Here is a 576716-nt window from a genome sequence, read left to right as displayed (position 1 = left end):
GAGAAAAAGATAGATAAATAAATATGACTACTTATGAGGTACCAGAGTTGCAAACTCCTCAAGACAAGAAGTAGAATGGCTTGCCAAGCATCATGGAATGGGTTTAATGAGCTCAGTCTGAGAAATGAAAGTGCTCTGGGGATGCATGGTGACGATGGTTAGACAACAGATGGATGGCTCTGTGTGGAAAAGCATCAAACACTAAATAAACCTACATGGTAGAAGCAGATTACTAACTCCTTTAAGTTATCTTTAATGAGGGCATCATGACACCGACAGGCAAATAAAAATACAGAAGAATAGATACTTTTTCTATTTTTTAAAAGATTTATTTATTTTTATGTGCGTTGGTGTTTTGCCTGTATGTATGTCTGTCTGTATGAGGGTGTTGGGGTCCCTGGATTTAGACAGTTGTGATCTGCCATGTAGGTTCTGGGAATTGAACCTGGAAAAGCAGACAGACACCACTGAGATATCTCTCCAGCACCAGAAATATGTATAATTATGCTGACATATGCTGATAAAAACATTAAAAATGTCTTGAGAGCTGGGTGGTGATGTCAAACACCTTTAATTCTAGCACTCGGGAAGCAGAGGCAGGCAGATCTCAGTGAGTTCGATGCCAGCCTGGTCTACAAAGTGAGTTCCAGGACAACTAGGACTGTTACACAGAGAAACCCTGTCTTGGGGTAGTCTAAAGTGCTGGGAATATAATAGCTCAGTGGCAGAGCACTTGCCTGGCATGGTAGAGACCCTGGGTTCTATCCTACAACTGAGAAAAGAGGCAAGCAAAACGTAAATGGGGAATTTTCTGTTAGGTGTATTTTACCACAATAGAACACCTTTTCCAAGAGAACCATTTTCCCTTGAGGTGGCAGTCAGAATACAGATTCCCCCTAGCCATGTCTGAAGGCCAATAACATACACCTGATATGTCTGTAATTTCAACTACTCTGAAAGTTGAGTCAGGAGGATCCCAGGATCACTGCCCGAGTGTAGTGGTTCAGATCAAACTGTCCCCCTATAGGGTCAGGTATTTGAACACTTGGTTCCAGTTGGTGGCACTGTTTGGGAGATGGGATGACCTATCTTGATTGGGAATGAGTGCATAGCCTGCCCCAACTTTCAAAAAAAAAAAAAAGAAAAGAAAAGAAAGAAAGAAAGAAAGAAAGAAAGAAAGAAAGAAAGAAAGAAAAAACCTTCCTTCTAAAAGTCGCTTTGGTTGTGGTCATTTACCACAGCAATAGAAAAGTAAATAATACTCTGGGCTACAGAAGACGTTCAAGGACAACCTGGGCAACCCTGTATCAAAATAAAATTGGGGTATAGCTCAATGGCAGATCATTTTACCTACAATAAACAAGGCCTTAGGGTCAGTCCCCAGTCTGTCTGTCTGTCTGTCTGTCTCTCTCTCTCTCTCTCTCTCTGTCTCTCCTCTCTCTCTCTCTCTCTCTCTCTCTCTCTCTCTCTCTCTCTCTCTCTCTCTCTCTTCCAAGACTTTGCAACCAGATCCCTATTTTGCAGGTCTGGGATGTTGGGATGGGAACTTGAAAGTTTAAGTTAGCCTGGTATCATTTTGCTGCAGGGGTTCAGGTTTCACAGTGAGACCTTCCTGTTCCTTTATGTAGATTCCCAAATAATATTCTCAACCCTATTTGCTGCTTAACTTAGTGTCAATAAAAATGAGCTGGGGCACAGTTTATACCTTATACACTAAATAGCTTTTCACTATCTGCCCGAGCTGTACAAAGGAAAAGTATTTTACAGTGCCTGAGTGAGGGAAGGCTCCACAGAAGCTGCGTCACAGATGCCTGTGCAGTCATCAAAGCTCTTCGCTTGGGAAATCATTCTCCTCCCCTGCACTCCTGCTCACTTCACACATGACAGCTTCCACTGTGGCCTCTTTCTTTCACTGTGTAAAACTCACAAGCTCAGAGGAGAGCACGCTCTGCTAGAACCAAGGATATGCTCTTGAGTTGGAAGTGGCAAAAGCCAAGCACAGTGTGGTTCTTTCTGCCTGTTTTGTAAGACATCTTTTGTAATGAGATAGCCAATCTGTCTGGAGGGACACTGGGTCAGGACACCAAAAGTCAAGGCCTCTGTCACCCAGCAGTCCTGTAGAACGGAGGTCAGAGCTCAGCCCAGAGAGCTCTCAGGACTCGTCCAGAAGCAGCCTTGCCAAGGCAGACCTCAAACCCATTCCATTCCTTTTCTCTCTTTCCTTCCCTTTGCAGCCGGCCATTCTCAGCTCTCTGCTTCCTGTGAATAGTCAGATGGACGTCTTCTTTGGGAGCCTCTGCTCAGGCTGTCTGGAGACTAGAACATTCCATTCCCATTGTACATTTCATCATGCACTAAATCCCTGTGGCTTCCTTGCCACCTCCTTCAGGAAGCCCTCCAGGATGCCCCCCCCTTACTTCAACCTAATACCCTTTCTGTATAACCTTTATCACTCTGGACCTTGAGTGTTCATCTTGTAACATCTATCATGGTCTTTGTTGACCGTCTGACGTCACTTAGACATGCTTCGAGGTTGATAACTGAGAATTATTGTATGACTAATCTTTGTGTGCTCTCTTTTCTGGCAGGCACCTTGATGGTGCCTGCCAGAGAGCCATTGCCCTTTTCTTGGCGTCTCACTGCTCACAGATGTGCAGCCCGGCCCCAGAGCCCATGAACCTGACCAATGGATTATCGCTGAGACTTATCACGACACATTCCTCAGCTAACCTTGGAAGATGAAATCATCATAACTGCAGCTGCAGAATTCTCACTGGGGAAAGCAGAAAACTCTCAGCTAAGAAACAGGAAGGGTATTACTTTTAGTCTGTCTTCAGATTTACTTGCAAAAAAAAAAAAACAAAAAACAAAAACAAAAAATGAAATCACTTCATACCTGCAGACTCTTTCCCACTTTGTTTTGATTTTTGGTTTTGTTTCAGACAGGGTCTCCCTATGTAGCTCTGTATGTCCTAGAACACATGTAGACCAGGTTGACCTTGAACTCACAGATATTCTCTTGCCACTGCCTCCCAAGTGCTGGGGTTAAAGGTGTACATCACTAGGCCTGGCTCCTGCAGTCTATACGTAAGTTTATTTGCTCAGTTTATTTGCTATCTGTGCAGCCAGTGTAGACACAGTCTCTGTCAGCAACAAGGCCAAAGCAAATTCAAGGGACACAGTGTACCTGATGGAAGTCGACAGGACACATGGGCAAAGCCCACAGAGACTCTCAGGACAGATGCAATTGGCTAGCTTGTGAGAGGGTGGGAAGATGCAGAACAAGAGGAAAAGAGGCATAGAGTGGTCAGAGGTCATGTTCTGGGGACGGATGCCGGGAAGGGGCAAGTCAGTGAGCCCTCCTCTTCTGAGATGGACAAAAATGACAGGAGAATTCCTGGTTTTTAAAATAAATCTTTGTCCACTTCGGCCTCCTCCTGGCCCAGATTGCATAGCACTCATCCCCAACTTGATTACTACTGCTTAGATATATGTCCCTGTGCCAACAAGAGGTCAGTCGCAGACAGTTTAGGCTTTTTGGAGCCGTATAGCTTCCCCCAGAACTACTCAAATCTGCTGGGTTATTTATGTGAGGCCGTTTTTCCTCATGGGAGAAAAATTACTAATGGACACGGAAATGTGAATTTCATGTGTTTTTTAAGTCACAAAAGATGGTTCTTTAGATCTACTTTTCCAACTATTAAGAATGAAAAGTGGGAGGTGACAGCACACACTTTTAATCCTAGAGCCTGGGAGCAGAGGCAGGTGGATCCCTGTGAGTTCAACAGAGTGAGTTTCAGGACAGCTGCACAGAGAAACCCTGTCTCAAACAACCTAAATAAGTGCAATGAAAAGGTTGGACCTAGTCTTACAGGCCTGTCACCCTAGCTCCTCCAGGCATCAGGTGCAAGTTCAAGGCTAGCCTGGGGAACTAGCCAACTGGGAAACTTAGTGAGAACCTGCCTCAAAATAAAATGTGAAAAGTAGGGTTGTGGCTGTAGCTCAGTGGTCCAGCGCACCAAGCCTGTTCGCAACCCTAGGTTCGATCCCCGGAACCACAACAGTTAAAGAACGTAGAGGCCTACAAGTTGCAATAATATGCAGTCTGAGCAAAAAGACGGGAATGTGAACACAGTCACCATGGGTAGGGGAGTGGCCACCAGACGGTTTCAGAGGACTTCAGTGATCTCTCTAGTGCTGGAGAGAGGGGTTTGGTGTTCTAGTCCCAGCAACAGGAAGTCCAAAATAGCTCAAAGGAGAAATAAAATTAAGTCCAAACACTGGAATTTGGGAATGGTGGCGGAACATGACTATACTCTTAATAGTAAAGCAGCCAGAAAAAGAGTTCTGTGGCTAGCCTTGGCTAAACAGCAAAATCCTGTCTTACAAAACAAAAAGACCACATACTAGAGATAGCTCAGTGATTTGTTCTGGAGGACAGCAGTTCGGTTCCCAGTATCCGTATCAGGCCGCTCAGAACTAATCTCACTCCAAGGGACCCAGAGCCTCTGTGGAAATCACCCCCCCACACACACACACATATAAATAAAAACATCTTAAAATCAAAATCAAACAAAAATTTTAAAATCTTGTTTGTTTGTTTTTTAAGGTAGCTAAAATGAACGAATCAAGTTGAGAACATTTATTTTTGTTTTTTGCAAAAATGACAGTAAAAAAAAAAAATCAAATAATCAAAGCAACCATGCCCTGCTCAGTTCAGATTTTGGGATCATCATCACCTTATCATGATTCGTTATCACAAACATTTTTTCCTCTTCATGTCCAGCAGTAAGGAGCAAGGCACCCGGCAAAACACAGGTCCCCATCTCCTGTGCAAAGAAGTCGATTTTTCTGTCAGCCCCAAAGTTCTGTTTTAACAAACGGGAGCTGCTGTCTGCTGAACTCCACATGACGGATTTTAAGGCAAAGAGCTACATGGAGTCCCCAATAGTTTCTGAAAAATTCTTTAGTGTATTATGGCATAGCAGAGTAGTGTGACAGGGATCAAAAGATTAGAAACAAATTAACTCCTTCAGCTGACACAGCTAGGGGATTGCCACTGAATCTCGCTGCTAGCTGCCAGCTGACAACCTGAGTTCAATCAAAGAGACCCACATGGGGGAAGAAGAGGTCCAACTCTGGAAAGTTGCAACCTCCACACACATAGGCTATGGCATGACCATGCAAAAATACACACTAAACAAATAAATGTAATTAGTAAGATCTTTTTTAAAAAGAAGATTAGAGTATCACAAGTGCTTTGCAATAACAAATAATTAAAATTATATAATAAACTTTAAAAATATGATTGAGATGGGTATTGGCATTCTATATTTCATGGCATTCAATCATTCTCTCCTTGCTATGTAGCCTGGACGACCTGGGGCTCACTAGGTAGACCAAGGCTCACAATGATCCTCCTGCCTCTGTCTCTCGAGTGCTGGGATTAAGGGCACATGCTGCCACATCCCACTTATCTGTTTTAGCTACAAAGCATTGACACAAGGTCCACCAGGGTGGTACACAGCTATAATCCCAGCTACTTGGCTACTTGGAGGCTGCGGACACCCAGTGAGTTTAAGGGCACCCAGAGCAACTTTTAAAAGCCTGGAGATGTATGCTCTTTAGTAGAGCACCTGCCTAATTCAGTATACCATCGTACAAGCAGATGGAAAACCTGTCCTTGGAGAATGGACACATTATATTTCTGCAAACAATTCATGCTGATAAAAATTGTGCTGTATAACTAAAAAGGTAGTTTAAAAAGAAATCTCTAAAGTCTAAATGCCCCGAAATAGTTCACTAAGAGGACTTTCAGACAAGAAACAGATATTTACTCCTCACAAACAGGAAAATGGCATTAAGAAAGGCATGTTTAGTCTGATCCTCAGTGTGTGGAAAATTCTGCTGTTTGTCCCAGGGACCCTCCAATGAACCTAGGTGCACTGTGACTGCACTGGTCTACTTTCTTGTTTTCTTTCTTTTTCTTTTCTCTTTTTTCCCAATATTTTGAGACAAGATTTTTTTAGCCCTGGCTGTACTAGCACTCACTATGTAGACCAGGCTAGCCTGGAACTCACAGAGTTCTGTGCTTACTACCTCCTAAGTGATAGAATTAAAGGGTTATACCTATGCAAACAGGCCTAAAATAAACACAAACAAGCAAACACGAAACAAAAGTTCATCTACTTTGCAGAGACAATGTTATGGCTGTCCATCCTAATAGGTGACTTGGTGACACTGGGGATCATTGGAGCCCCATAATCATTCTGGAAACTAAACCAAAATAACCCTTCACTTCCTGGAAGGGCATCCTTCATCTCAAAAGAGATCTTCCATGGTATTATTCTTGAGAGCAGAACCAGGATCCATAGATCAAAGTTATAAGAAAGAAAATTCTAGCCAGACAGGATAGTGGCATGTCTATAATCCCAACATTTGGGAAACTGGGCAGAAAGATCTCGAGTTCAAGGCCAGGTTGGACTATAAAACAGGACCTTTTTTTTTTTTTTTTTAAGGGGTCAGGGAAACAAGCCTTCAATCCCAGCACTTGAGAGACAATGGTAGATCCTCATAGCCAGTTTCAGGCCACCAAGGGCTGCATAAATAAATAGCCCCATGGACTCTGTTTGCATCTAATTGGATGCTTGCTTTAGGGCAAAGTTGTTGAATTTCTGAGTCTATTTGCATTTCTGTAAAATAAATTACTAGAACAGCAGTGCCAGGGAGCCCTGCTCACAGGTATGAGATTGGAGTATCACTAATGCTGGAGAGGCTTGTCTACCCAGGATAAAATGTCAAATCAGAAATCCCCTGTGGTGCTCTCCAACTGAAAAACGTGCCCTCTGACTCCACAGCCATTTGGGGAAGCTGGGGTTTACCCAAGACTGACAGCAGCCTGAAGTCCTTCTGACCACATCTTAATCAAATCAATAGCATTCTCTTTTTGTTAACTTAATTTAGTCATTTAGTTTGTACATAAGGAGAGAGAGGGAGGGAGGGAGGGAGGAAGGGAGGGAGGAAGGGAGGGAACAAAAGGAAAGGTTGAAATCATATACTAAGAAAGCTTCTCTTGCTCGAATCCTGGTGATGGGCTTAGTGAATCACGAAGCTTCCGCTGGGGTTGTGTACACCACTTACTACTGTTCTCCACTTTAAATGACAGCCTCTTTCTACTGCTCTCAGGTCCCAGGGCCAATAACCCTCCCAATGTGACCCTGAGTTATTACAAAAAGAGCAAGACTTAGAGAAAATTGTATTACCTGAACTACAGGAAATAATTTTCTATAGGCTTTAATGTCCTTGCCCAGACAGTGAGGTCGTGAAAGAGCCCTTCACTAACTTCATAGCACTTTCTGGTACTGTGGTACTATACTTCCAAGGTTAGAAGCAGCAATGATCCTACCCAGCTGAAACGCCAATGCATCATGACAACCAGAATGGCATGATAACCCTAGGGTGGCACTCATATTTTGGTGGTAACCAACAGCTCTATGATTAGACTTAAGATCTACTCAACAAGATGGAAATCGTGCCCGGTATTAGAAGCCTAGCCAACCACCTGAGGCCACCTGGATTTTAGAAAACCTATTGCTGCCTCTTAACTAAAGCAGTGTATTTTCTTGCTGTTTTCTAAATACATATGCTAAGTATAGCTCTTGTCCCTCATCAAAGAAACTTCTCTTTGCAACAGCTGGAAACCATTACAGAAAATCACAACCAATCAAAATACAGAGAGCAAGTGATAGTGGGCCCAGCCCTAGTGTACACCCCCAAAGACATGCTAATGTGGAAAGGAGAAATCTCATGGGGCCCACCTCTAAAAAAGAACTACAGGCACGATGAGACTGGGAGAAATAGTCTTCCTGAGAGATAAGCCAACACCAAATGATCGTCCCTGAAACCGTATATACACACAAATAACATGGACTGCACACAAATACAATATATAAATTGTATTTATATATTCAGCATACACACACATGCACTCATATGCATGTTAATAATAACAATTTCAGAAAAGAGGCCACGGTTTTGAAAGGGAGCAAAGGGACTGCTTGCCATGTGAAGGACTAAAAGGAGGAAAAGGAAGGGGAAATGATGTAATTATATTTTAATAATAGAACACTGACTAATCTAAACCTCTGCCTCAGTGGTGGTGCATGCCTTTAATCCCAGCACTCAGGAGGCAGAGGCAGGTGGATCTCTGTGAGTTGGAGGCCAGCCTGATCTACAGGTTGAGTGCCAGGATAGGCTCCAAAGCTACACAGAGAAACCCTGTCTCGAAAAACCAAAATCCAAAACAAAACAAAAACAAAAAACCTCTGCCTCAAAAATCCAAAACTGGGACTGAAGAGATAGCTCAGTGGTTATGAGCACTTGCTGCTCTTCCAGAGGACCCAGGACAGTTCCTAGCACTCATATTAGGCAGCACAAGAACCTACAACTATGGGTCTGAATCTCTCCTTGAGAATCCACACACTGGCCCACACAGAGAAACACAGAGAAAATAAAAAATAAATTAGGTAAAAAGCAATATCCCTTCCAAATAATAATAATGATGATGATGATGATGAATGTAATCTAAAGATGAAATATAACAAAACCACAATGACCTCATTCTTCCATGAGGTCACTATTACATTTACATTACAAATCCCAGTCAACCAGAGCAGCATGGTGCCTCCTAATAAACCCAGTGGAAGAGGGAGGGGTGGAAATGGGACCAGGAGAATCAGGAGTTAAGAGACCAAGCCTGGGCTAAGGTGAGATCCTGTGAAAGGGATCTCACTGTACTGTGTATTGTCTGTAACATAATAACTAGCTTGTGGAAACACTACATCACTGTGGCTCTGTTGGACTCCATCTGATGAGCACTGAGATGTGAGATCTTCACCTATTGTAACATCAGAGACTCACCTTATCTCGATTGCATCTTTATAAAGCTTTTTCCACATCTACTCCGCCTTCTGAATTTCTTTCCCTGAGCACGTCATTGAGCAACCCAGCATGAAAAATGGTGACTTCTCATAGTGTAAGAATCCTACTGAGTAAATGAGCCATAAGACTTCCCTCCATCTGTGCATGACTGAATTTATGCTGGTTTTTCCACAGGGTGTGAAGAGCTTTGTTAGCTTTTGGTGAACATTTGAAAATGTCTGTGGTTTGTGTCCCTGTGAGTGGAAAGTCTGGGTACTAAGATGCACATATCTTTGCATTTAGTGGGTCCCTTTGTTAGCACCAGGCACTTTTAGCAGTGCCTAAATCCAGGGTCTAACTCCTCCCCCACACAACTTCTGCACACACTGCCTTGTTTAAAATGACACTGATCAGTGTGTTTGTCTCAAAACATTCCATGTTTGGGGAATGTCTTGGTTCATAACACTTACAATCTAAGTTGAAGGTCTTCCCCCTTGGCCCTAATTAATACTTTATTCATTCAACAAATATTATCTTCAGCCCCAATGCACTTCCTGAAACAACAAAGCCATGCACCTTAGGACATATCAGAGTCAGTGTACAGAGCATCTAAGATGCCTTAAGAGAACAGGACTTATTGAGACTGATTCAATGAAAGACTGGATAGGGAAAGTATGAACAAGGAAGAATAAAGGAATAACATGCTATATTGAAAAAGCACAAAGAGCCCCCCCCCAAAGAAAGATACATCTAAGATAGCTGCCATATGGGATATGGAAATGTAGGAACCATCTCTGGGTACAGGCCAAAGACTGAATCTATCTATGAAAGAAAGACAACCCCCATAAAAATATTTATCTACCTATTTATTTTTGAGATAAGGTCTAATTTAGTTGCTCAAGCAAGCCCCCTATTCCCAGGCTCAAGCTACCCTCTTGCTTTAGCCTCCTGAGTAGCTGGGACTTCTGGCCTTTGTAATGCACAGTCTAAGTAAACACAAGCAAAACAAAAGTTACTGATTCAAAGAAAAATAATAACTAGTTTGATGTGGTACTAGGAATGAAACCAGGGTCTTACACCACAAGTTAGGCAAATATTCTACCAACTGAACTACATATACTAGCCCCAATATCTACACTTTATTATTTCTAATCTTTATTTACTTATTTTACGTGTATAAGTGTTTTGCCTACATGTGTGGCTGTCCACATTTGTGCCTACTGCCCAGGGAGGCAAGAGAAGGCATCAGATTCCCTGGAACTAGAGTTATAGGTAGTTGTGAGCTACCAAGTGGGTGCTGGGAACTGAACCCAGGTTTCTTTGGAAGAGCAGACAATGCTCCTAACCATTGAGGCATTTCTCCAAGCCCTGATATTTGCTTTCAATTATGAGTTTTATCACACATACATATGTGCAAACAAAGCTGAGCTAAGAGAAAACCTGGAGCGTTTAGATTCAATTTTAAGCTCACTAAGAATTAAGCACCTGTCTCTGTGGAACCTCAGTGTCCAGCAGTGGGACAAAGAACATCACAGGTCACAGGGGTCATGAGAGGAGTACATGAGATGATGTTGGGGAACAGCAGTGCACAGAATTGCCATAGGGTCCAAAGACAGCTATGAGAGAAAAGTAATATACACAAGCTAATATACATACCTACAATTCCAGCATTCGGAATGTGAAGCCAGGTGTTTCAGGAGTTCAAAATCACCCTGAGCTCCAGAACAAGTTTAAGGTTAGCATGGGCTGCAGGGGACCTTGTCGCAAAAATATGAACAACAAAAAGTAAATATGGCTCTTTAGGAAGCTGACGCCAGCTTATTTTCCTGCTAGTTTTTAAAGCTTCCATTGTTCTTTGCTGTCTGTAAAGAGTCTTATATACTTTATATATAAGTTATATACTTATATACTTTATAAAGAGGATAAGATCTTAATAACCAAGTTTCTCCCTGTGTCTTTAGGCTTGTTGCTCTATGAAGCCCAGGGATTCCCCACAGATGGAGGGACTTTTTAGTTTTTAAATACATCTCTGAATCTATTTCAAGACTCATCTAAGAATCATCTACAATTCTGGTGCAAAATTGCCCAAGTTAGAATCCTGGGTCTGCCCTTTCTAGCTCTGTAATGCAGAGTAACTTGCTTAACTTCTTGTGTCTATCTTTCCTCTGTAAATAAAGACAGTAACTAGCTGAACTACCAACACTCTCCAATAGATTAAATAAGACTGCCTTTGCAAAGTCCTTGGAACAAAACCAGGCAAGTAACAAAGGCTCTGCAAGGGTCACATATATTAAAGATCTTGTCTTAAATAGGCTCCTCTAGACATCTTTCTCCCCTGCCATTCTCCTCAGGTGAAACCAATGTGACTGACTCTTTTCACAGAATCTAGAATATTCCACAATGTTCAGTCTCTCTCTAGTAGAATACAGAGATGGTAAAGGAGGGATCTTTTCTTAGGCCAGGAGGTAAATGCAGTCACAAAATATAAATCAACAGGCAAAGGGATGAGGACTGTAGCACAGAAAGCACTGAAGAGCTCTTTTGGCTGCATGTCTAACTTAGTCTCAGAGCCTTTACTAACCATAGTGTCCTGTTCAGATTAGTACCCCTCCCCACCCCCACACAGAGTTTCTCTGGAAGAACGGCGTGTACTACCAGGCCTGTGAGTTTGAGGTAAGCCTGGTCTATGTAGCCATGTTCCAGGCTAGCCAGGGGCTACACACTAAGACCACCTCAAACAACAGGACTTTTTTGAGTTCTGAGTTCTGGTCTACAGATGAGTTCCAGAACAGCTAGGGCTATATAAAAAAAAAAAAAAAAAAAAACAAACCCAAAAAAACCCAAAAACCTTTGCATACCTAAAACTTCTCAATGAATGACAGCATCCCTATACACATACTTTAAGGCCTGCTGAAGGCACCCACCAGGACGAGCCGTTCTTTAATCTGATTCAATAAGGATCTGTAAAACTACTCTGACCTTCAGTGACTTGGAACAACCCAAAAATTCATGAGAAAATTTCTCAGAACCTCAGTACAAATTGTTTTCCTATCTATTCAGTCTAAAGGGGCACTGAGAAAATGGCTCAGTCTGTTAGCACCTGCCATGCAAGGATGAAGACCTGAGTTCAAATCCCCAGCACCAGGACACAGCATACAACTGTGTGTATGCTAGTGGGAGAGGACATAGGTAGATCCCAGGAACTCACTGACTGGCCAGACTAACAAAACCTGTTAGCTCTAGGTTCAGGGAGAGATCCTGTCTCAAAAACTAAGGTGGCCCTCCATTTGGAAAAATCAAAATTCAACCTCTTGTCTCCACGTGCAATATTAATAAACACATGTGATAGGGGATGTCCTTCTACATATATGTTTCTCTTATTGGTTGATGAATAAAACACTGTCGGCCAATAAGGCAGGAAGAAAGGCGGGACCAGGAGAGGAGAATTCTGGGAAAGGTAGGCAGGAGAGCCTGCCAAAAAGAGTTGCCATGTAGACCGGGAGGATAGGACATGTCAGGTGTTCTCTAGTAAGGCTGTGGAACAGCCGGGCTGTGGTGGTGGCGGCGGCGGCGGCGGCGGCGGCGCACGCCTCTAATCCCAGCACTTGTTAGGCAGATGCAATCGATCTCTGTGAATTTGAGACCAGCCTGGTCTACAAGGGCTAGTTCCAGGACAGCCTCCAAAGCCACAGAGACGCTAAGACTCCCCGCCAAAAAATCATCAGTGTGTTTGACACTCTGTAATCAAAACCCTTAAAAGATAATCTGCAAAGTGCACTATATTTAAAGAGAAACCCTATCTTGAAAAACCAAAAAAAAAAAAAAAAAAAAAAAAAAAAAAAGATCATGTGAAAATGCATAGATGTATAGAAACGGGTATAGAATGTATAAAAATAATTAAGACAGAGCTAAACAATAAGAAGCCCTAGCCTACGGCCAACAGTTTTATGACTAATATAGAGTCTGTGTGTTCATTTGGGGCTGAGGGAGCCTCGAGACCAGCTGGAACAAAAATTCTCTCATTACTCACATGTGCACATACCCAAATTGATAATATATACATGTAGCCCCCGACACACACACACACACACACGAGGTATTTTATGCACAGAGCAAAATAAAAGCTCATAGAACTGAATTTCATTTCCATCACAAGGAAAGCAAAGCTGAATCCCTGGTAATCTTCAGAGGAACCCATGATGCCCATCCCCCAGGCTTTTGGTTTCTTTGAATATAATCAGGTTTTATTGTTGTTTTATTACACAACCCTGTTGTGTGTGTGCACATCTGTCCTGTGGTCAAAGGACAACTTGGGGAAGTCAGCACTCTCCTACCTTGTGGCTTCCATTTAGGTTTGGTGACCATGGCATGGCCTTTACCCACTCAGTCATTTCACTAGTTCCTTTTAGGTTACGAGATAGAGTCTCACTACAGCACCTAACTAGTCTAGAATTTCATGCATACAGCAGACTTGTTTCAAATTTGTCTCTATCTTCCTGCCTCTGCTTCTCAAGGGTTGGAAATATGGAGGGGATAGCAATAATTAATTTTTTATAGAAACTAGGCCAACAGTCAAAAACAAATGTATTTATCTCTCTGTTCCAAATCTACAGGACATCAAATATTGACCAAAAGTGTTTCTTCAAAGGAAAATTACCTGCTTCATGCACAGTTTGTTTCTAGCTATCCTTGAATGTTTGCTGTTTTTGTAAAGATGTTGACCATGCAGCTACATCTGTATCCGCTCATCTATCTACTGAAGCTCTTCTCCTCCAGGGTCGACTGTGCTATACAAATATTTTTCATTTTACGTGATGTCAGCATCAGCTTTGATAGGACTACTTCATTGTACCTCACCCAAACCCTAAAGCTTCAAGTATCTTTAAGTCTGAAAAGATACTAACACATTCTTGAAGCCTAACTCCCTTAGGGATTTGAGAAAAAGAAGAAGGAGGAGGAGGAGAAGAAAAGGAAAGAAGGAAAGACAAGAAAGTCAAAAGTCAGTCATGGTGGCACATTCCTTTAGTTCCAGCACTCAAAAGGCAATGTCTGAGTTCAAGGTCAGCCTGGTCTACAGGACAGCCAGGCTACACAGAGAAATCCTGTCTTGAAAAATAAAACAAGGCAGAGGCAGGTGGATCTCTGTGAGTTCAAGTTCAGCCTGGTCTACAGAGCCAAGTTCCAGGACATCCATGACTACACAGAGAAACCCTGTCTTGGAAAACAAAACAACAAACAAACAAACAAAACAAAACGTTTTGGTAAGTGCAAAATGAAGCTGTTAGGCAGGAGGCAGACACTCGGGGCCACACAGTGGCTACACAGTGAATTAAATGGACTTGGGTGGAGAAAATAAGGGGAGAAGAAAGAAAAGGGAGGGAGGTGCAACTAAGGTGGGGCTTGGGGCAGGGATAGCATATGTGATGCTCTCTGCTTACCCTCGGCAATGTAAAAAAATAAACAAATAAACGTAAAACAGGCTGGAGAGATGGCTCAGTAGTCAACAGCACATACTGTTCTTGCACAGGTTTGATCTGCTCACAAATTCCTTTAATTCCAGCTCCAGGGAATCTGACACCCTCTTCTGGCCTCCACAGACATTTATGCACACACACACACACACACACACACACACACACACACACACTTTTTCTTTAATTTCCAACACCCCTCCTCCAACTAAGAAATATTTTAAAGTCCGGTGGTGCTGGACCAGCACAAGGGAGGCAAAGGCAGGCAGATCTCTTTGAGTTTGAGGCCAGCCTGGTCCACAGGGTGAGTTCTAAGACAGCCAGGGCTGTTACAGAGAAACCCTGTCTGGAAGAACAAAAAAAAAAAAAAAAAAAAAAAAAAGAAAAAAGAAAAAAGGTTTTTTTTTTTAAATGAAGGAACACTGCTAGGAGCATGTGCCCGCAGCTGTGGCCCCAATGGAGACTCACATAGAAGGCAGGCTGTCACTCTCAGCACTACTGAAGGAGCAGAAGAATTCTTGGCTGGGAGTGGCTCCTGGGTGCACTGTAGTATTAATATTTAGCAGTATGCCCAACCTGTACCAATTCTTTAAGAGGAGGAAACCTCAGTCCTCACTTGCCCTAAGAACATGGCAATCAAACCATCTCCAGACTTTGTCAAAGGTCCTCTGGAAGACAAAACATCCTATGGAAAACCAGTGACTGGTGTCACCCCCTTCCCATACACAAGTGATGCCACCATCTCACTTAGGATTCGGGTTTCGGTACCCAACTCTGAAAGAAGTTTGTGAGATTTAGAACCAGCCAGCTAACCTAGCAGTTCTCTTGACCCCATCATCTCCTCCTCTTCCGATCTTCCCCTCGGTGACACACGAATGACAGGTATTTGAACAATGAAAACAAGAAGACTTTTGATAGGAAAATTGCAGAGCTGTGTGATTAGAGGATCTAGGTGAGAAGACCTGGTCTTGCTCCAAGGATCAAGTTTTCCCAAACCTGACCTGGTTTAGGAGGCCTTACAAGTAGTCTGAGTTCTGGCAGCATTTACGGTGGGCAAGTTACCCAACACATCCATGCTTGGCTCCAACACCTGACACATGGCGTAAAGAGTGCAAGCAGTTCATTAAGGGTCATGTTGTTAATCAAGTTAGGTAATACCTGGTATACAATAGGTGCTTAATAATAAATGGTAGGCATTACAATTTGCTCTTAAATTTCTGTTTCAAGCTTTCTCTTCCTTCCTTCTTTTTTTTTCTCTTTATGCAGTCTCACGATGCAACCCAAGATGGCTTTAAATTCTTACCTTCCTGCCTCAGACTCTTGACCAAGTGTTGGTGTTAGACTTATATATCATTGAGCCGGCCTGTCTCGTTAACCTCCACCAGTCACTGTTCTTCAGGTATACTCCGATATAGCTTCCGCACATGGCTGCTGTAGGTACTCACTAACCCACCTTTCCTATCCCAAACTTGAACAGACTTGAAATAACCCCAGTGAAAACTCCAGACACTATCAACCCCTTTGGAAATTGACCCATCTTGGACAAAAGCAAAACCCACACCACTTGACCCAATTAAGCAATAATAAACTCAATCGCTACACAGGCCGCACAAGCATTGACACAGAACATGCTGCAACTACCCAGGGTTTCTATAGCTGTGATTGCAAAACCACATCCATCCCTAACCTCTCTCCCACTCCCACCCGGCTCTAATAGCTGGGAACATCTTAAAATCTGTAGCCCAGTGGATTTGGAAACATGAGTGTTTTGCTTTTGCTTTTCCTTTTAGAATACCTGTGAGCTGACACCTAATCACACCCACAACTATCCCAACGCTCAAATGGGCGTGGTCAGTGCAACAGGTGTGCGCAGGGTGGATATCACACTACACCTGGTGACTCCCATCTGTAACACCAGCACGTGGGAGACTGAGGCAGGAGGATAGTGTGAGGAAGTCTTGTCTCAAAATAAGAACAAAAATGAACAGGAGTGCTGGAGGTATGGTTCAGCCAGCAGTTAGGAGTACTTGCTGCTCCTCTAGATGACCCATTTCCAGCACCCACATCAGGCACTCAGTAATTTTCAGCTCCAGGGAATCCAATGGTCATATGCACACTTAAAAGTAATAAAAATAAATCTTAAAAAAAAGAAGGATGGCAAGGAAGCTTACTTGCTAGTGTGCTACCTTAGCATGCACAAATCTCTGTGTTAGATTCCAGTACTTCGTAAACTAGAAGTGGAGGCTCACACTTGTAGTGAGATAGAAATAGGAAGACCAGAAGTTCAAGGTCATCCTTGCCTACTGAATGAGTTCTAGGCCAGACTGGACTATATGAGATAATCACATGCATTTATTAAAACTTTAATATTTATATTATACTCATACCTGCTGATTAGTTTTAAATGCCAGGAAGACACAACCAACAGTCACCTTATTGAGGAACTTTCAACATCAGGTTAGCTTGTGGGCATGTCTGTGAGGATTGTCTTGTTTGCTAACTGGTGTAAGAAGACCCAGTCCATCATGAACCATGCTATAACGCAGAAGGCCTGAACAGTGTCTGATGAGAGCTGAAAGCAAGGCTGTATGCATTTGTGTCTTGCTGCTCTTACCGTTGGATGTGATGTGACCTGCTTCTGGTTCCTGCCTTGATTTCCCCTCAGTGATAAACTCACCAGGAATTGCAAGTCAAAAGCCACTTTCTCCCCTGAATTGCTTGCTGTCAGTGTTATTATATGATAGCAACAGAAACTGGTCGGAGACAGAGAGCATCTGGAGGCATCCTTGGGACGGGAACCTGCGGCAGTCATCTGTTTCTGGTGTAACTGATTTCTCCCTGGGTAAGCATCCATCAGTCTATCGTTTCCCAGATTCTTAGTTACCACGCTTTAGCCTTTTCTGGCCATCCCAGCTATGAGTTCTCTGTCTATTTTCAGGGACTGGTTGGTTCTTTCAGAACGTTCAGTCACCATCTCCGTCATGAAAAGCAGCTCCTTCCAGACAGACACTCTACTCGCACCACTGTGTACCCAGTGACTATAGTCGGGCACACAGCTTCAAACAAGTTTTGGATCCAAAGCAGAGTGTAATGGTGCATGTCTGTAATCCCAGAACTTGGGAGGTAGAAGCAAGTAGATCAGGAGTTCAGGGCTAGCCTGAACTACATGGGGCTGTACCTCAAAAAAGACAAAGTTGAGGTTCTCTCTACCCAAGAAAAACAGGTGCCTTCAATGTATCTAGTTTAACTAGATATCTATTCTATTTGATATCTATTCTATTTGTTGCAAGCCATCACTACAGGTCCCCTCCCTCATAGTATTTTTACCTTCGTGCTTATTTTGTAAGACAGTCTTTCCATAGAATTTTATTAAAGAAAACTCTAATTTCACATTTATATGGTATTTACCTCTATCATCCCATTCAATAAACTTAAGAAAAAAATGAAAAATATAAGCTGGGTATGAAGACTTATACACATAATCTCAGCACTGGAGAGCTGAGACAAGATTACCAGGTTAGGTGACATAGCAAAACTCTGTTTCAAAATAATTAACAATGACAAAACTATCAATATTAGCTAATAACCATAGGAATTAGCTAGTAACCACAGGCTTCTACCTGCCACTGGGGAAGCCCTCTTCAGTGAAAATAAGGGGAGCTGGACCCTCAAAAAACAGAGGAAGTAGCTGGGCATGATAGCACACATCTTTAATTCCAGCACTCAGGAGGCAGAGACAGTCATATCTCTGTGAGTTCGAAGTCAGCCTGCTCTACAGAGTAAGTTCCAGGACAGCCAGAGCTACACAGAGAAACCCTGTCTCAAAAGAAAAGAAAAGAGCAGAGAAAGTGACCAGAGTAATTCTACAAAGGAGGGAAGAGCAGAGCTAATGAAAGGTTATGACAAACCAGAAAAATGTTTGCCACGCTCATCAGTAAAAGACAATCCCAAGGTCTCATGCAATATTACAGATACCAGGACTTCTGTTGCATGCCAGGTTAAAGCAAAATATTAAATAAAGGGCTGCAGGGGGCAGGGTAGCTGATGTAGAGCACATGCCTGGCATACAAGGGTTCAATCCCCAGTACCCCATACACACACACACACACACACACACACACACACACACACACACACACCATAATGGAGAAAAAAGCCATTAGCAGCAGTTGGTACTTGGCAATACCTCAAAGGCCAAAAGAGAAAAAGAACACTGTCAACAGTTACTTTCTGAAGAATCATTCATTAAAATTAAACAACAGAAAAAAGTGATGAACAATACAACAACAAGAGTTAGTTGGGTGCAATTAACTGTGGGACATGGCAATTCACAAGACTGGCTCAAAATTAAGTGACTTAAATGGAAATCACAGGAAGACTGCCAAAGAGGCGGCTTTGATTTGGAAATGGGGAAGCGCTGACAAGATTGTGACATCTTGGCTCTGCCTAGGACGTTATTTAGTCACCAGGCTCTATCAGGGGCTGGTGGATACAGAAAAAAAATGAAACCACAGAAAACATGGCAGCTTAAGAGAGGCCCAATAGAAAAACCACATGCGTTGACAAGATGTACCCATGGTTGTGTTTTGATTACTATAAACAAGGCATAATACATTTGGGGGTCATGCTTTCTGTTATGTAAAAAACCTTGCTGTTTTACTCATTCATCTGACGAGTATTTATGGATCACCTACTCTGTGGCAGAGGCCATCCCTAAAGTGCTTGGGCTACACCAATAAATGAAGTAGGCTTCCAGTCAGGGAGACAGAGAGACAATAAGCCATACAATCATACAGCATGCTAATAAAAAGTGACAAATACAGACTGGATGAATCCCTCAGTGGTTAAGAATGCATGCTGCTCTTGCAGAAAGCTCAAGTTTGGTCCCTAGCATCCACCTGAGGCAGCTCATAACCACTCTAGCTTTTGGGGATGCAATACCTCTAGATGCTACAGGCACCTGCACTCATGTGCACAGACATACAGACAGATACAGCCACACATAATTAAAACATTTTCAAGTGGAATCGGGGCGAGTACAGGAGGAGGAAGAGAAGAGAGAGCCAACATGGAAGACAAAACTTCTATTTTAAACAGGAGGATGTGACCAGAGAAGGTGATATGGTGCCAGCAACTTAGGAAACTGGGCCAGAGGGAATGCTGGAATGGGGAATCTGAGGCAAGCCTGAGCAACACAGGGAGACTACAAGCTTGCCTATCATACATGAAGCCCCTAGTTCAATCCGCAGCACCATATAAAAATGGACCTGGTATAATCCCAGCACTCAGAAGGCTGAGGTGTGATGGATGGACCAGGAGAGGGGAGAGGACAATGGAGGAGGCAGGGGCGGAGCGCACTGATTAGATTCAGCCAGAGAGGAAAGAGCATGTGTGAGTACACAGGTCACACCACTTCATCTCAAGGCCCAGGTGCAAGGAAGGTGCCAACGGGCTCACTTCCTACATGGCTCATTAACAACAGCTGAGCTGGTGGTTTCTGTTACTCACTGAAAATCTACCTGTACACATAGAGGTAGATTCTGGAACCCACAATATGGAGCAAAAAGCAAAGGAAGGTCCCTGGGCAGAACTACCGCTTACACGAGGTGAGGAGAGAGGCTCCCACTGGTTTCTCTTTGCTCTGCCCACAGCATTAGAGGTAGCTCCTGTGACTTCCCACAACCCACCCTCTTCCCTCATCTCTCTTCTGCTGACAGTCACACCTCCAGCCACCAGAAAAGCCACACTGGTACCCAGGCTCCTGAGCTGGGACAGTCACCGGACAGTGACCTTCCTCTTTGGGATTTTTTTTTTCCTTTTGTCAACTTAACTTTGAGAAAACCTACCTTTCTCCTAATAATTATCTAAGAAGCATTCCCTAATTATGAGGAGATTTTTTTTTTTTTTTGTCCCTAACTGTTTATTAGTAAGTATGACTGGAGCAGGTAGGTGCTGAATGTGTAGAGGCATTGCTGCCAAGCACTGGGTGCTTAAAAAAAAAAAAAAAAAACAAAGAATAAACAACAACAACAACAAAACTCAGCAAGTTCGACATTTTAAAGAATGCTACTACTTCAGAATAGGGGGATGGGCACATGAGCTGAGCTTCACAGTCCCCACCACACCCCACCACACTGTGTTTCAGAGGCTTGGCTGCTACAGGGTGACCTGGGTTCTGGCTCTTTCTTGCCTCAGTTCACTACATCACCCTAACACATCTTTTGACAGAGTCTGATAAACTGCTTTTAGAAGAAAATGGAAGGTGTTATCCAAGTAAGTGTACATATAGAGCATACCTAAAAATGCAAAAGTGTTGTTTCAGATGATAGTATATTTGGAGGAAGAAACTGCTTTTCCTATCAGACCACTCACAATACCTGAGGGATGTGAGCATTACTCTGCCACAGATGCTGCCTGCTTCCAAGGAACTTACTCTATATTCCAGGGAAAATAGTGTATGTAAAAGTAAATGGTGGTCCACACCTTAACCCCAGAACTTGGAGGGAAAAGCAGACAGATAGCTGTGAGTTGAAGGCCAACCTGATCTACATGGTGAGTTCCAGCCAGAGCTACACAGTGACACCTTGTCTCAAAAAAAAAAAAAAAAAAAAAAAAAAAATAATAATTATGATGTAACATGCCAAGTCCCATATAACGATTATGGCTAGTTAATACTAGGCAATAAAGCCCAATACAAACTGCACAAGTTTGAAGTATTATAGTCTTAATGTATACACACACACAACTTGTAAATCACATTAGCCATCTTCAGAACGGAGTCCCTTTTCAATAGTACACTAACAGACAGCCAGTGCCATTCCTCTGCCCCTTGGTGATTTCTAAGCAATGTTTCCTTCATAAGTAGCACAATTACAATACTAAAAAGTAATGGGGGAAAGGTGTTGCGTAACAATTTCCTCTGAGATTGAAACATGAAGCTACTTAAACAACTCAAAATAGCTTCAGGAAGTCCCTAAAACTGACCAAAGGCCTTCAGGCAGCTCAGCAGGGTAGAGAGTGTCCCTTACAAAAATGACTCAATTGGTCTAAACCTCTTCAAAATGATTCTGCCGGTTTCTTTTTCTTCAGGCAAATTGTTCGGTCTTAAGAGTCTTTGCAACTCAGCTTCCTTCAGTCTGAGGGGGGCTCTTAGCTTTTATTGCTTATTCTGGCTGGTCAGTTTGGTCAGGCAGTGTGTGCCAGGTTCTCAGCTTTGTGTGTTGTCAACTGTAATGGGGTGGGCTTTGGTGATACAGCTGTCTTTGAGTCATCTCTGCTCCTGTAAGTAACCCCAATGAAACTCATTGTTTTGCCAAGTTGGACTTTGGTGGTACCCATATTAGGGTTTGTTGTGGGCTCCCTATGTGGAGGGAAATTGAGTTCACACAACAGCAGGGTCTGCATACATTGGCAATGCCTTTCAGTGAAGGCTGCATGTGATATTGGGAAGAGAATCATGAGACCAGCTAGAAGAGACCCCAGAAGAAGGGTCTTTCTCAGAGGAGGGTAGTGAGATAAAAATACAAAAGCTGTGTGCCAGGCCTCGTGGTACAAGCCCATGCTCTCAGCTCAGTTCAAGTCTTGACGGCTGTTTGTCATCTAGACCACCCCAATGTAAATTAACAATCAAGGGCTTCTTCCCTGAGCAAGACTAAAGCAGTAACAAATCTTAGCTGGTAAAATCTAAAACAAAAAGACAACATTAGGTATGGGATCCTCTGTCAATACAGTTGCAGCTCCCCATTGAGTTATCTGTGTCACCAAACCTCTTAGTTGCGGTTACACAAAGGCAACTTTGTCTTCAGAAGATGGGCCTACTCTTGGCAAGGGCTTCCTGTCCTGAACCATGTCATTATTTTTGAAAATAAAGAACAACAAAAAGAAATATTATTTTAGCAGGCATCCAGATTACCCAAGGAAAGTAACATTAAAAACAAACAAACAAAAAAACAAAAAAACTTGCCTTGTGTGCCTCATGTGGTAGAACACACTTGTAAATGCAGCACTAGACAGGTGGATCCCTGCTTATTCCAGTCCAGACTGATATCCAAAGCAAGTTCAGGCTAGCTAAGGTGGCAAGCCTGTCTCAAAACACTAAAATTCTGTTTCATTACTTAAGGTTTTTTTGTTTTGTTTTGTTTTCTTGATACAGAGTCTTGCTATATAGGCCTAACTGCCCCAAAACTAACTATATAAACCAGACTGGCTTCTGATTTATGGCTATCCCTGTGCCTCTGCACCCTGAATGCTGAGATTTACAGCCCTGCACACTCATGCCTGACAGTATTTTTCTTTTCTTTTGACCTATGAAATGCTTTTTGAAATGACTGAGCCAGGGGTTGAGGAAATAGCTCAGTTGGTGCAGTGTTAGCTATTCAACCATGAAGACCTGAGTTTGGATCCCTAGAATCCACATAAAGACCCAGGAACAGCAGCACAGGAAGGTCCCTGGAGTTGGTTGGTCAGCTAGTCTAGCTGAATTAGTAAGCTCCAGGTTCAGTGAGAGACCCTGTCTCAAAAGCTAAAAGTGGAGATTATTGGAATAAGACATCTGACATCAAACTAAGACCTCCATATACACACACACATACACAGACATACACATATACAGAAACACAATTCGACACACACATATATACATGCACATATAAAAACACACACATATATACAAACACATATATACAGAAATATACCACCACATACAAACGTGCGCATACGCATGTATGCACACACAACACACACACACATATGCAGAGGACTAAACCAGATCACGGTTCTCAGAAACACAGATATGTAAACACCATGTGTATGTGTGTGCATGTCTGTATCTTTGCACGGAATCCTGAACCCAGAGCTTTCCACATGTGAAGCACAAGTTCTACCACCAAGCTGTACTCCACCCCCAAGGCAAATAATATTTTTGTGATGATTTTTACAGGCTGGCATTTCCTTGTCAGGTATAAGCACCTTGTCCCCATTCCTGTTGCACAATGTTCAGTATTCATTGCGCACACGCACATGTCATACTGGTACGCATAGTTAACTTTTGTTCACCCTTGCAAGGATCACCCATCCTTTCTGGGAACGGGTTGTCTTCTATCCAGACTCAGGATGTATGACCAAAACTAGCTATGAAACAAAGTGAGGCCCTATTAGGAAGCTAGAGCTGCCAGGGACCCCTGCCATCCAGATATTCATCATACCTAGTACTTCGTTCATAAAAACTACATGCACACAGTATCCCCAAAGACAAACATTGTGAGCTGAAGAGAATTGACGGATACTATTTTCTTGACCAATGGACCTGACTATAATCTCAAAATAAAGTACACACTTTAAACATAAAAAGAAACTGCTACATTTCTTGCACACAGGGTTTGGGGGCACATTGTCTTCTAATGGTAGACACCTAGTCTTGACAGTCTTCCACAAGATAGTGATTGTGCTTCTGGTCCCCCAGTTCCCCCACAGAGAAGGTTTTTCTGTGTAGCCCAGGCTGTCCTAGAACTCGACCTGTAGACCAGACTGGCCTCAAACCCAGAGATCTGCCTGCCTCTGCCTTCCGAGTGCTGGAATTAAAGGTGTGTCACCACTGGGCTGAGCTTCTGTGCCTTCTCTCCTACCTGCATGCTTGCCTTACACTGATAAATCACATTTAAACACATTTAAACACACCCACAAGTCATTTTTTATACCATCTAGGCTCCTATAAATAACGAGGGAATGTGGTGGTAGGACTTGTGCCTCTTGCAATCAGTTCTTTGGTTCCATCTTGAACTCATCCAAAGTACTGTCTATGGCAGCATGCTAGGACATCCAAAGCCAAGGAGAAATGGGCGGGAAGCCAGGTATAGTAGCACACACCTGTAATCCTAATCCTCCCAGGCTAACTAACACAGGAGAGGAGCTCAGCAGGGATCTTAAGGCCAGTCTGGGCTACAAAGCGAGACTCTGCCTCAAAAGTCAAAACAAAGGAAGAAGAAAAAGCCCACAAAACCAGACAAGGACAAGGAGAGGAACAGATACAGACAGACAGAGAGACACAGAGGACAGAGTTCAGTTCTGACCTTCTACATTGGCCAGTTTGCCTGCATTGCTAGTCCCCAGGTGAGCTCTTCCTAAAAGCCACACTCAGAAATCACCTGTTTCTCAGCCACTTATTTCTCCAGAGACTTTCCCTTTTCTACTCTTAATGGAAAATTCCACTCCTCCACGGATTTTTTTTTTTTTTTTTTTTTTTTTTTTTACTATAAGATTTGCAGGTTCATAAGTTCATAAGCTCAGCTTTAAGGGTTAAGGCAGAGCTATAAGTTCAAGGCTGGCCTGGGAAATTCACCTATCATGTACTGAGGGGATTCAAGGGGCAGGTATCTCCTGCCACTCCCGTCCTCGTCTCTACATGGATGCTAACAAGACAAGAGAAGCAGCTATCAGAGAAACAGAACTAATGAGAAAGCAAGCTCAGGTCATGCCTGGGGTGTTTTACTGACATGGGGATTCAGGACCACACAGAGAAGGTGACAGGGTACCATTTCATACAAATCTCTTAGTCGGGGTGTTTTCCAACAACTTGAGGGGGCAACTGAAAAATCAAGCTCATTTCTACACCAATTTCTGGGAAGGGGCTCTCCCCACCACCACCCCAAGGCCTTCTATCTTGAAACCCAAGTCATATATACAATGCTGCTATGGGAAATCCGTAACTAGCTGTTCTCTGAAGCAATTAATCTCAGAAAGCAGTTGTGTTGACTAACACACACCTTGTATTATATTAAACCAGGAAATTCACATCATAAAACACAGAGGCTGCTCCCAAGAGGAAACATCTCTCTTTCTTAATCAGGCCAAAAATCCAAGGGTTCCAATATAACCTTTACCTTGGAATCGTTCTGACAAGTCCTTCAAGCTGTGTTTAAGGTCTCCATTGTAGATTCATAAAGTCTGTTTCACACATTCTACACTCATGCAAAAAATATATATGTATTTTCAAAGTTCAATGAATTACTCTGAGTAAATTTCTCCCCGCCCCCTTACTCTGTCTCCTAAATAGAAACGAATAATAAATAAATAGTATAGTCTTAAAAACTGAATAGCGGAGTATGGTTGTACATGCCTAGAATTCTAGCACTTAGGCAGCTGAGACAGAAGAACCAGATGTTGCAAGCCAGCATGGGCAAGACCATGAGACCCTGTCTCAAAAAGTCAATCCTTTGACTGGAGAGATGGCTCAGCAGATAAACGTACTTATTGTGTGGTCCTGTCAACAGGTTTAACTTTCAGAACTCACAAAAAAGTAAAAGAGTGAATTAACTTCACAAGCTTTCATCTCACATACACACACACTCACAGAAATTATAAATTATTTTAAAGGAAACAATGAAGCTGGGCGTTGGTGACGCACTAGGGAGGCAAAGGCAGGCAGATCTCTGTGAGTTTGAGACCAGCCTGGTCTACAAGAGCTAGTTCCAGGACAGCTCCAAAGCCACAGAGAAACCCCTGCCATGAAACCCCCCCAAAAAAAAAAAAAAAGGAAACTGTTGAGCATTCTGGAGAGATGGCTAAGGGGTTAAGGGCATATCCGGACCCCAAATTCACTTCCCAGAACCCACACTGAGTTGGTCACAACTGACAGTAACTTCAGCCAGAGAGAATCTGACTGATTCTTCTGTTCTCCCTGGGTACTCTCATGCACACACATACACAAACAAAGCAACACACTACACACGCTGAAGAGGAAGCTCAGGGGTTAAACACTCTTGTCACTCTTGCACAGAACTTCCAAAGAGTTCAGATCCCAGAACCCACATCAGGCAGCTCCTTCTGACCTCCTCAGACATCCACATACAAGCAGTGTGCATGCACGCGCACACGCGCACACACACACACAAATAATGTTAGTCTTGAGGCTGGAGGGATGGCTCAGTGGTTAAGAGCACTGGCTGCTCTTCCAGAAGACCTGGGTTCAATTCCCAGTACCCATACGGAGGTTCACAACCCTCTGTAATTCCAGTTCCAGGGGACCCAACTCCCTCTTCTGGCCTTCGAAGTCACCAGACACATATGTGGTGCACAGACACTCAGGCAAAAAATTACACACATAAAATAATAATAAAAATTAAAAAAAAATTAAATTTAAGAAAGTCTCTTAAAAGCTATGTATGGAGCGTGTCATAAAATCATGCTGCTGAATTCTGAATCCTACACATTTCTGAAAAGGCAATAATGGACAGAAAGATAATTCTGTTTATAATAAGAATTTGGATTAAAAAGAAAAACAGAAAAACAGAAAAACACTCCTGGCGGGGCCGGAGAGATGGCTCAGAGGTTAAGAGCACTGACTGCTTTTCCAGAGGTCCTGAGTTCAATTCCCAGCAACCACATGGTGGCTCACAACCATCTATCATGAGATCTGGTGCCCTCTTCTGGCCTGCAAGATATATGTGTAATAAAAATAAGTAAATAAAAATAAAAATAAAAAAACACTTGCTGGCACAATACAATAGCACATATTTATAACTCCACCTATTCAAGAACCTAAGACAGGAATTTCACAAGGTCCAGGTCAGCCTGGACGATGCAAAGAACCCTATCTCAATAAATTAAGATAGCTGGGGATGTAGTTCAGTGGTAACACACTTGCCTAGCATGCTAGACACCTGGAGTGTAAGCCTCAGATGGGGATGGATGAAACAGTCTCCTGTGTGGTACTGGAGCTTGAACTGCAAACACTCTTAAATGAGTGCATTCTCTCTAGTCAGGTGAAGGTAGGCCAGAGGCTTAGTTATGCCAGCTTGTCTTCATTTAAAGAAGTTAATCATGGAGCTGGCACCAGTGAAAATTTTGATTCTCCATTCTCCCAAGAAGTAGCACCCTACAAAATAAAGAGGCCTCCAGTGTCCACTAAAGAACAAGGGGAAGGTCAAGGTGAACATGAAAAATACAAAAACCCAGGGACTGGAAAAATGGCTCAGTGGTTAAGAACATTAGCTGCTCTTCCAGAAGACCCGGGTTCAATCCCAGCACTCACATGGCAGATCACAACTGTCTGTAACTCCAGTTGCAGGGAATTCAACACTCTCACACAGACACGAATGCAGACAAAACATGAATGGCACCAAAAAAGTTAAAAATTGAATTAAACAAAAAGAAAAAACCCAAATTATCTTTCCTGTCTCCCATCAGTTTTCCTCTGACAGCTGTGTTTTGCACCCCAGAAGTCATCACATATGGGTCTAAGAGACTACTGTGCAAATGAATGACAGCCTTAAAACCTGCAAAATGCTCTCTTCCCTCTTGGCTAGGGGCTTTGGTTCAGCTAGAGTAGTGGTTCTCAGCCTGTGGGTTATGAGCTCTTCGGGGAGTCAAATGACACTTCCACAGGGGCCCCATATTAGATATTTACATTATAGTTCATAACAGCAGCAAAATTACAGTTATGAAGTAGCAACAAAGTAATATTTTGGTTGTCATTACATTTGCAATTCTCAAACTTTTGGTCTAATGACCACCCTTTGGTGTGTGGTCCACCTTTTGCTTTCCTTAGTCTAACTCTATCTGACTGCACAGTAAGACTCTTATTTATTAGTTTGTTTGGTCTTTTTTTTTTTTTTTTTTTTTTTTTTGGACAGAGTCTGTCTTCCCTGTCCTAGCTGGCCTGGAACTTGCTTTGTAGACCAGGCTGGCCTTGAACACAGACAGATCCTCCTGTCCCTGCCTTTCACGTGTTTGGTTAAAGGCATGAGCCACCATGCCCTGCTTTCCAGCTGATCTAAACCCTCCAAACCCCTGTCCCAGTCTCCTCACTGCTAGAATAAAAGACATGAGCCACCATGCCTGACCTAAGAATACATTTTTATTTGATCTACTTAATTACATTATTAATTTATTAATTTTGCACAAGGATGAGTCGTTTTCTCCTTCCAACCACAGTGTGGGTAGGATTGAACTCCTCATCAGCCGGAAGAACAGTTTCAATTTGTAATCCTCCTAAGGAAAACTCCTAAGTGAGTCACTAACATGCTAACTGGACGGGAAAGAAGTTTGACTTTTGGTTCAAATAAGTAATGGAAAAAACAAAAACAAATCAACAATGGCTTAAGAACCTAGAAGACCGTCTCTTTTTATCACTTTGATAAGACTTAATAAGGAAGTCACATCCTTAAGTGCCGTAGGACAGTACTAGAGTGCCAGTCAACTTTTACCTAATTAGAGTCATCTGAAAAATTCCACTTCCATTCATTTCTACGGATTTCTTAAAACACCAGGGACGGCAGAAGCTATCCGCTGTCATACTTGGTAGACTCTTTTCTCCAGATTGTATTTTCCGCTGGAAACAACAGCAAAGCTGTGGCCTTCAGAGGTAAATGTCTCCAGGAAGACCCCCCTCTGCTTTGGTTAACACTTAAATCAGACACCCCAGTCACCTAAAATTCGGAAATCTCATGCTAATAATCCACCATCCAGTCACCTGTGCCTCAAAGCCGCCGGCCACGGTTTTTCAAGAGGGAAAGAAAAACTTTTTTTTCCTATGGAAAAAGACTTCATCTCTACAGGAAACATGATGCGGCTGACTGTGTGATTATCTGCTTTTCCAAAAGCTGACGCTTTAAAAATCTTTTTATAAACCCTTTAACTTCCCACTAAAGAAGGAAGGCGGTCAAATGAGACATAAGTAAAAACTAAAGTGGAAAGATAGAGACAGAGATTTTTGCAAAAAGCAGGAGCCTATGGAATATTCGGGGACAGTCGTCAGGACTGCCCAAAGTTCACCTTACCTTTGGTAAGTGCTTGGCGTCGCCCACTTCAGAAATTAACACCGTCCACAGCCCGGCAGCAACCTACAAGGCTAGGGAAGCCACCTACAACATCTTCTCTGGCCGCCCTCTTTTAAACAGAAAACCAAATTAAGGAGTCTCCAAGCTCCTTCCCACCGTGTAACTTAAAGCAACAGATTGCTCGCTCTAGGCTTTAACTCTCTCGGGCTCTGGGAATTCCAGTTTGCCACAACTTCTAAACCTGAGCGACCTTCCGAGAGAAACTTTCCAACCCAGAGCCTATCTTCTCGGGGTCCGGGCGAGCGGCGAGCGGCGGGGCTAACTTGTAAGAGAGGGCTACCGGGCGGCTGTGGCCCGGGGCTGAGCGGCGCGGGGTCGGATCCCGCAGAGCACGGCGGAGTCCGGCAGCAACCAGTGCCTCTGCAATCCCGGCTCTTCCCGGTTCCCTCCCTCCGCCTCCTGCCCTCCCCCCAGCCGAGGCCATTCGCCTCACAGTAGCAAGGTTGTCTAGTATACTCCCTTCCCTTAAACTCACCAAACCAGATTTTTACTCCCAACACCGGCAACTTCCCGTAAATCTGTACTGAAATTTTATCCTGCTCGCTGAGCCTCCGCTGGCCGAAGGCCAGTGCAACATTCCTGTTGTTTTAGGAGCGCGGATACCTTAGCTGAAGGTTTTTTGAAAAAGAAAACAATCATATTGAACCCGCCCGATGGAAGGATTTAAGAACTGTGATCGCTCAAAAAGTCACATCCATTTCAGACATCCAGGAGGGACCCCAGAAGTGGCACCTGCCCCACCTGGGGACATCTGGGAGAGTGGCTTCCGGCCGCCTGGGGCTGTACCTGGGGCCACCCTGAGCCTGCACGGAGGACTCAGGACCCTGCGCTTGAATGCCAGCCGAGCAGTGCCACCCCACCCCACTCCCGGCCTTGAGGGGCAGGAAGGCGCTGAGCAGGTAGGGCGGCAGCGAGCCCCGCCGCGGGCCTGCAGGAAGCCAGGACCTCCTTACCTGGGGCCGAGCATGGCTCAGAGAGCACAAGCAGGCGCGTCACCGGTCCCAAGTCCTGACCTTTGCCGGGCCTTCACAGCAGGGCCTGGGGCCTGGACGCCGCTCGTTCAAAGTGGCTCATTCTTAATGTGCTCTGACCTAGTGTTACAGCTGGTTTCTAGAAAGGGAACAAAAACAGTGCTTAGAGAAACTGCAGCCAAGCCCTCTCTTAATCTAGCTTCTGATCACTAGGAAGCTGGCTCCAGATCTGACCCCTAGCCCCACTCCCACGAAACCCACCCAAGGACCACGATCCCTGCCCCACCCCTCGGGGTTACCTGTTTATACAAGAATTAAGAAGCCTCCCGCATTTCAATGGAGCGCTAAGCCTGTTTGGAGGCACAGAATCGGCCAACAGGAATCTGTGACTAAACAAACTAGAAGAGGAAGCGGGCACCACCAGGAACCTAAAGTTGTGATTTCGGGTTGCAATGTCATGCAACTGAGAGAGAGGAAAAAAAAAAAAAATACGGTTTCACAGTGGGCTACTTTAATTAAAGGAATGCTCCAAAACCGCCCCCCCCCAGTTAAATGGATTAACACGAAACTTGGAAGAGTAACTGGTATACAGCATTAGCCGCCATTGTTAGTGATATTATTATTATGGTGCATTATGGAGGTTTTTTGTTTTGTTTTGTTTAGTAAAGAGGGATCAGTGGGGTTAAAAGGAAGCTGAAGTCCAACGCTGCATCTCACTATCTATGAGGGTATGAGCAAGTTATTTAGCCCCCAACCCAGAGTTTCTGGAAGATTCTAAGGTTGGGAGTTTTGCATTCGCTGTGGACAATCTCGGGTAGAAAGGAAAATAGAGTCTTTATAAAAGGGTGTACAAACACTAAATTTGCCCTGCATTCCACAAGGAGCACTAGTGGGCTCTGAGATCAAATGCATGTCACAGTGCAGGGTCCAATTCTGAATCAGGTGCTTTACCTAACTCCACAGTGCAGGGTCATCCTGCAAATTACTCTATTCGTTAAAAGTCAGTGCCAGATAGCAATGGACCATGCAGTCTGAAAATGTGTGCAACTCAGAAAGTGATTAGAAAATTCATAAATATCATCAATACCAAGTAATATTGGAGGCTAACAGAGAATCGATGTCCCTGCCCTTTATTTTCCTTATGTTGAGGCCTTTGTTACTCAGGTGCACTTTCACCCATTTTACCTAATCTGATCCTCAGGTCTGTCCCAACTCTGGAGGTGAAGACACTGTCCATACAGAGGCTAGGTGATCAGTCCAACTTTCCCCTGAGTGCTGACCTTCCAGTCTAATCGAAAAGCAACATCTTAGCACCTTTAGCAAAAGTAATTCCTGAAGCCAGCCAGGAATTCTCAAGTTTTAGACCCTTTTGGTCTTTTATCTTTTTAGGTAGCAAAACTCAAGCCAGACCAGTTTAACCATGTTCTGGATTCCAAAGCGAGGCTTTGTCAATAGGTGAGTGTGTGTGCTGGGACTCACTGACTGTAGAAAACCCCCAGTTCCTGCACTGTTCCTAAGGGTTGATACAGCCAGGCAGGAACACACAGCTGTGACAGCTTGGGAATGGCAGCTGTGCACGAGCGAGCCTGTCCTTGCCTTTCTGTCTAGAGCTCAGCCTGAAGAGACGCCTTAGTGTCAGGAACTTTCTAAGCCTGAGGAGTCACAGCTCAGAATAGGTTTAAGCCCTAAGGAGCAAGGAGCACAAATAATAGACTAGATCAGTGGTCCTCAACCTGAGGATCGAGAACCCTGTTGGGGGTGGAACATCAGATCTTCTGCATAGCAGATATTTACATTCTGATTCATGATGGTAGCAAATTTACAGTTATGAAGTATCAACAATGAAATAATTTTATGGTTGGGGATCACCGAGACATTAAGATTTATATTAAAGGGTCATGGCATCAGGAAAGATGAAAATCACTGGGATGTAGTCCAGCAAGATGGCTTTTAAGGCCAACAGAATACAGAATACACAACAAGACCCTGTGTCAACAAGAAAGGAAGGGATAGGGGGGAAGGAAGATGTGAGGTGTGGAGCTCCTGGTTGAGCTCTTGCCTAGGAGGTATCTGAATGTGTGGGAGCCGGTGACCTAGAACTAGCTACACCTGGGAACTGAGCCCCTGGGAAACCCCAGGTTCCTAGACGGATGCAAGTCTTCTGAAGTGTTCCTGCCTCTGTTACTTGCCCTCAGGAGCCCAAGGGCAGCCTTCACTTCCATGACTGCTTTTCTATTCTACCCACTGGCACGGTAAGCTGGGTATGCCACAGTTCTGTTATTTGTGTAACAGAGTGTTTGCTGTAGTCCAGGCTGGCCTGGAACTTTCTGTCTTCCTACTTCAGTTCTCCAGTGCTGGGATGGAGTGCACACACTTCCTAGTGGGCACAATTCTTTTGTGAGTTGTTTTCTGGGGGAACAGTGAGGACAATGAGGAGAGGGGTGAGACAAGATTTCATGTAGCCCAGGCTGGCCAAACAAAACAGGTAAATTCTTTATCCTACTTTCCACTCCTCTCCCTAGGAATATGGTAACGATAACACCGATTTTTTTTTTTTTTTTTTTAGACTATTTTTCACTATGTTGCCCAGGCTGGTCTTGAACTCATATACGTAAGCCACCTTCCTGTGGCACCACAACCACACTTTTAAAATGACAGACTATGGAAAAATAAATGTAAACTTTTGTTATTTCTGTTCTATGGCTGGCCTTAATGTCTAAGTCCTACTCTTAATGCTTGAGAACCCTGACTCAGGTCTGCTTCTGTCCCATTCCGCCTCAGAGGCCATGTTCCAGAAAGACTACAAGGAACATGAAGATTTGAATCTTGGGATGGGGAGTCGGCTCAGTGTGTAAACACTTGTTACACAAGTGTGGCAACCTGAGTTAAAACACACAATACCCACCAAGAGCCAATGCTCCTATGATGAGACAGGAGGCGGGACTAAGACAATTCCCAGAAGCTTGTGGGCCAGCTGACCTGTCACACACAGTGGCAAACAACAAAGAGATTCTGTCTCAAAGAAGTTGGAAGGCAAGGCCCAACACCCAGGGTTGTCCTCTGACCTCATGAACACACATATACATGCTTGATCATACACACTGTTCATTTATGTATATCAGATGCACATACACACAAAGAGATTCGATCTCAATTTAGCCTCTTAGCCGAATGATGCCACACAAACTGCCTATCTACTCTGAGCTACAGTGCCCTCGATTTATAAAATAACATCTACTCTCTGGGTTTTTAGGAGTTAAACAAAAGATGAATTCTCAGCATGGTTCCTGGCACTCAGAAAATACACAGGAAATGGTATTTCCCTTGGTACCTGGAAAACACCTACTCCAGGGTTTTCAAAAGAGTCCTTTCCTATATTTAAATCTTAGCTCAGTGCTATGCCAAGACATTCTCATTAAAAGAGGCAAGCCTTTGTAAAGAACCACAATATAACAAGAACTACCCATGCACGCAGCATTAATTATCAGTCATCACAGCTGTATGTAGTAAGATGGGTAAGGCAGAAATCAGGTGCGTTACCCCAAAGCTCAGATTAGAAGACTGAGGCTGGCAGCCATTTCTCCAAGTTTCTAATACGTGACAGAGGCAGAGTTTTTGTGGCTTCTCACTGAAGCTGTGGTTGCTTTTCCTGCAGCCAGTTGAGGAACAGATTTTTAGAAATGACAGCTTTTGGCCAGGTGTGGTGGCCACGGTCTTTAATTCCAGGACTCTGAAGGCAGGAAAATATTTAGGAGTTCAAGGCTGGCCTGGTCTATCTAGTCTAAACAGCAAGCTACAGGATAGCCAGGAGTACATAGTGAGTCCTTATCTAGTATGTTACAAGTTATTTTCTTCTCCAAACTTCACCTAAGGGCTGATGGCAGTACCTGTTTGCTCATTGTGAGGAAATGAATGGTAACATGCACAGGAACACAAATGCCTACTCACAGATACAGAGAAAGAGGAATAGAGATTTTACTCACCAATCATTTTGTTTTCTTTTCTCTTACTATTGGAGAAAGAAACCCAGGGCTCCTTACATGCTAGACAAATGTTCTGCCACAGAGCTACACCCCTCAACCCCACTACCTTTTCAATTCATAATAGTTACTTCTCCTAAATAGCCCATGGGATGACTAAGGGACTATGTGCAGAGTCTAAGCCAGTGCCGGGAACATAGTGTCTATCAGTGTTCTTGTTTTTCTACATAACAATGTCTTGCCATGAGCATGCTGAAGTCATGATAAATGACTGAGTTTATTGGTTGGGGTAAGGATGCTTGTTTTTTATTTCTTATAGGACCTGACAATATCATCTCAGTAACTTTATTTTCCTCTTCTCACATTCTTTTATTTCAATTTTATCTATACCAGAGCAAGTTTTTGTAGATGAGGTAAAGCCACCCACCTGGGCCCCAAACTCTCTGGAGACTGGTGATATTTTCCTCATCAGAAAGTCTTCAAAAACAATCTGAGCCAGTCAGTGGTGGTGCACACCTTTAATGCCAGCACTTAAGAGGCAGAGGCAGGCGGATCTCTGTGAGTTTGAGGCCAGCCTGGTCTACAGAGGGAGTTCTAGGACAGGTAGGGCTGTAACACAGAGAAAACCTGCCTCCCGCCCCCAAAAAAATAAAACCAAAAACAAACAAAAAAACTAAATCCATCTTTAATCCAGAACATTCAACCAGACTCAAAGTCCTCTTATCCCTGTCATTTTACAGCCTCCTGCTTTTCTGTGTCTGAGGACAGCACTCATATAAGACTTAAAAATAAACAAACAACAATTAAAAGAAAAAAAAACCCACTCATTTCCAACTTTAATACTGAATCCCCACTGGATCTAATAAGTGAAAATGAAAGCCATGCTGTATTACACCCCCCCCCCAGCACTCTAATCCAAAGAAATAAAACTAGTGGCCAAACCCAGACCATAGTCACTGCCCATAGGGTGAGTAGGGCCATTCAGAAATCTATTAGAAGGAGTCTGACTTGGCAGTTTCCATGCCACACTGTAGGAGGGCCTCTAACTGAATTTTAAAAATGTACTGAGTTCACAGAAAAGAGAATTAAGTGTAGCAGGGGTTCCCTCTGAACATTAATCTCAGAAGCCAAATCCTTCATTTTGCAAAAGGCCTTCAATACAGGAGTCCCTTGACCTTCGTCCCTCTTGCACAAATAGCTCCACCAGAGACTGCCCTGCTGAGAGGGAGGGAGCACTAATGTAAATTATAGGCCCTTAAAGGCTCACTCAAGCCCAAAAAATGGTTTTGTTATGGCAACAAATGCTATTAATCCCTTTGTATCTCTTTAAGACTTATTCCCCCACCAGATCTCCAGATTTCTGCTTATTTTATAATGGAAACAGCCATACACAAGAACTCAGTCAGCCAGCAGAACTTACCAGAAGAGACTGCCAACTGCCAACATGGATTTGCTAATATTTATTAACAGCTTATTAGACTGTTTGCCAGACAGTATCGCGCGCTTCACATATATTAACTATGTAAACTTTACAGGAATGCCATGAGATGGAGACCACTGTCCCGCTCCTGTTATTGATGGAGAGATTATTAGCATGCAGAGCAGGTAGGTGACACAGCAAAGAGCCCACAGCTAGAATGTGGCTGAACTAGGCAGTCTGGCTTTGTGGTCCAACCACTACATCCCATGGCCTTTCACAGGGTGTCCTTTTCGGTCTACGACTGCTTTATATGAATCTGGGTGGCTATGCTCCTGGCTATATCCAATGGGGCCTGAATGCGGTATGGTGGCACCTGCTTTTAATCCTAATCTTTTAATCTTAGGAGGCTGAGGCAAGAGAATTGCCTCAAACTGGAAGCTAGCCTAGGCTACATTGTAAGTTCAAGGCCAGGTATATATAGCAAGACCCTTGGGGATGGAGAGCGGGTGTTGTGGAATATTACTTTAACTATGTAAAGATGTATTACATTTGTTTAAGGATATAAAGATATATTGCTTTGCCTGCCTAAGACACCTATTTGGTCTAATAAAAAGCGGAACAGCCAATAACTAGGCAGTAGAGGAATAGGTGGGGTTGGTGAGCAGATAGAATAAGTAGAAGAAGGAATCTAGACTGAGGGAGAACAAGGGAGAAAGAGAGAGATACCTGGGGCCAGGCAGCCAGCAGCCAGGAAGACATGGAATAGGACTTACAGAGTGAAGGAAAGGTAAAGCCCTGAGGCCAAAAATAGATGAAGAGAAACAGGTTAATTTAAATTGTAAGAGCTAGCAAGAAACAAGCCTAAGCTAAGGCCAAACATTTGTAACTAATAATAAGTCTCCATGTATTGATTTGGTCACTGGTTGGTGGCCCAAAAGAAAGCTTGCTGGGAGAGGGATGGGAGCAGGGGCAGAGCGGGACATGACAAAGACAGTGCCTAACACGTAGCAGTCAGTGGATATACATCTAAATATTAGGCTCCCAAATGTTCAGAGCAGTATACCAGAGAAAGTGGAGTCCAGCTGAGCTCAACACAGGCTCAGGGTCATGTGTGCCAATGACTGAAGTGTGATTTAAAGACACCAGCTGTAACTTAGAAATAAAATGCTTGGCTAGTAGTTTTGGCTCAAGTCCTTGGTTCAGTTTCTACCAACTTAAAAAGAAAAGCTTCCAAAGGTTGAGGAGTGTGTTCTCAAAGGTTTTAATCTAAAATGTACTATAGGGAATGACCACTTTACAGAAAGGAACTAACTGCACATATGGGTGTAAAAACCACATTAAAATGATGTGTAAACACTACCAGGCATGGTGACCCATGCCTATAATTCTAACGCTCACACACTGAGGCAGGAAGACTGGGAGCTTGTTTGAGGGCTAGCCTTGTCTATGAAGCAGAGAGTCTGTTTCAGAGTTTTTGAAATGGAGCTACAGAGATGGCAGGGTGGTACAGAACACTCACTGCTCTTCCAGACCCAAGTTCAGTTCCCAGCACCCACGCCATGTGACCCACAACTGCCTTCAACTTTAGTTCCAAGAAAATCATATCCTCTCCTGGCTTTAGTGAGCACCCATAATGCATTCTTGCAAATACTTACACATATCTATGTATATACATAAATAATAATAAAATAAATATTTAAAGACAAATACTCTTTGGTTTTTATTTGTTTTTATTTGCTTAGTTGTATGTGCATGTATATGGGCACATGTGGGAGTTGGGGGAACATCTTGATGGAGTTATCTTTCTCCTTTCTATATGTGGGTCCCACAGGTCAAATTAAGGTCATGGAGCTTAACTGCATGTGCCTTTACTCACACAGCCATCTCACTAGTCCCCAAAGTGAACATTCTTTTCTTTGCTTCTATTGTCTTCCTGCTTGGAATATCTTTGTTTTCATAATATATCCATCCATCAGCAAGGTACACTCCATCCATCCATCCATTAGCAGGGTACACTCCATCTGTCTATCCATCATCAGGTACGCTCCATTTATCCAGCCATCAACCCATCAGTAGGGTACACGCCATCCATCCATATATACATACATTCATCCACAGCAGGGTACCCTCCATTGGTCCATCAACAGTGTACACTCTACCCACCCATGAGCAGGGTACACTCCATCCATCCATCCACAGCAGGATAAGTACAATAGTTAAGAACACAGTCAGCCAAGTGTGAGGTCACATGCCTGTACTCCCAGTTTGGGAGGGAGAGGCAGGCAGATTAAGAGTTCAAGCCAGCCTCAGCTACCTGAGACCCTACCACTTGACCTTCCCTCCAAAATAACAAAGTCTGAAGCCAACTACCAAACTTGAATCCTGTTCCAATGGCTGTGAGCAAGTATCCTGAGCACTGGGGTCTCTAGACTCCTCATTGCTACCAGTCTCATTCGGGAGGTCCCTTGTATGGTATATACAGGATGTTGGGAACAAACTCCACCTTGGCATTTGTGTTACAATTCTTTGCATGACCTTTAATGCTTTGGTTTGTTTTGTTTTTGTACTGAAGGAATCTTTTGTTCTTGTTTTGAGATAGAGTCTCAGGTAGCCTGGACTAGCTACCTTCAGAGGATGAGGATCACCTTGAGCCCTTGGACTCTCATCGTCCTGCTTTCACTTATCTCAAATACAAAAATACACCACCATGCCTGGCCCCATCTATTCTTTATCCCCCAGTATTTACCAGACGTTACTATGTGTCAGATTCTGTTCATCATCCTAAAGATAAAAAAAGAAAAATGAGACTTGGTTCTTATCCTCCAGGAGCTCATATGTAAGGAGACAGGGTAACAACCACCCAATGGTCATAAGGTTTGGAAGCCCAGGAGAATATGAGAGGATTCAGGTGTTCTAAAGAGCTAATTTGGGGAGATGAAGGCAGAGCTGAGAATTGTGTAGACTGCCTAGGATTTAGTCAGGTTAAAAAATAAAGGGGGTGGGGACAGGGAGCGCCCTTCAGCAAGCCACCAAGAAACCAAAGAGATGCAGGACATGAGTGCAGGGAGGCATTCTCCGTGGTTACAGGATGAGATGACAGTGGTAGAAGAGGAAATTATGAGCAGATGGATTGGTGGCCATGAGCAGTCTTGTCTATAATTGTGGGAGTTCAGAAGGGCTTAATTCTTGTTTGTTTTAAGGCAGAGCCTCACTATTTTAACCTGGGCTGCCTTCAAAACTGTCATCCTTCTACCTCTGCTTTCCAGGTGCTGGGACTACAAGTACACAGCAACATACCTGTCTACAGAAAGGTCTTCTTTTGTGTGGATGTATGTGTATCTGTTGTATGTATGGTTGTATATGTGTATACGTGTGTATTTGTGCACACATGGAAATGTATTCATTGCCACCCCATCCTACCCCCCACTGCTCACACATTAGAGTTAAAGGAACACAGATCACACTTGGCTTTATTTATTTATTTTCTGTGTATGAACATTTTGTTCACATGCATGTATATACCATGTGTGCCTGTTGGATTCCCCTGGACTGGGGAACTGGGGTTACAGATGGTTGTGAGCCATTATGTGGGCACTAGGAATCGAACCCAGGTCTTTTGAGCTCATCTCTCCAGCTTCCCCCTCCTTTAACATGGGTGATAGCAATCTGAAATTGGATCCTCCTGCTTATGCAGCAGGGACTTTACCAACTGAGCCCAAAGGTTTTCATGTCATACTGGGTACAGGGCATGGTATCAATTCCAGGACTCAGAAAGCCAAGGCAAGAGGATGTGGGCTTTGAGGCCAGCCTGAACTACATAGTGAGACCCATTCTCCAAAAGAAAACAAAATAGCAGGGGAGTGTGGGGGGTGTGTGGGGGTGTGGGGGGGTGTGGTGGTGGTGCACACCTTTAACTCCAGCACTCAGGAGGCAGAAGCAGGTGGATCTCTGTGAGTTCTAGGCCAGCCTGGTCTACAAGAGCTAGTTCCAGGACAGTTTCCAAGAACACAGAGAAACCCTGTCTTGAAAAACCATAAAAAATAAAATAAACTTATCAGTGTGAGTCCACAGTTGTGTCAAAAGCAGATAGGATTCAAGATGTATTTGGAGGTAAAAGTCATCAGGCTTAGTGACCAATCAGATCATGCAAGAGAAAGGAGATAAAAGGAAATTAGTAGATGTTTCTGGATCACAACACTATCCTTCCCAGCGTTTCCCTTTGCTCCTCCTCTTCCTTTTCCTCCTCCTCTTCTCTTCTTCTTTTTCCTCTTTGTCTTCTTCCTCACACAGGCTTGTTTGATGCGCAGTACAGGATCACTTGAACTCCTGATCCTTCTGCCTCATGATGCAGAACGCCCAGCTTACGTGGTACTTTTTGAAGTGAAGAAAAAGGCTGGTCCAGGCAGGCAGGCAGGCAGCATTCACAGGTAAACCCAGTACTTGGGAGGTGGGAGCCGAAGAACTAAAAGCTCAAAGCAACCGTAGTGACATAGTGAGCTTGAGGCCAGGCTGGGCCTCAAAGCAAAATAAGACCTGAGGTCCCTAAGACACAAGACAATTCATTTGTTCAACCCTCCATCTATTCATTTAGTATGTATTTATTATCTACTGAGTCAAGCAGTGAGGAGACACAGATGATTAGAAGCAAGATCCATTATCTTCATAATGGAAGACACACATAACTGCCCATCATACAAGCTGAGGAGACCATAGCAGTGGATACAAATGCTAAGAGGAATTTGTATCTGTGGGAGAAAGGAAAGTGAGCTGAGTTTTTTTGTTTGTTTGTTTTGGTTTTGGTTTTGTTTTGTTTTTAACAGGGTAACATGTGCTTTTGTTTTTTGAGACAGGATCTAAACATATTGCCCAAGCTAGCCTCAAACTCTTAATTCTCCTGCCTCAGCTTAAGGTGGGGTGGAAACATACGATTGGGATTTCAAAATGACCAAAAAAAAAAAAAAAGCCTCAAGATATTCTAGCCAGGAAACTCATGAACAAGAAGTAGGTAAGGTAAGGCAGTATGAAAAGACAGTGACTATCTTCTGTGACAGACATAGTATGATGAAGTGACAGGACTGGCAGCTGGAGTTAGATAGGGACCAGACAATTGTCAGATTTTTAAAGATAGTGATCCTTATGAGTGACAAGATTTTGATTATGAAGCCACATGATCAAGGGTGTGTTTTCAAAGGAAAACTCAAACACAAAGGCTGTGTGACAAAACTTTTCCTGGGAAGATGCAACACATACATCTACTCACCTGATATGGACCCCAAGACAGACCAAAGTACAGATACCATCAAAGTGAACCAATGAGTTTTACTGGGGATAGTTACAGGAGTGTGGGTGAGGGGTTACCGACAGGAGCAGAAATGACACAAAGACAGCTGCATCTCCATGGCCCACCCCAGCCGGGGTGATAGTGCACAAAGACTGAGAACCTGGAGCAGGCTGCACAGACTGGACAGTGTCTTCCTAAAGCAACTCTGGTCTAACCCTCTTCCAGGCAGCGCAGTTGGTTTCTGCTTATTCCAGGTCTGCCCTCAGAGTCTGGCAAGGCATGGATGACGAGGCCACAGTGACTCAAGAGATAGTAGAGGGGGCAGACAAGACAGTTCACCAGGTGGGAAGCACCTCCTCAAGCCTGATGACTTGGGTTGGATCCCTGGGACCCACAGGATGGAAGGGAAAAAATGGACTCCTCCAACCTCCACGCACACTGTGGCTCAGGTAGCTTACCCACATATAGAATACATAAATAAGTGTAATTTTAAAAAAGACAGGTGGGGCTGGGGAGATGGCTCAGCAGTTAAGAGCACTCACTGTTCTTGCAGAGGACCCAGGTTTGGTTCCCAGCACCCACATGGGAGTTCCCAACTATCTGTAACTCCAGTTTCAGAGGATCCATACCTCTTCTGCCTTCCAAAGATTCTTGTACATACATGGTACACATACATGCATTCAAGCGTGCACACACACACACACACACATAAAATAAAAAGCAAGAGGGAGAAATGCTGGAGGTGAGAGTGATCTACTTTACTTCTACATGCCTTCCTTGGTAAGACTGGAAAGCAAAAACTACACTTCCCAGAAGACCTTGCTGTTAAAGTTCCTCCTATAGCATGGCTTCTGGGTCATTGATCCAATTTTTAAAGATTTGGGAGATAAGAGTGATAAAAAGACCAGGTTTCTGGCTGCTTCTACTATTTCTTCCATAAGTATAGTCACAAATACACAGATAGCCAGGCGTGGTGACAAATGCCTTTAATTCCAGTGCTCCTGAGGCAAAGGAAGATGGGTCTTTGTGAGTTCAAGGTCAGCCTGATCTACATGGGGAGTTTCCGGCTAGCCGTGGTTACATAAAACACCCTGTCTCATAAAACAAACCCACCTACATACATACAGAGACTAGCCAGAGATGGCTGCATCACCACTTCAAATTCTGGGATTTGAGGCCTGGGCACTACCAGCTCAAGTCCGATTCTCCTGCCATTCTCAATCTACTCCCAACTTCCAGAGCTCAAAATCAGGGCCTCAGTCATGCCAGGCAAGTGCTCTGAGCTACCCTTAGTCCCCAAGTCCAGTTTTCTTTCTTTCCCTTTTTCTTTTAAGATAGGGTCTCATGTAGCTCAGGTTGGCCTCAAACTCTCTATGTAGCTGAACATGACCTTGAACTCCCTGTCCTCCTGGTCCCACTTCCTTAGTGTTGGTGTTATAGGCATGGGCCACCACACTCACTTGTATGAGATGCATGGCAGACAAGCACTCTACTAACTGAGCTACATGTCCAGCCCTTTCCAGAGTGTGTGTGTGTGTGTTGTTGTTGTTGTTGTTGTTGTTTTCAGGGTCTCCCTGATAGCTCTGCTTGATCCCTAACTTGAGGCAATCTCCTTTTCTTTGCCTCTTTAGTAGAATTATGTGCTACCACAACTGGTCCAACCCCCAATTTACTTGTTTCTTTATTTTGCCCCACAGGATCTCACTCTGCTGTAGTCCAGGATGGTCTAGAACTTACTGTGTAACTAAACTGGCTTGAATTTAAGGCAGTCCCCTTGCCTCAGTTTCCCCTTGTGCTGTAATCACGGGTGTGATTTGTCCTGCCTGGCACCAAAATCCAATTCTTGAAGGAAGAATTTTGAAGCAGCCATGCTGGCACTAGTGAAATGTATTCTCACTTATTGTGTATGGTGAGGGTCACTTTCCCCTCAGATCTTGCACTATAAACCCAGCTCATTACCCCAACAGTGACAAGCATTCATGAGCCAGTGGATCATTTGACCGACTCTCAAAAATATTAACATTGTGGGTTTGTTTTTACAACAGACTTGAATAAATAGTTAGCTTCCTTTCCTGTATTCCTTTTTCTCCTTAAGGTAGCTGGTTCCGCATGATGGCAGCCTGGTGTCCATGTCTCCAAAGTTGCAGTAGCAGAAAGGGGAATGGGCCTCAGTCTTCCCCTTAGACTTTTTGGAATGGCAGTGTGACACTGCAGTGCGTCCAAGTGTTTTCTGCTTCTACAGTAAACTCCAGGGATTTACTCTATACCCTTAAGTAAGTGCAAAGTAGACCAGGAGTAAGCTGAAGACAGAAGCAGAAGCAGCATTTGCATTTCTTGTAGATGGAGGTAGTGGGGGTTAAACCCAGGGCATCATGCAAAGCTATGAAGGCATTCTGTACTGAGCTATACTCCAGCCTTAGTATTTGTTTCACTTGTTTGTTTTGTTTTTTAAAGGAAAGCTCATACTTCAAAATGTGTTTGAATATTCCTTTGTTGTAACACTTGTGACCTGGATTCTAGTTCATTACAAGGCAATATTTCTGCAGAGCCCCTCCTGGAATCCAGACACTGTCTTAGCTTCTCTCCAGCTCCTAGCAATGGCTCCTGGGGTAAGCACCAAAGGAATGCTTGAAGGAGGGTCACATGACATGTTTAAGTTCTGACTAACCCTGTTTCCTCAGTTGTGAAATGAACTCCCAGGATATACGTTGTTTTTTTTTTTTTTTTTTAAGAAAGACGTCAAACCTGAAGACAATTTTCATTCTTCATGAGAAGAGATGAATCTCTTTCTAAAATCAATGAAGCCAGGCGTTGGTGGCACACAACTTTGATCCCAGCACTCGGAGGCAGAGGCAGGTAGACCAGCCTGGTCTACAGAGTGAGTTCCAAGACTCCAGGGCTGTTACATAGAGAAACATTATCTTGACAAAACAAAACAAAATAAAATAAAATAATTAAAAACAAAACAACTCAATGAGTTAAGTTTGGATGTGCCTACAGTAACAGGGTAGAGTCAAAGACTCCCGCCCCTACAATGTTCACAGACTCTGTGACAGTAACACCCTGATAACCAGACCCTCTGACACAGAGATCTGTGTCCAGAACCACTGGGTGTGTAGCTGCATTCTAGGAAGGATTTGTGCACTCTGGATGCTTGTGTCCCCTTGTTTACCATTAGGATATTTCCTTTTCCATGGGATTTTCTGGGAAAGCCACACAACCACTTCAGAAAACCCGTCCTGTTGTTGAATGACACCAATAGCTTCTTAGGCTCGTTGGCAGCCAGAGCAACTATTATCCATCTACGAAGAGAGGGCTAGGCCACTCAGTTGGCCAAGGCCAGAGGGAAAGTCCAGGCATCTCTCTGATGATGCCAGATGCACAAGGCCTTACAGGGAGCTGATAGTCAGGCAGAGTTCCACTGACGGCTTGCTGGAGCTACACAGGGGAAAGGAAGGCCCTCTGTTTCCAGCTGTGGGCTGAGACAGGAACTACAAAATGTTGCATCCTGCCAGCCCTGCCCTTCCAGGCCGCTTCCAAAATGCACATATACTAGGTAATCTAGTGTTCTTTGGCATAGTGATAATCCTTCAAAGTGTACAGTGAGGGGGCTCCAAGGAGAGGACTGACCTATCTCTCAGCAATTTCCCTAGTCCCTTCAATGCAGGCCGGGCTCAGGAAAATGTAATCAAAATCCAAGTTAGGCGTGATGGTGCATATCTGTGATGCTAACACTCCGGAGGCAGGAGGATTCTGGTGACGTTTCAAAAAGGCCTGTCTCAAAAAGGAAAAAAAAAAAAGTTAAAATTAAAAAGAAGAAAAGGCAGGGTGCATACTTTTATTCCCAGCACTTGGGAGGCAGAGGCAGGCAGATCTCTGTGAGTTCAAGGGCAGTCTGGTCTACATAGAGAGTTTCAGGCTAGTTGACACTCCACAGTGAGACTCTACCTCAAAATAAGAAACACTGAATAAAATAATAAAAACAAGCAAGAAAATAAAGCAACATCAACCCAGAAATCACAGTTTATAAGCAGTTGCTCTGGTTGGATAAACATAGACAATAGGTGTCCAAGGTTTCTGAACTTCTAATGCATTTACATCTTATAAATGATGCCAATTGGTTCATCCTGTGTGTTGGTGGGGATAATGCCTGTGTGTATTCTGCATTCCCAGAACAGCCTATGAGTTTCCAAACTTAGCACTCTGTCGCATAGACACCTTAGTGACAACTATCTGCTGTGAGTTCGAGGCCACCCTGGTCTACAAAGTGAGTTCCAGGTCAGCCAGGACTGTTGTTACACAGAAAAAAACCCTGTCTTGAATACATAAACAAACAAACAAACAAACAAAACAAAAAGATCCAGCTTCTTAGCAAGTCCAGTAGTTTGGCTCCCATGTTCCTTGCTCCTTCAAAGTTTTATCTCTTGTCACTTCAAGGGCCAACCCATAATTTATGGTGCCCTCTCTTGTCCCCAGGCCACTTGTTCTCTTTAGGAGTAATCAGTGTGGCAGCCTCTCTGACATCTGGCAGCATTTACTTTACACCTTAAGAGATGCTTTGTGAGTTGGGAGTGGCTAGAAAAGGGCTCACTTGGGTAAAGTGCTTGCTGTGCAAGCATGAAGTCCTGAGTTCAGATCCTCAGCACCCACATAAAAGCAGGGGATTGGACGGGTGGTAGTGCACATGCCTTTAATTCCAGCACTTAGGAGGCAGAGGCAGGTGGAGAGTGATACACAGGAAACCTGTATATCTCAAAAACAGAGGAGAGAGAGAGAGAAGAAAAGAAAAAGCTGGAAATTTCCATACGTGATTGTTACTCTAATTCTGGGGTCTAGAAGGAGACAGAAGGATCCCAGAGACTTCCTGACAACCAGTCTAACCACAAAGAAACCCTGACTCAAAAAGATAATACTTGCCAGGCATTGGTACACATGCCTTAATTCCAGCACTCGGGAGACAGAGGCAGGTGGATCTCTATGAGTTTGAGGCTAGCCTGGTCTACAGAGCTAGTTCCAAGACAGGCTCTAAAACAATACAGAGAAATCCTGTCTCGAGAAAGAAGAGAGAGAGAGAAGGAAAAAGAAAAAAATGATAAGGCCTAGGGAGGGCTGGAGTGATTGCTCTTTGGTTCATTTCACCAGCAAATGAGCTGGATTCATTCCTGGGAGCCACAACCAGCTTTAAGTTCAGGCCTGGGGGATCCAGTGCTTTCTGGCCTGAGCAAACACACACTTGCACTTGGTGCACACACATAAACTCATGTAGGCATACAGACATACACATAAAATATAAATAAATAGTTTTTGTTTGTTTGTTTCTCTGTGTGACAGCCCTGGCTGTCCTGGAACTCACTTGATAGATCAAGCTGGCCTTGAATTCACAGAGATCCACCTGCCCTTTTCTCCTGAATGCTGGGATTAAAGGCGTGCACCACCACTGCCTGGCTAAAAAGATAAATAAATACATCTCAAAGAAGGAATAAGGTGGATGTGCCTAGAGGAAGACATGTGGTGCCCTCTGGCCTCCACTCACACACATATGAGCAACTGTGGCCTTTCTTTGCAAAGCGCCTTTGGGAGCAACTCCCCACCCAGCTTCTTTGCCCTGCTGGTGATCCTTGGGTTGTTCTACAATGACTCTGCAAAAGCCTGATGACTGTGATCTCCTGTCACCTCCCCAGTGGTGACTTTGAGCTGCTTCTTCCTGGGACCATCTCTAAATGAGCCACTGCACTCAAATTCTTGGTTCCAGATCTTCTTTAGGGGTTCCAAACCAGCAGTTCCTTTCTCCCTAGTCTGGTCCTTATGTCATTTGCCTTCTGAGCTTCTCCTTCTGGAAGGTTCTGCAAACGTCACCTTTCCTGTGATGTCACATTCCACCCATCAAATTCCAGCAGCCTGGGCAGGAGGACCTCCTTCCCCTGAGGTTCTGGGCCTTCACACAGCCTTATAGCTACAACTGTATGTGGGCGTATTTGACTTTGCTCTCACTAGAAACTATGACTTATTCATCTTTGTTAACCAAAGCCTCAACAGGGTGCTTTATACAGAGTAGAAGCCCAATAAATATTTGATGAATGAATAAAAATGGCTCCTCTAATGTCACTGATTTTCTGCACAATCTATTTTATCATAGAATGGAGTCAGAAGCCATATTCCTGATCCACAGTCCTGGGCCCCAGGAATTCTTCTCATGCCTGGAAAAGAGGTTAGGCAAATTCTCCTGCTCTGCCCATAGGGCCTGCCACTGTGATCTTAGTGGACCCAGACCCTCCCCTTGCTTACCGGGTTGCTTTCCAGGCTCCTTTGCCCAAGAATCCAGGGAGTAAATTGTAAGGGTGTGAGAGAAGCTAGGCCTGAGGGCTTGTACAAACCCAGTGGGCCCACAGTATGGAAATGACTGTAGATAAGACTCAGGCATCTAATGATGCCATCAGTCCTCAAGGGAGCTGCTGTATTTGTAGTTTTTATCACTGGGTGGTGGTAAAATCCAGTCTTGGTATCAGCTGAAAGCTGGGTAAATAGCCCCAAGGGGATGCAGTCCTGGGGAGGAATCCAAAGCAGTTGGTGGAGCTGGAGATTTGCACACTGGTTTCAGCTGACTTTGTGAACTTTGCCTTGGGCTTGTTTTAAATGTTTGCTGTCAAGGGAGACCTGAGGCCCTCTGCAGACTTCCAGAAGTAGGAATGGATGGCATAGGCCCATTCCTGAAACAAGAGACTTCAAACAAACAAACCTCAGAGCCTGGAGAAGGAAAAGTGGGCCTTCCCTGCTGGGCAGACATGAAAATGAACAAAGAGCTTGAAGCATATGAAATGGACAACCAGCAGAGGGAAGTGGCCAGAGTTCAGCCATGTTGGTGGTGGACATGAAGAAAGAACCAGTACGGACTAAAAAAGGGAGAAAAGAATCGGTAAGGGCAATAACGCAGAGCTCAGCAAAGCCAATAACTAGGTAGGGAAAAGGAGTTTGGCATTTAGGAGCTGTCATGTGACACGCATGTGGCGTCCATCTATCCTACATGTCAATTCTTTGAGCTCTTGCAGTTATCCTACAAATGAAAACATAGAGACCCAGAGAGGCTGAATGACCCGGCCCAGGCCTCCCGGCTAATAAGGAATGAAACCTAGGTCAAAATCATTCATATGCAGTTCAAAACAAGGTACATGATAGCTTCTACTGTTTGATTTAGGTCATGTGTCCAAAATCCTAACTCAACGCTGGGCACATATATTCTCTCCCTTTGCTTCTGTAAGTTCACTGCCCTTGGGTGTATTTTAAGATAGGCACTACAACTGTAGAAGAGGGATCTGTCAGCACCAAGTTTAGGGCAGGATATTGTTCAGTGGTAGAGTGCCCACCCTCTTTGCTTTAGGGCCTTAGGTTCCTGCCCCAGAATCACACATGTGCACAAGAATAGACTTTAAACTCAACTCTAGGGAAATCTCCAAAAAGAAGAGAGGAAGGAAGGGGAATGGGAGGGAGGGACAGGGGGCACTCCGTTAGGACCAGAAAGACACAGTGAGAGGCAGGGAGGGTGACAATACTACCCTCCTTTTAGTTCTGAGGTCTGAATCAGGAAGGCTTAGCTATGTCACCAGAAAGCCTCTTATTGCTGTCCTAAGACCCAAAACAGAAACGTGGGAGGAGACTCCTGGCTTAAAAGCAGCAATTTCCAAAGAGGCCCTGTTACTGAGTTGTAAGATAGTGCAGTTTCAAGGGTCACATTATGTGAACTGCTGATGTTAAAACTGACTAGTGAGACCTTGTCTCAAACAAACAAACAAAAAGGCTGGAGGTGTAGCCCAGTTGGCAAAGCGTTTGTTCTGGGTTCAATTCCCAGCACTGCATAAACCAAAAATGGCATCCTATGTCTGTAAACTTAGCACTCTGGAAGTAGAGGCAGGAGGATCAGGAATTCAAGTTTACAGCGAGCCTGGGCTATAGAAGAAAAACAAAAGCAAAAATGTAATCCTTGTATGTATTTATCCCACTGGATCTGAACTACATGTAGGCTAACTGCACTGGGCTTCCCAGGGTACTTTGCGTGCCAGGCAGTGAGCATGCCATCTGTAGATTCATCTCCAACGCTTTGAATCACACATGGCAGTTCCCATCTTACAGATGGGTATCTTGAGGCTTAACAATTTGAAGGTCCACCTGGAAGACCAGAGTGGCAATTTCATCCAACTTGGTACATATTCCCTACCACTATCACCACGATGGGGTCTGGCACAGGCCTGACTCAAATCTGATAGTTATCTGAGGCTGGATTTGAACTCTGCCTCCCACCTCACCATAAAACCTCTGGGATTACAGATGTATGCTTCTACACTGGCTTTCCAATAGCTACAGGGGGGATCAGTCCCAAGTTTGAGGCTAGCCTGGTCTACATAATGAGTTCTAGACCAGCCTGGTCTACATTGTGAGTTCCATATAATGAGACCCCTTTTCACCCTCTTCCCCCCAAAATGTGATTGCAACTAAGGAGAAAGTGCATTATTGTATTTGACTGTCTGCTTCAAAGGGTCCACATGTAGGTTCCAGACTACTCTGATGTTGGCAGTGACCCATATCAGTTTCCATCATAGAAGGTTTATGTTTTAGGATATTTTTTAAAAGGGGCTATGAGCATAAATGTACATATATGAGAAAGAGTAGAGAGAAGATATACAAATTCCTTTGAACAATTTTGTCACTGAAAGTGACATCTGGCTAAGCTGATCAGAAAACTACCAGAGATTAGCAGCTGGCAGGTTGTACTTCAGAAAAATCAAGCAATGTACTGACTTACCCATAAGTGCCACCTGGGTTGTGGTCAGAAAAAATAAGCTGCAAGCTGTCCTTGTGAGTCATCCAGGCTGAAAAAGAATCCTGTTGCCCTCACCCCCTTTAAGTTTGTTTTTGAAACAGGTCTTCCATGTAGTCCTGGCTGGCCTGGAACTCACAGAGACCCTCCAGCCTCTGCTTCCCAAGGGCTGGAATTCAGGTGTGAGCCACCCATGTTCGCCATCTGGTCTTTTTGGGAACTGATCTTGTTTATTTGCTATTGAGAGTCAGGGCAGAAGAAGCAAGATGGCTATGTAAGGAAGGCTACTGATAACTTGGGTTTCATCACCATACTCCAATGGTAGGAGGAGAGAACTGACTCCCAGAAGTTGTCTTTGACTTCCAGGGGTAGATACACACACAAAATAAAAATAAAATTTAAAACATAAAAAAATTGTAATTAAACCACACACACACACACACACACATTCACACATTCACATACACACATACACTCACATAATCACACACACACTCACACACATTCACATAATCACACACACACTCACACACTCTCACACAACACTACACACACTCTCAACACTCTCTCACACACTCATACACACTCACACTCTTACACACACTCACACACGAAGGTCAGTGTGTGGTGACTCAGTGGGGAAAGATTCCTGCTGCCAAGCCCGATGATCTGAGTTCATTCCCTGGTTCTCACACAGTGAAGGAAATACCATAAGTTTGAAGCCAGCCTGGGTTACAGAGGACACTGTCTGAAAGCAGAAACAAGGATGTAGGAAACCTGACTTAAGTCTAGGAGGTTTGGTCTCACCCAGATTACAGTGCATGGCTGATGAGTCCTCCCACTCTGCTGGTGACTCTTTTTCCATTTGCTTGTTTGGTGTTGGGATGGACTCAAGGGCCTTGAGTTGATTTTTACTCTCAACCTTCTTATTCCAATTTCTTAAGTTTCCTTTTTAAAAAAAATCCAGCTCTAGGCTAAAGAACGGTGCTGGCTAGTTTTATATGGACCTGACACAAGCTAAAGTCATCTAAGAGAAGGGAACCTCAATGAAGAAAATGTCTCTATAAGATCAGGTTGTAGGCAACCTGTAAGGCTTTTCTTAATTAGCGAATAATGGCAGAGGGCCCAGCCAACAGTGGGTGGTGCTATCCCTGGGTTTGTGGTCCTAGCAGCCTGAGCAAGCCATAGGGAGCAAGCCAGAAAGCAGCATTCTTTCATGGCCTGTACATCAGCTCCTGCCTCCAAAATCCTGCCCCGTTTGTGTTTCTGACTTCCTTTAGTGATGAACAATAATGATGGGAAACTGTAAACAAAATATGCCCTTTCCTCCCCAACTTGCTTTTTGGTCATGGAATTTCATCAAAGCAACAGAAACCCTAACTAAAACTAGAACATAGCCTAGGGGTAGAGCTCTTGCCTGGCATTCACAAAGCCCTAGATTCCATCTTGGGACACACAAATGTCATGTGATGTCTATACATGCTAAAGCAAAAATGATTGCAGACATTCTGAGGGAGGAGGGATGGGTCCCAAAAGAAACCTGATACCTTCCTTCCTTTCCTTCTTTCTTAAGATTTATTTATTTATTTATTTATTGTGTATACAGATTCTGTCCACATGTATGCTTACAGGCCAGAAAAAGACGCCAGATCCTTGTGAGGTTTTTGCTGGGCAGTGGTCTTTAATCCCAGCACTTGGGAGGCAGAGATAGGTGGAACTCTGTGAGTTCAAGGCCAGCCTGGTCTAGGAAGTTCTAGTACAGATTCCAACACTACAGAGAAACCCGTCTCAAAATGAAAAATTAAGATTTGCAAAATTTTATTTTGTGTATGTGGTGAAGTCCAAAAAATAATATAATGTTACCCTGTAAAAAATGTCATTTTCCTTCCACTGCAGTCCCCTAGGCCAGTGGGGTGACAGTGTGCTCCTTCCAATCTGTCCAGCAAACAAACAACACATATACTTAGCTGTTTTCTCTTTTCATGAGCAGTGATGTACAATCATATACTCTTATCCTTGTTTTCTTCAGTTACAGTAGAACTTGAAGGTGTAACTCACTTCCATGTGTGCATATGATGCTGCCTCAGCCTTTCAAAAGGCTGTTAATATCCATTTATGAATTTGTAAAAGTTTGTTTAATCGGTTTCCCTTCTATTGGCCATGTATGCTGTGTCTGGCTGTTTTAACTTTTAACAGAGCACCGAACATCTTTGGATATACTCTGTACATGTGATTGAAAACTATCTTTCGGGAATTATGATATTTACAAATTGATTAATCATGAAGTATATTACTCCGTTTAAGAAAGGGAACAAAGGAGCCAGGCAGTGGTGGCTCATGCCTTTAATCCCAGCACTAGGGAAGCAGAGGCAGGTGGATCTCTCTTGAGTTAGAAGGCCAGCCTGGTCTACAGAGTGAGTTCCAAGACAGGCTCCATAGTTACACAGAGAAGCCCTGTCTCAAAAAACTGGAAGGAAGGAAGGAAGGGAAAAGGGAGGGAGGGAAGGAATTAAAAAAGATTGAAAAAAAATGGGAGGGAGGTAATTGTGTTTTTTACAGTCAGGTTGCCTGGATCTGGAAATGTCTGTTCTCCTATGAGAAATCCATGGTTCCTGATCATGCCACTGATTTTCATTTGAAAATGTGACTCAATTCTTCAAAACTTTAAAATGTAGATATGCATATATTATATATTAATTATATACACCCTCAACCATGTAAACATAATTTAAAGTAAACTGCTTTATCAAAGGGAAAACAAGTGAGAATATTAATAATTCATATACATGATTGTTGTGAGGTTCAACAGCTGCATGTTTCTCACTGACTGTGCTGCGGCTGTTGTTATTATGTGGCTCTCCAGAGGTTTCCAGTTCTCATTTATAAAGCCAGACACTTGGAGATAGCCTACAGGGTAGTGGGCGTGGTCTTCTCTTTTGGCCAGAGAATAATGGATGATTAGAATCAGTATTGTCACACCATTGATGAAAACTCTGAGCTCCTCCCTGCCCCAGACTTCACAGTGGTCGTGTGCTAAAACTCCTTGTGCTGGATCTTTCTGTGGGGGGTGGGGGTGGTGAATTTCATTGTCTCTTGACTGGATTTAGACTCACCTCATGTCCTAGTTAGCCTTAAATTGTCATCTTCACACAGCCTGAAGGCACTGGAGAGGAAAGTCTTGACTGAGAATTTCACAGATCGGGTTAGTCTATGTGCACAACTTCAGGGAATTGTCTTACCAATTGATGTAGGACACAACCCGTATGTATCATTCCCTTGGCAAGTAATCCTAGGCTATAAAAGGAAGGTAGCTGAGCATGCGTGCGCAAGCCAGAGATTAAGCTGACAAGCAGTGTACCTCCATGGTTTCTGCTACACTTCCTTGGCTATGAATTCCCTAATCTTAGGCAATAATACTGCATAAAATCACAAGCAGCTCAGATCCCGCCTGACTTCCATCAGTGGTGGACCGCGACCTGGAAGTGCAGGTCAAATAAACCCGTTCTTCCCTTCAGTTGCTTTTGGTCAGGGTGCTTTATCACAGCAACAGAGGGAAACCAGAGCACCATGGAAACATACCTCTGAGTATGTCTATGAGGGTATTTCCAGGAGGTTTAACTGAGCAGGAAGGTCACACCCTTAATGTGGGTGACACTGTCCTGTGGGCTGGGGACAAGGACAGAACAAAAAGGAGAAAGAAAGCCAAGCACCAGAATTCATCCCCTCTGCTTCCCAGAGTCAGAAACAATGTAATCAATTGCCTGATGTTCCTGCCACCATGCAGGTCCCACTGCCTTATTGGGCTGGCTCTACCCTCAAGGTGTGAGCAAAAATACACCTTCTCCCTTTAAGCCCTGCTGGTCAGATATATCATCACAGCAGAGAGACCTAGCACACTGGGTCTCACTGGTTTTTTTCTGGCTAGTCTGGAACTTGCTATGTAGCCCAAAGTGACCCAAACTCGTCATTCTGTTATCTGGAATTACAACCATATATAGTGACACTATACCTGGTTGGTATTAGCTCTGACAGGCTGTGAATAGCTGGTTCTTACATTTTCCAAGAATTTGATGAGCCAGTAATTAAACAGAGTAATTATGAAAATAAGATTATGTGAACGTCGATGAAATAAATTACATTTAAAATGAAGTGGCAAATAGTCCATTGTCTCCACCTCCTGTTATATCACAGTCGTGTGTTTTCCATTGTATTTGAGCGGTGGGAATACTGTGAGACAGTGTGCCAGGGTGGTGGGAGAGGAATCTAGAATTAGCCGCGGGTGGGAGCAGGGCTATAGTTTCAGGACAGAAATCTACAAACACAACAAAAACCAGCCCTTCCATGCCCCCCGGGCTGCCGGTTGAATGTTTACCATCACACCACCAGCTGAAACGGTGTGTGCCATCCCCTTGTGTCTCTTGAATGAAATGTCTCTTTGCTGTCCAACAGAAAACTGTGCCATTATCATCTCATTACACTCCAGTCAGTGCAACTGAGCCACGAAGTAGAAACCTAGCAGGAACAGCCCTCTTCTCTGTGTCCTTAACCAAAATAAGTAACCGGGAGTGCTTGGCCAGTAGCCAGAGACCTCTCAGGTTCAATTCTTCGTCTTCTACTTGAGTTAATTACAGTGAGGGGCATGTGAAGCAAGAGTTCTTTGTGTTCAGAGTGAAATAATGGCTTAGTCACCCCTGAGAGTGCAGAGGCTCTGGACTCTGCTCAACGCACAAATCCCAATCTGATGGCACGTGACTTTCTCAAATGAATCAGACTTTATGAATAGACGTCTAGTTCCCCTCCCCTCCCCCTCTAGCCCGGTCACCCGGTTAGCATATTTTCTGCTTTTCTAGCTGAGTTGACTCACCAATACTCTTAGTTTGCAAGTTTCCTTCTGAAAGGAAGCTGGGGTCCCAGCTCTGCACTCTCGCTGATTGCATAGCATGCATTTGCCTTTGTTTTTGTTTAGAGAAAAATAGACCCACTCCTGAAACAAAGATTGAGGCCTGGCTTGGAAAAAAGTAGAGTTTTTTGTTTTGTTTTGTTTTTTGATTGTTTTTTTCTCCCCAGGTTTCTGGGGCAAAGGCAGTGAGCCAAGCAAGCCCAAGTCTCAAGTGCCTTTTCATAGACCCAAGGCACCGAGTGAACTTGAACTGCTTACCACAGCACCATCGCTTTCTAGGGCCTGAAGAACCCAGGCCTAGCTGGATTCAGGGACACACTTCTGTCATACTAGTTCTTGGGTTACAGGTCAAGACCACGTGTTAAACCCAAGACTGGGCCTGGCTGTCACTTGGGAGGCTGAGTAGCATGACTAAACTTTTAAGGTCTGACTGGGCTACAGAGCAATTTGTGTTTCAAAAGGATAGCAACAATAACAGTCTCAGCAATAATAATATGTTTCATCATGACATTTTCATGTATATATAATATATATATATATATATATATAGAGAGAGAGAGAGAGAGAGAGAAGAGATCATATTCACCCCATCACCCTCTCTTGACCCCTCTACTCTCACTGATCTCCTTTAAGCAATTGGAGATGCAAAAATGCAGTAAAAACTGATAAGAGCCCTCTCTAGCCATCTTTCCCTAATATCCACATTATATATAACCTTAGTTTGATGATGAAAGCCAGGAAGTCAACATGGATACAGTCTCTGATGCTGTTCATTACCCCACACTGGCTCTTAACACTGCATTTGGTTGTTGCATCAGTTTGTTCATTTGCTTTGTGACCATGACACTATTGGTAAGCAACAGCCCATTGTTTTTATAGAAGCCTCCCAGTTGGGGTGTCTGGTATTTATCGAAGACAGAATGAAGTTCACCATCCTGGCAGGAGTACCATTCAAGCAATGAGGTTGATTTTGGGGACAGATTTGGGGGATAAGTACGGTATTTTGATTGAGAATGGCCCTCATAGGCTCATATGATTGAATACTGGGTTTCCAGATCCAGATGGTAGAACCATTTGGGAAGGATTAGGAGGTGTGGCCTTATTGGAGGAGCTATGCCACTAGGGAAGGGCTTTGAGATTTCAAAAGACTCAAGCCATTCCCAGTGTGTGTCAGTATCTCATTGTGATGACCCATGTGAGAATGGCTTCCACAGACTCACACATTTGAGAATCTTTGGTTCCCAGTTGGTGGAATTATTTAGGAAGCATTAGGATATGTGGCCTTGTGGGAGGAGGCAGGTCACTGAGGGCATGCTTCCAGGTTTCAAAAGCCCATGCCATTTCCTGTTAGCTCTCTGTTTCCTGTGTGTGATGTAAGTTCTAAGCTACTGCTCCAGTGCTATGCCTGCCTGCTGCCTTGTTCCAACCATGATGGCCATAGTGGCTAACCCACTGGAATCATGAGTCGTGTGTGTGTGTGTGTGTGTGTGTGTGTGTGTGTGTGTGTGTACATGAGCTGGAGCTATAGGTTGTGAGCAACAGGATGTGGGTGCTGGGAACTGAACTCAGGTCCTCTGGGAGGAACATCAGGCATTTTTAACTGCTAATCCATTTGTTTGGCTCATCTTTATAGTTATATTTATTTTTTGAGATAGGGTCTCCCTATGTGGCCTGGTTGTCCTGGAACTTACTATACAGACCAGGTTGGCCTCAGACTCACAGAGATACACCTACCAAGTGCTGGGATTAAAGGCGTGTGCAGATCATATATATATATATATATATATATATATATATATATATATATATAATTTTTTTTAAAGGTATGGTCTCACTGTGTAGGCTTGGTTGGCCTGTAATGTGATGTGTAGATCAGGCCGGTCTGGAAGTCATGGAGAGCTACCTGCCTCTGCTTCCTGAATGTTGAATTAAAGGCGGTGTACCACCATGCCTAGCCTTTATATGTAGTTAAATAAATAAGCATATACATACGTAATAAAATAAATATGTATTGAAAATAAGAATTTATATTTGTTTTTTATGCTTTAGTATTGTATGTATGTATGTGTATGTGAAACACAGGCATGCACAGGTCAGCACTTATGTGGGGGTCAGAGAGACAACTTTGTGGAGTCAGTTCTTTCCTCCCACCTTTACATGCATTTGGGGGTCAAACTGAGGTCATCAGCCTTGCCTGACAGGTGCGATACCTGCCAAGCCATCTCGCCAGTCCCTATGCCTTTTCCAGAGTGTGCTGTTCTTTGAATTGCTGGGGGAGAGACATAACTAGGTTTGGGGATTGACGAGATGGCTCAGTGCTTGCTGATCTCCCAGAGGACAGGGATTCAGTCTCTAATACCCATTCCTGCTCTACTACCAACTCGGGCACCAGGAGATCTGATACCCTTTTCTGGCTTCCATCCATATCTTGGTGCCACGCGAATGCTCACGTGAGCACTTGAACACACACACATGACTAAATAATGAAGTAAACCTTTAAGGGGTCAGACACAGTGACACACACTTTTAATCCCAGCACTCAGGTCGCAGAGGTGAGCACGTCTCTGCATCTGAGGCTAGCCTGTTCTACATAACCAGTTCAGGCCAGATAGGATTACACAGTGAGACCCTTCTTCAAAAACATCAACAAAATCCATAAGCAAAAAGGAGACTCCAGAATATCCCCTTGTTTTGGTACTGAAATCCTATCTAGGACTGGGTAATTATTAGACAGGTGCTCTGCCACTGATCCTCATTTCAAATCTTAGGAATGTTTTTATTATGTATGTGCCTGTGTCTCATACACAGTAAAAGGCAATGACAAAACATGACTCCAGGTCAATGAACCTGAACACCCATGCCTTATTCTCACCTAAAATGCTATTTGGTTTCTTCTTCCTAACCAAAGGAGTTTTTTAAGAATGTCAAATTTGTATGTGATAGTACATGCCTGTAATTGCAGCACCCAAGAGTTGGGACAGGAACATATGCTGAGCTACAAAAAGAGACCCTATCCCATTTAAAAATCACCAACACCATTGGCACCATCACCAAAAATCCCAGTGTGCTGGCACCCACCTTTATTCCCAGTATTAAGGGGACAGAGGGAATCAGATCTCAGTGAGTTCCAGGCTAGCCAGAACTACATAAAGAAATTTTTATCTTAGAAAAATAAAATAAAACAAATGGTGGGAGTAGATGGGCTAGAGAGATGGTTCAGTGGTTAGAGCCCTTACTGCTCTTGCAGAGGACTTGAGTTCAGTTTCCAGCACCCACATCACGCAGCTCACAATGACCCATAACCCTAATTCCAGGGGAGCTCACACCATCCACTCTCCAAGAGCACCTGCACACACACGGCACACAAAACACACACATACACATAATAAGTAAGTATTCTTTTAAAGACTGACAGAGCACGAGACTCCAGGAATTAATTGGTGCTGCTGTTAGTTCTACAATTTACTACAGCTTTAGGCAACTTATGGACACCTGCTCTTCTCAGCCCCTTTAATTCAGGCAATTAACAACTGAGAACAATCATTATAAAGACTAATTAGCTGCTTTGGAAGTGCTCTGAACACTTGTGTTAGGGTTTGGATGGGGAATGCTCCCCAGGGCTCCCATGCCGAAGACTTAATTTGAAGAGGCAGGTTCAGAGGTGGAATGTTGGGCAGATCCAGGGCTCTGTGTCAAGGTTTGATGGGCTACTGGGAGGAAGTGGAAATTTAGAAGGTTGAACCCAATTGGTAAGAACGAGTCCTGGAAGGCATGCCCTTAGGGACTCTCTGTCGCCCCCCAGTGGGCGCCACCACCACTACTTCTTGTCTGTTTTTGTTTTGTTTTGTTTGAGACAGGGTTTCTCTTTAGTAGCCCTGGCTATCCTGGAACTCGCTCTGGTAGACCATGCTGGCCCCAAACTTGAAAAGATCGGGCTGCCTCTGCCTCCTGAGTGCCACTGCCACCTGACTTGATTATTTGGTTTTTATTTTTCTTTTTTCCCCTATTTTGTGTGTGAGTCTCCTTAGTAGCTACCTGCCACCGCTTTTGCCAGGAGCTACAATACTCTGGCTTTTCCCATCTAGAGGTCATAATTGCAGTCCATGTTCTCTCTTCCCTTTGCCAGGATTGGTCTTTCCATGGCTGGCTTTGTCTCATCTTCTAAGGCCCAATTTTAAATGTGGCAGGAAGGTCTTCCCTGGAAAGGTTAACTCCGTATTTCCTAACCTCTGTCCTTCACTAGTAGAAAGAACAACACCTTTTCACGTCTCCTAGAAAGAACACATCTGACACCACATGTGTGGGGTTCCCCTTTGGCTAACTTGTGCTGGCCCATCTGTTCTGGTTGTAGCTTCTTTTCTTGACTTTCTAAGACAGGGTCTCATCATGAAGCCCAGAGTGTTCCGAAATGCACTGTGGTGGCTTGAAGGAAAATGGCTCTCATAGGCTAGCCTCTCATAGGAGAGGCACTATTAGCAGGTACGGCCATCTTGGAGGAAGTGTGTCACTAGGGGCTGGCTTGGGGCTTCAGAAGCTCAAACCAGGCCCAAAGGTTTTCTCTCTCTCTCATCCTACTGCCTGCCAATCCAGATGTAGAACTCTCGGCTCCTCCAGGAGCATGTCTACCTGCACACTGCCATGCTTTCTGCCGTGATGACAATGGAACAAACCCCAATTAAATGTTTTCCTTTCTAAGAGTTGTCATGGTTATGGTGTCTCTTCACAGCAGTAGAAACCCTAAGATTCACATTTTGTAGCACAGGCTATCCTCCCATATGTGATTCTTCTGCTTCAGCTTTCTGAGTGCAAGCACTGTGGGAGTGGTCCACCACATCTGGCTGTGGGGTTCCTTCCTTCTTGTTTTTGTTTCTTGCAACACTGAAGGTCAAACCTGGGCCTTGAACACCTATGCATGCCGTCTTTCACTGAACTACAGCACCTGCCTATGATTCCCACTCCTCTCTCTCTCTCTCTCTCCCTTTGTCTCTCCTCTTTCCTTTTGTGTGTGTGGTGTGGTGTGTGTGTGTGTGTGTGTGTGTGTGTGTGTGTGTGTGTGTGTGTGTGTGTGTGTGTGTGTGTGTGTGTGTGTGGTGTGTGTGTGTGTGTGTTTTGTTTTGTTTAGACAGAGTTTTGCTATATAGCCCAAACTGGCCTTAAACTCAGTTCTCATGCTTCTTCCTCCTCAATGCTAAGATTGCAAATCTCCTTCCCAGGACTGGAGAGATGTCTCAGGGGTTAAGAGCACTGGCTGCTCTTCCAGAGGACCCAAGTTCAATACCCAGCTCTCACAGAGCTGCTCACAACTGTCTGTAACTCTAGTTCCAGGGGATCTGACACCCCAACACTGACATATATGCAGGCAAAACATCAACGCATAATAAAGAATAAATCAATAAATATTGAAACAACAAAAAGCAAGTCTGTCCCTTCCTCCCTTCCTTCTTTCCTTTGTCCTTTCTTTCCTTCCTTAGAGACAAGGACTTGCCTTGTTGCTCCAGGTGGCCTGGAACTCACCATGTAGCCAAAGCTGACTTCAAACTCATGGCAACCCTCTTGCCTTACCTCTTAAGTGCTGGGCTTATAGGTGTGATCCACCATACCTAGTTAGTTCATATTTTTATTATATCACAATACCTTGCTGATCTTGTCTTATATTTTAGTTTATGAGCTCTTTTGAATGTAGGAGAGTGTGTTTCCAGCAGATGGTACAAAGAAAGTGCTATTAAGGAAGCAGCTGGGGCTTCCATCTGGAGTCAGGACATCGACTGAGCTGAGCCGTTGCCTGAGGCTTTGTCCGGGGTCCATGGCCCAGCTATAGCTGGGATCTGTGTTGAAGTCTATGGCCCAGGTTGCCACAAGGGCCTACATGGAGGCCTGGGATCTGGACCACAGCCTGTGGCCTTGCTGGATTCTGGAGGTCATGCTGCAGCAGGGGCCATACACATCTGGATGGCCTGTGCTGCCACCCGGAGCCATGGTGTCATACAGGTCCAGGCTGCTGGCCAGGACCATGTCTGGGTCTAGATTGATGTATTTGGCTCCTGTTGCCACTGAGGTCCATGAAGATGCCTAGGGTCAGGTCAGCCAGCCATCTGAGTCCAGGTTGGTGTCCAAGGACCAGGACAGAGCTGGGGTCATGCAGATCTGAGTGCCCTGTTCTGCAACCAATGCCATGGTGACATCCAGGCCAGAGCTGCAACTGAGGGCCATGTCTGAGTCTGGGCAGCCAGGGTCTGTGTTGATGTCTGAGGCTCCTGTTACCATTGTAGGCCATGCAGATGCCCGAGGTCTGGGGTCACATTATCACTGGGGCCCTGGGGCAGATCTGAGTGGTCTGCACCTGGGGCAATGGTGACATCCAGACCCAGCTGTTGCCAGAGACCAATCTGGGTCTGTGGACCTACAGCAGCTAGGGTCTGTGCTGAAGTCTGAGTCCTGCCTGTATTGTCACCAAAGGTCATATTGAATCTCAGGGTTGGGGCCACAGCAACCTGAGGTCTTGGTGGTGTCTAGGGGCCATGTTGCTATCAGAACTATCCCAACCTGAGTGGCCATTGCTTTCACCCACAGCCAGGATGCTACTGCCGAGGGCCATGTCTTGATCCATGGTCCAGCTGCAGCTGGGGTCTGTGTTGATGTCTGTGGCTCATCAGGAGCCTCGGGGGCCAAAAGGAACCATGTGAGAGGAAATCAGAGGGCCATGCTGAGCCAACCCCACCTTTCACTGGCCCAGGGAAGGGTGGCCTTGTCCCTCACTGAACACTGCAAGAAGAGAGTTGGCCCTGACCCCCACAGGACAGTTGGCACCTTGGGAGAGGCGGCCCCACCCCTCACCACAGGCAAGGGTGAGCTGACTGACCCTGAGGACTTGGCCTAGGGGAGCTGACTCTGCACACTTACGTGGGGCAGGCAGCCCCAGTGGCCCAGATTGACCAACTCAGCTACCACCTAGGCCCACAGCCGGGCCTTGTGTTGATCGACTCTAGCACCTACCACATCTAGGACCTGCTGGAGCTCATGGACAGACCGGTCCTGTAGAAAGAAACTCAAAGAATCTCTAAGTCTCTGGTCAACCACAGGATGTCCCAGAGGAGTTTCAGTGAGGATCCAGGGATGGTGCTGTGCCAGAAACCAGAGGACTTGATCTACCAGTGACTCATTGCTAGTAAAACTGATTGAACAAAAGGGTATATCATGAGACTCCAAGTTCCACCAGGATAAATGAAGTAGTGTTGGAGAAGTGGGGGAGGGGTGAAAATGTTTGCTTTGTTGCTTTAGTTTTTGTTTGTTTTTTTTATTTTTGTTTGTTTGCTTGCTTTGTTTTGACTTGATTTTTTAAAAATTTTCTTTTAGGGGATGCTGCAGGATTGAGGGAAGGATATGGAGGTTAGCAGAATTGGGGTTCGTGATGTGAAACTCTTATTTAAAGAATAAAGAAGTTAAATTATTAAAGACATGCTCTGAAAATATTTTTGAAAGCAGTATTTTAGTCTTAAGCCTCACCTTATTGGAGAACAGGTGGATCCAGATCTTAAAAGAATTAGGGCTAAGTAAGTAAGGGCTCACAAACACTAGGATGTTAGCCAACCTGGCTCCTACTCAGGTCCTTCAGAGAGCTAAGATCTGATCTGGGAGGGACATCAAAGAGATTTTGGGTTATCTGGAGGCCTGAGGTATGGGTATGTTTACATGACTTCCCTAGATATACATACCTAGTGTACATTTAATGTAGCTAAAATAAATATTTCCTGACTCCCTTACCAACTAGGTTTTAGTCTCAAAGGACTGGAGGACAGGAAGAAATCTCCAGACGTCCCTGGTCCCTGATCCAGCTGCTTATACAAGGCTAGTTATCATTCTTCAGGAAGAAGTCTGGACCTTTCCCTGTCATGTGTCATGTGACTGCTAAAGGCAAGAAGGGACCTCATTCCTGTACCTAGCTATCTCCAGATCTTAATCTTTTTTTTTTCTTTTCTTTTCTTTTTTTTTTTTTTTTTTTTTTTTTTTTTTGAGTCAGGGGAGACAGGGTTTCTCTGTATTGCTTTGGAGCCTGTCCTGGAATTAGCTCTGTAGACCAGACTGGCCTCGAACTAACAGAGATCCTCCTGCCTCTGCCTCTGGGACTAAAGGCATGTGCCACCAATACCCAGCCAGATTTTAATCTTGTTCATCTGAATTTTATAAATACATTCAAGCAAAGGAACTTTTCTACTTTGCACTAGTTAGCAAAAAATGGAAGTATGTGTGTGTGTGTGGGGGAGATCAAAAGGATAGCTCAGATTAAATAAATTGTTTGGAAAGATACAAATACTTTTATTGTTTCTGAGTCATTCCTTCATTCAGTGTATCCCGAGCCCCTACTGTGAGCTGTGAATTGTTCTGGACACAGGAGATACAATGATGAAGAAAACAGAGAGAAGGTGGGTATGGTGGAATGTGCCTACCCACACAATGGCTGAGGCAGGAAGATCTCTTGAGCCCCCCGACAGGAAACAGTCTGAGATCAAAAGGGAATATAATAAACATAATGAAATCCAGTATCAAAAATGCACGTGTGTGCATGGCTCACCCACCTACCCATATACACAGATATACACACAGAAACACATACACAGAAACACACAGAGAGAGACAGAGCCTCTCTGCTGTCCTAATTGATAATCCATATATGTATCTTGGGACTGGCGATAAAGTCTGGGGTCTCACACATGGGAAAGCTTGGCTCCACCTCTAAGCTAGAGCTCTAGCCTCCGTACATTTTTGTACGTAAGCATATCAGGTTGTCAAGGTGCTAGGGAAGAAAAAATTAAACAGAGTATTGGGGACATATCTCAGCAGCAGAGCACTTGCCTTCAGGCATCAGCTTCTGGGTTCAACCCCTAGTGAGTAAAGAATAAGGTGAGGACCAGAGTCCAGTCCCATCTAGAAAGTACCTGTGATCCCAGTTCTAGGATGGGGAGACTAGGATCCAGGGCTCACTGGCCAGCCAGTCTAGTCAATGGAGTGAGCCCAGGTTCAGTGAGAGCTGTCGCAAATACCCCTCTGTCTGGCACACATGAGCACTTGGATACATTTGCACCACCCTCTCCAACCCCCACACATATTAAACATAGGGTGAGGTGATAAAGACAGGCGGGGAGCACTAGCCATAGGCTACACACTCCGTATCTTAAAAACAAACAAACAAAATGTGCCTCTTGAATAGAGACTGAAGGCAGGGCAGAAACTAGAGGGAGAGTGTTCCTTCCAGGCTTGGGTTAGTAAGGCTTGGCTACTTAAGGAGAGCAGGGAGGCCATGTGACCAGAGTGGAGAACAGTAAGCAGGAAGGAGGAAAGGTCACAGGAGTGGGTGGAAGAAGCCAGGGTGACAAACTCTGTATCAGCTCCTCCCTTTTAAAAGAGACAGGTCTCCATGGAGCCCAAGATTGACACAGTGAGGTCTCTGGGAGAGGACTTTTCTGGGTGTGTCTGTGTGTGTGTAAGGCCTCCGCATTTGTTTCCCCAACTGCTTCTTGCTGCTAATCTGCCTACATCCAGCCAGCTTCGAATGTGTAGACAACCAGTCACCTTGTGCTTTAGTTAAAAAAGGGAGACTAGTCTCATACCTCAACAAGCTGACATGGCCACTCCCACAGATGGGTCCATCCTTGAAGAAAACCAAGTTATTGTGCAACTATTCATGTTGACGTCTAAAAATAAGTAGGGATCTGTCAGGGAGCGCTTTATTTCTCTTTCATCATTTGCAAGCTATGTGGGCAGGAATGTCTATCCATGTCAAATCCAACCTTAACTGCTTCTTGCTGCTAATCTGCCTAATCTAACCAGTTATCTGAGCCACAGTTTCTTCCTCTGAGGCAGTAGTAATGCTGTAGCAGTGTTTTACTGCCATGTAACAAATTAGCACAGACAGGTAGAAAGCTAGGTGGCACTTGCAGACAGAAAGAGCATGTGGGGATGAAAAAGGATGGAGCTGCCAGCCAAATGCAAAGGTAGCAGGAGAGAAATATGCCATGCTGAGAAAAGGTACCACCGTGTGGTATAATGTAGATAAGAAATAAGGGTTAATTTAAGTTGAAAGAGCTATTTAGTTACAAGCCTAAGCTGGTGGCCGAGCATTTATAATTAATAATACATCTCTGTGTGGTTATTTGAGGAACCAGCGGTCCCGATGAAACAGTCGGCCTACAGGTGTTATTTAATATGTGAATCGCATTACTATACATAAAATAAAGCATGCTTTAAAAAAGAAAAGAAAAAAAAGACATGCAATTATCAGATTAAAATTCACTTTGTAAAAAGCTGTAAGGTATACATTATAATTTTTCCATGTTGGCTTTATATATAGATATATGCATTGTATATAGATATATGCATTATATATAAATGTGTGTGTTATAAATAGATGTATGCATTACACCCGGATGCTAGGACAGCCCGTTCCCAGACTTGCTGACAAGAGCTTATCAGTTTTTGGAAATTTTATCTTTAAGTTGGAGAGTTCATACTTTTTGTTTTGTTTTGTTTTTAATCTTAACCTAACTTGAATGGGAGTTTAATAAAACATTTTTTTTCCTTTCCAGATAAGATTTGAATCTATTCCAGCCTTCATTAAATGACATAAAACTTTCCTTACTTTCTTCTCATGGTTGATGGCATTTAGTTTATAAGAACTGATACCATGTCATATATAGGGAGAATTTAGATGAAATCAGACATGCATCTAGTGTTTGCTTGCCTATTGCTAATTTGGATGACAAATGAACTGCCCCATCTGATGACAAGCATCATCTACAGGAAGATCCCACAGATGTAAAAGCAACCACGCAGCAGTGCTGGAAATCAGGAGCCAGCTGAAACAGCGCTTCTATGGTTGGTGTGGTGTTCCTGGGCAGCATGGAGCTCTGAAATCAGTGCTTGTTGGAGTTTCAGAGTCAAGTCCACGTCATCAGAACAGTTTTCAGGGGATGGGGAGATGGTTCAGTGGTTAAGAGTACATCTTGCTCTTGAGGATGACCCAGGTTCCATTCCCAACGCTCATAACCTGGACCTCTAGTTCCTGGGAACACACTGCCTTCTTCTGACCTCTTCTGCAGGCACCAGGCATACACGTGGTACAAATACATATAAGCAGGTAAAACACTCTCACACACAAAATAAAATAAGTAACTCTTAAACAACAGCAACTGTAAAATCAGACTGGCTAGTTGGCTCAGCAGGGCAAGGCGTTTGCTTCCAAATCTGAGCATCTGAGTTCAAGACCTGAAATCCACGCGGTGAAAGGAGAGGACTGACTCCCAGATTTCCTCTGACCTCCACCCACGTTCATGCCACTCACAAGCACACTTCTTCTGTTTATGAAACCCAGACTGTGGTATTTTGTTATGGTATCTCTAGCAAAGCAATCTGCTGGGGTCAGCAGAAAAAAAGTATAGATGTTTCTACTATTGTTTGCTTTTTAAAAAGATATTTAGTTATTTTTATTTCACTTGCATTGTTGTTTTGCCTGTGTGCATGTCTATGTGAGGGTGTCAGACTCCCTGGAACTGGAGCCACAGACAGCCATGAACTGCCATGTGGGTGCTGGGAATATTGAATCCAGGTCCTTTGATAGAGCAGTCAGTGCTCTTAACTGCTGAGCCATCTCTCCAGCCCCTTAATTGCTCGTTTTTTCTTTTTGACCATATCATACTTGTATATAATGTACTGTGATCACATCAACCCCTCTACCCGCTCTCACTGACTTCTCTCTCCCTGTTTTTGTTTTAATTTTTAAAATTACACTTATTTATTTGTGTGCACTCATGTGTATGCAAATGTCACATTTTTGGTTCTTGATACAGGGTCTCATTGTGTAGCTCCAACTTGCCTGGAAATTACTACGTAGACCAAGCTGGCTTTGAACTTGTGGCAATCCTCCCCGATGTCTCCTGAGGTTACAGGTGTGTGCCACCACAGGTGCCAAGTTTTGACGTTCTGAATGTAAAGATCTTCTCTTGGTCAGAAGATGTAACCTTCTGAGAGAGTTGGCCCACATTTGACTGAAGGTAGTTTCAACAGAAGGGAGTAGGTCTGAGCCATTAGGAGGCAACACTCTGAACAGATGGCAGGATTGCATGCATGCAAGTCAAGAGAATCTAGGCAGGGCATCAACAGTATTCACCACACATCTAATATTGGGGGGTTATTGATTTGGGCTTACTATAAAAATTCCAGTTCAAGAGGAATAGCATGTGGTCTTCTATTTTGGATGGACTTTCCATCACTATACCAAAACTGCTGACACAAGCAACTTAAGGGGGATGGATTTATTCTGCTCGTGATTTCAGGCTGGACATGGGGGGAGCACCCAGACAGCTGTGTCCCCAAGCGCTGTCTTTTTGCACTTTTATTCTATCCAGCTTATGGGATGGTGCTATCTACATTCAGTTAGGTTTTACCCCTAAGTTATCCCTCTATCTTATCTTATTTTTTATTTTTTAAAATACCCGGTCAATTGCTCTGGCATTTTCATCTCCCAGAAGGAAGTTTCTCCACCATATAGTAGTCTACCACATAAAGTGAAATCATATTCTTCTGCTAATTTAATCACATATGCAGAATGGGCAAGTGAGGGGCAAGTGTCAGGACAGGAGATGGGGGTCCCACCTTTTGGGAATGCCAATTTGAGCCGGTCCTCCAACAAAAAGAGAGTCAAGAGTCCCTACTCAGAGGGACTTACTCAGTAAGGTTAAAATAATTAATTAATAATAAATAAATGTAAACACTGAACCCAAATGGGATTCCAGGGTGGCCTTCAGCAGTTACATCAGTATCCTGTGTACTGTGTCCTAGCAATTATGTCAGTAACCTGTGTACTGCCCCTCTGGCCTGGGCTAGTCTCAGAGGAATAACTTACTTGAGCTGAGTCAATCTGCTTCTCAGCCTAAGGAAATCTGGACTGTTGAACTGAGAGTACAGGAGCTAGACAATATTCATTGCTTTCAACATAACAATGGCCTCCATTCCCAAGATTTAGTGTTTAACTCTTACTTGAAGACTTTTTATTTTGTTTTTGGGTGTTTGAAATCCAAGGTCTGATGCATACTATGTATATGCTCTATCACCAAGCTATACCCCAAGAGTCAGGAGCTTGTCAAGTAGGACAGGTTGACCTGAAACTCATTATGTAGACCAAGCAGACTTCAAACATACTATATCCTCCTGCCTCAGTCTCAGGAAAGTACCACTATGCTTGGCTACCTGTAATCTATTCTGACCAGATTCTATTTCTGTTATTGTAACTAAAAGATTATTAGGTAACACGCTCTCTTTATAAGCAGGAGATTGAACATGCCTCATATGTTAACTATTACTTTTAAAATATTATATTATCACGGTTATTGTTAATTAATAATTGTTAACTATTAATAGTATCATTAATTAACAAGTTATAAATTAATAATTGATAATGACTTCTTTCCATTACAAATTTTCTCAATAAATACTAAATGTTTAAGTGAAGTAAGAATGTGTTGAAATTACTAAGAAGGTTGTAATTAAAGGAAATGTATGAAACAATTGATCTAAAACTTCCTTTTAAAGGTCATTTTATGTGTTTGTTTATTTATTTGTGTGTGAGACATTGGGGATCAAACCCAGTTCTTGTATATTTGAAATATGCACTTTATCACTGAGCTATATAGCCTTAGCCTACATAGTAACTACTCTGATAAGAGTAAAAATTGAAACTTGTTATTAGTTGAACAGGAAGACAATGTTGGATATGCATATTCTATGCATGCTCTATGGCTTGTTTTTTATTCCTCTTGAGAAAATAGAGTTTTGTTTTGTTTTCTCTTTTGTTTTTGAGATAAATTCTCACTGTAGTCCAGACTTGCCTTCATTCATTGCAATCCTCCTGCCTCAGTCTCCGAAGTGTTAGTGTTAGGAGCATGAGCCACTCCCTGGATTGAGATTATAATTGTAAATTATTATAAATGCCATGAATCTTGCATAAAATTCTAATTGAACTATAACATGTGGTCCATTTTAACCAACTCATCTGTTCAATAAATGGAAAAACCACATGTCCTATTGTAAAATGATTGGAAATTTTCTACTTTTTTATTTAAAGTCTTATTTCTTTAGTTTATGTGTATGAGTGCTTTATCTGCATGTATGTCTGTGTACCACGTGCATGTGTGGTGTCTGCAGGGGCCAGAGTGCATCAGAGCCTCTGGTTCTGGGTTTACAGAGTTGTGAGCTACCCTGGGGTGCTGGGAATCAGCTGGTTCCTCTGGAAAAACAGCCAGTGCTCTTACTCACTGAGCCATCTTGCTAGCCCTGATTATTGAAAATTTAAAAATCAACTATGTATTTAAGTGCATAAAATCAATAATAATTTTAGAAAGGCTCATTAATAATTATATGCTGTTTTCTCCAGCACCATCTCCCCATCCTGCCCTCTGCTTGACCCACATGAATCATGCAAGCAAACACTGAGCCCGGAAGTGTCAGTAACTGACTCAGAGGCTATGTGGTTGCTACCCCTGGTGCTTTGCTGCACTGACCCCTTCCCCTGCTCTAAAGGCACAATGTTGTCCAACCGCATTTAAGATGGACTTCCTTTATTTTTGTTCTTTTCTGTAAAAACAAGCAACACCAACATTTCAGGTGGCCTGGTTCTGCACCACAGAGAGTTTCTGAACGCAAGGTAGCCCCACCAGTTCCAGCTTTTGGTATTCAAGCTAATTTTTGAAAAAACCGAGAGGTCTTCAGCATTGGGGAAAACTCATAACAAAGACCATCTTTCCTTTCTTTCCAAAACTGGAAAAAGTCAATTAGGATTTTTACTTTAAAATGTAGATGCCCAATTAGAGGCAATAAGTGGTGTGTGTGTGTGTGTGTGTGTGTGTGTGTGTGTGTGTTTGTGTGTGTGTGAGAGAGAGAGAGAGAGAGAGAGAGAGAGAGAGAGAGAGAGAGATGCCTCAGTGGTTAAGGGCACTTTCTACTTTTATTTGCCACATGCTTGTAAGCATACACACATTTTCACACACACACACACACTAAAATAATCTTTTTAAAGAGTTGGGTTGGAGGAGGTGCTAGGGATTGAACCCAACGCCTCATGCATGCTTATCACATGCTCCCCAGTAGCTGGGTTTTCCTTTAGGTAATCAGCTCACAAGTAATGACATGGAGACTTATTATTAATTATGAAAGCTGGCCTTAGTTTAGGCTTGTCACACTGGCTCTTATTACTTAATTTAACCCATTTACATTAAACTAGGTTCTATTATATGGCTTTTACCTCTCTCCCATTCTGTATGTTCAACTTGTTCTGCATCTCCATAACATCTCCTAAGAACCTAGTTTATCCTCTTCCTCTCTCTGCCTAGAAGTTCTGCCTATCTCTCTTGCCTAGCTGTTGGCTATTCCGCTTTTTATTACACTAGTCACAACATTATCTGTTAACCGTGAATAAATATTCCACAACACCCCACCCATTAGCTACATACTCAGCTCTCAATATGTATCATTTTTGTTAAAAGTTAAATTGTGCCAGGTGTAGTGGAACACATCTTTAATCACAGCACTCGGGAAGCAGAGGCATATAGATCTCTGTGAATCTGAGGCCAGCCTGTCTACAAAGAAGGGTCCAGGACAGTCAGGCTATTGCACATAGAAACCCTGTCTCAAAAAAACAAAACGAAAAAAAGTTAAATTGTATTTATTATTGCTGCATGTGTGCTTGCTATGTGAGGGAGAAGGGGTATCTGTGTGGGGCTCAGAGAACTTTGTGGAGTTTGCTCTCTCCTTCCATCTTTACTTTTGTTCTGAGGGTAGACTTCAGGCTGTTTGGCTTACACAGCAAACACCCTTATGCTCCGAGACATCTTGTCTCCTGATAGATATCTTGAGATGGCTCAACAAGGGAAGGTGCTTGCTGCCAAGCTCATGAATTCTTGTGGAATATTAGTTTAAGATGTATTACATGTATTTATGCTGTGGAATATCTGTTTCATGATGCAAAGATGTGTTGCATTCTTTCATGTTGCATTCTGTAAAGCTGTATTACTTTGCATGTCTAAAACACCCACTTGGTTTAATAAAGAGCTGGACAGCCGATACTTAGGCAGGAGAGGGATGGGGGGGGGGGCTGCCAGGCAGAGAGTAAATAGGAGAAACCTAGGCTCAAGAGAACATTGAGGAGCAAGGAGCAGAAGGAGAGGAGGACACCAGGGGCCAGCCACACAGCCACACAGCCAGCCATGGAGTAAGAAGAAAGAAAGATATATAGAATAAAGAAAGGCAAAAAGCACAGAGGCAAAACATAGTTAAAGAGAAACAGGATAATTTAAGTCAGACAAGCTGGCTAGAAACAAATCAAGCTAAGGCCAGACATTCATAAGTCTCCATGTATTTATTTGGAAGCTGGGTGGCAGCCCCCAGAGAGTAAAAACAAACAAACAAACAACTACAGTGAATCATACCTGGATTCTACTCACTATGTAGTGGGAGATGACCTTGAATGCTTCATCCTCCTGCCTCCACCTCCCAAGTGCTGTCATTATAGGCCTGTACAGCCACAACTGGCTCAAGCCACTGCTGTTGTAAAGTATACTCTGAACTCATTTTCTATTGGGAATGAGCATTTTTTTTTCTTCTTCACAGAGACAGTATGCTAAACCCTAGGCAGATCTCCTGGATAGTTGCACAGCTATTCAAACCTAAAACAGGGACATTTGCCATATCATATGACATGTTTTCCCAACCAACACTAGCTCGGCTGTGTGGTTGCTCAAGCTTTCTTATCTTTAATCTTAAATCTTCTATTTTGCACCCACTGAATATTGGCTGGAGCTGGTTTTGCCTTTGGGGAAGGAGTAATAAAAAAGAAAAGATCAATGGGGGGGCATAAATTTGAAAGAAAGCAAGGAGGGGTGGATGGGAGGGTTTGGGGAGATGGAATGGAAAGGATTAACATAATTAAAGTATAATCTCTATTTTTTTTTTTTTTTTTTGTTTTTTTTTTTTGTTTTTCAAGACAGGGTTTCTCTGTGTAGCTTTGGAGACTGTCCTGGAACTAGCTCTTGTAGACCAGGCTGGTCTCGAACTCATAGAGATCCTCTTGCCTCTGCCTCCTGAATGCTGGAATTAAAGGTGTTACCTTTAAAGGAATTAAAAGTGCTACCACTAAAGTATAATCTCAAAAAATAAATAATTAAAAATATTGGCTGGCCATACACACCTTTGATCCTAGCATTTACGAGACAGATCACTGTGAGTTCAAGGTCAGCCTGGAACAAGTTTCAGGCCACTGAGAAGCCTGTCAAAAAAAAAAAAAAAAAAAAAAAAAAAAAAAAATCTGTCATTTTGGCATCTTTGCTTTCCAGAGGCAGAATCTGCCTCTCTGTCCCCTCTGCTGACTGCAGCTACTGACTTCTCCCAGCCCCTGGAACTGGCCTGATGTGGAGCAAGCCAGCTGAACACTGAGTCATGACTCCCCTAATTGCCAGCTAGGAGCTGTACTCTTGATTAGCCATTGCCTTCATTTTCTTTTGTGCTGCGTAGGCAGTTTTCTGAGTGGACTTTTTTCTTCACACCACTGTGAGCCCATGTGCTCTACCATACATGGTATGTGTAGGGCCATTTAAACCCATATCCAGATTCAGTTATTATAGGTCACTTTCATCTCCATCCTTAGCCCACCTGGTCTTTGATAGTCTTAGAGAATATGTTCATTACTCATTAGAGATTTCTGAGTCCCCTTATTTAGAAGTTTTGCTACTAATTAGATGTAGCATCATGCTAATCTGGTACCAGTGGACAATATAGATTCTAGAAGCTATTGTGGTCCACACTGATGAAATTGTGAAGAAGGGAAAACTGATTGGAAAATCTCGGGTAGTCTCTCCCCCAGTCATAAGTCTGATGACAGAAGTGAAGTGGAGGTAATAGGTTCTGAGAATGCAACAGGAGGTTCTGAGAATGCAACAGAGGTTCTGAGACTGCAACAGGAGGTTCTGAGACTGCAACAGGAGGTTCTGAGACTGCAACAGGAGGTTCTAAAAACTGCAACAGGAGGTTCTGAGACTGCAACAGGAGGTTCTGAGACTGCAACAGGAGGTTCTGAGACTGCAACAGGAGGTTCTGAGACTGCAACAGGAGGTTCTGAGACTGCACCAGGAGGTTCTAAAAACTGCAACAGGAGGTTCTAAGAATGCACCAGGAGGTTCTGAGACTGCAGCAGGAAGTTCTGAGACTGCAACAGGAGGTTCTGAGACTGCAACAGGAGGTTCTAAGAATGCAACAGGAGGTTCTAAGAATGCAACAGGAGGTTCTAAGAATGCAACAGGAGGTTCTGAGACTGCACCAGGAGGTTCTAAAAACTGCAACAGGAGGTTCTAAGAATGCAGCAGGAAGCTCTGAGACTGCAACAGGAGGTTCTAAAAACTGCAACAGGAGGTTCTGAGAATACAACAGGAGGTTCTGAGACTGCAGCAGGAAGTTCTGAGACTTCAACAGGAGGTTCTGAGACTGCACCAGGAGGTTCTGAGACTGCACCAGGAGGTTCTAAAAACTGCAACAGGAGGTTCTGAGACTGCAGCAGGAGGTTCTAAGAATGCAGTAGGAGGTTCTGAGAATGCAGCAGGAGGTTCTGAGACTGCAACAGGAGGTTCTGAGACTGCAACAGGAGGTTCTGAGACTGCAACAGGAGGTTCTAAAAACTGCAACAGGAGGTTCTGAGACTGCAACAGGAGGTTCTGAGACTGCACCAGGAGGTTCTGAGACTGCAACAGGAGGTTCTGAGACTGCACCAGGAGGTTCTGAGACTGCAACAGGAGGTTCTGAGACTGCAACAGGAGGTTCTGAGACTGCAACAGGAGGTTCTGAGACTGCACCAGGAGGTTCTGAGACTGCAACAGGAGGTTCTAAGAATGCACCAGGAGGTTCTGAGACTGCAGCAGGAAGTTCTGAGACTGCAACAGGAGGTTCTGAGACTGCAACAGGAGGTTCTAAGAATGCAACAGGAGGTTCTGAGACTGCAACAGGAGGTTCTAAGAATGCAACAGGAGGTTCTGAGACTGCACCAGGAGGTTCTAAAAACTGCAACAGGAGGTTCTAAGAATGCAGCAGGAAGCTCTGAGACTGCAACAGGAGGTTCTAAAAACTGCAACAGGAGGTTCTGAGAATACAACAGGAGGTTCTGGAGACTGCAGCAGGAAGTTCCAGAGACTGCAACAGGAGGTTCTGAGACTGCACCAGGAGGTTCTGAGACTGCACCAGGAGGTTCTAAAAACTGCAACAGGAGGTTCTGAGACTGCAGCAGGAGGTTCTAAGAATGCAGTAGGAGGTTCTGAGAATGCAGCAGGAGGTTCTGAGACTGCAACAGGAGGTTCTGAGACTGCACCAGGAGGTTCTGAGAATGCAACAGGAGGTTCTGAGACTGCAACAGGAGGTTCTGAGAATGCAACAGGAGGTCCTGAGAATGCAACAGGAGGTTCTAAGAATGCAGCAGGAGGTTCTGAGACTGCAACAGGAGGTTCTGAGACTGCAGCAGGAGGTTCTAAGAATGCAACAGGAGGTTCTGAGACTGCAGCAGGAAGTTCTGATAATGCAGCAGGAGGTTCTGAGACTGCAACAGGAGGTTCTAAGAATGCAACAGGAGGTTCTAAGAATGCAACAGGAGGTTCTGAGACTGCAGCAGGAGGTTCTGAGAATGCAACAGGAGGTTCTGAGACTGCAGCAGGAGGTTCTGAAAATGCAACAGGAGGTTCTGAGAATGCAACAGGAGGTTCTAAGAATGCAACAGGAGGTTCTAAGAATGCAACAGGAGGTTCTGAGTCTGCAGCAGGAGGTTCTGAGACTGCAGCAGGAGGTTCTGAGAATGCAGCAGGAGGTTCTAAGAATGCAGCAGGAGGTTCTGAGACTGCAACAGGAGGTTCTAAAAACTGCAACAGGAGGTTCTGAGACTGCAACAGGAGGTTCTGAGAATGCAACAGGAGGTTCTGAGACTGCAGCAGGAGGTTCTGAGACTGCAACAGGAGGTTCTGAGACTGCAACAGGAGGTTCTGAGAATGCAACAGGAGGTCCTGAGAATGCAGCAGGAGGCTCTGAGACTGCAGCAGGAGGCTCTGGGAATGCAACAGAGGCTCTGAGAATGCTGAAGATGGGAGGAAGGGAAACATGTGCTGTAGAGAGAGCAGCAATTCTTCAAGCCATGCTCTCTTTCCTCCTTCCCCTTCTCCTTCTTCCTTCTTTTCCTTTTCCTCTTTGTCTTTTGACCCATGAATTTACAATAATTCACCTCCCTATGCCCACCAAATGCTGGGATTATAAACACCAGCCTCCCCTCATTCTGCTGCTCTTAAATGGCAGTCATGACTTATTTGTATAACTACATTTTAGGGCCAGTGCTATAATTTTCAAAATAAGGAATATGAAACTACAAAGTACCTTAGTGTGCGCTGCTTTTATTTTGATATTTTCTACTTTTAGGTTTGTTGTATATAAGAAGAAAAATTCACAACTCTTACCACATTGATATTTCAGTGTTTGTTTATCCACTCTTTCAATAAACAGCCTTTAAGTACTGGGTTGGCTGATGCTGTATTTGGTTTATGCTAATCACTAAAGATGCAAAGACACATGGTGGGTCCTTGCCACTGAGGGTCAAAGCCTAACGAAAATAGGCAGGAAAATAAATAATTAGCACAAAATAGGGGAGTGTTTTCTGTTCCCAAAGGAAGTATTCGGGTAGACTCACGAAGCAGGTGCTGTTTGAGCTGTTTCTCCATGGTTTTGTTGGAGGCAGGGCCTCATTCATATGTGGCTCTGAGGATTGGCTATGCAGTGAGGATGACATCTGACTTCTCATTCTGCCTCCACATCCCTAGTGCTGGGGTCACATGTGTGTGGGACTACCACAGCATGTGGCACTGAGAATCAAACCTGGGGTTTTGTGCTCATGGTAGGCAAAAGTGCTCTACAAACTGAGCTGCATATCTAGCTTGTTTGAGCAGTTCTGGTAGGCAAATGATGCTGTCAACAGAGGAACAGCTTTTGATGACAAGTATATAACAAACACAAAAAGAGCAGGATGGCTACTGAATGTAACCTAGAGACCTTTGGGTATCAGTAGAAGATGGGCTAGAGAAGCAGTCCAGTCCAGGCTGTGGAGAGTTGACCCTGCTCAACATCAGGAGAAACAGGAGAAACTGAAGATGAGGGAGCGGCTTACAGATGTGATTTAAGTGTGTCCCCAAAACTTTATGCACTGAACACTTGGTCCTCAGTGTAGCTAAGTTGGGAAGTGGTGGGATTTTGTGGGAGGTAATTAGCTCACTGGGACAATGACATCAGACAGATTGATGTTCTCAACAGCTCTTCAGTGAGTTCCTGTGAGAAACTGTTAGAAAAAAAAAGTCCAGTACTTTGGATGCTAAGGTAGGAAGATTGCTGCAAGTTCAAGACCAGCCTGGGCTACAGAGTGAGACTCAATTTCAATCACTCTCACTCCTCCACAAAGCCAAGTGTGATGGTTCAAGTCCCCTGCCTGTTTGTTCAGTAAGATTATATTTTCCTTGAATTCATTGGCTATGTTTACAATAGTTGCTGTTAGTGTTCTTGTCTACTAAATCCAACCTCTGACTCAATTTCTGTATGTCCTTCCTCCCTTTCTTCTTTCTATATAGTATGGTGTTTCCTACAAATGTTGATGAGAGTTTGGACCCAGAACCAGCCTTAAGGCTGGGTTCTTGTAACAACATAAAATGAAGAAGAGTCCAGAATCAAAGACTCTTGGGGAAACCCCCAAAATTTTGACTATAGTCAGGGCTACAGAGTGAGAACCTGTCTCACAAAATGCCAAAGAATTGCACGAAACACTTATTTACGGCACATATTCCCAGCCTTCTTTCTTTAAGTTTCTGATTCAGTGAGTCTGGGGTAGAGTTCTTAAATTAAAAAAAAAAAAAATTAGACATTTTTAAAAATGTTTTTTATATGTTGGTGCATGCCTGGTGCCCACAGAGGTAAGAGAGTGTTGGACCTCCTGGAGCTAGAGTTGGAATAGTTTCAATCTATACTGTGAGTGCCGGGAGCTGAACCTGAGTCCTCTTCAGGAGCAGCCAGTGCTGAGCTATGTCTCCAGCCCTGTCCTTCAGTTTCCATTTCCAATAGTCTGTCTGACAGATTTCCAGGTCGGATACCACTGCAAGAAATACTGCTCTAGAACATCATGTAGATTAGTAATTATCAACTCACTGAAACCAGAATCATCTGAGAGATGGGCCTCTGGTCATGCCTATCTTAGGTATCATGGGTGGGGAAACCTGTCATGAATGTGGTTGGTGTTATCTCATGGGCCCAGGGCTGAGTGGAAATGGGAGCTAAGCAGTAAGCACCCATGCACAAATACATTGCTCTCTGCTCTTGATTATGGATATAACATGAGTAGCTGCTTCAGGCCCTCCCGTCTTGACTACCCTGCAATGATGGACTATAATCTAGAATTGGGAGCCAAATAAATTCTTTGTCCCTGAAACTGGTTTAGAAAAAGGTGCTTTTATCACAGAAATGGGAATGGAATTGGAACATGAAGACAGACATTTTCTGATGTTATCCTTCTGCCATCTGACTGGATGCCACATTGCTATTAGTGAAGTGTTACTGTGGCTTTCCACTCACTGAGCCACACTTCCAGCATCTCCACTCTTAACTGCAGTGTCTCTGCACAACTTTCAGCACAGAGAAGCTGGGGGCTGAAAACCCTTCCATAGGTCAGCAGGTGTCCAAGGGGTCTCCACAAGGCTTCTAGTCTAGAGTTCAGCAGGTCTCTCCTTAGACCCCCAGCTCATTGCTTTTCTTTCAGGATATTGCCCCAACTAGCAAGCTGGGGTGAGTTTCTCTGGTCCTATCTGTGGGTCAGTTCCTGAACTAATTTAGTGAAATTGTGTCCACCCTCCCTTCTTTCTAGCCCATCCCCTACCTTGCTGCTTCCACAACCCCTCTCTACTCCCTGCTTCCCTCCTTTCCCAATCTGGTGCAAAGTGATGGCTAATGATGGCTTTAAAGGATGGGTGGCTAGTCTTACATAAATTAGTATTAAATCCTAGGCAGAAGTTTTAGGCCTTTGGAAACATAGGAAACTTGGACCGTCCAGGCAAAGATTGGACGAGGAAGAAGAGGAGGAGGAGAAATAGCTTAGAGATAGAGATTTGGAAGTAATTGGATTGAAGGGTGTGAAACATATGGAAAGTCATATTGTAAATGGGGAGAATTAGGATTCTTCTAGGAAAATGCCATGCTGAGTGAAAATGGGCTTCCTGTGGGAGCCCAGACACCAGGAGGAAGACTATCTACATATGTGTATTTCCTGGCTTTTGTGGTACTTCTACTGTAAGCTCTCACATTGCTGTGAGCAAGGTGAAGACAGGATGAGAGGTTCTCTTTACTCACTTTTGACTAAAACTGTAAATAAATCTATTTTCCCCATCTCTCCCTGTATGATGATATTTTTCTATTAATGTTGATGAGAGTTTGGACCTGGAGTCAGGACTTATGGCTGAGTTGTCGTAATAACATAAAATGAAGAATGGTTTGGGATCAACAACACTTAGGGACCTCCAAATTCATGGGCACAGGAGTGGTCCAGGAGGTAGGGAAGGAGCCAAGTGTCCCAGAAGCCTGTGTGTGTGTGTGTTGTGTGTGTGTGTGTGTGTGTGTGTGTTTGTGTGTGTGAGAGAGAGAGAACCCATAGGTATGGAGGTCAGAGGTCAGAGGACATCTTGTTGGACAGCGTTTCTGGGATCAATCTCTGTTTACCTGTTGAATCATAGTGCTGGCCCCCAGGAGCCTCTTGAAAACATATTTTAAGATTTGTGTGTTCTCTCTTAATCTTATAATAGAATATTATTATCAACTTCAAGACCATTTTATAGATGCAGAAACTGAATTAAGTGATTCCATCAAGGTCATGTGTGTAGTAAAAGGTAGAGAAGGGACTTGAACCCAGGTAACCTGGCTTTAACACTCTATACAGTTTTCCTCCAAACCAACAGGCTAGCACTGCGGACAGCCCAGACAACCCAGGAAGCTGAGCTTTGCAAGGTATTCACTGAACTAATGTTTAGAGCCACTGACTCCATAGTAAACAGTAGGTGCTAATGAGCTGCTCAATACGGCTGGCTCTTGGCCCAAGCCATTGTTCTGAGTCAGAGGAGAACCATACATCTCAGAGCCCCTGGTCCTCAGAAGCCCATCTCAGGTTTAAGGTCAAAGAAAGGGAAGATGCCTCCCTAGGGACCCAAAGAAAACAAGACTGGAAACTCCAGCAGCTACGCTAGGAGGTGGAAGGAAGGGCAGCACCCATTTCTAACCTTGCAGTCACGAGGACAGAGCAGATTTACACAACTTTAAACATAGCGTCAACTCAATTACCTCTGTGCAGATTAGCCTCTTTGGATCCTTAAGCTGCCACAGCTGTCTTCAGGTGCTGGGAGGATTAGCATGCAGAGATGTTGATCAACTGGTCTCTTCGTCTCCTGTGAGCAGAACAAAAGGAAAGAGGCTTAAATGTCAGCAAGAGATTTAGAAGTAAGTGAGAACTCTGGGAGGTAGGGAGGTCCTGGGTAGTTTCCAGCCTTCCTGTCTTACTCAGTTCTTAAGTATTCCCTTCTGACCACACGGATTGCTATGTTCATTAAGGTCAACAATGACAACAATAATAGCAAATGCTTACACAGTTCATCGTTTGTGCACAAGTCTTGTAGGGGTTTTGTTTTATTTAGTGGGGTTGGGTGGGTCTATTTCATCCTTCATCACCCAGGGAGGTCAGGGGAGGAACTTGAGGCAGGAACTTGAAGGCAGGAAATGAAGCAGCGACCACGGGGAGGGAGGGTTACTGGCTTGCTTTTGTTTTGTTTCTGAGAGAGGGTCTTACTATGTACCCCACCCCCCTTGCTGGCCTGATGTTCACTATGTACTCTAGGCTGGTCTTGAACTCTGGACAATCCTTCTGCCTCACTCTCCAAAGTGCTGGAGTTGCAGAGCTGTATTGCCATGCTAGGCTCGGCCGCTGTTTTCAGGTCTTGTTTTGTTTTTAATTCATATCCAGTCTTCCGATCCTCACAGCAACACAATTGACATATATATTATTGCCAGATTCATTTTATAAACAAGTGTTGTCTCCAAGAAATCTGGGGCAGTCTCATTCAGTACCTGTGGCTCCTCCCAGCTCTTCTCACCCCACCCCCTACCCTAAACCACTCCCTCCCAGAGCCTAGGCTTCACTGCCCTTTCCCAACCCTGACACCTGTGTAACTCAGCCATTTTGGCTAAGCCTGTCTCCTGGCTTGGGGCACTTTCCCTAGTCAGTGTCTCCTCTCTAGCCTTCCCTCCCCCTCTCTCCTCTCATGGCCCAGTTTAGTCAGCCAGCCATGTCAGCCTGGACTCTTCCCTCTGCTTCCTTTCCCCCTTATATCTACAATAAAGCCTTCTTTACTTTAGTAGTAGTCATGTCTTCCTCCTTTTATTTCATTTTTTAAAAAAGAATCTGGAACACAGAAAGGACAAATTAACTTGATACAGCTTTTGTAACAAATGGCAGAGCTGAGGTTTGAAGTTTCAGAGTCCATCCTCATAGTCATGACTCTGCTAGTCTTAGATAATGCATTAGGGAAGAATTCAAGGTAGGGGGACAGGATAACAAATTCATGCAGAGACAGTATGTGTAGATTGTTATATAATGGCCCTAAAGGAACCAGTGGTTTCTGAAACCTTGGGTCATTTGCTCCCACGTGGAGTCTGTGTCAACATTGAACCAAGAAGATGTGTAATTAATTTTATAGGACTTCAAACCAAGCCTTAAGTTGTCTGGAGCATCTCATTTTTCTCAGATCCTAATTGCCTTGTAAAGAAGTCTAAACCTGAATGAGACTGTAACTTAGTAATAGGTAGTAGAGTATTTGCCTGGCATATACCAGTCCCTGGATGGCTCCCAGCATTGCATAGAAAAAGAAGACGAAGAAGTGTCTAGGCCTTGTAGCCACAGACAGAGCACATGTAGTCAGGGGCCTTGGAGGTTGAGAGGCCTTCTGCTAAGAGTTCTCATCAACAGAACAAGGCTACTCCCTATCACACTGTCCCAAGAGATATCACAAAGGGCAGAGATGAGCTAAACCTGCTAAGCTCTGCCCCCAACTTGATTCTAAAAGTGTTTCATTTTTAATTGGCAATTTTTACCATTGATAATGATGCAGTCTACCACGGAGTATCCCCTAGTCCAGCTTTAACCATCTCTACAATCAAGTGGCAGTAGGTACACTCACATTGTCATGCAACTACCACCAGACATGACATCCATCAATCTGAAAGGTCTCCATCATCCCACACTAAAGCTCTGTATCCATGAAGCGACAGCTCCCCATCCTCCTCACTGCAGCCTGCTGGCCACTGCTCTACTAGGGTAGGTCGGGCAAGGTCAGACATGTGCTGAATCAGAGGCCTATATCTTGCTGGGTCTTTTCTGTAGCCTGTCATGGCTGCCAAAGCAGGGGGCTAGGTGAGGGTCTGGTCCCTTCACTTAGATGCAAAAAATTGTGAAAGATAAAGATGATATTTAAATGTGAAGCTGTCCTCTCAATTTTAAAGTAAATGTTATCTATAATTTTGTTTGTTTGTTTTGAGACAGGATTTCTCTGCATTGCTTTGGAGCTGTTCTGGAACTAGCTCTGTAGACCAGGCTGGCCTCGAACTCACAGAGATCTGCCTGCCTCTACCTTCCGAGTGCTGGGATTAAAGTCGTTCACTACCAATGCCCAGCAGTTAGGTATAATTATACTTCTACTCACAACACTGTAGTCCATGATGCAGTAGAATTAAATGTACAAAAGACAAAGTGAACTGGGTTCCAGATTCTTCTGTGACACTGATATTTGACAAACTAGCAAGCACATTGATGCACTCTAAAAGTGATTGCTAAACTTAGTGTTAAGTTATCTGTTGTTGCCTAGCAAACCACCTGCAAACTGATTGACAATCATGGACTACAGAAAAGACCCAGCAAGATATAGGCCTCTGATTCAGCACATGTCTGACCTTGCCCGACCTACCCTAGTCACTAGGAGGTCAGATACCCATGAGGCAAGGAACCAATCAGAAGTTAGTTGACAGACAGACTCTAGATACACCTTATGATAACAATGGCCTAACAGTGGCATGTAGAACATAGCAACTGCCCTAGGAGGGGCTATAGGCCATAGCAACCAGTTAACCAATTAACACAGGACAGGTCACCCAAGCCCGGAAATGTACCAGTTCTGAGACTGTTGTGTACCCCTAGAATAAATTCCTTGCCTCTCAGCCCCTCCAGGTTCTTCTCATGCCAACAGCTGTGTTGGTCAGATGAAAGAACCAAGTAAAGACAGTTAACTTGTTAAACAATAAAAGACTCTTTGCTTTTACATCAGAATGGGTCTCTTGGTGATTTTGGGGTTCAGAATTTGGGCACAACATTAAGTGTCTTTTTTTTTTTTTTTATGTTTTACAACAGCAGGAGTTAACAAAACAAAACTGTGAATCAAGGGCCTGAGGATCAGAGATCAGAGAGTATAAGCAACTTGCCCAAGGTCACAGAGGAGAATGGGTTGGTTTGCAACTACTTATTGGTCACTCCTATTTGAACAGGGAATTAAGAGGGTACTCATAGGGACAATTTACCATCTTGAAAGAGAAGATACAAGCCTGGTCTTCCAGTACCATCTACTTTTGTGGGTAACATCCTGATTAGGCCTACGAGACTGTTCCTGTCTGATGGCAGTATCAATTCAACTAAGATGGCTCCTGGTAAAGCATTTTGTAAGGTGTGGCTGTGAAGAAACAGGTATGTTCAGCAGCAATGGGGACAGGAGAACATAAGGCAGCAATCCAGATAGAGTGCCATGAAGTAAAGTCACAGAATTATGTCCTATGCATAAAGAGAATAGTAAAATCCTTTCAATTGGTTACTAGAATTTTTTAATGAAACCTCAGAATTCATTGCAACCATATGGGCAAAAGATCTTTCAACAAATACTTTCATAGCTTGTTCATATGGGAAGTAGGTCATGGCATGAGATGTTTGTTTGTTTTTGTTCGTTTAACTGTGGGTGCCCAGGAAGGCACTTGGTAACCACTGCCCTAGCCTACGACCCTCTTGGCCACAGCCTCCCTCAAGTGTAGAAATGCCCTGAGGATTCTGGAGAAATCTACTTTTGCCTCTGTACGCCTTGTCCAACACTGTAGAAAGGGACAGGTTTTACTGTGGCCCTGAGGTAAGGTGAGCCTGGGATAGCTCTTGTGCCAGGCAGATTTTTGTGTGGAGAGGTAAGGCACATAATGCTGAAACTCTGGGCTCCACCCAGGGAGACTGGGGTTCCAGCCTCCGTTTTTCATCACACACCAACATGTTCATTCTTGAAACTCTGTGGGCTCCCCTTCCTCTCTATGAACAGAGGTCAGATGAACTTATCTTTAGGTATGACTCCAGTAGGGGAAGGCGTGTTCAAAGGCTGACACAACTACCTCCTTGTTTTCCCAGGGGTGGCCACTTCAACAGCAAACAGGAACAACAACAATAACAACAACAACAAAAAATGTGTCCCATTTTGGGTCTGCTTTTTACTTTTTCTAAAGTTAGTACTGAAAAGTTTCTCCGTCCCCATAAACCTCTCTGTCAATGTAGCAATCCAAATCAGACCAAATCAAACCAAAGTAGAAAAAAACCTACAGGAAAGGGAAACCAGAAAACCATGAGTCTGGTTTCTGGGAGGGGGGGGGGCGGGCGTTTAAATACCCTGTGGGAGTGATCTTGAGTATCTCTGGGGAAGAGGGTCATCATTTGGCAGGCTTTCTGAGATGCAGCAGGGTTTGGAGGGAGATAGGAGAGGGGGGCTTGGTGGAATTTCCACCATAACATTCCAGACTCTTTGGGTATATGGATGCTAGAGACTGGGGTGAATTTTCCACCTTAACAAGTACAGATAGATAAATACATTTTTAAGATATTATTTTTACTAATGTATTAGTATGTGTGCAATGTATGTATGTGCACATGTGTGTGCTTGCCCATTCCAGCATAAGTAGAGGCCAGAAGAGGGCATGGTGTGTCCTGTTCTGCCACTCTGTGCCTAACTGGACTTGAGAGTAGATCCTTTCAGAAACATCTAATTAGAAATCAACAATCCTTTTGTCTCCACAACTAGACCCCAGCACTGAGCCTATGGACATATACTCAGCTTTGTACGTGGGTACTGAGGATTCAAACTCAGGCCCTCATGCTTGCATGGCAATGGTACTTATCCACAGAGCCGTCTCCCTCATTGCCCTAAAGCCATTGAAAGACAGTTACAATATTTTTCAGGTCTGAGGTGTGGAACCTTAGTTTTGTGTCCCACCCAGGAACCTCGCATTGTTTTATTCTATTCAATGATCAGCTGTAATATCCGTGTGTGACTGTGTAGTGACAGCAGCTCAGTCTCACATACAACTCTGCCTGTAAATTAAGCCAAGGGTATCAAAAGATACTTAGAATTCCTCAGGAGTTAAAAGCATATGGTCATGGTGATCTTTGTCTGGCCATGGAAACACGAACATGTTGTTGGCAGGGTTTCAATCCTGGTTCCAGTGCAGAAGGAGGGGAGCTCCCAGACTTTGAAAGGCCACCTGGCAAAGAGAGGGGAGCCCTGACTTAGCCAGGCGTCATTGTTTTGTTTTCTAGTGCTGACTATTGAACCAGGGCTTCATGCAAGCCAAGCAAGCAGCCGGCTAAGCTTCCTCCCTGACTTGCTCTCTCAATATACAAAAAGCAGAGGTGCGGGCATTTCTCAGCAGCAGATCAAGAAGAAAGAAAAGCAAAGACAAGGCTATTTTTATGGTGCAGCTCGATCCCCAGCACTGCTAAATAGTTTTTGTTGTTGTTCCGTTTTTAAGAAAGGAGAAGAAGGAAGTTGGGAGCATAGAGCTCTGTTCTGCCAACTGTAGCAGCAGGGCAGGTAGTGTTGTGAGTGTCCCTTGTCTGATGGGGTGAGGGGTGGGGGTGGCCCTCCCCAGGCTTCCTGGGCTCCCTGCAGCTATACCTGTGCTTCTCAGTGTGTTAAGAGCTCAGTGTGAGCACACCTTTAATCACAGTGGGAGGCAGAGGCAGGCATATCTCTGTAGTTTGAGGCCAACCTGGTCTACAGAGCCAAGTACCAGGACAGACTCCAAAGCTACACAGAGAAACCCTGTCTTGAAAAACCAAAAAAAAAAAAAAAAAAAAAAAAAAAAAAGAGCTTGGTTTGCCTCAAAGGCTGCTATACACGATGGGTGGGTGGGTATGGGGAAGATAGCTGCATTAGCTTTGCAGCTCTGTCTGTAACTTCATAACCATATTTACCAAACAGAAAATATTCCTGTGCATTGAAGGTCCAAAGTAATGCTTTCACAGAGGATTCAAGAAAATTAGTTTCCTTGGGGGAATTTGACATGTTTGCTCAATTTCAAGAAAAAACAAAACAAAAAAAATAATAATCCCTAACTGTGAACTGGGATGTGAGAAGAATCACTTTGTTTGTCCCCCTCCACCTCTTATGGTATAGAAAAACGTATGTGATTTGATAGCTGGTTCTTTTAAAGGAACTTTAAACAAGACACTATTATTGCCCAGCTCTCTGGATGGGGGTGGGGGGAGGCACAGAAGGGTACAAATTGAAGAAGAAAGTAAGAAAAAAGTAAAGGGCAAGGAATTATATTATTAAAACCAGTCACTGTTCCCTCCTCCCCCACACTAACCCCAAGCACAGCTTAGCAAGCCAAGGGAAATTTGATCCCGGCCTCTGCTATATATTCAGTACATTCTGGCTGACATTTTAAACCTTGTTTGAAATCTGGTTGGCTTCCAAGCACATGCAATACTAGAGTGAAGAAATACTATAGACGACAATCTCATTTTTCTTTCTCTCTGAAACACTGACAACGACCCTTTGTAAAATGTCTCTGGACACTGAAGGAAGTTATCAACAAACATTTTGCAGAAATCTACCAAGGGCTGATTATTATAATTTATATAATGTGGCTATTCCATTTCACAGGCTTAGTGTGCTGTATGATCAAAACATGCATGGAAGGCAACAGGGGCTCCCAGCTGCCAAAAACAAGGCTTCGGTCTGAGGGTATTTTCAGTTCCCTTGAGGACAGGATGATGTCCTCAGGTGACAGAGGCAGGACTATCAGCTATGTCTCAGTCACTCCTAGCTACTGCAAACATTATCCAGCAGGACAGAAGTTCCTGTCTCTTTGGTTTCTCAGAAAGCTTCAGTGAGGAGCCCATGTCAGTGTTTCATGATGTTCACATAAGGCTGGCATCTGGATTCAGAGAACCCCTTGCCTTTATGATAACCATTTAGTTGAAGTAAATTTGTTTCACCAAAACTATTAGCCATGTACACCATAGCCAAGCCCTACCTTGTAGGGAGGTTACTATTCCTTCCCCAACTACAACCTGTAAATAGATCTACTGAGCATGGAATGAAGATACCAAGGCCATGGTTCAGGTTCCAGATGGATAATTATTTGACATCAGAGTGCATCAGAAATCCTCATTATAGTGACACGCGGGTGACAGGTTTACCTAATTCTCAGAACCAACCACCCAAGGTAACCTCAGATCTTTCCCTTGATAGTCTTGAGTCTTCATGTAGGGAAGAGACACAACACAGCTCATGTGGGGCTTTTAGTTCAGATTTCACCCATGCCCACCAGAAGCAGCAGAGTGTTTGCAGCCTTCCTCTAGCAACGCCATGCTTGCAAATGGCAAATAAGTACTAGGACACGTCCCTGCTCCTACTCCTCAGCAAAGATGATGAAATTTTCTTTTATGACATTGTACTTTATCACATCAATTTAATTAAACTATTTGCCTTAGAATAAAGTTACGTGGAGTAAGTAGTCAGCATGACGGTGTGTTGTAGAACAGAATATTTATTTAACTAAAGTAAAGATGTGTTGCATTTGTTTATGCTGCATTTGTTTAACTTTGTAAATATGTGTTATATTTGTTTTACCTTGCCTGCCTAAGGCACCTGATTGGTCTAATGAAAAACTGAAAGGCCAATAGCTAAGCAGTACAGCTATAGGTGGGGCTGGTAGGGGGAGAGAATAAGTAGAAGGAAGAATATGGGATTGAGCGAGAACAAAGGAGAAAGAGAGGGAGATGCCTGGGGCCAGCCAGCCAGGCAGCCACCAGCCAGCCAGACACAGAGAAAACAGGAAAGAATGAAAGAAAGGTAAAAAGCCCCTGAGGCAAAACATAGATGAAGAGAAACAGGTTAAATTAAGTTATAAGAGTGATTATTCATAACTACTAAGTCTCCATGTCATGGTTAGGGCTGGTGGTCCAAGGGAGCCTGCTACAGTAGTGTGCTGGGATTTAGCTCAGTGGTATAGTGCTTGCTTGTCTAGCACCAGGCTCCCTTAGGCACAATTCTCAGGTATAGATCAGGAGAGTGAGTCTTGCCGTGTAGCTCAAGCTGTCCTCAAACTTGTGATCCTCATACAAGTTGGGATTACAGGCGTGAGCCACCATGTCCAGCTTGTGGATAGATATCTAGATAGATACACAGAATTACAGAAAGCAACTTCTTTTTCTTTTCTTTTCTTTCTTTTTTTTTTTTGTATTTAGAAATTTTACATTTATGTATTGTGTATGTGTGTGTCTGTATGTGTATGGGGGGGCGGGTAAATCATGCCACAATATGTGTGCAGAGAGGAGAGAACATCTTGAGGAAATTGGTTTTCTCCTCTCAATAGGGATCAAACTCAAGTCATCAGCCCTGGCAGCAGGTACTTTTACCTGCTGAGCATCTCACAGGGAGCACATTCACAGGTTATTTTATCTTATTCATTAGTGCTAGAGTTCAAACCCAAAGTCCCAACCATGGTAGGCAAGCAGTGTGGTGCCCATGCTATGATCTGTTCCACCAATCAAGTAAAGTCCTAGAGATTGAAATAAAGAGACAAGACAGCGGGTCATTCGTTCAAAGGCAATGTCGGACCACCGAATGCTGTTTATTAAGGGGATGGAACGGGCTTAAATACTGACTTACAGCACAGTGGAAAATAACAGGATTTTTAGGCTTAGCTTCTCTCCACGAGTTATGTGTTGTCACGAGGTGTGTGTTATCGAAATGGGAATATTAATAACAGCTTTAGGGCAAGGAGTTCTAGCCAACAGCTACAGGCTTGCTCAAGGTGCCTCGGGGGTCCAGGCAGGGGGGGGTCCATGCAGGGGCCTACAAACAGTCTGCCCTTGAGCCATATTCCTAGCCCACCCCCAAAAAAACCTCTTTTTGTTGTTGGGAGTTTCTTTGTTTATTTGATTGGTTGATTTGTTTGTATAGTTCCTACTTGCTATGTAGACCAGGCTGGCCCCAAACACACAAAGATCTGCCTGACTCTGCTTCCTGAGTGCTGGGACTAAAGGCGTTCGAAACCACAACCAGTCAAAAAAAATTATTTCTAGAGATACTTTTGAATAGTCATCACAGCTGAGAATTCATCTCTTTATTATTATTATTACTATTATTAGTATGATAATTCAGAGGCTGAAGAGGTGATTCATAGGTTAAAAGCACTTGTTGCTCTTGTAGAGAACCTGGGTTTGGTTCCCATCAGTCATATGGCTGCTACAACTGTTATAAACTGAGTCCCAGAGGATTCAGCACTTTCTTCAGGCACCAGGTACAAGTGGGTAAAACAATCACATACATAGGATACAAATAATCTTGTTTAAAATGAAAATTTAAATAATTCTTGGTAGTCATCCCCAGCCTGTTGGTTTTTTCAGACAGTGTTTGTCTTCCAAGTTGGCTTTGAACTTTTTTTTCCTTTTGTTTTGACAAAAGATTCCTCTGTAGCTGTGGAGCCTGTTCCGGAATGCACTCTGTAGAACAGGCTGGCCTCAGACTCACAGAGATCTGCCTGCTTCTGGCTCCCGAGCGCTGGGATTGAAGTCTTGTACCACCATCACGGCCCTGCTCTGGTAGTCAGTTTATTCTCTCCATAGAAACACATCTGTAATTGAAGTCCTGTCAGAGAGAGCAGGCAGTGGGCTGAAGATTTCCATAGGAATGAAAGTGCACAGGGCTTCCTTGCCTCACTGGGCAGGGCTTGTCTTTCCTGTCACAGGGCATTTGAGAGAAGCACTTGTAGTGGTTATGTCTGAGATGTACATGTAATGAGTTTTCTTTATAACAACCAGAATGGTGTTATATAGCTCACAAAGTATGTGTTTACTGTTGTGTCAGAATCCCAGAGAGGCGAGCAGAACAGGAAGAACTAGGATCTTAAAAACTGGGACGACCAGGTGTCAGTGGTGCACGCCTTTAATCCCAGCACTCGGGAGGCAGACACAGACGGATCTCTATGAGTTCGAGGCCAGCCTGGTCTACAGGCTAGGGCTGTTGCAAAGAGAAACTGTATCTCTGAAAAACAAACAAGCAAAGGAGAAACTGGGACACAGAGGCCAGGACAGGTTTAGTAGCTTGCCACTCGATCACAGTAGTGGCACACAAACTCATACCTTCTTGCCTTATTCACTCTCAGGTCTATACACCTTACTTCAAAAACCAAACAGAAAGATGCCAGTGTGCTTTAAGGGAGAACCACACTCCCGTTTGCTGGTTACTTTTTCTGAAAGAAAGCGAAGTCACTCAGCAGGTAATGTGGTGTCTCTACCTATTCAATGTGTCCCACATATTGGACAGCAGGACGGAGCCCATGTGGTATGAAAGAGACAGTTTCATAGTGTGGCAGCAGCTGCCCTGTGCACACCCTTGGCTTGGAGAATCTCCAGAGTGCTGTGGTTGGGCCACAGTCACCAAATGTTCCTTCTAGTCCAGCCCTGTGGCTCCCGGCTGTATTTGCCATGTTCTTATTGTCTGACAGAGCACAAGAGTGGCCTGGGAAGAGCTGCTGTGGGGTGAAGGGTTGGCACAGCTCCTTGCAGATACTTGAGGTGCAGAGAGAAGCAGAAGATGGGAGAGATTGGACCCAGTTCTTGGAACTTGCCCCAAGGCAGAGAGCCAAGAAGCTTTTTCAAAAAAATGCCAGGACATGAAGTGCTAGTCTTGGTTCAGCAAACTGTAGTCAGTAAAGTGGGGAGGAACTTGGAGAGGTCATCAAGAAGACATTCATTCATTCATTTAACAAATCATTATCGAACACCTAGTATTGACTTCATTCTCCAGCAGGGAGAGAAAAACATTAAGCACTACACCAAAATAAATGTTTTACCAGCTGGTGACAAGCGCTGTAGAGAAAAGGGGAGTGTCTAAGACATGTACAAGTTTATGTTCCAATGCTGTAGTGGAATTCGTTTTTTGTTGAAAGTAACCATACAAATAGAAGGGGCTTCTTTTGTGGGGCATTGGTGGTACATGCCTTTAGTCCCAGCATTTGGTAGGCAGAAGCAGGTGGATCTCTTCTGTGATTTTGAGGCCAGCCTGATCTATAAGAACTAGTTCCAGGACAGCTTCCAAAGCCATAGAGAAACCCTGTCTCAAAAAAAAAAAAAAAAGTATGTGTGTGTGGGGGGAATGGTGGTGGTGGCTTGTTTTACTCATATTTCAGAAGGGCATAGAGCTGGCACAGGCCGTTTCTAGTGTGAAACGGTGGTGGCTGACATTAAAGTAGCCAGCATGTATGTGTGAAGGAGAGGTCACATGGAAAGAGAAGGAGCCAGAGAGTGATTCAAGGGTGAAGCTTATTATTGCTATGACCATGGCTATCTTGCTGGTGGTGGTACCCAAGGGCTTTATGCATGGTAGCCTAACCCTCTGTCACAAGCCCCACCCTCAGCTTAGCCTTACTCTTTTATAAGAACTACTTGTCAAGAGAACTACAAGTCCTATCAGAATGATACCGGTCCCTATTCCCAATAACCAAACAAGTCCCACTATGCCTCACCTCTTGAAAGTCCCACCACCTGCCAAAACTGCCTATTTCCAGAGCCTGAGTATTTAGGGTGGCAAACACAAGCCATGTCCACCATAGCAAGGCTGGTGATAGGACCCTATTATGCTACTTAGTGCTGATGAAGTGTGAGCCCTTGGTGAAGCCATTTGAATAGAGAGACTTGGAAATGAGGGAAGGAGCCTTGGAAATGTTTGCAAGACAGAGAAGTCTAGGCACAGAGACTAGCTAGTGAAGACTTCACCACAAGGAAATGCATGGCACCTTTAAGGGACACAGCTAGGGAGGCCAACAGCATTGAAGTGGCACAAGGCAGAAACTGAAGAAGAGGTAGAGAGATTATGGGAGCAGACCTGTGGGCCAGCACTAGGCTCAGGTGACACAGGGCCCATTGGAGAGCTTTAAGCAGGGAAATGGTAGATTCTGATGGCCACCATGTAGGAAAACACCTTAGGGCTTCTATCATGTGCTTTGATGAAAACCTGTTCTTGGAGGACACCCTGCATGGTTTAATCACCCTGATGTTTACCAAGTCGGTTTTCGTACAACTCATGATCATATCGATCATATCATTTAAAACGAGCTGTTTGAGCCCATCACATCACTGTTCTTTCCCAATCCCCAAAACATTTTTAAATGGGTTTCACTTGCTCAAAAGAAAAAGCGCAGTTCCTTTTCTACCCGGACTTAGCCCTTGACCACCTGTTTCCCACAGTGCTTTGCATGTCTTCCTCTTTCCATCCAGTCCTTGGAGCTGGGCCAAGGCCTTTTAGGTCTTCCTAGAACACAGTGTTCCCTTGACCACGATCCTTCCTGGTATGCTCTTCCTATGACCAGGTGTCTCTGCTGTGACTCTCCTTTGGTGAACAGGCTCTAGGAATCTGCTTGATCTACTCCATCAATCAACTGTGGTTGGTAACGTGAAGTTATTGCTGAATCCACTGTTTGGAATTATATGGTCTAGAAAACAGACCAGATTTCAATAAATCTGAAATTCTACCCAGTGTTCTTTTAAATTATGTCAATGGATTTTATAATGAGCATATATGACACCAATAAATTATGATAATAATACTGATGGTTTCTGTGTTTGGGGGCTGGTGCTGGGGATTGAACCCTGGGCCTTGCAAATGCTAGGCAAGTACTCTACCATTAAGCTAAATCCCAGCCTTTGTTTACCTATTTTAGATTCTATGTTGTGTGTGTGTGTGTGTGTGTGTGTGTGTGTGTGTGTGTGTGATTATTGGCACATGCATGGATGTCAGAGAACAACTTTCAGAAGTCAGTTTTCTCCTCTCACCACCTGCTCCAGAGCCTGAGCCCAGGCTCTCACACTGGTATATGGCGAGTGATTTTTCCTGTTGAGCAATCTCTCTGGCCCTATTTATTTATTTTTGAGACACAGCCTTGCTACTATGTAGCCTATGCTACACTTCTCCTACCTCAGCTTCCCCAATGCTGGGATCATAAGGCATACAGCTGGATGTTATAGTTCTAACACATCCTCTCACACCATTGCATCATGACAGATTATGTGAGCATTCTTATTATATATACGCTGGTTCCCCAAGAAGATGTGGAGAAGTATTAAAAGCATATTCATAAGTGAAAGGTATCAATCTGGGGGCCAGTGAGATGGCTCAGTGGGTAAGGGTGCTTGTAGCTAAGTCTGCCAACTGAGTTCAATCCCCAGAGCTCACACAAGGGAAAGACAGTGTCAAGTTCTGCAAGTCTGTCTCACATCCACATATGGCACATGACACACACACAACACACACATGAGTAAATAAATGTACAAATGAAAAAGGGAAGTAAGTCTGAAAGATTACATATATGGTTGGAGAGGGGGAGAAATGAATAGACACTGGAGCTTTTTTTATTTTTTGACACAGGAGCTTTTTAGGATTATAAAATATACTCTGTAGGATACTATAATGGTGAACATATTATTCATTTGCTCAAACAATACAAGTGAACTAATGTAAACTATGGACATTGAGTGATAATATGTCAAAGCAGGCCATCAGTCTTAAAAAAGCATACCACTATGATGTTTGATTAGTCAAAGGCTAAGAAGTGACCAGACTCTGACAATGGTGGGAGTGGAATATGGTTTATCTCATGCCCTTCCTTCAATGTTGCCGGCTCTCCTTCCCTCCCTCTCCTCCTTCCCTCCCTCCCTCCCTCCCTCCCTCCCTCCCTTCCTCCCTCCTTTCTCTCTTTCTCTTTTTCTTTATTCTTCTCTTCCTAAAACAGGGTCTTTCTTTGTAGTACTGGAACCCACTATGTAGCCTAGGCTGGCCTCGAACTCACAGAGATCCACCGGCCTCTGTCTTCAAGTGCTAAGATTAAAAGCATGTATGACCATGCCCGGCAAAAATGTATTTGTTATTGGAGTTGGAGAGATGATTCAGCAGTTAAGAGGACCGGCTGCTCTTCCAGAGGACCCTGGTTTGGTTCCCAGGTGGCTCACATCTGTCTGTAATTCCAGTTCCAGGAGGTTAGATGCCCTCCCTCTCCTGGTGTCTGAAGGGAAGGTACCAGGCACACACAGATGAAACACACAATCTCTCTCTCTCTCTCTCTCTCTCTCTCTCATACACACTTTTAAACTTATGTCGTGTGTGTGTGTGTGTGTGTGTGTGTGTGTGTGTGTGTGTGTGTGTTGTGTGTGTGTATAGTGTGTGATCTAAGAGGGGGTCTGCTTGTCATGAAGCATGGGTGGAAATCAGAGGACAACTTTGTGAAGCCAGTTCTCTCCTGCCTTTTTGTGGGTTTCTGGGATCAAAATCTGGCTGTCCAGCTTCTCAGCAAGTATTTTTTGTCTGTTTTTTTGCTTTTATTGAAAGAGACTCGTGTAGCTCAGGCTGACCTTGAATTTAAAACATAGCTAAAGCTGGTCTTGAACTCCTGAAATCTCTCTCTTCTATCTCCTGCGCATGGGAATACTGTGTGTGTGCACCAACAGACCTTGCTGTCATATTTGTAAATTCTGGAATTAGGCTGCTCAGTGTGGTGTGGTAGGCCACTCACACATGTAGCTTTAAATTTTAGATTTTAAACTTTAGATTTTAGATTAAATTTTAGACTTTAAAGTATAATAGTACATGCCTTCAATTCCAGCACTTGGAAGGCAGAGAGGCAGGGGGATTTTTGTGAGTTTGAAGCCAGCCTGGTCTACAAAGTGAGTTCCAGGACAGCCAGGGCTGTTACGAAAAGAAACTCTGTCTTAAATTCTGTGTCTGCACCCACACAATTCCATACATTCCCACCATTATTGTCATCTTTCAAGACACTGTCACCAAAGCCAAAAAGAGGTAGCAGCATGCCCTGGGACCCATTTCGGATGTAGGACATTCCTATCACTGCAGAAAGCCTTGTCAGAGACCACCTTTTACATCTCTAGTGTTCTGAACTATGTCCTGGTCCTAGGAGACGTCTGCAGCAGAGTGACAGTAAGTGCACCTTATCTGAGGACATGGTATCTCATTCAGTTCTTAGAGGATTAAAACACAATTCAGCTCTATAATCAGTGTAAAAGAACAAAAAAATGTGATGACTGTTAACCCAGGTTTCCACACTCAACTCCTCTTTCATCAAAAATAGTTGGTTCCAAGTCTATCAAATTATAAAAAATGCTAATATAAAACAAATACACTATATGTGTGTGTGTGTGTGTGTGTGTGTGTGTGTGTGTTCTTTCTAGTTGGGCATGGTGGTATACTTCTATAATCCAGAATCCAGAGAACTCAGGAGGAAACGGGAATAGTAATGAGAGTTCAAGGACAGGCTAGACAACAAGAAACCTTAGAGAGAGAGACAGAGACACAGAGAGAGAGAAACAGAGAGAGACAGAGAGAGACAGAGAGAGAGTTCTGTCCATGCGGTATCTTCCTGTGGCTAGGCTCTGTGTGGTTTTTCCTCCAGAAGTTTGTATGTTGTAGTGTGGTTCCTAGTGCAGCAGTGCTCACAGGTGGAGGGCGGGGCCTAGTGGGATTAGGTTAGGGCAATGGGGGCTACCCCGAGACCCTGAGAAGGATTTTTGATAGTTCTCAGGGGACTGTGAATAAATTCTTTCCCATGCCGCAATCTTGGCTTTCTTGCTCCCAATGTGATCTTTTTCTTCTTACACACATTCCTGTCATCACAATGTTATCTGCCATGAAGCTTTCATCAGAGCTGAACAGCAGTGGGAGCCACGGCTCTTGAACCTCCAGAACTGACAGCTAATCAACTGGTGTGTGTGTGTGTGTGTGTGTGTGTGTGTGTGTGTGTGTGTGTGTGTACCTGTACCCAGCCGCCTTAGGTACTTAAGAGTAGTAATAAAACATTGATGAGCACAATGTCTTTTCAGAGTCTGGAGGTATTGTTCATTCAAATGTCACAGGATATTTAAGTCTTGGGCCTTTAGAGGACATTGAAATTTGAGGCAAGAAAATGTCTGGGCACAGTGTTCTTTTCCAAAGAAAAGCAATTTATTCTTTACCAACAAAATTACAAAATCCTTAATTCATTTCCTTTAAACATTTTTTAAAAAGATTTATTTTTTTTTAATTTTTGCATTTCAAAACAGGTTTTTTTCTGTGCAGTTCTGGCTATCCTGGAACTCACTCTATAGACCAGACAGGACTTGAACTCAGAGACCTACCTGCCTCTGTGCCCTGAGTGCTGGGATTAAAGGTGTGCACAATCACTGCCTGGCTAGTTTTTATTGTCAACCGTGTGCATGTACGTGTGTGTTTGTGTGTGTGTGTGTGTGTGTGTGTGTGTGAGAGAGAGAGAGAGAGAGAGAGAGAGAGAGAGAGAGAGGGTAGGTGCCTCAGAGGCTCTAGAGCAGGATCATCAGACTCCCTTGAGCTGGAGTTATAGGCAGTTGTGAGTCACCCGATATGGATATTACGAACAGAACTCAGGTCCTCTGCAGGAGCAGTCTCTGTACTCTTAACCACTGAGCCAGTTCTCCAACCTCCCCTGTTCATTTCCTAAGAAATAGTCTGCTTAGAAAATTATAAATTATACATAGACACACACACACAGAGGAATAAGACAGGAGATATGTTGATAACATGGAAAACAGAAAAAAAAAAAGACATGCAGAATGTTATTTGAAGTATAGTTGATAAGTATATCCTTACAAGTTATCTCAGTCTTTAGTATCTGAAAGTAACAGATGAGAGAGAAAAAAACTAGAAAGTGGAAAGGCAATCCCCAAGACACCATGTATGAAGTATGTTGAACATTAAAATAATGAAGGATTTGGATCTGTAGATAGAAAAGCTTTTTCTCTTCACTCCCACTAACAAATGATGTAAGGAGATTGCTTTTTACTGGGCGTGGTGGTGCCGGCTTGTGCTCCCAGCACTGGGGAGGGTGGAGTTAAAAAGGATGGAGAGTTCTAGATCAGCTTGGGCCACACAGTGAGGCCTTATTTCTTTTTTCTTTTCTTTTCTTTCTTTCTTTTTTTTTTTTTTTTTTTTTTTTTGCAGCAGGGTGAGGGTGGGGTGGAGTGTATTTCAAGACAGGGTTTTTCTGTGTAGCTTTGGAGCATGCCCTGGAACTGGCTGGCCTCGAACTCAAAGAGATCTGCCTGCCTCTGTTTCCCAAGTGCTGGGATTAAAAGCATGCACCACCACTGCATGACCTTATTTTTAAACAAATAAATAATCATCTGGGAAGAATATTGGTATGAAGCAAGTCATTTAGTGAATACCTGTGGCTCCCTCACATCCTGGCTTGGCCTTAGAGAGAACTGACTTTTGCCATTTTATATATGACAAAGCTGGTCACAAGTGTCTGTATTGTCACTTGGAGGCTGAGGCAGGAGGATCAGGAGCTTGAAGACAGTCTGAGCCATATATGGAGAACCTATTTTAGAAAAACAAAAATGGAAGACTGTACAAATTATCCCAATAAAAGTTTTTTTAAATGGATTATGGAATTTGAATTTTATGTATTTTCATGTGATGAAACATTGTCAAGTTTTTTTTTTCAATAGTAAATGCAGAAGCTTTTTTTTTTTTTTTTTTTTTTTAAATAAGTAAATGGTCAGATCAAAACTTGCGGTACGGAGACTAGAATAGGTTTGGTCCTTAGTGTGTCGACAGTGATCTCAGAATGTGAAATGGGAGTTGCCTACAAATGTGAAGAATCAGTTTTCCCTCCCCTTCTTCTTGCTTACACGGTTATGGCCATTTGAAAGAAATGAGAACAGGGAAAGCCATACGAAGTCAATTTCGCAATCTCGGGGGAAGGAGCATTTTAAGGTAACGAACTTAACTTTTATGCAATAATTTTTAAAAGGCTTTTATTTCATATGAATGAATGATTGCCTGCATGTATGTGTGTGCACCACTTGTGTGCCCGGTGCCTGCAGAGGCCAGAAGAGGCATTGGATCGCTGGCACTGGAGTTACTGATGTTTGGAAGCCACCATGTGAGTTGTAGGAACTGAACCTGGGTCCTCTACACAAACAACAGACTCCTTCCCTCCGAGCCACCTCTCCTGTCACCCCCACTCCCTTAATATAAAGACAAAAGGCTTATTTGGCTGACAGTCCTGGTCCAGGGTCAAGACAGTGACTCTGGAGGTGGCCCATCTTGCTGACAGAGTTACAATGTGTCACACTGGAACATTTTTACCTCCTGAGGCAGCAGTCATGGCTCACTATGCAGCCACTGCTGGTCTTGAACTCCTGCTCCTGCTCCACTACCCAAGTACTGAGATTACCAGCATGCACCACCATGCCTGATTTTTGAAACCTTTTTAAAAACAAAACAAAAATTAGGATATCTACCATTTTGACTTCATGTCTTAGCTATAATGCAGTGGCAAAAATGTAATACACTCATTATTAGTAATTCTCTCTGCAGTTTTAGACCATTAGTAACAGAAACTCTGTTTGGGATTGCTGACACACTTGTAACCACAGCACTTGAGAAGTAGAGGCAGGAGGATGGTGGCCATTCTCATTCAAACCACCTGACATCTATGGGGGATGGGTCCCACGATCTAAGGATGCTCAAGTCTTTTATGGCACAGTATTTGCCTATGATCTGTCCACACGCACCCATATTCAGCTTTGAATCAGCTAGCTCTAGATGACTCAAAATACCTGACAGAAAAATGCATTATACAGGGGGTGGTTACATTTTTCAGAGAACAATGACAGGAATAAAGTCAATACATGCTTAGCACAGATCCACATTTTTAACTGTTTTGATCAGCTACTGATTGGCTCTTTGGGTGCTGAACCTAAGGATATAGAGGGAGTATCATCTCCACTTTCAGAGAGAAGCACAATATCATGTTCTCACTGGCACAGTCTGATAGAATCATGCTCTTTTCTTTCTTTCTCCTCTGTTACATTTACTTATTTATTGTGTGTCTGTGTGAGTGTAGGTATGTATGTGCCAACATACTTGTATGGACCAGGTTAGAAGGCAAGTTTTAGGAGTCAGTTCTTTCCTTCTACCACGAGGGCTCTGGGGATCAAATTCAGGTAATCAGACTTGGTAACAATCACCTTTGCCCACTGAGCCATCTCTCTGACCCTCATCATTTTCTTTATATTACATGTCACAAAATGGACAAATAAACAAATAAAATAAGCTACTAATAGACGTGTGATGGCACATGTTTATAATCCCAGGGAGGTGAAGGAGGAAGGAGTTTCAGAAATCCAAGGTTATTCTAGGCCTCACAGAATTTGAAGCCAGCCTGGGACATGTAAAAATCTGTCTTTAAAAAAAAAGCACTCAGGAGGCAAAAGCAGGTGGATCTCTGAGTTCAAGGCCAGCCTGGTCTACAGAGCTAGTTCTAGGACAGGCTCCAAAGCCACAGAGAAACCCTGTCTTGGAAAAATAAAAAATAAAAATAAAATAAAATAAAAAAAAGGAACAAATCTGCCTCCCAAGTGCTGAGATTAAAGGCCACCACCACCCAAAAGATGATTCTTTCTTGGTAGGTGCTTCTGGCATAGGGAGGGGAAATGTCAAGAATATGCAGAAAATCATTCTCTGATATCTGATATTATGGGTACTTTGTGAGTTATTAGTATAAATTAAAAAATACTTCTAATACTAGTAATATAGCTACTGAACTTTAACAAACTAAAAACAAAAAAACTTGTTTTTCTTTTTCCTCCTACCCAACATCTTTTGTTTCCCTTCATAATCCCTATTCCAATTGGTGGAAACATATATGGCAGTGCAGAGTCAGGCATGGTGGCACTTGTAATCCTAGCATTCCAGAGGCAGAGGTGAGAAGCTCACAAGTTCAAAGCTAGCCTGATCCACAGAAATAAACCACAGCACACCAGGTTACAGGCCGTGACTTAGTGGCCGTCCAAGGTGGTGGCAGGATGGTTAGAATGAAGTATCAGAGCTAGAAGGCCATGGCTTCTATTTTTAAGAATCCCCCTTTATTCATTATTTCTTCTGTTAAAAAATATCAAATAAACTGTTAATCAGAAAGGCAGCTCTGGCTTTGAAAGCCAACTCTTTTTTATCTGCAGCATTTGTGTTCAAAGTAAGAAAAACAAGGAAGCACCCACCCCCTCTTCAAACTGATTCTATAAACACAGCGCAACTAGAAATACCAGACAGACCTGGAGTAATCACTACACAGTGAGCTGAACCTTTCACCTGAAAGACCTTTCTGTGGGCCATAAACAACCACAACTGCAATGTGACCACTCAGCTGAGCCTCTGGGTTAGACGGGCGGTGTTTCCTTGAATAAGGGACCATTTTGTCTTCCCATTGCTGTTCCTACCGTCTCCTGGTCTGAACATGGAAAGACAGTGAGGGTAAAACCCACACCTTTATACAGACATATATCCACTACTGCTTTATAGTATGGGGTGGTCACTGTGTTAACACTTTTCCAAGAACATGTGATGGTGAATGAAAGGCTAAAGGCATTGAAAGTGGTAAAATGGTAGAAAGGGCACCAGACCCCCATTCAGGTCTTCCTACTTACACCTTTAACCCCAAAGCCTGGTTGAAGGCTGAAAAACAATGTGGATGTTATTTATCATAAGCCCTTCGTTTTGAGACAGGGTCTCTCACGCCTGGTGTTTGTTAACTGGGCTAAGGCCAGCAAGCCCAGGAACCTTCCTGTCTCTCCCTCCTGTACTACGATTATAAGCATACACAAGACTGGGAATCTTCACATAGGGCCTAAAGATGGGACTTGGGGCTGCATGTTTGTGCAGTGATCACTGCACTAACTCACATGTTCGGTAGGCACACATGGCCTGTGACCATCTGATCAGTCAGCTATGCTCTTTAGTGAGGACAGTAAATACAACAGGAAGCTGAACTTTCCCTCTTGTGATTTCTGGTGGGAATTCCTAGATAACTAATCTGTTTATTTCCTTATTTGCTTACTGTGTCCTTCTTTTCGTCTTATGTTTACTTGACATAGGATCTCACTCTGTAAACCAGGCTGGTTTGGAACTCAAAGACAATCCTCCTGCCTCAACATCCCTAGTACTAGGATTATAGGCATGGGACGCCATGCCTAGAATTTCCTTCCTTCTTCCTCCCTTCCTCCCTCCCTCCCTCCCTCTCTCCCTCCCTCCCTCCCTCCCTCCCACCTTTCTCTCTGTCTTTCTCTCTTTCTTTTTCTCTCTCTCTCTTTCTCTTTCTTTCTTTCTTTCTTTCTTTCTGTTTTGTGTTTTGTTTTGTTTAGTTTCTCTTCGAGACAGGGTTTCTCTGTGTAGCCTCAGCTGTCCTGGAACTCACTCTGTAGACCAGGTTGGCCTCAAACTCACAGAGATCCACCTGCCTCTGCCTCCTGAGTGCTGGGATCAAAGGCATGCAACACCACTGCCCAGTATCAGAATCTTTTCTTTCTTTTTAAATGGGGGAGGGAGATACATTATTACTGGTAAGCAACTCCACCCTTCTTCTGTAAGCAAACCTAATGAAGCTCAAGGGGGAGGGATTCAACAGGAGTTGGAGAATGAGAGGGAAATGTGTTAAAAATTATCAAAACATGTATATGTATGAAGTGTCATAACGAAACTTCTTATTTATAATTAACATATGCCAACAAAAACATCTTAAAATACCAAATAAAGAAGGGGAGGCTAGTTGAAGGTCTCTTGGGACAGGGGGGACAAGTCTTTGAAGGGCAATGAGACCTAGTCCCTTCTATTTTCTCACTCTAGTGTCCCAGCCATGAGACAATGGTGTTAGCCATGTGTCACTTCCAATATATGCTGCCCTGTCACAGGGTCAAGAGCAAAGGGACTAAGCATGGGATAAACTTCCCAAACTGTCAGCCAAAATAAGACTACCTTCTTTAGGCATTTTATTTTAAGAGTGTGGTGTGTGTGTATGGGGGTGGGGGAGTGGTGGTACACATGAGTTCATGAGATGGCCAGAGGCATTGGATATCCCTGGGCTGGAGTTATAGGCAGTTGTAAGTTGGGGTTGAACTTGAGTCTTCTTTAAGAGCGAGAAGTTCTCTCAACAGCTGAGCTGTCTCCAGTCCCTTTGGACATTTTCTTACAGTAAAGGAAAGTAGACTGGCCCAGGGTCTGTTTTATCTACTTCAATATCTTGGCATTGCCTGGCATGTAAAGCACTCAACATATGCTTATTCATCAATATTTAAATCCTAGTTGTATGCTCATTCTTAAAAAGTATTGTCAGAATAATTTTTTGGGGGGGGGGGTTGAGACAGGGTTTCTCTGTAGTTTTGGAGGCTGTCCTGGCTGGAACTAGCTCTTGTAGACCAGGTTGGTTGTCAGAATAATTTTTAAAGTTAAGAGACTAATTTTGAAACTTGTAAGTTAAAAGAACATTCTAAATTGGTCTTAAAATGAAAAGGAGCCATTTTTACACACACACACACACACACACACACACACACACACACACACACACCCTAATGCTAGAAAAAGCAACAAAGGAATTTGTCACATAACTGTTTATTACAAAGCCTAGAGTCACAGTTTGCCAAATGTCACATAATAAAATTAAAATACTTTGCAAAGTTCTTTGTAATTTGAATCTATTCCTTAAACTCTTCATTTTATTTTTATCTTACATGCATGGATGTATTGCCTACATGTATGTCTGTGTAACACATGGGTGCCTGATACCCACAGATGCTAAAGCCAGGCACTGGATCCTCCAGAACTGGAGTTGCAGACAGTTGTTAACTACCATATTGGTGCTGGGAATCAAACCCAGGTGCTCCAGAAAAGCAGACAATACTCTCATCTACTGAGCCATCTCTAGACCCTATTTCTTAAATTCCTAAGGTTTGTTAAAAAAAAAAATTCCTATTAACGCAAGTGTGTATGCACATACGTGTGTCATGGCATATGTATGTAGGTCAGAGGACAACTTCTTACTGGAGTCCTTCCACCTTTGAGTGGGTTATAGGGGTTGGATTTGGGTTGCCAGGCTTGCACAGCATGGGCCTTTACTCATTGAGCCATCTCAATAACTCTATGTCTTAAGTTCCCTTAAGCATAGGATCAAATGGACAGGCATATTCACCATATTCACAGCAACTGATCCCACTTCAGACAAAAGTTATTGCATCTTAGGATTTATAAAATGTATCTTGAGAACTGTATTAATTATGATCATTAACATAATTATTACCATAATAACTAGTATTTGTTGAATTCCTATATTTTGATAACAATACTAAGGGTTCCACATTCATTATCTCATTAAGGCTTGAAAATAATGCTAATAATCACTCGCTTAAAGTCACCCAGCTAGTACATGAAATAACCAGCATCAAAGCCCCAATTAAAGGAAATGGTTGCACATATCTTTTAATCCCAGCACTTGAGAGGCAGAGGCAGATGGATCCCTGAGTTTGAAGCCAGCCTTGTCAACAGAGCAAGTTCCAGGACAGTCGTGGCTATATAGAGAATCCTGTCGTAAAAACCAAAACACAAAACCCTGATCTGCTTGATCCTTTGAGCCTATGCAGGTATGGAAGTCATTGTGTTCATGCAGTTAAGCACCACCTACACTGTCATTGCTGGGTTTTAGTTCTCAATGCCAAACCCAGGCCCTGACTCCTTGCCTTTCTTTTTACGTGACATGAGTGTTCATCTGCTCCAGCCTGGAGGCCTATCCCATGCTAGCCAAGCTTTCTATGTAAAATACAGCCCAGCTCAGACCTCCCTGTTTATGTGATTCTCTTCCCACCACCTCTTCAGCCCATTCTATTGGCATGTGGCACTATAACCAACCCTCCCCACAGCAAAGTGAGTAAAAGGCATCCACTGCCAAGTCTTATGTTATGACCTGAGTTCAATCCCCAGGACCTACCTGTAAAGAGAAGTTACCCCTGCAGGTGTCTTCTGACCTGGCCATGTATATGCACACACAAAAACCAATGAATTTTGAAAAAAAAAAAAACAACAAACAAACATACATACATACATACATATATATGTATATATATGTACATATATATATATATATGTTCTGTATTGCTTTGGAGCCTGTCCTGGAAGTCTCATTCTATAGACCAAGCTGGCCTCAAACTCACAGATATCTTCCTGCCTCTGCCTCCCTAATGCTGTGATTAAAGGTGTGCGCCACCAACAACTGTCTTTGTATTTTTTTTTAATTTGAAATTTTAAAGCATATCAAACTCAGAAAAATTAGAACTCATTCAAGACTATACAACTAGTAAAAGGCAGATTAAGACTAAAATTAAGACATCCCTGACTCTCAGGGTCATATCATTGCCTTTATATAACACAATCTGTATGTACGCAGAGAAGAAAGCACATAATTGAACCAAGATTTATCAATACTGGGGATCAAACTCAGGAGGTCATGCATATTAATTATGCATTCTACCATTGAGTTTATCCACAGCCCATATATTTTTTAAAGATTTATTTTATTTATTTATGTGGATATGTATGTATATGGATTTATGTGGATGTGTGTGTGTGTGTGTGTGTGTATGTGTGTGTGGTGTATGGGCGTGTGAATGTAGTTATGGAGGCCAGAGAAGGGCCTTAGGTCCCTTGGAGCTGAAGTTATAGGTGGTTATAAGCTACCTGATGGGAGTGCTGGGAACTGAACTCCACTCCTATGCAAGAGTAGTGTGTGTGTGTGTGTGTGTGTGTGTGTTTTGTAACCATTGAACCATTGCTCCAGTCCCCAAGGTACTTTTATTTATTTCATTTTATCTTTTGTGGTTTTTCGAGACAATGTTTCTCGGTGTAGCCTTGGCTGTTCTGGGACTCGATCTGTAAATCAGGCTGGCCTGGAACTCACTGAGATTCCTCTGCCTCCTAAATGCTGGGATTAAAATTATGTACCATCACTGCCTGTAATTACTTGGGTTCAGTAACATGTGCCTGGTAATCCTGGGTGATTTAAGAGGTGGGAAGATCAAGAGTTGGGAACCAACCTAGGTAACCTAATAAGGCCTTGCCACCAAAAAAACCAAACCAAACCAAACCAAACCAAACCAAAACAAAAAAACAAACAAAACTGTAACCCTAACTTACACACAGAGAAAACTAGTGGCAGTGGTTTGTAGTCCATTTTCTCCATCAATAGCCAAGTGTCACATTTGGTAACCAGGGAAGATCTTAGAGGGCTGAGGGACATAATCACTGACTCTGGTTCCAAGAGAGCCAGTCAATCACTCTATGAAGATGGTGATTAGCATTAACTATGGCCGCCGCAACAGAGGGCTCCCGGAAAGAGCACAGAAGGCCCAAGTTGGAGCTAAGAAGCCTGAGAGGTGGTTTAGGGGAGAGAGCTGTCCTGAGCTGCTCACAGGTGAACTCTCCCCCAGATCCCTGCAAAGGCCTTAGGTCAGCCTGGGCTCCCCAGCTCCTGCATGGCTGGGGGCCAGGAGCCCTGGGGCCAGGAGTGAATGTCCTTGCCCTGGGTGTTTCAGCTTAGGTGCCTTGTCAATCTCCCTAAGCCCCAGCAGTACCGGAAACAAAGGCCTCCTCTGTCCTGGCATTTGCTTTGGATCTGCTCAAGGCCACCTCCCTTTCAATTAAGTCCCTTTTTATTGAAGGCAGCTGAATGCTGTCTTATCCGCATTAATGGTTTGGGGGCTACTCGTTGGCTACAGTTAGGTTTTTATGTCACCTGAGCACAGAACACTCAGTTCATTTCCCTCCATTATGATAGGTTCACCACTTTGAAGTTCATAGTTAACTGACGTATTTTCAAAACGGATTTTTGTTTTTGTTGTTGTTTTTTAACTTATTTTATAAGAGCCACTGTTTTTGCCTGCTTGTATGACTGGAGCCCAAGAAGGCCAGAAGAGGGTTTCAGATCTCCTGGAATTGGAATTGCAGATGGCTGTGAGCCACTGTATGGGTTCTGAGAATCGAACCTGAGTTCTCTGGAAGAGAAACCAGTGCTGTTAACCATTGTGATGTCTTTCCAACCTCATGGTTAACTGTAGATCAGCAAACTATCTGAAGAAAGGAAGATTGGGGCAGCATACAGCAGCCAAACACTAGCTGCATCTCAGAGAAAGTCAAAGGCAATTTAATAGCCAACCGCGGAAGGACTACTCACAGGTCTCACGGTGTAGACACTGTAACCGTTCCCATAACTCCACTTGCTGGCCAGTGTGAAGAGTGACACAGAAAACAAACAAACCATTCACTTCCTACTCTCCTAACACTTTCAGGTTCAAATGATTCAAGGTTAGGAAAAAATACAGGAGCCAGAGGCTTAGCTCAGCCGTAGAGCACTTGCTTATCATATCCAAAGTTCTGGAATTTAAAAGTCGGCCAGACATGGTGGTGTATGCCTTTACTGCCAGCACTCAGAGAAGGCAGAGGCACATGGATCTCTGTGAGTTTGAGGCCACCTTGGTCTACAGAGTGAGTTCCACTCTGCCTCAAAAATCCGAAAAAGAAAAAAAAATTAATTTAATTGACACCTTTTGTTTTCTGCTTGACCAGAAGTCTGCTTCTCTCACAGGAAATGACATCATCATCAGGATGAAGCATAGCCTGCCCATTGTGAACGCTGCATGCCATTCACCTTCTTGTGCTTTGTAAGAAAGGGCAGAAGCTATACTGGCAAGATTGATCACCACAGCACCGAGGAGCCTAGATATGTCGAAGCCATGGCATCCAGCTAATCCCAGGGCAGTGAGTGAAAGTGAATTATATTTGTTGAGTCTGGCGTCAACTGTGATAAACTTCTCATGCAAGAATGCCATCCATTCAGTTATCTCACTGAAATGACATTTTTAATTCAGAAAGAAAATGCCTGCTGTGGATACATAGTGAGAAGTTAAAACATTGACACTACAGTCAAGTCACTAAATCTGACGGGAAAGTGACACAGGGAGCAGAGTCTGCCAGCTACACAATTTTCTGACAGAATAATCATGAGAATATTAGGAGAGCTGTAAGTAGGTATCTGCTAAAAGAAACTCATTGTCATCTGAAATGAAAAGTAACATCTTCCCTGTCTTGGAGATTCATCTTTTAACAGCTTTCTTGTGGCTCTGCCATCGTTAATATTCCCATCACTAGGTCAGCTTCTAATAGAATCTCATTAAAAAAAATCTGTATGATAGAGTAATAGTTTTGTTTCTGTGGCTGGTTAAACAACTCTAAGCAAATGAGCTTATTTGAGGGCTGTTTTTGAGGCTTCCCATTAACTCTAGGAAGTTCCCACACACTTAGTACTTTTATGCTCTTACAATAATTTGACAGCTAATATGCATGACAATTATACTCGCTATTGATGATGTGGAATGATTATTTATTGCCAGTCTGATGTTAATACAGAGTAGAAGATTACTAACTTTGAGATCATTCCCATTAAAATGTTAAAAAAAAGTGTCTGTCTCTACATCATCTCATTTGTCTTGTGTGGCTAATGAGGACTCTGGCCATTGCCATCTTGAAAGGATTGTACCTAAAATAAGAATAATATAGGCTGGGTGGTGGTGGTACATATCCCAGTCCTTGTGAGGCAAAGGCAGGCAGATCTCTGAGTTTGAAACCAGCCTAGTCTACACAGAAAGTTCCAGGGCAGTCAGAGCTACACAGAGAAACCCTTTCTTGAAAAAACAAAAACAAAATAATAATAATAATACAATAATTTTTATCAGACCAAGCTGGAACGTGACATGAGAGGGAGGGGGCTTGGATCTGAATGCCACCTTCTAAAAGAACTATGATGCTAAATGGTAAGGCCAAACTGGAAAAAAAAAAAAAAATGAAACCAGGTATGGTTTCATTGGAAAGAGAAAGAGAAACAGAGACAGAGACAGAGAGAGAGGTGTGGAAGGGAAGACGGAAAGGATATAATGCCAGGAAAACGTGCTCCTTCATCCTCTCTAAGTCCTTCTCTCCTCCAGCATCACCTGGTTCTCTTTTGAACTTTAGGATCTGTGGGGCAGTACTGCAGCTACCGTCTCATACTCATCCATGACTGCCAGATTGTAAATTATGGGTCCACTTCTCTACTGAGATTCCCACAGCTGATCTTGCAAAGCTCAGGAAAACATGTATATTGCTTCTGCCGCAAACTCCAGAGCTCCAGTTTTGACTGGTCCCTCACAGAACTGAACTAGATAGAGCTGTTGACTTGCCCTCCCTGAAGTGGTGAGTGCAAACACTCAATGACTGGCTCTCTGGGGGGGTCTAGAATATAGGGAAGTTTCCACAGGTGCTTGTTGGTTTTCTTGCTCTAAATATTCTCTTTGTGGTGAGAGTCGAGCTGCCAGTGACAAGCTTAAGCTTGTCAAACCCTATTAACAATGGACTCCTGGAAGCTGGTAGGAGCAGGCTGTAGTAGCATCCACTGCATGAAACCCAGAAACTCAGATGTGCTCAAACCATCATGCCTTTCTATAGCGGCCTGAAAGAGAAATGTGTTCCCCCCACCACAGGGTCGTGTATTTGAATACTTGCTGGTGCTTTTGGGAGACGCGGTCGAACTTTTAGGACACAGATCCTTGCTGGAGGAAGGACATCACTAGAGGTCGGGCTCTCTCTGTTTTCTACTTCTGTTTCATTCATTCATTCATTTTATTTTATGTGATTGGTGTTCTGCCTACATGTGTATCTATCTGAGGGTGTCAGATCCCCTAGAACTGGAGGTACAGTCAGTTGTGAGCTGTCATGTGGGTTCTGAGAATTGAACCTGGGTCCTTTGGAAGAGCAGCTGCCAGTGCTCTCAGTGGCTGAGCAGTCTTCCCCAGCTCTCCTGTGTGTTGAAGCTATGCTCTCACAGCTTCCCAGTCCAGCATTCTGCTGCTGTCTGTCCGCATCCTTATGGATGGTCCCTCTAACTGTAAAACAACTAGATTCTTCTTCCCCGTGGTCAACCTTGGCCATGGTGTCATATCACAGGAACAAACGGTAACGGACACACTTTTCTGGCCCTCCATTGCTCACTCAGGGGTTTTATTCCCCTGCTGTCTTTCTAAAGCCCATGTGTGTCCTCGCTCCCTGCGCCTTATAGCCAGTGTATGCCCGCACCCCCTGCACCTTATACAGCATCTTTTTTCAGCTAATCGCAGATTTATCTCCTGCATTTTCAATGTCTCTTCCTTGGTTTGTTGACAACCATTTACCATTTAAACTTAGTCACTCTGTCCTATCTGTTTGTTTAAGAAAATTACACTTGACTGGACATTTCTCTCTGTCATGCCACAGACCAATTGCTAAAAATAATTCTTCCCGCTGCCTTATTTTCATGTCTCTCATCTGCCTGTTGGAAACTAGATTTCTACTGAAGTCTTCAAGTTACCAGCAAACCCCTTATTACTAAGAATTTCAAAAGAAATTTCGTCTCTGTCCCACTGACCTCCCTTTGGCATTGGCCATATTTCATCACGTCTTCCTCTCCTGGCTTCTGTGACACAATGACCCATGCTTCTCTTTCCTCTTGGCTGCACCTCTGTCTGCTTTTCAGGCTCCTTCCTCCTACCGATTTCATGCCTGATGCTGTTCCTCATGGTTACGCCCGTGTTTTCTTCTCTTCTCATTCAGCTTCCCCTGAGATTTCACTACTAGGCTCTGATGCCCATTTATTCCGAGAGTCAATCTCCTGTCACCGAAACACCACCTTATTAAGGGTCAGGGATTCCAAGCCAAGGCTCAGGTCCACAGTCTCTTGGCCTGCGATATCCAGTATATGGTGGTGCAAGTACATAGAGGAGATCTGTGTACCTGGAGGTAGCTGGGAAGTGGAGGAAACAAGAATGGGTCAAAATCCCAATAATAGCTTCAAGGGGATGCTCCAGTGTGTGACCTAACTTCCTCCAATTAAGTCCTACTTCTTAGTGGTTCTGCCACCTCTCAAGACCACCAAGGGCTGGGGACCAAACTCTTCTTTTTTGTTTTTTTGTTTGTTTGTTTTTGAGACAGGATTTTTCTGTGTAATAATCCTGGCTGTCCTAAACTCACTCTGTAGACCAGGCTGGCCTCGAACTTACTGAGATCTGTCTGCTCTGCCTCCCAAGTGCTGGGATTAAAGCTGTGTGCCACATTTGCCCATCAAGGGTCAGACTCTAAACGTGCAGTCTTTGAGAAACATTTCAGATCCGTACCATAAACAGTGACTCATTTGCCTATGGCTCCAGGTTAATCTTCCATGTTTCAGACATGGACTGATTACTCATTGTCTCGTTGCCATAGTCAATTAGATGTTTCCAGAAGCACCTAAGCCCAGAATGTCTATAACTGAAATCTCTCCTGTGTTCCCAAGATAATGAATGACCCATGCAGCTCATGGCAGAAATGGGTAATAATCCTGGGTTCCTCGTTTACATCTTACTCCCAGCTGTTCTTCTAAGTCCAGCTGATTCAACTTTGACACATTTGTTCCCTGGTCTTATTTCTGTGCCACTACCCTGTGTCACAGTGTCACCAAGGTCACCCCTCCCTGTCTCCTAACTAGTTTTCCCGCCCCTAGCCTTACTTCACTCTAATCCATTCCCTGTTGTGCAGAAACTCAGCTCCAGAAAACCTCTTGACAGTTCCTACTGTCACAAGTGATCTGTCTCTTCATCTCACTTCTCTCTGCTTCTGACTCTGTTCCCGCTGACCTGATCACCTCCCGCTCCCCAGTATTCTAAATCTGTTGCATTTAAGGCCCCTGAACCCATCGTTCATTCTGCTGAGAGCACCATAATAGATTTCCTGCTCCTCCTCAGCTTCCTCCAACTAATTTACCAGTTCTTAAAAATCACTCCCTTTGAAAAATGTCACAGACATAGCTCCTTCCTTTCCACCCATCACATTTAATAAACTTGGCTGGCATGAGGATTATTCCTGTGTTCCTTCCTCATAGTTACTAATCTCCATGAATACAGGGGCTGGGTCTAATTGCTCCACCATTTCATCTCCATGGATGTAAGTCAACAAATGCCACACCCATGAACAATCTCTCCCCATTCCACCTGTCACTAGCCCCTGACAACTTTTAGTCGACTTTCTGTCTCTATGCATGATCTACTATCAACTTTTAAAATAAGACTACTGAGTAACTTGTGGAAAATTATTAGACCCTCTTATACCCATTTTCCTTAACTGTGAAAGGATGCCTGCTCACTCTAGGGCCCAGGCTCTAAGCTGGACTACAGTTTTTAACTAATCAATTATATATAATCTGACTTTCATATAAAAATTTACATTTCTCAGTCTCTCGTTTATTGTTTCGTTGTGTTCATAGAATTTCCAATTACATGAAAGTTGGTTTCTGTTGCAATAAGAAAAGCCTCTAAGTTCACTTTGAAGAACCTACCATGGCTGCTGTGACTGGTTCTTCCAGCCCCAAATCTCCCCTGTGCTCCAAGCATGAGTTTCTTCCATTCTGATCTCAAGGAGCCAGGATCATTGCAAAAACAATATTTGGGCACACCTTACTTCTTTCCACTGTTTCTCTGAGGAGGCAAGTCTTTCTCTTTTCTCTCTTCCCTCTTTCCTTTCCCACTTCTTTCCCTTCCCCCAACAAAGCTTCCCAAGTTTAAAAAAAAAAAAAAAAAAAATGTGCCTGACAGTATCACATTGTTCCTACATGAAATGTATTTTTTAAGCTAATATTTAAAGGCTTGTTTTCAGAAGCCTTTGTGATAAAAATAGTAGTGTAAAAATAATAGTCATTATCTGACAGGGTTGATAGATCCATCATTGTCAAAACTCGATGCTTATTTTTGTGATTTTTAGCTGGAAAGAAAGTCTGAGGAATTCATTTTTTCCTCACACACTGTATTATAGAAGACTATTTTACAATGTTAAGGCAGTTTGTTACTTTATTTAAAACCCAGGACAGACAACTCAGCAAGGTAGAAGATGCCTTTTTCTTCATTTTATGGCTGAGGAAACTAAAGCAGAGAATAAATGGCTTTCCCAAAGTCATACAGCTAACAGTGACAGAAAGTAGTAGGTTGGCCTCTGAGTATAGCATCTAGAATTTACCATTTTGTTTTTTCCAAAGGAAGTAGTAATTAATGGTGAAGTTAAACAATAGATAATCTCATGATATCTGTCCCCTTGAAAAATACTAATAATTCTATTTTAAATATTCACATCATTCTTTTTGGATATCTTGATAATAGAAAAATATAAAAATGTGCATATGTGAGCCCATCCAGAAACATGTGTGTTTCCTAACCACAAATTCCCTGTGCCCTGGTTTTCCTTCCCAGCTGTTAATATGATTATCACAGAGTAGACAGAACTAGGGAAGTTCAATAGTGAGAAAGAGCTGCTTACAGGCTTAGTAGATTAGTGAATCCCTTCCTAGAGCTTCCTTCCCATGTTGCTAGCTGCACACTGCTAAACTTTCATATTTTCATTTTTGTACTGAGTCGAATTATTAGAATTTAGATGTCCGTTCACAGTGGGCACTTACTAAATACCTATTGAACAGATGATGCTTGCCCCTTTATGGGACTTTATTATGCTGACTTCTGCAAGGAAAAAGTCGCATAAAGAGGACTTTTGGCTAAGTGGGTATTAGCAGAATGGAATTCTGTGTGTCTGGATGCATTGTTTGCTTCTAAAACGTTTGGCTAGTTGCTCCATAACTGTTTCCTTAGCCAGATTTCAAGTAAAATTAGTCATTTAATTCTTGTACTAACCCCATGAAATCTAGCATAATGCTGTGACCTTAGTAGGTGATTTAGCAGAATCTTTATCGTATTATCTTACAGATGATAAAGGCTCAGTAAGTCCTAATATGGCTGTAAAATGGATTTCTATTTGATAAAATTATATTAGGAAACATCAACAGATTTGTTCTTTCTAATGTTTATAAATTGCCCTGTATCTTTTATCTATGATGAGCATATGTATAATAAGTAATTTACATTGCTTTTTACATTCCTTTTTTTGTTTATTGTCTGTGTGTGGAGGGACTTGATTCTCTCATTCTACCTTGTGGACCCCAGGACCTAACTCAGGTCCTTCAGGTTTGCTTGGTCTCAAGTGTCTTTAGCTGCTGAGCCATCTCACTGACTTGATTTTAATTCTGACAATTTTCACCCTCCTTGTGTTTTTCTGTATTTTCCCAGAACCTTTCGTTTCCTTGGAAACATGGACCCCCCCCCAAAAAAAAAAAAAAAAAAAAACTCCAAACTACTGTTAAAGAAAGCACAAACCCATCTACATCTGTCCCCAACTATTTGAGAGAAAACAGAACCAGAAAAGTACTCCATCTGAAAGGAAGATTTGAAGAGGAAAAATAACTGTACTTTCCTGGAGACCATGAGGCAAGTCCTTCAGAGTGAACTGCGGGGAGCTGCCAGGAGTGGAGAAAACAGAAGAGGGTGCGAGTTGGGTCTACAGCCAGGTGTGTGAGCTTTGTTGGGGATGAGGAGGAGGGCCTAGGAGTTTCTGTGTACAGGGAATTTTTAAATTATGAAGATTTTTAAGGGCCTGGCGAGATGGCTCTGTGGGTGAGGGTGATTGCTTACAAGGCCTGAGGGCCTGACTTTGTTCTCTGGAACCCACATAAAAATGAGGGGAGAGAACTGTCTTGCAAGTTGTCCTCTGGCTCCTGTACATACACAGTGTAATATAAAGTTTTAAAAACAGGTTTGATGCCAGGCAATAGTGGCCCATGCCTTTTTTAATCCCAGCACTTGGGAGGCAGAGGCAGGTGGGTCGCTGAGTTCAAGGCCAGCCTGGTCTACAGAGTGAGTTCCAGGACAATCAAGGCTACACAGAGAAACCCTGTCTTACCTGTCTCAAACAAACAAACACCCAAAGCAACAACAACAAAACAAGCAAGCAAACAAACAAAAACAGGTTTTACATAAGAGATACTATGCACTTGTATATGAAGCCTTTACAATTTTTATTACATTTATTAACTTATTTATTTGTGCCTGTGTGTCTATGCCATAGCATGTGTGTAGAAGTTAGATGACAGCTGGTATGAGTCCTTTCCTCCTCTATGTAGGTAACAGTATTAGAACTCAGGTCATTAGGCTTGGAAGCAGGTACATTTACCTGCTGAGTGATCTTGCCAGCCCAAGGGGGTTTTAACTGTTTGCAAGAACACAGAATAATGTTTCTCTTTAGAATGATTTATGTAGCAATGCCATCCTGTGATTGTCCTGCAGAAGTCCCTACTTTATAAAACTTCTCTGTGCTTATTTGCAATAGCTGGTTAAGGGGACAGTTAGAACACAGAGAAAAGGAAAGCAGAAGCGCAATGACAGGCTGTGGGGAGAAACACCTTGCTTTGGTTCTATGGGTTACCCTATTTCATGGAAAGGGAGATTCAAAGCTGAGTGAGCTGTGTTCTCTGTCCTCTGTAAGATCATTGCCTAGTAAGAAAGGAGAACAAATGTCATCAAACATTTGATTACAATCCAGATGTAACCAGGGTTTATTGAGGTGATTCCACTAATAGCCAAAGGGTTGCTTTCTAAGAAAGAAACCTTGATATGCAGAGGCTGGCCTTTTTCATGTACAGCTAACCCTGAGTGTTCTCAGAAGTTGGCCTGGTACTAACAGCCCTAAATCTCCTATTGGGCACAATCTCACAGAACACTAGTGCCAGTCAAGGTCACTGTGATATCACAAGGAAGTGAGAATGCAAACAAGAAGACCATTTCACAATGCAGTCTAAGCTCAGACACGGTCACTGTGCAGCCCATACAATGCCAGATAACTCCTCTCTGAGCCACTGGAGTCTCAGCTGACTCTTTCCCTTCAAAATTTCAGCCTCACCATAGTCTACCCTTGATATAATTACAATGAGCCATGGTCATAGACTATCTCTGCTTTCTGAGAACATTCAATCCAGAACAAATCCAGGCATCTGTGGACCCTCCTACAAGCCCGGTGGCCTGACTCTGGTAATGGGCCCTTCCCATCTTCTCCTACTGAGAAGTCATATAGCTGCTGACAATGTGTATTCTCCACCAGGATATGTACATATCTGCTTTGTTCAACTATACCTTTTGTCCTGGAGGACTATTATGAGCATAATTGGGAATTTATAGATGACATAAAGATCATCTGACCTTAATTCAGTATTACAAGCCAAAATGGATGAAGCTGAGGCTTTGAGACCTGTCTTCTACGCCACTGTATCTCTGCTTCCAGTAATGCATGTCCTTATGATGTCAGGACCTCAAAGTATCTTGGTTTCTTTTGTGCACACAGAAATTCCCAGGTACCTGAAGGATAGGGCTGGGTGACTCCTCAACAGCCTTTTGTACTTTAGTATTGGTAAAGGTAGGGACTATGAGTGTGAATGTATGCTTAGTATGATCTTAGCATGAGCAGGACCAGGTCTAACCTCTGGCACCAAAGGAAGAATGTGTAAAAGTAAAGAATAAGCTATGCATGTGGATTCCTCATATTGGTCCAAAACAGAATCTTTAGCTAAGGAATTACAGAGAATACAATGAATTCCCTTTTGGTATTTCATTCACTAAAAGTAATAGACACAGAAGCTTAAATGTGATTCTCTAGTGGGAAAAATGAAGGTCACATACTAAAAGAAGCCAACTAAGAACACCAATAATTCAGCAGTGGGGAAGCTGAGATGAGAGGATTTAGAGTTCAGGGCCAGACCCTGTCCTCAGAACAAAATAAAACAGACAAACAAAAGCCCTAAAGCAGCAGCAACATCAGGACGTGTAGACAAGAAGTCAGATGTGTCATAGAATGGGGAGGCAACACTTTACACGTTAAAGCAATGGGAAAGGAGCAAGGTAGTTTTGGCAAGCCTAAATAACTGCCAGTAACAGCCAGGGCTACACAGAAAGACCTGTCTCCAAACAACAAACAGTAGTTGTGCCATTTGTAGTTCAAGGGACCCTTTCCAGTCACTTACAAGTATTTAGAACAAGGTGACAACAGCATGTGGAACAAATGTGCTATCTTAACACATGTCAATGCTGAGAAATTGTATATCTGGGATTTAACTGGGCATCTGGTCAGTTTTCTGGAAACCCAAGCAGTTAAGGCCATTTAAAAAAAGAAAACAAAGACAACTGTTTGCCAGCAGATGGCTCCCTGAATCCAGTTTATAATAAAACATATGTTTGGCCCTAGTAACAAATCTTACTGTTTGGGGTTTTGTTGGTTAGCTTAGATTGATCGGTTTTTGATGGGGTGGAAGGATAGAAATTTTTTATCTAGTTATGTAAAAATATTAATATGCCTTCCCAGAACTCCATATCATTCTTCATGATCCTTCATCTTTTGTTTTCACTAACATGGTATAATGATACATATTTATGGAGCACAATATATTTCTTTTATTTTAAAATGTGTGTATAGTGTATTGTGATCGTGCAGCCTCCACTACCCTCTCTTGTCCCTCTACACTCCGGAACCCTTACCTTCCTAATGTTTCCCTGATGTTTCAATATATGTATATAATGTGTAATGGCCAAACCAGAGTAATTAGGACTTGTTTTTATCACTTATGTTTGGAGCCTTAGAGCTCCTCTTCCTACTTCTTCTAGGATACACACTTGTTATGAGCAGGTTTTTCTGCCAGCCTGGTCACACTCTGTCCCCAGAGCTGAGCCAGCCCCAAATAACACACAGAGACGCTGTATTAGATATAATTCTGTTGGCCTGTTACTAGCATTTTTTACTGTCTAGTTCTGCCTTATATATTAATTTGTTTCTATTAATCTAAGTATTTCCATGTGGTCTTATCTTACCGGAGAGAGGGCCTGGACTTCTGTTCTCTCCAGTCTCTACATGTTGACTCTTCCCTACTACTTCCTCGAATCCTCCTTGTCTCCTAGTCCTGCCTATCTTGCTTTCCTATTGGCCAACAATGCTTTATTTATTAACCAATAAGAGAAACATATTTACAGAATGACATCTCCCATCACACATTAGCTTATTATGTAGTGTAATCACTCTGTTGTGCCCAACTATCCTTTGGTGCCTGTCACCTGACTTCTACCTCCTCTTTATCATACTGTTCTCAACCTCTCATAATCACTATTCTACTCTTTTTTTTTTATTATACTCTTTTATACTCTGAAATCAACATTTTTTTTAGCTTCAAACATAAGATAAAATATTCAGTATTTGTTTTTCTGTGCTTGCCTCATTTCACTTAAATATATATGTGTATACACACACACACACACACACACACACACACACACACACATATATATATATATATATATATATATCATTCTGTCCATTTTGGTGCAAATAGAAGGGTTTCATTTGTTCTGGTCACATTCCATTGTACATGTATGTGTGTGGGAGTATCATGTCTTCCTTTTGCTTTGTTTTGTTTTTCCTTTTTCTGTATCTTATCTTCTTTATTCAGTCACATGATCTGTAAACTTAAAATTCACGTGAGAAATAAACACTAACTTAGTTTTTCATATTTCCATTCTTTAGTTATAAAAGCATTTAAATCATAGGACAATGTATAATAAGATATGACATTTCACATGGGAATACTATATGCATTGGACTATATGCTGAATATTAGGGCAAGGTTCATAATAAAAATCATATCTTACCTTTTTCATAAAGTGAATGAAATGTAGATGCTAGACTACTTTGGTTTTTTTTAAAAACCAAAACACACCGGTGGGATAAACTCAGTTGGTAGAATGCTTGTCTAGCAAGAATAAAGGGCTGGGTTCAGTATCAACTAGGTACAGTGACACTCCTGTAATCCCAGCACCTGGGAAGATGAAGGCAGGAGGGTTAGAAGTTCAAGGTTCTCCTTAGCAAGACAACAAGTTCAAGGCCAGCCTAAGCTACATTAAACCCTGTCTTAAAATAAAAGAAAGGGATAAAAGGAAACTATACATAAGCAGTGCTCCCAGTGAAATTATTTATTCAAGTACAATCTTGCCACAATTATCCTTGCTAAAGGAACTCTTCATTTTGAATCTATTGGGTTTTGTACAGGGCATTCTCTGTACCAGTTCGTTGTGGTTCTAATGTAATTACACAATTCATTGATAACTATTCCATACATCTGTGCTCCATGGTATCTCTTCCCCCTTAATCCATGCAAATTTGGATTTGGATGCCTTTAGAGCCAGGTAGGGTGGTGCCTGCCTTTAATCCTAGCGCTTGGGAGGTAGGGGCAGTGAGATCTCTGTCAGTTTGAGGCCAGCCTGGTCCTCAGAACAAGTTCTAGGACAGCCAGAGCTATTGAACAGAGAAACCCTGTCTCAAAAAAAAAAAAAAAAAAAAAAAAACCAACAACAACAAAAATCAGTTGGAAATCCAAAAAGAAAGTGAGGACTAAAGTGCTACAATGAAAATCAACCCCACGCTGGGCACGGTGGCACCACCTTCAGCTCAGCACGAGGGAGGCAGGGTAGGATGATCTCTGTGACTTCCAGCCCAGCTGGAGCTACACAGTGATACCCTGTCTCAAAACAAAAGCAAAAAAATCAATAACTCTGCTTTCAAGATTCAGTAATATATTGAGGCCCGATGTTTAAGATGACCCATTTAAACCCTTTACACTTCATATTCCTTTTTTGCATTTCTATAATGAGCATAGTTTTCTATGCCCAGGCTAAGTTTAAGCATGTAAATCAATATTACATGGCTAAATTATACCGGTACTCTAAGTCAAATGTAAGGAATATTAACTTAGAAATATTACAAATATTCTACCTCCTGAGGGGAACCATTCTTTTAAATTCCTTTGGCAGGGAGAAAGTGCTAGGTATCTAATTTTAAATTCTATACAATCTTCACTTTAATGTTCTGATTATGTTACAGAGTGTGACTTAGACAAAGACTACCTATTTTTATTACCCAATTTTCACAACAATTGATTCCACAGACTTATCACTATGGCTACTTGTTTGCACTGTACACTGAAATTTAATATGTTTTTCTGTAGCCTTCACTTCCAATACAGCAAGTCCACAATGAGGCCCTAAACCAGAAGTAAGAGCTAAGGAAACAGGATTATAATCATTTATACACATGATTAAAATAACTAGTAACTATGAATTTACTAACACAGTTTCTTGCCTAAGTTCTACTCAGGGAATATGGATTTTCTTATTCAATCTCATTTTCAGTGTAGCAAAGAGTCACACAACAAACTACTATATAAAAAAGAAGTTCCTCAAATTATATCCTGAAAGTTATACTTTAAAGTTTATAGCTATCTATTATTATTTTGCAATCCCTACGGATTTCACTGTGCAGTGTGATACACAATAAATTATGACCTCCAGACACCTTTCATATTTATAATCTTCTGTGACAATAGCATTTTGCTAGCATTTTAGAATAAAAAGGTATATAATAAAATGAAAACAAAGGGAAACTATTTTAGAGTTTTGCTTTGTATCTAGAAAAGAGGGAGGAAAGTCAATATAGGTGTATATACAGATGTCCATAATAAACACTAAAGAGTGCCAAAACAACACTTTGTGATGGGAGATCCCAGTTGTGCCTGTATACTTACCTGTGGCTTCCAGTGCTGAACACAATGACAGGCACACAGTAAGATGTAATATAGACTTGTTCAAGTTGGGGGAAGAGCTATGTAACAGAAAATGGTACTTTTCTTTCCTTACCAATTCTCCCTTGAGTTGGACACATTTCCCAACCTTTGTTATTAAACATGCTATGTGACTAATTCTGTCCAATGGAAATCAAGCAAAGGTGATGAGTGCACCTTTCTAATCCTGTCCTTGAAAGGCCTGGGCATGCCTCCTTCCTCCCTTTATCACTGTCTAAAATGGGCATGGGATGAGCCACTTACACTAACTTGACAAAGACATATTACTTAAGATGAAACCCCCAGGAGGAGCCTGACTCCCTGATAACTTTGTGCAGAAGAGTCATTAGACTAATAGGATGAGGAAGACAAGAAGAAGGGTTATGATGGGGTCTTACTGTGTAGTCTGGGTTGCCCTGGAACTCCCTACATACAGCAGGCTGGGCTCATAGAGATTTGCTTGCCTCTGCCTCCCAAGTGCTGTTATGTTTAAGCTCACTGTGATTTTGGATCTCTGTCTCAGCAACTAAATTTACATTCCAACAAAGGCAAATGTCAGAAAAGGCAAAGATTTTATAGTTTACCAGATAGACAAAAGGAGAGACTTTTTAAGGCAGAAAAGCAGCCTTATGGGATTGCCAGTCTGTGATCCCAGCACTGGGGAGGTTGAGACAGAAGAATCAGGATCTGAGTTTGGAGTTGGGTAGAAGAAAGAAAGAGGAAGGGGAGGGGAAGAAGAAAGCAATAGGTTGTGTCACACACACACACACACACACACACACACACACACACACACTGTTCAGGCAAGCTTGAAGATGCTAAGCAATTAAAGATAGCAAGTAACAAAGGCCATCTACCAGAAGACCTTGCCTTTCTCAAAGGTTTGGAATTTACCGTATGTTGCCTGGCAAGTGCATGGCAGGATGGAAGATTCAAACAGCCTATCATTACCAGCATGCCAAGCAAGAGGGATCATCAATCTAGATAAACTAGATTGATGGAATAACTACACTAGAGTGTTCCACGCTGTGGCCTTTGGGCTAATTGCATTGGGATTACTTCTTGTAAAAGTGTTACAGGAAAAAAAAAAAAAAAAAAAAGTCAAAATCCCATGCCCAGACAGAATGCTTGATGATGGGTCCAGAGATCCGCATTTTAATGAGGATCTCAGGTGTCTGAGAATTAAACCATGGAAGTACACCAGAGATACTTTAAAGTATCTCTAAGAGTTTAAGGACATAAGCCAGAGTGCTCAGGGACCCTGGCCTGAGCTTCCAAGAGGGACTGAACTGGGTATCACCGACTGGTGAGAGTCACTTCTGCCAAATTCCTGGGGGGGGGGGGCTGGAGCGCAGCACCCCGCCCCTCCGGGTTGCCATGGGGATCCGGGTCCTGCTGGCGGGCCAACGCCTCTGGGAACCGCTGCTGAACCCAGTGGGAACCCAGCTCCTCTATCTCTGCTGCCAAAACCCCTAAGGCGACCTCAGGTGCGGCCTCGAGAAGCGTCCACTCGGGGACCCAGAGCACGGCCTAGAAAAGGGGTCCCCTTTCAGGGACCTTAAGTAAGGGCGTGGCCCGGAGGAGTGACCCCCACCTTGGGTCCCCTAGAGTGGAGGGTGTGACCCCGAGGAGGACATCACGGGTGTCCCCCTGAGAGACCCGGAGCGCGAGGACCACCGGAGGAGCAGCGGCTCCCTCGAGCAGGCGAGCGAGCCAGCGAGCGTCCCCGCTGCCCGAACCCGGCGGGTGGTGTGGCTGCACTAGAAACAAACGGCCTCCGCGGGCCGCCGCCTCCCGGGGCTCCCGAGGGCCTGTGACCTCCTGCAGCGCCCCAAGTGCAGCAGCTGCCAGCCCCGGGAAACATCCCACCCCCAGACAAGGGCGGATTCGCGGAGGAGGTGACAGGGAGCTCAATCCCCTGGATGCTGATGATGCTGGGCCAGGGCGACCTTAGGACACTTGTGGGGGTCTGTTCCCAGCGGGCTATGGCAGAATTCGCTCTTCTTGGAGCCAGTTCTTCAGCCGGCTTTCCTATCCTCGAGTGCAAATTTTCCTTGCAGTTGAAAGTATGGGGTGTTCATTTTGGGCTAGTACATGCCACACCTCGTTTCTAAGGTCAGTAGAAGGGGAACCGCCAAGAGAGGTGCTGCAGAAAAGTCGTTCATTGAGACAACCTTTTCTTTCCGCAGAGACAATGCTTAGGACTACATGGACAGCAGTCTCCTGGACCATCTGAATTGTACTTGAACTTTGAGTCATGACATCAGGGGCAAACATCCTGGACCCCAAAAGTGAACTGGAGTTTTTTAACCAAGAAAATATGGAGGAGATCTCCCAACTCGCTTCCCTGGAGATGTCAGGGGATGTAGTAGCCAGGAGAAAATCTTCAGCCGCTGTCCCGGAAAAATCTAGCTACCCGGACTCCGTGTATGTTATGGCAGCGAACATTTTTCAGGGTATTCGAATCGAAAAGTCACCAGACAGAGTCATAATAAAGTACGGAAATCAACCCCTGCCATCCTGGTCCCAATCCGAGGATGAATCATTCCAGCGCTTGTCCTATGAGCTGGCTTTCAGTGCCCTGAAGTGTGAGTACTACCAGTCTTGAAGGTCAGCGCTAAAAGAAAATAGCAAAGCCAGGCATGGTGGCTAATGTCAGTTCAAGGCCGGCCTGGGCCACAGGGTGAGAGTCTGTTTCATAAAAAGAAAGAAAGAAAGAAAGAAAGAAAGAAAGAAAGAAAGAAAGAAAGAAAGAAAGGAGGGAAGGAAGGAAGGAAGGAAAAGATAAAGGTGGTTAAAGGTTGTTGGATAGAAAGCAAGGAAATTTCTAGAATGCAGAATGCAGCCTAGCCCCTCAAGCATACAAAATTTTGTTTTGGTTTTACACACACACACACACACACACACACACATATATATATATATATATGTTTGGCCAATTAACAGTCCTAGTGAAACCAGTGGAGTTTTGCCAATCTTGTCCTTAGACAAGGATAGTTATGCAGTCGTTAAAATGAACAGGAGACAGCATGGTTGTGCAGGCCTGCAATTCCAGCTGCTGAGCCCGGAGGATTTGGAGTTCCGAGCTAGGATGTGCTAGAGAGCCAGACCCTTCTCAAAAGCCAAAAGAAAAGAACAAACAACAAAGCTAGGCTTCCTCCCTCTCTCTCTTCATCTCCTCCCCCCTCTCCATCTCTCTCTTCTCAGACAGGGTTTCCCCATGTGGCTCAGGCTGTCCTAGAACTCACTCTGTAGACCAGGCTGGCCTCAAGCTCTCCGAGATCCACCTGCTTGTACCTCCAGAGTGCTGGGATTAAAGGCGTGCACCATGTGCCTGCTGCTTCTCTAAGTTCTTGTATTCACATCTTGTATTTTAAGTTCATGAGACATCACAAATATAAGGGAGACTGGGTGAGAAGAAAATACAGGCTTCAAAAAGCGAAAATTACAATTATGTCAACCTAACCAAGATTATCCAACTCTTAGCCAATAGCTTTAATTTGGAATGCCAAATTTAAGTAGAATTCTCCTTTCTAGTTTGTCTCCAAAGTGCTAGACTCCAGTTTCCAGAATCCCTTCATGGCAGTTAACTTGGAGTGTGAGGGTAACTTGTAGGTGGGACACAACCAGATACTGCTTCTAGGAGGAGGAGCTGTCAAAGGATATGGAGATGTCTTTTGTAGATTTATTTTTATTTTATGCATGTGGGTGTTTTGCCTAAATGAGGGGCACCACAAGTGTACAGTACAGATGCCCTGGAACTGAACTTAGAGATGGTCGTTAGGTGGGTGCTGGTAACAGAGCCAAGATCCTTTGGAAGGGCAACAAGTGCTCTTAACAGCTGAGCCATGTCTTTGGTCCCCTGGAGTTGTGTTTTGTACTAATTGCTACTATAAACTTTATATTGGCTTGTAAAACTAAATTTAGGTTCAGAGAGATGGTTTAGAAACATTGGGAACATCAATAGTGTGGCTCAGATGATGAGTGAGTGAGTGAGTGACCAAAAGGTCACTTGGAAGTGGCCAGTAGCATTTTTAATGATTTTTTTAGTTCCAGAAGGCCTTATAGAGAAGACAAAGTTAAAAAAAAAAGTTATGTAAATTAAAATGCTCCTATTGATTAATTACACATAAATATATCTTGTCTGCAAATATGATGCAGTACAACTCTGAAGCCCAGAATTTGTCATCACAGAGAAGAAAATGTAATGTCTAAAGCAGTAGCTCCCTGTGGGTTGTGATCTCTTCTGGGGTCAAAACCCTTCTACAAGAGTTGCATATCAGATGTTTATAGTACAGTTTGTAACAGTCGTAAAATTACAGTCATGAAGTAGAAACTGTTTTCATTCATGCATACTCTTAACATCTTAGGTTCCAAGAGCTTAGAAAGAAAATTTCATTTGTTTTTCCAGGACTCTTGCCGAAGACAGTCACTTCCGTGCTGTCTTTGGTATTACTTGGAAAGCACTAACTTGACCACCTAAAATTTATATGACATGTGTACACTAGATACCAATTTAAACAATAACTACACTATACTAAAGCTATAACTAAATAATAATGGATACACTATGTTCTATGAGTAATCTCTGATGCAGCTTATGGCTCAGTATGATTTCTTCAAATGAAGACCACCATTAGACCCTTTTAGCCAAATAACCCCAAGTTAATCCAGTTCCCTCTCTTTTAGTTCTTTTTCATTTATTGAGACAGCTCTGCTGTCTGGAACACACTCTATAGACCAAGCTAGCCTCGAACTCACAGAGTGCCTCCTGCCTCTGAGAGTCCTGGGATCAAAGGCGTGCACTACCACTGCCTGGCTCCTAAGGAAATCTTATGATAGCGCTTGATGTCTGATAGTGAGGAGGGAGCATTGCTTGTGAGGGGACCTCACCTTGGTCTTGCTGTGTAGTTTTTATTGAGATTTGTTTTTTAAAGTGTTTATTCTTAAACGTGTAGTTGACTGACCGGTTACTCAAACTCAGACTTCTGTAAAGGTCAAGATAATTTGGCTGTGGCTCAAGGTCCAAGGTAAACCAAGACACTTTGGACCAGCCAAGTGACTTCAGGGGTTTAAAGGCAACCTCCCAGGAGCTGGCTACTCATGGGCTGTATCGTTCTTCATAATGTGCAGTTTGTCTTCTGAAGTCTTCTGAGATGCTTGTTGATTGCACTGTGATTCATTAGGAAAGTGAGCTAGAACTCCAACAACCTCTTCAGCTATCACCCAAGAGTCAGGGCACAGTAATAAATTTTTACATATTTAGATATTTTTTCCCCACAAAGTACATAATTTCATTTGATATAAATGGGAAAAATGTTCTCATTTACAAGTGAAGAAAATGGAGGAAGCTCAAGGAGAAATTGAGCAGCAATAGTAATAAAAAGAGAAATATCTCATTTAGGTGGAAGAGAAACAACACCTCTCCATAATCTAGTTCTCTGTGGCCCTGCACTGTTTTATTTTGACTGTGTAATTATTCTGTGTTTGTTAGTGACTGTTCTAATTTTGCTCAAATGATTTAAATAATTTTGTCTGCCCAAAATATAGAATACACTGAATAAAGTATAGCTATTATTTACACTGATATTTCAAAGTAAGAATGTCATATAACCTTAGGCATATGAAGCTAACACCTGCACAACACCAAAGGCAGTCAAAGGGGTCTGTTTTGGCAAAAGTCCTAGAAAATAAGACTGGCAAAATCATGTTCTGTTTTCTTCCATTCTACCCCTGTGATTCATATTGACTCCGGTGGTCAAAGTTTCATAGCCTACAATGGCTTTCAAGTTAGAAGTTCTTCATGATTATGGAAATGATGTTTCCTCTGACAAAAACTGAGATTTATACTGGGTGATTATTAAATTGATAAGAATTGGGTTGCAAGTGTTAAGGATGCAAAACTCTGAACTCTATTTTCTTTATAAATGAAACAAGAGTATTCTTTTGTATCCAAACCTGGTGCTTAAACATGTATAATGTTTACTGAACTATTTCCTATGTAAATTTTAGTCTCCACTTCAAAATTAGTCTTCTTCGATTTTCTTATTTTCCAAGGAAAGACTGAAATTTAGTGTCTACATTATAAAGAATAGGTTTTTCATGAATGCTGAAGGAATCCAAGACTAAGCCTTGCTTTCTATTTGCCTAACCAGAATAATATGATGTGTATAGTTTAAGTCTACCAAAACCACTCATGAATCCAGGGGAGGGTTGAAAATCTGTGACAGTGTTTCTACATTGTCTACATTCTACACCTCTGCATTGACTATATTCTGCCCTCTGTCTGGACTGCTGTCCTTGTCAAGGCCCTCACATAGCAGTGCCTGTCATTTGGGTCTAAGGTTAAATAGTTCACCTGTGTTCTCACTAGTGAGGTTTACCATATACTTATGTTAAAATGATGTCTAATAAAAGCCATATAAAAGTATAGACAAAGATAAAACACTTCCCATTCATAAGGCTAGCAATAGCCCTTCTAATTGACACCACAAGGGTGTTAAAAGAAAGTAACCTCACAAATGGAAAATCCAGAATAAAATATTAACAATATTTAATAAGGCTAGGTGGTGGCGGCACACACCTTTAATCTTAGCAATTGAGAAGCAGAGGCAGGTCGATCTCTGTGAGTTTGAGGACAGGCCAGTCTACAGAGTAAGTTCCAGGAAATTCAGAGCTGTAACACAAAGAAACCCTGGCTCGATAAACAAAACAAACAAACAAAAAGATTTTACATACCAATTCCAGTTCCCTCTCCCTCCTATCCTCCCATTCCCCCCACCAATCCCCAACCCTCCATCTCATCCCCCATACACTCCTCAGGGAGAGTGAGGCCTCCCATAGGGGATCATCATAGTCTGTCACATCATTTGGGGTAGGACCTAGGCCCTCCTCCATGTATGTAGGCTGAGAGAGTATCCCTCCATAGGGAATGTGCTCCCAAAGCTCATTTGTTCATTAGGGATGAATACTGGTTCCACTGTCAGAGGCCCCATAGATCTCCCAGCGCCCCCCCCCCCCAACTAGCACCCACGTTGAAGGGGCCTGGTTCCATCCTATGCTGGTTCCCCAGCTGTCAGACTAGGGTCTGTGAGCTCCCACTTGCTCAGGTCAGCTGTTTTTGTGGGTTTCTCCAGCCTGGCCTTGACCCCATTTCTCATCACTCCTCCATCCGTGAAACTGGATACTAGAAGTTCCGCTCGGTGCTTAGCTGTGAATCTCTGCTCCTGCTTCCATCAGCTACTGGGTGAAGGCTTGGCATTCAAGGTAGTCATCAATCTCATTATAGGGGAAGGGCATTTAAGGTAGCCTCTCCACTATCGCTTAGATTCTTAGTTGGGATCATCTTTGTGGGTCCCTGGAGGTTTCCCTAGTGCCAGGTTTCTCATTAAACCCATAACGGCTCCTCTGTCAAGGTATCTCTTTTCCTTCTCTCCTTCTCTGTTCTTCCCCTAACTCGACCTTCCTGATCCCTCATGTTCTCCTCCCCATTCCCCTTCTTTTTCTCCTCCCTCCCCCCCAAACGTTCAAAGTTTTAACAGTACTTAATAACTAATACAACATATCAGCAAAACTTAAAACTGAAACATGCAAGGCTGTTTAACATTTTTCAGCTTTTAATGTACACGGTTGTTTTGCCTGCATACATGGCTGTGCACCATGTGCAAACACTGTCATAGAAGTTCAGAAGAGGGTACCAGATTCCCCTGCAAATGGAGTTACAGTCAGTTGTAAGCCACTATGTGGGTGCTGAAAGCCTCTGGAAGAGCAGCCAGTGCTCTCAACTGCTGAGTCATCTCATTAGTAGTTATATCTTCTATAATATCTTTCAAGGGTCATAAATTATTCATTATTTTAAAGATGTATGTATTTATTATGTATACAGAGTTATGTCTGCATGTATACCTGATGGCCAGAAGAGGGCACCAGATCTCATTACAGATGGTTGTGATCCATCATGTTGCTGGGAATTGAACTCGGGACCTCTGGAAGACCAGCTAGTGTTCTTAACCACTGAGTCCATCTCTCCAGCTCCAAGGGTCATAAATTAAAAGTTAAAATTCCTTATGACTACATTGATAATGCTGTGACTATGAGTCTTTCTCTCTAAAGCCTGAACCATAACAGCCTAGGATTCATGAGGATATTTTACTTTGCTGCTGTAATTTATGTCTTTATGAGGAGTTGAGGTACATTTTAGATGTGAAACTGATTTTCCAACATTACTTAAAGTGTATTTAACTCAAAGGTCTTTACTTTAAGATTTAATATTTTGCATGATAGACTTTTCCCTTGTCTTACAGATCAAGATATTTTGGAAACTATGTTAATAGACAGCTATATCTTCCCAAGTACCACAATAGTAAGTAAACAACTGTTAGAATTATTCTGCCTCATTATTACTTTTTAGAAAGTATGAAAATTCCCTCAGATCTGCATAATAGTTGACCTAATGTTGAAACCTCTCTAAAATATATGTTCTTTACCATTTCTAACATTTGCATTTTGACCCTGACCTTGACATTTGGACTCATATACCCCAAACTGTCTTTTTGGAAAAGCTTTTCTTCTCAAACTAGATTGTTTTCCCCTTTTGAAGACCTTCTCTTAGCTGGGCATTAGTGGTGCACGCCTTTAATACCAGCACAAGGGAGGCAGAGACAGATGGATCTCTGAGTTCAAGGCCAGCCTGGTCTACAAAGTGATTTCCAGGACTGCACAGAGAAACCCAGTCTTCAAAAAACAAACAAACAACAATAAAGACCATCTCTATTCCTAAATCTAACCATACTCTGTAAAAGTGAAAATGTCCTTGTTCTATTATAAAAAGTAATGAAATACAGATTATTATTCTTACCTATATTCATCCTACCCTCAGAGGATCAAACTCAAGGCTTCGTTCAGGCTAGGCAAGCATTCTTCTCCTGAGTTACATCTCAAGCCTTTGGATATTGGTTCTTTAGTTTTCTTTATGTGTGTTTCCCCTTGGTAGCCAGATCATTTGAGCAGTCTTATTATTGTGATGCTGTACGATTTTCAAGATAGAAAATTTCAGCCCCGTGTCCTTCCCGATAATGAAGAGTCTATATCAGAAGTTCAAGAAGTGGAGAGCCTTCTAAACAGGTAAAAAGGCCATTCATACCAAACCAAGGTTAGCATTCTTATTTATAACATTTATGTAATATAATTTATAGATACCTATGCCTCAAACATTTATGAAAAGATACCAAAGTCTTGAGTTCCTTTGCAAACAGTCTTTAATAGTTTAAATATCTAATTTTAGAGTAAATTGTTTTAAAATGTTGAATTCCATGATCAAGTATAATATAGACATGTGGGAAATCATTGCAAATTTCTAATAGTTTTAGTATATGCATAAGCATATACCAACAGCTAACTTTTGTTTCCTTAATTGACATCTTTACAAAAAATCTAACATATAACAAATGAGAAAATTCCAATACTTTACAAAAATTCACTGTTCTGCCAAACTGAAAAAAAAAATCTGTCTAGTTAAGAACAAAAGGATGTGTTTTTGTTTCCTCTTTATCCTAAGCATCAACTGGAGTCTGTCATATAGGTAACAAGTACTCATCTCAAAGGGTGGCTAGGAAAGACAACAGATTAATAATAGAGTTAGAAGTGGACTCACTGTTAGTGTGAACTGTATGTTAATGTTGCTGTGTGTTATGTTTGGGTGGTGTTTCCAGAATTCAGATGTTGGAAATGTAATTCTCATGCAGCAGCGTTGGGGGTGGAACCTAGCGAGAGGTGCAGTAACAGTGGGGGCTTTGCCCTACAGAGTGTATCCATGCCATTATTTTTATTTTTTTTTCCTTTTGTTTTGAACATGCCTATAAGTGTAAATCTCAGCTAAGGGCAATTGCCAATTGCTGAAACCAAAAACCTAATAGTTGTTTTTTGTTGTTTTGAGACAATGTTTCACTTGGTGGTGTAGTGATATATTATTTATGATTTATTAAAGCTTGCCTGAGGATTCAGAAAGCAAAGTCAGCCACAAGCCATAGAAGCCAGGCATGCATCTTTAATCCCAGCAGCCAGAAGCTAGGAGGTGGTGGTATACACTTTTAGTCCTAGGACTCAGGATTAAGAGATAGATGGATTTCCCTGAGTTCAAGGCCACCCAGGGATATGCAAGATCACATCAGTCTAAAAGAGTAACAGATCACACACCTTTAATCTCAGCACTAGGGGGTATAAAAGATGGAAGCAGGGTCTTCAGTAGAGTATGAGGCATTCGTTCTCCAGCCACTCTGAGGACAGGCCATAGTTTGAGACTTGGTGAAGAGCTCGTGTGTGGATCAGCCCTTTCAGCCTGAGCTAGAAGTGAGAGCTAGTGGTCAGCTGCTTTGCTTCCCTGATCTTCAGCTTGAACCTTAGTATCTGTCTCTGGGTCTTTTATTTATTTCGTGTTATACCACCATGCCCAGCAAAGCCAAAGTATTTTAGTTAAGGGTCTTAACTCTCAAGAAGCTGTCCTCAATTAGCTGGAGAAAGAATGGAAAATGTTCTGATAGAGGGAGTTCTCGCCTGGGAAGAAATGGGATTAGGAATTAGAAAGATGGAAGGAGGTTGGCTTCTTTAGGTCCTGTACCCCTTATACCACTTCTCTCTTACTTTCTGTCTCATTCCCTCTTTGAAGTTCTGTCTTCTACTCCACTTCCCTAGCCCATGTTAGGAAAGCCCTGTTGTTACTCCCTAGTGCCCGAGGGCTTATGGTATAGACTTCTGGCTAGTTTCTTTTCTTTAGACTAACTGTAGCCTAATTCTAAATTCCTGTCAGAGGACTTCCAAACTGTTCGGCCTCAATTAAGACACTGCCATCTACCTAAATATTAGTCTTAACTCACCTGTCCTTCCCCTGCCACACTCTGTGATAGCTAATGCATCAAATCCCATGACTCCAGTTCCAAAATACATGTGAACCTGCACTCATTCCCATTTGTACTACTGCCATCCAAATCCATACACTATGAATAGACTCTTCACTGGATTCCCTGCTGATAATTCTTACTTTACCATAGGGCAAGGAGAGTGAGGTTTGTTTGTTTATCTTCGAGACAAGGTCTCGTGTAGCCCAGGTCAGCCTTGTATTTTCTGTGTAGCTGAGGCTGGCCTTGAAGTCATGACTCCTTTGCCTCCAGCTCTCTGAAGTTGAGATTTTAGATGCGTATCACCCTGTCCAGATAAAGTGATATATTTTAAGATGTGATCATGTGGCAATAATAGAATCAGACTTAGAAAATGAGTAAAATGAATGAGGTAAAGGTCCAAGCTGTTATACAAGACATAGCACAAAAATTTGATCCCAAGAGGACAAAAATGAGCAAGTTGAGCCTAGAGGGCTCATGCCTAGAGGGACTTTCCAAATTGAAATATAGGAAGTGGGAAACACCATTCTGGCTAAATTCAGAAATTAGAGGTCAGTTTTAAATAACTTCGGTGACAATTTTCTTTATTCTAAGTGGCAAGGTGCATTAGGTGATTTGTGAATATTAAGCTAACTATGCAAGTAACTCACATTTGCTCAGATATGTTCTTTTTCTTATTTCCCCCAACTTTCTCATTGCCCATCATGCCTCAGAGTGTGTCATTTACCAAAATGTCCCTTAAGTCTTAAAAATGAGTTTTTCCTCTCATTTTTTTTTCTGGCTTTTCTTTGGAACCTCTTTGACCATTTAATCTTTCTAGAGAATAATCTGAAACAGATTATTTTATAGGGTCTGATCTTACATTCTCAAGCAGAAGATTATCTCCAGGTATGAAGAAGATGGTCATTTTGGAACTGGAAAGCATTGGCTAAGTGGCTGATCACAGGGTAACTAAGGGAATAGAATTTTATCAGGCTGACAGCTGCTTCTCTTGTTTCTATGACCTACTTGCTTATGGCTCCCCATGAACTTCTTGCATATCAGATAAATAGATGCTACCAAAAGCCACTGCAGTTGCTCCCATAGACACCAGTAGGGCTGCCTTAGGGACCTTTCCCAGGAAATCTACAGAAGCTGTGTCACCGAAGAGCTTATAGCAGGGGCTTCCATTGACTAGTGTCCCAGGAATGCCCTCTGTACCCCAAAAGGGAACTCAAGACATCTGGAAAGATGCACAACCTCCAAAACAGTGCTCCAACCACCACACTCCAGCCTGCCTGGCTTAATTGCAGCAATGACAGTTGAGTAGAGATCATCTCAGCTATCATCAGCTGCTGGAAATGGCTGTTAATTCCATGAGTGAATTTAACATGAGCATGGTTCTGGGAATACCCAAGGGCAAAAGTGATAGGAGAGAGTCAACATGGAGCATAGTCCAGAGGTTAGAACAGTATGGAGGAACTCCCAATGGTGAGACAAAAGTCTAATAATCAAGCACCTCAGTATCAATATTCTATATATTTACCTAGTAACTCCATTACAGTTGTTCTTCATCTATATAACAGCCAAGGCCAATGTAATAGGCCAGCTCCCCCACCCCCCCCCACTGTTCATGTCTTAAGTAATTTCTCTCCTTTTCTCCTTTCCCCATACCATTTCCCAGGACTCATGATTAAGAGCTAGAGGAATCTCTCTGAATTCAAGGCCATCCAGGGATGCATGAGATTGGATTAGTTGAAAAGAGTAACAGATCACATACATGCCTTTAATCCCGGCACTAGAGGGGGAGTGCCTTCCCAAAAAACATAGGCTGCCCTATTTATTTCACAGGGTCTCTTGACTCAGCCTCCAGATAAATGAGACTTTTTAATGTTATCTGCATGCATATCTATAACCTTTTCTTTTCAGTCTACCATTAACAAAAACTCCTATACTCCATTAAAACAAAACAAGACAAAAACTGTCATTTCCCCATTAATGTACATTACCCTCCTCTATTTCACATCTAGCAACCTAGTACTGATCACTAGTTCCATCGTGTTTTCCTCTCTTTCTTTCCACTCATATCCATAATAACTTAGTACACACAGTACTGTTGTATCCCTTCCCCCCCCCCCCAAAGCAATCGGTGTTAGTATTTAGGCATTTTACTGGCCTGCCTTTGGAGTTCTGACAAGATACGTCCTCAGCTGCTGCCACTAAAAGCACCACCTGTGCACATCCACTATGTTCCCTTTTAAAGGTCCCTGCCCACCTCTCATACCTCTCTCTCTTTCTGTCTGTCTGTCTGTCTCTCTTTGCCTTTTTCCTGCTGCTCCTGTTCATGGAGGCTGGCCTCCCCACCTCCCCTTCCCCCTTTCCCCTTTTTCTGATCCTTTTCCAATAATAATAATAATAATAATAATAATAATAATAATAATAATAATAATAATATACCCCACAGCTTGAAGTTCATTGCATGCCATCTTTCTGTCTTGAGCTATTTTTTTTTTTTAAATTACAGTTAGTACAAAGGAGTAATTGCTTTGTGGTCAACTATTGTTCTAGTGTCGTGATGGGTTTACTGCTGTATAGTGACTAGTTTCAGAGGAGAGAACTTCATAGGGGAGAACTTGGGATTGATCCCAGTGCCCTGAACCTCAATTTAACAAAAGAAGACATCATCTCAACCCTTCTACAACCGGTCTCTTTAGGAACTCTATAATATCTCCACTACATGAAAAAAAGATTACTTGAAATAAGGACTAATTCTGTCTGTTCCATTAAGCCACATTCTAATTCCAGATGGGCAAGCCCTAGTGCAAAACCAGAAGAAACATGAAAAACCAAGAGAACACACTTAAAAATGGCCTCGCAAGAAGCCCTACATGTATTTTGTAGGTGCATCTTTGTTTCTGCTCTGCTCCAGCTCCCACTCTTCCCTTTTCCTTCAGTTGGAATTTAACCCCAGGAAATGTCCCTCCACTGCCATAGCGAGGACTTTTATTACAGCACAGCGCGAAGGATGCCTCTCCTTGTCATTGGCATTTAAGATACCTCAATGTTAGGAGCAACTTCTTTCTGGCCCATTCTCTGGTTTCTTGAACTTAGAATAATGCCTGTAAAATACAGTAAGAAAACAAGTGTATTGGCTCGTATTTCTCTACTTTTTTCTTTTTTTTCTTCTTCTTCTTTTTTTTTTTTTTTTTTTTTTTTTTTTTTTTTTGAGATAGACTTTTTTCCTGGCTGTTCTAGAACTCGCTCTGTAGACCAGGCTGGCTTCAATCTCACAGAGATTTGCCTCCCAAGTGCTGAGAATAAAAGTGCGCACCACCACCACCACCACCACCACCACCACCACCAACAACAACAACAACGCAGCCTGGCTACTATTTCTCCACTTTTAAGTATCCCTCTATTTTCTCCACAGAAAGTTGCAACATTCTATCTTTAATATGCATGTTCTGTTGTGATTCCCTCCAGGTCTCTCACCACCCTCTATGCTGTTTAATGTCTCCGAATCTCTGTGGCACCTTGCCTTTTGACTATGTGTCTTTTCCCACTTTGTGTCTGGAAAGCTGCTCATAAAGTCTTTTCTCCTTTTGTAGTCTGGAAATTGTTGCTCTTTTACTAATTAACTCAGGCTTTCTTAGAAATCCTTTTGGACTGATATCAATAGATTGCTTCTTAATACATTTACTCTTCTTTATTATGTATCTCATAGCAATCATCATAGCACACTGGGATTGTTTCTATGTCCTTTTCAGCATCAAACTATCACTTAAGGATCAAAATCAGTTTTGAGGATGGTGATGGTAGTGGCAATGGGTTTTATTAGGTAGTGTTGGCTGGCTTAAAACTTCCCAAATAGACCAAGCTGGCTTCAAATTTGCAGCAATTCTGTTTGCTTCTCTAGTTCTAGGATTGCAGGCAGAGGCCGCTACAAATCCAAATTATCTTTTAGTCTTTATAGACCCAGATCTCATCACAGTATTTAGTTAATAGAAGAAATGTGATAAACATATTAATTATAATATTATCTTGACTAGTCTGACTCTAAGTAAATTTTCATAAGTATCCTTGCAACAACCCTGTTCATTAGATGCTAATTACTAAAGTAATTCCTTGTAGAGCTTAGAAACTCATCCAAAGGCATGCTGGTAATAATTGGTGTAATAAAAGTTTGAACTCAGGTAATTTTACTCAGAGGTCAGGCAGGAGAGAGAGAGAGAGAGAGAGAGAGAGAGAGAGAGAGAGAGAGAGAGAGAGAGGCAGAGATAGACAGAGAGAAAGAGAAAAGGAGGGAGAAAGGAGGAGGGGAGAGAGGAGGGAAGAAGGAGGAGGTGGAGAGAAAAAGGGGGAGAGAGGGATGGGCAACATGCATATTATAGGCTTGCAAATAGTTGTATATATGACAGGATAGATTTATGGAAGGGAGAGGTGGAATTGTGGCAGAAAGAGTTGGTTGAGGCTAAACTACTGATACTCCAGTAAATCATGATAAAGCTTAAGGATTCTGTTGTATGGCTAATGAAATTCATCTAAGATTTAAGCTTTAGAATTATGTAATAATGCCAAGAAAGGAATCTCTGACTGTGTGTAATGGGAATTCATGTAAAGGTAAAGGAGCCAGCTGGGCAGCTGTGATAGGAGAAAATAGTCAAATAATTCACTCAGTGACGTTTATTATGTATGACTAACTTGAACTAAGTTGTTATTTGGAAACAATCTATCAAAATATTCTGTAATCAAGCATATTTAATCTACATATGTATACTATAGAACAATAATTCATAGTGTGAATTAATATGCTATTGTTTTTGTGTCTCGCTATAATTATTTAGACATAAAATTAGACACATCTAAGTTTACCATTTGCCAAACCCTCCCTCCTCAGATGCTCCTAATTTCCTCTCTTAGACTTACAAATTAAGATTTTTATGTTGGTAAATGGGTGTGAAATTTAGACTAGGGGCTTTGAATGGCATTAGGAAAAGGAAGCAGAGTCTAGCACTTGGTGCTGAATGATAACTGTGCAGTTCATTTGTCACCAAGCTCTGCATCCTGTTGTTCTTCCGAACGACATTGCTGGGCCACATAGCAATCCTTGGAGAGTGTCCTCTTTTTTCTAAATACATACCACTTGGACCTCCATTTGTACCCCACTCCTTTGTGACATCTGTTTCTCATTTTTCCTTTATTTCAGCTGGACTCCTACTGAGAAAGTTCTAGAAGAGCCACAAAGAATCCCATTTACACTCATTATAATGTAATTTGTAGTACTAATGTTTTTCTTTTCTTTTGTTTGGGACTTTGAGACATGGGATATTCAGAACTACACAGGGTTTGAGAGAGAGAGAGTGATGATATCATTAATGGTATCATTTTAGTGGTATGAGCACTATACTATTGCCATCTTGATAATATTAACCAGACTACAATGGCCGCCTGCTATGTGTTAGTTCTGTGATAAATATTTTGCACACATGATTGGTAATAAGCACATTAATACTAAGGTAAGCTGACTTCCTTTAAAGATGGGAAAACTTAAGCTAAGAGAGTGAGTGACAGTCCCCAGGTCTCACAGTTGGTAAGTGATAGAACCTGGATTCAACTTCTGGTTTGTCTGACTCTAAATTCTATACTTATTCCTTGAATGGCTGTCTTTTAACCATCAGTGTTATAATATTTTAGGCATATGTAACTATATGGCAGCAAAAAATAGAGCAAAAGATCAGAGCTATTTTATTTCTATTTTTGAATATCACGAAATTTTATTTTAGGCTTCAAAACTTTGAAATGGGATGACAGACAAATTTGTTAAAATTCTAAATGGGACTTTAAAAATGTTTCAAATGGAGAATTGATGGTCTTGTTTCAAGTCCATGGTCATCAAGAATGAGTTTTCTGTCTCTAGCTTTAAGACAAAATTGGCTGCAGCTTTGGCAAGATGTCGAATCAAGCATGATGCCCTTTCAATTTACCACATTCTACCAGAGACGGTTCGGAAACAGGAGCAAAGGGCTTCTACTCTGCCTCTTTATGCCTGGATAAATACTGGTAAAATTAGGTATGCATTTCAATCCAGTTCTTCATTCATATTTCAAAACCCCTTCTTTTAAGATAATGTAATAAATACTTTCTAAGGGGTGAGGTCACATTCAGGGACATGATTAAAGCCATAGTTTCTTCTTACCATCAATTTACCAAATTGACAAGATTATATTACTATGTTACTTTTTCTGTTTCCAATTATCTCTTAACTCTAAAACTGTTTTATCACATACAATCTGTTTAGCGAAATTTTTCATTGTTGCAGGAACAAGAGTATCAATGTTAAACACTTGTGCATTCTATTTGTAATTCTGTTTATATACACAGCCCTGAAGAAGTCTATTATAATTTGAGGAGAAAAGGTTATAGTAAAGTCAAATCTGTGTTGCATCTCGATGATAAAGTCTTTGCTGTGGATCAGCATTGCTATGATGTCTTAATTTTTCCATCACATCTCAAGAAAGATCTTGTAAACATAGATCTTTTCAAAGATTATAAACTTATCTTTCAGGTAAGTTACTGTTTCCTTTCATTGTGAATCTGAATACTCCTGCTTACCCAAAGAACCTTTGCACCTGCAAGTGAATTTAAGGTTCATTGCTTAGTGCTCTAAGGTTTCTCCCTCCTCCACGCCTACATTCTTTGGTTTGGTTTTCTTTAGACAGGATCTTGTTATATAGCCTAGGCTACCCTGAACTCTTTATCTTGCTCAGGCTAACATCAGACTCATGGCAGTCCTCCAGCCTCAGCCTCCCAAGTGCTGGGATTATGGGTTTATATGCCCAACTCCCACACCCAATCCCCGGATAGACTCTCGTCGTTTCTGCCCAGTTCTCCTTGTATCATTTTCTCAAACATCCCAGCGTTCATCTGAGCTGGCAGCAGTTTGGATGATAGTGCCATTGGGAGTTAAAAATGGTAGTAGTGGGTGAATGGGCTTTCACGAATGGGGCAAGAATGGAAGCTAAGGGACTGGAGAGATGATGGCCCATGGTTTAAGAGAGCACAGCTTCTCACAACTGCCTCTAACTCTGGCTCCAGAGGCCCTGACGCCACCTTCTGGCCTCTGTAGGCACTACATTCACATGCCAGATCTGCACATAGCCACATAATTAGAAACATTTGCAACACAAAAGAATGGAAGCCAAGCCATCATGATCTATAAATCATATTTTGAGACTTTTAGAATTGGTTTGTCACTATACAGAGAATAAATGATAGACATGATTTAGGTTAAATGAATAAGCCATTTGTTTTAAATGTTTACCAGTTATCTTTGTTAACGTTCATTTAAACATATAGTTAAGATGCTTTGCTAAAATGGATCAAGTATCTTTTCAGAATTCCTGTCAGTGCTTATTTTCATTTAAAATAGAAATAAGCCAACTTATTTTTCTATTACACACTTCGAAATTCTAACCATATCGTTCTCTGTAGGACAAATCTCGAAGTCTTGCTGTCCACTCTGTAAAAGCTTTATTAAATATGGATGATGATATCTTAATGGTCAACATGGGCTCATGGTACACAGTTGCCCACATGTCAGTCTTAACCAATAATAATACATCAAAAATATTTGTATGCGGAATACAATCACAAGATAAGGACCCTGAACTGAAGAAACTTTTTACAAAAATGGGATGTCAAAGTATGTGCAAATATTATTTGATGATTATTGTTCTAAAAGAATTTTAGAAATATTAAAAGTATTTGAATGTACTGTTTTTGTAATATAAGCTATGTGAACTGTCCTTTTATAATCCCCACAAGTCTGCATCAGGCTGTTTAATATTGGGCTAATAGCTCTAGGTTAAAGTAATTAGCACCTAGATATTTTGGGATTGAGTTTGCTTTTCTCCTGACATGGTAACATCTGATTCAAGGCTCATCATCTAACAGATAAGAAGATATAATGTACATGCTAATGACAAGGGAAATGTGAGGGAATAGAAACGAAGTCTTTTATGCTCCTGTTTTTGAAGTTCTCATTGGATCACGAGAAGACCATATTTTCCTAGAGGTGCAGTGAGGCTGAAATAGTAAACGAAATGGTACAGAGCCAGAGAAACAAAAAGTATATAATTCCAGGCTTGACTAGGAAAGGGAGCCTGGAAATCTTGGATCTCATTTGGAACACATAAGTATACCCTGGTATACTTGGTTATCTAGCAAATTGAATTCTGAATGTCTTCCATCTTAATTTCTAACTGAATTAAGGTGACCCTGGACTTAGAGTAACCAGTCTTCAGTGGGTCCACTCTACCTGCTAGAAGCAAAAGTAACTTCTCTCTGAAAAAAAAAATAAAATGTCAAGTTTCAAGTTATCGCCTAAACATTTCCAAATGCAATGTCTAGTGCTCAGTTAAAAATAGACAAAGGAAGGAAATATACGACTCAAAAATTCTAAACTGAAAAGAGACTATATTATTTTAGCCCTAAACCTGAGAAATGATAGATATGTCTCTGAGAGGACACTAGACCGGTTTGAGGCCCACGGAGAATTCAGATATTGGATCTGTCAGCTGTGGAGTTTAACTAGGACTAATGGTTATGAGTTGCTCAGCTATGCTAGCAACCTGCATATACTAAGTTAATACTGTAGGTGTCTCAGCATAGCTTCTGAGAGCAAAGACAAGGCATAGCTAGCAACAAGTAACTGAAGAGACTAATGGTAAGCTATGAACTTTAAACACTAGTACAAGCCAAAAGAAGATTCTAGAAATACAAAAATGCAGTATGTGCAATTAGGAAATAAATAGGTTGAGGGAGCCCAGTAAGGGGAGCATGTGCATAGCATGTGTGACCCTGGGTTTGATCTCCATTACCAAACAGAAGGAAAAAGAAGAGAGAAAAAGAATTGAGAAGAATTTCAGGCTGAGAAGGCATACATCTACACATACATGCACAAGCCCCCTACACACGTAGTTATAAATTTAAAAAAAAAAAAATCTCAAAAAAGAGGGCCAAACATAACAGAATACACTGAAGGTGAAAAACAAAGGGGGAAGATTACTTCACAAGAAAAGTTGGTAATATGTAAATATCCTCAACAATGGCTGCAGAGTAAAGGTGGATAAATAACACCAATGGGCAGATAGAGTCTAGACAAGGCCTACACATACAGTGCTTCTGTTATGACTAAGGCAACACTGTGGAATAAGTGATCTTGTTGATAAACTATGCGAGAAGACAAACTGATTCTTCATTTCATCTAGAGTCTCCTAGAATAGGTTATAGGAAAAATCCTTCATAAACTGGGGAGTCTATTTAAGAGTTCTTCAAAGGAATGTAGAACACACTGTTCATAGAAGATTTATTAACTGGACATCAGAAATTATAAATTATTTTTTATTAATTTATTTTTTACATTCCAATCCCAGTTCCCCCTTCCTTCTTCCCTCCCACTCCCTCCACTCCCCCCTTCTCCCATCTGCTTCACGGAGAGGGTAAGACCTCCTATAGGAAGTCTACTAAATCTGTCCCATCATCTAGTTGAGGCAGGACCAAGGCATCCCCCCACCCCCTACCCCCATGTCTATTCTGAGCAAGCTATCTCTCCATATAGAATGGGCTCTCCATATAGAATGTGCATTAGTGTTAGATTTTGGATCCACTGCCAGTGGCCTCATATATTGTCCCAGTCACACCATTGTCACCTATATTAAGGGAGTCTCTGTCATGGCAGATGGCAGAACTGTGGAACCATGTACAAGAAGAGAGCACATAGTGAGAACAGAAAGCCAGAGACCAGAGAAAGCCAGTTATGCTGTCTTAAACAGTCTCCTCTCATGGGAATTAATTCACTCAATAAGACCCTCATCGGTTTCTTCTGGGAGCAGCATACAAAACCATCTAATTACCTGCCATGAACCTCATCTCCTGAAGATTCTGTTTTTTCCCTTAAATACTGCCACAGTGAGGACCAAGCTTCTAACACATAAACTTGTTGGTGACAGACTACAGCTAAACTATAACATGTTACTTTCCATAGCCTCAAACTAGAAACCACTTCAGTATTTATCTAATGGAATTTTACATAGAATAAACTATTACCATACCTAACAACATAAATGATATTTATCTTTTAACTAATATAGAATAGATACTAAATTTTTTATTTTTTAAAAGATTTTATTTACTTATTACATATACAGTGTTCTGTCTCCATATATATTCCTGCACACCAGAAGAGGGCATGAGTTCTCATTATAGATGGTTGTGAGCTACCATGCAGTTGCTGGGAATTGAACTCAGGACCTCTGGAAGAGCAGCCAGTGCTCTTAACCTCTGAGCCATCTCTCTAGCCCTTTAGATACTAATTTTTTAAGACAAGTAGTGCTAATGAGATTTAGAAGAGCAATATTAATAATAGGAACTATTTACAAAATTTTAATGGTTTATTCAACAAATATTTTAGAGATATATGTTGTGTATCTATCTGCCTATCACTGTCTTAGAGGTCATGGCATTAATTCTGTTTTGTTTTGTGAATACAGCAGTGAAACAAAGTTTTACTTATGAAACTTACAGTATGAGAGGGATAAATGCTTGAAAAGTACACACACACAGACACACACACACACACACACATACACACAGACAAACACATACACACGTGTGCAACCAGGCAGTCCTTAAACCCTTGATCTTCCTGTATCATACTACCAAATGCCAGGTGTCCGACTTTTTATTGTGATTTCTGTTGCTGTGATAAAACACTCTGACAAAAAGCAATTTGGGGAGGAACGGGTCTATTTAGCTTACACTTCCAGGCAATAATCCATCCTTGAGGAAAGGCAAGGCAGGAAAGGAACTCAAGGCAGGAATTTGGAGGCGGGAACCATAGAGGAAGGCTGCTTACTGGTTCAGGCTCAGCTAGGTCCACTTGCCTAGGGATGGTGCCACCCACAGTGGTCTGGGTCTTCTTACATCAGTCTTACATCAGTCAGGAAGATGCCCAAAGCATACTCATAGTCCAATCTACTTGAGGCAATTGATTAATTGACGGTCCCCCTAACCAGGTGACTCTAGGTTGTGCCAAGTGGATAATAAAAACTAACAACACACACACCTCATAGAGCAGTCAGGATAAATAAACAATATTTGCAAATAAATCTTTAATAAAAGGGATTTGTGGCTAGAGAGTTGGCTCAGTGGTAAAAGCACTTGTTGCTGTTACAGAAGACCCAGGTTTGATATCTGATACCTACACGGTATATGTTACAACCATCTGCACCTCCAGTTTGAGGAGATCCAACACCCTCTTCTGACCTCTAGGCATATATGTGGTGCACATATGCACATGGAGGCAAAACACTCATATGCATAAATCTATTTTTTTAATTAAAAAAAAGGGGGCAGGAGAATTGGCTTTGTGATTAAGAACATGTACCACACTTGCCAAAGACCTGAACAGTTCTGACCACCCAAACTGGGCTACATACTCCAGCCTATAATCTTAGTTTCAGGATTGATACCTTCTTCTAGGCACCATGAGACCCACACACATGACATACCCGCATACATCCACATAGTCAAAACTCAATCTTAAAGAAAATTGCTTGACTGCCTTTTGGATGTTCGTAGGCTAATAGAGAAAGTTCTTGTTCCTCCTTCCTTCTTTCCCTCCCTCCCTCCCTCCCTCCCTTCCTCCCTCCCTCCCTCCCTCTCCCTCTCCCTCCCTCTCTTCCTCCCTCCTTCCCTCCTGATTGTTTTTTGAGATGGGGGTTTCTCTGCAGCTTTGGAGCCTGTCCTTTGGAGCCAGCCTCATTTTGTAGACCAGGCTGGTTTCAAACTGGCAAAGATCCACCTGTCTCTGCCTCCCGAGTGCTGGGATCAAAGGCATGTGCCACCACCGCCCACCAACAATTTCCTCTTCTAATTGCATTGTGTTTAGTTTTTGTGGGGCTGAGGATTTGGAAATGAACAGTAAAGAGCTACAGTCACATGCTGCATTCAGTTTTTAATGTTTAAGATGAGTTTTGTTGCGACTTTTCCTTCCCAGATATTGAGATACTTCATGAGACATTTGTCAGCATTGAATCAAAGGACCATAGATTACAGAATGTCAAGGTCATTCTGCTGCTGCCTCGCTGTTCAGGACTAGGTGTTAGTAACCCAGTTGAATTTATCTTAAATGAACATGAAGGTTGGTGTTCTGATTTCTAAATTAATGAAACTTGGAGACTATAATTCACCAATTTCGATATTGGAGAATAAATCTTAGTTTTTATTTTTTGTATTGCTCTTCAAATTAGTTGTATTTAGTGTGTAAATGACTTATGTATAGCTCTTTGATTAACTATTTCATAGAAACTTGGAGAAAGCTAATATTAAGTGTTTTCTTGTATTCCTTTTGAAAAGCAGTAATAAAACTAGACATCATCACCTTTATTGATATTTTAATTTCAAGTCAATATTTTAATATTATCAATTGCATTACTAGGAAGTTTCTATGAAAATTCATTTTAGATAGTTGATTGAAAAATAATGTGACAACAGCAATATATAAAAAGGCACCTGTAGTGCTGTATTTAAAAGATTATGTTTACTTTTCAAAATTTAGATACAGGGTTACTTCAAGATCTTTCTCAAGGTGGTTCACCAAAAAGCAAACTCGAGATTCTGGCTCAGCAGCAGTATGAACAGCTAACACATGCAATGAAATGTAAGTTCACCATTAGTACTGGTTTATTAAAGTACAGGGTTAATCTCTGAGTCATGCATACATACTTCATTTATCTATTAGAATAAAGCAATAATATGTGGACCACAAGCAAAATTCCAATCTTAGTGTCTTCAAATAAGATGCTCGTTTTAATAAATTTAGTAAGTGTTAGAAATATATGCTTTACTCTCGTCTTCTTGTCTGTCTTCCTCTCCCACTGTGTTCACCAGAACAAGAATGAACAAGAATCCCCATATTGCAGCTTCTCAGAGTTCAAAGGTGGAAAATGGGAGTTCTGCAGCCCTCACCCCCTCCCCCCCGCCCTGCCCCTGCCACTGTCATTTCAGTAACATAGTATCAGTAGACCTCCAAGAAAGTTGCATTTCTATATATATGTTGGGAGTAGCCACCTCCACTGTCTTCACTATTGCCCACATGAACACCTTATACTACGATTAACTGGATGGCTTTAGTTTGTCTTCCTACAGTCCTCTACAGTCTCGACAAAGGTGGAATGAAATTGTTAAAATCAATGTGTTTCAAGCAATGCAAAAAACACAGTCCATGTCGTGGTGTAAAACTCTGTACAGAAAGTGTTCTTAAGCGCTGAGCCACCTCTCCATCCCCAGACTACATTTTCTAACTTCGTCACCTACCCCTCTCCTCACTCTCTGTAACCTTTCTGTTTTTCATTGATGATCTCAAAGCTCAGGTGCTCATTCAGTATGAATGAGTGAGTGAATCACAGGTCAGCAATTCCCTTGTTGTATGGTGAGATCTGAGACTGAGTAACTTTCCCAGCCTCACATAGCAGCAAGAAAGAGAATTACGATTCTCATCAATGTCTATTTCTAGAGTTCCTTAATCGAATTAGGTGATATGACAATGAGCTGTGTTTATTTCTTCCTGTGTGGAACTAGGTTGATCACAGTGTACATGTTCTCATTTCTTTGTACAGTTGAGCTGAATGTACTTACTGGTTACTGCTTACAGTACTAATACAAGCTCTGTTGTAAAGGACAGCCATTCATGGGGGGCAGTGAGGGGTCTCAGCAGGGAAGGGCACTTGCTTCTGGGATTGAAGAATTGGGTTTGATGCCTGGTCCTCCCATGGGGGGAAGGAAAGAATCAGTTTCCACAATGTCCTCTGACCTCCACAAGTGTGCCATGGTGAGCACACGCACACACAAATTTTATAATTTATTAATTATAAAATAAAGGGGAGATATTCAAGCAACTGTAGAGATCATTTCCATCACTATCTGGTGGTATGCCCTAGGAACAAATGTGTCTGGAAACAGCAAATTTACATTGGGTCGCCATATTGATTGTATCTTCTTTCAATACAGTTGCTAAAGCTCAAGCAGTTGTTTACTGCACGTGTTCTGTTTATACAGAAGAAAATGAAGCTGTTGTTAAGAAAGCGCTGGAATGTCAAAACCAAGGGGTTAAAGTACAACCTTATAGGTAAGGAAAGGACACTACTAAACCACTATCAAGCAAAGATGAAAACCACAAGTATGATTTTTAGAGTTATATAAATATATTATACTTTTCATTAGAATTCAACATGGTGAAACAGCCTAAATTCATACAGCTCTAAAGTGGATTCTATAGAGCTTTTGAATGAACACTGTAATAGTTTTATATGTAGTGTATGTGTGTGTGCAAGCAGATGTTGATGGGTGACTTGAAGGAGTCACTTCTCTCGCCACCATGTGGGTCTCAGGGATCAAGCTCAGGTGACTAGGCCTAGCAGCCAGCACTTTTACCCACCAAGCTGTAACACTATAGTTCATGAATGTTGCATTGTACATAAAAAGAATCTTCTGTTTTTGTTATTGTAAAGCTAAAGGCATTTGATTTTGGCTTGGCTAATTCCTGAATAAACTGGGTGCAAGGTTCATGTCCTTTTTAGATAAACGTATTATTCCACAGAGGAAAAATAAGCATACAAATTATTTATTGAAAGTAGACAGAAAACTGAATGTTTATTATGTTAAGCACTTTTAGTATTTTGTACCCACTGGGAAACTGGTATAATGGCAGCTCCCAGATAAAAGACATCAGTAGAGTTGGGTTAGAGAGAGAACATTGATACTAAAACCAAAGCTGCGATGGTTCACATCTTAGTTTCCAGCCTTTGTAAGGCTGAGGCAGGAGGATTGCCACAAGTCTGAAGTCAGCCTCAACTACATAAACCTATCTCAAAACACCAATACTACACTGATAGAGTGCTTACTCTATCTTGGTTTAATCTCTGCCCAAACAAACAAACAAACAAACATTGAATAATACAAAACAAACACATCATGCACTGTGGATATCAAGAACTCTAAGAATAAAAATGTTAAGACGAATTAGTTTTTCAAGACTGTGGCAATGAAATAAACATCTATCTTCATGTTGTGATTTCTCCTTCAGAATCTTAATGTGTATATAGTCTGCGCTGACCTCCTAACTTGATATTTTCCCATTTTTCACTTTACAAACTGACAAGTTAATCACACCAACATCTCCTCTTTACTGACTTTCCTTCCTTATTTAGAAGCTTCCGTTGATAGCTGTCCTAGTTAGAGTTCCTGTTATTATGAGGAAACACCATGACCAAAATCAAGTTGGGGAGGAAAGGGTTTATCTGACTTATACATTGAAGGAACCAGGAGGCAGGAGCTGATGCAGAGGTTGCTGCTTACTGGCTTGCTCATCATGGCTTGCTCAGCCTGCTTTCTTATAGAACTCAATTGTGGCGATATATTATTTATACACAGGACCAACAGCCTACCAATCACTAATTAAGAAATTGCCCTACAGCTGAATCATATGGAGGCATTTTCTTTCTCAATTGAAGTTCCCTCCTTTCAGATGATTCTAGCTCAGGTCAAGTTGACATAAAAGTAGACAGCACAATTGCCACCTTGTCAACTTGACACGGAGACACATTACTATTAAGCCATAACTTTTCCTTTCTTGTTCATTTCTGAGAACACATGTGAATACCAACATAACAATATTAAAACATTTCAAGTTTTAAAAGTTCCATAGTTATTAATAATAACCTAAAAAGTCTGTCTCTTTAAAGCATTCAGAATCTTTAAAATATTTAATCTCTTTGCAAATCCAAAGTCTTCATAAAATTCCAAAATCTCTTTAAAAGTGTCTTTCAAGTGTCTCAACTGTTGGCTCCTAAAAAATCAAAATTAAATGAAATAATTTCTCACTTCAAGAGGGAACAACCAAGGTACCATCTGAAGGAAGCAAAACCAAGCTCCAAGACTTGAGGATTCACTTACATCTTCTGGGCTCCTCCCAAGGGCTGGGGTCTCTTCTCTGGCTCTGCCCTCTGCAGCACACACTGCTGTCTTCTAAACTCCACTGCTGCTGCTTTCATGGCCATTGCCCTGTGGTGCTGGCATCTCCACACTGCTGGGTGTTCAGCTGCAACTGGGCTGCAATTTGACCATTAGACTCTCCTGGGTTCTCTTCATGGCTCCAAACTTCAACTTCTCTATGTGATCCCTTCAGTCCTGGGACTTTACTTGTCGCTGAGGCTACACCTTCACAATGGCCTCTCCTGGCCTCTCACAGTGCCAATCCTCAGCTGCTATCCATGACTACTTCATGCCTTTAAAACCAGCACCACCTGGGTGACTCTTACACTACCAAGTTCAGCTGCCAGAGTGAGGTACAACCTTGGCGGCCTCTGGGACACAGCTTCTGTATGCTGACTCTCAGGAAACGCTTCCAGAAGATTTCGCCTCAGTGATGCTGGTCTCTTCTTAATTACCCATGTTTTCTCAGCACCAGCGAGCCAGCATCAATTGTCCCAGTAAAGCAAAGGTTTCACTTCAGTGGTGCTGGTTTCCTGTTACAATAGCTGACTCTTCAGCCTCAGATGACCAGAATCATTTAATTTTAATTCAAAATAGTAAATATGCAAGTGTCCCAATAGTCTTAAGTGACTCTCAAACTTCCCCCCGGAACATCACAAACCAGGCCTTCATTGTCTGCATTTCTCTTAACACTAGTTTCTTCCAGGCTTCCCCAGAACAGCTCACCAAAGCTTTGAACACTCTGTGGATTTTCCAGCTCAAAGTTCCAAAGGCATTCCGCAGTCCTCCCCAAAACACGGTCACATTTGCTTCAGCAATACCCCATTATCTTGATGCCAATTTCTGTCCTAGTTAGGGTTTCTCTTGCTGTGCTAAAAATACCATGACCAGAAACAATTTGGGGAGGATAGGGTTTATATGACTTATACTTCCACGTCATAGTACACCATTGAAGGAAGTCAGGACAGGAACTCAAACCGGGCAGGGACCAGGAGGCAGGTCATGGTGCAGGTCATGGAGGGGTGCTGCTTTGTGGATTGCTTCCCATGGCTTGCTCTGATGGCTTTCTTATAGAACACAGGACCAGTAGCCCAGACCAAGAATGGCACCACCCACAATGGGCTGGACTCTTCTCCATCAATCATGATTAAGAAAATGCTTTACAGTTGGGTTCTAGGAAAACTTTTTTGTTGTTGTTGTTGTTTGTTTTTTTGAGACAGGGTTTCTGTATTGTTTTGGAGCCTGTCCTGGAACTAACTAGCTCTGTAGACCAGGCTGGCCTCGAACTCAAAGATCTGCCTGCTTCTGCCTCCCAAGTGCTGGGATTAAAGGTGTGTGCCACCAACGCCTGGCCTGCATGTGGAGGTCAAAAGACAACTTGTAGGAGATGGTTCTCTCCTTCTACCATATGGGTCCTGGGTATCAAATTCAGGTCATTAGGTCATGAGGCCTGGTGGCAGGCACCCTTAACCACTGAACCATGTAACTAGTTAAAGAATCATTTAATACCCCAGTGTCTGGTGATATATTATTTGTGATTTATTAAAGCTTGCCTGAGGATTCAGGAAGCAAAGTCAGCCTCAAGCTGTAGAGATCAGGCAGTGGTGATACACACCATTAATCCCAGCAGCCAGAATTTAGGAGGTGGTGGTGCACACCTTTAATCCTAGGATTTAGGACTAAAAGATAAATCTTTGTGAGTTCAAGGCTATCCAGATCTACACAATATTGGTCCAGTCCTAAAAAGAAACAACTCACACAAAGATGATCTCAGCACCTGGGATCACACCTAGAGAGGTATAAAAGACAGAAGCAGGGTCTTCAGTAGTCAGTGTCAGGCATTCATTCTCTAGCATCAATGAGAATAGGAAGACATTCAGTCTCAGGATTCTCCAGTCATGCTGAGGAGAGGCAGCAGGATAAAGCAGGATCAAAGCAGGATCAGCCCTTTCAGCTTGAGGTAGGGCTAAGAGGTAGTGGCCGACTACTTCACTTTTCTAATCTTCTTGAACACGGATATCAGTCTCTGGGGTTTGTTTGTTTGTTTTGTATTATACCAATGTGATGGATTTAGAATGGAATTAAATATCACATGCCATCTAATCCAGTCACCCACCTATTGCTTATTATTCCCTTTTATCAGTCCCCAGATATTTAGTTCATTTTGGACTTGAGCTATCATGAGGTTAACTACAAGCCTACGTAAATGCTTTACTTGTTAAAATCTCATGTGTAGCTGGGGAGATCACTCAGTGGGCAAACAGAATGGGGTGCAAGCATAAGGACCTGAGTTTGGAGTCCCAGCACCCTTATAAAGAGGCTTAGAGGGAGGGAGGGGGAACTGGGATCGACATGTAAAATAATAAATTAAATAAAAAAAATATTTACTTTAAAAATAAAAAAAAAAGAGACTTAGATAGCTGCACATGCCCATAATTCCAGCACAGGCACGGTGGGTGGGAGGACAAAATAGAGACAGAAAAAGCTCATAATTATGTTAGCCAACCAGTCTAGCCAACCAATGAACTCCCGGTTCAGTGAGAAACTGCCCTTCAAAAGAGTAAGGTGAAGTACAATGGGGCCAATGTCAGTCTCTGACCTCCACAGATGCCCGTTTGGACACACACCCCATCCCTGTACATGCACAAACATGTGCACACACTAATCTCATGTGTTAGAAGTATTAACCTACAAAGATGTCTTAAGGCTGGAGAACTGGCTCAATATTTAGGACCAAGCTCACAACTAGGTATCGCTCCAGCCCCAGAGGACTTAACACCCTCTGACTGTCATGGAGTTTTGAATGAATGTGGTGCACACACTGATACTCAGGCATTTACTCATAAAACAAAGAAACACTTTTAGAAGAACTTCTTTAGATATAACCATTTTTGAAACTTTGATCAACAGTCTACATTTTTCTAGCACAAAATAATGTGCATAGTTTAAATGCTAATTGTCATTGCCAAGTTATCCAACAAAATAATCACTTAGACTTTTATTTATTTTATGTATATGAAGGTTCACTTGTATGTGTGTATATGTATTATATATGTGTCTGATGCCTGCACAGGTTAGAAGATGCTCAGATCCTCTGGAACTGGAGTTGTGGGTAGTTGTGAGCTGATGAATGGATCCTGGGAACAGAATCCAGATCCCCTTCAAGAGTAGCAAATGCTCTTACATGCTGAGTCATCTCTCCGGCCCCCCAAATAGTCACACTTACAAATCTGTTTCCTGTGGCTTTATAAATGCTTGGTTTTATTAGACTTAATGTCTTTACCAATCTGAGGGGTGGGAAGATTCACTTTTCCTTGTTGATCAAACTCATGTTTACCAATTTCTGAGGTCCCACATGTTCCCAGTTTACTGACTGAGCAGTATAGTGTGGGGAGTAAAGAATGGGATTCTAGAAGCCTTGAAACATTTTAATAACAAATATACACTATAATTTTTTAATAACTCTAGAGTTGATATCTAACATTTTCATTGTAAATTTAGATGGTTGTAAAATGTATTTTCCCAGAATATTTATTATTCCTAAAATATTATATATAGGTTTTAAATATGTTCCTCTTAATAACCAAAAATTCAATTAAATATTTAGACTTACAGTAAGCTTTGTTAATTGACCTAAGGAAAAACAATAAATTCATTACTTGTTTTATAAAACTAGCTTTTGCCAGGTGGTGGTGGCTCACACTTTTAATTCCAGCACTTGGGAAGCAGAGGCAGGTGGTTCTCAGTGGTTCAAGGTTCTCAGTGGTTCAAGGCCAGCCTGAACTACATAGGGAGTTCCGGGAAAGCCAGGACTGTTACACAGAGAAACCCTGTTTCAAAAAACAAAACAAAACAAAACACAAACAAACTAGCTTTCATTTTCAAAATCAAATTGGCAAAGAAGTCTTATTTTATTCTTTGATTCAGATGAACATGTTAATATGATTTTGTTACTTATAAAATCTAATCTAAGGTACATAAAAATAAAGATTAAAGTGAATAGAAGAAATAACAAGAATGAATAAAAGAAACGTTTTCTTTAGGGAGTAGTTGACAAAAACTGAAGAGATCTGCTAGATCCCCACCCATCACCAGGCAGTCAGTGAGCAGCAAACACACTCAACCTCTCTCATAGGAAAGCGGGGACGTACCCGACTGGAACAATGCATCTCATTACCTGCACCCAACATTTTTGAAGCTCTGAGGAATACACTTATGAAAGTGAATATCTTGGTGAATATTTTACTACACCAACTGGAGAAGGAAGCAGAGAAGCGGAAAAATGGTCTGTAATTCAAGAACAGAGCTTCAGAGAATCTGGCACCCTCTTAAAAATCCCTTCCTTGGGCTGGAGAGATAGCTCAATGGTTAAGTGGGCTTGGTGGGCAACATGAGCAGCAGAATTCTCAGATCCCAGCACCAAGGAAGCTGAGACAGGATGATCTCTAGTTCAACAACAGCCTGGGTTATATTGTCTTAGTTAGGGTTGCTATTGCTGCAACAAAATACTATGACCAAAAAGCAAATTGGGGAGGAAAGAGTTTGTTTTTGTTTTTAAAGTAATATAAAGCATACTACATTTATATAAATATAATCTATATAATATTTAGTATACAGAGGGAAATATTGCTTGTTCTTCTCTGACAGACATTTATTTAAATTAACCATTTATAACAAACCCCATTTAAATGAAAACAAACATTTATAAACAATATTTGGGAATTCTTTCCAAACTGCTTCCTCCTGGTAGGGGGCGCTGTCATGAGGATCCTAAGAAGATGCAGAAATCCTGGCTGTAGTGCTCTGCAAGGCTGCATTGTCCCATGGGCATTGCTTAAGAGGTTCTTGCTTGATCAAACCACATTAGTCTGGAAGGAATCCACAGCTTTTCATTTGCTGTGGAAGCAAAAATAGAAATTATTTTCCCCAGTAACCTGTCCTTGAACTTAAATTTTGAAGTAAAAAGCATTTTTAAAATATATAGATTGGATTGATCCAGCAGCATTTGTTTTAGCAGTTGTTGTTATTTCCTCAGCAGACAAACGATTTAAAGATAACAGAACAGCATATAATATCCGAAGTTTCTCTGTGCTTTCCATCTTTTTTTTAATTTTAATTATTTATTTTTTATTTTACATGTCGATCTCAGTTCCCTCTCCCTCCCTCCCTCCTACCCTTCCTGCCCCCTCACATGCACCCTGACCACCCTCCCCTCCCATCCCCCACCCCAATTCCACATGTAGGGCATTGCCATCCAGTTGGGGTCATGTAGATCTGTCAGGTCATGTGAAGTAGGGACTAGGACTTCTCTCCTGTCTCTAGATTAAGGCAGTATCCCTCCATGGGGGATGTGTCAGCAAGGTCCTTATGTGCACCAGGAATATATCCTGGTTCCACTGACTGAGGTCCCTTAGACTGCTCAGTCCTTCTGGCTGAGACCCATATTCATCGGGGGCCTGAGTCAGTCCCATGCTAGGGGCCTGTTAGCTCCTCCTTTTCAGGTCAGCTGTCTCTATGTGTTTCTGCAACCTGGTCTTGTCCTCTCCCTCTGCATCTGGATTCTAGTTCAACTCAGTGTTTAGTTATGGGTGTTTGCTTCTGTTTCCAACAAGTACTAGATGAGGGCTCCATGATGGTGGATAAGTTAGTTGTTGATCTCACTATCTGGGAAGGGCCTTTCCACAGTGGCTCAAATTGTTAGTTGGCGGCAGTCTTGTAGGTCTCTAGACCTTTCTTTAGGTTCAGTTTTCTCTTCAAACCAATAATGGCTTCCTCTTTTATGTTTGTTCTCTCTCTCTCTCTCTCTCTCTCTCTCTCTCTCTCTCTCTCTCTCTCTCCTGTCTTCTCTTCCTGCCCTGACTCAATCTTCCTGGTCGCGCATGCTTTCCTCTCCTTCCCTTCTTTCTCCTACTTCTCGCTCCATTCGCTGCCCCCCCCCCCACTTCACCTGTGCTCTGGGGGACTTGTCCCTTCCCCCTTCTGTGAGGGACTTTATATGAATCTCTTAGAATACACCTTGTATCCTAGTTCCTCTGGTAGTGTGAATTATATGCTGGTGATCCTTTGCTCTAGGTCTAAAATCTATATATGAGCAAGTACATACCATGTTCCTCTTTTTTGTGACTGGGTTACCTCATTCAGGATGGTGCCATTCACTTGCCTGCGAATTTCAAGATTCCATTATTTTTTTTTCTGCAGAGTAGTATTCCATTATGTAGATGTGCCACATCTTTTTTATCCATTCTTCAGTTGAGGGGCATCTAGGTTGCTTCCAGGTTCTTGCTATTACAAATAATGCTGCTATGAACGTAGTTGAGCACATGTCTTTGTTGCATGGATGTGGATCTTTTGGGTATATGCTTAAGAGGGGGATTGCTGGGTCCTGTGGTAAACTAATTCCCATTTTCCTGAGGAACTGCCATACTGATCTCCAAAATGGCTGTACGAGTTTGCACTCCCACCAGCAGTGGAGGAGTGTTCCCCTTTCTCCATATCCTTTCCAGCATAAGTCATCACTGGTGTTTCTAATTTTAGCCATTCTGGCAGGGGTAAGATGGTATCTCAAAGTTGTTTTGATTTGCATTTCCCTGATAGCTAAGGATATTGAGCACTTTCATAAGTGTCTTTCAGCCTTTTTGATTTCCACTATTGAGAATTCTTTCTTCAGTTCTGTACCCCATTTTTTAATAGGGTTGTTTGGTGTTTTGTTGACTAGTTTCTTGAATTCTTTGTATATTTTGGAGATCAGCCCTTTGTCAGATGTAGGATTGGTGAAAATCTTTTCCTAGTCTGTGGGCTGCCGTTTGGTCTTGTCCACTGTGTCCTTTGCCTTACAGAAGCTTCCAAGTTTGAGGAGGTCCCATTTATTAATTGTTGATCTCAGTGTCTGTGCTCCTGGAGTTATGTTCAGGAAGTGGTCCCCTATACCAATTTGTTCAAGAGTACCTCCTACTTTCTCTTCTAAGAGATTCAGTGTGGATGGATTGATGTTGGGGTCTTTGATCCATTTGGACTTGAGTTTTGTGCATGGCGACAGACATGGGTCTATCTGTAGTTTTCTACACACCATCATCCAATTGTGCCAGCACCATTTGTTGAAGATGCTTTCCTCCCTCCATTATATTCTTTTGTCGAAAATCAGGTGTTCATAGGTGTGTGGGTTTATATCAGGATTTTCAATTCGATTCTGTTGATTTACTTGTCTATTTTTGTGCCAATAACAGGCTGTTTTCAGAACTATAGCTCTGTAGTAGAGCTTAAAGTCAGGGATGGTGATGCCTCCTGAAGTTCTTTTATTGTACAGGGTTGTTTTGGCTATCCTGGGTCTTTTGTTTTTCCATATAAAGTTGATTATTATCCTTTCAAGGTCAGTGAAGAATTGTGGTGGGATTTTAATGGGGATTGCATTGAATCTGTATATTGCTTTTGGCAAGATTGCCATTTTTACTATATTTATCCCACCTATCCAAGAACATGGGAGATCTTGAGTAAAGAGTTTGTTTGGCTTACAACTTCCACATTGCTGTTTCTGAAGGAAGTCAGGAACTCAAACAGGGCATGATCCTGGATACCGGAGCTGATGCAGAGATCATGGAGGAGTGCTGCTTACTGGTTTGCTCCACCTGGCTTGCTCAGCCTGCCTTCTTACAGAATCTAGGGCCACCAGTCCAGGGATGGCATCACCAACAATGGGCTGGGCCCTCCCCCATTGGTCACTAATTGAGAAAGTGCCCTCAGCTGGATCTCATGGAGACGTTTCCTTAACTGAGTTATCTCTGATGACTCTAGCTTGTGTCAAGTTGACACACAAAACCTTCCAGTACATATAGTGACACCCTGTCATAACAAACAAACAAACACACTTACCCAAACTCTGCTTTTGTGTGAGAGAAGTAAGCCACATTATTGTTGGTCCTTCGTTTACCTCCCTAGAGATTTTAACCTTGTCCTAAGCAAGATAGGTGACAGTTAAGTGAGAAAGGGCATTGTGAGTGGAGAGGAGGGAAATTTGGGTGTAATACAGAGTTACTATTATTATTTGCCTCAGTGGATCTTTGTTGGGATTGAACATATTTAACACATAAACAGTACTTGGCCCAAAAATGTTGCATGATATTTTATCAGACTGTGTGAAGATATGTTGCTGTTTTACCTTGTTTGCCTAAGGCACCTGATTGATTTAATGAAAAACTGAATGGCCAACAGATAGGCAAGAGAGGTTAGGTGGGACTTCTGGGCAGAGAGAGAAACTCAGGGGGATGAATTTAGGGCATGAGACACTGAGAAAGTTGGACATACAGAATGGAGAGGTATAAAACCACGTGGCAGAACATAGATTAATAGAAATGGGTTAATTTAAGTTATAAAAACTAGGTGGAAGCCAGGCATTGGTGGCACATGCCTTTAATCCCAGTACTCGGGAAACAGAGGCAGGCTGATCTCTATGAGTTCGAGACCAGCATGGTCTACAGAGTGAATCCCAGGACAGGCTCCAAAGCTACACAGAGAGGCCCTGTCTTAAAAAAAAACAAAAATCAACCAAACAAAAAAACTAGTTGGGAAGAACTGACACTAAAGGCAAGCTTCCATAATTAGTAATAAGTCTCTGTTCCATTATTTGGGGGCTGGCAGTCCTCAGAAAATAGTCAATAATTTTAAATTACCATGATAATTAGTCTGTATATTACATGTTCATATGCTTAGCTGCTTTCCAACTGGATAATGAAACTTCTAATATTGTTTTATATATTGAGTATTTGTTTTGATATAAATTAAAAATATTTCACATTATTGTGTATTTTTTCTTTTTCTATCCTCTCCCCTTCCTTCTTCCCTTCTTTTCCAGTGCTGGAGAATCCAACCTTCCATACCATTTCCTTTTTAAATGTTTTTTTAAATGAAAAACTTGAACTTTTTCATTTACAGGTATTTACTCATGCATGGTTCTGGAGGTCCAAAATCCTAAAGAAGGTGTTGGCAGGGTTAGTTCCTTGTAGAGCTTGTGGTGGAGAATGTTCTGTGCTTTCAGTAGTTGCTGCCAATCCTCGGCATTTAACTCACAGTTGAGTCTCTGTTGTGTATTCATGCAGTCCCTTCCTTGAGTGTTCCAGTGTCTTTATTTTCTTACAGGGACTCCAGTATTAGATTTGGGGAACTATTCTCCAACAAGGTCTCATGTTGTGGTTTAGAGTGAACTTAAATTTGAGGCAGGGTGGGGATGCTCTTCATCACACAACAGTCTATTCTGTGGCTTCCCAAAATTTATACTTTTCACTTGCAAAATATATTCACTCTATCTCAACATCTACAAATGTCTTCATCCATTTAAAGGTCACTTATAAATCCACATCCTCATATTGTCAGTTAGAAAAAGAAACCCAAATGACACCAAGATCAGAGGTAAACAAGACTCTGGGTGTGGTAATATTTGATATTTAAAGAAATAGGCTATAAACTGGAATTCAGAAACCTACAAAGTCAATTTCTGGATGATGACTTATCTAGTCTTATTTATGAATTATTACTACCATAAGAATGCATGAGTGAAGCTAAAAGTAATAGCATTTTATTCAGTTGTGTATTGAATATCTACTATGTGCCAAACCCTCTACTAGATACCAGCAATTTATCAGTGGAGTATTTTTAGATACATGAGGTATTGGGGCAGGGATGGAATGCAAATCTATGCATAGAGTTCATTTATGTTTCATATGCTTCTTATACAGAAAGCCTGAGGGTGATTTTTGGCACTATTTTAATGTGCTAGTGTTTTGAGTATGACCTGACACCTGAGGTCTGAGGTGGGACATTCTACTTGTGGCATCATGTCAGTTTAAAAAAACATCTGGCTGGGAGTGATACTGAGTACCTTTGATCCCTGAACTCTGGAGGCAGAGGCGGGTGGGTCTCTGAGCTTAGGCTAGCTTGGCCTACTTAGTTTTAGGCTGGCCAGAGCTACATAGTGTGACCTTGTCTCAAAACAAAAACGAAGAATGGATTTGTGTGCACAATAGCTCTCAGATAATCTGGTGAGACTGTGTCCCCTCAGAAACCATGGAGTAAGGTCCACTATTTGCTTTTCTGTCAGTGCCCTCATGTGACAGACTCTCTGGTGAGTCAGATGACATATCCTTGCTCACCTGTTGTCCCAGCCGCGTGGGAAATACTTGCTGAACACAGTGTGATTTGTCAGGTTGCTGGTGCTCTTCCTCATTTTCTGTTCTGTTCACCCCCCATCAATATCTCAGAAACCACTTACTCGGCAGGATGCAGCATTGGCAGCCCAGCCCACTTCTATGCAGGCTCTCTCTTTGCATTCCCCCACAGTTACCATTAGCTGTCCCTTAACTCTGTCCTCCCATAGGATGCCTCTACTTGTCTTGGGCATTCGCCCTGGTCTAATTTATATTATTGCAACTTGATTTATTTTCCTAATGTATAAACGAAATTGAGTTACAGTTCTATTCATGGGCTTTGCATCTAGTGGGCAAATAATGAAATAAATATAAATTTTAAATTGGTTGTAAATTTCACAATAGACAAAATGAATGAAGTATTCCTGATGCTCTAATTCATATGGACAGGGTTTAATTGCTTTGATTGGATATAGGCCAATCCCCAAATATGGAAACATAAATGTTATCAAGCTGGGCAGTGGTGGCTCACATCTTCAATCCCAGGACTTGGGAAGTGGATCTCTGTGAGTTCCAGGCCAGCCTAGTCTACAAAGTGAGTTCCAGGACAGGCTCCAAAGCTACACAGAGAAACCCTGTCTCAAAACTCCAATAAATAAATAAATAAATAAATGAGTACAACAGGCATGTATAACATCATAATCATATTATGCTTAATAACATAATATGAACATTAATATCTTATTTATAAATGATACTACACAAGAAATTAAATGTACTTATAAACATGTCAATGGTTAAACATTTTTCCCTTTGTATTAGAAAGTCTTTATTCTATCCTTATATTTTGTGACATAGACTCTCCTTTATCTTAGGCTGACCTCAAACTCATTATGAAGTTGAGAATGACCCTGAACTTTGTGTGTATGTGTGTGTGTGTGTGTGTATAGTGTAGTCTTGAACTTGGTGTGTGTGTGTTTAGTGTAGTCTTGAACTTTGTGTGTAGTGATGAATTTTGTGTGTAGTGTAGTATTGAACTGTGTGTGTGTGTGTATATAGTGTAGTCTTGAGCTTTGTGTGTATGTGTGTATAGTATAGTCTTGAACTTTGTGTGTGTGATGTAATCTTGAGCTGTGTGTGTGTATAGTATAGTCTTGAACTGTGTATGTGTGTGTGAGTTTGAATGCACAAAGAAAATATGTGATGGTCAGAGGACAACTTGTGAATCAGTTTGGTTCTTCTGCGATGTGTGTCCTGGAATTGAATGCAGGGCATCAGATTTGTGCTGTTGCCTGCTGAACCCTCTCACCAGCCCTGGTTGTTTTTTGTTGTTGCTTGTTTGCCTTGAGATGGGGTCTTCTGTAGCCCAGGAGCTGGCCTTGTACGTGCTATGTGGCTAACTATGACCTTGAACTTGTTTCTCCTGCCTCTGCTTCCCAGGTCTGTGTCAGTTTATGCCCAGTTTATGCAGGGTTCAGGATCCAACCCATGGCTTCCTGTGTGTTAGGGAAGCATGCTACCCCTTGAGCAGCATCTCTAGTCCTGGTACTATACATCTGTCAATTGTGATTCACCTATGTTCATAACATATTAATCCTTAGAGATCCTTCCAGCTTGTTAAGAGGTTATTCTTGGCGTAGTTATTTAGAGACTTTGGAAGTATAATAAATTATGAACTAACATGAAATATTGAGAAGACAGCTTTAGCACTTTTTTTTTCTTATTTGAGATTTTTACTTAAGTGATTGGCAAGACAGAAATTAGAGTTGAAGAATACTGTCTTCCTCTCTTGGATAAGTAGCCATTTTAACTTAGTTGTTTCTTTTTCTACTTCAGACTCAGTCCTCCTGTTCTTCCGCTGTGCTCCTTAAAAGAAATAAAATTGTCTATGGACAAATTTTTCAGAGTGGAACCATCTGATGTTACCAATGGTTGTTTTCTTTCTATTTTAACAAGAGAGGTAAGGAGGAAGAAAAATCCTAATCCATGACATACTTTGGAATTGTAAAAAACAAACTGTTGTCATCGGAACCTACTTCATGATCATTTTGCAGTGGCTGTTTGTATGGACAGTTGGAGGGCAAGAACAGGAACACTACTGTTTAGCATGCGATCTCTGTTCTCCATCATCCTCAGCATCCCTCTTTGTCTTGCCCTCTGCTCCTACCTTTCCCAGCAGTTTGCCAACTGTGTATCTTCCTTAACATATAAGAAATAAGCAGTGTAATTCTTATGAGGTTTGTAAATGGGGAAATTGAACTAAGAAAAAAGTTATTTGGTGTGCCTTATGAGTTATGTTAGGGTCTAAGGCCTAAAAATCATTTATTTTAGTATGTTTTCATTTTCACTAAATCACTAATATTTTAAAATCTGCACACTGAAGGTGGCTTCCAAGTTAATAGCTGCTTCTTTCATTGCAGCGAGACCCATCCGAGACCGTATCTGTGAAGGATGTTCTGGCCCGAGCTGCGGCCAAAGGTCTATTGGATGGGGTTGAGGTTGGGAAGACATCCAAACGGGAGAAGAAGAGGAAGAAATCCAAAACATCACTGCCCAAACCTCCTGCTAATGATAACAATGACATCCAAATGAAAATCACTGAGTTCCTGAACCGAGAAAGTAAAGCCAGTACTTCCCAAGGCGAGGCATTAACATCAAAAACACCTCTCCCATCAAAAAATGTGACTCAAGTGGGCACTTCCTCCCAGGTCAGAAAACCCATCAAGGCTGCCACCAATCCTTTAGCAACCACACTGGCGAAGAACACTATTCCTTCCCGGTCAGAAGAACGGCCGATGACCTTGAGACGAACTCGGCCAGAAGGCAAAGTGATTCCTCTGAAATCCGTGGAGATTGTTTTGCCTCCAGTGATGTTCCCGTTCTCAAGTCCTCAGGGGGCCCGATCTCAGATGCCAGCAAACCATTTCTACTGTCGCTTGGTTGGGTCAAAGGCTGGCATGCCCAGCTATGTTACATCATCAGCACCCAGAAGAGGGGAGAAAACTAAGGAAAACACAACTTCCTCCCTCCTCAAGCATCCCAGACCATGGCTTTGACTGTGTGGCCCTTCCTCCAGGCTGGCTGGGATTTCTTTACGTTTAGAGACTATTACACAAGATACTGGGGCTTTTGGTCGCTTAGTATCTTCTGATGGCAATTTTACCTCCAGAGAATGAAGACAGATGAGAAATAATGGAAGGGATTGGGTGAGCAAACAAAGGCTTCATCAGCTCGGTGCTAATCTGTTTTAGGATGCCCAGTTGCAGACTGGATCAGTTGGTAGAACTTGCCTCACTCCTGGGAGTTCTGACGGGTGGACTAAGCAGCTGTCTTACCTGAAGGGAACAGAGTCCACCTTCCAGTAGGTTGCTGTGCAGACTTCATTGAGGGGCTTGGTACAAAGTCCTGAGATACAAATGATGCTGTCCTATCCCGCCCACTCCAGCTCCAGCCAGGACACCTAGACTGCTCCTTAGCCAGCCAGGCAGTTACTGTTACTGAAACCTCTTGAATCCCAATTGAGGCCAGTTTTTTCCTTAAGCATCCCACTGTTCCTGAAACAGGGCATGCCAGAAGGTTCTGTGATGGACTGAGCTTTGAGTAGGGAGGGCTAGGAAGCACAGGGAATCTCTTGTGCTAGTCGTGCATGGCCCAGATGTCCATACATAAAAAAAAATTTCTGGAGAACATTCCAGAGTCCAGAGTAGGCTGCACACAATAATCCCTGCCTTCTGTTTATCCACACACTGTTGGGAAAGGACTGTGAGCAAATTCTAACTAAGCGTTCTTGTTCTGAGAAAGAGGTCTAACTGTTGAACACAAGCAATGTATCATTGAAAAAACTCAAGATTTCTGATTCTATGCACAGATCAGGTGACACAGCCAAATGTACAAGTCATTCCGATGCACACAGTGATCAAACCTTGATAACTCATTTCTGATGCACAATTGAAATACATTATAGCACTATGTTAATACATTAAATGTCAATTACTTTTAGCTATAGTAACAATTGCCTACCAATATTGACATGATTGTCATTTCTGGGTCTGATTTTTTTCATCATGGCAACAGAAATTGTTTGACATTAAATAAAGTTATGACTACAAATCTTATTTTAGAGTTCCAACGCATTCGGAGTTTGAATGTAAAGCTTTATCTTCACACAGAATTCAGCTGTGGAGAAGTGTGAATGAGTGCTACATGCTCAGTTTAGGTAGACTGGGATCTGTTTTAGCTCTAGTGGTTTTTCCTGGCCCACTTGACCTGGGAAGGACAAAGGATTGTTGGGTATCGTGGTGTAGTAAGATCAGGAAAACATAGGCCAAATAGATGTTTATTTAGGGAAAAATAACTTACAACAGAGACAGATGAACACCAGCAGGTTCCTGGTCCCAAGGATGCCTCCTGATGCTCTGTCCCTGTGCTGCAAGCAAGAGACAGCTCTGAGGGGTGGGGTGGGGGATGGACAGCTCCTCAGACCTAGTTCCCCCAGGTAACATCTGCCCCTGTCCCCACCCCAATGGGCGTGGTCAGTGCCACAGGTGTGGACAAAGTGATTATCTTACTACAGTTGGGTTTAGTTTTCATAGTACAGTTTTCTTTCAGCCAAAGATTTATATTTTCCATTAAAATCTGTGAATGAGGAAAATGAGTTTATACTTCAAAAGATTTATATTTCTATTCCAAAAAAGTCTTGCTAGTTATGACTCTTAGAATGCATAGAACTTAGGAAACAGGTAGAAGGGTTCCTTCCCAAATTCCGGTCTAGCCTGAGCTGCTCAAGAATATCTTGTCTAGGCTGGGATATGGCTCTGGGGTGGAAGCCTTGCTTAGCATGTACCTGGCATCAGTTTCCATTCCCAGACCTACAAACACAAGCCCACACTGCCTCCGTTGCTTAGGTATTTTACCAAGATATAAACTATGCATCTCTCTTAGTTAATTTACATCATTCAGAGAGGAGCTGCCATTTCATCCCAGCAAAGGAGTTCAGGTTGAAGACCATTCCACCCAGGCTGAGATTTGTACTTTCAAGTGTCTTCTGGGTTAAGTCTGTCTCATGCAGGCTCAGGACACTTTCTAATCTCTAGCAGGAAGTGACCACTTGCACATGTAGCACATGTCACCACTTGCAGCTATTTCAGGGTCGCCTAAGTTAGTTTTCTCTTTGCACATTCCTGGAGATTCCAAATGGAATCGTTCATTTATTAAGCTTGTATGCTCTTCTTTGGCACTCTTCTTGGGAAGACAGGATCAATTATTTACTGGTAAAGTAAGAAGGAAAACAGGATAAAATCAACATAAGAGAACTCTGGTGAAGACTGCTGGTCACACAGTCTTTTAAATTGCATTTTACTTTCCTGAGCAAAATAAAAAATAACCAATATTTAAATAAAAATAAAAAATAACTAATATTTAAATACTGCAGCAACAAGTCATATGTATATATATATATATTTTTTTTTTTTCAATTTATTTATTTTGTGGCACTGGGGATCGACTCCTGAGCCTTGCCCAAGCAAATTCAGATTCTTACCTGAAACTATTACCTGTGTAAAACCCCTGGAAGCAGGAGGAAATGTTGTTTATTGAGAGTTACTGTCTTTAGTAGCACAAGAAAAAGTGGAGTGTGGTGGCACACATCTGAAAACCCAGCACTCAGGAGGCTGGGGCAGGAGGATCACCATGAGTTCAAGGCCAGCCTGGGTTACATAGTGAGATCTATCTCAAAGACAAAACAACACAACACACGCAGTGAATAAAATGTATAATTTTAATCATTTGTCTTCTGTGTGTAAGGGAGTTAAACCAGACCCAACTGACTCTCTAGTTACCACCTTTCATTTGGGATTTAATGCACTTCCCACCTCCATCTGTCATTCTTACAAGAATGAAAGGCAGACTTCTTGTGCTGAAACACCTTAACCCTAAAAGACTGCTCACAAAAAATTCCAGCTGATGATTAGATGTGTTCAGAATGCTAGCTCTCTCTACTGACCAAAAAGCAAGGGTAAACAACTACTCCAAGTTAAAGTAACTAGTTCATTCTCACCAAGTAGGAAATGCTAATGAAAGCAGAACCTTAAATTACTAAAATGATTTTTAAAAAGTTTAATTTGAAGTCAGAATAATACAAAAATAAAACAACTACTGTAGAGACACTAAGTTTGTATCCGTTTCTTATAGATGTGGCCATGCTGTCAGATAAACGAGTCAGACATAGTATGCAGCTACATTTATTCTCACAACATTTTACATTTAAATGTGTAAACGTGGTCAACAGCAAAAGGCATCAAAATGAAAACAAGATGTCCTTTCAGGAGGAAGTGGCTGATGTGGCTGCCTGGCAAAGCTCACAGATGGTGGAAGCGAAGCTCTTTGCCTTGAAATGCAACATTTCCCCCCACCCCCACCCCGTGGTTTCCAAGGATTAAACTCAGAGCTCTGCACGTGTTATGCAAGGCCCTACCACTGAGCCACATCTCCAGTGTGCTGAAACAAGCTCAGTTGCTTTCTTACTGGCTGTAAGCACATCAGATGTTGGATTAAACCTAGCCAGCTAGAGAGCTTTTGGTCTGATTAAATTGTGCTAATGTTGGGAAGACATTTTTCCACGTGGCTTTTGAAACCTTGCGTTGCAATGTTCATAAAGTAAGTGTACTATACACTAAGCGAAGCTTCAGGGCTACAAGTGGCTCTGTTTTGAGTGGTTTGTTGTGTGTCTTTCTTAAATGCCTAACGTGGATTAAAAAAAAAAAAAAATAGCAGTGCCAACAGTTGTATCACCAAGAATTTGTTTTAATGGAAATGGGTCTAATGTCCCTTCATGCAGTAAGACAGACAGACAAACAAACAAACAAAACAATGGTTCTAATTAGCTGTGGGTGATTTTGAATCCAGGTGGAAACAAAGGGCACGTGGATATATGTGTATCTCTGATGAAATCACACACGCTGTGACGGATACAAAAACAGAGCACCACACAGTGCCTTAGTCTACGAAGAGAAGTTCTTAGCCATTGGCATGTTGGCTACCACGTTGATGCTACCAAGGAGCACAGGCAAGGTGGTCAGAGCACATCTACCTAGTCATTTTAAAAAATAAAAAGAACTTTAAGCATTTTGTCCTTGCTTCTACATATTCCAATAGAAATGTGACTACAAATCATTATAAAACCACCTTTTAGGCGATGTAGTTCACTGAGCTTACTCAGACCCAGGTACACTGACATTACACCCAGGAAAGAGAATACATTAACACAATGATGCAGTATATTTCAGTAAAAATAGAATAAATAAAATAAAAATATTTTAAGCTGTATTTAACAAGTTAATTAAAAAAATGATAAGACACACAAGGCATAGTGAACACGGCTGCCTGTTTACCGAATCACAGATATAAAGAATGCATAGATAACTGAAGAATCACTAAGATCTCAGGTAAAACATTGGCATCCCTTCACAAACAAATGCAAACATACTTTCATACATACTTTTTGGCCATGGCAGAAAGTTGTCTGAACATACTGCTTAACATAATTCATTTTACAAAATCAACCTGCATTTAGTATGCAAAGCTATTTTCAAAACAAAACAGCTGCAGTAAGAGTTCTTCATATGTAAAGGCTATTTATTCATCTTACTGCATCCTGAAATTGCATATATAAATCAGTTTGCTACTTAAAGCTAGCTCAGTATTCTTGATCCTGAAAACAAACAAATGTAGGTCTTAGAGACGAACAGGGTTTGGGTAGAGACTTCCTATAGAAATGTGGATTACTTTAGAGTTTTGAAGTTGAGTACATTAAAACATTTCACCGTGGAGCTCAAGATGAGGGACCATGATAACTAGATTCTGAGCAGTTTTTCTCTGGGCACAATAAGGTCTCCTTAATGTAGAAATTTCTCAGGTGGCGCTAGTTAGTTCAGCTAGTGTGCAAGTTGGCACCAAGTGTAAACACATTTTTCTCCAGTGACATTGCTTTTATTGTTATGTGTGGATGCCAGTGAACAGCTCAGGTTCTCTGCATCTGACTCCACGGGTTTTCTGAGGGACCCACAGGTGGAGGACTCTCTCTCTTTCCATCATACTCCATGGTGGCTAAGTGCCACAAGTAATGTAATTTCTAGAAACTCTCAGCTTGGAATAGGCTGCTGGGGACAGACATTTGTCCTATACAACACATTTGAGGACACACAGTCCTGGACTGGGAAAGGAATGGTCTTAACAATAACTGCCACTGTGTAGATAAACTGGACATTTTTCTTAAGACGCTAGGGAATTCTGGAATTGCCCGACGGTATTTTCATTATCTGTTCTTCTTTGTATGTACCCAGAATCATTTGTGAAGGGTCTTCCTGACTGTGTGGAGGGGGTATAATGTGGCAAAAGCTGGGAGGTGTGGCTCCTGATTCTGGCTCTCAAGGACTTTGTCAAGACCCTAGGCCACTCAATTAGCCTCTTGGTATTGTGTATTTTGACTTCTTCAGTGAGTTTAGTACCTTTTCTACCTTGTAAGGCTCAAATGTGATAAAACTTGGGAAGCATTCTGACAACTGCAAAGTAGTGTATAAACAAAGCATTGCTTGTATAACCATATCAATTTTGACATTAAAAGTAAATAAGAGTAATATTAAGACTAATCTCCTTTGCAACTTCCTTTTAAAATAATAATGTCAACAAGTCTAAATTTGTGAATCTTTATAGTTAGGTTTCTTAGCTACATAAAATGGTGCGAGAAAATGGTATTTGGGGGACACTACCAAACAACCTGTGTAGATTTTGCTCTGATAAGAAAAAAATTAAAAATGGAAAAATAGAAGTCTTAAAACATATCTAGTCAAGTCTTACCAATTACTAACATTAAATACATAAATGCAGGAAAAGTACAACTTAAATTTGTTGCCATGGACAATATACGATGATTAGACAGCTTTCTGGACAAAATGTGTAGAGAAAGGTTGTGGCAGATAGGGAATCCTAGGAGTACATTTACCTCCAGGATGTGAACCAACAAGAATCACACAGTGGAGATCTAAAATCATAGTGTGTGACAGAGATAAATGACATTTCCTCAACTCTAAATTGCATATTAGCTCGTTATCAAACTAAGGATGGAAGGTCCAGGAATATTTTATTTTCAGGTGTGGATAGAGAATGGCCATAGTACACTTTAATTCTCTAGCTGCATTGTACAATGTAAGGCAGAAGTTTGAAATATGTCCCATCTCAAATGCATTATGACTCTGTTAATCTCTTTTTTTAAAATAACTGGTTTGAAAACCAGCTGAAAAGAAAGGCTATTTTTTTTTTTGCTTGATTTAATTCCTCAAATTTAGTTTTCTATCAATTTTAAAGTTTTCCTTTGCCCAGCACCCAAACAGCTGTAGACATGAAAGGGTGTCCATGCATCAGAGAGCTTGCTGAGGAAAGTGGTTGGTTGATGTCTATACTGATGCCAACAGCCAATTTTGTCAACCAATGGGTTCACTTTTATGAAAAACTAAAACCTCAAGGCATCACCTTCTTTTTACAGCAAGTCAATGGCATCTGTTCCTCAGGGTCTGGATATTTTAAAGGCTGAAAACAGGGCAAAATGCCAAGGGACCCCAAGGTTGCATGTGATAGATCCAATCAAGAGGACAGCGAAACGAACTTGGGCATGGTTCACTCCAAGGATGCAGCGTTAGTTCTCTAGGAAGGGTGTGGCCACATTCTTCTGAGTGTGTGTGAAGTCCTGCTCACAATATTTACAGTAAGAAAGAGACCTTCCACTGCCCATGATGTAACTTACAGAAACAAAACAAAACAAAACAAAAACCTCATGCTTCTTTTCATGTCACATGATGGCGGCAAGACGAGATCACATGCTTGTCTAACACGTTCAGTTAAGGATAAATTCTCTGGAGACACAGCATCAGCAACAGAGTGGAGGAAGGGCCAGCTGTCCGCTTCTTTAGTGTAGATGTTTGATCTTCAGGGGTAAATGACAAAATCCTTGAGCCTCTGGAGCTGCTAGGGTGTGTCTGTGACAGGGCGTTTCTGTTTCAAAGTGTCAATGAGAGATAAGACCCCTCGTTTTACATTAGTTGTGACTCTTCTAGTCATCGAGTCTGCTGGTGGGGGTGGAGGTCGAACTTTCTGTGAAGGTGGTCGGGCTACCAAGCACTTCTGATATCGCAACTGGAACAAAACAGGCAAGCAGAATTTTAGGTCATATTATTTCCTCTTGGTTATTGTGCTTGTGATTTTCTACCAATATGTTGACCCTCAAAAGTTAATGGCCTGGCTTCTAAATATAAATCTAGGAATTCACCACCATTACCAATAGTACAAATCTGTGTATAAGTGTTGAGAATAACATGGATTTGAAATGAAGACAGGAATTCTGCACTGGGGAGAGCTGGATCAGTGTGTGGGGAGCTTGGACTGTACCCACATGCCTTCTAGCACACTGCCTGAGCTACTCCAGCTGGTTGCACTAATAAAATTTTTATTAAAAACAGTGTTTTCAAATGGAAAAATGAGTCTGGGAATCTGGAAAAACAAAACTGTAGCCACTGATAAAACTAATTAGCTAACTGTCATTAGCATTTAAAATGTATAATTAAGAGTGAAAGCCATTCATTTTAGACCTAAACCATCTGTTATCCTCCATTTCAATTTTGTAAAATATCTAGTTTTTGCTTGACTAAATAGCACTTGTTTTTTTTTCCCATAGCCCCTTCCTCCCACCTAAAGCTCTATACCTGGTTCCCAGGTTCACCTCAACTCTTGCACTCCCCTGCTCCTCTCCCCTCAGCCCTGCCCCTTGATATCCAGGCTTGTGAGCATTAGCATACAGGATGCACTTTAGAGAAAACAACCCTTCCACTGAGGACCACTGAGGGAAAACCAGATGGAGTGTGTGTCCCAGGTCTGTCTTCCTTCCCACCCCCCCCCCGAAAGATTAAAAAGTTTGCCTCTGTGTGTGTGTGTGTGTGTGTGTGTGTGTGTGAGATATGGTACAGGACACGTGTGGAAACCAGAGGATAACTTGTGGGAGTTGGTCTTTTCTCACGGGGTCCAGGGCTAGGGAACAAAATGAGGTTACCAGGTTTGGTGCCTTTACCTGCTGACTGCTTTACTGGCCACAACAGGTACCTGTAACTAACTTGCTCTTTTCCTATTCCCTTGTCTAGTCATTAATGTCCTTCATCCTGGAAAGGCAACAATACCTAAGATAGAAATGTAGGAGAAGCAGCCAGAATGTACAAAAACACACCAGATGCCTTTTTTTTTTTTTTTTGTATCTGGATTCAGAACTCATTTGGGGGATGACATGACAATTGGCTTTGGTGTGATTCATGATTCCTTGGATTGTGCAAGGAAAAATGAGCCCAAATGCAGCCTTGCAAGACATGGCCTGTACAAGAAGAAAAAGATGCCAAGGAGACAGCAAAATGAGGTAGAGACTACAGTGAAGGGGGTGGGGGGGCACCGCCAAGGCCAGCAGTGAGGTTGGCAAAGGCAAGGTAGGGAAGTCTGCAGTGATGGATCAGCCAGGGTGCTGCAAACTTTTACACAGAGGACCGAAAACTGAATGGAAAAAAAAAAAAAAAAAAAACAACTTGAAAACAAACCCACAAATGCACTATGCTTTCATGAAGCCACTGTCTTATGTGGGGTCTGTCATTCACATAAACGTCATTGCAAGGCACACAATATATGTAGATTCTTTAGCAGAAGAAAATATGCAGATTGCCTCCATCCTAAACTAACCACGCTCACAGGCCAGCCAGTGTTAGACAACCCCTTGACAGACTTTCTTAGCCCCCCACGTTCATAGCTTTCTGTCTTTGTCAATTCCTTCTCAATCTAGTACAGTCTCCCTCCATTATACCTGACCTCTCTGATTCACACTTGGGGCTCCCTGGGCCTGTGCAGCCCAAGGACATAGAGAAGAGACTCCTCCATGCCCACACAAGGAAGTGCTCCACCTCAGCACTCAGAGATCATGGCCTCCTTAGCTCTCCTAGCTGGCTCCCGTGGAGCACCCTCCTTGTCTCTCCGGTCTACACTAGCTGATAAGCCCCTGGGTTGATCTCTACACCTCAAGATGTACTTTAAAACCCACCCTCACTAGGAAAGATCAGCAGGAAGGCAGGCTGTCTTCCTTTTGGATGGAATCCTATGGGTGCCCATAAAGATGGCTGCACTCTATCTTGGCACAAAGACAGAGAGTTCAAAACTGTCCTCAGCAAGTCATAAGACCTAAAGGTCAAAGGTGTGGCTACAGTAGGATGTTTGACTATCTTATGCTAAATAACAACCTGAATCTGAAGTGTGGCACTTCTGACCCTCAAGGCTAGGGAACAAGAAGTTGGAGCTAAGGTGTGGTTACTGAACCCTTAGAATAAGTGAGGAAGAAAAGTCTGTTTGTCCCATATGCATGATACCATGTTCCCCTTTTTGAATAAGGTATATAAGAGTGGTGAAAAATAAACGTGACATTTCAGTATTGACTGATCCGCCCTCCTGACCTTTATTCTGTCTCTTTATCTTTTCTTTATCATCTATAGCTAGCCTTTCCCTCATCCACACTCTCCCACTCAGGTATGAACTTGGGGCCACTCGGCTGGTTCCGATTGCAACCCCACAAAGACAGCTCCCGACAGAATCCTATTTTAAAAACTACACCCAAAAAGCTCCAAAGCTAGAGATGACCAATTCCTACTTGACAATCTTTGCTGGAGAGAGTCAGACTTCACCAGTCTTTCATGACAGTGTCCTGTGTCTTCCACCAGTTCTAGCGACTCAAACTGCTACTACCAGACTATGCCGTGGACCTCAGGCCCTGGCGCCTGCCTGCCTACCTTCACAGTTCCTTTGCTCTGAGTACTGCACCGTGTGTCTGAAAGGTGCTGGGAGCACATCTGCTCAGTGAAGAGAGATTTTAGACTTAAAGCAGACATGCTGTGAAGTACCCTGGCCTGATGACCCAGCACCATGGACTGTGTGGCTGACCCTAGTTGGTTACTTACTGATCTCTCCCTCTCTCTTCTGCTGTTTTGAGACAGGGTTTCTCTGTGTAGCCCTGGCTGTCCCGGAATTCACTTGTACACCAGACTGGCCTCGAACTCGCAGAGATCTCCCTGCCTCTGCCTCTAGAGTGCTGGGATTAAAAGTATGTATGCCTCTGGTCTCTTATCTCATAAACAAAACAAAACCAACTACTGGTTGTAGTTGTTGTGAGGATTACGACACAAATAATAAATAAAATTATAATAATAACGCATTGAAATCAACCATGGGCAAAAGAATCACTTGTTAATTTTTTGTTTTTTTTTTTTTAATTTTTGGTTGTGAGCCATTTCTCCAGCCCATTGCTAATTTTTTTTTAAATACTGATTTGAAGGCAGATAACTCACATATGACTAGCATTTCTTGGTCACATACTGAAATTATTAATTAGGGGTCCAGAACAGATGACCTTTAAGTCTTACTGATTCTGTACAAAACCCTGACTCCTGAGGTGTGCTCTGCCAGGCTTAGTGGATTCTGCCCACAGATATGAGAGTGCTATGGGCTTTCAGATTTAAATAAGGATTTCCACTCTAATATACAGCATGTACAACAAGCAGGATAGGGAGGGTTGAGCACAGGGTAGGCTCTCTCACCATGCAGGCAGCCTGGACGGCTTCTGACACATTGGCAGCATTAGGCTCACACCAAAACACGTGGCACTCAAAGCGCTGGTTCCCAGTGTCCATGATGAAGGCAAATGTATGGACATCCTTTCCGACACCCATGAAGGACAGAAACCGCACTCGACACTCCACCAAGACTTCCTCTTCGTTCTGCAAGAGACATCATTCAGCACCCATGCTTTCTGGGAAACCAGACAGCCATCAGCAAAAGCTTCACACCTAAAATACCTCAGAGAATCCAGCTTGCAGAGCCCAATAGGACTCACATTTAATTAGAAAGTGAAAACTTGGCTAAGTGGCCAGGGAGGCCATCACTGCCGTGGGTGACTGCTGGCATCGATCTCACTGTGAATGACACTGCTGTTGTGGAATGGGATGTGTATCCATTCTCTATCCAGCATAGCCCACATCTGCTATTCACTGTTCGAAGAACGATGTCATATATACTTCTATATACTGCCCAATGTAGGACACTCAGTGGCTCAAAACCTCTTTGTCTACGTGGACCTTGAGGGTCCAGGAGAAAGAGATCCACAAGTCTCTCTCCATCGGTTTTTACTTAAGCACCAAATCACGTCCAACACAGTGGAAGACAAAACACTGCTTAATCAATGCATTTGCCAATTCACCCCCCTCCTACTTCACACACGAACAAGGTAGCATAAAGATGTGTGTGGGATTCGTTTCATAGCTGACATCCATGGCAGCAACCACGGGCAATTTGTGAATTAGTAAACACAGCTAGAATGCCACCTTTCAAATCATAACATTCTGGCTTGTTAAATATTCATTCAGGAGTGAGATACATCTCATAGGCAGACTACCCTGGACAGAGAGGTCAGGAGGTTTGGGGAAGAAATGCAGGACCCAGTTTGGGAGAGAAGATGCAGACAAAGGAAGGGGTGGTTCATGGAGGGAGCTGCACCAGCCATAACACTGCAGTGGGAGAGGGCAGGGCAACATGCTTTAGGAGTGACATGAAATCCAGCACAAGCACAGAGGCCAGGCAAGATTCTGCCCACCGATGGGGGTGAAGTGGGTGGCAGAAGCTGGAACGTGCTTCTGACCCGAGGTCTTTCCAGCACAGGTGCTTCATTCACCTTTGTAAAGTGAGCTGAACTCAGACTGCCTGACTTTAAGGCCCTGTCCTGTGTTTCCAATTTGATCTTAGACAGGTGACTTTGTTCAATGGGATAGTCTTGGTTGAGGCTAACGCCGAACTGTCAGGATGATCAGTGATTTATTCTCCTGAAGTTATATATCATTGGGCATCCCTAACACAAGCAGGGTTTGTACCAACCCCAGACAGCATGGTCTACTCCACACCAGAGCCCTAAAACAAAACCAACATTCACAGTAAGCTACAGCTCGTGCCACGTGTCACCCTGAACAATTTTAATCTCTAGAGCAAGTGAGGAAGTCTGAATCGGGTCATGAGGATAGAAGTTTCCAGGTCCCGAGGAAGGCACAATTAGACCAGACAAAGCCCCAAATCTTCTATAAACATAGGCCATTTTAATCACAAGTCAGTATAACCTCCAAGAAATCAAGCCTTGACTCTGTTTCCAGGTCTTATGAAAGACCATTGTATTCAAAACCTCCCTGATAGTCCAGGCAAGCCAGCGTCCCCCTCCAACTCCTCACCTTTTCACTGATGACTGTCACAGTGGCATCTGCCACGTTCATGTTCACAGAAGGCCAATCCTCCTGGCTGGATGAGGTTATAAGATTTTCTATGGCACTGTTCAGGGTGTCCATACCTATAGATAGAAAGGGAAATGGAAAATTCACTCTCTAATCACTCAGGCCCAATCACCCAGTAACAGTCACACCCAGGATGACCTTTGCAGTTCCTGGAGTCCCGGGCCACCTTATCGATCGCTTTATCCTCAAGTTTGCTCAGAAGAAAAGAGTCATGAGCACCTGTAGGGATTCAGTGTACATACATGTGTGTTCGTGCACGCATGCCTGCATGCACACATGTATATGATGAGTGTGTGTGTGTGTGTGTGTGTGTGTGTGTGTGTATGTGTGTGTGCGTGCGTGCGTCCTGTCTATGAGACTATGACACTCCTACCTCAACCCTGTCTTTGAGAGCCTGGGGAAGGAGACCCAACAGAAGCCCGCATCTACCAGAGCACCAGACCCTCCTTACCACACTTAATATTTAGTCAGGACAGAGTTGATGGCCCCTTTACAGAAACATGACATGCTGTCCAGTGAGTTCCTCTGTTATTTGTAGAGCAAGCATGTTTAAAACAAACTAAATCTGTGTGTGAGCACATGACACAGCATGCGTGTGTATGTCAGTTGTCCTATGCCCCCTGAGGCTATCTTGCCTGCTCAGATGTAACAACTTTATTGTCATATAACTTACGTGGAATTTACTCTTTTTACAGCACACTACTCAGTGGTTTTCAATGTGTTCACAGCGTGGCCATCAAATTAATTTTAGGATATTTTCAGCACCTACGTAACTCTTAGAGGGCTACTCTATGCTCCCTATAGCCTAGCCTCAAACCAACTCTTCTTTGCTGTCTAGTTCTGGGGACCCGTATGTTATCAGCATTCATGTTAAGAATCCCACACAGGCCTGGTGATGGTGGCATAAGCCCAGTGCTTGTGAGGCATGGGTAGGCGGGGTGAAACAAAAAATGCTTTGAGGAACTGTGGAGCTACCACCCAGGGAGCACTTCACTTTATCCCCAGCAGAGCACTGATTTCTCCACAGCCTCTTCCAGCCAGGGAGAAGCTCCAGGTCCCAGCCTCTCTGTGAGCTTGGGCAAGCGGAACACATCAGGTCCTGGCCCTGGGGTAGGACCTGAACACTGGAAATACCACTTCTGGTCCACAGTGTAAAGACTCTGGCTTGCCAGGCGGTGATGGTGCAAACAAATAAACAAGCAAAGATTAATCTTTCCTTCCTGTCTCCAGTGGGTAAGAATGGAGGCAGGGGCCTGGCCCAAGAGCTGGAAGCCAGATCACTCTACGGTCCTGGGCTGCTCAATTCCGGAATGCTGGAACAACAGGAAACACACACTCATCCCTTTGGAGTCTCTGCACTCTGGGATCGCACATCAAGTCAAGGTTAGCTGGCTCTCACTACCCACACGATCAAGATGACCATGTGTCCAGGCTGGTGTCACCACAGAGGTATGAGTCGAGGGAAGAGGAGGAGTGATCCAGTGGCACTCGCCCTCCTGGGAGAACCAAGGGCTCTTGCAAGCTTTGGAAGCCTTGTAAAATTGTACCTACCAACAGGTCTGTCCACAGGTAACATGCCCAGGTATTGCACATGGAACCTCTGCACCAGCTCCGTCTTTGGTGTTGGAAAATCTACTACAGGGAACAAAAGCAATGTGTTTCTCAGTAGTTCCAGGAGGCAGGGAAAGCCAGCTGTCTGTCTGTCATCTGCATGCCCAGATGGCCACCCATACCAATTTGTCCTGTTCCCGGCATCTCAAGCATGTCTCCACTCCAGATGTAGGGACTTTGCCAGTCTAAACCCTATTGATCTTTCAAGGTATTTGAAATGCTTTGGAAGGCCCAAACCAGGTATGATAAGTCATTTGTGTGCTAAGAAACAGCTTTTTATCCTCTATTTGTTAGGTGTATGGCTGGTACCCAATGAAAGTTTAGTCACAAAGGGTAATATAATCAAAAGTACTGGAAAAATAATGCAGTGCCCCCTCCCCACCAACAATCTACATATTTTTAAACTAGAAAGTCCTTACTCAAGGGCTACACATGGGATTAAAAAACAAAACAGTTTGCCAAGAATGTTCTCTCATTTGTTCAACAGAAACGAAAATCAACTGCCCTTTGTGTTCCATTCGACTGACAAAAGCAACTCTGTCCCCTGCAGGGCCTGGGGAACATGCTCACCTTCTCCTCCACCACCTAGGCAGGGTCTCACAACGTAGCACCCAGGCTGGCACATGGCCCTACTGATTCTACATCCTGAATTCTAGAGATTGGATTCTAGGTTGGGGGCCATCATGCTCATTTTTAAGGCACATTTTTATTTCATATTTATGAAATGTGTTGCTAGCTTGCATATATGTGTAGCAAATGCATGCAGAGACAGCGGAAGCCAGAAGAGAGCAACGGATGCTCTAGAAATGGAGTTATTCATGGTGGTGCGCAGCCCTATGGGTGCTGGGAATCGAACCTGGGTATTCTCTAAGAGTAGCCAGTGCCATCTCTCCAGACCTTTTAAAGGAGACTTGAAACACCAGGGAACCTCTGCAACCCTTCAGTCTTGCCAGGCTGGCTGGAACTTTGGAGAAGAAGCCGCCGTACACGTACCTTGCAAAGGGACGTCGAGACTCACATTGGTCCTCTCCTGTAATGAGCTGCAGGCCAGGGCTTTGGCATTCTTCCGTTCAGCCATAATCTAGACAGCAAATGAAAGTGCAGCTTGGGTTCACGGCTACAGACCCCACGTCACCAGCCAGCCCTGCCAGTAAAGTATCTGAGTTGATCCCACTGGGATCATCTTCCTTCTCTCCCTGCCAGGATCCCTGCACTAAATAAATAGTATGTGAGATTTCACTTTTCTTTGCTGGGGACGACAGGTGAACATTTCCTCAAAGTAACAGTTCTCTTAAGTGCTTGGGAGTTACTTCTTCCATCTACTGGTTCTCACCTCTGCAGAGAACAACCTAGCATGCATCCCCTGTACTTTCTGGCACCTGACCTCAGGGAACACGGAGTAACAGACTTCTCTGCAGCTGCTTGATACTCTTTCCAGGGTTCTGGAGACAGAGGGCATGGTTCAGATCCCACCGCTGCCCTTACTAGCTGTGACTTTAGGTAGGTAAGCTGCCATTCTGTGTCTCGTTGCCTTCACTGCATTCAGATGAGAGTTATGCATGTCATGGCTCGGCTGTGTGGAATAAATCAGTATTAAACAAGTCCAGAGGGCTCAGGAATGTCAGCTGCTGTCATCATTATTCTCCAAGTCTTCTAGGCAGGTAGTCTCTCTTTGTGAGGGACACTAATGGTCATTGTGTGCAGGCATCACACTGTTTTCTTGTTCCCTACCAGTGAGTTACACAGTGGTGTGGGACTGAAAGGAGCCTGGTCCCAGTGGCCCTAGAAGTAACGCACACCTTCACTTCAAGCCCAAGATGTTCACTGCAAGGTGATGAACGTCATTTCTCTGGGTGGATGGGCCCTGAACCTCCAAGGTCCACTACACATTAATGACGTGGGCTGAACATCACCCTGCCTGTTTCTTCCTCAGGTTGGTTTTGCAGGCAGCTCTCTTGCCCTCCCGTTTGCTTTTGCTTGCTCAGGTAGTGGAAGGAAACAGGAAGGTATTTCCTCCTGTGCCCTGACCCATCTTACCTTGGAACAGATTTCGTGGAGACTTGTGGCGATGGCTTTTGCTGGTGTGTCACATCGAAACACATGACATTTCAGAATCCTCGTGTCTTTGTCTCTTGCTACATACGCAAAATCCCTGTGCAAAGTAAATTTACCAGGCTGTCAGGAAAAGGAGACTTTTTTTTTTTACTAACATGCTCTCTCGTTATGAATATTAACTGAGCTCACAGGCAGCATGTCAGTGGTGAACTGTGGATGCAGATTAAAACCAAATACCAAAACATCGACAGCTACAGACAGCAGAAGCAGAGTTCAGTGGCTGTTAGGGACCTGTCACTGTATGACATGGTAGTGTCTTCTAAGCCTAGTTCTTGGACTTTGGGATGGGGATCAACCCAGAGTGAACACTGAATTCTGCGGAAAGTGTCTGTATAGAGCAATAACAAATAAGATGATGAAACAATGAACACAAAATTGGGAGGGATATGAATTGCAGGACAATATAATGGCAAACGCACAACAGAAAATAAAACAATGGGCTGTGATGTGTGGATGTGTGCACAGTGTATGGGCCAGCCCCGCAGCTGCCTGGGAAAGTTGATGGGCAATCAGAAAATACTAGAACACACATATCCTGTGGACTGGACTATTATCAAAGTCATGTGTTATTATCAAGTCTCTGGGAGACTTGAGCAAGTGGCCTATGCTAGATTGCTCTGTCTGTTTACTGATAACCATTAAGAGCATTACTTGGCTTCAAAACAACTATACCATACAATTAAGTTTCTTGCTACTATTAACGGAGACAGTAGTTCTCCAAAGACGAAATGAGAGGTCTCATTGTATAGGCCAGTCTGGCCTGAAACTAATCTTCTTGCCTAACTTTTCAAGTGCTGAAATCACAGTATGAGCTACCCCTCATAGCAGTTGCATTTATTTTTACATTACTTGTCTTCCTATCTAATTTCCTTTTTAGTTTTAAAGATATATTCTATTTTTCGATTATATGTTTGTGTATGGGTATGTACATGTGTGTGCAGGTGCCCCCTGAACCAGAGGCATCCAATCTCCCTGCAGCTGGAGATTTAGCTGGAGTTGTGAGGTGGGTGCTGGGAACCAAACTCGGGTCCTCTCAAAGAGCAGTCTGCACTCTTGACATTCATGGGATTTTTGAGATATGGTCTAACAACGTGGACCAGGCTGGCCACAAAATTATAGCAATTCTCTTGCTTCTACCTCCCTATGTGCTGGAATTACAGCTGTGAGCTACCATGCAGGTTAAATTACTTCTCTTACTATGGGAGCTGGCAGCATTTTCATAGATGACCACATGAAGGTTTAGGATGAGGGAAAGTTGATAAATTTGAAGGCTTGGCAAGAGAAGCCTATCTCCCTGCCTATGTGCCCTGGAGTTGGTCCAAAAACGTGGACTTCAGGCTAGCAAATCCCTGCCTGCAACCTCACAGTTTCTATCCTCAGCCTGCCCTCAGGATCTGTCCTAACTTGCTCCTTCACTGGCTATCTCTCGGTTGGCATCCTGCATACTGAAATCAAATGTTTCCTAGCCTGCCAGCCACAGCCCTGTACCCGATCCCAATGCTTTGGCCTATCATACCACCTGGACATCTGAACCCCTTGTAGCCCGACCAGTGCCCAGCATTTAGCAAGTTCTTATCCCTGCCTTTGTTTACACTGTCTCTACTCTATTGCAACTGCTGGGCTCCGCAGTGCCCTCAGATTCCCTGTATACACTAGGCTCACCAGTAGGCATCCTGCAAACCCACAAAGCTCCATGAAGATGATTTACATCTTATTCCCAAAGCCTATTCTGGGCCAGGCCACAACAAGGTTTGGCAATATCTATGGATCAAAGCACAAGCTTGCTCCACATGTCCCCAGTGCTTATAGGGGGTGGTTGCATTGACCCAGAGGTGTGAATGGATACCATGGCACTGGGTGAAAAGATAGGTTTGGGGGTGGGGCAGACTGTGAGAGGTGAGCATAGTCTTTCCCAAAGCCTTCCCATCCTGGGCTCAAGTGCCATTAAGGAAACACACAACCTAAAAAAAGCTATCCTTCACTTCTGGAGACCCCTCAGGGAAGCCTTGTTCTTGGCTCCCTCCCCAGACTCCTCTCATTTCTCAGATGGTTCAGACAGTAAGGTACACCATATCTTACAACCCTTCTTCTTCCAACTTCCAGGTCTGGCTGCCATGTTTCTGAGGCCAAATCTCCCCAGATTCCCCTGGGTCACTCATATAAAGTACAAACACCCTTGTCTGGATTTTAAGAGCTGTAAAATGTCTGTAACATCTTCCAAGCATCATTCCTTATATCAAGGTCTTCCCCTTTGCTCATGACCCTCATGAAGAGGGTCTTCATGATTGCATGTTATGGTATCTTCCCTCATTTGGTGACTATTTGCCCGTCCTTCCCAAACTGTCTAGAGCTCACTGATGTGCTTAGCACAGTCTACTGGAGGTCTGCCTGGCCCCCTGACCTACAAGGCCTTGCTTGATTAAATGCTGTCACTATGCAAAGTCTGCTTACTATATCCTCTTTTGTAGAAGTGTACAGTTCACTTCTGTGTCTGTCCTCTCTGATGGACAAAAAGGAACAGCTAGAAAGGCACTGGATGAGGGCAAACCAGCTTCAAGTTCATTCCTGGTTCTGCTTAGCTAACCATCCCTAACCCTCAAATCCTCAAGCTAAATCTTACTGGGTGGATTGTACACCATGAAACATTTTAATGAAATTATCAAAACGGTCTTTGTTAAAATTGCCTTAGGCTTATGTGAACAAGAAATAATTGTCACATTGAATTGTGGGTCCCATCTCATCATGTAGAAGCAAACATTCCAAATCCTCCTGGCCCTAATCATCTTGGAGAAGAATATTGGACCCATATGACCCCAGGCCTGGATATTAACCTCAACTTTATGTGTGGGGAGAGATATTTACTTCTATGTTGCTTTACTTCTGATGGAAGCTTCCAGGATCCAGCATCCTCACCCCACCTGATTAACAGGCAGCATGTATTTCCAATGTTACTAGCAGAGAGGATGGGACACACCTGGACCACTAACCACTGGATCAGCCCTCTGAAGCACTGGCTTTGTGCTATCTGTTTTCATGTGTAACCTCACAGGCATAATTCTTAAAAAACGTTATTATTAATCTTCATTTTCTTTCTGCTCAGGGGAAGATGATGAATGCCTTGGGGCAACTGTCTGGAACCTACATCTTTCCAAAGGAGAAATTGTGCAGCCTTGGGCTTTTGGGGGGAGGACTGTTCAAAATTTGAGCAGCCTGTCTCTATTTCTTCTTAGGTAGATAACATATATGCAGACATCTGAGAAGTGAGAATAGTGTGTGAGGCCATTCGCTGACCCTTGGGGGCTTCATAGGCTTCCCTGGTGCCACCTTCCATGAATAAAGAGGGCTGCATGTCTCTAACGTTATTTCATTACATAGTTCAGATCACCCTAAAATAGCTGTTAGTCCCCAACATGGAGGTCTGCAGGGGTGACAAGTCTTGTCCCTCAGACCTGAAGCATGGACAAGCATCTCATAAATTAGCATCCACCTTCTGCAAAATGTTGCTGCAGCAGACATAGCACTGGCTTCCTTTGGTCCCCAAAGATGTTCCTGTTCTAATTCATGGACTCCGTGAAAGTGTCTTTGCAGACATACCAACTTAGGAATTGGAGACGGGCTGTTTCTCTGGATGGCCAGACTCAGGGAAATCCTGAGGGAAATGAGGCAACTCCTGACTTAGAAATGAAAGGACAGGAGCAGGGCCATGATGGAAGGACATGGGTAAGGGCATGCTCTTCTAAAAATTTCTACAAGAAACACAGCCCTGCTATCTCTGAAAACTCCCAGTAGACCTCTGACCTCTAGTACCCTAGGAGGTTGCTTTAAGCCACTTAACCTCATGGTAATGTGTTATAGCAGCAGCAGGAAACTACAGCCGCCCCACAACTTTCCCCAAATTGCAGGACAGCATTTAGAATTTATATGCTTGAAATAGGCAATTCACTTCCAGTTTCCTTCGGTGTCACTGCCATGGTGCAGCAATGATGCAAACAGACAGACAAGGTTCCAGTTAGGAAGCCCACTGGCAAAATTCACACACTGGTCAGAGCTATAGAGCCGTTCCTTACAGCCTCTCCGGGGTAAGCAAGGAGCAGGCAGCTCAACTGACCACAAAGACAAGAGGTAAGTGAGTGCCCAGGTGCCTGGAGGAGCCTCTGGTTGTCCTCTGCATACAGCGGCAGCTGTGGTGGCTATAATGAATGCTGTCCCAAGACTCTATCATCTGTCTGAATAGCACTGCCCCTGCTGTGTATCCAGCCTTTATTCTGAGCCATTCAAGCATTGCATTCTTACATGTGTCCCGACATATGTGGCATGTGCTGCAAGAAATTTGTTCTGATGGTGGACACTGCGTTTGAGGTGTTCAAAGGGCAACATTGGGGAGGCCCAGCAACATAGACACTTGGTCCTTGAGGTCTGGAGAGGGAGGTGAAGTCAGCAGAGCTGACAAGTGTGGAGAACGCAGGACGCTTAAAAGGAAGCTGGGGAAGGAGTGAGAGGCAGAAGAAGGCCCAAGGTGAGGCTGGGAGAAGTTCCCAGACCTGAGGGGCAGTCGGAGACCGACTAGATTGTTTGGTAGAAGGGGAAGCTGACTGGGACCTCGTCCTCCTGGACCCTGATCTAGAAGGGAATATGGGATCCTGGTTAAAGCAAAATTGATATCTTACTTAAAAAAACAAAACAACAACAACAACAACAAAAAACACTTCTCTCCACTTTCCCCATGGAGGGATACTCCCTTAGCCTAGAGGCAGGAGGGAGGGCCTAGTCCCTACTCCAAATGACTTCACAGATTTTGTTGATCCCTCCTGGAAGGCATCACCCTCCCTGTGGAGTGTGTGGGGTGAACATGGGAGGGATGGAGGGAGAGAAGAAGGGAGGGAGGGAGAGGGAACTGGGATTGATATGTAAAATAAGAAAAATAAATAATAATTTAAAAACAGAAAAAAAAAACAACAAAACTTCTCTCTTTGGAACTTAAAAATTACATATGAAAGCAGACAAGAAATGAATGCCTATGTTCAACTCAACTTCCACAATGGTCAAAATGGCTTGGTATAAAATTTTACTGGCCTGACAGTACCATGATGCTATAGTGTATTATAGTTATCCTTTGGGATTCTTTCATGTTTTCTAGTGATTTTCCTGCATTCTGAGGGAATAAGGAAGCCAGTGTGTGTGTGTGTGTGTGTGTGTGTGTGTGTGTGTGTGTGTGTGTGTGTGTGTGTGTCTCCCTCCACAGTCAGGGACCCCTGGAAGTTGGGCAAATGGACACCCCAGTGCTAGGTCCATGACCTTAGGAGGAGACTAGCACGGGCCATGGGCCTATCAGATGTCATATCCCAGCTGGACTGCAGCAGCTTGGACACGATGTGGTATATGCAGCTCGTCAGTCCCTATGGTTCAGACATTGCAGGCTAGGTGGCTGGCTGGTATACAGTAGGGATATTTCAAGAGCCACCCAGACTCCACTAATGTATTCACTTCCAGAGCTGTGTCAGACCTCTAGAAATAGGCTCCTCTGCTGCCCCCTGGTGGCTGGATATTTCATACAGCCAGGCATCTTCCAGGGACAGCATCTCATCTATAAAACCACACCACTAGTCTAAATGGTCACCAAGCCCCAGTCACAACATGGCTTCTGTTTTATCACACCTTCTTCTAGATATTCAACTGTCCAAGACATTCTGTCTGATGATGGGAACCCTTTGCTCCAGCTCATACCCTATCTAAGGCTAGACCAGGGGCCATCTATCAAAGCAGGTGTGGGGCAGATCATCTTGCCCGGAGTCCCACTCCACTTGTTTCTTGCCATCATGAAATTGTGGAGTTCTGTTGTATAAAGCAGGGAGTGGGAAGCTTGCAGCTGTAACCTCATGTCTCCTTCTTAAACCCTGACAGATACTAGTGACAGGACTCTAGCAGTTTGATTACTGGGCCTGTGTACTTCCAGCTTTTTCCTTCTTATCCTTTCGCTGTTCTCTCCATTAATTATTCCCCCAGAGGACCAGCCTCAAGTTCTGCCAGAGAGAGAAAAATGCCAGCACTAGGACATCTTTGACAGCCTCAAATTTCTTAATGGCAAAGGGAAGAGCCAAAGATTGCTTTTATTATTCTCTGCTCTATGGCATCCAAGGACGTTACAGGAGCTTGCTCCATCTTCATAGGATGAACGAATAAATAATTCTTTATTCAAATGGCCTCTATTAAAAATAGCTTCTCAGTTCACTCTTTCAATCTCTCTGGCAACTCTCTTAGCATATAAGGAATTTATTTAACCACTTCTTTTTTTCTGCCAAAGGAACTGAAGAGGCATCTAAAGACCTCTTAGCTGCTACATACATTAACTGTCCCTGCTATTGTAACCCTACAAGTGGTACCCAGACAGAAAACCATGTTTCCTTATGGAATCATCCTATCCTACTGGGAGGCTTCCAGTGACTGGATGGAAACACACACACACACACACACACACACACACACACACACACACACACAGTTCTCTTAATGAGAAACTAGAATCCCCTTCCCTCGTTTTTTGGTGGTTGAATTAATTTTACCTTCTGGGGAGACCCAGAACATGATGACCTTGACTGCTGCCCACATGACGGCCGTTGTGCTCTCTCTCCTCTTTTCCATTCAACTCGTTTCCCATCCACCGTCTCACCCAATCTCCTCTACTGGAATTTCTTACCAAGGCTCTACAGACTAGGGGATACCTTTCATGTAATTCACATTTTTTAAGGTCAACTTGATGTTTTTTATGCAGAGGATTTGTGAAGGCTGGTCCGTGATAGACATTTGTTCAGTGGCAGTCACCATTATTAATGAGGGGAAAGTAAAGAAAAGCCCACTTTGGGATGCAGGCTCCTTTCCATGAAGGATGTTTTACTCAATGCCTGTATGGCCTGAATGATGGGAAAACTTCCCATACTGTGTGCAGTTAACCTTCCTCTCAGCCTGCCTTTTAATAGAGGCCATATACAAGCCAGCAGAGTGGTTCCTGAGAGGCCAAGGCAAGGCCCCAAGTCAGGATGAGACAGCTGCAAAGGAACCTGGGCCTAGACACTTCTAGCACCTTCCGACAGAGGCTTTCTCTCTCCTTTGTTTCACACACAGAGCTGAGCATAGGATTTTAGAATTTGGAAAGTCAGCCCACACCAGAACAGAGTGCTGACCGGGATCCTGGGACTATCAAAATACAACTACTAACCCCTCTAGGACCTGGAAGAAAAAGGAATCCTATGTCCAAGAGGATATCCTGTTATTTTGATATATACTTTGGAAGGTTTTGGGGTTTTTTTTTTTTTTGTTGTTGTTGTTGTTTGTTTTTGTTTTTTGAGACAGGATTTCTCTGTATTGCTTTGGAGCTTGTCCTGGAACTCTCTCTGTAGACCAGGCTGGTCTCAAACTCACAGACATCCTTCTGCCTCTGCCTCCCAAATGCTGGGGTTAAAGGCATCAGCCACCAATGCCCAGCTGTACTTTGGAAGTTTTGTCTTGAGGATGGGAGGAACAGGGAAGAGGGACAAAGGGACATGAGGAATTTCATTGCCCTAGATGGCTGATCTAGAATGTCTTTTTGCATGTCTGTTTTGAGTGGTGTTTTTTGGCTTCATTTTATCTAACATCAGCTATACCACAGGTGGGTATCAGGGATCTCACCAAGCTTGGGTTTCATCTTGGTAAACTTTGCTCTTCTTCATCTAGGAAGACACTAAACTTACACTCTGAAAAGAGGCAGCCAAGCAGCTTGCTACCTGGGGTGAACATGTTCTGCATGGCCAGGACTCTCCAGGCACCTTCTTGAGATGTGGATTGTGTAAACAGCACATCTGAATTCTGCCATCTGCCATGAGCAAGGAGGCTTGAACAGAAGGCTCACATTCTTTAGCACATGGTCTTGCTGTTAATATTCACAACAGCTGTCACAGCTGTCTCCGAGTAAGGAGACCTGAGCACAAAGGGAAGGGAATCGCTGGCAATTGTCTGGAAACCCTCCCTCCCACCATGATTCCAATAGGACTTGTGGTGCACAGGGGTAAGAGACTTACATCTCACTCTTAGGCCCAGGATGCGTCCCCCTAGAGTGAGAAATTCTCTTCATCATATCCTCTGCTAGTAGTTCCATCCCTTAAGTATGACCTGATAGGTCCATGTTGTCTCACTTGCTGAACCACTGAGCTTGTGGGTAAGACAGGAAGATGGTTACTAGCCATGATACCAGAAGTGTAGCCATGTTTGAGCCTCAAGCAAAGAAGAACTCATCCTCTGGTCTCTTCACTATGGCCAGAACTTCTCAAAATGCCCATCTTCTACCAAAATGGTGTGTGTGTGTGTGTGTGTGTGTGTGTGTGTGTGTGTGTGTGTGTAAGATAGCATTGGAGAATGATGGTGCTTCAAGCTTCCATACTGTCAATTGAGAGGCTGACATTCGGAGCGTTTTCCACAGATGATGTATAGATGCCTTGAATTTCATGGTTATATCCTCTCCTTCATGTGGACAATAACTGATACTGAAATGGACTGTACTTCTGGCTAGCTACCCAGGAAACTTAAGAGAACACAACCAAGGACCAAATTGTCAGTCTTCAAGAAACAGGTATAATGTGACTTGGGATGCAAACATATCTGTCGCATTTACTTCTCAGCACGCTGAGTCATTTGTTCAGCCATTAGTGAGAGAGACCGGGTGGGGTGGCTATTATTCTTAGTCACTTAGCCCATCACCTTCCCCAGACAGGACCAAACACAGAAGGAGGTTAAGGGTCCTGGATGCAACTCCAGGCTCAGGTGCAAATGATGGTGAGAAAGGTTAAACAAAACAAAGGTCTGCTTCTGGAGGCAGGGAACGCTGTGAGGATGGTGTTGCTATGGAAGAAGCCGTGAGTTTTGCCAGACACATGAGATGCCAGGGAAGGGGAGAAGTGAAAAATCACTGGTTACCTCTCTCTGAGTCCAGGAAGGCATGAGGGGAGAGCAGAAACAGCAGGTTAGCATCCGTACCATATCCAGTCTACAACAGCAGCTCTCAGCACCGACGTCCCGCCATATTTCCCAACTTCCCAGCCAGTAATAGCCTTTCTGTGCTTATTTTAGCTGAACACTACCACCCGGAAGAGTGTATTTCAAGCCACATTACGATGAAGCCAAGAGTTGCCAGCTGAATTTGCAGAGGCAACAGAGCAGCCGGGGGAGGTAACCAAGCTTAAAATACCACAGCCAAATCCAGGAGACTGATCACAGTGGAAACACTGGCAGGGAACTTATCTTCATTCTCCAGCCCCCAGCTTCTCACAATTTAAAAAGAAAAACAATAAAACATACAGAGACAATGAGGCAGATGCAGTCTTACCTGCTTCCCAGCACTAGGACATCCTGTCAAAGCTATGGCCTGACACCCAGGGGTTTTAATGAGGGGCATGCTTGGACAGAAATGGGGAGGAACACAGAGCAGACGGTAGAGGGTTGAGATGGGAAAGGAAAGAGACAGGAGAGGAAAACTTCGAGGGTCTTGGCACAGAGCGGCACCAAGAAGGGGTACGGGTACAGAGAAGTGACAGAAGGGTGTGGGGACAGAGAAGAGCCAGGGAGGAGAGAAGGGGGATGCAGAAAGGAGCTGGGAGCATATGGGGGTGGGGTGGGGTGGGCTGGGGACAACAAAAATTTTGAGTTCCATTCTCAGAGCTACCCTGGGTTGTTAGATGACCCTAGAGATGTCACCGAATCCTCTATCCATTTCTGTTCTGTCAGAGGCAGTGCACAAGGGCCCAGAGGCAGTCCTCTATGTGACACATAGGTGTTCTATAGAGCAACAGGTTGAGGAGGCAGAGCACCAGATAGGTAAGCCAATGAGGAGAAGAGATGCAGGATCCACAGGGACCTGCTCTCTCTCGCTCACCAGCCCTGCAGCTGTTGTCACCCAGGCCAGCAGGGCCCCGCAGGATGATAGTTAACATGCAATCAAGTACACCAGACAAGGGACCGGAAAGGGGGCCATTGCACCCCACTCAGAATAATACCTGTGTCACACTACTGCATGGGGGGGGGGGCTGAGATGCCTGCCAACTGACCCAAGTGGAAGTTACAAGGTCTCAAATGAAAAGTCACAAAGAAGGTTCAAGTGCATCTCAAGATAAGCACTGTAAAAGGCTAAAATAACACAGCACCCAAACTCTCACCTTGGCGGAATAATTACAGAGAAGTTTATTCAACATATGTGTCTGAATATTATACAACAGGCATGAATTAATTTTGTGGTACAACACACATATCTACTTCCATATTCAGGGAGAGTCACTGTGATCAACACCGGCCAAGTGCCAGCACAGGCGACACCTCTGACGTTTATGACTACAGTGACACACCCTATCACTACCCTTCATTGAACAGTCCATGTGGTCTGTGTAGATGCTACCAGCAACCTGACAAGGTCATTATCACAGTGTTCTTGGTCATATGAAAAAAACAAGTTCAAAGGTCTGAGGAACTTGACTAGGTCATACAACAAATCCACGGTGACTACATGGTTTGTGGTTGCAAGTCTCTCCTGGTCTGTCTCTCAGACGATAAACCCACCAGGTTTAAACAGGTGTGCTTAAAGCAGAGCCAAAGGGATCTGGATCTGGGTTCTTGGAGGATCAGGAAGCCCAAGTTTCCTGGAGAGGCTCTTCAGGCTAATGAGGTAGACAGAGTTGGGGTCTTCCAGAATGGTACTTAGCTTCTCATTGTCAATATACCAGGCTCTCACATATACCAGACACACTATGTTAGATAGCACGCTCCTGACCTAGGTCACTCATCACTGAAAAGGGGACTCTAGTTCAGGGCATTTGCGAGAAATGAGATCAAATGAGATGGCATTTAACCTGACCTGCATCTTGGGAGCTATTAGCACAAAGTCATATAACGGTTTCTATCTCAATTAGGCTGGGGTAGGCAGCCTTGAGGAGCTTGTTTGGAGGGTCTAGCAAGAGAATGCAGTCATGTGTGTATTCCTGACTGAAGAAAGGTCCTTCTCTACTGTGAAAGTCATCTTCAAAGGAGCATATAGCTTTGGAAGGGGACAGTGAGGGACGAGGAGGAGGACTATCTAGTTAATCTAGTTAGCCAGAGCCAGCTGAATCAACACTGGGAACAGGTGAGATGACAGATGTCACAGCCATATTGCCCTCATATCTACAGGTGGCATCTGAGGAGGACCTTCCTCTATGGGAAGGCATTCACCTAGAGAGGAGGTATTTCTTAGACTTCCTGAGTGTTCTTGGGATAACACAATTGTTTTTGGTTAAGGTTCCTCTGCACTCTCCTAGCCTTGCTATCAAAGTCAATCTTTTTAAAACTTTAAAGATTTTTCTTTTCATTTTAATTTTTATGTGCGTTGCTGCTTTGCCTGCATGTATATCTTTATGAGGGTATAGGAGCCCCTGGAACTGGAGTTATAGACAGTTATGAGCTGCCATAGGGCTGCTGGGAATTAAACCTGAGTCCTTTGGAAGAGCAACTAGTGCTCTTAACCACTAAGTTATTGCTCCAGACTCTCTCTTCCAGAGGTCCTGAGTTGAATTCCCAGCAACCACATGGTGACTCACAACCATCTGTAATGAGATCTGATGCCCTCTTCTGGCCTATATGTAGCACACTCTTATATAAAATATAAGTAAAAAAAAAAAAATTTTTTTTTTTTTAAACCAGTATTTAGCAGCAACTTTCTTCTGTAAGCCAATGGCCCTCTGGAATCTCAGATTTCCTACCTCAGAGGAAAAATGCTCCTAGAAAGTCCTTACAGTCAGTTTCTTTTTTTAATAACAAAAGATATGCTTTTTGAGAATGTGCAAGCGTTGTTTCTTTGATTCAATCTTTATTTCAACACACATTTCTCTTTCACAAATGCCTATGTCTAGTGTATGACAACAACTTATCTCAATGCCCATAAATCTAAAGACTGAAAATAGGATGTTTCTTTTGTGCATAGCCTTGGCTATTAAAATCAGACTCATTGCAAGGGACTCATTTGAACAAACAACACTGACATGCACCCACCGTGTTTCCCCCTACAGGAAGAACTGGGAAACATCTGAATAGAGTTAATTCTTTGGGGGCTAAGAGATACTGCTTGCTTTAAGTATTGAAGTAAAAACCAGCCATAAACAGAGATTTCGGGGGAGCCCTGAAACGTCATTCAAAAACCCTAGAGTCATAGACAACGGCAGCTGCACCACCAGTCAGTACATCGTAAGTTTGCTGGATGAGAAACAACAACAACAAAAAACCCATTAGCCCAGAGCTGGGCTTTCACACAAGATGAGCCATTCTGAGAGTGGAGGAGGCTAAATTTAGTCAGGGACAAGTCTATTCCCTTCTTAGCACATACGATGCCAGTGGGAACAATCAAGCGTGAAGATTAGTTCCACTGAAGTCTCACCAGGGCTGTCCCATCAGCATGCTCTTGCGACAGCTCCTTGGAAAAATGAATGCAAGGAAAACTGGCAATGTTTTCCTAAACATAAACCTGAAATGGCAGGACTGCTTGACATGTGCAACTGGCATTCCCAATAAATCCTGAAAAGCAGCAACAGAGATGGCAACACCAGAACAACATAGTATAGTATGGTTCTTTGAAAGAGGACATCATTATTTGTGCCCTGGCCAAGTCGCTTCCTACTCATGCAAGCACACAACTGTCCCCTTCTCACAGGCTGAGCTCACAAGGCAAGGCCTCTACTATGCCTGCTTGCCCACTACTGTGGAACCTACTCTTTGATGCTTCTCTTCATCGCTGTGGGTCTCTGGAACCCTGGGCCCGGAGTCAGCATTATACACACAGCAGTGAACTACAATGAAAAGTCTTATGCCCGCTCTTGTAGCTGACAGTCCATTTCCCTGCTTAGCTACCCATCTCCACCTCCTTAGGAAATGGCTCTTATTAGCTGTCTGCCCTTGGTTGGGGCCCTTGGCTCCTTTGATCTTCAACTTTATCTGAAACATGGGCAAACCAGTAGCACACACAGGTTAACAGCTGGGAGACTTGTGTCTGAGTCCATCCACAGAGTGCTCCTGAGCTGTGATGGGTGGCAGTGTGAATCTGATGTGATTGTGTGGGGGCAAGAAAGGCAGGTCTGCCAGAGTACTAACTTGTTTTGAGTGGTGACCTCCTTTGTGACATGAAACAATAGTCCACAGGAGGGCCTGCACTCACAATTTTATGTTCGATTCTGGAGGGGACAGAGCTGGAATGGTCTAGCAGACCCCAGTGGAATTTCCACCTCGCTGGTGAAAGCCCTCAGAACTGAAATGAATAACAAGTTTATGCAAATTTCCCATCTGGTTTCTGGAGAGAGTCTGCTCAGGGACAATCTTTCTTTCCTCCAGCCGAGGATAGAAACACCTGCCTTGAACCGGGGACACTGTCCTTTGCACAGCAGGCTCCTTCCTACCTGGTCCTGCTACCAGCACTAGGCCCCATGGCAGCCATTAACTGGAGCTGGAGAGATCAAATGTGACTGAGTATTTAACGTGGAACAAGGATATTGAAATTCAAGGCACATTCTTTTAAACAAAGGATGTCTCGTGACACTGGAGAGACCAGAGTTAACTGGCAGCTCACTGATGAGGGAGGGAATATATTTAAAAGCAACCAAAAAAAAAAAAAAAAAAAATGGTGTTGGCTTAACCAACCCCCCCCCCTCCCAGGGCCAAAGTCTATCTTGTGGAGAGAGTTGATGAGTTCCGGCTTCCCTTTGTGCAGTGTTACAGATGAAAAACCCGCCTCTCTGACCAAGATGAAATTTAACATTTAGCTTTCAAAAGAGCGGTAACTCAGGCCAAGCCACAGTTTCAAGGGAAAAGTTTGAGCTCGTTAAAGAATACAATTATATAAATCATACATGAATGGTGAAGGCGTGGCTTTCTTTCTGAAACAGATGGTAAAACAGAGGCACGTGCCAACCTGAAGGCTCCTGTCTGATGGGGCAGAGGAATGCCTGAATGCTGAAGAACGACACAGAGCAGGGAAGATGGCCATTCCACAGTGTGCAGGACACCCGGTAAAAAAAGAAAAGAAGCGATAGGCTGGGGATGTTGTGAAAGGATGGAAAGCCTAACTCTCCAATGACCCCAGGAAGCTAAAAGTTTAGAAATACTATCTAAAAAGCCCTAAAAACCTCAAATTCCAGACCCCGTCCTCTGCCAGTAAATAGGCGAAAGGTCACACTCCTTGATGCTTATCTGACTTCATAAACTGCTTATGAAACCCCCGCCCCGGTGACCTATCCTAATACTACTTGTCACCCGGCCCAGGAGCCTGCACAAATGCAGACCTCCAGGGCTATAGAAAACTGATTGGTCGGTCTATAAAGCGTGGGCTTGGATGATTTAAAATGACTGGTCTAAAAACTATAAAATGGTTTAAATTGATTGGCCTGCACCACTCGGGCTCTTGATGCTATGAGATGATTGGTTTGTGATGCACGGGCTTTGTTGTAAACTCTATAAAAGCTGTCTCAATTCTGCACTGGGGGTCCTCGGTCCTCTACCCCTGAGTGGCGTATGACTGTGGACCCCAGTGCACTTGGAATAAAAAGTCCTCATGCAGTTTGCATCAAGACCGCTTCTGGTGAGTGATTTGGGGTGTTGCCTTTCCTGAGTCAGAGCATGAAGGTCCACACTGAGGTTTCAGTTGCTCAGTGGTGCTATGCTTAAATGGAAAACAAAATACAAAACCATACGGCAAAGCCACACTGTGCCTGTGGGTGAATTCCCTTCGAATGTATACCTGGCCACCTTGAGGGTCTCTTTGGGGTAAACCATACTTTCAATCACTTTCTGGGTTTTTAAGGTAACTTGGGGTGATTACTATATAGCCCCACGCTCACTTCTTTGGGTGGATGGGAGGAGTACTGGGGTAAACAACACAACAAACCGGTTTTGTCAACTCCCATGTCCATGCAAGTATTCCTGATAATCTTTAAATTCAATAGTGCCTAAAGAAATATCGACAACACTAGAATGAGTAGTCAAAAACTCCTGGGGCACATTTCATAAAAGAGAATCCAAGGTCCAGAGAATTCAGCTACCTTGCTTCAATCCCACAGCTGGCAGCGGTCATCTCTGACAGAGCAGACTCTGGGCTGGGCTTGACTGAGCTCTTCCCCTGTTCTGTGTGTCCTGTGGGAACCTGGCCCCTCAGGACCCCCAGCAAGGCTCATTAGTTGTCTTTGCTAAGGATCTCTTCCTATATGTGGCCTTAGTTCTTGCATTCATTCTCTCTCCCTCCTTCCTCTTCCCCCTCCCCCTTTTTCCTTCTCTTGTTTCTCTATGTCTCTGTCCCAACCAGACTATGGCTCTTCATGTTGGTGCCAAATAACAGTAATTACCCGCTGTGTTTGGTTTACATTTTCTTCCTCTTCTCCTATTACTCTCCAGCCTATAACCACCCTCAAATTCCCCGCCTTCCCAACCTTGCAACCCTGGCTCCCAAACACATCAGTCTCTTCCTGCTTTGGGACTTTTGTCTACTGTCCACCACCACTCCATGTTCTGGGCAGGGTTCCTGTTGATCACACTGCCTCCAACAGGCATCACTGTCCCCAGTCACAGCTAACTTGAGCCATACGGACAGCCCAGATTACTTGTGTATAATCCAAAAAGAAAGATCCATGGGTGTGCGGGGCAGGGGACTGGGTGGGGGCAGAAGGAGAGTACCTCAGTTACCCACCATTGGTTGGCATAGAGTCAGCAAACAAACCCTTTGGAATGAGTGAAGAGCTTGAACAGAGAGGGTTTCCCCCTCAGCCCTCACCCTGCTGCTGAGAACATAAGGGGTCTCTGCTTACCCAGCTGGCTGGGTTTCTTATCCTCTTATTGTTATTCATTACAGATGGTCCTTTAAAAATGACTTCACTTCCTATTGCATTTTCATGTCATCTGAAGTCATGTTAATAAGACATTCCCTTCACTGCAATGGACAGGAGAAGAGTTCTTGGACATTCATTAATCTCTGTGACTGAGGGCAAAGCACATCTGTGCTCTGAATAGCTCCAGCAACAGCGACAAGGATGTTTCTAGGACCCCTAATCAGATTCCTTCTTTGGGACATTTGTTTAAACGACAAACAATTCCTCTGCTCCTACAAATCAATCCAGACATTTCTTCCATATATAGATTTCTATCAAGATTTATTGGCTCCTCAGATAATTGTCTTTATGTTTGTACTCTGAGAAATAAACTTTAGCTTGTTACTTGATAACACTGCGGGAGATCCTGACAGCATCATCCCTAGAGAGGCGTGGTCTCCTGGCCAGAGTCATCTCAGACAGTGTGACAAGTTTATGTTGTTCAGATAGAGGGAGACTATTATTTTTAAGCTGTGTTGTGTGTGCATGCATGCACTTCACTGTTTATGTTATGTGTATGTACACACACACAAATACATTCTATTGTGTGTGTGTGTCTGTATTTAAGGTTTGGCTTAGAGTCTCACGCATGTGAGGAAAGGGCCTTCCTCTAAAGCTACCACTTTAACCCCGCTTTTATTTGAGTCAGATGCTCGATAAATTGCTCAAGCTAACCTTGAACTTTGGATCCTCCTTTCTCAGCCTCCCAAACAGCTGGGATTATAGGCCTGTGTCACTAGACCTGACTTAAAAAACAAACAAAAAACAAAAAACCCCAAACAAACAACACCAGTCATCAGTCAATCAATCAATGTATACTAGGAAAATAAAAACTGTAATGCTTTCCACACATCACTCCAGTTTTACTGTTTGAGTCCGCCTTTCTGTTATTGTCTGTATATGTTGATATTTGATAATTCAAACAGATGTACCATGTTAGGTCAGAGTGTGAGAGTAAGAGCCTGACCTGCAGACTAGTCTCTCTGTGGGCTGCTGCTTTTCAGTACTGCAGAGCTGTCAGGTGACTGTGCCTTCTGACTTCCAAAGCGGGGGTGGGGGTGGTGAGAAAGGAAAAAAAGTTCATTTCAGCTGTCACTGTGGGTTGTACTCATGTGGTCCCAGATCAGGACTTAAAGCATGACCTGCCACAAATGCATTTCACAACTGAAGTGTCTATGGAACACAGTGACACCAATCCGCTCAGGTGTAGGCGAAGGCTGTCTGTGCTATAGACAAAGCGACTGAAACAGAGGCCACAGAGCCAGCAAAGCATGGACTGCTTGGCCCTTACAGGGAAAGCCTGTGAGCCCTGTTCTAGATAACCTCATTCAGCACTGCGGTGCAGGAGGTAGGCAAGCATGGGCTGAACAGCCTACAGAGTACCCAGTGCAAAAGAGAAAATGGTTCAAAGTTTCAATGGTATCCGATCCCTAGCATCACCAAAGGGAAGAGAAAAAGCAGGGCTACACCACTACACCAAGTGAGGGACTCTACGGCATGGTGAGGCAGCACATTTTTATTATATGTAGGTGACAAACTTCAGAACTGGCTAGAAACTATTCCATCAATGCATTAGGACACTTTGGGTTGTTATATCAAAAAATACCAGAGATTGGGTACTTTATACAGAAAAGAAGTTTGACTTATTGGAGTGTACCATCAGCTCTGGTGACAGTCTATGGCTACACTGAACACGATGATGGCATACAGGGTGAGCATGGAGTCAGCTGGCAAAGCAGGAAGCGAGAGAGATCTGGGAGAGGTGCTAGGCTCCCTTCTGAAATCCAGCTGTCATGGGGCTTCCCTGTATTAATAACTCATAGGATGCTGCTGTCCAGTGACCTAATTTCTTGGCATGAAGACTTAGGTCTTAAAGGCCCCATCACCTTAAGATCAGCCAAGCAAGGAGCAAGCTTTCAGAACATGAAAGATTACCATTAACAACCAAGACGCAAGAACAATTTGTAAATGCCTCCAGACTCCAAAAAATCCAGCTCAGTGATGGACAAAGGTCTGAGTTCAATCCTTGTGTCTGCTTGCCTGCCTGCCTAGGTGTCTGCTTGTACCCCTGCACCACTCCCAAGGGAAAAAAAAAAAAAAAAAACATTTATGGAAATCCTACATGCCCACCCAGAAAGACACCATCCACGAAGATCTTTGATTCAAGAAAAAGGAAAAAAAAAAAAAACAGTCACTAGGAGGCTGTGACATTTAGAGTCTTTCAAGGGGAAGGGGATGAAGACAAGAACACACCAGACCCTCGAAAACAGCATGAGCAGGTAGCTTGGCAAATGGATGGGTGCTCTGACATGACAGAATCAGGCCAACCGGCCCCAATTGACAACTGTGCTCTTGGCAGCTGCTTTCATTCTATCATGATTATTTCAACTGTCATAATTTATTCATCCCCGCCGACAAGCTTACAAGTTGTAGAGTAACCAGTCCAGGTTTCCAGATCAGAAAGGCTGGCTGTGTCGCTCACTTCTGCTCCTTCCCAGCGGCTGGAAGACTGACTGCAGACACAATATAGTTTTGCAGAACTAAAATTATTTTCAAAACCCACGTCTCCTGCCACAGTTGCCCTCAACTTTTGGAGCCATAATACTGTGGTGAGAAGGAGGTGATAGACGAATCCCTTTGGAAACTAAGTACAAACTGTCCTTGTTTAAAGTGACTCAACACAACCATTTCCCACTGCGTTTTGATGGTGGGAAAGTGGTACACATCTAGTCGAAAATGGACTTTGGATTTTGATCTTTTCTCGGGGTAGCGATATTTGGTGCAATGCTCTCTCATGATGCTGAGCAGTGAGCTGTGGCTCACAGTTGGCCCATGTGATTAAGAGAAAACCACTCAGAGCTGTACACTGTGTTGGCCTGCTAGGCAACAAAATGTTAGGTAGGGGCTTTAAAGGCATTTTCTGTTTGCAAATTTTCAGTTGACCATGGATTTACAGAAATGCATTCACAACTTAACCTGAAGAGCATCTGTATGTTGTCCCCCCCCCCTTTTTTTTTGAATACAAAGAAATGATCCTTCTAGTGCCCCAAATACTAGTGAATTTTCTGCAAAGTTGCTATGGTAGTCCTGCCTTTTCATTTGATATACCGACAGAAAAGTTTAATTATCAGTCATTAGGGGGCTGGAGAGATGGCTCAGCACTTAAGAGCACTGGCTGCTCTTCCAGAGGACAGGAGTTCAATTCCCAGCACCCACATGGCAGTTCACAACTGTCTGTAACTCCAGTTCCTGGGGATTTGACACCTTCGTACCAATGCACATAAAATAAATTAAACTTATAAAAAAAAGAAATATAGAAAATGGGAAATCATCAATGGTTTGGAAGCAGAGGTGAATAATTTTGATATAGATGTAAATCTCTTTCCCTCTTATTTTGGATCTGTATTTTTTAATCTAGAGCAAAGGGGGAAAATGCTTGCAGTCTGGTAACAAGCAGAAAATGACAGCCAAGAGCACCAAAGGGTAAAGTTTCTTAGAAAAATGGTCAAATGCATTGTGTCTACTGGGTGCATGTGCTCTCATCTACACTGCAGGAGACAGCAAAATGAAGTCAAGGTCTTGACACAACATAAATTTAAAGTGAGTCACTCCACTGCTTAATAACTCTGTCCTTGAACATGTCCATTAATATGTATTCCCAACAGAAATAACCAATGAATCCCGATCACTGCCTTCCTGTGTCTTCCATATTCAACCTGTCTGTAGTCTCCACAGCATCTCCTCACCCTGCTGGTTTCATGTAGTGATCTCACCCGGGCTCACCAGGGCTGGCTAACTGGACCCGTGGCTTCCAGTATCCATTCTTGACAGCCCTCTCCAGGTCTCCTTGTATGAAGTAGATTAGAATCGGGTATTCACCTAGTTACTACTTTTTAAGAGGTCCTCATGACCACTGAAACAGAAGTCAGATCTGCAACCGCTTTTCAAGGGCCCTGTATTTCTACCTCTCCTGTCTGCACATGGACCACTGTTCACCATATTCCTCCTTCTGACCATACCAGCCTTCCAGGCCAGTGAGAGCTTCACCTCCTAGGAAGGGCTGCCTCATGGTGGCCCCTCCCCACTGAGCTAGTTCCAGTCTGTTGTGTCCTACTAGGTCCTGTCTTCAAGGAAGCCTCGTCTATATGATCCGGCCTCCAGAATTGTTCTTCTCTCTCTTTGAGCATGGACTGTCTCAATCTCTGTGTACTTCCTAAAGTGTCTGACTCACAGATTCTTTAGCTGCCAAGCAGATCAACCTACAGATAGAGCGATCAGGATGATTACAGTTAAACTCTAAAACAGACACTGAAGAACTTCTATCTATATTTGTTCATTGCTACATGCAACAGTTCAGTATTTTATGAGACACAAGTACCACAATAAAGCCTAAGATCCAATGGTTTAAGAACTCAAAACATGTTGGACGCTGGTGGCACACGCCTTCAGTTGCAACACTTGGGAGGCAGAGGCAGGTGGATCTCTGTGAGTTCGAGGTCAGCTGGTCTACAGAGTGAGTTCCAGAACAGTCAGGGCTGTCACACAGAGAATCCCTGTCTCCAAAAGCAATAACAAAACAAAACAAAAAAAAAAAACAACAACAACAAAAAAGAATTCAAAACACACAATACAACTGTTTGTGTTTAACACAGGTGCTTAACAAAGAAGAAATTCTGTCTCCATTTAGTACAGATGGTTGAGACTAAAAATCCAGATGAACCTGAAGTTATTTGGCATTAACCTCCCTACATCAAGAATGTTTAGAGTCTTCCCAAATAAATTCAAGGTCCCTTACCCTGGAACCCATCTCAGCTTAGTCAGTAGTACAGGATGAAATTCATTTTTTTGAGGATTTGTTTGAGACAAAAGCTGCTCAGGTGACAGTGAGAGACTGCATGACTGATAGTTTTTGTAACAGATTAGAATTAGCACAGCTGAGTGAACAACACCACTACCCAAGCCCTTTACAACTCTCCTCTCACTCTGCCACAGCCTACACTTCTCTGAGATGCATCTATCTATGAGTGAAGTTCAAGACTGAGAGAACCATTGGTTTGACGGATATTTTCCTACCCCTTCCTCCAGTGGCGATGGCTTGGGCTTCACCTGTTTTCACCCACAGCCCCAGGCTCAGCTAACCTTATGGCACAGTAGCTCAGGGTCATCCACCCTGACCTCTACCTGTGTTCTAGCTCAGAAGAGTTCAAAGAGACCCCATGCTAGCACGGTGGGAGCATGGTGGGAGCTCCAAGAACGCAAGCTTACCAATCCTTCCCGGAGACTTAGCATGCTCAAGTTCAATAAATACTTGTCAAATAAATAAATGACATCCTACTGTTTAAAAGCTATGAGAAGAAAAATGAGCTCGTTGTTTTAAAAAGTGGGATTCTCATGGCTGAGTCAAGAACCACTGCACTTTCCTTCTAGAGTAGCTGCTGCTTGATGGAGAGTCTTTCCCCTGGGCAGTTTAATTCCCATCTCATTTTGGAGGAAACCATTGTGGGCAATTCTACAGAATGACAGGTAAAAATACATAAACACAAATCCAGGGCTGGTTTTCTTGACACTATTTTCTGCTTCTAACTTCTTGGGAAAGATCTCTAAACATCTGCCCAAAAGCGAACAACTAGGACAGAAGTAGCAATGTCTGTATGTTACGTAGAAAACTTACAAAATGCCTTTGTGTTAGAGCAAGGCTAGAGGAGGGGGATCGTGCTTGGTGGTCTGAGGAAACTAGAAGAAAGCAGGCAGGCTCTCCCCCTCCCCTGCCACTCCCCCAGGCGCCAAGTGGAAGGTAGGCTGCAGCTGTAGAGTTATCAAAAGAAGAGAGAGGACTAATGAGATTATCTCCTCCCGCCTCCCTTCACCCAAAGCAGTAATGAAGATTCACAGCTACACATTCATTAGAGGATCGATGGACGTGTCTGCTTACAATATTGGGACAGGGAAATGGATAATTGCTAGAAAAGGTGCAGATTCCTCAAGAATTTCATCAACTGTTGTACGCAATATTTAAACTGTTGGGTTTTTTTTCTTTTTTTTCAAAAATACTTTTTCAATGCCAAGTACATGCATGTGATAAGTTGGCCGTATTTCTACATTTGGGGAATTTGAAGCATTTTCTACCCATGGAAAACATACCAATATTCTGCCACATAAACAAAATTACTTGGAAACGAGGTCTTTCTACACAAAGGATATTGCCTTTAATCCAAATACTGCATTAAAAAAAAAAAAAACTGTAGTATTTCTCTCCTAATTTACAAAAGATGTACGTGAACATTTCCCGGGGCGCATGTGAGATGAATACACTCAACCACAGAACACTGGCCATCACAGAAATGTCAGGTGCAGACCACCTATAGTCCATCACTTCATGCTCTGATGGTAAACTAAGATCAAAGAAATGTCTCCCACTCATTCACAGTCTTCCCTCCGGAGCGGTAGAAGACCCCGCCTCAGCCCAGCTGGCTGCCCTCCTCCAGGCATCACGCTAATCGTGGTGGGCAGGGAGGCTGCGGCCTTTGTCCTGCTGTCCCGCGTGTCTCTAGGACCTACCTCTCTGTCTCCAAGCCCAGTACCCCGCGCACCTGCAGACAAAGGCGCGCCACCCCTCCCCAACTTCCTCACCTTGGGCTCTAGGTCTATTAGTGACCGGGTCAGGGCAGGAACGCTGTCTGATGCTCTAGGTCCAGGACCTGGTGTCCTAGCCAAGCCAGCTGGCTGCACTTGCTTAAGCCAGAGGCAGCAGCAAAGCAGAGGCAGAGGCGCGCGGTCTTCGCATCTCAAGTTCAAGCTAGCTGCTTCCGCACTGCCCCGCCCCGCCCGCGAGGCCACCGCTGCCACCCATTGGCTGCTGAGCACGGGCCTCCCGCGGCACCCCGCCAGGTTCTTGGGCCAGATGCTTAAGCGGGTACTCCAGCTCCAGCTGCAAGGGGCCTTAGGGCAAAGAGGGGTGCAAACGTGCCATCCCAGACTACATGTATATCCCCTTTCTGTGACCAACATTCCTCCTTTGTCTTCTCTCAGGACTTGTAAAGAAAGTTCTGGCTCGTGTGTGTGTGTGTGTGTGTGTGTGTGTGTGTGTGTCTGTCTGTCTGTCTGTCTGTCTGTCTGTCTGTCTGTCTGTGCGCACTACCCACAGCTAGAGAGCCTGCCTTTACAACAGACTCAACTACAAAGCAGAAAGTGGATGAAATGAATAAATTTCAAAAGAGAGAGACCAAGGCGAACCGAGCTGGACCTAACGTTTACAGAGGACCTGTTAATTTAGACAAAGCTCTTAAAGCAACTCACCTCTCTTGATTCGCTGACTTGAAGCCAAGCTCACATTGGCACTCTTAAGATTGTCGTTTCTAGCTGACAGCCTCCCCCCCCCCCCATTTATATGGAAGCAGAAAAGTGTTCAGTTGGCTAAATGACAGCATTTTAAATAGGACTGGCGGTCAAAAGAGAAGCCTGAAAGGAGAAGGCAAGATCATTTGCTGATTACATCGTGTGCATGGAATACTCCCTTTGTCTAATAGTTTCTGGGCAAGAAGTTATTTGATTGATTAATTAACAAAATGAAGTAGAAGATGACATTGCTGTGTTTTGTTCAAACTCCCACACACTCCTTGTGCAGAGAGATGAACAGAAAGCAGGGAGATGACACAGAGAGTGAAGGAGTGTGTTCAATAGGACATCTGTCTGATTTGGTGATGCACAACAGGTGTACAGGAGTCTCTTCGTGTTCATTTTAAAAATAGGACCAAACATTCATTATTTGTTCAATATTTATGATGGGCATCTGCTAAGTACCACGCTAGGTGCTCACAATTCCCCTTTCTGCTTATTAGCAGGTTTCTTGGCAGGGAGCGCGGTATTTAATTCACAGTGATCTGAGCCTATGACCTGTGTCACTTCTGCTATTTAAAGGACTTTACTTAGAATCAGCTTCTTACAGCAACTACAGGGGTTGTGTGAGCTGTGGGTGGATTTGAAAGTTGGGGTTCAGCAGCCAGGGCTGATGGCACTAAGGCTGGAGATAAACTGATTTCACAGGACTGCACCTGTTACCACTCCCCACACACATGACTCTAGAGTGGTTATCTGCCTCTCTGCCTATATCACGACTGAGGCAACAAACCAGTCCAATGTGACATTGAGAGGTCTCCTGGTTAAGGAAGTCGCCACTGACAACTACCAATGCTTTCTTACTACTCTCCCAAATGTGCCCCTCTCCTTTCTAACTCTGTTGTGACCCTGGTTATGGTAGTGTTTCAGGTCTCCCTGGCTCCTTTCTTGTCCATAACAGATTATTTTCATACAGTCATAGATAGGTCCCTTAACAACTGTTTCAGAGCTTCTCGTGGAGGCATATGCTAGTTGCCACCCCTGCACTAGGGAGATGGAGGCAACAGAAGGCTCTATCATTCATAAATATATATATTTACAAGTATCCATGCCCCTTGCTTAAAACCCTCTCATCATCTTCTCCTGCGCAGAAAATGAATGCACAAACACTTTGGAGCCTCAGAACCCACATGGGATCACCCAGCTCTTCCTCCCAGCCATCGCTGTAAACAGCTCTTGTTTTTCTGCGCCCGGTTTTCTTCCAGTCCCTGGAATATGTCTATCCTCATCCCAGGGCCTTTGCACTGACTGTTTCTCCCGAAATGCCCTTCCCCACATCACTTACCTGGCCAGTCTCCCGCCTCCCCTCCACCATTCACTGATTGCTTCAGAAAATGTTCCTAACTGAGAGCATATTCATTGCTTTTCCCAACAGCCCTTGCTGTGGTTTGGCAATACACATTTGGATTATCACCCACTTATTACTCACTCACCTCACTTTGCAGTGAGCTTTACAAACAAACAGTAGTCTATTGTTCTTGTGTGGTGAAGAATATACGCCTGGGCACAGAGAGGCTTGGCATCTTTGTTCTCCAAGATGTTGGCATGGCCTGGCTCAGCAGGGTGGTGTCTGCTGGAGGCTTTGGATGCTGTGGCTGTAGCTCCACCTTTGCAGGTACCAGAACTGAGCTCAACCCCTGGACCAGTCAACCCACACAATTCTGGTCACCAAAGCTGGAATAGAGTTCTCGTGTGCTATTGTCACATGGCAAAATCATGTAAATTGTGATATCTCCAACCTGTCAGCGGCCAAGCAAGTGGATGGTTCACACTGAGACCTGCCCCATGTGCTCCTTCCCACAGATGACTCTAATAGATCTCTTTTATAACAAATCAGTGTTCAATGGATGCTGAGAGTCCTTCTGGCAGCCAAAGGACCAAGTGGGTGGAGCCAGGGTCTTGGGGACTGTTTACACTGTGATCACATTTCCTGACACAGGGTGATGTGTCTACACAAACGGTCATGTTCAGTGACTTTAGACCTTTTCCAAGTTTTCAATGACCGTGTTATCAGCACAAGACACTTTAACAAGTTAAAGGGCAAACACCCATTCCCAAATACCTGCTATGAGTTAGTGTCCAGATCAGCCTCTCAGGAGGCTCCTCCTCTTTCCCTAAGGCTTGACATCCTTGCCTTTGTGCTTGCTGGCCTGTGGCCCTGCTTCTGGCAGTGGTCATTAGCCTTTGTGTGTGATGTATATTAGATCAACTCCAAGTCCCTAGCATTAGTCACACACAGTACCCATCCCATGTAGCCCTACAAAAGATGCTTCTAGAATGAAGGCATTTTTTTTTTCTCCAAGTACCATAGCAGAAAGAAAAATATCAATTTTGTTTCTTTCAGCCCTGCATTTAAACAGGATAATAATTGTTATAATGTGCAACAGACATAATCCACATTCACGGAAACATTGGTTCAGTCATATGTAAAATTTTGGTACTTAGCTCAACATGTTCTCTCATAAATAAGGAAGCCGTTACTGTAGTAACCAAGTGTTATAGGGGCCTACTCTATTATTCTGTTTTTTTCTTTCTAAAAATAAAAATGTTGCTGGAAATTATTATCGTCTTTAAAAACCTAACACGAAAAGAAACCTGACATGATTTATAAAAACAGGGAAGCAGATCACTAAAATCTCAAGTCATTGTACTTCCTAATTAGAATGAAATATTGCAATTTATTTGCATAATATATTAAGAGGAGTAAACCTGAAGCTACTTATCTTTCCCTCCCCCGTAAAAAGTTGACTGAAAATATAGTCAGCATACCAATAATGCAGGATATATCCCCAAGAAGCATAGCTGGGGGGAAAAGATTCAATTTTATTTCTTTCAGACCTGCATTTAAACTGGATAATAACTGCTATAATGTGCAACAGACATAATCCAATTTCAATTTGTTTGATTAGATGAGTATAAACATTAAACAAGAAAGCCAGGGGATTGTCATAACAACGTTTACACTCTTAACTCATTATAGAACAAAGCATTCTCATTTGCTCCTGGAAAGCAGGCTACTAGGAAATATGCAATATGAATTTGAACTACCCTTAAGCACCATCCACAAAGATGTTTATTTTGCCTCAGCCAGAGATCAAAGCAGCTTTGAACTAGCAGCCACTTCAACTTCTTCCTGAGGAGGAAAGCCCTGAATGATCCCTCACACACTCAAGACTGTATTTAAGTATTGCCTTCCGATCACACAGAAAAATCAAACGTGCATGACTGTTACAATGAAGGTGCAGGGTGTGGGGGTGGAGTGAGCAGGACTGGGACAAAGTCCCTGCTGGATTACATGAGCAGCGCCCCTTGTGGACCCCACAAAAGTTCCGGAGGCACGTGTCTTGTGCACTATACCTGGAGAAGGCATTTCTAGAGACGCACCTAGTATGATAGACTGGAGTCAGATAACAGTACCACACTGTAGGCCTCCGGTGCCTCCCTGTGTTTCTCTTGGTTATGGATCTCTGGTGCCTGGGCAGGGATCAACACTTTTCAACTTCCTTGTGTAAAGGTATCCATCACCTGGGGATTGGCTAAAATGTAGGGGTCTGGGGCTGGTACAAAGACCTTTGGGGAAGCCATGTTCTTATTCAGTTGGCTACACTATTTTTTGAACAGCAAGAATCCTTGTGCAAATTATGCACTCAGTGACCACAATTTAAGCAAAGGGCAGAAAAGAATTCAGGCCAGATCTGCAAATAACCCAGATAATGAATGCCAAGGACTCGGGACCAGGAACATTCCCAATTTCCAGGACCCTGTCCCTGAGACATTCATTCTTGGAGGGGACTGTGGTGTGTATTTACAGAAGAAAACCCACTCTGCCACACCAATCCCTGAGACAGGAACGTGGCTTGCATTTGGATTAGGACATGACCTTTATCAAGAAGACCTCCAGGTTTTAGCACGTCATCTCCAACTCAGATCTCCCAGAGAAAGTTTGCCCCCTCCCCAAGATAATCGCCTGTCCAGGGGTCTAGGGATTGCCTGTCCTGACCTATAAAATGCAGAAACTCTTTACAAGAAATACATGTTTACAACAAAAATCCGTGTATGTGGAAGAGTTCCAAGCCCTAGGCAGGCAGCACAGCTCATTTTCTTTATGCAATATTCAGCACACAAAACCTCCTGATCGACCAAAGACCCTGGGCAATTCCCTGGCATTCACTAGACTATAAAGAGGTTTGATTAACCCCTCCACCCAACAGTTCTCATGTTTCCAACAGCCAGGGGAGTGGAGGGTGTGTGTGTGGTGTGTAAAAATCACCATCCTCTATGGTTCAGAAGCCTAACACTCGGTTCCCAAGGTGGTCAGCCCCTCCCCTGCCTGCTCAGCTCCTTCCCTACCTGTTCAGTCCCTCCCCTACATGCTCAGCCACGGCTTCTCTCCCCAGGAAGCAGCAGAAAGGCAGGGGACAAAGCCAGCTGCCTCCGTGCCCACTCACAGTGGACAGAGAGGGGAAGAGGAAGCAGCTGTGGACAACATCCATGGTCCCAACTAGAGAAATGTCATGTGTGTATCTCTACACTACAACTTCAAGCCTCACTTGCTGTGAGTACAGGAGGACAGGGAGGCTGTGGGGCGGGGAACAAGGGTACAGTACTGGAGTGAGGGCAAGAGAAATTCTTTTTTCCCCCTTAAGTATTTTATTAGTGTAATTTTTTTGTGGATACAAGTGTTTTCCCTGCATGCCCAGTGCTCCCCCCGGGGGGGGGGGTGTCAGAAGAGGGCATCCGGTTCCCTGGTACTGGAGTTACAGATGGTTGTGAACCACAGAGTGGGTGCTGGGAACTGAGCTCAGGCCTCTAAAAGAGCAGTCAGTGCTCTTAACAGCTCAGCCATCTCACCAGCCCCAAGATGAATGAATACTTGCATGGGAGGGATCAGTATTTTACCCACATCGTGCTTACCATGATCTGGATTCTGTCTCAATAATTTTACTTTTCCCAGGGTGTCATATAAATGGAATTATATAGTATGTGCTTTTGAAGTCTCGTTTCTGTCATTTAGTTAACTGTTAAGTCTGTCAGGAGTTCATTTCTTTTAGCTACTGATAGTTCTGTTTGCAAACAATTCCATTCCATTTCCTACCATTTGGCTGTACCACATAGTTTACCCACCTATCAGTGAGTGGGTATCTCTATTGCCTCCGGTTTGGGACAAGTTTAACTACAGCTAATAACTAATAGAACAAACAAGTGGGTGTCGTGGCACATGCCTGTAAGCTAAGCTCTGGGGAGGTTGAGACAGGAAAAATCACGAGTTCAAGACCAGTCTAAGCTACATAGCAAGGCCTTCTTGAAGAATGGATAGGGCATAGAAAGGGTGGAAAAGGAAGCCTCTTTTGTCTGGAGAGTATGGAGCACATATCACGCTTAGCCTGCTGTGCATCACCCTCCCAGGTTCTGACTCCAGGGAACTGTGGGTGCTAGGTAGCAAACTTGGGTCATCTGAAAGAGTAGCTAGTGTTCTTTAGCAATGGAGCCATCTCTCTAAACCCCACTCTATCCCTTCTCCACTTTTGCTGAATGTTTGCTTTTTGGAAGAAAGGAGGGGAAGCTATAGCACTAAAGCAGACTTTACAATTTCCTTTTAGGAACATAGTAACCCGGAGACCAATTTTTTTTTTTTTTTTTTTTTTTTTTTTTTTTTTAACAGCAAGCAATTTCACTTCCAGGATTTTAGAAAAACATGTCTTGTGCAATGAGTCAAGATGATGCCAAAGGAGGGAAGCGGCTGCTCGCAGCTCCCTCTCTACTTTGATGACTTCTGACTGCATTGATGATAAATTAAATGGGCTCATGACTTATTAACTGGGTGGGAAAATGTATATTTAAACACTCCTGATACATTTGGAAGACTAAATCAGTAATCCTAAACTCTCAATCATCTTCCTAGTTGAAGGGATGTCACATAAGAGAGCTCCATTACTTACCCCAAGCAAAATTCTGAACATTTATAGAGTATTGGTTAGACCGAATGGGTCTTTTAACCACCAAAGAGCAATTTTACTCTTTTAGTTCAGCTACAACTGTTAATTTTATATATGTTACTCTAACTGCACCTACCCCACAAGCCAGAAAGATGCTTGTACACTAATTATTCACTACCTAGCACTGGCTGTACCATGCTTCAACCCTGAGGTGACTGTATTTTTTATCAGAAGTAAAGATCCTTAACATTTTGGTTAGTTTTGCAGGCTTATGTTGCACAAATGTGTGATCCCCCCCCCACCTTTGGCCTTGTTGCATTTTCAAAATGTAAATAATAAAGCCTGCTTCCAAATATTGAGGTGAAGACTGAGGGAGAGAGGAAAAAGAAAAAGCCCAATAAAACAGAGAACATCTCTTATAACATGGCACTTGGCAGGTGATAGACAGATGTCCATCTAGCAACCCAAACCTAGACTCCAGCTGGGCTGGCTGAAATCTTGAAGTGGGCCTCTCAATAAGCACTGGCTACTGGCTGGCTTGTCTGCCCAGGCCCCCACACTGGGAAATACCACATTACCCTAGTTCACATGACTACAGGAAAATCCTAGGTGGCATTTCATATGAGGTGAACTTTGTACAGGTAATTAGAACAGAGTGGGCACCTGGCCTATGTTAGGTTCCAATCTCTTTTCAGGAACTAAGAGCAAGCCAAATGAGACAAGCAAAATGCGCATGTGTATGTCGACACTACCTGGCTTGACTGTGTCTGTGCTTTGGAATCCCAGAAGACAAGGTGTCTTACGTTTGTTCAAATTATTTTCTGCTGCTTATAATTAATGATCTTTGTGTTAGCTTTTTGTTACTATAACAAAATACCAGAGAGTAAACTGAGGTGGTGGTTTGAAAGAAAATGGTTCCCAATGGGAGCGGCACTAATGGGAGGTGTGGCCTTGTTGGAGGAAGTGTGTCACCGCAGAGGCCAGCTTTGAGGTCTTATATATATGCTGAAGCCACGCACAGTTAGACAGTCTACTTCCTGTCGTCTGCAAGATGTAGAACTCTCAGCTGCCTCTCCAGCACTATGTCTGCCTACATGCTGCCATGGCCACCATGATGATAATGGACTGAACCTCTGAAACTGTAATCGAACCACCTCAGTTAAATGTTTTCCTTTATAAGAGTTGCCATGTTCACGGTGTCTCTTCACAGCAATAGAAACCCTAACTAAAACAACCGATAAAGAGAAAAGGGCTTCCTTGTCTCACAGTTCTGGAGGTTCCAGTCCATGACCAATTGGGTCTGTGGTGAGAGAGCACATTGTAGTGGGAGTGCATGGCACAGCAGAACTGCTTACCTCATGACCAGAAGCCAATCAGCCCGTTTCAAGAGGACACCTCCCATGACCTAACTGCCTTGCCGCTTAAAGTCTCCACAAGTTTAGCGCCACTGCCACGGGGGGGGGGGGGGGAAGGGGGGCGGCGCAACCCTTAGCAAATGGGCCTTTCAGAGACACATCCAGGATTCCAACCTTAGCAATGCTGTCATCTCAATCTCCATGATGGCAAAGCCCCTGTGTGTCTGACATTACTCTCGATTTGAATAGCAAATGACTCCAAAAACATTACAGCAAAATGAGTGGCTATATTCTCTGTAGTCCACATCTAGTTGAACTTCTGATAGGTGGGGGGTCCAAACATGAGGGAGCTGTTTGGGCACTTAATTGTGAATTTTGAATAATGAGGGTCATAGATGCCAATCCATCCAAAGGCATGTAGGAGATATCTGGTGAATAGGGGTTTATGCTGGGAAACTAATTGTAGGAGCCAGCTTAGTTCACTTCACCCCATGAGCCTCAGTTTCCTTTGTGACAATGACAACAACAGTATGAGTCTGCACGGTGCTTATCAGTCAAGAGTTCCATTGGGAACACAAAAACTGCTCTAAGAATCCTAAGCAGAAGAAGATTTGCTGGTAACACAGGAAGAGTTAAAAAGCAAGTAGGGGCCCATGCTGGCGGTACAGGCTTGTAATCCAGATACTCAGGCAGGAGGGTTACAAGTCCAAGGTTTGCTTGGGTTATGAAGGGATTTTAAGGTCAATCTGGGCAATTTGGTGAGATCCTGTCTCAAAATAAAAGAAAGACCCAGTTTATAGAGCTGCGTGGAAAAGCACTTGTTCTAGATCAATCCAGTGGTAGCAGGAAGAGGAGGGGGGAGAGGAGGAAGGAAGAAGAGAAGATGGGGGGAGGAAGGGTAGAAGGAGGCCATTGCTGTTTCCACACAAAAGGGGCCAAGGGAATTCAGAGTCAAAGGAGTGTCCAGGACTAATCCAAGCAGCTACACCATGGCCAGCCTATGCAGAGGTGGACTGTGCCCTGCCTGAGAAGAGCCAGCTGCTGTGGGTGAGGCCATCCAAGGCAGATGGAGGGGGACAGGTACCTTGGATCTCCTTCCAGGCCCAAGCACTTTCTATGGTCTAACCTAGGCTGAACCTCAAGAGGCCAATGTGACACAGCATCCATGCACATGCCCGTGCCACCTCAACTCTGGACAGGAGTCACCTGTTATCCTTCAGTGGTTGGCAATGCTATTACCTGATGAGCAAACTAAGGAATGGAGTGGGTTATGCAAGTTGCCAAACAACAGGTTAGATGATGGTAGACTGGAATTCAGACCTAAAAAATCCAGTTCAGTCCTTTTACCAGTATAGTAAACCAAACAAAAGGCCACACTGTTGCAGGGTGACATCTGCTCTTTGGCAATGGGTGCTTTAAAGACTGAACACTCAAAGCTGCACTGAGGCTGTTTCAGCACAAAGGCTGTACAGATGTTCCTGGTCACTCTGACACCACCCAGCGCTGTGCACCCTGGGAGATACAAATTCAGGGCCCTCCTGGTTCACACCCAGTTCCAAATGGAACACCTTCCCCCTGCAAACATGGTCACAGGGTTTAGGAAAACCAACTGCATATGTCATCCATTGAGCAGATAGATGTTCACAGAGAAAGGACTACAGTAGATCGGGACAGTAAGTGCGTTAGCTGCTTGTCTATGGAAGGCTGGGTTCAGTCTGAGGTGATAGAGCATATTGCAGTGGGGAGACCCAGTAGTAGGCGCAAGGGCATCTGGTCACACTGTGTCCCCAGCCAGGAAGCTGACAATGATGAACCCTAGTGCTCATGTTTTCACCCCACCCCCTCTATTTCTTTCCCCAGTCCAGGGACCCCAGCCCACAGAATGGTGCTGCTCACGTCCAGGGTGGGCTTTCCCTTCCTCGGTTAAACCTCTCTGGAGATGCCCTCACAGACATGCCTGTGTTTCCATGGCAATTCTAAATCTAGCCAAGGTGACAGTGAAGATTAACCACCACAGTAAGGATTCAAGAATTCATTTTTGTTCTCCTCCATAAAAGTCATTGCTGTCCAATGCTTCTGGGACATCAGAGAGCACAGGGATCTAATCGGAGTCCATGGCCACAGTGCACATTCAAAAGTTATACAGTGTCACATTAATGTAACCTCAGCAGACAGGACTAGCAACAAAGCAATCTAGTTTTGTTTTCACAGTTTCCAAAGCCTCACATAACTAATGCCACTATATCAGAGACGGAGTATAGTCTGTATCAAGGCTCTAGCACTGGGATTAAAATATCCTAAAAATAAGGGAAATGTCCAGAGAGACCATTTTTAAAAACAAATGAGGCTATAATTTTAGATTCTAAAGCCAGACAGTGAATATACTGTAAAGCTAACCTTTACATGGCTTCCAAGTTTTGAAGTTTGTACCTATATATCAGCTTCTTTGCCTATTTTTATTATTAATCATTATTTTGTGATAGGTTTCACTATGTAGCCTCAGATGACATAGAAGTCACTATGTAGCCAGATTAGCCTTGACCTAGAGATTACACTAACCTGCTGAGTGTTATTTTCTTGCCAATTATACAACCTTTTCTTCTTCTTCTTGGATCTATTACCTATAAAGATATATTATCGATGATATTTATCGTTTACAGTATATTGGAATTCTTGAGTACTGACATACTAGGCTCTGGGTAGAAAAGTAGAGTTGGGTGTAGTGGCACACACCTTTAGTCCCAGCAGAAGAGGAGGCAGAGGCAGGCAGATCTTTAAGTTTGAGGAGGCTAGCCAGTCTACAGAGTGAGTTCCAGGACGGCTGGGGCTATACAGAGAAACCCTGTCACAAAATAAATAAATAGATAAATGAAATGAAAGAAATAAAAAGCATGCAGTGGGAAGGAGCTCCTGCACCCCTGTGTAACTGTGTATCTCTAAGATGGAGCATCTATGAACAAATATGCACTGCATTGCCCAGGCTTCCAGGTCAAACATCAGAAAGAAAGAACATCACATATCTAAAGACTTAAGACACCATGTCTTGTTATACATCATTTGGAAGAAGACACAGCTCTCTAGCAAGAACTGTTCACCCATGAAATGAAATAACCCTTCTGGGAAAGAATGATGAATTAGTTCATAAACACTATGTTTTTAACTGGCCTGGGAAAAATCAAGCAGAGGAGGCACAGTTGGGACCTTATTGGGCAATATTCCATCTGTAGTGTTGCAGGATATTTGACCACACTGTAAAACCCTACGACTGTTAATAAAATTAACTTTAGATCAGGGGGGTAGAGCCAGTGACTAGTTAACAAGAATTAGCCATAGAGTATGGAAGATCTAAGAATACAGATGGATGGACACACAGGGAGGAAGGCTTAGGGAGGGATTTGCAGTCATTTTAGTTTGGGATGAGTGGAGAGGTACTTCTCTTGCTGGGTCTTGGCCAAAATGGAAGGTCAGCTGGTTGCTTCTTGGCCTCTCTGATCCAGCAGGTTTCACCCCAACATCTGACTCCTGAGTCTTTATTGGTAAACAGAATGACAGAGACTTAGTTAAAACCTATATTTGGTGGCCACAGCTGAGCCAGCGCCGGTGGGCCGAGGTCTGAGCAGTGGGGTGCTGACTGTGGGGCCAAGTGGCACAGATAGGAGTCAAAATATCAGTAGATTCAGGTTGGGCTGCTAATCCGACAGAAACTGCTCTAGCCCACCACATCCAACACCATGGAGCAGATGGATGGAGCACTAAATGTAGACACTGCTGTGCAAAGTTTGGAATTTTACCTATTACACAACCCCATTGCATGCTGGCTCTAAGGTGTCCATGCCTATCTAGAGGCACAGAGGTATAAGTTGTCCAGAGTCACATGGGCACAGAAAGACTGGTGGCGGAATTTACCTGGGCTGTATCTTACCCTGGTAACGCTCTCGCTCTCGGGATAGGAAGCACCCACAGGGAGGGAGTGGAGAGTGCGAGAGCAGAGCAGGTAAGAAGCCTTGACTCAAAGGGTTGTGTCATTCTGAGTCGCAACATAAGACACAGTGCCAAGCATAGCGGCCAGTCTACTGTGAGGGCTGAGTAAATGCACATTTAATAAATCATCTGAGATGCAGATGGTCCATAACAAAGGATGGGAGGTAGGAAGAGAGAGAGAGAGAGAGAGAGAGAGAGAGAGAGAGAGAGAGAGAGAGAGAGAGAGAGAGAGAGAGAGAGAAGGGGGAAGGGAATTACACAGCTTGATACCTCGAGGAAGTAAAGAAGAGAGAAGAACACCAACTTTACCCGGCTTCAAAGTGTACAGAAACAAACACGGCTAACTTAGGATGACTTGAGGAGGAAAGCACAGGGCCCCAGCCTGCATCACGAGAGGCACCTCTATTCCCCTGCTCTGATTCGCATACTTCTTTGGTATAGTCTCCAACCAGAGGATCCCAGGCTTCAGCGGATGATTAGCAAGCAGAGCTGCTTTATGCTGGGAATATAGTTCGGTGACAGAGAATCTGCCTAGCAAGTGTAAAGCCCTGGGTTCAGTCCTCAGCACTGCAACAATTAAAACCAAACAAAAACTTGCCTAATAGGGAGTAAATTTCTAAGACAAAGCATATACTCTCCATCCCCACCTCTCATTTGTACAGTACTGACATCTTTCCAACCTTACCTTATTTTAAGAAACTTTTCACTTTCCACCCCCCAGCTTAGTGAATTTAATGAATAGTATTAGGTTTTATCTTTCTTATAAATATCTCCTACAGCCTCCATTATGTCAATAAAAAAGACAAAGCAACTATTAAGCTAGAGGGTAGGTAGAGATAAATCAGACCATTTCCTTTAGTCATGAAAGGGTCACAGACAATGACTCCAGGCCACTGAATTTGTAGAGGACATATATTAAGAGATTTCTCTCCATCTGTTACACACAGTGCTTTTAGCAATTGCTGCTTATCTTTGAAATGGGATTCCTGGTGGCAGCAGAGACTAGAGTGTGGGGTGAGCACCTCTGGAGGTGGGCTGGTTTCTGTCACACTTTATTGTTCTCTAATTCATGTAGAAAGCCAAAAGTGTCACTTGGATAGGCCAATAAATACTAACTGGCTGTAGGGAGATAATTTTTTTTTTTTTTTTAACTTTGCTGTTCATTTTGCGACTCTGGGACATTACAGGGAAGAAAAGAATACCCTAAGACACCCCCATTTCAGAATGCTCTCTACTTCCTGACCTGGAGAATGCCCAAGTCAGAGGACACTGGACTTGAAACACCCAGACTTTAACTGGACACTGAGGCATTATAAACATGATCTGTTTATTTATTGAAATTGATACTCCACAGGCTGGAGAGATGGCTCACAACCAAAAATACTGATACTCCACTTGCTTTCCAGAACTAATCAGTGGCTTACAATAAAAGGCACATATTATATCAAGTTCTTACATTTTTAAAAAAGTAAAAATTTAAAGTCAAGCCAAAGGCAGAGGAAGTCAATGAGGGTGGATATGAGACATCCATTTAATGTGTGGTTTCATGCACAAAAATCGCTATGACTGAGAAGTCTAATTGAAACTTTCTTGTAGAAAGGAAAACACAGCAAACTACATATTTTTTTTTCCTAATAACAAATTCTTGTGTGTAAGTTCTTTAAGAGACAGTGCTTTTAAAGATGTTTCAAAGAAATGTGCATGCAAGTTTTCAATTCAAGGGCCACTTGGCAATGTGAAGGGACATCTTCAGGGATGACATTATCAAAAAAGTAGGAACTTTCTCTATAGAAGCTGTGTTCTTATGAAGCAGTGCTCTGCAAGAAAGGCATGGGACAAGGAACCAGTAAATCAGAGTTTCAACAATATTCCTTTTCAACAATGCACAATGGTTTAAATCTGTGTAGAATCAGTGTTTGTTAGTGTCTTCTCCTCCTCCTCCTTTTTTTTTTTTTGGTTTTTTGAGACAGGGTTTCTCTGTGGCTTTCGAAGCTGTCCTGGAACTAGCTCTTGTAGACCAGGCTGGCCTTGAACTCACAGAGATCTGCCTGCCTCTGCCTCCCGAGTGCTGGGATTAAAGGCATGTGCGCCTCTACCGCCTGGCTTTCTTCTAGCCTTTTTATAATCCCTACCTTCTGTCACCACTGGTTAGTACATTTTGCCTTTTTACCCCCAAAGAATTTTATGCTAACAGAGCCATATGATATGTATTCTTTTTCTCAGTGTGTATGGGGTCTTATTTCTACAGTTATTTTGAGAATCAGCACAGTGTTGTGTGACTCAGTAGCTGGACACCCATGTCTATATTCACCTGCTAATGGATATTGGATCTGGACATGGCTTTGCCTACTACTCTACACCTGAGAAGCCAAACCTAGGTAGGTGCCAGGTGGAGAGATGTAAGCACTAGCACAGGTCCCCAGCTGTAAAGAGCATGGCTGGCTTTCTACTCTGGCCACTCTTGCTTCCTTTTGGCTCTTTCCTTTTTCTAAGAGTATTCTCTGGAAATGTCCAGTTGGAGTTACAACACAGAAACATGGCACCTGGATCTATGGTTGTGAACCGGTTGTGAAGGCAACATGACTCTCTTGTCCTTGGAGAGGATAGTGAGGCCAGGAATGAGGTCCAGTGAGAAGTACAGCCTTGGTGACCTAAGTGTGATGGATGACAGCTGTGTCAGGACCCAAGTGACTGGCTGAGAATTCCTTATGGGATAATAATATTCATAAATTTTCTCTACCAAAACCCAACTCTTCTAAGCACTATCTATTCTAGGGCTTTAATTCCAAGCTCCGACCCGGTCTGGCTTTGTAAGAAGCCCAGGGAAATACCATGCTATTCTGGGTGATCTGAAAGATGTTGGTTTTTGAAGAACTTTCAGATTTCTCTGAGGAGCCACGTGAAGGGATTTCAGATCATTTGCCACCATCACAGTGAACCAGAAACCACAAATTTTACAGAAAGTCAAGGTCAGAATAATGCAAACAATCCATGTTGAATTTCTTTAAAAACTTTTTTTTTTTTTTTTTTTTTTTTTTTTGAGACAGTCTTCCTGGCTGGTCTGGAACTCCTATGTAGACAAGTGAACCGTAAACCCACCAAAGCTGCCTGCCTCTATCTCCCGAGTGCTGTGACTAAAATGTGCATCACCATATGTGGCTTTGTTTTACAGGGTCTGATGGATGGATGACCTCAGGCTCTCTCTGAAGCCATCGGTGGCTCTGAACTAACCTTCTTGCCTCCATTCCCCATATTCCACCTCATTTGATTTATGCCAATAGAGATTCCACCCAGGGATTTGTGCACACCAACGATTACCATGTTACTATAGTAGCATGGTGAGCCATGTATGACAAGTGGTGGGAAACCCCTCTGAATTTCTGCTACCAGAGGGATGATCCCTGATGCAGAGGGAGGGCCAAAGAGACCAGGACACTGAGTAAGGGCCCCTAAGAGTGCAAGCAAAGAACCACGATAGGCTTGCTTATGGGGACTTCCACTTCACTTCTTTCTCTTGACCGGCTCCAATTCCCAGAACTCAACTGCCCACAGTGATCCTCTCTGAGCTCAAACTGAGCTCGAATCCTCTTTCCCTAGAGGCTCCCAAGCCAGATTATATTTGCACTCATTGCATTCAATAGGAAGCTATAAATCTCAGGGTGATTGCTTTTGAGTTCAAAGCATTCAGGGTGAAAAGTGGTTTATAAAAAGCAGCGATTGAACATTCACTTGCAGCAACACCAGGCTTAGGACATGCACAGCCCAGCTGAGCATCTGGGACATGAGCCGTGACAGAGCGAAGCTCTGCTCACAGTAGCTCCAACCTTTCCACTCTTAGGCACTCACCCATGTTTATGTGAGTGGCTCAGCCACAGCTCCAACCAAGACTACTCCTTGGAATGCTCCAAGATGGTGCCTCGAAGATTGGTTCTGAAGGTGACTATAACCAAGAGCAACAATCTCCTCCCCATTGCATCCAGGAGGGCTCACTTGTTTCAGGACTCAGGATTTGAAAGATGAATATTTCTTTAGGGACTTCGAAGTGCTCATGTTTAAATAAAAGCTGGTTGGCTGACAGCTGGGCAGGAAGAGATTGCGCGTGAGAGCTAGACTAGGAGAGAAGCCACATGACAATGCTGTACTGAGAAAAGGTACCAAGCCATGTGGCTAAACATTGATAAGAATTATGGGTTAATTTGAGGGTAAGAGTTAGCTAGTACCAAGTCTGAGCTATGTGCTGAGCATTTATAAGTGATATAAGCTTCTGTGTGGTGATTTGGGAAGCGGCTACTGGGTATTTGGGACAAAGTGGCTCTGGGGCAGGAAATGTCTATTTACATTGAACTTGTTTGCATCCTATAGAACCAGCAGGGATAGAACCAGCAGGACAAGTCCCCTGGCTGGTGCTAAAGCCCACACAGGACACTGGGCAGTGAGCAGAGCCAGGACCACCAAAATGGATGAGATGCTTCTCACAAGGATTTGACTTCTATGTCACCATGACTGATGTGACTCAAGATGCCCACCTGAATTCCCCGAGGGGAAGTTTTCTAGGCAATCACTTACAATGACTTTCCTTAAAGGATATATATATCAAAGCCCAGCAATCACCTCAGCATGATCAGTGGGAGGCAAGGAAGCCACTTGTGAAGAGCAATACTATCCCTATAGCACAAGTCAGCAGACTGGCCAAGCAAATCCCGATGCCCCCGTCTTATCATGAGGCTGTATTAAAAAGATATTAACTCTAGAGGTCAGGATAATACTGTGGCACGGGGAGAGAATTATTATTCTCTCTCCAAAGACATCTCTCCCTGAGGCATAGCAGCAGACACCCCAGATTAAACTTTCATCAGCAGAGCTTGGGGTTCCATCAATCTTTTATTACTGTCTGGCTCACAGAATCCTCAGCTGGGGGGCATTAGGAAACGGTTTCCCATATGGAGACCTAGCAAGTCACACCTAGGAGAAGCAATGATGGCCAAGGAAAAACTATAGATAACTTTCTGATTAGCTAAAAAAGCTAAAGGTGGGGTGGGATGGGGTGGGGCGGGGTGGAACTGATGGCTCAGTGGCTGGGAGAACACTGCTCTTTCAGAGGATCTGAGTTGCTCCTACATCACGCAGCTCACAACTACCTGCGCCACCACTGCCTGGCACCTTTCCCCCTTTTAAAGCTGAGCATTCCGTGTACTTTGTCAGTGATTGAAAGCTGTCTGATACCCAACCTCTAATACGCACATCGTGTGTGACATGGTGCAGTACAGCTAAACAATAGGATAAACACAGCCGCACACTTAACTCTCCAAGTGCTCTATGCTGTAGCTTAAATATTAAATGCCTTTCAAAGGCTCATACACTAAGGGCTTGGACTCCACCCTGGGGACTGGGTGCTGGAACCTTTAAGAATAGGATGATGAACCATCACCGGGGTTGTGCACTGAAAGGCATATTAAGACCCTGGCTCCTCATCAACCTCTTTGCCTCCAGGCCACTTGTTCCTACCATGAATGTGTAACTAAGGCATAAAAGCAATAGGGCCAAATAATCTCAGTTTAAAGTGAACTTTTCCTCTCTTTAAAGCTGATGATCTCTGGTATTTTGTCACAGTGATGGAAGGCTGACTGCCACTTTCCCTAGCACATAACAGACTGGCTCCTTCAGTATGTGCTAATTCATTTTTAACTGTCAACAAAGGCCCTGTAGCACCACCAAGCAGCAGAAGCAATACCAGTTATTTGAACAGAGACAAAAGAATTGCCACTGGTAACACAAAGGCCACGAAGAGAGCATTACGAGATTCTGAACTCCACAGTTAGAGGTACCCAGGAAAGAGGCTGGGGATACTGAAATTGAGATGTTTGAAGGAGGTGTTCCACAGAGCTAAACTGAGCCAAACTAATTCCTCTGTTTAAAGATAATTATCTCATGCATTTTGTCATAATGACAGAAAGCTGATTAACACACTTCTGCCCTAATACAGCAGACTGTGGGCCAGTGTTGGAATAGCTAGACAAGATAACAGCCGTAGTCTGAGGCCGAAGAATTGTTCCCGGAAATTTGTGCCCGAGCAATGCAGTGATACAAGTCCCAAAGGAAAAAGTGGAAAGAGGGCTCCGGATAGAGTTCAATGGTAAGGCACTTGCCTACCTAGCATGGATGAGACCCAGGTTCAAATCCTAGTCCTGCCAAAGAACGAGGGGCTCCAGAGAAGGCCAGCTGGAGTTGGTTTTTTTTCTTCCTAACTAAACTGCAGTACTGTCAAGGTCTAACCAAAAATAAGCAGTGTTTTCAAAAGAAACCAAACCAAAACAACAACACCAGAAACATGAACATGTACTATGTGTGACAAAAAGCCTTTGAAAGCAATTTGAACCAAATTCATTCTTAAAACCCATTGGGGATAACCTAGGGGAGGAGAATATTTCTGAACATCCAGCACAATCCTTTGTTGTTGTTTTTTTTGTTTTTCGAGACAGGATTTCTTTGGCTTTCCTGGAACTCTCTTTGTAGACCAGGATGGTTTTATCTGACAGAGGTCTACCTGCCTCTGCCTCTCAAGTGCTGGGATCAAAGGCGTGCACCACCTTTTTTTTTTTTTTTTTTTTTTTTTTTTTTTTTTTGGTTTTTTGAGACAGGGTTTCTCTGTATTGCTTTGGAGCCTGTCCTGGAACTAGCTCTGTAGACCAGGCTGAACTGGAACTCACAGACATTCACCTGCCTCTGCCTCCCAAGTGCTGGGATTAAAGGTGCTCACCACCAATGCCCAGTGCTACAATCCTTTATATTCATTGAATAAAACATTCCTGAGATCAAAACCAGACAGAACAACTAAGCTGAAGAGAAATCATCTGATGGTTTAGGAATAATCTGTGACATACAGAAAGCTTATTAAAATTAGTTATCACAATCAGAAATGTGATATACACACACTTTCCAGGAAGAGAAGGTCTGCCCTGCAAACCACACTTACAAACATTTCACAAGGAATACATTCAACCTGAGTAATATGGGAGGACCAGTTCCTAAAAAGCACGTGTATGCAATGGTGTTGATGGCTGCTTTTAATTACAGAGAAATTATATCTTCATTAGAGCAGGCCCAATGGGGTCTCCACTTACAGTCATTATTTATTGAATGCAATCAAATTTTTCTTAATAAACAGACCTCAGCAATTTAGTGTCGCCATTAATTTAAATGAATGAGTTTGCTACCCTGAGCAGCCTTCCCCAAAGTGTGTTTCCACGAAGGAGACTGATGCATATCTTTATTTCTCTCCACAGACCACGAAAAGGCTTGGTCCTCAATTCACAGAACTGCTGGGAAGTGACCTTTAAGAATGACCCTTTAAGGATTCAGGCATTACGCTGGCCTGCCTGTCCCGTTTCCCTACCCCCCCAACCACCCCACCCCCCACCCCCTGGGGTCACCTGGCAGAATGCACTCAGGCAGTACTCTGGTCAGCCCAGGGCTCCACGAGAATGAGTCTGCACACAAGTGCAAAGCATCCCTTTAAAAGATAGACCCTGCCCATGAAAGCTCTCTTTCCTGCTCTTCTCTTTCCCAGTTTTACCCTGTGGTTCTCCTGGGGCAGACAGGACTTTTCTCCCTCTTCTGTTCTGTTCTGTCTGTGTCTCTTTATCTCTTTTCTTCCCCCTTCATCCCTTTCTAATAAAACTTCTCAATAAGCTCTGTCTGCCTGGGGTGTCTGTCCCCTGCCTTGATCACCCTCGCCTGCCATGGAATCTGCCAAGGTTCCCCACACAAGGTCCCCCTCCAGCTTTATTCATAACGTCTATGATGGGGGGGCACTGGGACCCTGGGCTCATTTCTTTCTTCCATTGGTTTCCCAGCCATGATGAGGGAAATAACTCCCTCTAGATTTACAGCCACATTGCCACAGTCCTAAAAGCAAAGCAAGGATGCTAATGTCAAGGACCCTTTTCCTTTTAGAAAAAAAAAAATTACCTGAGACATTTTCACAGCAACACAGATCTGAACTGACTAGTATTCTAGTGTAGACGGCAGTACAACACAAACCACAGTGTAAAAAGGAACTGTCACTTAGTTTAACAGTTTTCCAAGTGACTCCAGACTGGTGGTTCTCATCTTGACGTCTTGACCCATTTGAAGGGACTCTAGCCAGCTCAAGCATGGCAAACATGGCTCTGGCAGGCCTCACCCTTTTCCCTGATTCCTAGCCGCGCCCCCCCCCCCCCAATCTCTACTTCATCCTAAGTGAAACTACTACCCAAGGGGTTTCTAGGAAACTAAGTCCGGCCTTAAGAAAAAAAACGCTAAACCCAAAACACTTTCAGAAGCTCCGGAAGTTACACAGCTCAGTGGGGTGCAATGCTCTGTTGGTGAAGGTCTGGCACACATACTTTCCTTACTCATTTTAACCACATCAAGAAACCCCCCAAGAGAGGGTTTTCTCAGCAAGGCAAGCTACAAAAGAGAATGTTTTCCCTGGCAAAATGAAACACTGTTATGTTTTATTCATGCCAAGTGAAAATCCTTTTCCTTTGCAGCATTACAAATTGAATTTTCTCTTGTAAATTGTTGTTAAGGAAAAGAGAGAATTAAAAGCAAAGGAAAGTTAAATATATGTACCCACACATACAAACATACACACACACGCATATATACATATATCTGTCTGTCTATCTATCTATCTATCTATCTATCTATCTATCTATCTATCTATCTATCTATCTATCTATATCCCAGAATACAAAGGCTTCTTCCAGGGCATGAAAACTCGGGGGACCAATGGGATAAAACAGAACTTTTAAGTGGCAAACTTGCTTCTTTACTTACTGAGCCAAAAGGGCTCAAAGCCACCCTGCAACCACAGAGACTTGCTGAGGTCCTCCCTAGGGGGAGGCCCTGACTTAACGCCCTCTTGGAGCTCTTTGGTGGGGGTGGGGGAGGGGAGGGGCTCTTCCTGCTCTGCAGGTAAATTGAACTCATCAAGATTTGCAAGAGTTTCCTATCTCCAATGATAAACCATCCCTGAAGCCACTGAAGTGTGACCCCTCCCGGATGCAGTGATTTGAAAAGGAAGCCATGTAATTAGCTGCATCTGTTAAGTACACATTGCTTAAAAAAAAAAAAATCAAGAGTAAACGTTCACTAACCACTCGCATGTTTTCATCATCATGCCAATTATTACATATACACTCACTGGCGCATACACACATGTGCTGCTGTCCCTGGCAGTCATCTTCATTTTTCAGATGAGAGAAAATAAGGAGCAGAGACTTTGAACAATTTTGCCATCTAGAATCCAAGGCACTTTTCTCTTACACACATGTAGCAACTGGACTTATTTTAAAGGAAACAGTGTAGACAGAAAACTTGCATGAGTTAAATCTAACCTAAAACATAGGTAGCAGTTTTGAGGACTTGCCTCAGTGGGGGAGTGCTTGCTTAGCATGCTTGTGGTCCTCAGTCAAAAGCAAACAAACCAAAACAAATAACAGACCTGAATGCATATTTCTAGTTGGTTGTGGAAATATATAGTGGTCTCTACTTTGGCTCCTGCTGTACAGATAGACATGGAGGACAGAAATTGGGAAAGTAAGAGCCCTCTACAGAGGCTACATGTTTTCAGAGATGGGTAATGGCCACCTCAGAGATTCTCTGTCACAGTAATTCACCGAAGTGAAGACGAGCACTCCAGTCTACAGCAATCCAAATGAATGGCAGGCTACATGAACCACGCACTTGCTCTCCCCAAAGCACCTGCTCCAGTTCTTGGGCTCCTCACCCTGGTATTGATGGCTCAGAGATGTGCTACGCTCCCAGGAAGCTTTAACCCAACCAGCAACCAGAGAATTCTTTCTCAAATCTGGTTCCAGCATAAATGCTTGTCCTCTGACAAATAATTCAGTCATAAGTCTTCACTTCTGGTTTGGGATGTGGAACTTGTCAAAGATCATCAAACACAAACCTGTGTATGGTGCTTCATACACAGGAAGGCTGTATAAGACAAGGCAGACCCTCCCCTAATAAAGGACTGCACTACCCAATTTCAAATACATAAACAAGCCAGAATGTTCAGGAAAACCATCCCCCTTTGACACCTGTGATTTTTATCTAATTCTGTAAAATTTTGTTCACTTTCAACATGACACTTTAAATGTTCAACAGCTTGACCCAACATGCTAGAAAATGCCCCCATACCTTGGGACTTGCCAAATCATTGATTATACCTTAAGTGTCAACTGAATGTACTATTTTGCAGTGGGGTTCAAGTACAACATTAGTGGTAACAACTGCTAAAGTTATTAGCCATGACATGGGCCTGAAAATCAGAACATCAGTTTTCCTGTCACTTGGAAGAACAGAAGATTCACAGTACTTATGGTAACTCATTTTCAGTAGAACAACATAAAAACACAAGTGGAAGCCAACTGCTATAACTAAACATTTCAACTGTTAAAAAACTTCAGCCAAACCCAAGCTGCTGATACTCTGACTTAAAGATGGAAGGTTTAGGCTTGTGTGTGACCTTATCCTCTCAAACAAGATTCCCCCCACCCCCCCAAGAAACATCACTAGTGGTGTAGATTTGAGGCAGCCAGGATGGAAGCAAGTACAATGTACAATAACATTGATTAGAAAAAGAATGTGGAGAAGAGAGAAATAATGGGGTTCGGGATTGTCTGATGCATAGGGTACTTGGTAAAATGAGGGAGGAGAAGTGTGTATGCAAGCCCCTCACGCCACAGGAGTGGCCAGGCCCATCCCCCAAGGACTTGTAACTGTCAGGTTCCACCCACATAATACTTTAACTGCCCTAACTGATAAACCCAGCCCCATCCTAAGAGTAAAAAGTCCAATCTATGGACATGAAATACCACCAATCTCCACCCTGAGAAGTTCCACCCCCTTCCCAAGATGCTCTATATAAGCCCCGTATCCTTCAGTTTGCTGCTGTTTCTCATCCAAGCAGAGGCAGCTATAGTCCTGGTTTTTTTCCCCTCCCAATAAATCTCTTGGGTTAGGTTTGTTGTGCGATGTGACTTTGCGGTAGTCGTTGACTCCCAGCTGCCAGGGTACCTTTCCATCGAGCTTTAATGCTTGCAATGTAGACCCAAAGGCATGCATGAGTCAGAGATGACCCAAATTTGAAGGATGGAGGCCAGGGAGGGAAAGCTTGGGAGGCAGGCGAGAAGAGCAAAGACTCTGGTCTATTACATCTCTAACCAGTTTCTGTTAGGATTCATATTGAGGGTTATACGAGCCCAGGAACTCACCGGCCATTGTCTCGGCCCACACCCCATACTCGGATGCTCACAATGGGCTGGGAGTGTAGCACAGAGCGGTCCATGGGGTCCACAAGGCTGAGCATGTCATTTTCCAAAATCAGATACATGTCTTTGCCCTGGGAATCAACAAGAAAATATGGAGACCTTATATCTAATGTGTCCTAGCCTGCTTTCTAGCCAGCTCTTCTCTTTAACTATATTTCTGGATCTAGACAAATTCCTAACACGAAGGTCCCAGAAAATCTTCTTTTATGAACTCCCCATCCCCTCCAGCCTCCAATGCTCAACCCCCCTCCACCATTCTTCATGCCAAGGACACTCTTCTTCCTTGACCCACAGCCACATCCATCGCCTCCATTTCCCCCTCCTATGTCCGCAGGATGTTAACTGAACATCAAGTATTACACTGATGTCTGAGGTGTACTGAACTCTCAACTGCTCTATGACAGCTTGGCTGTGGATGCCAAGGCTGAGCCCTAAGTACCTGCTCAAGATCTGATGCAGAGTCTGTAATGGACATTGCCATTATACTAAGTGGGAGACATCTGGCTTTTCAACTCTTGGGCTGCAGTTTGGATTTGTAGGGTTCATTCATGTCCTCTCTCCCTATACAGGTTGGCTCTTGAAGGGCAGGAATGCTAGCTTATGTGACTTTCTTCTTCTCTCATAGAATCCTCACGTACATTTTCAAGGAATGATTAGCCATCTGCTATATGGCTGCAAGACGGTCTCTCAAGAAGGTGGCCCAGATGCCAGCACACTGAAAGCAGGGAAGCCTGCCTGAGTTGAACCATGACACCTCTTGGTGGGGCTCCAATCCCAAACAGATCAGTGGCTCTTGGTGCAGTTTTTGAGAATGATGTCAAAGGTTCTTAGAATGACTGAGCTGTGATGCTTGGGGTGGTAGGGGCAGTGCCTCTGTCTGATAGTGATTAAGAGTGGCCAGGGTCTGCAGCTGCATTCAGAGTTATCGCGGTAAATAAGGATCAGAATAAACAAATAGGCCGAGAGCTTTCCCTCAAGAGCAGATGAGCATGGGGTGGCTTCTGAGCTGTGAATGTCTACTGATGGACCTCTGAGGATCTGAGGATCAGAGAACTCTTTTAGCCTCTGAGAAATGTTCTTTCTCTCCTAGAGGCACAGTCCTGAGTGGCTTGTGGTGGGGTTAACCATTAGCTACTCTGGTGCCTCATACTGACAGTATTTGTCCTAACACATTAAGTCCCTCACTACAAAGTCTCCCAGAGCCCCAGGGTCAACAAAGCATGGAAGAATACAGGAAAGGGTGACTTACCTCTCCCCAAATGCCAACCGTGTCTCGGATGTCATTTTTGCAGTAGGAAAGCTGCCGGATGCAGTTGTTGACAGCTACACTGCTCTTCCCGGGGGCAAGATCCTCCTCGGCCATCTCTACCCAGCCCAGAGAACGCACAGCAAAACACTGGAAGACAAAGTCAGACAACATAAAGTGACACATCAATTGGGGTCATCCGCATCATGTTGCTTGGAACGACTAGGTCTACTCAGGGCACCTTTATTTGCCTCACTGTGGCTGACCATACAACTCAGTTAGCAAATCATCTACCGTTGGAAGACAAAATTGCGATGATTTGTATTTTAAAAGCACGGGGCAACCCTCTTTGTCTAACTGGTGTTGTGCTCTCAGATACTTTGTACTTAGAAGGAGAACACCAGGAGCTAATTACAGAGCTAACGGATGGCATGAAGTCCTCTAAGTTCTTATCACCTGTGAAAAGAGGTGTTTTTAATGGTAAAAAATGTAACCCCATGAGACCTAGGCAAAGAAAACAGAAGAGAGTGAACTACATGTACTAGTAAATGGCCAACAGAAAATGAACTCAGCAGTATTTAGGAGTTTTTTTTTTTTTTTTTTAAACTCTCAATGTTTTGTCTGGACATTTTCCCCCCTTACAGATATTTTCACTTATACATTATGGTTTTTGATTTTTGTGTCTTTATGGGATTTCTGTTTGTGTAAATGTGTGTGTGTGCGTCTGTATCTGTATGTGTTTATACTTTTTCTTTGGCTCTTTTTTTCCTTAAGATTTTATTTATTATGTATACAGTATTATGCTTGCATGTACCCTGCAGGCCAGAAGAGGGTACCAGATCTCTTTACAGATGGTTGTGAGCCACCATGTGGTTGCTGGGAATTGAACTCTGGACCTTTGGAAGACCAGTTCTTAACCACTGAGCCATCTCTCCACCCCTCTTTGGTTCTTTTTTAAAATTTTATGTTCATTTGTTTGCTTTTATTTTATCCTATCTTTGTATTATTATTATTTAATTTTTAAAAGATGCCTGCTTGTTTTCTAATGAGCAAGAGCAAGAACAGGTAGGGATTTGGGTGGTTGAAGGAGATCTGAGAAGATCTCTAGGAGGGGAAACCATAATCAGAACGTTGTATAAAAAAAAAAAAAATCTCTCACATATACATAAAATCACACACAAGCCAAAACAACAACAAAAAGCAAAAAAGAATTATGCACTTATTTTAACAAGTCAACATTCCCAAGACATGAAACACAGCACACAGCTTGTGCAATATTCTTTTTTTTTTTTTTTTTTTTTTTTTGTGCAATAGTCTTGATCATGCATGAGAGCTGCGGTCCTCAGATGATCTGAACTCTCTCACCCCTCCCTACAGCCTAAGGTTCCCCCCCCCCCAAGCTGTACACCAGGGCCAGGTGGTGCACTTTCTTCTTTGAAAGCAAAGAGACTGGCTTTTAAAGAGAAGTTGCCAAGTTTATATAAGTGAAGAAATGTGGCGATCTAGCCCAGTGTGATGAGCATCAAGTCTGGCCTAACCTCCTCCACCCCAACACCAAGGCTAGAGTGGCATCCCCTACTAGTCACACTTCCTCAAGGGGGAGAACACAAAGGAATACTAAACACAGAAGTTAACACAGTATGCACACCACTCACAGATGCTCTCAGCCTAGAGGGGAAGGCTGTGTAATGCCTGCTTGCTGCTGTGCAGTCAGCATATGCATGATTGAGTCTGCTACAAATAAATTCCAGAGAGAAGGCAGTCCTAGAGACTGTAAAAGCTACTCAGCTGCCGGGCTGCTGGGAACAGCTGTGGCAGAGCCCCTCACAGTTGTTATTGGTGTGTGTGTGTGTGTGTGTGTGAGAGAGAGAGAGAGAGAGAGAGAGAGAGAGAGAGAGAGAGAGAGAGAGAGAGAGAGAGAGAGAGAGAGAGAACATAGATACTCCTCTGGCCTGCCCCTCTTACATTGCTGCTTTCCAAGATCCCAAAGCAAACTGTTTCTCCAGGTAGTTGGCTAGTCAGAAATGCCCAGGCACACATCACCAAACACTCTGTTTTATTAAAACCCACTTCCTGGGTCTGAGCGCTTGGGCACCCTGACTCCTCTATTTCTCCAGGGAGCCAGGGAGGCCCCAACAAATCTCTTACACTGGTTCCCAACACAAGCCCTCATTAGCCAAGTCAGTGTCACAACCCACCCTCCATCCTTGTCCTTTTAACCTTGTCAATTCCATCCTGCCTCTAAAAGAACTTACTTTTGGTTTGGATAACATTTGCTTGCATTGTACCCACTACATTTCTGCATTCTATCTTAATACTTTGTGTGTGTGCACGCACATACGTATGAACACTTAGGTACGGGGCCTGGGATTCCTTGGCTTTGGCTACTACTCTGTGTGCAGGTGCATATGTGTAGAAGCCAGGTAAATGTTGGGTGTCTTCCTCACTCTTTCTCCACTTTCTCTCATTGGATCTAGAGCTCACCAAGTCAACAGGGCTGGCTAACAAACAGGCCCCCAGCTCCTGTCCACTCCAAAGACCATTCCCTTTTGATTGTATCACAGAGTCCCTGTCCAGGCCCAAGGATCGACACCAGAGGCAGAATTCACCAGGGTTTGGACCAAGATAAATATATATTTATCGTCCAGTATAAGGGGATGGGCATAAGATAAATATGTATTTATTGTCCAGCATAAGGGGATGGCTCTATATGTAGTTGTTTAGTTTCTGGTCTGAAAAGCTTCACCACCATTCCATATAGCCAAAGAAACATGGTATAGAGGGAAAACTGCCCCACCACGGATGTCTCCAGCTGCCCTTTCCAAGAGGAGCAAAGAGCAAGCATCAGCATTGCATGGTGCTGCCCCCAAGTGGTTAAGAAGCTTAAAGCTGTCATTATGGTAAACCAAAATTGGCTCCTGGGAACAAAAAACTCAATTTTTATTAGGGGAAGAATTGAAAATAATTATTAAAATCATCTGCCTTTTAAAACTTTTAAAAAGAAATTACGATAAAACAATTATATACATTTTTTTTTTGAGGCAGGGTTTCTCTGTGTAGCCCTGGGCTGTCCTGGAACTTGCTCTGTAGACCAGGCTAGCCTGGAGCTGACAGGGATCTGCCTGCCTCTGCCTCCTAAGGGCTGGGTCTAAAAGTATGCACCACTACCACCCAGTTTAATATATACACTTTGATGGCTGCTCATTCCTCAGCAGCTCTTGATGAAGAGGGCAGGTGAGTAGAGGTGCAGGGTCTGGATGGCGTGATCCGATGGATCTGGATTTAAGCCATGACTCTGCAGTATGCATGGAGGGAGTGCCTGCAGTACACCACTTTAGGCTCCTGTTTCTTTGAATATGAGAAGGGAATAATGACATTACCACGTTATAGTACTAAGGCAACTGGATGAGATAATGGTCTATTCACAGCAAGAAATCACTGAACGTTTAATTACAATCATTATTGTCAATAAATAACCTTTTCTGTTGTTGTTTTTCGAGACAGGGTTTCTCTGTGTAGCACTGGGTGTCTTGGAACTCACACTATAGACCAGGCTGGCCCCCAAATCAAAGAGATCTGCCTGTCTCTGCCTCCAAAGTGCTGAGATTAAAGATGTGTACCACTATTATCGAATATTCTTTTCTATTAGAGGGCTTTAAACATTGCCCTAGCTACAGAGCTCTCAGCCAGTGTTAGCATGTGGATACGATTTCTGTAGGCCATGATGCTCTGAGAACTGCTGCAGAGAGGCAGCCCTGTCATCTTCCCAGAGCCGTACTGCTCTATGGTCTCTGGGTGTAAACGCCTGGTTCAAACCCCAGGACTGCCATTTGCCACTCTTGATCTTAGCTAGCCTTTACTTTTAGTGTGTACTACATACATGTATGTATGAAGGCCAGAAGTCAGCCATGGGTCATTCCTCCAGAACCATCCATTCTGTTTTGTGAGACAGTATCTCTCTACTGGCACAGGGATCACCGATGAGGCTAGACTGCCAGGCTAGAGAGCTCCTGTGCTCAACCTGTCTCTACTCCCCAGTGCTGGGAATGCACACATATATTGCCACCATGCCCCACACGGAACCATGCCCCACACGGCACTATGCCCTGCACTGCACCATGCCCAGCACTGCACCATGCCCTGCACCATGCCCAGCACTGCACCATGCCTTGTCCTGCACTACGCCCTGCACTGCATCATGCTGAACTGCACCATGCCCTGCACTGCACCGTGCTCGGTCTTGCACCATGTCCCGCAATGCACATGCCCTGTCCTGCACTACACCCTGCACAGCACCATGTCCTGCACTGCACCATGCCCTGCACTGCCCCATGCCCCACACTTTTGATCTGAGCTCCTCGGGCAAGTACTTGACCAAGCCGTCTCTTAGCTCCTCTGTTAGTTAACTCAGGCCCATCATCAGAGAGACGTGTATCTGGAGAGAACCTCTACTGAAGACCTGTGTAATGGCAGAAGAACAAAGTCCTAAACTCTGCTTTATTATGCCACAGTCTGGGCTTCCAGTTTCTCTATTCTAATCGGCAGGTGCTCAGCCCCTGAAACTACACATTTGCTGAAAAGTGATAACACATGAGCTCAGAGAGCTGCCAGGAGATTCCAAAGAAACAAAGCGGGTGGCATATTGTCTGGCATAATGTAGGGACTCCTCTGATGCTCACTTTCCCCTCTTCTCTATGGCTCCAAAAGACAAACTCCCTCCCTCCCACTCTCCCATCTCTCTCTCTCTCAATCATTTTTCTCCCCTAAGATAGATTATTTCTCTTTTTCTCAGCTAAGTTCCAGGTCTCTGTCTCTTTTCTTTCTCTGACCTTTAATACAGACCAACAAAGCTGGGTGGTGGTGGCACACACCTTTAATTCCAGCACTTAGGAATCCAATGCAGGTGGATCTTTGTGAGTTTGAGCCCATGGTCTACACAGTGAGTTCTAGGACAGCTACATAATGAGAACCTATCTCAAAAAAAAAAAAAAAAAAAAAAAGCCAAAACAAACAAAACACCACTACCACCACCATCACCACCAACAAAAACCACAGTGGAGGTAAAAACAAAAAGTTACTAGCTAGCATTCAGAAAAGAGGTCAAGAGGCTCTGCCGAAAAAGAGGCTAGGAATTTGGGAGTACACAAAAGAAATGACACTGGAAGTAGGCACTAAGAATGAGCATATAATCTGTGGGGTCACTCGCTAGAGTTACAGGTGAGGGGGGTCCAATAATCCAGAGCTGAATACAGGGCAGTGTTCAAGGCAAAGCCCCTTGAGGCTGCTCAACACCCCAGCAACAGCCCTACACAAGGAGCAGGCTAGGCTATGGGCAGAGGAGGAGGAACATGCAAAAGTAGAGATGACATTAGCAGGAAGAGACAGCCCCAGCGAGCTGGCAGAGCTTCTGCTAGGGCCATGCAAGGGACTGGGATTCAGGCCTGTATTGCTAGATCCCAGGGTATGGTTATCCTGGCTGCCACCACAGTCACAGAGTTCAGCCCTTTGGAGACTCTTCACATCCAGAAAGGTTAGAGTCGCGCAGAAAAGGGAGTGCGTTCTTGCCATGTTTGAATATAAAGGACTTTAAAAATATTCATCTAGTCAGTGAGGGCCAGAATAATGCTCATCTAAAGTATATTCATTCTATTTGATCTCCTCTGGTCTCTGATGCTTCCTCAAGAGTTATGAAAGATGGAATGGTGGTACACACCTATAATCCCAGCTCTTAAGGCAAGGAGACTGCAAGTTCAAGACCAGCCTGAGCTACACAGTGACTCCTTGTAAACACCACCACCAAAAACCAACCAGCACTTTGCCTTTCTTTTCATACCTTTGTGGAGACTGCAGTGGCTCTGATTTCTACTCTGAGCCAGATCTTTTGATTGTTCAGTAAGCAAAATGCTCTAACACAAAACAGCCTTCACAACACCCCCTGAAAATGCACTGGCCCTTCAAGTCCAAACAGCCCACTGGGATGTGGCTTCTACTGCAGGGAAGTCATTAGCCAACAGAGGTTGCTCCAGGCCGGAATGTAGGCCACTGTCATTACACATATCCTCATGAATGAATCAGGCTTGTTACAGCTTGGAAACAGGGAAATGCTCTCCAACTCCAGGATGTTGTGGGTTCTGTGGGGACAGGTGTCTGGGGGTTCCCTTGAGTGGAGTTTGACCCAATTTTCCCTCTGGAAGGAAACAAGTTGTTGGCCTGGTGAATTATTTATTCACCATGGCAGTGACCTCGGCCAGGGAGGCCCCAGAACACATTCTGCCCCAGCTCCCAACAAATATATCCACTGCTTCTGCTGCTGCCTTAGACTGCCTGTAACATTATGGCCATTCAGGCAGCAAACAGGGGCCCTCTGGGACACTGGGCTGACTAGTGCCATTTATTTAAATTTTCCTCTTTCTGTTTCCCCAAGCAAAACAGCCCTATTGTAAAAGTTTGTGGTGCACTCATATCTGCCAGGCCCATCTATGAAGATGAAGGTTATAAGGCTAGTGTCAGCTTACCACCATTCCACTAGGTAGGGGGTGATGCAGGACGGAAGTAATTTTTCCAGTACCCATCCTCAAGCCTGCCTGCTCACCCACTCCTGCCTACCGCATTATTGGGAAGGTTCCCAGCTTGGGTCATTAAAAGGCTGGGAATGCATCATTAAAAGGCCTAGCCCCAAGAGACTGCTGCTAAGCTGCTGAGTGGGTTGAGCCATGACAGCAGGAGAAAGTCATATAATTGTAAAAGTAAGAGTCAGAGTGCCAACTTGTTAATTTACACAGAGAAGCACAGGTGTCACTCTGACTTAACACAAGCATTGGCTGATGAGAAAGTTTGCTCTCTGCTTCAAATCCACTCTGGTTTCTACTCGGTGGCCCACGGCAAGCTGAGCAATGGATGTGTATGCAGAGGTTCCCTGGGCCAGGATCTTGGCTATTCTCCCCTGGTGCCACAGATAGGCCTCAGGGTTGAGATTTAGTATAGGCATACTTAATTGTATTAGTCATTTCCTGCCCAGCAATCAGCCTGGCATTGAGGTCTTTTTAATTAATGGGAAATTTGAACAGAGGTAGGTTAAACTATGTCCAATGTTTCAAAAACATAAATGGAATAGGGGTGTATGTGTGTGTGTTTTAGACACAAACTTGTAACATTACAATGTTCACCATCCTACTGGCAGATATAGTTTATCAAAGGCTTACCATGTGCTATCTAATACACCCAATTAAATAGATTTAGCAGGGAAATTATGAAAGCAGGATTGACTACTTATAGATCATAATCCAAGTGCTACATGCTTGATAACATGCAGCAAAGTGTGTTTTTAGACATCACCATCTCAGGTGCTGTAGCTCCTGTTTTCTGAAAGAGAGGTGGGAGCAGAGAGCAGCCGAATTGCCTGCCACACACAAAGAAAGCAGCAGAGCTTCAACCCTCACGCAGTACGCAGCGTCCCAACCTGCACTCCACAGGACAGGAGACCGGCACCATGAAACCGAGCAATGGACACCATGGAGGGACAGAGGCACCCTAAGTGCAGCATTAATGCTGTCATTTTGTACTCTGCACTTGCTGTTCTAGGAAGAGAAGTATAGTGGACCCTGTGGATCTCTGGATGCCATTGCCCAAACAAGTGTCAGGCACATTCTATGCACTCAGTGGGTATTTACTGAGTGAGGAGGAGCCATAGGCTGGGAGTCTGGGACCTCTACTTGCTGCCTGTCCCATCCTCATGCTCATCACTCTTCACTTCCCAGCTGGCCTGCATCACTGGAGGGAAACCATTGCCTCTGCAGGTACCATCAAGAACTGAATGGGTACAGTTCTAAGGAGGCCTGATACTGCCTACAAGAAGCAGATGGTTTGGCTGCGGTAATTTCAACAGTATCTATCCACAGAGTCAACTCTGAAGCCACAGCCCTTAGAACCCTAGAACTCCCTGCTTAATTCCCAAATGATCCAAGGCCAGTTCCTGAGTTGCTACATGTCTGTGTGATAGAGACAATGGCACTTAGGTTCTAAAGAACTATGTATCCCATGACTAGTGCCAAACATAGAAAGTACTGCAGGTGATCTAGCTCAATGTGCTAGCCTTTATTAGCACTAGCTTCCAGTGACTGAGAAATGAGCCACATCAGCTTGGACTGAACTGTGAAATTGCCCTTAGCCAGAACTCTAGTCACAACTCTTCCCAGACCACCCCAGACCACCCCACCTCACCCCACCCCACCCTGTCCTAAGGCCGGGAAGGACAGCTCTTATAAGTTACCAAGCTGCATCATCGAAAGTCACATTCTAAAACTGACCATGGAAATTCTCACAAAAGGGAGGGTGACTGCATCTGCTGCTGCAGACAATTGAATGCCACCCCAGGCCAATGTGGTAGCAATGGCTGTCATAGTCCCCTCCTCCCTCACAGTTTCAACAGGAGCCTGTGCAAGAGGCAGCCAAGGAGCTCAAATGGCAGAATCCTGCTTTTGTTCCAGCCTATGTGCAGCAGACACCTGTGAGCCTGGGAAGCCAGTCTTACTCCCCACAAGTGTGAGTGTTATCTGTTTTGTCCTTGAAGGAGTTCTGGAAACTACTGAGAGGCAAGTTCTTGGGTCCATGAGGCTAATTTATGCTACAGATTGTTTTGGCTGCACAAAGGTTATTTGCAGAGTAAGCACAGAGCAAAGCCACACGTGAAGTGGAATGCTTTATTTTTGCCCATGAAAGCAGGATGGTCATGTGAGCTCTAGGGGAGATGCTGAGTCAGAGGAGAGGAGGCCTGGATCAGGAGAGACAGGCAAGCCCCATCCTCACCCCCCAGCCTGGGGAAGCATGGCAAGGACAGATCTAGGATACCCCGGGAAGAGAGGGGTACACAGTTCATCTTCACACAGCAAGTGTATTTGCTATACAGAAAAAAGAAAAAAAAAAAAAAAAAAAAAGCAGCATGCAAGCAAGACCACTGTCACCATTTCAGCCAACAGTCTGAAGTAACTGCTCTCTAGCAAGTGTCTGAGGCAAGTCAGGACCCATTTGATCTTCTACCCTGGAATGTGTTCTGGCAGGTGGTTCTACCACAAATGGTGCCCCCACCTGGGGGGCTTGAATCAAGTCACTCCTTTGAGCAGCTCCAGTGCAAAAGCTTTTACTACTCCCTTTATGCCTGTAGGCACAGACATTGTTTTCAAGTTTGTTTACTTGCTAACTTATTTGTAACCCCAGAATCGAAGCTGGGAGTGAGCCACCAGTCTACATGCTCCCAGTAGAAGTGCAGCAAAGTAGTGCTTTGCCTTCTTGGCCCAGATCTCACACTTTAAACAAACAAGGGTCCTCTCCCTGGTCCACCCAGGGCTTTGTTTCCCCACGGTTTTACCTCTTGGTTGTGATTTTCCTATGTAAGACAGTCTTCACAGGGTCTGGGATGATGGCTACTTATAAAGACCCACATAAAAGCTAGGTGTGGTGGTGAGCATGTGCAATCCCAGTGTTTGGGAAGCAGAGACAAGCAGATCCCTGGTGTGCAGTGTTCAGGCAGCTGTTGTGGCTATGTTTAGCTATGTAAAGATGTGTTGCATTTGTTTACTGTGCAAGGGCGTGTTGCATTTATTTATGCTACATTCATTTAATATGCAAGGATGTGCTACTTTTGTTTATGCTGCATTTGTTTAATTTATATATACGGATGTGTTGCGTTTGTTTTACATTGCCTGCCTAAAACACCTGATTGGTGTAATAAGAAGCTGAATGGCCAATAGTTAGGCAGAAGAGGGATAAGAGGGGCTGGTGGGCAGAGGGTAAGTAGGAAGAGAAATCTAAGAATGAGAGGTAGAAGAAGAGAGGAGAGAAAGAGAGGAAGATGCCTAGAGTCAGCCAGGCAGTCACCAGCCAGCAGGCACAGAGTAGACATACAGAAAGATTAAAAAGCCCTGAGGCAAAATGTAGATGAAAAAAAAAAAAAAACAGATTAAAATAAGAGCTAAGATAAGGCCAAGCATTCATAACTAATAAGAAGTCTCTGTGTCATGATTTGGAAGCTTGTTGGTGGCCAAAAGATAAGAACCTGCTACATCTTGTGCCTAACGTGAGGCTTGGATCACCTAGGGTCTGAGAAATTTAAAAACAAAAAGATATGGCTCCTTTAAAAAGGTTCTGTCATACAGCAGAGCACTTAACAGACACATTAAGTAGAAACAAAAAACTAAGTAAAAACACCTGCCACAGGGCTGGCACCCAGTTCCAGAGCTGGGGTGGTCAAATGCACCTCCAGACCAGGCCTGCTATCTTAAGGCTCAGCTTGCACAGACCTGAGGAAGGGCGGAACTAATTACCAAAGCCTCAGCAGAGGACCCAGGAATGGCTTAGAAATTTAAGGCTTTGCTCTTGCAGATAGAAAAGGCTAGAGATATGCAGTAAAGCAGGTTCAGGTGGGGAAAAAAACACTCTAAAGAGGTTACAGTGGTTTAAAAATGTGCATAGCCTTAAGAGGGAAAGAAAATGGGTATAGACAGTCATAGAAAAAAGTAAATAGTTTATAAATAATAATAATAATAAAGAATAAGCCATGTAGAGAAGGGAAATACAGGGAGTCTGGGTCCTGTATATTGTGTTAACTTTGTATTTTTTGAATACTGATGAACAAATGACAGTTACTGAGAGACATTGGATTAAAAAAGGACTGCTGAATTAAACCAGCTAGGAATGCCTTAACTTTAAAATGAAAGTTAAAAAAAAAAAAAAAAAAAAAGAAATGTATTGCTTTGGGGAAGAGGTTATGCTTTTGTTTACTGTGTATTCGTTCAAAGTTAATAGAGATCAGGTTTGATAGAAGACCTCCTGAAAATCCTGGCTACAGACATAAAGAAATAAACCTAGAAAGCTAGACAGGTGATGCATATTTTACCTCTTCAAACATTAAAAAAAAAAAAAAAATCTTTGGCTGGCTTGTGTACAACTCACAGTCCATAATTGTGTTAATGCACATATGTATGTTACCTTTGAAAGTCTGTGTGTTTTCAGAGCAAGAGGACCAGACAGCAATGAAAATGGTAGCCCAGGTGATTCAGCCTCTTTGAGTGCCTCTGTTGCAGTTTCCTCAGAATTCTGCATCTAGAACAGCTAGCTCCAAGGCTGCTGGCTGAGATGCTCCAGCCTTGTAGACTATTTTACAGGACTGCAGATAAACTTTTCACTTTTCCATTGTACAGAGTCTGGGCAACAGATCTTATAGCAAGTTTTCTTAGGACTGGACCATTATCTAAATTTTCTCAGGTTCCCTAAAGATGCTGCCATCCACAGATAATAGGAAGCAGTCTAGAAAATTCAATACCCACATCCCCAAAAGGTGTGATGGGTCGGTTTTTGGTTATTTGGAAGATTATGGATGCTTGTCATCATTTATGGGGACTATAGGAATATAAGTTAAAAAGACAACTATGAACCTCAAATACTTTACATTGGTATGAATTTTGGTATATTGATAGAAATTTAAGCTTATTTTTGATATACTGCATTCATGTTTCTACTTGTTTGGGGTCTTGTGCTTATGCAGCTCATTTAAAAATGTGATAAATAATTAAGAAATACAGGTTAGAAGTTAGTCATTTATAAAAATCAAACTTGTAGTCATGTTAGGTATGTTTTCAAGATTAAAAAGATATATTGAGATAGATGGTCTTCAAACACTTCAAAGACCTACAGAATATGGCATTTAAGATGTTTAGTAACCTAAGGCTTTGCATGATGAGTCATGTCTGTTCCTGGAAGCACCAATCTACTTCATAAAAAGATGATGGGCACTGAAGAAACTCCATATGGAGTTTGCTTTCACTGCTATGAAAATTGGGGTTGAGATATGTCATATACATAAAGCTAGTGTTAGAGGTAAAAGGTTTTTTCATAGAAGATATATTAGTTGGTCATAACGAAATTGTGGGTAGGATGCACGGACTCGTAGAAATAATGAAGTTAGTAAGAGTGTTTTAATTATGAAATTGTAGTATATATTTCTGTGGCAAAATTAGCCACTGGGCAGGGAAACTGCTCTTGCCTTGAATGCTGACAGTATGTTGTACAAACTGGACAAGCAGGACACAAAGGAAAAAGACTGTCAAACTTTGTCAAGATAAGGTGGGAAAGTCCTTCAAAATTCTTGCTTCACAATAGAGTCTGCCAGATATTCTAAGCCTGAAGGCAGAAGATGGATGCCCCAATGTTGCAGAGGAGTCTTGGGTGACTGTCCAGGCATCCAGATGCCTGTCATTTCTATAGTTTTGGAAGTGGCTTGCTACAAAACTTTGGGCTCACCAAGATAAGATAAATAATAAGAGTATTTTCTCTGAATTTGCCCAATCAAATAGACTGTATACTGTAAAAGTAATCCTTACTTGATAATTGTTCCTGTTGTATAGTTTTACCGTGTTAAAGTTAAAACCCTTCTTTTCATTTAGACAAAAAGAGGGAGGCAGCCTAGTCTGATTGATGAGTTCCAGGTTCAACAAGAGACTGTCTCAAAAAACAAAGGGGAGAGAAATCGAGGCAGACTAAGCCCTGGCCTGCATGCATATGCACATAATAAGTACCTGGATGTATACAAACATATATTCATACAAGACACATGCTGCCACCACTGCTGCCTGATCCCCCCCCAGAATAGTGTCAAAATGCTCCCAAGCCCAAGAAACCCGATGAAGAACATGTTAGACACATATTTCAGACAAGGAGTCAACACTGATGTTCAGTAACAACAGTGTGTTCAACATTAGGGAATCAATAATGCATGCTACATAAGCCTAACCTCATAAAACAAGGTTGTCTATTGATCTCAACCCAAATTGACCACATGCCTGCAGGAACCTAATCTTGAACTTCCTCCAGCTGCAGGGTTTCCGAATTCACCATCTTGTCCTAGTCCACCGGCACAGGGCACTCAATCACCCAATCCCTCATCAACCAGGCATGGCAGTTTTGTGGTCTCCCAAGCTTCCTGCTTCCCAGACTAACATCATTCAGTGTTCCCCTTTCATGAGGCCCTTGACTTCTGAGAGTGACAGACCCTCTGGGCAGTCCCTGGCTCTACTTTCCTCCATTGACAGTATTTTCTTTCATTTAATTGGCTGACATTGAACTTGGGAGTTTTATGGCTGACCCCTCCCTCAGCTGGAAGGTAAATGACATGAAGGGGTCTGAAGTACAGTGTGTCCATCCCCTTAGCATACAACCTGACTGCTGTGAGGTGAGCTCCAATATAGGAAGTCGGGCTCCAAACAATCCCACCATGCAGTAACTTAGCTATAATTAGTCCTGTTCCCAGGAGTCATTGTAATTTTTATTGCTGGTCTTCAAGAAAGGTTTTAAATAAAAAATCTGCAACATTTTCCTAAGTGTCTGAAATTAACTCAGTGACTTCGTAACATGTGAAGACCCACAAAGACCTCAATTAAAAATGCTGTTGTTTCCAGGCTCTAGGAGCATTTATGAGTCACTTAGTCCTTGAAGTTGACTCCCAGCAAATGACTCACTTAGGAAAAGCATTTAACCACAGCACAGAGCCTTGAACCTGGGGCTCTGGGAATCCTAGAACCTGACTGCTTAATTTCACAGTCTAGTAAACCCAAGTCCCCAGAGCATTGCCAGGGCTGCCACTAAGAAGCATGGGCATCTGCTTTGTGAGTGACAGGTGTGGTGGGGCAGTGAGGGGTGGAATGCTGGCCTGCAAGGCATCCTTGTCAGTACCATCATCTCACCGCAATACTACTGGCCTTAGCTTCTTCCCATGCCTGAAAAAGATGGGAGAGGTCAGTTCAGAAGTAAGTGATTTGAGAATTTGCTTTATAGATTACTTATATTGAATTCTTAGAGTAGGAATATATGAGTTTACAAGTGACAAGTTTGCTGGATATGATGTTAATCCCAGAACTCAGGAGATAAAGGCAGGTGGATCTCTGGGAGGGGAGGGGTGTTCAATCAAGGCCAGCCTACTTTACAAAGTGAGGTCCAGGTCAGTCAGGGGTACCATAGTGATACCCTATCTCAATAAATAAACTAATAAATAAAGGTAAGAAATAAAAAGGGATACCATAAGGCTAATTCCAGAGATGTCAAAGTTGTAGATGTATGCCAAGCTTGACCTGAAGGTAGACAGATGAACAGATGGAATGAAGACACTTTGTGCATTTTTGCAAGAAACAAAGTACAAAGTGCATGCTACCATGCACAGGTCCACCTGAAAGTTAAGAGTAGATTTTCTCAGATACTCAATAGCCTCCCACATTGTTCATTGGATTGGGTGCTGTCATATGGTGCTGGCTGAGAGATGGTTTTCCAATGCATGCATAATGTGTTTGCACTGGAATGAACAGCTGTGGCCCCTGTGGACTCATGTAGGTGCTATGCCTAATCTTACCACAACCACATTTTACCTCAACTCTGTGTATGCTATGTCTCTGTATATAAAAGTGTATGCCTGCAGAGATGGCCAGGAGGCCCTTAAGACATCCAGTAGTTCTAGAAACTCTGGAACTCTCCAAGGGTAAGCATGACTGGCCAACCCTGTTGATCACAGGGCAAAAAGAGATGGATGGTTCTAGATCATGCTGCAAGGCATGATTCTAATAGAAATGACCACAGAGTTGATCTAATCACAAAGGCCAGGAAGGCAACGAGGACAGAAGGGAGCAGTAAACAGACAAAAACTGATAAAGACGCATAGAGAGAGGGCAAGGAGAAACTCTGGCAGGGAATCTGTGGTGAGGAAGAAAAGAGGGTGGGGCTGTCGAGATGGCTCAGCAAGTAAAGATGCTTGATCCACAGGACAGAAGGAGAGAACCAATTCTGGCAACCATCCTCTGACTGTCACCCACACCAAACGCTCTCCTATTCCAACACACACACACACACACACACACACACACGGGAGGGGTGCAGAGAGAGAGGTAAATTTTTTAAAAGAAAGGAAGGTGAACTCTTTATTAGATTACATAGCCTACAGGCTATAAGCAGGCCATGCCATGATGCTGATATTTGTAGAGCTCTCATGTGGTAGCCTCTACTGTGTAATGTTGGTTGCAACTTGTTACTACCACTTTGGAGACAGGGAAATTCTGCCTGCTGAGTGGGGCTGGGGTGGATCTAGTTCCTGGAGATCTTCCCTAACCCACTTCCCAAACTGCTACTACAGCACTCAGTAGCTCCCCTCCTCAGAGACAAGCTCAAGATCCTGCATCCTCTTTGCTTGATCAACAGAATCCATCATGGGCAAAGCATTTGCCCAAGAACTCATGGCCATGGACTATACAGATGAGTGAGTGGTGGTGTCTCTCTAGTCTCAGCACAAATTCTCCTGTTAACATCTATAGCCATCCCACATGTCAGTGAAGTCTGGTCCCCTCAGTACTTTGTTAAATGCAATATTTTAACCAGGATTTGATAGCTGCTCATTTTTCTTCCAGTGAGAAGTATCCAGAGAAAATCTTAAGAAAAACAATCAAACAAACACTGAAGTGATATAAGCCTCCTTAGGGGAGAATGAGACAGGTATCTTATGTGAGAAAATGACAACCCAAACTGGCCACCTACACAGGGTCACCTACAAGGGAGGTGGAATTACAGGGACAATCTGGGCAGCAGAAGCGCTGAATTTTGGGAAAAAACAAACAAACAAAAACAAAACAGATAGGAACAAAGGGCTCTTCTATAAAGGGCTCATCTAATTTATGGGAGGGGGATGGGTAGGTGAAGGTTTAAAACCAGAATGATGGCTTGGCTCTCCCAGGTGAACCTCCCTGTACAGACTTGATTCTGAATCTAGATTGTAAAATGTTACTTCCGGGAACAGATGATGGGGGATGCCCTTCTGTATATATGTTTCTCTTATTGGTTGATGAATAAAACACTGATTGTATAGTAGCCAGGTAGGACATATAGGCCAGGCTACCAGACAAGGATAATTCTGGGGAGAGGACTCAGAGAGTAAGCTGCCATGTAGCTACCAGAAAGATAGAACTCTGGGCATTCTCTGGTAAGTAATGGCATGTAGAAATACATAGATTAATAGTATAGGTTAATAATTAAGAGAGAGTTAGCCAATAAGAAGCCTAAGTCATCAGCCAAATAGTTTATAATCAATATAAGCCAGTGTATGTTTACTTGGGATTAAACAGCTGCGGTCCCAGAAAAATGAATGTCTGGATTTTGACACAGGGTGCCACCTTCCCCACTCCTGCTGTACCAGCCAGGAACTCTGGATTGATGACTGTTATAACAAGTGTGCTTCAATGTAAGGGAAAGGGGAGAATAATCTATTCTACGTAAAGTGAACAATCTCCCTAACACACATAGACATATACTAAATGCAACCAGTCAAAAATTATCCCCAGGCTCCCTACTCTGTAAAACACACCAGCAAAGAACCAGTTCTATTAACACACAGGGGATTCTTTACACATCATCACTGACTCCTGTCTGCATGCAAGCTCAGAACTTCTTGTGCAACTGGTCTATAAGCAAGTACTTTCTACGTTTTCACTAAAGCCGGTGTAAGCCACACATCTTCTTTGCATTCATGACATACTCTAAGACTGTAAAAGTCCAACTTCTGAGACCATCAGTTTCAGGCTTAGAGACTTGGATACCTTAGAGATGGCAGAGACAAGTCCTAAGGACTAGACTAAGTCCCACAATACCTCCAGGGATTTTATCCATACAACAGCCTAAACAGTTCACCCACACCAATGGCAAGACTGTTGGGAACTGTCTTGCTATTTTCCAGGAGGAATTTGGAATTTAGTATTTTATGTTGTCTTAGACTATGAGAAGTCTTCAGGCTAAGATCAATGTCACTTTATCTTATAGATGAGAAAAGAGAAGTCCAGAGAGTTAAGTGTCTTGTTCAATGCCACACAGAGTTCCACCAGCCCATCAGACTGGGGCTAGACCTCAGATATTCCAACTCCTACTTTACATTCCTTCCTCTTAGTGCAGTGTACTAGGCACAAACATTCTGGCTGTATTTTCCCTCTCTTTTGTTAAAAAAAAAAAATCAGCCACACACACATGAACAATTATATTTTACCCTTCCTCCTTGTCTTAGGGTTTTTATGGTTGCAAAGAAACACCATGACCACAACTCTAAAGAAAACATTTAATTGGGGTGGCTCACTTACAGTTTCAGAGGTTCAGTCCATTATCATCATGGCAGCATGCAGGCAGACATGGTATTGGAGTACCTGAGAGTCCTATATCTTGTAGGTAACAGGAAGCCGACTGAGACAGTGGGTGGTATCCCAAGCAGAGAAAACCTCAAACCCCACTCCTACAGTGACACACTTTCTCCAAAAAGGTCATACCCACTCCAAAGCTACATCTCCTAATAATGTCACTCCCTATGAGATTATAGGGTCAATTACATTCAAACTATCACACCCCCTTTGGCTACAGAATATTACCATGTAGTCCCGGCTTGCCTAGGATTCTATATGCCGACCAGGTAGCCTCAAACTTGTGACAATCCTCCTGCTTCCCAGAGTGCTGGGATTATAGGCGTACACAGTAACATCTGGCTTCTTAATTTCCAAAACTGCTGTAGGTCCATAAGTGAACTTGGGCTTACGGTATGGAACATCCAGCACTACAACTCCCTAGGAAACCAGAGGAGTGAACCAAACACACTCTGTAAGAGCCAGCCTGCACCTGCGCCAAGAGAAAGGACAGCTCAATGGACCAAAGCTGCGGCTCAACAACCAGACTGCTGGGTCCCTGCAGGGGAAAACAGAGAGTGCATCTCTTGGGCTTGTGGGAGATAAAAGCATGTGAGGACAGTGGTGGTACAACAGCAGAGGGTAAGTGAAGCAAGGTTTAGCTAGAGACCCGGTTGGGAATACGCTTAATTCAATGGCCAAATGTGTTTTTAACGAAGGAGACTTTCATCTAAGGGGCTCTCAAAGCCAAACGAAGTAATCAGTGTGTTTGTTTAGTGAACTGATCTCTTCTTAAATCTAGCTGCATGGTAAGTAACTGTCTATTGTAACTATTGGCCTGCTGTGGTCACTGTACCTAACACAAACATCTGAACAGAAAGGTTTGTTTTGGCCTATGGTTTCAGAGACTTCGCTCCATCAGGCATATGGGTGTGGGAACATATGGTGGAGGCTCCACACATCATGGCAAACAGGAAGAAGGAACAGGGTGGGAACAAAGGGCTGGGCTGCAAGTGTCAAAGGTCCTTTCCAAGTGACCTACTTCCGCCAGCCAGACCACCTCCCAAAGGCCCACAGCCCAGCAACACCGATGGCAGTTATGTTTCTGGCTCATTCCATGCCCTCCACAAGTGGAGAGAGTACGGGCCCATGGAGGACATTTCATATTGAAATTATAATCCTGTCACTGAAATGACACTACTATGGTCTCTCACATATTACCAGGCTCTCCTCCTGAGTCCGATGGGTCACACACCAACAGGCACATACTTGCCACTGAATAAATAAATAACCCAGTGACCAGGTGTTGCAGACAACAGCTGAAAGCCCCCACTCCTGGTGTGAGTATAGAATCGAGGAATATAGATGCCTGGCTGCTGATCTGATTTCCTTACAACTACCCGAGCCAGAGGCACAGAAGAACTGAGATGTCTCAGACTCAAGCGCTTTTAGATATGAGTGAGGGACTGGAAAGGGAGGAAGAAATGGCATAGGTAGAAATAGCCTGGCTACAGACTTATTCTTACTGTCGTATACAAGAAATGTCTTTTTATTAAGTGCAAATAATCAAGAAATGCCTTCGTCACTACTAAAATACTGTTACCCAGCAATTAGCCCAAGAGAACAAGGCTGGAGATGTGTTTGTTTTTTGGGGGGAAAGCAGGGGAAAGACACCAGCATTCCAGGTCATGCCTGAAGAAGTCAGTACTGCTGAATGAGTGAACATTACAGCTGCATCTGCCTGAGGCTGCATAGTTCAGAGTGTCTATAACCCAGAATTCTCTCCCAGATTCCTACAGGGCCAGGTTTGAGCATCCTGCTGGCCCACTCTGTCAGCACAGCCACGGCTACACAGTTGCTGGCTGTGGCTCACACCTTCACCTGAATCGTACAGAGTCCCTTCAGGGAAGAGGGCAGACCTGTCTTTCTTTAATTAGACTCTTTAGGCATCTGCCACCAGGCCCAGACACCAATAGCTGATAAAGATGTCTTTTGTTTCAGACTCAACGACTCACTCACCCATGGCAGCCAATTCCTGGACTGTTCACTTGGACAAGGGTAGTAACCAGAAGTTAACAGGGGAAAGAAGCCAGGCTTTTGCCTGGACTTCAGTATTGCGCCTGGCCATGTTGGCAAATAAAGTGAGGGAAACAGCTTTAGAAATACAAAATCTGTCCTCTGGGCTAGGAGGGAAATGAGCTCTAGCCAACAGCACTGCCTGTCAGCGTTGCTGTGTGCTGAGAGATGGTCCAGACCATGTGGGGCTTGGCTGGGCAGCCCAGCTTCACACCTTGCTATTCTGTGGCTAGCTATGCCCGAGCACAATACTGGGCCCTTCCTTCCTGGGGCTAAGACAAGGAAGAAATCTTACTATTTCATCCATGATTGCCCACCCAGAAGCCACACCCCAGCAGGAACATCTTATTTGGCTAGGATGGAGTACATTTGTTAGTGTCTCTGGGGCCTGATTTTTTTATTTTTTGACTGAGTCATGTAGATATGCAATGTCCTTCACAAAGGGCATTCTTTCTGAATGGCCAGTGCCTGGGGATTTTTTTTTCTCTCTCTCAAAGTTGTCACAATAAAGCTTCCCAACGTATTCTCCCCATACTATGGCCCCGCTGCGCTCACATCAAATGTCCGTTCTCTACCTCTTGAATCAGAATTCTGTTTTGACTAACAAATATGATGGCACCATTTCCAAGGAAAGCCTTCCCTCATCTGCTAGCCTTGCCTTCCTATTTCTTCCTACCCAATAGCCTCTACTGCTAAAAACACAAGCAACATGGGAGCAGCCCTGGAGGATGTGTCCTGTGACACATCAAATATATCTTCCAGGTCTTACTGCCTGCTAGTGGATCAGGAAGGAAGCGCACTGCTGTGCTGCTGAATTCTGCACAAATTCCCAAAACTCAGAGTCAGGAGCAAAATAAAACTGTTTCCAGCTACCGAATTTTGTAGCAGTTTATTATGTAATGCAGAGGATATGATCCCAAAGTCACCCAGGTAATAAACAGCATATCTTAACCTTGGACCTAGGCAGTCCAGGTCCAGAGTCCACATCTTAACTTTTACACTGATAAGTAAGTTCATTTGGTTCTCTGGCATTAAGTATTTGACAAGTGTTTTCAACTAATTAATGAATCCTCCATACAAATCAAGCCCAAGGGTTTCTAATAGTGCAGAATTTCTGGAGAAAACCAGATCTAAACCACAGGGATATTTTTCAATGGCATGGACTTAACACACAGAAAAAAAATCCCACAGAAATGCTCAGCAATGATAATGTATTTGTTAGAGGCCAGAAACAACTCTGAATGAGAGCTGACATTCCCTGCGATTTCCTGTTTATCTATTAGGGTTAATCTAGTCAGCTGCTGGCTAATATAATTACTTCATGAAAATATATGCTAATAGGAACCAAGGGAAGGCTCAGATAAATAAATCTCAAGAGAAATATTAAAACCCCATGCTCATATCCCATTTGCTGGAGAGTTCCTCTGTCAAGCGTATCTAGCCCTGCCTGGCATCACTCATTCCTTTCTCCTTGTGGGGCAGGGTGTAGCAAGGGCAGCACACGAGCTAAGCTTTCAGCAGAACCAGTGCCTGGATAATAAAATGCCCAAGTAACCAAGCACTAACTCCAAACAGCTATAGCACTGGAAGGTAGGGCAGTAAAAAGCCATGTTGGTGTATTTGCAGCAGACACAACAAAACCATGTTTTATTCTAACCAAGTTTCAAACTTGATGGTGGTACCTGTGTAGTGTTCTCTGTAGGCCTGCCACATCCATGTGGCTCCTGGGCTCAGCAGTGTGATCCTTTTCACCAGGACAATCATACCAAACTCTGCCAAGTACAATATACTACAAAGAAATGGGCCACAGGAGTCTGGAAGGGAGTGAGAAGTCCACCCTCGGGCAATAACCTCCCAGTACCACAACTCATGTCCACCTCTAGCAACTCTGCTACCTCAACCTCATCTAGCCAGGCAGCTAAAGTAACCCTACACCTGGGTTAACAGTGGCTTGGAACAGGGCCTGACACTTGCCCAGGCTTGGGAGTCAGGTGTTCAGGTCTCCTTTCCACTAGCTACCAGGTGAGCACACTGATGAAATGCACTATTAACCCTGTCCAGAGCATCGCTTTCTATCTACACAGTACCAGCAACCCTTGCATTCGCAGGACAAGTTCATGAGCAGGGTGTAGGGCCTGTGACAGGAGGGCCAGCACTGTACCCTTCCTTCTCTAGAGTCAGACAGACATGACCAATCCATCTCTAAATGCTGTAGCTTAGGGCTGATACATTTTATATGTAATCTTAGATGTCTCAGAACCAGGAGGGACTTCTGCTAGGAGGCACGATCATTTTACAGATGAGGAATTTGAAACCCAAAGCATCTGATGCTTGGGACAACACCATCTTGCTTACTCATTTCCTTTGCTGTGAGTTCAAAGAATAATGTTGTCAAGCCCTTTCTCAAAAATGTCACAAAAAATGATTTGTCACAACAAAGGGAGTGACACTGGATGGTCAGAGGCCCAGGAAATCCAAGTTCAAATACTGTTTCTGACACTAATTGTGGAACCCTAGAACTCCCCCCCCCCTTTTTAATCTTTAAAACCACTTCCAGTTCTATACAATTCAAGGATTCCAAAGGAAATGTAACCCCTTTCTTTGGAGGTGTAATTCTCAATACTTTCCACAAGGTGGCACAAAATCTCCTTTACAGAAACCTGAAGAGTCACAACAAAGGATGGGAAGGAACTGGTGTATTTTTTTTTTTTTCTTTAAGCATTAACTTTTCTTCAATTTGATTATATTTTAGTATTGATCATGCATTTGGTCAGCAACACACTGTGTGCCACAAGGGAAGGCCTAAACTCAGACTTCAAAACAGGAACAGGAGACGAGCACAGAAAGATAGCAAATAATGGGGGTCTTGGTGGTAGCTTCCTACCTGGCCACTTACAGTGAGCAGTGGTCATTTTGTGATTATCTGTGAAAGACCTGGATGTGCAGGGGTAATGAAAACATTTTTTTTCTCTGAGAAAAGCCAGCGAAGAAAATAAGAAATAACTGGAGAGGAGCATTGAAGACTATCATGGCAGACAAGTTTTGCATTTATAAAAATCTCTAGGGACTAAATGCCAAGTGGCTTCGTGGATTATATCCTGAGTCAAGAGGGGACAGTAGAAGAAAACCTGGCAAAATCAGAATGAAATGCTTACTTAAGAGCTTTCAATTATTCCATAAGAAATGCCCTACTTGCTGATCATTTAACAAGGGAATTTTAAGACTGGCCATGGCTCTCGGTCATGGCATGCCTGCAACTGTGGGTGAATCTTTAATATAGGAAGGGAGGCAGGCATGGAGATGAAGGGAGAGGAACAATTTAATACTAGAAAGTAGTAGTTCACATGCAATAAAACTAAGACAAATAAAGAACGGCAAAGCCTCGGGTGATCTGGCATGTGGGTGGGTGGGGAATCTACTGTATTACTGATTGGACTGAATATTACTGTAAGCTTTCTGAAAGCAATTTTACAGGAAGTGACAGAAGCCATAAGACTGATAGCCTTTGACCTGGCAATATCAGTTTCAGCAACCCCTAGCAAAGCAGTAATTGAAAAGAGAAAACCGTCGCCCATTTTTTAGGAAGCTGTAGTTCAGCTCTGTAGTGCTTTGAACAGCATCAATGGTGCCACTGCCTAAACGGGGAAGAGGGGCCGTGCTGCTAATTAAAGCAATAATGGCTAGCAATAAGGAAATTAAGGAGGGTGAACCAGAGAACTGCCGAAAGCGTTGTGTGCGATACCTTTTAAAGTGCTCCTTATTTGCGCATAGAATCACTGGATGCCAGGGTAAGGAAAGAATATTAGTGAGAAATCAACTGCTTAATAGCTCTATGATTATGAAGATGTTAATATTATGGAAGACAGGGTAAAGGGCATATGGGGACTCAAAGCTCCAGAACTTTTCAGTGAATCTGTAATCATTTCAAAACAAGAGCAGGTTTAAGAATTACATACAAGCTCACACCCAGATGACTACCAATTACAAAATACTTAATGCCAAAACATTAACAAGGCTCACAGACATTTTCAGAGTTATAAATGTACTCTGCCCCTTTGGGGACTCCGCATGTGTGGCCACGTGTGCTTGTATGTATGCTGCCATTTGTGTTTACGGGGTTCACCAGACAACTGGTCTAGCAATTATTAACTTCCCAGCATGTAACTTTATACATGTGAGATATATATAAATATATGAAGACATTTTATTTAAAAAATTAAGTTTATTTGCATAAGAGGGTATATGCTTCTTGCTTAGGTATATCCATAGAGGGCAAAAGATGGCATCTGGTCCCTGACAGCTGAGTTATAGGTGGCTGTTAGGAAACCAAACCCAGGTCATCTTAACCACTGAGATACCTCTCCAGCCCCAGGGAGATATTTCCATAGTGATCTTGTGGATGATCTCTCCTCATAGACTATATTAGAATTCTATAGAACATGGTGAAAGACCTAAAAAGTAATGTTAATGATGGACTAACCTAGAAACCAATATCTGTTCCTTGGAATTTGCTAGCTTCCTCTCACAAGGCCCTGAGATAAGAAGAGTTCACACTGTCCCTCCTTTCCTGTGAGTCAACAGGTGGTAAATAGGGTCAAGAGATAGCTGTAACTCTGGTTTGCCCAGACAAGATTAATTAACACACCTGAAGCCCTAAGGTCTACTGACCCTAATAGCGAGACCATCCGGCCTCCAAGGGTCACATCCTCAATGGGTCCCACCCCCTCCCTAAGCTTGTGGGTTTGCCTTTAAAAACACCTGGGCCCAAGGGAGGGGGCTTCTCCCTAGCCTGCGTGCTGGAGGAGCCCGTTTGCACAAACGTTTCCTGTTCATTAAAGCCTCTTGCGTTTTGCAGCAACTGGACTGGGCATTGAGTTCTTGGGGTATCGACCGAACCTAGAAGACTCCTCATTCTGAGGGTCTTACAATGGGATTAACTATCTTTTGTAGTGCTTGTCCGTGTGTGTGTGTGTGTGTGTGTGTGTGTGTGTGTGTGTGTGTGTACATAAGAATACATGTGTAGGTCACAGGCCAACCTTGAGTTGTACTGATTATACATCAAAGCACAAGAAAATAGTTACAGACTATAAGAAACTGGAAGGCAATGTGCACTGTGATTACTATGAAGGTACCAAAGCCTGAAGCCCCCTTCCCCTCATAGTGAGTTTCTATATTGTGGGGGCTTCTGGATCGAGGGTAGGACAGGTGTAAGTCTGATTGTTAATTTCATCCTCTTCAGGATGTGCCCCATTCCCCCTAATAATCTTCAACAAACCACAGGTGCTCCTAGACTCAGTGCATATTTATGTACTGATAACCATGTGACCTGAGCGTGCATTCCATCCACTTAACTCATAGAACCCCACACAATCTCCTGACACATTTCAGTTGGTCCCTCTTTTCCATCATTGGGTTGACTGAGGGCTCCCTCTCCAATCAATGCAAATCATGGTGAGAGTTTACATGGTGGTGATTACAGAAATACCACAAACCTAAACCGGAGCAGGGTCTGTTTTTTGTTTGTTTGTTTGTTTTGTTTTGTTTTGAAATGTCACAGGTACTAAGAAAGAGAGACAAGGAGAAATGATAATGACTTAGTAAGTGGCTCGGGGGATGGTGGTGGCTTTTAGCATCTTTCTCACAAACCTTGGCTTCTGGGTCACTGTTGACACTACAAGAATCATCGTCATCAGCATGAGGGGCATTTCTAGAAAGAAAACATAAAACTGGTCTTAGAATTCTGTGGTAAAGACTGATACAGAAACCACCCCTTTTGGCAAACCCTCCCGCCTTCCTACCTGAGTTTCAAGGATGCATAGCGTAGGGTTGCTCCTTCAAACTCTTTTAAACTGGGGTCTGGGTTAACGGTGGCTGCGTGCAAATCCTAGAGGGAAAAGATCCTGTTAAGGTAGGATGGAAGGGCCCATCACCGTGCCTCAAATACCAAAGAGGAGAGAGAGCCCCAGCAAGAGGCAGAGAGTGGATGTGAGCTTAGGCAGGAAATGGCATGCAAGGACTGCTATATGCAGACGTGGCTCACAAGCTCTGGCTCTTACAAGACAACAGGGAACCTGGGCACACCAGCTTGAAGTCATTCACAATGGGAGACATCAAAAAAAAAAAAAAAAAAAAAAAAAAAAAAAGACAATGTGAGTGTGAGTGGCACGCCCCTGGCAGGAAGCCCCATCGCTCTGTCCCTGCAGAATGCATGATATTCATGAAGAAGAAAAATAAACAGCCACAGCCATGCAGAAAGGAACAAAAACATATTAAATGTTCTAAAATCTGACAATATACTTGCCTTCCAAATGTCACTATTAATCTTTCCCCCATTCAGAACAGCAAAATCACTCCATGGCTGTTTCTAGACATATAATTATTCACATGGGGGGAAAAAAAGCACATTGATTTGAAGAAAAAAAAATAATAAAAGAAACACAAGGAGAGAAAAACAAAACAAAACAAAACACAAGACACTGTTGTTAGCATTGATATTCTCAGGACAGGTCAGGGAACAAATTAAACCTAACAATAACTTGTTATTGCTCTCTCTAAGCTAGATTATTACCTGACCAGAGCAGGCCTCAATTACCTACCAAAGTAAATGGTTTGACATTATTAGAACAAAGTTCTGTTATTTCTTAAATGTGTTCCCAGAAGCAAACTGCATGATTTCCCACATTCACTCCCCAGTCCACATAATTCCACAGAGACACCCATCCACCACCACCACACACACACACACACACACACACACACACACACACACACACACACACACACGTTTTCTAGAGATAGAAGTAGAATCAGGGATGTTGCTATGCTGGCTTGGAAGCTGGGGGATGCCCATATCTAAGAATGCACAAGTCTGGAGTCAAGTTATTGTAACCTACAGGGGAAAGGGCAATGATTAAAATAGAAGTTTGGTCAGGAGCAGAGGCAGACATCACCATCCTGGTGGGAGTTAGTCCACATAATGAAAGAGCCCCACCCAGTCTCCTCTGAACTACCGATTCATAAAAAGCTCTACTTCGATGCCACACCAGTCTGTCTGGAGTTTACATCTGGCAGGGAAATGATTTTCTAAGTGGCTGGCTACAGACCACAGCACAGAGCCCTGCACACTAGGAAAGCACTCCCAACAGACCACTGCCTGCAAGCAACTCCTTCCAGCACCCCAAACAATAAGGAAACTCTTTTTTCCTACTGTGCCAAGGGAATACTCGAATACTCTTCATGGATTTACAGAGCTAAGTGAAACCACTAAAACTCAAGGACGGCCTTGTCTATCTCTCCTCAGATGAAACGTCAACAATGGAAAGTTTTACCAAGTAAATTCTCAACTGAGGTTCGTAGAAAATGAGCAGTAAATGGTGGCCCAGAACCTACAGTCAGGCCACTAAGGTGTGCTGGTTAACTTCTCGGACTTGGCAGGGTAGATGTACTGCCGATCACTTCCTCTGTCAATGCAATTGGCTTTCTTTTTGGGGTTAGGGGTCTGAACTGCCATATTCAAAATACAAAATGATTCAAATCACCACACTAATTTTGAAAACTAATCTCTTCTAATGAATATAAGGACAGGAATGTTGCCCATCTTAGCTCTGTCCTTACTCCATGTACCATAAGGTGTGTTCAGCCTCCCCTGAGAAGTATAACTTGGGAGAATTGTGGCCTGTGAGATCAGAAGGGCTGGGAACCTGAGGTGAGTACAGGGCTTTATGTGTGTGTGTGTGTTTTCCTGGGAAAGGCCACTAAACTTTGCCTCTATTTTTAATATATATTTCAAATTTTATTTTGTGCATGTGTGTATGTATACCCAAGTATACGTACATGCACCAAATGCATGCAGGTGCCTGCAGAGATCAGAAGGTGACATTGGGTCCCCCCTCCCCCCACCCAGACTGGTGGTTGTGAGCTGTCACGCTGGTGCTGAGAACCAATCCTGGCTGCCTTGCAAGAGCAGGGAGCTCTCTTAACAGCTGGGTTCTCTCTCCAGTCCCACTGTTCCTATTCTCAGAGTGGTGGCTAGCTTAGTCACTGCTCTGCAGCTACAGAAAACACCCCCTCCCCTGCAAGAGAAAGCAGCAAGTGCAAACAAACAAACAAACAAACAAACAACCCCCCCCCAAAAACATTAAGCTGTAAGTTTCTTTTCCAAACAATCCCCACAGCTCCACATCAGGCTTCTGGCTGCAGAGTGGGTGGTGCCTGTTCTTCCTTTGGGCTGAACTCTGAAAAGGGGCATCAGATGAGGAGCTGAAGAAAGTCAAGCTAAGTATGTTTGTGTGGAGAAACATCAAAGGGATAGAAAAAAAGAGACGAGAATGGGGGAGGTGCAGAAAGGGAGTGAGGAAGGAAGAGAAAGGGAAAAGAAAAGGAAGAAAGAAGGGGGAGGGAGGGAGAAAGGAGGGGTTGATGTCTGAAAAAACAGACACTTGGAATCAGAAATTATCCAAGAAGGAAGGGCTCTGTGTTGGCATAGGAGAGGACGGAAGACTATTCTAAATGGACCATTCAGAGAAACTTCAGAATTTAATTAAAACAGGCCTCTGTGTGGGTGTCGAATTTTATGCCTCTTTATGTATCTGCTCTCTGGACACAGGAGTCTCTCTGTGAGGGGACCTTGACTGCGGTTCTGGCCTCTATGGAGCCAGCTCTTGTGCTGCGGAGTCAGCTGGCAGCCTCCTGGAGGTCGCCTACATCTACATAAACAAAAGCCTATGCAGTGGTTTTGCAGATGGTAACAACAGTGAGTGCTTATTGCAAAACTCAAGTAAGGAACAAGGGCAAGTGCATTATGACTGGGCCAAAGGTATTTGTTTTAAAACCCATTTTTAAGTAATTCATTGATATCAAAGATAAACATTTTTCTTTCTGGTAAAAACAACCATAACTTCTCGTTTTGTTTTTGTTTTTTTCTTTTTAAAACAAACAACAGCACACTTTTTCTTAAAATTTAAGAACAATACAATATAGTCATTTAATTATGTTTAGTTAAAAGAGAAACTATAGTCTACATTTAGCTAATTATTAATAAATGGATTTATATATTTTTACAGTGCTGGGTGGGGCTGAAACCCACAACCTTGAGCATGCCAGCCAAACACTCTACCCCTGAACTATACTCCAGCTCTAGTAAATAATGTTAGCTAATAAAATTTTAAAATAAAAAAGCTTACCAGAGGTTCTTTGGCAACGGAAAGTCTATAGTCACTTTGGTTTGAAGCATGGGGGGGGGGGCGGCAAAGAAGAGCCAGTAAGAAAGCAAACAGGAGGTGAGCCATATGAAGTGACACACAAGACAGGGTGAGAGGGAATGGACAGAAGACATCTTCCATAAGCAAACTGCCTGGGAACCTTCTTAGCAGAATGGCTGAAGTCTGGCATGGACATGAGATGTCCTGGGCCAGAGCTGTAGCTGGAATAACTGCCTTCTAGTTCCTATCCTGGCCCTGCTCAGGGTACAGCGTCCATTGCTCCAAATATGATGGTCAGGGTGTAGCATCCATTGTTCTATATAGGATGCTTAGGGTGCAGCATTCATTGTTCCAAATAGGATGCTCAGGGTGCAGCATCCATTGTTTTAAATAAGATGCTTAGGGTGCAACATTCATTGCTCTAAATATGATGCTCAGGGTGCAGCATCCATTGCTCCAAATATGATGGTCATACTCACTTATGGGAAAGCTGCAGAGTCCTGGCTCCCATGGTGTATACTGAGTGACTAACCCAGAGCTGTGAACACAATGCCTGCCCTTCTAGACCTACTGCAGCATATGGGGCCTGTGCAAGGGTAGGCCCACTAGGGAGAGCCAATCACTTGATGGCTGAGTGCTTTTCTCCTAATTTCCCTTGGAGTGGGGGTTCTTGGAAAACAGCTCTGGATATCAAAAAGAAACAGACCAATGAACCCTTCAATTGGAAAAGACCCTTCTTCAACAAAGCCAGCACGGTGTTCCTGAGGACGGATTCAGGGGCTAGAATGTCCTGATGAGGAAGCTGTCACTACTGTGTGCGAAGGCTGGGATGTGTCCTCTCAAAATCCTGTGTGGGAAACCATCCCAAGTGCAGCAGCGTTGGGGATGGGATGGGGACTAATGGAGGTGGTGAGGTCATCAGCTCCACTCTGGCGGGTGGATTAGTGATAACTACCAATGTGCTCAAGCTTGGCAGTCCATCCTCCTGTTCTCTTGCCTCCTCTTTGCTCAGAGGATGAAGCAGCAAGAAGGCTCTCATCAGATGCAGCTTCTCAAGCCTGGACCCCCAGCCTACAAGGCAATCCGTTTCTGCTCACTACAAACCACTGGAGTGCTTCACATCTGGAGCACAAACCAAATTAAAGCCCAGAAAGCTGTCCTCAGCTCACAGGCTGGGAGGTGCTGCCCTTGGGACGACAAGGCCCATCTCTAAGGTTCTTTCCTGCCCTTGAATGTCATAGTCACATAACTGGGCTGTGTAATTTAGTAAAATGACAGACCGGTTTTCCAGGTACACATGGAAATACACAGGTTTTGAGCATGGACATTGTGCCCTCCCTGGGAGTCACAACTTCTTAGGCAGCCAGTGGCCATGAGCACATTAGCAGGTAGAGACTTCTTAAGGAGACCAGGCCTCCTCTGAGGGTCCCACTTTCCACACTTCTTGAGAAACGCCAGCAATCTCTACAGAAGGAGTCTAAGCAACTCTTGGCCACAGGCCAAGAGCTATTCTTCATAAAATGTATCTTCTATGTCCCCCACCCCCGCCACTGCCCTCTCTTTTTTAAAATTCCACAGCCACATGATTTCTGAGGTAATTTGGAACAAGCAAATGGTTTGGGAGGGGAGGGAATGAACAGCGCTTTGGGCCAAGTTTCAGTAGCAAATACTTCTCGGCCAGTTGATAAACTTTCAAAAATACTTGCTGGCACGTGCGCTGGAAACATTATCGATGTGCCTAACACTTGCCGGGTGAACTTTGGAAAGTGAAATGTAAAATGTTTAAACTGTAAGGAAGCCTGCAGTCCCAAAGTTTTTGTGCCGTCAACAGATTTGGCGCTTATTTATCTGATTTTTCTTTTCAAGCCAGCTCACGAGCAAGCTCAAGGAAAACACATGCTTCTGACACGACTTATTATAAGCTACTTCTCTCTCTTAGCACTCTACTCTTTTTTCCCCCCATGCTTTGAAATTAGTTGAAATAGACTCTATTTAGGGATAAAAGAGATGGAGCTGGGGAAAAAAATCATTTCTCTTCCGCTATCATTGGCGCCTGGGAGGGCATTACTAAGAAGTCACTTTCTGGGTGGTTCTGCATGTGACACAGCCCTCCCTTTGGGTGAGATGAGGAGATCTGAGAGTCCCCACATTTCCTAATAGAGCGTGTCAAGTCTTGGGTGGAAGCAGGGGGCAAAGGATCAAAGTTCAAAGGGTGACTCTGCCACATACTAGCTCTGTTATGAAAGCCACTTAACCTTTCCGTGCCAGATTAAAACGGGAGTGAGAACCACCCTTGGTGACAGGTGTGCTCTGCGGGAGTAAGGAGACAAGGCACTGGCCTGGCCCTGTAAACACGGGCACTCTCCTGGGGCCCATGGTTTGGTACCCTCCTCAGTGTCCCGGTGCCCTGGGTGTGTTATGCGGCAGGCTGCTTTTCCCTTCACTTTCCCCTCCCCTCTGTCGGTCAGTCCCTTTGCTTCTGTGATTACAATGCCTGGTCCTCTGAAGTCTGCTGGGATGTTTGACTCGATGGATGGCCTCATGTGTGGGGGAAATTGAAGGAAACAATCAAAAGGTTCACCTGAGGAATAGCTATCTATTCATCTGAGGAATATCTGTCATTCAAAGGGCTATCAGTTTGGGGAATGTAGCCCAGTAGCTGATTATTTGCCTACTGTGTGTGAGGCCCTGATTTCCATTCTTGGTACCAGAACGGAGGACTGAATGAACAAATAAATGTATCAATAAATAAACATTCAAATAAATTGTAGTGGCACAGTGTTTGCCTATCAGACATGTGGTTCTGGGTTTGATTCCCAGCACTGCAGTAAAAACACAAATAAGATAAATAAATAAGCCAGCAAACAAACAAACAAACAAAAATGGCTGGGTATGAGTCAGTCACTGCCCGTCTAAAACTTCTAAAACTATTCATTTTTAAAAGTTCCATTGAGGGAGAAAAATGCATGGTAAGTATAAGCAGAAGCAAGAGGGGACAGAATCCAGGCTAAAGCCAGGGACCTGTACTACCAGCTGTAGGACCGCTCAACTCTTGATTCTCAGAGGCCATTTTCTCCACCACAGCAGAGTCCTGTGTGGGTCAAACATAACATTTATAAAAACATTTTGATTTTGTTCCTTGTGGTGCTGGGGCTGAACCCATTTCCCTGTGCATGTTAGGTATAAGTGCTCTGTCACTGAGCTACACATTCAGGCCCAACAAGTCTTCATAATCGACAAGGAGGCTGAAAACACCAAGGGAGTAAGAAGATGAGCTAAGTCCTTTGAAGCCTGGGGAGGGGTCCTGAACAGTGGGTGGGGGTAGGAAGAAGGAACAGGATGAGAAAGAACAGGCAAGAGTGGGCTTTAAGAGCCCCATGGATGAGAGAGGCCCTCTATCCCCTAACAGTTTTACCCAGTGCCAGCTGCCTGGGTGTATTGCATTCCCTCTAAGACATCTGCAGACAACAGAAACAAAGTTCTACCATACTAAGCAAAGAAATAAAAATCCAACCCCAGATTACACTCCTTGGATGCCACCAGGTACGAAGAAGGGGTTACTCTCTCTAAGTATGGAGGACATAGGGCATCTAGAATAGGGAGTGGGACTTAAGTTAGTCCAACCTCCCAACTTCAGGGACAATAGGAGGCAGAGGACACTGAAAACCTAAAGCCAGAGACATTGAGAAGAATCCTGCCTAGGGATTCAGAGGCTCTGGGTGCTGCTGTAAGTCACTGACAGCTCTGTGCCTCAGTATCCCTATCTGTAAAATACTTTCCTGGTTGTGGGTATTCTATTGTTGAACACAACTAAAAAATCAGGATAGAATAACTCAGCCATGTTATAGCAAGATCAGAGGCATATACTGGCTGGCTCTGCATCAGGGAGGCCATATGTCTGAGATGGGACAGGAAGTAGACTCCTTCACATCCAGCTTGTTGAAGGCTAGAGCCACACTGGTTTATTTTTATTCCAAGCATACCTAACACAGGGTGAATGAATAAGTCCCTGGATAGAAGCTGCTTAGGATGTAGAACTATTAGGCTTCAATGAAAAGCTATCAAAGTCATCTAGTGCTAAACAACAAAATCCTAGGTGGTTTGCTTGCACGGGATCACACGCCTGACAACCAGGGCAGAGTCCAAACCATCCAAAATGCTCCTCTACCTGAGGGTATGGGCAGCGCCAACCCTTCTGTCTATAGATGGAGAGCTGGGGCCTGGGCTGGGGAAGGGAGATGTCCAAGTCCTCTGAAGCAGAAAGCTGAGTACAATACCAGTCTCACCGCCTCCCAGAGAAGAACAGGTCACCATCCAGAAAAGTCAGGAATAAGATGCTGGCTACTTTTAAAGACAGGGTGGATGACAGGAGTGGCAAATGCAGTAGAGTTTGGCCAGTCAGGGGTAAAGTTCAAATGCACTAATTTTTCAACCCAAAAGAAAATGGGCTTGTGTAAAGAACAGAGAATTGTCAGGAGAAAGGGGAGGGGGGCAGAAAAGATAGCCTGCTAGAGAAGCCATTGATATAAATAAATAAATAAACAAATGAGGCTGTCACTTGGCTGTGACCTTTCCTGGTGATAATTCTCTTGAGTGTGCTGTTACTAGGACTGACAAATATTTGCTGCAGGAATCATTACATGAATGAATACCACAATGAATTTTTTTTAAGACCTCAATTCTTTGTTTACACATCCTGATATCTTCCTTGGGGATACCCAGAATTTATGCTGCTAATTATTTCCAAAATAATGTCACTTTTGCTAAATAAACACACCTCTTTTTTTCTCCTTAAATAGGAATTAAGCATTTAAGTGCTCTCAAGGGTTATTCCTGCAAGACATCTTCTGCATGCTAGCAAATAAACCTGAGGCTAATAAGATACGTGGTAATTATAACATGTCTGGCCAAGAGATGTTGGTCTATGTGTAAATATTTCATGGATCCAGCACCATACAATGGTACCTGCTGAGTAAATTGCTGTCTCCATGAGCTCTAGGGAAACTTAGCTACTTCTCATTAATCAGCTCCTCTTGTTTTTGTACCTAGAATGGTGTGTTTCAAGAGACCAGAATCCATTAAAAGTGAAAAGAGCCTTGAACGATAGACATTAACACTATTTTCTAAGAGGGTGCATTATTAAGTTCTCAAATACAATATGCATGGCCATCAAAAGGCTTATCCCAAAGACCTGTTGGGGCAGAGACTGTTTGTTAGTCTAAAGGGAAACTGAGTTATACCTACTAAACATGTAAAAAGATACTCCACTTTACCTCATTCTCTGGGGTAGGAGATGATGTTACAGAGCTAAGTGATCCTTTCCTAGAACCCTGGAGATCCACTGGGATGGAGATAGGCCGTTCCCACTGAGTTGTTCCTGTTGGGATGTGCCAATAATAGGTTCCAGCAATGTCATTGATTCTTTTCCAGCCAGGTGGCAAATCCGGATCTGTCTGAAATGAGTGGTCACTCCAGATATCTACTGAGAAATGGGGCGGGAAAGAGAGAGAGAGAGAGAGAGAGAGAGAGAGAGAGAGAGAGAGGGAGGGAGGGAGGGAGGGAGGGAGGGAGGGAGGGAGAGAGAGAGAGAGAGAGAGAGAGAGAGAGAGAGAGAGAGAGAGAATTTTATTAAAAGAGAAAAGGGAAGCTTCCAACAGTCAGGTAAACCCCACATGCAGAAACATCTATATTCAACTGAGAAGAAGCTACTGTACACAGGGTAATAAAATGGGTACTATAGAAGGGAACAGAAAGAACTGAAAAGGCTGTTTGCCATCTGTGAAGACAGGCATAAAGATCTCATTTTCAAACCAGCCCTTACCTCCAAGAACCCCAAGCTAAAGCTCCATGAATCGTAACCAACCATGCAGACAAACTCCATGTTTACATACAGAGCCTACCAGATCCCACTGTAAAATGGGAGAGTGGTTGACATCACCCATCCTTCCTGGCTATAAGTCTAAATTTCTGTAACTGCTTTCTATAGATAAGCACTGTGTTTGCACTGAAACACACACACAGGAGCAGTGCCTTCTTCAGGCTTCTGGGACTCTGAACTGCACACTTTTAGGAAAAGTAAACTGAAATAAATAGCTGTGGAATTCAAACAAAGGACCAGATTGTAAAAACATGGGAGAAGAGAGGCCATACAGAATGGTGCGGAATGTGGCCGATAGGCAAGTGTCTGCCAAGTCCAAAGACATTCCAATTCAATAAATAACTCTTAAGCACTGTGGGTGACAAATGGAATTTACCCACTGGACAATTTCAGGCACACTTAACCTACCTCAGTATTTTCTCTATCTATTGAGTAAGTATTTGCTTAAATTTTTTCCTCTTGTCCCTGAGTTGAATATTAAAGGGATTAAAATGTACAAGAGAAAAGAAGTGGGAAATTCAGAAATGGAAAGATCACGAAGAGGTCACACAGCTAACAGTGTCTGTGTGAGCAGGCTCACAGCTTGGGCTTGAGCACTGTTCTATTCTAAGGGCTAGGTCCTTTTCTACACAGCCGTACAAAAAAGCCAGACCGCTTTATTGCATTTCCAGTGAGAACACATGTGGGCCTTGCTCAATACAACATCACTGTGTGATGTGGGCACGCATTACCAAAGCTGTTGTAGGAGAGAAGAAAAAGGGAAGCCAAACAAAGAGGATGGTTAAGTTCATGGGTATACATGTGTATCCACACTGCTGTTGGTGCCCCGGAATTCACTATTTTCATCTCAGCTTGCCAGAGGCAAAACTGCCACAAGTCTCAAATTACAGTGGAAACACGGTCCTCTATCCATAGGAAAATTAAGCGTGATCATGCAATTCCAAGTTAACAAACTTTGCAGAAGCAACTCTAACCAAATGTGTTTATATTCCCCAGTCCTGCTCCCCCTCCCCCTGCCTTAGGAGGTAAAAGAGTTGTCTCTGATATCCCTTTGTTGTTAGCATTTCAACTGGGGCAGGGAAAGCAAAAGCAGAGGAGTCCTGAAGTATGTGAGTGCCCTTATTCACATTCTGCGGTTCCTAGACAAAGAGGTCTGGGCCAAAAGTGGGAAAGGAATGGGAGGGTACCTATTCCTACCTGTGTGGTTCATGAGGGACATCTATGTATATCATCAGACTATGAATTCAAGCTAGACCAAGGGCAGAGTAAGGTTAGTGGCTCTTAAACCATGTTGTTGCCTGGAGTGTGTGAGGGGACCTTTGTACTACATGGCAGGAGTCCAGCTGTTCTAGGTTGAACCAAACACACTACCAAACAAACAAAACCCCTAAAACAAACAATCCTGATTTATATTTTTAAAATTCTGCTGCGATTGTGTTGGAAAAGAAAAAATACTTGAATGGGGGTAGGGTGCTGTCCTGTTGCTAAAAATAGATGACAATGATGATAGTGGAAGATAGCACAGTCCCAGAATTCTGCCAAGAAGCACCCCATTCTAGTGTGAGGGTTAAGAGCTAGGACAGGAAGACATTATGTCCATCTCATCTATCAGCCTTTTTCCCACACCCCCAAAACAGGTATTCAATGGCAGGTGGATGGGTGGATTGGTGGATAGGTAGGTGAATGAATGAACAGAGAAGGAAGGAATTACTGAAGGAATTAGGTTTCCCAACAGTAAACCTGGCACCTAACAAAAGAATTCCAATGAAACGAGCTCTGTACACTGTCACAAAGCAGACCACTAGTATTCGTTCTTTCTGAATCAATGCCTATTTCCTTTGGTGGCATATAAGACTGTCCTCACAGGTAAACAGAGACACAGTCAGTCTTCTCCAGCCATATCTGCAGGTTCCACATTTGTGGATAAAAGCGACTGAGGAATCACACACTCTGATAGATTTGCTGCTGGGAGGTTTGAGATCACAATGGGATATTCTTAGTTTCCAGGGGCAATATCCTAAAAGACAACAATCAAAATTGTTTTTCTTGGGTGGGTCATATGCCACGGTAATCTTGAGTGTTAGAGCCTGTATTAGAACATAAAAAGTACACCATGGAATTCTGTCTGCTTCCCACGTTCAGAACTGGAATTAAGACCAACTGTGGGGGTCTCAATGAAAGATGGATAAAAGAGTCAGAATGGTAGAAAACACAGGAAGTCTCCCAAGTACTTCTAGTATCTCAAGTTTCAGCACAGCATTCTTACACAGACACCAGCTTGTCAAACATTAAAAAGCACTATAGGAGGGGGCAGGTGGGTCAAACATTGAGAAATGGTATACATCACATAGCCTTGTATACACTGGAGGGCAATTTTAACAGAGGCAAGTTGAAAACAAAAGACTATCATTAGTTAATGAAGAAGCTATCGCTACATAACGACCCACGATTCCACCTCTGGAATATGGCCTACAGAACCCATACATGTGTATTAGGCAGGCAGACCACAGTAGCCCCATTAAATAGCCCCAAACTCAAAACAATTCAGACCTGCTTTCATAGAAGAATGAGGAAATTAGAGCAGCATAAGTAACAAAAATGAGCCAAGTACAGCTGCATACAACAATACAAAGTTCATGACATGCCACCGATGAAAAGGAAGACAAAAATACTATATTCACTCCATTTCCATTCAGATAAAGTCCAACTGTTAATTGTTTAGTGATAGACATAAATTGTTTAAACTGTCAAAATTGCAAACACACAGTTATCACGTACAAAAAAAAAAAAAAAAAAAAAAAAAAAATAGAGGCTGATGAACAGCCAGAAGTGTGTAGGGTGCGGTGATCAGAAAAGAGCACACCCCTGGTCTTCCATAGTCAAAAAACAATTTCACCGGTGGTGACATGGGTGTGTGTCCTTTATAATTATCTGTTAATCTGTATGCTGAATAGACATTTCTGAATGTATTTTTTCACAAGTGAAAAATAGAGGCTGGAGAGAGCAGGATCTGCAGAACTCACATAAAGGTGGATGTGGCAGTGTGTGCCTACACTCTCAGTAGTGGAAGGCAGAGCTCTCTCTCTCTCTCTCTCTCTCTCTCTCTCTCTTACACACACACACACACACACACACACACACACACACACACACACAGCCAAATCAGTATTTTCATTGTCTACAAAGATGATCCAAACAAAAAAACAAGTGTATTCAAGACTCTTGCTGGCTCCAGTGAACACACACAAATTCAAAGAGTCCAGCAGTGGCTTTATATCGCCCGGCCTGGGAAAGACTGGGAATGCCCTAGGGGATCATCTTACCTGGCTCAGCCATTCACTATCTGAATGGCCCTAAACAAACCAGAGGACTCCTTAGAGTGTCAGATGTTTATCTGGAAAACACAGGTCACAGTAGCAGCTGCCTTACTGGGCTGTGTGTCAATACTCAGAACAGAGCAGGACACAGGACAGGAACACTTCAGCAATATAGCAAGATATCCAACTCGCTAAAGTTCCCCACTTCAAGGGGAAGTTCCCCACTGCAAAGGAAAAGGTCTAGTATAGAAATCACGAGGTTAAATGGACACCATGATTCCAAGGATAAGATGAAATGGAGATAATTTCCTGGTGACTTTTCAATGGAATCACTCCAGTTCACTTCAACAAGGCCAGCCTGAGACAACGCCTGCCCTGCTGGCCTTCCTCTTGTCCTCCAAATGTTTGTCTGTCTCTCTCCATCTCTCTCTGCCAATGAGGAAAACCAACTAATTACTTTAAAAACAAATGTGCCCTGGTTAAAGCATCATCAAGGCATGCACTACACTTTGCTTAAGCTTCTCTCAAACATTAGTCCACCCCAACTAAAGATAGCTGCTTTGTGTCTGTATGGGGTTTTAGTTTCCTCCTCCTGTGAGGCGTCAGTGTGGAGGGGGGGAAGAGGTCTTGCTCTCTCTACTGCATAACACGTGACCTGACTGCATTTAATGCTCAAGGCCATCCTGCTAGAAGGCAAGTGCAGAGCTGGGCCTTTTAGGAACTGGCTGCTAAGAAGATTAACAAGAATATGGATGCTTGCTGGGTGTGGATCCTGTGCCCTTTACTGCAGGGGCACAGGGCGTGATCAGAGCTGCCTTGAGAAGGAAGCAGAATTGTTATCTCCAGGTCTAAAGCTTACAGAAGACAGTAGATGGATTTAAACCAAAGAAATAAAGTATGTCCTGATACAAAACAGGATCAATTTTTCAGAGACAAAATCCACCAGTACTGATAGCAAGGAGAGGATGTTAATAAAAGAAAAGGGTCGGAAAAGAAAACAATGGTACAGGGATGAGACCATGGGGCAAGCAGTGTACCTAACTAAAGCCAAAAACTGAGCAATAACACCACGACTCTCCATGGATGCTGGCCTGGAGCCCCTGCCACCCAGCATTCTAGGTCCACAGACATGACGATTCTTCTAATGCAGGACCCCTTTAAATGCCTGCCTCCCTAATCCAGCCCGGTGAAGTGGCCCAGCCATTGTAGATGGCACATCCTGCTGGGAGATAAGAAATGCCACCCTCAGGCACACCAGGAAATGGATGCCTGCCATGCTTCTTTTTGCTTTCCTCCCACTAAGATGCTTTCTCCCGGTTCTCAGGCTCCAGTCATCACCAAAGCTCACTGAGGGTTGTCACATGCTGAGAGGAGACATGTCAGGGCAAGAGCTGAAAAGTCACAGGTCTCTTTTCAGAAGTAGTCCACGGTCCGTGGTCCGTCCTGTCCTTGCCTTCATTTTATTTATTTACTTATTTATTAAGCAACAGAAAACAGGGACTGGAAGTGAAAGAGTAAACACAGCAAGGGTGATGGCCCCACAAAGTCCCTCTTGGGCCAAAAGTAATATGCCAGGCATGGGAACAAGGAGCCCATTTATGAGCACCAAGGATACACCCACCCCAGCCACCTCAGGCACCAGCACTAAAGCCTAGCTCCATCTGGCTCCACCTGGCTCCTTCTAGGGCGTGGCCAATGCTAAGGACTGGCAGGGTGGGAAGCTCACTGGCCTCTAGTCACCCTTTCTTTCTGGAACCCAGGGGCCAAAGAAAATCAAATTAGTATGGACAGCAGCTAGAAATAGCAATGAATGGGAAGCTGGGAATCTATATTTAGCATGGTCTTCACTGCCGAGCACAGTCCATTTCCCTGAGGTCTTAGAATGGCATTTGCTACACTGCATGCCCGGTGCTTCCAGTGTACGTGGTGATGAGGGAAGATGGATGACAGTATTCCATAACCATTTCTTGTCTAGCTTGAGTCAGGCTCTGCGTTGGAGCCCGGGACACAGATAAGGAAGGTTATAACAGACAGGATGTTGTCTATGTTAGAGAAGGCAAGACTCCTCAAACACAGGCAGGTTACCTGGTGGCCTGGGGCTATGCCCAGAGTTACTGACCCAGGTGGGAGGAGGTACAAGAATTTTGCAGCTCTAACAGTCCTGACACTTATTCCAGAGTTCTAGGATTTTTAGTACTGGCCTAGGAAAACAGGAAGGGCAGTCATTACTCTTTATCAGATGGGCTGGGCTGGCTAGTTTTATGCCAACTTGACACAATCTGGAGTCATCTGAAAAGAGGAAACCTCGACTGAGAGGATGACCCTACCAGACTGGCCTGAGGGCAAGCCTCTGAGGTATTTTTTATTTATTATTATTAATGATTGATATGGGAGGGCCAGCTCATTGCAGATGCTGCCACCCCTGGTCAAGTGGTCTTGGGTACTACAAGAAAGTAGGCTGAGCAAACCACAAGGGGCAAGCCAGAAAGCAGCATCCCTCCCTGGCCTCTGCATCAGCTCCTGCCTCAAATTTCTGATTTCCTTAGATGGTAGACTATTACATGGAGGTATAAGAAATAAACCCTTTCTTCCCCTATTTGCTTTTAGTCATGGTGTGTGTCAAAGCAATAGGAACACTAACCACTGGCTTCAGAATGAAATATACACACCAATGAATGCCAGCTTTGCATTCATTCTTCAGTATCAAGAACTTCTTATTAACACTCATCAACATCCAGATGGGAACAGAGGACCCTGCCAACGAATAAGATGCAAACTGAGAAGTAGGGTCACCATATGGCCTGCAATGTCTCCAAGGAAGCAAATTCTTCTTATACTGAAAGGGTTGACCTTCCTGGCAGATAGAAGAGCAAGTGCAAAGGGCAGGAGACTGGGAAAAGCCAGCTACGCCTCCACAAAAGGAAAGTCAATCTTTGGGGTTAGGGATTTGCCGTAGAGACTCCACTAGCTAAACATTACTCTTTATGCAAAGGACAACTCTGAAGGTCATGCATTATATTCTCAAAGATCAGAAGAAAATTTTATTCACTGCTTGCATTCTTAAAGGGAGATTTTCTATTTCCCAAGGTCTTGATTGTTGCTATTAATATTTTCTCTTTTAAGTTATTTCTGATTGGGCCAGACACTCCAATGCACACTACAAAATTTTAATTTAGTTTTAAAACCACTTGTTTGAGATACAGTCCTGTGTAGCCCAGGATGCCTAAGAGCTGGCTGCGATGGAAGATAACCTGCAATTCCAGACCCCGTTGCCGCCACTCTAGACTACTGGGGTTATTGGTTCGTGTGCCAGCACCTGAGCTTGAACCACTGTTCAAGAGACTCAGCCCAAGGCCTCTGCGATGCTAGGCCAGCACTCCATCAGCTGAGATGCATTCAGCTGTTTACAGGCACACAGTGCTCTGTCTAATTTCTCTCCCCATCCCTCTTTCTTTTTCATATTTTTGGACCCAGATCTTCACTATCAGCATAGAGGCAATAAATCCCTTTATTTCCTCCAGCAACCATAACTGACATTAGAAGACAAAGTCAGAACTCTGAGGAGAGCTGGTAATTATAGACTGGGGGAGAGTCCTAAGTGACAGTCAACAGTAGTGGCTGCTTAGAATCTGGTTTGAAACCTTCCTAGTCAAAGGGATTGACAGAAATGCTGGCCATGAACCCTAGAGTGCCTGACTCCCCAGAATCCTGCTGACCCTGCAGCCACCCAAGAGGAGAAAAGTTCTGCCCAGTGGTGTTTTCAAGGCTCTTACTTTTCTTGATATCAACTTACAAGACACAGTTGAGATCACAGTTAATCCATCACAGCCTTACTCTGAACTCAGCTGAATTCTCCCATGGCACAGGTAAATTACAATAAAACCCTTAGCAGTATGGAAGTGTTAATGTCTGTCCCTTGCTTTTCTGCATATTTTTCTTCAAACACATACTAGAAAGATTCTTAAAGTATCTGAAATAGGAGATATTTATAGTTGAGGTTTCCCTATTGATGTTGAGGGAATATTCCAAACAGTACTCTCCTTTATGAAAACAAGACTTTTGAAAGGATGTCATTGATGAGCTTTGTTTTTTTTTTCCCCAAATTAAAAAAGGTAATTTTTTTGGCCAGGCATTGGTGGCACACGCCTTTAATCCCAGCACTCGGGAGGCAGAGGTGGGTGGATCTCTGTGAGTTTGTGACCAGCCTGATCTACAAGAGCTAGTTCCAGGACAGCCTCCAAAGCCACAGAGAAACCCTGTCTCGGAAAAAAACAAAAACAACCCCCCCCCAAAAAAACCAAAACAAAATCTTTAAATCAAGCAAACTAAATAACATCATCTATCCAGTTCCACCTGAGGCTGGCTTGAGAATATCTCTCTCTCTCTCTCTGTCAGGTGTTAAAGATGGAGCCTGGGGCTCCAGTCAAATTAGAGAAGCCCTCTACAACCAAGCTACCCCGCCCCCAGTCTTTACATGCCTCTTTAAAGTATAACAAACCAGGATTTGAACTATGCTAAATATTAGAATAAATGATGGCTCTTGAGAATATTGGAAATGGAAGCAAAATTTGACAACAGTTGCCCTTCCAGCAGCACATTTAATGAGTTGCCATGGGTGCCATTGTCTTTAAAATCTAAGTCTACATGTGAGAATATTACACAATATACATCGTAAATGGGATGTTTTCTTTTGTAATCACATTATACAGTGGGTTAATTCAGTGTAAATTAAAAATATATATATAAGCAGCACATAGCAGACATTGAAATGTGTTTATCTATCTCTAATCTCTTTCTTCACATCAATATAAACTTTGGTTGGACACATGACCACTACATTTTCTGCCTGCCTCACTTGCAACCAAGTTTGCCTGTGTAGGGAACATTCTTGAGGTATAAAGCTAAGGGATTACACAACAATTTCTAAGAGCGTTTCTTAGGAAGAACGTAGCTGACACACGTTTCTTGCTGCCTGAAACAGCACTATTGCTTTGAACCATAAAAGATGATTATACCTGAGGATAGCAGAGTAGGAGATCAAAAGAAAAAAAATGGTTCGTGAAGTCTTCGGCCATCCTGTTACCTGAATGCTACTTCCAAGTTGCTATGTGAAAGAGAAACACATTTCTATTATAGAAAGTCCTAGTTATCTTAGAGCTTTGGATTATTAGCAGCAGACCTAATTCATTCATCTAAGAGTAAGAAAATGAAGAGTAATTCATTCACTGAGAAAAGAAACAAATAATAGATCTACTTTGTGCTCTCATAGGCAAACCCAAACCTGCTGCCATCTAAATTACAGTCTTTTCAATCCCAACTTGTGGGGTACCTGTTCTAAAACATCACACTGTTAGAATATGGCTTTGTAAGTTATCACTCATTCACTCTGCACAATTCCCAGGCCCAGCATTTTAATCTTACTTCCAAACATTGCCAGATATTACAAGTGTAAGCGATGGGTTTAGCCTAATGTTTTTTTGAGATAATGTTTCTGTGTCACTTTGGAGGCTATCCCAGAACTAGCTCTGCAGACTAGGCTGGTCTAGAACTCAGAGAGATCCTCCTGCCCTTGCTTCTCAAGTGCTGGGATTAAAGGCGGGTACCACCAATACCCGGCTTGTCACAACTCTTAAATATATACAGGATTCAATCCAAACCAAGCAACAACCATCCATCCATTTCATTCAACGATCTCAATTCTTTAATCTGCACCTCTTCCCCAGCATGTATAATTCTAGATCAAGAGAGGAAAGTCAAGATTCTCCAGGGAAAAGTGGGAACACAACAGCTTGGTTTTTCATTTCCAGCCACGAAAGAGTGGCATCAAGAGTTCCAAATTCTTTCAAAGATGCTAGGCTACTGGCAGAAAAGAGGCAGGGTTATTTGTGGATCCCATCTGCCAGGGATGCACGTGTAGAAAGTATTTTTTTTTTTTTTTAAGTCAAAACAGAATATAGTATAATACAATATTAAGTAACTGAGCCAAAATTCAAGGAAGGGACAAAACTGGAATAATTATTTTCAAAACTTTCAAACAACAAATTTGTGCTACAAATTTAAAAGGGCTTTTTTTTTTTTTTTTTTCATTTTCTTCCTGTATATATTAGGATATGGAACTAGTTAGGGCTCAAATTGCAAATTCCGAAAAGAAAAAGGCTAAACACAGATTTAACCTCCTTAATGAAAAGATCACATTTGTCCACTCCAAACCTTTCTCCCACATTGCAGGGGTGCAATGTGAGCTTTCTGACGATAAGTGAATACGGTCAGCAGTGGTCCCCTCCTTTTTGTATTTCATTTTCATAAATTCCAGAAATGTCAAAACATCTATATGAATGAAAGCTCTGGGGGAGAGAGGAAGATCCTGAAGGACAAAGAAGAAAGGAAAACAGAAAATGTGCTGGGGAGGGGCATTTAGTGTGCCTGCTGAATCTGAGTCCTACTTGGCTCTGATGTCCAAAAGGCACCAGAGTCCCTGCTTGCTATTTTCCATCCTCCCACAGATGTACTAGTTAACCCACTAGGCTTCAGATTCCAGCCAATATGCTCAAATTATATTACTACCAGAAAAATGTTCCTGAGGCGAGCGTTAAGACATTTCTGATCTGCAGGGTTTCGGGGAGGAGATTCTAAATTTATTACACTACAGGAATAGTTGTGGGCTCTTTTTTTCCCTCCTCTTCTTAGAATCCCATCCCTTCACTTGTATAAACCGATTTATACAAGGTTTTGTCCTGAATTTGCTCCAATTTTTTTCTTGCTAGATAGACTGGTAGCGAGTGTCCATTTATAGAGAATGGTGTGTGTGTCCTTGAATTCTGGTATGTTCTAAGCATCTTCCACTTAATCGCTCTCTCCATTACTTCCTCTAGGCAGGAAATCCCTATATAGGAAAGGCTTCTGCAAGAAGATGGCTTGCCACACAAAATTATGCTTATGTCTCAGAAGTGGGGAGTAAGGGACATTCTTTGGAAGCAAATGAAGCAGACACTGTGTCAGTCTTCCTTGAGGCAGACAAAACAGGGCGACACCAGAGGGGACCAAAGTCTGGTGACGTGGAGTGCTCTGTCCTCCACAGTCCTGTGTGCTTCCTTCCTCAGAGAAACAAACCCTGTGTCTTGCTGTGGTACAGATGTGCTTTGGTAAATGAACTGAGAGCACTTTTAGCCCTCGCTTTAGAAGAGACTGCAGACCTAACCATGTGGCCAGGGACACAAAAGAACTGAGAAATACAAGTCTGTTGTTAATTCCCTTTGAAGAAACAAACAGTATAAAACAGCTTTTTAAAAGCAGTTTATTTGTAGTGTAAATTTTCTCCTCCTCCTCCTTTTTTTTTTTTTTTTAAAATACAGAACAATACATTTTTAGCACCCTCCCCCTTTTTCTTCAGTAACTAATTCATTAAAAAATAAAACAATATTCTACTTTGCTGACAGAGTGAGAACTACAAAAGTTCTTCTTGCAGATGAAGGCTCCATCCATTTGCACTTGGCTCAGATTTCCCATGGCTACCCCATGAAGGCTTTATCTTAGGGTCAGGGAGGAATATATGGAGAGGAATTAAGTTGGAAAGCTACCCCTATGTGCTGGTTTGAATGACAATGACCTCCATTGGAGTGGCATTATTTGAAAGGATTAGGACTGTGACCTTACTAGAAGAAGTGTGTTACTGGGGGTGGGCTTTGAGGTTTCAGAAGCTCAAGGCAGGCCCAGTGGCTCACTCTTCCTTCCTGCTGCCTGCAGATATATAGGTAGAACTCTTGGCTTCTTTTCCAGCATCACATCTGCCTTTGTATGGCCATGCTTCCTGCCATGATGATAATAGGTAAACCTCTACACCTGCAAGCCAGTCCCAATTAAATGTCTTCCTTTATAAGAGTTTCTGCAGTCATGGTGTCTTTTCATAGTAATAGAAACCCTAACTAACACCCCCCCCCCAAAAAAAAAAGGAAGGAAGGGAGAAAAGAAACTATAACCTGATTCACCCATCTATCACAAGAATCTAATTTGACCAACAATAGCACTGTTGTATTCTCACTGGGGGAAAAAGGATATGCAATTATATCCTTCTATCTGTGAATTAAAACACACCTTCTTAGATATAAAGTATATGTCTGCTGTTGATATGTAGTGACTAAGCAGTCTTAAGTATATCTGTCACACACTCGTGAATTCAGTTCTATAGTGGGTATGCTAGGGCAGTTCTAGCACAATTGTTTGTAATCCTAGAAAAACTGGAGCCAGAGGAGCTCATCATTATTCAAGGGTGAAATCTATTATGTAGGAGTCAAACTGTGGAGTAGCAGTTAAAACGATGCATTGGATGTACATGTACTACACAGATAGAAATTACACAGAAGTATATGGAAGAGATACCCTTTAAGTAGATTTTGTCTACTCCCTCAAAACAATGATGCACACTGCAAGAATACTTCTGAGGAAGGCATTAGCCATTACACACGTGGCGATGGCTATGGCCATCACATGGCTGCTACGGGTAGGAGGCAACTGGTCATTTGTACTCTTGCTTAGCCGTTTCTCGGATAAAGGCCATTTCTACCAAGCCTTGCCTCTTATTTATGTACAGTATGGACTGACTCCCATTAATGTGGCATTCAATCCCCGCTTCACCATGTTCCTCACCCCTCCACCTCTCTGTGTCATTTTACTCCTTCAGGCCACTTCTATCCTAGGGTTGCCTAGATACTATTAGTGTCAGGGAATGCCACATTTTTGCTTTATGAGCAGAAAGGTTTGATTATGCTGTTGCCATGGGCTGGAATCATCTTTTCTTCCTAAAACTAAAACCTGGGTCACTTCTCCTACAAACCTTTCTTAATTACTGCTCTCTCCCTCCACCAAAGAATCTCCTCTTGCCATACTGTCCTCTCCCAGTAGAGATAAATTCAGTCAGGCAATTTTATATTTCATACCATAGTTTCTGCCATGAGATACTTGTCTCTTTCAGCCCTGAAACAGTGGAATCAAGGACTCTATATGCATGGATCTATAATAGATGCCAGGGAGAATAGAAGCTGATTGTTTATTTGTTTGTTTTTGTTTTGGCAGGGTTTTATGTACCACATTCATGTATTTAGAATTTAATATACAGGCAACAAAATACAACAGTTCTGAGCAGGGAAATCCATCTATTTGGAGATTATTGACAACAGAGAACAGATGAGCTGGAGTTGTGTTTTGTTGTATACAATTTATACATCGTAACACATGCCCAAATATTACACATCAGTAACAGAAGTGAAAATTCACAGCCAAAATAGGATTATAAATTCTATATCCCCATATTGTTCAGCTACCTATATATCGGAGATTAAAATCCCAGTCACTGGCCATTTAAAAGAATCTTTCCTCCCAGCGTGTAGTCGTTGCCATGACAACATGACTTCCAGTTATAACTCTGTGAACAAGCATGTCCTTAACGAGAAAAAAAAAAAAAAAATGAAGCTCAATCAGATTAAATAAAGGATATATTGCCAGTTTTGAAATGGAAAGGGAACATGCTTTAACCCAGGGTTAGCCAATATAACATCTTTGAAATCCTTGTAACTTACTGAATCAGGATGGATTTTGTGAAAGTAATTAACTCATGCTTAGCATCTATATCCTTCACATATAAGAATGACACATGCTTAGGTTTCATACACGGGTCCTACACCTAGTGAGGGATATTCCAGAAGCACACTGTCTTTTGCTCACTGCTATTATCCTAAACCTGCCCATCTTAAAGCCAGGCCTCCTCTTTTCCGCTTTACCCCTTCTAAAGGATGTGTTCTCCTTCTATTCATCCCCTGATTCAAAGGGGATGAATAGAGGGAGAGGGAATCTAGGCTAGTCATCCTAAAGTGGTTCATGATCTCTCTAACCCTCCCCAATTATCTTTATGTTGGTCATCACTCTAATGGCCTTAAAAACTAATTTGGAGTCTATGTAAAACCAATAATGACTCATAAATAGGAGCCACAAATGAATCAATTTTTCTCATTCCCATGCCACTCCTCAAGCACAGAATTTTCTATTAACACTGACTCTTCTTTCTCCTCCATCTTTTCTGAACCAAAAGTATTTAATAGAAATGAATTTTGGGTGTATGTGTGTTATTTCTGTTTGTGTGTGTGTATATGTGTGTGTGCACATGCACACTTGAGAGTGTATTATTTCTGTGTGTGTATTTGTGTGTGTGTGTGTGCACGTGAGAGCGCTCGAGCTTGTGCACAGATGTACCATGTATGCAGGTGTGTATACACGTGTGCACATGGAGGTCAGGACAACCACAAGTGGCATCATTCCTCTGGTTCCAGCTGCCTTTTAAAAAATGATTCATTTTTATTTTATTTAGAGATGGTACATCTTACTGGCCTGGAACTCACCAAGTAGGCAGCTAGACTGGCTGCCTGTGAGGCCCAGTGATCAACCTAGTCTCTGCCTCCACAGTATTTGGACTATGAGTGCACTCCCCCTGCTGTGTTCTAGCCCCTGTATTTGTTCATTTTAAGACTAAAGATTACTGTGTGTCTGATCCTGTTTCAGCAATGTCTTGCCAATGAGACCAGAATAACCCAATGCCGTGGTCTAGATGCAGAGCAGACCTTATTCTTGGAGGCATTTAAATGTGGAGAGCACCTGGGGTTCCCACAAGAAGGCAGGCTTGACAAACTGGGATGGGTGGGCTAAAGCTAGAATGACCAACTAAGTGTTGTGGGACCCAAGGCTGAGCTAGTTATAGCAGGAGAAGTCCCATGCTATGGGAAACTCTCAGTCCCTGGCCAGCTGTCACCTTTATCTCAGTACAAACGAAGGACTGTCCCTTGTCAAACACGGAAGGACTTCCTTTCTTAAGAGCAGCAAATAGACACCTGCATCCGGCCTTCAGGAAGTCTGGCTCACATCTCAGGTCTTTTTGACCATGCCACTTATTTACCGTTATGCCCCAGAGGGAAAAGGATCTCCCCACCCCACCTCATCTCAGAGGTTCCTGGCTTGGATTTTGCGAGAATAATTCCTGTAACGATCCAAGTTATGAAGTGTCTCACTGCTCAGGGCATTTCTACTGGCTGGTAAACTCCAGCAACACCTAACAAAGGGGGCTGTTAACACAATTTTTCCTGAAAGACTCTAAGTCTAGGAGGAAGGAAAGATTTTATTCTAACAATTTAGACTGAGAGAAATACTCCATTGTCCTTGTAAACCTGCCTCTACTTTTCTCTGATTTCTTTCATTAATTTTTTTTTCCACAAGTAATTTCCTCCATTACTCTGGGAAGGCAGGTTATACTACTGACAAGCACCGAAAGTAAATTCTCTACTTATCTGAGTAGAGGGTGCAGAGATGGAGTGAGGTCTCTGAGGGATACATTATACATCTTTATGCAGAAGTGGGGAAATGTCTGTGGGAAAATGATGAAGCCAGGGGCTTCCCATTCTCTCTCTACCTCCCCATTCTCAGCTCACTAGAAATACAAATACTCAAGGATTCTGCAACATTCCTCCACAAAATGTTTCCCTTATACGGTCATTCATGGGAGCAGCAGCTTCTTAGTAAATGACATTTGCAAAACCTCCAATGAGTTAACAGCTCTAACTTAATACCAGCAAACTGTCTTAGCATACACAAAAAGAAACCATCACAGTGCTGAGCTTCCTCGATACTGTGGACTCTTAATCCAAAAAGCATCTGAGATTCAATTGAATCATTCAAATTAGGCTGGGTATGGTGGGACATATAATCTTAGTAGTGGAGAAACTGAGGCAGAAAGATTTAGTTCCAGGTCAGACCCTGCTTTAAAAATATTTAGGGCTGGGGGATGGTGACCCAGGCTTTTAATCCCAGCACTCGGGAGGGAGGCAGAGGGAGGCAGACCTCGATGAGTTTGAAGCCAGCCTGGGCAAGAGCATGTTCCAGGACAGCTAGGGCTATACAGAGAAACCCTGTCTCAGAATAATAAATAAATATACAAACAAACAAATAATGAGGAAAGGTACTTCCTCGTTATTCATAAATTACTACTTTGGAACTAACATTGGCTTAGGCATGACCAGGCTACTACATATAAAGTATTCCTTCATGTTCAGAGTTGGGATTTTGGAGACAAGGTCTTCCTACACAATCTGGGTAGCCTAGAACCACTATGTAGATCACACTGGTCTGGAACTACACCATGCTGGCCTGGAAAGCAGAGACCTGCCTGCCTCTACTTCAGAGTACTAGAATTCAAGGTGTATGCCACCACACTCAGCCCAGTTGAGTTTTAACTTCAGCGCAGATCTCTGGAGGCTCAATCAGTTTGCAAGCACAGTGACCAGAGAGAAGAGACAGACTATTCAGTTTCAGCCCCTAAAACTGTACACAGTGCTCACAACAAAACGCCAACTCCCTAAATACCAATCTGCACTAACTTGGGAATTATCTAGCATGTTTACTTTGGAAAGGATTAACCTCAACAACCCTTTAAAAAACCAAATCCCCAATAGATTTTAATTTTCCAACTTTAAATGTTGTGAGCTACTCACAATTTCTGAGAAACTTTTAAACAGTAAACATCGGACACAAGTTCACTTACAATTCAGGAACACCCACAAGGCAGCAAGCAGCTGTCTAGATGAAGAGCTTGGCAGTGAGCACAGGAGAGAGACCCTGAGACTGGCCTCACAGAGCTCACAGCCCATGGGAAAACAGTGCTGTCTAGTCAGTTTGCAGTCACACTGAGCATCCAAGAAATCACAAGTCCTGTGGGCATTATAATCATGGCTAACACAGTTGTTACCCAGTGGGCTGTAAGTTCTATGAGTGCAAGGCCAGATTTAATTTTCCTCGTTGCTAACACCCCAGGGCATGTGTAGGACCTAGCAGAATAGCAGAGCCTTATAGATAATTTGTACAATGAATTCCACAGAATCTTAGTTTCCAACATAACCATCTTCAGGAGGCCGGTATCCTCAATCACAAACACTTGCTGAACTAGCAAGTGAATACTATCTTAGAAACGAATTCTTTCATCTTCTAAGCATAACTGAATGACATGTCTCTTGTCTCAATGTGAAGGCTTGTCTCCAGTTCCCTTCCAGATCTATTTGCCACCCCACCCACTGCTTTCCATTCAGCCCTGTGTCCCAGGAGACTCAACTATGTCCCATGTCACTGGAGATGTAAGACTCTACAAATCAACAGAATGGGGAGGAAGAAGGGGTCAGAACACTAACTCCCAGGCTCACTCTGCTAGGAAGCAAGCCAGCTGGGGTTAGAGTCAGGCCACATCTTCCTCCACCCATAGGTACAAATTTGAACTCTGCCTGGGTTCTGGTCCCTCTATGCTACTTGGTCCTTGGAACCGGGTGGTGCCCATCCCCCTCAAGGCTCACCCACAAGTTCTCCATCTTGCCCTCACTCCTAATTTATTTTAAATGGTAACTTTTCTTTTACTAAAAATCCTCTTTAAACTCAGCTTCATCACTGCCCCAGAGTGGTTGTTCACTGTGACGCCCATGACATGGGAACATATTAAAGTTGTATCTGTTTCTTTGGAGTGCTATAATAAAGTACCACAGACTATGAGTGGTTTAAAACAACGGAAATCTATTGTCCCATAGCTCTAGGGGTTAGACACCCAGAATGAAGGACTTGGCAGAGCCAGCCTCACTTCAAAAGCTCTAAGGCAGATTTCTTCCTTGCCTTATCACTTCCTGGCAGCCCTGACGTGTCCGGATGTGTGGTGGCACAACTCCAGACCCGCTTTGTCTTTATATAGCTATCATCTCGGGTTTCATGTGGCTGTACCCTCTCTGCCAGGAGTTGGCATTTGGTATCTTCCCCAATCACTTTCCACATTGTTGAGACAGAGGTCTCTTGCTGAACCCCGAGCTGGCTGTTTTGGCAAGATTAACTGGCTCACTAGCCCCAGGGATCCACCCATCTCTGCCTCCTCAGGCTGGGATAACAGGCAATGACTGACACACCTAGCTATTTATGTGGGAACTGAACTCAGGTTCTCATGCTTGTGCAATAAGGATTTTACCAAATGAGCCACCTCCCTGTCCCCATAGTTCCCTGTTCTTCTAAGAATACAAGTCATATTGGATTAGGGCCCACCTACAGACTATTTTAATTTGACTAAATCTACAATACCACAATAAGGCCAGACTCATAGGTACTAGGGATTCCTACTTCAACATAACATTTTGGAGGACACAACCCACTGTAACAACCCAACACTAACAATAATTACTGTATCTGAAAGTACTTATATTCAGAATTGTTTGAGTGTAGGGAGAAACAGTTACCACAATACACTTTCAGGATTCTGCCCAGGTCCAATCACATGACAGATATAATACACACGTGTTCAAACAGACCATTAAACCTCTACATGAAAGGCATGCATTTGTGAAAAGGCTGGTGGTTTTATTATAGTAAAACAGACTCTTAAAGCTGCAAGGTGGCTAGCTAACCATCAGGTAGCTAAGTGTTAAGAAGGTTACCTGCAGTTTGTCTATACATGTCATTTTAGTCATCTCCAACTCCAATGTCTCCATGAACCCTGGAGATGCAAATCTCCTTAGGGTGACCTGAGAACTCTGAACAAGTGATTACTTTGAGCTTAAAAAAAGGCGGGGGAGGGGTGTTTGAATGCTATTCCCATATGGAAATGTTAATTGCTGGAGGCAAAAGATAGCTTAAACCTGATTTAAGCATTATGCAATGTTTAATGTATTGACATACTACCTTATAAATATGTATAGTGTCTACGTTCTATGTATCAGCTAAATAATGATTAAAAAAATACCCTCCTAGCTAGGCGGTAGTAGCACATTCTTTTAATGCCAGTACTCAGGAAGCAGAACTCTATGAGTTCGAAGCCAGCCTGGTCTACAGAGTTACAGGATAGAATCCAAAGCTACGGAGAAACCGTTTCTTGAAAAACAAACAAACAAACCAAAACAAAGAAAACCTTCCTCTTCTAATATTTGTAAGTCCCGACCTCTCTAGGAATGCATCTCACACAGTCGTAAGTTAGCTTGAAAGGGAAAGCATGATGGTGAGGCTTCCTGCAATGGGTGTAATAACTCTCAGGTAAGGGAATCTAAGTGAAATAAGCAATGATGCCTACCTTCTCTGTAAGCCTTTGTTCCTTACGAACCAGAGAACAGAGATATATGCACCCTTGTTTAATCTCTACTATGGAATTTAAGTTATTCAAAAGACTTCATTTAGGGTTTTTTGTTTGGTTTCCTGTTTTGAGACTCATTATGAGCAGGCTGATCCTGAAGTTACTATATAGCTGAGGATGACCTTGAATTCCTGATCCTTCCAGCTCCACCTCCTGGATGCTGGGATTAAAGGCATGAGCCCCTAAGCCCAACTCAAAGACTTAAAAATGAAGTTGTAGCATTCCTTTGGGGCAAGATTATTATTAGAAAGATTGTCAGCAATAGTAAGATTTATATAAACCAATAAAAAATGAATTTTAAGGACATTTTTGTTTCTATTATAACCACCATCATTCTTTCTTTGCTCTATAAAATTCATTACTGATCTAGAACATTTTACTAAAATTAATTCTAAATTATTATGTAGAAATGGAGAAAAAAACCAATGCTGAATACAAAGAAAACCTATTTTCATAGGAGCAATTCAACGGCAATTTTAAATCATATTTATTTTATGTGAAATGCACAATTTACCACAAAAACTAAACCAGTCAATAAGATTGAATAACAAAATCAGCCAAGATGCTAGGTCTTCACCTCACACCAGGGGGCAGGCTTCTGTTTCAACCAATGCATTTTCTCTTTTAGTTTGGGATGCCCTGGAGAATATTACTATAGCAGCTACCAAGTTTTAAAAAGTAGAAAAATCTCCAGATGACAGTGGCTACACACACTTAGTATCTGTGATCACAGAGCCCCTGGCCACTGAGCAGACAATACCTCACAGATCAAACAGTCAGCTCAGACAGACATCTGAGACTTGGAAAAAGTTCACAAACCTCCAAACGCAAAGTCCTTTGCCAGAGCATGGGACACAGAGGCTCCTCACCCAAACCCAGGTGTTTTTTGCTGGAGTCTTAGTAACTACTGGTGGAGAAACAGTCTGAATTACAATGAACTCCCCATATCTTTAAAGACACTCAGGGTTTATTAGTGTCAAGAGCATCCAAGGATGTTGTCACACATATCAAAAACGTGGTGCACACAAAGTGAGACACAGTTTCATTCCTAAAACCTAAATTCAGACTAGAGCATATTACAGTGTGTGACCAACATTTAAATGACCACCAGAAGTATAGCTCAATTGATTTTCTTTGTACTCAGCATTATTATTTTTCCAGGTCTAATAATTTAGAATTAAAGTCCAATTTTAGTAAATTTTGATAGAGCACTAATGTCACACAATTGAATAGAGGAAGGAAAGAATGATGGTGGTTATAATAGAAACAAAAATATCCATTGGTTTATATAAGTCTTACTAATGCTGATGGTTTTCCTAATAATCTTGCCCCAAAGGAATTATGAAATTTCATTTTTAAGCCTTTGAGCTGGGCATGGGTGGTTCATGTATATAATCCCAACATGCACAAAGCCATAGGTTCAGTTCACATCACCTCATTAAAATGGGTATGGTGGTACTCACCTGATGTCCCAGCAGTTGGAAGCTGTAGGATCAGGCATGAGTTTAAGGTTAGTTACTCTTGGTGATTTTGAGGGCTGGGATACACATGACTCTCTCAACAAATTAATAAATGAATAAATGAGACTGCCATAAAGACACAGGCCATGTTATCCTTAACCATAAGCAGCCTTTGTTCTGATGGAGATAAGCAGCTATGCACATGAGTTCCATAGAACATGGAAGATAAAATACGCTTCCAGGGCTCTGGAAGGTGTGACAGCAATGTGACACATAGTAAGAGGCTCTGGGGCAGAACAGCGGTAAAATGGCTCAGGTATTTTCATATGAATGTCAGATAGATGTTATCTTTTGTAACCAAGTACTGATGCGGAAGATGCAGGAAGAACAGACAGAAATGGCTTATTGCTAAAATTGCATTGATTTTGGGGATCTAGCCCATAAACTTACCTTGACAACTGTGTGATGTCAGCAGGGATGTGCGTCACCTAGACAGTCCCGGGGCTGGAACAAATGCCACCTCATTCTAGCCACAGTGGCTGGTGGAAGACATTTGGTCACTTCATGCTCACAAGCCATTGAGATTTACATTAGGCAATAACCACTTCTTAAGATGGATGTAAATCTATCAGTCTCACTTGGTGAGACAGAGAGGAAGTGTGAAAATGAATCGCTATAAAAGCTCGGTCTTGTCATGGAAAGATTTTACTCCAAAAGAAATAGATAACTAGTCAATCATATCTATACTTAATTTTTTTTTTTTTAAAACTATCAAGCATCAATGAATGCCTTCCATTGGGAAAAAGGATAGAAAAGTACCTAATGGTTATCAATCCAACTGTCAACTGCAAAAAAGGGTTTTTGTTTTTGTTTTTTAAGCTTTCTCTGGTCCCTACATCACCCTCAGCTTTTCAATTCCCTGACTGTGTTTGCCATTATGCAGATTATTCAGATTTTATGCTCATGAGTAAACAACAAAATCTCATTTTATCCAAGATCCCATTTCACTCAGTAACTAATTCATAACACATTAGAAAGAAAAGGCTCTAATTCAAGATGATAATGGCAAATAAGAAAATTATTCATTAATTCAACGAGCTCTGGATTTATTAATAAGAATACTCGGAGCATATCTTTAAAAAATTTAAGAGCTACACTAAAACAGAAAGGGCAGAAAGTGCCTGGGACAGGGGCACTGGGATTTCTCAGCTGTGTGACTGTGACAGGTGAAGTGGCTTTTCATGCGTGCAGGTTCCTGGGTCTGCTCTAGCTTTTTGTAGTGCTCTTTGGTTTTAGATTGCCAGAGGATTAGGCAACATACTTCGTTCTGCTAAACTCATTTCTCAAAAAAAAGGAGTAGGTTAGAATTTAATTAGATTCCCCAGAGATTAATTTTTAAATAGTTGTACATGGACTGGAGAGATGGCTCAGTGGTTAAGCACACTTTACTGCTCTTGCTGATGGCCAGAGTTTGGTTCCAGCACCCATGCTGGGAGGCTCACAACCACTTCTAACTCTAGTTACAGGGGAAATCTAATGCCTTCTTCAGGTATCTGAGGGCACTGCACACATGTGCACACAACACACACGCACACACATACACTTCTCTTAAAATATAACTCAATATCTGATATTTACGATTATAACACACATCCTTGAACATCCTCCCAATTTACATGCTCAGAATAGCTTTTCTCCTGAACGTGGGAAAAACTATGAGTAATACCCTGTGATTGTATTGTATTATAAAGTGAAAGAATTTCTGCATGTTCCATCACATTCTCTCATCAGCTCCTTTGAGTTCTTGGAAAGGCTTACCAAGGCTGAGCCTGGTCTAATTAAGCAAGCCCTGAGTGAGAAAGGCATAAGAAGTCCAAGAGGAGAGGTTTGAGACAGCGTCTACCCTTGGATGGCTCTCTTTTCATAGCCCAATCGCTACAGATATGCACAATACAGAATTCAAACTGGGTAGTGTGTTAGTTTGCTTTGTGTTTTTATGGTAAACATCATGGTCAAAAGCAACTTGGGAAAGAAAGGGCTCATTTCATCCTACAGCTTATAATCCATAATTGAGGGAAGTCAAGTCAGGAGTGGGGGTAGGGGTACAGACCACAAAGGCATGCTGCTTACTAGCTTGCTCCCCATGAATTACTCTGCTTGCTTTTAAAATTACAACTCAGTACTACATGTCCAGGGGTGATACCATTCACAGTGAGCTGGGCCCTCCTACATCAACCATTAATCAAGGAAATGCCCTACAAACCAATTTTATAGAGGCATTTTTATCACCCAAGGTTCCCTTTCCCAAGATGAGTCTAGGTAGTATCACACCAAACTAACCAGAATAGATAGCTTTGGAGACAAGAACCAAAAAGGGCGGTAGGCTGCCCATCTCCCAGGTTCATCACAGCTGGAAGAGAGCTCCCATTCCTTTCTTGAGAGCAATGGAGCACCATTGGCTTCAGATTAATTTAGAGATGCTGGTTAGCAAGCAAGATTCCTTCCACCCTGCAAACCAGAGTGTCTCTGAATGAGACCCAGTACATATGCATTTTTCATCACAATATATCCTGTGCATACTAAATTTACAAGCAGATCCAGCGAGATGGTATATCAGGAAAAAGCTCTTTCCAGCAAGACTGGAGTTTGATCCCAGACCCTACACTGTAGGATCAGTTCCTGAAAGTTGATCCTTGACAGTTACACACATGTTACATTGCACACATACATGCATGTGCACACACATGATAAATAAACAAATGTAAATTTGCAAGCCAACAGTCTCCCTTGCTTTACAGATAAGGTTTGTGAGCCTAACATGCTTATAGTGCTCTGTTTGGCAAGGAAGAGATGTGAAATTCCAATCTAGAATATAAAATCAACTGGCATTGCTAGGGGAGCCGAAGATGAATCATTTTCCATTTTCCCCATGAATATTCTCCACCATTAATACATATAATTCAGCATTGAAGACAATATCTTTGTAGTGCCTGGCAACATATAAACACACTAGGAAAAGAAATCCTTCACCGATGTCTGTATTTCTTTATTCAGGCTGCATGGGTGGTTGCTACTGACCACAGATACTGATGTAGTGAGATCCATCCTGCTTCCTGGTCAGGTTGCAAGAGAGTGAGCTGGGGTCCTGGACCCCAGACCTAGCCTTACCCCCGACACATCCACACCTGTGACCACGCCCACTACACACGGAGGCTGCCAGGATGCCCCACTCCACTCACAGACCCTCTAATTCTTCCTCTGCAGCAGCTAAATGCCAGGGGCTAGCCTCCTCTACAAAGACCAGGTAATAGGGCGACATCTACCCTGTAAGAACTTTTTATTTCACTCACTTTCAAACAACCCCATCTCATATCTGCTAAACTGTGTCCCTTGACTCTAATGTGAAATGAATATATAATCCCAGGACTACAAAATATAGCTGTGTTTGGAGACAGGTCCATTATAGAGGCAACTATGGTTAAATGAAGTCCTCGTGGTGGGATTCCATTCCCACCCTGACTAGTATAAGAAGCAACAGCATCACAAAGGGACACTCACAGGGAGGAGACCATACGTACAGTACAAAGCATCTCAAGTCAGCCAGAGATCAGAGGAAACCTATCCTACCCACACCTTGACCTTGGCATTCCAGGCTACAGAACGGCGGGAAACAGATGTAGGGTGTGTAAGGCATCCTTGTGTGTGGTATACTTTAGGGCAGCCAAATAGACTTATCTACAGCAGTAACCCTCAGGAAATATGAGGCCCCTTCCTTGTTTGATAACCAAAGCTGATAAATGACGTGTCTGGCAGTGCATTTTAGTCACTCTTCTCCTCAGTCAGGGTAGATTGGTTTTCTGATTAAAGCCACAACTTCTCTCTCTTCAAGATTAGACAGAATCCATTTATTTAGTGAATTTAAAACACCCCATATTTTCTCTGTAAGTGCTCATATTTGGTCATTTCATAGGCCATCAAGTAACAAAGAGCCAACAAAAAGGAATCTCAAGTATCTGTGTGTGTTTGTGTGTGTGGTATGAATCATGTGTGGAGACCAGGAGTTCACATGGGAGGATGTCTTTCTTGATTGTTGTTTCCCTTCTATATGGAGTCAAAATCTGTTGCTGAGCCCAGAAGTTGCTGGGTTCAGCTTGTCTGGCTAATTGCCTTGCTTCGGAGATCCTTTGTCTCTGCCCTCCAAACACCAGGATTACAGGCCAGTTGCCATGCTGCCTAGCTTTTATGTGAGTCCTCATGTTTGTATATATTTTACCACCTAGCCCCAAATAATTTTTTTTAAAAAAGATGTATTTATTTGTCTTGTATCACATATATGCCTGCTGTCCTTGGAGATCAGAATCCCCAGAGACTGAAATTACAGACAATTGTGAGCTGCCATGTGGGTGCTGGGAATCAAATCAGGTCCTCTGCAAAAGCAACAAGAGCTCTAAACTCTACAACCTCCCCCTCCCTGACAAAAATCTTGTTTTTAAGCAGCTAAATACAAATACATACAACATAGAAAAGAGGCAATTAATTCCTTTCCCTGGACCAGAGTCATGGCCTGTGCTGAGAGACAGATGGGCTGGAACAAACCCAAGGCTGTACTTCTTTCTGTCCATCATCCTTCCAAGATGTGGAACACCAGGATGGCCCCTTCTCACCACTGGAATGGACTTCCTTCCCCAGAAATGAAACATCAAAGTTCAAAAAGTCTTCCCACTTGTTCAAATGCAATAGATAGAAAAGGAGCAAAGGACCCTTCTCAAAAAAAGTGACAGATCCAGGCCACGTGCACACACACACACACACACACACACACACACACACACACACACACACACACACACAGCATTATATACTTGTAGATTATAAGGCATATACAATGTATATGTACATGTGCACATGTATATGCATGCTATATGTATATACATACACATACCATACAGTCTAAGGGAGGATAAGTGGAGGTAAGCTTGCCTATCCCTATTTTAGTTTGTAAAAAGTAGTAAGAGTGGCATTTACTAAGCTACATGTGGTTCTGGGCACTGTAGCTATATTGCTCAGCTAATTCTTCCTATCTCCTCTGCACAGACCAGGACAGTGAGGCATGGGGCAGCTTCTCGGCTTTTCTGAGGTCACATGGCTTGCTGATCAATGGTGGGACTGTACTGAGCCACTGCATTCCATGCTCTTCATGAAGAGTGGACATTAGCGCAAAGATGACTTAAAAGCACTCTTTCAGTAATCCACCTCCTGCTGTACTCCAAAGAGCATGGTGTCTGGGGATAAAAAGAACGAAAACCATACCTCTATAATTTAAACGTAAAGCATTGGGAACAAACAGTTTTTCTAGGACAATTCTAGGGAAAGGACAGCTAACTTTGATTTAGTTCAATGTCACAGGGAGTCTGAGTCTCTGACTCCAGAGTCCCAATTACTGTGGCCTTTTTTTTTTTTTTTTTTTTAAACCTCTGAATCTTTAGGTCTTTTATTCTCAATTGCAATGTGACAAGAGAGCTTGATGGTTAATGAAATGACCCAAGGAAAACCATGGATCCTTGGTGTCTATGGTGCTATAGACAGTTCCTAAGGCAAACTTGATCATCAAAGGCAAAAGGTGGTGGGGTACAGGCACCTGTACCAGGGATGGTAGAGGAGGTTTAGGAATGGGAGTTTATCATCGAAGGCTGCTAAGCAGTCAGCGAGGGCAGGTATGGGCTCGGAAGGGACATCACAGTACAGACGTTGGTGTTATCCCACACAGAACTGAATGCAGACTGGGTGAAGTTGCCTGAGTTCTGAACTTTCTTCATTCCAAGGAAAGTAACTGAATCAATTTATAAGAAAATGTAGGTCAAAATAGATTAGACAAAACTAGCCTCAACCGGGGGGGGGGTGTTAAAAGAGGGTAAATGGAAGTAGTCCCTGGGAAAAATAAAGAAGCTAGGGGTTAAGTGGCAGGGGGTGGGGGAGAGACAGAGGAACAGGAATGTTAAGTTCTGAACATCCCTAGCACAGGAGTGTTTTGCTCTGTGCAACATTGGCCAGAATTGGTTACTTAATCCACATAGAAATGTTTGTTTAATGCCATCCAGATTCTTGGGGCTCCAAGAGACAAGGCAACACTAAGAAACAGAAGCCATGTGTTTGTCTGAATAAGAATGGTCCCCACAGGCTGATATATTTGAATACTTAGGGAGTAGCATTAGGAGGTGTGGCCTTGTTGGAGGAAATGTGTCACTGGGGGGTGGGCCATGGGGTTTCATGTACCCAAGCCAGGCCCAGTGGTTTGCTCTCTTTCTCTGCCATTGGATCCAGATGTAGAACTCCTGGCAGCTACCTCTCCAGCAACATGTCTGCCTGTGTGTCACTGTGCATCTCACCATGATCACGATGGACTAAGCCTCTGAACCTGTAAGCCAGCCCCAGTTAAATGCTTTCCTTTAAATGAGTTGTGTTGATTGTAGAGTGGTCACAAAGTCTCTTCATAGCAATGGAGCATTGACTAAGACAAGCTAAGGAAGCTTGACCAGGGAAAGCTGAAAACTGTGTGTATTTTTTCCCCTTGCTTTTCTGAGGGGTAAACAAATATAATTTGAATAAAGAAGATACTACAACCCAGTAACCACACTAGGATATATCTATATCTATGCCTCTCTCTGTCTCTCTCTCTCTCTCTCTCTCTCTCTCTCTATATATATATATATATATATATATATATATGTGTGTGTGTGTGTGTGTATGCATGTATGTATGTATGAAAATAACAATGAGAACTTATAGTATGTAAGAGCAACATCTTGTCAAATTGCACACATAGCAGTCTTGCTAAGAACTTTAAACAAGAAATAGCCCAATGAGCAGTATTTGTCACAGCCTTGTCTACAACAGTAAACCTCCTTGAGGGGGCATTATCAGTCCAAGATTCTTCATCTGAGTAAGAATACTAGATGTGTAAGAAATTTTGTGGAAATGGTGTGCTACTGTGAAGAAGGCCTTGACAAGTTTGCTTATGTGAGGGTCTGGCTACAACACCTTAGGAAAACCTTTCTGGGACTTAGCTCTTCATACTGTAAAACGCATGACTGCAGCCTACTTACTGGGCTCAGGTAAGCTTCAAAGTAAAGTGCTCATAACATTGCCTGGCACAGAATAGAACCATGGAAACCTTGACCACTGGTGTTATCAGCCCAATATTTAGTGTACAGTTGGAGAAGGAAGACACATGGATCACCATCCCCTTTTTATAAAACAAAACCGGCAAGCCACAACCACATGTCTCCCTTTCCCTCGGTATTCTCTTGAGAAAGAAGACAATGGATGGCACGGGTATGCGCTGACTCACAAGTTTACCCATCAGAACTGTCACCAGAACACATCACCATGCACCTACATAGTTACTGAGCCCTGCATAGTTACTAAGAACTGAATGATAAAAATATTTCTAGGGATTTGTCGTGAGCTCAGTTGGTAAAGCTGCTTAGCTTGCACGAATCCTGGGTTCTAGCATAAGCCCTCCAAGAAAAGAGGAGGAGGAGGAGGAGGATATACTCATAATTCCAGCCTTGAGAGGTAAAGACAGGAGAGGAGGATCAGAAGTTCAAAGTCATTGTTGCCTATACAGTTCAAAGTCAGCCTAGGCTACTTGAGGCCTTACCTCAAGTAAGGTATTTTATCAATAGGTATTTTATCAATAGACCCAACAGTCAGTATAGTAATAAATGAAGAATATGAAGTATTAGGTAATACATCCCACAATTTCACTAAAAATTTTGAGAAAAACAAACATTAATATCTGTTTGCTCACACAGGACAAAGTCTGAAAGTTTATTCATAGACTCTGTACCAGTGTTCACCTTTAGGTAGTAAAGCTGGAGACAGCCTGAACTGCAGGTTCACATTTATCTGTCTTGTCTCCCTTGTCTTCAATGAACATGCCTATTTAGTGCACTTAATAAGTTAGTAAAAATTCAAAGTTTGTAGGCTAATAGTTTTGAAAAAAATTAAACCACCAATATAGGTGATTAAATTACTTTGATCTGGGTTAACTCAGATTCACTTCAATGGTACTATTTATAAGAGAAAAGTAGATTTCCCAGGAGGTGACAATAGGAATTACACGATCCACTCATGCACCAATGGTGAGCACATGCTAGTTGTGAAGCAGGCAGCCATGACCAAGACAGAGCCCCTCATGTTAGTATCGATTTCATTATCATGTAAAATCACTTTGGTGATATTGAATTTCATGTTAAATACATTGACTGCCTCATCCACAGAGGAGAAATGAAGACAGAAATCAGGGCAGGTTTAGTTACTATTAAAAGTGGATTTCTTACCATATAAATTAAAATTTTATCTTCCCCATTCTTCAACAGTTTCACCACACTAAACCTCCAAGTATTAAAATAAGGATTTTAAAAGATTATGTCCCCAAAGCCAATATGAATTAGAGTACAGCTGGGTAAAAAAGATGGCTACCAGAAATTTCTTTCAAGTTGAACCAAGTAACATTCTAGCTACAAGTCAAATTCTGTGAGGAAAAAAATATAATTGGTTATAATTACAAAGATTGAGGCCCATTTTGCATTTCATTATGAGAAAAAGGCATTTTGCCTTGAACAAAATTATTTGGCTAGGAAAAATTTCTAGGTTTGTATTAACTGGAGTACTGACTTCCTCTGCTTGAGTCATTTAGCAGGTGTCTCAGAGAGTAATTAATGACACCTGAAGGAGAAAACAGAAACAAAGGTTCTCCTTTGAAATCTCCCCAGCTGCACAGATCAGTATCTGGACTTCAATGTTCAGACCCCAGGAAAGCTGAGAGAGAATTTGGATTTGGAGCAGTCTCCTCGAGTACTTTATCAACTCAAATCTGCTTCAGTTCTAACAAAGCAGAAATGTTAAGAAGGAGAGGAAGAGAAGGAGGAAGTCATAGTTGTTCTGAAGCAACCCCGATGAAATAAGGTCCATGATCAGAAACTAAGTCTCTCACTGTGATCACTGTGAGCTACACAGCCCAGTAGCTGCCCACCCTTCTTCACAGGCTTCCAGATTAGCTTCCCATCTGAAGCAAGACAAACAGTGGCAGGTAAACAAGAACTGAGCTCAGTAGCCCAAGCAGACTCAGATTACATAGGAGAGAGTATAACCACCTCTTCCAAACACACAGCAAAGCTCCCCCTGAAGCTGTCTCAATGCTCCCGTGCGTGGACTCACTTGGAACAAGGCAGCTATGAATGGTGCATTCACCCCCAAATTGCCTCCAGTGTGAATGACACTGATGCATCATTCCAGCCAAGAGATGGGATATAGAAACAGGAGTGTGTAGACCACTGAATTGAGTACCACCTAAATGGCAACATCCCTCATACACATCCCTCCTTCAAGCACCACACAACTCATTCAAAAAGGACTTTATTTCATATAGTTTGAATAAACATGGGTGCAAATTGTAAAAGAAATTAAGATTAATACTAACATTAATATTAAGATTAACTTTAGGAGACACTAAAGTTCTTCCCAAGGTTTGGAAGCATCAATACCCTGAAAGGGCATGGCAGGAATGGTGGGGATTGATTTTGTAAAAGGTTACTAAACAGAGTGTTCTCATCAGAAAGTTCTTCCCCTTTTTAACTGCAATCAATAACTTAAAGCAAAGGTCCAGATCATATCAGCTAAAATTGCCAAGAAAACTTTTGTCTTATACTGTGTAGAGGTAAAGTTGACCTTGTAGCTCCAAAGTTCTGCTCTTGAGAGAGTTATATACTAAAAATATCAAGTTGTTTCCAGCAAAGTATTAACAACAGGCTATCAAATGTATGTATCAAAAGAACACTCACACTTCATTATTCAGTTATTTGATTTCCTGTCAAAAGTCCATGTTGTAGCTGACACAGACATACAACATAATCCAGAATTTGGGTAATACAACTAAGAAATACTTGCTTCTCCAGTTTAGCATATTTTTAATCTAAAGTTACAAAATCATCAACAGGACTCTATGATGGTTTGACAAATCATACTGAACCAGCTCTTTATTTCAATGTACCTTGTTCTCTGTGGGTATTGATTTGTGCCCAAAAAGGATATGAAGATTTATTTAATATTTTAGGAGACTTTAAAAAAAATCTGACATTTCAATCCAATGATTAACACTTTGAAACATATTAAAATTACAGAGTGTATTCTCCACAAAATAAAAGGTCTGTGTGGTCTCTTTGTGTCCAGTTATCTTTAAGTAGGCCATATTTCCCATGATGCTCTGGGCTGAAGACCACACATGGAAAAAGTAGAATAGCATTAGAAAGCAGATATATGCTATCATGTTCATGTCTACGCCTCTTCTAGAACTCTTCAAGCTGCATTCTGTCAACCATCAAGCTTCTAAGAACACAGTGTTTCATCTGCCTAAGGACTTAGCGTCACCATCTGTCTAAGGACCCAGTATTTTCATCCTAAGCATGCACCACATGGGCATCTCTCTATGACACAACAGAAGAGATTCAGAAGGAGAAGAGATTTGATAAAAACCCAAGGTCTCTTCAAACGCTAGCCCTCTGTCCACTCTCATGGCTTTCCAATGAGGTTTTACATCCAAATACCAGTGTCTCCAAATCCATTTCCTCCTATGAAAAATATGAGAAATTCTCTGAAAGCCTGTTTTGAGAACCAAATGACATAATAAGTGTGAATGGAGTTTTCATACTGTGGGAAAGAACCAATGGTCAACAGGACTGATTGACTGCAACCACATAACTCAAAGCCAACTCTGTCACAAGATCTCCAAAACTACATCATGGCCACACAAATAATGCCAACAGCTACAGAACTAGATTTGATCCAAGATGTCGTAGTTCCATGACACTTGATCTAAAAGCCCATTTTGATACATACTGTACTAAGTTCAAATGAATTAAATCTAAATTCTTCCCAACAAACAATTCATTTTGAAATGTCAGGGAATTGCAAATAGTCATCATACAACTGACACAACTTTAATCCCAACACTCAGGAGGTAGAGCCAGGCGGAGTTTGAGGCCAGCCTGGTCTACAGAGCCAGTTCCAGGACAGCCAGGGCTACACAGAGAAACCCTGTCTGGAAAAACAAAATGAGTGGGGGGGGGGGTGTAAAATAAACGAGACATTTTCTTCTGCCATCCAAGTCTCTCCACAACCCCTGAACTTTTCAATGTTCACACAGTGAGTGAGAAAAAAAAAGCAGACTTTGGCAAGGAAGAGAGAAGTTGACTGTATACCCTGCCAACTTTTACTCTATTGATGCACAGCATTAACAAGCAGGTAGTCACTGCTACTTTGCCTGGACTCTCAAATGGGGCAGCCATCCCATGATGCCTTGTTTCCTTGGTACTTTTCTGGGACCTTTGGCAGAAGGCCAGGCAAGGACAACTCAGGGAGGGTGTGTATGCTCTCCTTCCCACTGCCGCAGCACACTGGAGTGGACAGGGTATCCTTCCAGGGTAGATACCTCTAAAGACACAGTTCATTATCCAGGAACAAAACCCAAATCTCTGCATTGAAAAAAAAAATTAAAAAAAACAAAAACCATGTTTCCAAAAATTAAGGTCTCCCCATCATCACTTAGCTTTTATAAAAAACAATGTTCAGATGAGCTTAGTGAAAATCATCAAAACACAAGAGTTTTTAATTTCCCTTGAGGACAACAGAAAGTACGCTTTGTCAAAGGTAACAGTTTTCAAACCAGCTACATATTTACTTTGTTAATTTGCTTGTTTGATTATTTACTCTAACTATAAACATTTCATAGAGACCTCCAGACGTGTACATTGTACAGAATATTCTACAACCTACTGAATTGCACTCTTTTGCTATGCTGGGTTTGGATCTGTCATCACAGCTTCAACAGGACAGAGACGGGGTGGGGTGGGGGTGCCTGCTCCAGTTGCTGAACTTGGAGATTAAATATCAGGAGCCTAATGGCATCTATCATTGATGGTTCCAGAAAGGCAAGATCTCAATGGGATCTTCAGTGGACTGTCTAATCAACTGAGAAAAGAAAGAAAGAAAGAAAGAAAGAAAGAAAAAAAAAAAAAAAAACAAACAAACAAAAAAAAAAAAAACACCACATGCAAAATGGTGAACTATGGTGTCCCGTAAGAGTCCCAAAGATGAACTTGGGAACCTTGGGTTTAGCACTGCAGAAATACACAGAGCTTCCCTTAGCTGCTGTCATTGCACAGTTCACAGTCCTCCAGACTCTCAGAACTACAAAACAATGGGCATGGGATATGGGTGCAGACTCTGATTAAGGAAAACCTTTACATGAGTCCTCATCTCTTTTGCTTGCTTAGCCATGAAGTCCTATCAACTTTATCTCTTCAAAAAGTTAAGTTTTAAAGAAGCAGGTGGGCTGTAGCCAGAACTAAATGCCATCTTATTTGCAAAGAGCCCAGTAGACTAGACATTCATGGGTATAGTTATTATTGAGCACAAGTTATGAATGAAGAAATGAAGAATTTCTGAAAGGCTGGTCAGTGATTCACAACCTGAACCCCACGATGGAAAGGTGTTGAGAGCTCTGCCATGAGCTACATTCTCAGCCCTCAGGCACCATTTGTAAGATGTGATCACACTGATGAGTAAGTTACTGTTGCAGGGAAGGCAGGGAGCTAATGAAAGGTCACAGTAGTCTGGTAGAGGTGATGAGCACAGTCTCTTATGTTGAATGCAGAGTGTCCTTATTGGATGAAAGGACAAATGTGTAGGGTTTGGTGACTGGGTAGGGAATGGTTGAGCAGAGAGGTGAATCAAAGATGTCACTTTTCAAGAGTTTCTTGCTTTCTCTTTCCTTAAATATGATTTTCATAAATCCAATTTGTGCCTTCATGGACTGATTCCCAAATCTTTGCTTTACTTCAAGGTGAGGGAGACACACCATACATTTGGGAGTATACCAATAAGAAACCGTTTCTTTATGGTAGAGTCACTTAAGGTAACATATGCCATGGTTTAACTTGTGTTCCTTGGACCATATGTGCACACTTGGACCCACTCTCCATTTCCTGTCTGAAGGCATGTTTTGTCTGGACACCATCTGGATAGAGCTTTTCCTCCATGAACTTCTTACAGCTTTTAAGAGCCTTCTGAAAATCTGAAAGATGTGAGATGGTAGTATATGGAAATGCTGAGCCAGCGTGCCCTTTCTCTCTCTCCCTCTTTCTCTCTCTTCCCCCCTCTCTCCATCCATGGCAGAGCTTTGGATTTGATTCTTCACATTATAAAATCAAAGCATGACAATCAAAGAAACAAACAGACAGAATGGGCACCCTTTTTCACATAGCAAGTTCAAGGCTAGACAGTTATAACCAACCAACTAAAATACACAAGATTACACAATAAAAATTTTAAGGGTTTTTTTTTTTGTTGTTGTTGTTGCTTTGGTTTTACAAAATTGTCTCAGGCCCCAGTCTATAACCACTAAATCAATACCAGTGTTTTCAACAATATCAGTGTTTTCCACAGATTTTCTAGCCTACTAGGTTGAGAAGCAAAGAGCTTATGTACCTCTCTAATCTAACTAATGTTGAGCATCTCAGAAGCTAACTAATTGCCATGAGTTGGCTAGTATTTTTACTATCAAATAACAGTTGTGCTAATCATTCATTCAAATAAGCATAATTATATAAACTCATTTCCAGGAAATAAAAGGGGGGGACCAACAAAAAATCAAAAACAACTGTGGCGGTAACGTAGTAGCTAGGCAACTTGTCTGTCAAGGGACACACTTGGTTCAGTCTTCAGCATCGTCAAAACAAAAACAAACAACAAAAGGGATAAGACAGGGTATTTGGGAGTGAATATGATCAAATCACATACACATATAAAAATGTTCAAAATTAATCACATTATCTAGTACAAAATAAACTTAAAATATAAAATGAAAATAAACCTAGTCTCGATTCTGATGAAATTTTCCATTTCATCAGAAATAATTACAGTGATAGTCAGTGTTTTCTGGAAATGCCTTTTTTTTAAAACCTTTTAATCATGTTCATTTTTGTGTATAACTCCATGTGCACACATGTGTGTGTGCCTATGTGGAGTTGGAAGACAATTGGTAGGAGTTGGTTCCCTTCTTCCACCATGTGAGTCCCAGGGACTGAACATGGGCTCTTGGGCTTTTCCAGGTGAGCTCTCTCACAACTCAGTGAAACTGCTTTCTGAAGACTCAGAATTGTGCCTGCGGGCTGTGGACAATCTTACAGGTGGATTACTACTACGATCATTTTTATTTTAGAGCTAAGAGGCACTCAGGTGTGCTGAGGGGATCTGTGTGTGTGAAAGAGAGAGAGACAGACAGACAGAAAGACAGAACTGCACTGAGGCAAGTCTGACCCCAAACCTCAGAAAGTGGCAGATGCCTTAAAAGAACAGGGAAGATGGAAGATGGAAGTGGATTCTAAGGAAGGATGGGCGAGCTCCCTGGAGGGAAGACCGCCTGGAGCCTGGTCAACATAGAGCAACAAAGTGCAGCTCTATGCCTATTCTGAACCCTGTAGCCATGCAGTACCTTAAAAACACACAAATAGATCATGGCTACCTTATCATCCTGACTAAAGTACTATGAAAATATTTATTTATTTACTCACTAATTCAGTATCATCCATTAAAGAGGAACCCAAGGTGAAAATGTTTCTCTCCAATTTATTATACATGGAGTTCACTCTCTGATTCGGGCCCTTGTTCCACAGTACATGGAAGAAAGCAAACAGGTGACAGAGGGACAGGAGAGCAACTAAAGGGTGAAAGCCACTGTGAAATCCTGACAGGTTGCTGTCTGCTCTGGGGACAGAGGGAAGTGAGACCACCCCATGTCATCATCCGTTCCATGAGCCAGTGATGCATAGAGGTGATGGCCAAAATCTCCCACTAAGGATAGCAGAGCAGGGACTGGAGCGATAAAATAACACTGACAAGTAACTAGAAGCTACAATTGCAAAGATGGGACCATCCCCAGCCCTTGAACTTCCTGTATACCCCAAAACCAGTCTGTCCCCAATGACTAGAAGTTGGGAATCATCCAACTTAGATTTTAATTTTTGACAGTTCCACATTAAAAAGAAAGTTGGCCATGTTTTCTTCTAGAACATTCTGAGAAAGGTTCTATTAATATTCTTTATGTCTACTAGAGATTAAATAGGCTTTCATGGGTCAGGGATCTTATATAGTTTATACAGCCCTTTGTAAGTGGTACACTGTCCTGGTAACCGATGACAAGACCAAAATCAATATCCCAAACAAGCAACTGATAGGTTGGAGGACTAAATGTCTAAGATGTACCAGTTCAGCACAGTTCTATATGAAGAATTTGCCATGTAACACTGAAGGAGAAAAACATCAACTAACAATGTTCCTGAGGATACCAAGGGAAAATTCTTCAGAAGGTCCAAATCTGTCATATTCAAGGGTAACTGATGGAAAGCTAAAGAAAAAGAAAATAACAAAAGCTTATACACAGGGAAGTTCAGTTCTCCTTTTAGGTACCAACCCACAAGATGAGTGATCTCATTCTCTTGCTTTGTGCCCATAGAATGCAAACCACATAGCATCTTCTAATAGTCAAATTATTTGACTATTTGCCAGTCATGTTTGAATGGGAAGCTTTTATTTCATCATTTTTTCATTCAAAGGGTTCTAATAGGAATGTACAATGCATAAATTATGTTTTGGGTTCTGGGATAGGCTTCATGTAGGGCTCATGCTACACATGCACAAAGCCAGGGCTCAACTCTTAGCACCAAACAAGCAAACAAACAAAAACTAGGACTGAGAAGTAACTGGCAACCACCCATACAATAACAAGCACAAATTGGGTGTATATTAACTGAGTCAGCCTTCCCGCATGGGATTTATGAGCCACCCACATCTTGGCGAATGTTTACCCTTCTCTAATCGGATTCATTTGAAGATGTCTTTGGAAATTGTAAGTGTGTTTTTCTTAACGATTCATGCCACACTTTATGATTCAACCAGAAGGCATGGGATGCCTAATGATTAAAAGAGGCATCTCAATCTGAGGATGTTGCTACAATGTCATTACAGTTATCTGTAGCTGCAACAGCAAAGATCAACACGTTAGCTTGCTTCTTTCTACTATAATATTCCATATGTGTGTGCATGGACTCTGAGGCCATTATTAGCTAGAGCAAAGGACCTCAAGCCTGACAGATGCCTTGATAAACAGAGGGAGGGCCCTAGCCCAAAGAGGTTCTTGTCTCTCCCATTTGGACTCTGGGTTATAAGATTTCTGAAATTACAAGAGAAGCATGAGGCCTGTGCTTTTACATAAAATCTCAATGGAAGTACTAGCATCTAAATCAATATTTTCTTGTAAAAAGATTTGTTTTAGTATTATTTTTTATGTATGTACCTGCTTATGTACATGCATCTTTGTACACTATATCCATGACTACTATCAGCTGAGGCCAGAAGAGGGCACTGATCCTCTGGAACTGGAGTCACAGATAGGTATGAGCTGCCATGTGGGTGCAGGGAACTAAACCCAGGTCCTTGGCAAGAGCAGCAAATGTTCTTGACCACTGAGCCATCCTTCCAGCTCCTGATTTAAGATTTTCTACAATATTTTATAGAACAACACAATCTGGAGATGCCTTTATTTCTAAGGTGTCCCAGGGTACATGAGGAGTACTAGTACAGGAAGAGAGGTGGCAGGAAATGCAGCCAATGGTTAATACAGAAAGTTAATCCTCCTGTTCCCTGAAGGAGCTAGCATACTGTACAATAGCAGGTAACCTGATATCTTAAACATTCATTAAAACGCATGCATGTGTGCACATATGTGCACACATGCACATTTTTAGAAGGCCTCACTATGTGGTTGTGGCTGGCCTGGAACTCACTATATAGATGAGGCTGGTCAGAAACTCACAGAGATCTGCCTGCTTCTGACTCCTGGAAGCTCGAATTAAAAGCGTGTTGTACCATAGCTGTTTGAAATGTATTTTTGGCTTAAAAATTTCAAAGACTAAATTGAGCAAAATTTTCTTCTTTAATTTCGTAAGTAAGATAAATATTTTCATTCATTTTGCCCCAGAGGCAATGAAATCTAATTTAGAAGACATGATCTATCCCAGAATATAGTGTGCTTGACTATTTTGGAAACATCTCACATCTGTCACATCATGGAGCTCCCAACTGAGGAGACAACTGGAAGGCTAGTGAAATCACTCCAAGGATCTGAGAGAACCCAATTAGTGGGGCATACAAGTTGAAGACTGCACTTTCCCAATATTCTGGAAGTTTAAGAGAAAAGGAAAATTACAATTGAATTACTAAAACGCCATCTGAGGAATGATGAATGTTCAGAAGAAATTTTTAAAGGTTTGAGAGCCATGCATTTATCCACAGCTCAGTTGCACTTCAATGCCGATGGCCCTGTTGACAGATGAGATTCTTGCCTGGCTTCAGCCTCCATCTGACTATTCACAATGACAAAACTGAAAACCATGCATGCAGATGAGTTTCACTTTGGCCCAGGACAGAATTAATTGTATGTCCAAGCAGAAGGTGAAGGCCAAGTGGCTCCTGTCCTTGGCATGGACTCCTTTGACTGACAGACCTATCAGCTCTGAGAGGAAGGCTGTGGCAGACGAGTTACCGATTCCAGTGCAGACTCCCTGGAGCCTCCACTGTGAGTAAGAATCTTGTCCAAATGCTCTCAACATGTCCTTTACACAGGCTGCACTCACATGTTCTTTTGATGCACATGTGTAGTAAATATCAGAGAGCATGCACAACTACCATGAGCCAGTCGCATCCATCCAGCAAATGGTATCATATATGGGGCTTGCTACAATGTACCATGAAGTGCACTGGAAGATCCTCAGGCATGCATCATGGAGACCTGGAGAAACTTTCACGGAGTTCTGAGTCTAATTGACAACTTTAGAGTTGGGCAGCAAAGGATGGGAAGAACACAGCAACACTTGGAACTATTTGGGGGGTTGGCATACAGAGAATGGATCTCCTAAATGTTTCACAAAGTTGACAGCATTTGAGTCAAATCTTAATTGCCTATAGGTACGGACATATCTGCTAAGATATAATTTTCATTTTCTGGGTTCTATCAATAACTACTGTACAAACAGTGAACAGGTTAAAATCAGAGGTATTCAGCCCTGTGGCTACATTCTACATGCCCAAATCTCACAACTGTAGGATAATGGACACTAAAAATGCTGTGTCCAAATACCTGGCTTCAAATGCCGGCACAGTCATCTACATTGGACAGAACAGGAACAAACTCGCTTTCCTGATATCCTTAGTCATTCAGCATCATTCAGTATGAGGCAGTAATATCAGTTAAATTATAAAATATATACAATACCAGAATCAGACATTGATTAAATATAACATCAAATGTCCCATTCAACACATGTGGGTTATCTGGGGGATATGTAGACAACCTCCATCTTTTATTCAATTTATCATGACTTATTTACCAAGCTCACCTGTATTTCAGGTACTGACAAGAGTTCTTTCTGGGTGCCCCCTTTTCCTCTTTAGCAGAGAGTCTATGCAGAAGCTGTGACTACCCTGCACATCAGCTTTGCATGTGGAACACCTGGAAAGGAAGTGCAGCTGGCTCTGGAGCCCATGTTCTCCAAGAATTAATAGAGTACTGCAACCACAGCCACACTCTTGGCTCCGACAGCTCAGTGTGGAATGCTGGACAGTTCAACAGTAGAGACAGAAGTAGAAACAGAGGCTGAGCATGTGCAAAGTTTGATCCCAGGCAAGGGAGAATGGGAAAGGACACCCATAATCTATGGCTCCCAACTCTGTGAGGCTCAAATAAATCTTAAGTTACAAGTTCATGTCCTGGAGGGGTCTAAATGAGGTGCCTAACATAGAGCACCAAGCAATTTACAGAGAGACTATACAGGGCTGAGCAACATGTATTTATCTGAGTCATCCTGTCTACCTGGGGCCACTTAGACCTAAGGAGGGATTCTAGCTAGATCCAATGTCCTCACTTTAAAAGACAAAACAATCCAGCCCTTTGTTTTCCCAAAGCTCCATGAAAGCCCTGTAGAGTCAAGGCTTGCTTTCCTTTTTGCAAACAGCCTCTAGTTTTGTCAAAGGACAAATGGCACAGGAGGAGAAGGTGGCAACATACAGTACACATGATCAATGGAGCAAAAATGCCACCGCAAAGCTAGAGGGGACAATTCAGAAAGAAAGGCAATATGGAGTGGTCAGTCCTGTCATTAGGCAATGTATTTTCTTTTATAAATAGCACACTCTAACTCTGAAAGGATGCCCTAAGGTACACATGAGTCTGCTCTATTTTTCCTGGGCTCCCCAAAACACAGCTTGAATTCCAAGGACAAGTATATTGTGACTTAGTCATAAAACATACTCAATGTGGTGCCTGTTGACTTAACACTAAGCAACTCAGCATGTCAATGTACATTTTACATACAGCTGGGGTGCTGCTTGCCAATGTCTTAGGAATATTCCCTATCTTTGTTTTCACTCAACAGGTAGTGTTCACATTGATCACCATTATCTTCAGTAAACAGAATGGATAAAACATAAATACTAATTTTGCCTTTACAAGAGACACACATGATTCTTCATTTAAACTGTGTTGTGTCAGTTTTAAACATTAACAATACTGCTTCACTGGACATGAACCGACACAGATGCCAAAGAATCACCCACTTTATTTCACTGCACCGGGTTCACTCCTTAAAAACCCTCAGTTAGGAAAGAGAGAGCATCCATTTCAAGAGGAGTCCACAAACTAGTTCTGAGGTGGTTTTAAGAGGGTTCCTGAAATTATACTATACTAGAGACACTGGGGCCTGCCAAGCCAAGTGGGTGCCAGGATCACAAAGTGACCATTTTCCAGGAAAGCTCAAGGTTAGCTTACAGTTCTTAAAAGACATACCTATTTACCTTTACATTTTTTATGTAATGTGTGTTTTGCCTGTATCTATATCTGTGCACACTTGCATGCAGTGCCCATGGAGGCCAGCCAGAAAAAAGCATCAGGTCACCTGTAACTGATGGTATAAACAACTGTGAGTTTCTACACAGGTGCTGGGAACAGAACCTGGGTCCTCTGGAAAAACCATCACTGCTCTTAATTGCTCAGCCAGCCCTGATTATAGTACTTTCCTCATTTTTTGTTTTGTTTTGTTTTTGTTTTCCTTCCTTACCGACACTCATAGTCAATGAAGAAACCTTTTAAAATACCTCACTGAACTTGTCTATGACAGCACAGCATATAAAATAAAAGAGACTGAAGTGGAGGCTGGGGAGATGCTTGGTGGGGAAAGCACTGGCTGGCTGTGCAAGCACAAAGACCCAAGTTCAAATACCCAGAACATGATTAAAAAGCTGGGTATGATGGCACACTGAGGGCAGGAGCAGGCAGATTCCTGGATCTCACTGGACAGCCAGTTTAGCCAATGTGAGGACCATGCTGAGCAAGAGACCCTGCTTCAAACACAAAAATAAAGATAAATATGGTGGAAGGCCAGAAAGATGGCTCAGTAAGTAAAGACACTTGCTGCCAAGCCTGAGGATCTAAGTTCAATCCCCAGACTGTTTCTTAAACAGTGGAGAGTGACAGAAGATGACACCAGACACTAACCTCTGTGTACTCACACATACACATATGCTCACCCAACACAAACCCATATATATATATATATATATATATATATATATATATATATCAAATTAAAGCTCTTTAACTTAGCTGTTGGGTATTGCAATAAATACTCAGTGCAAAGTAAAACAAAAAAAGTCACTGGATCTTCAAATTTCCTCCCTCCCTCTCTCCCCCCTCCCTCTCTTTTTCCCTACCTCCCCCCCCTTCCCCTTTGCTATGCTGGGGACCAAACCCAGAGCCTTGCGTATGATAAGCGAGTGACCTACCACTAAGCTACAGCTCCAGTGCACGTATAAAATACAGTCTTTAAAAAGTGAAGAATTAACAACCAAAACTGAATTCTTTTTTTAACATCTTACATGAAATTTTTAAAAACAAAATTTTAAGAACAGAATGATGAACCCTTGTAACAATAATCCAGTTGTAATAGCTAGTAGATATTGGGTATTTCTGTGGGGATTTTTAAATCCTCATCGTGGTGCACACCCCCTCCACCTCTGCCCTGTGTATTATTTAAACACACTTATCTCTTGGTGTCTTCAGGGAAATTGGTTCTAGGATCACTATGAACACCAAAATTAAAGGCTGCATGTAACAATGGAATGTATATGCTACACAAATAGTTATTATACCATTTTAGGAAAGACGACAAAAAGGTCCAAGCATGTACGTTGGTACAGCTGTAATTTTACCCCAAGCATTTTCAATCCACAGTTGGTTTGAATCTGCAGCTGTGGAACTAATGGCTATGGAGGGTCATCTGCATCAAGTAGATGATTGTGATTATATATATATTAGTTTACACTTCTAAGAGACAAGAGCTCAAAAAATAAAACCTCAAAAATTTTCATAAATTTAAAAAAATTATAAATACAGCCACATGCCTAAAATGTTTTCTAGAAGAAATACCCTCCTTAAAAGGTGGTCATCACTAAGGAAGAGGGGCTAGAGTTGGGAGCAGAGGCTTCATTCTTCACTCACTATCTTCTAGTTCATTCAAATTTAAGTGCACCAGACACACCATGCCTGCAATAGCAGCAGAAAGGCTGTGTCAACCATAGTAGGACACAAGGTCTTAAGTTGGGCCACATAGACTCAACCACTAGCAGGTGAAAATGTCTCTCAGGTACAGGACAGGAATTCTCTAAAGTCATAGAGGGCTGTGGTCATAATGATATTACTAAACATAATGATGACTCCAGGGCCAGGCAAAGATAAAATGATTTCACTCAGCTTTTCTACTGCCATAGCCAATTCCAGCAGGCTGATGAAATCTAATTCAGAAAGAGTTAGGATTTACAAGGCACTTCAAACTACTCCTTTTTCCTCCCTCTTTTGAATAAATGTATTAACTTCCCCCCCTCTCTTTCTCTCTCTCTCTATTTTAATTTTCACTCCTTGTACCTTCTTTGCCCTACCTTTTGGAAAATGACATCGGGCTCCCTGGTGGGCCATCTGGTCTACCTGACTCAGAGTGCTATGCAGATGCTGAGCCACATGTGTGGATGTTATTTACACTGAATTCATTCAGCACAAAGTACTCTAGAGCTTACAGTTTTCTGATTGGTCGAGTGGGAACTCTGAGAAAATGAAATGGAGGAGGAGTGGCTGACTTTTAAGACTCTCTTCATTGCTGTCACACTACACCAGACTAGACCATTCCTGACAAAAGCTACAGACAGATGTACTGACAGGCGAAAATCACTCACACTACTTAAAATCTTGAATGTCTAAATATTACTTGATTAGGCTACTAAAATATTCCCCAATAAAGGTCAAGAGGAAAATGTCTTTCAAGACCTGACTTTTAATGTTCTGGACATTTTTTTTAAGTTTTCATAAACTTGATCATAACGAAGTTCTGAGAACCTTGAAATAGTGGTTTCTTTTAGTTAAATTACAGCCTGCCCTTGACAACTATTTTTCTTTTATTATTTATTTAACAAAACCTGATGTTTCTAGACAATACCCAAAACAGTTCGCCCTGTATTACAAGTCTAATGCCTCACCAGAGCTGACAATAGGCCATACTTAAACCAGGAACTATTATTTTTATGGAAGTATGTACCAGAACAATTTATGGATGACCCAAAATGAAACGAACCCACAATTTGCCTGAGAAACCTAATGATAGTTTCCACATGCTGCTTGATTTCACCCACGTGTTTCTCTAGCTGGAGCCAACAATTTTCAGCTGGGAGAGATTTATTTACTCCACCGCTATTTAAAAACACCAATGGAAAATTACCAGGTGGGACTGTTCTATTCCCCAGGTACCTGTTTCATCTGGGGAGCTGGGAGAGGCACTGTCTTGGGACAGTGTTGTCCAGCTGGATTCCTCATCACTTGGTGCCAGGTTCTGGATCCGATGAAGTGCACAGTCAGTTTTGGCTCCTGTTTTTGGGTGGTCCTTCTTGGTCTCTGGGCTGGATGACACTGTGGCTACTTGGCCATCCTCTGGGCTGGACTGGGGTCTGTTTGGTTTCTGCATCAGCAAGTCACCATTCCCAATGACTACAGGGGCCTGGCCAGGGCCTGGCTGGGCTTTCTCTTCCCCGACCCCTTGGCAGGGGCCCAGATTCTGTCCTAGATCTCTAGCTGAGGTTTCCAGGTCTGCATAGTAATTGAGAAAGCTCTTAGTTCTCCTGGGCTGGGAGGGCAAAATCTCACAGCTTGAGGATTCTGGTGGGTGGAGATCTTTAACCTCCAGCTTCTCAGAAGTTATGTTGATGACCGCTGTGGGGCTGATGTTTTTGTTGGGGTCCTGCTGCCCCTGTTCCGCAGCCTTGCGGAGTTGGTTCTCCCCATTTTTCACCAGCTTGATGTTGGCAGAGCCATTTCCCAGCAGAGGCTGTACGGCTGGATCTGACAGACCCATAGCCGCCTGGATATTAGTCAATGCATATTTTTTCCTGCATTTGGGGGGTGTGCTGTTCTTGGCATCTGAGTGTTTGATTTCAGCATTTAACAGTTCATTGTGGGAGGAACGAAGATTAAGGGTATTCGGTGGAGTGGCTGGGCTGTTTCGATTTGCAACGTCTGTAGTTCCACTGCTGGCCATAAACACTGCCAAGGTGTCAACACCTGAGTCAGCTGTGGGGAACAAAAAGGAAATTGGTTATAATGCACAGGTCATAATCAAACAACTTAGCATACAGTGTGAGTGGCCACTTCTAAACAGAGCATTGTAAGAACAAACACTTCTGTCAAATGAGACCTTCTTACAGAAATGGCCCATTTCATGTCCTAATTTATTCATTTTATTGAATGAGAGTAAAGAAAGGTTGTTTTTGTGTGTGTGTGTGTGTGTAAACCCAAAAGCTAATTTAACACAGATGTTAAGAAGTCCTAGGGTCTACATTTTACATGGTGTAAAAAACTTCTTTATACATTCATATATGAGCATTTTCTTCTGGTCAGCAGTCTTTAATCTTCACAACTTTGAAAACCATACCATTTCCAAACAGCAACTTCACATCCTATCTTTAGTTTTAAACCTGCAGTTCCTTTTGCCAACATTGTCATCAACAACAAAACTGCTCTGACATTCCTTCCGTACTTCAACATTCATAATTAACACAAAAGATCATTGTTCAATGACATCCCATGTGTTCAAGGTAATTTCCCTAGCCACGTTCTGAGATTATATTCTGAACACCTGGAAAACCAAACCACCATCAGAATCTGCTAATGTCTTTGTGAACATATTTGGTCTGGGCTTAGTTGACAATATTTGAAAAAAAAAAATCAAATAAATAGCTTCATTCCTCAAGAACACAAACTAGTACGCAAGTGCACGCACACACACAAAATACCATTACTAGAGATGCAGCCCTGGGCAACACACAACATGTGAGAGCCCCCAAGGAGTCTGAATGTATACCTCTGAATTAAAAAACAGGCTCAGCTGTTGCAGTCACCACGTGCCCTTGCAAAAGACACCTAGCAAACAACCTGACAGTCGAATTTATCTCAAACACTCTTTGTACCATCAGAGATTAATTTCTGTCTCCTGCTAGGAAGAGAGGAAGGCTTCTGGTGCTAAAAGTCTATGAAATTCATCAGCAAGGATTCCTAAGGTTCAGGCTTCTTTCTGTCTGTGAGCAATTGCTTCCTGCTTATCTGATTCTTGGTCCTCCAGAGAGACCTACAGTCTCTGCAGCAACAGCAGAGGGACCAAGCACAGCTTCCTCCATTCTTGAAATTGTATTCTGACCGCTCCCTCCTCCTCTCCTTGGCAAACAGGGATCCCCACAGAGGAAAAGGATAAGAATTTCCTGTGGTGGCATCTCTATCATCAAAATGCTCCAGGCTGGCCATTTTAGAGTTTCTAGAAGTTGGGGCTTCCGGAAAGTACCCACTCACTGCAGGTAACATCCTTATTAGTAAGATGCCCATGTGGCCCATAAGACAGTGAAGGGCTGTAACTCCCAGTGGTTAGACTTTGGGTCCTCTCCTGGAAAGCTATTGTTTATAAAGATTGCTACATGCCCAGCATTCCAAAACTCAGCTCCCATGTCAAGTTCTAAAGTAATAAAAATTATAGTGTTTTCTCCTTTTAAACAATATTCTGTTGACTAATATTTACATTTTTAAATGACAGGCTACTACTGCTATTTTATTGAAAACATACATTTCTGAGCCTCACTGAAAAAGCAGCACTTGAGGGCGCTGGAGAGGTGGCTCAAAGGTTAAGAGCCCTGGAACTCTTAAAACCTGAGTCAATTCCCAGCAACCACATGGTGGCTTAAAACCATTTACAATGATATCTTGTGCCATCTTCTGGCATGTAAGTAGAACTCTGTACACATAATAAATAAATATTTTTTTAAAAAGTAGCACTTGAGATGAGCAGGTCACACTCTGAATCTACATATAGTTTTCCCTGAGACATACACACACACACACACACACACACACACACACACACCATAGAAAGTTACTTGGGCATTTACAGTAACATTATGAGAAAGTGGAAGCTACCTAGTGTCCGAAAAGGCATGGCAAAAGTTTCCATGAGGCTATTTTATCATAACCTAACAATGTTATTAGGAAGACATTCTTGTCTACTACACTTACAACAATAAATGTTTTGTAGAAAGAATGCCATCATAATTTCTGGATGACTTTAATATTCAATAGCTTTGGTTGGGCTGCAGCTCAATGGTAGAGTGCATGTTTGTCCCCCATGGAATCTGTCAAGATCCCCCATGCAAGGTTCCCCTCAAGCTTTATCATAAGTTGAGAACAATAGACATAACTCTTATTGTAGACACATGGAGCATAAGCAGGTAACTGAGGGACAAAGAAGCTGTATCTATACAGGCTTCACTATAGGCGGGCATTCAGAAAATTCCAAAGGTTACTCCAACAAAACAGTCAAGACAGCGAAGAGAGGCAGCAGGGTTGAGAAAGTTTAAAGTCTGGCTGTCTTCCAGGGAGCTCCAGTTCTCATCCCATCCCTCCTGACCAGGCCATACTGATGTCTGAGTACTCATCAGCCACCAGGATTTAGGGTCAAGACTGAGTTGAAACCTGAACCTGAATATGACAGTGACTTCCACTTTATCAGTTCCAAGGCAATGACACAGTGGGTAGAAAGCGACCCAATAAAAAGTGTCACAAAGAACAAAGTAGGAAAAGACACTAGCTGCAGGAAGGGGTGGGGTCTAGGAAGCAATGGGACTCTTAGTCACATTTTTCTTGTTTTAGAGGCTGTAAAAGCAGAAGTCAGTGGAGAGGGTGACGGCATACACAACCACAGTTAATAAGTCCAGTCCAGGTGATGAGAGACGAGAAAGGGGCCACAGCAGATGGGCACAGTGAGCCTCCCCTTGACAAGGGGTACATACAAGAGGAGGGAGGGGAGAAGGAAATAAGCACAGAAGGGTTTTGGCCTCTGGGATCGAAGGAAGGCCAAAGTCATGAGAGGGTGAAGAGCTGGGGGGAAATAGAGGCCAGGATTATAGGTGCAAGGAATAAAGGGACAAGGAAGCGCTCTCTACCCTCAAGAGACACCCCCACCCCAAAGGTGTGGGCTCCTTTAGCCGAGGACTGGGACTGTGAGGGTACAGTGTATTGTGGGTGGTTCTTGGGCACGGCCAAGTTGGGAAGCTATAGATATGGAGGGTTGAACTATGTACACCTGACACACCAAGGCCAGAGGCGAGTGCAATGCTCTCACTGCACATGTCCTCAGTGTCCTTCCCTCTGTTACAAACTCCACTCTTCTATGAGTCATGGTAGACACTGGCTCTTTGTGAAGATCTCTCTTCTCCAGCCAGACTCCAGGGCTCCTGGCCTCCCCTCCCTTCATCTTTATGAAAACATCTCTAGAGCAGCATCACTCCAATCAGGTGTCTTTATCCTGGTGTGCTTTGCTGCTCGACTGTGGCCTCCACCAAGCAGCACAACAGCATACAACAATAGATTATCTGTAGATAGGCTGGAAATCACTGGTTTCATTAACATCTTAAGAATTGAAATGTGAGCCAGCTGTTACTGTGAAAGCCTATCTTAGCACCCTCCACCCTAAATAAAAGTCGAGGCAAGCTACTACTACTGTGCAGTTAGCATCAGATTCATTTTATTTTTTCCCAGAAATGGGGATCAATGATCATTATCTCAGCTTTATCCCCACACTGAGACTGAATAGGATTTAATGAAGTCCTTTCATCTAATATCTAAGGTCAGTTTGTCTTGCTTCTCCATCCTGGCTCAAAGAAATTCTTGCTGAAGTCTGCCATGACTTCAGAAAAGAGAAGAGACTTAGAGCTGCAGCTGGATGTTTTGTGATACAGCTGGCTGGTGCACTTCTCTATCAGACATGACTGATCCTCAACAGTCAACCTACTGAACCAAGAGTCTCCATGTTTCAGTGTGAGAGACACAGAAGGCACAGGCAAAACTCTGCTGTACACCATCCAACTCTGGGCCTTCTACCAGTCCTTGCCTTCAGGTGCATCAAGCACCTGCACCACTTGTAAAAAGGAAGGAAAGGAAATTAGGCTAGGAAAGCAACGTAACACTTAAGCAAATTTGGAGAAAGGGGGCTATTCTGTGTCTATAAAAATAAAGGATGGCATGTCCTCTCTCACAGTACGATCTCAGCTTCTCTTGATTTCTCTAGTCAACATTTCGGACTCTTCAACATGTCACTTTCAACACTGGGGCCATGCTCAGACTATAATCAATAGCGGCTGACTTCAATCAACTTTACTTTAGTATTTTTTTTTTTCTTATGTTCACAAAGGGTCTCATGGAGCCCAGATTGACCTAACACTTGCTCTGTAGTCAAGGCTAACCTTGAACTTTCAATCCATCCATTTCTCTTCTCCAAGTGACAGGATTAGGAGTTTGCCATCAAGCCCAGTTCTCCCTCCCACCCCCCACAGACAGACAGACAGACAGACAGACAGACAGACAGACATACCTAGATAGATAAAGAATTTCCAGTTCCTTTTTATAAAGTCTGGCATACACCTGAATTCATTTTCTCATTCCTGAAATCTTTATCAAGCATCTATCATTCAGCAGACTCTTCAAGTCCAGGAACACATAAACAAGAGAAGCACAATTGGCGAGGAATGAACCCACAAAATGCCAGTGGCCATGAGAACTGGTCTTCCACACTGAGGTGGCCTTCCTTTGGGATTTGTCATTAACTACCATACCCGCCAGGACTCCATTATCACACTATGTAGAGTCTGACGTCTGAAGACTGTGATAGTTAATATCATTGTCAATCTGACAACATCTAAATCATCTAGGAGACAAACCTCTGTATGAATCTGTAAGGGACTTCTCCACATTGTGGTGATTGAGATAAGTATACCTACCCCAAATATGGGTGGCATTTTTCCAGGGACTGGGACCTCAACTGAATGAAGAGAGAAAGTACACTGCATCAGCTTTCACATCTCTCCACTTCCTGACAGCAGATGTGATGTTAGTGGCTGCCCCCCCAATGCCCGCTGCCATGACTTCCCTGTTGCTATGGATCGTACCCTCGAACCCTCAGCCAGAACAAACCCTTCACTCTGGCCCTTGTTTTTGTTATGTATTTTGTCACAGAACAGAGAAAAGTAACTAACACAAAGGCCCAACATTAATTCAAGGGGATCAATTTCTATTTCAGATTTAAGAGTGACAAGAACAGGAGTCATCACTCTCCTGCATAGGTGAGAAATAACTATTACCTCCTGGCACGTATCCCTTCCTCCCTTTTCTCTTTGCATGGTCTCACTCTTTCTTGGGGAAATTAAGCTTCCTTGGCATCCACTCACTCATTCCTTCACTGATTTCCCCTACTACTCTGTGTCAGACATACTTCTAAGTTAAGGCTGCAACAGTGAACAAGACTGACTAAGAGGGAAAAGTCACCCTCACAGCTCTTAGGATCAGGAGTTCAGCACAGATGCTACGAGCTTGTACCTCTCAGGAGGATAAGGCAGGAGGACCACCACCAGCTGGAAGTCAGCCTGGGCTCAATAGTGAGGCTTTGTCCCAAAGGACAACAAGGAGGAGAAAGAAGGGAAGAAAAGGTAAACCCCCTCTTCCTTTAAAAAAAAAAAAAAGTTTAAATCCATAGCTTCAAGGGCTGGAGGCAAGCAGGGGGTGGGGTGGGGCAGTCAACAACCTGCCTGAGCATCAATCTATCCAATAAGAAGACAGAGCCTAAAGACACCAGACACGGTCCAGGTCCTGGCAAAAGACAGACAGAGCCTAAATCTGAAAAGCCTGGGTTTCTCAGGCCAGCACACTGATTATCAAGTTATCCTGCTTAAGTCTTGAACTTTTTGGCAACTCTAATAGCCTCAGCTAAAACACAAGTTATCTTTTGTATAAAAGACTATCATCAAGACTAAGTAAGCCAGAGCCTCTTTAATCTCATAAAGACAGCCTCCCCTTCCCAGAGACAAGGGTCCCAGCACAGCAACAGTCAGTCATGCAGACCCTCCACTAACTCAGATCGACTGATGAAGACCCAGGATGGATCCCACAGTGAGCAGTGGATACCCTCCCTCCCTCCCTCCCTCCCTCCCTCCCTCCCTCCCTCCCTCCCTCCCTCCCTCCATTCCTTTCTCTTTTTCTCTACTTTTTTTTTTTTTTTTCACAACAGGATTTCTCTGTGTAACTCAATTTGTAAAGCAGGCTGGCCACAAACTCACAAAGATCTGCCCGCCTCTGCCTCCTGAGCACTGGGACTAAAGGCGTGTGCTGCCACCACCTGGCCACATTCCTTTTCCTTTTGGAGAGCTCTAGTCTTCTACAAAGACAGCAAGCTCCGTTTTCTTCAGTAACAGACATTCTCTCCCCCATTACATGCTGATACAATTAGAAATGGATTAACAGATAGGCCGAGACCCAAAATGTGCCCCACATTTGAAGAGAACTTTCACATTTTCTTTATTATTACTTTCTTTTCTGCCACAGGATTTAATTCCCACTGAGGAGTTAACAGTAATACTTCTTCCCTGAGGAATGTGACCTTTTGAACTACACCTCAAAGTATAAAGGAAATTAAATAAATTCAGATTGTTCACCCTCTTCCTTTTAGACAGGAGAGGCAAACTAAAGCTGGCTTCCTGGTATTATCCATGAAAGCAAACTCTCCGTGTGCCAGGGGCGGTAAGAAGTTCTCTTCGAACAAAGAAGTTCGAATTAGGAGAAGGCAGCTGGGGCCACAGGACCAGGGAGGCTGCAGCCTTAGTACCACGAAAGCTCCTAGATCTGGGAGAGCAACTTCACAGGCCAATTCATGAGAAAGCTGTCTCAGCCCCTGATCCTTACCCCCTCCCCCAGGGTTTCCTGTACCCTGTTCACCCTAACTGCCTGAGGGCTAGCTCTGTTCAACAATGCAGGGAACTGAGGAGATCTGAGACACTGGTTAGTCATTCAACACATACATACATTCTAAACCATATGTTAGACAGTGAACATAGGGAATTTTTATCTGTCAGTTATTAAAAAGAGTATGATGTGTTTTTCTAAGGCTCAACCTGATTTGGACAGCGAGACAGGAAGTCATTACCCAAACTCATAGTATCTGAAAAGGGCAAAGGGTCTTATCAAATCATGGTATTAGAGAGGAACACAGAAGTTCAGAGAAGGCTCCAGGGAACGCTGAGTTGGCCTGAGGGATAGGCAGGCGGCCATCGGTGACAAAGAAGAAAAATGTCACACCTGGCAGATGTGATGAGTGGCTACTTGGGAAACACAAAGCAGGATGGGTACATCTAGGTGGCAATTAGGAAATTATGCAGATGTGGTCCCCAGCCCAGTGATACTTCTCTCTGTTCACTTCAAGCTCCATCCATTCTTTGGTAAAGCCTCTGTGTCTTTCAGAGATGAATTTCCTTTTAATGACACTCTAGACTTCTACAGCCACATCTGATGAACACAGTCAATGCTCGAGCGTGGGAACACTGATGGGGATGGAGAAAGTAGGCGTGCTGAAAAGGAACATTACACCCTTCCTTGAGCAACTGATCAGCTGGCTCTCAAGCCAACTCCAAAAGGGAAATAACATTAAGAAAAAGCAAACAGCAAAATCTATGAAACAGGAAAATTACTTCACTTTGTTGTGTACTGAGACCTGCTCAGAAAGCACACTTGAGCTCAACCTTCGAGGATGAACAGGAACTTTCTAGACAGATGGCAGCATAAACCTGGGAGGTTTGCTTTAGAAAGGTTCCCTGTGGTCACAGCTCCATGCAGTTGGGTGATGGGATTGAAGACTGGCCTCATTTGAGGTGCTGCTGGTCAGGTCACCCCTCACCAGTTACCATTTGAGTTTCTGAGGGTGGAATGGGAGAACTTAGAACAAGACACACCATGGAAACATGACACTTACTTTTCCTGTATGCATCTGACAGTACTAGCTTTCTTTGAGGATTAAGCTGTTTCTTTACCTTATTCTGGTTTGAGTAAGAATGGCCCCTACAGGCTAATGTATTTGAATGCTTAGTCGTCATCAGGGATTGGTATTACTTGAGAAGGTTTAGGAGGTATGGCCTTGTCAATGGGAAGTATGTCACTGGGGCTGGAATTTGAGCTTTCAAAGCCCAGGTCAGGTCCGGTGGCTCTCTTTCTCCCTGATGCCTGTGAATCTGGATAGGACTCTATGGATCTTTTCAAGAATTATGTCTGTCTGTGTGCCATCATGCTTCCCACCATGATAACAGACTAAACCCCTGAAACTATAAGCCAGCCCCAATTAAATGCTTTGTTTTATAAGAGTTACAGTGGTCATAGTGTCTCCTCACAGCAATAGGGCAATAACTAAGGTATTCATATAGCCACCAAGGAATAAAGCAACTTGAATACCTGTAGAGAGGATGGGTATATCTGAAAGACAGAAGACAGCAACAGGAGAAAGGTTCAGATGAAAGTATATTACTTTGTGTATTTGCTGGCCTCATTCTTTGTTTTGATCCTGAATTTATTTTGCTACCTCAACATAAAAGATTCCTAAAAAGGAATTATTCTTGATACTTAAACTGTACAGTTTACCTACTGGTTATTTATTGAGTGAACTGGTGGGTTTGCTAGGCTTATTTACAGAAACATGGAGATGATTGCTCACAGGAATGCATGTAATTCTAAGACAGCTGCATCTCTGAGAAGTTCCACTCCATCATAGGTCACAACCTACTTGACTATATCACCGAGCCCTGACTTCGGTTAACTTTCCACCTACTCAAGCACCCTCTGAGACCACATGTATGAAGGGCAGCAGGGTATGGATGGTAGAACCCCAGGTGGGTGCTTGTGACCCTCCCTCCCCTGCATTTTCTGGGGAGAGTCAACAAGCCCATTAAGGTGACCTAAAATGTCTTCTTTAAAGAACATACAATCTATTCCCTCTTCAAACCATCACAGCATAATTAGGAACCTCCAGGAATCAGCTTTAAATTTCTGACTATCCTGCATTAGCTTAGGTTTATCACATTTTCCCCCTCTGGTTTTGTTTTTGTTGTTTTTTTTTTCTTTCTTTAGTAAAAACGGGTTTCTTGGGACTGGAGAGAGGACTCAGAGGTTAAGAGCACTTGTTGCTCTTGCAGATGACCCGGGTTATATTCCAAGCACCAACAAGGTGGCTTATAACTATCTATAATTTTAGTTCCAGAAATTCTACTGTTGGGTACATAATGTGGTGTACATATATACATGCAAGAAAAACACACATACACATAAAATAAAAACATATAAAGGTAAAAAGAAGCAAATTTCTTGCCTTTCACATACTAATATCAAGCTCTCTTTTTAACCTCTTTGTGGAAAATGTAATACAAAGAGTTCTAGGCAACAGAGAAGGAGGTTTGAGACAATTTAATGATAAGGTCAATTCTAGAATCTAAAGACACTGACCCATGGTTAAGTCTAGCTGGTTTAAAACCTCAGAATAGGTACCCATCCAGGGAGAGAGAGAAGCTACACACTGTTTGCCACTTAATAGAGTTTACCTCAAAGAGTTTCCACAATCGCTTTTTCCTTATATTACCCCAGGGTCAAGAATTAAATCCTACACCAAACTGTGGTGTGGAGACTAGCATCTGTCATGACACAGAGAGAGGGACATGCAATAAAATCAGGGCAGTCTTCTTCAGGCCTGGAATCAATCAGAATTAGAGCCACGGAGAATCCTGAGTTGGAGGATTCTAGTCTTGACAAATCCTATGACACAAGATGCTGTTTACAAAGACTCAACAGCAACACCTTCTCTGTGGGCAGATCAACAGTCCATAGGCAACATACAATGCCAGATGGTGAAAACTGAGCTTAAATTTCAGCCACAATCAACTGTACTCTTTTCATATAACATCGGTGATGAACCTGAACAACATACATGTGGTTACATTCAAATGATATTTTAATCTTTAAATACTTACCTTTTCTGTTATAGTATAAAGAACAGTGGAAATTTAAAATGCTATTTAGCAAGTATGAGCTTTAAACATTAAAATAACTATCATATACATTATCAAGCTTTGACATTCAACTGTTTCTGTGTATTGAAATATGTAAAATCATATCTGACCTGGAAATACTTCTGACATGGATCTCAGGGTATCAGCAATGGTGCAGGAAACAGGTTATAATTTGCAATCTAAAATTGAAAACAAAATGTTGGGAGGTTACAACCTCAAATAACAAAGTATAAAAGGAAACAGGCACAGAACTAAAAATCCTTCCAAATATGGTTCAAAGTTTAAAAAATTGGTAATTATGTGATTATGTGTAAATGTTTGCTGACTTATAACTGCTCATACAACTTTTCACTTGAATTTGCCACAGAACCAACCACATTTTCCACATTAAGATCTCTGCCCATTCCAGGCATGCCTGTCTGTCTGTCTGAAGCTTCCAATGTTTTTTTCTTGTCAAACATACACAAAGCAGAAGGCACTAAGGAGAAAAATAAAAATCTAGTGAACTTTGCCTTTTAAAAATTAAAACCTGCTGGGCATTGGTGGCACATGCCTTTAATCCCAGCACTCGGGAGGCAGAGGCAGGAGGATCTCTGTGAGTTTGAGGCCAGCCTGGTCTACAGAGCGAGTTCGAGGACAGCTTCCAAAGCAATACAGAGAAACCCTGTCTTGAACCACCCCCTCTCCCCAAATTAAAACCTGACTGTAAGAAAAAAAAAAAAAAAGTGGTAAAAATCATGATAATTAAAATCAAAGCAAAGCAAAACAAACAAACAAACAAAAAAAAACCTGGAAAACAATTACCATTAGAAGAGGGTTACCTATAGAAAGGGCTACTTGGAATCATTAAGAAAAAATATGAACAAGTCATCAGAAAATGGAGCAAAGGATGGAGTACTGTCCACAAAACATAAAAACAGTCCAAAGGAACCAAATGGCAACCTGAAGGGACAGTGGCTCTGCTTTTTGAGACTATAAAGACTGAGAAGCTAGATGATGCCAGAAGCAAGGCAAGGGCATGGGAAAGAAGAAATGTCAACCTTCCTGGCAGGATTAAAAGTCATCAAACTTTTTGGATGGCTACTTACAAACATCTGAGGAAATTTTCCATGGGTGGGCCCCTACTGCTGGGCAAGTCCACTTCGAAGAATGTATCTAGTAGGTAATCTCATAAGGATTCTACTGTTCAATGGCCACGAAAACCCAGTAATGACCACACTGTTCTTGGATAAGCAGCTGGCTCATTGAGAGGCATTTACACCTCAGTAGAGCAACGTGATGCCAATAGGGGAGATGTGGTGGATAAGAAAAGCACATTAAGATCTATCACTGAGAAACGAGTGTTATGCACACCAGAGCATGGTATAACCAACTAGAAGTTTTCTTTCTTCCTTTCTTCCTTCCTTTCTTCCTTCCTTCCTTTCTTTTTCTATTTTTCACATTACAATGGGGGCAGGAAGAGGTTGCCCCCCACTATTGTTTTCCATCTTACTTTTTGAGACAGATTCTTATCTCTCAGTGAACACAGAGCTCAACAAGTAGCTAGACTGGCTGGCCAGTGAGCTGGCCTACATCTCTCCTTGACTCTACCCCATCTACTTCCGCCTCCCCACCAGCCAGCTTAAATGCCAGGATTACAGACATATGCAACCAAGTCCAGCTTTTATATGGGTACTAGGAGTTTCAACTCAGGCCCTCATGCTTGCACAGCAAGCACATTACCCATTGACCCATCTCCCCCAACCCCTAATTTGAGTAAAAACTTTTAAAGTATATATACTGAAGTAAACACACACACACACACACACACACACACACACACACACACACACACATCTTCATAGGGGATTTCCAAAATAGGGGCTGAGGAGATAGATCATTAAGTGAAGGACTAGCCAGTGAAGTACTTGCATGAGAATGTGCTTTGATACCCTAACCCCCACCACCACCACAAAAAAAGTTAGGCATGATGATGGTGTATGCTTTAAATCCCTGTACTGGGGAGGTAAAGAACCATGGCCAGCCACTCTAGCCCAATTAGTAAATCCCATTCCCTTAAGAGAACTTGCCTCATAAAACAAGATGCATAGTTTCTAAGGACTCATAAGGCTGACCATTAGTCAATATGGGCACCACATACACGGGCGCACGCGTACACACACACACACACAAACACACACACACACACACACACACACACACACACACACAAAGAGAAAAACAAAGATCTAGAAACAACAGGAAACTGCCTCTACCAGCTTAACTCTATCAACAGGATAACAGGATTTGTTTTCAGGGAGTCCACCATCAGGAATGTCACTCGGGATGATAACCCATTACACTGGGTTAAGAGTGGGATTGCACGATACATTTGTATAAAATACAAAAACAGGAAACACTTCTGTGTGTTAAGATGGGGTGCAGGGGCTGGGAGAGGAAGTAGCAAGAAAGTGACCCCAGGAATGCTGGTCAAGGTGATGAAGCACTGACAGAAGGAGAAATCCATCAAGCCGTGTCCTCCTGGGCTATGTCCTCATGTGCACATTTCTGTGTGCACGTTACACTTCCATGGAAAGTTACAAAAAATAGTCAAAGGCTGGAGGTTTTCAAAAGTATCCTTCACATCGGAAAAATTCTTATTTTCCAAGACTCTTGCATTCTAATCTAACCTTTTCCAAACTAGTAACCTTTAATGGGCATAACTTCCAACTTTATGATTCAGATAATGACCTGACACCTGGTCCACTGGCCTATAGTACTTTTCTAATTATTTTTTCACATGCTGTGGAACAGGCTCATTACTCCATTATAATTGAAGGGGTGGGTTTGTTTGGCTGAACTGAAACACCAGGAGATGCCTCCTCTGCACCCATTTGTCTCTGCGCTGTGCAGCTCAGCTCCTTAGCACTTTATTTCTTTGTCTTCAGTTTGCATTGCAAGACATGCACAGACAAAGACAAAGTGATAGAAGCAACTGGAAAATGAACACAGATAAAGCAACACAGGAAAGCAAGAAGAGACTGACTTGCATGAGGGTTTCCTGCATCCTTTTCTTGTACAGAATCCTGAAAATATTTCTGTCCCTTGACCTGAACAAAACTCCATCTTTACTATAGGTAAAAATCAGATATTTTTCTAGTCACTGCTTTAGTTACACCGCATCTGCTACATATTCCTGACTTGCCCTGTGACCACACATGATATAGTAGCTGTTTGCCCCATGTCATTAATTCTATTATTATGTATTACATATCTCCTACTTGTCCTGTACTGGTAACTAACTGTATATTATCTATTACACATTCCACATTTGCCTGTGCCATGCATTATGCAAATATCAGGGGATCCTCTACTGAACAAAAATACTTATTTCTCTCACAGAATACCAAGTCTAACAGAAAAAAAGAGTATAAAGTACTCAAGCCAGGAAAGGTATGTTCTGGAGGCAAAGAGCCCATCTCTGAGACATAATGAAGGAAGGATGTTAGACAGGACACCCAGGATAGTGAAGTTAAAGATGCACTATGAAGCAGGAACAGGACTTAGGTGAAGAATATTTAAATACCCAACCCTACTATCAACAAGACACACCCTGGCCTTAAAGCTGAAACAAAATAAACAAATCAATTATTTTTCCTTAGTAATATGGTGGTTTGAAAGAGAATGGTCCCCATACACTCATACATTTGAATACTTGGTCTCCGGTTGGTGGAACTGTTGGTGAAGGAGGTGCGGCCTTGCTGACGAAGGTGTGCTCCTGTGCGCAAACTCTGACCACTCAAAACCCACCCCGTTCCCAGTTTGCTCTCTCACTTTCTCTCTTTGCTTCAAGCTTGTGGATCAGATGCAAGCTCTCAGCCACTGCTCCAGTGTCATGCCTGCCCGCCTGTTGCCATGTTCCCTGCATGACAGACATGCCATGTGTAATATGGCAGAGTAGTTTTAAGAACAATCTACAGCTGTGTTGTACAACAGGGAAGCCGCTGGGAGCAACGTGGAGCTTTTCAACACTTAAAACATAACCAGTGTAAAACACAACCAGTGCAACTTAAGAAGTGAAGTTTCAACTTTATGAAACTGTAATTAATTTAGATATAATCTCAACAAGTTGATACATGGCCCTCAATGGAAAATAGTTATCAAGTTTGTGGCTTCATGTACAGATGAGTCTAGCTTTTCGAATACATCTTATAAAATCTAAACACAAACTGAGGACTCCTGATTAATGTTTTGTAGCTGAGTCCAGGGCTGTTGACTATAAAACACACTGAGTGGAAGGACCATTTCTGTCTCTCTGCTTCTGTTTTAAAGTTCAGTCACTTCATGACTTCCACAGCTAGCCACTGTAATTGTTAGTTTTCTGTTGCTATAATGAAATTCTTGAACATTTAACTTGTAAAAAAGAAAGGCTTGTTTTGCCTCAGTTTTGGAGGTTTTGATCTATAGTTGATTTGCCCTATGCTTTGGGGCCTATGGCGAGGCAGGACAGTAGGGCTGATGTGTGAGGTGGAGTAAAGCCACTCACTTTATGGCAAGGATGGAGCTAGTAAAGGAGAGAATGGAGTTCACAACCCACTTTGAGAACACAAAAATGAACGAACTGAAATCTCTCACTAAGATCTGTCTTCCAAGACACCCCTACCTCCCAACAGCACTATGGGCTGTTCACCAAGCCTTCAACATGTGGCCTTTAGGGAACATTCTAGATCAAAACTACAGCTGTAAAGATGTTCCCAAGAGAATGGAGGGCAGTAACCATAGGCATAACCTCTAAGAGTATAAGCTAAGCTCACTTTATAGGTCAGCCGCCTCTGTCTGACCCTGCAGCAGCACAGCTGAGGAGCACACTGCATGTGTCCACCTCTCTGCAGGGCATCCGATGCGTGTTCCATTCCCTTCAGATCCACACCCACGCCCCTTACCCCAAACCTCAGGAACTAAATGCTATAAAATCTCAAATGCATTCTAAAAACACTTCCCCAGTATAATCTTAGCGGACCCCACATCTCTCCCTGACCACGGCCTTGTAAGACATTAGAAGGAACCCTTTACTTTCTGGAAGTGAAATCACAGATAACGTAGTAACACACAAATGTAACAAAAAAGAAAATACAAAGTTGGGATGGATGCACGTCAAAGGACAGTTTATCAGGCACAAAGACACCAAGGGGACAATGAAGAGCAACCAGAGGCTTGTCTCGTCTACACACTGAATCATTGTTCTCGCCACTGCCATTCATGCAGACTGACAGAGCTGTGTAATTCTCTGTCAATTCAGACAGGATGACATGCGCTGTAGGCATTCACACTGACTTCACAGTGCTAATCGATCTTAGAAAAGTCCCCACATGATTCAGAACTATTACCTTTCATTTAGAAGCTTTTACCCCTGGAATCTCCAGTGCATATTAAGATGGAAAGCAATAACTTACATTTAGAACTTCTAGGCATGGGTAACTACAAATACACACTGGTTTACCTGAAAGAGTTTGTGGAAGTGCTTCTGAGTACCGACACAATGATCATTCCAGTTCTCTACACATCAGTAATGAAAACTGTGCAATGAGGTCAAACCACACCTTGGATTCTAACTTTGAAAACGAGTACCTCAGCCCTGAGTTCTAACTCGACACTTGAGTTCTTTATGATGAGAGCCAATGGCTCATGTCTGTTGGGGGTTCAAACATCTCCAACTGCATACTGTGACTACCGTCAACCCAACAGTTACTCTGAGGATCAAATGGGGGATCATTGGTTGCTTGCCTGCTTGCTTTAGTGCCTTGTACATTTTAGCGCACTCATAAATGACAAATGCTACTATTGTTGCCAATGTCTTATACATACATTATCTCTTTTAATCAGGCTGCAAGCTTTTTGAAAAAAAAAAAATCCAAGTGTTCTGGAGAGCTCTGTATACCCAATATAAGCACTCTATAAACTGGAGTGGGTCCACATCTTCTCCCTTCTTTCCTTGTCCTAGCCTAAGTTTTTATGAAAATGTTCACAAATAGTAAAGTGAGCTAAATTTTTAATGGAAAAAGAATCATCATTTCATCCTGTCAAGCAAGAAGAGATGGTCTGCCAAAAAAAAAAAAAAAAAAAAAAAAAAAAAAGTATCAATGTACAACAGAACTTGAAAATCTGCAAGCTTATGGTAGTTAAGAAATACTTTTAGACAATGTATGTATGACAATGCTGTCTACCTACTAATACATTACTGAGTTAATCTTCAGGGTTTTCATTATCTTCCCCTAAGAGTTTCATCTCTATTTCAAGGTCTATAAAATGGAGCAGCTCCACCAAACGACCAGGGTACCAGCACTCAGCACTCACGTGGCATTGACAGGACTCTTATATGTGTCAGGCCCTATGCCAAGTAAAGGCATTAGAAAGATAATCCTATTTCTTACTTCTCACAGACTTACACAAGAGGTCCTGCGACGATGTCAATACTACAGACTAAGAAGCAAACACACACAGATAGCCTGGCAGAGGTCATACCAAAGGAGGTCATGAGTTGTTACCATGACTTGTACCTGTTTTTACCCCTGAACACCAGGCTCCTGGCACTGCCACACTCACTAGGACTTTTTGCATGAAGATGGCTCCATCTGATTTAATTAATGCTACCAAATAATTCTTGCCACGTTTTTCAGGTTTGTTTGTTTTTGGAGTTGATGTCTAACATTTTCTAACACAGGAAAACAACTGCTGGCAAGCAAAACTCAAGTCCCCTTTCCTTGAAGTTCAGGAAAACAAAACAACACAACTGAAAGGAAGTACATAGATTTTTTTTTTTTTAAATCTGATTCTAAGGGTAGCTCCTAAAATCAGAAAACAAGCAAAATGTAACTTTAACCTACTTGTTTACTACAATACACAGGCTACTAGTGTGTGTTTAACTTTGTAATGTGCATGTAATGAATGGCACATAATAAGCATGTACATGCAGAATTTTATTCCAACTTTTTTTTTTAATTCTACGGGAAGAGAGCAAAGGTGCACACAATGAATTCACATATAATGCTGTGCTCTATAGAAACAGACGGATTTCTTATTCTGAGGGACATAAATCATAATTGGTAATACGACTTTTGCCATCTACATACTAGGCACATGACATATTTCCTAAGAATCACTGTTTATTGTAAACAGACCACTTAGTAACTTAAAAACAGCGAAAAATGCAGCTCTCCTAAGGAAAGTACGGAGACTGATTGTACCTCTGATTTTCATACTTTACACAAAATCCCTTAAGGATTCTAGCTCTTTATCTTCCTCATTTTGTCTTTTCCAAGAGAGAATTCAAAACCAATCTTAAGAACAGTATCAACAAAGAATGCTACCCACAGCCCAGGAAGAGGCTGCTGGCTCAAATGCCTCTCTGGGGAAAACGGCAACAGCTGGAAAAGAAATACTCAATACAGAACATTAAAGATAGGCTTCTTTACTGCACCAGAAAATTTTAAGACGAAGTGAAAGAATCACACTTCCTTCATTCATGTACCTGATCTCCACTTTTTGTATTTTCAAAGGCATTATACTTGTGGTTTACAAATAAGGGCAATGTTTAATGCTTCAAAGACATGCCAGTTCAAAATGCACTGTTGGGTGGCAATGGCCGACCAACTGCATTGACATACCTATCACCAGGTTCCTGTACCCTTGCCATCTGTTCACACTGTGCAGTCATTCTCCACTAGCTCTGTCCTCAGCTATGTGACTTGTTTTGGCTAACTGTCCAAATGGAGGACACAGGCACTTACTATAGACAAAGGCAGGCCCATTTTCAGCCCCCAGGATCTCTGCTACCTTCATGCATGCATAGGCTCGCTGGCCTGCTGGAAGCATGCTAGAGATTCTGGTAGGATGGCTGAGTCCTCTTGGTCAAGACCATATTACACCAGCCCAGTCTGGGCAAACAGGACATGTGGGGGTATGCTGCAAAGATGAGCAAGCCTGCATCACCGTGTGGCTGACTGACACATGGTGAGCAGGGTTGACTTCCTCAAAGACTCGCTGAATATATGAAGACGCTAGTGATTGTGTGAGCAACTGAAAGTTAAAAGGCTTTCAGTGACATTGTGAAGGAGAGAGACAGTGATACACTAATTACACCCATAGCAACCAAATAAGAGCTGCTGGGATTAAACCCAAGCTGATGTAGGAGAGAGATGAGGTTATGTGAAGCAACATTTTTTTTCTGAGATTCAAGCACCCCCCCCCCCCCCCCGCCCAAGGCTCCATGAAGCCAGACTGCATTAGCCTCTTCCACTGTGCTCACACACAAAATGCTGCTGTTACTACTATGCACAACAGAATACCCTGGGAGAGGAAATTCTGAGTGTTTATAGTAAGCGCATACAAAGGGCATGCCGTTCATCAGGCTAGCTGGAGGGAGATGCTGTCTCTGCCTCCCTAGCACTGGGATTCCAAGCACACAGTACAGTCCGCACAGGTCTTCATGTTTGGATAGCAAACACTTCATTGTGCTATCTCCCCCCTCCAAGTTATACTCTTCTTACGATAAAATAAAACATGACTAAGAAAACTGAACAAAAAAAAATATTCTAAAGAATTATTCTAAAGAAATGTTCTTAAAGAATTATTTCCCAGGTCACAGAAAAGATTCCACCAGCTACCCCAGGAGGCAACCCTCTCTTCAAAACTAAACTCTTGAATCAATGGTAATCATGGATTTGTACTTCATAGCCAAAACAGATTTAAAGCAGTTCTCAGTCACAAACCTCCAAATGGACATGAGCTCTAGCCTTTCCCCACTCCAAAAGTGGGTGGAGTCAGCTGATAGAGCTGCAAAAGGACCAGGTGTAGTTAAAGTTTGCTCATGTGGTCAAAAAAGACTAGAGATACACAGTGTAAGAGGTCCAGACCCAAAAACCTCTAAATAGCTTCCAGTGTGTTTTACAATGTGGGTAGGCTTGAAAAAGAGTATGGACAGTCATAAAATAATTTTAAAATAATAACGTCTTTAAAGAGAGAATAAAAGTAGTAATAATAATAATAATAATAATAATAATAATAATAATAATAATAATAATAAAGCCATGTAGAGATGGAAAATATACAGTGAGTCTGGATCCTATATGCTATTGTGCTGATTTTAAGTTTTTTGATTATTGAGAAGCAAAGGACAGCTACCAAGAGACCTGGAATTGAAAGAGGGACTGTGGAAACAGCCTAGATATTTTAAGAATACCTTAGCTTTAAAAAAGTCAAAAACTGTGTTTGTTAAATGAAAATCAAAAATGCTTTAAAGAAGTGCTGGTGGTTTTGATTTTGTTTCCACAGGAAAAAAGAGGCTGTGGATTTGCTCCAGTGGATTGGTTCCAGGTTGACATGGATCTGGTCTGATCAAGAGAGACCACCTGAAACTTGACAGGTGATAACTATCATCAGAGGTTATAACTGGTCTTCCCAAGACTTGGTCATTATCTAAAATTTTCTCTGGGACTCCTGGGGATGTCTTCGCCCACAGCCTGGACAGTCACCACCAGGAAGTGGTTTGGAGAGAACTGCACCTACATTCTCATGAGAAAAGGGGTATGGGTGGTCTTTGGTTATTTTGTGGCATATGGATGTTTGTTATAATTAATCTCAGAGATTTTTGCCTTGGCAGAGATTTTGGTATATGGATACAAATTCAAAGTCAATTTTGTTACACTGTATCTATGTTTTTGTTCTTGTTCAAAAGACTTTTGTATATTGATACAAATTTAAGGTAATTTTTGTTGCAACACACTGTATATATGTTCCTAATCTTATTTAAAGGATTTTTAAAATATTGATACTAACTTATTTTGTTTTGTTTCTTGTTTTTCAAGACAGGGTTTCTCCATATTGCTTTGGAATTCTGTCCTGGAACTCAATCTGTAGACCAGACTGGCCTCGAACTCACAGAGATCCACCTGCCTCTGCCTCCTGAGTGCTGGGATTAAAGGCGTGTGCCACTAACGCCTGGCTAATTTAAGGTAGTTTTTTCATATTGCATATATGTTTCTTCTCTTGTTTAAGGTATAGTATCTAGAAATGTGACATAAAAGTCTAGTTTTTAAAAGCTATTATAAACTATTTAGGATAATCAAAAAAAGTTCAATAGTCATTTTTTTAACAATCAAATTTATAGGTATGTTAGGTACGCTTTCTAGTTCATAACAGAGATATATTTTAGATCTTCAAACCACTCAAGACCTACAAAATGTGGCATTTAAAATGTTTTGTTAACTGAGGGCTTGTGACAATTAGACACATCTGATTCTGGCAGCACCAATTTACTTCAGAAATGATGGGTAACAAAGATACTCCTTATAGCTAAGGTTAGCCACTGAGCCAAAAAAAAAAAAAAAAAAAAAAAAAAAAGTTCTTGCCTCTGCCTGCTGACAATGTGTTGTGCAAACTGCACATGTTGGACCCACAGTAAAGTGACCACTAAACTTGGCCAGAACAAGGTAGAATGGTCCTTCAGGGTTCCTGCTTCACAGAAAAAACTGCCAGAACACAGAGGAAAATGACACAAAATGCCAATACAGGCAGGACAGTCTTTCAAATGTTCTGATTCATTTTAAAGTCTGCCAGATACTATGGGTCTGTAGACTGGAGATGGATGCCCCAACGTTGCAAAGGAACTTTGGGTGACTGTCCAGGCAATTAGATGTCTCTGTCATTTCTAGAGTTTATGGAAGCCATTTGCAATGCACTTTTTTGCTTACTTAAGTAATATATCTCTCTGGTGCCTTTGGTGGAGTTAAAGATTGGTATTCTTAGATATGATAGAAAGTAAGTTAGGTATAAAACTGGATTCACTAAGATAAGATACATAATGCATTATATCCTATGAATATGCTAACTACAAGTGGACACAATATTGTAAAGGTAATTTTACTTGATAACTGTTTACATTGTGTATAGTTTTACTATGTTAAAGTTAAAACCTTTCTTTTTGCTTAGACAAAAAGGGGGAAATGTGGTAGAATACTATTTTAAGGCGTGTGATTTTTGTTTAGGCTGCATTTGTTTAACTCTATGTTACTTTGCCTGTCTAAAGTACCTGGTGGTCCTAATAAAGAGCTGAACAGCCAATAATGAGGTAGGAGCAAGGAGATGGGGCTGGCAGCCAGCCACAGAATAAGAAGGAAAGTAGGACATACAAAAAATAAAAAAGATAAAAGCCTAGAGGGAAAAGGTAGAGGGGTTAATTTAAGAAAAGCTGGCTAGAAACAAGCCAATCTAAGGTCAGGCATTTGTAACTAAGAATAAGCCTTTATGTGTGATTTATTTGGGTGCTGGGCACCCCAGGAGAGCCATAAGACTAAAAAACAACCACCAACACCCAGGTTTGTTCTTTATAATAGGGAGCCATTTTTCTGGAAATCTCGGCACATGCTTTCTTTTCTTGGAGTACATTACATTTGCTTTTCTATTTCTCTTGGGCCTAAAGGGTTTTCTGTAAGGGGACTGGGTGGGAGAGCTATTTTGGGGAAAAGAAGGTAAGACAGGGTTCCTGAATATCTGTAAGGCAAAAGCAGAGGGGGACTGTTGGGGAGTTAGCAGCAGACAGGGAATAGAAGACAAGAGGAAAGGGATAAAATAGAACAAAGTATAAGAATACATATGTATAAAAATGTCATTATGAAACACAAAATGTATTTTATGCTAACTGAAAAATTAAAGATGGGGGGAAATACTGAAGCTTAAAGGATTAAGAAGGGATGGGTATAGGGTAGGGATGGGACAAGGGGAAGAGGAGAGAGTAATGAGTGGGTTAACCAAAACTAAGCATGTATGAAAAAGCCTTATGGAATTAGTAAGCCAACATCAAAAAGTAACTGTTTAAAAAAGGAGCTTAATGGAATTACCCTGCATGAGTTGACAACAACTCTCTTATAATATGCCAGTTATGAAATGAAAATTATATTGTAAGGCATGGGATATTTCCCTATGAATTATTAGTCATAAAGGCTCCAGATGTTCCACAACAATGCACACTATTGCTATTTCTCTGCATTATCAACCATAACTACGTGATAAGATGCACTTTGGCTAGAGGACATAGAGTAATCAATCTCAACCCCAAGAAACTTCTTCCCTCAAGGCAGCTTTCACAGCATCAGACAAGCTGCTGAGGGGAGAAAAGGCACCAATAATTTTACCCACAGACAGATCCTGCCAGGAAACATGTATCTGGTGTAATAGTGGCATGACTGCCATGGGATAACCAACAGCTTTCTGAATTTGAGGCCTGTTCCACAGGAGGGAATGCCATGCTTGATATTACAAATCTTAAATCAAAACTCCATGGCTGGGGAAGTCAGAGATCCTAGGATGTGGGCCCTACTATTGTTAGTTTGCTAAATGGTCATGCTGTCAAAGTGCCTTCTAAATATCTGTGTTTATAATCATAGACCAGGGCTGCTCTCAACTTTGGTCAGAGAGGCATCTTGTTTTGCAATGGGTAGCAATCAATGGAGAGATGCTCAACAGTCAAAGTGCTAAGAATAAGAGGCCGAGTGCTCAGCCCTAAATGGAACATCTCCATCACCCTTAACTGGGACTCCCAGGCCTCAGGGAACACAGGGAAGAGGAGGCGGGAAGAATATGAAAGACAGAAGTTGGGAAGGAGTACTGTGAAATGCTGTCTTCTGCACAGGATGGTTGTCTCATTCACTAATTCAAGCAGCAAGGGTTATTTGCCCAAGTCCTGTGTGAGATCTATAGAACCAAATCCTGACAGCTGGGGAGATGATCTGCAGGTCCCATCTTTCTCTGAGGAGTCACTGGCAGGGTACAGTTTCTCAGGAAGGGGAAATATTTCTTCATTTTTTTTTTTTTTATAACTTGTTTCAGTTGTATTAGTGTTTTGTATGCATGTGTATCTGTGTACCATGTTCATACCTGGTGTGCCTACTGAGGACAAAAGAAGGTGCTGGATCTCCTGGGACTGGAATTACAATAGGTTGTGAACAACCATAGAGGTGCTGGGTGAGAGTTGCCTTCCTACCCAGTGAGCCATCTCTCCAGCACTGAGAATCATTCTGTTTTTGAGGATGTAGCAAAGGTAGATTTTCCACACTCCAGTAGACAGGCCCATGCCTATGCCCATGTGGGCAGCACTAACTCAGATAAAATGGACTATTTAAAAAGAAAGACATGAAATGAAGTTCAGAGCGGGGTGGGTTGGAGTGGCTATTGGGTAATGGAAGGAGGGAAAGCAAGGTACATATGGTATTTCATTGTGTTGTGTGAAATTCATAAGAATTTTAAGTAGGTACCAAAAGGTTTCTGTTAAAACACCAAGAACAATTTGTCATTTTTTCTTTCTGTGTAGACTTGCCCAGAAGGGTGTCTCCTTCCTTCTGTACTCTATTAATTTTTCCAGAAATCTTGGGGTGGAAGGTTCCAACTTAATGCCCTAAAACACATGGTTTTCTCTTTAAATATGGCATTACATTTTTCTTCAAAAATGTTTTCTCAAACACAATCTTCTTCACCACTCCCTATGTAGTTTGCTCACTCTTACCTACATATTGGATCTTCTTTGCCTGTTACGGAATAATCTTTTTGTACACTGTGAAGATGTATCTTTGCCAACATGCCTTCTGATTGGTTTAATAAAAGAGATAACTGGCCAATAGCTAGGCAGGAGGTGTAGGCGGGACAGCAAGACACAGAGGATGCTGGGAGGAAGAAGGGTGGAGTATGGGGAGTCATGGGAGATGCAGCGAGAAGCAAGATGAACCCACCACGTTGAAAGAAGGTACCACCATGTGGCAGAGGGTAGATACAGGTTAATTTTAAAATGTAAGAGCTGGTTGGATACAAGCCTAAGCTATTGGCTGAGCAGTTGTAATTAATATTAAGTCTGTTGTGGTTATTTGGGAGCAACTGTCAGGACACAGATAAACTCCACCTACATTTGCTTGCTTCAGTATTTGTCAATTTTTCCAAATTTTTATTTCTTCATCTCATTTTGACTTTGAACTTTTTTTTCTTTTGTTCATGATTTCTCCAAGGGCAAGTTTTGTCAGTTACTTGATTTTTCTAAGAACCTGCCCCAGCACCGAACCCCACCCACACCCTTGACAGGTGACTCCTGGACTTGAAGTTCTTTAGGGACCAGGTTTGCTTTTGCCTCCTGTTAGTTTCTCTTAACAAAACCCACTATTCACTTGCCCACTCTGCCTTCAGTGCTGAGAATAAATAAGAAAAGTCTCCAGATAAATAAACACACACACTTTAAGTATAAAATCTCTTGATATAAATGTAATTATCTTACAGAGTTCTGGTAGAAATGGAAATCTCACCACGCACACATAATGTGAATAGATGATACAGGGAAGGGGAGTGGGCCTGGGTGTTTGGGACCCAATAAAGAAAAAGCTGTTTCTCTAGGATGGCTTCTCATCTTTTAGAGGGAAAGAAGAGAACTGAGGAGATGGCTGAGTATGTAAAGTGCTTGACACACAAGCATGAGGAGCCGAGTTCGGATCCCCAGGACAATCATAAAACCTGAGCACAGTATACCACAACACTGGGGTGTGGGGCAGGGAGTCAGATGGACCACTGAAAACTCAGGGGCCTGCCTAGCCAATAACTGAGCTCCAGATTTACTGAGAGAACCTGTCTCAAAAATGGGGGGGAGGTGCTCAAAAAAGATACACACATTGACCTTTGGCCTCCATATGTGTGTGACCCGCAAGTACACACACACACACACACACACACACGCACGCACGCACGCACGCACGCACACACGCACGCACGCACGCGCAAGCACGTACCTTAAAAGCATCCCTGGATTCCATGCTGATATTCTTGACTGAAACAATAGGACTTGGGATTCTTTAGGGTCCTGGACAAATGAATTTCATCCCAAGAGGGTGCTGCCTTCAAACATCACCACTTCTGCTCTGCTTACTAGGCCTGAGTTTCCAACCTCTTGTCAGAGTACAGAACCCGAGCAGTATGAAGTAACACATACTGCTGAGGGTCTTCCTGTGGGATGAACACATGCTCTCGATGCTTGCACAAATCCTACCGGGAAGGCACTCACATCTGGCTCACCTTATAGAGCAGGGTGCTGAGTCTTAGTGAGATGAAGGCTCAGCTGGGGTGAGGCATGGTGCAGGCCCCACCTGCAGAGCTAACCTCTCTGACCTTCTACTTCTGGGAGAACACAGTTGTATAACCACAGCACCCGGGACACGCTCCTCAGGCACCTCATACAGTTGTCTCCCAGACCCCTCCCTGGTCATCTCCAGGCTACTCCTATTAACCTCCACCTTCAGAGCCCTCTAGAATTTTCCTGGAGTTTCTTTTCTTTTTGGGGTGGGGGTGGGGAGTGGAGAGTGTCTCACTGTGTAGCCATGGCAGGCCTAGAACAAGCTACATAGACCAGACTAGCCTCAAACTCTGAAATCCACCTGCCTCTGCCTCCTGAGTACTGGGACTAAAGGTGTGTGCCACCACGTCTGGTTTTCCCAAAGCTCTATCATTTCTTTCTCCATGAAAACCAAATTGGTTTTCATTTTCAAAACTGGCAGTGAGGCCGGGCATTGGTGGTGCACGCCTTTAAGCCCAGCACTTGGGAGGCAGAGGCAGGCAGATCTCAGTGAGTTCGAGGCCAGCCTGGTCTACAGAGTGAGTTCCAAGACAGGCTCCAAAGTGATGCAGAGAAACCCTGTCTTGAAAATAAACAAAATTGGCAGTGAAACTGCAGCACACTAAACTACTGAACCAATCCTGATGGTTCCATTCACTGGTGTAGAAGATATCTGGGATTTTCATAAGGACAGTGATGCCTATGGCCATACTACCCTAAATACCCCCGATCTCATCTGAGTTCTGAAGCTAAGCAGGGTCAGACCTGGTCAGTACTTGGATGAGAGATAATGATCTCTAAAGCCTGTTATCACACATGGACTAATTTATTAAGCATCATGTTAAGGCTTTCTATACATGTACGGCATATACTTTCCTAACTACCTCAGGAAGAAAACACTCTCATCCCATCTTAGAGACGAGGTTGCATCTATAAAAGTAAAAGCTAAACATTAGGAGATGCTGAAACTATCTTGTCTCAAACTTGCCTAAACCAGTTATCATTTACTTTGCATGGTTACTATGTGGGAATGGGATAAACACAACATATAAAGCTATGAAAGACAATGCTTAGATTCCCCCTCAGCTCATTCCCAGGTACAATTCATCGAGAAGAATTTTATCAAGAAGACAGTAAAATGAGGGAATGCTTGGTGTCATCTCATTTATCTGTCATACATCTGTTCTGAGGTAAATGTCCCTGTGGTGGTTTGAAAGAAATGGCTCCCATGGGCCCACAGGGAGCAGGGACATTGCTGAAGGAAGTATGTCACCACGGGGGCCAGGCTTTGATGTTTCAAACCCTCAAGCTGGGCCCAGGGTCACTCTCTCTTCCTGCTTCTTGCCAATCCAGATGAAGACTCTCCTTCTCCAGCACCATGTCTACCTGCATGCCACCATGCTTCCAACCATGATGATAGGGAACTAAATCTCTTATATTATAAGCCAGCCCCAATTAAATGCTTTCCTAAAGAGTTTCCATGGTCATGGTATCTCTTTACAGAAAGAGAACACTGAGACAGTCCCCATCCTCATCATACACTTGAGAGATAAGGAACGACCCTGTGTCAGGCATTCTATTGGTGACAGAAGAGGACCAAACCCCACACTGCAAACTGCTTTTGCAGAGGCTTTTAAGAGTTGAAAACAGGATAGTTGTTCCATGTTCCCCATGTAGCTGAGCCCAGTATAGTGTGCAGTTGTGTTAGTTCTATGGTGCTTGTGGAACTTGCCAACACTATCTTTTCCTACAAAATCAAGACTGATATATTTAGAAATAGCTATGTACATACATATGCATATATGTATATAACCACAATTAATGGAAAAAGAGGTCATGATTAGAAAGAGAGCAAGGAGGGGTATATGGGAGAGTTTGGAGGAGAAAATGAAAGGGAAAATAGTTTAAGTGCATTCTAATCATAAAAAAGAAAAGAAAGACAAAACAAAACAAAAAAACCAAAAAAAAAAAAGAAGAAGAAAAAGAAGGAGGAAGAGGGTATAGAGGGTAAACCCAACTTTTTTTTTTTTTTTTTTTTTTTTTAAATGAATGTCAAAATCCTTCTAGGACTCAAATGACAAGACTATGACTAAAAGTAGGATTTTTATTAGATGTTCAAAGTCCTTTTCTCTTTACAATGCATCTCCCCATGACTTACTAGCAGACAATTTTCATTTCCCACCCTATCTCCATGAAGCATGTCACTGACCATTCCTACCTTCCATATCTGCATGAGACATGGAAAGTCTAACATGATAAAGAAGAAAATCCAATTATTTCCCTTACCCCACCTGAGCAATTGAGCATCCCAAGATAATTTTTTTCCCCCATAAACATACAGAGCCTGAAATTTCTCTAGGTCACCAGCTTGGAACCTAGCCACAATACATTTTGGATAGAGGGAGAAAATTTAATAACACCATTACCCTGAAATCCAATAAAGCTTGTTGGAGCTCCACATTTTCAAGAAATCAGACTATTTATGCTATTATCCCAAGTGTAGCTATCGTTTCCGCCACAGCCATAAACACAGGCAATGTACTTCACCAGAAAGTGAAACGGTCATATATAAAAAAAAAAAAAAAAAAAGCCCTAAGAAGATACTGCCCATGAACAGTAACTTGAGTAACTTGGAGGGACTTGCTACAGAGAGTTCAGACATATAAGTTAATTTATTCTGAAAATTAAATTTTACTAAGTCCCCAGCTCATCACTCCCAGCTGTGAACATTTTTCAATACAAGGAATGAAACTCTCCTTTCAGAGGTTGTTTTCAAGCAGGCTAAAGGTCATCTTGAAGATCACGGACATTATGGATCCATCACAGCACACAGGAAAAGGCTCATAATAGCTTTCAATTTATTCCATCTAACATTGTTTGGTTTTAGGTATCAGAACACCTATCTAGGAATCGATTCAACAAATAAGGAGCTGGAATGCTCAGGGCTACTGGTGATGGCTAAATAGCAACAATGTGTGTCAAGGCAGCCACTTCTGTATGGCTCTTTATCTTTCCTTTATCCTTGTCTCCCTCATAGTGACAGGATGGCTGCTCTTAGTCACATCATCAGCTTCCAAGGGAAAAGTGACATTGATAGACTAATTTGTCATGTTTTATCAGGATGCTAAGCACTTGGCCTGAAACCTCACCCTTACCCCAGTGGACAGTTCTAGGGTCTTAATGGTTAGAAAGAAGTCATATAGCTATGTTCACTACTGGAAATTCTGGGAAATGGGGCCTTGGGATCCTTATGTTGTCTTAGACTATCTAATGCTAGGCTCACAACTATGCCACTCCCAATTCAGTCAAGTGTATGTTGGAAAATGGAAAGGGTCATGTAACTATTCTTTCTCTGCCCCACCAGCTCCCAAATGATGACCCAGAGTTCTTATTAATTAAGAAAGCTTGGCTTATAGCTTAAGCCTGATCCTAACTAGCACCTATAACATAAATTAACCCGTTTCTATTAATCTATGTTCTACCACGTGGCACTACCTCTCTTCCATCTTGCACCTCCTACTTCCTCTCCATGTCTCCTGGCATCTCTGTTACACATGCCTAGGTTTCTCCTCCTCTTCCTTTCTCACAACAGAAATTCTGCCTATACCTCCTGCCTAGCTATTGGCCGAGCTTTCCTGATTAAGAAGTTTCTGTGTCATTATGTGGGAGCGGGTAGGATAGAGAAAGACTTGTTGCAGGGTTATAGGCACTGAGTAAGCTACTTGCTATGTTCTTGTTTTGAGGTTCTGTTCTGGGAGTAAGAGAAGTTTCCAACAAAGAAGGTACTCATAGTATTTCTAGGTATCGTATCAAAACACCTACTACATAGAAAATTACATTTCATGGGCATCACTGTCAAGAAGAAGAGGAAGAGGGATGAGTTAAATCTGTGAGCATACATATTCTGGTTTTCCTCTGCTTACACCCACAGACATAAACTGGTAATCAAATGGCTAGCAGGGGTGTGAATGAAATCTTGCTGCTGTGAACCCAGATACAACCTGAGCACTGAGAACTCTGCTAAGGGCCAGACTCCTCACTCTCCCAGTAAGGGCCTGTGAGCTGCAATGCAGATGCCTAGGATGTTAGGCAGGGAAGTCTCTTCCTAAAGGTGCTGCCCCCTACAGGCGCTGTTTGGTTCTCATCCCCCTCCTGCCCCTGCCTGATCACATGGGGCACACCCAGTTAGCATGCTGCACCTCTCATCAGATCAGGCCTCATGCCTTCTTCACCTCCGGTGCCTTCTCACTCACTTCTCTCTGGAAACAATCAGCAGTCCTAAGTGAGATCCTTGAGTCCCAGGATTCAGCTCAGGCACCATTTCCATCGTCACCCACCGCCCACTAGGCACGCTCTGTTCTGGCCCCACCCCACGCCCTGAACACACTACACACAATTCCTTCAGTTGAAACGAAGCCACAGTTCTTCTCAGGCTAGGCTTTTTACCATGCTCTGATCTCTCATTAAAATCATTCAGTGAGATCAACATGGTCTCCCAGTGTTATGGGGGTGCAGTACCCCTCTATCTAATTGTGTCACACTTTGGACCAGAAATTCAAAAAGCTTTTCTGCTGGAGTCTGCTTCATGTCCACTCTCCATCACTGGAGGCCTTCTCTATCCTAATTTCTCCAGCTCCAGCATCAACATCAGGCCCACTCTTACCATCCAGGATTTGCTAGATGTACTTCACCACCAATTTTTCCAGTGACACTGTCTCCATGAATGGGTTGTCTTAAATTATTGTTTTTGTGGCTTTAAAAAATTTTTGACCAAGTCATTTAAGGGAGGAGGACTTATTTTGGCTTCAAGTTTGAGGAATACAAACACCTCCGTGGCAGTGGGAATGAGCAGCGGGAATTCCTCATCTCCTCGCATCTCAGTGGAATAGGGAGCAGAGATGGGATAACATCACCTTACCAGATCCTGACCTTGGTACATCTGCCCCTTCCAACTTCCCACTCCTCTCCCACCTACAGGAGGTAGCACACTGTGGTTCACAACTGACACTGTAGAGCTACATTCAAATTTGATCTCCATGACTTCCTATACAGCCTTAAACAACAATGTTTCTTGTTCAATAACATGTTTATTGTCTCTGTGCCTCAGTTTCTTCATGTGACATTGAGGGATGATAGTAGTAATTATGACACAAGATGAAAACAATATATACACGAAGAACTGTGAGCTGTTTCTATGTATTAGACTCTTTGTATTAGAACACACTCTGTTCTTACCAGGGCATATGCCCCGCTGGCCCTTTCCCATCTGATCCAGTGAATCAGGTCCCTCCATAACACTCTATACTCCCTGTGACCTTCAAGACCATTCATGGCACCCAGATTCCCATGTCCAATCTGCCAGCTACATGACCTGAACTTCATTCCCTTCCACAATAGTACATTCCATTAGAGGGAGCTGTCCTATTCTCCTTATTGACCCATCTCTCCTCTAAGCTGATATGAGCCATAATTTGATTACAAATCGTGTAATTATGGTCACCACTGGTCCCAGGTACCATAGTAAACTCACTATGGGGTAAACATATAACTCTTCCCAAACTCCCAGCGATGTCAGGACAGCCCTGGACTCTGGCAGGTTGACTCTACCCTGTGATCTAAGCTCCGCTTTACTCAAGCAGAAAGCTTCTATCTTCTGATGTCCCCAGACAATAGGAAATAGTCTTCAGTTCTGCCACGCTCCTGAAGCAGGACGGGATGGTTAGCCAGTCTGTCCATTTGTCTGGCATCAAGTTCCAGATGAGCAGCATGAAACCTGAGCTCTCTGGGGACTCACCCTGCACCCTGGGCGCAGGGGACCAAGTTATCAGATGGCAGAAAGGAAGGATTCAAGGGGGAAACAAGTGAAAATCTGTGGCTTTCACTTTCCATAACCGAGGGAACATTGACTAGAACCCAGACATTCTGCAGAATCTGCAGAATAATTGCTAGTATGTGCTCATGACACTTCACATGTATCCACACAGAAAAGCCTAGCAGTGTAGAAGCTAGCCACAAGCTGACCTATCTGGTAACTCTGAATTAAACCCTTTCAGAATTCCATCAGTTTTATTTTGCAAGGATTTCCATAGCTTTCATTTGACTCATCAGGTTCACTCCCTTCAAAGTGATTCTAGGTTTACATAAATGGGCCAGGAAACTTGGAGAAACTACTCTTCTGGCTTCAGAACTTCCCCATACAGCTACTCGCTTTTCTGTTTCCTTTTCCAAGGGCTATGCTCCGGGGATGGGGGCTTTGGATTGGTTTGTTGTTTGATAAAGGTGTCACTTGTAGCCCAAGCTGGACTTGAACTCAAAACAAGGACTCAGGACACAGGTTCCCTCAGCTATCCAGAGAAGCAAAAGGGAAGGCACACACAGTTCCCTTCATAGATGGCATTCCAAACTCTTCTGCCCCAGAATAGGTAACAAGCAGGTGCCTTGCCAGTTCCTGCTATTAAAGTCTTGCTATGGGGCCTTTTAACTTTGCTCTCTGTTACTCCAGAGCACCCAGGTGGGAGGGATGTTTGCTGACCATACCAAAGTAATATTCCAATCCAGGTACGAACCCAACCATCAGGGTGCGGAAGCAGGGCAATCATGAGCTTCAGGCCAGCTTGGGCTATATAACAAGACCTTGCCTGAAAAATACATACATACATACATACATACATAGGTATGTACATATATATGCATGTACATTAAGCTTTGCTTAGAGGAGAAGACAGAGGATGTTTGAAACAAAAATAAAACAGAAGTTAATGTACAAGGAAGATATTTTAATGCACTGTCAAAGTTTACTTGTCTCTTCAGAGAAAGATAAATATATAAAGCAGCCTTTCCTTCCTATCTCTAATATTAATATTAGTATTAAGTCACTGGAAAAATGAATCATGGTCCAGTATTAATGAGTCCCTAAAAATAAAGGTAGTGGGCAATCTAGAGTGGAGTACACAGACTCTGTGACCTGGCCAAGAGGTGTGTCCTGAGGGATGAGTTGACCATCACAAGCCTGCACTCCACCACAGGGAGGCAGGGGTGACTTGCAGGCATAGAAGCTCCATAGATAGCTAGGCAAACACCTTCAGACTGAGTTAATATTTACTTGTCACTCACTATATTTAAAGTTGTGTGGAAATCTGGGATTGCAATCTGATGCCTCAGAGGTCTTAAAGTCTTTCATCAGAGTAGAGTGATAAAGTTTCCAGTCATTATGGTGAGTGGAGACCACCAGGAAGGGCTGTGATACTTCACAGAAATGGACAAAATAAATAGGATACTTTAAATAGGATACCATTTGTTAAAAAGCAAAGACTACACACATGTAAAAAGCCTGGCAGCTAAGAGTCTTATGACTCACAAAGAAGAAAGTGTCACACATCAGCAAAAGGAAATCAAGCTCTCCAAACTAAAGCCACAGGTCTAGAGGTAGGGAGTCAGGTGACATGAGGTTCCCAGGCCAAACAGTAGGTGCCCTGACACCATGGGACCAGACATAATGACCCAACAGGCACCAAGATGTCATGAGGGCAATGGGGAAACTGTCCTGTCTGCACACTGGTGCTCATGTGTGATTGACATCAAATAACCCCACAGATGCATCCCTTGACAATCAGGGGTTAACAAGAAGTAAGAAACCAGTGAGGCATAGCCAATGCATGCAGCAAGTTTAACTAGAAATAGTATAGCCAGTCTCCAAAAAAGTTAGAAATACACTGAAATAATTAGAAAAAAGCAAAAATGGACTTGTATATAACGATGACAGTGAGTATGAAAAGAAACAACAAAAATCTACAGAATATCCTGAAAGTACAGATAGAAAAGAAGATAAATATGTATTTAATTAAAATGAACAAGTAAATGGATCTTAAGACCAACATACAAAAATCATTGTTTCCAAATACAGTAATAAATAAATTAAAATTGTGTGTGTATGTGTGTGTGTGTGTGTGTGCGCGCGCACGCGCATGTGTGTATGTATGTGTGAATAAAGTGCAAGCTTAAGGACGGAGTTTGATTCTCAGTATCCATATAAAAATCAGCACATACCTATGACCCCAGCCTTGGGAGTCAGGAGGAGATGCCATTAGATGCAGAGAAGCAGGATGGGAAGTACATAGATAAGGTAAATGGGCCTCAGGTAGCATATAGATTAATAGAAGTGGGTTAATTTAAAAGCTATAAGAGCTAGCTAAAAAACAAGCCTAAGCTATCAGCTGAGCATTTATAATTAATATTAAGTCTCTGGGTGGTTATTTGGGAGCAGTTGACAGGACAGAGCTCATCAGCCTACTCTGCCTACACCTAGCTGAATCAGCAAGCCCCAATTTCCAGAAGAGTCTACCTCAAAAAATGCAGCTGGCTGCTGAGGAAATGATGCCTGAGGATGACCAGTTGCCTCCATGCATTTATATATGTGTGCATGTATACCACACACATACACACACACACACATACACACACACACACACACACACACACACACACACTATACCTACCTGTACACACACCAAAAAAAAAAAAAAAAAAAAAATTTTAAAAAGTGAAAGTCTCCTATCATTTACAGTAGCATCAAAATATTTCGGAATTTTTTGTTGATAGGAGTGGAAGCTGTATACACTGCAAACTCTAAGATATCAGTGAAAGAAAACCAAAATAAATAGAAAATGAATTTCTGCCTGGAAGAAAATACCAGTTAAATAGTTCCCAAATGATCTAGAAAGAAAACGCATTCCCCACAAAGTCCATAGGCTTCTCTGCAGAAACTGCCAAATTGGTCCTCAAAGGAGAAGTCTCTTCAACAAATACCAACAGTAAACTTAGATGACAACACTGGCTTACACACAAAACTCTGATTAATCAAACAGAAGAGCTAAAAATACAAAAATTTGAGGAAAAAAAGAAATACATGCGTAAACCTCCAATAGTTTGGTCATCATATTAAAACTTAATAGCAACCACATGGTAGGGGTTAGGGGAGACAAATAAGTGGCACATCACCAAAATTCAAAGCTGTTGTGCATAGAAGGACATCTCACAGGAATAAAAGAATTTACAGGAAGCTAGCGGCCGAGGAGAGTCTGCTATCTAGCAAAAAGAATCCACAGGACAAAGCAAAAGACAAGTAACCAAGTCTGCAAAGAACTAAGGCTTTGAGTATTTCTCTAAAATGAGCACCAAAAAAAAAAAAAAAAAAAAAAAAAAAAAAAAGATGCCCAACAGCATTGTTATTAGGGAAATGCAAATAATGCCTACAATTATTAATAAATGAGACTTGGTAGGGTGATTTTAAACAAAATACACATAGTGACAAGTTGGGAGGAACGTGAAGAAACAGGAACCCATAGACTAGCATGATGAAAAACAGGATTGAATTATTCTCTGAAACTCTTAAGCAGCTCCTCCAAACATCAAGTAGAACAAACCAGCAATTACACTCTCAGATAAAGCCCAAGAGAAGTTAAAACACATGTTATATGAAGACATACATAGAAAATTTCACAGTTACATTATTCATTGTGACAAAAAGTAGGAATAAATGCCCACGACAAATGAATGGGTAACAAGCGTGGCATGTCTATTAACAATAAATGCTATTTAGCAATAACAAAGAACGATGTACAACATGGATGACTGTTGAAAATACTAGGCTACATAACAAAAGTTCATAGACATAATTTCATTCATATAAAATGTTCATATAGGCAAATGCACTGAGACAAAACAGATCTGTGATCGATTAGAAGGAAGGGAAGAATATGAATGAAAGCTAATGGTGGGCCCATGATTTCTCTTAGAGTAAAAATTACCCAACAATACCATAGTAGTGTTGGTCCCACAACTTTGTAAGTATATTAAACACCTCTAAACTTTATATTTTAAGAGGCTGAATAATATGTGAATGAATAATATCCTGTGAAGGGTGTATCTTCAATAATATACTAGAATAAATCAAAGGGAGAATTTATGGCCCAAAAGATAGCTTGGTCAGTGACTATACTCACTCAGCTAGCACAGAGTTAGCTCTAAAAGGAGGTGGAGACGTCAGCAAAACAATGTTTTAGGGTCTCATATTTTCTTTCACTGTATGTTTGTCTCGTCATCCTATGAAGTAATGAAAATCTAAACCTTCCAGCTAGTATAACTGCACCAATTTGTTTGGGGGATAGGACTCCATGCTTCTTCTGGGTATGTGTGTACACAAGACACTCACATGGGTTTGTGTATATAAGTTCCTAGAAATAGTAAAGGAAAGGGTTGAGGCAAGGAAGAAAGGATGAATACGGCTTCTGTCTCTGAATGTTTACTACTAACCATGGGCCCTGTGACTGCTGCTTTGTATGGCCCTATGGGCTCTGTGATAAGGGCTTCAGATGATGAGGTATTTGAATTATCCCAGACCCTAACTTACAGCCACAACTGTCTTTACAACAAGTACAAGGAAGGGAGCTCTGACTGCCAAAGACATGGGGATGTGAGCCTAGGGAAAATAGCTCTAAGTCAAAGAACATAGGCAGCCTCTATAAGCAGAAGAGTCAAAGCTATGCATTCTCCTCTAGAATTCCCATGGGGAGCCAGCCCTACTCACACTATGGCCAGAACCCTGTGGCTCTTGGAAACTTCCAGTCTCCAAAACTGTAAGAGAATAATCTGTGTTGTTTTATGTCATTAAATGTGCATCAAAATGGGAGAGCAGCAACAGGAAACAAAAGTGGAAAAAGAGGATTTTGTCACTCAGCCTTGAGGGCCATGAAGAAAACCAACAATAAAACACACCGGGACATATCGATGACCTGGGGGTGCAGAGAAGGACATAAGGGAATTAATCAAGAGAGAGATGATGAATCCAGGTGGGTGGGAACCACGGGGCTGCTGCCAGAACAAAGAAACATCCCTGAACAGAAGTGACGCTGCAGAACCAAGTGCACTGAAGGGTGTGGAGAAAGTCGGAGTGTGAAAAAATCCCCTTCTTGTTGCTGTGTGAATTCAGAAAGCACGTGTTCCATCACACAGTAGTTTTCTCCTGAGCTCTAATTATGGGTCAGGTCCTATTTTCTAATAACATTCAGAGTGGCTCCCCAGAATTCTGCTATCAGAGACATTTGTACAATTATGCCAGGAAATGGATGTAAATCCACCTGTTTAGCAAACCAGATCACCATTACGGTCTAAGAGCATTTTCTATTTCTGTTAACTGCTATTACGCACTCAAATCACTGTATGCACTTGACTGTCATCGCTCTCGGGTAAATGGTCTTTGTCTCAGCCTATTTGCAGCTATTTTAAGCAGTTAAAAGCCCCAAGTTAAACACTACTTACTAGCTATGTTGGCTATAGCTTTTGTAAAGTTGACCTAAAACTAGCCAACTTGACAAAAGCTAGAGTCATTGGAGAGGAGGAAATGAGAAAATGCCTCCATAAGACTGGGCTGTAGACAAGCCTGTAGAGCATTTTCTTAATTAGCGATTAACGCAGGAGAGTCTAGCTCATTTGCCATCCTTGGGCTTGTGGTCCTGGGTTCTACATGAAAGCAGGTTGAACAAGCCAGAGGTAGCAAGCCAGTAAGCAGCATCCCACCATGGCCTCTGCATCAGCTCCTGCCCACAGGGTCCTGCACTGTTTGAGCTCCTGCCCTGACTTCTTTCATCAATGGACAATGGTATGGACGTGTAAGCCAAACAAACCCTTTTCTCTCAGCTTGCTTTTGGTCATGGTGTTCCATTACAGCAACAGTAACCCCGACTAAGACACTAGCTATTAATATCCCGAGTTCTATGTCTCAAGTACATTTGCTACTTCTGTCTTGGTTTCCCTAGAGCAAGACTTCATTTGCATGCCCCTCTCTCTCTCTGGAAAGTGAAAGTAGCAGAATTTTTGAGCCAGTGCTTTCCCATTAGCCAGTCCAGCTCCTTGGCTTACAGATGTCAAAAGTGATACTCAAGTTGGGTTAGATGACTTGGCCACAGCCCTGAGCCTAACCACGGAGGTGCAGAATTGGGACTAAGGCCCCACCTCCCAGTGAGAGCCTCTCTCACCATCACAGGCTGCTGTTCTTGAACATCAGCCCAAGACATCTGTCCTGTATTTCACCTCCCTACACTGCTGTCACACGCAAAGTCGGGCCACTTGTCTCTTCAAAGGGCAATTTTGCTGGTTTCATTTTCTTTATGAAATCCTCATTCCAGGCATGTTTTATAGTGTAGTCATAGGGCTATTCCTCTTTCTATATAAAATTGTCTGCAAGGTATTCCTGGGGACCTGTGGTCACTAGGTTTAGTCAGAGAAGGAAAGAAATGCAAGACAAGTTTGAGCCACCATTCCTGTTAATCCTTTCAGGCCATGCGTGGAACCTGTCAAGATGTCACCTAAGTTAGTGAATGTCATGCCATCAGGCAGTCTGTGAGACAATAGATAGATAGATAGATAGATAGATAGATAGATAGATAGATAGATAAATAAATAAATAATTAGTGGAAGGGGCCAAAAAAAACTAGAGACTCAAACCACCATTCTGCCCTGACAAGCTTGCAAGCCTAAGTTCTTCCTCTTCCTCATCTATAAGATGCAGACAATTTTTCAGTATCTCACTGATTTAGAGTGTGACATTTCCTACTGATATGGGACAATGTGTGTCTGTGGCATAGAGCCCTGCCATTTATATGTGTCTGCTATGGTTTCACATGAAGAAGCCATGCTTAAGAGGGCACACCTGCCTTGGAGTGAGAGTGAACTGGGGTGAGGGGTCAGTCTGCACCTGAGCCCCTATTGCTACCCCTGGCCTGAATGGGCTCCCAGAATCCCACTCTGGAGTCATTTCGCGGGGCCTGCTAAGGACAGTGGTTACTATTCAGCCTTGCCCCTGCCCTAAGATGACTTCATAAAAGCCTGAGCTTCTCCTGTGACAAAACAGTAATCAGCTCAGAAAAGAGGCAGAAATGAATACTTTAGTGTCAAAGTCCAGAAAGTATACACATCAATCCCCCAAAGAAGAAGACACGGGAACACCAGTTTCTGGGGGATTAAATCTCTTATATACAGCTATAGGAGTTTGTATTTCCAGCTGAGAAACCAGCAAGCTCCCTGGGAAAGGAAAGGGCCACTCTTCTGTACCCTAGAGAGAGCAGGGTATTAGCAAGTTATAACCGCCATTGCAGTGAGGTCACAGGATGAGTGCCAGCACAGAGGCCAAAGGAGCATTTCCAAGTCTTAATACAAACAACCATCACTGTTTATTATGGAGAATGGGTATTGAAGACAGAAAGAAAATGTAGGTGATACAAATATAATAGGGTGATTTTTGGACTGATGACAAAGCCCCAATCCCTTTCAGCAGGGAGTGGCATGATCAGAGACAGACCTTCGCAAAAAGGATCAACTTGGCGCCTATGCATCATCAAATTTGGGGCAAAGGGACTTTGGGGCTTGGAGCTGGGTAACTATTCAAGAGTCCATGGCTACAGTGGTGGCTTCAGACATGCAAAGAGATGAACAGCTGGATACAAAAAATAATAAACTATGATGCAACTATATTAGCATTTCCTGGAATACTTTCAAACTCAGGTCTTAGGAAAAGCACAAATAACTGTTCTAAAAGGTCAGGTAAGGTCAGCTGTGGCTCCTTCATTTCCTATTCTGGGGCTCAGTGGATGCCATACCACATCCCATTACAGAGGGGCATCCTCCCATGGGAAAAGGTACTGCTGAAGGGCAGGTCCCCAAACAGAAAGAGAATTAAAACTACAATTCAACCGACAGAAGAGCCTCAAAAACAACCCAAAGTATAGCAGTGTGTCCTGCCAACACTGGCCTGCTATTCTGATCACACTTGATGATAAAATTATAAGCAGGAGAGGTATTTTTGTTGCGGTTTTCTGTGAAATACTACCCAGGGAACAGTATGACCCTACTGAGACACAGGTCTGGTACTGGGGCGCTGAATAATCTTAAGTTTCCTTGCCCTGTATGAGAGCAGAAAGGCCCACAGAGTCTAAGGTCTCCTGGAAGATAGGCTACAGATCTCCTCAAGCAAACCTCATGGAGTAAAGAGCATGAGGGAGAAGCAAAGGAGGGAGGAAGAGAATGGGAAAGAAGCCACATAGGTAAAGGGGCTGCTGAGGCAATGGACTGAGGAGTGATGACAGAAAAAAATAAATAAAACAATGAAATGGAAACCAGACTGGGAGAGCCACCTTCTAGATCCCCACAAGGGCAATTCCAGGCAACATAAAGCCTTGGGAAAGGGGTTCACTCATTAGCCTTCCATCTCAAAGAGATGCCAGTGACCTTCTGAGAACCCTTGGAATAGCGATTGGAAGCCACCTCTACTAGAGGCCAGCTAGATATGTGTGGCCCAGTGAACGTGGGGGAGGGACAGTTTTGTCCTAGAGATCATTAGGTAGGAAAACACCTCTGGAGGGAAGAAGTGTTTCCTTGAAAGCCACGGGCAGCACCAGGCTTGTGGGACTCAGAAGGCTACAGTATGTTCTAGAAAACCTGCATGGTTGGCAGGTGGTGTCTGTTCCCAGAAGGTGGGGAAAAAGCATTTCCACAAACACGGAGCCTAGCAATAGAACCGTAACATTTGAAGGAAGAATCCTCCTCCTAAACACTTTTGAGCAGACCCCATGAAATTAGCATTTTTGGAGGTCAAGAAGAAAATGTCAAATCCAACCAAGGCATGCGGATCAACAGTGGTACATGCCTTTCAGCTTCTCCTTACAGAAAGAGTAAGGGAATCCCTCCCTCTTACCCCCCCAAGCAAGATCACAGACTATTTCAGCTTTGAGGGTAAGGGACAAAATAGAGATTACATAGGTACTTACATAACCACTTAAAATGTTAAAGTTTAAAAATATAGAAATCCACCCTCAGCTCCCACAGGCATTGGCCACAGTGTGTCCTTCTCCCTCCACAGCACCCAGGTACACGTGTTACCCTGGTGATGCATGCTCCTTCCAAAAGCAGCTAATTTTTACTTTTTGTCATAATTATGTTGTTAACGATGTATTTCTTTTTATTTCATGTGTGTGGGTGCTTTACCTGCATGTGTGTATGTGCATCATATCATTAGAAGCCAGAAGAGGACAAGGATCCCCAGGACTGGAGTTACAGGTGGGTGTCAGTCAACCTGTGGTTGCTTTGAAGCAAACCTGGGTCCTAAAGAACAGGAGCTTCTTGGTCACTGAGCCCATCTCTCCAGCAATAGCAGAGCTAACACTCTGACTTACTGCTGGTGGGTGATGGAAGCCTCTGTGATGCGATGAGCAATCTATTCCCATGGCTACTAAAACACCACTTCTAAGGGCCAGGATTGCTACACAAGCACTCAGAGAGGCTTCTAACTTTCCTAGGAAGAAAACAAAACCTGAGCTATCCAAGGGAATGGGGCTGCAGGGCGAAGATAAATGTCACTACAGAAACAAAACAAGTGTGGGGAAGACATGCCGATGCACCCCTGACCTGAGGCCAACATTCGAGAGAGTCCAAAGGGAAGCAGTAAAAATAAATGAATTATCTGTACAGCTGGAAGTAAAAATAAGACAGTCAAGGAACACCAACAGAGGCAGAGACCACTAGATGGGAGGTCTCTTCCTGCACCTTACATTCATCAGGGGGTCAGGACCATCAGAAGAGCAAGCAGAACACTTCCCAAAACCTGCTGGATGAGCTCCAGGGCTGAAAGATGGGGAGCTATCTCCAGGGCAGTGTGTCTGCCTTCAAGAGTGCTGGGACACAAGGACCAAGCCATTTCACCCGATGAACGTAAACGAAGGCACACTAGCTGGCGCCTCTCTAGCATCACAGTGGAGTTTGGGGGTTTTGTTTTTTTAAAGGAATTAAAAGTCACTGGGAAATGCTTTTAATTTGTGGTATTCCTATCATTTTAAATGGTTTATACATTGTGATGAAAAAAAAAAAAAAAAAGAAAGAAAAAGCATTTTAAAGGCTATGTGTGAACAGAAACACAAAAGAGTCACCTGGCCTTATTGAAGTACTTGATTATAAAAATACTAACTTAGGTAACATTTTTCACTATCTGGTAAAAAAAACAACACAGAACAAAATATTCTTCTACCTTTCTCAATATTCTCACATATACCTTATTATCAGCACTGCCCAGGTTAGTGCCCTGTGATATCTACAATGAGAGAAGAGAAAGGGAAGGAAAAGGAAAGGGAGAGGAGGAAGAAAGACACACGTGCACAGTGGCATACATACATGAACTGCTTGGACATCCGCGAGCCTGTGGGTACCTTCTGCCCATAGCGACAGTTAGCGTGTTAGCAAGGGACTCTGGAACGTCCAAGGACTCTGGGAACAGTGAGATGGCTAGCTGTTGAAGGAGAGGACACAAAAAGGTAGAAATAAAACAGTCTTAGGATAATGATCACATTTTTTCATTAAAATGCTAATGATGACCACCTCCTTCCAGATAACCATGTTTATGAATTATTCATTGTCACATGCAGGAAAAATATCACTCTGTCCCTGCAGGGAGGCATGGCGCCTGCAGAGGGTTAGCATGTGGTCCCCTCAGTTAGCTGACAAAAGGGCAGGTCCCTAAGAATCCCTGGTCAGGGGTGTAAAGTTCAGCAGTCCCATAGCACTGGGATGATTCTGCATCTCTTTCTTCAATGTCAGGGATGGTACCAGACTGGCTTGTTGTTGTGACACCTGAATTAGCATCCTGCCAATAAAACTCTAAACACTCAAATGGGAAAAAGGAAATGTACTGAATGGAGAGGCTACATGTCAAAGTGATAAAGAGACAGAGAGAGTGTGTATGCGCACTAATACTTCTGGACACATCAATTACACTCTGTATAGAAGGCCCCTTTGTGTTCCCTTCTAAAGGTAACAAATATGCATATTTTACACATTTTTGTGGACATTAGTTAACTTACTATCATTAACTTTTCGTTTAAAAAGCACAGGTTATATCCTTACTCGAAGTCAAGTATTCAGCAACAAGATGAACAAAAATAGTCTCGGTTTGTAAGGACAGTGGTCCAGGGGCTGAGGGACTCAAACCAAATGGGCCCTGTAGGGCAGTGGGTGAGTGCAATGATTTGATGACCATCCAGTAGAGGTCTCCAGCCCAGACAAGAGGTCAGGAAATGCATCCAGGAACAAAGAGTGTCTGACATGTCTAAGGCTGGGCTGGAGTTAGCTAGGCTTGGTGGGCATCAAGACAATGGAAAAGGCAATGGAGAGAAGCTGCACCATGTGGCTTACTGTCCTTGGTCCTACTCTAGAATGACACCCATGCATCAGACCAGGGAGGAAGACTGCAGCCAGCTGGCAACTCTGTACTGCTTTCAGAGATCTATGATTATACCTGGTTGCACACAGCTGAGCCTGGGTCCTGTGGGTTTCAGATGGATTACTCTCTCTGGGTGGATCCAAAGGGGCAGGATGGAAGCGGTGAGAGTAGCAAGACCAGCCTGCATGTTACAATCATGCAGCCAGGAGCGGCAGGGTGGAGACAGATAGTGGAAGTGAGCAGGGGCAGGATGAGACAAAGTAGCATTTGAAGACATCTAAATGCTAAAGGGAGAACACTTTGATCAATGCAGACCAATGGTAATAGATCTGAAGTATAGAACACCAGGGAAGGAATAGGACGATTGGAGGCCTGAGGAAGAAGGCAGAACAAAATACAAAAGCAATAAGGAACGCACACAGAGAGGCAGAGACATAGAGGCAATGTCATAAAACACAGCAGGGCTGTGGGCAGAGAGAAGACTGTACCATAAGTGCCAGAAGACAGGCACTGGCAATGACAGACCTGGAAGCCAACCATGATCTTTTAGCAAAAAAAAAAAAAAAAAAAAAAAAAAAAAAAAAAAAGGCTACAAAGATCTCTGGAGAAGTACCAGGGGATACAGAGGCAACTGAAGATAAAAACAAAAATAATTTTGGGTTTACTTTGAAAAGTCACTGGCCACCTTGACTGTGGACTGAGTTAGCAGCAAGGAGGAGACAGGGAATGGAATGGTATCGACAGAGTAAGCGGAAGAGCGTGTAGGGGATAGACCACTTTGTAAGAGCTTACTTGCTAGTAGATTCATAGAGCTACTTATTGAGGGAATCAGCAGCATGACAAGGAACCACAGGGAGAAAGGATGAATTAGCTCTCCAGAGGCTCGGATGAAGGGACCGGCCTTGACAAAACAATCACATCCCTTGATACTGGAAGGAGCCTCAAGATTAATCTGGTCACACAACATTCACAGCAGAATTGTAATATTAGAGAAGACAGACCAAATGACATTAGCTTTCTTGCGGACACATGGCAATGGCCTGGGGAGACGGGTCACTGGTAAAAGCACTTGGGGTGAAAGCAAGCGGACCTGAGTTCAAGTCCCCAGAGAACACATAAAAGCTAGGTAAGGCCTCATGCCAGTAAACGGTGTAAGAGTGGAGTGAGGGGCCAGAGATGGGAAGATCCCAGGAGCTCACTGGTCAACTAGCATAGTCTAATCAAAACAGTTAAACTTCAGGTTTATCTAGAACCTCTTTGAGAGAGAGAGAGAGAGAGAGAGAGAGAGAGAGAGAGAGAGAGAGAGAGAGAGAGAGAGAGAGAGCAACAGACAGAGACAGAGCAGGATCTTCAATGACCTCCTCTGGTCCCTACATTTGTATATATTGACACCTGTACTTTGCGCCGGCAAGTGCACGCATGCACACACGTGCATGTACATGCATACATGCATGCATGCACGCACACACCTGCACGCACGCGCGCGCGCACACACACACACCATACACAGAAAGAAAGGAGAAGGGGGAACAGAGAGAGAACAAGAGCTTGGCACAGCTTTGTCAAGAGTGAGGTGACAGGTAAATAGTTGAAATGACAGATCTTGTAATTACTGGTCTCTGGTATGCAGCCCCTGCTCCCGCCCCCAATGAAAACCATTCCACTCTGTTTAAAGGTAAACAAACACACTTGCTGGTAGCTATCCAAGCAGGGAAGCACATTGACTGTTAGTTAAGGCAGTGCATAGGCAAAGGATGTGGATGAAAGCCCTTCCTAAAACAACCTTAGGCTTTGGGTGCCAATGATCCCATGCTCCCAAGGTTTGCTTATAGTTTCACTAACTAAAGTCATGGCTATGGCTCACCATCCTCCAGGATTTGTGAGCCACGACAATTCCAACACCTAAAAGTATAACCCACCTAAGCAGCAAAGGCAGACATGGGCAAATAAAAGTGGGTGGGGGTTGAGGTGGGAGTGGGGGCATGGAGTTGACTTGGCACCTGACGGAGACATCCTAGCCCAATGCCTCTACCCCCCCCCCCCCGCCACACACACACACACACTCAGGGTTAGGAATGCATGGAGTGACTCAGATACTTCAATAAATCCCAGAAAAGGCAAAAGCAGGACTGTTCACTAGAACACAATGGAAAACACCATGAGGAGCAGATGTGCAGTCTCCCGGGCAGTCTCTGGCTGTTCTAACAGTTTGCCTATTGTGTGACAGCCAGGCCATCACTGGAGTGACCATCTTGTAGAACCATGTGCTCTTCACTGGTTATCCACCACAGATCTGGCACCAAAGCCAGCAGAAGCCACTAACTGGGTCATTCAATTTTGTAGCCCTGGAGCATGGAAGACAGTCAGCATGCAATAAATGTGGAATGATTCAATAAACCAGTATATGACTGAATAATTTTCCCAACTAAGGGGTAAAGAGGCCAATTAAACAGTGAGAACAGAAACAGCCTGGCTGTCCTACCCTGACAGACTCAAAGGAAAACTATAAATTGCATTCAACTACATTCATTTTTACACAGCAGTCTTTATGAATTCATAAATAAATAGCACAAGGTTGGTCTCTGAAATTATGGGAAGATGTTCTTTAAATGAGAAACAAGTAGGTGCAAAGATTCTGAGCAAACAAAGGGATAGGAGTTTAAGACTACATCTGTTTACCTGCTTTGTTGTCCTTCTGAAGGACAGGCTCATCATTCTAGCAGTATGGCGCCTCTCCTCCCAGATGCTCAACCTTGCAGCAACCTGCCTGGCTTTACCCATAGGGACCGCAAGATAAACAGTGAGGAGAGCATCAAGCCTTACTACCTAGAAAATTCATCCCAGAAGCAGTCTGTGTTTCTGTCCTAATATGTGTGCAAATCTACTACAGTTTCCCTTTAACACATAAGCTCTGAGACATAACATCCTACTGAACACGCCTCATATAGTGCACAGAACACTGTAATGTCTGTCTGGAAATTACCACAATAATAGAGCTTCTAAAACTGAGGGGTAGGTGACAGGTTTGTTTGTTTGTTTTTACCCTAACTATGAGAAAGTAACTTGATCCTTCCAGTCTGATTCTGCCCACGATCAGTAAGTAATATGCTGAGAACAAGACATCGCCAACACACATTTTTCCAGGGCTCAAGTGGTAAGCAGTTTGCACACGCTGGGCTTGCCCTTGACCACGGAGTGCACTGGCAACACAGAAACAATCCTTTGAGATAGCCATTCCCCTTTCCACTCTCAAGAAGGCAAGGGAGCAAAATAAATAACACACCACTCACTTGACTGTAAGCCAGGAGGGGGAAGGAATCTATCTGGCAGTCCAAAGTGTTCAGTGTGCAGCTTTTTAATTACTGTATTTATGATACTATCCATAACATATTCCCCACCACAAATGTTTCAGCAGGTCATTTATCCTTGACAAGTACATTAATGTTCCCCCCTCTCCTGCAAATTCTTATTGTGCTGATGTGGGGCAAAAATGCTAAGAATTCTCTTCAAAGTAAATACTTTATGTCAACAGCCCTAGCTACCACTGGTCCCTGCTTAACTATTTCAGGATAGTGTTCCTGTGCAAGTAGTTGATGATACTGACCTTAAAGATGAATTTGCAAACAAAATTTGAACACTGGTTTTGCCCAATGAACATTTTTTTGGTCTGAGTAATAGTGGTATGGTAGCTTGTGTTCTTCAAAAATCACATATCCCGTGACTCATTAAAGCACAATCCCCCATCGTCCTGCTGTTAAAGCATGGTAAGATTTCTGCTTTTTTAAAAGAAAAATCTCAAGGAGTCAGTCATTGAGAATGGTCAAGATTTTCAATATAACTGAAGGAACTACCAGTCTCATCACTAAATGGGTTTAATTTCAACCACAGAGGATTAATGCTTTCCTCAGAGAATTTGAAGCATGATTATTCATTGTTTGGGAGCCCATGGTCATTAATGACACCACTAATGATTTTGCTGTGTTGGAACATGAGCACAGGTGCTCCAAGGGAAAGGAACACGTCTGCCGTGATCCACAGGAGCTGGCTTTCTTCCACCATGAGGCACACAGGACAAACTGACAATCAGAAAGATCCCTGAAGCTCAGTCACTGGCTACAAGCCATACTACAAAGAACTGGAGTTAAATGCAAGATATTGAGCAAGGCCTGGAGCCAAGATCACACAGAGACAGAGCATCGGACTGACTTCATTGTGTGTGGTGCTAGGACCTGGACGCAGGTGACCTGGTAAAGGCCAGTGGCAATGTTCTCAGAACTTCAGGGTGCACAGGCCTGTCTGTGTTCTATCTTGTTTCCTCCTGAGGCCACTTCCCCTCTCACCATGAAGAGCTCCCTGAAGTACTAACTCTCCATTTTCTTCAACTCAGCAATGGCTTTTAAAACCAAAGTACTGACATATAAGAGAACGAAACTCAACATACCAAGCTACAAACATGGTCTGAAGGTTGCGAGGTGACTGAATACACAAGACTGCTAAAATGCCTTCTTTGTTTATTTCTTACTTCTCAGAAGATTCCAGTATTAGTCCTTAAGTGTTTGAAATCACGAAGTACAAATACAGCCAAGCCAAATACAGGCCCTTTGATGTTACTTGTTGAGTGACTGATCCCCTGTTCTTCCACGGGACTACTTTTAGAGAAATTTAGCAAGCAAAGTTTCCAGTGTCAATTATATGTTTAACTGTCTGGTTTGTACTTTTTATGAATTCTGTACTACTACAGCAGAGTTAAAAATAAAAGTATTAAACCAGAAATAAAAATCTATAGACACTGGTTCTCCCACAAGCTATCTCTGGAAATGCGAGAACATATGTGAATTTGAAACATGGAGAACTGAAAGCTTTGCCACTGTACTTGTAAGAGGTTGCAGAGGCAGTGAGCCTTTGACGTTACATCCGTAAAATGGGCTCATGGTGCCTCTTCTACACAGCACTCAGTGAGAACAGGTTCCAGCAAGAGAAAAACATGAACAAATCTTAAGTAGAAACAGAATACAAAGCCACAGCTCTATGTGATTTCCTCTACCCTCCCAAGACTCTTCGCCAAACAGTAACAACCATAATTATAATTCTTAGTATTTAGACAGGGTCTCATATAGCCTGAGCCAAATAGTTTTGACAAACAGTGCTTTTGGGCTAATAAATAAAATGACCCTAACTACTAAAAAAAAAGAGAAATAAGTATAAATATATTACTTCCAGATTTGAATTTTTATTTTCTATTATGTTTTCCTGCTTGTGCTTCATCTTTAGCATCTAGCTGAAGTTCTTTCTTTCTCTAGAGAATTTTCATGGGCTTTAGTTCTTGTCAAAAATAATTCTTGCAGTAACTACTATAGAACATATCTGCTACCAGGCACTGTGGGAAACATCTTCATATACATTCCTTATTATAGAGGGTCAGAGGTCCTTGTGCTCACAGATGGCACTAGAGAAACCAGGAACATTAAACATGCAGGCTTTTCTCTTCAACGGAAGGGGTTTACATCTGTTTCTGCCCAAAAGGCTGGAAGTGGCTGTAGGTAATAATCTGGTGATCTTTTGCTATCTGGAGAGCCAGGCTTCACTTGAATCCCTCCAGCCTCCTGAGCATCGTTTCTCAGTCAACAATACCCATTCTTATCAAAGAGGCCTCATGTACTTTGAAAAAAAGTCCACTATTATGCTTACTCTAGACCCTCCCTCCCTAGACCCTTATCCTGAGCATAGTTTCCTGGTCAAGAGAACTCATTCTTATGGAAGAGGTATTTGCAAACAGATATGTGCTTTGCAAAGGAGCGTCTATGTAATCATGCCTTAAGCTTTGTTGCGATAACTGTCACCAGGAAATGTTTCTCCAAAGTCTACTGTGCTGAAATATGTCAAAAATAAACTACTTGGGGTCAGACTCTACAACTGGCTAAGGCATGTTGAACTACATTTTATTCTTGCATCTCACGGATCATTCCTTAGCCAGCCAGCATTTGTGGGGACCCCACCCCTTATTTCCCTCAAATGAATTGTTTTTTTCCTTATTTTCTTTTAGTTCACTTTCAGAAACGGAGGCAGAACATCCTAGAACCAACAAAGCAGCCAGCACTTGGGAGGCAGAGGCAGGCAGATTTATGAGTTCGAGGCCAGCCTGACCTATAGAGTGGGTTCCAGGACAGTCAAGGATGCACAGAATCCTACCACATCCAATTCTTCTTGAAAAGAATTACTTTGTTCCCCGGTAATAGTTTATTTTTATTATTATTATTATTATTTTATAACAATAAGAAAAGTATACATCTACCAAAATGTACTAAAGCAAGGCAAGCCAATCTCTTTAAGAATTGTCAAGAATAATAGAAGAAAAAAACACACAGAAAGAGAAGAAAGTTGTTATTTCAACTTCCAGCAACATCTCCATCATCTGTTTTACCAAGGCCACTTCCCTCTGATCATTAAATCTGTGAAAACCACAAGGGATGTGCCCATCTCATTAAAAACTGTACTCATGTGAGCTACGATAATGAGGGAGAACATCTATTTTGGTTTTAAGGACAGTGGTACTTCCTGCCCGTTGCTTAGTGCAGCGACACTTCTAGGAAGCTTCATGACAAAGCTTCATGACAAAGCAGATGCCCTGGGAGCAAGTCTGTCACGATGGCAACAAGAGTCTTCCACAAGCTCTCAGCTTTGATTTACTTCGTGATCACAGGGAGCTGCTCACAGCAGAAACACTAACTCTACCCTACGGAGCTGAGTACTTCTTGAAGGTGCTATCAACTCTATCTGAGGACAGAGCCTCTTGTTCTATATTCTCAACTCTACCAACTGTATCTGAAACCAGAACCCATTGCTTTATATTCACTCAAACCCTGCAGGATTCAAAAACCTTTAAAATTGGAACTGGCTACCCTTTTGTTTGACAGCACATGAATAAAGCCAAATAATCCTTGATGCCCCTTAATTAAATTAAACACTGCAAGAAATTCCTCTTCTTGTATTTTAGAACAGTGTATTAGCAACTACTACCCTAGAATTTACTAGGGTCTCTTTTTCACTCAAATTTTGTTTTTTTATAATTTTGTGTAACTGAATTTACATTGTTTCTGCCTCTTCCTCTCTCCACTCCAACTCTTTCCATGTCTCCCCCTTGAATTAATAACCTTTTTTTACACACACACACACACTCACACCAAGAAAACAGCCAGAGAGAGAGAGAGAGAGAGAGAGAGAGAGAGAGAGAGAGAGAGAGAGCGCCTGCCGACTTCTGTTGCTCATATGTGCATGTTTAAGGGTGATGAGGAAAGTTGGGTGAGAGATGATATTTGGTCCTGATTATGGAGTTGTGTCCATATATCCAGTGATACAAGCCTTTGGCACTATGGTCTTCTGAATGAATTTTGGTGTAGTAATGAACACTGGAGACAGCAGTCCTCTGAAAACAGTATTTCTTTCAACTTAGGTACAACTCAAGTCATCTTATAAATAGAACTAAGAAAGACTAACCCACCTGGGATGGTGGTTCTGTAAGAGAAGCCATATTGTAAAATGTTTGGGAAAATAATGCTTGTGATATGATTCTTATGGCTGAGTTTCAGGCCAGACTTGACTTTGTAAGGCTGACTGACTTCTTCCCGCCTACCCCAATTACATACATACCACCCTAGTCAGGAGACCACCACTGGATTCATTTTGAAAGTGAGAGTAACACTCTCTGAATAAACTCGAAGGCAGAGACTAACCACAAGAACCCTTCCTCAATGGGCCAGACAGCTACGTGACCCGTAGCGGCAAGCCTCAAAGGCTGATTAACCGGCGACTTCTCTGCATGTGGCAGATTATAATCATGTGTGCATCTCCATCCCCTCATAAACGCCATGAAGTGAGAGCCAGGAATAGACTCAAAAGATGCCAAAGAACGGAAGAAGACACAGAAAATTTGAAGATGCAACAAACAAATAGGCCTCTAATGAGTGATTTTTTCAAGGCCTGGTCAGAGAAAACTTTAATGTCTACCACCAGAGCCGTCAAGAAGTTGGGGCACAGAGCCTTACAAAGGTCACGGTGCATTTACACTAGAAAAGGGCTGTAAAAAGAGGGCAGGCGGGGTGGCTGTGAAAACTGGAGGGTCACCTGCAAACCCTCTTAAGGACAGAGTTTCAACATCTTTCCCTAACCATGAAGCCACCACTTACTTCCCTTCTCTACCCTCCCAAGAAAAAAATCAGGTTTGCTCTTGGCAAAGGATCCTGGGAGGATCCGGACTGAGGAGCAGGAACAGTGGTGGGTCATGGTGCTGGATGGGTGGGGGGACACAACACAGGCCAGACTCAAAATTTGCACTCAGCCTGGACAGCACTGCAGCCCTTCCTCTGTTAGGTTCCCAGAGCACAGGCAGGGTAAGAGATGTGAAGACTTTTCTGGAGAAACTACCCACGGTCAAGACAAAAACCTACAGTTAGTACAACTAGGGGCAAAGAGGCTTCTGAAAGACATTCTGTGCCAATGGCACCAGTTTCCAAGCCTTGCCCAGGACCTTCACATACAGAAAAATGATGGGCTAGGACCAGCCGGCATACAGTAGAGGAGCTACAATGACAGTCAAGAATGTATGCAGGAAACAGAGTGAAATCTGGAGGCAAAGTTCAAACATGCATGATCAGTAACAATCCATAAACAAAAACAATAACCATAGCAGCCAAAGAGATGTTTCAGCCACCCATGCTCTCTGCTGGTCTCCATGGGCACCTAGCACATACACACACAGGTGTACATATAAATACAAATGAAAACAAAAATAAAAACTAAAAGATCTTTTCAAGTCAGATACAGAAAAAAATATAAGGAGTAGCACCTCACAATATGATGAGAAAAAAAAAAAAACCCAAACAACAAAGGCAAACAAACAAACAAAATCTGGGAACAGAAGAAAATGGCAGAAGACCTCCAAATTTTTCAGAGAAAATAAATAAATCTACTTTAAATTCAACATCACCTGAAAGGAAGGACCAAGTGATATTTTTACACAGGCCAGATCACAGAAAATTACATCCCCCACACTTTTTGAAGAAGCCACTGGGCAACGTGCCTCTCAAAAGGATCAAAGCCAAGAGACGGTATCCAATAGTAAGCAAGTCAATCAATAATTCCCACATGGGGATCAAGGAAAATTGCAGGCAAACCACAGCAAAGGGCCTAATCTAGAAGGAACAAGAGAGCAGAGGACACCAGGAAAAACTCACATAAAGTGAAACAGAAAACCTTTAAGACAGGCCACTGTTTAACCTTGTTTGAGAATCTGAGGATGAATAAACAGGATAGAAAAAACATAGAGCACAACCAGAAATTAGTATGATACACAAGAAAAATAAACAAATAAAGCCATAACACAGCATGTGAGTGTACCTAACTACCTTGAAGAATGAAGGGCAGGTATTAGAGGGAGAATAAAAGATCAATGTTTAGTGTGTGAAACCGTATCTTAGCTCCTCTTCCTGTTGCTGGGATAAATACCCGCCAAGAGGTTTTACTTTAGCTCACAGTTCAAGAGCAGGCGGCAGGGAGATCAAGGTGACAAGGGCTTGGAGAAGCTGATCACATCTCATCAGTAATCAGAAGACAGAATGTGATGAATGTATGCTGCTGCCGAGTTCTACCAATTACATCATCACGAGAACCCTCCACAGTAAGCCAGAGGACAACTCACATCCTGTGAAGATGCCAGTTAACACTGACCACCACAACTTGCAAACAGACAAGGAAGAAACTTCAATATAAAGCTACTAATCCATTACATGGAAGCTGATAACCAAAGAACTAAATGAGTTTAAGGTAACTGTACTACAGAAATGACAGTGCAAATGAATGGGGCAGGTACCAGAAAGCCATATATCTGTAATTACTGCAACTTAGAAATGAAATTTTAGGGTTGGGAGATGAGTCAGTGTGGTAGAAGGGTTTGCTGTGCAACCACATTGTAAGCTGAGGACCTGAGTTCAGATCTCTGGCCAGGCATGGCAGTGTCTGTAACCCTGGTGCTGGGGAGTTGAGGGATCGAGGTGGGACAGGAAGACAGCTGTGGCTTAGGAACACCCAGTATAGCTGATAAACTGTAAGCTCTAGGTTTAGTGAGAGACCCAGTCTCAAGGGAAATCAAGAAGAGAGAAAAAGGACACCTGATGTCCTCTGCTGGTTTCTGTGGCACATATGCACCCACAAATGTCACACACACACACACACACACACACACACACACAATTTAAAAGAGTGGAAATCAATCCATGAAATGCATAAAACTGCCCAAGTATAAAAGACAAACTAATGGGAAAGTTCAATGTCTGGTTTATAAACAAGGAAACAGATAAATCTTAATTAGCTCCTTCTGGGTAATCAAGCTGCTAAGTCAATTTAATTTATTTCATTTTATTACTTTGGGGAACACAGTGAGAAGTCAAATATAACTAGTCTCCATGGCTGTCAGTTAACACAGAACAAAAGCAAAGGGGGACCTTGGACACCAATGCATCAAGAAGAATTGGGTGGCCTGGCAAGACAGTTCACAATGGGTAAAGACACTTGCCTCCAAGTCTGATGACCTCAGGTCAATCTCCAAAACCCACTTAATAGAGAATTGATTGCTACAAATTGTCCTCTGCCTCTGACCTCCACACATGCACCATAATCTGTGTGCAACACACACACACATCGACAAAAATCAGTGTAATAATAATAAAAAGGTCAACCATCTTTGCTGTCACAAGTTCACCCACTATTGTTTCAGATAGATGAACATCTGAACAGCTAACTATCTCTGCTTCTACCAAGCCCTACTGTAGCTTCTTACAGAGAGTCTGATGGGCAAAAGAGAGAAAAAATACAGCATTTGAACCCCATTCCCACAGTTAGAGAATTCCTTACTTTGTGAATTTTGCTAAGAGAAATCTTTCTCAACATAAAAATGGCCACATCTTCCCTGAGTCCTGTGCAACTAAGGCATGAGCACAGGACTTAGCCTTACACCAACCAGGAATTCAGAGCCACAGATGTTTTTAGAACACTTGAAGTTGCAAGGACCTGTCATGACATGAGCAACAGCAAGACCCAGCCCATGGGCAACAAGGGCGGAAGGCACTGGGCTGGCCTTGAGTGTCAGGTCCATGTACAACCATCACTATCAACACCATCATCTGGTGTTGAGTGGAGTCGATCCTACAGAGAACTAAGCCTAACGTATGAATTTGGCTATAAGCTGGTCATACAGTCATCCAATCCAGGGCCTAGCAGGTGTGTCAGTAAATTTCCTCTCTTCAATTACTCAGCCAGCCAAGCTCCATCCCTTCTATGTGGAAAATGTGACTGGTATACTGCCTAGAAGACAGTGGTAATGATCTTCTAAAGGAAAGGATGACATTTTTGTGGGTCTAAGCAGAACAGATGACCAAGAGGAAGGTCATGTTTAAAACACAAATGAAACTTTTTTCTGGCATGCTGTAAGTTAAGGGTGCTTTTCATTAGCTCGTCTATTACTTGCCTTCTTTTCCTCCATTCATCACCACATTCCAAGGTCCTGCTCTCTAATTTACTTACGAGAGGCACTGTGAATGTCATCCAATGGGAGTAGTCACTGTTCCCTGCTAGCCAGAGACTCACACTCAGGATCCCAGTTGGAAGGGGCAGAGGAGCAGTGGGTGAGGTGAGGAGGTGCAATTTTTGTGGCTTTTCTGTTTAGACTCTGTGAAATGAGGCAGTCTGGAACAAGTGGTCAAGAGCTACCTATGACAATAAAAGTGCAAACAAAGGCATCCTGAGATTTATACTCAGCTGTGAACCATCAACATTGCTGAAAAGCTGCAGCATCCATCAGCGCAGGGCACAGCAGCATCTTCAGTCCCAAATCCGAGGATACTGAACCCAGGCAATTTATCCCCACCGTGTCCTAAGCTAACCACCCACAGTTTGCAGACCAAGCTGGAAGTGAGGATAGATATCGCAGAATAAACTGTTGATGTGACTGAAAGGGCTTCATAAAAGAGTCAAATGCCATAGTAACATTAATAGAATTGAGGACACAGAGAAAGAAAATGTCCCACTGTGGTAACCATTTGTCTTTGCAATCTAAGAAAGCTCTGGATGACAAAGAACAGCTCATTTTGGTTGGTTGTACTGCACAACAATTTACAGAATAAATGAGAAATCTGGTGAACACACCCAAGTTACTTTACTCAGAGTTTTCTAGAAACACCTGCCAATAAATCAGTCTCCCAGTCACAGCAGTCAGGCTAAAAATCATCTGGGGAGGGAGGACAATTTCATTTTGGATGGTGATGCAAATCCTACTTCAAATGCCATCAATTGCCAGGACATCTTTACTATATATTCCCTGTGCTATGAGTGCCCTTGAATTTTCTAATGGTCACTAGACTGTTTCCACTCCCCAGTTGTCCAAATGAGTCAGTGCTGTACTCCTATGGTGCTAGTGTGTATTGTGTGTGTTGCATGCATGTGTGAGAGAGAATACTGAATTAGCATTTCTACTTCCAAATTTATTCTATAGGAAGAGTATTATCTGGATTATCTTTTATAAACACACGCACATAGATATCTAAGTATGTATGTATGCATGGGGATTAAATCCAGGACCTTGTGCATGTAGACAAAATATCACTAAATCATAACTTCAACCCCTCTGTAAACATCAATGCAGAACAGTCTCAACAAAATAGTTCAATAGTATTTTTAAAAGATGATAAACCCTGACCATGACAGAATAATTTCTGTATGTAAGGATAGCTCAATAAATGAATTATCAATTAATATATATCAATTAATGTAATATGCTATCATTAACAGGAAAAGGAAAAACATCAATCGTCTTGATTGATGCAGAAAAAGCATTTGACAAACTCATAATTTCTATGACAAAAATATTAAATGAACTTGGCATAGAAGGAAAACTATTTCAGCATAATAGAAACATGTATGCAAAATTCACAGTTCATATTAAATTTGATGATACATGACTGGAAAGCCTTCTTCTACACTCAGGAAGATAAATAATCACAACATTATTCTAATCGTGTCTTTCAACATATTACTGCCTGTCTCATACAAAGTCACCATGCAAGAAAAACAAATTAAAACAATACAACTCAAATAGTATTCTTATTCTGTTTGCAAATGACACTGTCTTACATGTAGAAAATCCTAAAGATTTACAGTCACATGTGTATATGCTCACACACACATGCATGCACACATACACACACATGCATGCACACATACACACACACACACTTAACACACACCCCCCAAAAGTTAGAATGAATGAATTCAGCAAAATTTCAGGATATAAAATAAATATACGCACAAAAATCAGTTTAATCACAACAAACAACAATAACAGTAATAATAACAACATAAGCAGGGGAAAGCATGAACTCTAAAAACCATCACTACATGGTCAAAGGTAATTAAGGAAGAGCCAAATAAATGCAAAGCTAATCTATTCATAGATTAAAATACTTAATATTGATTACATGTCAGAACTACCCAAAAGATAAGTGAATTCCTATTTAAAACCCCAATTTTTCTTATAGAAACTGAGAACTCTCCCTCCCTCCCTCCCTCCCTCCATATATATATATATATATATATATATATATATGTGTGTGTGTGTGTGTGTGTGTGTGTGTATGTATACACACACACACACACACACACACTCTACTTTTTATAAATTGTATGGTTACCAGCCATGTAAACAGATGGCAAAACCAGGACAAGACATCCAATTTCCTATGTTTCCCACCTTCCTCAAAACCAGCCTGGGGGCACCACCTTCACCTCCTGGCAGAAAAATCAGCAAAACAGTTCTTTGAAGATTTGTAAAATATCTATGTCTGTCCAAAATGACTAAATCAACTCAGCACCATCCTAGGAAGTAGTTACATGTGGGAAGCTTCTACATTCACACTAGATTGTTGACAGCTCTGGCTGTTGCTATCCCCTCCATACAGAAGGCACTGGGATGTTCCATATGAGAGATGGAATTGCTACTGTCAATCATCCAAAGAAGAGGCAGATAAGAAATGGGAGCCCAAGAGGAAAGACTTCAAAAAGGAAGATGGAAGACTCCTGCTCTTCAGGGTCTTAGTGTCTTTTTCTGTCTAGATTCTACATCTGGCTACACTCACCTCTGTAGGGAGGGCCTGGTGGACTATCCCAGTGTCCTGTAAGTATAGAATCTTGTAAGGCCATGTAGGGATGCATCTAAGGCTACAATTTTAGACTCTCAGGTTTTTTTTTTAAATAGGCATAAAATGTAACTTCTATCTTCTAAGGGGAATTAAGCACTTGTTTCCAGATGAGAATTGTAATGGAAAATGGAAATGGATGGCAAGATGATTAGTGTGGTCCCCAAGGAAAGGGCACCCTTTGGAACACAAGTTATAACATGGACAATAAAAACCCACAGACAGATATACAGACAGATATTGGGGTTCAAACTGAAGATCAGAAAAGCAAAGCAGCCAGCCAGTGGCTCTTATCTCTACCAAGTCTAAAGTGGAAATCCTGTCTTCCCTGTGACTGGAAACTGAATTTCACATGAGACTCTTTGTTTCTTCCTTATATACCTCTCTAGTGCTGGGATTAAAGGTGTAAACTCTGTAACTCTTTTAGACTAATTCATTCTCATGTAGCCCTGGGTGGCCTTGAACTCAAAAGAGATCCACCAGCCTCTATCTCCTGCGTTCTGGGATTAAAGGTGTGTGCCACCACTGCCCAGCTTCTATGGCTATCTAGTGTGGCTGGCTTTGCATTCTGATCCCAAGGCAAGCTTTATTAAATCATAAACATTATATCACACAAGAAGTCAAGCACAGAGGCAAGGTCAACATCGAAGGTCTTTTCCTTCTCCAGTCATTGTAGAAAACAGGTATTTACTTATCCAAGAGATGCCATGGATTTCCCTGCAAACAATCATGGGCTAAACAGAATGCTAGACACAGACAACTCAGGCTGACATTCAAGGCAGGGAGGCATTCTGACCATTTGAATTGTTGACAGCCAGCCTCCTTTCAGATTGCTAGACACTGCCTGCTTTTCCAACAATCACTTAATCTCTCCACCCTGGGCCTGGTAGAATACTGCGTGTGATACTAATCCCAGATTCGGGAATGAAGAAGCATACTATCAATAAGCCGAACAGCAGATACTTGGTGATTCCATTCTACAGGCTAGAAATGGAAAGACCCTTTCCCAAGGAGCCAGGGGCTAAGTGGAAACTTAATTCAAGATGATCAGCCTTTCAGGATTACCTAAAAACTGTCCCCTTGTCTTAGCCAGAGTTTCTATTGCAGGCAAGAGACACCATGACCACAGTGACGCCTAAAGAAAGCATTCAGTTGGGGTGGCCCACTTACACTTTTAGGGGTTCAGTCCATTATCATGGCAGGGAGCATGTGCAGACAGACGTAGTGCTAGACTGAGAGTGCCACACCTTATAGGCAACAGGAAGTCAACTGACAGCCACACTTAGTGAAGTTTGAGGAAAAGGGACCTCAGCTCCCTCCAACAAAGCCACACCCCCTGAGAGTGCCACTCCCTTTGGGGGACATTGCTTTTCAAAGTACCACACCTCAGGGGAGAAGTATAGGACCTAAATGTAAGTACATCGCTGCCTTGTAAACTATTAAGATGGAAAGAACACTGAAAGGTCATGTTTAACCCAATATAACAATCTCCTGCTGCGGTGTTTAAAAAAGGGGGTGGTTTAATGTCATGTGCATGAGCATTGGCCTGAATGTCTGTCTGTGTGTCACATTCAGGCAGTGTCCACAGAGGCCAGAAGGTGTCAGAGCGCTGGAGCTAGAATCACAGAAGGTTGTGCATTGCTATGTGGGTGCTGGGAGCCAGACCCGGGTCCTCTGGAAGAGCAGCTGCTCACACAACCACCAGTTCAGCTAGCTCCCTAACCGTCATAGTACAATTTTCCTCAAACAGTACCTAAACCCAAGACTCACAGCCATGGCGTGAACTACAAGGCCAATTTCATCCAATTTACTAAGAAGACATCCTCTTAAAGCTCATGGAGTCACTACATACTTCATGGGATTCAAACATTGACACAAATCCCAACAAAGGATTCAATTCAACATAATAGTTAGGAGGAATTTTTAAATTTAACTACTTTCCCTCCAGTCACTTCTTTGAACCTGACAAAACCTTTGTTCTAAAACAAAAAAAAATTCTTTTTTAAATGTTCTACTTTGAAACGCATCTTATAAAGTGTGGAAACAGAAACTAAATCAAAGCTGGCAATTGGGCTTTCTAGAAGGGTGTCTGAGCCCCCTCCCACATAACCCCCCCTCAATCCTGGTAACCTTTAGATGCCCTTTCTTGATGGCTCTGACAGAAACCAACTGCAATTACAGTGCTCTTTCAAACAACTGGTTCTCCCACATCTGACTCTTTTAGCTCTGTGTACTTTTTTTCCCTGCTTGTTATATGATATCAGACACTAGTCTGATGCCATTGTGCTGACAATACATTCACATTATGTTAATTGTCAGAATGCCATAAAGATTTTAAGATACAGAACACTACACAAGCTTTATGAGGAAGGAGCCATTTAACTTATCTAAGTTGGGTTCAAAAATTTTATCGGGAGAGCAAGTATAGCTAGGACCACACCAGAAAAGGGCCACACACTTCAAAGCAGAAATCAAGGAGACTAGAATAAAAAGCATCTATCTGTGAGAGCTGAGAGGCTCCTGCACAGGCAGAAAATCAGAAGAGCAACTCTAGAAGGTAAAAGCAAGCTACAGTCTCTTTGTAGTATTGAAACCCAAATGGTGTTTCCAAAGATGACCCCACTGACCACTGCTCTGCCCACCCTGTGCATGGTACATAGGTATACAATTCATCACATGCTATGTACCAGCCTGAACTTCTCCCCCAGGCCTGTGAGTTTTCTTTCTTGCCTCTTACTTTCATGTTTTACTGTCTATCACTGAGCCAATGGAACCAGTTGTCAGGTACCAGCTATACACCAGGCAGTAGGCTTGGTTACTCAAAATAAAATGGGGAGTTCAGAGTTGAATGAGATGCAGTTCTTGCCAGACAACTGTGCAGAAGTTTTTTGTCTGCTGGACATTTTATATCTCAAAAGACATGCTTCCTGCAGTCTCCACTGAGGAGCTGAGGCCACACCAAGTCCAGGGTTTCCCCCTTTACTTTATGATCTGATTCAAAAGGATAAAAAATGAAAACTGCTATTAAGGTGTCAATGTTTCCACACAGTAACAAACACTCTAAATTCTCTGAAGCAAGACACTGTGGCCTTTAGTATGTCATATTCCCTCTCCTGAGACTTCTTTCTCCATAGATCTGGTGAAGGGCTGACGTTAAGTCTTACTGAGCAGTGAATTGTCAACACGCTACAGAGCATCTAGAAGCAAACACTCACTCAATATATATCTGTGGAGTAAATGATAAATGAGGGGCTTATGGTGAAGGAGAGTTTTTTTCCTTATCAACAATTCCTCAAGATCTTTACCCCACTTAATATTGGATCTCTAAAAGCTGGGGAGGGGGTTTAGAGGGTAAAACATTTAAATGCAAGTTATTAGGACCAATGTTTGGAATCCCTGCAGGCACACACACACACATACATACCCACACACATACGCGCGCGCACACACACACAAATGCACACACAAAGGCAGTCCCATTATAATAACTAGTGGAGGCCAGTCAACATCCCAAATCAAATCCCCTAGCAAGGAGACATTGAGTACGTTTCCTAATCACATTCTATACATTACTTTTCTTATCAATAAACATACAGTTTGCAAGGCTCTGTGGTACTTGGGAGATTTGAAAGCAACTTATGTAAAGAGCCTCACAGGAAACCTTGTTGAATGAAATCATCTGCCATTCTACTTCAGATAAAAACATAACTACCAAAATCTAATTTGCCAAAGCCAAAGTTCATTCAAGCAACAGATATGCATCAAGGGCTAACAATACACAACAGGAGTCAGACTGTTGTTCAATATCAAAGGAATACTCTAACATCTGCCTTTACATGCAAGAAAACAACACTTAGTTCACAAGATGGAAGAGAAGTGCACAACCCAATCATATTTTCTTTATCGAAGCATTAAAGCGTTATCCAGGAATCACACAATGAAGGGAAGCAACCTAAAATCAGTTTTTATAGTCCTCAAGTATTGACGGTTCTTTCTTTCTCTCTGTGTATGTGTGTGTGTGTGTGTGTGTGTGTGTGTGTGTGTGTGTGTATGCGTGCGCATGTGCGCGTGCACGTGTTTGCATGCATTGTGCATCATAAAAGACAACTTTGAGGGTCCCCCTCTACCACTCCCCACTTGTTTTTTGAGACAGGCCTCAACTGCATCTGGAGCTTACTGATTGGCTAGACTGGCCAGTGAGGTCAGGGCTCCTTCTGTCACCATTCTCCCAGTGTTCAGGAGACCTTCACCACCACACCAGCTTAACATGGGTGCTAGGGGTCTGAACTCACTTTTTCACAGTGATACATAGGACAAGGTTCTTTTTGCCTTAAAAGGACAAAATTAAGCTGCCGCAGACTGTAAGAGTGAGGTCTGGTCTCCACTATGAGTTCATCCAATGGTGCTGGTTTGTCCAACAACCTATCAGAAAAATCTCAAAATGGAGAACTATCATGGTATCTGTGCAAATTGAAATTAATAGAAGAAAATGAAACTGTGATGGAAGAACAGCCATGTTCTCTGAGCCCCATTCAGCTACTATGTCTCTCCTTTGGGCCCTCAGAACCCACGGGAATAAAAAGCTCCTTGCCTTCTATTTCCAGAACAGCTAAGCTCAGAGGGCTAGATAAAGTCCCTTTCCAGCAGCATAGACAAGCTAGAGCTCTCCCCAGAGGCTACTGTGCTGTCTCGGCTTGCTGCCACTCCCTTGGTAGATAAAGGAAACCCTAGTTTTCCAAAGCCTAGAGACAACACTGAGCACCATGCATTTTCCATTCTCTTAAAAGCCATAACTTCCTGCTCTTAGGGGATTCAGAGCATCCCCTAAGCAGAGTCCTGAACATGGCTTTGCGGTGTTCTGCGTTGGGGGAAACACAGCAGCTATAAGACTGCAAACATAGGCTTAGAAATATCAAAAGGGTTATCACAAGTGGGCACAGCACAGCACACTGTTAGAGTCCAGACTGGAAGCTAGTGACCATGGCCTGTTGAAAGGTATATAAGCAAGTGTGGTTCCCATCTGGATAAGGTTTATCTTCCCACAAAATCTCAATAAGCCAGGTACACAGACCTATTCCCACAGCCTAAATCACATGAACTAAGAGCAATCCTATCATAAATGGATGTGTTTACTTATTTATTGCACTAAGTTCATCAATTCAATTTAAATTAACACCCCACCCAATTGCTATTTAACTTAGCAAGCAGTAGCAGCAGACACAAAATGCTTAAGAAGTCACCAAGGCAGACAAAAGTTTAAAAGAACAGAGATGTTCTATTCCCATCTTAGTGTAGAGGGTATGAATCAATGAATAGCACTTGATTTGCAGTTAGTTGAATGCCTCATTGAAGAACACCCTTCCCTGTTGGCTGCTTGTAGGTGGTACACGATAAACACATGTTTGTGGCATCTGAATTTGAAACTCATACTTTAATCAACTTTGAATAATGAACTTAACCCCTGGCATTTAATAGTGAGTCAACAAGTATTTGCTTCCAAATTAATTAAAATTTGAGAAATCATACACAGTCTATACAACCTTTACATCTCTATTTAGTGCTGATTTCAAGTTGCTCCAAAGTTAAGAGCCCAACATCTCCCAAATGCTCCCTCAGTACCATCTTTATCTCAGACAGCTGACGTGTTTGCAGAGAGAAATAAATGCACTGGTAAAATTCTAACAGGCTCAGAAATAGTGCTTAGGGTAGCTAAGCAAAAGTCATGACCCAGAGCCTCTTATGATGAAGGGACCACAGAAGATGCTAAAAGAAACAGACGCAGTATGTATGTGCCAGACAGTGACACAATTCTGATCGCATACTCATTCCCACAAGCCTCCTGGTGAGAATGTCTGGTTATTGTAAACACCGTAGAGACTTTAGAATACAAATCTATTCTCAGGAAACCAGTATCTTCCACAATTATTCTTCTTTTTGGAAGGCCAGGGTAGCCTTCAAGTAAAGAGAGGCTGAGATCCAACTGTTTTGCTTCATCAACACGGACACTGTAGCTTTGTGGAAAATATGAGTTCCTAGACAATGTTGTTTTATTATTGTTACCATACAAACATAAATACATATATGAAGTAGAATGACAAAACAACTTTGTTCTCACTTCTTTTCAAAGAGCCCATGGCTACTTTTCGAGCATGTCTCCATTTGTCACCAAGACGGGCACTTACTGAAATAATTAAATCAAATACTAAACCAAGAAGACCCTTTTCTGATTTCAGCTTGCTGTTGTTTTGTTTCCTTGACTCAAGGCTGTTCAACATCGTCCAGGCTTGGCCTCACTCCCAGACTTCCTGACTCAGCCTCCGATGGGAGTGCTGTGACTACAAGCATGCCAGCATGCTCAGCTGTACAAGGGAGACACTGAAAACAGGTCTATGGGCCAGTAAGATGGCTTCATGGGTAAGGATGTCTGCTGCCAAGTCTAATGACCTGCGTTCGATCCCAGAGACTCACACAGTGGAAGGAGAAAACCAACTCTCAGGAGGGGTCCTCTAGCCTCCACCTGCTTCCCACGGCACATGCATTTCCCTCCTCACCCCATACACAATAATAAGAAAACAATTTTAAAAATTCTTCATGAATAAAACACGTGTAATTAAAAAATGCTAAATATAAAAAAAGAGGTTATTGGTGGTGTTGTTTTGGTTTGGTTGTTTGTTTTGAGACAGGATTTCTCTATAGCCTTGGCTGTCCTGGAACTCACTCTGTACACCATGCTGGCCTCAGACTCTGAGGTCCAACCTTTCTCTGTCCCTAAGTGCTGGATTGAAGCCAGGCGCCACCAACACACCCCCACACCCCCAGACAGAAGGGTTTTTGATGTTGTTGTTGTTGTTTGTTTTCCAAGAGTGAGATTTGTTTGGGCTGTTCACTTTCCTCCAATAGAAGTCAGCCATACACTTAATTATCTTTGGTAGTTTTCAAAGTAGTGTCAAGATGCTTATGACGTTAATCAGTCTGAAAATGAGCAGCTCCCCTCTCTGTAAGCAGTCCCAGGCCTTCCCAGGTGGCAGCCTTTGTCGTTGTTGCTTTGGTCTACTGACTTTGCTTCTAATCTAAGAGTAACTGAACACACTGCCACACATACACATGTTCCTTCATGTCACCAACCTTAGTACTAAGCAGAAATCTTTCAACACACTCCTTCTGGTCACATGAGGGATGTCTTTAGCTTGCTGCTGTACATCAAAGTCCTCAGACACTTTGCCTCTACAAAATGGAAATAAAATTTTCACAACAATACCACAGTGTGCCCCAAAGGGGAGTACTTTGGAATAAGGGAAGGAAAATTACTTCACAAGAGACCGTATTAGGTTTTAAAGAAATACTAAGTTCTTTGGGAGACAGCATAAGTAGCTCACTTTCTGGGGACATTGACTTCTGACAAAATACCACTGCAAAGACATGGATCCTAAAGCCTAGAAAATTAACTTTTTGTCTTTTCAATTTCTGCAGCTGGCCTGGCACCTTCCAACACAATCATCTTTAGACTATTCTTCCATGATAGAATAAAAATACAACACTACGGGTTTACTTTAAAATTAATATGTAATTGTAAGACAATATTCAACTAAATAAATTACTATATATTTGTATTTCTGCCAACTGCAAATATTTAATTAAAATAAAACAAAACCAAAAAACTGGTTTTGGTGAAAAATTTCAAAATTCTTGTTTCCTAATGGGTTTGTATTTAGAACTTTGAAAATGATTAGAATTAGACACTAGATCAATTTGTATATACTGTATGGGTGCATATACATGTAGATATATTTTAATACAAATATTTAAAGAGATAAAGAGGAATATGTCCCAAAATTGTCCTGACCTGTATGCACCTGCAGTAACATATATAGACCTGCTATCACACAAATCACATATTCATGCATTCTGTGCATATGTGCATGCATGTCTATAAAACCCAAAAGAAATGAAACAATGAAGAAAGCCTACATCCTAATCACGAGAAAGTCTCTGCAAAGTAGTTTCCCGAGTTCCCTCCCAACTAAAAATCCATAAAAGCCAATGATATTCACTACACCATGAATTCAGACAGAAAAGCCACAGGCCCACCATACTCTTTCTGAGAGAGGTAACATAGAACTTGAAAACACACATTGAACACGACTTTGCTTTTTCCAGATCTGTGGTACACAACTCAGAAGGCTGTCTCTGCCTTCCCACAAAGTCTGTTAATTAATAGCAATCACTCAAAAAGGTCAGGCAGTCCAAATATATCTAGAAATCGTGTAGGGGCAAACATTTTAAAGTCAAAGTCAGATCAGAAATTAAGCATCAAAATGCCTGGTTGCTTTTTAGAGGGTCTCTGCATAATTAAAACCATGATTTCACTGGGATTCCTAAACTGTGAGATGTGCAGGTTAATTCTGTTCACAATTCACTAACAAGGCTTTTGAAGTCTAGATGGCATTCTGATCTGTCGTCTTATTACCATTCCTTAAGCAAGAACTCTCAAGGGTCTTGGCAACTGATCATGTTAACCGATGTCTTTCTCAGGGATCTGCACGTCTAAACCATGCTGTGTTTAGGATAGCAGAGGCGGCCATCTGAAACCACTCTTTCCACCAACCCCACCCCCCTTCCAACATGAGTGTCTTATGAACACAGCAATGAACGGTAACAACCTACAGAAAAGGCTGAACATCTAAACATTCTTTGGGTGTATGCATTTCAGCACATTTCACTTCTACAGGTGCAAAAATGACAGTCATGAATGTTTTCTATGAAAACAGAAAACACACACAAAAAAAAAAATCTTCCTGATTAATAGCCTCACTTAGAGCCAGTGAGGTAGCTCAGTGGATAAGGATGCTTGACACTATGTGTGATGACTTCAGGTCAACCCAGGATGCACATGGAGAAGAGAAACAATCTCCACAACTTGCCCTCTGACCTCTACATGTACACCTCGGCACAACTGCACACATATACATACACACATTAAATAAATGCAAAATTTTTATCTCAGCATATAAATTAGTTCCCCAGCAACTGTACAAGGGGATGTGCCAATAATAATTCAATAGCATAATATAATGAGTAGATACAGCAGAAGCCACCTGTAACTAAAGGCTGTTCCCTTCTCAGGCACTCACATTCACACCTTACATTAGATGAACTAAGCCATGTATAAACCACAAGACCCTGAGAAATTAGTGGATCAGAAAGAGACAAGAAGTGCCACTACAGTAAGTAGCAATAATCAAACAGCAGCAGACTCCATAAACACCAACATCAACATCATTTCTATTACTGTTACCACTATAGTCAACATTTATATATTGTTCATTCTTATGCCAGCAATTCTACAAAGATGGGTACAGGTAGGCTGCACATGTCAGCCATCCCCAGGATGTTGTGTTTCACCACATGGCACACTGGTTCCTGCTTCAGCAAGAGAACTATCTGAGCATAGCCTGTTTGTGCATGGCTTCTCTGTTGGAAACACTAGGTCATCAAAGAAGACCACACTCAGGCTGAAGATGTCAGCTACCTAACCATAGCTAGAACATGCATAGCCCAAACCTCACATACCTACCAACCACCTAAGTTTGCCACATGTGCTGGGCCACAACCATCCATACCTCATGTCCACCTCTCCATGTGATTTCAGGTAGCCCATTGCCCCTTATTTTACAATAGTCCAGAAGTTGTAATACTTCAAGGCATAAAGCCACTATAAATAGCAGGCAATACAACATGCTGAACACACATGCTTATTGTATCGTTTATTTCTTACTCACTAGCTTCAAATAGTCATACATTTTCCTAAGCACTGTACTCAAACTCCACAAATACTATGGGGTTTGCACAGCATGTGTTTTTTAGAGCCACAGAGAATTTATATGAGCAAAGCCAACTATATATACATATACATATACATACATACATACATACATACACACACACACACACACACACACACACACAAATACACGTGACCTACGTCGAAAGATTCAATTATGATTCACATCTTTTGTCATATTTAAGAGAACACGGTGGTTTTGTTATACAGTCCTTTTAAGGATTTCAATTTCCAATGTTCATTGCAACTAAGAACACCTAAGGGTTGGTTATGTGATAAATTTACTTATGAGAAATTCCCTAATAAGGTTAGGACAGATGAGACATCAATGCACCAACTTGAACAGACCAATATGACAATGGCAAACAGATTCTAACTGACAGGAGTACTCAACTGTAATTGCTAGAAAGGAAAACCAAAAGGGATAATTTTTCATTCCTTATTATGGATACATACTTTTACAAAATGATTCTTTAAAAGTTTTCAACATACACAAAGGATATCTACAAAGAAGTTTTAAAGTAACATTTTAAACAATAAAAAAGTCTAAACACACACACAGATGAAGTTTTTTAAATGTCTAAAACATCTACTAAAGTGGGAAAATACTTTAAGGAAAAGCAAGCAACAAAAAACACACTCAAAAACCTTCCCCATGTTGCTTAAAAGTGTTTATGCCTAGGAAAAATCAGAAGGCGGGGGGGGGGGGACCTCACATTTGAAAACCTGTTGGCTTCAGAGAGCAAAGTTGACTTTTATTTTCTTCATGGGGTGGGGGAAATTCTCCTTTGACACCCATTTTAATGTCACCCCTGAGCCCAGCCAAGAACAAGGAGCACAGAGAGCTTTCTTGTCATCGAGAGCCATGTAGGGGGCCCAGCTGGGAGGCGAAACCTTTCCAAGCATTTTCTGCTTCATAGTCAAGGTCAAATATAGTCCCAATAGGGGTGTTTAAAGTACATAAAACAAGCCATAATCTGCTTTTACTGGCTCCGACAGTCAGGGACTTAGTAAAGTTCAGATGAAAGATGCTTTTTCAGCTTGTATATTACTATATCCAAGCTGTGCGAGTGCCCGGAATTTTGTCCTGAATAAAGACATTGTGTTCTGGATAGAGTACCTTCAAATAAGATCAAGATTAGACAAAGAGGCAAGGAGGGATGGAGGCAAGCCTAACTCGGGGAGCTGTAAGAAAGAAAAGAGAGGTCAGTTGTTAAAACCTTCACAGGAACTTGGCTATATTGAATTTTTCTCACCTTGAACTCAAGACCCTCTTGCTTCAGTTCCTCAAGCACTGGGGTGACAAGGGCATGCTACCATACTTGCAAGTGCCAGAATAATCCATAAGCACCAATGACTTTTTAGTCGGGCGAGTGTAAACTTAATCCCATGCATAATCTCACCAGGGAACTGGGTGTTGAAGATGTAATGAAGCTAAGGGTCAGTTTGGGGCAATCTGCCACATTTCTGGTGAGTTTCCTCATCTGTGCTTGGAGCATCTCTTCCCTGCACCTGCAAGAACTGCTTGGTACCAGAGAGTAACCTCAAAGTATCTCTTCATCCTCAAGAAAGTGCTGAGGATTAAAAACTAGTAACTACACCATGCCCCAAGGCTCAGGGAAATGCCCTCATGTAAGAAAGAGAAAAAACTGAAAGAGTGGGGGAGGGGGGTAAGTGCGATGGAAAGGACATAGACATTGCACTCAGCAACTCACAGTGATTATTGCTACCTGCACAGATGAAGCCAATAAAATTTCAGCATAGTTGGAGAGTGGGCTCACAAGGCCCCACCCCTAGCTGAGGAGCTACTGGAGGAAGGGTGGGGGGGGGTCATTTATCCTCAGTAACATAGCCACTAGTAAGCCACTCATGCTCCAGTAAAGAAGATTATTACACTCATACTCATTGTAAGTAACCCTGATTAAATTTGAATGGGTCATTAATGGAAAAGACACCCAAGTAGAAGAGACACTGGGAAGAAGAGGGCCTAGAAGGGAGCAGAGGGAAGTAAAGGAAGGGCCACTGGAAGAGAATATAACCAGTGCATGCTCAAAATTGTCAAAGGATAAATTTAAAAATATCTTTAAAGTATCGATTATGCTCTGGGGGGGTTACGGAGCATTTTAATGGCTGCATAAGTAATTATTAGTCATGTGCTTGCTACACAAAGTATATAGCAAGTATTTTTGTTTTATAACTTCCCAAGATGCTCTCATAGATAAAAACAAAAACAAAACCCTCATTTCAGACTTAACTTTTGTTTCTAAAAGTATCTTCAACGGTTCCCCTATCAAACCACTGGCTTCATGTTTAGCTTATGTTAAAAAAAAAAAAAAAACATAAAAAAAAAAAAAAAACTTCATGTTTAGTTTATGTGAGGTAAAGCACACATTTTGGTTATGCTATTATTTTTTAAAAAGAAATTTTAGAGGAAAATTTTGAGTTCCAGAAAAGTCAATCTGTCCAAGGTCAAGAGTTCCCTCAGAGACCTATCACAACAAATGCATGCTGACTGCTTTGGGAAATAAATAATTTTGAAGTTCTTGGCTTTAACACTTCAAAAGTTACTGCCTGAAATACTGCACACAGGCACCATTGGTGACTAATAATCAAAAACTATCATCTGCAAGTAAATCCACAGATTCAATCTTACCATGAATGTTCAAAATGAAAGCTATAAACTTTTATTTTTTTAAAAAGAAGAGACATGGAAAGATGCATCAATGGATGCAGATATGACTCTGGCCATCATCACGACTAACAGATAATATTCGAATACATATTAAAATCTGTTTATTTCATTAATATTTTGACACATCCAAATCCAAGATGCAATCATGATCATTCATTGCATTGTGTCTCTTTAGTTTCCTTTAGTCTAAAACAATCACACAAACTTTGTTTAATCCTTATTGTTCATGGCCTTGATACCTTTCAAGGTACCAGAACACTCATCTGATAGAATGAGTCACAGTTTGATTGACTCATTGTTATCTTCCGAATGGTTATGTGATACGTCACTTGGATGAGGCGATCTTCCAAATGTCTGTGTTGTGGGAACACATTTTCCCGGAGAAAGTGATGGGCAACATGAAGGAGGGGCATCAGGATTGTGTGAGCGCTATGTTCGGCACTGTCTTTCTCTAACAGTCTAAACATTTATTTATGGTCTTTGGATGAATCCGTGGATGCCTTTTTGGTGGCAAGGTGGTTTTGTGGGTGTTGATGTGTTATAATTCATCAGTGGGGTGTATGTGTGTGTGTGTGTGTGTGTGTGTGTGTGTGTAGGACAGAGAATAATTTTATGGAGCCATTTCTCTCCTTCTTTACGTCAGTACCTTTGCCTGCTGAACCATCTTGCTGGTTCAGTATTCTGTAAAATAATTGTTATCATTTTCTACCTATTCCAGAAGAAAAGGATGATCAGTCAGTTATTCGGAAATAAGATTGTCCAAGGGCATGGAATTATGGGGCTGATATTCAGCTCAGGATCTTCTGGCTATATCCTAACACCTACATGTGTTGTATTATTTATTCTTTATTATAGTCCTCTGTCCTTTAACTGAGCACAAGGTCTTTAAAAAAAAAAAAAAAAAAAGCAATGTACCTTGTCCATCTTTGTGCTCTCTCTCTCTCTCCCCCTCTCTCTCTCTCAGAACCTAGCAGCACTCATAACTCATGGTCATTGATTTCTGCTTTGAGATGCCATCCAGAAACCATCTTTCTTTCTGCTCTTCATCCCTGCACAGCCAATCCTCTCCTCCTTGCCCTTCACATACTTATACTGCATTATGCTGAATGGCTGTCCCTGGCTTCAAGACACATAGAAGGCACTTAAAAGTGTTTACTTATTGAAATGATTTCACATGAGACAGAAAAGTTTGTTTCTAAAGCCACTAGCCACTACCTCTTGTTTGTCTTATTAACTTCATTTTTAGCTTTATTGCATACTGAGGATTATCTCAAGAAAAACGACATAGAATATGAAGAACTAAGCCCAGGATTTGGCTATTGGGGTCTCTATTCATCTGCTTCCCTAGGAGAAGCATTCTAGAGCAGCACCCCCAAATTATAGTGAACATGTAAGCACACTCCACCCAAGCTGGAATTCAAGGTATCCATAGTGGCGTCCCAGACCACATTTCCAATAACCTCCCAAGAGATACTGTTGTTCTTTTGCTGCAGCTAATGCCTAAGAAACACAAACACGAGACTCAGCACCCACGTGGAGTTTATTGAGAGAAGGGAGAGAAAGAGGGGGTAGCTGGTGGCTAACCGAAAGCAAGCGAGAGAGAGAGAGAGAGAGAGAGAGAGAGAGAGAGAGAGAGAGAGAGAGAGCATGGGGGCAGAGAGAGAGCAAGAAGGGGCAAGAGAGAAACCAGAGAGAGAGGTGCGCTTGGCGCGCTTGTTTTAAAAGGGGGCTTCCTCATGCCCCCTTTTACCTGGCAGCCAGGTAAAGCTTGAGCCACCAGGTAAGGCTGACATAGTGATGACAAGGCCATGAGCGTCCCGCCCATCGTTGGGGGCGGGGGTCAGCTGGCTGCTAGTTCCTAACAGATACTAAGACTATTAAACAAGACCTGTAGTCTAAGATGGCTTCACAGACATTAAAAAAAAAAATTAATATTATTGTCTCTGACTCCCATCTCCTGTTCAAGTACTCTGTGATGACTTGTGCTACTGGAAATAAAATATTTAAATGCTAAACATACACATGCCCCAAAAAAGTTTTTATGTTTGAACATTTCCATTCGACAAGGCAACATTTTTATTTAAGGGTGTTAAAAAGACTAAAGAAGCAACACTGGTAAATTTAGTAATTCCCCTCTCTTCTCAGCTGAGCAATTGCCCTCAACACACAGTTACAATATACAGTATTGTTTTTCTCAGGTTCCCTGGGAAGAGAAGGAGAATATGAGAATCTTCTCAGCTGTAATACAATTAAAAAAAAAAAAAAAAAAAAAGACAATCCAAATTAAGGACAGAGATGCAACCAGGTGCTGTGCTGAACTTCCTTTAAGGGGGTCATCAGAACCACACAGAAGCAGAGAGCTCTCCACAGAGCAGAGGAACAGGAGCTGAGTTCTGCAACAAGATGCCATGGGATGAATTAAGGAAGCGTCCAATGCACAAATGCAGGCAAGATGGAGAGAAATGCTCCTCAGGGTGCCACCCCTCTCCCCAACCCCTCAAAAGTGCAACCAAAGCATTCAGCTTCCTTTCACAGAAAGCATCCCTAAGTGTGCACCTCATCTCCTGAGTTCCAGTGTGTGCTACTTTACACACTTTGAGCTGGAGAAGGTACAGCCCCAGCTGGTGGGCATTTCTTACTCCTGCAGCAATCCAGACACCTGCTTGATCTCAGGTGTCTGTGGTCCAGGAAGAGCTAAGATGGGAGGAAGTACAAGTGGTCCATGGTATAACCAGGATTCTCCAGGTAAAAAACAAAACCCTGTATTCAGCTCCTCACTCTCATACAGGCTTTGCGTATCCCAACTATGATTCTACCCACAGTCCTTTTTAAAAAAATATTTTTGGCCTTAAAGAAAATTGTGAAACTCATTGTGAAATTCCACCTCAGGGCTGAATCCAAGCCCATAAGGTTTGAAAATCCCATGAAGCCACAGATCCTTTCTGCGCTGTCTACTCTGCACTATTCAGGATGTGGTTTCATATCTGGGAAGCTGAGACCCAGGAGACGTGAGCTCAACAGAAAACAATATGTCATTGTATACTGAATTCTGAGTCTAGCTTGGAGTTATTTAAAATAAGGAAGCACTTGCCAAGTTGGGGGAATGTGATCACTTGAGATTTCAAAACCAGTTTCAGTCGTCACCCTCATACAGGGAAAGCTGGGATTCACTTAGACTTCATTCGCTTACTTTACTGAAATCTGTATTGTTTTTATTTTAAATTGCATTGGCAATAGACATGGATGGTACAGGGAACCACCATACCTTCCCATGCTCCGGAGTCTCAGGTCTTACTATTCCAGTTGCAACCTAAAGGGACTTGAGAGTGCTGGCAAGCAAGCATAATGAGACACACGGTCCTCTGTCAGGATTCTACTTTAAAACTGTTTTAAGATATCAAAGTAGACCAACTTTGGTAACTTTCCCTATGAGCATTTATTAGGTAACATTTAGGGATCAACATTAATTGTGTTGGGAATGATAATGGTACTGTGTCTAAATAATGCTGCTTCCTTATTTTGGACACACTGTTACGTTGTGGATCTATAATTTGCTTTACAACAGTTCATCAAACATACTAATGCATGCATATTTATATAGCTAAAACAAATAGGGATTAATGATGGAAATGAGACATAGGCTGTCTTGGCAACACCTCCCTCATTCCTTTATCTCTATCACTGTGTGTCAAGGAACAGTTATTCCATGTGATGGGGGAAAGCAGGAAGAGAAATGGCAACTACAGACATGGGAACAAACTAGGGACGGCTAATAGAGTCCTGCAGTTGGTCCAATATTCTTAGGACATGTACCATAGTACTGTAAGTTGTTAACAATGGGAAGCAAGGTGGAGTACTACACGTGAACTCTGTGCACAGTCTCTCCACATTTCTATAAACCTAAAACTCCACTCTTAAAAGAGTAAGATCTGTTAATTTTTAGAAGTCTGAGTATAGATCTGTTTGGAGGTTTGTTTTGTTTTGTTTTTGAAATAGGGTCTCATGTAGCTAAAAAGAAATCTATTCTTCTACATCAAATGTCAGAAAGACGTTAGGAAACCCAACAGCAAAGCCAGAGAGAAAAAGCCATGTCCCCAGTTCTACGAACTAAAGCCCAACCATTCAAGAATCTGGATGCTATCACAACCCAGTAACTCTACCTGGTTCCTCCCTAAAGAAGGCAATTTTACTGGGGCTGAGAGATGCCTCCACTATTAAGAGTTCCTCCTGTTCCTCCAAAGGGCCCATTGGGTGTTTAACAGTCCAGACACTCACAAATACCAACAACTCCAGCTCCAAAATATCACACACACACACACACACACACACACACACACACACACACACACACACGAGTCATCTTTTATAAAGGAGAGAGTTCTGCTATTATTCCTGTGCTCAGGCTGTATATGAAGGAGTGCCACTAACAGTCCTAATCAGCAGCTGACCATGCATGCAACATCACCAACTTGCCAGACAAGATGCGCCCATTAGTCCTATAGTGGCAAGTCTGTTATGGGAGTAACCAGCCACTTTCTGGTTGAGCTTGAGCCTGCTCTGCAAAAGCAAATGCATGTGTGGTACTGTAAATCCAGTCAACACAGAAGACTGTGGAGGTCACAGCCCAGTGGGGCAGCTACTGTCGTTGCTTTGCCAGATGGACATGATGAGCTGATCACATGACCTGCTAAATAATTGTTTGTGCCCATAGGTTAGCACTGCTGTCAGCTTTCGTCAGAGAGGCTGCTTTTCTGCAGTGGGCAGTGATGACTCATAACTGAGAATCAATAACTATTGAGTGCCCAGCCACAAATATCCATATCACATATCACCCCTGTCAAAGACCAGGGAACACTATAGAAGGGAATTGAGAAAGGAAACTAAAGAGAAGGAAGGAGCAGACTGTTATGGAACACTGTTTTCTGGGAATGACATGGCTGTTGTACTCTTGAACCCACAGCAGCTCTGGTCACCTACACAAAATGGGACCCAGCAACATCCTGCCATGAGCAGAGAGAGCTCACGAGGCCCCAAACACCCATATAGATGTATAGGCAACTCACAGTTGATGGGAGAGGAAGAGGCATTTCTTCAGTGTAGCCACTGCCAAAGCAACTCTAATAAACTAATTATATTGGTTAAAAAAGAAAGAACTGGGGGTGAGTTGGGAAGGGGGGAGGATCAACAAGATTGGCAGAGGACAAGTGAGAGTAATGGGGAGTAAATAAAATCAAAACACATTATAGACATGTGTGAAAATGCTGTAAGAAACTCATTCAGATATATAATTATGTTATTGGGAAACACTTTTTTTTTTTTTTTTTCTTTTTAAAGGAAAGCAATCCAGGCCTTCAGATACTCTGCCCAACATCCTTTCCCCTGTCTCTGTAGGAAAACACTCTCCAGGTTTCAGTGAGATTCCCCGAGGTTGCCACATAGAACGACCCTCCTAGATGAGGCTACCCTAATAAAAATCACTGTGATTGACAGCGATTCTTCCTCAGACTAAACTCCTGGAAAGTGAGAGCTGAGCCACAGAAACATACACACTTAATAAATGCCATCTGAACATCCAAGTGACAAAAAGAAGTATCAACATTAGAGTACTTCCTGCTTGGGGTGGAGTATAAAAACATTGTAACATGAGTGGGTAAGACAGGATCACTTCCAACCTAAAGAAAACTGATCTGTGTGAACTGAAGTTAGACTCGCAGCCCACTCAGGCCCTCGGCTGCTGTCCTTTGTCTCCTCAGATCCTCTTAGGCCTGGCTCTGTGTCATCTGTGGTTTTGCTCTCTCCAACCATAAAGACAGGATCTCTCTCTCTCTCTCTCTCTCTCTCTCTCTCTCTCTCTCTCTCTCTCTCTCTCTCTCTCTCTCTCTCTCTCTGCAATGCCCATAGTCCACATATTCTTTGAGTTCCAATGGGGTTGCATCCTAAGTTATATACCATAAGCTGAAGATTCATTTAACTCACCTATAGCAGTGGGTGTCAAGGCTCAGCAACACACATGCTGTGGAATATGGGGTATGTCCCCTCGTGGCCCTGTGGGTCGCTGGGAGCTGCAACTCACTGATACTAACCAGGTTTTATGGGTGTATCCTATAACACAGCACCACCCAGGCAAATATCCAAATTCAAACTTCGAAGTACAGTGTGTACTGGGTGCTACTGCTTTTTGCCCTATGGTAAAGTTCAAACAAACAAACTGTTACACTGAATCACTATAGTCAGGGACACCATGTGTTCCCTGCATCCTTGGTCCTTCCTCCTTTCTGTAAGCCACACATGGGTCATGCAACCTACCGTGGTTTAATATAGAATTGTGTGAACCCACCTCTGTAAGGTAACCCAGTGGCACCCATATGGTGGGGAGGGAGCTCCCCAGTCCCTAAGGCAACCACCACATGGATACCTGACTGACCCACATGCAAAGACAAAAACAAACAACAAACAAAAACAATTACAACAGAAACATGCACTATTCTGGCTCTACAAAATTTAGAGGAAATTCAATGGAGGACTTTTCCTTGGCTCTAAAGGAACATGGATCGTATTAAAGTTTCACACTGAACTGGTAATCACGAGAGAGAAATTGGGGAGGGGGGTTGATTTTTGACCAGACACCTTCTGCCAGGCCTCCAAACTGGGGCCCAAAGCATTCTGACAACATGCTGTGGCTCCTGGAGAGATTCCAGGAAAGGTGGGAAATGCGTTTTGCCATCCACCCTTGGCATTGTCTACAGCATGGCCTGAAGTTGGCTCTGGTATGTTCCTTTCTGCTGACTTACTAGCTAAATCCATTGTTTTGTTACTCAAATCTTTCAGTCTCAGAATCTAATGTAAAGTCAAGCCTGTTCAAAAGATCAAATGATTTTTTTTTTTTTTTAAACTTGGCTCTGTCTCTGGTATAAAAATGTAAAGCCACTGTCTAGTCTCAGAAGTGGTTAAGTCAGGGTGCTGACTGACTGGGCACCACAGGACATCACAGACATTGTTGAAAGAAGCAGTTTCATGAATGGGATCTCTGTGTCTTCACAGTTTTAATATGTCTGGTGGCAAAACACACCGAAGCCATTTGGACTGAAGTAGCTAAAAGTCAACACATGCTTTGATGGTTGTAACCAGAAAGGCCAAACCCAACACAGGTTTCAGATTTCTCCCACACCAGCAGTGTTTTTCCTGCTGCGCCTGCCATAAAAGGCACAGTGTTTCCAAGAGAAAAGTGTAACTCTACCATCAGTAGTGCATGTGCTCTGAATTAATCGGGAATCAAAAGTGCTTTTGTGTAGCCCTGTCTAAACCCTCCTTGTACATGCAATAAACAGAGTGTTGTAGATTCCAACAGAAATAATGGGGGGAAAATCCTCTAATTTTAGTGAGTGAATTCTACCTCTGCCACAGGTAGAAAAGTCACCATAGAATGTCCAAAGGGATTCAGATGTGGTTTTTTTGTGTGCACCCGTTCCTTCATGTGTACACAGTGGAGTATGTCGTGGGGATGGAGGAGGGTGTACTGGACTTTCCAGATGTTACGATTAAAATCCCTAATAAAGGCAACTTGTTAGGGAAGCTGTGGCAGTTGGAGCTCAAGATGACTGATCGCACTGTGTCCACCAGGAAAAAGCGGGAGATGAAGACTGGTCATGCTCAACTAACGTTTTTCTTTTCAAATCTTCTTTCTTCTTTGGTAATTATTACTCCTCCACCTCCTTTAATGTATATGGTGTTTTGTGTGTGTATGTCTACACACTATGTTTATGACTAGTGCGTGAAGAAGCAGTCACCACATCCCTTGGAACTGGACTTACAGATGGGTGTGAGCTGCCACGTGCTAAGAATTGAACCCTGGTCCTCTGGAAGAGCAACTGGTGCTCTTAACTGCTGAGCCATCTCTCCAGATACTTTGGTAATTCATACATTTACAATTTATTTATATAATATTGATTCCATTCCCTACCTTCAAGTCCTCCTGAACCCCTCAATCCTCCCAGCTTCATGACCTCTTTTTTCAATCCCCATTCCTCTCTCTCCCCTCCCCCTCTTCTGTTCTGTGCACTCCAGGGCCCAAGCCAAGGAAATGGTGCCACCCACTATTTTAAAGTTGGTCTTCCCGTCTCAATTCACAGAGTGTGGAAAACCCCTCACAGGCATGCCAAGAGACAAACTTAATCCAAATTACTCCTCACAAGTGTGCTTGGAGCCTTGTCTCCTAGGTAATTCCCAATATTGTCCAGTTAACAACACTATCACAGTGGGAAGGGGCAAGAATCAGAGAAGGAGCCCAGGCCATAACCTCAAGGTACCTCTGTTCTTCCACACTGTTCTATGCTCTGAGAAGCCGAGCCATTAAACAGTGGGCTCTCTACTGTTGGGTTTGGCTCCCAAAGGAAGAAGAATGAATCCTTTCCTGCAGATTCCTCAGGTCTGTCTCTCAGGTGGTCTATCTATACAGAGAGCTCTGTCTCCCAGCAATGCCCTTGCCTCGCCTGTCAGGCCTAGGAATAGAAAGAATTTGGCTGCTACCAGCTGAACACAGGCATTTATTTTGGAGTCCCCCTGCCATGTCCCCAGTATGGATGTGACATGTTTCCTGAAACTGTTTGGATGGCTAAAGAGAACTAAGACCTTTCAATACCTTCCTGACAACATAGTGCCCCATAATTACTATTGATTGGCCCTACTTTCATGACAGCTTTACATCAATGTGCCGGTGAATAACTCAAAATATTTCAGGATATTTTAAAGCTAACTCTCTCATCTGGAGCACTGCACTCACATAGGAAGGGCAAGTTAATCCACAAAATGCCATCTGTGAAAAAAGACACACTAAGAAAATATTTCTTAGTTCATCCTAAAGTCATACCAAGTCAACTCTCCAGTGAAAACTCTCTTCTCCATACAGCACACACACACACACACACACACACACACACACACACACACGCACACGCACACGCACACGCATGTATGCACACACTTTCACTGGGCTGTTGCAGGAGTATCTAAAATAATGGCCGGCCAGGTTACATAGCAAGGCCTTGTCTCCAAGCAAAAGATGTGCCCCTCACTGCCCTGTAGCTCCTCTCCAACCCACCCATCTTGCACCAGAGCCTGTAGCTTACTTCTGTTGGTGTTTCTGCTTCGCTTGTATACCTGTGCCTCAGGGACAGTTTCCTGGCTTCTCAAAACAACCCAAGATGGCTTCACCCAGAAGTAACCTCAGCCTATAAAATAATGCCTACTCCCTGGTCTTCCACCATGGATTCCAGCTCACCTCCAAGCAGCTCCAGGAAGCCTATGCAGAACACACCACAGGCAGCTCCTCACGGCCCCAAGCTTCTTCTCTGTGTTTTTCCTCTCTATGCTCTGACCCTACTCCATTATATGTTTGTTTATGACCTGTCTCCCCTCATGAAAATGTGTGATCCAACATGTCTATTAGTATCCATTTCCACTGCCTAGAACAGTAAATGATAGTCAGGCAGCATTCACTTTGTACATGTTGAAGAAATGACTGATTTGTCAAGGAAAAAAAATAAAAAACGGCTGATCTGTTTTCTTAATGATTGCATCTGTGTTTCCTGTGGCTGAGACACCCTGTAGTCATCTTTCAGAGATGCTTTGTTTACAATTAACAATCAGCTTATGGATTGATTGATCCACCATTCTACACAAAGATTCTCCACACTGCACATCAGGATCAGACAGGACACAATAAAGTAAAAAGTCACATAAAACAGAAACAACTATTTACACCAACTATTTACAGCGAAGACATCCTGTAACATACTGAACAGAAAACAACTTGGATTTTGAGGGATATCTGCCTTGACTACTGTCTGCAGCTCTACCCAGAATGCACCACGCACAACACAAAGTGCATCAGCACAGCTGGGTCCCAGTAAAGTACACACACAGCCACTGTAATGTGCATCCCCTGTCACTTCAGATGTCAGGAAAGCAGCCATCCACTCAGGAAAGCCATTTTGCTTTTGTGGCATCACCTCTGCATCCGACACAAGCCAGACCAGGTGGTGTACAAGCTCATTTACTGAACTCTGGTTCAAACCATTCTAAAGATGGCTTGGTGGGAGACAATGAGCTTGCTTGTCCAGCATTTGCAAAGCTCTGGGTTTGGGCTTCCACACTGAGGAAAAACACTGGCTTTCTCCCCCCACCACCCATAAAATAAAATACATCTGGTCTGTGAATCTGTTAGCTATCCTACAACTAACTACTCATGGAATCACAGTGTTTGTTAGGGAACAATGGGCTGAAGGAACTGTTTATCTGAGAATGTGAGCATCTGAAGCTCGTTTTGGGTAACACTGTCTCTCCATCCCAGAGTTTGATTATCTTCTCTCACGAGTTTTCTTAGCTATTCTTTCCTCAGCCAAGTATCTCCATCTTTTATCCTAGTAAAGAAATTCAACTTTGGTCCTCCTTCCGCTATCAGAAGATGAGAGGGAACTGGGGAGCTCAGCAGTTTAAAAACCCTTATTGCATAAGCCAGATGAAGTATGTCTGATGGCTGTGACCCACACAAAGATAGGAGAAATCAACTCCACGAAGTGCATATTATCACACACACACACAGTGTGTGTGTGTGTGTGTGTGTGTGTGTGTGTGTGTAATAAAACATTTAAAAAAAACAAGAACTATAACAAAATCTGGGAGACAGAAAGAGGAAGGGAGAGAAACAGACACACAGAGACAGACAGACAGACAGACAGACAGAGATGGGGGCTCAGTTTCCCAGGTTTTACACAAAGGAAGATGGTAGGATAATGTTTTATGATCAAAACACTATGTGCTGCTTTCACGACCTTTCCAACTCTTCCAAGCACACCCTCTTCTGTGGGCCCAGAACAAGAACTATTTTGACTACAGGTGCTGCAGGAATTCAAGGTCATTCATTCCCATGGGCCATAAAATTAGCTGAACAGACCCGGCTGGGCAAAGTCAGGGCCAAAATGTGATCTTTCATAACTTGAAACAGATGATTCAAATTTTCACTGTGCAATAATGACAGCCCCATTCCTCTTACATAACAGCAATATGTGAAAATGCAAAGTTGGAAGCCACAGTCCCTGTGATAATAATCACACATGGGGACCACTAACATCAAATATGTGTACTTGACCTTGAATACAAAGTAGAGAAAAAGCATACCTCTCCCTGGGTTTCAAATATCCAGATGCCGGGTGTCCCAGCAGCCAAACAAGAAAGAATTGAACATTACTACCTGTCATCATCTTGCAGATTCTATTGACCCTACCCAGGTTGAAAACAAATCTACTGGTACATGAAATGAATCTTTAAAGTTGTTTGAAAGACCTCTCAAGTATTCTGCTTCCTGAAGAATTTCCATGTAAATCAAATTCAAATAAACAGGCTGGAGGAAGCCTTCCAATCAATCCCTACCATAAGTAACACCCTACAGATTCACTGAGAAAACCAAAGATTCCATTAAGCCTTTGCTCAAACACCAGGATGCCAGGGACAGTCTCCCGAGAAAGCAGACTTGGCCTCAAACCCTCGTTTCTCCTGCACATCATCCAATTTATGCCAAAGGCAGCCATCCACACAGCTGCCTTGCCTTATCGGATGTTCATCCACTCTGCTGAGGTTAGGACTATGCAAGTAAACGAAGGTTGAGGCTTCCTATCGCAGAAGGCTTGGCTTCCTCTCACTCTCTAATAGAGTTTCTGAGGGAAATAGAAATGCTGGCATGCAGCTTCAAGCAAGAAAAAAGAAAGAGAAAATAAACGGAGAATAAAGCACAGAACTAAGGCTGCCTGTCAATCCTGCACATGCTCAGATGCACTTGGCGGGGAGGGGGGGTGCGGGGGGGGGGAGGGAAGGACTAGAGTCCCATAGGAGAACTGCTGCACAGTTCCCAAGAGCTGTGATGCTGGCTTCCTGCTGCCATAAAGTGCTAGTGACAGGGTAGAGGGACTGCCTGAAACAACAGAAATCTATTTTTCTTACCACTCTGGAAACCAGAGGTCTGACTGAGGTCTAGGGTCTGTAGAGTTGCTTTCTACTACAGCCTCTCTGTCTCTATGGCATAGAGAGATGGTTGTTGTCCCCTTATATTTTCACCTCATCTTCCCAGTGTTATGCCTGCACACAATCTCCTCTTCCTGTCAAACACCTCTCATACTGGAACACAGCCCACCTCAATGGCCCTAAACTTCATCCGAGTTGAACTATCTTTTCAAAGACGTCTCCAAACAGACTTCCATTGTAAGGTAGGACTTCAACACATGAATTTTGATGAGGTACAACACAGCCTATGACTGTAAGAGCCATTGCACGGTAAGGCTGTGCTCCCATCTGTACTTATCACAGCCACCAAGGTCACATGGACTCAATATGCCTATCACAATCGTCACTTGTTTGAAAAATGCATCACTGTTTTCTTGCAACAAAAGAATATGACTATAACATCCCAACATGGCTCCGACTGAGACTAACAAAGACAAATGTGATTTTCACTATCCTTATGAAATACTTCATTTCGTATCCACTCCATCCATCATGAAGTCTCTGAGGGAAAGGAACAATACCCAAAGGAAGGCTGAGTACTAGGTCACAGATAGTCTCAGACAATCCCACAAGGAATTCTGCTGACATTAATGGATGCATGCCTTTACATAATAGTCATTTTTCTCTTTTACTTCCTTTAATATGTTACTGCATGTCCCCAACATAACACCAGGGCCAACAAATGATACTATCAGAGAGCGCTAAAACCAAGAGCATGGTCTGTGTGGTTGTTTGAGCAAGAAACGTCCACCAGAGGCTCGTAAGTTTAAACAATTGGTCCTCAACTAGCTGGTGGCACTGTTTGGGAAGTTATAAAATCTTTAGTAGGTAGAGCCTTCCTGAAAGAAGTACATGGTGGAGTGTGCCTTGAAGTTTTATACCCAAGTCCCTTTCTGTTCTCTTCCTGTATTCTGGTGGCCGGCACAGTGTGACAGGCCAGCCTAATACTCCTGCCAACATACCTTCCCCACCATGGAGTGTGAATGAGAATGGCCTCTATAGGCTCATATGTTTTAACACTTTGGTTCCCAGTTGATGGGGCTGTTTGGGAAGGATTAAGAGGTGTGGTCTTGTTGGAGTAGGTTTTGGAGTTTCAGTAAACTTGTGACATTCCCATTGTGCTCTCCACCTCCTGCTAGTGGTTTGACAAGTAAGCTCTCAGCTGTCCCTGTTGCCATACCTTCATGCTGCTATCAAGGACTCTAACCCTAAGAACCATAAGCCCAATTAAGCATTTTCTTTTATAAGTTGCCTAGACCATGGTATTTTATCACAACAACAGAAGAGGACATACTATACCCACCATGATGGCCTGTTTGCACTCTGGAATGGTGAGCCAAACAAACCCTTTCTTCCTTAAGTAACTAATACAGTCTGTCTAAGGTGGATTACTCTCAAGTCTGAACAACTAGATAATCAAAATGATGATCAGATTCACTTTCAAAAAGCCTTTACGTTCCATGTAAGACTTCTAAAAGCTTATAACTTCAGCTCTGTCCTCCAGCCTACACTGCTCAGGAATTCCAGAGACATCTGTTGAGAATGTCCAGGTTCCAGGCAGTGCAGGAGATTCCAGAAATATAGAGACAATCTAGAAATGAAGAGACAAAACTGTCGCCTTCTTCCAACGGATGTTCTGGCCTTATAGAAAAAACAAATGTGTACAAACAACAACAAAAATGTTAAGATATCAGGGTTAAAACAGAGGTTGAGAACACAGAGGAGGGGCAAACAGAAGGGCCTGTAGCTGGGTGTGACCACACAAGAGCAAGGATGGAGCTGATTAATGTATATCAATAACTCAAGCTGCTCAGATCCCGGACACTAAAGGGCTAGACTCCTCCTACTGAAGATCACAGAGATGGGGAAGCGGTTCCCAGCAGCATTCTCTGCTTAGGGCCAGAAGGGCCTGGATGCTCCAACACCCTTTTCATACATATTCATAAAACAATGCAGAAAGGGTAAGCAGTTCCCAGCTTTGGGCAGCCTACCCCAGGCTCTCTTCAGAGGGTCTTATTTAGCTTTACTAACTAAACTGCTGTCTTGCTAAGTAATGTTCTATTTGAGCATCCATCTTTCTTGACTGAAGGCATTCCTTCAAGAAGAAGCAAGGGGTAAAATGTGCACAGAAGTGCGCACATGTGCACGCGCATGCACGCGAGCACACTTACACACACACACACACACACACACACACACACACAAATATATATATAGAGAGAGTTCACCACATCCCTAGAACTGCAAATCATTCCCCTTGATAGTCTATAAATGCATACTCAATCCTCTGGTTGGTGCTCTTGTATCTTCAGGCTATAGTCTGATGACAAAACTTATTATGAGTTAGTATTTCATATTTACTCTCCTTCGTAACCCATCTATCACCAGTTCTCACTACAAACCATAGAATTCTACCTACCACCTATATCCATGATACTTGTCATTCACCAAATCCTTGCAGCCTTATTCCCCCAGGGCCTCCCCCACTCCTCTAAACCCTAATCCCTTCTCTCCTCCATTAACTCTACACCCTCTACTAAGGATGAACACAGAGACTGAAGAAGGGCAACTCACCCCTGCAACCCTAACACCCCAGCATAGCACCGGGTGTACACACAGAAGGAGAGCAGCAAACACACAAGAAGAACTCCAAGCCCTGTGCACAGCACTCAAGGCCCCTCAGTCTGGCCCCAGTCTGCATTCCAGCCTTACCTGAAGTCCCCCTACTACTGGCCCAAAGTCTGATGGCTTACCTGGACTTAACTTGAGGCACATCCCTGCCTCCAAACTATCCTTCCCATGGCTGCTCTCCTCTAAATATATAGCCTCAAGATGAGTGCCTCAGGAGGTTCATATCAACTGTTTAGCCTGGGTCAGAAAGGGAGACCTCTTACTCGTTGGCTGTTATTTGCAGACGCTGGATGCACTGTAGAAAGTCTATATACTTGGCCTTACTGGCTGAGGGTAGAGCTTTTCTCCCCCCACTTCAAATTTTCAGTGCTCAACACTCAGTAGATTTCAAGGGCCACTTGAGAGCTCCTTACTCACTCCTTCCATAAATATTTGTTGAACACCCCAATAAGCAGGATTCTAGGTGGCAGGGATATGTCAGCAAGTGAAAACAAAGACAAATTCCTGGCTTTTAGAATACTTATTTAAAAAAATTTAAAAATAGGATCTTTATAAATAATATTCTGACAGAATATATAAAACATATATATTAATTTTTTTAAGAGAGGGAAAAGAGACTAACTTAAGGGTAAGTATAGAATGCAGTCTGTTAGAAGGTGGTAAATTCCACAGGGAGAAAATGCTAAGAAGAATTGGAGCTGGGTGTCTGGAAAGTTTGCAGTTTTCACATCAGTCAGAGCAGGGTTCAACATGGACAATGGCTTAAGTAAGAGAGGAAGTGACCGTGTAGACATGGAGAGAAGAGAATACAGGCAGAAGAAACAGCCAGGGCAAAGGCCCTGAGGAGAAATATGAACAGGGGTTGAAGAAGTTAGCCAGGAGGAAGAGCATAACAGACAAGGTCATCTGAAGCCTAACCAAGCCAATTATCAGAACTTCATCTTTTTCTCTAAGGATGCAGAAGAGTTATCCTAAGTTTTAAAGGAAATGGCAGGCATGACCTGAGTGTTGACAGGGTCATTCTATCGAGAAGAGATATAGGGAGAAGGGTATCAAACTATAGCCATCAGCTAGGTGTCAGCCAGGGTGAGCAGAATGAAGGACTAGGCCATGGTGCAGTCCGGAGATACCGTGAAAGCCAAGTCTGTTCAGTTTTCTGCCAGAATAGAGCTTGAAAGCATGCCTTTATCCATCCTTTCTTCTTTCTTTCCTTCCTCCCTTCCTTCTCTTTTCAGGGAGACAGGGTTTCATTTAGCCACATGCTTCTGCTTCCAAATCTTGAGAGCTGGGATTACAGGTGTGTGCCGTCACAGCCAGCTCCCACATTTATTTCTCTTCCCTGACCATGACTAAGCCCCAGCTTCAACTCTTCTCACTCAGGATGTCTGTGGCCCAAACTTAGCTCTCCCCATTTTAAGTCCTTTCCCATCATAGCCACAGGACTATGCAGGCTGCTCCCATTGTGGTGCCAACTGCTCAGCATGGCTCGTTCTCCAGCACAAATCTTTTCCAAGAGCCCCAGCTGAGGCCAGCCTCCTGCCTTGCTCATCCTGCCCCATTCTCCCACCTCTGCTGCCATTGGTTCTCCCTCTATGGACCCTTTTCCTTAAGACCCTCCATGCCCCTCAAAGCTCACTGCAGATGTGGCCCACTATGAAGCCTTTCCAGGATGCTCTGCTCATGCTAACATCTCATAGACTTTGCCACCCACAGCATTAATGTAACTGCTCCACGTCCCACTGGTCCCACTGTGTCACCCCCGCTATGTACATTCTAGTACTGAGGCCCTGTGACTCCTGCAGCACAGAAAGTGGTTATGAAATTAATACCAATGGCAGGAGCTTGTCACTTGACAACAGCATGGCGTTCTAATTTTAATGTTGGTCATATAAAAATCCAAACTCTAGTCCTCCTTGCCATCTGAGAACATTGTGCCACACTAGACTTTCATTAGCAGAGGTGGGAAGCAGGTTCAATTTTCTATTAAGATACTGGCTGCCTTGAAGTTTTTAATTACCAGATATGAGAGAGACCAGAGACTTACTGAAGCCATTTAGTATCTCCTTCAGGATCTTGAGTGGCAGGGGTGGTGTTTGTGATCTTCTATATCATAACCACAAATAATTATAGACACATAAAGATATATATGCATACACACATACATATGTGAGTTTGGGGGACTATATCCTTAATCTCCTTACTGCATCATGATCCCTGCACTGTGTTATCAAAATGGTCAGAACAAAGGGGGGGGGGTCAAAACTCCTGACACAACTAAGATGGAAGAAAATTGGGCATTAATACAGAAGTCTAAAGAAAGAGGAACAAAAATACTGGATAGTCACATAAGGCATTTATCAAACTATTTTAGGATTTTGAATGTTTCTGAAGTTCTGTTGACATCAGAAAACTCACACATCAATTGTAAGCGATATACCAAGTATCACTTGTTGAAATGTGGACGTGTACAGGGTAGCCTATGGTTTGTCCTCCAGACTACCACTGCCTACAGTCTAAAAACATCATCTTCACACCTATTATTAAATCTCAGTGTTCAAATCAGGATCAAAATCATCCCAAAGAAGAACAAACACACAGCTTCGGAGAAGTCTAAGACAGTTTAAGGGAATTGTGCTGTGGTGGTACACACCAGAAGCAGGTGGATCCCTGAGTTCAAGGACAGCCTGGTCTACAGACCTAGAGCTAGGACAGCTTGGGCTACACGGAGAAACCCTGTCTCCACCCAAGCCCCCAAAAAAGGAGTTTAAGGGAGTCACCTTCTTTGACCTGTGATCTTTGCCTAGGGATTTTAATTAAAAAAAAAAAAAAATACAAAATCCTGATGCAAAAGCCACTTAGAATCAAAGTGGCTTTATCTGGGCATCAGTCAATACTTTGAGTCCCAGTAGGCAGGCCTTTCTCAGCAAACAGCTCTCAGTTCTGCAATCAGACTGTCTGCCAAGAGCCACCCTAGCCTTGAAGCCAGGAGAGTAAACAAGACTCAAGCAAACAGAGAGCAGAATGATACCTTCTGCACACTTCAGCACCAGGGGCTTCTCCATGCTTCAGTCATATTAACTAAATACACACCTGTTCCTTTGTGTTTTTCAGCTTCAATGGGTAAGGAAGTGGGTGAGTGGCTGCTGGGCATGGGGCTAAGTCTCAATCCTGGGCCTCATGCGTGGCACAGAGGCAGGCAAGCATGTAATCCCAGCTACATCCCAGCCCCCAATGCTCTGCCTAACAGTTTCAAGGCAAGGTTTACTGACCTTGCCTCTCCTCTCTCTCTCTCTCTCTCTCTCTCTCTCTCTCACACACACACACACACACACACACACACACACACACACACATCACCTACTTCTGTGTTTAGAGAAAAGAAGAAAGAAGAATTGAAATTGAATTGAAAATAAACTCTAGGGGAAAATGTCTCAATGTTTTTAACAAACATAGTAAAAAAAAGAGGGGAGAAGGGAGAGAGGGAGGGAGGGAGGGAGGGAGGGAGGGAGGGAGGGAGGGAGCCATGACTAGAAAATTGAAACAATACAGAAAATGAGAAAAAAGAAATATTCTAGAGCACTAATGGGTGAAAAATGCACACTGCCAGCATAAATGCCTTAAAGGGTGTGGGGCACAGCACATAAATTTACAAAACCTTTTTGTTATTACATGAGTCTATTTGTAGCATAGATCTTTGCAGCCCACCACCCAAACAGACTTCATTCACTACAAACACACTACAGTACAGCTTACACAAGTTCTTGGTATCGGTCTAATGAGCCTGTTTGTGAAATAGTTGGTGGGATCCAATAGCATCTTTTTTAGAAGTTAATTTAATCTCACACCAGTTCCTTTTCTGGTTGTAAGTATCACACTGCCCTGCTTTGTCTCCGGCTGCATCACATAACTGATAGACAAGCAAGCCGCAGCAACCAAAGGCAAGCTGGTAACAGACGGACTCCGTGAATCTGGGTAGGCACTGCTTCCTGCAAAGCCAAATGGTTGGTTTATCACAGCTCTCGGAAGGGTCCCAAGCAGCTCGGCTTTCACATCAGTGGTTTCTACAATCTAAAAGGCAGACACAAAGCCGGGAGAAAGGAGGAGATAGATTGCCATCTACTACACATTTACTAACAACACTAGCAGAAACAACACTACTAGAAACGCAGTAGGCAGACCATGGTCTCGTGCTATCAGACATAAAGATCTTGGACCTTGTCATTGTCAAATTCTAGACAGCTCCCACACCAGTCAACACAAAGAAAGTTGAGGCTCCCACAGAAGGTGTGGAGTCCAGTAAGAGTGTTAGGCAGCCAGGAATGGACCCTCCTTGTCTAAGCAACTACTTGGGAGTATTCGATTCCTGGACAATCTTGGGTAACTCCCAGCAGGTTGATGAAGCGCAGGGCTGGGCCACACACACATCAGCCAGGAAACACAGGGAGACTTCTGAGCAAGTTCTACGTGTTCAATTGCCACCTCTGGGAGACAGATGAGGCATTTTTCACAGGTAAAAATGCTTGAAACCCTCACCCACTGACACCCTCTACTTTCCACTAATTCATCAAAAATAATGAGGCCATTTTTCCAGGCTTAGCACTGCCTCTGGAAATTCCTAAGCATCTTATTCAGCTATTACTTTGGTGGAGACTTTTATACTTAATTATCATTTTTAAAATGAGTCAAGTATAGAGACACAGAGTTTGCTATATATTGCCCATTTTTATTTATATGGGTATGCCACGGAGCTTGAGAAGAAAAAGAACCTGGTTTCAATTATTAATTATTTTGTGTAGAGGAGTGAGAATGAGAGAGAGGGAGAGAGAGAGAGAGAGAGAGAGAGAGAGAGAGAGAGAGAGAGAGACAGAGAGCAAAATAACAAATCAGTACTTTCCTTAACTCCATGTGGGATCTTAGGAACTGAAATTAAACCATCAAGCTTGCAGCAGGTGCCACCACCTACTGGGTTCAAAATTGAGTAAGCAGATTTGAACGAGATCATTTAATATCTCCAATGCTGAATTTCTGTAGCCAGTGAAAAAGTGAGGTAATACTGTCTCCCTGTATGATGGTTGTAAGTACAAAACTGAGAAGTGCTTTTGTGCTCTGCATACTGGGAAGGCTCAACTGAATGTTACATGTGCTCGCCACACCCTCTCCAGCCCCAGAAGGGCTGGTACCCTGGCTAAGTGCTGCTTCATTCTGTTTCCTCCTAGACCTCCTGCAGCAGCTCTGCATAACACAACCTACCACATTCCTCTGGAATTTAAGACAGTCACACTTTAATAAAGAGATCTAACTCAGCACCCCTTATCTCTCCTAAGTGAATGCCTACACAAGATCAGTGGTCATTTTCAATCCTCTCTGAGAATCAGAAATTGAAAAGCAAAAAACTGTGGCTGGCATGTCAGGCATTTTATTTCTGAGACAAATCTTGGGAAAGTCCCTAATTACTATCAAACTTTCCTAGTTACTCAGACACTTTAAACAGACACCAGGAGAAGAGGCATATCAGCAAAACTAACCCTACAACCTTAAGCATCCTCAGGAAAACTCAGCTTATGAAATCAATATGGAGTAATATATTGAGACACTAAATTTTGTCCTCAGATGGGCCTCAGTTACATGACAATTATAATAAAAAGCCATTTTGTTTCATGCTCAAACAGGGTTGAGAGGGCAAAGAGCGCAGAACAATTTTCTAGTGTAAGCTAGTATGGTGCTGATGTCCATTTTTTCAGTCAATTACTTGCTGAGATACTGTCCATGTGAAAACATTCAATGGGCTACTTTTGTTTATGAATGAAACTGGGAATCAATACTTCTTGGAGCACATAATTTGTAAATTTCCACTTTGAATAGTTATCATGTAAGAATATAGATCTTACCGGAACAGTATAATCAGACTAAATGTTTTATTCATCTCAGATCAGTACTGGATTCAGAAAGTACTGTTTGTTCTTATACCAGTAATTACATTAAAATACATAAGCATGGACTACACATCACTCACATATGGTATCTATCATGCCTTTAAAGGAAATCTGTATTTCAGATTACTTAACAAGGAAACGATACAGATAAGATATAAAAATATATAATATTCCAAGCAAGTACTCTATGAACGTACTTAACAAATGTGGCCTCTAGCAATAGAAGCAACCTCACTCAATCTTTTCACAGGCTCAGTGAATGGGAATAAACTAACCAGACTTTATGTTTATGGTCAAATCATTATATAGTACGGAGGCTTCAGAAATGTAACTGTACTGTAACTTCAGTGGTTCAATCTTTCTGGACCCCTAATTTAGCCCCTCTCTCAGCTCCCAAAAAGACATTCAAAGTTAAAGTAGAGGTCATGGAAAATTTGATGTTTTATTCAAAGAGAAAATGGCCATCAAATTGTTTATCATCTTCATGAAATGCAAAGGACTGCTCAGATTTTAAGCAATACAGGACTGGGGCTGTAGCTCAGTGGCAGAGCTTAAGCTCAACATGTGGAGAGAGCCAGGCTGAATACCCAGTACTGGAAATAAAGCAGGTAAGACAGGGCAGCAAATATAGCACTCTAGAGGATACACCTAGATTGGCTCCGCCTTGCCTTTCATCTCAGAGTTTCATAATTATGTCAAAGAAAAGCTCATAAACACCAGCATTCGAAAGAAAAATGGAAGAAAGAAATGCAGACATAATGCCAGCGAGATAACAGAAGTTGGTTTTTTTGTTTTGTTTTGTTTTGTTTTGTTTTTTCCTTGCTTGCTGGTTGGTTTTGTGTTTTAATGGAAATGGATGGACTGCAATAAAAGTCCAGTTCTCAAATCTTTTTCATAGGAAAACTGCACTACAAAAAGCACTGGTCTAAGGATAAGCAAGACACTCAGACTGCGTACAAAAAGAAGCCTTCCATCCACGAGTGACTGATTTTCTAAACGGTATCACGACAAGCAAAGGGTAAAAGAGTTCTTTCAGCCAGTGGTGCTAGAATATATATGTAAAACAAAATAAAGATAGTTTGGAACTTCCAACATTAATAAAAATTAGCCTCAAATGAATCAAAGACTAAGATGTAAGACATAAAAGAATAAAATTTCTTTAAAAGAAAAAAAAGCAACAAGGACATCTCTGAACTTTAATTAAGGCAAAGAGTTTTATAACATCAAAGTCATGAGCTTTATATGCCTGCAATCCTGGCTCTCTAGAGACAGAGACAGGAATATCCCAAGTTTAAGACTAGCTTGGACTACATAGCAAACTTCATGCTAGCCTCTGCTACAAAGGGAGATTCAGAGACAGGAAGGGAATGGGGAGAGGCAGGGAACCTTTAAAAGATAAATAAATAAATAAATAAATAAATAAATAAATAAACTGAACTTCATTATAGTCAAATTTTCTGACCATTAAGAATATCATCAGTAAAAATACCACACATATGTACACATATATAGTTTCCTATATTTATATGATATAATTTAGAATTGATTTAAATTTACATTAAATCACTGCAGGACATTGTATTGGTTAGTTATGACAACTCAAGAGGGAGCCTCATCTGAGAAAATTGCCTTCAAAAGAAATTACAACTTACATTGCTGTAGGTAAACTTGAGGGCATTTTCTTAATTAGTGATTGATGGGAGAGGGCCCAGCTGATTGTGGATGGGGCCATCCCTTGGCTGGTGGCCCTGGGTTCTATAAGAAAGCAGGCTGAGAAAGTCTTGGGAAACAAAATAGTAAGCAGCACCCCTCTATGCCCTCTGCATGGGCTCCTGTCTCCAGGTTCCTGCCCTGTTTGAGTTTCTCCTGACTTCCTTCAATGATAAACAGTGATGTGGAAGCATAAGCTAAATAACCCTTTCCTCCCCACATTGCTTTGGTCATGGTGTTCCATCACAGCAATAGTAACTCTAACTAGGACACATATAGAAGGAAGACTCTATCAAGAAATTCATGAACACTGTCAGCAATTAAGAGGTGGAAGAAATGTGTGCAAATCTTATATCCAAACTATACACACATATATGCAGAAAGAAAGAACTCCAATCCAACATAAAAGTGGCAAGAGATTTGAATAGCCATTTCCCTAAAGAAGGTACATGAGTGGCTGCAGACTGTCAACTAGACATGATCTGCTACGAAAAAACACTAAGAAAATCACCATCAGTGCTTATAAAGCAAGCCTGATGTGGTTGTCATTATACATACTTTCATATATTACTAGCAAATAATCTGAAAATGAAATTTTTAAAAATTCTACTTGTAAAAGGCATGAAAAGAACAGCCACAAAAATCTTTTGGAAATAAAAACCGAAAAGTACAAGAGTTGAATCCTGAAAACAACACAATGCTGTTCAAAGAAACCAGCCCTAAAAACATGGAGATACACTCCGTGTCATGAGTTCATGAACCAACACTCTTAGTGAGATAATGTCAATGTGACCACTATCAAAGGACTAATTCAACATTCAAAATGCAATTGATACTAAAGATAAGCCACAGCTCAGCTACTGTTCTTACACAGCCCAGAAATGGCACTACCCACAGTGGTCTGGCCTCTCATAATCAGCAGTCAAGAAACTGACCCCATAGACATGCCCATGGCCAATCTGATGGAGGCAATTCCTCGGGTGAGGTTCCCTATGTCTCTAGTTTAGTTCAAGTAGACAAAAACTAACCAGTACAATAGTATCAATGTTAGAATATATTACCAAAGCGCAGAATATACAAATCACACAATAAGAAAAAAATAAGAATGTTCAGTCTTTAGTGAATTATATCAATACTAAAAAAGGGTGCCAAACTGATATAAGATATAAATAATAATAGGGAAAAAGGCAGTGACAGTTATAGGGAAGCTGTATTTTCTGCTGTATTCTTTCACAGCCTAAACATCATACCCCCTGAAGAAGTCTACTAATTTTAAAATAAGTAAGTAATGTTAATTATAAAAAAAATCAAATAATGAAAATAAAGTCTGATAGTCACAGGAGCAAGGAGAAGCCAGCTTCAGCACTCAGTGAGGTACTTGGATTGGCTGGGAGGGAAGCCAGATGAGGTTTTGGTGAGAGCAGCAGCCCTGCCCAGGCTATTAAACTCTGGGCAGCTTCCTGACAACCCCTCATTTGGCTGCTCCCCAGCCATTGTATTTACTGTAAATAAGACACCACTACTAGCATAAGGAATTATCTTCCTTATCAGCAATTTGCTCTAAGTATAGGCTCTGGGAAGCATTCCTTTTAGATTCAAAAAGCAAGTAATTGAGTTAAATAGATTTTCAGATGTTCCTGAGACCTAAATCCCATTTCTCCTTTGTTAACAGCTCTCTCTACTAGTCTCTCTACCACTGAGTTCCATTCTCGCTCCCAGCCAATCTGTTCTACCTCTGGCAATACTTCCACAACGTCCACCCACTGGCTGGCCTGTCCTCTATACTGTGACCCTATGGAAACAAAGTAGCCCACAGTCATTTCACACTGAGACTTCACAGCCTGACCCACCAGCTAATCTGTCTGTAAAGTGAAGCAGGAGAAGTTACTTTAGGGTTATTTCATGGGCGGATGTTGTGTGAGCAAGCATACAGGCATATGTGTGTCTGCTTATGTGAATGTGTTAGAATGTGTACATGTCTATGTGTATCTGTACAGTTGTATATGTGTGTACATGTGGTAAATACATATGTGAGTCTGTATGCATATATGTGTACATGTATGTGTATGTATGTACATATGTGTGCACAGGTATATGTGGATATATATACATGTTGTCTAGGAATACTTGTATGTGTATGGATATGTATTTCTATATATGTATGTATATGTTCATATATTTGCATGCATGTGTGTATGCATATTTATTCATGTCCATCCTTCCCAACTCCTGCCCCTCCCTGCATCTCTCTGCTCTGGTTTCTCTAGTCAACTTATTTCTCCTTAAATTGCCTCCTACAACTCCAGCTTAGCAAACTCACAAATAAGAAAAGGCTCTCTTCAATAGTGACAGGTCTGAGGCCTCCAAACCCTGACCATTGTGACTATGACTGGACAGGCTTATGTCACATGCCCAGAGTGAGTCAGTGAGACTAAAAGTGAGGTCAGGGTAATTCCCTAGGGGAAGTCTGGGTAACTTATTAAAGATGCTGGGTGAGCAAGGCCAAGCCATGCTCTCAGATGGCTGGATTCTCCTTCCTTCAACTGCTTATTGTTCATGCTGACTGCTCCTCCATGGACAGCTGCCTGCAGTACAGTGTCTGTATGTGCAGTCCTCAGAACAAATTCTCTACAGCGTTTCATTCTCCTGAAACATGGGACTATTATTACACATTTATCTGAATGTTATTGTTTTGGGGGCATTTCCTTTCTATATGAACATCTTAATGTCAAATGTATGAATTGCTGGAGACAAATGGATCAGTGGTTTTTATTTGGGCAGAAAAGCAAGTGTTACAATTTTGTCAAACAAAGTATCTACAACCAGGAACCCTCAGAAAAATGAGCTGCCCTTCCAAGCACAGACCTAGGTAAGTTAGAATGCTCTGAGTGATGATGCAATTTTCTCTCTACTACAAAGCCAAGACTACTGAGGCTGTTGTGTGTGGCCTCTGGTTATAACTGTTTCCCTAACTGTACTGAAGATCTCCCTCTATATGACAGAGAATAGAAAGATGGAAGAATGGATGGGAAAAAGAAAAGAAAAGAACATATTACATGGAGAAAGAAATCAGGACATGAATCTGGGAATCTCTCAATTAATGGGTGATGACCTCCAAAACACAGAAAGAACAAAACCACAGTCCCAACCAGACCCTGTTTCTCCAACCACCTCTATAACACCAACCTGGGGACACTTAGGTCAGCGTCAGAATCGGCTTTTCACAGGGGCTTTCTTTTATGGATTTTCCATCCGGCAAAAGTTTCTATTCCAGGGCTGGGCAGATCTGACCACAGCATGCTTGACTAGAGAGCACAGCAGCTCCCGGACAGATGCTCCAACCTGGAGGGGCAAAGGCAGGAAGTCATTACTAGGCCCGATATTCTCATTCATATATTCTTCCTCTTTCTCTCTCTCTCACTCCAGCATAACCCAAACAACGCCTCCCAAAGGTTTAAAAATCACTAACGAACAGAAACCACTCTTGTAGGCATCCCCAAAACCAAGCTGGGCCTTCTGTGGAGGAGGCCAAAGCACTGACTCATTACTGAGAAGGGTCTCTGATCGGTGATGCCCTCTGTCTGTGTAAAGTTTTAAAGCCAGATGTTTTAATTAACCACGGAAAACACAAGCTACAACTAAAATTTCATGAACACACTGATCTACCCCATGGAAAACCACAGGAATGTTCTGGCAGGACCAAGTCTGAATTCTTGGGACACAGCGGCCTGGAGTCATTCCCCTTAGGAACTCAAACAGAAAATTAACTTGCTCAATATGCTTCAAAAAAGCAAAATGAAACCCAGATTTAATCTCAATCAAACACGAGAAACATTTCAGAACTTCAAAGAACACCACAAAGACACCAAAGTAGAAACCACAAAGCAAGCTTTGTGTCGTTTAGGAATCAGAATGAATTTAATTTGCAATGTGAATAGGGCCTCAATTTTATGGGCTGAATAACAAAAGGGACACTAATCATCTTTTGTTTCCTAATAGGGGAACTAATCCTCAATAAATAGGTCATAAGTATTATCAAATGTATATTGTATCCATAAGTATTAGCAAATGTGTACTATATCAGTATTATCAAATATATACTGTATCCATAAATATTATCAAATGTATATTATATTCATAAGTATTATCAAATGTAATATTGTATCCATAAGTATTATCAAATTTATACTTATTAATAAGTATTATCAAATATATATCCATAAATATTATCAAATGTATACTGTATCCATAAGTATTATCAAATGTAATATTGTATCCATATTATCAAATGTATACTGTATCTATCTATAAGTATTATCAAATGTATACTGTATCCATAAGTATTATCAAATATACACTGTATCCATAAGTATTATCAAATGTATAATATATCCATAAGTATTATCAAATGTAATATTGCATCCATAAGTATAATCAAATGTATATTGTATCAATGAGTGTTATAAAAAGTAATACAGAAACTCCATAAAAACAGTCCAGTGAGTTGGTGGTACACACCTTTAATCCCAGCACTCAGGAGGTAGAGGCAAGCGGATCCCTATGAGTTGGAAGCCAGCCTGGTCTACAGAGTGAGTCCCAGGACAGGCTCCCAAAGCAATACAGAGAAACCCTGTCTCAAATAACCAAAAAAAAAAAGGCAGTCCATAGCTACAAAGCCACACCTTTGCTCCAGTGATCAAAGACACTCAGACAAACATTGTTAAAGTAACTGATGCTGAATAATATTGGGGTTGACAATTGCTGCTCCCAAAAAAGCAAATAAGGCAATCTTCTGACAGCAATTCTTGAGCAATAAGAGCTAAGAGATTAAGAAGTTTTCACATGTTAGCATTAGCCATATTGAAATATTGAAAGCCTATGCAAGGAGGAATGGGAGCAATCCTATCCTCAGAGATCAGTCTACAATTCTTTTTCTGTAAGTCAAAACGGTATCCACCAACCCTCCAAATGTGTCAAAAATAGTATTGTATTAATCTCTACCTTCACTTGAAACCTCAGTCCCAAAAAACAAACAAAAAAAAAAAGCAAGATAATAAATAAGCATGGAATAGCCTGTAGATATTCTAAAGATATAAAAACATGAGTAATAGCATTTCTAGAATATATTTATATCTCCTTTTTTATGTTTTCCAGTTTTTATGCAATTAACACATGTGGTTTCCACAATTATAATCATCTACGTTTTATTTTAAAGAGTATGAGAATACAAAACAAGATTGGGCATCTATCTATATCCACTTTCTCTGCAGATTACCTTGTATCTGAATAATAAGATCTAACAAAGGAAGTATTTATTCATCTAAACTCAGTACAAACTGGTCATCCCTGATACAAAAATTAAAAATATTCTAAAACCTAAAATGCTTTCAATGTCAACATGGCACCATAAGTAGAAAACTCCTCAATATGCAACTTTGTTTCAATTGGGAAAATTCTTCAAAATAATGCATAAATTTACCTTGAGGGCACATGTATATGGTACCATGAAATAGAGAGTAAGTCTTTGTTTATTCTTGGATCCTACCCTCAAAATCTTATTATATAAATATCTCAAAATCCGAAAAAAAAATAGATATCTAAAACACTCCTGGTCCCATACAGCTACTTCACTCTCAGTAATCTGAGGCACACCCATCCCTTAATTAAAGGCACCTCCTAGGTAGGAAGAGTTAACAGTTTCACAGTACCAAGGCCTTTATAGCATCCCAAGAAACAAAAGCACAGTGGCAGAATCTTAATCCTGGGGGCCTTAATCCAGTGAGCCCATATCCAGAGGGGTCAAATGTTTTCCCTCTGCCATCCTTCAAGGAAGCAGGCATCTGGGTCCCTCAGAGTGTCTCAACTCTGACTCTGTACATAGCTCCTTCTACCAATGTGATACCTCAGCATGCACTCTCAGAAGTAACACACTATGAGTCACACACACCTGCTAAATTTGTATCAGCAAAATCAGAATAGACAGGAATTTGTTCCACTGAAACCAAAATTCAGTCAGGAAGAAAAGAGAAGACTCAACGCAAGGCTTTAAAAGCCACAGCTCTGCTCACAATGCTCTCACAGAAGGAACAATGGCTGCACTGTGTACTGGTGGCAGGTGTCCTCAACAGAAACTGCCTGTCAAGCTAAGAGCTTTCTGGTCCTAGCACTGGCCTTGTTGATAACAGCGTTAATTCCCCCTACTTCAAAGCAAGACAAGAGTTTTCAACAAGATAAAGCTATGCTGCACCACGCCACCTGCAAGAAAGGAAAGACACATGCTTACCTGTTTTAGGAATACGTAATTCATGGCATGAACTCCTGAGGTGTGCCTCTAAAATTGTCTAACTCTTAAAGGAAAGACATTGGCAGGTTGGAAACTGGAGGAAACAAGTTGGTAAAAAACGAAAATAAACAATGATCTGTGCAGCCTTGAGAATGAGTAGCTTTTCCTTTCCTTTAGAATTATTTCTCTGAAACAGAACCACTTCTGTTTCTGCTCTCTTAAACAAGCATCAGGTGCCTAAGGTCTTCACAAAGTGTGATGGCTTGAAGAACAAGGGGACAGGCAGATGGCAATGACCAAACTCAGAACCACTCCCTGAGGCCTTCCCAGCATCCTTCCCCTACTGTGTCACAGGACAACAAAGGCCTCAACTGTGAGGGAGTCACACCAGGGATGATGTGGCCCAGCTTTGTCACAGCCCAGCAGAGCACAATGGCTCTGCCTGGACTGAGAAGCCAGGCACTGGATGAAAAAGATAGGGGGTGGGGGAGAGTTTGCTTTCTACCCAAAATGGCTCTTAACATCTCCACCATCCATTCCCATGGCTGCACCTAAAGAGAATAAGGTGGGGACCATGTTGTATTCAATGCCTCAGTTCTAATACTAAATAAAGCCCAATGACACCATAGTTGTGTGACGAGTCGTGTTCTGGTAATGTTCTACGGTCATTTGTCAGAGAATGACACCATTTAAATTTAGCAGTCTGGTCAGAACTCTGACCTACCAACCAGACTGGACAGAATCTTGGTGAAGTTACCAAGATGTCTTTCTCAGTAGATGCCTAAATAAAAATGAGAATGATGTGAGATAAGGCGTCGTGAATGCTTGGTGTCTTGATTGTGTGTTGTTTAGTTTGGGGCTGCAGCTAAGAGGCTTTTACAAAATGTGCACCCAGGAAGTGCTGCCCTTTGAGGACCTGAATGTTTGGCCAGCATTTTTCTCTTCCTGATGTTCCATGGAAGATTTCTGCTTCGTGGGCCAGATTCCAGAAATGTCAGCAGAGCCAATTCATCACTGCTAAATTTCTATCTCAAAATGACCAGGCATCCAAGACAAGGAAAAATAGCTAGAGAGCAGTTCTCTCAGGGCCATGAGAGCTTGATTTTTAAGAACTCAGATTGTGGCCTTGGGTGATGGCTCACTTGATGAGCAAGTCTGATGAGCTGAATTCAAATCCCCAGCATCTGTGTAACAGCTATGTATGACCAAGCTCATCTACAATCAGTGCTGTGAGGGACAAAGACAGGATGGATGCCACCAGCCTAGCTTCAGGTTCAGCTAGAGAATGATACAGCAGGATATCCAATCCCTTTCTCCAGCCTCTGCACACATGAAGGGGCATGTGTACACACAACATACACACACACTAAATAAATAGAATAATTTGGGTTATTGGTATTGATTAATTTACATTTTCAGTGTATGGGAAATAAGTTCTTTGAAAGGAGGACCACTTTAAATCCCCACCACCACCATGATGAAGTATTATCATAGGTTCATACCATGGATAACCCAGGGAACTATTAGAAATGATCCACACTGGCACCCAGCAGGGTGTGTGGTCGGTGGTGAAGACATGCTATTTGGAAGATGCTTCATGCAATGACTCTCTCTGCTCTAGTTTAAATAAAGAGGGTCTCGACTAGAGAAAGCAGAGGGAAACTGCTGTTAATGAACTTCAGAGGCTGTTTGGAAAAGAGTGCAGAATTAACAGATTTGGAGCTTGTAGTTCGAGCTCTGCTACTTATGACCCAAAACCTTCTGAGAGAACTAACTTGGCCTCCTTGACCCTTTGTTGCATCATTTCTCAAACCAGGAAGATGCTATCAGCCAGTCTCTTGAAGGCACGGATTACAGGGACCAATTAGAAAGGCACCATGCCAACCAACAAACTTTTGAAGCTGCAGTGCTGCCAGAGACAGTGCTGTGGAGACAATCACAGGCAAAGGACATCTATGCCGCTCCTTCTGAGGAGAATACAACCTTCCAGAAAAGATGAGCTTATTTGTGCAATAGTGGCATGACTGATGCGGGTAACTAACTGCTCTCTGAATAATCTTGAGGCCCGACCAGGGCAGAGGAGCCATGCCTGGGACTGTAAAGCCAGTCATAGACCCTAGTGTTCACTTACTACTGTTTAAACTAAATTGGCATAGTATCTAAATGTTTCTTTTTACACTATAGATAGATGCTATTCTCAACATCTCTCTGCAAGTGACTGCAGGCAGACTCTGGCTGCTCAAGGTGCTGAGACTATGTGACAGTTGAATGCTCAGCTAGACACAAGACATTTGTACCACCCCCTTTAAGGAAGGCTCGGGGAACACAGCAGAAGAGGGTGGGAAAGAATGAAAGAGCCAGAAGGAAGAAAGATGCAAAATGCTACCTTCAGAGCATAGCACAGCCATTGCAATCACAAACCCACAGCAACTGTAGTTACCTGCACTGGGCCAGCACAAAACCGGGCCAGTCAACAATCAGTCACAGGTAGGAGGCGGGGAGCTCGTGGATCTCTACCCTTTACTGGTGAACTATTGGCTACTACTGGTAAATTCTGGGAGAGAGGAGGTAGTGTTTTCAGTTGTGTACCTGTTGATGAGCCTACTGTGTCCCAATGAATACTCTCAAATCCATGGTCACACCATGACAGGCCTGGTGAAACTCAGGTGGACACAAATGAAAACAAAAAGACGTGTGAGTAAGAAACGACATGAATGTGGAAAAGGAAGTTACAGGGAAAAGGAATTGACATGAGTGAGTGGGAAATAGGAGGCAGTAAAGTGAAACTAATCAGAATGTGCTATATGCATGCGTGAACTCAAAAGAAAAAAAAAAAAAAAAACAAGTTTAATTAATTAAAAAGGAAAGGACCCAGGAGCCATGGTGGCTTCAGGCAATATCTAATCGTCTACCAACATCAGGTCTTGTCACATTTGCAAGTCCCCAACAATGTTCACCAGTGAAAACGTGACAGATAAGGTTTGGGTTGTTTAATTATTGGAAATGTATTAACTTGTGATCACTATGCATACCACTATAGATGTTAGGGATTTGACCTGCACATAGTTTCCATCTAATACAGCTAAGTTTGTGTTCTTTTTTCATCCATGTGACCTGTAAAATACATATCCTAAACACATAGATATACCAGGCTTTCTTTTGGCCACCAACCAGCTCTCATGATACAGAGACTTATTATTAGTTACAAATGCTCAGCCTTATGCTTGTCCCACTAGCTCATAAAACTTAAATTACCTGTTTCTCTTCATCTACACTTTGCCTCAGGCCTTTTCATTCTGTATGTCCTACTCTATGTCTGTCTGTCTGGCCCTAAGTATCCTCCTTTCTTTCTCCCTCCTTTCTCCTCATTCTCAAGCCTAGATTCCTTCTCCTACTTATTTGCTCTCCCCCCTAGCCCTGCCTATCCCTCTACTGTCTAGCTATTGGCCATCCAGCTTTTCATTAGACCAATCAGGGGCCTTAGGTAGGCAAAGCAACACACCCTTGCATCATTAAACAAATGCAACATAAACAAAAGCAATACATCTTTACATGGGTAAAAATTGTAGCATATAAACAAATGCAACACATCTTTGCCCAGTTAAAGTAATATTCCACAAGACATAGACCCATCCAGGATGCTTCAGTTACAATATGTTGTTGTTTTTATTAAGTAAAATCTACAAATGAAAGTGTTAACACAGGAATGTTCTACTTAGTTTGACTGAAGTAAACATTTTAATCCTTAATCTTCAGGACACATTTAACAACATACCAAATAACTGTCACTACATAAAAGGCAAATTAGAGAGAATACAGTGAGTGGGGGAGGGCATGGAATAAACACTCCTCCACATTCCCTCCCTTACCCCCAAGGAAAAAGAAAGCATGCTGGAATCCATCTATTAACAACCCTAGTTTTAAGGAGAATATCAAGTTATTTTAGAAGCATTTCCTGCTGATATTTTTAAAAGAGTAAATATATATGTATATTGAATTATTTATTTTAGAAACTACACTCAAGTTCAATTTTTAACATGCCAAATAGCTGTCTTAGCAAAGTTTCTATTTTTAAAACTCTGTTTTATTTCATTAAAAAAAAAATGGGGGGGGGCTAAAAACTAAGATGCCCAAGACATAGTCATCCTGTTGTCCAAAAATTCAATATGAATTGGAAAGAGAAGAGCTGGTGAAGGAGAAAGAGAAAAGACATAGAATACTCACACATTAATGTTTACAACTAAAAGCCCACACGCATGAAACACACTGAGAGCCAGTGTTCAACAAGCACAGCAAGGAAGGAAACATCCAACTGAAAGCAACCACAATGTGGGGCAGGAAGGTGGCCTACCATTTCTGAAGCTCTGGGTTTGACTGATGCCCCAACTTTGAAAAAAAAGGAGAGGGGGAGTAGACAAAAAAGGGACTAAGAAGCTATTCAAGTCCAGATCAGGATTCCCCAAACCATTAAGCCAGCCTGGCAGACCAGGTCAAGGGCAGAGTCTAGGAATCTGTATTACCTCGATTACAACAAATAATCAGATAATCTTGATAAAGTCCTGGAGCCACTGAGAACCTGCATTTTCTTATTGAAGGAGAAAAGGTACTGAAAGTTCTTACTGTAATAACAGGCGCTGTCCAGCTAGTGTTTCTCATTCTTCGTCCATACCCACCCTGTTGTAGGAACCATTACAACACCTATTCTCGAACACGCAAATTTGTCATGAGATGACTTGACTCCTACAAGGCTATTAAATCAAGAGCCTGGGGTTTTCCAACCAGTCTTCCAGCTGCCATGTCTTCTTGGCTCTTTGACTGAAAACTCTGAGCAGGCTAACAGTATCTTTTCTATTACAGGCTAATGATGTCACATGATTGCTCATCTTACTGATTTACAAGAAGTACTAGTTTAAGATGGTTAAAAAAAAATGAAAATTGTGCATTAAGTCAGATCCTTCTTTCATAATAAATGGGGTCTACTTAGACCATGCTAATGTGTTTAGTGTAGGTCTTTTTATTATCTTCCAACTGAAGGGCAGAGATGTGGTTCAGTGGCAGAGTGCCTACCTACCGCCCTGAGTGGCTGGGTAGGGGAGGTGGAGGGAGAGAGGAAAGCTAGCATGCAAATAAATCATTCCTCAAAACCAAACCCAAACATAATACCTCACGATGCCCTTCCAGATACCCTGGCATAAGCACTTATTGGGAGCTTTGCGATGTCAGTGTTTCTCCCATAAAAAGCACAAATGATGGTTATTTCCAGGATTTGATGTCTTACCTTATCCATACCAGAAGCACCTCACCTCCTTACCCTCTGGTTCTCCACTACCTCTCTGAACAAACGTTCTTTTCTGGGTTCATTTCCACCTGACCACTAGGATATGAAAATTTTCAAGCAGCCTCACCCTACCCTGTGAGGTTTAGTACCAACTGTCACACCGACAGGATCTAGAATCACCCAGAAGGCAAGCCTCTGGGCATGCCTGTGAAGATTTACTTAGTTTAGGTTAGCCTTTAGTCATACTTGTGGGGGATTATCACTTGTGGGGGAGGGTCCAGAATGATTGAAGTGAGGAGACCCACCTTAAGTGTGGACAGCATCATTTCACAGGCTGTTGTAGTGATTCGAGTTAACTTCATAGATGGCAATAAGATCACTTGAGGGACAGGCTTCTGCATGTGCTTGTAGGGAATTATATTGAGTGTAATACCTGAGCTGTGAATATACACTCACTGTAAGTAGTTATTCCTTGGTTGGGATCTGGACTGAATAAATGAGGAAGAGTGCTGAGCAGTGGCGTTCATTGTCTTTCTCTGCTTCCTGATGGATGTGATAATGAACAACTCCATCAGGCTCCTGTCCCTTTGACCTCCCCACCATGATGGACTGTACTCTGGGAATCTGACCCAGAATAAGCTCGTAGGTACAATGTGATGAGCCCCCTCTCCTGCCACCATAACTTCTTCACCAAGACAGACCATGCCATCAAACTGAGAGGCAAAATAAAGCCTTTCTCCCTTGAGTTATTTTCACTGGGTATTTTATCATACCAACAAGCAAAGTCACTGAGACCCACACCTCCTCCCTCACACTTCATGCAGATCTTCCAAGTGACATCAAATGATGGCCAGGCCCAGGTACCAGCTGTGCTCTGATGAGTTCCTCCTTCCCGTCAACAGCACCCTGAAATTGTGATGAATGTGGTGAAGTGAATTTCTAAACCTAAATTTTTCTGAAAGAGATTTCCTGGTTCCTTGCTCACCATACCTTTCTGCGGTTGAGCCCTTCTCTGAGCAGCCACTGCCTTCTCCCTGAAACATAGCCTGTTGTGCTTTGAATAGGTATGGCTCCCCATAGACTCATGTGTTTGAAAGCTTGGTCTGTAAGAAGTGGCATTTATAGGAGGTGTGACCTTGTTGGAGGAGGTGTGGCCTTGGGGCCACATGGAGGCGGGCTTTGGGGTCTCATTGTGCTCAAGCTAGGCCCAGTGTGTTACACAGTCTCCTTCTGCTGCCCATGGATCAAGGTACAGAACTCACAGCTCCTCCTCCAGGTCCGTGTCTGCCTGCACATCACCATACCCTACCATGATGATAATGGACTAAACCTCTGAACTGAACTGTAGGCCAGCCCCAATTAAATGTTTTCCTTTATAAGAGTTGCCATGGCCATAGTATCTCCTCACAGAAATAGAAATCCTAAGACATGGTCCTTTAAGAACTTTCTCCCCACTTAGTTTTCCAAGACAGGGTTTCTCTGTAGCTCCGGAGCCTGTCCTGGAACTCACTCTGTAGACTAGGCTGGCCACAAACTCACAGAGATCTGCCTGTCTCTGCCTCCCAAGTGCTGGGACTAAAGGCTTACGCTATCACCTGGCAAGAACTTTCATAGTAGACAAGTGATAGCAAAATCAAGTTGACTATTTTTCCAAAACTTTATACCCGCCACCTCCCTTGTTTTTGAAAGACAATTCTGACAGCACAAAAGACAATAGTAATTTCTTTAAGGTATTGTTTGCAGTACCAGGGATCAACCTCAAATATACTTACTTAGATAAAGTAGGTTTGTAAGTATGTTCTGATCTTATTAAAAGTACCCAAGATAATTTTAATTATCGAGGCCAAATAAAAATAGATGAGACAGAGCTGAAGTCTGAATCACGAAATCTGCTAAATGAAGGCACATGACGACACAAAGAGTCTTAAGAGGACAGAGATGATGGGAGGGCAGAGCTTCCCAGGAGCTCAGAGCCGGCACTTCAGCTGTCAGAAATGAAACCACGTTTTCAAGGAAAGGTTTAATTTTCATCAAACACAATTATGTGTCATGACAAATTAATGTTAATTTGAATTTTATTGGTTTGAATTTACTCTATAAATTTTTCATTGGTTTACAGTTATGGAAGAGCCAGAAGCATGACGTTTATATACCTAGTTTTATGTTCAGGCATATTTAAGGAACATCATAACAAAATTATTTATTACTGAGGATTTATGAGACTTTTTTCTTTTAAATAAAGAGATGCATGAGTTACTAAGGTTTATATACTTGGCCATCTTTGATACATTTGTCATACTCTCCATAAACGAACAGAGAAACAGAACAGAGAAACAGAGCAGAATGGCACAAGCAAGCAATCCTCCTGCACACCAATTCTCCAGCTCCATGAATCATATATCACTGATGAGTGTTTGGAGGCGGCTTATCCTCTCTTTCTTCCAACAGAAGTTGTTTCTAATATAAAAAAAATGACTGGAAAGTCTGCTAGCCCTGCTCCTGTCATCCCCCACTTTGACTGGACTCTATTAAGAAGCCCATTTCCTGATGGGGTTCAATAGCCAGGGAAGGAGAGGTTTTTGTTTTGTTTTGTTTTTTTCTGAATGGGCACAAGGAGATTGTAACCATTTCTTTTTAACAATTGCTGATTCTTTAGGGAATGTAGTTCCTTCCTCCTCCAATGGGTTCATTTTAAAGTCCTGCTGCCAACATGCAACTTTTTGCAACATACTTGCCCATATGTCCACACCTTATGCTTCTTTTCTCATTGGTCCCCCTAATCACAAGAGAAAGGTCACAACATTCACACATCTCCCTTACTGCAGAGAGGGGCATTTGGCATCTGTTGCCTTGAAGACGATGACAGAGACCTTGCCACCCAAGCTAACGCTGAATAGGATTTAAAATGAATGTGTTCTGTCATTGTTACTTTTTTTTTTTTTTTAATTACTCAAGGGACAGAGAGGGAGCTCAGTTGGTCAAGTGCTTACCTAGCAAGCATGAAGACCTGAGTTTGATGCCTAGAAACCATGAAAAACTGGAGGACATGGTGACTTATTTGTGTAATCCCCATGTAGAGAAAGCAGACTCGGCAGATCTCTAGGGCTCTCCAGCCAGCCAGCCTAAGCTAACTGATAAGCCCCAGGGCAATGAAAGACCCTGTCTCAAAGGAAGTAGATGTTATACCTCAAGATGACACCCAAGTTTGTCCTTTGATCACCACATGTGACCAAACTGGGGGTGGGGGAGATTATTGCAAATGAGACGGCTCTAGGGATAAAAGAGATTGCATCTTAGTGATCTGAATCCAAACCCTGTAATCCACATATAGGCCAAGAAGAGAACCAACTCCAAAGTTGTCCTCTGATGTCCACATGTGTGCCATAATATGTATGCTTGTACATATTCACACTCATACATTAACAAAAACAAACAAACAAACAAAAAACACTAACCAAGTATAATTTGACATTTGGTAATAATAAATTGAAGATATCCCTCATGTATAAAGCCAACTTATATTTAAGTACAATTTTAATGAAAGTTTCTCTCATTCTGAAACCTAAGGTTAAGATCTGACTTGGAAATTTTTTGGTTTTAATCATAGTTCCCTCAGGAGCAGGAGAATGCAATTACCTTCTGGTCCGAGAGAAACACAGAATATCCTGGCGGTTTTAGGTAAGCTGGTGCCCTCTGGTAACTTGCTTCAGAGTGGGTGAGCAAGGTAACTTGCTTCAGAGTGGGTGAGCAAGTGCAGGAAGCACTGCCACCGGTCTGGTGATTTGGAATAAAATGGCCCCCCAAAGGGTGTGGCGCCATTAGGCGGTGTGGCCTTTAGGTGTAGGTATGTCAGTGTGGAGGTAGGCTTTGAGGTCTCATATATCCTCAAACCTTGCCCAGTGAAACAGTTTACTTCGTGTCACCTGCACAAGATGTAGGACTCTCAGCTAACTCCCCAGCACTTTGTCTGCCTGCACACTGCCATGTCCCACCATGGTGATAATGAACTAAACCTCTGAATTGTAAGCCACCACCACAATTAAATAAATGTCTTCCTTTATAAGAGTTGTTGTGGTCGTGGTAACTCTTCACAGTAATATAAACCCCAACTAAGACACAGTCTAAAGGCTGCTTGTGGGCAACTCTGATCTAAGTGGTGTGGTGTGGTGTGATGTGGTGTGGTGTGGTGTGGTTTGGCTTGGTTTTTCAAGACAGCATTTCTGTGTTTGGTCCTTGCTGTCCTGGAACTCACTTTGTAGACCATGCTGGCCTCAAACTCAGAAATCTGCTTCCTGAGCAATGGGATTAAGGTGTGTGCCACCACCCAACGCAAGTGGTATTTTTAAAAGTGAGACAAAGTTTTGTACAATTTCTACCTAATCTTCTTCTGAGAGGAAACAAAATAAGAGCAAGAGAATCCACCAGACAATCTGTCCAAACAAACCAGACAGACACAGATGTGGTATTGGTAGTCAATACACAGAAAGGTGGCATTCATAAAATAACATTCATAAACTCTGGCATAATAAACTATGCTGAGAGTTGAGGCTAAGAATGATTTAAAACAACACAGAAATGGAGACATCACCCCATAAACAGATGAGATCAGGGCACAGGCTAGCACTAGAAATATGTATTTATTTAATTAAGAGATTAGTCCATTTAACCACCAACATGGAATTCTAATTAGCATTAGCATGGCAGGTCATATTCTCCCTGCTGCACTGGTATCTTCTTGCATGCACGATGACTGAGCAGGGAATAGCCTTTCATGCATTCTAGAACAATACTTACTAGAAGCGCATTGTCAGGAGCTCATAAACTAATACATATAGTTTTTTGATTCTTCTCAGGACTCTGAATTTTGAGAAACTTCATATATTGTCCACTTTAAACCAAGCAATTTTGCAAGTAAAACTACTAGATAATACAACTGGGAAAAAGATTTTAATGAGGGGACAAATAAGAACCACAATTGGGCCACTCTTTAAAAAAAGTCAAGAATTAATCATAGCTAAAAATACACATTGCAAATTGATCATCCAGACATGATATCACTTTTTAACAAAAACAAAAAATGTCCAACATGAAAATCCTTCAAAATAAAAATTATGAAGCTATAGATGAATGTTTCTGTCCTGTCTGATCCTGCAGCCGGTCAGTCCCAAATAAAAACACAGAGGCTTATGTTAATTACAAACTGTTTAGCCTATTGTTCAAGCTTATTACTAATAAACTCTTACAACTTAAACTAACCCATAATTCTTATCTATGTTTAGCTACATGACTTGGTACCTTTTCTCAGTAAGGCATTCTCATATTGCTCCCTCTGCAACTCTTCTCTGACTTTCCACTTCCCAGAATTCTCCTAGTCTGGTAGTTCCACCTATACTTCCTGCCTGGCTACTGGCCAATCAGAATTTTATTAAACCAATATGAGTGACAAATTTTTACACTGAACAAGAACATTATCGTACATCATGAAATTCTGTGTATACTGGGACAGGGTCGATACACTTGTGTGCCTGTACCAAGCCTTAACCCATCTTCACTCATTCATTCATTAACTCACTTGTTCATTCATTTTTCTTCTTTCATCTTGAAACATTTAACATTATTAATTTTATTCAAGAGAAAACCCCCATGCCACAGTAGGGGAAAGTTATTTGCAAATGTCCTCTGTGAGGCTGAAAACACAGAGTAATTGATTATGGAATGGGCTCTAGACTCAGAGGGAAAGGAATTAAAACCCTGGATGCTCTCGAGATGGAACAATAATTCTGTCCTCCTCTGTTGAACAGGGATGGTGACATCTGTCTTGCAGTGGAGAGTTAGGAATGAAATGTCTCAGAACACTGAGCACAGTACCCAGCACCCAGGACCCAGCACCCAGGACCCAGCACCCAGCACTCAGCACACAGCACTCAGCACCCAGCATCTAGCCAGGACACCTTGTACTTATTTTTCACATCAGCTGCAGCTTCCCGAGGATTCCACAACTTGCTGGGTTGGGCAAGCAGATCGAAAGCACATTTGCCCAGATTCCACGGGAAAGCCGTCCTCTGACACCTAACGCCAAGCTATCTAAATCACACAGGCCTCAACATTCTCCATAGGCTTTCTAAAAGGGAGGAAGGAGGGTTTGATTTATCCATGGGATTCAGCAGAAAATTATCCCTGGTTATAACACCAAAAACAAGCTAACCCCAAAGGCTTTACCAACTGTTGGGAGAATAACCAGAGGCACAGGCTGTACATTTGTTCTACCAGCCCTCCTGACTCAGCAAACACACACACAATTCCCTAGTGCATGCGCAGGCATCCTCCTGAAATCTGAATGGGGCCTGGATATACTCAGGAATAAGGTAGGGTCTGTGCTACCAGCTACCAGCTTTCACCAAGTTTCCCAGCCCACAGACAAAAGCTATACACTCCAACACCCATGTCTAAGGTAATCCCACATGAAAAAAAGACAGGTGGATATATGAGTCAAAAGTACCAATTCTAGAGAGTGACCTTGAACATATATAATAACATCATCTAACTTGGAGGGCCATAATAAGAACTAAACGAATTATTATATGTAGAAGGAGCTGGGTTATTGTTACTAAATACTGAGGCAGAGATAACAAGTGCATAAGCTTTCTGTCTTATCCAAAAAGAACTTCATATTTCTAAGAAGACTAACTCAAGATCCAGTTCCAACAGGAAATGTATCCAGAGCTTGTATGTTAAACACTTGGTCCTGATGTTAAACATTTGATCCTGAGCTGCTAGAACTTATTTGAAAGGTGCCAACAAGGGTAAGAAGTGGACCTAGGAGGAATAAGTGTGACAGCTGGGGCAAGTTTTGGAGGTTATACCTGCCCAGCCTCTTTCCTGGTCTCTGTACTCTAAGAGTTATGAGATGAAGAATATACTCTGCTACACACTCCCATGTATGAGATGAAGAATCTACTCTGCTACACACTCCATGCCAAAGGGAAGGGGCAAGTACCCATGAATGGCATTTTTGTTTGTTTGTTTGTTTTTGTTTTTTGAGACAGGGTTTCTCTGTAGCTTTGGAGTCTGTCCTGGAACTAGCTCTGTAAACCAGGCTGACCTCGAACTCACAGAGATCCGCCTGCCTCTGCCTCCAGAGTGCTGGGATTAAAGGTATGCACCACCAATGACTGGCCAAAATCCTTCCTCTTTCAAGTTGTTCTCTGGGGTATTTTGTCACAGTGAGAGAAAAGTAATGAATATTATTAGTTGTATTAGTAATGAATATTATTAAATGTACCAGTTACTTTTCCATTGCTATGACAAAACAGCATGAGCATGGCAACTTATAAAGTGTTTGATGGGGCTTAATGGTTTCAGAGAGTTGGAGTCTATGCTGGGGGAGGGGGAACAGCTGTGAGCTCACATCTCCATGAAATCTCAAAGGCTTGTCTTTGAGACAAGCCTTCACAGGAGGGTGAGGTCTAACAGGTACCCATAAAGACATCTTTTGTAACCTGTTTGTTGCTGTCTGGAATTCCTTTAGCGTCAGCTTCCCAAGACACAACCCAGAATTGCATGCCGTGCAGGAAAGGACCAAGAGTGGGCATCCACTGTATTCCATGTCCTTTGTGTGTCTTCCCTGCTCCCCAGGGTTGTACCCTCTCCACAGCCACTTCCTCCCATCGTGACTATATATACAAATGGGGAGAGATTCCCCAACAGAACAGATTCCATCCCAGGTGGGTCTGTCTGGTCCATGACATGGGCTGAAGAGCCCTGGGCACAGTGAGGTGAGTGAAGGAATTACTGCACACCTTGAAGCCCACCCCCTTCTCAGTGTGCTGAACCAGCAACAAGAGTTTAAAGAAGCAAGAAGGAACCTCCCACTCCCCTTCCTTGTCAGCCTCCAAGTCACCAAGCCTTAACACTGAATCTGTACAAGACAGATGTGGACTTTAGAGCACCACCTCCCATCCCTGCCTGCCCCACACTCCCAAAAATGAAAAGCGCAAAGGGCAAGGGATGGATGAATTCACAGAAATTGTCAGATAAAAATAATCTATATTAAAAATGCTACTTTACTATGAAGTTCAAAGATCACAATATACACAGTAGTGGTAGTAAGTAAGCTTTACTGAGCTAAATCAGTGTCAAAAATGCATTATGTAATAGCCCCCGAGAAATGAACACTACAGTTTCTGTTTTGTTTTGTTTTTTTTAATTCAAAAACTGTAATGAGAGAAGATAAAAGCAACTTTGCCAAAGACCCATCACTTAGGAACTGAAGTGGAAACCTGGGATTCAGTGAACCCTTTCACACACCCCATCTAGTCTAATAATCATGACTTGGCCCGTCAAGTCAGGGAGAGAGAGGACTTCCCTTATTAGGAATTTCCCTGAGCTGTCAAACGCCTGGAGTTGCAGAAGAAGCAAAGGGATGTGGAGATTCTTTAAATGGAGCCCCGACTCTAGAATAAATAAGAGACGCCTGTAAACTGATTTCCAACTTAATGAATAGAAAATAAACAGAAGCAAGCAAAGAAATAGAATCAAGAAAGAGCCTTAGAGGGGAAAGCAGTTGGCTTAAGCGTGAAAGGTAGTAAAAGGAATCACAGGATGCTGCTCCAGGCGGGAATGCTACTGGGAAACTCAAGGATGAAAGCCAAAGCCAGCAGATGACTCAGTGTAGGAATACAATGACAGGGTGACAGGATGCTCTGAGGAATGGAAGGGAGGGCCTCACAGGTGCTGCCAGCTAGGCCAAGAAGCTCACCAGGCCTTGGAGAGGAAATGACAGCAGCTGCCGGTTAAGGGATTCGTCAGAGTGCTGAGGATCATCAGGCACGATCCCATTTCCTCCACCCTTGCCTGCAAGGGCCCTAAGGGAGGGATAGACTTTGTCCATGGCCAATACCAGAGCATTCCTCTCCATGGAATACACTCTAGACAGCACTCAAGATCCAGAGTAAGACCCCAGACGCTAGGTATGGCAGCAGAAAGCCCCTGTAGTCAGGAGACCAGGGTTCTTGGCAAGGCTCCACCCACAATGCCCTGGCTAGGCAAGCACTCCAGCGACTCAGAAGAATGTGAGCAATGGGAAAAAGGGTGGGGCAGATGGTATCTGAAGGGCTAGTTCTGCAGCCAAACACACTTCTCTGTTGCCCAGGTCTTTTACCACTGGACAGCAATGAGCTTCCCATTATGTCCCTAGTCTACAGGAAGGGAAGGAATGAGAGAAGGGATGGAGGGACAGAGGAAGATGAGAGGAGAAATTCAACATGATGGGTGCACTAAACCTTCAGTAAGTATTACAAGACCTGGAAACCCAAGCTACTCACAAAACTAATAGAGCTAATGTAGCTGTTACTTCATGGAGGGGGTTGTCCAGTGGCACATCTGTGGTTGGAGGCTTGAACTTGCTGGACAGCCTTCCCACTGAGCCCTGGCAGAGGGGACCTACCCTGCCAAACACTATTTACCCAGGAGAGTATTTAAGGCCCAGAATACTGAACATGGGGCTCTCTCCATCAGACAAGCAGGCAAGAGACAAGGGATCTGATCTGAGCCTCCCAAATCAAGTTCTTGCAATTGTGCAATTTTTGTGTGGGGAGAGGGGACTGGAAAGATGGCTCAGCGGTTAAGAGCACTAGCTGTTCTTCCAGAGGACACCAGTTCAATACCCAGCACCCACATGGCAGCTCACAACTGTAACTCCAGTTCCAGGGGATCTGACACACTCACAGACATACATGCCAGCAAAATACAACACACATAAACTAAGAATAAAAAGTTTAAAAACATCCTTTCATTTAAAAAAAATCCTTAAAATGGGCAAAAATAGTAGACGCACAGAGACTCAAAGACACATGGACCAGCTTGAAACATTATCAACTGGTGGCAAAATCTATTTAAACTGCCTGCATACGGTCAGGTGTCAGGAACAGGATTAGGAGTTCAAAACTCTTAGGATGGCCTGAACTCCATGAGAAAGCTATGCCAAAAATAAATAAATAAACAGGTTAATTAATAAATTAACTAATTGGTTAAAAGGGGAGAGAAAAATAAAATGTTTATTTTGACTGACAATTTTGGAGATTCCAGTTGATGCGGCAACATGGCCTCCTTGCAGGGCCTGTTTCCAGGCAGTATATTACATCAGAAGCACATGGAGGAGTAGAATTGCTCACCTCGTGACCAAGAACAGAAATAATGCAGCAAGAAGAACACTGGGTCCTAATCTCCATGACCCAGAGACCTGTCCACACTAGACTCATTTCTTAAACCTTGTACCCCTACCCAGTACCGCCACAGGGAGACCAGGCCTTGAGCACACAGTCAGGCTCCTAACTGTTTCAACAGGATTCTCTGCAGGATCAAAACCCTGACACTGTCACACCTGCAAAAATTAGTGACAATTTCTGATCAACGCTGATGCTTCCTCATCTATTACTGAGTTTTTATTTCCCTGAGGTTTGCTGAACCCCTTACATCTTTTGCAATCTCTAGGTCCCCTGCTCATTTCCCTAACTCTTCTTTTTTTCTTCTAACAATGCATTCACTAAAATCGGGATCAACTGTTCTGTAGGCCTTTTCCCAGTCTGGATATACTGCTGATCCTCACAAAACCCTGTGTTACACAAAGGAAGTGCCTTGAACAGTGTCTCACTCCACACACAGACACACACACACACTCCCCAGAAGAATAAATCCTACTCCCCAGAAGAATAAATCCTAAATTCCACTTAAGTGTTTATTTAATTCAGTGACTATCCACTGAGCATCACTAAGTCCCAAGGTGAATAAGACATGATCCAATGAGGACAACAATCCCGGTACAACAGAGGAGAACTATCTGAGAAAGTCCTCAAAGAATTTTCTGGAAGAGGAGAGACCTAAGCTAGACTTTGAAAATGATAATCTGGGTCCACAGTGTAACACAGCATAGAGCATAGCTCACACAATGTTAAGGACAGAATGCCTCTAGCATATTTCAAATTGACAGCAGCTCTGTTAGGTAAAAGATTGTGTGGAGGAAAAAGCATGGTCAGCAAAGACAGAAGATCCACTGAGGGATCTGGGGAACTATCTGAGCCACACTAGGTCCTGTGTGACAGTCTCAGCAGCAAGTGAAAATGGACTCAGTTTGGATTACAATTACTTGTCTAATTGGCCCCTGAGCTAAGCCAAGGCGGAAGAGGGAAGAAAGTGACATAATGTCAACTGAGTGCCTGAAGCCAAAAGGCAAGATGAGTAAAGACACTGACTTGATTTTTGGCTATGTGGGAAAAGAAGTGATTTTCTTACGAGAGGATCAGTAATTATTAGAGTGCTGGTTTGACCATGTCTCCAAAGTTCCCGGGTGTGAAATGCACCCCTGGTGGTGAGGATTTTCCTAAGCCCTTGCATACTTTGGATGTGGGAGTTTAAGAAAAGCATGCTTCCACTTTAATGGAAAATTTTCAAGCCTGAAGATCTGAGACCAGAGGTCCTCTCCCAAACTTCAACCACACTTCCATCACGTCGTATTAAATCGACAACAGACATAAACACTCACTAGTGTTTCAAAGTGGGAATGTCAAGGGAAGGAAATCAGTTGAAAAGAAAGGTTAGACTTTCATCTTGTGTGAGCAGTGTAGGGTTGCGAACAGATTACAATCAGAACCACAGATTCTTAAGAAACTAGACTAGGACACAAGCCTCCTCTGCCAGAGAGGGGATCGCCAGCCACTTGACTTGCTTTTCATCTAATTAAGAGACCACCACTGTTTCCCTTCCTCCTAGATAGCACAAACCCAAGTGACTATGGATACTTTCTGGAATAGGTTATCATGAAAAACTCAAAACAAAAAGAAAGGCCTATAGAGTTCAGATTGCCTGAGAAAGTGAAATAGTATCATTTCCCCGTTAAATGTTAGCTTTGAAGTAACTAAAATGGCTGTTTTATTCTCAGAATTTTAAATCTGACAAGACACTAGCTTTAACACATCTATAAACAAATTCCCATGTTTGAAGAACCAGCCGAAGGCTGTACTTTTAGAAGCTGATTCCTCTTAACCCAAGAACATCCCCAAATGGTCTCTTATCGCTTGGCTGTCCCAGAAGGCAGGTACTTGCCTACATATCAAAGCAAACAGAATGTCCACCTTCTGGGAATGACTCCAGATTTTTACTTCCCTCTTTAACTTTTATTTTACACAGGATTTTAAGAACTCATTTTTCTCTCCAGCCCCATTTATAGAACATATCACTATGGTTGTAATAAACCAGTTCCCAACCCCGCTTTCATTTTTCTTTGGCTATTTAAGTGCTACAGGACACTCACATAGAAGAGATAACCTGAGACCCCGCGTGCAAATATCCCCTCCCCTTGCCATCTGCAGCTGTATGACATGGGGCAAGCTACTCACCTGGTTCCCCATTAACATTAGGGTCCAAAATGTCCTAAGAGCTATCCTGACTCTCCAATTCTACAACTTAACTAGACATCCTCTATCCAATCCCACTCTGAAACCAACCATCCAGAATGGAACCAAATACCAAGGGCTAAAGGGTTGAGACCACATATCTATTCCCACCGAGGAGGTTCCAGCCCCTCCCTAGTTACTGACACTCCTGGCTTGAATACAAACCAGGCTCCATAACTCACCACAACAGCACAAAGAACTCAAGAAAACAGACTTGTCCATTTATCACAAAGGCTACAACTCAGGGACAGTCAAATGGGAAAGGCGAAGGGTGACCTTCCCAAAAGCCCTTCCAACCCCCATCCTCAGGAGACTTTTACAGATGTTCCAATAGAGGCATGACTGGTTAAATCGTTCCATGGCAAGAGGGTAGCATAGACACACTGGATGGGGATGACTCCAAGTTCAGGAGGACCAAATGGGAATATACAAGGTTTCATTTTTCCCACTGATGCCAGCACACAAATTAAAGCTTGTGAAAATTTTGTTTCTAGAATTTCCCATTTAATATTTCAGGCCATGGCTGACCACAGAAACATTAGAAACTAAAATCCCAGATGGGGGTGTGGCAGTGTTTTGTACCCGTCCTTCTTGTTTTTCCTTTTGTTTTGCTAGTAATTCTTTTTCATTGTGCAAGTGATGATCCGCATCAGCTCTGCTTTTTTGTTTTTACTTGGAGCAGAGTCTCACTACATACTCCAGGCTGACCTCAAATTCCATTTTCCTGCCTCTGCCTCCTAGACTGTTAGGACTGCAGGCCTGTGCCACCACCATGGAAAACATCTTCTCCTAGGCTGAGTAGCCGAGAAATCAAAGCATGGCCCTGATCCAGCCTAAACCCAGATCTTTGACTGCTCTTTTGGTTCCTTTAAACTATGGTGGGAACTAGGGGTGTGGATCAGTGATTAAAGTGCCCAATAGATAAGCATGAGGACCCTCCCCCACCACCAGAACTCACATAAATACAAGGTGGGCATGGTGCCTGTCGGGACACAGTCCAAGAATGGAGACGTGCAAGGGGAATTCTGTCTGAGGGCTTGTGAGGAACCTCCAAGAAAACAAGTCTTGTGACCTCAGTTTCTTCAAAAACATTTTTTTTTTTTTTTCTTTTTGGAATGTGCTTCTGTGCTCCTCCCAGGTATGGCGGAGGAGGGAGTTTACTCCGGCTGTTTTTATTCATGTGCCTCTATGGAAACACATGTTTTTGCCATGTGTGGCTTGTCCTTGTGATTGAACATCTGATTCGTGTGACTCTACTTAACCCTCAGAGGATAAACTGTCTGACGCTCTGAACAAAGCTGCCCATTGTGTGAGACTTGGGTCAACCTCATTTTTAGACCCCGCTCTCCCAGGTTCACACTGGCGACTAGAGCAGTAAACAGTACACATCTGTGATTCCAGCCTCAGAAGACAGAAGATCGGATCCTGGCCTAGCCAAATCAGCAAGCTCTGTGTTGGATTGAGAGGCCCTGCCTCAATTAATACAGTGGAAGAACCATCAAAGATGAGTCACAACACAACCTTGAGCCAATCTATGTGTGGCCTCCCAACATGTGTCCACATACATGCATCCACAGACACATAAACTCAAAAATGAAAATAACCTTTTCTTTATTTATGGGGGGGTGGAGGGATACTTGTGTACAAAGTTAGGCATGTGCTACAGTGAACATGTTGAGGTCAGAGGACAATTTCTGGAAGCCTGATCTCTCCTTTCACTATGTAGTTTCTGAGGATAGAAGTCAGACATCATCAGGTGGGCACCCAGCACCTTTATCCACCGAACCACCTCACCCAGCTGCCATCTCTCCCCTCTTTAAGTAGGTTAGCCCAAACCACCCTTTGTTGCTTTAATTCTAGTGCAGTTGACATTTTTGTCATATCAAATCAAAACACGAACTCAGTACTTGGCCAAAGTCAGGTGCCTGAGGAAAACAAAAACCAACCTATGAGGAGTGGAGAACTCCCAACACGGCATAATAGCATAAATGGCCACAGGAAGCTGAAGGGAAAACCCATCCGAAGCCACATAATCAGATAAAGGCTTTTCACAGCCTTCAATTAAATGGCCACCTTGAAGGGTTTCCTTCCTCACCATGGTGAGCCAGGCACACAGGCTATTGTTTCACCCACTCAATGACTGGCAATTTGTAGCCAAATGAGTTTATCTACTAGCAAATATCACATGGTGGGGAGGAATTACTTTTTTTCAAATTATTCTCAAAGCTTTACCTACTAGAGCCTCCAAAAAGGAGAACTAGAACAGTGACAGCTCGGAGGTGGGAAAGAAGCAAGTTCTTCCAAGCCAGCAGGTGGATAAAAGGCAGACTTCTCCAAGACGCCCCCACCTACGGGCTCTCAGAGCTGAATTCGGGCAACCTGTGGCTGCTGCCCCTGTATTTGTGCTAAAGTTTTGCAGATTTTTTTTCCATACTACATTAACAAAGTGAACTCCAAAACAAGACTAGGAAGAAAGAAAATACTACTCAGGTTTATGAAAGCACTAAAAATGAGAATTAGAAATGGGGGTGGGGGACGGGGTACAGAAAGAACTACAAATGGACTTTAAAACAAAAAAACAAAAAAAAAAAGGAACCTAGTTTTGTTTTCTTAATCTAAGAAACACAGTGAGGTTACAATAAGTTAAATTTTATTTTTCTTTTGCTCCTGCACACAACCCCTTACCCATGTTCTTGTACTGTGCCCTAATAAAACTCACTGGAATTTTAAAAACACAACCAAAAACAAAACAAAACAAAACAAACAAAAAAAACAAACATATCCTACTTTCAACTTTGTGACAAAATATCTTGACCAAAAAATCAACTTAGGGCCAGATAAGAGTGGCACTTGCCTTTAACCCCAGCTCTTGAGAGGCAGAGGCAGGTAGATCTGAGTTGGAGGCCAGCCTGCATAGTCAGTTCCTGGCCAGCCAGGGCTATAGCGTAAGATCTTGCCTTTATGTTTTTCTTCTCTCTTTTTTACCCCACAGGTCCTTTGCATACGCGCCAATGCTTCCAGTTCAGTGTGTTTATGGAATTCCTGGACATGCAAATGAGTGGGTCTTCATTTCTTGTGCCTTTTCTTGGGTTCTTTTCCTTCTGTTTGTTTTCTTTTCTTTTTATTTTGTTTTAGTGGGGGGGGGGGGGGGCGGGGTTTTTTTGGTTTGTTTGGTTGGTTTTGGTTTTCCGAGACAAGGTTTCTCTTATACTTTTGGAGCCTGTCCTGTAACTAACGATCTCTGTAGAACAGGCTGGCCTGGAACTCACCTGCCTCTGCCTCCCAAGTGCTAGGATTAAAGGCGTGCGCCACCACAACCAGGAAATCATGTTCTCTAATGAGAGACAAATCCAGGGTGGATCCAGATGGGAGGGGAAGTGGGGAAGAACTGTGAGGAGTAGAGGGAGGGGAAACCACAATGAGGTCATATTATGGGGGGGGGGCGGGGAGACTAATGAACATGAAAGCAGGGAGGGACTGGTTGAGAGAAAACAGGATCACTGGGAATGAAACAAGAGAGGGTAATGGGGGATGAGTGTGATAAAAACAGATTTGAATTGTGTTGGCTTGAATGAGAATGGCCCCCACAGGCTCATATATTTGACTATCTGGTTCCCAGTTGGTGAACCATTTAGGATTAGATGTGCCTTGTGGGAGAAGGGGTGGCATTGAGGGTGGGCTTTGAGGTTGAGGTTTCAAAAGCGCACAGCAGGCTCAGCATCCCCATCTCTCTCTCTGTCATTGATGGTGGGCTCTGAGGCCTAGCAGCCAGGCTCTACTTCATGTTCACACTCTTTACTTCCTGAGCCTACGCAACATAACCTGCCAGCCTACCACTCCTGCCACAGCCCCTTGAGCTATAAACCAGAAAATACCCAGCGTTTTTATCACCATGACAAGGAAAGTAACTAATATAGAAAATAGATATAGGCAGGCAGGACTACTGCTTGGCGGCTCTTAGGCCTTTGGAATGGATTTATGTGAGGAATGTGGAAGGATTTGGGACTTTGGCTGTTGGGGACGGGGGGGGGGGGTCTGGAAGACAGGACAGCTGAGACACAAGCACATTGTGGAGGCCCAGCTGAGGACCCCATCAGGGACTTGGGTAGAGGCTATTCAGGTTGTGTTCTAGAGAAGAATCTGGCTGCCTTCTACATGCTCTGAGAACTTGGGTGAGCTGGTTCCTTTTTGCCTAAACGTTTATGGGGGCCAGAGGCATGATCAATCGTGACACATGAGTGAGGGGGGCAGAGGCCAACGTGTAGAAGTTGGCTCTCTCCCTCTACTGCGTGAGTACAGAGTATCTAACTCAGGTCCCAAACAGCCCAAGAGAGATTAAATGTTAAAGTGATGGACTAATTGTCTCAGTCGCTATTCTGTTATTGTAAAGAGACACCATAACCAATGCAAAGCATTTCCCTGGGGGCTCGCTTACAGTTTTAGAGGGTAAGTCCACTGTCATCACAGCAGAAAGAGAATAGGCATGGTGTTCCAGCAGTATCAGAGAGCTTTACATCCTGATCCACAGGCAGTGGGTAGAGAGAGAGACACTGGACCTGGCATGGACTTTGGAAACCTCAAAGCTCACTCTCAGTGACACACCTCCTTCAACAAGACCACACCTCCTAATCCTTCCCAACACTCCATCAATGGCAGCCAAGCATTCAAACATATAAGTGCTTAGCAAAGGAATTTCTGAGGCTGAATAACATCCGATCTATGGCATGAGCATTGCTCGCCACTCCTATGCAGCACTGCCATGAAAAAGAGCAACAAGTGGGGCAGAAAGATTGGATGGATGGATGGATGGATGGATGGATGGATGGATGGATGGACGGACGGACGGACGGATGACAGATAGATAATGATATATACATAGATAATGATATATATGTATATATTAATGTTCAGTTTGCCCATAAAAAAAGAGCTCAAACAAAGACAACTTTACAGCCAAAGCCCATCACGAAGGAGGAGGAAGAAGAAGGGACGGAGGAAAGAGAGGAGCAGGAGGAGGAAGAAGAGAAGGAAGGAGAGGAGAAGGAGCCAAGGAGGTGGTAGCAATTACAGAAGAGAAGCAAAACCCTCTGCCCTGCACTGAGTCCAGAGAGAAGTGCCTGAAGGGAAAAGTCCACCCATCAAAGAACCCAAGGAGTGGAAATGCAGATTCATTTGAAAACAGAAAGCCTAAACTCAGAATGCAAAAGAATCCTGCTGGCTACTGTGACCAAGAGCCTAAGGGAGTGGATGCCAGGCCTGCATCCTGGACTGACTAGATCAAAACTTCCAGACATGGTTTTAAGCACGTAGGAAGGGGAGCTTTGGGGGGGGGGGACTGAGGGAGGGAGAGCTGAGGGAGGGAGGGCTGCACTGAAACCACTTCCCCAGCTGTGCTGGAGATTTCCCATTGCTTTTTCTGTCACCTGGTGGAGGAAAAAGGCAGCCTGGCAAAAAAAGATGCCTGAGTTGTCATTTTCTCAATGATACTTTGTGACTATCAAACGAGCTCATTTGAGGATACATATTGAAAATCTTCAAATTGCAAGGCGTGACCTTAAGGAAGGAAATGCTTCTAAAAAGTAACAGAGAGAAATCTACACTTGTTCTCAGTACATCTTCACTTAGCTCTGCTGCCTCAATTTATGGTCTCTTTCAAAATCTTGGTTATTACCTCTCCAAGGACATTCCGTCCTTTTCTCAAATCATTAGACACTGGCTAACTGTCATGAGCAACAATTTCAACTGTAGCTAAAAATCTCATTTGCCAACTCGAAGAACTTAAGTGCTTAGGTCTAAACTATAAACTAATAAAGCAAGACAAACTAACCCAAATAGTCCTTGAGCATAGGACTATTTTTAAACTCCTAGTTAAAAGATTGGGTCTAACTTATTTTTAAAGAGTAGTCATTAGATTAGAACGAGACTAAGAAACCCCAACTGTTCTTTTTTTTTTTTTTTTTTTTTTTTTTTTTCAAAGTATGTTTAGCTGGCAACAGTGGAATCCATCTGGGCCAAGAGGGAAAGGAAGAAGTAATCAAATGCTGAAATGTCCCAGGAGACAACCAGACAGATTCCTACTGACCAGGAAGAGAGGAGAGAGAGAGAGTTTAAGACATCTATAAAACCCAGTGATGGAGGGAAGTGCATCATCCCTTATTCTCAAGCCCTTGGAAGAGAACCAATGGCACATGGCACAGACCAAGCCTGACACTGAGGGTTCTAATCTTGGTTAAGTCAGAGAATCTCATGAAAGGGCTGAACCATCGGCGGAGGCAGTGACTTTTCTCAAGAATGGGTCTCTGAGCCAACCTCTGCCTAAGGAGATGAGCCAGTATACTCACTCTATTTGCTGGAGAGAAACAATGAGACTCTAGCTGAACACAGGGCTATCTTAAGTGTGGGCCACTGATAGCAGCCAGTCTGTGAACTGTTACCAGATGAGGCCAGCACATAAATGGAGAATAGGCATCTAAAAATGAGCACTGGCTGTTCTTCTGGAGGATCCAAGTTCAATTCCCAGCACCCACAGAGCAGCTCATAACTGTGTGTAACTCCAGTTCCAGATGATCCAACACCCTCACACAGATATATATGCAAGGCAAGCAAGTACCAATGTACATACAATAAAAATAAATAATTTTTTAAAAAGTATACATGGCCATCAGGCAGAAATATCACTCTAGTCCCTGAACACCAAACCCTCACCTTGCAAGTGAGTACCCATCAGATGGGTCATCACCTAGTCATGCCTGGAAAAACCATGTGATCATAATGAGAGTCTAAGGCTAGCTTGTCAATTGTAATTAAAAGAGATTAAAAGTTAGCTTGTCAAGTGTAATTTAAAAATATTAAAAGTGGGATCCCCTTTTAGAGAAAAGATCCTCTAAACATAATTGTGTAAGATAATTACTGAAACCGCTCCTGAGGAAAGAGGTCTGGAGATGGACTTGAATCTATAGTTCCTAGCACTTCATTTCGGAGAAAAATTTAAAACAAATATTCTGAGCTGAAACTGCTTTAAAATGTCACTTGGCACTGATTGCACCAGATGTCCTTTTCATTGTCCTTGGTGTCCCTTTGTAAGTTGTCTACTATGAATGTTACTCCATCAAAAGCTCAAACAGCCTGAGTGTCCACTGTCCTCAACCCTGAGAAGAGCTACCAGCTAGCCCCAGCCTCCAGAAGACATTCTTTATGAGTGAGAAGTCAACCGACATGCAAGAAAAACTTCACTGACAGAATGGCAAGTGTTCAAAGTGCACATAAAGGCATTCAACTGGGATAATCAGTTTTCAACCTAGCATTTTGTCTGGTTATAATGGAAATTAAAAAATTAACAAGCACAATAGTGATTTTATGACTGAGCACTTTTAATGAACATGAACAAATTTTATCTTTTCACATTATATTATATTGCTTCTAACTATATAAACTGAAACATAATTTTATTTGTTGTATCTAAAATTAACTTTAAGATTGGGATTGTACTTAATGTGTTTTTTTATTTGTTTGGTTTTTCTTATAAAAGTATTAAGTTCATGACAGATTGGAAATCAGAAAGATCTACACGCAGCTTGGGAAGCAGACATGCATTCCCAGCACTCAAACTGGCTCTTTCCCTGGGGTGAGATGTGCTTATCTCTAAGGTATGTGCATCTCTTATTCTTATAATTTAATTGTATATCAACACAGTACATTTTATATGAAGACATAAAATGTTAGTTCAGGAAAATTAATGTTTCTATGGGAACGAAACTGGAACACTTGAATGATTTAGAATAATTCAATAAAACTGAACCATGGAAATAATTGCCATCATTTTCAGTGTGAGGCAGAGATGGCAAGAACTAAAAGGCAAAACAAAAACTTAGGATTTTTGCCACCAAAGTATTTCACAAGTTATCTTATGTTTATTTTTTCTATGGTTCTAGGAACTAAACCAGGACTTTGTATATACTAGATGGATGTTCTACCACTGACCTACATCACCAGGCCTTATTTGTTTGTTTGAATACTAGCTATATAGCCCAGCCTATCCTGGAACTTGTATTCCTATGCTTTAGCTTCCCAAGGAACAGGGATTATTAACATTCTTATAGTGTACTTTGAAATAACCCAAACTAAAAGTGGGCAGACTTCACTTTGTCATTGTTGTAGTTTGTACAAAAATCAACACAGAAACTTATCATACTGGGCCCTATCTCAGAAATAGTGCAAAATAGATATGAAGGTGACATTTTTATAAATATGTAGTGTGTGTGTGTGTGTGTGTGTGTGTGTGTGTGTGTGTGTGTGTGTTTGCCTGCATGTATTTATGTGCACCACATGGGTGAAGTGTCTGTAGAGGCCAGAAGAGGGCACCAGACCCTCTGGACCATTACAGATGGTCCTGAGTGCTTGCTTCTCTGCAAGAGCAGCAAGTGCCCTTAACAGCTGAGCCATCTCTCCAGCCCAAAATGTGACATCTTTTACATTTCTCCACTTTGAATAAGTATTCAGCTGCTTGTCCTGACAATCCCAGACAAAAGAGTTCATACTGTAAATACAAAATTCCATATAGCATATTCAAGAGACTCTGGTTCCCTGGCTCATACTGAGATATAAATGGTTAGGTGATAAAAGAAAGACAAAATACAATGTATGGGGAGAGTCATAGCAATGAAGAAAGCATAAGGAGTCCAAAAAGAGATCCTAACCAAATAAAGACAATTGTTTTCTTTATGAAACTGCAAGCTGATGTCTTTCTTAGCAACATTATGTCCACAGCCCTGTGCTGCGGAGGATGTACACGCTAGCAGTTAAGAGCATTAAACAAAGCAGAGTCCTCAGGGTGAACTCAGCTAACAACATAGAAAAAGCAGCATTTTCCAGGCAGAGCCCAAAGGTCGAAAAACAAAAGGTAATATATAAAACCTCCCTGATGAGACACCATGAAACAGCTCTAATACTGTAGCTACAAAAATGAAATAAAATAAAAATAAAAGCCAATGGAATCCTGAGCCATAAACTAAATTGATCCAGAGTCACAGTTTAGCTTTGGTCTGAATTTAGACTTTTTATAGACTATCCACACTGGCCCCAAGTTTAGGATTTAATTTTTATTTAGTCCTAAGAAAAATAAGTCAAACAAATGGGAAGTGTGATGAGAGACATTAACTCATGGAGGCTCATTTCCTAAAACATTCTGAACTGGCAAAAACTAAAAGAATTCCTGGTTCGAACAATATAACTTCTCCCTGTCAATTACACTACCCATATGCAATGGAATAGATACAATAGACACACACACACACTCCCTTAACCCTGCCCACCCCACCCCCACCCACTCTCTCATACACTCACAGTAACTAGCTGTGAATGCCGCTATCTGTCTTGGTTCTGGCTCTGGTTCTAGGTGCATAGGAGGAGAGAGGAATCTCTCATCCCAGTCTGAGAAAAGCTTCTTGTCAGCTGAGAAGCAAGAATTCCAGTAAAGTCAACAGTATCTGCTATTAAGGCTGCCACAGAGAGTTAACACTCCTTTCTTATATTTAATACTAAACAAAGATCTAGGCCTAAATCCTGAATGTATAGTAGAAGACCCTGCAGAGGGCCTCATTTATTTCCTCAGACACTACACAAGAACCTCAAAACTACTTTCGGTAAAGGTATCCTACCTGCCTGATTCCCTACAGACTAGACTTCTACTTTATCAGTTAGCAGTTAACAGCATTAAACAAATTAAAGCAGAGCCCTCGGGGGATAAACTAAGCTACAACACCGAGATGGTATTATTTTTCCAGGCACAGCCCAAAGGTCAAAAAAATAATCCTGTCAGATGCCAACCTCAGAACCACCCACCAACAAGACAGCAACTGCAAATGCCACCAAAATAATCTCTGTAACTATTGTAAAAAACAAACAAACAAACAAAAAAAAAAACAAAATCAAATAAAAAATGAATGAGCTGTCACAGGTCTTTGAGAAGCCCACGCCCATGCCCCTGAGTCTGTGTGACTCTTGCTTTTGCTCCTAACTCTTGTGCAATATCTTTAATAAAACCTCCAACTCTGCTTCATAAACAGGTTAGTTCTAAATTCTTTTCAGTGTCAGAACCACAGACCCTGGTTTGGCCTGAGTTAGTTCCTAACACTCTAAGGGACTCATTGGGCTCAAGGTGTCTTGAGGTAGTGAGCTGTGCCTCTTTTCCCTGTATCCCCAAATGCTCACATGCTAATCAGTACCATGAACTCAGGAAAGGGGCTCACCTCCTTGTGAGGCTCCCAACTATGAAATGGAGGAGTCAGTGCAGGCACACATCCAGGTTATCATCCATTAGAAGGCTCCCTGCCCTAGGTTAAACTCCCGGCAGATACTGAAGTGATGCTTTCCTGCTTTCCTAATTTCCTGCTTTCCAGGCAGAAGGAGATGGCTAGGACACACACAAGCATGGGATCTGCCCTGTGACCAGAGCCAAACACTGACTGACATTGCTGGCAGTTATTCTAGTTACAAAAGCCAAGAAGACACAGAGAGCCATGCAGCTCATCAGCAATGCCAACAGCCTTCACTACAAAATCTTTACTGGCCAGGTGGTTGTGGTATACACTTTTAATCCCAGTACTCAAGAGGCAGAGGCAGGCAGATCTCCGTGAGTATAAGGCCAACCTGATCTACAGAGCTAGTTCCAGGGCAGCCAAAACTACACAAAGAAACCCTGTCTCATTTTACTGTCTTAAAACAGGTTTTCCTGCTAGGCATGGTAGAACCCACCTTTAATCACAGCACTTGAGAGTGGGAGGGCAGGTGGATCTCCGTAAGTTCAAGATCAGCTTGCTCTACATAGTGGATGTCAGGCCAGCCAGAGCTTCATTGTGAGATCCCCATCTTATAAAATAATTAATTAATTATGATTTGTAATGTTTTAACACTTGGTGTTAAAGATTAAAAAGAAGAAAGCCTGCTCAGAGAAAAGGATTCATGTTGGCCATTTAAAGACGATAGCATCTTTGTGTTTGTTTGGAGAATGTTAAATCCCTCATGTGGGGAGCAAAAGTTGAACCACCATGAAGGACACTAATGTGGCCTGGGTCCAAGTCCCAGCCACACACCCTGGGATGTTCCTGTTTCCTTATCCACAAAACAAGGATAACTGGGGATTCTAGCTCACATGGGATTGTGAGTTAAATACACCCATGACACAGTGGGTATAAGATTTCTAGGACACAAGAGAACTTACACAGAGAAGTATTTGCTAATATTTTACATTAAGCAACTGCAAGAATAACTCAAAATAGATCTTCACTAAAATTTTAAATAAAAGCCATGTAAGTACTAAAATACTCCAAAAAAAAGCCATTAAAAGATAACACTGAACAATTAAACAATTACAGGTTGAATGACCCCCACCTCAAAGAGTAAAATGTACAAAGATGGATTCAGGTGCATTTCTGGATTTTGAATTTTTACATTAGAAGTATTCAAACAGTAAAGCCCATATATTCTAAAGTCTAAAAAAATTAAAGACCTGGAACACTTCTATTCCCTTACATTTCAGATAAGGACAATCTATAAAACATTAAAAAGTCTAAGCTTTTTATATAACTATGAGAATAATTTCATCTACCTCTTTTCCTAGGCTCAATCCTCCATCCATCTATCCTGATATATTACGCTCCTAAAATGACTTGGGTTCAAGTCACTCCCTATAAAAGACATCCGGGTTTCCAGGAAGAACTTCACAGCCCACAGCTGGGCTCTGTCCCCAGCCCAGACTAGAATGAGCCTCCACGCCCCATTCCTCATAAGGTGCTTAGGAAAGGTTAACAGTTCTACACAGAGTGATTTCTAGATACTATCTTTCTTATCCACTGCAATGACAGCCAGGAGCTGTGGTTATATTTCCCCTGCCAGTGTTACCAACTATCCTTGTATGGGGGCTTCCGCATGCCAATCCATCTTCTATCACAGCTCACACAACACTTCATAGGAGACCCTTCACATTTTGCTACATATCCTTCTACACCACTGGTCTGAGAGTCACAATGTGCCCAAGGGAAAGGCAGGGAAGACAAGAAAACAGCGCCCTGAAGATCACTGAGTCATCCAAAGTCACATTCTCAGGAAGTGGCAAGGAACCAAGTGTGTTAATTCCCAGTCTGGGGTTCCTTCCAGAACTTTCTGATGCCCAAGTTAAAGCCAATAAAATACCAAGGCCTCCACTTTGCTTTGTTATCTTCTAGTCTCTTTAGCTTTTACCATTCCCTTCTACCTACCTACAACTGCTCCCTCCTCCTACCTCCTTTCCCAGTTTCCATTTATAAGACAAGTAGCTAGGGCTGTGATTGACAAGAAAACCCTCTTTCTTCCTCTGTGGGTGCAGCCTCCTGGCGGTTCATGTACATTCACCTATTTACATAGTAACTTAAAAGGAACACAAACTCAATTAACACACCATCAGCCACAGCACACATCCAATTCACACAGCAATATCCACAGACACAGTATCTCCAGACCTACTCTACCAAAATACCCACCTATCCATTATGGCCACCAAAGAGTTAACTGCCCTTGAACCTCTCAACTCAATGCACACACAATTAAAAATGGAAACAGATCAAGGATCTTGTGCCTCTGATTACAGCACAAAACCACAGCTCCAAACACAACAGCAATAAACCTGCAATAATCTTCATGAAATATAGTACCAATTAAATGTTGGTATCAGAGATGTAATGCAGAATAACAGCCACATTAACGTTCTCTGAAGATAAATCTCCAAAGACTTTAAACAAGTAAAAGTTGAGTCCATGAATATCTAACACAGCTGGCTTTATTTAAACTTTCCAAGCCAGGCATGGTGGCTCATGTCTGTAATAATCCCAGCACTTGGGAGGCTGAGGCAGAAGGATTGCCAAGATTTCAAGGCCAGCCTGGGTCATGCATAGTAAATTCAGGCCAGCCTGAGCTACAGAATGAAGCCCTGTCTCAAGAAAAAAAAAAAATTAAAATGAAAATGAAACTTCCCAGAAGAGATGGTAATGTGGCATACGCATTTAGCTCCCCACACTCAGAAGGCAGGGAAAGGCAGATCTGTGAGTTCAAGGCCAGTTTGACCTACATAGTGAGTTACAGGTCAGTCAGAACTATATAGTGAAACTTTTTAAAAAGAATACCTTAAGAGTCATATAATGACAAAAAATAACTACAAAGTCTTAAGAGTACATAAGCAGGAGGAGCTATCTTCAGAGTAGCAATCTTTCACAGCCCCAGGGAAGGCACACAAACAGTTTTCCACAATTGTCAACTCAGCACAACATTTATCAGAAACAATTCCTACCATGGGCCTCTTTCTCCCTCACACCTACAATTCCCAAAAACCTCCACATTTCCAAAGCCAGTAGCCATTCTGAACCTGCATCCTTTCTGGACAATTACCTTAAAAGAATTGGTTACGTGGCATCTACGGTTCCCCCTGCTTTACATTGTCTGCCAACCTCACTGCCGCCTCCACCCTTCTCTGCCAGTCCCCTCTAGGCCCCTCCCATCTCTAGACTCAGGAGTGACACTGTGAACAGTTCTCAGACTTTTAGCTATGGGTACTGTGTGCCCTGGTGATCTCATCCAGCCTGCAGATTTTGAATCCTTCTACACACATGAGTCCCAAATTACACCCCTGGCTGAAGCTGTGATTTCCACATTCCAGAATCCCTGCTATATCCAATGCCTGCTCACTGTTTCTCCCAAAATGCCTAACAGGCACAGTTACACTAGCGCCAAATACTTTGTACTTAAACCTTGATGTTGTGATGTCAAAACACGCTTTGTCCTCCACAAAATTCATGTTGAGGCTTCACCTCTTTGTGTGGCCAAGGTGGAAGGTGGGACCTAATGGGAGGGCATGGGGTGGGGGGAGCCTTCATGTGTAAATGAGCTCCCACTCCTGTGAGATGGGAATGAATTGCCACAGGAGTGAGTAGGTCTTAAGTCTCTCATGTTTTCTTCCAAATGGGCCTGCTTGCCTTCCCACCTTCCACCATGACAGGAAAAGGCAGGAGGCTCTCACCAAAGCAGAGTTGATGTGGGCACCACAATCTTGGACTTGTCAGGCTCCAAACCAGGAACCAAAATAAACCTTTATCTTTTCTATACAAATTACTCAAGCATTAGAAAGCAGATCAAATAGTATACTACCTTACTGCCCTGCTTTGCTTTCTATTACTGTAATAAAATACCCCCCACAAATGGCTGTGCCCAAAAGCAACTTGGGGAAGAAAGGGTTTATTTCGGCCGATAGTTCACCACTGAGGGAAGTAAAGCCAGGAACTGAAGCAGAGGCCTCGGAGGAATGCTGATTACTGGCTTGCTTTCCATGGCCTGCTCGCTGGATGGCACCACTCACTATGAACTATGCCCTCCCACATCAGTCATTATTTTCAAGGAAATGCCCCACAGATTTGCCTACAGGCCAATGTGATGGGGACATTTTCTCAGTTGAGATTCCCTATTCCCAGATAACCTAGTGTCAGACCCAAAGGAAAAGCTATTTCCCCAATGGAATGGTTTGAATGTAATTGGTCCCCATAAGCTCATAGGAAGTGTCACTATTAGGAGGTGTGTCACTGTGGGGGTGGGCTTTGAGGTCATCTATGCTCAAGCTATGTTCAATGTCTCAGACCACTTCCTGTGGCTCAAAGGCTACCTCTCCAACACCATGTCTGCCTGAATGGCACCATGTTTCCCACCATGATAATGGTCTAAACCTCTGAACCTGTAAGCCACCCAATTATAAGAGTTATCATGGCCATAGTGTCTCTTCACGGCAGTAGAAACCCTAAAACAGCCAAATTCTGGTTGTTCCAGCATTCCTCGGGAACTTATGAAGCCAATTTCCCTCTACCAAAGGAGCCATTTCCCTCATCACTTACAGAAGGGACAAATCTTGGGTGCCTATTAGCATGCGAAAGCTCACAATGGCCTCCGAGCTCCCTTAGTATCACAAGTACCTGCTACACACAGCAGAGACCATGCTCTTCCCAGCTCCTCACACTCTCTTCTACCCTAAACTTCTCCAGCTCGTGTGCCCACCCTCCTCCCCAACTACTCATTTCTCCTTATAACCCAGTCTTTCAGCTATGCTCTCTTGGTCCTCTTCCTCTCTCTTACCGACTCCCCCTCTACTCCACTCTTGCTTCTCTCCTGACCAGGCCCATCTGCTGGCCATGTTCAGTCTACTGTTTTCTCTCTCTGCTCTGAACTCTTCCAAATCCTCTGGCAGTTCTCTCCCTTATACCTGCGATAAAAAACCTTCCCCTTAACCATACAACAGGACAGCCATGTTTTCAGTTTTTACATCTAGCTTGTGTCAAATGGACAAAAACTAAGTAGTACACTCTCTGAATGGTAGCTCCATTCTTCCAGCTGCCTAGGTATATAATATGCCTAAGCAGGTAGATCTCTGGGTTCAAGGCCAGCCTGATCTATATAATGAGTTTCAGGACAGCCAGGGGTGTTAAACAGAGAAATCTTATCTCAAAAAACCAACATCAACAAATCACTTTTTTCTTTTCTTCTTTTTTGTTCCTTTTGATCCTCCTCTGTTTTGTTTTGTTGTGTTGTTTGTCATTTTTTGCTGGGTTGGGGTTATTTTTAAACAGGATCTCCCTATACAGCCCAGGCTGGCCTGAAATTTGCTAAGAAGTCTGGGCTGGGATCTCCTCCTGTCTCAATAACCCAAGTGCTCCACCAGCACACCCTGCTCAGTTACTTTCTTGATAACCCTCTCTATTACTTCCCTATGTTTTGGATTACAACCTTGGATTCTACAATGAAGCAGGTATTATTAAGACTAACACTTAAGGCAGAAAAGATAATAATAATAATAATTACAATTCAGTGCTTTGTGGCCTCTTACATATTAATCTTTGATTCCCTTGAAGGGAAAATTTCTCTGCATTTGATCATTGCAAAACCAGTTTTCTCTTTATTGACTATGTGTATATGAAGACTCATCTAAAACATTTTTTTTGTGGGGGAGCTGATAGGCTGTTTGAGACAGTGTCTCCCTATGTAGCCTCTAACCAGCATTGAATTCTGGTAAATTTTCTGCCTCGGCCTCCTGAGTCCTGGCATTACTAGCATTCACCATCATTCCTGGCCTCTCTTATCATTGAGAATTGTCTCTCACTTGACTCCAACAATTCCAATGCATTCAGCGCTGGCAAGTGGTTTAAAGTGTGCTTTCCATACCCTGTACTTGGTTATTCATGCAGACCCACAGCAGACGGTTAGGTAGTTACATCTCTCACACCAATTCAGTAACAACAACAACAGCAACAAGAATAATAAGGCTGGGGAGGGTGCAACATCCTATGTACAGACTGGTTTCCTCTTTTTAAATATATTTGCATAATGAGACACCAACGAAAAAAACTGCCAGCCCCCCATCCTACCCATACTGGAATTAACACTGTGTTAGTGGCCTGGGACCACCTGCAACACTCTAAGACAAACACATTTAGCATACGGGCTGTTATTTACAGCACAGAAATGTCCTATTATAGATAGAACCAAAATATTTTACAACCATAAACATAAGAAACAGTCTTCCTAGACAGGCCTATCTAATTTCATCAGCTTTCTGAAATTACATCTTTCACTAAATCAGCCTTGGGGCAAAATGCAGTAAGATAACATTAATTAAAATGCATAAAACCATCCAGGAGCAGCAAGCATGATAGACTACATTTTTTTTAAAGGGCAGAAATTGAACTAAAAATAGTAATTGCTTTTTGGCCAACTTAAAAGGCTTGGTCTTACCCAGTGCCTGAAGCTACAATTCCACCAGACTTTCTCCAAGGTAGGATAACAATTAGTATGTTACTCACTTGTCTGGTATGCAGTAGCTCTGCAGGTTGTGTGTGCTTGCTCATTTTGCAACCACAGGCTCCCTGTTTGCCATCAAGCAGTATCTAAGAAGTACCGGAGCAATGTGTTACCACTCTGCAACAACTTCACCATTCTCAAAACAGTCCATGTGCTCCTGGAGAACCCCATCAATAAGCACCATTGAACTTTAAATCTCCATTCTATTTTAAAATAAATTCCCGTGGACCATGCAGACAATCATAATTATGACTATCACGAATATTGCTACCATATGTACACTGACATGATCTCAGTAGGTCTTCATAGAATCCTATCAGGTAAGTAGTAACTTAGAAACCTGTTTAAGGTAATACAATGATGGGCTAGAACCCAGAGCAGATCCCCAGGCATTCGGTGGAGAGAATCATTTCAAACACAAACAGACATTCGGTGTACACATAAGCGAAGGACTTGGTGTCATCACTAAGATAAAGGTTGTCTGCATACACAGAGGCATCAGAACATCACAATGGTACTTTGAATTTTACCTGTCCGTTTCAGGTATTTGCATTCAAATACTTGAATGCAAAGTAAAAGAAAATGAAATGAAACCAGGTCAGAGATGAGTTTCAACTGGAAATCTAGCTGCTAAAGTGGAGATGTAATAAAAAAAAAAACAATATCACACATAACAGAAGGTGGCTCTTCGCCTTCAATATATTATAGTGTGACACCTGTCAAATTGGTGGGATTTCAAGTGACTGCTTCATATTACCATTTTATGCTCTTCAGTATATTACTGTACTTTATACTAAAACCAGCACCATCCTTACAACATGAAAAGCAAGAGCCCTTGAGGAAAATGGCACTAACAACACACAGTCACACCAGCAGAGTCCATCATCTAAAATGCTACTGCTGCAAGTTCAGCACCCGACCAATGGAAGCCAAATGCACATGAGCTGTAACTTTATCCAATGACCATGAGCTAAAGTTAGCACGTGTGGTCCAGGTTTCCCTGAACAAGTCGTTCAGCTCCCTGGAGACTCCAACACGGTAATATTTAACACGGCCACTGTATCACTCACTTCCTATTGCTGTGATAAAGCACAGTGGCCAAGGAAACTTGTAGAAAGGGGGCTTTTATTTGGGGCTTATAGTTCATGGCCATCACAGCGGGAACATGATACTGGAGCAGCAGCTAAGTGCTCACATCCTGACCCATACACAGGGAGCAAAAAGTACACCAGGAATCAAACCATCGCACATGCGCTCTCACACACACTCTCTCTCTCCCTTCCACCACCCCAATATCATTTAATTTAAAACCATTACTCTCTCTTTCTAACACATGTTGATGCAAAGAAGTTTGGACTATACATTAAATTCAGTTACAAGTTAGAGTCCTGCTTAATTCACATTGAAGCACCTATAAATTGTGACTGGTGCCTTTAATTGTACACGTCTACATCCCTGGGGGATATGTGGGGTTATTTTAGACAAAAGAAAACCAGGTGGGAAAACCCTTGCCATCACAGAGTGAAGGGAAAACAAAAACCTGGGAGGGGGTGGAGGAGGAAACTCTAGAGCAGTAGTTCTCAACCAATGGGTCACACCCGTAGGAGGTAAACAACCCTTTCACAGGGGTCCCCTAAGACCATTGGAAAACACAGATATTTACATTACAATTCATAACAGTAGGAGAATTACAGTTATGAAGTAGCAATGAAAATAACGTTATGGTTGGGGGGGGGGGGCGTCACCATGACAGCAGTAACTGGATTAAAGGGCAGCAGCATTAGGGAGGTTGAGAACCACTGCTCTAGAGCCATTGCAAAGACTGGCCATTGTTGCTCCAACCTACGAGAAGCAGGTGAAATACAAGGCTGGGAAAGAGCAGAAGACCTCCAATGTTGGCTCCTGCTTATAGGCATGAGCGTCACTCAACAAAACATCTGTGATCCTAACCACCCCCAGCACAATGTTAATGGGAGAAATGGCTTCTAGGGGGTGATGGAATTCTAAGAATGGGCCCCCCATGAAGAGAACCGGTGTTCTTGAACAAACACTTCCGGACCGTTCTTGCCATTTTCTTCATGTGAAGAGATAATGAGAAGACAGTCATCTATGAGTCAAAGACAGTCATGTCTGAGCCATAAAGTAGGACTCTAAATCTGCCAGTGCCGGGATCCTAGATGTATTGGCCTGCAGAGCTGTGAGCAATAAAAGTCACCTGTCTATGGCATTTTGGTTACAGCAGCATGAACAGGCTAAGAGAGACAGTGTAAGGATGATGGTGTAAAAAAGGTGGTGTAAGGATGGCAGTGCTTACACTAACTGCAGTGGAGACAGGCAGTCCTACAACGTACACAGCTGGCAGGGGAGGGGGATAGACTGGAACAAACTACTTTATTAAAGCCAAACAATCCAAACGTGTCTTCTAACTCAGCAGTCCTACTCCTAAGAATATATCTAACAGACACGAATGCTAGTATTCACCGAAGGCATGTGCCAGACTCTCAAAGCAAATTACTCCCAGAAGCCAAAACTGGGAAACTGAATGTCAACCATAATGTGAATAATTTGAAGTATATTCATATAACGGAGCATTGTAAACAACGGAAAGGACGAAACTATTAACCCCACAACCTCATGGAGGACTAAGCAGAAGACACAAAGAACACACACATGTGGTGTGATTCCATTTAGACGAAGTTCAAGAGAGGGAAAGCTGAACTTTAGTGATAAGGTTGATGGGTGTGCATGTTCTGAATGGGACTAGAGGAAAGACGAAATACACTGACCTGGGAATAGTCACACTGGTGAAGACATACAGCAAAAGGTATCAAGCTCTCTGCTGTACCTTGTTTTCCAAGACCGAGAGTCATCCCAGCACTCAGGAAGCTGAGGTGGGGAGATCATGGTGAGTCAGAGGCCAACCCAGGCTACACAACAAAATCATGTCTCAAAACAACAAAGCTACATGATGATTGTCTCGGGCAGGATTTCTATTGCAGTTATAAAAACATCGTGACCAAAAGCAACTTGGGGAATATATGGTTTATTTTAGCTTATAACTCCCAGGTCTTACACCACCACAGAGGGAGGTCTGGGCAGGATACTCAAGGCAGAAATCATGAAGAAATGCAGTTTACTGACTTGTTTCTCTTGGCTTGCTCAGTCTGCTTTCTTAATGCCCCCAGGACCACATGCCCAGGGCACTGGCACCAGGTATCACTAGAGGGCCCCCACCCACAATGGACTGGGCCCTCTCAAATCAGTCATTAATCAAGAATGTACCCCACAGCTTGCCTACAAGTCAATTTTATGGAGGTTCCTTCTTAGCTGTGTCTACATTGTGTCAAGTTAGCAAAAACCATCCTTCACAGTGGTACAGCCTTTGGGAGGCTGAATCATGGGGTATGAATTTGAGGCCAGCCTGAGTCACATAGAATGAGGCCCAGTCTTTAAAAAAAAAAAAGTACTAAAGGCTGAGTTCTCTTACAGGTAGAGTACTTGCAAAGCCCAGGGCTAGATCCCCAGCACAGCATTCCCCATCAAAAAAAAAGGGGGGGTGGGCTAAAGAACACTCCTCTTTCCCTATAGGAACATACTAACACAAATGCCCCTCCCAAAACAATTCTCTAGCCACTGCTAACACAATCTCTAGATGTGACTGTGTGTGTGAGTGAGGTGTGGGGGTATATGTGGGTGTGAGGGTGTAAAGCTCACAGAAAGACCACTCTACACAAGCCCAGTGGTACAGGCTCATACTCCAAAGCACTCAGAAAGTTGAGGCAGGAGGATCACAAGTTTGGTGACAGCTGAACTACTGAGTGGCTGTAAGGCCAGACTGGGTAACAAAACCTTCTCAAAATAAAAATAAAATGTCTGAAGATGTAGCTCAGAGATAGAACACCTGTCTATCACATGTGAGTTAAATCCCTGCTCCAACCAGGAAGGAAAACGGATGAGAAAGGAGAGGGATTCACTGGCACCATTCCTGAGTTCAGTCAGAAGCATGCACTGGCTCTGCCTTTCACAGCCCCTCACAGCTCTTCCTCTTCATATTTGGGCCACTGAATCCACATAACAGTAGCATCTTCTCTGGATCCATTATCTGTCCCTAGAGACCCAGTGGATTCAGGTCACACCCAAGAGGTTACAAGCATTGGGCTAAGCAGCGGCCTTGCTTAGCTCAGGATGCTCAGACCGGGGAGCTATGCCACTCACTGGCCCAAATGACCAGAGTGAAGTGAAACCAACTTAAGCCTGTGCTTTCCATCCTTGTCCAACTTCACCAATAAACAGCTTTCTGCCCCCTTATCAAGAGAGTTAAAGGGGAAGGAAGGAGGAGACAGAGATGAAAACAGAGATGAAGCAGCAGCATCTATCTACATGGCCAATTAATTTTGGCAAGGAGGCTGAGAGGACACAGTAGGAAAATAATTGATAGAGGGATTCCCTAGGGACACAGAATGACACTAGACAGAGAAATTAAGTCAAAGTAGATAAGAGATTTAAATGTTAGGCCTAAAACCAGGAAAAATACTAGAAGAAAGCACAGAGAAGCTTCTAGACATCAGCACGGGTAACATTCCTATGCCTCTCGCATCAAAAGCTCAGGCTCCCAAAGCCAAAATAAATAAATGGCATGTCATACTAAACAGCTTCTGCATAGCAAAAGAAACAAGAAACAAAACAGAAACTTGCTGAATGGGAAAAATATTCACAATCCAATTATCTGATAAGGTGTTAATATCCAAAATTCATAAAGAACCCAATTGGAGAAAAACAAATAATTCGACTAACAAATAGGCAAGAGATCTGAAAAGACAGCACTCCAAAGACAGAAGATGCCCGGCACAGAAAGGTGCACAAAAAGGAAATTCACCCAGATTCTTGCAGAAATCCATGAGTGCTCCACTCCCCTAGGCAGCCATTTTCATCAAGTCAGACCATAATAAATATCAGTGAAGGTGTGGAGGAGGGGAACTCCTGTGCTGTTGGGAATGTGGATTGCTACAACCATTATGAAAAACAGTCTGGAAGTCAATAAAGAAATTTTACATAGCAGTTAAACATCCCTCCGTTGGATATCTGTGTACTGACATGGTAACACAAGTGGAAAATTCCATGTCAAACGCCATGTGAAGGTTTGCAGACAAAACATGAGTGCACTAACAATGCATGCATGTAAATATATAAAAATAAAGAAATGTGTTTGGATATAGGTGTCTCACAGTTTATCTGCACATATGCACATATTGCAAAATCACAAATAGTTCTGATCCCAAAATTTCAGTGTGGGGCATTCGATCCACAGAATCGCCAAACCAAAGTTGGACTTGGTGGCACACACCTGTAAACCTGTCATGTGTGAGGCAGAGGCAATAGGACTACTGCAAGTTTGTGGCTACTTTGGTCTACCTAGTGAGTTCCAAACCAGTGGGGGCTGTATGATGAGATCCTGACTTTAAAAACAAAAGGAAGGGTGATTTTAAAAAAAAAAAAAATCATCTTCCAAATGGTCCACAAAGAAATAAAATCCCCACTTCATAAAGACATCTGAATTCCTGTGTTCACTGCACCATCATTCTCAATAACCAAATAATGGAAATAATCTAAGCCTAATTATAAACTGCACATATCTTCAAAAGAGTATTCAGCCTTTAAAAATGAGATGCTGCCATTTGCCACAATGCAAATCACACTAAATGAAGCAAGCCAGACACAAAGACAATTATTACATGATACCATTTATATCTGGAGCCCTTTAAAGTCAATAGGCAGAGGTACAAAATAAGGAGCAAGAAGAAATAGGGGTGTGTAGGTCAGGGGGAGCAAGCATGTAGAGGAGCAGATACATAGAGGGAGCAAGCCTAGAGATGCAGTGCCTGGAAGACACAAGGAGTCCTTGAGACTCCTGCCAAGAGATTTTTTTTTTTAAGCTGTTCTTGGCACAAAAACAAAATTTTAAGCTCGGTAACTATGTGATATGATGGAATTAACCTGTTTCACTATAGTAACTATTTCACTATGTCTCACATAACATCATCTTGGATACCTTAAATACACATCATATTAAGTTTGCTTTTTTGGATACTTCTTGCCAAATGAGGTAAAGTAGGGTTCTTGCTAAATGAGGCCAAGTATGGTGGTCAGCCAAGGAGCCTTAGGTAGACAGACAAATGTCCTGACTCAATCACCCCACTCTACATATCCCCAAACACTTCTGATTCCCAAGAACCACGGAGGAGCATGCAGGAAGTTGCAGACACTGTGCTAATCTGCAGGCTTGCCCAGCTTGGTATGCCAGATGCTTAGAATGATGGGTATGCCATCACCAGACCAGATGACCAGGGAGGAAGAGGAGGAGGCTGGAAACCTTGCATTTCCCTCTGCAAAGCCCTGACACAGTATTCTACACTAAACATCTGTGGAGGTGGGCATCAGAAACAACAAAGCAGATGAAGTCATTTCCCCTACTTGTTTTTAACCCCTTCATCCTACCATTGCAAGTAAGGACCTGTTTGCACGACCCAAGCTGAGCATGTCTGGTCAAAAAACACTGTGTGGGGCACATGCCTTTAATCCCAGTACTTGTGAGGCAGAAGCAGGAGGATCTCTCTGTGAATTTGAGGCCAATGTGGTCTGCATAGTGAGATGGTGGGTGGGTGGATGGATGGATGGATGGATGGATGGATGGATGGATGGATGGATGCATGCATGGATGGAGACAGCCAAGACTATACCACCTGGTCCAGGGATGGGCCTGTAGGGGTGTTACAATCTCCTGAGGCTGCAGAAATTGCTGAAGATGGGAAACATTAATCTCCATTTTTCCACTAAATCTCCAGAGGTGGGCTTGGCAGTGAATTTGTTCTCAGTGAACCCTGACTGGTAAGAGACTAGACTTGAATTTTTAAAAAGCAGAAATTAGTTATTATGAGATTAAAATGTGAAACATCTGCTACCACCTCTTACCCGTTTGAACTCTTGGTCTCCAGCTGGTAAAGTCTCAACACATTTTCCAATGTGGGGCCTACCTGATGGACATAGACCACTGGGGGCAAGCCTTTGAAGGTGATGTGGCTCAGCTCTAACTCTGGTTTCCACAGATGCTAACTGATCCACCACAAATTGAACTAGCAGCACCGCAGTATCCCACCACCATGGCACCACCATGGCACAACAGCCACCATGCTGCACCCCACTATGATGGACTGGAACTATGAACCAAAGCAAATTTTTCCCGGAAAACACTTCTGTCAGGTCCTTCATCACAGGAACCAGTAGAGCAACACTGGGTAAATGTTACGCTTCCCATTCAACTGTTTTATAGAACCAAACAGTTTACCCTCTATATTCCTATCTAGACACCGCAGTATGTGTGGTGGTTTGAAAGAAAATGGCCCCCCAAAGGGAGTGGCACTATTAGGAGGTGTGGCTTTGTTGAGTGGTGTGACCTTATGAGAGGAAATGTATCACTATGTAGGTGGGCTTTAAGGTCTCATATATGCTCAAGCCACACCCAGTGTCTCAGTTCACTTCCTGTTGACTACAAGTCAAGATGTAGGGCACTCGGCTACTCTCCAGCACCACGTCTGCCTGCAAGCCACCATGCTGCACCATAATAATAACGGACTAAACCTCTGAAAATGCAAGCCAACTAATTAAATGTTTTTCCTTTATAAGAGTTGCTGTGGTCATGGTCCTCACGGCAATAGAAACCCTAAGACAGATTGTATCTAAATAACCATTCTTCATAAGAAAATATGATAAAGACCCCCCTCCCCGCATAAAAAGAACAGGTGGAATTGTCTCATAGTCTATGACAGGCCTTCTTTGACACTTTCTTTTTTATTATACTCATTTATTATGGAGGGGCCTATTGTTACAGTACAGGCAGTCAGAGGAAAACTTGTAGAAGTTGGTGCTCTCCTTTCACCATACGTGTCTCAGGGATCAAACTGAGGTCCTTGGGCTTCTTGGCAAGTGCCTTTATATGCTTGTGGTGGTTTGAATAGGTAAGACCCCCATAGGCTCATATGTTTGAATGGTTGGTCCATCATGATTGGGACTGTTAGGAGGTGTGGCCTTGATGGAGGAAGGAAGTATGTCACTGTGGAGGCGGGTTTTGAGGTCTCAAATGCTCAAGCTACTCCCAATGTGGCACATAGTTTCCTTCTGCTGCCTGCAGATGAAGATGTAAAACTCTCAGCTCCCTCTCCAGCACCATGTCTGCCTGTATGCCGCCATGTTTCTCCCCATGATAGTAATAGTCCAAACCTCTGAAACTGTAATCCCACACCAATTAAATGTTTTTCTTTCTAAGAGTCGCTGTGGTCAGAGCCAGGCATAGTGGCCCAAGCCTTTAATCCCAGCACTCGGGAGGCAGAGGCAGGTGGTTCTCTGTGAGTTTGAGTCTAGCCTGGTTTCTAAATCGAATTCCAAGACAGCCAAAGCCATTACAAATAAACAAATAGATAAAAAGCTGCCATGGTCATGGTGTCTCTTCACAGCAATAAAACCCTAACTAAGGCAGCCATCTTGCCGGCCCCTACTCTAGAAGCCACTCAACAATCATCTAAGAGAGCTCCAGTCTGTAAGTGTAGCAAACTGGGATATGAGGTGTTGGGTGACATGTCTGTGGTCATCTTAAGTTGGCAGAGCCATGGTTTGAAGCAAGGCCTGCAGGGCAACATAGCCTTAGTTCTACCCCTAAACCACTGTCCTCCCTGGTATTCCTAAGCCTGGCACAAGGAAGCCTGCAATCCCCAGGGCTGCTTTCATCAACGAGCTTAACACACTCCTTGTAGAGGCTGCAGTTTTCTTCATCATTGCTTCCGCAATCTCATAAGGCCCAGCCTGATATAGAACCACGGTGGCTATTCCACTAAGACAGTGGTATAGAACAGGCAGTGGGCAGGGTGGAGGAGCCTGAGCAAGGGGAAGGAAACTGAGAGCACACTCATGCACACATTCAGGATTGGGTGAGGCTGTGTCTGTGACTCTGAACAGGAATGAAAACACTGGTGGGAACAAGAATGACGGGGAAATGAACGGAAGGGAAAAGCAGCCATCCACAGCAACGGCGGTCCTGCTTCATGTCTACTTTCAGAGATTCCAGCCAATTTCTAGTATCATTTCTTCCTTGTGGTCTGTATACTCCCAACCCGAGAGCGCCAGCTCAGCTCTCACCTGTAAGCCTCAGGTCACAGGGCCATCTGCCTCACCTAAATCTCCACCAAGACCCCCAACACCTGCATTCAGAGTAGCTGCCCACTTCCAGCCACTGGGACTAAAACCCTGCCTCTTCCTTCACTCTTTCCACATCCAATACACGTGAACTCCACTGGGACAAATAGTCAACTTCCAGCCATTTCTCACCACATCCCCCCTTATCCAAGTCTTCAGCAACTCTGAAGCCAGAGTACCAGGAGGGTCTCTGTGGTCCCCTGCTGCTCCACATCTGTCAAGCCTCTTTCCTCCCCACAGGTGCCAGACAAACCTCAAAAGTGCAGGATGGCTACCCATGCTGGAGCCCTCAATGGCCCCACATCCTCCTATGCCAGCTTAACCCCCACCTTTCTCCCTTCTCAGCTTTGGCTACTCCCCTTTTTCAGCCATTCCAACCAGCTCTTCAGCCCTCTGCCTGGACTACCTGGCCCCAGGGTGTCCTCCTTGCCTCCTTCCTCTAAGTATACTCAAGCACCACCCTTAGCTAACCAAATGTAGTTAGTAGTGTGCACTCAGAAAGCTGAAGCAGGGGGGATCATGAATTCAAGGCTAGTCTGGGCTACCAAATGAGACCCTCTCCTAGCTCACCCCTCATCCCATCTCCTCTTGATCTAGCTTTTCAGCACAGTATGTGCACCCTGTGTTATCAGTCACCCACTGTAGCTGGCTACATCTCCAGGTTTGATTATGGAGGCCACTTTGCTCTATCCACTTCCAGATCCCTAGCACCTACCTGGTTAGCTGAACAAATGGACCATCTCTGTACAGCTGCTTCCTGTCACCAACATCATAAGCTAACTTAAGAAAAATCAATTGCAGCCAGGCATACATCTACAACCCTAGCATTTGAGAGGTGGACAGAGGCAGGAAGCTCAAGGGTACCAGGACCTCCCACTTCCCCATGGCTATAACAGTCCTACAGATTTTGGAGAGTTCAAGGCTAAACATGACTACATAGTGAACTAAAAGTCAGTCTATCTGCCTAAGACTTTAGCCAAAAAAAAAAAAAAAAAATTTAAGGCAAATCTGTGATTCCATTGTCTCTGCTTTGTGGTTTTCCAGGGTCGTTTTAATTCAGTACCTCATGCAAGCTTCCCTGCTCAGGCTCTGTGCACAATGCTGCCTTAGCTGCCCCTAAAGTTGAGACATGCTCAACTATATTTTATGTTCTGTGGGAGGGATCGCAAATTTGAGGAGACCCAGGGGCTGCCCCAAATGCTAGCAATTATTTGCTTCGAATGTTGTCATTTCTGGTGGTGTTTTCTTTTGATTTCTTTCTTGTCTGGGTTTTGTCATAAGAACACATTTTTTTTTCCTTTTTTATGATTAAAACACACACAACTGAAGTGACCATCCCCTTCAAAAATAAAAATTACATGAGACTGGACTGTGGCTGAGGTCATGGGCATGCCATTCCTTCTTTCTCCTCTGGACAAAGACTGGCGAACCCCCACCCCACTCCTATGGCTGAGTCGCTATGATACCTCTCATTTGCAATTACATTAGTTTTCAACAAGGAATGATGTCACTGGATAATTTGGAGACAATTAACAACAAACCAAAACCATCTTTAAATTGATTGCTTAAAAATACAGGTGGTTCGCCAGATTTAAAAACAAAATTATGTTGGCTCAACATGTTGGTTTATTTTTTTTATTTAGCCTAATCAGCAATCTGTACACAGCCTTGTGCCAATCAATGTCAGGCCCATTTTAATACTCTTTAAACATCATACACTGCAAACTTTTTTCACTTCCTCATACCAACATCCAAGTAGTGAACAACAGTATCTGGGCTGAGGTTGCAACACTCATCCAAGCCCATGGGAGCCACTGACTAAGAGTGTCAACTGCACCATCATCCTAACCCTAATCCTGGTCCTCGAACAACAGCTACAGCCTTAAAGCCGGCGGTTTTTAAATCACTATTTCACTGTGGCCAAGCACTGATCGAAGTATTTCAAGTTAGTCTTTTTATTTAATTACACTCCCATCCTGACCCCCACCCCCCACCCCCAGGGCAAAGCCTTTGATTCCTGTTTAAAATATGAAAATGTATAGGTCTGGAAAAACCCAGGATGCAACAGGGCTGTTTCCCATGACCCTCTCCTCCTAACACTATATACAGCCCTCCTTTGCCGCTTGCCTAACAAACTCCCCTTCAACCTTCATTCCCACCTGCAGAAACTTTCCTGACACTCGCAGCAAAGGGCTCTACTTCCTGCCTCCCTCTTTTTGGTTCACACTGTACTGGTTTACCAAGAGGCACATTAACAAATCCCTGATGACTTGACCTCAAACTCTGGGAGAGAGAGAACTACAACCAATTCACACCTGAATTCCCCACTCTTAGTAAGTATTATAACAAGAAAGCCACAGACCTGAGGCCTTCTGCAAGCCTTTGGTGATATAACTACATCCAGTCAGAGTTTGGTATCCAGAGTGAATGGCTTCTCTCCCAGCCTCAGAGGCTGGAGGTGCTGGTAAGGAAGGGGGCCTCCAGTGGAAACTCCATCCCTGTTACCAGTGGCCTGACTCTGGCCTGGGTCTTTTGTTTTGGTGGCAGTACTCCACATTCTGTCTCCATCTCCACACAGCCATCCCCCTGCTGTCTCTTCCTGGCATACTCCAAGTGTCTATGTCTCAATTTCCTCCTCTAATATGGACACTCGTTATGACAACTTCAGAGCTCAGGCTAGCCCATTATGGCCCCATCTTACCTGTTTTACATCTGCAAAATGCTTTTTCCAAAGTCAAGTTCAGAGATAGCAAAGACTGGAACAGACACCCAGGAATTTTCTCAAGAGAGATACACACAGTTCAACACATCTCAAATACTCTATAAAAATGAGCCCAGTAATACAGGGAAGTGACTCCGTTTCTCTAATCAGTTTGGCTCCTCACATCACTCTCCCGCAGTAAATGGTTTAAGATTCTGGCATTTCACTATAGGCAAAGTAATAAGAAAACAAACAAAACATAACATGTCTAAGTAAACAAGAACTTCCTTTACCATAAGAATTTCCACATACCGGAAGCCAACCGATACACTAAAATACTCAAAGTTCGGCACTTCCAGCCTACTTCACCTCTCACGTTTATTTTCACATGCACCCTTCTTCCCAACAGAGCTCAACCAATCACTAGTAGTCAACGATATTCTATAATGGCAGCACATAATCACTGAGACATAATGCATAGTGTGTGTGTGTGTGTGTGTGTGTGTGTGTGTGTGTGTGTGTGTGTGTGTTTGAGAGAGAGAGAGAGAGAGAGAGAGAGAGATGTGTGGTTGTATGAGGATGTGCATGTACACACACACGTGTATGCCTTCACATGGAACCCTGAGGTCAACACCATGTATCTTAAAACCAGTTTCAATTTTGTTTTTTAATACAAGATCACAAAAGCATACAACACATAGAAAAAAAGTGTTTAACGTTACAGGCTTGGGGGCTTTTTTGGTTTGTTTATTTTGTTTTTTTGTTTTGTTGAGGTTTTTTGTTTGTTTTTTGTTTTGTTTATTTGTTTGTTTGTTTCCAGACAGGGTTTTTCTGTAGCTTGGGAGACTATCCTGGAACTCAATTTGTAAATCAGGCTGGCCTTGAAGTCATAGAGATCCACTGGGATTAAAGGCATGTTTTGTCTTGTTTTTGACAAGGTCTCACTATGCAGCTCAGGAAACCCTTAAACTTGAAGCCTTCCTGCCTCAGTCTCTGTATTAGGATTTCTCTAGAGGAACATAACTTGACATAATGAATATATGCATACATAAGCATATATATGTATATGTATATATATTCATGTATATAGATATGGGGGCGGGTATTAGAGTGGCTTACAGGCTGTGGTCTGGCTAGTCCAATCATGGCTGTCTCCTGATGGAAAACCCAAGAGTCCGTGAGGCTAAAGTGGTCCTCGGCCTCCCTAAAAGAGTAGGTTTCTATTCCATTGACAGATAAACTCGTCAGTGGTAGTGAGAGCAGGAGGGCATCCTACTCGCATGGTCTTTCATGTGGGCTGCCCTCAGAAGTCAGTCTTCCCACCTCACATGACCCAGTCAACAACGTCCCTCAGAGGTATAGCCAGCTTGGTTTTTAGTTGAGTCCAGATGTAATCAAGTTAACAACCAAAACTAGCTATCACAAGTCTGTACCTCCTTTTATGTCATATTTGGGAAGGTGTGGTGATTTCAATGAAAATGGCCACAATAGGCTCATAGGAAGTGGCATTATTTGAAAGGATCAGGAGGCCTTGTTGGAGAAAGAGTGTCACTGGGAGCTTCAAAATGCCCATTCCAAGCCCAAAGTCTCTCTCTTCCTGCTGCCTGCAGATCTTGGCCTCTTCTCCGGGAGCATGTCTGCCTGTACAATAGCCTGCTCCCCACCGTGATGACAATGGACTAAACCTCTGAAACTGTAAGCCAGCCCCAATTAAATGCTGTCCTTTATAAGAGTGGCCGTGGTCATGGTGTCTCTTCACAGCAATAGAACACTGACTGAGACAGAAGGATTAGGAGGTGTGGCCTTGTTTGAGGAGGTGTGTCAATGAGGGAGGGCTTTGACATTTTGAAAGATTTGCCCCAGTCCCAGTGTGTCTGTGCCCCCTGCATGAGGTACGAGTTCTCAGTTGCTGCTCCAACTGTCCACTGTCACGTCTTCACTACCCCATCGTGAACTCTAACCCTCTATAACATTAAGCCCAGTAAAATGCTTTTTTTATAAGTTGCCTTGTTCACAGTGTCCCATCACAGCAATCAAAAAGAAACTAACACAGCCCTTCATGGCACCATGATTATACTCAAGTCCCACCTCACCTGACTTCAACCTTTAACTTCTTCAGTTTGTTCTGTCCAGTGAGAGACATCTTCTTTGTATGCATAATATCCCAAGAAGAAGATCCCAGGATTTTCCCTCCTGTGTTTGCATCTTGCTTCTTCTGTCACCAGTACAGAAGCCCAACTATGGAGAGGAAGCAGATCATTCTGCCCTCTCTCTAAATCTTTGAGCTGCCCATCAAATGAGAGGCTGGCTGGGCATGGAGCACACTAGTAATCCCAGCACTTAAGAGGCAGGGGCAAGAAGATCTTGGTGAGTTTGAGGCCAGTCTGGTTAACATAGAAAAGCTAGTCAGGACTGCATAGTGAGACCCTGCCTCAAAATAATAAAATAAAAGAGAGGTTGACTACTCCTCAATTAATCTGCCTTTGATGATCCCAGCTCTGGGAACATCGATGATCAACTTCACCAATGTGTTCATGCTTCTCATAAGAGGTACTTTATTTGGTACTTTGATGTCCTAGAGTGCTGCAGATGTGATGGTCACCATCACACAACACAGAAAATAACAATTTTCTTATGGTTGTCATCCTGAGAAACAATAGCCTCCAAAGGAAGAGGGAAACAAAGTACTCAGTTATTTAAATAAATGTCACTCAACTTTTTCCTTTTTTCTTTTCTTTTGGTTTTTTGTTTGTTTTTGTCTTTTGGGTTTTGAGACAAAGTTTCTCTGTGTAGCCTTGGCTGACCTGTGTTGACCAGGCTGGCCTTAGACCAGGCTGGCCTCAGACCAGATCCGCCTGCCTCTGCCTCGTGAGTGTTGGGACTAAAGGAATGTGCCACCACTTAATGAGAGAGTTTCCCTGTCCTTTGAGAAGTCATTGTCATGCCTATACATCAGCTGGACATCCACTGCAGTTTTTCCCTGCTGTGAACTGTGAGAAACACATTCACCATAAACTCGGCCGTTTGGTGTTCTCCAGACACCAGGAAAACAATAAAATATTTCTACAACAGGCTAACTCTGACTTGGGCCACTTGAACAGATTTGGGGGAAATGTATAATTATCAACCAAACCACTATTCAGGAACTGTCTTTGACTTGACTGTGAGCTGACCTCATATATAACTAACTAACTGAAAGAAACCACGGGTCAGTAGAACATCACTGCCATGTAGTGGCTGCCAAATTCACAGAAAGGAGAGGGGGACATTTAAGTCCGGGTGGGCCAGCAGGCAAAACAGACATCATGAGGTCTGAACATGTCTAAAATCAAATTCTCAACCCCAAACCCAGCGTGTATGCTTGTAGTCCACTAAGTCTCTTAACTCAAACAGGTTATTCTAAAGGGCAACCAAAACTGGTTTTGGAAGAAACAATATGACCTCTGATTAAAAAAAAAAACAAAAACAAAAACTGAAGTAACAGTCTTCTTCTGGGGAAAACACGGAAGAGTTTAGCAAGTAAATTCTTACTGCCACTCCACAGGAAATGCAATTTTCAGACTATATTAAATTTATGGAACACTCTGAGGCTGCCAGACATTCTTCCCTGGTAGCCAGGGCCCATTTTTTGTAATTATGCTGAACATGTCCTCACAATACAATGTTCTGTGATTACAGAAATTCCTGGTTTGTTTCTAGAGAAAACATCACAACACTGACCACATCTTTTTTAAGCATATATGACTTTCATAGACTGGAGAAAATTTCTTTGTTTCAAAAACCAAGTAGTGGCTAGGGAGATGGCTCAGGGGATGAAGCATTTGCCACCTGCAAGCATGACAGATGTCTGTCACTCACACAAACGGCTTGCCTAACTAGCCAAGTCAGCAAGCTCTGGGTTCCAGAGAGAGACCCTGCCTCAATCATGATTTCAGGTACCTTTACAGTAAACTTGGGCTCCACACATGTGTATACCTACAAACATGCAAATGTGAATACACACACACATTCAAAACAAACCAACAAGTAAATCACTTTAAATTTGAAAGATTAAGGGCAAAGGCATGACTCAGAAGATGAGGGAGTTTGCCACCAAGCCTGAGTTCAAGCCCCAGGACTTGACAGTCTCTTTCTCTTTCTCTCTCTTTCTCTCTCTCTCACTCTCTCACTCTTTCACTCTCTCTCTCTCTCTCTCTCACACACACACACACACATACACACACGCACAAAAATAAGTAAGCAAGTGTAATTTGCTTACTTAATTAAAGAGCAAGCAGAGAGGGGCATCGTGGCTCATGCTGCTAAAGAGGCTGAGGCATTTTAGGACCAGCCTGTGTTACAAGTGAGTTCCCAGGCAGCCTGGGCAACAACATGTGAAGGACTGATGTAAGGACATCATGCTGATCAGGTGTGACCCAGGATCAAAACCTAACCCATAGTTCCTCTGAGACTATGAAACCATGGTCCCTGCTGGCACCACGCTGACATTTATCAAAGGAGAACATCAATAACAACCCAAACCAGGCAGCTGAGCCTTTCAGAAGAGCTAAAACAATAACAAGTTATAAATAAAGCTTTAGAGAGAGAGAGAAACTATCCTTTCGTTTTAATCCTAAATAAGGATAAATTAGATAAAGGGTCATCACTGGTAGCCCAGTTATAAAAATATAATCAATTCAGAAGGACTATCCCAGCTGATGACTATCTGAGCAATTAATAAAAAAAAAAAAAAAAAAAGCCAGGCAGTGGGGGCACATGCCTTTAGTCCCAGCACTTAGGAGGCAGGAAGATCTCTGTGAGTTCAAGGCCAGCCTGGTCTACAGAGCAAGTTCCAGGACAGCCAGGGCTACACAGAGAAAATCTGTCTCAAAAATAAAACAAAAAAATCATGATGATCACTGCTCTAGAGCAGGCATTTCACTGTGCCACAGTAAACCGGCCCACCAGCATGGTCCCTAGCTATCCTGCCAGCATCTCACAGGGACAGAAATTGCAGATCCTCCAGCTCATGATTAAACCCAGATCCACCTGCATCTAAGGCCTGTGGCTTTCTCAGAATATCATGGGCCAAAGGACCCTAGGCTCTAAGGGTACACTTGACAGAATAGATAGGAACGTGCCATGGTGTTTGAGGGCAATCCAATGCAGGTTCATTTTTACCAATTAATTCTTCTCAAAGGACCTCAGTAACAACACAACCACAATTTGCCCCATAAGATCACATTCAACTCACAACCCCAGACAAGTCTGGGTGAGTAGGCGTTGCCTGCAAAAGAAAGCTTCTGACAAGACAGGAACTTGGTGTCAAGTTCAAGTGACAAGGGAGTGCCATCTGTCCCCTCCCTGCCCTTCAGAGCTTCAGGCCCAGATGTAGCCCACTTGGGAAATTTGAACATGCTCCCAGGAGCTTCAGTCCAGGACAAGTCCATTCCTCCTCTTAATTTTAACTGTTTCCGCTCATTTTTTAAAATGTATAATTACATGGAATTAAGTATATTCACACTGCTGTGCAACTGTCACCCGCATCCATTCTCCGAACTTTTCTCCCAAATGGAACTTTGGTCCCACAGAACACCAACTTCCAGCAGCCCTGGCAACAACCAGGCTAGCTTCTGCCTCTGTGAGCTGACTACTACTCTAGGAGTTACAACAAAGGGCAACCACAAACATTCGTTTCTGGCTTATTTCTCTTAGCATAATTCTAGCTCTTTGAGTCCTAATTTGTCTCCAAGACACAGTCCTGATCACATACCTTTCAGATGAAACATGGAGGGACATATGATAATAATTTTACTTCTTTGCTCACTGCCAAAAGTGTGCAAAAGCTTGGGAAGGAAGAAACAGAAAGGCAACAAAATCAGCCATCATCCTTCCCAAAGACTGGGTTTACTTCTGAGTCTGTCCACTCTCCTCTCCTTTATGCAAACAAATTGTTAGCAATTACATCACCTTAAAGCATTCACATGGGGACATACATCATATTCTTTAACATAAGCATCTATCAAAGTGGCACAAGGTCAAGCATTTGGAAATTAATCCCAAGGTCAACATGAAGAAAAAATAAAGGTATTTTCACGAAAACCTGCACCCACCCCACCCTATTACAGCTGCCTTAAGTTTCACTCTGATCACAGGAAACTGTTCTTGGCAAGACATCATTGTATTGTTAAACAGCTAGCACTGCACAAGGAAGGCAATACCGTCACAAATGTTCATCCAAGAACAAATGTTAAGCAAAAATTTATATAAACTCCAAATGCAGCCATCTAGCCTCCTCTTATCTCTCCCAAAGGGAAACAGCACAACCCCACTGAATGGAAATCCTGCTTTCTTAGAGGAATAAAGATAATAATGCCACACATCAATGAGCTCTAAGGCCCTTTTGTTGTTGTTGTTTCTTTCTTGTAATTCCCATGTCCTCAGAACCACGAGAGAAAAAAAAAAAAAAAAAACCCGCAGGATGTAGGCCTGGTACAGTGAGGTGGTTCACACGGAACTAAAAGTAGACGCAGCAGGAGATGACTTGGATCCTCGAGACAATGATACACAAGTGGATGGAATGCGGGACTTCCTGTAGTCATTTTTAGAAAATGACACTGACCCCACTGATGCGCCCTGCACAGCAGCAGCTCAGTCTCACTGCATCATTGCTCATGCTCTTCCTGCCCGCATCAGTGGAATACATTAAATACAAAGGCAACAGGATTCTCCTTGGAGCATTGGGGCATGGGGACCTGTCCATAGTAATGGTCTCCAGTACCATCACCCTGCCTGACAGATCCGGGTCTCTTCAGGAGCACAAATACATCTAAATCCAAAGCCCTAAACTAAAGGAGCCTTCCTGCTGCCCCCCCCTGCCCCGCTCCCCCCTGCCCCGCTCCCCCCTGCCCCGCTCCCCCCTGCCCCGCTCCCCCCTGCCCCGCTCCCCCCTGCCCCGCTCCCCCCTGCCCCGCTCCCCCCTGCCCCGCTCCCCCCTGCCCCGCTCCCCCCTGCCCCGCTCCCCCCTGCCCCGCTCCCCCCTGCCCCCGCTCCCCCTGCCCCGCCTCCCCCCTGCCCTCCTTAGACTGTTTCTCTGGTGGTTCTCTCCAGTTCCATTTCCTTTCATTCCCTTCTACATAAAATCCCACTGCATCTTTCTGAAAATAACTCTAAGCAGAGGAGGAGGCACCACATTAGAAGCTGAGTCAAATGTTAGGGTTAGACCATGTAGCCCAGGCTCTCCCGTAACCCTTGATCCTCCTGCCTCAGCCTCCTGGGATCATTTATAAGTATCAAGCTCTCCCTTAACGACTGTACCTTAACATACATTCCTTTTCAGACTCCCCCAGGGGATCCCTCACAAATGAACAGTTTTGGCAAGCTCATCCCTCCCTGTTTCCTTCTGAGTTTGCTATGCCAAAGAACCATAAAGCATCTGAAAATAAATCTCTTCAAAATGGCTGACCTAGATCACTTCTTGTACTGTAACTTCAAGAAAGACCAAACTAAGCATACCTCAACTAAAAGAATATCCAAAAGTCAGGACATGGTGGCTGACTGCCTGTAATTCTGGCACTCAGGAAGCTGAGGTTCGAGGATAAGAGCTTAACACAGTTAAATTCAAGCCAACCGTGGCTATGCAGTTCTGGGGGGGTGGGGGTAGGGGAAAGGGAAAGGAAAGTTAAGTTAAGGAAATGGAAGGGAAGGGAAGGGAAGGGGAAGGGAAGGGGAAGGGAAGGGAAAGGGAAGGGAAGGGGAAGGGGAAAGGGAAGGGGAAGGGAAGGGGAAGGAAAGGGAAGGGAAGGGAAGGGAAAGGGAAGGGAAGGGAAGGGGAAGGGAAGGGGAAGGGAAGGGAAGAGGAAGGGAAGGGAAGGGGAAGGAAAGGGAAGGGAAGGGGAAGGGAAGGGGAAGGGAAGGGGAAGGGAAGGGAAGGGGAAGGGAAGGGGAGGGAAGGGAAGGGAAAGGAAGGGAAGGGAGTAAGGGGGAGGGGAAGGGGAGAGAAGGGGGAAGTGAGCAGGGGATGCAGGTGGGGAGGGAAGGGGGGAGGGAGGAGAGGAAAGGAGAGCAGAGGAAAAAGGACAAAAGGAGAGGGGGAGGGTATAGAAAAGACAGAATGGGGGGGAAAAGATTACTTCTCTCAAACTTATGCTTCTCCTTGGAAACCCATGGTCAGGCACTTCCTCTCTGCCTTCATCCCCCTAGTCAGTTAACATCCAAAGCAGTGTCTGCATTTCCAAAAGATGAAATGACATCATAATGTCCACAATTCAAGTCAAAAACCTATGCTCTGCTAAACCAAGGAAGGCAGAAGCATGTGAATGATGGGGTTTTTCTATCAAAGGCAGTTAGTCCAGCAAGGACTGCTATTTCCTGAAACTTTCTTCTCCTTTCCCTTCATATTACCAATCTGATCACACAGTGAAGCCGAGCCTCCCACAGATGAGATCCACTCACCACCTCCATCAGGGATACAAGACACACTCCATCTTGGCCAACAGCGTTTGCTAGCCATACCTGAGCTCTGGTAACCCTTTTCACAAAAAGAGTTGCCTCGCCCAGTTACTTTCACGTTGTTCTTATGTTCCTTTGTGTGACAAGTATGTGCAAAAAACAGCCTACTTTAGAAGTCATGGAAGCAGTGTTAGTTAGGGCTGAGACCCAGGCAGCAGACACCATAACAAGGTGAGAACAATGTTTACGAGACTGCTGGTGCACTAGGGACTCTGAGGATATATTTTTAAAGGGAGCCCTTCTGAACCACTCTCCTGGCCTGGAATGGCTGCTCTCCATGTCACACTGCTTTTCCATTTGACTTTGCTTGTGCATTCCTTCAAATTTGCATTGTATAAATGCATTATACATGGTATTGTGTTGCAGAAATATGCCAGGCTCTTGACATGGCTCTCATTTCCTGTCCTTCTCACTCATACCACCTGATCTAAAGGGTCTCGAAGCCCTCCGATCTCATCACCCTTCCATTTCACAACATCTCCTACCAAGATGTTAGAGTAGACAAAAACTCCTACTCAAGAAAACAGAATGGCTTGGCTAGAGACCTAACTTCTCAAGGGGGCTAGTTTAATCCCCTTGGCTACAGGACCTGGGAAAGCGGGCTCCCCTTAAGCCAGACTAAAGACACAGGTAGAATTAGTTCTCTGATGAAATTCTGTACTTTTCCTTCCCAGAATCCCCACCTCTAGTGCAGAGGCTTAGAAGGTGCAACCATGTAGGGTCGTAAGTCTGTCCATCTTTCTGAACTGTTCAATAAACCGATAATGTTTTCTTTTCTTCTTTCTGAGCATGCTTTTCTTAACACTGGGCTTTCCCTCAAACGTTTTGAGTTTCCTTGCTTTCTCTAAAGTCTCCCTCTCCACCATGTGGTGCCGCAGAGTATCTGTGTGCTGTGAAGATGTGTCTTTGCCAAGGTACCTTCTGATTGGTCTAATAAAGAGCTGAATGACCAAAAGCTAGGCAGGAAGAGGTTAGGTGGACTTCCAGGCAGACAGAGAGAGAAGACCAGAGGAATCTGGGTCCAGGAGAGAAGCCAGAGGACACAAACAGAAAAATGACATGCAAGATGGAAGAGAGATAACACCACATGATAGAACATAGGTTAATATAAATGGGGTCATTTAAGTATAAGGACTAGTTAGGAGCAAGCCTAAGCTATAAGTTGAGCTTTCATAAATAATTCTCTGTGTCATTTTATGTGAGCTGGAAGTCAAAAAAAAAAAAAAAAAAAAAAAAAAAAACCACAAAACTCTTGTCTACAATGTGGCTGCTTGCTGGTCACGTGTCTGCCCTGCCTTCCAGCTTAAACAGCATGGCTTCTCCCCTTCTCTTCTCCATTCCTCTTCTCCAGACAGCAGCTGAAATTTACAGCTTGCCTGCCCTGGGCTTTTCTATTACAGCCTAATAAAATTGTCCTTTGCTTCTATTTGAGTTCACTTTTAAATTCTTTTATCAATGAAACCATGACCATCAACAGGTGACCCTGATTTCTCCCGTATCAAAGAGAACAGTCTCCACCCTTGCTCAAAGGGCCTATTATGGAAAGAATAAGTGCTCAATAATAAACACATAAGCAAATGAAAAGCATTAGTAGCCTTTCCTCTCTCACCTGCAGAAATGATGACTGAAGCATCTTTTTTTTTTTTTTTTAATTTTTTTTCCTCTTTCCTTTTTAAGTTAAATTTGATATAAGGTTGTTGTACATGTCAATCCCAGTTCCCTCACCCTCCCAACTTCCCTTATCACCCCCACCAAACCCCAGCCTTCCATGGGGAGTCTTCAAAGTCTGTCATATCATTTGGGGCAGGGCCTGGGCCCTCCCCCATGTGTCTAGGCTGAGAGAGTATCCCTCTATGTGGGATGGGCTCCCAAAGTCCATTAGTATACTAGGGATAAATACTGATCTACTATCAGAGGCCCCATAGACTGCCCAGTCCACCTAACTAACACCAACGTTCAAGGGGTCTAAGTCCTATGCTGGTTTCCAGCTGTCAGACTGAAGTCCATGAGTTTCCCCTTGTTCAGGTCAGCTGATTCTGGGTGTTTCTCCAGCCTGGTCTTGACCCCCTTGCTCATTACTCCTCCCTCTCTGTAACTGGATTCCAGGAGTTTTGCTCAGTGTTTAGCTATGGGTATCTGCTTCTGCTTCCATCAGCTACTGGATGAAGGCTCTAGGATGGCATTTAAGGTAGTCATCAATCTCATTATCATGGAAGGGCATTTAAGGTACCGTTCTCTACTATTGCTTAGATTGTTAGTTGGGTTCATCCTTGTAGATCTCTGTGCATTTCCCTAGTGCCAGATTTCTCCTTAAATCTATAATGGCTCCCTCTATTATGCTATCTCTTTTCTTGTTCTCCTCTATTCTTTCCCTATCTCAATCATCCTGCTCCCTTATCCCCACCTCTCTCCTCCTCTTCTCCCCCCCCCTTTTTTTCCCCTATATCCCTCTTCCCTCCCCCCATGCTCCTAATTTGCTTGGGAGATCTTGTCCCTTTCCCCTTCTCCAGAGGACCATGTATGTCTCTCTTAGGATCTTCCTTGTTTCCTAGCTTTTCTGGTATTGTGAATTATAGGCTGGTAATGCTTTGCTCTATGTCTAAAATCCATATATGAGTGAGTACATACCATGTTTGTCTTTTTGTGACTGGGTTACCTCACTCGGGATGGTTTCTTCTAGTTCCATCCATTTCCCTGCAAATTTCAGGATTCCATTGTGTTTTTCCCCTGAGTAGTACTCCATTGTGTAAATGTACCACATTTTCTCCATCCATTCTTCAGTTGAGTGGCATCTAGGTTGCTTCCAGGTTCTTGCTACTACAAATAATGCTGCCATGAACATAGCTGAACAGATGTCCTTGTTGTATGAATGTGCATCTTTTGCTTATATGCCTAAAAGTGGAATTGCTGGATCTTGAGATAGACTAATTCCCATTTTCCTGAGGAACGGCCATACTGATCTCCAAGGTGGCTGTACAAATTTGCACTCCCACCAGCAGTGGAGGAGTGTTCCCCTTTCTCCACATCCTCTCCAGTGTTTTTGATTTTAGCCATTCTGACAGGAATAATCTCAAGAGTTTTTTTGATTTGCATTTCTCTGATGGCTAAGGTTGTTGAACACTTTCTTAAAGTGTCTTTCAGCCATTTTAGACTCCTCCATTGAGAATTCTCTATTTAGTTCTGTACCCCACTTTTTAATTGGATTAGTTGGTGTTTTGGTGACTACCTTCTTGAGTTCTTTGTATATTTTGGAAATCAGCCCTCTTGTCAGATGTGGGGTTGGTAAATATATCTTTTCCCATTGTCTTGCTGACTGTGTCCTTTGCCTTACAGAAGCTTTTCAACTTCAGGAGGTCCCATTCATTAATTGTTGATCTCAGTGTCTGTGCTACTGGTGTTTTGTTCAGGAAGCAGTCTCCTGTACCTTGTTCCAGGGTACCTCCCACTTTCTCTTCTAAGATGTCTAGTGTGGCTGGATTTATGTTGAGGTCTTTGATCCATTTGGACTTAAGTTTTGTGCATGGCAATAGATATGAATCTATCTACAGTCTTCTACAAACCAGTATCCAGTTATGTTAGCACCACTGTTGAAGATGCTTTCCTCTTCCCATTGTATAAATTTAGCTTCTTTGTGAAAAATCAGGTGTTCATAGCTGTGTGGATTAATATCAAGGTTTTCGATTCGATTCCATTGGTCTACCTGTCTATTTTTGAAGCATCTGGTTATATGGCCTCAGTATGGTCTAGTGGTTTTGTTTGTAAATAAAAGGGTGATTTCTATGTTATTTTATTTGCTAAACTAGATGTCCTTTGCTTTTCTTTTTAACACATTTTATTTCTACAAACATTGGTCACATAAAAGAAGTACAAGAAAACTATGTTCTAGAAGCAAAAATGGGTTCTCTCTCCAAATCATTATAGAATTTAGAACAACAGGGGGAAAAAGACTTACATGTAGATTCATACTGACCTCATAACTGGAATATATTGCCTATAAATTCTCAGGAGGAGAAGGAAGAAGGGGAAAGAAGGAGGAGGAAGAGAAAAAACAACAGATGAAGAAATGCAGAGAATGTGTTCTGAGGTATATTTATTAAATCCTGAAATAACTTCTTTTCATTCTTAGGGCCACTCTTGAACAATATATATTAATCCCCAAGGACTTTCCAACACTGGGAACTCAAACATAAAGAAACTCAGAACCATCCCACAAGGATCCAGAGAGTAGTACAGAAGCCAGAGAGAAGTGTGGGTGAAGATGAAGGGCGATGGACTTAGAGTGTGAGAAAACCCTGGTGAGAGCAAGAAGAACCCCTGGACCCTGGCCTGGGTGATCGTGCCCCCAGTCCAGCAGCAGAGACAGGGAATCATTACAAATGCAGACTTCCAACAAGTCACACCACAGAACAGGGGACTCTGGGGCTAGGGCCAGCAAGACGTGTTTTCACAAGCTTGGGGGTGACTCTGATGCAAGACGAGGTGGGCACTGATTAAGTGACTTCCTGTAGGTTGACGGACATCAGACAGATGAAAAACAGTTCATCAGGGATGGATACAGGCAACACTAGCCCTTTGTCTGATGCCAAAGAACGCATGGCACATTGTACAGACAGTAGCATGCAAGCCCAGGGTATGACACGGAAAGCAGACCAGCAAGGGTGTTGGGTGTCATGCCAAGCAGCTGGACTTTCAGCCTGCAGGCAGCAAGGAGTCCTTGGAGGGGCAGAATGGGCATGCCCTCACCTACAGAGGATTTTAGAAACAGCACACAGAGGAAATGAGCAGGAGACTTGGAGAATGGCTGCAAACTCTAAAGAGAAAGGCGATGATGGTGGGAAGGAACTGGAGGCTGTAGGGGATGGCAGGGCTCCATGCAGGGGCTGGAGACAAGTGGTGACTTAAACAGCAGACATGTAGGGTGGCAGGAGCGCTGTGGAAAAGACTGAGCCGAAACTGAGCCTGACACACCAGAAACCCGAAGTAGGCAGTGGTCTGGGAAGCAGAGTGCATCCCTGCTGGTAATGCCATCATGCTGGGTTGTGATGGGTTCTTCAGCTGTCAGCTTTTTTCTCTAAATGAGAGTTCTGAACAGGCACAATGGCCATCCTGGTCAGGTTCAACACAGGGCACTGGAATCTGTATCTAGCTTCTGGGAAGCCAAACAGAGATGCAAGCTAAGAGGTCAATACTCTCATTCAGGAGGAGACAAGTGTGTGGGAAGGGATTAGAAAAGTGCCTTAGTGTGATGGTGTGAATGAGGATGACCCCCACGGGCTCGTGTTTGAGAACTTGGTCCCCAGTTGGTAGAACTGTTTGGGAAGGATTAGAAGGTGTGGTCCGGTTGGTAGAACTGTGCACTTTGAGGTTTCAAAAGCCTATGCCAGGCCCAGTGCCTGTCTATTTCTGTCTCTGTCTCTGTCTCTGTCTCTGTCTCTGTCTCTGTCTCTGTCTCTGTCTCTGTCTCTGTCTCTGTCTCTGTCTCTGTCTCTGTCTCTGTCTCTGTCTCTGTCTCTGTCTCTGTCTCTGTCTCTGTCTCTGTCTCTCTCTCTCTCTCTCTCTCTCTCTCTCTGCTTCCTCTTGCAGATAAAATGTCAGCTCCAGCACCATGCCTGCCTGCTGCCATGTTCCCCACCATGACAATAATGGACTAACCCTCCAAACTATAAGCAAGGTCCCATTAAATGCTTTCTTTTATAAGCTGCCTTGGTCATGGTGTCTCTTCACTGCAATAGAACAGTAACAAAGACACTGGTTTTGGTTTTTTTGTTTTTGTTTTTGTTTGTCTTTATATTCTCTGTAGTCTGTTGACAGCAGCATCCAAAACCCAAAACTCCTGTTATGAAAATTCAATGGCAATTTTGATCCACTAAATGGAGTCCACAAAGTCTCATCACCCTATAGAAAGGGCTCTGAACACTTTTACAAAGTGAATAAAAAACACAGTTCTCGGCCACGAAGACACAGCCACCTGAGACAAGCCGGCTTTCCTCTGTTTCTATTTTTGGAGTAAACGTAAAGCAGAGGGTGGAGACGTTTCAAATCTCACCGATAGAAGTCTGTGTCTCTGCTTTGATTTTCAGAAATGAGTCCTGGCAGGCAGATGATGTTGTGACCCAATTACTGGATATTTTGGAAGTTGGAGGCACTCAGCTTGGGGATGAGCTAGTGGGTTCAGAGGGGAGAGCTACAGGCAGGCACTGCCACCTGCCTCCCACTTTCCAATCTCAGGGTGGCAGGAGCAATGACAATCAGAAAGCAATGTGACAGCCTCCCCTGACCTGCTTCCCATTTTCTCACTATTCCCAATAGACAGAGCTAAGGAAAATCATAAGCGTCACTCTCAGCTTCGAGGGGAAGGTTTGGCAAGGGCATAAATTTGGGTCCCAGGGAAAAGGGTTAAAAGACTACTGAGAGCCCTAGAACCAAGGGGTAGGGACAATGAGAGAGAACGGGAACACAGCCAATTCTTACACTGAAGTACTCCCAAGGGGGGTGGGCTAGGGACACCCAAAACTCAGCTCTTGAATCAAAAGGCAAACCTTGGTAAACCCAGAGTAATAATAATGGTTAAGGTCTTGCTGCCTGCCAGGTGGTGGCCTAACCCCTTAACCCCTAGTAACTCCTGAGACCCTCAGAATCAAGCTACAAACACATCTTTAGCTTTCTTGTTTGCAGGTGAGGACAGGGAGACATTGCATAATTATGATGTCCAACTAGAATTCTATCATCAGTGGACATGTGGCTACAACATAGCAGAGCGATACCAAGACCCTAAGAGTATGACTTTTCAACACCAAGCCCCAACACTCTCTGCTGGGCAAGGTTGCCCTATGCACTGTACACTGACCACTATCTGTAAAGGCCAGTGGTTCTCCCTCTAGAGTCAAGATATAATGTCTCCAGGCAAGCAGTGCCAAATGTTTGCTGAAGGGCAAAAGTCTCTCTCTCTCTCTCTCTCTCTCTCTCTCTCTCTCTCTCTCTCTCTCTCTGTCTCTGTCTCTCTCTCTCTCTCACACACACACATACACACACACACACACACACCACAAGCAGGTTCTGCAGAGATATGAATGCCACATTTCTACCTTCACAGAAGGATCCTGGTGTTGGCAGAGGAGATGGCCTCCAAGAGTTCCAGGGAGCCGAAGGTGAAGATGGAGCCAGGGAAAGGTTTCTGCAATGGAGAATTTCGCAGAGGCCGTTTGCCACAGCCCCTCTTCCATGTAGCACCCCCACCACTGTAAGGGAAGGCCAGCTTCCTTTCTTGCCATTCCTGTGGAACCCCAGGCAGGCCTCCACAGAAGCACCCTGCCACCAAAGCTCTGGCACATTCCTCTGTCTCCCTGGACTTGGCACAGTGCCTGGCACCAACTATGCATTCAATAACATTTGCCGCACAAGGAATGAGCACGTGAAGACGAGGCCTCTGGGTGTCACCAGAAGGCTCTCTTTGCTAATGACCTATAAAGACATATATGCAACTTGTTCCTTGGGGAGGACCCAAAGTTCTGTTCTAATAGCAGGACTCTAGGGCTCATCGATGCTTCCCATGGTATCTATGCCCTGTAACTGAGTGTTCTCATCAGGCCTCAGCCACGGCCACATTAGCCCACCAAGAATAAAACAATCCAAGAAGCCTCACTCATGCTAGGCTTCCCTTCCCACTTACAGACAGTACTGCCCAGCTACACGCAGTACTTACACCTAGAGACGGTACTGCCCAGCAATGCAAGATACTAAATGTAGAAAGTAGCCTGGCCCTTGCTTAGAACAAAAGTCTACTGAACAAACTAAAGACCCCAAAATAAGAACACAGTAGCAAAGAACAAGCAGGATACCCAGGGAAACATGACCTCCCAGGGTGTCAACCCAAGGCCACAGGAGCCAGAACCTCAGGCCAGCCTTGTGACTGCTGCTTGGAGGCCCCAACACCTTCATCCAACCACTCAGTCTCCCAGAACCTGCATATGGCAACTATCAGGTTCCCCTGTGTTTTATTAGTTTATTTGATTTTTTTATTTTTTTTAAACAGGGTTTCTCTGTGTAGCCCTGGCTATTCTGGAACTCATTCTGTAGACCAGGCTGGCCTAGAACTCACAGAGATGCCCCTGCCTCCTGAGTACTGGGATTAAAGGTAGATGCCACCACTGCCAGGCTTTCCCCTGTATTTTATACAGAAGGAATCTCTCTCCTGGAATATTCCGAGAGAGTCAACAAAGAAACTCAGTTTCCAACATACCTGGAAATCACGTCTGGATGCTGCTAGTTACTTGAGGACCAAACCTGAGAAGAGAGAACTGTATTACCAACTGGCAGATGCTGGTTAACTGTGGGCTTTGAAAATAGCTGAAAGGTAAATTAGCTAGGTTGGCTGGGCTGCTCAGCAAGCCCAAGGAGCTCCTTGTCTCTTCCTCTCCCAAGCTGGGATTAAAGGCACAATGCCTAGCTCTTATATGGGTGCTGGGAATTGAACACAGGTCCTCACACTTGCATGGCAAGCATTCTACTGAGTGAGCCATCTTTCCAGGCCCACTAATCACAGACCTGCAACATTATTTACTTTGTAAAACTATTATTTCAAACCTAGGAACTTTTTCCTCCCCCTGATTTCATCCCAGTAGTAACACCACCACCAAAGAAAAGGTGGAAAACAGCAATTCTCAAGCTTCCTCTAGCCATCTCAGGCTCATCCTGGAGGGCACGGGAGCAAGCATAGGGGCCCACACTAAGAAGACTATTAAGCAATTCTTGACTTCAGTTGTCTCAATTCCAATAGCAATTCCTAGAATCACCATCTCCAAATTGCAAAAGCATGTTGTTCTGCCAGAAAGAGGTCTGCATGCAAAGAAACAAATGCCAAGTTACATCTCCAGGCCTGCCTGCTGAATTCACATTTCAGCCATTCGCCCTGCCTGCTCTCGCAGGCCCTCGTCTTTCATCTTGGCACTCTGCTTGTCATTCTTAGGCTATAATTCAAAAATACTCATTGGTTCCCAGCACTTTCAAAATGAGTTCCTTCACAGCTCCTGGGACTTTGGGTGATGCTACATTCCTGGAAGGCCCAGGGCTCCAGCAGCCCACCCACAAGTTCTCTGTGTTGGTCTAGCTTCGCTACTAACTCAATCCCAAGGGCAGAGCTCTCCATCTCAGGACCAGATTCCCAGACTTAGCAATTTCATGGACCATTAAGCTGCCAAATGAAAATATTCCCATCCCTCCACAAAGGATTCTTACCCCAAAATTGGGAGGGTATAATCTCAAAGAAAAGGGTCAATTCTTCTCATCTGAAGGCCAATGAAATGCTGGCACCATCATCATCATCATTGCAGGAAGGGCAATGAAAATGTCACTGACAGACTTAGCCCTCAGGCTTGCACTGTGCTTTGCATACACACAAAACGTTCACTTTTAAAATGCATATAAATTAAGATCTGATTTCTAGGGTAGTGAACTGCAAATGCTATACCCTGTCCCACCAGTCATGCTAAGCCTTCCTTCCCCAGCAAAGGAACTCACCCTTCCTCTCCAGAACTCTGCAAAGTCCCTCCAGTTGCAGGCTCCCAAATGCACACTCCCTGTTCCAGCTCAGTTCAAAACTCTGCATTTTTTAGACAACTAAAAATAACAAAGCCACACTTCCTCCCACTCCAAGCATTCCTGAAGCATACTTGCCAATACAGCTAAACTTCAGAAATTCCAGGTACTGCCCAGCAGGCAAGATCCTGTGGCATCCACAAGAGGTAAGGGACACAGTGGCTAACTTCCTAACATTCCCAAGTCATTAACATAAAGAAAACCTTTAATGCATATTTCCACCTCATTATTCTTCTCTATGTTCTCTCTCCTTTGTCTCTGTGAACCCATGCATTTCATACATTTTATATGCCAGGAAATTATACATTGGGATTCCAACCCCTTTAATTCTTTCTTCTTCCGTTTTTGTCTGTGTCTTTTGTTGTTAATTAGTAAGTTAGTGTGCTGACCTCCCATGCCTTTAACCGGAACCAGGCTCCCAATCTTCACCACAGGGTGATGAGTTACCTCCTTTTCCCTACTTTCTGTTCTTACAACTCTCTTCCTGTGTTTGCAGTTCCATCCAGCCTTGCTCCTTGCAGGGGTCTAGGATCCTGACACCCAGTGAAGGATAGAGGCACTGTTGCCACTGTCCTCACTGTTCTTAAGTAGTGCAATAACTGGCTACCCTCTCCTGTCTCACTTAATTTTGTGAGCATTCTGAAGGCAATGCATGCATAACCTAGAACAGGACTGGTCCCCATGATCCCTGTCCCATCATCATCTAGTTGGTATTTCTGCTACAGCAACAGCTGACCATAAATACCTGTACAAGCCAGTAAAAGATGCTCACATTAAATGACAGTGATAATCAATTCCTAAGAGTTGCAACTGTCATCAAGGGCAGAAGGTAAAATTCAAACCATGAAAAAGACTGCTAAAATCCTGCAAGAGAGATCCAGCACTCAAGACTCAGAACGCCTCCTCTGCAGCTGGTGGGATGTTCTTAGATGACCTGGGAGCCTAAAGGCAGAAAGTCTCTCTTCACAAGATGGTGCAAAAATTTTCAATGCCAATATATTTTAGCCAAGCCTAATCCCAGCTCTGTCTCCTATCCAGAAGACGAGTTCACAGAGTTCATCTGTGACAACTATTTCGTAGCAAAGGAAAACCTTGATGAGAGGCAGAAATTGACCAAGGAAGGAAGGATATTGGACAAAACAAAGACAGGACAGGCTCTGAGAAGCATAAAATCAGCCTCTATGCTCTACACAAATTCCTCCTACCTTGAATGACTGTATTATAGACCTCTGGACCAAGAAGGACTCAGTAAACCAACCAAAGGGCATATTCTACTGCAAATATCATTCTACAAATGGGGAAACTGAGACCCCAAAGAAGTGAACTGACTTCCCCACGTCACAGAGTGAGTTGCAGTAAAAGAGGAGCAGGACACACAAGCAAAGTCTACAGAGGCTCTGATTGGTGGCCTTTCTATTAAATTCTACTAGACCCTTAATCACAGAGCTGACACTCTGCCTCTGACAAGCCATCATAGCCACAAAGCACACCATTAACACATATCATCACACAGATTATACACTAATAACACTCCAAAATGGGTAATTTGGGCTTATCATCTCTTGATTTAATTCTATTTGCTAGTACTACAACACTGCAAAAAAATAAATAAAACAATGTTAACATACATACGGAAGCGCTGTATAAGCATCCACATCAATTTGAAGGCATGCTATTCTAATCAAACCTAAATCTAAACAACAAATCAAAGATATAAAAGAATGCTTAGGGGATAAGAACAGAACAAACTGAAATATTCTCCTATGAGACAAAACTTTACAGTGAATGTGCTATGGTATCACAAGTCTCCACCTCTAAGAGGAGTTTTCTTGAACAGGTGACATTTATGTCAAGATACCATCAGACCTGAGTTTAAGTCCTAGAACCTTCACTAAAGTCAGGCATGGTAGCAACAGTATTTCTACTGTAAGATGAAAGGTGGAGACAGGGTAATTCCCCAAGGCTCTCGAGCCAGTTAACCTGGCATACATAGAAATCATCAATGAAGAAGAAACTTTGTCTCAAAAAAGGTGAAAATACCAGGATCTATATCAAAGGGCCCTCTGACCATCACATGTGCACATGACAAGTATGTGTGAATACATACACATAAATACATGCACATATATATCACATATAAGTCACTATATGTAAAAAGCTTACTATCTGTCTTGTCATGTAACAGCCATTAGTCAAATGCTAGTTTCCTTAACCCAGGGAGGGAAAGTATCACCCACAAAATTGGTAATAATTTCATACAACATTTTCCTAGAACTCATCCTAGGTGCCTTGTTACTGTAGTAAGTAGCTGACAGTCTCATAGAACACTGTAGTATTTCTCTGAATACTTAAGGTGACTATAACAAAGATATTGTCTATCTTAAAGGTGTGGAGGAGAATAGAAAGCTATTAAGATTCCATTTCTCTTAAATACATTTAGATACCCACTAATCAGGGTAAACAACAGAACACAAATCTAATAATCATGGGAAGAAGGGTTTCAAGTGTTGGTTCCTGCTGTAGCAAAAACAGAATCCAATGTTTGTTTGCTGTTTCTCCTCTGGCACCAAAAGTCCTCAGAAAATAGAAACATGACGTACAAAATAACTGTTCTAAAATATTGTTTGCACACATGTGTTCTTGTAATATTTGTCTTTCCCTAAACAAGGTTGTAGTCTGTGTTCATATTACTCAAACCAAATGTAAAATACTCCTCTGCCACACTGTAGATCCTCAAACCGTTTCAATTACTAGTCTATGAAATTTCAGAAAGCAGGATTCAGCTGGCTCCTTAAAGGTATAGTTTAGAGTATCCATTGGAGGAAGAAACACAGTGTAAGAGGACATCAGCACTTTCCTCGGGTCTCAACCCAAGTCTTTTCTCAAAGGCTCTGAGCAAGTGGCATGTGGCCTTCTGTTTCTGGGAACTCTCTGAAGGGGTCTACCAATCTAGCACAGCAAGTTCAAAAGGACAGTGTTAGATATCTTTTACCTATGGACCGCCTTCCCGTGCCCACACTCCCCAGACAGGACCACTCTGCACTCCTGCACCCGAACTCTCATCATATTTCTGCCTGCCTGGGGGAAGTGGGGTCCCCATCCTCAGGACAAATACCATCTTTCCAAACAGGTGACATTTCTAAGATTCTGCTAAGCATCTCCAAACTGTTGAGCAAATTCCGCTTTCAAGGTACAAACAGAAAACAAGACAAAGCCTGTTCCTATGTTCATTTAAAAAAAAAAAAAAAAAGTCCCTTGAGTGTCCTGTTTCTGCAAGGTCAGCCACACAAATTAAGATCTACCATGGCCATTTCAGGGAAGGATCTGTAATATCATGACAAGAAAGGAAAAAAAAAAAAGACTTAAGAGACAAAATCCCAAAACAACTGAGCACCTGCCATAATTTATTCTTAAGTCTGTGAAAAGAAACAAAAAAAATCACAGTTTCTTATTTCTTGAAAATTAAAATGATATTGCTGTTATCATTTTATGATGCTCTTTTATGACTTTCATTTAAGTCATCCAACAGGCACAATGCAAAGCCAGTGACAGGAGTTTTCAAAACTGCCCCCTTTAAGAGCCCAGTGGGCTTCCAACACTGACCTAATTCTCTTCACATGAGCCCTTTCCAACCACTCAGTCCATCCCCAAACTATTGGGACAGACATAGCTGTACAGAACCTGGCTACAAAAACGGTTCAATTCTCCATCTGATTTCTCCAATTTATTTTTCTTTCTTTAAAGCCCCACACTCCCTTTGCCTTTTGCGCCTGACCTCCTGTTTGCAGACCTCTCCGACAACGATGTGGAGGGACCACCTCTCATTGTTTCTCCGGGACTCAGCATCCCTCCCTCCACCCAGCTAGTTTTCGTTGCACAAATGTCATATCTGGCTTAAGAGCCATCATTTCTCCCGGCGGGCAGCAGTGGGACGTTAGGGACCCCGATGACCGGCTTCCCTGATCCAGCCCTCGGCACACAGCCATTTTCTAGTTAAAACGCTCTCGGCTTTGCAGAAGGGACAGGAACTTTGCCCCCTTCTCCTCTCAGTGCAGCTGCACCCCTGGAGTCGCCGGGCAGGTCTCTGAATCTCCTACAAGAGCGCACCGCCAGGCGGGCAGGCCGGTTCCAGGGCAAGGGGGCGTGCGCTGCTCGTCTCCCGCTCCCACCAGCACTTTGCCCTCCGCAGTCTCCGCCTGGGCACAGCCCGGCGACCCAGTGTCCTCGCCCCTACCCTGCCGAGCTTCAGCTGCGAGTGAAGGAGCAATGGGAGTGACTGGGCGAGCCCGCAGCTAGAGCACCGGCCCTGCGGCGCGGGCGCGGGGTGCGCGGGACTCCGCAGCGGGCGCCTGCTGCAGATGCAGAGGCAGCTGCTGCAGCTGGGGCTGCGGCTGGGCGGCCGGCGGTGACCGCCAGAAACCGAGCCGAGCCGCGGAGGCAACAAGCAGCCAAGCTCGCCGGCTGCCGGGCTCCCGGCCCACCCCACCCCCCCTGCCCTGGATCACCGGGCTGAAGGCATGAAGGAAAACGGGGCTCACCAGCGCAGCGCGACGCTCGATCGTCTCCGGCTCCGGGTCTCGCAGTCCGCTGAGCGCCCCGATCAGCTGCGGGCAGCAGCACGCGAGCTTCCTACTTAGAGCAGCACTGGCTCAGGCAACTGAGCATGCCCAGTGCGGCTCCGCGAGGCCCGCGCAGAGAGCAGCAACGGCGACCGAGATTCCACTTCTCCAGGCTTTGGCGGCGGCTGCGCGAGGAAAGGCTCTGAGGGGCCTGGCGGAGCTGGGCGAACCCAGCAAGGCGGGGCCGGGGGCGGAGGCCGCAGCGGAAGGGGGCGGGCCGCGCTCCCAGGGCGACCCCTGCAGGTGGAGAAGGCGCGGCTGCCGCACAGCAAGGAGGCAGGGGGCGCCAGGGTGACACCCAGAATCTGAGGACGCAGGGCAGCCCGGGTATCCCCTCCAGGTGGCCTGGCGTCTGTCTGAGCCAAAAGGCAATTGGAGGAACTCGTCTCCCACACGTCTGCGTTCCTTTAGAATGGGAAAAATATTCCCAGATGAGAGCTGCCCACAGCCGTCCAGGCTAGAAGAACATGAAAAGGTAAAACTTATGCCTTCCGCCGCCTCCTCCCCCACGCCCAGACAAATGCCACACAGGAACATTCCTGCACCGGAAAAATCACAGCAAGATAACTCCGGGCAAGAAACACACCTTCGAAAAGGAAAAGCATTATTTCTTTGCTACCGATTTGTTAGCCAGCAAGTGGACCTACTGCATGTACCTGGACATCCTTAATTTGTTCTTCACCAGGAGTTGTGAAACTGCACCCTGAGTCAGACTCACCGGGAAGGCTGCTAAAGCAGCAAGCTAGACCCCTTTCCCAGGAACTAAATAAGTGGCTGTGCTGCAAAAGCGCATATAACAAGTCCCCAGGTGCTGGTGTGGCTATCAGCCTAGGACTAGTCTTGAGGACTCTAATATACACAGAGATCGTGCTACCTTCCCTCTGCTTTAGAACTGGAATTCTGAAAAACATTGTAACTACTAAGTAATGGCTCTTTAACAACCTACTCCTCCTCGAATAATAATCTCAGACTTTGTCCTCCCTATAGTGAAGGTGGGCTTTTCTCCTCCTTTTTCTTCTAGTCTCCTCCCCTCCTCTCCCTCCTCCTCCCCTTCTATGAAGGTGGGCTTTTCTTCTCCTCCTCCCCTCTACCTCCCCTTTCCCCTTCTTTGTACACTGTGAGTTTAGTGAGGCTTCACAAGTTCTACTAAACCCGGAAATAGAAGCATTTAAAAAAAAAAAAAAAAAAACTAGCCCTAACCTCTGCCTTCACAGTGTTACAGTCCAGAAGAATGACTGATATCCATCTATGAAATGCTATTCTGCCATCTCATCTCCAACAGGGAATGTGCTAGAACCATGCACAAGTGTTGACTTGTAAAAGAGCACAGATCATGCTCAGAATTGATTTGTTGGGAACCGAGGGGCCACCATGTTTTGGAGGAGTGAATGCCTGGTTCTTGCATTCTATATTGCCTCTTCTATGATCAATATTTCCCTCCGACTCAGCTGGAGGCCAACCATACAGCTATAGAAAAATCTCCATAAATCTAAGTAAGTGTTCACTATCAGTACTGAGCTCTGCAGCCTAAGACAGGACTAATGAGCCCTGTGAACCCCGGACAGTCGAAGGCCAGGGTTCAAATATCCACTTGGGAAAAATAAACTGCAGAGAGCCCTAAGACTACTCTGTGTCCTTGGGGCCCAGACAGCCTGGGTGTCAACACGGCGATCTCAGCAGGCTACCCTTCCATCTTGACCTCCTCCCCGCCTTCGAGGTCCAGAACCCACCCTGCCACACGCTTCTCCGGGGCTTCTCCCGGGCTCCGGGGTTGAACCACGCCTGCCCCCTCCAGGCTGTCTATACTGATGCACAGGAAAACCCGTGCTGGAGTCTACGGCGGGGGGCGGGGCAGGGTGGGACGGGACGCGCAGGCGCGATGGGCGCCAGGTTGGGTGGAGGAGGTGCCTTGCTCCACACCTGATGCAATCACCCTCCCGGAAACCCGCAAGGTCTCCAGGATCACCCGGGAAACGTTTCTGCGCCTGCTCCAGCCACTGTGTCCCAGCCGGCTCTTCAGCTTCCCCCAACACCGCATTTCCCACAGAAGTCGAGAAGTCACCTCCCAGCCAGTCTTGAGGGGCCGGCCACAGAACATTCTGCAGCTTCTTGGAAGAAACTCCCTCAGTTATTTCCAGGGAGGACTGGCGGGGAATGGCGAGCAAGCTTTGAACGCCCCTTTGCTTCCTTCCTGCTTCCTACACCCATTTTCTTCTCTGTTCCTGAAAGGCACGTTTAAGGTGGAAAGAATTCTATGTACCCAGGTAGGCTGAGGATGTGACACCGCCTTAGCTGGGCTGGGGAAAGCCTGCGACCTCACATTCACACTCATAAATAATGGCTTTCTCGCTACCTCATCATTTGAGTTTACAAAGAAAATCATTTCTCATTTGTCCATCTCATGCAATTTTGATAGCTATTGTGAGTGGGTTTTTTCCCCTTATTGCTGACTCACACATGAACTGTTTTCTTAGGAAATGAACTATTCCAAGAATATGCTGAGCTCTTAACTTTATTAAGTATGAAGTAAATGCTGGAAACCACACATTAAAATTTACCCCTGTAAATTCCATACGGCCAAAATCCCTCCTAAGTGGAGGTGTGGGTGTTTCGAGGAATTTTGGTGGAAAGGACACTTCCAAGAACAGTATAGAATCAACCCTACACCAACACTTAGATTCAATAAGCAGTTACCTCTTTATACCCCAGAATGGCTTCCTTAAAGAAGACAGATAAGCCTGCTATGGTGGCCCCAGGCCAGAGCAGTCCTAACACCAAGAAAGCTGAGGCAAGAGGACAGTGAATTCAAGGCTAGCCTGAACTTGGTGATCAAAATTACCAAATGCAAATCTGGGTGGCACTGGCCAGGAAATTTGTGCCTCAACACCCCCAGTGCTGGATTGCAGGCATCGACCACCAGGCCCATGTTTATTAATACAGTGCTGGTTTTGGATCCAAAAGCTAAAGTACAAACATCGGCAACAAAGGACCTATGACTCGTCCCTTCCTAAGAAGTCCATTGAGCTTTGAACATCTCTTGATCAACAACCTATCAAACCACAGTAGCTGTCAGTTCAAATGGCAAAAGTCTTCAAAAACAGAACATCAGGAAGTGTTTTGTGCCAGCATTTAGAGTTTAAAGTACTTTTACTTGACCATCTGTTGTAATGAGCTGTTTGAGGTGAAACCAAATGAAATTTAATGATTGCAACAAAATATTGGGGTCCTCCTTTGCTTTAGTAATGATTCCAAATGCACAGCATGCAAACTAAAAATAAAACTGGGTGTGGCAGCCATAGATTTAATCCCAGCACTCATGAGGCAGAGGCAGGCAGTCCTCTACTGGAGACTAGCCTGATCTACATAACCAATTCCACATTAGCCAGAGCTACACACTAAGACCCGTGGGGGGGGGGGTTGTGGGGGAGATGTTTGCAATATCTAGATAACTCTCCACAACACTACCTTTTTATCTTGTTGGGTGTGTATTTCTTTTGGGAATGTTCTGACATTTAGAGATCTGAAAGAATACCTTCTTCATAAGCAAAAAATAGAGTGAAGTAAATGTCAGAACATGGAGGTGTGAAGTCAGAAGGCATCACAAGGTGCTGGTTATAGAGGAGCTAGCTTTACTGAGCATGTGCCAGAGGTTGGTGAGACACTTTACATAGCTTGTTTAACTTAATCCTCATCAGTACCCACCGAGGGAGGTGCTACATATCCCTGTGTTACCCACAGAGGAGTTAGGCTACAGCATGGGACATAACTGAAGACAAAGAATGTTTGGAGGCAGAACTAGGTTCTAGTAGGATCTGAACTAGATAGTTTGCCTAGTGCTTACGCTCTTGTTTGTCTGGTTGGTTTGTTGGGGGTTGTTGGGTTTTGTTTTTGTTATGACAGGGTCTTACATTGGCCAAGCTGGCCTTGAGCTCACTATGTAACTGAGGCTAACTTTGAACTCCTGATTCTCCTTCCTCCAGTTCTAGAAAGTCAAGTGTGAGCACAGCTATGCTTGTGCTCTTAAATAATACTACACACAGAAACATGCAAATATGGAGAAAAGGTTTATGTTTCTGTCTTATGTAAGAAGGTTACTTGTCTCAGCATTGAGGGAGCTGAGACCTGTAATGTTCATATTTTTATTCTTATGTGTTTGTTTGTTGAGACAAGGTTTCACTAGGAAACCTGGGCTGCCTTTAAAGTTATAGCAATCCTCCCGTTTCTGCTTCCTGAGTTATAGGGTTATAGATATGTGTCACTACTTCTAGCTCTGATGTCCACACTACCTCCCTCTCCTCCTCTTGTTGCTGTTGGTGGTAGTGGTTTGGGTTTTTTTGTTTGTTTTGTTTTTTTGTTGTTGCTTTGGTTTGCTCTTGTTGGTTTTTTGTTGTTGTTTTTGTTGATGATGATTGTTTATTTTTTTCTCAATTCACACAAAAACACAGCTTTCAACTCAAAGGAAATAAAAGGTAGCTTATTCTGGAGCTTAAAATATAAGTGAGCGTGTCCTGGGAACATAGACTTGGGTCTTCCCAATGCAATATTCCAATAAGAAAGCAGTTTCATGAATTTTTTTTTTTTTTTTTTTTTTTTTGGATAACAGAACAAAGAAAGCCATAAATCAAGAAATTAAATAAAATACATTATTGGAAATAGAGAAGTAGTTACAGCAAGATGAGGAATCACAGTCCTAGGCCTCAGTGCTACCTGACACCTTGGTTACCCCATGGGTAGAGAACAGAGTTCTGTTAAATTATTGGACTGTTAGGTCTGACACAGAGGTGAGCAAGGAATGACCATTTGATAGGCTAAAGATTACCCAAGAGAAATTATAATTGGGCTGTGAAACTGCAACATTCCCAGTCTTCCCTCAGCCACTGAAGTTTTAGTCAGTGGGTCTCTATTATCGAATCACGACCTTAAACCTTAAACTTAGACCTCATTTACCCACTCATATGAAGCAGATGATCCTTCCTACACGTACTGATTTCTCATGGATGCCAGTCAGGCTCTCCAGTGGCTACTCTGTACCTCACTAGTTAAAACTGTTTAATATGGTAACAGACTTTTTAAAGACAGGGTTTCTCTGCATAGCCCTGGCTGTCCTGGAACTCATGATGTAGGCTAGGCTGGCCTCAAATTCACAGAGATCCACCTGCCTCTGCTTTCCATGTACTGATATTAAAAATGTGTACCACTATGTCTGGTGGGCTTATCCATCTCAGGATCACTATTTCAGCTCCTCAGTCACACCAGCCCCAAGTAGCCTCACAAAATGAGGACTGTATTGGACATGGAATATACAAAGCATCTCCAGCAGGACAGAAAATGCCCCTGCACTGTGCTGGCTCTTTATCCAACAGCACAGCCTTCAGCTCTCTGCATGCTACACTGTTCTAGGAGACCATGTCTGTGTGGTCTGCCCATCCCCTGAACTTTACTTTCATCTTCCCAAGTTAAGACTACCATCAAGTACAGAATCCTGTCCTGGAAAGATAATGGACTTTGGAGGTAAAGCCTTTTTGGACAGTCTCGCTCCCTCCAGCTGTCTGTGTGACCGTGAGCAACACGCTTAACCTCACTGGACTTCAGTTATTTTGTTTTGCTTTTTAGCCTGTATAATGGGCACCTGAGTCCTTTTCTCATGGGTGAAATCCTACGGAGAGCTTCCAGCAGGCCTCCTATGGGATGATTCCTTCTGCCCCCGTTTCAGTTCATGACTTTGTGGATTACTCTGGTTTCTAAATACTAATCTCAAGCATCTTCGTCCCTAACCATCTTCTCAAGTCCTTAGTCACCAAGCCCTATTGTTCCCACATGCAAGCTGCCTCTCAGATCTAGGCCTCTGTGCCTGTCCCCAGTCTCACTGTCCCCCTGGGCCTTTTGTGCACCATTTGAGAATCCTGCTAACTGATCTTGGTGACACTCATCAGTCTCAAGTCAAGCCCCTCCCTCTAACTTCCAGAGAGATCCTGCTAGGACAAAGACACTGGTGGTGATGTCATTCTCCCTTAGCCCACCTTTTGACTTAGTGTTGCTTTAGGATAAAATCCTAACTCTGAACCTTTACTACTCACATGGCCAACCCCTCTCTCATTTTGACCTTCTCTGCTACCTACCTTGTTCAGTCACCTCTCCCCCCAGCCAGCCTCTACCTCTTCATAGTCCCCCACCTGCCTGTGAGCATCCTTGGAGTACCAAATGGCTTTGCCCTATCTAACATGCATCCTACTCAGGCTGAACTCATGCTCCTCCATCTTTATTGAGAAAAATCCCACTTGCCCCAAGATCCAGTTCATGTATTGTCTCTTCTATAGAAACTCTTTAAGGAAAGGCAGCCAAAAGCTCACAGAATGCAGATGCTGTGTTCAGCTATCCAGGTTGAAACCCTGACTGTACCATGTCCTCCTCCATGGGGTTTCTGGGCAATGACTTAACTTCTCTCAAACCTGTTTTCTTATCAGGTAACACCAATAACCAACATGTGTCCATCATAGCACCTGTCACCTAGAGGGAGGGGACCCTGCCCATGACTCTCACAGGGAAGCACTCAATATGAATCACCCTAAAATCATTGCTACTGTGATTTGTTATCCATCTGATCCTTTTGTCAGTATGGATCTGTTCCCAAAATGTCACCTTAATTGTTAATTTAAAAATTGTAGTTCAAGGCTAGCAAGATGGGAGGGGTGTTTGCTGCCAAGCCTGATAACCTGAGTTCAATCTCCAGGTCTACATGGAGAAAGAGAGAACTGAGTCCCACAGCTGTCCTCTGACATTCACACATGAGCCACGATATGCACACAGTTGCGCGCGCGCACCCACATACACATACACACACACACACACACACACAGAGTACACGCGCACACACATACGCACAGAGTAAATATTTTTTCAAAGTTAGTATTCACATTTTCATACAATTTTTTAATAGGAGTATTTCATATTCATTGAACAAAATTTAGGACAAACAAAATAAACCTATAAGATTAAACCCTCTGTTGGAGGAGCTATCTCTGGTCTACAAGCAAAGAACCCATTGTCATTAATGTATCCACAATAAAATGTATGTGAAGGTTAGTTGTCCAGTAGTTCACTCTCAACACAGAGTAATATAGGGACCCTTCAGGTCCCACCCTAGTAGGTGGGAGCATCTTCTATTCAGAACTCATTCAATGTAAACTCAGCAAGGAGAGAAGGAATGTCTCATCCCCTCCCCCACTCACTCACCCATGATGCTTTGCCAATTCTTGATCACCCATTATCAAACAGGTCATGCATTTCCACGCATCAACAGGCCTTTCCCTGAGCCTGGAATGCACTCCCTGCTTTGCCCAGGCCCCCTCCTATCTCCTTCAGCCTTTGAAAGTCATTCTTTCTTCACAGGCCAATGCTTCCCTGAATCCACCATGCAAGTCTGCTACTCACATTTTAACTCCAGCATGTGTCCAATGTTTTCATAGGGTGTCATCCATCCAGTTCCATGTTGCACCATTCTCTGTTGCTGTGTAAACTCCTCTTTGCCATTTCATCGTATAAAAGAGAATACATGCCTGTTCAATATATGAAAACAGAAAAGCAGGGTGATTGATCTGGCTCAGTTGGTAAGGGTGCTTGCTGCCAAGGCTGACAGCCTGAGTTTGATCGCTAGGACCCACACAGTAGAGAGAACCAACTCCTGTGAGTTGCTCTCCGATCTCCACACATGCCCTGTGTGTGGACATTTGTACACACACATAAAAAAGCAAAGAAACAAACAGATCCTTAAGCGTTTTAAAGGGAATTAGATTTTAAAGGGAATTAGATTTAAAGTGCTGTGTACTGAACGTTATGCAAACACAAACTCAGCTAAGTCTCAGTGTTTCCTCAAATGGGCAAGTCACAATTTTATTTCAGAGGAGACTGCTGCCAGACAAGTTAGGTAAGTGCCTTTCCAAAAACCACTGAACTGCTTAGGACAGAAGCAGGATTTCTTCAAGGGTACTGCAATAGCATCAGCTCCTTCTCAGTGATGTGTTATTTCCTAAGAGAAGTCACACAGGGCCCTTTCTTGGGGAATCCCACAACACAGCTTTGGTTTTGTTGTTGCTCAGTTGTCTGTCTGCCTTTGCTTTGGTTTTAATCCCTGATGGACTCTGATAAGAAGAGAAAATGAATCCAATGCTTCTGTAGATTTTTACCATTGAAAAACATATTTAGTGAATTTCATTAAAATGTCCTGGTTTCTGAACAATGGTAGCGGCTGGCTCTATACAAGAATTGGCAGAAATTCAATTAAACGTACACAAAAGCATACAGTGACATGCATCACTCTTTCCCCAGGCCACCAGGAGCTGGCATATTAATGAATGGACTCTGGCTGCAAAGAATCTATGTTCTCTTCCTCAGGGCAATCTCTACTCCAGGCTACATGCTATCTCCTCAGCCTCCTTGGTTCCTTGCTTCCCTATCATCAGACAGCAGAAATTTCAGTCTAGAGTACTAATGTGTCCAGTGTCTCACAGCTAATCTTCTCCCCAGATGAGGCAAGAATTTAAATCTTGTCAATGGGAGTGGGGAGTCACCTTTATATTCGATGGATACAATATAAATCATACAATGCAACCTAGAAAAATGCTCATTTAAACTCACGCAAACATAAGCAAAAAGAAATGGGGAATTTGAGATGGAGAACATTGAGAGAGGAGATATATTAAAAGGAACTAAGAATCATTTATGAGAGGAAAAATGCCTTATGCCAGAGATAGGAAAGAAATACATTGCCAATTTCATAAGGAATTGAGAGTCTTCTTGATCAAATAAAGGGCTACATTACAAAATCTGAAAAGGAAAGGGGGGAGAGAGGAGAAAAAAAGATCTAGAGAGTTTTTTTGTTGGGTTGTTTGCTTATTGGTTTATAGGACTTTATTTTGCCTTGGGTGGGGTGGGGAATAAACTCTTTATATCTCGTAGGCTTCCTACATCAGCGCTAGAATCACACAGCAGTTGTCATCATACCCAGTTCCTTTGGTTTTTAAGAAATTAGGGATAGGAGAGATGGCTCAGCAGTCAAGAGCACTTGTTGCTCTTGCAAAGGACCAGGGTTTGGATCTCCGCACCCACATGGTAGCTCACAACCATTTATTACTCCAGCACCAAGGAATGCAATGACCTCTTCTGACCTCCTCCAGAACCAGGTGTGTAGGTGTTTCACATACATACACGCAGGTAAAACACACACACACACACACACACACACACACACACACTAAAAATATAAAGAAACATTTAATTTTAAAAGAGGAAGAGAGATCATTATAGGCGAAGCAATTGAGGAAAGCCACCCCAATATCAATCTCTGGCCTCTACCCATGCCTATGTGGAAAATCTGCTCCTCCCCCCCCCCCCGTGTGTGTGTGTGTGTGTGTGTGTGTGTGTGTGTGTATGTGTGTGTGAGAGAGAGAGAGAGAGAGAGACAGACAGACAGACAGAGACAGAGAGTAAAATTATTAATAGTAAACATCTGCTTCTGGGTTAAATGGAGGCTAGCTTCTGAAGATTGGACTTAGCTCACTGATAGAGTGAGTACCCAGCATGTATGAGGTCCTGAATTCAGTCCCTAGCACCCCATAAACTAGAAGTGATAGCTCACACCTTTAACCTAACGGAGACAGAGGCAGAAATGATCATAAGGATATTCTTACCTACATAGTGGGTTTGAGGCCAGTGTGGGCTATATGAGACCCTGGAGAGAGAGAAACACAGAGACAGAGAGAGGATATTAATTTTTTCCGAAGTAACTAAGAGTACAGAAACTGAATTTAGGAAGAAAACAGCATTTGTATAAGAAAAAGTGTCATTAGAAACAATAGTATTTAATATTTAAGGTGAATTTTCATATTAGGAAATAGTCTTAGTAGGTTCAATAAGATTAAAAAAAAAAAAAAAGGACTTCAAAGAGATGTAAAGAGTACTCCATCCCTTGAGACATTTAAAATTAACCTGGACAAAGAACTAGAATATATTTTGCAGAGCACAGCCCTCTCTGACAAGCTGGTAGATTGGCTTGAATTGATTTTTCCGCCTCTAATTTCTTAGACTATCAGAAATGCTATTCTTAGAAGACAAATGAGTTTTCCTCGAGGTTGAATTTTCTGTCTTTATTTTAATCAAATGAGATATGATTTCTCATGAAAATAGTTTCCAAGCCAATGACTCTGCAAGACATAATTCTAACTCTTATTTAGACTATAAAATTTCAAATCCCAGTTAGAGCACTAGTAAACATAATCCATCACAGCCTACGGCCCTCCCTTGTGTACTAAGAGCTGTCAGAGAATAAAGTTCACAAAAATGAACGAGAGAAGAGCAGCATAAAAACAGCAAGGGCAGAGCATCTACTATTCCAGTAGCTTCCACACTTTTGTTCTAGGTTCATATGCTGTCTGGAAAGCCATCAGTGAGAGAATAATACATTAAGTACCATTAAAATTATGTCAACAAGTACTTTCTTGGATCAGAGGGCAGTTTGGTTTTATGTTTGAGGGTTTTGATTTTGGTTTCTTGAGAAAGGGTCTTAATGTATACCAGGTTGCCCTGACAGTCACTTATAAAGTTCATGCTTGCCTAAAACTCATATAGCTCAGGCTGGCCAAGAATTCAAGTTCACAGTAACCTTACCTTAGGCTCTCAACTGATGGAATTACAGGTATGTGCTGCCATGTCCAGCTCAGTTACTAGTTGAGAAGTAGTCATATGCACCTTTAACGGTTTATTTTATATGTATGTGGGTGGGTGTTCTGCCTACATGTATTTCTGTGTACCACATTCATACCTGATGCCCACAGAAGTCAGAAGGTGGCTTTAGATCCTTGAGATTGCAGTTACAGAGTTATGAGCTACCATGTGGGTTCTGGGACTCAAATCTGGGTCTTCTGCAAGAACAAGCACTCCAGCCTACATGCATCTTATTTGGAGCCAGGAAAGAGCTAAGTAAAAAATGCTCTGGACAGCGGGGCAGTGGTGTCACACGGCTTAATCCCAGCAGAGGCAGGTAGATCTCTGTGAGTTCAAGGCCAGCCTGCTTTGCAAAGCTACACAGAGAAACCCTGCCTCAAAACACCAAAAAAGAAGAAGATGAAGAAGAAGAAAGGAAGGAAGAAGTAAAGAAAGAAAGAAAGAAAGAAAGAAGGAAGGAAGGAAGGAAGGAAGGAAGGAAGGAAGGAAGCAAGCAAGCAAGCAAGCAAGCCCTGGACAAAGCGTTTCCTGGTATCTTTTAACTCTCTTGGGCAGCACTTGAGGAGGAAACACAAAGCAAAACAGTGAGTGTCCTTTCTCCCTGCATGCTTTAAGATTTGCCAAAGTACTTTCTCAGTGCTTTGATAAATGCTATTTCTTTTCCATCAGAAAACCTCCTTGGGAATCCTTTTTTAGCCAGTAGTAGTAGTGCATGCCTGTAATCCCAGCATTTCAGAAGTGGAGGAAGGACAGTCAGAAGTTCAGGCTAGTCTTTGTCAAATAGATCCTATCTCAAAAAACAAAAACAAAAAACAAACAAACAACAACAAACTATTGTAATGTACAAGCTAACCAACAAACAAAAACTTAAATACAGAAAGTTAGAAAAAAAACCCTTTTATGCCCAGATCATTTTTTTTCCCAATCTGAAAAGCTGAGAGTCTTATGTTTTTTACTTTGTTTTGTGACACATTTAAATCTGTGGGGTTTGTTTTTTTCTTTTACAAGGTGTGTGTGTGTGTGTGTGTGTGTGTGTGTGTGTGTGTGTGTGTGTGAGAGAGAGAGAGAGAGAGAGAGAGAGAGAGAGAGAGAGAGAGACAGCATGCAAGTGGAAGTTGTGCTGATGTCAGCAATGCACATTCACTCAAGATTTCATCTGCTCCCAAGTAGGAGACAAAGACAAACTACAGATCTACAAGACAAGCAACATCAAAGATGTCCAGTCATCAATAGAAGATAAGAAATAGGCATAGGGAATGGATGTAACTCAGTGGTAGAGCATTTGTTGAGCATGGGACAAGTCCCAGGTTCACTTCCCAACAACAACAACAACAACAACAACAACAACAACACACACACACACACACTTAATTCTGAGAGAGGTAGAGAATAGACTTCAGAGCCCTCACAAATTAGCAACCTCGCTGATGCCTTAATCTTAAAGTCTAATGTCCAGAACTATAAGGGAATATATTTCTGTTTTGAGCTATGTAATGCATATACTTTATTCTGGTAGCCCTAAGGAACTCTATCCCTATCCAATATAACATTTATAAGTAGATAAAAATTGTTCAGGAAAATTCCCATTACTATAAGTGAATATTACTAAACTTTAGAGACTGCTAAAGGTACCCAAGATAATATTAAGTGAGGCCTGGACAAATTCTTACAAGATGCTATCATCCTTTTCTGTGGTGACACTAAAAACCTCCCTGGGTTCAGGAATGTTACTTTATATACATTTTTATTTTGGTGTTGATTTTGTAAGAGTCGGTAGAAAGAACCCCACATCTGGTAAATGACCCTCCAATGTGATTAAGGAGAGATGTGATAAATACCTCAAGTTTTGGAGCTCAGTCTCCCAGAGGGAGGCCTCACATACTCCCCTATATTTAAAATATAATTAACTCTGTTGCCAGGGCTTGGGGGGGAGTGGGGTTAGGAAGTTGCTGTCTTATGGATACAGAATTACAGCTTTGCAAGATGAAAAGGGTTCTGGAGCTATGTGGTGGGGATGTTGGACAACAGGAATACACTTCATGACACTGAGCTGTACTTAAAATGGATAATGGTGGGGAACCTTGCCTTGTGTAGCAGACAGTTCATATCCAAACCCCAACTTATAATAAAACAGAGCTCTTCCACCTGGGCAACATGGACCCCTGAGCTCACAAACAAGACTTTGTAATAATACGGATAATTTAAAGGACACTTATTATTATTATTATTATTTTTCTTTGAGACAGGTCTGTGTAGCCCTGGCTGTCTAGGAACTCCTTATGTAGACCAGGCTGGTCTTGAACTCACAGAGATCCATTTAGCTTTGTTTCATGAATGCTTGGATCGAAGGTTTTCACTTCCATACCTGGCCCAAGGGCACTAACCTCCAAAGCCTTGCTTTTTATAGTATTCCTTCCTAAATGTCAGCCTGGGCAACTGCTCCTGTTAGGAGGCCCCTAAACTCCATCAGCCCCCAGTTCCTTCTCGCAGGCGCCCCCTATCCGCTCTGCCAGAGAATGGCATGCCTCTTCCTCAGTCTAACTTCCCTGAGCAAAAGTACAGTTCAGCAGGATACAGACAGTGTTGAGGGAATGACACTGTAGAGACTGCATTCCCTCAGCTCAGCAATTCCCAGGGACTGTAGAACAAGAAGCTGCCATCTGATGGACATCCAAATGGTATTTTCATTGACTTTTGAAATCCAACTTGGGGGTAAACAAGTAGGACCTGTGCTATAACACGACCCCCTCCAAGGTCCCATCCATTCTTTTTATGAGCACAGGGCTTTCCTTACTCTTATTCTTGCAATGCTGAAAAATAGGAACCAAGTGACTGCCATACCTGTCTCAACAGCAATTAAAGTGAACCTTCTGGCAATAGTAATACTTTTATTCATACACAAATACATAAACTATTAAAAAATGTAGCTTCGTTCATCCCATTAAGAAGTTCACTTTCAATAAAATTTTACTTTTCATGTTACCCAAAAAATGTGTAACATATTTGTGATATGTTGATTATGTCCTAGAGATAATATCTCAAATAAGATATTTTGAAATGCTTAAAGCCCAAGGACACAGGAAATAAAAACAAAATTTAACTTCAATATATAGGTAGAGGTGTATCCATCACCGCAAATTGTGCTAGGATGGCCAATAAAAGACTTTCAGGCATATAAACACATTACATTGAAATAAAATTTTCTAGGTGAAATGGGAGGAAAATTTAAAGTAGTTAAAATGACTATATAAAAATTTCGAACTGTTAATGAAGAGCTGGCTTAAGCATCTTAAAGACACATACCAATGGGCAGCTATGGCAATTAATTCCATTGGACACATTTAAAAGAGAGACTTATTTTTCCTGTGTCTGCTGCATCAGAAGTTATATCCTTTGCAATGATTTAAACTTACAATACAATTAAAAATATCTGAGAGGGTACATGGTCTATGTTATCAGTAAAATTCGGAAGATAGCTATGCTCACCACTATACCAGCAATGCTATACCAACTAGTCAAAAATGTTTAGACTCAGAAGGAAAATATGATATTTTATTCTTTTATTTATTTTTATTACTATTATTATTATTATTATTATTATTATTATGTGTGAATGTGTGCACACATGTACCACAGTGTGTGTTGGGAGATCAGAGAGCAATTTTGTGGAATTGGTTCTTTCCTCCATGAGGTCTAGGGATCAAACTCAGATCCAAAGGCCCAAACAGCAAGCACTTTTAACCTACTGATCTTGCTGTCCTGGCAGGATAGTACTTTGTTTTGTTTTGCTTTGATGCAGGGTCTCACTATGTAGCCCATGATGGCCTAGAACTCTCAGACTTCTGCCTGATTCTGCCTCCCAAGCTCTGGATTCAAAGGCAAATGTGGTGGTTTGACAGAAATGGCCTCCAAAGATAGTGGCACTATTAGGAGGTATGGCTTTGCTGAAGTAGATGTGGTCTTGTAGGAGGAAGTGTGTCACTGTGGGGGAGTAGGCTTTGAGGTCTCTTATTTGCTCAAGCCATGCATAGTATCTCTGTTCACTTCCTGTTTCATTATATATATATATATATATATATATATATATATATATATATATATCAAATGTAGAACTCCCAACTCCTTCTCCAACACCATGTCTGCCTGCATGCCACCATGTCCCACCCTGGTGATAATGGACATGAACCCCTGAAACTATAAGCCACCCCACTAAATGTTTTTCCCTTATCAGAGTTGTTGTGGTCATGGTGTCTCTTCACAGCAAAAGAAACCCTAACAGAGAGACCAGAGTAGGGGGAATCTTGTAAGTCTCTGTGGGAACAAGGTATCTCAGTGCCTTGACTAAATGTTAGAATGAATATTTGTATTGTAGTCAAGTACGGGTCCCATCAGTGTGAATTACAGTGTATGTAAAATGGGACTTCTGAGGCAAACCACATGCAGCAAGATGGAACTTTAAAAGGGGAAGAAAGGGCTTGGGGATGTAGTTCAGCTGGTAGTGTTTGTTTAGCTTGCATGGAATCCTGGGTTTGGTTCATAGCACTGCATGAACTGAGTGTGGTGACACACACCTGTAATGCTAGCACTAGGGAGGTCCAGGTAGGAAAATCTGAAATTCAGCATCAACCTCTGCTTCACAGTGAGTTGGGGCCAGTCAGAGATATGTGAAAACATAAAAAGAAAATAGGAATATAGAGAAACATAGAGAAGTAAAGTAATAAGGGGGAGGCTAAGTTCCTCCAAGTGGGAGACCAGCAACTCTGAGTTGCATTGCTGACCTCAGACAGCACAGGAAGAGGAAGAGTTGAGCTGGCTGCTGAAAAGGAGGTCAGCCACTACTCTACCACCCTAAAACAATCTTCTCAGAATATTCTGGAAGTGTCATCTTCATCACATTCATATATTACCAATGTAAAATAAGAGCTGAAGCTATCAGACCCATGAGGACACGATGGAAGCCAAATTACAGCCAGGTCAACCACTACCCAGCAGAATCCAAAACAGGGCTGAAAACAGAGAAATGCAAACCCCCCAAGGCTGTGATAGCCAGCAGCACCTGTATCCCTGCAGCCGCCACCACAGGTGTTCCAGGTCAAGGGTCAAGGTCTTGTGGGCAGGGAGGTATCCCCTTTGAGGAGAGGGAGTCTGTCAGATTCCAGCCCTTAGAGATGTCTCTGCTGGGCAAGGTTTCTCGGAACCATGACGTGATGCTATAATGAGTGTTTAGATCATAACCAAGTACCAGTCTCATCAAGTGCGAACTGCAGGGCATGTAAAAGTGAACTGCTCAGTATCCCTGCTTTTCAGTCACACATTTACAGTCAGTATCTTGGCTCTCTTCCCAACATAAGGTAAGATGAATCCGGTTTTACATAGTTTTCTTCATTGTCATGCAAATCTTGTTTCCAAGTCCTCAGAGGGACAGGGATGGCAAAGATTTCATTCTCATATATTATCTATAAAACATGTAACAAGTGCAACTATAAAACTAACATAGGGAAAGATAATTGAGTTGTTACGTATTCAGAATGAGGGTGAATGTAGATAATTTATGCCACTCTTTAAAGCCATGTGGCCAAGAAGGAAACTAAATAAATCTAGCTAACACTTATTGAGCACCACTGAATATCATGACGCTATGCCAAGACCATACTAAAGAAGAAAAGCAAGGCAAACCTTGCTGAAGAGACGTTAAATGCAACCAGGGTGCTAATACATGGAATAAATATACAATTGTCTTAGTTACAGTTGCCATTGCTGTAATAAAGCACCACAACCAAAAGCAATGTGGAAAGGAACGGGTTGATTTTATCTTATAACTTCCCCAAGAGGTCAGGGTCCTGCTCTCAGGAGGAGCTGATGCAGAGGCCATGGAGGGGTACTGCGAACTGACTTGCTCCCTGTTGCTTGCTCAGCCTGCTTTCTTACAGAACCTAGGGCCACCAGGCTAAGGGTGGTGCCATCTATCTACACTGGCCTGGTCCTTTTACATCAATCATCAATCAAGAAAATGCCCTGCAGACTTGCTTGTCCACGGGCCAGTATGATAGGTGCATTTTCTCAACTGAGATTCTTTCTTCCCAAAGTCAAACACAAACAAACAACAAATCAGTCAGTACAGCAATCAAGGACAATTACAGCAGAGCTGGAGAGATGGCTCAAGAGTTCTCTCTGTGCTTCTAGAGGACCTGAGTTGGTTCCCTGCACCCATGTCAAGTTGCTCACAAATACTCAGGCTCCAGATCTTAAGCCCCCTTCTTGCCTCTGTGAGTGCCTACATTGGTGTGCACATATTTACAGACAAACACATGTATGTACATCAACTAAAAATAAAAAAAAAAGACAGTTAAAATGGTACAGTTGAAGGACAGAGGGTCAAGGAGTCATTTGATCTCCATCTTGAGAAAAAGTGGAGAAATTTACCAGGAGGAGACAGGAAAGGGAAAGGTCATTCAATATTGAGAGGGAAGGACATATGAGGGAGACATTCAGAGACCTTCAAATATTCTGTATCTTTTTAGAGAATGCACATTCAGTACAGCTAGACTATACAGCCCCACCCCACCCTAGCAGTGGAGAGGATAGGAAAATGGTGGGAGCTGGAGTTTTACCTATCTACAAGTGGACTATATGAGTAAGGCTTTAGCTTGACTGAACCTGTAGGTGAGCAGGAAGTAGCATCTACCTAGACACTTTGGGAAGACACAGGGTAGGATAGAGACTTAAGATGTAAAAATACAAAAATAACACAAGTGTAACAGTGCACCAAAATGCAAGAGAACAGACATTCGAGCCATGTCAAGAGAGCCCTTACAAGCTGCATACATCTTTGCACTCCTGTAATCCCAGCACCCAGGAGACTAAGATGAAAGGATCATTAATTCAGGACTATATAGGAAAGGCTCTGTCCCAAGAAAACGACTAACCTAATAAATAGTTCAGGTAAGAGGCGCTATGAGCACCTGAGAATGCCTACAGTTCATAGAAGCAGACTCAGCTCCAATTTCTAGCATGAGTTTGCCTGTACAGCCTGTAGAACTTCATCTGACACCACCACACGGCAAACTAGGCCACCTACTTTACAACAAAGGAAACAGGGGATTGAGCTCTAAACCAAATAATCCACCTACTGTGTTCCAAACATCACCACTCAGTGTGATCTCTCCCACTGCTGAGACCTGTTGCTTGAGAGAAAGTCTGAAGGAGGGAATTCTCTGTTTGGGCTCACAGTTTCAGAGACTTCCCAGCATGACCAGCTGCTCCTTTGTTTCTGGGCTCTGGTGAGGTATGTAGCCGAGCAATGTCATCCACCTCAGTGGTCAGGAAGCAGAGAGTGGGCAGGTCTTTTATAGTCTATATGGTACCACCTGCATTCAGGACCAGTCTTCTCCCCTTAAATTATTATCTCAGAAAACACCTTTATAGACTTAACCATTAGTGTGCTTTATTAAGTTCCTAGGTATCTCTCAATCCAATCAAGAGTGGTAACTGCTGCTATTTATTCATTGGCTCTTTGGAGGGCCCACCCACCCACTCACCCAGCTCCCAATTAATAACACACAGACTTTTTTTACTTATAAATGTCCAGCCTTAGGTTGGCTCATTTCTAGCTAGCCATTCTTAAATTATTTTGTCTGTCTTTTGCCTCTGGGCTTTTACCTTCCTATATGATTTTTCTTACTTCTTATTCCATGACTTTCTGTGTAGCTGGCCCCTGGAGTCCTCCTCTTCTTTCTCCTTTTGTTCCTCAATTTTCTTTTCCCAGATTTCTCCTTCTGCTTATTCTTTCTGCCTGACAGCCCTGCCTATCTTTTCTCCCACCTAGCTATTGGGCCATTCAGTGCTTTATTAAACCAACCAGGATTCAGACAGGCAAAGTAACACAGCTTCACAGAGTTAAACAGATGCAACATAAAAGAATGCAACACTCTTTGCATCATTAAACAAATGTTCTACAGCATAAAAGAATGCAACACATCTTCAACTAATATTCCACAATAAAGAGTAGCCATTTTTACTGGGAGCCCTGAGTCTGTAGGAGCAATAGTCCACGGGCAGTCACACACAACTGACTGACTATGACCTATAAAAAGTTTCTTTTTTTTTTTATTTTATATAACCAAGTCCATTTAAATGAAAACAAACATTTATACACAATATTTGGGAATTTGGGCGTCGTTCTTTCCAAACTACTTCCTGCTGGTAAGGGGCGCTGTCATGGGGGATTCTAAGAAGATTCAGAAATCCTGGCTGTAGTCTGTAAGGCTGCTTTGTCCAGCTGTTTTGAATGTAGGATCACTTGGTACTCTGTTTCAGGTGGTCTGGCTTGATCAAACCACATTAGTCTGGAACTATAAAAAGTTTCCTATCTGGGGCTGGAGAGATGGCTCAGTGGTTAAAAATACTAGTTGGTCTTCCAGAGGTCCTGAGTTCAATTCCCAGCAACCACAAGGTGGCTTACAGCCATCTGTAATGAGATCTGGTGCCCTCTTCTGGCCTGCAAGGATACATGCAGACAGAACACTGTATACATAAATAAAAGTAAATCTTTTTTTAAAAAGTTAAAAGAAAAACAAAGCCAAAACAAACAAACAAGAAAGCATTATTTTAAAAAATGTTGCTCCTCTGTCTGAGAGAAGACAGTGCTGCAGTGAGCAAGACATGGGAGAGCCCTTTCCCCCAGACTCAGCCAAGGCCAGGCTTGCCGTGGGCCACACCCCTGAGCTGCATCTCCCATCTGGTTTTGCTTCCCCACCACCCTCCTTTTAAAGGCTTTGCCTAGACCCTGCTCTATCCATACATCCAGCAACACTGAATTCCTCTCTCCCATCGCTTCTTTAGAATCTAGGTTCCCAAGGGCCTGGAGAGACTGATTGCTCAGTGGTTAAGAGCACTTGCTGAGCAATCTCGAGGACTGGAGTGGATTCCAGCACCCACATAACAAGACAGGTATCCACCAATCATCTAAAACTCCACTTCTAAGGGATCTGGATCCCTCTTCTGACCAATAAGAGCACACACACACAGACAGAGAGGAGAGAGAGAGAGAGAGAGAGAGAGAGAGAGAGAGAGAGAGAGAGAGCGAGCGAGCAAACAGAAAGGAAATACTGGGTATCTGAGAACCACAGGTCCTCAGGGGGGCTGGATTCCTACAGGAGACAGGATCTAACTTCCATGACTCCTGCCTGAGGGTCAGCCTCAGTTTCTCACTCTGGGTTCTTTATTCCCTGAGAACATACCAGCACATTCCAGGAGTCACTGGAAATCACAGGATTGACTCATAGCCATCTGGGGTGACATAAATCCTAGGATATTCAGAGAAAAATATAACAAACAAATATCTCTCATGGAGTACCAGATGGGGAAAGGCCACTCCTGAGGGGAGAAAGTAGAGGGCCTCCAGAATTCAATTTCTTCTGTATAAGGCCTTTGTGGAGAAAGCTTCAGGAGTGTGGACAGAGCTGGTGACAACTGCTTTGACGAAATCAGAGAAACAAGTTCCATCCTAAAGACCAAGAAAGAAAAGGAGAAGCTGACACTGGAGAGATGGCTCAGCAGTTAAGAGCACCTGTTGCTCTTCCAGAGAACCCAGGTTCAATTCCCAGTACACATAATAGTGTCTCACAACCTTCTGTAACTCCAGTTCTAAAGGATCATATGCTGCCCTCTTCTGGCTTCCATGGACACTGCACACACAGTAAACAGACATAAAATTTAAAAACCTTTAAAAATCTAATTAAAAAAAAGGAATGACATCTGGATGGTGGTGGTGCATGCACTTGGGAGACAGAGGCAGGTGGGTCTCTGTGAATTCAAGGTCAGCCTGGTCTACAAAATGAGTTCCTGAACAGCCAGAGCTATTACACAGAGAAATCCTGTCTTGAAATAAACAAATAAACAACAACAACAACAACAACAAAGGAATGGACCTAGAACAAGTGTGGGTTTTCTTGGCTCCACGAAACCAACCTACAATGGTTTTCAGAACTTCCCGTTCTCTGTGGTCATGTGTAAGGACATCCTGTTTGTTTACCATGACATTCATAACCTTCATGAATCCCAGCAGGTCTTTAGGTGGAGGGCACATTTAACATCTGAGAAAAGTGAAACCCAGGGAGGTGAAATGACATTACCAAGGTAACTGAAAAGCTCATGAGTATCCATCCCCAGCTGTTCCTCAGTCTGTGTCTTCTCCACTTTATACTCACAGAATGTAGGACATTCAAAAATAGAGAGATCCAGGAACTTGGTACCTCTCGAATGAAATGTCATTGAAATCAGAAGAGATGAGATCCTGCCCAAATTATGGCATTAACCTTCAGCCTCTTATCCCAATGTTTACATCTGTGGCTTTCAGTTGGGTATTTGAAACAGAGCACTCTGGCTTTTCTCCCACCAGCTTTATAGGATTTTCTCTTGTCACCTATATACATTTTGCCCTGTGTCTAACCTCCTTGACTTGGCATGCTACATAAAAGCAAACCAACCAACAAATAAATGATAGATAATATCACGGATGCCGAAAATACCAAAAATAAGACTAAGCAGGTTTCACAAGCATGGGAATCATAGAATAGTCTCCTTGCAAACAAAGGTTAAGTTTTGTTTATTTCTTTGTTAAAAGTTTGCCAGGTTCCATGTATACAGTTCACTTACCTCTAAATGGTGGGGGGGCAGTTTAAATGCTGTTTCAGTCTCATAAGTCAATCTCCAATCTATAACCTGGAACTTTCCAGGAGATTGAGGCTGACTTAACTCCCTATCACATATCACCCTCTTAAAAATCATTTATTACTTTTTTCTTACTCTGCTGAGTTAGTAGGCATAAATCTAAGACTTGGAGGCTTCTATGGCCAGACTGCAGGGATGATTTCTAGTCCTTGGTAGCGTAGATTTTTATAAATCTAGTTCATGTATCAATTAATGTTCACATTGACATACTTCCCTGGGAATATAAGCTTATGTTTCACGATAGGTGAGCTATCATCATCTGTCATCTCTTCTAGCCTCACTGCCAGGTAAGTTAGCAAAAGCCCTAGGAACTCTGTTCAAGCACTTAATGTCTGACCTTAAACACAGCATGCATGGAGTACTGTAGTTGCATATGGTTCTCGTTGCTTTCTAAGACATACGATGTACAGTACTGTGATGGAGGCTGGAAGACAGCTCAGTGCATAAGACACTCACTGTACATAGCATGAAGACCTGAGTTCTGACTCCCAGAACCCACGTAAGAAACCAGATACAGCAATGTGCAGCTGTAATAAGCCTAGTTCTTCTACAGCAACATGAGAGTTGGAGGCAGGAGAATTCCAGGAGCTTGGGGTTCAGCCAGCTTGGTGCACACAGTGGTGAACACAAGACCTGTGTTATTAAGACAACATGGAAGATGAGGACAGACACCTGAGGTTGTCCTCTGACCACAAACATGCCACGGCACATGAGTATGTGCATACATGTACATGTATGCACACACACACACACGCACACACACACACACACACACACACACACCACCGCACTACATACCCATACAAAGATTGAAAAGCAACACCATGGGGATCCTTACTACACCTTTCTTGCAAGCACTCAATAACTTCACTGCCATTTTTGGGGTGTCATTTTCTTATTCATTATATAAACTGTTTCCTAGCTTTTCAAACTCATTTTTTCAATAACTTAACAGCCTTTAGCCCCCTGACCACACTTTGCAGATACTAAATATGTTTGTAAGGCAGAACAGATGTGATCTCTTAGCTATCAAAGCATCTGTGATGGTGTCAACTGTGTGTCAACTCAATGAGATTCCAAGTCACCTTGGAAACAAGACTTGGGCATGTCAGATTACCTAGGATAAGTGAATTTAGATGGGAAGACCCATTCTAAAATGTGGGTTGCACCATTCCACGGACTGGAGGCCTGGGCTGATTCAAAAAGGGACAGAAAGTAGAGCATCATTGTCCATCATTCTCTGCTCCCTGACTATGGAATCTGTGTGACCAGCTGCCTCATGCACCTCCCATTTTGAGCCTTTTCTGTCACGATGGACCATATCCCTTCTAACTGTAAGCCCAAATAAACCCTTCCTCCACAAAGTAGCTTCTTATGGGGATTTGGTCACAGCAACAAGAAAAGTAACACAAACCCCTTAGAGCAGTGGGCCCCAAACGAAATGCTCTCTAACTTGCAATGGTCTTATCATGGCAACAGAAAAGCTACAAAGACAGTACCTAGGAGCAGTCAATAAGTTTAGCAAATATACTGATCAGAAATTAGGCTGTAATAACATGGCTATTTTACAAACAAATATTTTGCTGCTATTTCGTGCATTATTTTGATGGTTTAAGCCAACTACAGCATAAAGCAGGATTAATAAAGGAGATGATGGGATTAAGTGAGAATGAGATCTTTGAGAAAACTAGGGGATGGAGAAATGGCTCAGTGAGTAAGAGTGCATACTGTTTACTGTTCCTGCTGAGGAACCAGGTTCAGTACTTAGCACCCATATTGGGTAGCTCACAAATACCTGTAAGTATCAGATCCAGGTGATCTGATGCCCTCTGCTGGCCTCCACAAGCACCTGCACTCATGCGCACATATACACAAACACATGCATATAATTTATAAAATAGAACAGTATAGAAATAGATGTAAAAAAAAATAGAAAAATATAACAAAGGAAGGGAGAGGAAAAAAAAAGAGAGAAGAAAGTGGGTTCATGGGGCAGGAGAGGAGAACAAATTTAAGCAACCAATGGTCCTTTCCTAAAAGAGACAAAAATTGGATGGAAATAAAAGACAGTCTCTAAAGAAACTGACTTCTGTGTTCTGAAGGTTGAAGCAAACTGTGTGGAAGGTGGCCTGTGCCAAAACATCCCACACTGGATTTTCTATCTGAGTCCATCTGCAAGGTCAAAGCAGTGACTAGGACTTCTGAAAACACTGTCTCGGGGAAATCTAAACTGTATCATATGCTCTTCCCAGGAGCCACATCAATAACTCAGACAGTGAGTAGCACAGTGGGTGTTGCCCTACTTTGGCCACTCACTGGTAAAGTACCTCTGAACAATTCATTTGGCCTCCAAGGCTCCGCTTTTAGCATAACAGGCAGACATCGTTTGGGATCCCAGGTCCACTTCTATGACTGCAGGATTTTAGGAAGTTGCATAACTTACATAACTTACATGAACCTATTTTTCTAACCATACAATGAATAAGACATCAAAGGCTTGTGTGGAAGGAACCCAAAAAGGATACAGAATGTCCAGCTCTGGTTATGTAAAATTCTAGAACAAATGAACAAATCTATAAAATCAGGAAGTAGACAGGAAAGGAGGGAGAGGTGGAAGGAAACTTCTGAGGTGATAAAGATGTGGTCCGATCTGATAATGGTCCCACCCACCCCCCCATCTCTCAAAACTTTGCAAAGTGTACACAAAAACATGTGAAGTGCTTTGTCAGCTATATCTTCTAAAAAGATTTACACTATTTTTCAAACTATGTGTCCATGTGTGTATCTGCGGGTGTCTGAATTACTCTTTAATTGCTATTAAGAGGTACCCTGACCAAAGCAGTTTACAAAGGAAAGCATTTCACAGGGGCTGGTTTACAGTGTCGGAGGGCAAATCCATGACCATCATGGTGGGGAGCATGGCAGCAGACAAGCAGGCATAGTGCTGGGACAATAGCTGAACGCTTGCATCCTGATCCACAAATTGAAGGCAGAGAGACAGACAGACAGGCAGACAGACAGGCAGATAGATAAAGAGACTAGGCCTGGTATGGGCTTTTGAAACCTTAAAGTCTACCCTAGTGGCATACTTCCTCCCACAAGGCCACACCTCCTAATCCTTCCCAAACAGTTCTACCAAGAAGAACCAAGCATCACACATAAGGCTATGAGAGGCATGCTCACTCAAAACACCATAGTGGGTATGTGTACATGTGAGTTCCAGTGCCCATGAGTCTAAAGGCAGACACTGATATGCTGGAATTAGAGTTACAAGTCTTTGTGAGCTGCCTAGTGTAGGTATCGGAACTGAATTCAAGTCCTTTGCAAGAGCAGTAAACGATCCTAACTGCTAAACCATTTCCTTTTTTTAAAAGAATTAAACATACACAAACCAATTACACGAAAAGAGCCACAAACAAGCCTCCAGAAACAGGCTCATTTCTTTCCCCTGCCCTAGTTTGGTAAAGGACTATTTGAAATGATTCTGTGTGACACAAACACCAATGAGTGTTATAAACAATAAAATTCCACTACAACTTTATGGGACAACATGAAAATGCCCCTATGGTTTGATTAGGGTATCATCTTTATTAGCCATATTTTATGTTGTTAGAATCACATTATATACAGGAAACCCCTTGGTCTGTCATAAAAATGTGTATGTGAGATGTGTATAGGGGGGATAGTGAGATGGCTCAGTGGGTAAGAGTGTTTGCTATGCAAGCATATGTCCTTGAGTTCAAATCTCCAGCAACCACCTAAAAAATTAGGCATGGCTGTGTGCAAGTCTGTAGTGTATTTTTTAAATTGGTGATTGATATGGGAGGGTCCAGCTTATTGTGGGTGGGGCTACCCCTGGGATAGTGTGTTCTATAAGCCAGCTAAGTAAGCCATAAAGAGCAAGCTAGTAGTAAGTAGCACCCCTCTGTGGCCTCTGCATCAGCTCCTGTCTCCAGGTTCCTGCCCTGTTTGAGTTCCTGTCCTGACATCCTCCAGTGATAAACAGTGATATAGAAGTGTAAGCCAGATAAGCCCTTCCCTCCCCAAGTTGCTTTGGTCATGGTGTTCCACCACAGTAATAGTAACCCTACGACATTGCGTGTTCCTATAACCCCAGCATTGGGGTGGGGGTGGGGATACAGACAAAGCCCTTGGCCAGCCAGCCTAGCTGAAGTGGTGAACTTCAAGTTCAATGAAAGAACCTTCCTAAAGGCAGTAAGACAGAAAGCAAAATAGGAACAAGTGCCATCCTCCTTTGGCCTCTGCATGCCAAGTGCAGGGTACACATATGCGTGTGTGTGCACACAGTGTGCATGCCATTTTTTAATGGCTATCTCATGATGGCTCAGAGATAAGAATTCTGGACATACTCTAAAAGCAGAAGTGCCAGGGTTAACTGACAGATTGAACCCAAGACATGACAGAAGGAGAACCTCGGGATGACAGTGCAGCTCTGGTCTGAGCCATCAGAAGTCTGGTGATGCTGACATTTACTGGGAAGGGGAAGATGCAGAAAGGGCAGCTTTGGAGGAGGAGGTGAGGAATACAGTTTGGAGGACAAGCGTTAAATATCAAACTGGAAATGAGGAATAGGAGGTGGGTGCTAGATCAGAGTAGGGATGGGGTCCAGCTGGAGACACAGACTTAGGCGGCTCCAGCATGGGCGTGGCATTTAACACAATGAACTGGATGAGGTCCTCAAGGGCACACATATGAAGACAGAACACAAAAGTTTCCTCCATGAAGCTGAAAGAGTCCTTGAATGTCTGGAGATCATGGATTTGGGGAAGGACCAGCAATGGTGACGAAAAATCTAAGAGGGTAGACTACTCTGGAAGCCATGAAAATAGCATTCATAGGAAAGAAAGTCCCTATCATCCAAGAAGAGAAGGGTGAAAGGGTCGCGCTGGAAATGAGGAGTGGTTGTGCCATAGGTGTTATGATTAGAATGCCACCAAAAGGGTGACAGCAAACAGAAGGTCCCAATAAGGCGTACAAGTGGCCAATAAGTATAGCAGCCAATCTGTGACGGCATTATAGCCACAACAGAAAAGCACATCAAAACCATGGTGATGTGGTGCCTCACATCCTTCAGGATGGCTAGAAGCTAAAGCAAAACAAGATCCTGTACCCTGCTCACAAATGAAATGGTGTGGCTTTCAGGAGAGCATTGGTGAGTTCCTCAGGGGAAACAGAGTCTTAGTGTGATACAGCAATACCCAGGAACAAAGCTAACAGGAGGGAAAGCACATGTCAACACAAAACGTGTAAACTAATGTTTGCAGACAGATTATTCATGATAGCTAAAACTGAGAAAAAGCACATGTCCACTTCTCAGGAAAAAAGAAGAAACCAACTTGAGACATGGAAAGAAATGTCTCTGGTACATGGTCAGGGAGAGGGAGAAACACTACAGCAATTGAGGTGGGGATGCTAGGTGTTGGGTTTACTAGACAAAGACTTTAAAACCAGGCCTTTTAAAAATTGTTAAAGAATGGAAGGACACTTTTTCTAATGCAAGCAAGCATGAGTGAGAGTGAGGAGGCAGAGATTATAAAGCAAGACAAACAACTTTTGGAGCTGAAACACATGGTGCATGAAATGTAGCTACTGTGACAGCTGAGACTGTGTGCCCTCTCCAGGGTTAACAGTTGCTTGCTTAATGACTTTTGTGCATGACTTTGAAATCCTCACTTGGTTAGCTTAGTGGCCAACAGCCAAGAACCAATAAACCTCCCAGTATTTGTATATTGTGAGGTGTAGTACAAACACTTTTTCCCCAAGCCTTGGTCTCCATACAGGGCTCAGACTGATCAAAACCTTGCAGCCCTCCTGCCTCAGGATTTCAAGTGCTGGGATTACGGGTTTATATTACTATGTTAAAAAATACTCTGCTTATATAAGGAGGCCCAAGCTCAGCTGCAGTTGAAAGCTTAGAGATGGTGTCTATTTTCCTGAGCATGTGCACAACCACACATAAGCGTGTGGAGTCCTGGATTCCCAGGGATACTCTGAAGCCTTTCAAAAGCCCCTTTGGACATTTCCTTGCTCAGTTTTCCTTCTCTCTCTCCTCTCCTCTCCCTTTGCTGTTTTCTTGAGACAAGATCTCTATGAAGCCCACCATGTTGGTTTGAATGAGACATGAGCCCTCATGTCACCCCCTCTCACAGTAGTCTCAGGCATTTGAACACTTGGTTGCTTGTTGGTGGTATTTGGGGAGACCTAGTTGGGGCAGTCTTGCGGGAGGAAGCATATCACTGGGGCCAGCCTTTGAGAGGCAAAGCCTCATGCCACCTCTAGTTCATGTTCTCTGCTCCTTGCTGTGGTTCAGAGTTCCAGCTCTCAGCTTCCTACCTGCCACCATCCCTGCTGACTACTTCACGGTTCCCTTCTTTCTCTGGAGCCATAAATCAAAACAAACTCTTCCATAAGTTTATCACGGTGACAGAAAAGTTAACTAAGACACCCTTGATGGCCTCACAGTCAGGATGTGACTCCATGCTCCTGGCCCCACCTCCCAGTGACAAGTTGCATGCCACCATGTCCTTCCAACGTCTCTTTTTAGTTCACCCATTATTTGCTTCAACCATTGCCCATAGTATCAACCAAATACACCTTATTTCTTCTCCTTCTTCTTGGTTCTAAGGATTGAACCAATGGCTTCACATGTTAACATGGGCTGAACCACTGAACACCTCCAGCCAGGCAGCCATTAATACTTGTTCATTGGTATCTCTTATAAGCATCCTAGCCTAGCCCTGTGAGAGGCTTTAAGCCTGGGGTGCTCTGCCAGTTGAAATAAATAGAAGGCTTTCAAGCGAGGTCTCCCAGTACACCAGGAAACCAATGGCTCTTATGAAGAAGTCAATTTGGGGAGGTTCTTAGCCATCCATTTTCCTGATGTCACCCATATTCCCTGCCTTCTGTGAGAATGGGAAGCCCTATTTTTTGAATGTTTGAGAGAGCTGTCACAGAGCATCTCAACATCTTTTTTTCTTCATGTGAACATGTTTAATAATTGCCTAATTAGCTCTCCCGACACAGGCTTTGTTTGTTTTTCTATTTGAAAATTTCTTTCTACAGTTTCACTTTCTTGTATACAATTTCTCGTGATCCTTGGCACAGGGGCACACTCCTGGAATCCTTCACATGAGAGGTGAAGGCAGGAGGACAATTAGTTCAAGAAGCCATCTTGTCCACATAGTGAACTTGAAGCCAGTCTAGGCTACAGGGGACTCTCTTCTGTCTGTCTCTTTGTCTTTCTCTGTCTCTCTCTGTCTCTGTCTCTCTCTCTCTCACACACACACACTTTACTTTATTCATCTCCAACTGAATACTCACTGGTCAGTGATGGGAGATGTCATTCTGCAAATATGTTTCTCGTATTGGTTAATGAATAAAACACTGTTGGCCAATAGGAAAGCAAGATAGGCAGGACTAGGAGAGAAGGAGGAGAAGGGAAGTAGTAGGGAGGAGTCGACATGGAGAGACTGGAGAGAACAGAGGTCTGGGCCCTCTCTCTGGTAAGATAAGACCACGTGAAAATACTTAGATTAACAGAAATGAGTTAATAATTAAGACAGAGCTAGCCGATAAGTAACACTAGTAACAGGCCAACAGAATTATACAGTGACTCTGCACATTATTTGGGGCTGGTGTGGCTGTGGGTCCAGTCCAGCAGAAAAACCTACTTCTAACAGGTCAGCATTCCCCATTGTGTGAGATCACAGAAAAATATGTTTTAAAGTTCTCATACTTCAACTACAGGGGTTGGAGGTATAGCTCAGTGGCAGACTATTCGCCCAGCATGTACCAGGCCTGGGATTCACTACTGCATGTCCCTCAAGGATGTCAATTATGACTTCTGCTTTGATCCATGATTACCGGAGTCTGTATTTTACTTTTCAAAGCTAATTTTATGAATCTCATCTATCATATTATTGGCATTTAGATTAACTGTGATGCAGTTAGAAAATGCAGTCTGCACAGTACCCAATTCCCTGAGACCAGTAATGCTTGAATCATGCTTTCTGGCCAGGCTCTTAATCGATGTTCGTAAATGTTTCATGTGTGCATGAGAATACATCTGCATATTATCGAACCCTTAGGTGAAGACTCTTTTGCACTTTTATTTGGAGGGGGAATATATGCTCATGTGTATGGCCAGAAATTGATGTTATTGCATCTTTCCCAGTTGCCTTTTACCTTATTGTTCTGTTTTGAGACAGTATTCCATGCTATCCTCAAATCCACTCTGCAGCTGAAGTTGGCCACGACCTTCTGACAGTCCTGCGTCTATCTCCGGAGTGCCACAAGTGCCAGTGTGTTGCCATGCTTGATTATGCGACAAAATGAAACCCAGGGCTTCATGCACGTTAGGTGTTCCAGCTTATCTCCCTCTATTTTATTTTTGGAGGAAGGATCTCTCACTGAACCTAGACTAGGCTAGACCTGGCTAGACTAGGTGGGCAGAGATCCCTGTTCTCATTTTCCCAACAATGGAAGTATGGGCACTTGTCACTGTACCTGGCCTTAGACATATCACCATGTGTGTGCTTGTTTATATATGCCTCAGGTGTGTGTGTGAAGGTCAGAAAACAACTCTAATCCATTTTTGCTTCTGCCTTTACATGGGCCCCAGGGATAGAACTTGCATCATCGGGTTTACACAGTCAGCACCTTTACCTGGTCCCCAACCTTTACTCAACATCTTTCTGGTCCTATGTCTGGATATTCATGTGATGTTGGAGATTCAAACTCAGGCCCGCATATTTCACTTTACTGGCTGAACCATCTATCCAGTCTCCAGATTAAGATTCTTAATTGTGGAGTCAGCATGCATATTCTCTCTCTCTCTCTCTCTCTCTCTCTCTCTCTCTCTCTCTCTCTCTCTTTCTCTCTCTCTCTCTCTGTCCCTCCCTCTCCCCCTCTCTCTTTCTCTCTCTCTCTCTCTCTCTCTCTCTCTCTCTCTCTCTCTCTCTCTGTCTCTCACATACACACAGTTTTAAAAATATCTTTATCCTGATACTCACTTGTGTTTTATATGTCAGTTCAACCGAGCTGGGAGAGTGAGTGCTTGACTGCCAGGTGTCAACATTGGCAACAAATAGGGATGGAGAGATGGCTCAGTGACTGATTAAAAGCACCGAATGATTTTCCAAAGGACCTAGGCTTGATCCCCAGGACGCACATGGTGGCTCACCATCTGTAACTCCAGTTCTAGGGAATTTAATGCCTCTCTGGTCTCTGCAAGCAAAACAACCACACGCATTAAAAAAAAAAAAAATGGCAAGAAACCATAATAGCTTGTTGTCTTTAATCCCATTTAATCCCAAAATGCTGGAGTAGAGAAAACACTCACCCTCCTGTTCCATTTGCCCTTGAAGTAGCACCTTGTCATTTCAAGGTACAGATGTGTCAGCTTGCAAACAAAAGGATACAGCAATTGGGGCTGGAATGAGGACAAGAAAGAAGGGCTAAAAGTAAGAAAGTGCCAAGCCAGAGTAAGGTCAAGGGAGACTGAGCCAGGAGGCTTACAGAAACCTTCCCGAGGCCTCAGGAAGAGGCCTCAGAAGAAAAGAGTCTGAGTCAAAGAGACTCAGAAGAAAACTAACAGTCTAGGAATGCAAATGTGTAAAGACAGGCCCGAATACTGGACTGCAACCCACTTCAGGGCTGCTGTCCAGGGGCCATGCCTCAGTGTGTGTGTGAGAGCAGCCCACCACAGGGAGGCCTGCCAGATAAACTGGTTTTCTATGGTGGGTTTGCAAATCAGCAGGGCCCTCACACCATTTACAAATTATATTTATTTATTTATTTATTTGTGTGTGATGTGGATGCACACTTGGCAAGCCATGGAGGTCAGAGGACACCTTGTGGAAGTCCTCTCCTTCTATCATATGGATCCTGGGAATCGAACTCAGGTTGCTAGAATGGTAGGAAGCACTTTGCCTGCCTAGCCATACCACCAGCCCCACATCAACAGGTTTTTGACCAGATTTGAACCCTCCCCTGTATAATCTGCTAAAATCACAGGTCACTGAGCAGTAGTCCTTGCGGAAGGGATGGTGGGGATCTGTTTCCCCAGGTCCTCTCAATTTTTGATCTATAAAATTGAATCTACTTCATTAAAAACATACAGTTTTAGAACCATGTGTCTTCCTGGTGAATTTGAATTGTGACAAAATGATGCTGTCTGCCTCTAATAATACTTGATTCATAATGATCTATTATGCTGGTGTAACTATACCAGATTGCCCTGGTTAATATTCTTTTTCTCTTTTCTTTTACTTTTGATCTGGCTGTATATATATATGCTTGAGGTACAACTCAAAATAACACATATCTCTATTTGGAAAATCTACTTTGACAAGACACAGAATTTCAGGTTGGCTCTCTTCAGTTGGCTTTTTTCCTCCTGCTTTACCCTTTTTTCCTACTTGTTCTGTACTTTCAAACATTTTCTTTTTCTCTGGTCCTGATCTCAAAGGAGATGTTTGTATTTTTTTCTTCTTTTCTCTAATTGTGGGCTCTGAGAACCAAACCCAAGTTAATCTGCAAGAGCTGCAAGTGCTAGCTGCTGAGTCATCTCTCTAAAGCACCAATTTGGGTTAAAAAGAAAACTGTGATTCTTGACCTGTAATGTGGTTTCTATTCTCCTTAAGTGATCGCTTCCTCTTACTGACGTAGGTCTGAGGTCAGTCAGCTCTGGGTAATTAGATACTAGGGTGACTTGTGAGCAGTATGGCTGCCGCTGAACGTTTTACAGCTAACACAAAAGAAAGAAATAAATAAAATAAAAAGTAACTTGCTATTTGTCACTGAGGCTTATCTAGTGAGAATTTTCTACTCAAATAGAATAAGAAGAAACATAGCATGGTGGCTCATGCCTTTAACCCCAGCACACGGGAGTCAGGGACAGGTAGATCTCTTAAATTTGAGGCCAGCCTAGTCTACACAGTAAGACTTTGTCTTTACATTTTTTTTCTTTTAAACGAGAGAGGGAAGGAACATATAAACCAAGTGGGCCAATATGTTCCTGTAATCCCAGCACCTAGGAGGCAGAGACTAGTGGGGCTCTGAGTTCAAGCCCAGGCTGGTCTATATATGTGGTTCCTGGTTGGCCAGGAGTACACAAGTCTGTCTCAAAACGAAAAAATAAAGAGAGGTGGAAATCTGTGATGAAATGAAGCTGAAGACTTTTACAGTAATAGACCTGGGGTTCAGATGGTTTTTTTCCTCCTTATTTTGGTGTGTGTGTATTGCATGCTATTTTCTTTTCTTGATGTAAGTATTGATGTTTTGCCTGCATGTAAGTCTGTGTGAGGATGTTGGATGCCCTGGAACTGGAGTTATAGACAGTTGTGAGTTGCCATGTGGGTGCTGGGAATTGAACACTGGTCCTCTGGAAGAGCAGACAGTGCTCTTAACTACTGAGCCATCTCTCCAGCCCCCACAGGATTTTAAAGTTGCTTCTCTGTGTAACCCTGGCTGTTCTGGAACTTGCTCTGTAGATCACCTCAAACTCAGAGATCACCTGCCTCTGCCTCCCAAGTGCCACCACCACCTGGCTTCATTTTCATTTGTGCATGCAAATCTATGAGAAAGTTTAATCCATAAATTAGGCAGAGCATGATATTAATTGTAGAAATTAGTGGTAAAATAGCTATTATAATATACTACATACATATAGCTATGCAAATATACTTTTCTCAAAGTGTCTCATCGCACTCTTTGGACCACACTTGAACAATACTCCAGAAACAGAAGGTGCATATTAGGAGACACCACCATAGATTTATTTCTTTTTTAAAAAAGAGTTCAAAGCCAGCCTGGTATACAGAGCGAGTCTCAGGACACAGAGAAACCCTGTCTAGTAAAACCAAGCCAAACCAAACAAAAAGACTTGTTTAAATTGTATGTGTATGTGTGAGAGTGTCTATGCATGGGCCTGTGTACCTGAATGCAGTATCCACAGAGGCCGGAGGAAATCAATGGATCCCCTGGAGCTGGAGTTACAGGCAGTTATGAGCCACCTTACATGGATGCTGGGAACTAAACTCAGGTCCTCTGCAAGAGCAGTACTTGCTCTTAATTTCTGAGCCATTTCTGCAGCTCCATTAACTTAAATTTTCATGTAAATGGGTCTGGACATTTCTTATTTTATGCTGCTTGAGGTCTTAGGCATTCCAGAACTGGAAAAACAAACAAACAAACAAACAACAACAACAACAACAACAACAAAAAACAGAGGTCATTTGAGTTTCATTTTACTCTTGAGGAAACTGAGATGTAAGAAGTCAATTAACCCTATCTACATTCACACCACTGGGGGTGGGCCTCCAGCCTCCCAGCCACAAGAAGAACTCAGGGACCACAGGGCAGGACCAAGCTCTTACTTGTGGGACTCAAAAGAAGGATCAGAAAGTCAAGTGCTTGGTGTGCGGACATGAGGACATAAGTTCACATCCCCAGGGCTCATATAAAAGCTGGGCATTGCCCTGCAACTTTAATTCCAGGAAGCAAAGACAAGTGAATGGTGAAGCACCCAGTCTAGACAGAATGACAAAGTGCAGTGAGACTTTGTCTCAAAAATAAAGTGGGGAATGATCAAATAAGACACCTGACATCAACACCACACACACACACACACACACACACACACACACACACACACACACATGAATAAATATGTAGAGATTTTGCTTGACCTGAATACACCTTGTTATCTACTATCAATGTCACTGTATTTTCCCATGTCCTCAGTCCTCTTTCTGTACTTCAGAAACTTAAGCCATTTTCCTTTCAGTGTGGGCAATGCACACTGCCAGCCACCCTGAACACAAGCAGACTGTGAAGAGCTATTTAAACAAAATGACATTATGTGTTTTCTGGCTTCTAAAATGCATATGCTTTTTTTTATGTTTAAACAATTTTAAAGGAAAAGATACACGCATTGAAAGCACCTGTTCTCCCATAAAAGCAGCTACGAAACTGATGATTTATCTTAAAACCAATGAAAATTTAAGTCTATGAAAGCTTTTGTCACTGGCCATGCCCATTCTAACCCTGCCGTGCACAGCACTCTGCATGAAAGTACAGAGTGAGATGAGAGCACATGGTCTTGTTCAATTGCATTTCTTGCATTTATCTTTGTCTTGCTCTATATAGACCTTTGAGAGTCGGAAATTGGAGGCAAATTGACTTTACCATGGGAACTAAGTGCAGCAATTTCTTGGCATTCTGTACCATTTTAACTGTGCTATTTTATATCTAAAAATATCTAGATGTCAGAACCTCACTTCTAGAGAAACATTATGGACTAAGAAGATGCCAAGTATGTTTTAAAAACGCCAAAGAAGGTCTTTCAATAATTAATGCCATGCTAATTATAAATTCCAGCCAGACTCAGAAATCTCAAGGTGAGTCAGGTTTATCATAGAGCTGGGGGACCTGCTGTGACTAGGATGCTATGGGAGTTGCTTACACATCTCTCCTCTGTACTTAGCCTTTATCTTCAGCAGCAATGACAAAGGCTCCAATAGTGGGCTTCAGAGAGGAGGTGGGCCGGAGACTCAAATAAGGAACTTTGAAATCACATGAACTCCATACAGACACTTGGCTGTGTGACTTCTTACAGCCTCTTTGAAGTCTCAGTTTGTTCATTTGTAAGATCAACATAGAAATACAGGTATCAAATGTCAGTGTGAAGATTCGGTGCACACAGAACAGATGTCAGAGAGTCTCTGAGATCTCCTTCTTCACCTCCTTCTTTAAGTCACTTCTCACATCACAAAGAAACACTCATGAAAGAATATCGGTTCTGTGTCCAAATATCCCACCTTCTAAAAATACACTGTATATTCTACGCCCACCCTCCTCAACTGGTAAAAGCAAGAGTCCTTTGTCACTATGGCAGAGCTAGCCTGCATTCAGGATTGGTGAGTGACTGATCCAATTTTTTTCCATTTCCATAAACAACAATATTATTTACCTAGTCTTTCAATTTGTTTTCTATTGTGATAAACACCACTAAAAAGCTACTTGGAGAGGAGAGGGTTTATTCCCTCACTGAGGGAAGTCAAGGCAGGAACCTGGAGGCAGGAATTAATGCAGAGAGCAAAGAGGAACACTGATTAATAGCTTGCATCTCGAGCTTGTGCAGCTACCTTCCTTATACAGCCTAGGCTCAGCCTAGGGACATTGCTGCCCACAGTGGGCTGTGACCTCCTATATCAATTAGCAATCAAGAAAATGCCCCACAGACATGTTGTCTTAGTCAGGTTTCTATTGCTGTGATGAAGACCATAACTAAAACTTGGGGAGGAAAGGGTTTATTTCACTTTACAGCTCTTAGTCCATCATCGGGGGAACAGCAAGGCAGGAGCTCAAGGCAAGAGCCTGGAGGCCGGGAAGGAGGCAGAAGTCACGGGGGACTGGGTGCTGCTCACTGGCTTGCTCTACAGAGCTTGCTCAAGCTGCTTTCTTGCATCACCCCAGACAGACATCTGCTCAGAGGTTGCACTGCTTCTGGGGAATGGGCCCTCCCACATTGTTACTGTTAAAAAAAAAAAAAAATGCCCTGCAGACCTGCCTATAGACAATGTGATGGATATTTCTCAATGGAGTTCCTCAAGCGACAAAAATGCTGAGGACACATGCCCCAGGCCAGTCTGATAGAGGCAATTCCTTACTTGAGGGTCCCTCTTCCCAGATGACCATTGGTTGTGTTAGGTTGACGGTGGACGTTAACAATAACACCTAGTATATTTGAGACAGCCAAAGACTAAATGCCTGTGAAATCACAAATTGAAAACACTCGTTACATAACATACACAGACATGCAATTTTCATATGTACTAAACCAAACGAACCTAAAATTTTCTCCTGGTCTGCCATGGAGTCCAAATTATTCATGTCACTTCATCAGACATGGATTTGCAGAAAATAGGCATTTTGAAAACCATCAGAAGTGCCAGGGATTAGATTTGGGACTAGGTCCTCAGGACTGGCTCCCATAACACCAGCCTTCTGAGGAAACACAACCTCTGGGACTGCTGAACTGGGACTACTGTCACCACCATGAGGGATCCCAAAATCCACAAAACTTGCAAATGGGCCTTACAGATGCAGTTCAGCCTCCAGATGTGTTGTGATCACCTCTCAACATCTAGGGAACAGGAGATGATGCTAGCCTTCCTTATCATCAGAAAATAGCCCAAAGAGCAGGAAGACAGCCCTATCTGAGGCCCACCTATTGCTAAAATGATCTCCTTTAAGGGAGTGTCAACCCCTCTTCCAAATACCCAACAGCAAATGGAGGCCTGATACCACCAAAGTTCACTCAGGCTTGCTTACAAAGCGCTGGATTATGGATAGGGACGTGGATGACCTTAAAGTGGCCATACCAGAATGTCTATACCCAGCATGGATGAGACTGCACGGAGCCCTTTCCCTAATCCTTCCTTCCCTATCTACTTCTAGCCCCTCCACAAGGCCATGTGTGATTAGAGCAGAACTGGATGCTCCTGGTTGAGAGGCACGGCTACTCCTTCTGTGAAGGAATGTCAACAGTCACCAACTGCGGTGACTTTTGCAGGCAGGCAGAGCTGAACTCATGGAGATAGTGGTAGTTTAGCTCAGAGGACAGTCCTGTACAACACTGCCTTTCAAATTTCATACGCTTGGACACAATGGTGAGGATTCATGTAAACCAGGACACTTAGCCATAAGAGAGTCTAAATGCATAGTTGTTAGCTGTCCAGCCTCTGCTGTTTGAATAGACACACTGGAGACATAGTTACATGAAATAGTCTGACCTGTCTGCTACAAATTACAGGGTATACTCAGGCCCCATAAGCAAAACACTCGGGGATTCATATTCCTGAAACCGTGCCTTCTTTAGCCCGTCATCACTGTACTGGATGCTTCCTTTGTCAGGTGAAACTGGCCTTTTGTTTCTTTTGTTCCCCCGCCATTTCATTTTATTAAGATTTTTTTTCATACAATATATTTTAATCATATTCTTTCCCTTCTGCAACGTGTCCCTGTGGTGATATTTTGTTTATGATATAACAAATAAAGCTTGACTGAAGATCAGTGTGCAAAGGTAGCCATACAAGTCAGCCATAACAGCCAGGCAGTGGTGGCACACACCTTTAATCCCAGCAGCCACACTAGTTCATCATAGAAGGTGGGCAGTGTTGGCCTATGCCTTCAATCCCAGCACTAAAGAGGAATATAAGGCAGGTGGAGGCAGGGATACAATGTATTCAGCCTGCAGTCATGCTGAGGACAGGATTGTCCCTTTTTGGTCTGAGCCTTGGAAGAGGTAAGAACTCTTCAGTGGCTGACTGTTTTGCTTCTCTGATTTTTCAGCACCCCACCCCAACATCTGTCTCTAGGTTTTTATTATTCATGCTACAGTCCCAGATCATGCTACCTACATATTCACAAAACTTCATGTTCATTCTCATGTGGAGAGAGAGAGAGAGAGAGAGAGAGAGATGCAGACATGTATTTGACTATCAAAATTGGGGTATCTACTAGGTGGAGGAGAAATGATAGCTTACACTCTGCTATGTAAAGCATTACAGCTTTGTACTCTAAACAATGAGTTACCTTGCTTCATATGTCAATTAGAAGAAGAGAAGGAAAACAGGGAGGAGGGGGGAGGGGAGAGAAGGAGGGAAGGAGGGAGAGAGAGACATACACACAGACAAACAGATGATAGACAGACAGAAAATACCAAAATAAAGCAAAAAGCACACACAAAAAGCTGTGGTCTCTGTTTTGTGTTTGCCATCTACTGGGCACTAGACCTGCCCTGGAGTGTGGTCAGCTTCTTACTGGATTTGAGACCGGTGTGACTGAGAATCAGCCAGAAGCTTTATTTATTTGTTTTTGATATTGCATCTGGTCAGCTTTGACAAACTTCATTGTTCCTATCTCAGTTATTAATGACTACAGAGAACCCAGCTATCTTCAGTGCTTTAGACTAAGGAGTAATAAAGGACACACCGAATGGTGATCCCATTTCAAGTACACACACACACTCACAGCACCACACCATACCACACCACACTTTCTTATGGAAGAATCCAACCTTCAAAGTCTCCATGTTGCCAGTTGGAAAGGCTCCATCCTTAGGCTAACACTGTAGTCTCCCTTGATCCCCTCCTCTTGGAGACTCTCTAGAATACAGATGTTGGTCCAGTTAGCACAGAATTATCTTAAAAACAAAACAGTGAATACTAGATTCCAAACTCTTTTTAAGTGCTATAAATTGTAACTTGTTTAAGGGACAGTTAGTACTGGTATTTCCATTTTGCAGAAGCACAAGGACTGATGTTTTGTGCTTGCGTGACAGAAATGGGAGAAATGCCCACCTAAAGGCTCTAGGAGGAAATCGGAATGCTAACACCAGGCCAGAGATGGGAATCCAGGAATGTGACACTCTGGTTTTCGAGCTCTGCTGTGTCTGAATCAGCGAGCATCCTCAAGCACAGCAGTTTACCAGCGAGCATCCTCAAGCACAGCAGTTCACCAGCGAGCATCCCCAAGCACAGCAGTTTACCAGCGAGCATCCTCAAGCACAGCAGTTCACCAGCGAGCATCCTCAAGCACAGCAGTTCACTTTGCAGGTCTCAGCTTTCCCATCTGTAAGTTGGAACTAGACAACCCTAGTAGGGTTGTTATGGAATCAGCTGTGCCTGGGAGAGTAAGTGTGGCCAGGCTCTCTTCCATATGCAGAGGGGCAGAGATTTTTCCAGAAAATCACAACCTGATGCTATTGTCAAAAGCTGCTGTTTTTAGGGGTTAGGAAACTGAGGGCCACATAGCTATCTACAGAAAAGGGCACACTGATCCCTGGAACCTGGTGCAGTGGCACTGTGTCCACTCTCAGAGGGGACCTCTACCTTCACCCTAGCTTGTCCTTAACATTATGGAGCTGACTTTGAAGACCAGCAATACACAAACAGTATGACTTGGAGTTAGAGTGGGGGAGGGTCAAAAACTTCTGCTCTTCCCAACACACAGAAAAATCTTGGTCTGGTGGTGACCTAGACAGTTTTCTTTTATAATAAAGGTTATAATTAAAACTAAATAAATAATTTTTAAGAGAAGGAAAAATCACTTCAGACCTGACAGCTTCTCAGACCAGAAATACATTTTCCAAACCAAATACAAACCCACAGCCACAGATGGAAACCTTACAAGCTTAGGAGTTTTGATGATAAGTGTACTCCACCACTAACTAATCAATGTGTTCTGAAACATATATCTTGATCTTTAGGAAGCCAGGCAACAAAGGACAATAAGAGCTATTTAAAACTAAAACCAGAAAACAAAACAAAACTAAAACCAGAACCACAAAACACTGAGCACAGATAATAGCAACTGTACTCTCGAGAGAAAGTCCCGAAGAGCCATCAATAAAAGGAATAAAAAGACAGTTTACCTATGTTGCATAAACATGTAAATCTATTATATTTTATGGACTAGCTATGAACAACCTGAAAATGAAATGAAGAAAAACAGTTTTGTTTTAAGATGACATAAAATAATAAAACACTTAAAAATATAGTTGACAAGAGAGACACAAAGCTTGTACACTGAAAATGACAAAGTAGGGGCTGGAGAGATGGGCGGTTCAGCAGATAAGAGCAGGGATGTCCTTTTGGAGAACTCAAGTTCAGTTCCCAGCACCCATTCTGGCAGTTCTGGTGATAGGAACCTCAGCTCCAGGTAATGTGTCGCCCTCTTCTGGCCTCCCCAGGTATCTGCACTCTATGCACAAATGTCTTAAGTCTTTCTAAGAAAGTGACAAAATATTATCCTTCCCCAAAAGAAAGGCAGAGCGAGGTGGCACTGAAATCTGAGTCAGTGGCATAGCCTCTGGTGAGGAGCCCATGCTCCTGTAAAGTTCCTCCCCAACACAACCTAACAAACTCACTGGGCCGTCAAGGAAAACAAAACAAACAAAAAACTAGAAGGGGGAGTAGTTGGGATAAGAAAGGCAATTAGTGGGAATGGAAGCAGACAACAGAGGGTCACAGGTGTGAGTATGAGCAAAATATATACATATATGAAAATGTCATGAGGAAACCTATTACGTATAGTCAACATATACATAAAGCAAATTCACTTTTAAGGTCCATTATACACTACAGGAAGAGCTGCCTATGCCACCTCTGCCCCAAATTCATGGAGCACAGCACAGAGTGAGACAGCTGTGCTTGAGAGAAGGAGAAAGAATATGCTCAGGCCATAGGCTTGCTTTCAACTCAGCCCCTCAAACCCAGGTAGCACAATGGAGCCCGTCCACAGCAGGCCTTAGCGACTGGAGGAGGGCTTTCCCTGGTGAAGCCAGTTATGGGGCCAGGGACTATGAGGCTTCTGCACCTCACCTGGTCCCAAGTAGAGGCGTGTGGGAATGGACTTTGACAGCATCACCGCAGATCATCCTGTACAGATATACCTACTGCCCATCTGTAAGCGCCTTGGACTTGGGAGACCTCTAGTGTGAAGACAGGGGCAATGCAATAACAGCAGACTGGTACCCAAACTGGACTTAGAGCGCCATCTACTGTAAAGCAGCAACGGTGTCATTTTGCCAGTGTGCTTGGGACTGTAGCAAGAATAATAAAAACCCAGAGACCGATATTGGGGTTCAAGCTGAAGATCAGAAAAGAGAAACAGCCAGCCACTAGCTCTTACCTCTACCTCTGACTGAAAGGGTGATTCTGGTCCCATGAATCCTCAGCATGGCTGGAAACTGAGTGCCATCTCTGAGACCCTGCTCCTGTCTTGAATACATTTCTAGTGCTGGTATTGAAGCCATGAGCTCTGTTTCTCTTTTAGACTGATTGATTCACTCTCATGTCGCCCTGGGTGGAATTGAACTCACAGATCCATCTGCCATTCTGATCTCCAGGCAAGCTTTATTAGATCACAAACAATATATCACCACCATGGACAGATGTGATCATTCCTGGAAACCCCATTTTTTTCTCAAATATTTTCCCCTAAACTTCTTTGAGAGGGGATGTTTCCCTAGTTGCTTGTGGGGAATGCCAGCTATCATTTCAGACCCTGAGAGGCATTCTAACTGAGTGCTGACAGGATCATCTCTGTTTCTGCAAATGTGTTTTGAATGAGATTGTTGTTCTTGAAAATGTGTGCCTATGTCAATCACCTTTTAGTTTTGTATAGATGGGATGTACTCGGCTCATTATTTGGCCAAGCTAGCAAAATGATAAGTGTTGTTTTGGTTTAAAGATGTCTTCATGTAAATGCAAGGGGGGGGCAAAAGCATTTGACGTTGCTGGAGGTTAACGTTGGAGGATGGGAAACACTTGTTTGTTAGTGTGGGAAAACAGGCTTGTTTTTGATGTACAAATAAAGACGGCTGGAACTATTCAGAGCTGGCCACTTGTGAGAAACTCATCTGGTGTTCAGACAATTCATTTCTTTACACCAACACTCCTACTCAAGACCCAGGTTGTGGCAGGACAGAAGCACAGAGCAATTATGATTAACAAGATTGAATAAACAATAAATAATAAAAAGCCACCTGGTTGAGTAAACTAGAGCTACATGATGTCCGTTACCAGTTGTCTTTGGGCCACTGTAAGGAGATCCCTCCTGACATGGGCTACTTATAAAGAAGGAGGGCTCATTTGAATTCAGCAAGGAGATAGGCTACAAATCAACATTTATAAAAAATAAATCAGTAGTCAAAAAAAAAAAAAAAAAAGGAAGAAAAAAAGAAAAAGAAAAAAGGTTGGGTGGTGGTGGCCACCACGCCTTTGATCCCAGCACTCAGGAAGGAGGCAGAGGCAGGCACATCTTTGTGAGTTTGAGGCCAGTCTGGTCTACAGAATGAGTTCCAGGACAGACAAGGCTGTTACAGGGAGAAACCCTGTCTCAAAATAAAATAAAGGTTTATTTTGGAGGTTTCTGTCCATAACCTGTTGGTTCAATTGCCTCGAGCCCCTGGTGGTATGCTATATTACAACAGAATGTGTGGTGGAGGAGGTCAGTTCAGGTACGAAAGAATGAAACTGGAAAGGGCTAGGATCCAAAAATTTACAACAGTGACATTTCCTAGCAACTGGAAAAATCTCCCAGTAGGCTCCATTTCTTAAAGTTTCTAGCCCCTCCCTACAGCAGCACCAGGGGCTAGGAACTCAGCCTTAGCAATGGGCTTCTGGGGAACCTCACCAAGCCATGGCGGTGCTTTGTCAACGATCAGCTGACTGTGAATTCGTGTGTTAACTTAGAGGTTCTGTGTTCCTTTGCATTTACCTATATCTACTTTTGTTGTCATCATCGAGTTTGCCGGTGCCACACTGTCTTGATGACTATAGCTTTGTAGTATGCTTTGAGAAAGTATTCTCACACTACACATCTGACACAGATTATTACCTAGAACAACACAGAAGGAACTTACATGGCTCTGTAGCAAACAATTTAAACAATAGGTAACAGTTCTAAATTGGCATTTCTCAAAAGCATGCACACAAATTGCTGACAGGAATATGAAAAAGTGCACATCGTTAGTCATCAGAAAATTGAAAATGAAAAGCACAATAGAATATTACCTCCCTCCCTATAGTTAGAATAGCTATAATCAAGTCACAAGTGCCATGAGGATGCAAAGAAGGGGAATCCTTATATGCCAAGGGTGGGATGAAAACTAGTAGAGCCCTATAGGAAACAGCACAGGGATTCCTTACATGAGGAACAATAAATAGAACCACACGATCCAGGATTCCAACACAATAGAACTAACACACCCAGAGACCAGGCAGGAGTCAGGCAGACTCTCTGGGAGGCAGACAGATAGGGAGAAGGCCATGGCTAGGTGAGAAAGGTAGCAAACTTCCATGATGGCGGGCTTCTGCCTCACCCTCCTGACTTGAGGCAAAGGCCTGGCAGCTTTTGTCTACCACCAGCAGGTCCCTGCTGATGGACTGGTTCTGCAAGTTCCAGGCTAGATCAGGACAAGTCTGTCACATAACACTTGCAGACCAATCAAACTCTTCAGAGGCCTGGATTTTCAGCTTCCCGAGTCCCCCCTGCTTTGCAAAGTCTTTTCTCTGTGTGTCTGCTGCATGTGTGTGTTTTCTCACCCCCAGTAAACGCTGTAAACGCTATTTGGTTTTTTTTTGTTTTTGTTTTTTTTTTTTGAGACAGGGTTTCTCTGTATTGTTTTGGAGCCAGTCCTGGAACTCGCTCTGCAGACCAAGCTGGTCTCAAACTCATAGAGATCCTCCTGTCTCTGCCTCCCAAGCGCTGGGATTAAAGGTGTGCACCACCAATGCATGTCTTTCTTAAGTGCTGATTCTGCCTGGGTTCCTGAGATTTCTCTGCTGCCCCGGTTGGACTGTAGGTTGCTCCTGTCTTTTAATTCTTTAACTGGCAAGACCCCTAGACTCTATCACTATGATCCAGCTGCCTGGAATGAGGCATTTGCCCAAAGGAGACACCTGCATTTGTGTATTCCTAATAGGCAAGAAATGGAAACAAAAAAATTTTCAATTGTTCTTTTCTTTGTCCTTTGACAATTTCCTACTTACACAGGAGTATCATGTACTTTGGTCATTTTCACATATCCCTCCTATAATAGTCTGAATGCAATTGTCCCCCATAATCTCACAGGGAGAGGCACTATTAGAAGGTGTGGCTTTGTTGGAGGAAGTGTGTCACTGTGGAGGGTGGGTTTTGAGGATTCCTATGCCCAGGGTACCACCCAGTGTCTCAGTACACTTCTTGTTGGCTGCAAGCCAAGATGTAGCCAGCACTGTATGACCATGCTCCCAACATGATGATAATTGACGGAACCTCTGAAACTATAAGTAAATCCCCTCAATTAAACGTTTTCTTTATAAGACGTGCCATGGTCATGGCGTTTCTTCATAGCAATAGAAAATCCTAACTAAGGCAACTCCTCCTATCCCCCCCCTCCTTCTCCTGATGAACCCTTGCTTCTTCCCAAGTCCTCCTCCAACTTTCATGTCTTTGTTTTGTTTTGGAGACACACTGAATTTAATTAATGTTGCCTGTATGAGCAATTACATCCAAATTAATAGACTAATTCAATTTAATCCCTATTAATAAAACACAAAGGTTTTTTGATAGCAATTAATACATGATTTTAAAATTTATATGAAAATATAAAAGAAAGCTAGACTCAGTAGCACAGGCCTATAATCCTAGCTAATTAAGAAGCTGAGGCAGGAGCATTGAGTTCAGGGCCTAGCTGGGCTGTAGGATGAGTTGAAGGCCAGTCTTGGCAACTTTGTGAGCTCCTGTCTCAAGGTAAAAAGTAAAAAGAAAGTCAAGGGTATTGGTTAATGGAAAAGCATTTGCCTAGCATGTGTGAGAGCTGGTTTAACTCCCAGTGGGTGTGGGGTGGGGGAGGCAAGGCATAGCCAAGGACTTAGATTAGTTCAAGCAGGTTTTAAAAAGAAAAACAAAGGTCATGAATTTTATCACTCGATTTGAAAACTTCCTGTTAAGACTTTGCAGTCAAGATAGACTGATAAGGAAGTATGATAGAGTTAATAGTCCTGACTAAACTGGTGAATTTATAGTTAGAATATCCCTTCTCCCACCCTGTGTGTTAGGGATCAAACTTGGGGCTTCATACAAGCTGGGCAAGGACTCCTCCCTAACTACACCCCAGCCTAATCAAGAGACTTTGGACAGACTTGGCAAGGTAATTAACTAGGTAATATAGCTTTTTCTTTAAAAAAAAAAAATCTATTTTTATTTTATGTGCATTGGTGTCTTGCCTGTATGTATGTTTGTGTGAAGGTATCAGATCTTGGAATTATAGATAGCTATGAGCCTCCACGTGGGTGCTGGGAATTAAATAGAAGTCCTCTGGAAAAGTAGCCAGTGATCTTAGCTGCTGAGCTACTCCATCTCTCCAGCTCAGGTAATGTATCTTTTTAACAGATACTCTGGAACAATTGAGTACATTAATCTAAAATGCACTGAAGACTGGAATATAAAATTCAAAGCTTCTTAAGAAAATGCAGGACAAAGTTCCTGCCACCTTGGATTAAGCAAAGATTTCTTAGATGATCTACAAATGAATGTGGGCTTCATCAAAGTGAAATCTTAAAAATTAGCCTGGTGTTGGTGGCATGCAACTTTAATTCCAGCACTCTGGCGGGAGTAAGAGGTGGGTGGATCTCTGTGAGTTTGAGACTAGCCTGGTCTACAAGAGCTAGTTCCAGGACAGCCTCCAAAGCCACAGGGAAACCCTGTCTCAAAAAAACAAAAACAAAACAAAACAGTGCATAGGCAGTTAAAATAAATTCGCAGGCCAGAAGAATATATTTGCAAGTCTTAAGTCTGATGCAAACAATATCCAGGATACATAAAGGACTTTTACAAAGCACTAATAAGATCTTTTAAAAACTCACTTAAAAATGGCATGGTTTGAGTAGACATTTCACCAAAGAAGATTCTCAAGCAACTAATAAACTAAAAAACTCATTAAAGTACGAAGACAGCCACCTCTTAAACCATCAGGAAACTGCAAATGGAGTAACAGAGAAGTTTCATTTCATGTGTGTCATAAAGGTTGCAGTAAAGAAGGCTGACAATAATAGGTAGAAAAGTAAAATAATAAGGACAATCTGGGATTCACTATGCAGCTCAGCGTAGCCTTGAACTCATGTTCAAATCCTGGTACCACAGGCATGCAATTCCAAAACCAGCTTGTCCTATATTGAAAGGTTACAAATAATATAAACTTTAAAATAAACATTTAAAAAGTCAAACAGTTACTATTCAAGCTAACATTTTCACTTCTAGAAGTGAGTGAGGGATGAAAATAATTGCTCACGTAATGATATATACAGAAATGTTCAAAGTCCTGTCAGTCAGGGTAGCCCAAACCCAGAAGCAAAGCAAGCATCCATTACAGTGAACGGGAAAGGAGATATGATGCATCTGCAGAATGGAAAACCTGTCAGCAATAAAAAATAACTGACTTCTGGGGCATAGTAACAAACAAACCTCAGAAACAGGCTAGATACTAAAAGGAGCTCGGCAGTAAGGATTATATATTGCATGATTCCATGTATAGGAACTATCTACAGAGCCAGAAAACACCAGTGGCAGGCTAACAGGGAGAGGAAATTAATTTTGAAAATGTGATAAGTTTTGCAATAAAGAAACTGTTTTTAGACAAAGGTGAAACTCTACTCAGGAGTGCTGCTGTACTCTCACATGGGTGAGTTTTATCTGTCCATTGTGCCTCAATACGTTCTTAAAGATTGTTACAATTGTTTGAGAATAAAACACCTTTCATTAACCTCCCATCATATTTGGCTGTGTAATCAACCTAAAGATTATTCTCACATTGGCACAGGAATCATGTAATTCCTTTCCTCTCTAAAACAAAACCAAAGTTCTTTGTTCTCCACATCACATGCTCTCTATGTTGTCAACACTTTTGCATAATACTTTGGTTTTCCCTCTCTGTAAGACTTCAGGGTCTCTTTCTCTTTTATTTAGTGTGCGTGTGTGTGTGTGTGTGTGTGTGTGTGTGTGTGTGTGTGTGTATGTGCGCGCGCGCGCGCGCGCGTGCATGCGTGCGTGCGTTGAAGAGGTCAGAAGAGAGCATCGGATCCCCCGGACTATAAGTGACTGTAAGCCTCCAGATATGAATGCTGGGAACTAAACTCTGATTTTCTGCAAGAGCAGAAAGCACTCCAGCCCCTTCCACGGTCTCCTTGAAGGGTGGTCTCCGCAGTTTTCAGCTGGAAAGTTGTTACTGAGTGTTTATTATATTTCAGGTACTAATACCTATAATGCAGTTATAATCTAGTCAATTTGGTTGGTGCAATTTCCCTCCCTTGTTAAATATATCATGAATATAATATCAATCATTAATATAATATTAATAAAAAGACAGCAAATAATTGTTATCTTTTTTATGCTTTTGGCAGATAACCTAGTTAGGGTTGCTATCGTAGTGAAGAAACACCATGACCAAAGTAACTTGGGGAGGAAATGGGGTTATTTGGCTTATGCTGCCATAATATTGTCCATCACTGAAGGAAGTCAGGACAGAAATTCAAACAGGGCAGGATCCTGGAGGCAGGAGCTGATGCTGAGGCCATGGAAGGGTGCTGCTTACTGGCTTGCTCCTTATCGCTGCTTAGCCTGCTTTCTTGTACAACCCAGGACCATCAGCCCAGGGATGGCACCACCCATAATGGCCTGGGCCTTCCTGCATCAATCACTAATATAAAGAAATGTCCTATAGGCTTACCTACAGCCAGATCTTACAGAGGCACTTTCTCAGCTGAGGCTGACTCCTCTTCAGTTAGCTAGCTTGTGTGAAGTTGATATAACACTAGCTAGCACAGCAGGCATCACTAATTGACCATAGCATTTATATTTTCCCCCTAGAGGATTACAAAACCTTTGAAAGGTGGCATACTGGGAACTTACTATGATTAAAATTAAATTGAATTTATTGTTTCTGCTACAAAGATTGCATTAGCTTTATATCCAAATTGTGATGCTTAAAATATCTGAAGCTGGGCATGGTGCCACCTGTCTTTAATCCCAGCACTTGGAAGGCAGAGGCAGGTAGATCTCTTAAGTTCAAGGCCAACCTGCTCTACATAGTGTGTTCTAGGCCAACTGAGCTATACAGTGAGACCCTATCTTAAAATATTGTTTATTTTTACTCCTTTTCTCAGAGACTACTAATAAAGTCAGGTACTATTCTCAGTAATTCACGTTTAATAGATTTTTTTTTTAAATGTTTTTTCCTAGCCAAGTGTTGGTGGCACACGCCTTTATTCCCAGCACAGGGGAGGCAGAGGCAGGAGGATCTCTGTGAGTTCGAGGCCAGCCTGGTCTACGGAGCGAGTTCCAGGACAGCCTCCAGAGCAATACAGAGAAACCCTGTCTCGAAAAACCAGAAAAAAAAAAAAAGTGTTTTCCTTATGACTTTTTTGTATTAAGTTTAGTTGACTAATGGTGTTGGTACGAAGCAGGATCTTGCTAAGTTGCCCAGGCTGGCATTAGGTTTGTAATGCTCCCTCCCAGCTCAACCTCACAAGTACCAGCACTAGTGTTACCACACTCACTTCATGTATTTAATTTTAAATAGTTAAAATCAAAATGTTGTGATTTGTTTTCAGCTGACACTTTTCCAAATTCATAATTTTGCAATCATAGAGTTACAGGGGAGAAAGAATTCCTATACAGATCAACCACACTACAGTCGCCATGTGGCGCTTCACACACATCCTTGGTGTGTATGCTAATACTCTCACAAAGCTGTGTGGCCATCGTGGGCTCCCTACCAGTCCCTCCTTTTTGTTTAAGCTTGGTTCTCTAAATAATTCTGACATCCCGATTGTTGGGACTCAGGCACAGGAGTGTCCTCTCTAACTCTGCTCTAATAAAACAGTACAGGACTGTAAAACCTCTCTGCCCCCTCTGCCCACCTCTTCCACTCCTCTCACCCCAGTCTGCTTTGTCAGCCAGTTTACTGCCAAAGGAGAAGGGATCTAAGTGCCAGCCAGCAAAGCCTATTCCACATGCATCGTCCTATTTTTTTCTACAAGTTATGTGTCCTAGAATCTGGCTGAGATCATATGAAACTTCTTGCCTTACAGTTTGAACACTGCCACTTTTTAAAGATGAGGATAAGATCTGCGTCTTCTCTCCTTAAAAGAGTTGTTTAATGTACTGTTCCCATGCTTCCTGGTATCTGATAGACCATACATGTGTATACAAACCACACACACACACACACACACACACACACACACACACACAAACACACACACGTATGTTGAGTGAATAACTAATTACCTTTTACAAAGACTTCTGATCATGACTTTATAGCTCTCTAACTAGTCATTTTGGCAATAACTGTCCACTGTTGACTTCCGTCTACCCATCAATTGTAGCCTAACTGCAACTTCCTGTCATGTCTTCTCAATTCCCTCCACTGCGTCAGGTGCTCTTTCCACACTATGATATTGATAAGAGCTTCCTGGGGAAGTTTCCATATTCATTTCTGGATTCACCTTGATGTTCAGTGAGTAGTCATGAGTGCTTAAGCAATACTTGTGAAATGAATGCATAAATTACAAAAACTGGAAATGTAATTTGTCTCTGCCACCACTGTGACCAGGTGTTTCCGATTGTGTCCACCTGTCTCAAATCTTTTTTTTTTTAATTTAGCAAATTCATTGAGGCATAATTTACATAGCATAAAACTCACTCATTAGGATCTGACTACTGTCTTCTTGCCTCTCTCTCACTTGGTATGTGAAGGTCATTTTTTTCTGATAGTAAAAATAGCATGTTGCTGAATCTTAATAGAAAATGGGCCCTTGCAGCCCAATTTCCCAGGGCTTGTTTTCCTGCCTCACGTCCCAACCAAGCAAATTCACATTTCTAAGCCATGGATCCTGACTTTTAAATTTTCACTGGCCTCTGTCCAGATGCAGTTAGATGGCCTTGAGTAAAGGATCCGGCCAGAGATGCAGCACTGTAAAAGCAGTGTTGGTCCCTGCATCCTATCCCTGCTCTCCCATCTCTCAAACAGCATGTCTGCTCTTCCACCATTTGTTCTGAGCAGATTTTTTTTATACCCAACCTGCCTGCTTCCTGAGCCAGCTCATTCTGTGGTTTAGTTTTCCTGACAATTAATAAAGATCTGGCCCCTCCTTCAGCACAAGCCTTTTCGTTCCATCTCTTGAATGTGCCATTAGAAAGAACACATCCCACCCGAGATCATTAGAGCACCATGGCGTCCTTACTTGCAATTCTCTTTCTTCTTTGCTGAAAAGTGTTGTAGACCAGAATCTTATCATCCCAAGCCTCTGTTCTTCGAAAAGGCTTTTCCCATTAAAAAATAATAATAATAATAATAAGCTTTTCCCTTCAAGCCTCTTGTCTCAAAACCACCGATCTTTTCTTTGATCTGCTTCTAAAGTCTTCAACGTCTGTAACCTCTGTGTCTTGTATATTACAGTCCCTGCTTGTACCATTTCCCCGCGACCCCACTGGTCCTTCCCCGGAGTCACATTACATCAGCCTCACTAATGCATTATTGGTTGCATATCAGATGATTTATTCTAGGCAGTCCATTAAAAAAAATGAGCACGGACACAGGTTCTATTTAACATGGAGGACAACTTGTCTGAGGTTAAGTACTAATTGTTCTGAGATGGGGGCGACAAATATTTATATTCATATTAAATATCTATGTATTTATATATACCTGTTGATTTAGTTTTGTTTTTTTTTTTTTCTCAACGCTTCAGAGACCCTCGAACTTTGTAGTGATTGAGACGGTAGAAAACAGGTTCCCAGAAATTAAAAGCTCCATCAAAAACGCTGCTCCGTGCGCTCAAGTAACACCCACCAACAAAAACCATCTCAACCACCGGATTATCTCACCGGCGAGCGAGACTGCAAGGTTTGGGGGCTTGGCTGTACCACTCTGTGTGGTGCATGGGGGTGTTTGAGGCCGCTTATTGGTTTCCTCGCCTTGATTCTGCTTCTGCCTCCCCTGCTCAGGCTTCCCCAGTGCGTCGGACCAGCGCTTTATAGATGCAGCTTGGGCGGCTCCGCCGGCTGTTTTTCGCTCTTTGGGGTTGTGGTTGCTTCTGCAGTCCGCCAATATGCAGCTCAAACCGATGGAGATTAACCCCGAGGTAAGCGTTGCTGCTGGGCCGTTGTGGAAGCGCAGGGCGGGCCAGATAGCCGAATAGGATCACGTTATTGTTTTTTTTTTCTTTTCTTTTTTTGCATTTGCCTTTCAGATGCTGAACAAAGTGAGTGGCATGGTGCGCAGCCTCTGTACTTTTCCCCAGGGAGCATCACTGGAGACGCCCAGCCGGCCGCGCCCTGTGCAATGGAAGTGGCCGGACTGGTGCACCATGCTGGATGTCTTTTCTGCCCTGAGTTATTTAGAGGTTGGGGGTGACTGAGAGATCGATCACAGGGAGGTGGGGGAGGATGCACCCAGACAGGAGCGAGCTCGGGGGGGGAACAGCTCTCGAGGGCGTGGCAACTGCCTAGCAGACTAGTCCGAGGGCTTCGCGGGAGCCACGTGTGGGCCGAGCTTTGTGCTGTGTCACTGTGCGGCCCAGAGGGTGGGACGTCGCGGAGACTCCTCCCAGACTCGGGTGGGGGTGGGGACCTGTGTGTGTGTGTGTGTGTCTTGAGGGGGTGGGGGATGCGCGTGCTGACCCCGCCCCCTAGCAGGTGCCCATCACTCCCCTGGATCTTTCGGTCTGGCTGCCCTGTCTCCTCTGCAGGTGTTGACCAGGCTGGGGGTCGCCGGCCAGTGGCGCTTTGCTGATGTGCTAGGACTAGAGGAGGAGACTCTGGGCTCAGTGCCATCCCCTGCCTGCGCACTGCTGCTGCTGTTTCCCCTCACTGCCCAGGTAGGGTGAGGTCCATGATGGGCGGGTCTCAGATGATGCACAGTGCTATGGGATGCGCTCTTAACCCACGATGATTCCCTCTTCCTCTAGGGTGGGGAATAAAGATTCCACCTCCTACTATGGGAGGTGCCTGCATTTTCGTGGTACCTATTCATTGTAATGGCCATTATTACCTTAAATTTGGAAGGGAAGGATCACCTCTTTTTCCAGTTACCCAGAGAAAGGACCCACTCTCTTGGTTCCTGTATTTTTCCCAGCTTTTCTTTCACTTGGGGATGTCTGTTGTTTCCTTTTAAGGTCACTGTTTGGTTCTCAGACTCCCACCTAGCTGTAAATTAAAGAGAAAGAGCCTGGCTTGCTTGAGTCAAAATGTTCCCTTAATTTACCACCTCCATCTGCTTTTCTGGTGGATTCAGGGATCTTCTCCCTGTGTCTCCCCCCCCCCCCCAGCAGACACACTGTTGATCCTGAATTTAAAAGCTGAATCACGGGTGCACAGAATCTTTTCAGCAGCCGTCTCCACCTCTCTGACCTTGTGGCTGGATGAAGTAGGTCTTTAGCACAGTCATGGAGACACCCTTTCATTTTCTGACATGGTCTTCCGTCTTCCAATGTTCGGGGGATATATGTGACTCAAAAGACAGAGCATCAGACATAAACACAAAACAGTAGGATGTGTGTTGTCCTGCAGTGTGTAGAGCCCCATAGATCATGGCATCCTCTGTCTCCTATTGCTGTCAGTTCCCTGCAGATTCAAGAGGGGATGAGATGGGCAAAACTTGGAGGAGACATTAGCATTTCTGTCATTACTCTAAATGGGATGAGGTAAATTAAATACCATATTAAGGACAGGTGTCCTAGAAGCATTCTTGACCAACACTAAGCTGTATGGGAAGGTTTAGGCTGTCCTCTTAGCAAATGGTCTATTGTGAGTTCAAACGTAGTTTGGAAGGCCTTGGTGACATACTTTATAGTCAAAGCTTTTATTGCTTGTCAGGCTGACTTCCTTGGCGTGGTTCCGGAATAGCTCCTGACAGGCACCATGATGACTTGGAGGTTTTGAGCAGAGCTCAGGCCTCTGGGAGGCAGTGGCGCAGCCTGTTTGCTTTCAACTGCTCACTGGTCTCCTTTTGCAGGCTCCAGTGGGTCTTTTTAGAGAACATTCCAGTCTGGTTGGCTGTTGTTTTGTCCTTTTGCTGCAGCCCAGACTGCTCCATATATTGATTTCCTAGTGTGCATATAGAATGGGTAAAACAGATTTTTTTTAAATGGAAAATGAAACTTAGTTGGACTTCTACAAGCTAATTTAGGAAACATTAATCCTCACTCAGGTTTTGTTGGGGAAACCCTAAATGGACATTGTAATTTATTTCGTGAGATGGTCACTGAAGTATCTCCATGCAAGAGCCCAAACAACTAAAAGGTGGTGCTAGTCTGTTGTACAGTTGTAGCTGATTATCCTTAAGAGGCGTGAAAGCCCTTAGCAGTAAAATGATGCCAGCACATTCTAAGTGGAGTTCCAGCTCATCATTTTGTGGGATGACAGCCCTACTCCTCTCCTAGAGCCACAGAGTAAAGGCACACTCCATTTCCATGTACAGTAAAGGAAAGGCTACTAGAATTGGAGCCAGGCTGGCTAATGTACTAGGTGAATTCTGCTGGCTGTGGGCAGTAGGTATTTCCATAACAGTAGCACCTGCTTTTGATTGACAAGTCCTAACTTCCCAGGTCTTCCAGATTTACTAGTGAGGGGAATAGACAGTCTTCTGAGTCATTGTACAAGACTCAGGCAATGACTTGAAGAAATCCTGTTCATATAGTAGTCTCCAGATGATTGCTACTGTCCTCTGGTTAGATTGCTGCATTGCTGGCAACGATAAAGCAGTGCCTTATCTTCCTCTTACAAGGAGAAAAGGGTTTTTAATGTTTTGGGTTTTTTTTTTTGATGTTGTGTTGTTTTGTTGAAATCATGGTCCATTCCTTGTACCAATGTCTTTCCAAAACAAAACAAATGGGAAAGGAAGCTCTTACATCTACTTGCCCCTTTCAACAGTTAAAGCTTGTTTTAAAGACATTGACTCACATGCAAATGGAACAGTTGGAGAATAAACACACACCAGCTGGTGTTACCACTGGCTGTTGGTCAAAGGTTGACGAGGACACCTGTATGAAATAATAGTCACTGTTCTTATCGAAGAGGAAAAACCCCTGAGTGGAGCTCTTCTGGATTTCCTGATACCCCATCGACAGCTAAAGATTGCCAGGGTGTGTAGATAGCCTTGGGCAACATCCCAGGCAGCACCTGCCCAGGTCTGCATGGGTGTGCTGGGGACGGGAGGGAGATGAGCTGTTCTCTGGGCATCAGCCAGCATCTAGAACCATGACCCCTGGTCATACACCCCACTGAGCATCTCTTTAGAACTGGCTGGACTGCCATATGCATTTGTATTTTGAGATAATACCCCCCTCACCCCCCTCTGATTCACAGCATGAGAACTTCAGGAAAAAACAAATCGAGGAACTGAAGGGACAAGAAGTTAGTCCTAAAGTGTACTTCATGAAGCAGACCATCGGAAACTCCTGTGGTACCATTGGGCTGATCCACGCAGTGGCCAATAATCAAGACAAGCTGGACTTTGGTATTGTGGCTTAATAATTTGATTAGCCGCTATTTTTTAAACATTTTCTGTTGGTGTGGGTGTGTGCCACAGCATGCCTATGGGGGTTAGGGGGTATACAGCTTTGTGGGGTCCTCTCCTTCCAATTGATGTAGGTTTAGGGGGGACCAAACTGGACACCCAGCTGAGACGTGGGGTTCAAAAGGTTCACAGTTTAACAGTTTATTTCAGCAACATATAAAATATAAACAGATGACGGGACAGACAGAATCTCACTCTGTAACTCTGACTACCTGGCTGGCCATGAACTCAAGGTGACTCTCTTGCCTCAGCTTCCTGCTGGGGCTTACAGGTGTGTGCCTCCACACCTGTCCTTAAAGTTGTTTGAAGCCTGTTAAGTCAGACTGCTCACCCAGATACAGTCTCATGAATGGAGTTTGCAGTTTCTCTTCTGTGGGGAGGAAACTAATCGTCTAAGTTTGGGTTGCATCCCCTTCCCAGTGAGCTTCCCGTGTAGCTCACAGCTTTGTGGGGGCTTAGCTAAGAAAAGGAGGGCCAGCTAATGTAGCTATTCTCATGTGCACTTCTTTTAATTCCCCAAATTGTAAGGAATTAAAGGTGATAGCCAGAAGACCTGACCAGTAGGGCCCATCTGCCGTGGTTCTGCCTCTCCTAATTGATGGAGGAACCAGAACAGCTGAGGAGTCCCTGACACAGGAAGTCATAGCAGTAGGCTGAAACTTGAGGGACATGGTTAAGAGCATAGTGAGGCAGAGAGTTTCTGCCCTTCTCCAGCAGACGCTGAATGGGATGTGGGGAAAGAGGTCTGAGCCCTTAAGCTTGTGAGAGGAACAAGAGTCAGCCAGAAAATGTTACAAATGTTACATGTGATTTAGGCCCAGAAAATGCCAGAGAGTAAAGCTTTCAGGCTTTGAGAGCTGTGTGGTCTCTAATTTTGTAGCTGCAAGCTATCACTGCTATGGTGGAAGTAGATGGGTGTGGCTGGGGTTGATGAAGACTATTTCTGAAAAGAAATAATAGTTATTTGCCATCTCCTAATTTTGAATTGCTGCAGATGGCTACAAATTGAATATCCTCAGCATTTGTGCTCCTACAGATCAAATACAGACTTAGCTACTCAGGACACTGAGGCAGGAGGATCACTTGAGCCTATTAAAGGCCACTGAGAGACCTGTGTCCAAAAACAAACAAATAAGTATAGCTCATTAGTTAGTTGTCTAGCAGTACAAGGCCCTGGGGTTGATCTCACACATATACACACGTACTCTTATATATAAAAATATTTTCACTACGATGCTTGGATTAAAAAGCACCCTTGTATACTTTTTAAACTAAAATGCTGGCTTGTCCATAAGTACCTAGGTCTAGAAGTTCCTTTTCAAATATGGATGTGATGAAGCTGTATTAGGAAGCTGTATCTTGGTCCTTTTTGCTTCCTCTATGAAGCCTTGCTTTATATCTGGAGTCTGTTCCTGAGATCAGGGTGATACTGGCATGTTAGAACCGTAGTAGAGGCAAGCTCCATGCCTCGATCCTTCTTGTGGAGTTAGACGATCCCCATCAATTCCAGGTTTTGGTTTTCTTTTTGTCGGTGATGGGGATCAAGTCCAGGGCTCCTGTACTTACCTCTACTGAGCAGCAGCAGTGCTGAGACCAAACTTCACTGGGCTCTAAGCCAGAGAGCACAGGCAGGGTGTCATATTCCTAAGACCTTTATGTGAATGGCATTCTATATTCCCTTTGCCACTCTGAAATGAAAATCTGGGCTTTTGGAACTGTTACTAAATTAGAGTATTATTGTGTCACCATATATATAAAACAGATGCTCCATTTGAATTGGGAAGTGGCTCAGAGTCAGCCACAGACACAGTGGGCTCTGCTTTTAAGGGACCAGGACCCCGCAAACGCATGATTCAGGTACATGGGTGCTGTGAGGAAGTGGTGAGATTTGAGACACGAGTGGTGCAGGACTGGGGTGTCAGGGACCAGGTGAAGGAAAGAAAGCGCACTGAAGAGTGGGCCAGCCTGCCTGGCTTGATTGTAGCAGCAAGGAGTGGTTGGGACACTCTGTAAAAAGGGCAGCTACCCACACCCCTGAGGCCATGTATAGACTGAGGTGGTTCCTAGGGCCAGCTGTGTAAGCCGAAGTGAACAATACATGTGTGCCTTCTTACATCGTCTGGTCTGTGCTAATGTGTACACTTTTTTTTTTTTTTTTTTTTTTTTTTTTTTAAGAGGATGGATCAGTCCTGAAACAGTTTCTTTCGGAAACAGAGAAGATGTCCCCTGAAGACAGAGCCAAGTGCTTTGAGAAGAACGAGGTAGAAAGTGCTCCTGCAGCATCACCTTTCAATAGCTCTGAGGGCTGCACCCCATGCTAATAGTTCTCCCTAATGGCTTTCTCTGCTCTTCCGCAGGCCATCCAGGCAGCCCATGACTCCGTGGCCCAGGAGGGCCAGTGTCGGGTAAATACCAATGCAAGTAACAGACTTGAGCCAGGCTCACCCCATCCCACCCACCCTCTCTGTTCCCTGTGGAATATTTTCAGGAATCACTTACTGCAATGCAATGAACACCCAGAAAGCCCTCCTCTTATAACTTCCAGACTTGATCTGTTTGCCTCAAATAGTTTGAGAAATCTACTTGGCAGGTAGAATAATTCAGTGGTCCATTCTGTGGTTAGCTTGTAAGAGCCATGGGTTCAGCTCTAGCATTGAAAATTAAGTAAGCTATAGTGTGTGAAGAGGCCCTCTAAATTCAAATACACAATTTAACTTAGAAGCCTGGGCCTGCATTGGCACAGTTGTCTCTTCTGGACTTAGGCAAGATACCCTTCCCTAGGCCTGATCTCCTTCCCACTAAAAGCACCGAGTGCACAGGGCTGTACAGCTTCCCCGACCATTCCAGCATTTCTGCCTTCGTAGGTTTAAATGAAGTCTGTTCCACTTGGAGAGTAAGAGAATATTTTTAATAAGTCATCTGCTACCTCATTAATCTTATTTTTCCTTGATTCTTCTTCAGGTAGATGACAAAGTGAATTTTCACTTTATTCTGTTCAACAATGTGGATGGCCACCTCTATGAACTTGGTATGTATCGCTCCATTTTGGAATCCAGTAGAATATCCTGTATTTGTTCAGGCTTAATCTCTCTTACAACATTGGTATATGACTTTCTGGCAGAATGTATGCAGTGGTTTATGAAGCCTTAACTGTGTGTTCCAATGGGGCCATTTAGTCCTCTGTCATATCAGTTGGCCCTCCTTGGGCAACTAAAAATGCCCAGTGAATGGCTTCAGTGACAAGCCAGTGAGAAGGGTAAATCAGATTGGCATCAGCTGTAGGGATTCATAGCACTCCCTCACCCCACTCACAGTGTCCCCTAATATCCATTTCACGCAAGGATCAGTGCCTGAATATGACCTTCTGTAATATTAGAGCAGATGCTCTGTAAAAGAATTTGGTAGGAGCATTTGTTTAAAACAAGTTCTCTTTACATACCCCTGGCTGTCCTGTAACTCACTATGTAGACCAAACTGGCCTCAAACTCACAGAGATCAATCCGCCTCTAGCCTGCTCCCCAAATGTTGGAATTAAAGGCATGCACCACCATTCTCAGATTGTAAAGTGAATTTGGATCTGTTGGGCATCACTTCTATTAAGGAATATCTACCTTGTAAAACTCCTCCCTTTTATTTTTGTGGAAAAGGCTTGTAGCTGCATCATCTCAGACTTAAACTCCTAAGAGCAAAGGAGACGGGGACATCAGCAGTTGGAAACCCAGAGCACTTTCCTGCAGGACTGACTGACGTTTTATCTAAAACATGGGGGTCGGTTCCCTATCAGGATAGCTGGGTCAGGCCCGTGTGATCTCAACTGTAGACTAGGATTTTCAGTGATTGTCCGGGAGCGCTCAAACGTCATTTCATCCTGTTGCTTTCAGAGCAGGTTTCCCTAATTGGAAGACTCTAAAACTCCTTGTGGGTTGGGCAGCTGCCGTAGTCTCAAAATGTGTAGGGAAAGCTGACTGTGCCTGGCTTCTTTGTTCTAGATGGGCGAATGCCCTTTCCAGTGAACCATGGCGCCAGCTCAGAGGACTCTCTGCTGCAGGTAATCCCTGGAATGCGTCTCCCTCCATTGCAGACACGCTTCCTCCAGCTACTTCTGTGTGTTTTTCTGCCATTCAGAATGGCAGCATCAGTTGTGTTGGCTAATAGCATTCCTTTAGGGCTTAAAGATCACTTTAGTCATTCTATCTGCCTCGTTTTATAGCAGGTGGTTTTCAACAGGATCCTTCAAAGAAGGCCTGACTAATCTGTTTCGCGTGCCATCTTCAGATAGAATTGGCTCCAAAGCTGTTGTTCAGCTTTAGTGTGGGATTAAGGTAGCTATTGTTTCATTGTCAGATTATACCATCATTACAGAGGAGAATATCAGTTTTCTCTACCTTCCCTAATCCTCCAAGGCTTCAGGGTATGGCTCAGCCTTGCTGGATATATATATATATAACAAAATTTGGCTAGGTAAATTATATATATATATATATTCTCACATGGTCTACTGGAATTGGAAAGCAGGGGATTGCAGATCACTTGGCTAGAGAGGTGGCTCAACCATTAAGTGTGTGTACTACTCTTGCAGAGAATCCCAAGTTTAGTTCCCAATACCTATTACCCAGGCAGCTCACAACCACCTGTGATTCAGGCTTTAGGGCATCCACAAACATGCACAAACCTGCACATACACATACCCATAACTAAAGGGGGCTGGAGAGATGACAGCATACAAGAGATCTGACACACTTGCAGAGCATCTGGGTTTGATTTCTACCTCCATGTGGCGGCTCACAATCATCCATAACTCCATTTCCAGGAGAGCTTTCCTTGCCTCCACAGGCACCAGGCATTCAAGTGGCACCTAGATACTTATGCAGGCATTGTACCCATATACTTAATTTTTTTTTTAAGAATTAAATCTTTAAGATTCAGGAGGACTGTGCACCCATCCTGCTAGAAGTGACTATTGAAAAACTCAGTTCTGAACTGTTCTAGGCCTTTTTGACCTAACAATGAGTCTTTAGGTTAGAATTTTAATGCTGTCACAAAGGAATGTCTTAGGATAAAACACAAGACTTTAAATAAAAGGGTTGACTTTATTTGTAGTAGCAACAATACTTGGTGTGCACACTTTGGCGGTCAGCAAAGGTTTTCTGTGAGGAATCAGATAGGAAGTAATGGTGCTTTGTGTGATGTGTGGCTCTGTGACAAGTGCCCAGGGCTGCTTCTGCAGCTCTAAGTCTGCTAGACATGTCTGTGTCTGCCAAAGTTTTGTTCACCAAGCTGGCAAGAGGCTGGGTTTGGCCTGTAGGCTGTAGTTGCTGACTCCTGGGCTGGGTGATTCTGAGTTCTATCTTCTGTTGAGTCCCTTTTAATGATGCAGGAAGTGAGACTCCTTGTCCTTTTCTCCAAGATGACACAGAAATTAATGCCCAAGGTTTCTGTGAATTAAACAGTGAAATGAACTATGGTTCTTGGCCACTGTATATTGAGAACCTTCTTTGTAGAGGGTCCCAGGCTTTAGAATAGCAAAGATTTTGTCACCTCACAGCACTAGTGAACCAGTTGATACCAAACCAAGCACAAGAACGTGGAGTCATTTGTAATGGGGGAGTGTGAGTTAAAGTCGAGCCTGTGGTGTAGAGCCCCAGTACCTGGAAATTTCCCCTTTGCTTCACTCCTTCAAAGTTGATGAGGATAAACTGCTCCACTAGGCTTGGAAACACTTTCTCTTTGAGATTCCCATCTCCAGCAGGTTCTGTAAGTGCATTAATGCCATTCCTCCTTTCCAGGATGCTGCCAAGGTCTGCAGAGAATTCACTGAGCGTGAGCAGGGAGAAGTCCGCTTCTCTGCAGTGGCCCTATGCAAAGCCGCCTAAGTCCTGGGGGAGAAAACCAGCTGCTCCCCTTCCCCGGGGCAGGCCCGCGCAGCCCTGCCCTTGACCTGCAGCTTTAGCACTTAGAACCACAGCCCCATCACCTCCACCCTTCCCAGGCCACCAGGGAGCTGTCACAGCCACGCCAGTGTGAACCTCAGAGGAGAAGCATTTCCCCTGCTGTGTGTCGTATCCTAACATCTATGGCTTTTTTGGTTTATGTCTGTAAGTTAAGGCTTTGGGTGTGGTTTGTCTGTCCTTAAAAGGAACAATAAAACTTTTCTGCTGGTAAAAGAAAGAGTATCGGCTGGTTTTTATGTTTCCTTTTATTCATGTCCCCAGCCCAGCCTCTCATATTGTTTTGATGAGTGATAGACAAATGTCTCCCATCTAGTGGCAGGTAAGAAAAGTACCATAAAATAGTATTGGCTTAGTGTTGAGTCCAGACTTTTTATTTCTGTGCACGTATAGACCTATACACACCTGTAGAAAGTTCGGTGTAGGCTGGGTGTGGTAACTCAAGCCTGTAATCCTAGCAAGAGCTGAAGCAGGAGGATTGCCACAAGTCTTCAGGCTGGCCTGGGCTATGGAGAGCGACTTAGTCTTAAAAAGAAATTTTTAAGAAAATTTTAAGAAAAATTTCAGTAAAACCCACACGAATTTTTCTGTATCATTGATGTTTTATGTTAGTATCTTATTATCCTGGCAACACTCTTAGCTGAAGTCCACAGTCTGCCATTTCCTTAGTGTGTACTGACGTCATGTCTCAGTTCAGGGTCACGTGTTAACATGCTCTTTTTGACTGTGTTCTTTGCTCTAGCCTCCTGTTGTTTTGATGACCTGGATTGATTTGAGCAGAATTGAATGAACAGTTTGCAAGTTGCCCCTTGATTTCAGATTTTTTTCCCCCTTAATACTGTGTATGTGTGTCTCTGTGTATGTGTATGTGTCTGTGTGTGTGTCTCTCTGTTTCTTTGTATGTCTCTGTATCTCTGTGTGTGTCTGTTTGTGTTTCTTTGTGCGTGTGTGTGTGTCTGAGGCACAGATGTCACAGTGAACACTTGGAGACCAGAGGACAGCCTTTCAGAATTCAGTTCTCCTTGCACAATGTTGGAGGCAGGGTCTCTGGTTACTGTTGCTGGGCTGCACACTGGGCCGGATGTATTGCCTCCACTTCCCTGCAGGAGTGCCGAGATTACGAATTCACACTATTGCATCTGGGTTGTTCCAGGGATCAGACATTGAAGTTCCTCAGCAGGTGCTTCACTCATGAGTCATCTCCCCAGTACTGATTCAGGTTCCTGATGAATTGACTTAAGACCTTTGGGCTTCAAGGGCACAGTGGTCAAATGCCATTTTCATGGTGTCACGTAAGAGTATTGTCAACTTGACTCATAGTTTTTCCTATTGGAATCTGTCACTTGGTTGAAGCTGAGGAAAATCTGTAGGTAAAGACCACTCTGGAGTGGCCTTGAGGAAGACAGATCACAACTTAATTAGAATTCTTAAGCCAGGAAGCTTTGTCTGCTATCCATCATCTGCATCAATACGAACATATTGGGCGCTATCTCAGGTAGCTCCTATAGCTGACATAGTACAATCAACATCAGCATCTTTGCTTTTCAGTAATTCCTTCCTAGGAGATCTTCTTTCTTTTAAAAATACCCATTCCAAGGAAAACAGACTAAACATGGACATTTGTTCTGCAGCTGATCTCACTGTTCTGCTTACAGGAATCCTGTGGTACAGGGAGGACCTCATGCCACCTGTCCCAATTCCCAGAAGAGTCCTATCCTCTGGGGACAGGAGTCCTGATAACCTGGGTCACAGCTGCCTTTGTGATTTTGGTGTGTGTACCACTCTAAGTTCAACTCGTGTGTTGGTCCTAGCTTTGCACTTTGACACAGTTTCTTGTTTGCCATTGCTACCTGGGGAGAGCTGGCCCATAGGCATCCGGGAGTTGCCTGCCTTTGCCTCCCATTTTGCTGTAAGCATGCTGGGGTTGCCAGTCTTGTGCTGCATCTGGCTCTGTGTGCTGGGCTGGCTAGTTTGATGTCAGCTTGACACAAGCTGGAGTCATTTAGGAAGAGGGAAATTCGAAAAATTTCCACCTGAGACAATGTTCCCACCACAGATTGGCATTCGGACAAGCCTTTGGCACGTTTTCTTGATTGATGATTGTGTGGGAGGGCCCAGCTTTCTGTGGGTGTTACCCCTGGGCTGGGATGTATAAACAGCAGGCTGAACAAGCCTGTAAACAGCACTCGTGGTCTCTGAATTGCACCCTATGGCAAACACTATCCACTGTGCCATCCTAGCCTGCTTGTTGTATTGTTGTTGTTTTTTTTTTTTTTTTTTTTTTTTTTTTGGAGACAGGGTTTCTCTACATAGCTCTGGCTGTCCTGGAACTTGCTCTGTAGACCAGGCTAGCCTCAAGCTCAGAGACCCGCCTGCTTCTGCTTCCCAGGTGCTGGAATTAAAGGCATACACCACCACTGTCTGGTAACCCCTGTTATGTTTTGAGACAGTCCTGTAGCTCAGGCTGGTCTGGAACCGAGATAGTTAAGGATGAGCCTAGACCCCTGGCCCCCTGCCTCCACCTCCTCAATGCTGAGGTTATAGGCATGTAGCCCCACATTGTTAATGCTATGCTGAGGTTCAAACCCAGGGCTTCACTCATGCTGGACAAGCTCCCCAACATCTGAGCTGCATCCATAGCCCTTCTTTGGTTTTTAGCTTCTACGATGATAGCACTTTCAAAACTCCTTATTTTGGGGCCAGCAAGGTGGTTTAACAGGTAAAGGCATTTGCCAAGCCTGACAACTGAGTTTAATTTTCAGGACCCACATGGTGGAAGGAGACAACCAACTCCCACAGGTTGTCCTATGACCTCCACATGCATCGACATGCATGAGCGCACACACACACACACACACACACACACAGCTTCTTAGCTTTCACCCAACATAACAGTTTTGTAGGGGATAGTATGATAATTGATATATGTATATAATGTGAAAGAATCAAACTAGGGCAATTAGCATTGTCATCTCCTTAAACATCATTTTACTTGAGAACCTTCACACTGCTCTGTAAAATACATGAGGTATAAAGTATAGTCACCCTGCGTACCTGGAACACTAGAACTTACTCCTCGATGGAACTCTGGCCTCCCTCTCCTATACCCATTTACCACCTCCCACCCTCTACTGGCCAACCTCCTCAGTTGTCATGAGGTTGACGTTGATTCTAGCTTCCAGCAAGAGCATGTAGTAGCTGTCTGTCTGTCCTTGGCTTACTTCATTTAGCATAATGGTATCCATTCCTCCCCAGGTTGCTATAAACAAGTGGATGTTATTCTTTTATGGTCAAATAATATTCTATTGTGTGTACACAGCACATTTATATCTGCTGGCATCTTTTGAGTGTGAGCTACCTCTCTTCCTCAGAATGAAGTGCTTACATCTGTGAGCCTCCTATTGATGTAAAAACTAAAACACAGCTGTCTTCGTTTCCTTTCCTGTTGTTTCGATAAAATACCCTGATGGAAGCAATTTAAGGGGAAAGTGGGGGCATTCTGGGTCATAGTTCAAGGTGCATACATTCCATCATGCTGGAGATGGTAAGGCAGCCAGAGCTTGGTCACATCACACCCACAGTCTACAAACAGAACAATGAGCATGTGCTGGGGCCCAGGTGGCTTTCTCTGTTTATGCCATCCAGGCATCCAGGATCCCTTGTCCAGGGAAGAATCCTGCTCACAGTCAGCATGGTCTTCCCAGTCATTTAAGTCAACCATGATAGTCCCCAGAGGCATGCCCAGAGGGCCATCTCCCAGGTAACTGCCAAGCTGACAATACTAATCCACAAGGACAGGGACTCAAACAACTCCAGCTGCATAGAGCTGATGCTAGAGGGATACATTTTAAGTTCTCATTTGAGTTAAGGTCAGACAAGTGATGCTAAGTTGATTGAATTTGGCCTTGATTTGGCTTCTACCTCAGTCACCGAAGAAAGAAATTATCCCCTATTGACTGATCCATCTGTCTCCCAGCCCTTGTATTATCTTCTTCTCAACAGGCACTGTTATGAAACTGCTTTAGAACTTTTTTTTCTCTCTCTCTAAAACCTCGGCTTATCTGGACCAGTTTCCTGCCTGCTCTGTCATGGTAGGTAATGACTCAGTGGCAGGGTTACTTTCTTTCCCTCTTTGGGCAGTGTGTGTGATCTCTTTAAGTCATTACTTTGTTTACCTGATTGATTTCCACCCGGGGTTAGCATTCACTGGGAGATGGGCATGGTTTTGCCAGTGTGAACTCCTTGCATAGTCAGATTGCTTGGTGTCAAGTGTGGCACTTCGTCTCATTTCTGCAGGATGTGAATGTTGGGGCCTCCCCACAGGAGGACTGTGCAAGAACATATGTAGGACTTAGTCCTTGTGAGCATGTCTTGAGTAATCATCTCAATGGGACTTAAAAGTGTTACAGTTGAGGGCTGAGCATGGTGGCACACACTGGTAGTTTCCGTTGCTGTGGAGTCTGAGGTAGAGCATTGCTTGAGCCAAGAGTTTGGGACTAGCCTGAGCAACATAGCTAAATCTTGTCTTAAAGCAGAAAGACAATCAGATGGATGACATTCCCTCCTAGTATAAAATACATGGATTGGGATAGTTTAAGGCATTTGATGGTTTTTTGGGTCATGTTCACAGTTTATATCTTTAATTCAGTATCAGATTATACAAATGTGTGTGTATACATATTGCACACACACACACATGAATTTTAAAGATAAGGTTTCACTAAGTTGAACACAATGACTTTAAACTCTCCATTCTCCTGCTTCAGCTTCCCGAGTGTTGGGATTTTAGGCCTATGCTTTCAGATTATATATCTATATATGTTTCCTAACTATTAGGAATTCAAAATCTATCATTTATCTATTCTAATTTTAAAATAATACTGTGTGTGTGTGTGTGTGTGTGTGTGTGTGTGTGTAAGGCAGAGGGCAATTTTGGGAGTCAGTTCCTTCCCATTCTGTGGGTCCTGGGGATTGAACTCAGATCTTTGGGTTTGATAGCAAGCACTTTTACTTGCTGAGCATCTTCTGACCCCAAGCCAGATCTCTTTTCCTTGACAGATACCCTCTTTTAAAAAAAATCCTGAAATTTCCTAAATCATAGCTCCCAACCCATCAACAGTGTTCTTTGTGGAGAGACAGCACACTTCGCCTCCCAGGTGTGGAGAGTACAGAGGTATTCACACTCTTGAGAGTATTGACTTTCCTTTCTTAAAAAAAGACGTGTTTTGTTTGAATTATGTGTGACTGGATCTGTCTGTGAAGATGTGTACACACGAGTGCAGGTGCCCATAGAGGCCAGAGGAGGGCATCAGATGGGTGCTGGGAACTCAGCAGGTCCCCTAAAAGGGCACTACATGCTTTTAACCACAGAGCTGTCTCTCCAGCCCTTGTTTTTTAAAATTACAGACCAAAGAAAATTGCCTCGACCCACAGTACAAGGTTGAGGGGCTGTGTCTGTGATGATATTATTGGAGAATTCACAGGTGATTGCATGGCACTACAGGGTGATGCAGAGGTGATTCTGGGTGACACAGGGAGATTTGGATGGTGCTAGGTGATACAGGGTGATGCTGGATGGTACAGGGATGATGCTGGGTGATACAGGGTGATACAGGATGATGTTAGGTGATACAGGGTGATGCTGGGTGATACAGGGTGATGCTGGGTGATACAGGGTGATGCTGCATGGTACAGGGTGATGTTGGGTGATACAGGGTATTACAGAGGTGACACAGAGGTGTAGCTAACCCATGTCTGAACTGACCTAAGACCCACTCCACAAGAAAGAACCCACACTTGACACACTTGACTGTCTGGGTAACTCAGAACCAGAGAGTAGATAGTTCAGAGACCTAGGGTAAAACCAAAAACTTCTGATACCCTGCTGTACTCGAAGATCAGGGTCTTATCCAGTCACCATCAGAGACACTTCCTTCAGCAGCAGACAGGATTAGATGTAGATATTCACAGCCATACATTATGTGGAATAAGTCTAAACTGGAGGTCTCCATCAAATTTAGGGTCTTAAACCTGAATACATTATCAGTATCCAAAGCACACTGTACAATTCACTCAAAGCTATGATCATTATGCCCACTAGGTGGCAGTACAGGAGAACCTATAGCGCTTCTGTAGCCTGGCAGCTCAGTCAAAAACAACCGGCATGTGTAGCGCCTCCATTTTACCCAAGATTTCAGGCTGAATGACTTTGCCCAGATACATTTTACCCAACACGAACCCTGTGGATTGAGGATTGCTGTTGGACCATTCCTAGTTTTGCCAGGTTTTATTTATTGTATGGTAAAATAGATATAAACACTAATAAATTTGAATGAGGGAGGGGTTTGGGAAAGGAGGAACAACAGAAACAGAGAATGTATGCAATCACTGTGATGAGATGCATTACCCTGTATGTCAAGTTTTAAAAGATGATAAAGCTAATTGTAAATGAACTGTTTCCTCGACTGCCACTGAGTTAGATTTTTATCCCTAATGTGATGGAGTTTACAGAGTCAATTTAATGGACCAGTAAAGTCTTGTATTCATATCTGTAGTAACATTGAGAAATACTGAAATTACCTGTAGAGTATTAACTCTTACAATCCTTGTAGAGCTGGGTGTGAGCACAAGTCTACAGTCCCAATGCTCAGGGTAAACAGGATCCACTGTGGGCTTAAAACTGAGCTACATACTGAGACCCTGTTTCAAAAAACAAACAAACAAACAAACAAAAACACCCCATAAGTTAAATAGTTAGGTCTTGAGGGATGCATTCCCCTCCCTGCTATAGCTAATGTTGCTCTCTTCCTCACTCTTATTCGGTTTTGATTTTAGATACAGAAACTGAACGCATTCTTAGATTCTAAGTCCCGAGTCTTAGGCCTAGTTTGTTTCTGCTCCCACCCCACACAGGGTAGTCTTGACAAGGACTGCAGGCAGATGCCACCATGGCTCATTTTATATAGCAATGGAAACTGAACCCAGGTGTGTGTGTGTGTGTTATATAATAATGTAACACACCTTTACACAGTTAAAGAAATATTCTATGGCATAAACAAATGTAACACATCTTTGCCCAGTTAAAATAATCTTCCACAACACTGATAGCTCACTGATTTGATGAGACTCACTAGCCAGGAAGCTCCAGGAATCCTCCTGCCTCCACCTCCCCATTGCTGGAATTATAAGCATCCACCACTATGCATACTCTTTTAGACAGATTCTAGGGGACAAACTCTGCCCATGTTCATGTGAAAAACACTTTACTGAACAAACCACCTGCCCAGTCCCTCTGCTTTTGTTTTAAATTTGTACATATTTTTAAAATGTACACATTTATGGGGAGAATATAATGATTTGATTCATGTGTATATTTTGTAGTGATTCAATAAGGGTTATGGGATTTGAAAAAAAAATCAACCAAACAAACAAAAATCCCCCAAAACCACTTGCACAAATAAATTGAAAAGACTGTGCACAGGGTTTTAATCTACAAAACTCCCTAGAGAGACTTTGGCAAGCTAGATCTAATGTGGCACTCAGTCTTCGCCATGGGATGGGAGGCTGTCTTCTGGCCAGCCTGGCCAGCACTATATGCTAGTGGAACCTGCCTCTTGCTACCACAATAAAGAATTTACTACAAGTTTCACCCCCGTGGACTATTTAACTAGACTAGGGAATCTTTACTAAGACATTTGTGGGAAGTGCACAGTCCTATTCACTCAGGTACCCAACACTCCTGAAATACCACTTTAAAGAGATTTTTACAAGATTTTTGGCATGTATAATTAGGTACCAATTAAAGTTAATATGAGGATGGAAAGGTTCTGCTCAGGTGACGTGGAATTCTCCTTGAAAAGGATTAAGCTTTTCTTGGAAAACGAATGTGGGCAGCATCCAGGAGTAAGAGTGGTCCACAGCTTATGTCAGCAGGAGAATAAGCAAGGATGTTCTCCAGCCACAAGAAACTGAATTTGGCCAACAGCCTATATGAACCTATTCTACCCCAGACTCACCAGAAAGGAGCCCAACCCACCCATCTCCTTCATTTCAGCCTGCAAGACCTTGAGCAGACCACCAGCCCATACCACATGGGACTCCTGACCTATATATATATTAGGTACTAATGCTTGAATGCTTGTTTCAAGGATCACTGGGAGTGTGGCAATATGAACTCATACCTGAGATAATGCCGTGCGTCATGGAGGCACAGGGATAGCTCCCCTTGCCACTGAAGGCTGGACCAGGAAGGTCTGTTGCTTCTCCATCCCTTCCCTCCATCCTCCCATATAGAAGGGTGGAACAGTATGTTGAAGTTCCAGGAACTGACCGCGCCTCCTCATGCCAGGACCTCTTACAGAGAGAGGGCTGAGGTCATTTAGGTCCCCCGGCCCAGTCTGGAGCCTTTGTCTGCATATGCTTTTCATCATGAGACACCAGGCTGGTGAGACATAAACAGGAAAGGTGACTTGGAATCCCAGCTATTTACTGAAATCTGACCTGCAGGATTTATTCATTGCTGCAGAAGGTTACAGAAATCCCATTTGTTTGAACACAGTTATGGAAATGTTCTTTGTGTTCATGGGACTGAAATATTTCATTTTGTATGTGGTGAGGAGTTCCAGACCCTCATGTCTGGCCTGCTGCCTGCTTCTCTTGGGACCCATTTTCTGTATCCTCCACAGCTGCCCCACTCAGAAATGCCACCGGCAACCCACTTCAGCTATGGGGGTTCCTTTATTTTTCTCTCTTTCTTCCTTACTTTTCTTTTTTTTTTTCCCTTTCCTTTGTTTTGTCTTCTTTCTTTCTTTCTTTTTTTTTTTTTTTTTTTTTTTTTTTGAGAAAGGTTTCATTATGTACCTGGCCGACCTAGAAATCTTTATTTTTAGAACAGGATGGCCTTGAACTCATGGAGATCCACATGCCTCTGACTCCCAATTGCTGGGATTAAAGGCGTGCGATACCACTGCCCCTCTCCTGAGTTCTTTTTCTTTAAAAAAAAAAAATACACACACACACACATATACATTGAGAGATTTTTGACAGTAGTCATTTAAACATTAAAAACTATCCATTAAGATTGTCTTTGAAATGAAGAGTAATGGTGCTTCAGAGACCCGGCCTGCTCCTCTGTGTTAGCTTCGGAGATACTACAAACCAACATCCTTCCTTATAAAGACATACGACGCCTGAGGTCACTCTTATTTTTTTCAAATTGACTGATTTCATGAATTTCCACTGGTCTTTCTTCTGGCATCTTTCTTTCACATCTGATGTTCCACTCCCAAAGGCCACCTCTGACACTGCTACATTAGGGTCTAGGCCCTGGACACACGGGCTTTGAGGACACCTAAGCTCCAGACTGTAGCGTTAAAACAGTATAATACCATTTCTTTAGTTAGGAGTTTTTCTGAAGCATCTCTGTCCCTGGACCTTTATTTAAATGGAAAGTGACATTGTGGTGCTTAATATGCAAGAGTTGTTCTGAGTAAGACAATTACTAGCATTTCTACACAAGACACTGGATGACATTGATAGTCATTTTATTGCATTTCCTCAAGTCCTAGGACTTCTCAGCATGACAAGCCAATAGGTAAATTAGTCTGTTTCTGCTGGGCATGGTGGTGCACACCTTTCATCCCAGTGTGCTGGAGGCAGAGGCAGGCATATCTCTGTGAGTTCGAGGCCAACCTGGTCTATATTGGGAGTTCTAGGTCAGTCAGGGATACACAGCGAGACCTTGTCTTAACACAACAGAGCACATTCTGTTCCTAATTCTATGGAGATGAAGGATCTCTGTTCTAGAGATCTAAGACGGCCATGTTATATCCCTGAAAAAAAAGACATTTTTCTACTGAGTAGATCTGATACACTTCTCCCTTGGTGTCTTCAGGGATGGATAGGCTCCAGAGTCCCCATGGAAACCAAGCTCTAGGGATACACAAGCCTCTTATACAAAACAACATGACATGATACTATTAACTGCTGCTATGTTACAGTGACAAAAAGTGTGTACACACATGGTACAGACAAATACCTTTTTCTTTTTGAGACTGGGTTTCATTATGTAACCCTGCCAGGCTCTGGGCTCTGATGCTCCTGAGTGCTGGGACTGGGGATGAACAATAAGTGCCACTATGCCCAGTTCCTAGTACTTTGGATCCCAAGTAGGTTGAGTCAGGGGATGTGGAATTCATGGACATTCAGAGAGTATCTGCACTCATAGTTGTACTCATAGTTGCCTCATTTGATGGTGCGATCTGAAGAAATATCAGGCTGGAAGCCCCTTTGCTATTGATTGTAAGCCTTCCTTACTTCCCGGGGCTGACCTATTGGTGTCTGTGTCTTACTTTTGTTACATCCATTGCATAGAGTAAGTGAAGATAGATGTGTACCACCAACACAGGTTTCCCCTGGCCCAACGTGTCAACATGACGTGTATTTCTGATACCCACTGGGATGTCATTTTCTTCCTTCCTTCCTTCCTTCCTTCCTCCCTCCCTCCCTCCCTCCCTCCCTCTCTTCCTTCCTTCCTTCCTTTCTTTTCCTTTGGTTTTTTGAGACAGGGTTTGTCTGTATTGCTTTGGAGCCTGTCCTGGAACTAGCTCTGTAGACAGGACTGGCCTGGAACTCACAGAGATCTGCCTGCCTTTGCCTCCGGAGTGCTGGGACTAAAGGCATGCACCACCAACGCCCAGCAGGAGGTCATTTTCTTATGTTATTTTATTCTAAGTTCAGCTGAGTCCTTCCTTACATTGTTCTATATGGAGAAGGCCCATCTACAGTGACAAGTAACAGAAATGAGGAGAGAGAGGGGCCCAAAATTGAGAGATCAAGGGAGTAAGGTAGTGATGCTTGGCTTTGGACCCTGGTTCTAGTGTTCCTTGGGCATAGCTATACTCTTGCCTGGCTTGGCTATTCTCAAACTCTTATTTCTGCAAAACAGTTAATTCCACTTTCTGCCCAAGTTCTGAGAAGTTTCTCTATCACTGAAATGGAGCAATTACAACTCCAAGAGTAAATTATAGCTGCCTCTAGGCAGGATTCTTTCTCTGGAACAGACTTGAATGATTTGTATCTCTGTATTCTATTGGGTTGCCAGAACCTCAAATCATACTCTTCATTAGAATTTAGGGCAGGACATATGGTAGAACTGAGAAATGAGTTCAGGAAAGCCTTAAGCCCCTGCCCCCTGCCCCCATCTCTCTCCCCGATCTGCCATTTATTGTCTTACAATGAGATGCTTTAATGATCACTTCTAAAACTGACAATTAACTTAAACATTACAATTTTTAACAGTATATTGATCACATTTGATGTGCTAGGCCTGGAGCAGGGACTCAGAAAGGCTCAGTTCATTTTGGTAGAGAGAGAAGCAGCTTACAAAGTGTTGGCTTTGAACTTGCTGCTGCAACTGCACCTGGGAACACGCTAAAGATGCAATCAGAAAGTGTAGGGGGTGTGGCTCAGCAATCTGTGTTTAAACAGGCCCTTTGGCTGACTCTGGGTGATACATTTGGGAACTGAAGACTTCTTTACACACGAGCATGCGCGCGCGCGCACACACACACACACACACACACACACACACACACATACCTAGCCTCTCTTCTGACTAAAGGTACAGTTTGGAAACAAGTTTAGCTTAGCTTCACTCCTGATGTAAGTGACTGAAAGTGGAAATCATTTTGATTTTTTTTTTTTTAAGAAGAAAAACACAGTGTAGGAATCCTGGGAAAATCACTCTTGGCCCTGCCCCTGGGTCAGAAGCCAAGGTAGGTGTGCTCTTGGCTTGCCCAAATTGGCTCTACTTTATCGTCTCAGATAAGACAACACATGGAAATAACTCGGGTTAGTTCCCGTGGGTCTGGATTCCGTCTTGGCAAGGCCTCACTCAAACCCAGTCTTACAGGCCTGGAGCCCTGGCCAGGGCCTCTGTGGGAGGTGTCTGAGGAACGCTGGTGTTATCAGTCCTCCAACCACATGAGAAGAAAACTTCTCTTCATCCTCGGATAAAACTTATCCCTTGTCATGAAAAGAGAGATAGAGGGATAGACTGAGAACTAACAAAACAAAAAGAATTCAGAGATCTAAGAATCCTTCCATTTCCAGAAGTCATGACTGTCACTGAGTTAGCCCCTCTAGCTGTCTTATGGAACCTAACAGAAACATATATTTATTTTTAGTTCATGTGTGTTTTGTCTGCATTTATGTATGTGCATGTCTTGTACCCAAGGTAGTCTAAAGAAGGCACCGGATGCCCTAGAGCTGAAACCACAGACAGCTGTGAATGGCCATGTGGGTGTTGGGAACCAAACATGGGTCCTCTGTATGGTAGCCAATGCTCTTAACAACCGAGCCATCTCTGCAGCCCTCTCATGGAATTTTAAACTTGGTCTCTTCTATCCTTTGCTCTGTGATCTTTTAAATTTCCACTTCCCACCATTTAATCCAATTCAACAAATACCTGGTAAGTACCTGCCACACACTGTCATCAAGAAAGAGAAACAAGATTGGGTGCCTACTCTCAAGAAACTCATGGTTGGTAGGTAACATGCCACAGCAATCAAATAACCAACCAAGAGCAGGAATTATGCAGAACTAGGTTCAGGGGTGTTTGATGAGAAATACATCCTAACTCACTGTGGAAGCTTCTGGTCTAAGGGTAGGGGACAGACACACACGAACCAAGCATGGTAAGGGTCATAATAGAAGTAAGGAGGGATTCATAGAGCAAAGGGCAGGGGACCTACAGAAGTCTGAGCCCCAGAATTGAGAGAGAGAGAGAGAGAGAACAAAAAAGAATAAAAGGGAGAAGGGAGGGAGGAAAATTCAGATACTTATTTAGGAATGATAGCATATCCTGAAAGCCCCACCCACCTGGCAGGGGGATCATTTGCTACTAGGAGTTTCCTGGACTGTATATAAAGATCTTGTCTCAAAATAAATTAGAACTAGCAAACGAGCCTGGCATAGTGGTACGCATGGATAATGCAGCACTCAGGAAAGTGAGATAGGAGGATTGAGAGTTCGAGGCCAGCCTGGGCTATTCAATGGGTTCCAGGCTAGCATGACCCTAACATAGAGACTTACAGTCATGTTAATTTATTTATTGTTGTGCAGTTTTGTCAGGCAGGTAGTTTTCCTGCTGTGGTTGCTGGGGCTGACATACAGGGCACCACTCAGCTGGTGGAGAAGCTGCTGGCTGGACTCAGCCGGGTCCTGTTATCCATGTGGTCTCAAGGCCTTATGCTCTCCATGGCTGCTCATCGTTCATGAGTGCACATGTGTTCTTACAGAGTGGTGGAACATCCCAAGAAGGTAAGAACTGAAGCTCTGAGTCTTTGCAAGAGCTAACCTTAGAGGCTACACAGTGTCATTCCTGCCAAAGGTTACTAGTCAAAGTGTATGGAAGTTGGTTGACTGGGAGCCATACGATTCAGATGTCAACAGTTGGGAGCCATACGATTCGGATGTGAACAGTAGACACTCAGAGGCTCAATGTCACAAGAGTGGAGAGGAGCAGGTATTTAAGATAGATGAGAATTGGTGCTGTGTGCAAGCTCATGCAAGTGTTCTATGCGGAGTGCTACTAGGGAAGAGGTTCAGGTATAGCTGATGGCTGCTACTGGTACCCTCCCTCTTCCCAGCTGCACACCTCCTCCCCCAGCTGCTGAGTGCCACTGATAACAACTCACAACTGTTCCTTTCCACAGACAGTTGCACTTGACTAAACGATACCCCTTCCCATGCCTGGTTGGTACAGGGTACAAGGTGGCTCCTATGTCTTGGTGGGATCGACTCTGATACTGTATGTGCTTCAGGGCTTCCTTGCTTAGCTACTTCTGTTCGTTTCTGCATCCCTTGCTTCCTTTACTCTGAATGCATTCTTTAGCCTGGTTGCTAAGGAACCAGCCTAATAAGTCGGAAAAGAGAGTCTGAAGAAGGTTGCTAGAATGTCTGCTACAATGTCTGCTACACTCCGGGCTTTACTGCTTCAGCTTCTCTTAATTCTGCTCTTTCTCTGCCCATTTAAAAAATAATTTATTCACGTTTCTTTCATTTGCATTGGTATTTTGCCTGCATGTATGTCTGTGTGAGGGTGTCAGATCTTGGAGTTAGAAATAGTTATGTGCTGCCATGTGGTTGCTGGGAATTGAGCCCAGGTCTTCTCCAGTCCTCTCTACCCATTTTCAGTTCTCATTTTTCTCTCTAAATTTTGTTTCTCCTCCCTATATACCAGGCTTTCTTCTTTTTAAAGATTTCCCTCCCCTTCCCATAACTAGACAGATTTATCAGGTATAGTAGCACACATCTGTAACATCAGCACTCTGAAGGAAAAAGCAGGGAGTCTACCATAAGCCTGAGGCCAGCCTAGTCTATGTAGTGAGTTCCAAGCAAGGATGGGCATGAAGCTATTTTGATAGAACGCCCTAGCATACATGAAGCTATGGGTTGGATCCCCAGCACTGTGCCTGTAATTGAAACACTTAAGAGGTAAATGAAAGAGGACCAGAAATTCAAAGTCATCCGTGATTACATAGTGAATTGGGAGCCAACCTGGGCTAAATGAGACCCTCAAAACAAACAAACCCTAAAATGTGTTGGTTTGAATGAAAATGGCCCCCTTAGGCTCATAGGGAGTGGCATTATTGGGAGGTGTGACCTTGTTGGATGAGTCGTGTCACTGGGGATGGGCCAGGCCCATTGTCACTCTCTCTTCCTGCTTCATTCAGATCTGGAGGGAGAACTCTCAGCTCCCTCTCCAGCACCATGTCTGCCTGCATGCCGCCATGCTTCATGCCATGAACCCCTGAACTGCAAACCAGCCCTCAATGAAAGGTTTTCCTTTATAAAAGTTACTGTGGCCATAGTATGTCTTCACAGCAATAGAAACCCTAACGAGACACCAGCCAATCAACCAAACAAAAACTTGGGCCAGAGTGATGGCTCAGCTGCTAAGGGCACTTGGCCACCAAGCCTGACAAAGTGACTTTAGTTCCTAGATCCATATGATTGAAGAAGAAAACCAACTCTGAAAGTTGTTTTCTAACTTTTGTACATGCATAATATAGATATGGACACACTCACAGACAGAGACAGACATACATACAGAGAAAGACAGACAGATAGACACACACACACAGAGACAGAGAGAGACAGACACACACACACAGACACACACACACACACACACAGAGATAGACAGACAGACAGACAGACACACACACATACACACACACACACACACACACACACACACACACGAGAAAAATCCCAACCAAGTCATACTTACTGAAGAATACTTTATTTCAGATGCTCTTTCTCCAAGCCTGAATATATCAATATATCGCCTACAGTAACTAGGAGATAGCTCAGACTCCAGGATTCTGGCCTCTGTCTTGTAAGATGACAGCTGTCTTTTGGACAAAGAGCATGGACCCAGATTTTAAAGTCCAGGCCCAGTTGGCCATTATTTCTGCCCTTCTGCATTCACTCTTTTCTATCATGAGACCTCATTTTCTGTGGAATCAGCCTAATCCACTCTCTTCCTCGGGTAGGCCTGCCTTGCTGACTCATAGGAGAGCCTGTGACTACATATAGAGTCATCAGACATGATGTAATCTGTGTTTGACTTAGTCATGCACCTTCAGCCAGGCCAATGAGAGACAATCAGACCCAGAGTCTCCAAGAAGGTGACTCTGCCTTTTGTTGTGAGTCAGGGGAGACTTTAAGAAAAACCAAGTGGAGGAAACTATGAAATAGATTGAATCTAACTCAGAACAAGAGCAAGGGCCTGGGTTCATCCCCAGTATTACCAAGAATGGATGAGGATCATGAGTCAAGGCTAGTCTGGGATACAGAGTGAGTTCCAGGCCACCTTGGGCTATTTAGCAAGACCTATCTCAAGAAAACAAATCACCAATGAGATGGACAGACTGGATCCTGATGTCATGTTTTAAGTCCTTGAGTTTATCTTGGCCAATTTTTTCTGGATTCTACAGTCACATGGGGCCAATAATCTCCCCTCACTCCACCCCTTTAATCCAGTTTGAGGTGGGTGGGGCTTCCTGCTTTTAACCAAAAGACCCCCAATACGTAGTTTTATTTTATTTTACAATAAAGCACTTGCTTTATTACACTTAGACATCTTTGCCACACATATGCAATGGGAATGAAGTGGAGATTTAATTGGGGTTGAGGTCTCTTAATTTGAAAGGCTGTAGGTTAAAAGGAGATTATATTTGCTGAAATGAAGGAAGATTACTTTGTACCCTCATACTAATGCTCTACTGTTTCTTATTTCTCCTGAATCTTAGGATATTTTACTCCCCTATAAACAAATAAATAAATAGCTTTATTTGTGTTTGAGTAAGGGCATGTGCATGCCACAGCACACATGTGGAGGTCAGAGGACAACTTGGAGTTGTTCATTATTTCCTCTTACCATGTAGGCTCTTGGGACTGAATTCAGGTCATCGGTCTTGGCAGCAAGCACCTTTACCCAATGAACCATCTTGTCAGCCCCCTTCTTTCCTTTTTATCTCTACTTAAGAAATATAGTTACACATTTGAGGCTTCTTTAAAAAAGAAGTGAAGTCCTTTGAAATCTGAACCCCCTGTCTTCTATGTCCATGGCCTAATTTCACAAGTTTAATCTCAAATGGCCTTTCCAGCCCTCATCATGTTACAGCCATGATCTACCAGATACTTCCAAATGATTACACAAGTGACTGTCACCTTTTGTTTTTGCTGGTTTGTTTATTGAAACAGAGTCTTAATATATAGCCCAGATTGGCCTTAAACTCAAGGTTCTATGGTTTCAGTTTCCTGAGTGCTAGGGCCAAAGTGTACAGCATTACACCTGACTCAACATACACACACATGTGATGCTCTCAGTTCTGGAAGGAACCCTCCACACACCCACCTCCACCTCATAGGCAATAATATTCCATCAAAAAGAAGTTCACTGGCATCTAAAAGCTGATAGACAGAGCCAGTACTCAGACAGTTCTTACTCTTTGCGTTCCTTGTTTCTCTTCAGGCAAATACTTTGCTGTCTACAACTGTGTCAAGGGAGATGAATACTTTTGTCTCAGGCTTGTCCTAACATTAAAACCTCTTTGAAGGTTCTCCATGAAATCAATGCTGATATATATATATATATATATATATATATATATATATACTATTATATAATATTATATACTATTATATAATATTATATAATAGTATATATATACTATTATATAATATTATATAATAGTATATAATATTATATAATAGTATATATACATCTGTGCAATATATATGCAATATATACAATTATACACACACACATACATACATACATACACTAGATGTCATGGCTAATGGTTATGATCTCAATAGTTAGGAGGTAGAAGCAGAAGACCATAAGTTCAAGGCCAGCCTTGGCTATAGAGGTCCAGACTAGCCTAATGCAACCCTGACATGAAACAGACAAAATTGAAATTAGAAATTAAAAAATACTGCACACCTATGGCATGTTGAGCACAGTTATAAATGCTGAGATTATCATAGTGGGCAAGATTGAGAAACCCTGTAGTCTCTAAACAGATCACACATAGCACTGCGAGGACAGAAGGCAGGTGTGCATCCAGATGAGAGAAATCCTGCCAGCTGCAGTGAGTTCTGTGGTGAGAAACAAAGCTGGCAAAAGACTAGATGACGGGTTTTCACTTGAGATCTGTGGTTCTCAACCTGTGAGACCCCACTTGGGGGTCGCATATCAGATATCCTCATATCAGATATTTGCACTACAATTAATGACAGTAGTAAATTAGTTATGGAGTACCAATGAAGTAATTTTATGGTTGGGGGTCACCACAACTTGAGGCACTGTATTAAAGGGTCAGAGCATTAGGAAGGCTGAGAACCATTGCCTTGGATGAAATGGCCATGGAAAACCTCTTACAGTCTTGAAAGGACATTTGGACAGAGGTCCAAATAGATATGAAGCTGAGGCATGCAATTTCCTGGAGAAGCAGGGTTTTGTGTCCCCTGCTGTGGAGTGTCTTTAGGGATGATGCTGTGGGCTACATTAATTGCACTCTGACACTCCTAAGACTGCCCAATAGAGTTATACTTTGAATCAGGGGGCAGAGCCAGTGACTAGCTGACCAGAATTGTTCATAGAGAAGCCAGCAGTTTGGATAGAGAAGATGCACAGGGAGGAAAGGGCAGGGACTAGAGTTTGAGTTCTGAAATGAGGGAAGAGATATATGTCTCTTGCGGTGTCTCTAGCCCAAAAGCAAGGTCAGCTAGTTGCTACTCAGTCTCTCTGAGCTAGCAGGTTTTATCTCACCTTTTGATTTCTGAGTCTTACTGATACATAGAATGATGGAGACATAATTTAAATCTACATATGATGGGGGACCAGAAGCCCCACCAGGCCGTAGCCTGGGGCAGCAGATAATAGTCAAAATATCAGTAGATTCATGTGCAGCCACTAAGCTGGCAGAAAGGCATCAGGGTGATTTCTCATTTATTCTACTGGCCTCCACTAGATGGACTCCCTAAACACAGAGAAACAGAAACTCCTCTGGTGAGGTGTGGTGTCTCAGAGAGATGGGAAGATGCTGATCACCCCTGCCTGGGAAGTTGTTTCCTTAAAGATGTAAATCACCTAAGGGGTGATGTGGTCACCTGAACTGGATCCTGAAAGAGAGGGGATATTAGTAGCATACCTGGCAGAATCCAAATCCAGTCTTATAAAATAGTGACCAATGCAGATTTCCCTAGTTTAGATAGATCTAAGTGATTATGAGAGGTGTTCACATTAGGCCAGGCTGAGCGATGGCCAGGTGGGAGCTCTGTGCTGTTTGTAGCTTTCCAGTAAAGCTACACTTCTTTCAAAAGAAAACAAAAGCTAGTCACTTGGTGCTACTTATCTGAAGTTCATATTGTCAAAACCATCATGACCTAACTGAATGGAAAAATTTGTATTGCTCTTGGATTTTCCTAAGGATATATAGAGTTGATGTGATCCTCAAAAATGTCTTACATTTTATGACCATTAAGACATTGATCATTTGAACTTATAGGAAGATTCAAAAGGGAGATCTAGGCCAAAGCAGTCTTTAGGGACATGTAAGCCATAAAGACCCAAGACACGATTGCTGTAAGACGGGGACGCTGCAAAGGTAGGCAGAGACCAGGACACAACAGAGAGCCCAGAAATCAAACACACGTGTAACTAGATTTATGACAAAAGAACAATAAAGTGCAAGGAAAGGGGCAGTGTCATAGGAAAAATGAACTCTAACATTTAAGTTACACAATACACATGCACATTGATTCCATATGTAATTTATAAAAGCAGAGCATCTAGGAGGAAGCAAGAATATCTTTATGACGTTGGTGAAGGTGAGAGATAATTTCTCCGACAGGACACAGAAAGCTCAGACCACAAAGAAAATAATAAATCAGACTACCTAGAGACATAGTACTTTCTTCACTAAATGATCCCATGCAGGCAATGAAGAGACCACTATCCGGGAGAAAAGTGTATCTCATGTAGCTGGAAAATGTAACCAGAATACACAACTAACTCCTAAAATTAAGAAGATAATTCAATAATTACACACATGTATTTTCATGATTAGGCAAGTTCTCTACCTAAGCTATATTTTGAGCTATATTCCAGCCCTCAGAAGATATCTGTCACACATAAAGCAAAATGGATGGATCTTACCCGCAAGATGAGATCAAGAGGCCAAACACAAAAGAATATATATTGTATCATCCATTCATATAAAGTCCAGGAGTGAGCAAAGCTATTTTTATGGCCATAGTGATTGCTTTTGATAAGGACGTGATTGGGTAGGTGCTTCTGAGTGTCTATTAATGTTTTAGTTCTATTTTTTTTTCGGTTGTTCAAGACAGGGTTTCCTTGTGGCTTTGGAGGCTAGGCTGGTCTCGAACTCACAGAGATCTGCCTGCCTCTGCCTCCTGAGTGCTGGGATTAAAGGTGTGCACCGCCACTGATCTGGGTGTGGATACAGGAATGCAATAATTTATGATTTGCACATATGCACATGCACTATATACAGGCATGCATATCACACACACACACACACACACACACACACACACACACACACACAGTCCAAGAAAAGTCTATATGCTAGGAATGTGTATGTCTGTAACTACAGTACTCAAGATTCAGAGGTAGGAAGATTCTTGTAAATTTGAGGTCAGCCAGGGTTACAGAGCAAGAACCTGAAGTGGGGGGGTGGACTTGAAGTGGGGGGTGGGGTGGTATGTGTGTGTGTGTGTGTGTGGGTGGGTGGTGGTGGTGGTAATGGAGGGAGGAATGGAGGAAGGAGGCAAGAGAGATTTAGATGTAGTAAAACACTCATGTGATTTAGATAAATAGAACAGTCGAGATTGGGAGTCGCCATTTGTGTTATCGCCGGCTGCCTCACAATCACTCCAAAACTTAGCAGCCGATAAAAACAAATACTGATTACCTCACGGTCTCTGTGGGCCAGGAATTTGGGAGAAGGCTAGGGTGTAGCTCCTCAGGGTCTCTCCTGAGGTCGCAGCTAAGGCACTGGCCAGGGCTACAGTCATCTGTAAGCTGGACGAGCTGGAGGGCCCACACCCCTGGGCCTGTGTTGTTGGCAGGCTTGGACTCCATGCTAGCCCAGGGCAGAGCTCTGTGTCTTCACAGCGAGATGCTCCCCACAGGCTGCTGAGTGTTCTCACAACAGGGCAGCTAGGCTCCCTGAGAAGTGAGCAGAAAGGATCTGAGAGCCCTGGATGAAAGCCAGGGTGTTTCTCATGACCAGTTATGAAAGTGGAGAGTGTTTGTGGGAACACAATGAAAGAATTCCAGGCGGCAGTGAGGGAAGCCATCTTGTTGACTGGCTCCCAGAGAAAAATTTTCCTTCCCTCCCCTCCTCTCCCCTCTCCTCCCCTCCCCTTTTCTCCCCTCCCTTCTGTATCTAGAGTGGCCCAGCTGATGGCATGTGGCATTCACCATGTGGCTTCTTATATTACCTGCTTCCTCACCTCTGTCAACCATGACTTCTATCACAAAGGCTCCCAAAGGCTACAAGCCAGGAACCAGGCATTCCAACTCTCAAGCCTATGGGAGGACATTTTAAAATACAAATTATAATACTTCCACACTCATTGTTTTGCTCTGAAATTACTAGGTTATCTTTAGAAATTCTTAGACTCTCAAACTTCCTGTCTTCTTGTTATAATGCACCAGCAAGCTCAGCAATCTCCAATGGCTCTCCTGCTAATGAATCTTAGACAGGACTTGCTGGTGGGTGGAATGAGACATCTGGGAAGAGGGACAAATTCTCCCAAAGGGTATCTCTGCTGTGGTGATGCTCTTTCTGACCTACAACTTCAGAAATCCCAGCCATCCTGTCTGTGTCTAGGACCTTGTCATAACTTGATCACCTGAAATGCCATCAGGACATGCCATTACTAAAAGAAGTTCTTCTGATCAACATAGGCATAATATCTGAACAGAACTACAGTGATCCACACACTTCCCTGCTCATTAGAGTCTCCTGGGAAACAGTTAAAAATACAATTCCCCTAAGCTGAATGTATCTCAGTGCTCAGGAGACAGAAACAGATGGACAGGCAGAGGTCTGATGTTTGAGGCCAGTCTGGTCTATAGAACAAAATCCAGGCAGGCCAGCAGATGGGACACAGTGGGACCCTATCTCAAAATGAAACCAAAAACAACCAGCCAAACAAACAGAAAACACAAAACCAAACTCAATTCCCAGGTTGGGCAGATGGCTTAGTGGTTAAGGGCTCATACTACTCTTGTCCAGGTTCCTAGCATTCATGACTGGTGGGTCACAGCTGCCCTTAACTCTAGCTCTAGGAGACCTGACACCTCCTTGGACACTGCACTCATGTGCATAATTGGACCCCTCCTGGCAACATACATACACAACTAAAAACTGAACTCTTTTTTTTTTTTTTTTTTTAACTGAACTCTTTAAGAACAAGAAATACTAATTCCGGAGTTTCCCCTCAAGAGCCACTGAATCTTGTAAAGATAATAATACTAAACCAGGCGTGACTCTAAATGTCAGGAGCCCCAATGCCTGGGGGGTGGCAGACAGGGAGGGGGTCTTCTAGGACTTGCTGGCCAGATGGCCCAGGCGAAAAATGCTAGGTCCTGGTTAGTGAGAGACACTACCTCAAGAAAAGCACAGTGTGACAGAGGAAGACATTGGCAGTCTTCCTTTGGCTTTCATGAACATAACACACACACACACACACACACACACACACACACACACACACACACACACACACCACAACACAGATACACCACAAAGAGAAAAGAGGAGACTGAGAGTTGCCTCCACATCTAACAGTTGGTCCTGTATTGGTGTCTGGAAACAACAGCCACACACTTTTAACATGAGGCTCTTAGCACCTTCCTGGAGAGTGAGTTTTCCATGCAGGAAAAGCTGCTTGTCCACAAGAGCCCATTTCCTTTCCACTACCAACTGATGGTGTGCTGAGTGAGACAGGTTCCTCCACCCTTTAGACACCTCCTTCTATTGATGCCTGCTCTTTGGTTCCCACCGCCTCAGCCTTGAAGGTGGAGTGGCCTGTCAACACCGCAGCCTTGTGGTGGGAGCTGCAGAATTGACTATCTCCTGGGCTTCAGAGTCCTCTAAGAGGGGTCCAGTGACTCCTGGTTAAGAGGACACATGCCATCTCTTGACACGGTCAGGCGATCTCCCCACCCCCATGGTCAAAAAAAAAAAAAAAAAAAAAAAAAAAAAAAAGGACACAATGCCTTGTAGAGTTGCCACTTGAGGATTCTGAGATTACCCTGGATTGCATGAGCCTGGAGACTTCTCCCCTATGGGAAAATATTCAAGGCATGCGAAAGTTCTTAAAAGCAAAATTTAAAAACAAGTATTTGTTTTTTATATACTCACGGGGCAAATATGTATTGGGCATCTCTGATTACGTCTGCTGCCACTTTCTCACCCACTCTAGCCACTGTGACTCCTGCTCTTCTTATAACAGGCACTCTCCTGCCCTAAGGAATCTGTATGGGGCTGCTCTCTCTGCCTAGAACATTCTAATGCAAGCATTTGCTTGGCCAATTTCCTCACCTCTTTTGTGCCTGTTTAAATCTCCTCTTCTCAATGGAGCCAAGCCTCACTGTGTTATTTAACCAATGTATTGGGCTTCTCTAGGGGAACACAATGAACGTTGCATAATATACCACATAACATTTTATATTATACGAGGGGACTTATTAGACAGTTTGGTTGACATGGACTGGGCAGTCCATCAATGGTGGGAGGGCCTAAGGCCCAATCACTGATCAGCCTATGAAGCTGGATGACTCAGCAGACCCAAGTAGCTGCAAAACCTGCCCAATCCCCAACTCCACCCTGACCTCTTGATATCTGGGTGGCCTCTGGGGGTGGGGCTTCCCCCTTTAGTTAGTCTTTCCCTGAAATACCCTCCCAGATTTGCCCAGAGGTGTGCCTTTTTAGTTAATTCCCTATCCAATCAAGTTAACAGACAAGACTGACCCTCACATCCAGCAACCAACTTCCCTTCCTGAGCTGCTCGACCTTTTCTTTCCAGTACACTTTTTACCTTTTCCAACTTTCCAAATAATTTATTTCTAAGTGTGATTTTATTTTAATTGCTACATAGTAAGTATACATTGTGACTGATTTTTCAATTCACATATACAATATGCAATGGTCAGATCAGGGCAACCTCAAGCATTATTTCTTTGTGTTGAGGCCATTGAAAAGACTCTCTTGGAGCTGGAGAGATGGCTCAGTGGGTAAAGTGTGTAAACGTGTTGCTTAGTTTGAATCTCTAGCACACACATAAATGCTGGATGGATGTATGTTGGCTTAGCTGTGGTCCCAGATCATTTGTTGAGCTATTGGTTTCCAGTGGGGTTGTTCTACCTGGGGAAGTTCTGGAAATCTTAGACTGTGGAGTCTAGTTAGACGAAACAGGCCATCGAGATGAGCCTTTGATGGTTATATGTGGTTCATCGCCCTTTCCACAGTTGGCTTTGCTTCCTGTCCACTATGAGGTATATGGCTCCTGCCTCACCATGGACCCAGACTCAGTGGAGGCAAGGACTATGAACTTAACTATCTGAAACCATGTTGCTGTGTCATTTACTTTGGACAGAACATTGAAAAGTAACTAATAATACTAATAAAAGCAATACTTAGAGGTTAAAGGTAGTTTTTCAAGGCAGCTGTACTTACCTTGAGACAAGAATGTTGGATGATCTATCTCAGCTAAAAGAAGCAGAGAAGGTGGGGGAGAAAGACATAAAGTATATTGTTGTGAGGTAATCCCACCAGAGAACACATGGACACTCTTAAAGCTAATTAGAACTTGCCCAAGTCATGTAGTCCTAAGCATCACTGTATTTTGTCTTTTATGCACAAAAGTCACATCCTGGTTGACACATTTTGACTAGCAAGAACAGTGAGAAGCAAAACTAGAGAAGCCAGCAAGCAAGGTTAGCACATTTATGGTTTTTCCTGGATCCTGGACCCAGGTCTTTGATGGATTAGGTCTTTGCTCCCATGTTGCAGGTGTTGGGGTCCACTTGCTGCATTCTAATGTCAGAATGGTGCCTCCAGCATGGTGTCAACTTTGCTAAAGTCTGGGGATCTATTACAATATTATAGAGTTTCCAGGAGCCTTGTGTGCTGGTGTTGGTTTTTGTCTACTTGACACAAACTTAGACACACTTGGGAAGAGGGAACCTCAGTTGAGGAATTGTCTCCATAAGAAAGGCCTGTGGTCATGTCTGTGGGGCCTTTTTCTTCACTGGCAATTGATAGAGGAGAACCCAGCCCACTGTGGGTAGTGCCATTCCTAGGAAGGTGGATCCAGAATATGTAAGAAAGGTAGCTGAGCAAGCCAGGGGGAAAGGAGAAAGTGAGCCAGTAGGCAGCATTCCTCAGGGCTCTCTGCTTCAGCTCCTGCCATCAGGTTTCTGTTTTGGGTCACAACCTTGGCATTCCTTGGATTGGATTCTAAACAGTAAGATGGGATCAACCCTTTCACCTCCAACTTGCATTTTGGTCATGCCATTTATTACAGCAACAGAGAATGCATATGGTTTTACCCAGAGTTCCTTCTCTTTTCCTCCATCCTTAAGATCTGAGTGTCAGCTCAGAACCTGTGCTTTGCTACAGATGTGTCATATTTGGTGAACAACATCCTTTGTCCTCTAAGCACCTCCTTAATCAGATACAAACTAAGTTTCCCACCTCAGGAGTCAGTCTACCCAGAAAGTTTAAATAGGAATGTCACCAAGAGTTTCGGAGACATGTGATGTTTCAGGAACAAATCCACAAAAAGGCTGAAGGGAAGGGACTTTGTACTGTGGGGAAATCCACCATTGATGAGATGAGTAATTCTAGAGCATTTAAGTAAAGCACTTTTCACAAGACATCGAAAGACATGTCTGTGGGGATTAGAAGGTCAAAGTTACAACTTTGAGCCCTTGGCTAGAGATCACCTGCCTGTGGAAGGCAGTTTCTCCCTTTCCATTTTTCAGGAGAAAATGTACAGGCATGGATAATGAACCTGGGGCAATACTGTAAAAAAGGATTTAAAATCTTATAAGGAATAACAAACCTTAACATCTTCCTGTTAATCTACCTTTGAAATTTCTCACTCTCTCTGTCTGTGTCTGCCCAACCCTGCAGTTAGACCTCTCTGCATGGGAGTGAGGGAGAAAATGTACTATCCTTACTTGAGCCCATGTTCCTAGCTTCCCAGATGTTCACAGAGGGTACCTGAGAGCCACCCCGTGCTTACAGGAAGAACACATGGGCATCCTCATCAGAGGACACAGTGGCATATCCATTAAACTAGGCCCCTGTGGAGTCTGGCTTCTTGTTGCCTTGTTCCGTTTCTTCTGTTTTGCTGAGCTAGCTAGGTTATGGAGGGGAATGACATAACTTTCTCACAGTAGGATGTGATGCTTGTGGTTGTTTCAAAGGAAGTAATGACTGCATGCTATAAATATTGAGGGAGGGCTGTAGAACATTTTTTTGTGTGCATATTCTCAAATTTTCTACAAATGATATACCTCCATGCCAACATTCGACAACTTACACTTTTTCTCTTTGAATGTTTTAAAGCCTCACTTAGGTTGATATATAGCACCCTCCCTTCACTCGTTCAACCTCACAGAACATCAGCTAGTTGAGTCATGCTCTCTACCAGGAAGGACCTTGTTGAAGTACTGGCTCTGGTTTGGTAGGACTGAAGTTCTCAAATGATGCTAACGGTGCTGGCCGTGAACCATTGGGGAGGAAAGTACAGTAGAGTAGCCTTTGAATTCTCAAGGCACGATTTATTAATCTATGTCCCTGGTGATGGATGTATACATATATGTGTGTTTTCTCAGCATCTAACATAAATGGCATAGCAAAATCTTACCGTTGTGACACACCCATGGGAGAGTTCTTTAGGACATCTGAGGTGGCAGCTGTTGGCTTGTAGAGTCATCAGCAGTGAGAGTCATAACAATGTTGCTGGCTGTGCGGTCTGAGGTCTCTTCCAAGATCTCTGCTCAGGAGGTCTCTGCATCTTATGCTACAGAAAAGTTTCAGGAGGAGTTAGTCTGAACAGAGTGACATTGCTGGGTTTTGGGATACCTGATTTTATGGGCAAACTTATTGAAGAAAGGAAGTACAAAGATGTTTCTGTACTTACATCACGTTTCCTGGACCTGTGATGCATCTGATGCATGTTGGATGCAGGCAATATTGCAAAGCTAATTATTTGAAGGAGCCAAAGATAGTTGGTGGTCATCTTGGTTGGCCATGTGCATCCTAGCAGTTTGTAGTGTGCTTGCTATGCGACAGCTCTAGCCACCTTTCCCTCCATCTGTCTTATCTCAGTCTTACTGAGTGCTGGTCACCTGATCTCCACAGTGGCAATTCCCGCTGCCCATTCTAACAGTAGTTTAGAATTGCTTTCCCTTATGTTGGCTGCACAGTTTTTATCAGGGGGTGTGTATTTAGTAGATTATTAGATATTTGCTTTCTTTATTAAGTTCTTAAAAATCTTATATGGTGGCTACTGATCTCTGTGCATGCCTAAAATATATGACTTTCTTCATTTTTCCAGAACAAAATTATGTATTTTTTAGAAGTATGTTTAGGACAGAGGTTGACTGGGTATCTTTCTCTATTGCTCTTCATCTGTCTTAGGGTTTCTCCTGCTGTGAAGAGACACCACGACCATAGCAACTCTTATAGAGGAAAACATTTCATTGAGGTGGCGGCTTGCAGTTCATAGGTTTAGTCCATTATATTCATGGCAGGGAGCATGATGGTGTGCAATCAGACATGGTACTGTACTGGAAAATTAGCTCAGAGTCCTACATCTTACCGGCAACAGGAAGTTGACTGACACTGGGCAGGTATCCTGAGCATAGAAAACCTCAAAACCTGCCTCATAGCGCCACACTTCCTCCCACAAGATCATACCCACTCCAACAAAGCCACACCTCCTAATACTGCCACTCCCTAAGACATTATGGGGGTCAATTACATTCAAAGTACTGCTTAAAAATATTTATTTATTTTATATATGTGCTCATTACATGTATGCAGGTGCCCTTGCATGCCAGAATAGAGAGTTAGATCTTCTGGAACTAGAGTTACAGGCAATTGTGAGCTGCCCATTGTGGGTGCTGACAACTGGACCTTGGTTCTCTGCAAGAGCAGAAAGTGATCCTAATCACAGAGCCATCTCTCCAGCCCCCATCTTTTAGAAACAGTTTTCTTCCCCCACTGAACATCAAGTTTGCTCTTCCTAAAAGATGGGGGCTGGCCAGTGAGTCTCGGGATCCACCTGCCTCTGCACCCTCAGTGCTGGGGTCTACTGGGGTGGGGGTGGGGATGAGGGTGGGGGTGGGGATGAGGTCTGATTCTGAATGGAGGTCTCCACACCAGCAGCAAGCTCTTCACCCACAGTGTCATCTCCCTAGATCCAGAAGACAGTTTTAAATGTAAAGTTACCATTTGGTAGACTGGTGCATAATTGATTTTAATCAAATTGGAGTTAACAAAGCAGCTCTTCCTTCTCAAATGAAGTCTAAAATTACAAAAGGCAGTGTAGTTCCACAGAATTAAGTTGCAGATTGCCCAGGGTCACTGAGTTGTCCCTGTAACTGCCAACCCAGCCTTCCATGACACAGTTTAGTTGATCCATACAGGGATATACTAATTACCCAATTGGTTCATTCCACCAGGTGTCCCTGATTCTGTGTCATAGTTAATGGCCAAACCAGTGGCTCCCCTTTGCCATGCTGGGATAAGGATGTGTCTACAGAATGGATTCCTAACTTAGCAGTTTCATAAAGCAGCCACACAGCTGTTTTCTGGTCTCATGGCTCTGCCTCTTATTGTCTTTCCAGCCCTAGAGGGAACTTGGGTTTGTATGGTGGATCAGGGTGGAGTGAAGGAGGTCTGTCTCTCTAATCCCCTTTGTTGTATGAGGCTTCACTGGTCCCCTAAGGCTTTTGGACTTGAAAGTCAGATCTCTTCTTTGTTTCTTCTTTTAGCCAGACACAGCCTGCCCTTGAGGCAAGTGGAAATAAAGACCTGATGCTTCTGAGAAAGAAATGGGTGGTGGAGGGGAGTCTGGCTTGGAAAAAGCTGTATCAGAGTTGGGAGAACAGGCAGCCTTGCCCTCAAAAGGTTAAATGGAAGACCTAACAGTTCTATCCTTGCATTTATAGCCAAGAGATAGGAAGATGTATGCCTGCACAAGAACATATATTCCCAGAAACGGTGTTCATAACAGATGAATGAATAAACGAAAAGACTTCCTGTCCCAACAGTGAAATATTACCTGGCAGTAAAATGAATCAAATGTTAGTATATGAAACAGAGATGGATTAAATTTGAAAATATGGAAAATGAAAGACTTCAGGTGCATAAGACCTAATTTTGCACGACTCTGACTGTATTGTGAATATAGTCGGACTACATACTCTGAATGGCCAGGACGGGCAATGCAGAGAACCCTAAAATAGTTAGGGTTTGCCTGGGCCATGGAGGAACTGGGGGAGGAAAAGGAGTAACAGACATCAGGGACAGGGTTTCCTTTTAGGGTGATGAATACTCAGAAACTGGCTACAGTAATGGCACAGGACTGAATATACTGAAGCCGTACGGTTGCACACATCACATGGGCGATCGTATGGCATGTGACTTATAATTCAATCAAGCTGCCTTTGAGGCAGTGAGGCAATTGAAAAAGAACTACTTACCCCCTCAAACTGTTTTCCAGCTACATGCACATCATATAGATTACAGATATTTTAAAAATTGGAAGCAGACCCTGTAGATAGATTAGCCTACTTTTCCTCCTAAATATGTATTAGGTGTCTACCCTGATCAAAGCACAGGGGTGGAGTTCTGTGGAAATTCAAAGCTGCATACAGAATGTCTCTCTCTCTTTGAGAAACTTACAAAATGATTGCTTCCAGTCATTTGACATCTAGCTGCTGTAGTCTGCAAATGGCACCGATAATGTGTATCACCTGTCCAAATTATCATCCCAAACTTGAGGGAGCTGAGAGTGGCAGTTAAAAGAAGGAAGAGGATAGAACTACACTGTAAGAAACCAAATTAAAATAGTTTAAACCTCTTTGTCAGATAGGTGTAGTGGGGCTCAGTTGGCTTGAACTCAGTACTGGTCGTGGGGAGAAAAGAGGAGGAAATGATGTAATTATATCATAACTAAGATTAAAAAAATATTAAGAAAAAAAAAGCGTGTGTCTGGAAGGTTGAATAAAACCCTTATGTGACCTGAAGGTTGAGGTGTTTATGCAAATATACTAGGTGTCTCTCAAATACTGTTTGTGACAGAGCCCTGTCAGAGGTCCATAAGAGTATCCCAACCAAGAAAGGGAACATCGGGTTAGAAATCAGAACAGTCATCAAGGTGTTTAAATAGAAAGGTCATCGAGGTGGCACAGCAGATAAAGGGACTTGCCTTCAAGCCTGACCTGAATTTGATACTCAGACCTTCATGGTAAAGGAAAGAAATGACTCCCATAAGCTGACCCCTGACCTATACACACACACACACACACACACACACACACACACACACACACTTTCTAACTCCAAGCATGCTGAGGAATGAGTACCCATGGCTGGGTGTCTGGCTGGGTGTCTGGCTGGGTTCAAGGTGGAAGTGTTATGGGGCAGTGTGAGGCTAGGGAGGACCAGTGACTTTACTGAAGGGTAACTGCAAATATTTGGAGTTCATCTGATACCATTCAGGCTTTAAAGTATCATGGAGGGCAGCCATATCCTTCCCTGATACTTCCCTTAGTTTCTCTAAGTCAAGCAGAGGGCTGATTGGATGGGTTGCCCTCTGTTTGGGCTCAGTGATTCCAATTTCTATTATCTTGCATGTATTTTTCTCTCTTAAAGGAATGGTTTGCTTGTCCAAGATGGGAAGAGAATCATGACTGGTTGTCTTTGTCCACCACAAGATATATGGGGGACAAAGCTTTCTGTGTTTGCTCGGTGCTCAACAGGATGTACTGCAGACATGGCTTTCCCCCTTTCAAAGCCTTATTCCTCCAGCGACTGTGGCACTGCACACAGCATATCGGACTCCATACGATTGGGGTCTGGCAGTGGAGTTCCAGTCTTGGCAGTCAGGAGCTATTTCCTGGTACCTAGAAGAACCACTTTACTGTTCTGTTTCAACTGTCCAACTCTGCTATCTTCTCCTCCAGGGAGCCAGAGAATCAGTCTAGTTTGGTGGCAGGGAAATCCCACCCAGGCTTCAGGACTAGCAGGCAGGATTTCCCATTGTGCAATGCTGATGATACAAAGCAGGAATAGAATGCATGGGAAGGGTTCGTGAGTGGCACATGGGTTGCAACAGACTGACATCCATTGTTAACCCCAAGAGCATGTGGATGAAGGCCAGCACAGAATTTATGAAACATCTGAAATAAACTGAAGATTTGGAACGATCTTATGAAGAACCATTTGTGTATATGTGTGTTTCTGAGAATGGTTTTCTAATTGCCCAGGGTGGCCTCGAGCTCTCCATCCTCTGGTCTTAGTCCCCTGTGCTCTGGGATTACAGTGCTGTCACACCAGGCACATTTAAAAATGCACAAACACCAGCTATTTATACCACTGAATTCTGGTCATTTGAAGAAGTCAGGTCATTTGAGATTTTAAACCCATGTGCTGAGAAAGTCAAGTATCTTAGAATGCTTTGTTCTGCTGACACAAACTAAGATCATGACTTTCACAAAAGAAAATGGGGTGTTGGTGAGTTTTGTTTTTATTCCGATGTAAGGGATTGATTCTTGAGATTAAGTTAGAGAAAATGGCAGAGACTTTGACCCAGGAGATGCTGTAGCTGCATTATCTCAATATAATCTCTCCTTATTTGACTACTGGTCAAATATTTGAGCTGGAAAAACAACTTTGCTTGAGGGTTGGCGTTGTCTCAATTTTGTTTTTAAGTTTATAGGTTGACACTGTTTGACTGAGGCCTCGTACACTCTGTTTATTTTCTTAACATTTGTTATAAAAGGAGCCCGAGTTCTGCAGATTTGTAAATAAATTATATCTAACTGTACCTAACCTGGCTTACATTCTTCGTGGATCATATCAACATTGGCAGGATGTTTAAATAAACATGCGCCAGAAGGTGAGACAGAGGTTAAACAGTTTTTTTTCTCGCTTTTCTACCAAGCGCCTCAGGTCTTCTGAATTCACCCTTAGAAATTTCATTTTGCTTAGGGAAAGCTAAAAATAAAAAAATTTATGGTTGATCTTGGTAAAAAAAATTACACTATTAATATTCCTTGCTGTGAGAGTAATAATATTTTACCAGTCATTCAATTTAAAAAATCTTTAAATTAAAAAAAAGTTACTGCCTTTAAAGCAGTGGTTCTCAACCTTCCTAATGCTGTGACCCTTTAATACAGTCCCACATGTTGTGGTGACCCCCAACCATAAAATTATTTTGTTGTGACCTCATAACTGTAAGTTCGCTGCTGTTATGTATCATAATGTAAATATCTGCCTTGCAGGATATCTGATGTGCAATCCCCCCCCACACACACACAAATGGATTGTGACCCACAGGTCTAAAGTGTGGCAAAATGAAACTATCTGTGAGAGCTATTTTCTCTGTGTAACATCAATGAGATGAACTTTTTTCTCTGTCAGATCTTAAGGGTAAACTGGACCTTTTTGGGGAGCAAAATCCAATAGCATTGGATTTCCTTGATGAAATTGGTGAGGCCCAGTACCCTTAACTTTGTGCCATAATTGGGTTTATCTCTTTGAACACAGTTGACACATGAGTGGCATCAGAGCAATCACTAAGTCTTGAGCTTCAGTGACTGGTCCCAAAGAGCTTTGTGATTCAATTTTAGTTATTTTTTAGCCGTGTGTTTGAAATGATAGCAGCACACACCTTTAATCTCAGCACTCAGAAGGCAGAGGCAGGTGGATCTCTATGAGTTCAAGGCCAGCCTAGTCCACAAGGTGAGTTCCAGGACAGCCAAGGCTACAGAGAGAAACGTTGTCTCAAAAAAACAAAACAAAACAAAACAAAAATCAAACAAATAAAAAAAAAAACCAAGAGAAACAGAGATGGATACAGATGCAGTTGTGAAAAATGAAGACCCTAGAGTCATCCAATGAGTGACTGCAGCTGACCTGTTGCTGGGATGCTGTGGATGACAGTCATCTGTCACATCCTTCAGGGTACCATTGTAAAGGAATACGGTCTCCTCTTTCCCTGGTTCTTTGTGGAGACCAGTCCTTCCTGCCATCCTCCTAACCCTTCAGCTATTTTTTCCTGTGTCGAGAGGAGTACATGGTTTAATTAGCAAGTGGAAAAACAAGTGGGCATGCTCAGCTAGTCTCCCTCCTCTCTCTTCACTTGTGGTATCTATCTGCTTGCCCTCAAAGGGTTTGGAAAGAAGGCTTGGTGGGTTACAAAGGCTTTCTGCATCAGACGAGGACTGGAATTTATTTATTTACTTACTTATTTTTGGTTTTATCCACTCACAGGTAGCTGAGGGGTCTTAAGAGGAGGCTTTTATTTTGTATGTAGGGCTGCTGGGATGGGGGTCTTGCCTGTGGCTACCCTAGAGATTACACTGGACTCCAGACACTAGCTTGGAAGTAAGGTAACAGAAACAATGACTCAGCCAGTCACATAATTACAAAGCTGGGGTTTCCAGCAGGGCTCCAAGTGGTCAGGTTTGGCTTCAAAGATGTCTAAGGAAGTGGTGGCATGGGAGGGATATGCATTGGGCCAGCCTTGAGCCGCCATGATGACATCAGGGACAGGGTCTAAGCAGCAGGTGTTTCCAGGGATCTCCACCCACACTTTACTTGGCCAGGGGATTCCTGAAGCCTCTGCCAGCAAATTTGGCCTTGCTGCCCAGCTCTTCCTCGCTTCTAAGGATCTGATTGTACTTGGCCAGACGCTCAGATCAGCAAAGGACACCAGTCTTGATCTGCCTAGTGCAGAGCCTCACCACCAGGTCGGTGATGAAAGTATCCTCAGTCTCCCAAGAGCGTTGGAACACCATGATGCCCCAGCCATTGGACTGGGCCAGCTTACGCCTACTGAGACGCGGTCACAGAGCCAATCTGGTTGACTTTTAGCAGGAGGCAGTTGCAGGACTTCTCACTGACAGTCTTGGCAATCCTCTTAGGGTTGGTTACTGTGAGATAATCCCCAACCCACCTGGATGCCTGCACTAGCGGTGAACGTCTGCCAGGCTTCCCAGTCATCTTGGTCAAAGGGGACCTTGATGGACCCACTGAATACTCCCGGATGAAGGACTTATACAAGTCAGCCAGCTGGTCAGGTGTGATGTACCTGCTGCAATCATCAGGAGACTTGAAGTCCAGGTGAGGACTGGAATTTTGATGCCAGCACCCAAAAAGAATGCTGAGTGTTGCCACACATGACTGTTACCCCAGTGCTGGGGCAGGTAGAGACAGGAGGATCTCTTGAGCTTGGTTACCATATGACCAGTGTCAGGTTCAGTGAAAAAAAACCTTTCTCATTGAAAGAATGAGGCAGAGTGACAGAGTAGGACACCTGATATCCTCCTCTGGCCTTTGCATGTGGGCACACAGGGGCTCACATCTGTCTACACCTATGTGCATACACCACACACACACACACACACACACACACACACACACACACACAGCCTAGGTTCTGCGATGGTGTAATGATGTTCTTCCTGAAGTATTCAGAGAGAGACATAAGTAGATTCAGGGATGGATAAAATAGATGAATGCATAGTTACAGAATGAAGCTGTACAGAATAGTAATATAGAATTCAAGAATTTGAGGGTTATTAAATTCTTTCAATTCTGTAGTCTGTTTGAACAACTTCTATAAAAAAATTGAAAAAGAAAAAAACAGTATGCATGATCATCTAACTTCATATAATACAGGAAATGGCAGAGATTGTATTTCTTTTGCCTTTTTATTTATTTTTAAGGCTTTTTGTGAAGGATGCTAATTTATTTAACATAGCCCAGATCATAGAAAAAGAAACGAAACTTTCAAATTCTGTCTGTGAAGAGGGCATACCTGTGTAAAATAGCAAACCCTGACATTGAAGTTGAAGCACATCACTAAGGTTCAAGCTTGTGTCTTAAAATGAGCCTGGCTTTAGGCAGGCATCAAGTTCTGTAATCACATCAGTGTTACAACCAAGGGTAAGCCGAGCTGTGCAGTCTGAAAAAGCGGCCAAACAGGTCATACTGGGGACTGTCTATGAGCCTCAGTTCTTCTTCACCGTGAAAGCCACCGCTTTGTCCCCTGGCAGGAATTTTGAAATGCTACTCTCTTTAGCAGAAGACAGAATAATGGGAACTGGATATTTGGGTGGTTGAGGGGAGCTGGGGCTGCAGAGTGAAAGATTTTGTATCTGTGTTGTGATGGTGCTTATAAATGTTTACTTAGCATGATGGCTGAATCTATTCCCAGTAAATGTTAGCTGTGATTAAGAAGAAACCTGGGTAGAACCGCAAGAAAGATATGCAAGCCTTAAGCCCGAGTCCTATGACCTTATTTTGAAATAATGTTTTGCCCTTTCTCTGAGTGTCTCTCTCTCCCCCTCCATATTTCCCTCATATTTCCTTCACTCCTTTTCCTCCTTTATTTGAGACAGGGTTGTACTAATATAGTCTAGACTGGCCCCAAATTTGCCATCTTCCTGTCTCAGAAATACTGTCTTTTTAATAAATGTGTTCATTTTGGACTTTGGGTGGTTTCTAATCAGCCAGTGATGCATGTTCTCAGAAGATAAAAGTGGAGAGAGGCAGAGAACACATGAGGTGGCCATGTGAAGCTAGAAACTCAGCTGGAGTGGTGCTCCCTGACATCAAGAAACTTGTAAGCCATGGGAAACTGAAAGTGTCAAGGAAGGATTTACCTGTCAGGCTGAAAGAAAATCAACTTTTGTGGTTTACCGCCCCCCCCCCCCGATTATTTGTTACAGTAATCTTGGGACTCAAATCCATTAAACTAAGGTAAAAGATGCCATAAGCTATTTGTGTATGATTCTGTCATTTTTGCTGAGAACTAGTATAAATCCATATGAAAATACCCTTTGGTGACATTAGTGCCACCTGGAGGTTGCAAGAGGTCCACACTCTTCTTTCAAGCCACCAGTTTGCTTCTGGAGCACTTGGGACTGGGCTGGCTCTGAACAAAGATAGGAGAGGCCATGCTGTAGATAACTGTAGGATGTTGGGTAGAAAATGGCTAATCACCTCAATGAAATGCCACCTTAGATTTTGTTGCTTAGGCAACTTGGACAAAGGAAAATAGGTTGCATTGCAGCCATTTATATGAGAACAAAATGTGAAGATATCAGCTCTAGTGTTAACTTTCAAGGCCTCTTGATGTGTGCTAAGGAAAACGACTCTGTCATTTTTATGGTTAGATTATTTCCTGGAATGTTGAAGGAAATGCTGATGCAATACATGCAGGACAGTTGTCAACCTTGAACTTAATGATCTTGGTTGTCTATTCCAAGCCCTTGCCACTCATTGGTCATGGTTCAACCATCCTGGTTTTTAATTATTTATGCTGGTTTTAATATATAAAAATATATAATATGTTAATGCATCGAATATAATACTTCAATATATTTAACATATAAAATATATATTAAAACCAGCATAAAATTTAAAATATGTATATTTGAATTTTTGGACCATGATTTCCTGTAGTTCAGGTTGGCCTTGAAGTTAATTTGTAGCCTAAGATGACCTTGAGTTGATATTTCTGCCTCCATCCTCCAAGTGCTAGAATTATAGGTTAGGCCAACAGTCTCTCTCTTTATATTATTTTTTCTTAATTAAAAAGAAAAGTAAAAGCAAAATAATCCAAGTCCATTGTAAAGTACTAGAAAATACAGATGTCTAGTGGAAGATTTAAGTTATCCACCTGCATCTCAATCAGACTGTTACTATGAAAACACTGGTCCATAGCATCAAAGAAGTTTTCCATCAGTGTTTAGCTATATAGTTATACAGATTTCCTGCTAATATGATTATCACTCAGAAGTTTGCATTTCTCCCTTTTAACTATTTATTATAATCATTGCATATGTTAGTAAGTATGGAGTGGCCATAATTAATGATTCTATTTTAATAATTTGTTTAATAAATTCCTTGCTGCTGCTAGGCCTCTGTGTTACTGGAGTAACTACTACAAACATCTCTGAAGTGAGCCTTCTTCAATGAGTACTCTTGAGTGCCAGTCTGGTCTCCTTTTAGGTGATCATAAGACTGAATGTGGGGGTCTTGTAAATCTTTGGCAATATAAAAGATTTCTGAACTTATAAGACTGGTCTCAGGTAGTATTTTCCCTGGTGCTCCTACAGCAGCCTTGGCTTTGAACAGACGTTGTGTACTTTGCATGGCAAACAATGCCAACAAATGCTGTCCAGGGTCAAAACTATTGAATGTTTGAATTGCAGTTTTGCTGGATTTGTCAAATAAAACAAAGACTTTATTTTATCGTTGTCATTCTTCAGCATAAAAGTACCAAGCAGTGCCTCTTTGCACGGTAATGCCTTGGAAGGCTGGGTTTGACAAACCGCTGTTTGAGTTCATGATGAGTTTCTCTGAAAAGAAATCTTAGAAAGAATTCGGCCCAGGATTTCAGAATTTCCAACAATTTCTCAAATGGTCATAAACACACTCCCACTTGCTATTCTACACATTTATGAGAAGTGGCATTTTCAGTATTGATCACAAAATTAAATCATAGCAAACAGTTAAAGATGCTATACATTTTGCAGTATCAATTCTTCAACAGTTTCCTGTTTGTTTAGATGAGGGCTCATGTATTACAGGCTGCCTCAGAACTTGCTAAGAAACTGAGAACATCTGCAAACCCCTGGTCTTCTGCCTCTAGGTACAGAGTGTTGAGATGAGAGACTTGCTCCACACACCCGCTTTATGTGGCACAGAGGATCCAACCCAGCTTGGTAATAAGTGGTTGTTGGGGAATATTATTTTAAGGTGTGTGACTTTTGTTTATGCTTCATTTGTTTAACTCTCTGAAGCTGTGTTACTGTGCTTGTCTAAAACACCTGGTGGTCCTAATAAAGGGCTGAACAGCCAGTAGCGAGGCAGGAGCAAGGATAGGCAGGGCTAGTAGGCAGAGAGAATAAATAGGAGGCGAAAAAGAGGGACCAGGAAGGAAGAAAGATCAAGGGACAAGAAAAGGAGGAGAGAAGGAAGCAAGGGGCCAGCCACCCAGCTACACAGCAAGCTACGGAGTAAGAAGTAAAGACAGATATGCAGAAATAGAGAAAGGTAAAAGCCCAGAGCAAAAGATAGACAGGATAATTTAAGAAAAGCTGGCTAGAAACAAGCCAAGCTAAGGTGGGGTATTTATTAGAGATATTAAGCCTCTGTGTATGATTTATTTGGGAGCCGGGTGCCAGGCCCCCCAGAGAGAAAAGAGCTAAAAGAGTACAAAAAAAAAAAAAAAAAAAAAAAAAAAAAAAAAAAAAAGAAACCCAAACCCAAAACCAAAAACAAAACAACAAACCCATCAGAGTTGCATAAAAATTTCTCAGGTGCCAGGCAATGGTTGTACACACCTTGAATCCCAGCACTCAGGAGGCAAAGGCAGGCGGATTTCTAAGTTTGAGGCCAACCTGGTCTACAGAGCCAGTTCCAGAACAGGTTCCAAAGCTACACATAGAAACCCTGTCTTGAAAAACAAAACAAAACAAAACAAAACAAAATTTGTCAGGCAAAGCGAGGTCATGGATGGAGCAAAGTTTAAGAAGCACTGTTGTACAGTGCCTGCTGTGTAGGAAGGGCATAACTATGTATGACATTTGTTAGTAAATATTTTCTAGATGGAGAATAGAAATGCCGGCATACTATTGTCTTCTCTTTTACTTATCCTTAGAGGAAAACACTGCAAGCTATTCAAATTAAGTGCAGTGGTTTGGATGAGAATGGGCTCCTTGGACTCATATATTTGAATTATTGGTTCCTAGATGGTGGGACAGATTGGGAATGATTAGGAAGTATGGCCCCTTTGGAGGAGGCATGTCACTGGGGGGCAGGTTGTAAGGTTTCAAAAACATGCCCCACCCCCAGTCTCTCTTCTCTTTCTCTGCCTAGTGCCTGTGGGTCAAGATGTGAGCTCTCAGATACTGCTTTATTGTCATGCCTGCCTACCTGCCTGCCGCCATGCTCTCCAACTTGATGGTAATGAACTCTTAACCTTCCATAACCATGGTGCTTTCTCTTATAAGTTGCCTTGGTTGTGGAGTTTTATCACAGCAATAAGAATTAACTAAGTTTCTAGGCAGAAGTTTCTGTCCTACCAACTCCTAAATAAACACACAGAGGCTTAATATAACATATAAATGCTTGACCAGTAGCTCAGGCTTATTATTAACTAGCTTTTACATTTTAAGTTAACACATATTCCTTATTTATGCTCTGCCATATAGTGGTACCTTTTCTCAGTATGGTGTGCCCATCTTGCTTTTTCTGCATTTGGCTGGTATCTCCTGACTCTGTCCTTCTCCTTCCCTCCCATCATCCTTAGTTTGGTCACCCTGCCTATACTTCCTGACTAGTTACTGACATACCAGCATTTTATTAAGCCAACTCAGGTGGCAAATCTTTAGGATGTACAAGAGGATTATTGCCTAGTGAAGCTATTAAGTAAAACCAAACAAAAATGACTCACCTCTATTCTGCTACTTTGTATTAGGTGGGCAAAAATATTCTTCAGGAACCACCCTTGGTATCTAGTTTCTGCATTTTCTGATTCAATAAATCTCAGTTGGGGAATATTTTCAACAAATTGCATCAATATATGTTGGAGGTATGGAGGTCACCACTGGAAACAGGAATGTTAAACACATAGGATTGTTCCTCTAAAGAGAGGGATGTATATAACCTGTGTTCCACCCAGAAGGCTGAGAGTGGACATGGCTAATAGCATGGTGACCTCCATGCTATCTGTGTGGCTGAGGCCACAATGGATCCTCTCCCATGCCTTTATCTATAGATCCTATCTGTATAGCAGGGTCACATGTAGTCAATCTAGAGAACCCACCTTTATGAAAGATGTTATATGTACTTTCCAAAGAGTTTTAAGTTTTATTTTGCACAGGGGATTGAGTTATCACCAATAAAGTTTTCACCAAAGTGTACTGTATTTTATGCATAAAATAAACTACTTTGTTTGAACCAACACTGGCTACTGAGTTATGTTGAACTGATCTACCTTCTCGCATCCTATGAATTGTTTACTCTTCTGGCCAGGGTGGCTGTAAGGACCCCCACATATATGGAATATATACAGTTTCCACCCCCCCATTGTGATTAGTCCTTAAACAATGGAAAAATGATTTTTACATAGTGGTTCCACAGTATTAGACACAAACAATTAAAGGCTGACTGTAAGTACTCAGGAGAACATACATAGGTTACATACATTCCTTGGAGGGGTGACTCTGCTCTGTGAAACAGTATGTTGTTGGGGATGTCCTTCTGTATATTGTGACTATATGTTTTTCTTATTGGTTGATGAATAAAGCTGTTTTAGCCAATGGACAGGCAGAATTTATCTAGGTGAGAATTTTGAACAAAGAGGCAGGGAGAAGGAAGAGAAAGGACAGATGCCATGTAGCCACTGGGGAGTCAAGGGAGCTGGGCATTTCCGGTAAGCCAAGGCCACATGGAGATGCACAGATCAATAGAAATGGGCTAACAATTAAGAGAGAGCTAGACAGTAAGAAGCCTAAGCCATTGGCTAAACAATTATAACGGATATTAAATCTCAGAGTGGTTATTTCATGAAGCAGCTGCAGGACCCGGTGGTTGGAGAGAAAAATCTGTCCAGTGGGTCAAGAGAGACAGAGAAAGTCTCCTTTTATAGTGTGTGGTCTGTGTTTGGGTTTTAGTTTCTGTATTACCTTTTGGAAAGTGGACATGACACAAATTTAAGACACACGTTGTGGATGTCAATGGTGTTGATACTAACAGTGCATAATGATAGAATCAAGCAAATGCAAACTGTAGGGCCTGGCAGGGGCAGCTGCCACTATACCCTGGCTTCCACAAAACAGGAGTCCATTGCTGCCTCCTCTTCCAAGTCTTCTAGAGGGATGGAAACCAAGTAGTTGTTACTGTTAGTTTTTTTCCTGATTTTGATAAGCTGGAACCCATTTTAAGCATTGTTTTAAGGTGCCGTACCAGTTCCAAACCCTGTGTATAGCCTAGAGCAGAACCTTGGGTCATTAGTTTATGACCTCTGATTGAAGATATGGCTAACATTCTCAAGGCACATATAGAAAGGTGTGGTCAATTTTATGGTTTAAAAATAGGAGATACATTACTTAGACTTTGTTTAATATAAGCTGTGCTGTAGTTGGACTTTCTTGTCAGCCTCCACCTTCCCCCCCAAATAACAATACAGAGACTTATTATTCATTTTGAAATCTTGGTCTTTAGCTTAGGCTTGTTCCCAACTAGCTCTTATAACTTAAATTAACTTGTTCCTATTAATCTATGTTCTGCCACATGGCATTTATGTCTTCCCTATTCTGTACATCCAACTTGCTCCATGTCTCCCTGTTGCCTCTCTACTTCTCTTCTTCCCAGAGTTCCTCTCTCTCTTCAGAAATCCCACCTATCATCTCCTGCCTAGCTATTGGTTATTCAGCTCTTTGTAAAACCAACCAGAAGGCACATTGGACAGAGACACATCTTCACATTGTACAAAAAGATTACCTCCCAGTCAGTTAGTTTAGGTAGTTAACTTGCTCTGGGGATCTTCTGTATCTATCTGGCCAATGTTGGGGTGGCAGCAGGGCTGCCGTGTCCATATGTGTATGAGTGTCTTGCTTGCATGTGTGTCTGTGTACCATGTGTATGCCTGGTGTCTGAGAGGTGAGATGGATTCCCTGGAACTGAAGTTATAGACTGATGTGATATACTGTAAGAGTGCTGGGAACCAAATCCCATCCTTGCCCCCAACTCCACCATCCTTTGCAAGAACAAGTGCTCTTAACCACTGAACCATCTTTTCAACCCTGCACATTTGTGAACTGGGGTGTTGAAGATCTGAACTGAGGCCTCATACTTACACAGAAAGCTTACCCATGGAGCTGTCTTCCCAGCTTCTAGTATGTACTAACATTTGTGTTGAATATTGCTTCATTTTAAAAATAGCTTCTGTAGATAATTTTATTTGATAGTGTCATATTCGTATAAAGCACATTCTGATTATTATAAGCCCTAACCCTTTTAAATATCCCTCCCACTCCTATTGCCCCACCCTCCTGCCTTCAAGTTCCCTTTCCTTATTCAAGGCTTTGTTATGTTTTGGGGACCCACTGGGTTTACTCAGGACCATTTGTGTGGCCATGGGTTTGCAGCTATCTGTTGAAACCTATTGGGTTCCTCAGTAGGTTCAAAACAACTGAAGACAACTGCTTCCTCTCCCTCAGAATCCATCAGTAGCTGACAATTCAGTGTGGTATGTGTGTGGGGGTAGGGCTCTGTAAGTCCCGCCTTAATCCATGATGGACAGTTGATAGGCTCTATTTGGTGCCGGTCCTCATCTTTATTAAAAGCGCTCACGTACATTTTAATTCTTTTCATCTTCCACTAATTCATTCGTATTGAGGTTCAACTGGATATGCTTTGCATTCTGACCTCTCAAAGAAACAGCCAAGGAAGTTCCCAAGTTAACTTCATTCTTTTAAGAGATGTTAGCCAGAGATGTAAACTCCCAATAACTTTGTTCTTTGCATGATGTAGGAGAGAAAGCCCTGTAGATCCACAGGCAGATGGCGGTAAGAAATTAACTTGAACTTCAGCAAGGCTGAGGTTTCCATGGGAACAGAGGAAGCAGCCATACTGCCTGGCATTTGAAAGGAATAGGAAACAGGCTTGCAGTCTGCATACCAATAGAAATGGCTACACTGTCCCAAGGTTCTAATCATATGCCTTTAGTTTTCCTCTTCTAAAGGACTTTAACTTTAGTTAGTAAGAGGAAAACCATGTTTAAATAGGTTAATGAGTGAATATCAGGAGAAAGTGTAAACATTTTTAGTTGCTAAAATCTGAAAATTATTAATAAGCTTTAGTTGTCTTCAGCACAAAACTGTATATTCCTTATTAAATAAGCTATGATATATATACATGTATTATTTTAGTTATACTTGCTACAAAGAATAAATATTCAAATAAGCTTGACTCCCTCCACGGCTGTCACCAATGTGGTTTCCTTTTTTCTTTTGTGTCTGTCTGTATGTTTGTATATTTGAGCATAGGCACACACTTGTCAGAGGAAAATATTTATTATTTATTTAGTTTTGGATTTTCGAGACAGGTTTTGTTCCTGTAGCTTTGGAGCCTGTCCTGGAACTCACGCTGTAGACCAGGCTGGCCTCAAACTCACAAAGCGCCTATCCGAGTGCTGAGATTAAAGGCAGGCAACACCACCACCAGGCCCTGAGAAATCTTGGGTGTTAGTCTCACCTTCCTAGTTGAAGCAGGCTTTTTCTTGTTCACAACTATGTGTGCTAGGGTTGCTGGCCCGGGGACTTCCAGAGATGCTCTCCCCCATTTCTTTATGAGTGTTGGCATGGCAGATGGATATGACACTGTCTGGCTTTGACACAGATTCTGGGGTTCTGAACTTGGCCCATCCAACTAGTGTGTCAATATCTTTGCCTGTAGAATCAATCTCCCCAGCCCTCAACATGATTTTCTCTTAGGATAAAATACATTACAAGTAAAGGTTTTCTCTGAATTTCCAGTTACTCAGTTAAATAGTAAAGAATTTACTCTTCTGAATTAAAGGTAGGAGGGTTGAGGGCTCTAGCTTCGTGGTGAGACACTTGCTTTTGTGTGTGTGAAGCCTTGAGTTTGAGCCCCAGAACCACAAGAAATGAACAAAAACATAGAACAGAGTCTAAACGCACTTGTGTCTGTCATCCAGGCATGTATTAACCAAACTTTGGTTTCCTCTCTCCTACCAGGATTGCCGTCCTCTATGCCCCTGCGGGGAGGGAGCAGTCAGAATGTTCCAATAGCCATATATCTCTGTAAAAAATATTTTATTGTGGTCTTTTGCCTCTTAGACTTTTCCTTTTTCCCTCATGCTTCGTGGTGATGAAATGGCTGTGGGTATTTGGGGAATCTAGGTGAGGGGAAATTGGGTTGGGGTTACATAAAGTATGGATGTATTTATGTGGCTGCGGTTTAGCAGTTTGGGTATGTTATTGCCGGCCAGTCTGGCTTAGGAATGACTTCCAGGAATATCTGCACCATCCACTGTGCCTGTCACTAGTTGCTGTGACAGAAAGGTTGTGCACCAGGCTTTGGGTGCATCTATGCCCACCCCCTTCAATGCATCTCCCCAGGTTGGGTAGGGTGAGGGTTAGAGGAGGAGGAGAAGCAAGGTTGAAGTGAAACTGATCTTTGGGAATTTTTTTTTTTTTTTCATCAGTAGACACGGGAAATTAGAAATGGAGGACTTGGTTCTTATGACTCTGTTAAAACTAAAGCTCCTGCTTCAAGCATGGTTGTAGATTGCTGCCTGGTAGTGCAGGCTTGCTACTCAGAAGGTTGGGCCAGGAGTGTCTTGAGTTCAAGGTCCATGACTGAGTTGAGTGCCAAGAACTTGCCTCAAATAAAAAGTACAGAAAACAAGCTTTGGGAGTATTGTTCTGTGGTAGATGTTGCCCAGCCTGTGCAAGACCTCTGTCTCAGTTTCCAAAACTGCAAAATGAATGACTGAATCAAATTAGTTTGGCAGTGCAGTATATTACACTTTTTAAAATATTTGTTTACGACCAGCCTGCCAATCAGCTCAGGTGGGCCACCACTATGATGAGCAGGTATGCAGAGAAATGGGAGAGAAGGAGAAGCTGAGCGGCTCATCTGCTGTGGAAAGAAGTCGAACAGGATGATATGGGTGGGTGGCCTATGCTGCCATCTGGGGCCATGTCTGGGTCCGTGGCTCTACCACAGCAGGGTAGGTGTTGATGTCCGTGGCCAGTGTTCCCACTGGGGTCATGGAAGAGTTGGCCCCAGTGTCCTGGACACTGGAGAACTGGTCCCACCCCTTGCCAACCACCTTAGCAAGACACTCTCCCCCCCCCCCCGAACTGGCTCCAGTGTCGTGGGCATGAAAGTGCTGTCCCTGAGACCCTCAACTGCCCTGGGCAAACTGCCCTCGCTCTCGCCTGCCAGAGCAATAGGAAAGCCAGTTCTCCCTGCACGTGGAAGTGCTGGCTCCAACTCTCACATCTGTGTGGGAGAACTGGCGCAATAGTCTGTGTGAGGGAAAGCAGACCCCAATAGACCATTGCCTGAGGGAGGCAATCCCAGTAGGGGCCCAGACTGACCAATCCAGCTACCACCCAGGCTCCCATCCAGGGCTTTGAGTTGGCCCATCCCACATCTACCCAATCTATGACCTGGTGGGGAGCATGAAGGGACTGGCCCTGTGCAGCCATCCCTGTGTGGTCTTCATGACTTAGAGCAACAGCAGGGTACCCGAGAGTTTTGGTGACGGTCCAGTACTGATGGTGTACCGGAAGCCAGAGGCCTTGACCCAGACCGACTGCAATGAACATTTGCAAGTAAAGTCAGTGGTCAAAAGGGTACACTGTGTGACACATGGAACTCCCAAGGCCACTATGACAAATGAACATGTGAGAGGCAGCAAAGACAGAGAAGTGAAGTGTTCTTTTGTTACTATTATTTTTCTTTATAAAATTTTTCTTTACGAGGCTAACAGGGTGGAAGACAGACATGGAAGGACTGGGAATGAGTGCAATCATGGTGCATGATGTGAAATTTCCAAAGAATCAATAAAATTATATAAATAAAAATATTTGTTCATTTATACAGGCATTTTGGAAATCAATATGGTGGTTTATCAGAAATTTGGGAATTGGTCTACCTCAAGACCCAGCTATACCACTCCTGGGCATATACCCAAAGAATGCTTCAAACTACTACAAGGACACTTGCTCATCTATGTTCATGGCAGCTTTATTCATATAGCCAGAAACTGGAAACAACCTAAATGTCCCTCAACTGAAGAAATGGACAAAGAAAAAATGGTGAATTTACACAATGGAGCATTACCCTGCTGTTAAATATAGTGACACCATGGAATTTGCAGGCAAATTAATGGATCTAGAAAAAAAAAAATCATCCTGAGTGAGGTAACCCAGACTCAGAAAGACAAACATGCTATGTCCTCACTTAAAAGGGGGGCATCAACAAGGTAAAAGATTATCATGCTATAATCTATAGACCCAGATGGGTCAAGTAACAAGGAAGGCTAAAGGGGGGAGGGGATGCAAGGATCTCCCTGGGAAGGGGACATAGAATAGATTTCGCCGGTGGGCTGGGGGCAGGTGGGGTTGCAGACAAGAGGGATCAGGGTGGGGGAAGAGGAAGAGAGAAAATACTGGGAGAAATAACTGGAATTGGGGGGCATAATGCATTAGAAACTCCTTGGAATCTGAGAGTAACCCTAGCAAAGACTCCTAGAAATGGTGGACATGGAGCCTGAACCGGCCATCTTCTGTAGCCAGGCCAGGTGGCAAAGGGAAGGATTGGGACACCAACCCAGCCACAAAACCTTCGACTTACAATGTCTCCTGTCTGCAGAGTGTTCTGGGACTGGAGCCTAGCAGAATAGTCATCAAAGAGACCAGAGAGACTTCACCCAGCAATCGATGGAAACAGATGCAAAGTCCCACAGTCAAATATTAGGTACAGCTAGAAGAATCCTGTGGAGGAGGGGGAGAGAGGACAGTAGGAACCAGAGGGGTCAAGGGTACCATCAGAACATGGCTCATATAATCAATTGACTGAGATTCATGAGGGCTTGCAGAGATCAGGGAGCTTGTATGAATCTGACCTAGGTCCTCTGCATATAAGTTATGGCTGAGTGGCTTGGTGTTCTTGTGGGAATTACTAATAGTGGGGCCAGGGAGTGAGGGGGGGTGTCATGGAGGTCATGGGGTCAGGGGTGGGGAGCCATCTCTGACTCCTTTGCCTGATTTTGGGACCGATTTCTCCTATTGGGTTGCCTTGCTTAGCCTTGATATGATGGTATGTACTGGTCTTATTGTAGTTTGTTATGCCTTATTTGTTTGATGTCCCTTGGAGTCCTGTTCTTGTCTGAGCAAGGTGGAAGAGGGTGGGTGGGTGGAGGGACTGGGAGAGGGGAGGGAAGGGAGGGAGGAGAGGGAGGGAACACTGCAGTAGAGATGTAATATATGAAAGAATAAAAAAAATCCTTGAAAAATACTTGTTTATTAAATTTTTATGTTCATGTGTGAGTACTTGCAGGTATGTGTGCACACAGTATAAGTGCCTGGTGCCTGGGAGGATAGATGAGGTCCTTGAATCTCCTGAAGGGTTACAGGTGGTTGAGAGCCATCATATGGGTGCTAGGAACTAAACAGGGATCCTCTGCAAGATCCAGAAGTGCTCCTAATGGCTGACACATGCTCTTGTTTCTATAATGTACATTTTTTAAAATAGGAATTGTGTGTCACAGAATTTCTCAGATCCCTGTGGCTGAATTAACAGTTGACAGTGACAAAAGTGGCATAAAACAGCACAGAACAAACACAAGAGCATCAGTGACAAACTGGTTCAACGAGAACTATTGATCCAGGGAGCATTTAAGGGTAGACACTACTATAGTGACTGAACACAGAAAGCTAGCCAGTCTGAAATCGAGCAGCTGGCATGGTGCTGCACACATGGATCCCTGCACCACAGAAGTGGCAGCGGGAGGGCCAGCTGTTCAAGGACAGCTTTCAGGTTGGCTAAAATGTGAGGGGTCTCTGCCACCTGTTTCTACTGCCTTCTCAATCGCGATGAACCAAAACATGAGCCAGAAGAAATTCTTCCTCCGTCTGGTTGTTTCTGTCAGGTACTTGTCACACATATGACAAAACCTAAGTCACACACAGACACCTGTTATTTGTAGGAAGTGTATTTGGTCTTCAGTGTAGAGTGGTTTAGATTACTTGTTACTGAATTTCACAAGGTCGTTGTCCTCCACCAGTCCACCCATCCATGCACTGCTAAGCCATGAGTGCCAATCTCAGAGAAGGAATGCTTCTACTACACCTCTAACAACAGCGCAGCATCATTTATGCACTGTGATAGGAAGAATATTTATATGTGTACACACACACACACACACACACACACACACACACACACACACACACACTATCTCAGGCTGGAGAGATAAACCAGCTCCTAAAAGTATCTATTATTCTTTGAGAGGATCCGGGCACAATTTTCAGCAGCCACATCATAGACTTTGAGCTTGCTGTCCCCCTGTTCCAGCTTCCAGGTTCTGGGATTATAGGAATGTGCTGAAACACCTGGTGGTGCTTGGACCATGATCATGTATATTCTGTCTATAAAGTGAAATGGACTTATGTTTACCTGTGGTCACAGACGGTTCTTTTTTTTCCCCCAGGCTCAGAGCATCATGGTTTAGTAGTTAAGCCAGGGTGAGGCCTTTGAGCCATGACATTGCCACAGACCTGTCAAAGGGCAGTCAAGGGCTCACTGCTGTCTCCATGTTTTCTCACTTTGTCTCTTGAGGATTTCTGTTCACGTCTTCACAGATCAGTTGTGAATATTATTACATTTTTTGGAATAAACAATATTTATAGAAGTTTTGTAGTAGGAAAATTATCCAGTGTGTCACAGTCTAGGAAAGGAAATTGCTGTTTTCACATTTTCTTATGAAAAAAATTAATTTGAAGTGTCATGAAAATCAAAGCAATGAAGAATTCAGAGCATTTCTTAGTAATTTCCTTAAAGGTCCACAGACTTATATTTTTCCCAATATATACCATTTTACCATTTTCTTGAGCATGGAAGATCTGGCCCAGCTCCTCACCTGCCATATGGTGGTATGGGCAGGGAGAAATTCTCCCGCCCCCTGTGGGAGAGATGGCCTTGAGGCCACTGAGAGCAGGAGAGCTGTCCCTGCCCCTCACCAGCTATAACACTCAGGAGAGTGGCCCCTGAACCTTGTAGGGACAACACAATAGAGCTAAGCCTGATGGCCCATGTGTGAGAAAGCCAACACTGAGTTTGTAAAAGCAGAGAGGCCCCTCCTCGTGCTCATTGCTGTAAGGGTGAAAGAAATAGCTGGGGTAGTGCTGGAGAGCTCACCCTGGTGGCGAGGACTGGGAAGAGCTGGCGGGCTGACCAACTCTGCAAGGATCCTGGCCCAGAAGCAGGGTTATGAGTTAGCACACCCCAACATCCACCCCAGCTATGATCTTCAGGAACACACAAAGGGGATGGTCATGCAGACCCAAAGCTACAGGATCTCCACAGCACAGAATATCCAAGAGGAGTTCCAGTGAGGGCCCAGCATCAATAGTATGCAGAAACCAAAGGCTTCAAACCAGACCAATGACTCCTTGCAATGAACACTGACAAGGAAAGATATATGAATAAAAGGGTTTACTGCATGACACACTGTGTCACACTACAGCTGCCATGAGATTTTTCCTTTTCCCTATTTTTCTCTTTAATTTTATTCTATTTTGCCAAGGTAGAGGGAGTTTGCAAGGACAGAGGGCAGATATGCAAGGACAGTGGAAATGAATGGGATCAAGATGCATGATGTGAAACACACAAAGAACAAATAAAAAGAAAGTTAAAAAGAAAATAGATTTATTTCTCACACAATATACCCTGATTACAATTTCCCCTTCCTCTACTCCTCCCAGTTCCTCCCCATCTTCCCTCTCATCAGATCTATCCCTTTTCTGTATCTCACTTGAAAACAAACA

At 43.0% G+C, this 576716-nt stretch overlaps 3 protein-coding genes across 11 annotated transcripts; 2 read left to right on the top strand and 1 right to left on the bottom strand.

Annotated features, from left to right (window-relative positions):
* Nucleotides 1-120153: 120153 nt before the first annotated feature.
* On the top strand, nt 120154-159544 carry Nsun7 (NOP2/Sun RNA methyltransferase family member 7). 2 transcript variants are annotated; one of them, XM_051198334.1, is made up of 12 exons: nt 120154-120386; nt 120678-121076; nt 126792-126850; nt 127481-127611; nt 135277-135429; nt 135741-135924; nt 136851-137061; nt 141418-141561; nt 141979-142080; nt 143430-143547; nt 157382-157505; nt 157966-159544. In XM_051198334.1, exons 2-12 carry the CDS (start codon nt 120746-120748, stop codon nt 158599-158601), a joined length of 2193 nt encoding a protein of 730 aa, XP_051054291.1. In that variant the 5' UTR covers nt 120154-120386; nt 120678-120745; the 3' UTR covers nt 158602-159544. The 2 variants fall into 2 exon arrangements, with proteins under 2 accessions (XP_051054291.1, XP_051054292.1); XM_051198335.1 differs by lacking the exon at nt 120154-120386 and having other exon boundaries at nt 120933-121098.
* A 2100-nt stretch (nt 159545-161644) lies between these two features.
* Apbb2 (amyloid beta precursor protein binding family B member 2) lies at nt 161645-466663 on the bottom strand. 7 transcript variants are annotated; one of them, XM_051198467.1, is made up of 17 exons: nt 466625-466663; nt 394372-394527; nt 341040-341154; nt 309820-309888; nt 299055-299870; nt 255526-255734; nt 247354-247416; nt 246851-246936; nt 246699-246759; nt 221797-221943; nt 220491-220618; nt 174589-174703; nt 173545-173632; nt 172492-172575; nt 170881-170996; nt 169207-169386; nt 161645-165730 (listed from the first exon to the last, which is right to left on the bottom strand). In XM_051198467.1, exons 4-17 carry the CDS (start codon nt 309836-309838, stop codon nt 165563-165565), a joined length of 2280 nt encoding a protein of 759 aa, XP_051054424.1. In that variant the 5' UTR covers nt 309839-309888; nt 341040-341154; nt 394372-394527; nt 466625-466663; the 3' UTR covers nt 161645-165562. The 7 variants fall into 7 exon arrangements, with proteins under 7 accessions (XP_051054424.1, XP_051054427.1, XP_051054426.1 ...); XM_051198470.1 differs by having other exon boundaries at nt 172492-172572; XM_051198469.1 differs by having other exon boundaries at nt 255526-255731.
* A 51113-nt stretch (nt 466664-517776) lies between these two features.
* On the top strand, nt 517777-527472 carry Uchl1 (ubiquitin C-terminal hydrolase L1). 2 transcript variants are annotated; one of them, XM_051198301.1, is made up of 9 exons: nt 517777-517872; nt 517981-517992; nt 518479-518607; nt 521096-521246; nt 523482-523567; nt 523664-523711; nt 524268-524334; nt 525296-525354; nt 527093-527472. In XM_051198301.1, the coding sequence occupies exons 1-9, from the start codon at nt 517840-517842 to the stop codon at nt 527177-527179; spliced, it is 672 nt and encodes a 223-aa protein (XP_051054258.1). In that variant the 5' UTR covers nt 517777-517839; the 3' UTR covers nt 527180-527472. The 2 variants fall into 2 exon arrangements, with proteins under 2 accessions (XP_051054258.1, XP_051054256.1); XM_051198299.1 differs by having other exon boundaries at nt 517813-517872; nt 517981-518004.
* The last annotated feature ends 49244 nt before the right edge of the window (nt 527473-576716 follow it).

This window comes from Phodopus roborovskii, unplaced genomic scaffold (genome assembly GCF_943737965.1).
Source record: "Phodopus roborovskii unplaced genomic scaffold, PHOROB, whole genome shotgun sequence".
Lineage (NCBI taxonomy): Eukaryota > Metazoa > Chordata > Mammalia > Rodentia > Cricetidae > Phodopus > Phodopus roborovskii.
This window is presented reverse-complemented; position numbering and strand designations above follow the sequence as displayed.

Bases quoted from the DNA above. Each gene is read 5' to 3' on its own strand.
- Uchl1 (XM_051198299.1), top strand. From the start codon at position 517,840: ATGCAGCTCAAACCGATGGAGATTAACCCCGAG. The intron at 523,712-524,267 runs GTAAATACCAAT...ATTCTTCTTCAG, and splicing joins CCCAGGAGGGCCAGTGTCGG to GTAGATGACAAAGTGAATTT. The intron at 524,335-525,295 runs GTATGTATCGCT...TCTTTGTTCTAG, and splicing joins TGGCCACCTCTATGAACTTG to ATGGGCGAATGCCCTTTCCA.
- Nsun7 (XM_051198334.1), top strand. From the start codon at position 120,746: ATGACATCAGGGGCAAACATCCTGGACCCCAAAAGTGAACTGGAGTTT. The intron at 135,925-136,850 runs GTAAGTTACTGT...CGTTCTCTGTAG, and splicing joins ATTATAAACTTATCTTTCAG to GACAAATCTCGAAGTCTTGC. The intron at 141,562-141,978 runs GTTGGTGTTCTG...TTCAAAATTTAG, and splicing joins TATCTTAAATGAACATGAAG to ATACAGGGTTACTTCAAGAT.
- Apbb2 (XM_051198467.1), bottom strand. The intron at 246,760-246,850 runs GTAGGAAGGCGG...TTTTCTTTCTAG, and splicing joins TATGCATCCTTGAAACTCAG to AAATGCCCCTCATGCTGATG. The intron at 170,997-172,491 runs GTAGGTACAATT...TTCTATCTATAG, and splicing joins ACCTGTGGACAGACCTGTTG to GTATGGACACCCTGAACAGT.